This window comes from Dreissena polymorpha, chromosome 15 (genome assembly GCF_020536995.1).
Source record: "Dreissena polymorpha isolate Duluth1 chromosome 15, UMN_Dpol_1.0, whole genome shotgun sequence".
NCBI lineage: Eukaryota > Metazoa > Mollusca > Bivalvia > Myida > Dreissenidae > Dreissena > Dreissena polymorpha.
Window position 1 is genome coordinate 43,553,731 of NC_068369.1, and position 576,716 is coordinate 44,130,446.

Sequence of the window (576,716 nt, forward strand, 5' to 3'; positions counted from 1 at the left end):
CAATGAATGCAACTCAATGGCAGCTCGAAAAGCTCGATACATTGCTCTTATAGCATCTTAATACAAAAATTGCAAATTTGTAAAATTTGAAATTTCCATGTTTTTGACGTTTATTATGTGTGTTTTCGCATCAAAATAAAGGGGGTTACCATCACAATCGATACATCGCTCTTATAGCATCCTATAACAAAGTTGCAAATTTGTAAATTTGAAATTTCCATGTTTTGACGTTTATTGTATGCGTTTCGCATCTGAATGTAGTTTAGCATCAAAAAGAAGCAAAGTTCAAATTTTACAAATTTGTAATTTTTCAATTTTTGATTAATTTGCATGTCTGGGACTGTACAAATATGATTGTTTTGTGTGTAGCAATGAATGCAACTCAATGACAGCTCGAAAAGCTCGATACATTGCTCTTATAGCATCGTAATACAAAAATTGCAAATTTGTAAAATTTGAAATTTCCATGTTTTTGACGTTTATTATGTGTGTTTTCGCATCAGAATAAAGGGGTTACCATCACAATCGATACATCAGCTCTTATAGCATCCTATAAACAAAAGTTTCAAATTTGTAAAGTTTGAAATTTCCATGTTTTGACGTTTATTCTATGCGTTTCGCATCTGAATAAAGTTTAGCATCAAAAAGAAGCAAAGTTCAAATTTTACAAATTTGCAATTTTTCAATTTTTGATTAATTTGCATGTCTGGGACTGTACAAATATGATTGTTTTGTGTGTAGCAATGAATGCAACTCAATGGCAGCTCGAAAAGCTCGATACATTGCTCTTATAGCATCTTAATACAAAATTGCAAATTTGTAAAATTTGAAATTTCCATGTTTTTGACGTTTATTATGTGTGTTTTCGCATCAAAATAAAGGGGGTTACCATCACAATCGATACATCGCTCTTATAGCATCCTATAACAAAAGTTGCAAATTTGTAAAATTTGAAATTTCCATGTTTTTGACGTTTATTGTATGCGTTTCGCATCTGAATGTAGTTTAGCATCAAAAAGAAGCAAAGTTCAAATTTTACAAATTTGTAATTTTTCAATTTTTGATTAATTTGCATGTCTGGGACTGTACAAATATGATTGTTTTGTGTGTAGCAATAAATGCAACTCAATGACAGCTCGAGAAGCTCGATACATTGCTCTTATAGCATCGTAATACAAAAATTGCAAATTTGTAAAATTTGAAATTTCCATGTTTTGACGTTTATTATGTGTGTTTTCGCATCAGAATAAAGGGGTTTACCATCACAATCGATACATCGCTCTTCTAGCATCCTAAAACAAAAGTTTCAAATTTGTAAAGTTTGAAATTTCCATGTTTTGACGTTTATTCTATGCGTTTCGCATCTGAATAAAGTTTAGCATCAAAAAGAAGCAAAGTTCAAATTTTACAAATTTGCAATTTTTCAATTTTTGATTAATTTGCATGTCTGGGACTGTACAAATATGATTGTTTTGTGTGTAGCAATGAATGCAACTCAATGGCAGCTCGAAAAGCTCGATACATTGCTCTTATAGCATCTTAATACAAAAATTGCAAATTTGTAAAATTTGAAATTTCCATGTTTTTGACGTTTATTATGTGTGTTTTTGCATCAAAATAAAGGGGTTTACCATCACAATCGATACATCGCTCTTATAGCATCCTATAACAAAAGTTGCAAATTTGTAAAGATTTGAAATTTCCATGTTTTTGACGTTTATTGTATGCGTTTCGCATCTGAATAAGTTTAGCATCAAAAAGAAGCAAAGTTCAAATTTTACAAATTTGCAATTTTTCAATTTTTGATTAATTTGCATGTCTGGGACTGTACAAATATGATTGTTTTGTGTGTAGCAATGAATGCAACTCAATGGCAGCTCGAAAAGCTCGATACATTGCTCTTATAGCATCTTAATACAAAAATTGCAAATTTGTAAAATTTGAAATTTCCATGTTTTTGACGTTTATTATGTGTGTTTTTCGCATCAAAATAAAGGGGTTTACCATCACAATCGATACATCGCTCTTATAGCATCCTATAAACAAAAGTTTCAAATTTGTAAAGTTTGAAATTTCCATGTTTTGACGTTTATTCTATGCGTTTCGCATCTGAATAAAGTTTAGCATCAAAAAGAAGCAAAGTTCAAATTTTACAAATTTGCAATCTTTCAATTTTTGATTAATTTGCATGTCTGGGACTGTACAAATATGATTGTTTTGTGTGTAGCAATGAATGCAACTCAATGGCAGCTCGAAAAGCTCGATACATTGCTCTTATAGCATCTTAATACAAAAATTGCAAATTTTTAAAATTTGAAATTTCCATGTTTTTGACGTTTATTATGTGTGTTTTCGCATCAAAATAAAGGGGTTTACCATCACAATCGATACATCGCTCTTATAGCATCCTATAACAAAAGTTGCAAATTTGTAAAATTTGAAATTTCCATGTTTTGACGTTTATTCTATGCGTTTCGCATCTGAATGTAGTTTAGCATCAAAAAGAAGCAAAGTTCAAATTTTACAAATTTGTAATTTTTCAATTTTTGATTAATTTGCATATCTGGGACTGTACAAATATGATTGTTTTGTGTGTAGCAATAAATGCAACTCAATGACAGCTCGAAAAGCTCGATACATTGCTCTTATAGCATCGTAATACAAAAATTGCAAATTTGTAAAATTTGAAATTTCCATGTTTTTGACGTTTATTATGTGTGTTTTCGCATCAAAATAAAGGGGTTTACCAGCACAATCGATACATCGCTCTTATAGCATCCTATAACAAAAGTTGCAAATTTGTAAAATTTGAAATTTCCATGTTTTTGACGTTTATTGTATGCGTTTCGCATCTGAATGTAGTTTAGCATCAAAAAGAAGCAAAGTTCAAATTTTACAAATTTGTAATTTTTCAATTTTTGATTAATTTGCATGTCTGGGACTGTACAAATATGATTGTTTTGTGTGTAGCAATAAATGCAACTCAATGACAGCTCGAAAAGCTCGATACATTGCTCTTATAGCATCTTAATACAAAAATTGCAAATTTGTAAAATTTGAAATTTCCATGTTTTTGACGTTTATTATGTGTGTTTTCGCATCAGAATAAAGGGGTTTACCATCACAATCGATACATCGCTCTTCTAGCATCCTATAAACAAAAGTTTCAAATTTGTAAAGTTTGAAATTTCCATGTTTTGACGTTTATTCTATGCGTTTAGCATCTGAATAAAGTTTAGCATCAAAAAGAAGCAAAGTTCAAATTTTACAAATTTGCAATTTTTCAATTTTTGATTAATTTGCATGTCTGGGACTGTACAAATATGATTGTTTTGTGTGTAGCAATGAATGCAACTCAATGGCAGCTCGAAAAGCTCAATACATTGCTCTTAAAGCATCTTAATACAAAAATTGCAAATTTGTAAAATTTGAAATTTCCATGTTTTTGACGTTTATTATGTGTGTTTTCGCATCAAAATAAAGGGGGTTACCATCACAATCGATACATCGCTCTTATAGCATCCTATAACAAAAGTTTCAAATTTGTAAAATTTGAAATTTCCATGTTTTTGACGTTTATTGTATGCGTTTCGCATCTGAATGTAGTTTAGCATCAAAAAGAAGCAAAGTTCAGATTTTACAAATTTGTAATTTTTCAATTTTTGATTAATTTGCATGTCTGGGACTGTACAAATATGATTGTTTTGTGTGTAGCAATGAATGCAACTCAATGACAGCTCGAAAAGCTCGATACATTGCTCTTATAGCATCGTAATACAAAAATTGCAAATTTGTAAAATTTGAAATTTCCATGTTTTTGACGTTTATTATGTGTGTTTTCGCATCAAAATAAAGGGGTTTACCATCACAATCGATACATCGCTCTTATAGCATCCTATAACAAAAGTTTCAAATTTGTAAAATTTGAAATTTCCATGTTTTGACGTTTATTCTATGCGTTTCGCATCTGAATAAAGTTTAGCATCAAAAAGAAGCAAAGTTCAAATTTTACAAATTTGCAATTTTTCAATTTTTGATTAATTTGCATGTCTGGGACTCTACAAATATGATTGTTTTGTGTGTAGCAATGAATGCAACTCAATGGCAGCTCGAAAAGCTCGATACATTGCTCTTATAGCATCTTAATACAAAAATTGCAAATTTGTAAAATTTGAAATTTCCATGTTTTTGACGTTTATTATGTGTGTTTTCGCATCAAAATAAAGGGGGTTACCATCACAATCAATACATCGCTCTTATAGCATCCTATAACAAAAGTTGCAAATTTGTAAAATTTGAAATTTCCATGTTTTTGACGTTTATTGTATGCGTTTCGCATCTGAATGTAGTTTAGCATCAAAAAGAAGCAAAGTTCAAATTTTACAAATTTGTAATTTTTCAATTTTTGATTAATTTGCATGTCTAGGACTGTACAAATATGATTGTTTTGTGTGTAGCAATGAATGCAACTCAATGACAGCTCGAAAAGCTCGATACATTGCTCTTATAGCATCGTAATACAAAAATTGCAAATTTGTAAAATTTGAAATTTCCATGTTTTTGACGTTTATTATGTGTGTTTTCGCATCAGAATAAAGGGATTTACCATCACAATCGATACATCGCTCTTCTAGCATCCTAAAACAAAAGTTTCAAATTTGTAAAGTTTGAAATTTCCATGTTTTGACGTTTATTCTATGCGTTTCGCATCTGAATAAAGTTTAGCATCAAAAAGAAGCAAAGTTCAAATTTTACAAATTTGCAATTTTTCAATTTTTGATTAATTTGCATGTCTGGGACTGTACAAATATGATTGTTTTGTGTGTAGCAATGAATGCAACTCAATGGCAGCTCGAAAAGCTCGATACATTGCTCTTATAGCATCTTAATACAACAATTGCAAATTTGTAAAATTTGAAATTTCCATGTTTTTGACGTTTATTATGTGTGTTTTCGCATCAAAATAAAGGGGTTTACCATCACAATCGATACATCGCTCTTATAGCATCCTATAACAAAAGTTGCAAATTTGTAAAATTTGAAATTTCCATGTTTTGACGTTTATTCTATGCGTTTCGCATCTGAATAAAGTTTAGCATCAAAAAGAAGCAAAGTTCAAATTTTACAAATTTGCAATTTTTCAATTTTTGATTAATTTGCATGTCTGGGACTGTACAAATATGATTGTTTTGTGTGTAGCTATGAATGCAACTCAGTGGCAGCTCGAAAAGCTCGATACATTGCTCTTATAGCATCTTAATACAAAAATTGCAAATTTGTAAAATTTGAAATTTCCATGTTTTTGACGTTTATTATGTGTGTTTTCGCATCAAAATAAAGGGGTTTACCATCACAATCGATACATCGCTCTTCTAGCATCCTATAACAAAAGTTGCAAATTTGTAAAATTTGAAATTTCCATGTTTTGACGTTTATTCTATGCGTTTCGCATCTGAATAAAGTTTAGCATCAAAAAGAAGCAAAGTTCAAATTTTACAAATTTGCAATTTTTCAATTTTTGATTAATTTGCATGTCTGGGACTGTACAAATATGATTGTTTTGTGTGTAGCAATGAATGCAACTCAATGGCAGCTCGAAAAGCTCGATACATTGCTCTTATAGCATCTTAATACAAAAATTGCAAATTTGTAAAATTTGAAATTTCCATGTTTTTGACGTTTATTATGTGTGTTTTCGCATCAAAATAAAGGGGGTTACCATCACAATCGATACATCGCTCTTCTAGCATCATATAACAAAAGTTGCAAATTTGTAAAATTTGAAATTTCCATTTTTTTGACGTTTATTGTATGCGTTTCGCATCTGAATGTAGTTTAGCATCAAAAAGAAGCAAAGTTCAAATTTTACAAATTTGTAATTTTTCAATTTTTGATTAATTTGCATGTCTGGGACTGTACAAATATGATTGTTTTGTGTGTAGCAATAAATGCAACTCAATGACAGCTCGAAAAGCTCGATACATTGCTCTTATAGCATCGTAATACAAAAATTGCAAATTTGTAAAATTTGAAATTTCCATGTTTTTGACGTTTATTATGTGTGTTTTCGCATCAGAATAAAGGGGTTTACCATCACAATCGATACATCGCTCTTCTAGCATCCTAAAACAAAAGTTTCAAATTTGTAAAATTTGAAATTTCCATGTTTTGACGTTTATTCTATGCGTTTCGCATCTGAATAAAGTTTAGCATCAAAAAGAAGCAAAGTTCAAATTTTACAAATTTGCAATTTTTCAATTTTTGATTAATTTGCATGTCTGGGACTGTACAAATATGATTGTTTTGTGTGTAGCAATGAATGCAACTCAATGGCAGCTCGAAAAGCTCGATACATTGCTCTTATAGCATCTTAATACAAAAATTGCAAATTTGTAAAATTTGAAATTTCCATGTTTTTGACGTTTATTTTGTGTGCTTTCGCATCAAAATAAAGGGGTTTACCATCACAATCGATACATCGCTCTTATAGCATCCTATAACAAAAGTTGCAAATTTGTAAAATTTGAAATTTCCATGTTTTGACGTTTATTCTATGCGTTTCGCATCTGAATAAAGTTTAGCATCAAATAGAAGCAAAGTTCAAATTTTACAAATTTGTAATTTTTCAATTTTTGATTAATTTGCATGTCTGGGACTGTACAAATATGATTGTTTTGTGTGTAGCAATGAATGCAACTCAATGGCAGCTCGAAAAGCTCGATACATTGCTCTTATAGCATCGTAATACAAAAATTGCAAATTTGTAAAATTTGAAATTTCCATGTTTTTGACGTTTATTATGTGTGTTTTCGCATCAAAATAAAGGGGTTTACCATCACAATCGATACATCGCTCTTATAGCATCCTATAACAAAAGTTGCAAATTTGTAAAATTTGAAATTTCCATGTTTTGACGTTTATTCTATGCGTTTCGCATCTGAATAAAGTTTAGCATAAAAAAGAAGCAAAGTTCAAATTTTACAAATTTGCAATTTTTCAATTTTTGATTAATTTGCATGTCTGGGACTGTACAAATATGATTGTTTTGTGTGTAGCAATGAATGCAACTCAATGGCAGCTCGAAAAGCTCGATACATTGCTCTTATAGCATCTTAATACAAAAATTGCAAATTTGTAAAATTTGAAATTTCCATGTTTTTGACGTTTATTATGTGTGTTTTCGCATCAAAAAAGGGGGTTACCATCACAATCGATACATCGCTCTTATAGCATCCTATAACAAATGTTGCAAATTTGTAAAATTTGAAATTTCCATGTTTTGACGTTTATTGTATGCGTTTTGCATCTGAATGTAGTTTAGCATCAAAAAGAAGCAAAGTTTAAATTTTACAAATTTGTAATTTTTCAATTTTTGATTAATTTGCATATCTGGGACTGTACAAATATGATTGTTTTGTGTGTAGCAATAAATGCAACTCAATGACAGCTCGAAAAGCTCGATACATTGTTCTTATAGCATCGTAATACAAAAATTGCAAATTTGTAAAATTTGAAATTTCCATTTTTTTGACATTTATTATGTGTGTTTTCGCATCAAAATAAAGGGGTTTACCAGCACAATCGATACATCGCTCTTATAGCATCCTATAACAAAAGTTGCAAATTTGTAAAATTTGAAATTTCCATGTTTTTGACGTTTATTGTATGCGTTTCGCATCTGAATGTAGTTTAGCATCAAAAAGAAGCAAAGTTCAAATTTTACAAATTTGTAATTTTTCAATTTTTGATTAATTTGCATGTCTGGGACTGTACAAATATGATTGTTTTGTGTGTAGCAATAAATGCAACTCAATGACAGCTCGAAAAGCTCGATACATTGCTCTTATAGCATCTTAATACAAAAATTGCAAATTTGTAAAATTTGAAATTTCCATGTTTTTGACGTTTATTATGTGTGTTTTCGCATCAGAATAAAGGGGTTTACCATCACAATCGATACATCGCTCTTCTAGCATCCTAAAACAAAAGTTTCAAATTTGTAAAGTTTGAAATTTCCATGTTTTGACGTTTATTCTATGCGTTTAGCATCTGAATAAAGTTTAGCATCAAAAAGAAGCAAAGTTCAAATTTTACAAATTTGCAATTTTTCAATTTTTGATTAATTTGCATGTCTGGGACTGTACAAATATGATTGTTTTGTGTGTAGCAATGAATGCAACTCAATGGCAGCTCGAAAAGCTCAATACTTTGCTCTTATAGCATCTTAATACAAAAATTGCAAATTTGTAAAATTTGAAATTTCCATGTTTTTGACGTTTATTATGTGTGTTTTCGCATCAAAATAAAGGGGGTTACCATCACAATCGATACATCGCTCTTATAGCATCCTATAACAAAAGTTTCAAATTTGTAAAATTTGAAATTTCCATGTTTTTGACGTTTATTGTATGCGTTTCGCATCTGAATGTAGTTTAGCATCAAAAGAAGCAAAGTTCAAATTTTACAAATTTGTAATTTTTCAATTTTTGATTAATTTGCATGTCTGGGACTGTACAAATATGATTGTTTTGTGTGTAGCAATGAATGCAACTCAATGACAGCTCGAAAAGCTCGATACATTGCTCTTATAGCATCGTAATACAAAAATTGCAAATTTGTAAAATTTGAAATTTCCATGTTTTTGACGTTTATTATGTGTGTTTTCGCATCAAAATAAAGGGGTTTACCATCACAATCGATACATCGCTCTTATAGCATCCTATAACAAAAGTTGCAAATTTGTAAAATTTGAAATTTCCATGTTTTGACGTTTATTCTATGCGTTTCGCATCTGAATAAAGTTTAGCATCAAAAAGAAGCAAAGTTCAAATTTTACAAATTTGCAATTTTTCAATTTTTGATTAATTTGCATGTCTGGGACTGTACAAATATGATTGTTTTGTGTGTAGCAATGAATGCAACTCAATGGCAGCTCGAAAAGCTCGATTTATTGCTCTTATAGCATCTTAATACAAAAATTGCAAATAAGTAAAATTTGAAATAAGCTTCTTTTTGATGATATTATCATGCAAAAACAGCAAAGCATTAATATTTTCAAACTGTTCTTACCGTTGTATTCATCGCTTGAATCACATGTTTTCACCGTTCCAGATACGCAAATAAACAAAGTTCAAAAATTGCAAATTTATAAAATTTGAACTTAGCTTCTTTTTGATGATATTATAATGCGAAAACTGCAAAACATTATTCTTTTCAAACTGTTCTTACCGTTATACTCATCGCTTGAAAAACATGCTTTCACCGTTCCTGATACGTAAATAAATAAAGTTAAAAAATTGCAAATTTATAATATTTTAACATAGCTTCTTTTTGATGATATTATGATGCGAAAACAACAAATCATATATCTTTTCAAACTGTTCTTACAGTCGTACTCATTGTTTAAAACATATAATTTCACCGTTCCAGATACGCAAATAAACAAAGTTCAATTATTGCAAATTTGTAAAATTTGAAATAAGCTTCTTTTTGATGATTTATCATGCGAAAACAGCAAAGCATGAAACTTTCAAACTCATTTTACCGTTGTACTAATTGCTTGACACACATGTTTTCACCGTTCCAGATACGCAAATAAACATCGTTTAAAAATTGCAAATTGTAAAATTTGAACTAAGCTTCTGTTTGATGATATTATCATGTGAAAACAGCAATGAATCTTTTTAAACTGTTTCTTACCGTTGTACTCATCGCTTGAAGCACATGTTTTCACCGTTCCAGATACGCAAATAAACAATGTTCAAAAATTGCAAAATTGTAAAATTTAAACTAACCTTCATTTTGATGATATTATCATGCAAAGAAAGCAAAGCATGAATCTTTTCAAACTGTTCTTACCGTTGTACTCATCGCTTGAAACACATGTTTTTACCGTTCATGATACGCAAATAAACAAAGTTCAAAAATTGCAAAATTGTAAAATTTGTACTTAAATACTTTTTGATGATATTATTATGCGAAAACAGCAAAGCATTAATCGTTCAAACTCTTTTTACCGTTGTACTAATCGCTTGAAACACATGTTTTCACCGTTCCAGATACGCAAATAAACAAAGTTCACAAATTACAAATTTGTAAAATTTGAACTAAGCTTCTTTTTGATGATATTATCATGCGAAAACAGCAATGAATCTTTTTAAACTGTTTCTTACCGTTGTACTCATCGCTTGAAGCACATGTTTTCACCGTTCCAGATACGCAAATAAACAATGTTCAAAAATCGCAAATTTGTAAAATTTAAACTAACCTTCATTTTGATGATATTATCATGCAAAGAAAGCAAAGCATAAATCTTTTCAAACTGTTCTTACCGTTGTACTCATCGCTTGAAACACATGTTTTCACCGTTCATGATACGCAAATAAACAAAGTTCAAAAATTGCAAATTTGAAAATTTTTTACTTAAATACTTTTTGATGATATTATTATGCGAAAACAGCAAAGCATGAATTGTTCAAACTCTTTTTACCGTTGTAGTAATCGCTTGAAACACATGTTTTCACCGTTCCAGATACGCAAATAAACAAAGTTCACAAATTGCAAATTTGTAAAATTTTAACTTAGATTCTTTTTTGATGATATTATCATGCGAAAACAGCAAAGCATGAATCGATTTGAATTGTTCTTACCGTTGTACTCATCGCTTGAAACACATGTTTCCACCGTTCCAGATGCGCAAATAAACAATGTTCAAACATTGCAAATTTGTAAAATTTTAACAAAGCTTCTTTTTGATAATATTATCATGCGAAAACAGCAATGAATCTTTTTAAACTGTTTTACCGTTGTACTCATCGCTTGAAGCACATGTTTTCACCGTTCCAGATACGCAAATAAACAATGTTCAAAAATTGCAAATTTGTAAAATTTAAACTTAGCTTCATTTTGATGATATTATCATGCAAAAACAGCAAATCATCAATCTTTTCAAACTGTTTTCACCGTTGTACTCCTCGCTTGAAACACATTTTTTCACCGTTCCAAATACGCAGGTAAACAATGTTCAAACATTGCAAATTTGTAAAATTTGTACTTAGATACTTTTTGATGATATTATCATGCGAAAACAGCAAAGCATAAATCTTTCAAACTCTTTTTACCGTTTTACTAATCGCTTGAAACACATGTTTTCACCGTTCCAGATACGCAAATAAACAAAGTTCAGAAATTGCAAATTTTTAAAATTTTAACTTAGCTTCATTTTTATGATATTATCATGCGAAAACAGCAAAGCATGAATCGTTTGGAATTGTTCTTACCGTTGTACTCATCGCTTTAAACACATGTTTCCACCGTGGCAGATGCGCAAATAAACAATGTTCAAACATTGCAAATTTGTAAAATTTTAACTTAGCTTCCTTTTGTTGATAGTATCATGTGAAAACAGCAAAGCATGAATCTATCCAAACTGTTTTTACCGTTGTACTTATCGCTTGAAAAACATGCTTTCAACGTCCCAGATTCGCAAATAAACAAAGTTAAAAAGATTGCAAATTTGAAATGTTTGAACTAAGCTTCTTTTTGATGATATTATCATGCGAAAACAGCAAAGCATGAAACTTTCAAACTGTTCTTACCGTTGTACTACTTGCTTGAAGCACATATTTTCACCGTTCCAGATACAAAAATAAACACAAATTCAAAAATTGCAAAATTGTTAAATTAGAACTTAGTTTCTTTTTGATGATATTATCATGCGCAAACAGCTAAGCATGAATCTTTCCAACAACAACAACATAACCTTTATTAAGCTCAAATCACAAATATAGTTACACATGAGTATACAGTGACAATGCACCTTTTACAAAGAGTTATTAACAGTTGTGACATGGTGTTAAACTTTACATAGAAAAAAGAAAAGAGAAAGAGAAGTGGAGATGAAACAAGATATGAGACATACATTTGAATTCAGTGGGGGAATGATGATGTTGACCTGAGAAATAAACATTTTTTTTCCTTTGGCCTGAATAACCTGTTTGTTTACATGGATTACTGATACAGACTATAGTTATGGTTTTTCCATTCGGTTCTATTTAAAACCCGGTGAATTTGATTGGTTATTTTATTTTTTTCTGCAGCGCTTCGCTGATCTGTGTGTAAACCCTGGAATTAGGTAACAAATGTGCGTTTTGTTTGTGTTTTCACCGTTTCCTCTGTAGAATAATCGTGGAGAGTGTTTCATTTATAGATCTCATATTAACTAAACTTTCAAAAGTGATGTATAGATTTACATTTTGTAGACCGAAATTGTCTGTTAATGTATTTCTACTTGGGATTAATTGGTGTGTTTAAATGAAGTAATGATCAAATGTGAAGTGACCCATTCACGTGACATTGACCGATGTTGTGTCAGGCCAGATTTACCATGCCCATGTTTGTCCTGTGTCAGTGACCATGTGATTCGTAAGTAAAGGACTTTATGTTATTGTTTTAGCAAGTAGCTTTATATAATAATGTACTAAATTGTGTCAATTTGACATGCAGTAGTGAAATTGCATGACAAACTGTTATTACCGTTGTACTCATCGGTTGTAACACATCTTTTCACCGTTCCATATAAGCAAATAAACAATGTTCAAAAATAGCAAATTTATAAAATTTGAACTTGGTTTCTTTTTGATGATATAATCATGCAAAAACAGCAAAGCATCAATCTTTTAAAACTGTTTTCACCGTTGTACTCATCGCTTGAAACACATGTTTTCACCGTTCCAGATACGAAAATAAACAAAGTTCACAATTGCAAATTTGTAAAATTTGAAATAAGCTTTTTTTATGATATTATCATGCGAAAACAGCAAAGCATGAATCTTTTCAAACTGTTTTTACCGTTGCACTAATCGCTTGAAACACATGTTTTCGCCATTCCAGATACGAAAATAAACATAGTTCAAAAATTGCAAATTTGTAAAATTTAAACTTAGCTTCATTATGATATTATCATGCAAAAACAGCAAAGCATGGATAATTTCAAACTGTTCTTACCGTTGTACTCCTCGCTTGAAACACATTTTTTTACCGTTCCAAATACGCAAATAAACAATGTTCAAACATTGCAAATTTGTAAAATTTTAACTTAGCTTCTTTTTTGATGATATTATCATGCGAAAACAGCAAAGCATGAATCGTTTTGGATTGTTCTTACCGTTGTACACATCGCTTGAAACACGTGTTTCCACCGTTCCAGATACGCAAATAAACAATGTTCAAACGTTGCAAATTTGTAAAATTTTAACTAAGCTTCTTTTTGATGATAGTATCATGTGAAAACAGCAAAGCATGAATCTTTCCAAACTGTTTTTACCGTTGTACTCATCGCTTGAAACACATGCTTTCAACGTCCCAGATACGCAAACAAAGTTCAAAAAATTGCAAATTTGAAATGTCTGAACTTAGCTTCTTTTTGATGATATTATCATGCGAAAACAGCAAAGCATGAATCTTTCCAAACTATTATTACCGTTGTACTCATCGGTTGAAACACATCTTTTCACCGTTCCATATACGCAAATAAACACAGTTCAAAAATGGCAAATTTATAAAATTTGAACTTGGTTTCTTTTTGATGATATTATCATGCAAAAACAGCAAAGCCTCAATCTTTTCAAACTGTTTTCACCGTTGTATTCATCGCTTGAAACACATATTTTCACCGTTCCAGATAGGAAAATAAACAAAGTTCACAATTACAAATTTGTAAAATTTGAAATAAGCTTTTTTATGATATTATCATGCGAAAACAGCAAAGCATGAATCTTTTCAAACTGTTTTTACCGTTGTACTAATCGCTTGAAACACATGTTTTCACCGTTCCAGTTACGAAATAAAACATAGTTCAAAAATTGCAAATTTGTAAAATTTGAACTTGGCTTCTTTTTGATGATATTATCATGCGAAAACAGCTAAGTATGAATATTTTCAAACTGTTCTTACCGTTGTACTTATCGCTTGAAACCCATGTTTTCACCGTTCCACATACGCAAATAAACAAAGTTCACAAATTGCAAATTTGTAAAATTTGAACTTGGCTTCTTTTTGATGATATTATCATACGAAAACTGCAAAGTATGAATCTTTTCAAACTGTTCTTACCGTTGTACTTATCGCTTGAAACCCATGTTTTCACCGTTCCAGATACGCAAATAAACATAGTTCAAAAATTGCAAATTTGTAAAATTTGAACTTAGCTTATTTTTGATGATTATATAATGCGAAAACTGCAAAGCATTATTCTTTTCAAACTGTTCTTACCGTTATACTCATCGCTTGAAAAACATGTTTTCACCGTTTCTGATACGTAAATAAACAAAGTTCAAAAATTGCAAATTTGTAATATTTTAACTTAGCTTCTTTTTATCATGCGAAATCAACAAATCATATATCTTTTCAAACTGTTCTTACCGTTGTACTCATCGATTGAAACATATATTTTCACCGTTCCAGATACGCAAATAAACAAAGTTCAAATAATGCAAATTTGTAAAATTTGAACTAAGCTTCTTTTTGATGATATTATTATGCGAAAACAGCAAAGCATGAAACTTTCAAACTCTTTTTACCGTTGTACTCATCGCTTGAAACACATGTTTTCACCGTTCCAGATACGCAAGTAAACAAAGTTTAAAAAATGCAAATTTGTAAAATTTGAACTTGGCTTCTTTTGATGATATTATCATGCGAAAACAGCAAAGCATGAATCGTTTTGAATTGTTCTTACCTTTGTACTCATCGCTTGAAACACATGTTTCAAACATTGCAAATTTGTAAAATTTTAACTAAGCTTCCTTTTGTTGATAGTATCATGTGAAAACAGCAAAGCATGAATCTATCCAAACTGTTTTTACCGTTGTACTTATCGCTTGAAACACAGTGCTTTCAACGTCCCAGATACGCAAATAAACAAAGTTCAAAAAATTGCAAATTTGAAATGTTTGAACTAAGCTTCTTTTTGATGATATTATCATTCGAAAACAGCAAAGCATGAAACTTTCAAACTGTTCTTACCGTTGTACTCCTTACTTGAAGCACATATTTTCACCGTTCCAGATACAAAAATAAAAACAAATTCAAAAATTGCAAAATTGTTAAATTAGAACTTAGTTTCTTTTTGATGATATTATCATGCGAAAACAGCAAAGCATGAATCTTTCCAACAACAACAACATAACCTTTATTAAGCTCAAATCACAAATATAGTGACACATGAGTATACAGTGACAATGCACCTTTTACAAAGAGTTATTAACCGGTGTGGCATGGTGTTAAACTTTACATTGAAAAAAGAAAAGAGAAAGAGAAGTGGAGATGAAAAAAGATATGAGACATACATTTGAATTGAGTGGGGGAATGATGATGTTGACCTGAGAAATAAACATGTTTTTTCCTTTGGCCTGAATAACCTGTTTGTTTACATGGATTACTGATACAGACTATAGTTATGGTTTTTCCATTCGGTTCTATTTAAAACCCGGTGAATTTGATTGGTTAATTTATTTTTGTCTGCAGCGCTTCGCTGATCTGTGTGTAAACCCTGGAATTAGGTCAGAAATGTGCGTTTTGTTTGTGTTTTCACCGTTTCCTCTGTAGAATAATCGTGGCGAGTGTTTCATTTATAGATCGCATATTAACTAAACTTTCAAAAGTGATGTATAGATTTACATTTTGTAGACCGAAATTGTCTGTTAATGTAATTCTACTTGGGATTAATTGGTGTGTTTAAATGAAGTAATGATCAAATGTGAAGTGACCCATTCACGTGACATTGACCGATGTTGTGTCAGGCCAGATTTACAATGCCCATGTTTGTCCTGTGTCAGTGACCATGTGATTCGTAAGTAAAGGACTTTATGTTATTGTTTTAGCAAGTAGCTTTATATAATAATGTACTAAATTGTGTCAATATGAAATGCAGTAGTGAAATTGCATGACAAACTGTTATTACCGTTGTACTCATCGGTTGAAACACATCATTTCACCGTTCCATATAAGCAAATAAACAATGTTCAACAATTGCAAATTTATAAGATTTGAACTTGGTTTCTTATTGATGATATAATCATGCAAAAACAGCTCAAAAATTGCAAATTTGTAAAATTTGAACTTAGCTTCTTTTTGATGATATTATGATGCAAAAACAACAAATCATATATCTTTTCAAACTGTTCTTACCGTTGTACTAATCGATTGAAACATATATTTTCACCGTTCCAGATACGCAAATAAACAAAGTTCAAATATTGCAAATTTGTAAAATTTGAAATAAGCTTCTTTTTGATGATATTATCATGCGAAAACAGCAAAGCATGAAACTTTCAAACTCTTTTTACCGTTGTACTAATCGCTTGAAACAAATGTTTTCACCGTTCCAGATACGCAAATAAACAAAGTTCAAAAATTGCAAAATTGTTAAATTAGAGCTTAGTTTCTTTTTGATGATATTATCATGCGAAAACAGCAATGAATCTTTTCAAACTGTTTCTACCGTTGTACTCATCGCTTGAAGCACATGTTTTTACCGTTCCAGATAAACAAATAAACAATGTTAAAAAATTGCAAATTTGTAAAATTTAAACTAAGCTTCATTATGATATTATCATGCAAAAACAGCAAAGCATGGATAATTTCAAAATGTTCTTACCGTTGTACTCCTCGCTTGAAACACATTTTTTTACCGTTCCAAATAAGCAAATAAACAATGTTCAAACATTGCAAATTTGTAAAATTTTAACTTAGCTTCTTTTTTGATGATATTATCATGCGAAAACAGCAAAGCATGAAACGTTTTGGATTGTTCTTACCGTTGTACACATCGCTTGAAACACATATTTCCACCGTGGCAGATGCGCAAATAAATAATTTTCAAACATTTCAAAATTGTAAAATTTTAACTAAGCTTCTTTTTGATGATAGTATCATGTGAAAACAGCAAAGCATGAATCTTTCCAAACTGTTTTTACCGTTGTACTCATCGCTTGAAACACATGCTTTCAACGTCCCAGATACGCAAACAAAGTTCAAAAAATTGCAAATTTGAAATGTCTGAACTTAGCTTCTTTTTGATGATATTATCATGCGAAAACAGCAAAGCATGAATCTTTCCAAACTATTATTACCGTTGTACTCATCGGTTGAAACACATCTTTTCACCGTTCCATATACGCAAAGTTCAAAAAATTGCAAATTTATAAAATTTGAACTTGGTTTCTTTTTGATGATATTATCATGCAAAAACAGCAAAGCCTCAATCTTTTCAAACTGTTTTCACCGTTGTACTCATCGCTTGAAACACATGTTTTCACCGTTCCAGATAGGAAAATAAACAAAGTTCACAATTACAAATTTGTAAAATTTGAAATAAGCTTTTTTATGATATTATCATGCGAAAACAGCAAAGCATGAATCTTTTCAAACTGTTTTTACCGTTGTACTAATCGCTTGAAACACATGTTTTCACCGTTCCAGATACGAAATAAAACAAAGTTCAAAAATTGCAAATTTGTAAAATTTGAACTTGGCTTCTTTTTGATGATATTATCATGCGAAAACAGCAAAGTATGAATATTTTCAAACTGTTCTTACCGTTGTACTTATCGCTTGAAACCCATGTTTTCACCGTTCCAGATACGCAAATAAACAAAGTTCAAAAAATTGCAAATTTGAAGTGTTTGAACTTAGCTTCTTTTTGATGATATTATCATGCGAAAACAGCAAAGCATGAAACTTTCAAACTGTTCTTACCGTTGTACTCCTTGCTTGAAGCACATATTTTCACCGTTCCAGATACAAAAATAAACACAAATTCAAAAATTGCAAAATTGTTAAATTAGAACTTAGTTTCTTTTTGATGATATTATCATGCGAAAACAGCAAAGCATGAATCTTTCCAACAACAACAACATAACCTTTATTAAGCTCAAATCACAAATATAGTGACACATGAGTATACAGTGACAATGCATCTTTTACAAAGAGTTATTAACAGTTGTGACATGGTGTTAAACTTTACATAGAAAAAAGAAAAGAGAAAGAGAAGTGGAGATGAAAAAAGATATGAGACATACATTTGAATTGAGTTGGGGAATGATGATGTTGACCTGAGAAATAAACATTTTTTTTCCTTTGGCCTGAATAACCTGTTTGTTTACATGGATTTCTGATACAGACTATAGTTATGGTTTTTCCATTCGGTTCTATTTAAAACCCGGTGAATTTGATTGGTTAATTTATTTTTGTCTGCAGCGCTTCGCTGATCTGTGTGTAAACCCTGGAATTAGGTCAGAAATGTGCGTTTTGTTTGTGTTTTCACCGTTTCCTCTGTAGAATAATCGTGGAGAGTGTTTCATTTATAGATCGCATATTAACTAAACTTTCAAAAGTGATGTATAGATTTACATTTAACCGAAATTGTCTGTTAATGTAATTCTACTTGGGATTAATTGGTGTGTTTAAATGAAGTAATGATCAAATGTGAAGTGACCCATTCACGTGACATTGACCGATGTTGTGTCAGGCCAGATTTACCATGCCCATGTTTGTCCTGTGTCAGTGACCATGTGATTCGTAAGTAAAGGACTTTATGTTATTGTTTTAGCAAGTAGCTTTATATAATAATGTACTAAATTGTGTCAATATGAAATGCAGTAGTGAAATTGCATGACAAACTGTTATTACCGTTGTACTCATCGGTTGAAACACATCTTTTCACCGTTCCATATAAGCAAATAAACAATGTTCAACAATTGCAAATTTATAAAATTTGAACTTGGTTTCTTATTGATGATATAATCATGCAAAAACAGCTCAAAAATTGCAAATTTGTAAAATTTGAACTTAGCTTCTTTTTGATGATATTATGATGCAAAAACAACAAATCATATATCTTTTCAAACTGTTCTTACCGTTGTTCTAATCGATTGAAACATATATTTTCACCGTTCCAGATACGCAAATAAACAAAGTTCAAATATTGCAAATTTGTAAAATTTGAAATAAGCTTCTTTTTGATGATATTTTCATGCGAAAACAGCAAAGCATGAAACTTTCAAACTCTTTTTACCGTTGTACTAATCGCTTGAAACACATGTTTTCACCGTTCCAGATACGCAAATAAACAAAGTTCAAAAATTGCAAAATTGTTAAATTAGAGCTTAGTTTCTTTTTGATGATATTATCATGCGAAAACAGCAATGAATCTTTTCAAACTGTTTCTACCGTTGTACTCATCGCTTGAAGCACATGTTTTTACCGTTCCAGATAAACAAATAAACAATGTTAAAAAATTGCAAATTTGTAAAATTTAAACTAAGCTTCATTATGATATTATCATGCAAAAACAGCAAAGCATGGATAATTTCAAAATGTTCTTACCGTTGTACTCCTCGCTTGAAACACATTTTTTTACCGTTCCAAATAAGCAAATAAACAATGTTCAAACATTGCAAATTTGTAAAATTTTAACTTAGCTTCTTTTTTGATGATATTATCATGCGAAAACAGCAAAGCATGAATCGTTTTGGATTGTTCTTACCGTTGTACACATCGCTTGAAACACATGTTTCCACCGTGGCAGATGCGCAAATAAACAATGTTCAAACATTTCAAAATTGTAAAATTTTAACTAAGCTTCCTTTTGTTGATAGTATCATGTGAAAACAGCAAAGCATGAATCTTTCCAAACTGTTTTTACCGTTGTACTCATCGCTTGAAACTCATGTTTTCAACGTCCCAGATACGCAAACAAAGTTCAAAAAATTGCAAATTTGAAATGTCTGAACTTAGCTTCTTTTTGATGATATTATCATGCGAAAACAGCAAAGCATGAATCTTTCCAAACTATTATTACCGTTGTACTCATCGGTTGAAACACATCTTTTCACCGTTCCATATACGCAAATAAACAAAGTTCAAAAATTGCAAATTTATAAAATTTGAACTTGGTTTCTTTTTTATGATATTATCATGCAAAAACAGCAAAGCCTCAATCTTTTCAAACTGTTTTCACCGTTGTACTCATCGCTTGAAACACATGTTTTCACCGTTCCAGATACGAAAATAAACAAAGTTCACAATTACAAATTTGTAAAATTTGAAATAAGCCTTTTTATGATATTATCATGCGAAAACAGCAAAGCATGAATCTTTTCAAACTGTTTTTACCGTTGTACTTATCGCTTGAAACACATGTTTTCACCGTTCCAGATACGAAATAAAACATAGTTCAAAAATTGCAAATTTGTAAAATTTGAACTTGGCTTCTTTTTGATGATATTATCATGCGAAAACAGCAAAGTATCAATATTTTCAAACTGTTCTTACCGTTGTACTTATCGCTTGAAACCCATGTTTTCACCGTTCCAGATACGCAAATAAACAAAGTTCAAAAATTGCAAATTTGTAAAATTTGAACTTGGCTTCTTTTTGATGATATTATCATGCGAAAACAGCAATGAATCTTTTTAAACTGTTTTTACCGTTGTACTCCTCGCTTGGAACACATTTTTTCACCGTTCCAAATACGCAAATAAACAATGTTCAAACATTGCAAATTTGTAAAATTTTTACTTAGCTTCTTTTTGATGATATTATCATGCGAAAACAGCAAAGCATGAATCTTTCCAAACTGGTTTTACCGTTGTACTCATCGCTTGAAACACATGCTTTCAACGTTCCAGATACGCAAATAAACAAAGTTCAAAAATTGCAAATTTGAAATGTTTCAACTTAGCTTCTTTTTTATGATATTATCATGCGAAAACAGCAAAGCATGAAACTTTCAAACTGTTCTTACCGTTGTACTCATCGCTTGAAGCACATATTTTCACCGTTCCAGATACGAAAATAAACACAAATTCAAAAATTGCAAAATTGTTAAATTATAGCTTAGTTTCTTTTTGATGATATTATCATGCGAAAACAGCAAAGCATGAATCTTTCCAAACTGTTCTTACCGTTGTAATCTTTGGTTGAAACACATCTTTTCACCGTTCCAGATACGCAAATAAACAAAGTTCAAAAATTGCAAATTTATAAAATTTGAACTTAGCTTCTTTTTGATTATATTATCATGCAAAAACAGCAAAGCATCAGTCTTTTCAAACTGTTTTTACCATTGTACTCATCGCTTGAAACACATATTTTCACCGTTCCAGATACGAAAATTAAAAAAGTTCACAATTGCACATTTGTAAAATTTGAAATAAGCTTTTTTTATGATATTATCATGCGAAAACATCAAAGCATGAATCTTTTCAAACTGTTTTTACCCTTCTACTCATCGCTTCAAACACATGTTTTCACCGTTCCAGATACGAAATTAAACAAAGTTCACACATTGCAAATTTGTAAAATTTGAACTTTGCTTCTTTTTGATGATATTATCATGCGAAAACAACAGTTTTCAAACTGTTCTTACCGTTGTACTCATTGCTTGAAACACATGTTTTCACTGTTACAGATACGCAAACAAACATAGTTCAAAAATTGCAAATTTGTAAAATTTGAAATAAGCTTCTTTTTGATGATATTATCATGCGAAAACAGCAAAGCATGAATATTTTCAAACTGTTCTTACCGTTGTATTCATCGCTTGAAACACATGTTTTCACCGTTCCAGATACGCAAATAAACAAAGTTCAAAAATTGCAAATTTATAAAATTTGAACTTCGCTTCTTTTTGATGATATTATAATGCGAAAACTGCAAACCATTATTCTTTTCAAACTGTTCTTACCGTTATACTCATCGCTTGAAAAACATGCTTTCACCGTTTCTGATACGTAAATAAACAAAGTTCAAAAATTGCAAATTTGTAATATTTTAACTTCGCTTCTTTTTTATGATATTATGATGCGAAAACAACAAATCATATATCTTTTCAAACTGTTCTTACCGTCGTACTCATCGATTGAAACATATATTTTCACCGTTCCAGATACGCAAATAGACAAAGTTCAATTATTGCAAATTTGTAAAATTTGAAATAAGCTTCTTTTTGATGACATTATCATGCGAAAACAGCAAAGCATGAAACTTTCAAACTCATTTTACCGTTGTACTAATTGCTTGACACACATGTTTTCACCGTTCCCGATACGCAAATAAACATAGTTTAAAATTTGCAAATTTGTAAAATTTTTACTAAGCTTCTTTTTGATGATATTATCATGCGAAAACAGCACAGCATGAATCTTTCCAAACTGGTTTTACCGTTGTACTCATCGCTTGAAACATATATTTTCACCGTTCCAGATACGCAAATAAACAAAGTTCAATTATTTGAAATAAGCTTCTTTTTGATGATATTATCATGCGAAAACAGCAAAGCATGAAACTTTCAAACTCATTTTACCGTTGCACTAATTGCTTGACACACATGTTTTCACCGTTCCAGATACGCAAATAAACATAGTTAAGAAATTGCAAATTTGTAAAATTTGAACTAAGCTTCTTTTTGATGATATTATCATGCGAAAACAGCAATGAATCTTTTTAAACTGTTTCTTACCGTTGTACTCATCGCTTGAAGCACATGTTTTCACCGTTCCAGATAAGCAAATAAACAATGTTCAAAAATCGCAAATTTGTAAAATTTTAACATAGATTCTTTTTGATGATGTTATCATGCGAAAACAGCAAAGCATGAATCTTTTTAAACTATTCTTACTGTTGTACCCATTGCTTGAAACACATGTTTCCCCCGTTTCAGATACGCAAATAAACAAATTTTAAACATTGCAAATTTGTAAAATTTAAACTAAGCTTCATTTTGATGATATTATCATGCAAATAAAGCAAAGCATGAATCTTTTCAAACTGTTCTTACCGTTGTATTCATCGCTTGAAACACATGTTTTCACCGTTCATGATACGCAAATAAACAAAGTTCAAAAATTGCAAATTTGTAAAATTTGTACTTAAATACTTTTTGATGATATTATTATGCGAAAACAGCAAAGCATGAATCGTTCAAACTCTTTTTACCGTTGTACTAATCGCTTGAAACACATGTTTTCACCGTTCCTAGTACGCAAATAAACAAAGTTCACAAATTGCAAATTTGTAAAATTTTAACTTCGCTTCATTTTGATGATATTATCATGCGAAAACAGCAAAGCATAAATCTTTTCAAACTGTTCTGACCGTTTTACTCATCGATTGAAACCTTGAAACACATGTTTTCACCGTTCCAGATGCGCAAAAAAACAATGTTCAAACATTGCAAATTTGTAAAATTTTAACAAAGCTTCTTTTTGATAATATCATCATGCGAAAACAGCAATGAATCTTTTTAACTGTTTTACCGTTGTACTCATCGCTTGAAACACATGTTTTCACCGTTCCAGATACGCAAATAAACAATGTTCAAAAATTGCAAATTTGTAAAATTTAAACTTAGCTTCATTTTGATGATATTATCATGAAAAAACAGCAAAGCATCAATCTTTTCAAACTGTTTTCACCGTTGTACTCATCGCTTGAATCACATGTTTTCACCGTTCCTAGTATGCAAATAAACAAAGTTCACAATTGCAAATTTGTAAAATATGAAATAAGCTTTGTTTATGATATTATCATGCGAAAACAGCAAAGCATGAATCTTTTCAAACTGTTGTTCTTACCGTCGTACTCATCGCTTCAAACACATGTTTTCACCGTTCCAGATACGAAATTAAACAAAGTTCAAAAATTTCAAATTTGTAAAATTTGAAATAAGCTTCTTTTTGATGATATTATCATGCGAAAACAGCAAAGCGTGAATATTTTCAAACTGTTCTTACCGTTGTATTCATCGCTTGAAACACATGTTTTCACCGTTCCAGATACGCAAATAAACATAGTTCAAAAATTGCAAATTTGTAAAATTTGAACTTGGCTTCTTTTTGATGATATTATCATGCGAAAACAGCAAAGTATCAATATTTTCAAACTGTTCTTACCGTTGTACTTATCGCTTGAAACCCATGTTTTCACCGTTCCAGATACGCAAATAAACAAAGTTCAAAAATTGCAAATTTGTAAAATTTGAACTTGGCTTCTTTTTGATGATATTATCATGCGAAAACAGCAATGAATCTTTTTAAACTGTTTTTACCGTTGTACTCCTCGCTTGGAACACATTTTTTCACCGTTCCAAATACGCAAATAAACAATGTTCAAACATTGCAAATTTGTAAAATTTTTACTTAGCTTCTTTTTGATGATATTATCATGCGAAAACAGCAAAGCATGAATCTTTCCAAACTGGTTTTACCGTTGTACTCATCGCTTGAAACACATGCTTTCAACGTTCCAGATACGCAAATAAACAAAGTTCAAAAATTGCAAATTTAAAATGTTTCAACTTAGCTTCTTTTTTATGATATTATCATGCGAAAACAGCAAAGCATGAAACTTTCAAACTGTTCTTACCGTTGTACTCATCGCTTGAAGCACATATTTTCACCGTTCCAGATACGAAAATAAACACAAATTCAAAAATTGCAAAATTGTTAAATTATAGCTTAGTTTCTTTTTGATGATATTATCATGCGAAAACAGCAAAGCATGAATCTTTCCAAACTGTTCTTACCGTTGTAATCTTTGGTTGAAACACATCTTTTCACCGTTCCAGATACGCAAATAAACAAAGTTCAAAAATTGCAAATTTATAACATTTGAACTTAGCTTCTTTTTGATTATATTATCATGCAAAAACAGCAAAGCATCAGTCTTTTCAAACTGTTTTTACCATTGTACTCATCGCTTGAAACACATATTTTCACCGTTCCAGATACGAAAATTATAAAAGTTCACAATTGCACATTTGTAAAATTTGAAATAAGCTTTTTTTATGATATTATCATGCGAAAACAGCAAAGCATGAATCTTTTCAAACTGTTTTTACCGTTGTACTAATCGCTTGAAACACATTTTTTCACCGTTCCAGATACGAAATTAAACAAAGTTCACAAATAGCAAATTTGTAAAATTTGAAATAAGCTTCTTCTTGATGATATTATCATGCGAAAACAGCAAAGCATGAATATTTTCAAATTGTTCTTACCGTTGTATTCATCGCTTGAAACACATGTTTTCACCGTTCCAGATACGCAAATAAACAAAGTTCAAAAATTGCAAATTTATAAAATTTAAACTTGGTTTCTTTTTGATGATATTATCATGCAAAAACAGCAAAGCATCAATCTTATCAAACTGTTTTCACCGTTGTACTCATCGCTTGAAACACATGTTTTCACCGTTCCAGATACGAAAATAAACAAAGTTCACAATTGCAAATTTGTAAAATTTAAAATAAGCTTTTTTTATATTATCACGCGAAAACAGCAAAGCATGGATCTTTTCAAACATGTTTTTACCCTTCTACTCATCGCTTCAAACACATGTTTTCACCGTTCCAGATACGAAATTAAACAAAGTTCACACATTGCAAATTTGTAAAATTTGAACTTTGCTTCTTTTTGATGATATTATCATGCGAAAACAACAGTTTTCAAACTGTTCTTACCGTTGTACTCATTGCTTGAAGCACATGTTTTCACTGTTACAGATACGCAAATAAACATAGTTCAAAAATTGCAAATTTGTAAAATTTGAAATAAGCTTCTTTTTGATGATATTATCATGCGAAAACAGCAAAGTATGAATATTTTCAAACTGTTCTTACCGTTGTATTCATCGCTTGAAACACATGTTTTCACCGTTCCAGATACGCAAATAACAAAGTTCAAAAATTGCAAATTTATAAAATTTGAACTTCGCTTCTTTTTGATGATATTATAATGCGAAAACTGCAAACCATTATTCTTTTCAAACTGTTCTTACCGTTATACTCATCGCTTGAAAAACATGCTTTCACCGTTTCTGATACGTAAATAAACAAAGTTCAAAAATTGCAAATTTGTAATATTTTAACTTCGCTTCTTTTTTATGATATTATGATGCGAAAACAACAAATCATATATCTTTTCAAACTGTTCTTACCGTCGTACTCATCGATTGAAACATATATTTTCACCGTTCCAGATACGCAAATAGACAAAGTTCAATTATTGCAAATTTGTAAAATTTGAAATAAGCTTCTTTTTGATGACATTATCATGCGAAAACAGCAAAGCATGAAACTTTCAAACTCATTTTACCGTTGTACTAATTCCTTGACACACATGTTTTCACCGTTCCCGATACGCAAATAAACATAGTTTAAAATTTGCAAATTTGTAAAATTTTTACTAAGCTTCTTTTTGATGATATTATCATGCGAAAACAGCAAAGCATGAATCTTTCCAAACTGGTTTTACCGTTGTACTCATCGCTTGAAACATATATTTTCACCGTTCCAGATACGCAAATAAACAAAGTTCAATTATTTGAAGTAAGCTTCTTTTTGATGATATTATCATGCGAAAACAGCAAAGCATGAAACTTTCAAATTTCATTTTACCGTTGCACTAATTGCTTGACACACATGTTTTCACCGTTCCAGATACGCAAATAAACATAGTTACGAAATTGCAAATTTGTAAAATTTGAACTAAGCTTCTTTTTGATGATATTATCATGCGAAAACAGCAATGAATCTTTTTAAACTGTTTCTTACCGTTGTACTCATCGCTTGAAGCACATGTTTTCACCGTTCCAGATACGCAAATAAACAATGTTCAAAAATCGCAAATTTGTAAAATTTTAACATAGATTCTTTTTGATGATGTTATCATGCGAAAACAGCAAAGCATGAATCTTTTTAAACTATTCTTACTGTTGTACCAATTGCTTGAAACACATGTTTCCCCCGTTTCAGATACGCAAATAAACAAATTTCAAACATTGCAAATTTGTAAAATTTAAACTAAGCTTCATTTTGATGATATTATCATGCAGAGAAAGCAAAGCATGAATCTTTTCAAACTGTTCTTACCGTTGTATTCATCGCTTGAAACACATGTTTTCACCGTTCATGATACGCAAATAAACAAAGTTCAGAAATTGCAAATTTGTAAAATTTGTACTTAAATACTTTTTGATGATATTATTATGCGAAAACAGCAAAGCATGAATCGTTCAAACTCTTTTTACCGTTATACTAATCGCTTGAAACACATGTTTTCACCGTTCCTAGTACGCAAATAAACAAAGTTCACAAATTGCAAATTTGTAAAATTTTAACTTAGATTCTTTTTTGATGATATTATCATGCGAAAACAGCAAAGCATGAATCGTTTTGAATTGTTCTTACCGTTGTACTCATCGCTTGAAACACATGTTTCCACCGTTCCAGATGCGCAAAAAAACAATGTTCAAACATTGCAAATTTGTAAAATTTTAACAAAGCTTCTTTTTGATAATATTATCATGCGAAAACAGCAATGAATCTTTTTAACTGTTTTACCGTTGTACTCATCGCTTGAAACACATGTTTTCACCGTTCCAGATACGCAAATAAACAATGTTCAAAAATTGCAAATTTGTAAAATTTAAACTTAGCTTCATTTTGATGATATTATCATGAAAAAACAGCAAAGCATCAATCTTTTCAAACTGTTTTCACCGTTGTACTCATCGCTTGAATCACATGTTTTCACCGTTCCTAGTACGCAAATAAACAAAGTTCACAATTGCAAATTTGTAAAATATGAAATAAGCTTTGTTTATGATATTATCATGCGAAAACAGCAAAGCATGAATCTTTTCAAACTGTTGTTCTTACCGTCGTACTCATCGCTTCAAACACATGTTTTCACCGTTCCAGATACGAAATTAAACAAAGTTCAAAAATTTCAAATTTGTAAAATTTGAAATAAGCTTCTTTTTGATGATATTATCATGCGAAAACAGCAAAGCGTGAATATTTTCAAACTGTTCTTACCGTTGTATTCATCGCTTGAAACACATGTTTTCACCGTTCCAGATACGCAAATAAACATAGTTCAAAAATTGCAAATTTGTAAAATTTGAAGTTGGCTTCTTTTAAATGATATTATCATGCGAAAACAACAGTTTTTTTAACTGTTCTTACCGTTGTACTCAATGCTTGAAACACATGTTTTCACTGTTAAAGATACGCAAATAAACATAGTTTAAAAATTGCAAATTTGTAAAATTTGAAATAAGCTTCTTTTTGATGATATTATCATGCGAAAACAGCAAAGCATGAAACTTTCAAACTGTCCTTACCGTTGTATTCATCGCTTGAAGCACATGTTTACACCGTTCCATATACGCAAATAAACAAAGTTCAAAAATTGCAATTTGTAAAATTTGAACTTGGCTTCTTTTTGATGATATTATAATGCGAAAACAGCAAAGCGTGAATATTTTTAAACTGTACTTACCGTTGTACTTATCGCTTAAAACCGATGTTTTCACCGTTCCAGATACGCAAATAAACAAAGTTCAAAATTTGCAAATTTGTAAAATTTGAACTTAGCTTCTTTTTGATGATATTATCATGCAAAAACAGCAAAGCATTAATCTTTTCAAACTGTTCTTACCGTTGTACTCATCGCTTGAAACACATGCTTTCACCGCTCCTGATACGCAAATAAACAAAGTTCAAAAATTAATTGCAAATTGGTAATATTTGAACTTAGCTTCTTTTTGATGATATTATGATGCAAGACAGCAAGCATGAATCTTTTCAACTGTTCTTAACGGTGTACTCATCGCTTGAACACATGTTTTCATCTTTCCAGATTCACAAATAAACAAAATTCAAAAATGCAAATTTGTAAAATTTGAACATTGCTTCTTTTTGATGATATTATCATGCAAAACCAGCAAAGCATGAATCTTTTCAAACTGTTCTTACCGTTGTATTCATCACTTAAAACCTTGAAAAACATGTTTTCACCGTTTCAGATACGGCAATAAACAATGTTCAAAATTTGAAAATTTGTAAAACTAGAACTTAGCTTCTTTTTGATGACTTTTATGATGCGAAAACAGCAATGCATGGATCTTTTCAAACTTTTCTGACCGCTGTACTCATTGCTTCAAACTGTTGTTTTCACCGTTCCATTTGCGTAAATAAAAAAGTTCAAAAATTGCAAATTTGTACAATTTCAACATAGCTTCATTTTGATGATATTATCATGCGAAAACAGCAAAGCATGAATCTTTTCAAACTTTTCTTACCGTTGTACTCATTGCTTGAAACACATGTTTTCACCGTTCCAGATACGAAAATAAAAAAAGTAATAAAATTGCAAATTTATAAAATTTGAAATAATCTACATTTTGATGATATTATCATGCGAAAACAGCAAAGCATTAAACTTTCAAACTTTTCTTACCGTTGTATTTATCGCTTGAAGCACATGTTTTAACCGTTCCAGATACGCAAATAAACAAAGTTCAAAAATTGAAAATTTGTAAAATTTTTATCATAGCTTCTTTTTGATGATATTATCATGCAAAACCAGCAAAGCATGAATCTTTTCAAACTGTTCTTACCGTTGTACTTATCGCTTGGAACACATATTTTCACCGTTCCAGATACGCAAATAAACAAATTTCAAAATTTGCAAATTTGTAAAATTTTAACCTAGCTTTTTTTTACATGATATTATGATGCGAAAACTGCAAAGCATGAATCTTTTTAAACTGTTCTTACCGTTGTACTCATTGCTTCAAACTGATGTTTTCACCGTTCCAGATACGCAAATAAACAATGTTCAAAAATTGCAAATTTGTAAAATTTTAACATAGATTCTTTTTGATGATGTTATCATGCGAAAACAGCAAAGCATGAATCTTTTTAAACTGTTCTTACCGTTGTACCCATTGCTTGAAACACATGTTTCCCCCGTTTCAGATACGCAAATAAACAAATTTCAAACATTGAAAATTTGTAAAATTTGAACTTCGCTTCATTTTGATGATATTATCATGCGAAAACAGCAAAGCATGAATCTTTTCAAACTTTTCTTACCGTTGTACTCAATGCTTGAAACACATGTTTTAACCGTTCCAGATACGCAAATAACCAATGTTCAAAAATTGCAAATTTGTAAAATTTGACCTACGCTTTTTTTTGATAATATTATGATGTGAAAACAGCAAAGCATGAATCTTTTTAAACTGTTCTTACCGTTGTAGTCATTGCTTGAAACACATGTTTTCACCGTTCCAGATACGAAAATAAAGAAAGTTCAAAAATTGCAAATTTGTAAAATTTGAACTTCGCTTCATTTTGATGATATTATCATGCGAAAACAGCAAAATTGCAAATTTCTAAAATTTGTTCTTAGCTTCTTTTGGATAATATTATGATGCGAAAACAGCAAAGCATGCATCTTTTCAAACTGTTCTTACCGTTGTACTCATCGCTTGAAACGCATGTTTTCACCGTTCCAGATACGCAAATAAACAATGTTTAAAAATTGCTTCTTTTTGATGATGTTATGATGCGAAAACAGCAAAGCATGAATCTTTCCAAACTCTTGTTACCGTTGTACTCATCGCTTGAAGCACATGTTTTCACCGTTCCAGATCCGCAAATAAACAAAGTTCACAAATTGCAAATTTGTAAAATTTCAACTTAGCTTCTTCTTCATGATATTATGATGCGAAAACTGCAAAGCATGCATCTTTTCAAACTGTTCAAACAGCAAAGCATGAATCTTTTCAAAACTGTTCTTACCGTTGTACTCATCGCTTGAAACCTTGAAACACATGTTTTTACTGTTTCATATACGCAAATAAACAAAGTTCAAAACTTGCAAATTTGTAAAATTTGAATTTAGCTTCTTTTTTATGATTATTAAGATGCAAAACATGGATCTTTTCAAACTGTTCTTATCATTGTACTCATTGCTTGAAACACATGTTTTCACCGTTCCAGATACGCAAATAAACAAAGTTCTAATATTGCAAATTTGTAAAATTTGAACTTCGCTTCATTTTGATGATATTATCATGCGAAAACAGCAAAGCATAAATCTTTTCAAACTGTTCTGACCGTTTTACTCATCGATTGAAACCTTGAAACACATGTTTTCACCGTTCCATATACGCAAATGAACGAAGTCCAAAAATTGAAAATTTGTAAAATTTGAACTTTGCTTCTTTTTAACCAGGTTTTCCGAAGGAAAAAACTGGTTATTAGATTGGCGAATGCGGGCGGGCTGGCTGGCTGGCTGGCGGGCTGGCTGGCGGGCTGGCTGGCTGGCTGGCTGGCGGTCTGGCGGGCGGGCGGAACAAGCTTGTCCGGGCCATAACTATGTCGTTCATTGTCAGATTTTAAAATCATTTGGCACATTTGTTCACCATCATTGGACGGTGTGTCGCGCGAAATAATTACGTCGATATCTCCAAGGTCAAGGTCACACTTTGAGTTCAAAGGTCAAAAATGGCCATAAATGAGCTTGTCCTGGCCATAACTATGTCATTCATTGTGAGATTTTAAAATCATTTGGCACATTTGTTTACCATCATGGGACGGTGTGTCGCACGAAAGAATCACGTCAATATCTCCAATGTCAAGGTCGCCACGACTAAAAATAGATTTTTTTTCAAAAAAAAATTAAAAAGGGGGTTAATTTTGTTTGTTCATTTCAAAATTTCAGTTTGAGTTTTCTCCCTTTATCAGATTTTTTTTTCACAATGAAAACCTGGTTTTGTGACAATTTTGTCCCTTGTTTATGATTATTATGATGCGAAAACAGCAAAGCATGAATCTTTTCAAACTGTTCTTACCGTTGTACTCATTGCTTGAAACACTTGTTTTCACTGTTCCAGATACGCAAATAAACAAAGTTCAATAATTGCAAATTTGTAAAATTTGAACTTAGCTTCTTTTTGATGATATTATGATGCGAAAACAGCAAAGCATGAATCTTCTTAAACTGTTCTTATCGTTGTACTCATCACTTGAAACGCATGTTTTACCGTTCCAGATACGCAAATAAACGAAGTTCAAAAATTGAAATTTTGAAATATTTTGAACTAAGCTTCTTTTTCATGATATTATCATGCGAAAACAGCAAGGCATGAACCTTTTCAAACTGTTCTTACCGTTGTACTTATCGCTTGAAACTGATGTTTTCACCGTTCCAGATACGCAATAAACAAAGTTCAAAAATTGCAAATTTGTAAAATTTGAAATAAGCTTTATTTTGATGATATTATCATGCGAAAACAGCAAAGCATGAATCTTTTCAAACTGTTCTTGCCGTTGTACTAATCACTTAAAACACATGTTTTCACCGTTCCAAATACGCAAATAAGCAAAGTTCAACAATTGCAAATTTGTTAAATTTGAACTAAGCTTCTTTATGATGATATTATGATGCGAAAACAGCAAAGCATGAATCTTTTCAAACTGTTTTTACCGTTGTACTCACCGCTTCAAAGTTTTAAGCGATGAGTACAACGGTAAGAACCGTTTGAAAAGAATATAATTTAGAGTAGTACAATGAAAGGTGTGAACAAAGAGGTTGTTGAATATTTCAAACATATACACTTACCTAACGGTCTAAACGTTTATTTGCTATTTTAAACCACATGCAAAATACTAAACAAAGAACAAAAAAAAATGAATTAATGTACACATTTGAGCAGGTTTGTGTTCGCAAATATTTCCTTAAAAATTCTCCAGTTTATGAATGGGGAACCTGTAACCTATTCCTTATACACAGCTAATAAGCAACTGTCGCTTTGTAACTACCGTTGAATCGTCTAATAACATATGAATGATACCTCTTATTGACAAATTAAAGTTAATTTCAAGCATTTCGAATACATTTAATGTATGTATATAGATACATATTGTTCACGTTTCTTCTTCACACTTGACTTGGATTTCTTGTTTAAACAGAACTAACATTTTTTTAATACAAATACTTACTTCAGATTAACAAAACTTAAAAATCTATCAATTTATTAATGATATAAAACAATGCAATAAAATCATTTCCAGAATAAACTACTGGCATTTTCTTACTTACTGGTAAATAAAAAAATTACAATTGTTTTTTATCCTTATTCAACATCGAAAATGAACTGTCTGTTTTATTTTTATTTTCATTAAAGTGTATTATTTAAGTAAGGAAATGCAAGTTCCTCATTCGGCTTGAATAATGCATTTGAAACGAGTACCTGTTCCCGGTAAATGTCCAAGTCGGTTAAAGATAAATCTAGTATTATGATCAGACTGCAAACTCATGCCTTTACCATTTACTTTTACCTTTCATGTCCGTATTTATCCGCGAAAAATGAGCTCAGGTATACATAAAAACAAATAAGTAGAAATGAACTACATTGCATTGTTGTATATCATTAAAAAAGAGCAAAATACATTTATAGGTTTTAAGTTTGTTGATATGAAGTAAGTATTCGTAGTATACAATATCAGTTAGAATCGAACATGAAATCCAAGTCAAGTGTAAAGAAGAAACATTAACCATATGTACAGGAAAGCGTAACTTGAACTATTCGAATTGTTTAAATTACACTTTAATTTGCCATGTGTACCCATTTTAATAAGGTACCGTAAGACTATTTATTTACAAATCAGCAGTAACTGTTGCAAATTTGGTTTGTTTAATTTTAGTTGCAATGCTTTGAGGATAAATTTTATTAACACTTATATGTATCATGAATATTGCTGGGCCAATTGTGAGGATGAGTGCTGTAAAACCGGTTTAAAACCCCAATGCTTTGCATTGACCGTTCCAAGGCCCAGCATTATTCTTCTGTGTGTATGTTGCTTCGTACTGTGCTGTTACGTACTGTTTTGGCAATTGGTCACTTGCCTTAAATAAAGGACCAACTAGTTGTTTATAATGAGAATGCAATACTGCTCCATCAAGCATCTTTTAAAACTTGTATCAACTGTTTGTCTTGAATACGGAATAAACAACTTTTTATTATTCCTTATTTAAATAAAAATCAGAAACTACGAAAAACTTACCAACGTACTCTCCCTTACTCCAGGTTATGTTGAAATTTCATGTCATCGAGGATCACCATTTAGAACAATTTTATTTTTATTTAATATATCATTTAAGTGTTTTTTCTAGTTATGTTAAATTAAGGTTACACACCTATCGTTTTGTAATATATCAGGTAATTAATCGCATTACATAGTATCCTGAGCACTTGTAGATTCATTCATAAATATTTTTAGATACGTTATTATTATCCCCACGCTTTTTGAAAAAAAGGTGAGGATATTGTGGTTATCTCCGCCGTCCGTCCGTCCGTCCGTCTGTCTGTCTGTCTGTCTGTCTGTCCGTCCGTCCTGGCCACTATCTCCTCCTACACTAAAAGCACTAGAACCTTGAAACTTACACACATGGTAGCTATGAGCATATGTGCGACCCTGCACTATTTGGAATTTTGATCTGACCCCTGGGTCAAAAGTTATAGCGGTTGGGGTGGGGCCGCGTCAGAAATTATCACTCATTTTTTTAGGTTATTTTACATTTACTTCTTTATTTCTACACCGATTCACTTCAAATTGATACTGGACCTCTCTTATGACAATACGGTCAATCTCAACCATGCATGACCCCATTCCCAACCCTGGGGCGCCCCGCCCACATAGGCCACACCCACCAAAAATTTCCATTTACTATAATTTTTTCATTTCTACACGGATTCACTTCAAATTGATACTGAACTTTTGTTATGACATTAGGGTCAATCTCAACTATGCATGGCCCCAATCCCAACCCTGGGGCGCCCGCCCACATAGGCCACACCCACCAAAAAATTCCATTTACTATAATTTTTTCATTTCTACACGGATTCACTTCAAATTGATACTAAACTTCTCTTATGACATTAGGGTCAATCTCAACTATGCATGGCCCCATAACCAACCCTGGGGCCCCGCCCACATAGACCACACCCACCCAAAATTGCCTTTACTATAATTTCTTCATTTCTACACCGATTCACTTCAAATTGATATTGAACTTCTCTTATGACAATACAGTCAATCTCAACTATGCATGGCCCCATTACCAACCCTGGGGCGCCCCGCCCACATAGACCACACCCACCCAAAATTGCCTTTTACTATAATTTCTTCATTTCTACACCGATTCACTTCAAATTGATACTGAACCTCTCTTATGACAATACGGTCAATCTCAACTATGCATGGCCCCATTACCAACCCTGGGGCCCCGCCCACATAGACCACACCCGCCCAAAATTGCCTTTTACTATAATTTCTTCATTTCTACACCGATTCACTTCAAATTGATACTGAACTTCTCTTATGACAATACGGTCAATCTCAACTATGCATGGCACAATTACCAACCCTGGGGCGCCCTGCCCACATATGTCACACCCACCCAAAATTGCCTTTTACTATAACTTCTTCATTTCTACACCAATTCACTTCTAATTGATGATGAACTTCTCTTATGACAATACGGTCAATCTCAGCTATGCATGGCCCCATTACCAACCCTGGGGCACACCTAGGTCAAACATTCGGCGTGGGGATACGCGTCGGCCTCTGCCGCGCCATTTCTAGTGTTTTATTGCTTTTTTGTATATTGCTTTTTTGTATAGAATATAATACATATTTGTATCAAAGTCTATTTTTGAAATCGGACTCATTTTTACCTAAGTATGACTTTTTAGTTTATTCCGAGTAATTTGTTATGTCCCCAAACATTAACCGATATAAAAGAGTTTCGAGGTCAATATCAATGTAATGGTATGATAAATGTACTTATATTATCGACAACAGTTTAATGTTCCAGCTGACAATAAATAGGTAATGTTTGTTTCAGGTTCCATCCATATGGCGAAAAAAATGAAAGCGATGACCTGATAAAGGACATGGATTGTTGAGATACACCTTCCACGAAAACATACGTAATAAAACGATTCCATTCGGTTTAGAAATAAGCGCATTTAACTTCAAATCTCGATTCTTTACTTAGTCAGTGCTATAAACGTGTTTGATAGCTTGTTTACCTACGTTCTTTTTATCTTAAAAATATTCATTAACGAACGCGTAAAATTTATCATTACTCCATGTTTAACCACTCATACATCAGAAACATTTCATTTCCAAGAAATAGATATCATGAAATAAACAATCCCGATTGCTTGTACACGTTAATATATTTATGTGTAGAGAAGCTGCAGACAGATAGGGCACCGCTTCTCCCAAAGGTTGCAATTCTGTCGAATTTATATACCTTATTTTCTACTAATGTGGTCCTTCAACAACTTATTGTAAGACACCTGCTATGTATTTAATTCCAATTTTTGATCTTTTTGTTAACATGGCATCATGATGGATCAGAAATGTTTGTTTTAAATCCACGAATGTTCTAAAAATTTAATCAATTAATCTAATATATTTGTATGAACTGACTGTTACTCCTGCTACTCACATTTGGGTTCTACTAAACAAAATAATTATTTTAGTTTTGAAGTTGTATTGAAAGAAGGCATAATGAATGTGCGTAAAGTGTCGTGTCAGATTTGCCTTTGCAGTCCACACAGGCTAATCACGAACGACACTTTTATAGTATTTTTCGTTTAAAGGAAGTGTCTGCTCAACGGAAACCCCCTAAATGTGTGTGCATTGCACAGGCTAGTATTCGATGACACTTTACGCAGATGAATTAAGCCCAGTTTTCCCCATGCGCGGGAAATCTTTGATCAAATCAAGCATAGACGAGCCCGGGTCACCCCGTCCGACGATGGACAGGGTGCACGAAATATCTATGCTATGCAGCACAGACAGTAAGGTACCACGCCGTACTTTTAATATGCTTATATACTGATCCAATATAACCTTGTCGAGTGGCGATAGAATACTTCGGTTATAATGTATTATGTTTGTGTAGCAATTCAAAGCTGCAGATAATGTATTTATTTTGTTTTATTTCTATATAATTGTAAATTAGTAATTGTAATTGATATGTATTCGAATAAAATAAGAAATAAAAATAAAATAAGGCGCGCTTCCTTTACTATAAATAACGCGTTTTAATCTGTATTTTTCCTTAACACATGTAACAATGGCTTGAGAGAAGTATAATGAAAGGTGTGAACAAAGAGGTTGTTGAATATTTCAAACATATACACTGACCTAACGGTCTAAACGTTTACTTGCTATTTTAAACCACATGCAAAATATACAGTACAAACACAATTAATTATTGTACACATTTGAGCAAGTTTGTGTTTGCAAATATTTCCTTAAAAAATCTCCAGTTAACCTAACTAGTCAATAAATCGTAACGAATAATGTAATAACGATCATCGTGAAACTGAAACTTGCAAAACAAATGGAACAATTTATGAGAATCATTTCAATAGGTTCTTTGATATCCGTTCACAACAGTCACATTACGTAGCGTTTCCTAATAGATGTAAAGTATCAATAAAATTATATGCAGAATAATTGTCCATATATGACAACGGAAAAACTTTTTGTTATTATCTACACTCTTTTTGTAATGTATTTATGACATGCGTTAACAATAATAAACTAAACTAGAAATTAAACTCAACCGCGTAATGTATAACATAAGCTGTATTCCTGTGTATGCAAAACGGTTCTTGCGTTATGCCGTCTTATCATAATTGAATTAAAGCGCACGGTTCGACAGTTGATAATAAACAAAGCAGTAATGACAGTAAATCTGTGAAAGTTTTATGAACATTTGGTTTATTTCCCCCAATGCCACATTCGAATAAGGAATAGGGAACAGTTCATTATTGGCGTCGCACTAAAGTGCGGCGACTCGTATGTAATACGTTTTTTTTTCGCTTATGGGAGGAGAAGTTATTTTACGGATCAATGTATAAATTCTTGTTGTCAGAATATCTTGCATAGTGGTGATTTTTTGTGTAAATTAGTGTAAATAAGTACTGCATTTGTGCCTAATACATTTACTACAACATTTATTGCCAATAATGCAAAGCTAATTCTTTTAATTTATAACTGATCACAGGGACTGTGCAATAATAAAAGATCACAGGGACTGGGAAAATACGCGAACCGGTGAAACGTTCTGGTTTTGTATAAAAACAAAACATAATCAAAATATATTTATTGTGTAGCTTTTGTAACAATAGCGCAGACTTTTGTTGCTCGAGTTTTGGTTAACTCGTATTTTCTTCAATTTTACCAGACGACAGCGATTACACGGTTTATTGCTTTATTGATAACCGTTACACTACTGTCACTTATTAATATCTTAGTTAGAAGGTGATTTTTCAAGCGGTTCCGTAGTGTAGTGGTTACACGCTCGCTTCACATGTGAGATGCCCAAGGTTCAAGCCCCAGTAGAATCAAATTATTTTATTTGTGTTCTATGTTAACTTTTTGTTTTTATGTAGACATTTTAGTTTAAATAAATATGCTGTTTTATTGTAACCATTTTTTTTTTATTATGCCCATGAAATATATGTGTAAGAGGGTGGGGGGTTCGTAAACACATTAAACTTTTACAATGTTTTCATATCAATGAGTACTCAACCACTATCGTAAATGAGCAACGTAAGAATAAGTTCAAAATCATCTCCCCTTGAAGTTGAGAAAAATATTAAATTACGCTTACAAGATGAAGCAGATTTTTTAAAACCTACACAGTTCTGTTCCATTAATGAAAACTGCACACGGATGCCAGTAAAAAAAAGGAAACCAATGTAAATAAAATGAGCTATGAAATATTTGGGGGTTACAACACAAAATCATAGATAATGGTTATTTGGGGGTTATAACACAACATCATAGATAATGGTTATTTGGGGGTTATAACACAAAATCATAGATAATGGTTATACCAGTATCTTTTTCTATTTTGTTTAAAATAATCGGCCAATATATTAATATTTACAGTAGAAAAAAATCGTTCCATGTAACTTCATTGAGTGCCTTTTATACTGAAATTCCCGACGCCCTTTGATGCTTTGCATCAATAGTTATCTTGTTTTTTATTTGAGACTTACATAATTATATAATGTATGCACAACGGCTCTTGCGTTAGACCGTCTTATCTTACCGGTAATTTAAAGCGCACGATTTCCACGCAGCCATTGACCAACATTCTACTATCGTTCGTATAAGTACTGGCTTCAATCATTTTAAATCTCGATTCTTACTTAAAGCCCAAATAGTCAGTACTATAAATGTGTTCAATAGTTTCTTTACCTACGTTCTTAATAACTTAAAATTATTGATTCGAGCATGCGTAAACATTTACCATAACTAAATTTTTAATCACTCCATGTACTCGTACATCTTTTTTTAAGAAATAAATATCATGGAGTAAACAATCCCGATGCTTATACTCTTAAAGGGATCTTTTCACGGTTTGGTAAATTGACAAAATTGAAAAAAGTTGTTTCAGATTCGCAAATTTTCGTTTTAGTTATGATATTTGTGAGGTAACAGTATTACTGAATATTTACCATAGTCCAATATAGCCATTATATGTATCTTTTGACGATTCGAAAACCTAAAAATTATAAAGCGTTACAACGCGAAACGATTGAATAATTTGGAGAGTTCTGTTGTTGTCGTTTGTCGTTTAAATTTACGAAACTAAGAAGATTGCGTATATAAGGTATAAAATACTTAAACTGTGTCCACCCGGCGGAATAGCCGACAGGGCTAATGCGTTTTTACTTCAGACTAACTCCAGGACTCCGGGGGTCACTGGTTCGAGCCCTGGTACCGGCTACTTGTTTTTCCTTTTTAAATTTTATTCTTTATTTTTTTACTGGAGCTTTTAAGATCCAATGTTTACATTTATCAATATAAAGCATTTAATGACAAACTTCAAAATATGCCAAAATCTGTGAAAAGGCCACTTTAAATGTATTAAAGTGTAGAATACCTGCAGACATCTACGGCACCGCTACTCCCAAAGGCTGCAATTTCGTCGATTTATACCGGGCAGAACAGATTAGTTTATTCAGACTTAAGCATGTAAAGCGCATTGTCATATACATACACATTCAATAATGCGTTTGAAGTAAATGCAAAAACATACATCATTTCGAACACAGATCAGTTTACATAAGTAATAAATTAACATATTTTGGTGTTTCGTGATAATGTTAATACATAGTGACCACATAATGGCAGGCGTAGTATAATAATTGCAATAATGATTACATTATTCTGTACCTAATTTCTTAAGTTTAATATATATTTATTACAAACTACAAACATAAGGAATCTTCTTTTTACAGACTCAAACTTGAATTTTGTAAAATAGGAAAATACGTTAATGTGTAGTCAAGACAAGTTATCGCATAAATCCAACAATATTGATGTAGGTTATTTTCATTCGTAGTTATTTTTTTAGTTTTAAACTTATTTTTTATCTCGAGTGCATAGAAAGCCTACGGCTTATTTGAAACGCTCTCGAGTCCGTTTCCCGGGACTATAATCACTACTAAGTCTATACGGAGTAGATTGAAAGGAGCCACAGCAATAATTATTTTCATAACTATAAATTGACGTTTTATACAAGTGACTGTCTTTCGAAGAAAGTGTAAAAATTTGGTTCATTGAATTGGTCAATATTCGAATATTACATTTATACAAATATACCCCAAATGTTAGTTACGCTACACATACTTCCCCCTTAAAATCCTTCTCGCCAAAAATCTATGGACCGGATGACACTCCCACTTCATGTAGGTAGACTCATATACCAAATATCAGCTAAATATCTGAAAAATGCACTTCCGGAAAAACGGTTATTATTAAATTTCTTAGCCCAATAACCATAACTTCGCCAAAATCAATTGACCTAAACGAAACTCACATATCATCTCTAGGTCATGTAGGTAGACTCACATATAAAAATCAGCTCAATATCTAAAAGCGTTAGGTAAATAAACCTCTGGACAATGGAATGCCGGACCGACTGATCGACGGACGAATGGCGAATGCGACTGCTATATGACACCCTACGGGGGGAGGGGCATAAACATGCAGACATACGTTTAATCGCCTATACATGTAGAAAGATGATAACCATACTGTCATATACGAATACTGGACAAAAAGTGTAAGGCTTAAAATGTCGGACAAAAACTCTTTATTATCAAATGTTGAATTACATGAAAATTCAAGTCACGTACAAGCCGCTCAAATATTATTAACACGCAAGATATGGGCCGTTATAAGAGCGTCAGTTATTTGAACCAGTACCTGTCTTTGCCTACGATGCAGGTTGCTGATAATTTAATAAATTCAGTCACGCAACCTTCTTGTCAGAATCACAGCAACCATAATTATTATTAGCGTATGTCGTGTCTTTAGTGCATTAAAATCGATTTTTTTTGTCTCTTGGAGAGCTTATGTAAAGATCGCTCTAAAGACAGATTAAACGGGCATTTTCACGTTTTTGGTAAATTGACAAAATAAAAAAAAAATGTTTCAAATTCGCACATTTTTGTTGTAATAATGATATTTGTGATGAAACAGTAATACTGAACATTTGCCATGCTCTAAAATATTCATTATATGCATATTTGACGATTTAAAAACCTGAAAATTATAAATCGTTGCAACGCGAAACGATTGAATAATTTAGAGAGTTTTGTTGTTGTCATTATATTCTGCGGTACTACGAGAATTTCTTATATAAAGTATAAAATGCATCACTGATTGTATTAGCACGGATGGCCGAGTTGTCTAAACAATAGACGTTTACTCCAGGGGTAAGTGGTTCGAGTCCAGTTGAGGGTTACTTTTTTCTTTCTTAAATTGTATTATTGTGTTTTTTACTGGAGCTTTTAAGATCCAATTTTTACATTTATCAATATAAAGCAGTTAATCACAAACTTCAATACACCTCAAAATCCGTGAAAAAGGCTTCTTTAATACCGAATAGCCTTCAAATATAACTTTCAATATTATATTGGTAAAACCCAAAAATACATCGATTTATACCTCAATGAAACAAAACTATAACATTGATTGACTTTTTGTGTTATCTTCCTGAATAAGTTTACGATATGATTCAATGTAACCGATGTCTTGCTTTGTATCGTGTATCCAAATACCATATAACGTATCAATTAATAATATAGATTTCGTTTGCCTTAGGTGATTATCTGCTTTAAGATACGTTTCACAGAACAACAAAAATCATTACTTGGATTATATAACCTGGACACACCCTATTGATTTTAAAGCAGATACGGTCAACTTGTGTGTTTAAAACTGTATTATAAGTGAAGCTTTTTATGTAATAATTAGAGACAAAGTACATTTGAATAGGCGTTGAATAGGCGATCAATTCCATAAAAAAGGGAACCAAGGATACACATCATAATTCTTAGATATATGTAACATCATTAAAAAATTGGGTAACATTTCAGGCGAAGAGAATGTCCATTAAAATATATGTATACAGCGCAAACAACATTAAACTGGCGCCGAGAAGCAAATAACCGTGATTCAATAAAACTAAAAAAATACGAAAAGTAATCCACTATGTAAACTGATGTCCAAATTAAAAAAAAACTATTGGCGGGGCTTCTTTGTACATTATAAGGATCTTTTGTGTGATTTCCAAATCTTTACAGCACATTTTAATTGAGTTGTTATGCTCTGCAAAAAAGATCTTGTTTGTGATGTTTTCAACTTCGTTGTTTCCTTAATAACTAATTGATAGTTAGGAGGTATTAAAGATAGCACGAAGGGTCCGTGTATATACCGTCTTTTCCTTTTTCGTTTTGAATTCGACACAACGAAACATGAAAATTAACGCATAATAGATCATATTCCGATTTTCAAATAACCGAAACAAAAGCAACTTCTTTATATCGTTTTTCGTTGTACTTATTATAAAACAAAATACGAAATGTATTTCCCTCTTCAAATTTCGTTTCAATCTTCGTATAAGGAAAATCAATGATTAAAATTTGGTCCCGTTTACCGTTCTTAGTTTGATATTACGGTTTACAAAAAACGAAATACGAGAAGCGCTGTTCAAAGATCTATCAAAAAACTATTTTATTTATAGATCTTTGCCATGTGCTGCTGTCTTGAGGAGGTAACTCTGCTGTCTTGAGGAGGTAACTCTGCTGTCTTGAGGAGGTAACTCTGCTGTCTTGAGGAGGTAACTCTGCTGTCTTGAGGAGGTAACTCATTCGTGGCCTTTGCGGTACTTTTTCCCTTACATTAATTGCTTATATCAATCAGCATTGCTTCTTACGTGCATTTTGGGGGGATGAAAAGACACGCCGTAAGGGTAGAGGACGGGGATATGTTCGGTTGTTTTTCTTAATTCAAATGTAACACTTTGCCCTGTGTAACACTTTCCCCGATCTCCCCTACGTTTAATAAAAATGAAGTTGTAATAAACGGCAACTGTTCTATTATTTCATCGTTCAATGACACAAATATTGATAAATTTGTAAATTCATTTATAAACAAATATCTGTTAAAAATACAAGTATAACAATTTTGAGTGATCTATAAACAAACGAATGTACATGAACAAACATTTGTTTTGTTTGCTTGCACATGTATATAACAAGCAAACAAACAAACAGCCATATACCTTTACACTCAACCGTTCACACAGGTATATACAACCTACAACACTCGTTCAATTCATCCATTTCACCACAAGCCTGGCAAAATTGGAATGTATTCTCGTATTTCCTTGATTCAGGATCCGTATAGACTTCTCGCACAGACTTCCAGAGACCGGCCTCAAAGTCAACCACGAACGTTGTTACTTTGGTTTCGCTTAGAAGCGAATTCACTTTCTGCAACGCATGAACAGACAATAATAATAACAATTAGAAATGGCGCGGCAGAGGCCGTCGCGTATCCCCACGCCGCATGTTTGACCCGGAGGGGCGCGCCAGGGTAGGTAATTGGGCCATGCATGGTTGAGATTGACCGTATTGTCATAACAGATGTTCAGTATCAATTGGAAGTGAATCGGTGTAGAAATGAAGAATTTAATGTGAAATAACATAAAACGAGAGATGTGTTTGTGAGAAACAAATTTCTCTCCTCCTTTATTTATATACAAACAATCATTTGGCAGGTTCATTACTTAACTCCCTTTAAAGCTTATTACTTCCCTTGGGTTTGTTTTTTTCACCTTTGACCTTGAAGGATGACCTTGACCTTTCATCACTCAAAATGTGCAGCCCCATGAGATAAACATGCCAAAAATCAAGTTGCTATCTTCAATATTGCAAAAGTTATGACCAATACACCATACCGGGGCATAAAAATGAGTGAAAATCTCTGACCCCACCCCAACCCCCATAACTTTTGACCCAGGGGTCAGATCAAAATTACAAATAGTGCAGGGTCGCAAATATGCTCATTGCTATCATGCGTGTAAGTTTCAAGGTTCTAGTGCTTATAGTGTAGGAGGAGAAAGTGGCCAGGACGGACAGACGGACGGACAGACGGTGGAGATAACAACAATATCCCCACGCTTTTCAAAAAGCGTGGGGATAAAAACAAACATTGTAATTATTTGTATGATGCATTTCCTGGCAAAATGCGTGTGTTTGTAATATGAACAATTTAGAAGTCACGATTTCGACATTGTTAAATCACGCGTAACGAGACTGCCGAGATAACGCGAGATTAAAGGTTCGGGGGGGGGGGGGGGGTTCTTCCAGTATTCGCTCTACAGTTTACACACCTTACCTATCCGCTATATTGACTTTATAAATAAAATGAAAGCGATAAATTGCCGATTTGTAACTAATAAAAGCAATCTTTATTTTTATTATAACGCTCAACGACCATCTGCTCGATAATAGTTCAGTACCATTGTAATTAACGGCGCTGTAATTAACTACTGACAAAAATAACATGATCCACATTTCAGTAAACCTAAGACTACTTTATTGTTAAATATGTTTGATTTGTAAATTGTATAAATAATTAATAATCTATATATTTTTATTTGTTCTGTTGCAAGCCTAATTTAAGTTAAATATGTTTGATTTGTAAATTGTATAATAATCTTTATGTATTGTCCTCGGTGGTAATGAAAAGGTAATAGACCGGACGGACTCGTATGACTTGAAGGAAAGAACAAACACAATATTGTTGATTGAAAACGGGCATTTATTATAAAATGCCATAAGAAGATAAAAATAGAACAGATTCTTTCCAGAAAGGCATAATGGGTGGTAAAAACACGCCACGCGTATATACACATACAAAAACATGAATTTGAATGTGATGACGGCGGGAAAAACACGCCCAAAATAAGTATAAAAGAAAAATAGTTGATGCGTATAACAGTAAAATAAGAAACAAATGTGTTTTACACACAGGTAAAAATATACATAGTACGGGAGTCAAAACCTTATGGCGGAGAAGGGGTGGAGGTGGGTTGTTAATTTCGACCATATTGGATTCCTCGTTAGTCTAAAAGGATACAAAGGGCCACAATGGCCAACACTGAATTTGATTGGTCAAAAGAGCCCATGTGACCCCACACTGAGGTTATACACAAGTAATTAAATATAAGGCTTGAACCAATATAATGTTCAACAATTAAGAAATCGTACAATGACATAAAATCTTTTGTGTGCATAAAATATTATTTATGTATTGTCCTCGGTGGTAATGAAAAGGTAATAGACCGGACGGACTCGTATGACTTGAAGGAAAGAACAAACACAATATTGTTGATTGAAAACGGGCATTTATTATAAAATGCCATAAGAAGATAAAAATAGAACAGATTCTTTCCAGAATTTTTTATTAGTTCTGTTGCAAGCCTAACTTGTTGTGTTTTTAAAATACATAAAAATCATATTGTTGACAACTATAATATTATTTAGGATCATTATTAAGCAAAAGTAAGTCCTCCAAATCAAATCAAATCAAATCAATATTTATTTATTGTCTGTATGGTATACAAACATTATAACATAAGCTTTTGACCGACAGCTTACCCCGGCCAGCTCAACCGGTAGAGTGCTGATCTCTGACTCGCTCATGGGTTGGTAAGTTTAAGCCTCAACTCGGGTTCATCTCTTAGAAATAATTACACCTTAGGCTACCGGAACCCTGTCTGTAACCCAAATTGCATTCGAGGGTCACCGACATACATGTATCAAATACAATGTATGTGCATTTCCTGAAGATTCAACCACTGAGCAGGATAACTAAGTTAACACCATATTATTAATGAAAAAAATTAAATATACTACTAGATGTATCAAACAGACAAACCAACTAGTACCTACTAGTATTTTCATTAGGAACATCATCCATTAACCATCTATACTTCCAGGTCTTTTGGCTCTGCTACATCAACAGGAATTAGCGTTGGGTTCATGTTTTCTGTGTTAATCATAGGGATTACAATTTATAATATTTCATCCCAACAACAAAATCTTTATAATGATAGTATTCATTTTACGGTCAGGTTTTACTTCTATTAGGTAAAAAACTAAATAGTGAATCAGTTTTTGAGATGAGCTTGTACCCAACACACACACAGGCTCCTGTAAATTTTATACACACTTTAATGAGCAAGTATTTGGACTGTCACAGTTATTGCTTTTTTTATGCACAACTTATTATGGTGATGTTTAACCTAAATAGTGCGGTAGTCGATTATACGCCATTGATGTTTGTCACATTTGCAAATCATTCTCGTATGGAAAATATGCAACTCAATAGAAAATAACTTTCAACAGGAATTTACAGTTGTAATAATTAATCTTTTTATTTACTGCACCCAATATGTCCGTCAGTACTGAGGTAGAAATGAAAGAAGCTTCAACACCGGACAAGGAAAAAACAGAAAAAGAAGAAAAAAATGAAGAACCACCAAAAGACCCGGAATTGTTGACGCTTGAAGGTACTGTACATTTCATGAAAAAAAAAATAAGAGAACATTTATATCTTTTGACGAGCCAGATTGAAAATTATCAGTCGCAACCAAAGCAGTGAGAAACATCTTATTCAATTTCAAAATAGAAGCCTAATATTTATGCCAAATATTTAATTTTAAGTGGTAAAACTGGTCAAATTATAGTCAACATTGGTATTCTCTCTGTATGGCTATTCCCACAGTATTTTAATTGTGCCCATAAGTGCTGTTCATGTGTCTAAATTTGTTACCCAACTTTCAATTGCTGTCAGGAAAAACTGCGAGGAATTTGATAATATGATTATAGGTGCTACCTAATTTAGGCGTAACAAAAAAAGTTGTTTGTTTCCGGTGGCCCGACCCTACCTATTTTTTTGCCGCCAGTCCTAATCTTTTTTGAGCCCAAAATTCGAAAATAATCGGACCGCGTATTTTTCGGCGCGCTCAATAAGCGTTCAACGTTATCAACGTTATCGGCGCCGTACATTAAACTTTCAACATAAACAAGATGGCGGCGCCCAGCGCTAGCACGTCGAAGGCAGCATCGTCAGTTCTTGCGATAACATTTTTCAAATGCAAACATCTGGAGAAGCAAAAACTTATAAAAAATGTTTCTCACTCAAAGCAGATGGACGATTTATTCCAGGAACATCACTCTCGAGACAAAACTGTCACTTACACAGTGAAGTGTAAGACGGACATGTCAAAATCGGCTGAAAGTTTTGAGATCGAAGGTAGGCCTACATTAAAGCAGTTGCAAACGTGTCAATTTTACAGTATCTATGTTAGCGTTTCCGATCGCCAAAATCGCCAAAGGCGATTGAATCTTTCAGCTGGCCATTAAAGTTTAAAATGTGAATGAAAATGGCGATTGCAAAATATCCTGATATTTCTCTATAAGTATATAATATTCCCTTCTTTTAAAGAGAACTCGGTACCGATTTCCACATGTAACCGCCATAAAAGCTCCAGGTGGTAATAGATAGTCCACTGATAAGAGATAACCGGATGCCCTTATCGTATATTTAAGCCACATAACACAGTCATGTATGCTGACAGATGCATCACTGGAAATTTTCGGGTAACTTTCCAGTCGCCAAACTGTGATATTTAACGTCCAATCGGCTACGAGAATGTTTATGGAGGCGGAGTTATATAGCGATTATTATTTTTGATTGACATCGGTCACAGAGTAAGCGTTTATCGCAGGTTTATTTACAATGAATCACAGTTGTAGCATTAATACGTGTTATAAAACCGGTAAATAAAGCAGTACATTAAAGGCGGTTTCGGGCATCATCATCACACCTATTTACCGTACTGTAAACAATCATTAATTATGAGAAGTTGATTGCAATTGGTGAGCAGTGTAAATTTACTTACGGCGAGTAAGTTGTGAAAAACAAAACCCGTTAATAATTTGATGCGGTAACAAATTAAATCCAGTGCATGTATATTTTATCATGTCTATTTGTAGAACTGATTTACACCCTTTTACTACAACCACGTGATAATAACTATTCACTATGCATTAATACCGGTATGCCATGTAGAACCCGTGTTATAAGAAAGAGCGCGAAATTATTGTTGTCGTCTGCAATGCCAAGTTCTACGCATGCAAAGCATGCTTTTTTTAAAACAGACGATGTGTAACTAATATAGCCTAGCCGCTCAGTACATGCAGTATTTAAGACTTACAAATTTACCGGTACGTTTGAATAAATTATATATTGCAACTTACCGGTACGTTTAAATAAATTATATATTGCAACTATGGAAAAATATGTCAATTCAAGAATACATTGCAGTAAATGTATTTTTCAAGAATCAAGAAGCACCAGACTACGGCAAAAATTATTGGGAGAAGGGGGGGGGCGAATAGGAGTTACGCAAGACCCACCCAATCAAAGACCCGGGCATATCTGAAAGTTCTAACATTGTATACCGTTTATGCCAGTGCATGAAAATAAATATAAATGGAAATAAAAAAAAACATGAAATTATTTGATTTCACGTAACAAATAATTTATTTAAATGTGTCTTCATTGATAATTTAATACAGTCATTATTGATACCTATAGATTCATGATAATGATTATGTCGTTCATTGAGCAAATAAGGTTATAATGTGGGTCGTGATCGTAGTGCTGAAATTTGGCTACTAATTTTTATTCCTTAGCGCCAACCTAGAGTATCTTTATTATTAAATATATTTTAAACAGGTATATATCATGTTAGAATCGGTATGTGTTTATTTATATGGTGCAGTAGTTTCGTATTACCCCACCCACTTATTTATAAAATATTAAAACTTTGTATGACTTGGGATAAAGTTGGGTGAAGGGATGGGGGGTTGAACTATGCTGGCATGGTCCCATGGGGAACCCCTGCTCGATTTTTTCAGAGGGCTGGACTTTTTTGTTTTTTTAGAGGATTTTTTTTCTTCAGGTATATAATTTTGATTTGTTTGTGAATAGCCCGTCTAAATAATTGTTTAGCCTCTCTTTATATCATTAAATTTCTGCTTTTCTGTGCTTGGTGTGATTTGATTTTGTGATTGTTTATTGATTTTTGTGTGTGTAATTGTATGTATATAATACAAGTCGTAATAAATTTTCTGTTCTGTTCCTGAAATTCATGGGTAGATAGACCCCACGCCACCAGTACATAATATAATCTGAAAATGTGGTCCTTTGGGAACATTAACTGCATCCAAGAAATATAAAAGCACATCCGGTTTGATTGGGTCTTTCCATGGTGATAATGTTAAATGAAACACCACTGGCGTTCCCGTAGCACTGCTTTTGAGGTATTTAATATATTATAAATAATATAGAATACACTGCATGAACCCAAAGGACCAGAAAGTATAACAACACTGAATCCCTATAGACACTGAGGGTCAAGCTCTCTGTGACTTGTTATAGTTATGCCTTTTATTGGTCATAAAATGGTATATTTAAGCTGTTGCCAGAAGTCAACATTAAACTCGGAATTAAGGAAAGCAACACATTCAATATTAATGAACAGCAAGTTTTTATTTCATAAAAGCATTTAAATATAGTCATAAAGCATTACAGACATCATCAAATTTATTGTACATACAGTTATACACAAAACATGAGAAGAAAATGCACCATGTACGACAATTTCTAAAAATAAAATTATTTGCCTACCTACCTACCCTAATTTTTTTGGCCATGTCAGTGGAAACAAACGATTTTTATTTTTAGGCCTTACGGGCAAAAGCTTTTTAAGTTTTTTTGATAACTATGTATTTTTAATAAATATATTGACATGATTGTGTTCAAAATATATAATTGTTGCAATAATAATTCAGTAATGCATCCAAAAAAAATCAATCTTAAAACAAGTTACATGTTCCAAGCTTAAAGATCTAGCATCTTATATTTTTTTGTTTTCTAGCCACAGGAATTTATAGCTGGTTCGGTGTCTGTGGTATAGTGGATGGGGTGTCTGCTAACTGGCTTAGTCACTGGGAGGTCTGTATTGATCTCTTAAGTGGGAGCATTCTTTAGATAACCCTAAAGACATACTATGGCGTACCATTTGGGTTGAAAGTCAAGAAGACCTACAGGGTTTTTTTTGGCCCGATTTTATAGCCGAAATTCGGCTATGTTCCCAATCCCAAAAAGTATACTTTTTTCCCAAATTGTGGCAAAAAATTCCCTATTTCCAAATTTTTTTTTTTGGAAAGAAGTGTCTTATGCGTATTATATCTCAATTTTAATTCAATTACATCTAACAAAGTATTTTATGATTTTGTTCTTTTAATTTTAATGATTATAAAGTGTTATATCAAATTTAGTATTTCCCTAATTAGTGGACTTTTCGTGTGGAAAAAAAAAGCTAAAGAATTAATTTTCCCAATTTCATGAAAATGCCGATAAAATTCCCAATTCCAAAGCCATGGGCTATCTTCCCAAAAAGTGGAAAAAAAACCCTGACCTACAAGTTAAAAAGAGAAATGTACGTCAAAGTACAATAATTGTACGTCGACATAAATATAAAATACACTTCGAAGTATATATTTGAACGTCAAAGTACAATTTGTACTTCGACATACATGTTTGTACTTCGACATACACATTTTTTGAACAGCCAATCAAAACACTAGTCTCTTGAGCCGCTTTTCCTTCAGATTTATTCATAATAAATGTTTAAAATCTCTTTTTTAATTGAGGACAAAATGAATAAAAATATCAGAATGGCAAAAAACAACACAGAAGTTTCAAGTATTTAATGCATTGAAATAGATTATATACAAATTTGAAGAAGATTCAATTGTTACCTTTTTAAAATTAAAATTATTCAGCATATTGTGAGTATTTATTGATCATGCGGGGCGGAGTATCACGACCGTCCAGTGCATTACTGTGTAGGAAATTCCCAACGGTAACCAAACAGTTACCAAGCATTAACAGGATAAATAATGTATTATAACCTCTCCGTTGGTCGTATTTTGTGATAACCATAACTTGCATAAGTCAGAGGTTAATTCCGCCACGCCAGGTCAATAAATACGCACAATATCTATGAGTTAGCAGTCGATAGTCGCATAATTTGGTATAAATTATAATAATAATAATGTTTAATAAATACGCACAATATCTATGAGTAAGCGGTCGATAGTCGCATAATTTGGTATAAATAATAATAATACTTATGTTCAATGTCAAATATCTCTAAAAGCAACAGATGTAAGGTGTCTTCTGATTGGCTAACACTCAAGGGTCGGTGAAAACTGTACGTCGAAATACATTTCTCGTTCTACCTAGTATTAATTGACAATATTTGCCACAATAATTCTGAGTAACATTGTATTTGTACAATCCTCTTTTGATTGCAGATATCCGTGATTATGTTAAATACATTGAAAAATCTGTGACAACAAAGGAGCCAAGGTTCATGCTGCGTGTGGCTCGAGGGATCAGTGGAGTGCGGCACCGTTTGAACAGCAACATACTGCGCCGACTTCTCCAAGGCTACATGCAGTCACCATCACAACTAGCTGTCAAAGAAGACCTACTGACCTTTTTAGGAGAGGTATCTTGTCTTCATGGGACATTAATCATATATGAGAGCTAGAGTGTACATAATAGAACTTGACCAAACAAAAAATAAGCATAATACATTGTGGCAGTTGATTTCTGCAATTATATCAGCCTAAGCTACAGTACTTCAAGTATGCCAAGAGACATGATTGTTCAATAGTATATTTACATGAAGTGCACTGGTCTTCTTTGCTTGATATTGTTGTTAATCACATTTTTATGTGCCCCACTGGGGTGGCGAAATCAAATGTCTGAGTTGCCCGAGTCGTAGATTTTGCTTGCCTAGGCAACTGCTTTTTAGCTCGGCTGTTTTCGGAGAAAACCCGAGGTATTGTCATAGCCAGCTCGTCATTGACGTGTCGTCCGCCGGCGTCATGCTAAAACCTTGACATTTTGCTCTTAAATCAAAGTTCTTCCACCTACAAGTTTGAAACTTTATATGTAGATGCACCTTGATAGGCTCTACACTCCACACCCATTTTTGGGTCTCTAGGCAGGGCTTTTTTTCCTTCTTTGGGGCCCGACGAAAAACGGCCCTTTCCCCTCGAATTTTTTTCCCTTCAGCAGGTAAATTTTCCCCCAGACTTCATTTTTTGACCCTAAAAAAAAAACTAATTTTTTTTTTTTTAACTTTTAATACAGAAGTTAACCTTATCCAGTGTAGAAAATATAACATATTGCATAATTAAATTATCTGTTGCCTTGAATTTGTTTAAAAAACAGCAAAATATGTTAAATTTATTATTTAAGACTTTCCGTATTTTCCCTCAAAATCCGGCGTTTCGCGTGATTTTTTTCGCCCAAATCAGGCATTTGCACGATTTTTTTTCCCCTCAAAAAAGGCCAGGCCCATTCCCCAAAATCAGATAAAAACCCCTGCTAGGTCAAAGGTCAAGGTGACTGTGACCTTTAAAAAAAATCTGACAAGCTTTCACAGCCGAGCGTGGCACCCGTCATGCAGTGCTCTTGTTTTCAATTAAGTTGTCCGTTGACAACCAGTCGGATCGAGGAATACAAAAAAATGCATTGTATTTAAGCAGTTACAAAGTTTTACTGAGTCAGATGTTGACACGTGATTACATTGTCAGTGCTATTTGCGGAGCAATCAAGCTAAAATAAGGGCACTCTCCTGCGTAGTGATACCTTCTTAATGGCCAGCTTTCTTGTCTGTCCCACTATTCCCTATCCTGGAACATCTTTCCCAGCGATGGTGCAGGAAACCCACTGCATCCCACTTCAATCAGGTAGTTCCATGCTCTCCACCCGGCCTCTCGTCATTCCTGGACGAGATCTTCGTACTTGGCCTTCTTTCTCTCATGTGCCTGAGTACATCTTTCTTCCCACGGTACAGTCAGCGCTACCAGAATGATCTTCTTTGTCTTTTCGGAGACCATCACAATGTCTGGACGTAGGGTAGTGTGGACAATGTCTGGAAACTGCAGCTGTTTTCTAAGGTCTGCCCGTAGTTCCCAGTGGATTAATTTCAAATGAAATTACATTTACCATTAACATTACAAGTACATATATATATTTATATATATATAATATACCATTTAAAAAAAAACAAGATAGATCGTTGCCCACGTGGTTGTAGAAGTAGTTGTATAGAAAACTCGTTGATTTACGACAAACAAAACGTCGTCTTTAAACTGATACTTACCAATTAGTATAATCACAGTTTGCAACATTGTTTTTATTTTGATAATTTAATCCAAGGTTTTCATGTTAGCAGGTGTTTTTTCTATACTAAACATGTAAACAAATGACCGAGGACCCTATTAAAAGTCTTGGACAGTTTGACGTTATCAAAGGAAAGCTGCTTCCTGTCTGAATGCATAACTTACTCAAGTAAACACGTTCAACGAATGCATAAGGAATGGTTTTAATTGTCGGAACAAAGTCAATTCACTGCTCACTAAAGCTTTTATTTTCTCTTCGTAGGTTGGTCATTTCATTGATTGCTAAAAGAAGGTGGTAACTATTGAGTTGGGAGTTGCATTAAAAATTCACAGTTGAGTTCTAGTTGCGTCGAGATTCAAAACAATGTTTACCAGTAATTATGGACCAAATCAGCAGAGTGACATTCACACATTTTAATCCATTTTATCAAAACAACACATAACGCCAAACACTTTATCCAGTTCTGTCCAGATGTTCTTTTTAATCAGTATACAGTACAATAACTGTTTCAATAATTACTATACTTAAATACCGTAATGATAAAGATATTTGTATTGAAATTAATTTGGAGGAAATATAAAATTATTTGCGATATAATTGTGTTAAAAAATACCAAAGAAACTTTTAACCGAAATCAACAGAATTCAGTGTTCTCTGCACGACAAAGTTTGTATCAAAAAATCAATACACGCACACTTTCCGCGCTTTTCACGCATAAACCTTCAACTTGTACATTGTAGCATATTTTTCGCGCGCTTTTGTCGGGAAATATACATGATGACTGTATATTGGAAGCATTTGTAAACGTCATGTAAACATTAAAAATCAGAAGAGCAAATCTATAACATGTTTTTTATTAACATACAATTTTCCACTACCCTTGTTTATTTATAAATCAGTGGGCAAAATGTATTCATTGATGCAACTTGTATGATAATGTGACCAAAATCTTGACTGTTTTTCTCCATATATCACATGTAGTGTTTGATTCACCTTGGGCCAGTTTGCAAAACTAACTGTTTGGTTTTATAGCCAAGTTTGTTAAGAAACTTTCAAAATGTCACAGAAAGATGCAATTTTGTACAGCCAAACTTTTATTTTATTTTACAGGAATATAAGCGTGAAAGGACTACAGTAGTCTGCATAATTGAATGTATTGAAATAAGGCTTCTTAACAAATCACTAGTGTGCAGACTTTAATTCCATTCTTAATATATGGCCTACTTACATGTTTTTTGAGAGTTCAGCTTCTACAGTGTATTTTGTTATATTATTTCCATTGTGTTTTTTTTATTTTCATTTGAGTTATCATTATGATGTCATCATCTGGCAAATAGTCAGTCTCTAGCACTACATCATGATCCATTTGAATTTGATAATCCGAGCTGGAATTTAGACATCTAAGGGAGTTAAATAATAATAGAAAAATACACTGCAATTCAGTTATATCGCACTTTGCTAAATCCATGCGCTTTATCCAGATCGCAATATAACTTGTCAAGTCATTCAATCATACATACATGTATATGAGTATTTTGCAATGCATATAATAAAATTATTGTTAAAGTTGTAATCCGAAAAGCATGGCCAGGTTTTATTGTTCACATAAATTTAACAAACTCTAGTCATAATAACATTTCTCATGTATTTCGTGTAATTTTTTGCAAAGAATTATATCAAGCAAAAATTATACTACATGTACAACATCACATCATTCTTCCCTTTTGAAAGCATTAATTGCTAAATAAAAACTTCTTAAGCACAGAGAGCTTACATTTTGGTTAAAAAATTGTAGTGCACTTTTTAACTGTGGAAACTCTAAAATTAAAAACAAGTCATTAATGCTGTTTCTTCACTACTACAGTTGTTGATATCAGTAATGATCTTTTATAAGTACAGTTATTGTATACACCTTCACATGGGAACGATGTGTATTCGGCTGCCTGAGCGCTGATTGGCAGATGCAATTACCAAGAATCATGTCAGTTCAAACAGTGCTCACACTGGCAACGTAAAGTTCAAAGCAAATTCAATAGAGAACGTTGTCAAAGGTGGCACGGGTCGTGGCATGAAACTGTTAATCTTTGCTGTTGGGCAATGAATTATTTATTGTACTTCACAAGCGTGTCAGAAATATCATGTACAATGAAGGCGCTAAGATCTAGACCAGACTGGATATAGTTATGAACGTCGGATTATAAGGTAGTAAACCAAGCAGTATCACTATAAACATTAACCTCTGAAATGCGTAATTTTATTATTTGTTGGTTTATTTTTTAACTGTCTTTTTGGACTACCCAAGTCGCTTTGGGAGTACACTTTATGCAAACGCATTTTTTCCAGAAAGAGCCTCCAATACTGTACATGCCTTACAATTTTAGCCAATGCTGACAAATGGAGTTAGTGCTCAGTTTCGACCAAGGTCTGGCAAGATGGCTTCCATTCCTGTTATCCCAGAAATTGAGGTCTACTTGCATCTTCTAGTGCTGATCCATCTTATAGACTTGAAGCAGTTGGAAAAGGTAACATAGAATTAATTGGTGAGCCTTTGTTTCAAGAGCTTGAACAATTGTTTATGCAACCCATTATCTTTGACACTTCCAATAGCAATGGTGAGGTGTGGTGGAATTTCAAAAAAAGGTTTTGATGTGTCAGGTCAAAGGTCAAGGTCACTGTGACCTCTAAACAATAAAAATTCTGACAAGCTCTTATTTATTCACAACTGCACCTGCAGCCGAGCGTGGCACCCGTTATGTGGTGCTCAAAGATCAAATAAAAAAGCAACCTCTGAAGGGCTTTAAATAAAACAAAACTTTTTTCCCTCAATAAGTACTTTAATTCCGATGAAGATATTTGTCTGAAATTTTGTTGAGGTACATCAAGCTGGCATGGAGAACTAGCATGGTATCGCAGAATCATTTTAACCAATATTTTTTAGGTTGAAAACTCGATTTCATGGCATTGCCATGTTTCTTGTCCAAGATTCATTCCCAATTTGAAAAAGAACTGATTTTGTGCTCAGCAGAGCCTTTTGTGCTTATGGTGATCTTTTGTGATTGCCTTTCCTCTGTCATGCGTTGTGCTGCGTCAACATTTGCCTTGTTAACACTCTAGAAGCCATATTTATTTTTCGATCTTCATGAAACTTTGTCAGAACATTTGTCCCATTGATACCTCGACTGAGTTCGAAACTGGGTCATGTGGGGTCAAAAACTAGGTCACTAGGTCAAAAAAAGAAAAACCTAGTGAACACTGTAGAAGTCACATTTGATGCCCAATCTTCATGTAACTTTGTCAAAATGTTTGTCTAAATGATATGTTGGTTGAGTTCTAAAATGGTTCCGGTCCGTTGAAAAACATGGCCACCAGGGGGCGGGGAAGTATTCCTTATATGGCTATAGAGAAACCTTGTGAACACTCTAGAAGTCACAATTTTTGCCCAATCATCATGAAACTTGGTCAAAACATTGGTTTCATTGATATCACGGACGAGTGTGAAAATGGTCCAGATCGGTGAAAAAACATGGCCGCCAGGAGGCGGGGCAGTTTCTCTATATGTATATTGTGAAAACATGTGAACACTCGAGAAGTCACATTTTTGGTTCAATCTTCATGAAATTTGGTCAGAACATGTGTTTTCTGGATATGACGGTTGAGTTCGAAAATGGTTTGGATCGGTAAAAAAACATGGCCGCCAGGGGGGTCATTTTCCTTATATTTATACAGTAAAAAAAGCTTAAGAACACTCTAGAAATCACATTTTTTGCCTAATCATCATAAAATTTGTTCTAAACTTTGATTATATAGATATCTGGGACGAGTTTGAAAATGGTCATGATGGGTGGAAAAACATGGCCGCCAGGGGGTGGGGCAGTTTTCTCTATATGTATATTGTGAAAACATGGCTGTCAAGGGGCGTGGCATTTTTAGCTCGACTATTATATATGAAATATATATAGTGGAGCTATCCTACTCACCCCGACGTCGGCGTGACAGTCTGCGTTACCGTTAGCGTCTGCGTTAGCGTGCAAATGTTAAAGTTTTCGTACTACCCCAAATATTGTCTTTGTCCTTTGACATATTGCTTTCATATTTTGCATATTTGTTTACCAACATGACCCCAACCTATAAACAAGAGCAGACAACTCTATCAAGCATTTTGTCATAATTATGGCCCCTTTTCCACTCGGAATATGCAGCAAATGTTAAAGTTTGCGTACTACCCCAACTATTTTCTTTGTCCCTTGACATATTGCTTTCATATTTTGCATACTTGGCCACATTTATTTTCCATCATTATGAAACTTGGTCAGACGATTTGTCTCAATGATATCTTGGATGAGTTCGAAAATGGTTCCGGTTGGTGGAAAAACATTGCCGCCAAGGGGGCGTGGCATGTTTCCTTATAAAGCTATAGTAAAACCCTGTTAACACTCTAAAAGCCATATTTATTGTACAATCATCATGAAACTTTGTCAGAAGATTTGTCCTAATGATATCTTGGACAAGTTCGAAAATGGTTCCAGTTGCTTGAAAAACATGGACACCAGTGGGTGGGGCATTTTTCCTTATATGGACTTATGAATCTTCATGAAACTTTGACAGTATATTTGTTTAAATGATATCTTGGATGTGTATGAAAATGGTTCTGGTCTGTTGAAAAACGCGGCTGCCAGGGTGTTCAATAGTCATGAAAGTTGGTAAGAACATTTTGTTCTAATGACATCTTTGGCTGCACAGAACAGGTCAGTTCCTTTGAATCTCAGGTGAGCGACTTTGGGCCTTTCAGGTCCTCTTGTTTAATTAGTGCCAGCATTTAGTTAATCTCCTTTCCAAATCTTTAAGTTAAACCTTAGTAAATGTAATGTTGAATCACTTTAATTCTCAATTTTAAAGTTTTTCAAAAACCATAAAAAAGCATTAATATTACCTATTGTAGTCAAAACGAAGCAATTGTTCCGAGCCCAAAAGGACCCAGCCCCATTCCCAAATCAGTGGGAAAAAACACAGATTAGTCAAACTTTGTTGTGCACATATGCCTTGTGACATGATGCTGTAGGCGATGTAAAACTGTGAAAGATAATACTCAACCCATGCAGGCCATGTTGAGCTGTGAAAGTAAATTCTCTACCTGTGGAGGCTGCCATGAAAAACTGTATATCTTAATACTCTAACTGTTATGTAAGATAGATGTATTTCTTAATACTCTAACTGTTATGTAAGATAGATGTATTTCTTAATACTCTAACTGTTATGTAAGATAGATGTATATCTTAATACTCTAACTGTTATGTAAGATAGATGTATTTCTTAATACTCTAACTGTTATCTAAGATCGATGTATTTCTCAATACTCTAACTGTTATGTAAGATAGATGTATATCTTAATACTCTAACTGTTATGTAAGATAGATGTATTTCTTAATACTCTAACTGTTATGTAAGATAGATGTATTTCTTAATACTCTAACTGTTATGTAAGATAGATGTATTTCTTAATACTCTAACTGTTATGTAAGATAGATGTATTTCTCAATGCTCTAACTGTTATGTAAGATAGATGTATATCTTAATACTCTAACTGTTATGTAAGATAGATATATATCTTAATACTCTAACTGTTATCTAAGATAGATGTATTCTCTGTAGGCCCAGATTTGCTCGGAGAAGTTGATGCAGAAGCTCTTGCTGCAGAACCGCCGCACTCTGGACATTCTAGCTGCCCGATGCTATTTCTATCACTCCAGAGTGTTTGAACTGAACAACCAGCTCGATACAGTCCGGAGGTACCTCATACACATTCACGTGTTAACTTTTGAAGTCACTGAATATTTTGATATTGGGATAATGGGTTAGTATTCAGATGGTATTTATATCCCCATTACTGGTAATGGGGGCTATATAGGAGTCACTTTGTCGGTCGTCTGTCGGTCTGTCCCGAAAATTTCATCCGATCTTCACCAAACTTGGTCAGAAGTTGTATCTAGATGATGTCTAGGTCAAATTTTAATATAGGTCATGCTGTGTCAAAAACTAGGTCACAGGTTCACTTAGTGCGTTTTAAACAGAAAATTTGTATGGACCATAACTATGTCATTTATTGTTAGATTTTAAAATTACTTGTTCAGTATCTTAATATACATACAAAAAAACAACAAAACACTGACAATATTCCTTGTTATTTTTGCATATTGATGCCCTGTAGTTCACATTTATTGACCAAATATACGTATGCATACATGTAAGTGCAACAAGTGTTAGTTAATTAAGTCAGAATAGTCACACTTACCATGCCAATCTTACACATTAGAAGCGAAACAATAATGTAACACTGTTGACACAGTATAAGTTTGCGCGTTTTTGCAGGATTATGATGCGTGAGTAGCTTGTGTGAAAGAGTTTTTCATTTAAATTTAATGCAATTAAAAATTGATTCCTAATTATTATAAATCAAATGCATGTAAAAAAAAAGAAAAGCAAAATCACTAACCTATCGACTCACGTGCCTTTTTATCTGTCCATTTTTCCTAAACAGTCTATTTTAATGATGACCTTACAAGTATTGACTTGTGTTTGTTTTCCATGCTAGTTTTTTCCACACACGTCTGCAGACGTCGGTACTGAGGTCTGACTTTGATGGACAGGCCACTCTGCTGAACCTGCTGCTACGGAACTACCTGCACTTCAACCTCATAGAGCAGGCCGACAAACTTGTCTCCAAATCTACATTTCCTGATCATGCTTCGAACAATGAGTGGGCAAGATTTCTCTATTATTTGGGTAAGTCATGACCATGATTTGTTAAGAGTTGCTGGCAGGAAACTATACCTAGCAATCACAATGATGGGACGTTGGGCAATATGCATTCAGCTTTGTCCTCCCATGTTAACTCTTTAGTCATCATGCAATTTGTACAACTGAACACAAATGTTCACCATGTAAAGATAGTATTTTCATATGTTTGATCCATGTCCCTTACTCAAAGGAAAAGGTCCCAGAAGAGAAGTTGATTGTGGCAGAATACGGCTTGTCTGGACTGAAACTTCATCATGCATCAATCTATTTCAAAATAACCTCCGACCCATGATTGCAACATTTAGACACATGGCACGTATAAGACTCACTGCTGTCCCTTGCTCAAGGTCAACTTAAGGAAGAAAGGGTCAATTTTGCTACTGAACAGCTGTTTCCAACTGAACCTTCTTTATTAATCAGTCAGTTGAAAAATAATTTGCCTGTAAGTGGACAAGGCATGTCACATGTGAGACCCATGTTTCTGAATTAAAGGGAAAGATTACACTAAGATAACAAATGTCAAATTTGAGCAGGCTTTTTTGCCCAGTTGATTTTAGGGCCGCGATAGCACTGTGCCTTGACTTCAAAATTCATTACTCTGTCACACTTGATTTTCTGATTCTTGTTATTTAGTGCTTGAAATTTTCATAAGCACTTGCAAGCTCTTTTTATGCCTCCCAAGAAGGGCATATAGTGATCTGACTGTCCATCCGTCTGTCTGTCACACTTTGTGTTTAGGTTTTGAAAAATGCTCATAACTTCTATGTCTCTTCAGATAGCAATTTCATATTTGGCATGTATGTGTATATGGACAAGGCCTTTCCATACGCACACAAATTTTGACCCCTGTGACCTTGACTTTGAACTTAGGGTCCGCGTTTAGGTTTCGAAATCTGCGTTTAGGTTTCGAAAAAAGCTCATAACTTCTATCAGGCGTTTATAGGGGGCATACGTCATCCTATGGTGACAGCTCTTGTTGACTTTTGTCTTCTGTCTATTAACTACTATTTAAATTTCGAAAGTGCTACATGTGCTTACACAAGATGTGTAAGATCAATAGGTTGTTGCATTAATCAGTTAAGTCCAGATTTTCTTTCCTTCATTGTACATCACATTCATGCTTATTTAATGCAACAAATAATAATGTGACTTTCCCTATACCAAGCATTAACAGATTTACATCATTGTCCAGCCTCGATGAAGTCCTCTCTTTGAATATGACATGGTGCTATCTGTTGATCAATTCTTCTCCCTAATCTTATCAGTCAATCATGCAGCGCTCAGGCAGCCAAATGAACACTTTGCATGTGACTTATACATGTCATAGATCAATACTAAACCATTTTATCAACCCATGGGATATGTGTGTGAATGTTAACTATTTCATTAACCCATGGGGTATGTGTGTGTATGTTTCAGGTGGTATCAAGGCGGCCCACCTGGAGAATGTGTGTGTCTGTTTCAGGTTGTATCAACCCATGGAATATGTGTGTGTGTATGTTTCAGGTCGTATCAAGGCGGCCCAGCTGGAGTACTCGGAGGCACACAAACACCTGCTGCAGGCCCTTCGTAAGGCCCCACAGAACACAGCCATAGGCTTCAAGCAGACAGTACGTGGACAACACACAAACCACCACATTGGGCTAAGAACAATCTTCATAGCTTTAATTGGTGTTCATAAAACCTCATAAAGTTGTTAATAAGAGAATAATTTGTTGAACAGTTAGTTCATGAAAGCAAATGTATAGCTTGAGGATGCCTGTCTCTTAAAGCATCATGCAATTGGAGATATCAGTCAACATCTGTTGAACATTAAGGTTTGGAAACTATGGAGACCTTACATGTCAATAAACTTTTTAAAACATTCTGGTGACAAAGGAGTTTTTAAAAGAGCTTGCCTAATATACCTTACTTTCATGAGGCTGTTTGGTAAAATAGTTTTCTTGCATGTCAAATAGGTACAGAATTTAACACATTTTGTTTATTGCCCAAAAAGCATCAACAGCTTTTAAGCTCACCTGAGCACAACTAATTGTGAGGTGTTGTGATCGCCTTTTGTCCTGGTTTGTTGTCCCTTGGAAACATATGCCTTTTTAACACTCTAGTGGCCACATTTATTGTTCGATCTTTATGAAACTTGGTCAAAAGATTTATACCAATGATATCCTGGCCAAGATTGAAACTGGGTCACGTAAGGTAAAAACTTGGTCACTAGTTAAACCTTTACAGTGGTAAAAGTCCATAAATTGCCATCTGGTTTTTTGATTGCGATTTACAAATTGCATAAATCTGTTGAGAAAAGTTTTGGAGGGGGAATGCATCCTACAGATAGCAGGCGCTAGTTTAAGTATCTCAATAAATAGAAATTCCTCGTCTTTTTACAATCAACCAATGGTAATTGTGCTGAATGATTTTCGTCGTCAACATTTGCCTTGTGAACACTCCAGAGGCCACATTTATTGTCTGATCTTCATGAAACTTGGTCAGAACATTTGTCCCATTGATACCTCGACTGAGTACGAAACTGGGTCATGCTGGGTCAAAAACAAGGTCACTAGGTCAAAAAAAAGAAAAACCATGTGAACACTGTAGAAGTCACATTTGATGCCGAATCTTCATGTAACTTTGTCAAAATGTTTGTCTAAATGATATGTTGGTTGAGTTCAAAAATGGTTCCGGTCCCTTGAAAAACATGGCCGCCAGGGGGCAAGGCAGTATTCCTATGGCTAAAGAGAAACCTTGTGAACACTCTAGAAGTCACAATGTCACAATTTTTGCCCAATCATCATGAAACTTGGTCAAAACATTGGTTTCATTGATATCTTGGACGAGTTCGAAAATGGTCCAGATCGGTGAAAAAACATGGCCGCCAGGGGGGCTGGGCAGTTTTCTCTAAATGTATATAGTGAAAACATGTGAACACTCTAGAAGTCACATTTTAGGTCCAATCTTCATGAAATTTGGTCAGACCATGTGTTTTCTGGATATGACGGTTCAGTTCGAAAATGGTTTGGATCGGTAAAAAAGCATGGCCGCCCGGGGGGGGGGGGTCATTTTCCTTATATTTATTTAGTAAAAAAAGCTTGTGAACACTCTAGAAGTCACATTTTTGCCTAATCAGCATAAAAGAATTTCTAAACATCAATTTATAGATATCTCGGACGGGTTGGAAAATGGTCATGATTGGTGGAAAAACATGGCCGCCCGGGGATGGGTCAGTTTTCTCTATATGTATATAGTGAAAACATGTGAACAGTCTAGTTGTGATAAGCCATAACGTTAATGAAAGATAACCTGTACATACTTTCTAATAGTTAACTTCCTTGTATAAACCTGGGCCTTCTTTCATAAAATGTGGTGTACATAAAGACATTAGTTTGCATGCAATTTAATAAACCTATTGTTTCTATGTCAAAAAATAACTGTACATGTACTAATGCACTGTAGAGCCTTATCTTTGATCTTTACTGATAAGCCAAGTTTACCTACTGTGTTTTGGTGTATTGATTGAACATCGATCTTCGAAGATCAATTGGATTGGGAAAATCAATAATCTTAGCAGAAAACTGTGCTATGAAACTGTTTCCATGGCAACCTTGTTATTGGGCATTTTCTAAATTAAAAAGACTCTTTTGATTGAAATAACTTTTGTAAATTCTTATTATTTTTCACATTTGAGTCACTGGAGTTATCCACTCTCCATAAATTGTGTTCTTTAGATTAAGTTAGACTTATTTTATAAACTAAATTTTTGAAGCAACTTCTAGACTAACAGTAACTAATATTTATATCAGTTTTTTTGACAGATTGTGAACTTCTTTTTACATTCATTAAGGTATTTGCTGTATATGTTCATTTTTAACGATGCATGGATTCTTTAGAATATAGTTAGTTTATTTTCATTTAAGCTGCTTTGGTTTTCACTTATAGACGAATCCTTTGAGCGTATCTAACTGGACACCTTTAGTTTATTGAATTAAAACCAGTCTTAATTAGACTCGATAAACCGTATTACATAAGTGCTCACAAAGTTATATAACTTGTAACTGTCCCGTGACCGGTTCACTTGCGTAAGCGAACGAGAACGCACTACCACAGTTGTTTATAGTGAAACATTGTGAATACTTTTAGTCACATTTTTAGTTCAATCAGAATGACACTTGCTGATCTTCACACATGGTGACAATCTTTATGAGCATAATATTTTTTGCTCATGGTGACCTTTTGTCAATTGTCTGTCTTCCGTTGTGCATCATTCATGAATATTTGCCTTGTTAACACTTTAGATGCCACATTTATTGTTGGATCTTCATGAAACTTTGTCAGAAAATGTGTCCCAATAATATCTTGGAAGATTTCAAAAATGGTTCCAGTCTGTTGAAAAAACCTTTCCGCCATGGAGCCATTTGTTGTTCATTCTTCATAAAACTTTGTTAGAACATTTGTTATCCCCACGCTTTTTGAAAAAAAGGTGGGGATATTGTGGTGATCTCCGCCGTCCGTCCGTCCGTCTGTCCGTCCGTCTGTCCGTCCGTCCTGGCCACTATCTCCTCCTACACTAAAAGCACTAGAACCTTGAAATTTACACACATGGTAGCTATGAGCATATGTGCGACCCTGCACTATTTGGAATTTTGATCTGACCCCTGGGTCAAAAGTTATAGGGGTTGGGGTGGGGCCGCGTCAGAAATTATCACTCATTTTTTTAGGTTATTTTACATTTACTTCTTTATTTCTACACCGATTCACTTCAAATTGATACTGGACCTCACCTATGACAATACGGTCAATCTCAACCATGCATGGCCCCATTCCCAACCCTGGGGCGCCCCGCCCACATAGGCCACACCCACCAAAAATTTCCATTTACTATAATTTTTTCATTTCTACACGGATTCACTTCAAATTGATACTGAACTTTTGTTATGACATTAGGGTCAATCTCAACTATGCATGGCCCCAATCCCAACCCTGGGGCGCCCGCCCACATAGGCCACACCCACCAAAAAATTCCATTTACTATAATTTTTTCATTTCTACACGGATTCACTTCAAATTGATACTGAACTTCTCTTATGACATTAGGGTCAATCTCAACTATGCATGTTCCCATAACCAACCCTGGGGCCCCGCCCACATAGACCACACCCACCCAAAATTGCCTTTACTATAATTTCTTCATTTCTACACCGATTCACTTCAAATTGATATTGAACTTCTCTTATGACAATACAGTCAATCTCAACTATGCATGGCCCCATTACCAACCCTGGGGCGCCCCGCCCACATAGACCACACCCACCCAAAATTGCCTTTTACTATAATTTCTTCATTTCTACACCGATTCACTTCAAATTGATACTGAACCTCTCTTATGACAATACGGTCAATCTCAACTATGCATGGCCCCATTACCAACCCTGGGGCGCCCTGCCCACATATGTCACACCCACCCAAAATTGCCTTTTACTATAACTTCTTCATTTCTACACCAATTCACTTCTAATTGATGATGAACTTCTCTTATGACAATACGGTCAATCTCAGCTATGCATGGCCCCATTACCAACCCTGGGGCACACCTAGGTCAAACATTCGGCGTGGGGATACGCGTCGGCCTAGGCCGCGCCATTTCTAGTTCTATTGATATCTTGGGCTGCAAAGAACAGGTTATTTCTTTTTATCTCAGGTGAGCGACTTTGGGCCTTTCAGGCCCTCTTGTTTTAAGTGCAATGTGTGCGTTTGTTCAGGTGCATAAGCTCTAAGGCAGTGAGTGTTTTTGTTCAGGTGCAGTGTGTGTTTTTGTTCAGGTGCAAAAGCTTGCCATCACGGTGGAGCTGTTGCTAGGAGACATACCAGAGCGGGCAACTTTCCGGCTGCCCACCATGAAGAAAACTCTCGCCCCATACTTCCAGCTGACACAAGGTAGGTACCCCAGTAATGCAGTCAAACAAGTCTGGTTCTGGGAAAACCAGGCTCATTGCATGTGTGTAAAGTGGCATTCCAGATAAGCCTGTTCAGTCTGCACATGCAAATCAGGGACGTCTCTTTTTACCCTTATTGTATTTTTCATTAAAAAGAAGGTTCTTCTTAGCAAAAGTCCAGATAAGGCGGAAAGTGTCATCCCTGATTAGCACATCTTATCTGGGACGACACGTTACATACATGTTATAAGCCTATTTTTTCAAGCATTGGTCTTAAACAATGTCATACAGTGTTAGCGAAAGTAAATAACAGCTATATTTCCAAGTTTCAAACAAGCTAATAGTGTCAGTTTGGTAAGAGTTGCAAATCAGCAAGGTCATTGAAATCACAATTGCATGTCAATTTTAAATAAAATAGGATTTAATGAATAACAGATTAGCAAACAGCTTGAAACGCAATTACGTCAATTTTGAGGAACATTCAGGATATGAAACTGTTTGGTTCAGGAAAAAGTGAGAAAGATATAAAGATAGTATTTGGCTTCTAGCCTCTATGTAATAAAAAATTTCACTTATGAAAGATAATTTGTTTTAAGCTTGTGGTTGTTTGAATGAAAATGATGTATGTGCACAAAGAAGGTTTTCTAAGCTTTTGGTGTTTATTTCAATGAAAGAAAATGATACTATTAGCTTACCAACAATCTTAACAGTGGTGACCTGTCTACAGCAGCCAATACTATTAGCTTACCAACAATCTTAACAGTGGTGACCTGTCCACAGCAGCCAATACTATTAGCTTACCAACAATCTTAACAGTGGTGACCTGTCTACAGCAGCCAATACTATTAGCTTACCAACAATCTTAACAGTGGTGACCTGTCTACAGCAGCCAATACTATTAGCTTACCAACAATCTTAACAGTGGTGACCTGTCTACAGCAGCCAATACTATTAGCTTACCAACAATCTTAACAGTGGTGACCTGTCTACAGCAGCCAATACTATTAGCTTACCAACAATCTTAACAGTGGTGACCTGTCTACAGCAGCCAATCCTTAGACCCTCTCCTTTGACTGGCTGCTCTATACAGGTTGGACTGTACTCTGTGCAGTGGTGACCTGTCTACAGCAGCCAATCCTTAGACCCTCTCCTTTGACTGGCTGCTCTATACAGGTTGGACTGTACTCTGTGCAGTGGTGACCTGTCTACAGCAGCCAATCCTTAAACCCTCTCCTTTGACTGGCTGCTCTATACAGGTTGGACTGTACTCTGTGCAGTGGTGACCTGTCTACAGCAGCCAATCCTTAGACCTTTCCTTTGACTGGCTGCTCTATACAGGTTGGACTGTACTCTGTGCAGTGGTGACCTGTCTACAGCAGCCAATCCTTAAACCCTCTCCTTTGACTGGCTGCTCTAAACAGGTTGGACTGTACTCTGTGCAGTGGTGACCTGTCTACAGCAGCCAATCCTTAGACCCTCTCCTTTGACTGGCTGCTCTATACAGGTTGGACTGTACTCTGTGCAGTGGTGACCTGTCTACAGCAGCCAATCCTTAAACCCTCTCCTTTAACTGGCTGCTCTATACAGGTTGGACTGCACTCTGTGCAGTGGTGACCTGTCTACAGCAGCCAATCCTTAAACCCTCTCCTTTGACTGGCTGCTCTATACAGGTTGGACTGTACTATGTGTACTACAAAATTGTAAGATAATAATTAGGCACTTGTTTAAATTAATTAACATAATCAAAGATATTGAGTGCTTGATTGTCATTCAAATTTTTTTTATGCCCCTGGTAGGGTGGCATATAGCAGTTGAACTGTCCATCAGTCCGTTTGTCAGCCTGTGCGTCCGTGCGAAAACTTTAACATTGGCCTTAACTTTTGCAATATTGAAGATAGCAACTTTATATTTAGCATGCATTTGTATCTCATGAAGCTGCTCATTTTGAGTGGTGAAAGGTCAAGGTCATCCTTCAAGGTCTACAGTCATAGAATACAATCCAAGCGAAGTAATAAGCTTTAAAAGGGAGATAATTTTTAAACCTGCCAAATGATATATTGAAATTTTATTTCAAAGCGCCGCAATAGGGGGCATTGTGTTTCTAACAAACACATCTCTTGTTGTTTGCTTGTTTCGTTATTATAAGTACAGCATGTTTGTTCCGCATATGAACATAAGTATCCAAGGCATTTTTGGGGTGATAGTGAAAGTTGTCCCCTAAAAGAGTAATGCTTTAGCCTCGTTAGACATCACTCATCTGGTAGTGCAACATTAACTATACCTTAAGTGCCAATGATATGCAAAAAAGCCTCACTCTTGGAACACGGGGCTTACTGCATGTGCATAATGCAGTCTGGACAGGCTAATCATCACAGACGTGTCAGGTTTTTATGGAATTTTTCGTTTTAAAAAGTTATTTACAAAATTCAGCCTTGATGAGCCTGACACTTAATGCGCATGCAGTAAGCCCCTGTGTTCCCAGAGCGACACTTATATAAAATGAAGATTGCCAACAACAATAACGCTGGCCCACTTTGGATGGCTAGCCGATGTCTTGCCCACTTAGTTGCTAGAAGTTATCTTGCTTGCCATGGCTAGAAGATTTCTTGTCCATTTGCAATGGCTAGCAGATGTCTTGCCCACTTGAGATTGCTAGAAGATATCTTGCTTACTTGCCATGGCTAGAAGATTTCTTGTCCATTTGCAATGGCTAGCAGATATCTTGCCTACTTGTCATGGCTAGCAGATGTCTTGACCACTTGCCTTGGCTAGCAGATATAATGCCCATTTGCCAAGGCTAGCAGATGTCTTGTCCACTTCCAATGGCTAGCAGATATCTTGCCCACTTGCCATGGCTAGCAGATATCTTGCCCACTTGCAATGGCTAGCAGATATATTGCCCACTTGCAATGGCTAGCAGATATCTTGCCCACTTGCAATGGCTAGCAAATGTCTTTCCCACTTGCCATGGCTAGCAGATATCTTGCCCACTTGCCATGGCTTGCAGATGTTTAACCCACTTGCCATGGCTAGCAGATATCTTGTCCACTTGCAATGGCTCGCAGACATCTGGCCTATTTGCCAAGGCTAGCAGATATCTGGTCCACTTGCCATGGCTAGCAGATGTCATGCCCACTTGCTATGGTGTTCATTTCAGCTGTGCGTACTGGTAACCTCCCTCGGTTCAATGAGGTTCTGTCCCAGTATGGCTCCAAGTTCCAGGCAGAGAACACGTATACACTGATCATACGCCTGCGCCACAATGTGATCAAGACTGGTGTACGCATGATCAACCTCTCGTACTCCCGGATCTCTCTACTGGACATAGCACAGAAGCTGGCCTTGGACAGTCCAGAGGATGCAGAATTCATTGTAGCAAAAGTAGGACATTTCTTGTCATTGATATGTAGCTCTGTAATGAGTGTGATCTCTCCTTGTTGCTAATTTCTACCCTTTAATATGTTTACAAATAGTTCTTAACATATTGTATTAAAGCTTGCTGTGATTAAACTTTTTTTTTAAGCATGTGCATAAAATTTGTCGCAGATTAGCCTGTGAAGTATGAATAAGATAATCTAGGACAACACTTTAAGCATTTATGGAATTTCGTTGAAAAGAAGTATCTTGGAAACAATGATCCAGTAAATGTGGAAAGTGTCATCCCTATTTAGCCTGTACAGACTGCACAGGTTAATCTTAGATGACGCTCAACGCTCATCCATTAATCACTGTTTTCTCAGAAAAAGGCTCTTTTGGTAAACCCTTAAAGAGATGTTTTCCACCCTTGAGGTCTTCAAGTCAGTATTTGCTGAATTTCAGAGTCAGAGGTTGCACAGTATCATAGTTTACAAAGACTTAAGTAAGAGCCATTCTATGGTTAAACAGTATCATAATTTACAAAGACTTCAGTCATAGGTTGCTAAAGTTATCCACTGTGTTTGTCAGGCGATCCGTGATGGTGTGATAGAGGCGACCATTGACCATGAAAAGGGCTACGTGCAGTCGAGGGAGACGAGTGATGTGTACAAGACACGGGAACCCATGGCCGCCTTCCACCAACGCATCACTTTCTGTCTGGACATACACAACAGCTCTGTCAAGGTATAATGCATGATTCACACATTTCTTTGGAAGTTAGTTTAGTTTAAACCTATTTATTTTAGCTCGATTGCATCAAAAGCAAAGGGCTTATATAAACGCTCTCGAGTCCGTTTCCTGGGCCTAGAACCAGTACTTGGTGTCTTTGGGGGAGATCTAAGGAACGCTACCACGGTGGGGATCGAACCCGTGACCTCCCGGTCGCTAGGCAGACACCATATCCATTACACCACGGGACCTCTTTGGAAGTTCATATGAAGTGTAGATAATCATTACTATTGATCTTATGTTTACCAATTTTGTAAATTTCATCTACAACACCCTTCACTCTGATGCATGCATGAAACATGAATAATCCATATGCACTGATCTTGAAATGACTATTCTCTCCAACCAGCAATGCACATTGATATGTTGCTTGCTTGCACAGAGCTTGTGGAGTCCTTGTTTTCAGTTTTTAGACTCGGTTGAACTTGTGTGAGGTGGACACTTCATTTAAAACCAATATTCTAATGTTGTGTCTGGCGACCACTTTTTCTAATTTAGACACAAATTTACCATTAGATCTATAAGCTTTTAATGGGAAAATTATTCATAACTGTGATTTCCAGAAGTGCAGCAAATCTGTGAGTTACATTGCATGGTATGTAGTGTTTTGATTTCAAGCAATGTATTTCCACCTAAGTCATAGTTTTATGGTTTCCACCCTTAGCCTTACAACAAGGAACTAAAGTCTGTATGTAGTGCATTCGTTTCAGGCAATGTGTTTCCCACTTAGTCATAGTTTATAGGTTTTAGGCAAGCATTCCCCCCTAAGTTGTAGTGTTATGGTTTCAGGTAATACGTTTCCCCCCAAGTTGTACAAGTGTAGTGTATTGGTTTCAGGCAATGCATTTCTCCCCAAGTCATACAAGTGTAGTGCATTGGTTTCAGGCAATGCGTTTCTCCCAAGTCATACAACTGTAGTGTACTGGTTTCGGGCAATGCATTTCCCCCCAATTCGTACAAGTGTAGTGTTTGGTTTCAGGCAAATGCGTTTCTCCCCAAGTCGTACAAGTGTAGTGTATTGGTTTTAGGCAAATGCCTTTCTCCCCAAGTCGTACAAGTGTAGTGTACTGGTTTCAGGCAATGCGTTTCTCCCCAAGTCGTACAAGTGTAGTGTATTGGTTTTAGGCAAATGCGTTTCTCCCCAAGTCGTACAAGTGTAGTGTACTGGTTTCAGGCAGTGCGTTTCCTCCCAAGTCGTACAAGTGTAGTGTACTGGTTTCAGGCAATGCGTTTCTCCCCAAGTCGTACAAGTGTAGTGTATTGGTTTCACGCAAATGCGTTTCTCCACAAGTCGTACAAGTGTAATGTAGTGGTTTCAGGCAATACATTTTCCTCCCAATTCGTACAAGTGTAGTGTATTGGTTTCAGGCTATGCGTTTCCCCCCCAAGTCGTACAACAAGGACCTTGAGTCGGCTGAGGAGCGACGGGAGAGGGAGCAGCAGGAGCTTGAGAGTGCCAAGGAGATCGCGGATGAGGACTTTGACGGGTTCCCATAGCAACATGCCAGCTGACACCCCCCATAGCAACCTATGAGGAAATGCTGCTCCTCTACCAGACACAAGACAGTGATATAGGTGTCTCTACTGAACATTGTGTATTAAACACTCATACAAGTTATGTTGGTGCAGTTTAAACAGGATAATTTTCTTGGAAGTTTTTCCAGTAGAGTTCAATCTTGCTTTTGGCAATGTGTTATAAATAAACAAAGTCACAAAGAAACATGTTCCTTTACAGTTCTGATTTGTTGATTTATAAACCAATTATATGAATTCATGATGTTCTTTCATCTGTATTTCCTTTATTTATTTATTGCATAAAGTTTATCAATAATATGTCAGACGATTGAACTTTAGTTTAAGATAACATTATATGGCATACTTGAATTTGAGACTAGCAAGACAATTTGTAATGAGTCTATGACATCTATGAGAAATAGTGCATGTTGTTAGAAGTAATTAAGTAGTGCAACAGATATGCAAATGCGTTTTGACATAAATCAAAGCTCATATAAAACAAGTATTGTACTTTTTATGTGTCATATTTATTTTAATCTTTAGTGGTTGGATATTAATACAGTACAGTACATAAAACAGATTGGTTTCTGCATTTGCTCTGCAACATATATTTTAGAAATATATTTATAGTAGAGTGAGGTTGTAAAATATCCGAACAAAATTATGTTATGAAGCCATAACTCTGGACTTCAAAATAATCCATTAAAAAACAAGATAGCAAGGCAATGCGCCTTATGGTCCTTTGCAATTTTTTATATAGAACTTAATGGTGAAATGATTTTAAATAAGATCCCCCTATATTGGGCACATGAGTTATCTTCAAAATTGGATAAAGAATAAAGTTGGTTTGCTCATATAACCATGTGACATCTTGGTGTGGTCATTTTTACCCCAGGTGAATAATCTGGACAAAGTTTGTTTTAGGAAATCTTAACAATACACAGGCAGTACATGTATAAAACCTGTGGGCCTTTTAACAAATGCATACATTAGTGAATTTAAATAAAACAAGCCATAAGCTATACAACCTTGGATTAATTTTGTACATAAAAGTCTATAATTATGAACCATGGTTTCAGAGATTGTATACTAACCTGGTATTAGTCTATATTAACCCGTGAACCCCAGGGCGTGGCCAGTTTGGGCCTCATGTGCAGGATTTAAACATACCAACAGACTTTACATAGGACCACAATGTTACTTGCTAATTACTACTTATAATCATAATTATTTCATTTCAATCCATTATTCTGGTATTTTGTTTCCAGGTGCTATGTCCTTATGTACAATATAATGATTAAATTACTATAGTTTGTATATATCTTATAAGAGTGTGCTATAATTTGGACAACTCACAAATCTACGAGTACAAAAAGAATTGATCTGTTATGTAAAAATGGTAGGTACTTTCATACTAATACGATATGTTTGTATGCCCCTGACTTGCAACCGTGACATATCAAGTGATATTGCTTGTCCCTGTGACCCTTGAGAGCAGAATCAGTTTTCATCCTCTCATGATTATCCAGCAAAGTAAGCAATTGGGATCCAATTTAAAGTATTTTTTATATTTTAGTTTTACAGGCCATGGTAATCTAGACCATTCCCCTATTTACACAATCAACATGCATCTTCCTCCTGCAATTCTAATTTAGATATAGTTCAAATGACCTCTTAAGCAAAAGGTGTTAAGTAATCTGCATACCAATTTGCAGGATCGTTGAACAATCTGCATACCAATTTGCAGGATCGTTGAACAATCAGTGTTCTTTATTTATTGTGCAAAATGGTATTAACTGACCGACTGATGAAAATTCGCACTTAAGGCGAAAATAATAGTTGATAGATTATTATGCCCCCCTTCGAAGGGGTATATTGTTTTGCTGCATGTCAGTCGGTCAGTCTGTCTGTAGACCAGTTTGTTTCTGATCAATAACTCATCAATGAATGGACTGATTGGCTTCATACTTCACATGTGCATTGGCCTTGGACAGCAGATGACCCCTATTGAAATTGGGATCACTTGGTCAAAGGTCAAGGTCACAACAAGTGTGAAAATCCGTTTCCAGTCAATAACTCGTCAACAAATTGACCAATTGGCTTGTATCATTAAATTGTAGACATTTTTTGTTAGGGATATGTTTAAGTAATTTTAGTGTTGTCAGGTAATATAACAGTGTAGTCCAGCAACATTATGGTAGTTAAGAAAAGTAATGGTGTAGTAAGGAAGTATTACAGTGAATTTCAAGTAACATTATGGTGTAGTTCAGGTGAAATAGAGAAGTTAAGTAACATAACTGTTGTGTAAAGTAACATAGATGTTTGGTCTACAGATCCATGTTGATTCCCTCTTGTCCACAAACAAATTTAACATTTTGGTTTTCCACCAATGCAAATTTGCTTTTCATTTCAGAGAAAAACAAAGCTCCACTTCTTTACTATTTTAATCAGTGGTATCAGATAGTGTACATCAAAATAGGAAAATGATTCCAATAACATATTACTGTACAATCCTTAATTCAATCAATTGTTGCCTAAATAAATTGACTCAAACAAATTAAACACATTTTGAACACCTATGGTTAATTTTGAACACCTATGGTGATACAAACTAAACAGATAATGAAAAAGTAATAAATTTGGTCCCATACCCAGCTATTCACATACATGTATGTACACAATCACGAAATAAACACCCCTTATTTGATTCATGCTTCTTAATGTAAAATTGGGTGCCCCTTTGTAAAGTCAGAAGTCTTGTGCCTCGCCACATGTCCTGCTAATGTGGGCCCATTCATGTTGGCTGCTTGCCTCAGTCTACCACGTAGTTGGGGTGTACGACCAGGAAGGGGTCATCATCTCGTACCAGAGTGTCCTCATCACGCTTGTTCTTCCTACTCAGACCGGTTTGGGCGAGCTCTATCAACACGTGGTCCTGAAACACCAGCAGCAACAGTGTTTAACAACAATGACCTACACACTAACAGCAATATTCAACAACTGTGACCTACAAATCAACAGCAATATTCAACAACTGTGACCTACACATCAGCAGCAGTTTCAACAACACTGACCTAAACGTTTCAAAGTTATCAATAAACAAGAGATGTGTTTGTCAGAAACACAATGCCCCTACTGCGCCACTTTGAAGCCATATCTTTGACCTTGAAGGAATACCTTGACCTTTTACCACTCAATATGTGCAGCTCCATGAAATACACATACATGCCAAATATCAAGTTGCTATCTTCAATATTGCAAAAGTTATGGCCAATGTTAAAGTTTTCGGACGGACGCACAGACTGACAGACAGACGGACTGACAGTTCAAGTGCTATATACCACCCTACTGGGGGGCATTAAAATGCTTACAATAAAACTTAATACACAAGTCACACTATACAATCACCATTTATTTGAAAGAGTTGGATTCACAATTGGAATGCTTAACAGACACAACAGTTTCCCGCTCAATATTGAGTTTATAAACTGGCAGCTCAGTAGTGCCATCCAGGCTTGCAGTGTTTGCGAGTCACTTACATGAAGTCTTTCGAGCACTTTCTCAATGACGGGTCACTTACATGATGTACAAGTCTACCGAGCACTTTCTCAATGACAGGTCACTTGCATGATGTACAAGTCTATCAAGCACTTTCTCAATGACAGGTCACTTACATGATGTACAAGTCTATCAAGCACTTTCTCAATGACAGGTCACTTGCATGATGTACAAGTCTATCAAGCACTTTCTCAATGACAGGTCACTTACATGATGTACAAGTCTATCGAGCACTTTCTCAATGACAGGTCACTTACATGATGTACAAGTCTATCGAGCACTTTCTCAATGACAGGTCACTTACATGATGTACAAGTCTATCGAGCACTTTCTCAATGACAGGTCACTTACATGATGTACAAGTCTATCAAGCACTTTCTCAATGACAGGTCACTTACATGATGTACAAATCTATCAAGCACTTTCTCAATGACTGGTCACTTACATGATGTACAAGTCTATCGAGCACTTTCTAAATGACAGGTCACTTACATGATGTACAAGTCTTTCAAGCACTTTCTCAATGACAGGTCACTTACATGATGTACAAGTCTATCAAGCACTTTTTCAATGACGGGTCACTTACATGATGTACAAGTCTATCGAGCACTTTCTCAATGACAGGTCACTTACATGATGTACAAGTCTATCAAGCACTTTCTCAATGACGGGTCACTTACAGGATGTACAAGTCTATCGAGCTTTTTCTCAATGACAGGTCACTTACAGGATGTACAAGTCTATCAAGCACTTTCTCAATGACAGGTCACTTACAGGATGTACAAGTCTATCGAGCTTTTTCTCAATGACAGGTCACTTACATGATGTACAAGTCTATCAAGCACTTTCTCAATGACGGGTCACTTACAGGATGTACAAGTCTATCGAGCTTTTTCTCAATGACAGGTCACTTGCATGATGTACAAGTCTATCAAGCACTTTCTCAATGACAGGTCACTTACATGATGTACAAGTCTATCAAGCACTTTCTCAATGACAGGTCACTTACATGATGTACAAATCTATCAAGCACTTTCTCAATGACAGGTCACTTGCATGATGTACAAGTCTATCGAGCACTTTCTCAATGACAGGTCACTTGCATGATGTACAAGTCTATCGAGCACTTTCTCAATGACGGGTCACTTACAGGATGTACAAGTCTATCAAGCACTTTCTCAATGACAGGTCACTTACATGATGTACAAGTCTATCAAGCACTTTCTCAATGACGGGTCACTTACATGATGTACAAGTCTATCAAGCACTTTCTCAATGACAGGTCACTTACATGATGTACAAGTCTATCAAGCACTTTCTCAATGACTTGTCACTTACACATGATGTACAAGTCTATCAAGCACTTTCTCAATGACAGGTCACTTACATGATGTACAAGTCTATCAAGCACTTTCTCAATGACAAGTCACTTACATGATGTACAAGTCTATCAAGCACTTTCTCAATGACAGGTCACTTACACATGATGTACAAGTCTATCAAGCACTTTCTCAATGACTTGTCACTTACACATGATGTACAAGTCTATCAAGCACTTTCTCAATGACTTGTCACTTACACATGATGTACAAGTCTATCAAGCACTTTCTCAATGACAGGTCACTTACATGATGTACAAGTCTATCAAGCACTTTCTCAATGACAGGTCACTTACAGGATGTACAAGTCTATTGAGCACTTTCTCAATGACAGGTCACTTACATGATGTACAAGTCTATCAAGCACTTTCTCAATGACAGGTCACTTACATGATGTACAAGTCTATCAAGCACTTTCTCAATGACTTGTCACTTACATGATGTACAAGTCTATCAAGCACTTTCTCAATGACAGGTCACTTACATGATGTACAAGTCTATCAAGCACTTTCTCAATGACAGGTCACTTACATGATGTACAAATCTATCAAGCACTTTCTCAATGACGGGTCACTTACATGATGTACAAGTCTATCAAGCACTTTCTCAATGACAGGTCACTTACATGATGTACAAATCTATCAAGCACTTTCTCAATGACGGGTCACTTACATGATGTACAAGTCTATCAAGCACTTTCTCAATGACAGGTCACTTACATGATGTACAAGTCTATCAAGCACTTTCTCAATGACTTGTCACTTACATGATGTACAAGTCTATCGAGCACTTTCTCAATGACAGGTCACTTACATGATGTACAAGTCTATCGAGCACTTTCTCAATGACAGGTCACTTACATGATGTACAAGTCTATCAAGCACTTTCTCAATGACAGGTCACTTACATGATGTACAAATCTATCAAGCACTTTCTCAATGACTGGTCACTTACATGATGTACAAGTCTATCGAGCACTTTCTAAATGACAGGTCACTTACATGATGTACAAGTCTTTCAAGCACTTTCTCAATGACAGGTCACTTACATGATGTACAAGTCTATCAAGCACTTTTTCAATGACGGGTCACTTACATGATGTACAAGTCTATCGAGCACTTTCTCAATGACAGGTCACTTACATGATGTACAAGTCTATCAAGCACTTTCTCAATGACAGGTCACTTACAGGATGTACAAGTCTATCGAGCACTTTCTCAATGACAGGTCACTTACATGATGTACAAGTCTATCGAGCTTTTTCTCAATGACAGGTCACTTACAGGATGTACAAGTCTATCAAGCACTTTCTCAATGACAGGTCACTTACAGGATGTACAAGTCTATCGAGCTTTTTCTCAATGACAGGTCACTTACATGATGTACAAGTCTATCAAGCACTTTCTCAATGACGGGTCACTTACAGGATGTACAAGTCTATCGAGCTTTTTCTCAATGACAGGTCACTTGCATGATGTACAAGTCTATCAAGCACTTTCTCAATGACAGGTCACTTACATGATGTACAAGTCTATCAAGCACTTTCTCAATGACAGGTCACTTACATGATGTACAAATCTATCAAGCACTTTCTCAATGACAGGTCACTTGCATGATGTACAAGTCTATCGAGCACTTTCTCAATGACAGGTCACTTGCATGATGTACAAGTCTATCGAGCACTTTCTCAATGACGGGTCACTTACAGGATGTACAAGTCTATCAAGCACTTTCTCAATGACAGGTCACTTACATGATGTACAAGTCTATCAAGCACTTTCTCAATGACGGGTCACTTACATGATGTACAAGTCTATCAAGCACTTTCTCAATGACAGGTCACTTACATGATGTACAAGTCTATCAAGCACTTTCTCAATGACTTGTCACTTACACATGATGTACAAGTCTATCAAGCACTTTCTCAATGACAGGTCACTTACATGATGTACAAGTCTATCAAGCACTTTCTCAATGACAGGTCACTTACATGATGTACAAGTCTATCAAGCACTTTCTCAATGACTTGTCACTTACACATGATGTACAAGTCTATCAAGCACTTTCTCAATGACAAGTCACTTACATGATGTACAAGTCTATCAAGCACTTTCTCAATGACAGGTCACTTACACATGATGTACAAGTCTATCAAGCACTTTCTCAATGACTTGTCACTTACACATGATGTACAAGTCTATCAAGCACTTTCTCAATGACTTGTCACTTACACATGATGTACAAGTCTATCAAGCACTTTCTCAATGACAGGTCACTTACATGATGTACAAGTCTATCAAGCACTTTCTCAATGACAGGTCACTTACATGATGTACAAGTCTATCAAGCACTTTCTCAATGACTTGTCACTTACATGATGTACAAGTCTATCAAGCACTTTCTCAATGACAGGTCACTTACATGATGTACAAGTCTATCAAGCACTTTCTCAATGACGGGTCACTTACATGATGTACAAGTCTATCAAGCACTTTCTCAATGACTTGTCACTTACATGATGTACAAGTCTATCAAGCACTTTCTCAATGACGGGTCACTTACATGATGTACAAATCTATCGAGCACTTTCTCAATGACAGGTCACTTACATGATGTACAAGTCTATCAAGCACTTTCTCAATGACAGTTTTCTTCTCTAGGAGCTCTGCCTCTGACTCTATCTCACTCTCCATCTCGCCCAGGTACCAGCTGATCAGGTTACTGCGCCTCAGGCCGGGGCTGTCCTCACCTGGAACATGCACACAAACATTGTACAGGACCTCTATACACTTTCACTTTTTTGTTCAATCTCTGAAATGTTTTCAGACATTTTTTAGTTTATTTACTTTACAAGTTTGCATAAATCCAGCATTGCGATTTGAGAAAACAGAGCAATACTAGACAATGTTACAAACCAAATAATAAATCCCTGATCTTTGCGGTTTAAGAGATATGTAGTTATTAAGTATATAATAGTTATTAACAATACAAGTCTCAATAAATATTGTGACCCATGGGGGCGTGGCCAGTTGTAAAAGAGTGTGAATGGAAACAAGACAAAGTGGGAATGGAAAAAGACAGTTCAGTAATATATAAAGCCAGTTACCTTCCTGTTCCTCCTCTGCCTTCCTCATGTACAGCACAAGGAGGTTTGCCATCTGCTTGTACTCGTCATACGAGAGCTTCAGGGCCTTCTTGGGACCCTTTCCTGCTGCCCCCGTGGCATCAACAGGGGCCTCCTCGGGAGTCTCTTGTGGGGGAGCAGCCTCTGTAAAATAGACTGGTAGTAATCAGACAGAGCCTCATTCTGGGACAACTGGGCTTGATGTATGTGGATAAAGTGGCAGACTGCAAAGGCTAATCAGGGACCGCTTTTATGCATTTTTTGTTTCATTGGAAGATTAGGAAACTATAGCCAATGACATCGCTCCTTAAAAAAAATGCTCAGGCAGTATCTACCAGTGTAATATGCGGAGGTTTCGGGGCCGCTGATATTTTGGGCCTCTTATGAAATACGTCTGCGGAATCTGTCGTACCCCCTCCCCATTTTTTTACAAATTTACCCAAATCTCAGAAATGACACTGGGACAACCCACACAAATCACACCTCTGCTCACATAAGCCCGGAAGAAATGTGGCTCTAGGCCTTCCTTTTTACCAAGAACCATTTTAAAACATAAATAACATGTCATTAGAACAAAACTAATGTCCTGATCAAGTTTCATACTAACAAAAAGTGTGACATTTAGTTTGTAAATGTGGTGTGTAACCCCTCTCCCAGCAATTAGTGTGGTGTGTTACCCTCAGTCTCCATGGTGACGGTCTCAGGCTCCGCCCCCTCCTCCTCCAGATGGATGTCGGGCTGCTCCACGCGGATGATGGACTTGTTCAACAGACGGAATGCCTCCTTTACATGCTTGGGCTGAACCTACAACAACAACAACTTTAATGCTACTTACTGTTTTCTAGCCTTATGTAGCACTTTAATGCTACATACTGTTATCAATAGCCTGATGTATATCACTTTAATGCTACTTACTTTTATCTAGCCTGATGTATCTCTTTAATTCTTCTGTTTCCTGAGCTAAGAACATTATTAGAACCTTACACTCATCTGTCAGCTTTGTTCAATTACTCCAGATGTGTGGGGCACTGGAGAGTATTTAAAATTCTGCATTTCAAGGCGATGACACAATTGAATTTTCAATGTTATCAATTAAGATATGGAAGAAACTTGCAGCTCAACAATTAAAGTTACAGCCATTAAAAAAGTGCCTAAAGGCCCTAGGTTGCTCATCAACTTACATACATGTAGAAAGTAGACTATGGTCTGTGATGTATCTGTAATTGTATAATCATGGCTTCTATCTAGGTTTCCTACTTTTTATGACACAGATTTTGAATGGAACAGGAAAGCATTGTAGACATATAAACAAGAAACCGTCGGAGACGGGTGATGCTCCCCAAAGTTTTTTGTTGTCACAATATTGCACTATATATTCAGATAAAAGGAAACGTCTTGAGGGACATAACTTTGGACAAAATAATAAGATGGATGGTTTAGCAACTTAAAAATTTCAAAGGGCCATAACTCTCTAAATAAATCATCTTACCAGAACCCACAAATAACATTTGCATCTCCTCAAGGTAGTTAAGCTTCCCATAAAGCTTATTTGAATTCCAGACAGTAGTTGGGGAGAAATAGCCCGGACAAGAATCGACTATATGTACAGTTAATGGACAATTTCAAAGGGCCATAAGTCTGTGAAAAGTCATCGGACAATAACTGGCTGATAATATGCACATCTCCTTTTGGTAGTGAAGCTCCCATAAAGTTTCATTGAATTCGGGTCATTAGTTGCTGATAAATAGCCAGGACAAAAATTGCACTATATGTACAGTGAATGGAAAATTTCAAAGGGTCATAACTCTGTGAAAAATCATCTGACTAGAACCTGCTGATAATATGCGAATGTTCTCTTGGTAGAGAAGCTTCCAATAAAGTTTCATTGAATTCCAGTCATTAATTGCTGAGAAATAGCCCGGACAAAAATTGTGCACGGACGGACACACGCACTGACAGACGAAGTGGCAACTATATGCTCCCCTCAAAAATTTTGGGGGAGCAAAAAACAAGAGGGTCATGATGGCCTTTAAGCGCTAAACTGAGTTAATAAAGACCAATTGTTGAAGACTTGACCTGATAATACAAATTTATACACACACTACACACAAAAGGCTGTGTTCATGGTTTTCAAGAGTGCCATGTTATTTTAAATAAGCATGGTGAATGACAAAGTTCCAGTTCGTTAAAGATGTTTTATAGCCAAATTTTATCTTTGAAGTGTGATGTTGACCTTTGATATAAGGAGACTAGTGTGTAACTCAGGACGCGTTGACTTACAATTTATAACATTTGTGCCAATAATTCTACAGTCAATCAATATATAGCAAGTTATGTCTGAGACTGGAATTTTCAAGCTGTTTCATGGCAAAATGTGACTTTACATCTCTAAGTGTGACCTTGACCTATGAGATCTTTAAGTTTGACCTTGACCTATGAGATCTTTAAGTTTGACCTTGACCTATGAGGTAGGGGGATGCTTGTTACACACAAAATGCTGTCTCCTCATGATTCATGATGAATGTTTTAATTGCAGCCTGAACAAGCTCTCTCATGATTCATGATGAATGTTTTAATTGCAGCCTGAACAAGCTCTCTCATGATTCATGATGAATGTTTTAATTGCAGCCTGAACAAGCTCTCTCATGATTCATGATGAATGTTTTAATTGCAGCCTGAACAAGCTCTCTCATGATTCATGATGAATGTTTTAATTGCAGCCTGAACAAGCTCTCTCATGATTCATGATGAATGTTTTAATTGCAGCCTGAACAAGCTCTCTCATGATTCATGATGAATGTTTTAATTGCAGCCTGAACAAGCTCTCTCATGATTCATGATGAATGTTTTAATTGCAGCCTGAACAAGCTCTCTCATGATTCATGATGAATGTTTTAATTGCAGCCTGAACAAGCTCTCTCATGATTCATGATGAATGTTTTAATTGCAGCCTGAACAAGCTCTCTCATGATTCATGATGAATGTTTTAATTGCAGCCTGAACAAGCTCTCTCATGATTCATGATGAATGTTTTAATTGCAGCCTGAACAAGCTCTCTCATGATTCATGATGAATGTTTTAATTGCAGCCTGAACAAGCTCTTTTGGGCCAATATTGACTTTTAACTCTTAAGACCTTCATCTTTTCAGCCAGTCAGACAAGTTTTACAACAACTCGTTGTTAGTTGAAAGATTGCCTTTGATATAAAAAAGTTTGGCCCAATTTGTCTTATGACAGTGGGGAATTTGTGCAGCTATTTCAAAATCCATCAATATATAGCAAAAATATGGCTGAGACAGGAAATTGCTCTATGCTACCGTCTTGAAAGGGGAATAAATACAAACTGATTTCATTTAACAATTATATACAGATGACACAGAAGTAAACTGAACAGTCATTAATAACATTACAGTCAAATGCATGTAATTGGATAATCCTACATGGCATCAGAGAGACGTATCATGTCAGACCTACCTCATCCTGACAATGCATTCTTGCCATGCCCTCAGAGAGACGTATCATGTCAGACCTACCTCATCCTGACAATGCATTCTGGCCATGCCCTCAGAGAGACATATCATGTCAGACCTACCTCATTGTGACAATGCATTCTGGCCATGCCCTCAGAGAGACGTATCATGTCAGACCTACCTCATCCTGACAATGCATTCTGGCCATGCCCTCAGAGAGACGTATCATGTCAGACCTACCTCATCCTGACAATGCATTCTGGCCATGCCCTCAGAGAGACGTATCATGCCAGACCTACCTCATCCTGACAATGCATTCTGGCCATGCCCTCAAAGAGACGTATCATGTCAGACCTACCTCATCCTGACAATGCATTCTGGCCATGCCCTCAGAGAGTCGTATCATGTCAGACCTACCTCATCCTGACAATGCATTCTGGCCATGCCCTCAGAGAGACGTATCATGTCAGACCTACCTCATCCTGACAATGCATTCTGGCCATGCCCTCAGAGAGACGTATCATGTCAGACCTACCTCATCCTGACAATGCATTCTGGCCATGCCCTCAGAGAGACGTATCATGTCAGACCTACCTCATCCTGACAATGCATTCTGGCCATGCCCTCAGAGAGACGTATCATGTCAGACCTACCTCATCCTGACAATGCATTCTGGCCATGCCCTCAGAGAGACGTATCATGCCAGACCTACCTCATCCTGACAATGCATTCTGGCCATGCCCTCAGAGAGACGTATCATGTCAGACCTACCTCATCCTGACAATGCATTCTGGCCATGCCCTCAGAGAGACGTATCATGCCAGACCTACCTCATCCTGACAATGCAATCTGGCCATGCCCTCAGAGAGACGTATCATGCCAGACCTACCTCATCCTGACAATGCATTCTGGCCATGCCCTCAGAGAGACGTATCATGCCAGACCTACCTCATCCTGACAATGCATTCTGGCCATGCCCTCAAAGAGACGTATCATGTCAGACCTACCTCATCCTGACAATGCACTCTGGCCATGCCCTCAGAGAGACGTATCATGCCAGACCTACCTCATCCTGACAATGCATTCTGGCCATGCCCTCAGAGAGACGTATCATGTCAGACCTACCTCATCCTGACAATGCATTCTGGCCATGCCCTCAGAGAGTCGTATCATGTCAGACCTACCTCATCCTGACAATGCATTCTGGCCATGCCCTCAGAGAGACGTATCATGTCAGACCTACCTCATCCTGACAATGCATTCTGGCCATGCCCTCAGAGAGACATATCATGTCAGACCTACCTCATCCTGACAATGCATTCTGGCCATGCCCTCTGAGAGACGTATCATGTCAGACCTACCTCATCCTGACAATGCATTCTGGCCATGCCCTCAGAGAGACGTATCATGTCAGACCTACCTCATCCTGACAATGCATTCTGGCCATGCCCTCAGAGAGACGTATCATGTCAGACCTACCTCATCCTGACAATGCATTCTGGCCATGCCCTCAAAGAGACGTATCATGTCAGACCTACCTCATCCTGACAATGCATTCTGGCCATGCCCTCAGAGAGACGTATCATGTCAGACCTACCTCATCCTGACAATGCATTCTGGCCATGCCCTCAGAGAGACGTATCATGTCAGACCTACCTCATCCTGACAATGCATTCTGGCCATGCCCTCAGAGAGACGTATCGTGTCAGACCTACCTCATCCTGACAATGCATTCTGGCCATGCCCTCAGAGAGACGTATCATGTCAGACCTACCTCATCCTGACAATGCATTCTGGCCATGCCCTCAGAGAGACGTATCGTGTCAGACCTACCTCATCCTGACAATGCATTCTGGCCATGCCCTCAAAGAAACGTATCATGCCAGACCTACCTCATCCTGACAATGCATTCTGGCCATGCCCTCAGAGAGACGTATCATGTCAGACCTACCTCATCCTGACAATGCATTCTGGCCATGCCCTCAGAGAGACGTATCATGCCAGACCTACCTCATCCTGACAATGCATTCTGGCCATGCCCTCAGAGAGACGTATCATGTCAGACCTACCTCATCCTGACAATGCATTCTGGCCATGCCCTCAGAGAGACGTATCATGTCAGACCTACCTCATCCTGACAATGCATTCTGGCCATGCCCTCAGAGAGACATATCATGCCAGACCTACCTCATCCTGACAATGCATTCTGGCCATGCCCTCAGAGAGACGTATCATGTCAGACCTACCTCATCCTGACGATGCATTCTGGCCATGCCATCAGAGAGACGTATCATGCCAGACCTTCCGCATCCTGACAATGCATTCTGGCCATGCCCTCAGAGAGACGTATCATGCCAGACCTACCTCATCCTGACAATGCATTCTGGCCATGCCCTCAGAGAGACGTATCATGCCAGACCTACCTCATCCTGACAATGCATTCTGGCCATGCCCTCAGAGAGACGTATCATGTCAGACCTACCTCATCCTGACAATGCATTCTGGCCATGCCCTCAGAGAGACGTATCATGCCAGACCTACCTCATCCTGACAATGCATTCTGGCCATGCCCTCTGAGAGACGTATCATGTCAGACCTACCTCATCCTGACAATGCATTCTGGCCATGCCCTCAGAGAGACGTATCGTGTCAGACCTACCTCATCTTGACAATGCATTCTGGCCATGCCCTCAGAGAGACGTATCATGTCAGACCTACCTCATCCTGACGATGCATTCTGGCCATGCCATCAGAGAGACGTATCATGCCAGACCTTCCGCATCCTGACAATGCATTCTGGCCATGCCCTCAGAGAGACGAATCATGCCAGACCTACCTCATCCTGACAATGCATTCTGGCCATGCCCTCAGAGAGACGTATCATGCCAGACCTACCTCATCCTGACAATGCATTCTGGCCATGCCCTCAGAGAGACGTATCATGTCAGACCTACCTCATCCTGACAATGCATTCTGGCCATGCCCTCAGAGAGACATATCATGTCAGACCTACCTCATCCTGACAATGCATTCTGGCCATGCCCTCAGAGAGACGTATCATGTCAGACCTACCTCATCCTGACAATGCATTCTGGCCATGCCCTCAGAGAGACGTATCATGCCAGACCTACCTCATCCTGACAATGCATTCTGGCCATGCCCTCTGAGAGACGTATCATGTCAGACCTACCTCATCCTGACAATGCATTCTGGCCATGCCCTCAGAGAGACGTATCGTGTCAGACCTACCTCATCCTGACAATGCATTCTGGCCATGCCCTCAGAGAGACGTATCATGTCAGACCTACCTCATCCTGACAATGCATTCTGGCCATGCCCTCTGAGAGACGTATCATGTCAGACCTACCTCATCCTGACAATGCATTCTTGCCATGCCCTCAGAGAGACGTATCATGCCAGACCTACCTCATCCTGACAATGCATTCTGGCCATGCCCTCAGAGAGACGTATCATGTCAGACCTACCTCATCCTGACAATGCATTCTGGCCATGCCCTCAGAGAGACGTATCATGTCAGACCTACCTCATCCTGACAATGCATTCTGGCCATGCCCTCAGAGAGACGTATCATGTCAGACCTACCTCATCCTGACAATGCATTCTGGCCATGCCCTCAGAGAGACGTATCATGTCAGACCTACCTCATCCTGACAATGCATTCTGGCCATGCCCTCAGAGAGACGTATCATGCCAGACCTACCTCATCCTGACAATGCAATCTGGCCATGCCCTCAGAGAGACGTATCATGTCAGACCTACCTCATCCTGACAATGCATTCTGGCCATGCCCTCAGAGAGACGTATCATGCCAGACCTACCTCATCCTGACAATGCATTCTGGCCATGCCCTCAGAGAGACGTATCATGTCAGACCTACCTCATCCTGACGATGCATTCTGGCCATGCCATCAGAGAGACGTATCATGCCAGACCTACCGCATCCTGACAATGCATTCTGGCCATGCCCTCAGAGAGACGTATCATGCCAGACCTACCACATCCTGACAATGCATTCTGGCCATGCCCTCAGAGAGACGTATCATGCCAGACCTACCTCATCCTGACAATGCATTCTGGCCATGCCCTCAGAGAGACGTATCATGTCAGACCTACCTCATCCTGACAATGCATTCTGGCCATGCCCTCAGAGAGACGTATCATGTCAGACCTACCTCATCCTGACAATGCATTCTGGCCATGCCCTCAGAGAGACGTATCATGTCAGACCTACCTCATCCTGACGATGCATTCTGGCCATGCCCTCAGAGAGTCGTATCATGTCAGACCTACCTCATCCTGACAATGCATTCTGGCCATGCCCTCAGAGAGACGTATCATGCCAGACCTACCTCATCCTGACAATGCATTCTGGCCATGCCCTCAGAGAGACGTATCATGCCAGACCTACCTCATCCTGACAATGCATTCTGGCCATGCCCTCAGAGAGACGTATCATGCCAGACCTACCTCATCCTGACAATGCATTCTGGCCATGCCATCAGAGAGTCGTATCATGTCAGACCTACCTCATCCTGACAATGCATTCTGGCCATTCCCTCAGAGAGACGTATCATGCCAGACCTACCTCATCCTGACAATGCATTCTGGCCATGCCCTCAGAGAGACGTATCATGTCAGACCTACCTCATCCTGACAATGCATTCTGGCCATGCCCTCAGAGAGACATATCATGTCAGACCTACCTCATCCTGACAATGCATTCTGGCCATGCCCTCAGAGAGACGTATCATGTCAGACCTACCTCATCCTGACAATGCATTCTGGCCATGCCCTCAGAGAGACGTATCATGTCAGACCTACCTCATCCTGACAATGCATTCTGGCCATGCCCTCAGAGAGACGTATCATGCCAGACCTACCTCATCCTGACAATGCATTCTGGCCATGCCCTCAGAGAGACGTATCATGTCAGACCTACCTCATCCTGACAATGCATTCTGGCCATGCCCTCAGAGAGACGTATCATGTCAGACCTACCTCATCCTGACAATGCATTCTGGCCATGCCCTCAAAGAGACGTATCATGTCAGACCTACCTCATCCTGACAATGCATTCTGGCCATGCCCTCAGAGAGACGTATCATGCCAGACCTACCTCATCCTGACAATGCATTCTGGCCATGCCCTCTGAGAGACGTATCATGTCAGACCTACCTCATCCTGACAATGCATTCTGGCCATGCCCTCAGAGAGACGTATCATGTCAGACCTACCTCATCCTGACAATGCATTCTGGCCATGCCCTCAGAGAGACATATCATGTCAGACCTACCTCATCCTGACAATGCATTCTGGCCATGCCCTCAGAGAGACGTATCATGCCAGACATACCTCATCCTGAGAATGCATTCTGGCCATGCCCTCAGAGAGACGTATCATGCCAGACCTACCTCATCCTGACAATGCATTCTGGCCATGCCCTCAGAGAGACGTATCATGCCAGACCTACCTCATCCTGACAATGCATTCTGGCCATGCCCTCTGAGAGACGTATCATGTCAGACCTACCTCATCCTGACAATGCATTCTGGCCATGCCCTCAGAGAGACGTATCATGTCAGACCTACCTCATCCTGACAATGCATTCTGGCCATGCCCTCAGAGAGACATATCATGTCAGACCTACCTCATCCTGACAATGCATTCTGGCCATGCCCTCAGAGAGACGTATCATGCCAGACCTACCTCATCCTGAGAATGCATTCTGGCCATGCCCTCAGAGAGACGTATCATGCCAGACCTACCTCATCCTGACAATGCATTCTGGCCATGCCCTCAGAGAGACGTATCATGTCAGACCTACCTCATCCTGACAATGCATTCTGGCCATGCCCTCAGAGAGACGTATCATGCCAGACCTACCTCATCCTGACAATGCATTCTGGCCATGCCCTCTGAGAGACGTATCATGTCAGACCTACCTCATCCTGACAATGCATTCTGGCCATGCCCTCAGAGAGACATATCATGTCAGACCTACCTCATCCTGACAATACATTCTGGCCATGCCCTCAGAGAGACGTATCATGCCAGACCTACCTCATCCTGACAATGCATTCTGGCCATACCCTCAGAGAGACGTATCATGTCAGACCTACCTCATCCTGACGATGCATTCTGGCCATGCCATCAGAGAGACGTATCATGCCAGACCTACCGCATCCTGACAATGCATTCTGGCCATGCCCTCAGAGAGACGTATCATGCCAGACCTACCTCATCCTGACAATGCATTCTGGCCATGCCCTCAGAGAGACGTATCATGCCAGACCTACCTCATCCTGACAATGCATTCTGGCCATGCCCTCAGAGAGACGTATCATGTCAGACCTACCTCATCCTGACAATGCATTCTGGCCATGCCCTCAGAGAGTCGTATCATGTCAGACCTACCTCATCCTGACAATGCATTCTGGCCATGCCCTCAGAGAGACGTATCATGTCAGACCTACCTCATCCTGACAATGCATTCTGGCCATTCCCTCAGAGAGACGTATCATGCCAGACCTACCTCATCCTGACAATGCATTCTGGCCATGCCCTCAGAGAGACGTATCATGTCAGACCTACCTCATCCTGACAATGCATTCTGGCCATGCCATCAGAGAGACGTATCATGCCAGACCTACCTCATCCTGACAATGCATTCTGGCCATGCCCTCAGAGAGACGTATCATGCCAGACCTACCTCATCCTGACAATGCATTCTGGCCATGCCATCAGAGAGACGTATCATGCCAGACCTACCTCATCCTGACAATGCATTCTGGCCATGCCCTCAGAGAGACGTATCATGTCAGACCTACCTCATCCTGACAATGCATTCTGGCCATGCCCTCAGAGAGACGTATCATGTCAGACCTACCTCATCCTGACAATGCATTCTGGCCATGCCCTCAGAGAGACGTATCATGTCAGACCTACCTCATCCTGACAATGCATTCTGGCCATGCCCTCAGAGAGACGTATCATGCTCTCAAGCTGCCTCACAGTGATCCTCCATGCAGACTTGGCTGCCCCTGTGCCGTCACGCTGCCGCAGTCTCTTGTACTCCTCAATCATGTACTCCTGGCTCTCCACACTGATCTGATATCAACACACAATGATCAGATATCACCATTCGCTGATATGATATCAACACACACTGATCTGATATCAACATGCACTGATCTGATATCAAAACACAACGAGCTGATATCAACACACAATGAGCTGATATCAACACACACTGATCTGATATCAAAAGACACTGATCTGATATCAACAGACACAGATCTGATATCAACAGACAATGATCTGATATCAACACACACTGATCTGATATCAATACACACTGATTTGATATAAACAGACACTGATCTGATATCAACACACACTGGTCTGATATGAACAGACACTGATCTGATATCAACACGCACTGATTTGATATAAACAGACACTGATCTGATATCAACACACACACACTGATCTGATATCAACACGCACTGATATGATATAAACAGACACTGACCTGATATCAACACGCACTGGTCTGATTACAACACGCACTGATCTGATATGAACAGACACTGATCTGATATCAACATGCCCTGGTCTGATATAAACAGACACTGACCTGATATCAACATGCCCTGGTCTGATATGCACAGACACTGATCTGATATCAACACGCACTGGTCTGATATCAACACGCACTGGTCTGATATCAACACGCACTGATTTGATATAAACAGACACTGATCTGATATCAACACGCACTGATCTGATATAAACAGACACTGATCTGATATCAACACGCACTGATCTGATATCAATACGCACTGATCTGATATGAACAGACACTGATATCAACACGCACTGATTTGATATGAACTCACTAATCTGATACCCAAAGGAAGAACATGAACAAAAGCACACATATAGACTAAATATACTATATAACAATCAGTCTTAAATTAACAAGAAGGTCTTACACACTCTTATGCCAGTAACTGACAAATGTAGGGGGAGAATAGAAATATTAACGTCATGGCCTATGCCCACTCAAAGTATGTGGCCAGGCCCTTAATCAAACCTGCCAAACCTTATATTTGCAGTCTAGCTCTCTAACAAGGTAGCCCTGTTGATGGTTAGTAAATAAGTATTCAAATGGGGCTTTCTTTTGCTGATCTTCTAGCCATCATTTGGTCACATACCAACGAAAAACAACAACCACCTTTGTCCCGAATATAGTCCCAAAGTTCCCCGTTTGACTTTTAGATGTTTGGAAATAGAGCTGTTAAGTGTATAAATAAAGTGTTAATATAAATTATAAATATTTTTAATATGTAAATGTTTAGGATTTTCTTTTCTGTGTTATTTTTTATCAATATTGTATTTTAAGTAAATTTATGCTTCAATTCCCAATATAATAGGTAAAGATCATAAACCCAACCTGAGAAAATAGGTCAGCTTTCAAAGCAGGATATGTCAGTTTGCAGTCAACATACTTGATTAATTGATAATTAGACAGCCTAGGGTCACTCACCTAAAACTGTTAAAGACCTGGCCTGTTCTGAGCAGCTATCAAGGTGTTACTATAGCAATTGTAAGAATAACTGCCTAGCCCAAGTTTTGATTTTTTAAGCGAACCAAAATATTTTGGGCTCAACCAAAATATCATTAATATCATAAGAGCAAATGTTCTTAGCAAGTTTCATGATAACTAGGACAAAATTGTGACTACAAGGTTGGACACTTCGTCCAAAGTATAGAATCTCTCTACCACATTATGAATACCTTGGGCTCGAATTGGCGGGCAAACATGAGTATAGTCTAGCTACCACATTATGAATACCTTGGGCTTGAATTGCCTTGCAAACATGAGGTATCTGGAGATGTCCTCCACGCTGTAGATCCGGTCCACGGACTCCTCATTGCGGCTATGCAGGTCCACAATACGGCGCGCAATAGCATAGTCAGTCACCTGGCACACACACAGTAATAGTTTATGTTGAAAATGAAAGAGAACTGTCAAGAGCAAAAATTAAAGGTGAATCTTGTATGGCCAACATGTATTTGTACAAAACATGCCGTCAATTGAACAAGCAGTTCTAAAATGAAGTTTCGCATTTAACAACATTAAACAATAGGGCCTGAAAGGCCCAAAGTTGCTCACCTGAGATACAATGGACTGACCTGTTCTGTGCAGCCCAAGATATAGTCAGAACAAATGTTCTTACCAAGTTTCATGAAGAGTGAACTATCAATGTAACTTTTAGAGTGCTAACAAGGTTTTACTACAGCCATATAAGGATAAATTCACCATCCCCTGGCAGCCATGTTTTTCAACTGACCAGAATCATTTTCGAACTCATCCAAGATATCATTAAAACAGATGTTCTGACCAAGTTTCATGAAAATTGGACAATAGAGTGTTAACCAGTTGTTGCTATAGCCATATAAGGAAATATGTCCCGCACCCTTGCGGCCATGTTTTTCAACTATCCGGTACGATTTTGGAACTCACCAAAGATCATTAAGACAAATCTTCTGCCAAAGTTTTATGAAGATCAGGCAATAAATGTGGCCTCTAGAGTGTTAACAAGGTTTTACTATAGCCATATAAAAAACTAGAGGGCCACGATGGCCCTGAATCACTCATCTGACTAACCTTGCTACATCAACTTAAATTCTATCAGACCCATATACAATCCCAAGCCAGATTTCATTAACTAATACATTCTGGTAAATTTCATTATGAATCATCATGAAAACTGTGACCTCTTCCATCTACACAAGTTTTACCTAGAATTGGCCTGGAGACCTAATTTTTGACCCCAGATGACCCATATATAATCCAAAATCAGATATTATCAGATATTATACATTCTGTCCATATTTCATTAAGATCACTATGACCTCTAATGTCTACACAAGGTTTTTCTATGATTTGACCTAGTGACTAGTTTTTGAACCCAGATGACCCAAATACAATCCCAACCCAGATTTCAACGAGATTAACATTCTGGCAACATTTTATTAAGTTTGGATGAAAACTGTGACCTCTACTGTCTACAAAAGTGTTTTTAAACTGTAACCTAGTGACCTAGTTTTTTACCCTAGATGACCCAAATTCAATCCCAACCCAGATTTTAACAAGACAAACATTCTGAACATATTTCTATAAGATCTGATGAAAACTGTGACCTCTATTGTCTACACAAGATTTTTCTATTATTTGACCTAGTGACTTAGTTTCTGACCCCAGATGACCCAAATACAATCCCAAACCAGTTTTAACAAGATAAACATTCTGACCAAATTTCATAAAGATTGGATGAAAACTGTGACCTCTATTGTCCACACAAGGTTTTTCTATTATTTGACCTAGTGACCTAGTTTTTGACCCCAGATGACCCAAATACAATCCCAACCCAGATTTCATCAAGATTAACATTCTGACCAAATTTCCTAACGATTGGATGAAAACTGTGACCTCTAATGCCTACACAAGGTTTTTCTATTATTTGACCTTGTGACCTAGTTTTTGACCCGAGATGACCCAAATTCAATCCCAACCCGGATTTCATCAAGATAAACATTCTGACCAAATTTCATAAAGATTGGATGAAAACTGTGACCTTTATTGTCTACACAATGTTTTTCTATTATTTCACCTAGTTACCTAGTTTTTGGCCCCAGATGACCCAAATACAATCCCAACCCAGATTTCATTAAGATAGACATTCTGACCAAATCTCATAAAGATTGGATGAAAACTGTGACCTCTATTGTCTACACAAGGTTTTTCAATTATTTCATCTAGTGACCTAGCTTTTGACCCCAGATGACCCAAATACAATCCCAACCCAGATTTCATAGAGATAAACATTCTGACCAAATTTCATAAAGATTGGATGAAAACTGTGACCTCTATTGTCTACACAAGGTTTTTCTATTATTTGACCTAGTGACCTAGTTTTTGTCCCCAGATGACCCAAATACAATCCCAACCCAGATTTTATCAAGATAAACATTCTGACCAAATTTCATAAAGATTGGATGAAAACTGTGACCTCTACTGTCTACACAAACAAATTGTTGACAGACACACGCACGCACACATGCACGCACAACGGACATCACACGGTCACATAAGCTCACCATGTCACTTTGTGACAGGTGAGCTAAAAATGCCCCACCCACTGGCGGCCTTTTTTTGTATAACATACCAGAACCATTTACGAACACATCCAAGATATCATTACAACAAATATTCTGACCAAGTTTCATGATGATAGGAAAATAAATATGGCCTCAAGATTGTTAACAAGGTTTTACTATAGCCATATAAGGAAAAATGACCCACGGCACCCCCTGGTTGCAATGTTCTTCAAGAAACTGGAACCATATTTGACGGTCCTCGTACAAGATATCATTGAGACAAATCTTCTGACCAAGTTTCATGATGATCTGACAATAAATGTCGCATCTGTAGTATTAACAAAGTTTTACTATAGCCATATTAGTAAAAATGCCCTGCCCTCCTGGCAGCCACTTTTTCAACCAGCCAGAACCATTTTCGCACTGGTCCAAGATAACTTCGGCATTAATCTTCTGATCAAATTTCATGAAGATCGGACAATAAATGTCGCCTCTAGAGTGTTAACAAGGCAAATGTTCATGCCGCACAATGCACGATGGACAAAAGGCGATCACAAAAGCTCACCATGAGCACAAAATCCGAAATGAAGAATTTTTTAAAAGTAATAACTGTAAAATAACAATTGCTGGAGCCAACCTCATTGCACTCGTCCACTAGGATGAAGAACAGGTCAAATCTGGACATGATGGGGGCAGTGAGTGTGATGTTCTGTTTCAGTGACTTAGAGCGGTCATAGCGACCTCCTATTGGGTTGGCTGCAGCTAGGATCGAGGTTCTCGCATTCAAGGTGGCCTGAAAAAGACATTTTGCTCTGCATGTCTGAGGCAATAATAATAAACAAGAGATGTGTTTGTCAGAAACACAATGTCCCCTATTGCGCCACTTTGAAGTCATAAATTTGACCTTTGACCCTGAAGGATGACCTTGACCTTTCACCACTCAAAACGTGTAGCTCCATGACATACACATGCATGCCAAATATCAAGTTGCTATCTTCAATATTAAACAAGAGATGTGTTTGTCACAAACACAATGCCCCCTATTGCGCCGCTTTGAAATAAAATTTCAATATATCATTTGGCAGGTTTAGAAATTATCTCCCTTTTAAAGCTTATTACTTCCCTTTTGACTTTTGACCTTGAGTGACCTTGACCTTTTACCACTAAAAATGTGCAGCTTCATGACATACACATGCATGCCAAATATCAAGATGCTATCTTCAATATTCAAAAAGTTATGACCAAACTTTAACGAAGGTTTAAGTTTCAGGACACACATATACAATGACAGACAGACAGGCCAAAAACAATATGCCCCCATCTTTCGATCCGGGGGCATAAAAAGTTATGACCAAAGTTTAACGAAGGTTAAAGTTTTAGGAAATAAAAATACAATATTTGACCTTTGACCTTGAATGATGACCTTAACCTTGACTTTTCACCACTCAAAATGTGCAGCTACGTGAGATACACATGCATGCCAAATATGACGTTGCTATCTTCATTAATGCAAAAGTTATCAAACTTTAACCAAGGTTAAAGTTTTGGGACACACACATACAATGACTGACAGACAGACAGACTTATTTGTGACTTACACTTTTCATCGTAGGCATGCACTTATTCCATGAACTAAGAACCTGACTGATCCTCACCTAGGGCCTCATTTGACAAGACATCCCCACAAGACATTCCCACAAGTCAACGGGACATCTGGACTTTGTAAACATTCATAGAACCAAACATTTAGTTACTAAAATTTAATGACATAATGATAATTGGAAAAATGAATTGGTAAATGAAAAATAAACAACCAACTCTGACCAATGAAAATGGATCCCTTTGCTTTTTTTTACATAGCAATTATTTCCCCATCATTTGGACCAGCAACATGGCATTTGCAATCAAACCTGTCTTTAAAACGTAGGTCAGGTCAAAAGGTCCAACACTTAAAGGAATGTATGAGTTGACTCATCACAAACAGTTTTAGTTTTCATAAAGCCAAAGTTGGATAAAAACAAGCACTCATAAGGCTGATGTCCTCTGTTCATTGAATCAAATATTATTGGGACTTTGCTAAAGAAAAATAAAACGGAAATAGCCTGATTTATCAAACATGCTATTTATTTTAACCAGAATTAATTGAGCAAGCTACTCATGGTTACACAGAACCAGGGTTAAAAGTTGGCAAAACTGAAAAACCTGAAAATTTTAGCTGGGAGCCTAGGGGCCGCCAAGACCCCCGGTGGGTCCAGGGCAAAGCCCTGGTAGGGTGCCAAGGGGGCCGAAGGCCCGTGGAAGCTCCTGAGACTTAGCAAAATAAAAATAAAAAATAGCTAAGAAATTAACACAAATCTTAAAAATCACACCTGTTTTGCAAGTTCATTTTATAAAGGAGAGTCAATATATTATTTGTTTTATAGTTAGAAACCAAAAATTTCAATCAACAATGAACATATACAGTTTGTCAACTAGCTCCGGATAATCAGCAGTTCCGATTAATTTGTTTTTAATTTTCCATAATGCCACAATAAAAACAAAATGATAAGTGTCTACGGTATACATTATGTAAAGGAGTAAATTAACCAATTTTTAGCAAGAAAGCTTTTGTATTATGCTTACAGGGGGGATAAATGCAGCAAAAAGTTAACCGGAACTTATTGAATGAGTTATGTTTTGAAATGTGCATATGAATATAGGCTTTATTATTTTCAAATAAGCTTTTTGCTGATTAAAAACAAATGCTATGACAATGTTTTTAAATACTAATTCTGTAAGTTGAATGATTTTTAATACTTTGCCGAAGGGTGAACTTAAATTAGCTATTTTTGACAAAAAACTGCATATTCTGTCTGGCCTAACCTGTTATCAAACAAAATAAATTGTACCCTTTATTTTGACATCTTCTCACGTCGACACTAAATCCCGAAAGAAATTATTGTCAAAAGAATTAACGTTTTTTTTGCCAGGTGATTCTAAACTTGTTGACTGACTGTACCAGGCAATAATTTTTTTTAGCCATTCGCGAAATTTAACTCCACGTTCATCAACTTCAGCCAACCACTCCCGTCGCCATTTATGACGTCCGATTCTAGCACCTTTGTACTCGAATTCGGCTCAAGGAACTTCATTTTTTGTATTCGTTTTACGTCGAAAAGCAACTATTTTTTATTATGGCGCTTGTTTGACGTAAATGATTGGACAATGTCGCAAACGCTTGCCTCCCTTTATTTTTCGCGCAGATTTCAATGTAAAGAACGACGACTCTTTCGGGCACCTGCTTTAGTTAATTTACCGCAATTGCAGCCCATTCACCGAAACACATTCTGCAATATCCATCAGGGGTGGCGAAATCAAATGTCCGAGTTGCCCGAGTCGTACATTTGCTTGTCTGGGCAACTGATTTTTTTCAATTAAGTTGTCCGTGGACAACAAGTTTGTTAAAAGTCGGGTCCAGGTATACAAAAAAATACATTGTATTAAAGCTGTAATTAAGTTTTACAAAACCGGATGTTGACATGCGATTACATTGTCAGTGCTATTTGCGGAGCAATCAAGCTAAAATACGGGCACTCTCCTGCGCAGTGATCTCCCTTATTCTATAAGAGACCAGGAGCATGCCGCATTTTAAACATTCGGCCCGACCGTTAGACAGTGTACAGACTGGTTTCTTTATTTTCACAATCAGACGGAAATAAAAAGTATCAAAGTAAGATAATCAAAACACGGTCTACCTTGTTATTTAAGACGACTTTAATGGTAAAAATGGAACATTTAGTTTTTTTAAATCTTCAACAACGGAGCAGAAACCCGAAGCTTTGAGCAGTCCACCTCCCCAAAAAACTAAGAAAGATTATGATAAAAAATATTATCTAAGTATACGCACCAGAACTTTTCAAGAAACTTGGCTCACAGATTTTCAATAGTTACCAGTTGATGATAATCATATTGCTACCAGTAGCGGCGCAGAGCCTCAGTCTGATGAGGTTGACATATTGGATTAGTTTAATTTGTTAAGATTACGATGTACTTATGTTCAACACATGTTTTAACACTAGCTTTTCAAGATTAAAAGTTTTAGAAAGTCTTTATATTGTTTATAATATACTGCTATAATGAATGTACTATTGAAATACAACTATAAACAAAACTAGCAAATCATACTCATTTTGGTATATTCCACATTGTTTAACATTTATCAATAAATGCGTTTATAATTTATATAAACATTAACGGACAAGTGTAGTTCAGCAACGGACAAGTTAAATTTCCTAAAATGGTTGTCCGTGGACTAGTATAGTTTTTTGAGATTTCGCCACCCCTGTCCATTAGAAAGCGTCTTTTTTAGTTCAGTGTTTTTGTTTGCTTGATAAACGTTTCGTGTTGCTTGGACAATGCGAGGGGGGTCACCCCCTACCCCCCCCCCCCCCTCTAAAATTATCTCATCGAATTAACATGAATTACGAAAACGACCTTTTGGTGCCCTGAAAAACTGGAATTCCGGCACAAACCGGAAGACTTTTAACCCTGCAGAACTTCTCTTTTTAGGTTTCATTTGCTGATAACACAATTTTGAATTCCAATTAGCACAACTTTCCTACACTTTATTATTTTGAACAGCAATAGGGATTTTTTTTTATTTTACCACGATTGAGAATGTGCCTTACCTGAAATTTACAAAGAGGGAAACAACTCTCTGTGTTGATGTATACATACCCTGACCCCAGCCTTGGTGATGGAGATGGTCTGTTGTTCCATGGCCTCATGGATAGCCACCTGGTCCTTGGGGTCCATCTTGTCAAACTCATCAATGCAGCAGACGCCATTGTCAGCCAGCATGAGGGCGCCAGCCTCGATCACAAACTCATGGGACTCCTCATCCTTCACAACGGCAGCAGTCAGACCTGCACAATCAGACCTGCCCAAGTCAGCCCTATCTAATCAGACCTGCACAGTCAGACCTGCATAATCAGACCTGCCCAAGTCAGCACTATCCAATCAGACCTTCATAGTCAGACCTGCATAATCAGACCTGCCCAAGTCAGCCCTATCCAATCAGACCTGCACAGTCAGACCTGCACAATCAGACCTGCCCAAGTCAGCCCTATCCAATCAAACCTGCACAGTCAGACCTGCATAATCAGACCTGCCCAAGTCAGCCCTATCCAATCAGACCTTCATAGTCAGCCCTGCCCAAGTCAGCCCTATCCAATCAGACCTGCACAATCCAGGGCCCTCAATCCATTTTAGGGGAAGCTGGTCGCTACCCTTAGCAGGGGGAATTTTCGCTACGTTTCCCTTTATGGGGATTTTTTACTTACTCTCTAATTATTACATTTGTACATGTTTGCACTATATTCATTGCTTTTTTTTATAATTAAGTATGTTTGACAAGATTAAATTAAAATAGAACTGAAATATAATAATCATGAGACACATCTTTCTATTCAAAAAAAAAAAAAAAAAAAATTTTTAGGGGGAATTTTTCCCCAAAAAAGGGGAAAAAAAGTATACTTTTCAGGTGGGCGAATGCGGTCGAATTTCGGCCGTGAATTTGACAGATTGAGGGCCCTGCAATCAGACCTGCTTAGTCAGATCTGCACAGTCAGACCTGCATAATCAGACCTGCCCAAGTCAGCCCTATCCAATCAGACCTGCACAGTCAGACCTGCATAATCAGACATGCATAGTCAGCCCTGCCCAAGTCAGCCCTATCCAATCAGACCTGCACAGTCAGACCTGCATAATCAGCCTTGCCCAATCAGCCCTGCATAATCAGCCCAGCATTATCAGCTCTGCCCATTCAGACATGCATAATCAGCCCTATCCAATCAGACCTGTGTAGTCAGACCTGCCCAATCAGACCTGCATAATCAGCCATGCCCAATCAGACTTGCATAATCAGCCCTTCCCAATCAGACCTTTCCAATCATACCTACAAATAAGACCTGAACAATCAGACCTGCAGTCAAACATTTGTTTAAGAAATATCTCAGAAAAGGAGCATTCTCTCGAATAGGTTCACCTAAAGGCTTCATTATCAAGTAGATCAGTATGTGTTAAGAACTTGTGTGAAGCGATCTTGAAACCTTAAATTAGCCTTTAAAATTGAGGTCTCATTCTCTTAATTATACACATCAGTCCAATAGGCAAACAATCTTAGCAGGGAATTTGTTACATGAGCAAAGCACAGCAAATTACTTACTCAACAAAGTGGTATCAACATACATGCCATCTAGTGTTGTTTTCCAATCAAAAGTTTGTTGTAACTTGATTTGTTAGAGGCAAATCCATGTAAAGTGTAGACTGGTATCACTGACCTGCGGCTGTGCTGGCCTTGCCGCTAGTGTAGACTGCACGTGGACTGAACTCCTCGACTTGCTTCAGGAACTGACTCTTGGCTGTGCTTGGGTCCCCCACTATGCAGATGTTGATGTCCCCTCGCAGCTTGGTCAGCTCTGTGGTCTGCTTGGGCACACCCCCAAACAGCATCAGCAAGATGCCACGCTTGATCTCTTCATTGCCTGCAAATATGAGTCGTGTTCTGAGAAAACTGGGTTTATTGCATGTGCGAAGTGTCGTCCAAGATTAGCCTGTGCATCCGCACAGGCTAATCTGGGACGACACTTTCTGCTTTTACGACATTTTTCGTTTACATGAAGTCTCTTCTTAGCAAAAATCAAATTAAGGCGGAAATTGTCGTCCCTGATTAGCCTGTGCGGACTGCATTATGCCCAGTTTTCTCAGAACACTACTCATATAAAGTACAGAACCCACTAAATTGTGGGAATGCATAACTTTCCTTCATTTGAGCGTGCCATGTAAAATTGAAAGTTGAATTTTAAGCTGTATACAGAAGAACGACACACGCAGGCATCATTTATTTTTATCTATATTCACAAAAGTTCTGGCAGAAATACACAAACTGTACTGTTACGCAAGGAACACTTAACTAAAAGGTAATATCACATGTTTAAAATTGTGTTAATGTATCTTTTGAGTTGACCACTTCATACCATGAATAGTTGGGAAAAGACTGGAGCAGAGGTTCTGGTAGAGGTTTTTGTCGCGGGACATGTCATAGACTTTCTGCCACTCCTCGTCTGTCATCTGCTTCTTCACGTTCTCGGCTGTCATCTCCTCCTCCTTTAGAGAGCTACCTCCAAACTGAAAGTGAGACAGAGGAGATAACCTCCAAACTGAACATGACGAAAGGTGAGATAATCTCCAAACTGACAGTGAGACAGGAAAGATAACCTCCAAACTGACAGTGAGACAGGAAAGATAACCTCCAAACTGACAGTGAGACAGGAAAGATAACCTCCAAACTGACATTGAGACAGGAAAGATGACCTCAAAACTGAAAGTGAGACAGGAAAGATAACCTCAAAACTGAAAGTGAGACAGGAAAGATAACCTCAAAACTGAAAGTGAGACAGGAAAGATAACCTCAAAAATGAAAGTGAGACAGGAAAGATAACCTCAAAACTGAAAGTGAGACAGAAAAGATAACCTCAAAACTGAAAGTGAGACAGGAGAGATAACCTCAAAACTAAAAGTGAGACAGGAAAGATAACCTCAAAACTGAAAGTGAGACAGGAAAGATAACCTCAAAACTGAAAGTGACACAGGAAAGATAACCTCAAAACTGAAAGTGACACAGGAAAGATAACCTCAAAACTGAAAGTGAGACAGGAAAGATAACCTCAAAACTGAAAGTGAGACAGGAAAGATAACCTCAAAACTGAAAGTGACACAGGAAAGATAACCTCAAAACTGAAAGTGACACAGGAAAGATAACCTCAAAACTGAAAGTGAGACAGGAAAGATAACCTCAAAACTAAAAGTGAGACAGGAAAGATAACCTCAAAACTGAAAGTGAGACAGGAAAGATAACCTCAAAACTGAAAGTGAGACAGAAAGGATAACCTCAAAACTGAAAGTGAGACAGGAGAGATAACCTCAAAACTAAAAGTGAGACAGGAAAGATAACCTCAAAACTGAAAGTGAGACAGGAAAGATAACCTCAAAACTGAAAGTGACACAGGAAAGATAACCTCAAAACTGAAAGTGACACAGGAAAGATAACCTCAAAACTGAAAGTGAGACAGGAAAGATAACCTCAAAACTGAAAGTGACACAGGAAAGATAACCTCAAAACTGAAAGTGAGACAGGAAAGATAACCTCAAAACTGAAAGTGAGACAGGAAAGATAACCTCAAAACTAAAAGTGAGACAGGAAAGATAACCTCAAAACTGAAAGTGAGACAGGAAAGATAACCTTAAAACTAAAAGTGAGACAGGAAAGATAACCTCAAAACTAAGTGAGACAGGAGAGATAACCTCAAAACTGAAAGTGAGACAGGAGAGATCACCTCGAAACTGAAAGTGAGACAGGAGAGATAACCTCAAAACTGAAAGTGAGACAGGAGAGATAACCTCAAAACTGAAAGTGAGACAGGGGAGATTACCTTTTAACTGAAAGCGAGATAAGGGAGATAACCTCAAAATTTAAAGTGAAAAAAGGGAGATGGCCTCCTTACTAAAAGTGAGACAGGGGAGCTAACCTCCAAACTTAAAATGAAACATGGGAATTAACATCACAACTGGAAGTGAGGAAATTGGGATAGCCTCCAAAATAAAGTGGAGATAAATGAAAGAGAGAAAAGGAAAATGTTTTGTAATGTTAATTGATTTTTTTTTATAATAACACAACACTAACACTTTGACCTTGTCATACCCTTGCATTAGTCGAGGTTACTGTACAGGCTACTAGTGTCATACCCGTGCATTTGTAGAGGTCACTGTACAGGCCAGGTAAGCCATGCGGTAGTTGAGGTCACGCACTCCCAGAGCCTTCAGCCCCCGCACTCCCTCGTTCTCGTATCCTTGGTTACCAGACACCTTGGCTCCAGTCTCAGCTCTGGCTCCTACAATACAGCAGGTACATGGCAACACACACAGCTATTGCCTGACATTCACAATATTATATTTGTCTCGCATTACTATTGCCTCCTATTATAAACAAGAGGGCATGATGGGCTCAAAGTTGCTCACCTGAGATACAAAGGAACTGACCTGATCTGTGCCGCCTTAAGTGTCATTAGAACAAATGTTCTGACCAACTTTCATGAAGAGTGAACAATAACTTTAAGAGTTCTAACGAGGTTTTGATATAGCCATATGATAAATTCCCCGCTCCCACAATAAACAAAAGGCAAAAACAAAAGCTCACCATGAGCACAAGTGAGCTAAAAACCAGTCATGAAACTTAACACATTTCAGGTTAGTTCATATCAGGTGTTAAAACAAAACACTAGTATGAAACACTATAGCATTACAAGCTTCATATACAAGTATCACTTGAAAGATGCTATCTAATTACAGACCATGGTTAGCCTTCAACCTATGGTATACTTATTGTAGGAGAATAAGAGCACTGTTCATTGAAACGGACCATAAGTCACTGATTTGTTAAACAATTGATCAATGTGTTATACTTCAAAATATAAGACATTTGATGTTACATGTGTTGGTTCAATTTTTTTTCATGCATGTAAAAATAGATTTTTTAAGTAATTGCCCCAACAAACAAGTTCAACAAGCAAATTCGTTGAATTGATATCCCCCACCAATATGCTTCTGGACACAAAAGTGTTATATTTGACACTAAAAAAAGCGTTTTTTCAAGATACGAAGGGTCATAACTCCGTTATTAACAGATGGTGTACAATTCCATTTGGCGTGCATCATCTTCTTATAATATATATATATATATACATATATATACTCATAACAAGTTTCAATGAAATCTGCCAAACCACTTCCAAGATATGACTCCAGACACACAAAAAAAGCATTTTTTTCGAGATAAAAAGGGCCATAAGTCCGTTATTAACGAATGATGTACAATGTCATTTGGCGTGCATCATCCTGTTATCCATATATATATACTCATACCAAGTTTCAATGAAATCCGCCAAAGCATTTCCAAGATATGACTCCGGACGGACGGTAAGACGGACGGACAACGCCAAAACAATATCTCTCCGCCTATGGTGGGGGATAATAAATGGGTATGGAACGGTCAAGGTTTTCAGGAAATACAGCACTCTGTACCAAGCTTGTTTTACCTGGTATGGACAGTGAGCTGACATCAGGGACCACAATGAGGGTGCCAGTGAAGTCACATTTGTCGCCGGCCTGGGCCATCTCTACAGCCTCCGCACGCAGGATCACCTCAACACTGCAAGCAAACCTCTCAACATAAGTGGTACATTCAGGACCTCCCCCACACTGCAAGCAAACCTCTCAACATAAGTGGTACATTCAGGACCACCCCCACACTGCAAGCAAACCACTCAACATAAGTGGTACATTCAGGACCACCCCCACACTGCAAGCAAACCTCTCAACATAAGTGGTACATTCACCTAAACACGGCAAGCAAACCTCTCAACATAAGTGGCACATTCACCTCAACACTGCAAGCAAACCTCTCAACATAAGTGGTACATTCACCTCAACACTGCAAGCAAACCTCTCAACATAAGTGGTTCATTTACCTTAATACGGCAAGAACCTCTCAACATACGTGGCACATTCACCTCAACACGGCAAGCAAACCTCTCAACATAAGTGGTACATTCACCTCAACACAGCAAGCAAACCTCTCAACATAAGTGGTACATTCACATCAACACGGCAAACAAACCTCTCAACATAAGTGGTACATTCACCTCAGCACTGCAAACAAACCTCTCAACATAAGTGGCACATTCACATCAACACGGCAAGCAAACCTCTCAACATAAGTGGTACATTCACCTCAGCACTGCAAGCAAACCTTTCAACATAAGTGGTACATTCACCTCAGCACTGCAAGCAAACCTTTCAACATAAGTGGTACACTAAGGGCCACCTCATGTGTGTGGGATGAGTGTGCTCACCTGTGGGAGATGTGTGTGCTCACCTGTGGGAGATGTGTGTGCTCACCTGTGGGAGATGTGTGTGCTCACCTGTGGGAGATGTGTGTGCTCACCTGTGATGGATGTGTGTGCTCATCTGGGGGGGATGTGTGTGCTCACCTGTGGGAGATGTGTGTGCTCAGGGGTTTTTATCTGATTTTGGGGAAAGGGCCTGGCCTTCTTTGAGGGGAAAAAAATTGCGCAAAATGCCGGATTTTTGGGGAAAAAATCACGCGAAACGCCAGATTTTGGGGAAAATAAGGTAAGTCTTAAATAATCAATTCAACATATTTTGCTGTTTTTAAAACAAAATCAAGGCAACAGATAATTTAATTATGCAATATGTTGTATTTTCTACACTGGATCAGGTTAACTTATGTATTTAAAGTAGGGGAAAAAAAATGAAGTATGGGGAAAATTTACCTGCTGAGGGGAAAAAAAATCTGAGGGGAAAGGGCCGATTTTCGGCGGGTCCCAAAGAAGGAAAAAAAGTCCTGGTGCTCACCTGTGGGGATGTGTGTGCTCACCTGTGATGGATGTGTGTGCTCACCTGTGGGAGATGTGTGTGCTCACCTGTGGGAGATGTGTGTGCTCATCTGTGGGAGATGTGTGTGCTCATCTGTGGGGGATGTGTGTGCTCACCTGTGGGAGATGTGTGTGCTCACCTGCGGGGGATGCTTCCCCTGGGCAGTTCAGCCTGGGTCTCCTGAATGCGTACTTTCTGGAAGTCCACGAACCGGGACTTGTTCACATCCAACATAAACTTCGACCGATTATTGCAGACTGGATTGCGACAAATGCTAGGCTAAAAAAAGGGAGATATTTTATAAATAACACACATTTCCGCCATTATTTGCATTCCAATGGTAGAACAAAATGGGAAAAGAGGTGGTCTAACGCCTTTAGCACCTTTTTGTGAAAAAAAACTATAAACATTCTTAGCACTAAAATCTTTAAACTAGCCTCGACATAAGGGTACATCCAAACGACAATTACTAATAAAAGCTTTGTTCAGCTTATATGTAACTAGTCAGAATGGTATTGTGAACAAGAGCACCGCATAACGGGTGCAAACGCTCTTCTGCGGGTGCATTCTGAGCTTGTTTTTTTGGTCACAGTGGGCTTGACCTGTGACCTATTGACCCAAAAATGGGTGAGGCATGTAGAAATCATCAAGGCAAATCTACATATGAAGTTTCAAAGTTGTAGGTGGAAGCACTCTGATTTTAGAGCAAAATGTCAAGGTTTAAGCACGACGCCCAAGGCGGAAGACACGACAAGCTCGCTGCTGTGTATGACAATACTTCGGGTTTTCTCCGAAAACAGCTTAGCTAAAAAATCTAGATTAATTTAGTTAAAACTTTCATACATAAGGCTAAAATATTAATAATGAAATAGTCACAATGTTTCTCCTGTACAACTAAAATTATATTATCTGATGAAAGGCATACACATGACATGATTGGTATGCAATATTTAATCAGGTTACTGCAATATCACTGCCTCAACATTAAACTGATATTGAATGTGACATACGTACAATTTACCTGTGTGCAACACGAGTACATCTACATGTGAAATGTTTACCTGTGTTTGCTGTGTTTTCACCAGCATGTGACATGTGTACCTGTGTGTGTGTGTGAAATGTTTACCTGTGTGTGACATGTGTACTTGTGTGTGACAGGTGTGCTTGTGTGGGGCATGTGTACCTGTGAGTGACAGGTGTACCTGTGTGTGACATATGTACCTGTGTGTGACAGGTTTACCCGTGTGTGGCATGTGTACCTGTGTGTGACATGTGTACCTGTGTATGACATGTGTATTCTGTGTGTGGCATGTGTACCTGTGTGACATGTGTACCTGTGTGTGGCATGTGTACCTGTGTGTGGCATGTGTACCTGTGTGTGACATGTGTGCATGTATGTGACATGTGTACCTGTGTGTGGCATGTGTACCTGTGTGTGACATGTGTGCATGTATGTGACATGTGTACCTGTGTGTGACGTGTACCTGTGTATGACATGTGTATTCTGTGTGTGGCATGTGTACCTGTGTGACATGTGTACCTGTGTGTGGCATGTGTACCTGTGTGTGGCATGTGTACCTGTGTGTGACATGTGTACTAGAGTGTGACACGTGTGCATGTATGTGACATGTGTACCTGTGTGTGACGTGTACCTGTGTGTGACATGTGTACCTGTGTGTGGCATGTGTACTTCTGTGTTACATGTGTACCTGTGTGTGACTTGTGTGACATGTGTACCTGTGTGTGACATGTGTACCTGTGTGTGACATGTGTACCTTAGTGTCACATGTGTACCTGTGTGTGAAATGCTTACCGTTGTGTGACATGTGTACCAGTGATTTTTTTTGCTCAAATTTACAGCCGAATTTCGGCTGCTTCCCAATCGCAAAAAAAACACGTTTTTTCCCAAAATTCTGACCAAAATTTCCCAAAAAAAGCCCAACTTCAAAAAAAAAAAAAAAAAATTTGTTTTTTTTTTTTTTTTTTTGAAAGAAGTCTCATATAACTTAATTATGATTTCTTAAATCTAGGTCTCAACTTTATTTTTTAAACATCTTACAAAATATATAACTTGAATTTAGTCATTTTTGTCCATAAATCATTCCCAAACTTGCCACTTTTATTGATTAAAAAAAACAACAATTTGACCAGACTCCTTTTCTAGAAAACTCCCTGAACATGCACTTAAAAACAATATCACTTCTGTTACTTATAATCCTATTTATAATGCTTCATTTTTCCCAATTTTATGGTTTATCGCGCTATTTTTCCCAATTTCACGGTTTATCGCGCTAATTTTCCCAATTCAAAAGGCACAGGCTGTAACAAATTAAAGCAAAAAAAATCACTGTGTACCTTAGTATGACATGTGTACATGTGTGTGACATGTTTACCTATGTGTGACATGTGTACCTGTGTGTGACATGTGTAGCTGTGTGTGACATGTGTACCTGTGTGTGACATGTGTACCTGTTTGTGACACATGTACCTGTGTGTGACATGTGCACCTTAGTGTAACATGTGTACCAGAGTGTGACATGTGTGTGACGTGTACCTGTGTGTGATGTGTACCTGTGTGTGACATGTACCTGTGTGTGGCATGTGTACCTGTGTGTGACACGTACCTGTGTGCGACATGTACCTGTGTGTGACATGTGTACCTGTGTGTGACATTATACCTGTGTGTGACGTGTACCTTAGTGTGACATGTGAACCCCAGTGTGACATGTGTACCTGTGTGTGACATATGTACCTGTGACATGTGTACCTGTGTGTGACATGTGTACCTGTGTGTAATACATGTACCTGTGTGTGACATGTGTACCTTAGTGTAACATGTGTACCAGAGTGTGACATGTGTGTGACATGTGTACCTGTGTGTGATGTGTACCTGTGTGTGACGTGTACCTGTGTGTGGCATGTGTACCTGTGTGTGACGTGAACCTTTGTGTGACATGTACCTGTGTGTGGCATGTGTACCTGTGTGTGACACGTACCTGTGTGTGACATGTACCTGTGTGTGACATGTGTACCTGTGTGTGACATTATACCTTCGTGTGACGTGTACCTGTGTGTGGCATGTGTACCTGTGTGTGACACGTACCTGTGTGTGACATGTACCTGTGTGTGACATGTGTACCTGTGTGTGACATTATACCTTTGTGTGACGTGTACCTGTGTGTGGCATGTGTACCTGTGTTTGACATGTATACCTGTGTGACACATGTATACCTGTGTGACATGTGTACCTGTGTGTGACATATGTACCTGTGTGTGACATGTATACCTGTGTTACACATGTACCTGTGTGTGACACATGTACCTGTGTGTGACACATGTACCTGTGTATAACATGCGTTCACCTGTGTGACATGTGTACCTATGTGTGACATGTGTACCTGTGTGTGACACATGTACCTGTTTATAACATGTGTACACGTGTGTGACATGTGTAACTGTATGTGGCATGTGTACCTTAGTGACATGTGTACCTGTGTGTCACATGTGAACCTGTGTGTGACATGTGTACCTGCAATGCTCCAGCTAGGCCTAAATCGAAGGGCGCTGCGCCATGCCCTCCCGAACCTCCGCCCTGCCCCCCCAAACCTCCGCCCTGTCCCCCCCCACAAAAAAATATATAATGTTTATTTGTTTTTTTTTAGATATGAATATTCATAAATCTTTTATTACATTGTAATTAAATAAATCCTCATTGTAGGCATTATATTTGAATGGTTTAATAATAATGGGAATAATATGTGTAATACAATTATTTATAACATATAAATTCACATGCAATAGGAAGCATTCCAGAAACACTTTTCACAAAATACTGCATGTCGAAAGTGCCCTTTTGACAAAATACTGCGCGTCGAAAGTGCCCTTTTGACAAAAAAGCCCCCCTGCCCTTTTCAAATCCTAGCTGGAGCACTGACCTGTGTGTGACACATGTACCTGTGTGTGACATGTATACCTGTGTGACACATGTACCTGTGTATAACATGTGTACACGTGTGTGACATGTGTACCTGTTTTTGGCATGTGAACCTTAGTGTGACATGTGTACCTGTGTGTGACATGATAACCTGTGTGTGACATGTGTACCTGTGTGTGACATGTATATCTGTGTGTGACATTTGTACATGTGTGTGATATGTATACCTATGTGACACATGTACCTGTGTATAACATGTGTTCACGTGTGTGTGACATGTGTACCTATGTGTGACATGTGTACCTGTGTGTGACACATGTACCTGTGTATAACATGTGTACACGTTTGTGACATGTGTACCTGTGTGTGGCATGTGTACCTTAGTGTGACATGTGTACCTTAGTGTGACATGTGTACCTGTGTGTGACATGTGTACCTGTGTGTATTTGAACTGCTGCTCCACATCTTTGATGATGGTCCTGCACTCGAGGCACATGAAGGTGCCGCAGACCAGCTCTGGATGGACAGGGTGTGTCCTCACCACCTGCCCAGTGATCCGCAATAATGTGCCCATCTTGGATGTTGTCAACTCACGAACTCTGCAACAATGTCATGTTACATAAATAACTAAGACCTACATTTCATTAATCTGATCAGGATTCCCAAATTTATTTGTTTATTAATCCTTAGACTTAAAGTCTTAACATAATCCTTTTCATTATCGGAATATTGTATACAATGTCCAGGCCAAAACTTTTTCCCTAAAAATCTTTTCTAATAAACTAAAGATAAGATTAGAAATGTTATTCATCAATTCTTCAGTAGCAAGACAACAACAACAGACCTTACTAATAGTTTGAGAATGTAAATGGACATATATAAGATTGTACCTTGCTATGCACACCTGTCTAAATACATCATTATCTAAGATGGCGGATAATAAAGAAAAGACAAAAGGACAAATAACAATCTAATTAAAAACAGAAATCATACAGTTAGTATGGATTAATTAAATGCCCATGTTAATTAACATGGAGAATAAGTTTCAGATACAAACAAGAGCTGTGTTTGTGAAACACAATGCCCCCTACTACGCTTTGAAGCAGCACAGCAGCTATTTTAGAGAAAGTTGTGAAGTACAATGAACTTCGCCAAAAATCAATGGACCATAACAAAACTCACATTTCATCAGGAAGTCATGAAGGTAGACTCACATACCACAAATGAGCTTGAAGTGGATTGTAAAAAACCCTCTGGAAAACGGTTATTATAGTGAAAAAATTTAAGTCCAAAATCTAATTTCTCATTTTAGCATTGTTCAATGATCCATACTGTATTTATAAATTGCTAATGACAATATCAACTTTATTGAAAAGCAAAAAACAACAACAGCATTGCAGTTAAAAAGCTGCCTTCTCATTGATATTTTAAACGCTTGCTTCGACTATTATCTCCTGAAATATTTTTTTTCATACATGTTAACGCACAGAAACCAGAACCTAATTCATGGACAGTAATTGGGTTACAAGCTAAATGTAAACAAACACGTTTTGAAGAGCCAGATAAAGAGGAAAGAAAGCGCTCTAAAGTTCAAGGATAACTTCAATATTAAAACTAGTGACCCCAATTTTATATTCTGCTTTTTTATGATTGTTGTGATGCACAGTTAACTGACATATCATGGAATAGAGATATAGAAATATAGAAATTCATAGCTTTGAAATCTATGTTAAACTTGTGCATTTAATTATTATCTTAATAACCTATAGATTATCAAGAGTTTAACATGCATGTGAAAGGATATTAACTAAACATTATCTCGGTTGTTAGAAGCAATTTAAGAAGCACTATATAATATACATTTTAAAATGCAGTTGAACAAATTTAAAAACTGTTATTTACTATCATATAAATAATGTTTCATCTTTACCAATTCATGGTTTATTGCCTTTACACGTGCATCTTTTTGTTAACACAACAGCAGAGACAATTTCTTCCAATAAACCACATGCACAGATCCTGAACATGCAACAGCACTTTGTATACACATGTACTGTCACCACTGTACATTCATTGTAATTTATTATCAAGATTATATATTTGACTGTTATATTATGTTACCTAGTACACCATTTTATAATAGGGACTTACTTTAATCGTGAGGGCACATCAGTAAAGCTGACATAGAACTCTTTATTGGGTGGAATCTGGCCCCAGTCTTTGGCATAGTTACGCACTGCTCGGCACAAGAATGGATACACCCTGCAGATAAAATTGTTAAACTGAATATAGCATTCCATTTTCAACAAACAAGCACAGACCAATATAAACAAGAGATTGCCAAGCAATATTGTCCCCTACCGGTAAAACTCCACCCCTGTCAGTATTTTTTTATTTGTGTCCATGTGACAGACTGACACACGGAGCGCAAACCATAAGTCCCCTACGGTTTCACCGGTAGGGGACAACAAATACATGCATATACCAGTCATTGAAATTCAGATTTAAATCTACAAGCAAGTCGGGCTAGTACTATGGGAATTTGAACAAGCCCGAGTCAGATTTTACTAGCCCAAACATTTTTGTTAAAAATGCAGATAAACATAACATAAAACATCCAAAGAAGCATTCATTTATTCAATCTTTAGAATACAATACAAATCTCTTATTAATTTCATCACCATCCAAGTTAGCTTCCTCGTCATCTGAGCCAGCCTCTTTCTGATCTTGAAATAAGAAGAAATTAATTTCACAAACGGATTTCAATCTAATCACAATTATAAATATATACATAAAGTTTAGGTAAAAAATTAGCAGAAATTTATCCCATCTATCCATGTGAAAGAGAGAGCAAACCTAGTGAACCACCAGAAAATATATAAGCACTTAAGTGCCAGGTTATTCTACAAAAAGCCAGTTGACAAATGCGTCAATCACAGTTACCTCAGATAAGCATTCCTCAACGACGTACTTGAATGACAACTGTTCGGCCATCATTCTATACATAGATGGTGACGTCACTACGTTATTGTCACCTCTATTCTTAGACGCATCACATTCCCCTGGTTTGGGGAATTATGCTTCCGCCAAAATGGTTCTGCGTAGGAATGAAAAAGTTAATAATGAAAGAAAAACCGTTCTTTATTGTGTGTTTAAAACGTAATGTTGTTTAAAGAAATGTTATTTAATTATGTTAAAATGTGATTTTTAATCTCTATCCAGACTGATAGCGATTATTAGAAGTATGATTACCTGACCTTCTTTCGCTTTTCACTTGTAAAAGAAGTGCTACCCACAATTCCTTTCACGTAAGTACACAGGTCAGTAAGACCGGTGTGTACAAAATGGTTCAGCCATTACTCTCTGTGTCCCAAATGCAACGCAAAACATTTATTGTACATAATAGCAATCCGGGAACCACAAAACCATGCGCTGTATGCGCAGTGATTGCCCAGCACGTGTGTGCAGTGTGTTAAAACATAAGCGGTTGTTGATTTAAGCTGCTCAAAACATTGTTTACAAATATTGAAAATGAAAGCGGAACTCGTTTTCTGTTTAATGAATTGTACAAGCACGTCGGGCTTGTAATATTGGATTTCCTACAAGCCCGAAAGAAAAAATACTAGTTTTTTGCTGTCGGGCTAGTGCGAATTTCGACGACTGATATACCAATGACGTTTATCTCACTTAAAACACACAAATTGATATTTGTATCACATAAAAATCAGACCATCTTGTTAAGCAACTAGGTCGTCATAAATCTGGACCGTCCTGATCATCACAAAATAAAGATGCACCACAATCGACCAATCAGGTGCAGTCCAAAAATTCTGTCAACAACAAGACACAGTAGTACGGAAAAGCACATGTATAACAAGAGTGCCAAACTGTCACAAGATACGCTCGTTTTAAGGCTTTGGTCAACTTGATAACTTTACCATGACTAATATTTGAACTTGACCTACATATCATTTAGACACAACTTCTGACCTAAGTTGGTGAAGATCTGATGAACTACTTCAATTAGAGAGCGGACACCATGCTTAATGCTTGAAATGCACAAAGTGACCTTGTGACCTAGTTTTTAACCTGGCATGACCCATATTTGAACTTGACCTACATGTAGATATTGTCTAGACACAACTTCTGACCAAAGTTGGTGAAGATCGTATGAAAACTACTTCAACAAGATGTGTTTGTGAAACACTATGTCCCCGTATATGACATTTGACCTTGAAGGATGACCTTGACCCTTCACCACTCAAAATGTGCAGCTCCATGAGATACACATGCATGTCAAATATAAAATTGCTAGCTTCAATATTGCAGGAGTGACATTACATGAGCATTTTTGACCCATATATTTGACCTTGAATGATGACCTTGACCTTGACCTTTCACCACTCAAAATGTGCAGCTCCATGAGATACACATGCATGCTAAATAGCAAGTTGCTATCTTCAATATTGCAAAAGTATTATAAAATGAGCGATTTCCGCCATATATATTTGACCTTTGACCTTGAAGGATGACCTTGACCTTTCACCACTCAAAATGTGCAGCACCATGAGATACACATGCATGCCAAATATCAAGTTGCTATCTTGAATATTGAAATATTGCAAAAGTGTACATAAAATGAGCAATTTTGACCCATATATTTGACCTTTGACCTTGAAGGATGACCTTGACCTTTCACCACTCAAAATGTGCAGCTCCATGAGATACATATGCATGCCAAATATCAAGATGCTATCTTCAATATTGCAAAAGTTATTGCAAATGTTAAAGTTGGCGCAAACCAACAGACCAACAGACAGGGCAAAAACAATATGTCCCCCACTATAGTAGTGGGGGACATAGAGAGCGGACACCATGCTAAATGCTTGAAATGGTTTAAGTGACCCTGTGACCTAGTTTTAGAGCTGGCATGACCCATATTCTAACTTGACCTAAATATTGTCCAGATACAACTTCTGACCATGTTTGGTGAAGATCAGATGAAAACTACTTCAATTAGAGAGCGGACACCATGCTTAATGCTTGAAATGCACTAAGTGACCCTGTGACCTAGTTTTTGACCAAACATGACCCATATTCGAAGTTGACCTAGATATTGTCTAGATACAACTTCTGACCAAGTTTGGTGAAGATCGGATAAAAACTATTTGAATTAGAGACCGGACACTGCTGTGGATGCCGCCTGTCGCCTGCCCGCCCACCCGCCGCCAAGGTGAAACTATAATACGTCAAACTAGAAAAAGCAACACATTTGTTTTCAAATTGGACAGACAGGCCGGACTTGACCCTATTTTACAAGACATGTCTGTCTGGTCATGTTAGATCATGGTAGATCAAGTTTTTATCATTTTGTACCCTTATTTTGGTGGGCCCTAAGAAATAAGGGGTTACCAAGTCTGGAAAGCAAGTGGACTGACCTATAATACTCCTCCAGGATGGTGGTGGCCAGTTGCTGGTTGTACTTCTCCACATCGTCGTAGCCGACGGTCAAAGTGTTGCGCTCAGGACGAATGAGCTCCTGGACCTCGCCAAGATACTTCTGCTCCCCATCAACACTGAACCTGTAACATACTGAACCTGTAACGTCCATACTGAGCCTGTAACATACTGCAGCTGTTACATTCATACTGAACCTGTAACATACTGCAGCTGTAACGTCCATACTGAGCCTGTAACATACTGCAGCTGTTACATCCATACAGGACCTGTAACATACTGCTGCTGTTACATCCATACTGAAAGTGTTACATACTGCAGGCGTGCAGCTGTAACATCCATGCTGAACCTGTAACATTCTGCAGCTGTTACATCCATACTGAGCCTGTAACATACTGCAGCTGTTATTTTTTCAAACTATGAATTTTTGTCAATATTCGTTGTTGAAAAGTCAAACCATGCACAATAGGTGTACATTTAACAATCTGGAACCCCTAAGGTAAGCTCGGGGGGGGGGGGGGGGGGGGGGGGGGGGGTAGGGTTCCGGGGGGCAAATTTATGATACTGCTGCCTGTGGTGGCACACGGACGTCTGCTTTTATGTCAATAAAATGTGGAAAAACAATACATACTCTTCTAAAAAGTCTTGAAATAACTTCTGGCATCTTTCGCCGATCTGGTCTTTTAACTGATTAGTTCTCCCAACTTGTTCGGTAACATCCATGTTGTTTTCGACAAAGACAGCTTTTCCCGCGAATTTAGGCCACGTGACAAGAATAAAGATAAAGACCCGAGCTACTTTTGTTGTCGAATACCAACGTCAGCGAAAAGATAAGTCTGGTTCCTAGCATTTAAGTCGTTGCTCTATCTACATGTGATATCCTTGCAGATTTGACAATATTCCTGGTTTGTTGCTTGTTCTTGCTTTATGCAAATCTTTATTATTTGCTACATGATAGAACTTAATTTTAGCTGTCGGAAATATAAAAAACGAATGATACACAATGAAAATTTGAAGTTATATGTGCATAAAACAACAATATTATTGGAATCGACCGTCATCATTTGATTCGTAATGTACTTTTATAAATATGAGGTCGATATACATCGTAATCGGTAGATTTCGACGTATTATTCGTACTAGTGTGAACTGGCGAAAAGGCAAGAAAGAACTTGTTTCGTAGCCGCCATGCATCGCGCGGAGGTGATATTTATCAACGAAAGTAGCTCGGGGTATAAATCTTTTTCAGTAGGCTTTGGAAAGGGAACCAATATGATAGGTTTAGGTTAGTTTACACTAAATCCAACAATCTCCACGCAGAGTTGTCATTCCTTCCTCTCACAAACGATATTTGCAATCACAAGAAATCCTACCAGATTTCATTGTATACACTCCGTTCTTACTGGGATAGCACTGCTTTTACAAGTGAAAAGTAAAAGCGAAAGTAAGTCAAGTAATCGTGCTTCTGAAAATCAGTCTTAATAGAGATTCAAAATCGCATTTAAACATATCGTCCCCTCCCCGCGAAAATGGCCAATCTCAGTTTTGGCGCGAAATCGGGTTTTGACATTTTCGCAATGGTGAAAACGGCCCGCTGCTCCCGCGAAGAACTCCAAGGCCCTATCCAATCGGCTTACAAAGTTATACCCATGTGCTCATTTGGCGAAGTTCGATTGGGTGCAAAAAAAAATGTGCGAAAATTTCCAAACTAAATGTAAACAAGTCAGCGGCGGATGAAACCAGGAAATTAGTAAATTTGAGTAAGTGTTATCGTTGCTAGATTATTAAATGCACTAGAGTATGATTATAAAGGTTCATTGTTTATTTGTGGTTATATTATATCATGTTCATTTAACATTAAACACTTATAAACTTAATAAATGAAAATATTGTTTATGAAATTAAAATCAGTTTGTCGATTTTCCATATTTTTTAAGGTAAAAACACTACAAAGTTATAATTCTGCGACCTTATGATATTACAAACACCTTATAGAAGACTTTCGTATAAATCTTTTCTCAGTTTTAATCTCGAAACACGCCCTTGTCAGTTTTCATTTTGAGGTTCGCCATTTCCGCACCAGCCCATTCCATCGTTTTATGATGAGCTTGGACATTTTCGCATAACTGCGTAGATTATTTCACACTGTTATACTTGCATATAACTTACATAATTCTTCTATATCTGTGCTCCAATTATAATGAAACTTCATTGGAGTGATCAGTTTAAAGTCTAGAGGTGTGCATAATGTCATTATTGTGTTGTTGAAATACTTGAAGGCAGAGTTATGCACCTTTATTGGATAGATTTAAGTAAAATGTGTCCGTATAATTTCTTCTTAACTATTCATTGGAGTTTACGAAAATGTTATAGGAATATTGTTATTTTATTACCAATATATAACGGTATCACTTTCGAATAGTCATTAGAAAGAGTTATTGCACTTTCATATTTTAGTAAAAGTCTTTATAGAGAGGAATTCATCGGGTCAAATGTCTGTTTAAACGACATAATTATGTTTTTAAATAATTAATTTGCCTACTACTTTAAAATATATAATCGGTTTGATGAATGAATGCCTAGTCAGTGAAACTTTGAAGCATTATTTAAATTTTGATAAAATTGCGATAAAGTATATAAAAACTGCATACTAACTGCTCTATATTGAGCTTCTGTTTTCTTGTTTTATTTCTAGATCCATGGAAGAGTCAAGTTACCTGGTATCCGGAATTCAGCTTTGTGACTTGCCAGATTTAGTCCTTGTGCACATTTTGAAATTGATAGCATTACGAGAACTTCTGTTGAATGTTTCTACAGTGAACAAAAGACTTTACAGTTTGATAAATGAAACATCGTCACTATGGAAGAACTTTGAATTTGAGTTTCCATTGGAGCTTCATAAGGAAAATCTTCAAAACGTGTTGAAGCATTCTATAGGAATACAACTCTTTCATATTCCCTGTACAACTTTCACTGTATCGTCACACGAATTAGACTACTTATTTACTACGCAACTGAGTAGGGCAAACCTGTATTCTCTAGACATTACTGGTTGTGGAGTATCTAAACTTTTTTTCTTAAAGTGTTTTGAAAATTTACACGACCTAAACATTTCTGAATGTCCAAATTTAGTAGATGAGGATTTGGAAGCTATTAGACCATTAACTCAATCGGAGAGACTATACATAGCCTTTACAACAATTGAGCCTGATACTATTGTGAGAGTGTGTTCATCTCTTCCAAATCTGAAATTACTTGACGTTTCGGGGATTAAGCTTACAATAGAACATTGTGCATATCTATTGACTGACCATTTGCAATACTTTTACCTCTCACTAGAAAGTGTTGAAGACGAAAATTGGTTATGTGGCTTAGTGAGCCAATACAAAGATCTATCCGTGCATATATATAGATCATTATATAGATCATAAACTTAGAAGAAACAAAATGTTCTCAAGGGGTAAAATACTTGTACAAATGTCTCTCCGAGGGACAAAAAGTGACATTAACTCGGAATCTAGAAAATTCACAATAAAAGGAAGTGAAATAACTGAAATTGATAAACATGTAGAATCTAAGAATAAATTAGAATCAAGCGAGTATGAATATACAGCCACAAAGGTCCCAGTCGCTTTTGAAAACGTTTGTACAGCAGCATTATCACAGCAAGATGTTGCATCACCGCCTCTTCATCAAAACATACAAACCGAATTTACAAATACAAATGAAGGATTAAGTAGTTCAAATAATCAAATAGTCGCCATGGAAGACAATCTAGACGAGTATGCATATCCTAGTGACTCTGATATTACCTTAGACTACGATGATGACGTTAGAGACCCTGATTGGAAGAACCCGGATCAACGTCAGAGTTCAGACACAGATGAAAATAACAACATAAATGAACATATTCACCACGTGGAGGTAGTCAAACCTCAAAGATCTGACCCTGAACCCAGTCGAAAGCGGAAAAATGAAAAGACGAAAGAAATCCAAAAGAAGAAAAGAATGTGTGGAGAAAATTATAAAGGTGTTAAGAAAAATAAAGAGGATGTAAAGGTGTATTGCATCGAACGAGATGGCAGGTTTCTGTGTCCATCTGGCTGTGGACGAAAGTGTCAAAAAAGCAAAGATACCAACTGTAAGTTGTTGGCAGAAGCAGATGGAGCAACGATATTTAACAACTTTTGGAAGCAAATGTCTTGGGCAGAGAAAAGATGCTATGTAACATCACATGTTGACAGATGTGAAGTTAAGCAAAGAACAACCGGTCCCGGAGAAAGCAGTCGAAGGAATTATTCGTACATTTATTTTTTGAAAAAAAGGCGGCGAAGCTGTAAAAGTATGCCAGTCTATGTTTAGTAGCACACTAGGCATGAATATAAAAACAATATATAATTGGTTAAACGAGTCCAAGGAGGACACACGAGATGATAATGAAATTGACGAGAACGAACGCACACCGTTAGAAGATGAGCGCAAAACATCAGCTAGAGTTTATCTAACCCAACAGCCTAAAGTCGAATCTCACAATTGTAGATCTAAAACAAAGAAGCAATATTAGAATCTGTGTTTGAAAGTAAGGCTCAATTGTATCGAGAATATCAACAAAAAACCAAGAGTGAAGGAAATAGTCCATACAACCAAACTGGGTTCTTTGAACTTTTTGAAAGTATGAATCTTGCAATGTGGAAGCCTTAAAAGGATCAGTGTGACAAGTGTGTTGAATTTGAAGCCGGAAATCTTGATAGAGAGGAGTACGAGAGTCACATCAAAAAGAAGGACGAAGCTCGACAGTGCAAAGCTGTAGACAAGGAAATTGCCCAAAAAGACGAGAGTGTAAAAGTGCTTACAATGGACTTACAGAGTTTGCTCATCTGTCCTCGTCTAGAAGCCAGTAGTCTTTATTATAAGATGAAACTGTCTTGCCATAATTTCACGATATATGATCTCGCATCGAATGTGGCACATAACTACTTCTGTCAAGAGGGAGAGGGCGAGTTAAATGCAAATGTTTTCGCTACACTCATCACTGATTACTTGGAAGGTATAGACACTTCAAAAGTCGCCACAGTTATAATATACAGTGACGGGTGTACCCATCAAAACAGGAACTGTACAGTGTCAAATGCACTTCTTCTGTGGGCGGCGAAACATGATATAGTAGTCTACCAGAAATATTTAGAAAGGGGTCACACTCAGATGGAGTGTGACTCGGTACACTCCGTAATAGAAAGAAAGATACGAAAGAAACCTATATATGTTCCTCAGATGTATGTCGACAATATCGCGCTCGCTAAAACAAAAAATCCAAAGTATAAAGTGAAATACCTTGATCACAACTTCTTTAATAACTATGAAGGCCTTAACTACTACACTTCAATTAGACCAGGACTAGGTGTAGGGTCATCTACTGTAACTGATATAAGAGTGTTAAGGTACAACACAAATGGAACAATTGAGTACAAACTTGATCACAGCGACATAGAATTTCTTTAAATACCGAGAGCCAGAGGCAACAGAACCAATAAATTGTCAGTTGAAGATGTGCCTAATAAACTCTACACAAGTAGTATCCCCATAAAGAAAGGGAAATACCAGCATCTCATGGAACTCAAATCAGTTATACCGAAAGACTTTCATGGGTTTTATGACAATCTGTCCCATGTTTAATGAACCTACTCTTTGCTGGAATGGAACTGTTTTTGTTCCAGGGCGGTACTGTACTGGTGTACAGCTCAAGTGATCATTAGTATCTTTTTGTTAAGAGATTCACGGAGTATTTTGATAATTGTGCATTCGTGAATGTGTCATTTGAATGCTTGCTCAATAGTACTTGACTAGTCAAATACAACAAATAGATTTTGAGGTTGTGCTTTAATGACATTAAAGTTTGCGTTAAAAGTTTACAATTTATAGTAAATAAAATGGTTCAGAATTATGATTTTATTTCTTGAGAGAAACTTTGATTACTGAAATTGCTGTTATCTAACATGTTGTTTGTTTTAACATAACCGGTTAAAAGTTTATTAGTGTTGAATCAAGCGCTCATAATTAGTTTTGCTTTTCTTCACAGAAACACTACATGTAGTTTGTTTTCACATAAGTGTTAAAAGTTGTTCGGATTGAATCCAAATATTTAAAATTATAATTGTTGTTCTTGAATACTGATATTATTCTTAGAAGATGTTCATCACATAAGACCTAACTGTTGGTTCATATTGAGTATTGATTTTCTTGAAACAACATAACATGTAGTTTGTTTTATCATAAGTGTTAAAAGTTGTTCATATTGAATCCAGTGTTCATAATTATAATTGTTGTTCTTGAATACTTACATTATTCTAAGGACATGCCAGTTTGTTTTTAATATAAACGTTAAACGTTGTTCATATTGATTTTAAGTGTTCATCATGAGTACTGCTTTTACTGAACCTATCCTAATGCTTAGAATGAGCATATCATTCGAATTGTAACTAAGTGTTATGACAGAAACAATTTAAACATTTCATAAGCTAGCTAAGCACATTTATAGATATCGAAGCTATTTAAGATTATAAATAATATAAATTTATCACAGTTTCAGATGAGTAAGAATTGAGTTATTTGAAATTAAAACAGCAAAAACACTGTTACTATTAGCATACATTCCCCCTTGTTATCAAAGATAGCATTAATAAAAAAAGTCACTTCTACTTTCTGATACTTGTTGTTCAGGAGGGTGTTCTAACTAATTGTTGAAAATTGGTAATATTTTAGACACTTTTAATCTGATTTTGGCAACATTTTTTTCAAATCCATTATGCAATATGAGATTTAGATGATAGATCTGCATTAGTTCAATTGAGTGTTTTAACCTAAAAGAAAACAACTCTAGTCCAGTTTGTTATTATTTTTTTTATTTGCTTAACACATTTAAACGAACATGTTGTGACTGAACAGCTTGTTAAGTAACAATATCAAAACTAATTGAATTCGGAATGTTGTTATTATTATTCAACATTCTTAAAATATTGTTTAACCGATAAATATTAATTTGATTTTGTTAATTTACTTAACAAGCTGTAAGAGTTCAACTTATTCCTGTAAAAATATTCCATTCATAGTCGTAGATGGTTCATTACATTTTTTGATTACGTATCAAGATGATCTTTTGGAGTTAATTGTTAACAAGTTTTGTTTTGTATTTAAATTCATTATTTTACTGGTAATAAAGTTAAGAAACTATCACAAATTTACTATGACGTGTCAGAATTATTTATCCCTCTGCACAATCCAATAATACCGAACTATACTGAACTGTCTAGTCTGAAAAATGATGCTTCAGTGACCGAGTGGTTAAGGTCGCTGACTTTAGATCACATACTCCTTACGGACGGACGGTAGTTCTACCTATCAGTCTAAACATGACAAAATATGCCCGAATATGACATGTGTCTTCTCCGACAATGACAAACTACAAAAGAAGTGGTCATATTATCAATTAATACATCCGTGCGACGTTAAACCAAACAGAAAAACGAAAATCAAATGAAAGCAGATATTCAAATGAGCGTCCATTTATGAGGAATACCTTTGATCAGCCTGGTTTAAATTTAACGATTAGGTCACATAAATAGCACAGAATATTACTTAATTATGAAAAACCCGTTCATTGATTTATTCGAAAATGGCGTAACTGGACGAAAAATTGAAAATTGCCATTGGCTTAAATTTCGAACTTGGCAGATCAAAAACGCATTTGGCGTATCTCAAACTCCAGCGATTTTAATTTCAAAACAAATATGAGAAAATTGCCTAACTCAAGCTTTGACTACAGAAACAGTCAAACGTCACTTTAAACATTATGACACATGTAGGGATATCTACAAAGTCATCACGCAAAGTTTTAGCTTCATTCTGTAATTTTTTTTAAAAAAATGAAGTTTTTTCCTTCTCCTGAAAACTTGTAAATTTTGAGGTTGGCCATTTTCGCGGGGAGGGGACGATATTAAATAACATTTCTTTAAACAACATTCCATTTTAAACACATATTTAACACCGTTTTCTCATTATACAAAAATATTCATTCCTACGCGGAACTATTTTTGCGGAAGCACAAATCCCCAAATCAGATGTGATGCGTCCTAGCATTGAGGTGACAATAACGTAGTGACGTCACCATCTATGTATAGAATGACCAGATTTGGTTTAAGTAGTATCATTTTCTTTTACATTTTGAAAACAGAGTATAAGTTTAGGCCCATAATAAATATATGACCTAAGGCTAAATCATGGACTCCAGATAATAGACTCAATATACGCTCCGTGGCTAAATGTATCAAAGAACAAGAAATATCTTTTAAAAAGATATACGGCGTAAATAGTTTAATGAATGAGATCAAGGATAGCGAATGTCTTTTTCTGTGCAGTTCTTAGCTGCATCACACGCAGTACGGGATGTTACGGGGAGTTTTCGCGGCTTATTTTACATTATAACATATTGCTGGTCATAAACCTATAGATACAAAACAGAAAACCAAAAGAAGAATGGAAGTGAAATTTAAACATATGAGTCAACCGGCCACACGAGAACAAACCTGTTTTAGTGGTCTGTCGGGCATTGCTATTTGATTCGATTATTAACAGTATCGAGAATCATCGTGCTCATGCTTAAAGTGATATTATGGGCATTTTGCACTGTTGAATTGAGCTGAAAAGAATTAACAGGTCAAAATAGTTAGTTAAAATGTGGTTACTGATCAATTATCTGCAACTCACCTTGCTACCAGTTGTTTATAAAAATATATTTTATATTCGATATTCTTACGTGACCCACCCAGTCCTGTAAGCCGAAATGATCCGTAAAACAATATTGTGTCTTTGTGTCGTATGAACAAATCTGCACTAAAACTAAATTTAGGTTCAACTCGTAAACGCATGATCAGTTGTCAAACGAAAGTACGGTTAATATTCCAATGCATTATTTTTCTCTTTCTGGTATATTGTTTTAGTATGTTGATGCTGCATTAATTACTATAAGTGTATATGAAGTAGAAACATCAAAAATAATCAACGGTTGCGATAGACACCTATAAACTGTTACATGCTCATAATATCACTTTAGTACATTAGGCAATATGGTGGAATAATTGTTAAATTTATTAAAAATAATATTTATCATTGTATTGTTGAAAACACATTAAGAATCTATTATTGACATACCATAATTATATTGCTGAATATCTTCTTTTAACATATTTCTGGTCTAAAGAAAATTCCAGGTAACCTAGTTCACGGATAGCGTCTTTATTATATAACGATTATTTTACTGACCGCGAACTCCGGTGATGACCTGTATATAAACTCTGAATGTCCGCGACTTGACCCGAAACCTCGCGGGTTGAAATGCAATTCTTTAAAGTGAGGCCTCGCTTCCACTGCTCTTTATACTTTTACATGTTAACATGTTGACAGGAATATGGAAGTAAGTACTAAATATGAGAACATAGCCTTTTAAGTATAAACGCTTTTGCGCTGGTAATACTCTGAAAATAAAAGGTGTACGCACAAACTGTATTGATGTCGAGAATTGAGTGTAAAACTGTTCTATCTATTAAGCCTTTTCATTAGAGATAAAATTGTTTCATACAGTAAAACAGTGGTACAAAGACGCGGATATGTTTCCAATGTTCTGGTGGTATACTCAAATCAGCCAATGGAATAAATGAAGTGTATTCATTCGTACCTAGCCGCGGGAAATTTTATTTGAATTTTATTGGACACTTACAAAGGTCAAGTCAGGGTGAAAAGCTGGCTTATGCAGCTTACGCCGAAAAAATAGCAACGGTAAAATTATTGCACCACGCGGCTAGGCTCTAATCACGTGGTTGGTAATGAAGGCAGGGATTTTGAGAAGCGTATGGCAAGCGGTTCGACGTATAATCCCAAGAAACTAGGTTTCAAGAACCCAAGTTTTCAAATGAGAACCTAGGTTTTCATGAGAACCTAGGTTCTCATTTGAAAACCTAGGTTCTCATGAGAACCTAGGTTCTCATTTAAAAACCTAGGTTTTTATGAGAACCTAGGTTCTCAGAATGAGAACCTAGGTTCTCATAAAAAACCTAGTTTCTTGGGATTATGCGTCGAACTGCTTGCCATATCCGTGGTTTTCATTTGGGAACAGTAATATGACTGTATTTTGACAAGTCAGCACATGCTTTTGACAAGATAACACGACTGTTTGACATAATAAGACTGTATTTTGACAAGTCAGCACCAGATTTAGACAAGATTGCACGACGGTTCGACATAATAGGACTGTGTTTTGACAAGTCAGCACATGATTTTGACAAGATAACACGAATGTTTGACATAATATGACTGTATTTTGACAAGTCAGCACATGATACGACGGTTCGACATAATAGGACTATATTTTGACAAGTCAGCACATGATTTTGACAAGATAGCACGACTGTTCGACATAATAAGACTGTGTTTTGACAAGTCAACACCACATTTGGACAAGATAGCATGACAATTTGACAAGTCAACACCACATTTGGACAAGATTACACGACGGTTTGACATAATAGGAATGTATTTCGACAAATCAACACCACATTTGGACAAGATAACACGACGGTTTGACATAATACGACACCTTCTTAAGAAGACAGAAAGAAATGTGACAACGTAAGACTATGGCGTTCCATACTCATACATCATGGAGAGTAACGTAATGAATAGACCCGTGGTGTCCGACGATGCATATATGTACGCTTAGTACTGACAAACCAGCTAACCAGGAAATGAGTGAGTTGGTTAACATGTGCTTATTGCTTATATATTGTCAGTTATGTATATGTAACGATGAACTGTAAATGTTCAAGTTATATGAATAAACTTTCTGTTCTGTTAACGAACAGCCGAGATATGAATGAAATACTGTTGGACAACGCAAAACTTCAAACTAAATGCACCTGCTTATCTGCACTTGTGCATTGATTATTAAGTGCGCGCGAGCGAGAAATTCAAGCATTATTAGTTAATACATACATGATCTCCTATTGTCTTTATTGCTAGAGAGCGACTCCAGCTTTATGAAACAACGATTGTCTTTTATTTTATGCTTTCCGGGGGTTTATAGAGAAATATCAGTCAAATAAAACTGGTATTTCACTGTTGTAAGCAGTGAAAAATAACAGTGAAAAATATCGATATTTTTCACTGTTTTCCTGTGAAATGACGTCATTTTTTCGACGAATTGACGCGATCCAGCGAAATTATCCAGTTAAACTCTTTTACAATGTAAATAAACGGTGAAAAAAATGCATAAAATAAAAAGAAAATTTGTTTTTGCGCCACTCGTGAAAATATTATTTTATATGATCACTCGTGAAATAAAATCGATATTCCATCGAATCCAACAATTATCCTCTATGTATTTGTGTAATTGTGAGGCCAGCGATTGAATCGAGCTTTATGGCTCGCACTGGTCTTATGTGTTCGCAATAGTACGAGACCAGCAAGCGGTTCCAGCACCTTTGATCTCTGGTATGTCTGTTATAAGATCGAGCGATTCATGCATAATAATACACGTGGTCTGTTTGTACTCGCATGTAACTACTGACAGATGAGGATAACAGGGCTGGCATGTTGCACGTCCGTCTATAACATTAAAGGCGTAAGCTTCTATAAATAGGTGTTCCTACTATGATCATAGGATGTCCGTTCCTGATTTCCCACGAGTTTAAATATTATGGAAATCCGAAGGCTATCACAGCAGATTGCTTGTTAGCAACAAGAGTAGTATTATTCATAACAATATTTTTGGTTGCTATTGTAAGTGATTTTCATTCAACGAAATTCTAAGACCATTATTTATTTAAAATAGCGAATAAGGTGTTACCTCGAGTGCTTGTGAAATAGTAAAGCGCATTTAAGACGCTTAATTCGGTTAAATAGATGCTTTATTCAGTTAAATACGGATTTTAAAAAATGTCAATCTCTTGTTGACGCTTCTCTTGCTGCAAGTAAGTTAACTGTGAAGTGCGTTTTGTACACGTTATAGCGATGTCAAGAGCGTTATAAGTTCATTTGCCATGCTTTTTTGGTATAAAAAAAAACGTTCAGAGTGACGTGGATTTCTCACTTCATATTGAGATATAGAGGATTATTTGTGAATTTGTGGCGCTTTTCTTGGCGTAAATTCATAGGGAAGTGCGTTTTGTGACACTTGTTCTTGATATCAAGGCGTAAATAGTGAATTGCGTTTGTGACACTTTCTTGGAATTAAGTTTTTTTAAACCATTTCTTGATACCAATAAATTTAATTGTGCTTTTGTAACGCTGAATTCGTGTTATCAAAACAATTGTTATATTTAGGCGATTTTTGTACGTGTTTTTGCATTTCATACAGGTTAAATAAATTAATTGATGCCAAGAATTTTTATTGTGAAGTGCATTTGAGATACTTATTTGAGTATACCAATAATTAGTATTTTCTTAAGTTTTTCTTTTCATTAAAAAAAACAAACAAATTTTGTGATATATTTGATGCTCTCCTTCATTTGTTTAGTATCTTTTTTTGACATATAGTTTTACTTTCTCCATAAGTCAGGATAGTCACAGAGCATATATAGATGGTATAGATCGCCGTGTCAGGAGCCTTTTTGGTTTCCATTTTCAGGTTTTAAGTTGCAGAAGAGTCCGTCAGCGTTAATAGCCGTTGCTTCCAACCGCATGAAGTAGACAATGCCTGGTGATCATGAACCTCTACGGTTTTGCCTGTATCTGGTAAGCAAACACTTAAATACGTATAAAATCGACATGTACACCAATACAATATTACCATCTTATAATATATAATAAACATGAAGTGTCAGTTAGGATATGCACCAACTAACAATCTCTATTTTAGCAGTGATGTCAGCAATGGTTGTACATGACATTAGTTTTTTTCTGAAGGAAACTGAACGTATGCCTTGTTATGTGTTATTCATACATTTATAGCTCATGATATGAAAATTAAGTCCTTCAAATTTGGTTCATAAACAGGTTCATTAAGTTGAAAACTTCAGAACATTGTTATTTGAACACATTAATTCAGAAACATCTGATCTACTTTTTAAAATAGTGTATCAGAACTATTTCTTTGGTGCTAAGCAATTGACCTTATCGCAACATCCGGGCACTTGCGTCAGTTAGAGTTACATGCCCCTTGACGACGGTGAAAACAAAAGCGCTGTCGCCATTTTATTTGCATTGAAATATTTAACACTGCTCGCAATTTTCTTAAGTTAAGGCACATCTTCGCGACCATTTTTTAGAATAAAAATACCCAGAAATAGAAATTCTTTCATAATAAATTTAATTTCATGAACGAACACAAATAAGGATGAAAACAAACAACCAATAAATTTTAAATATATGCAACATATAGTAGCTGGTTTGAACCTCTATATTTGTTACCTTATTACCTTGTTACGTATTAAATAAATTCTCATGATAAATGTTATTGTTTTTATTTAATTCACACCAATTTCGACACTTTTTGTTTCCGCATGTTAGGCAACCTCCGCGCAGAGATTTGACTGGAACCAGCATAGCTGGATCTAATCCCTGCCATCATACACAACCACGTGATGATAGCTGAGCCACGTGATACAATAATCGCGTCTAACAGTTACAACGTCATAGAAAACAATGCCGAAAAAGAACGTGCCGTATAATTGTTTCCTTTGTTAAAACAAGAGTTTAATGTTTAACCGGAAAATAAGAGCCATATATGTATAATGATCTAAACTCCCTGCCGTTATTACCAACTAAGTCATAATAGTCGAACCACGTGGGCGTCTTACAGTATCAACGGTTATTTTTAAATTTGTCAACAGTTATTTTTACTTTTTTAATTAAAGTAATTTTTTTTATTATGAACCTAAACTTATACACTATTTTCAAAATATAAAATAAAATAATATTCCTTTTCATAATATAATACTTAAAAAAATAAAATAACATCCTACCGAATCTGGTAGGATTTTCTTGTGATGGCAGAGGTTGTATGTGAGAGCATGGAACGACAACTCTGCGTGGAGATTGCATGTTAGGTATTTGAATGCCCCTTTCTTCATCACAAACCGATTATCTCGTTATGATCGGATACTGTCCAGACAAAGAAAACACGGTGTCATAAAGCCAGCTGGGGACCTATACTTGGGGCTCTGCATAAACCACATGTGGTCATTAAACACAATTTATGATACCTCTATGTCATCTCTTGTCATACTGAGCAGTCATTTAAGCCAAAAATTTTATGCCGAAATAATTGAATATACAAACTTTGCTTTATAAAACACGTTGACACCTTAAATAAACATTGAATTAAATTAAATGCAATATGTTTCATTTGATTGTTTGCATCATTCTTAAAATCGTGTAAGCTTTTGTATTCTGGTGTTAAAATGCCCCTTTGTTTTGCATAATCCGATTATCTCGTTTTGATCAAATATTGTCCAAACTTAACTGACAAAAAGGTGTCAAACCACACTGGGTGGCCCAGACAGTGTCATTTAACACGATAGATGCCACCATGTCTCCTCTTTCTGGTAGTATTAAGCAGTCATTTGGATGAATAATTAACGCCGATGTACTTAACAGTTGCTTAAATTAGATATGTGACATATGGTCAAATAAAAAGTCATGTCCAATTTAGATTATCAGAAATTTACACCGTAAAGATACTAGCCCGATTAATTTATTAAAGTATTTAATAATTATAAAATTTACGTAAAAAAACAAGTAACGTATTTAGCGTGTATCAGTTAATTAAAAAGACGTCATTCCGTATTAAGATTTAATGTTACGACAATAAACGATCGACATCATAAAAAAGAAATTACGTTTGACAGCAACGGGGGTAAATAATGTTTGACAAACAAATATTTATACAGATATATGTGTGTTAATTTTAATATTTGTCACTCGTACTCATTACAATGAACACAACTAAGGCTTTCAGTAAGTCATGTACCAGATTCCCTACGTATTTTACAGCTTCACATTAGCATGATAAATTGACATAGTAGAAATATAATTATAATGTTCGAAGATGAATGAACCCTGAAAAGAACGACAATACTCATTACATCAACATCTACAAGGATACTCCCATTATTACAGAATAAACGAATTTACCCGGTGTCTCAGTGAGAAAGTTAATCATGAATGTCGTCGTACTCGATCATCGGCCACTTGGTCGGGTCATCCAGCTTGCAATTTGTACGGACATTCATTAAGTCCAATTAGTTTTATTTTCTGATCATATCGGGCTTTCGAAGTGCAATCAAACCCTTCATAATAGTCAAAAGACATTTTAAACACCAATTACAGGACATTTAATTACCTATCGACTTCCCAATAGGAATGCAATTGACGAAATATCAGCAGAGGTGCTTAATCAGCGTAGTAAATCGACCGTATCTAGGGCATTGTTTTCACCGTCGCTAAGGGACTGCCCCTTTTGTGACGTCATCGCGATAAGGTCAATTGTTGTTGTTTATTTTTCAAAATAATGTTGATTGTTGAAACAATTACTTCCGTTCAAATTTGCTTGTTTATACAGATATAAGAGTAAAAAAATTTCAATAACGTAAGAAACCTATTTTAAACAGGGTTTTAAGATAAAACTGCAATAATGTGACAATCTGCAAAATATGGGAAAATAAGGGGAATAAATCTAAAAAAAATATGCAAGGTATCGTATATTTGTTGAATTATCAAAGATAATAATATAATAAATATTTTCTTCCCAGGTCTGTGTTACAAACTGACAGGAAAAATGAATGTTGAATATACTCAGAGAAGTGACCACACTGACTCACAATAACTCCATATTTGCAAACACTTGTATTTTAATCATCTTTTTAACAGGTCTTTTTAAGGGGTTTGTTTTAAGATGTGTTGAATGTTTCAATAAGAAGCGATTTGAGTGAGATATGTATAGTTTTCATGAGGGCTGGGTCAGCATCATGGAGAAATTCTTCCAGCATGTAAACCTTCACATTAATTCCAATAATTCCCTGTTCTTAAGAATAGATTGAACTGAACGGAACATGTTAGCAGTACTTTTTAAATACATGTATTTTGAAATAAGTATATTTCAGTTGGAAAACACCTGATTATATTACAACATATCACACTATTTTAACTATACAATAAATCCTACTTAATCTTACTTATATTTAACTAAGTACCATTTTAAAATTTTAATATTTACTTTTCAAGCTTGCAGCATCCGTGCAAATCCTAGCTACTTCCATAATCAATTGGTTATGGTTTCCAATAATAACGTTTCACAGAAAGACTCAATAACGTTAAACTTATAAGTTGCATAGTTCCTTATGATAAAAAGAGTATTTAATAAAAGCCATATCCATGAATACAGAACCAATTACTTTTTTTCAGAATCTGGTCGATTCTTTTATTATCAATTTACAGAGCCATCGCACAATAAAATTAGATGCACACTAAACTAAAATTAAGTCAATTCAATTTAATGGAACTGACAGAGTTATAGCTGTTGTAAAAGACTTCATGTTGCTTTCAAATACTTGATTTACATTTAACACGGGTATTTGGAATAACCTTACTTTGTTTTTTTAATTATAACTTACTTTGATCCCACATGAAACTCCTTAAAGGGACTGTGAACCACCACGACGAAGAAAAGAAAAGTTGCAAAATACCGTATTTTTTTACAATTATTAGTTTATATTGATTAAAATATCACGACTGGTGTATTACATTACTTGAAAAAAGTTGTTAAGTTTTCATATGTTCAGCATATTTGATAATAAATTTTACTGGGTATGTCTACCAGGTCTCTACCAGTTAACTATAAACAACGCCAGTAGATTGATCAGCATCGTCACGTGGTAAACCCAAGAATGCAAATTGTGCATGCGTTGTGAATTGTATATATTTTATATATAAAATGATCAATCTGCTTGCATTATTTATAGTGTGTACATAGTTATGTCACCTATTTTCGCGATGTACTTTCGATTATACATCGCGAAATTTTATTACCTAATATACTTTAATTATGAACTTTTTTCAAGTAATGTTATATACCAGTCGTGATATTTTTATCAATATAAACTAATAATTGTAAAAAAAGTGGTATTTTACATTTTTTCTTTTCGTCGTCGTCGTGGTTGACAGTCCCTTTAAGAGCTCACACGCCCTTCCATAAACACTGTGTTATATAAATTCTCAACAATAAACAAACACATCTTTCAATTTACTTTAAACAAGGACCTTACCCTGGCTGCAGATCAGCCACATCAGAAAACTGTGTGAGCTCTAACGGAGGTTTGATTCGGATCAAGTTATGGTAATATTCGCCTAACTTCTTCTAAGGCAAGCTCCAATTTTTCAAATGGAATGACTTGTGTATAACATAGGAGCATTATCTGAAGAGCCGCATGTGAAGATCACTTAAATTTTTCATGACAAATATTAAATATCTGTGAAACCATTGTTTAAGAGACCAATTTGATTTATCTTTCAAGAAGACCACTTCAGATTATGACATAACAAGGGACAAAATTGTCACAAAACCAGGTTTTCATTGTGAAAAAAAAATCTGATAAAGGGAGAAACTAAAACTGAACTTTTGAAATGACCAAAAAAAATTAACCCCCTTTGTAAGTTTTTTTTTTTTTTTTAATCTATTTTTAGTCGTGGCGACCTTGACATTGGAGATATTGACGTGATTCTTTCGTGGGACACACCGTCCCATGATGGTGAACAAATGTGCCAAATGATTTTAAAATCTCACAATGAATGACATAGTTATGGCCAGGACAAGCTCATTTATGGCCATTTTTGACCTTTGAACTCAAAGTGTGACCTTGACCTTGGAGATATCGACGTAATTATTTCGCGCGACACACCGTCCAATGATGGTGAACAAATGTGCCAAATGATTTTAAAATCTGACGATGAACGACATAGTTATGGCTCGGACAAGCTCATTTATGGCCATTTTTGACCTTTGAACTCAAAGTGTGACCTTGACCTTGGAGATATCGACGTAATTATTTCGCGCGACACACCGTCCAATGATGGTGAACAAATGTGCCAAATGATTTTAAAATCTGACAATGAACGACATAGTTATGGCCCGGACAAGCTTATTCCGCCAGCCCGCCAGCCCGCCAGCCAGCCAGCCAGCCCGCCAGCCAGCCAGCCCGCCAGCCCGCCCGCATTCGCCAATCTAATAACCAGTTTTTTCCTTCGGAAAACCTGGTTAACAAATATGCGCATGCTGGGCCTTATGATATCAGATCATTTGTTATAGCTTTTCTAGTAAAATTACTTTATATAGCACATAACCTTAGGGAAACTGCCCTAGTTTGTTTTTTTCTAATTTCAGCTTAAGTAGAGTGCATATGAAGTTAAACAAAACTATTTCATCAATTTCAGAGATTTATTCTTTTGAAGTTAACAAAATCCTCCAAGTGGTAAATAAGGAGTCATTTAAATGAAACCTTGATGCGTAGCTGGTGATAATGAAAGCTCACAGAAAAATATTTGCAATCCCTTTAAATTTATTTATAACTTTAATTCATTCATAATCTATCACCATTCGAATAAAATCATTAAACATAACTACAGTATTAGACATCTTATCTGCAATATAATATAAAACTTATCACAATTAATTACCAACAGTCACTAAACCTGAGCTAAATAGACAAACCATTCATTTTAAGATGGCTGTTTAAACAAGTCAATACTGTATTTATGCAATTACATATGTTCTGGGTGATTCTTCAGACAGTTGATAAATTCTTCCACTGGCAATTGACCCTTGCATATCTTGTGAACAGCAGTGAACATTGGGAATCTGAAAACAAACACCAAGTCTTGTATTCAACAATTAAAAAATGTTAAATGTCAACACCATGTCTTAAACACAACAGATAACATAGCTTCATGTCAAAACATATCTTGAACAAAACTGTTAACGCAATGTCTTCAAAACAACAGTTAACATGACTTACTGTCAAAACAATATTGTGTATACAACCGTTACAGTCTGCTTAACTAACTTTTTTGTCTTTAGCCAATCATTCTGTGAAGCATTCAACATGTCGTAGCCAGAGAAAGAAGAAAAGTTTATAAATATTTTACATTTACATTATCATGAAACATATATACATAAAGTATTTGTATGGATATTATGGGTTTCAAATGTAGTGTTCACACTTTAATTTCATTATAGATTTACTGGCATTAAGGACTACGTTCACTCCGAGAGTTCTACACTTTTTTTAAAAACTTTATTTCGCTCCCATGGTGCAATAAGGTACCATGTGAGATTGACATAAGAAGGCACATGGTATCTTTTTGCACCAAGGGACAAATTTTCATTATTTTAAAATCTGGTTTTTACCCTTGAAAAAAAAAACGCAATAACAAAACCAGGACAAACTCATTTGCCAAAAATTTTCCAATTCACTTGCATTAAATGTAGGCAATATTCAAAAATCTATTTTGACATTTTTCATTTTCAAAGTTCACTGATAATGTTTCAGTATCGCAAGTTTAACTATTATTGTAACACGCATTGTCAGTTTTAGTGAAATGCATGCACAAAAGGAGAAAAGACAAGGGCATTACTTTATTTATGGGTAGCCCCCTACAAATCGGACAAAATGCAACATACGTCTTATATTTCACCTATTTAGCTAACACAGATGAATCCATTGAACTTAATGGTGGCCCTGACTTTTCAGTTATTGAACACAGGTTGAAAAGGTTTTCAATTTCTTACTGATTTTTCTGTGACAAACCAACACCTGGTGTTAAGGAATATCAATTTACAGCCCATATTTGCAGGTTTCAATCTAAATAATTGATAATAATGATAAATAATATAACAGTCATTTCTTAATTTCAAAGCTATCAAAAACAAATAGTCAAACTATTTACTAATTTTATAAAAAGCCATGCATCAATATAAGTTTGTTAGCCAGATTATTGACTTTCTCTACGGGAGATCAATACCAATAGAAAATATGTAAAGGAAGTAACTGCAATTGGTGTTGCTGTAAACATTTACCCGTGAAGTGTGTAAATTGGTTAATTTGTGTGTGTATTTTCTAACAGTTTTTTACCTGATCTTTTTTCATTGCAAATTGTGCTATCAATAAACTATTTTTTTATTGCCTGTACTAAGATATAATCACATTGAAAATCAGATGATTGCTTAATTTTAGAGACTGCTTTTAACATTGCTTACTGTCAACACAATGTCTTGCATACAATGGTTAACACGACCTCCTGTCAACACAATGTTTGTATAAAACAATGAACATGACCTACGGTCATTACAATTAATTGTATACAAAAATTAACATTACACACTGTCAACACAATGTCTAAAACTAATATACATCAGTTATAATGACTGTCAACAGAAACATTTTCTAACTCAATTTAATCAGTTTTACTAGGACAACTTTCCGCCCTTGCGGCCACGTTCAAAATTATACATGACAACTTTGTATTCTGTTGCTATGACATGTGAGTGTGTGATTGACTATGCCGGTATACCTATCCTCTGTGCCCCATGTGAGTGTGTGATTGACTGCCGGTATACCTGTCCTTCATGCCCCATGTGAGTGTGTGATTGACTATGCCGGTATACCTATCCTCCATGCCCCATGTGGGTGTGTGATTGACTATGCCGGTATACCTATCCTCCATGCCCTTTGTGAGAGTGTGATTGACTATGCCGGTATACCTATCCGCCATGCCCAATGCGAGTGTGTGATTGACTATGCCGGTATACCTATCCTCCATGCCCAATGCGAGTGTGTGATTGACTATGCCCGTATACCTATCCTCCATGCCCAATGTGAGTGTGTGATTGACTATGAGGGTATACCTATCCTCCATGCCCTTTGTGAGTGTGTGATTGACTATGCTGGTATACCTTTCCCCCATGCCCCATGTGAGTGTGTGATTGACTATGAGGGTATACCTATCCTCCATGCCCCATGGGAGTGAGTGATTGACTATGCTGGTATACATATCCTCCATGCCCCATGGGAGTGTGTGATTGACTATGCTGGTATAACTATCCCCCATGCCCCATGTGAGTACGTGATTGACTATGAGGGTTTACCTTTCCTCCATGCCCCATGTGAGTGTGTGATTGACGATGAGGGTATACCTATCCTCCATGCCCCATGTGAGTGTGTGATTGACTATGCTGGTAAACCTGTCCCCCATGCCCTATGCGAGTGTGTGATTGACTATGAGGGTATACCTGTCCTCCATGCCCCATGTGAGTGTGTGATTGACTATGCAGGTATACCTATCCCCCATGCCCCATGTGAGTGTGTGATTGACTATAAGGGTATACCTATCCTCCATGCCCCATGTGAGTGTGTGATTGACTATGCTGGTAAACCTGTCCCCCATGCCCTATGCGAGTGTGTGATTGACTATGAGGGTATACCTGTCCTCCATGCCCCATGTGAGTGTGTGATTGACTATGCAGGTATACCTATCCCCCATGCCCCATGTGAGTGTGTGATTGACTATAAGGGTATACCTATCCTCCATGCCCCATGTGAGTGTGTGATTGACGATGAGGGTATACCTATCCTCCATGCTCCAAGGGAGTGTGTGATTGACTATGCCAGTATACCTGTCCTCGGTGCCCTATGTGAGTGTGTGATTGACTATGAGGGTATACTTATCCTCCATGCTCCAAGGGAGTGTGTGATTGACTATGAGGGTATACCTATCCTCCATGCCCCATGCAAGTGTGTGATTGACTATGAGAGTATACCTGTCCTCCATGCCCTTTGTGAGTGTGTGATTGTCTATGAGGGTATACCTGTCCTCCATGCCCTTTGTGTATGATTGACTATGAGGGTATACCTGTTCTCCATGCCCAATGTGAGTGTGTGATTGACTATGCCGGTATACCTGTCCTCCATGCCCCATGTGAGTGTGTGATTGACTATGCCGGTATACCTATCCTCCATGCCCAATGCGAGTGTGTGATTGACTATGAGGGTATACCTGTCCTCAATGCCCTTTGTGAGTGTGTGATTGACTATGAGGGTATTCTCCATGCCCCATGTGAGTGTGGGATTGACTATGAGGGTATACCTATCCTCCATGCCCCATGTGTGTGATTGACTATGAGGGTATACCTATCCTCCATGCCCCATATGAGTGTGTGATTGACTATGCTGGTATACCTATCCTCCATGCCCCATGTGAGTGTGTGATTGACTATGAGGGTATACCTATCCTCCATGCCCCATGTGTGTGATTGACTATGCTGGTATACCTATCCTCCATGCCCCATGTGAGTGTGTGATTGACTATGCCGGTATACCTATCCTCCATGCCCCATGTGAGTGTGTGATTGACTATGCCGGTATACCTATCCTCCATGCCCCATGCAAGTGTGTGATTGACTATGCCGTTATACCTGTCCTCCATGTCCTTTGTGTGTGATTGACTGCCGGAATACCTATCCTACATGCCCCATGTGAGTGTGTGATTGACTATGAGGGTATACCTATCCTCCATGCCCCATGTGAGTGTGTGATTGACTATGCCGGTATAACTATCCTCCATGCCCCATGTGATTGTGTGATTGACTATGCCGGTATAACTATCCTCCATGCCCCATGTGAGTGTGTGATTGACAATGCCGGTATACCTATCCTCCATGCCCCATGTGAGTGTGTGATTGTCAATGCCGGTATACCTATCCTCCATGCCCTTTGATTTGAGCATGAAGTTCACCTCCTCTGCTGTAGGTGGACCCTGCAGCTTCTGACCATTCAACATCTCCTTCTCCAGCTCCTCAATGCTCTACAACAATAGTTGCCTCAGTAATGTTCACTGCCTCAATTGCATAAACAAGTGAATATGGTTATATAAAACTGGTCAAGTCTACAAACCAGATGTTTAAAGACACATTTGCCTCCCCCCACCCACACAGGCCTTATGGATGAATATGAACACAAGACATATGACGCCTAATTAAATCAAACATCTTGTGTTCTTTTTGTAACAAGAACTGTCTCCCCAACAGTCTGCTCCACTTTTTATCCACTTTGATAGCATAATGTTCATAAAATTACAGCAAAGACATATTTGGATTAAAATATCTGTAGATGTAATAGAGGTACATGTTAACTCAAATCTGCAAATTTTTAATTTCAAAATAGGCGCTACATGTGACAAAAATACTGGTCATGGTTTTCAGCATCGGCCAGTGACTTTTTGAAATGAGTCTTATGAAATGTGAATTGTTTTAAATCAATGTCTGTAGTCAATACATAGTTAAAACTTGTATGCAAACTTAAAAACGATTTTCTGTGTACACAAGGGTAATAATTCTGCTAAATTGCTGATAAGATATAGATGCCTTCCAGAATAAGACCTGAATGTGTGTGGAGTTTCAAATAAATAATAGTATTAGTTTTAGTGATCTGGAGTGTTCACAAGCTAGTGACCTAGTTTTTTACCACACATGACCCTGTTTTTTACTCAGCATAAATACCACAACAAATGTTCAGACCAAGTTTAATGAATACATGGCAATTAAATGTGGCCTCTAGAGAGCTCACAAGTTAAATGTTGACGACCAACAACACATGACAAAGATGATCACAACACCTCACCATAAGCATGTTGTGCGAAGGCAAGCTAAAAACATGAGTAAGTGAACTAGCGATATGGGTGTGATTTAAATCCTACAGTAAATGGACATATTAATTCTGACCTTTTTTGTGATACTGAATGTATATTTACCAAAAATAGCCTTTTCACTTTGTGCAAGAGTCAAAATCTTGATAACAATAATTCACTTCAATATATTATTGGATTCATTTGCAAAAAAACAATGTCTTCTATAAATGGAATAATGTAAAATAGAATAGTATTGACCAGATTCATATATTCTGCAATAAAGCCGGATTAAAATACTGATTATTCCAAAAAATGTCAACAAATATTCTGTATCTTTAATGCCTTGTACTTTTAAATTCAATTGCTTGAGAAATGTGGCAGCATTTTGCTTCACAAACTAATATCATTTTATGCATACAGTTCCACTGACAACAGACATAGCAGCTCTATAACAACACCACATATTGTTGAAAGGGGCATATTATATAAATATAAACTAGTGACCTGAAAATCAATAGGGGTCATCTGCGAGTCATGATCAATGTACCTATGAAGTTTCATGATCATGGGCGTCAGAGCGTTCTTGAGTTATCATCCGGAAACCATTTTTCTGTGTCGAGTCACCGTGACCTTGACCTTTGACCTAGTGAACTGAAAATCACTAGGGGTCATCTGCAAGTCATGATCAATGTACCTATGAACTTTAATCCTAGGCGTAAGTGTTCTTGAGTTACCATCCGGAAACCATTTTACTGGTTCTAGTCACCGTGACCTTGACCTTTGACCTAGTGACCTGAAAATCAATAGGGGTCATCTGCGAGTCATGATCAATGTACCTATGAAGTTTCATGATCCTAGGCGTAAGCGTTCTTGAGTTATCATCCGGAAACCATTCGGTGGACGGACGAACCGACCGACGGACCGACCGCCATGTGCAAAACAATATACCCCCTCTTCTTCGAAGGGGGGCATAATAATAAATATAACCGTACCTTCTTGGATTTGACAAATGCTTCTGCCACTTTCCTGTTTCTGCCTGCATAGCAAGTTGTGACCAGGTCTGCCACACCACAGCTCTCCAGAAATGTGCTCTGGCTGGACCCTGTGTAGAAATAAGAGGAAGTGGCATAAAACATAGGGCAACATAGATGTTGGATTAATATCAAGGTGGTCATTAACCTGCTCACACTTTCCCTTAGTAAGCCTGTTACTATCATTACTTAGTACTTGTGCTGAGCAGTAACCGGTTTTCTTTTTTTAATGTAAGTATTCTTGACGGTAATGGCCCCACATACATGTCAACACTAGGTCTACAGGTAAGGTACCTTCACACAAGACTTCATTGCAATACTTCTTTTGTTACTAAAATTTTTGAGTGGAAACCGTTTTTCGATTTTTTTTTAGAAGCAGTGATCTTCATATGACCAAACTGGTCCAAATGCAAACATAACATTGAAAAGCACAAACTTGCTCTACCACTGCCACAACCAAAGTGTGTGGTAAGGCCTTCAAACATTTTAGTGGGCTGGGTTAATCTCTTCAACTGGCCGAGTCAGAGAGATTTGGCACATGTCATGTAAATGCTACAACAAGCACAGTTGATTAGAGCATTGTAAAAGGAATCAGTGGTAAACCTTGCTGGAATAAAGTAATAAGCTTAGTTGATATTGGTTTGTTGCAATGTATATTTCATGGATGGCATATGTAACACAAGTGAGAAATTTGTCAGTATATGTCACAGGTGTGAATAAGTCAGTTGAAAATGGAATGCACATCAAACAAATATGGTAAATATTTTTTTTTCTATGCACCAAAACAAATATGTTACATCCACAAAATGTCTTGGTGATATTTGTTTAATAACTGTGGTATTTATAAAGGTCTTTTTCCTGATATGACAGTTTTGATATGGTCTGAGACAGTATTAAAGCAAATTAAAGTTTTCACTACATACATATTACAAAACAAGTAACCCCTTTGGGGGGGGCAATTTAGACCACTTGGGCATATAATGCTTACAAATTGAGAACACTATCTTATGATGTAACACACTAAATATCAAACCACTGGACCTTGTATTTTCAAAGGAGACCAAACTTGATTGCGAACCACCATACAATGTTACATGCCAAAAATAAAACCAATCTGCTTTGTGGTTTCAGAGATTTTTTAAAAGTTTCCTCTATATACATATAAGGATAATAAATAACAAACTGTGTCCAGAATCAACAGAAGATGTTACATGCCAAATATAACAAGAAACCGTCGGAGACGGGTGATGCTCCACAAAGGTTTTTTTTGCACAATATTGCACTATATATTCAGATAAAAGGAAACGTCTTGAGGGGCATAACTTTGGACAAATTAATACGATGGATGGTTAAGCAACTTAAAAAGTTCAAAGGGCCATAACTCTCTAAATAAATTATCTAACAAGAACCAACAAATAACATGCGCATCTCCTCAAGGAAGTTAAGCTTCCCATAAAGCTTCATTGAATTTCAGACATTAGTTGCTGAGAAATAACCTGGACAAGAATTGCACTATATGTACAGTTTATAGATAATTTCAAAGGGCCATAACTCTGTGAGAAATCATCCGACCATAACCGGCTGATAATATGCACATCTCCTGTTGGTACTGAAGCTTCCCATAAAGTTGAATTCCCGTAATAAGTTGCTGAGAAAAAGCTCTGACAAGAATTGCACTATATGTACAATGGAAAATTTCAAAGGGCCATAACTCTGTAAAAAAAACATCCGACAAGAACCGGCTGATAATATGCACATCTCCTCTTGGTAGTGAAGCTTCCCATTAAGTTTCATTGAATTCCGGTCATTAGTTTTTGAGAAATAGTCCGGACAAAAATTGTGCACGGACGGACACACGGAAACAAGGACACACGGACGGACAGACAAAGCGGCGACTATATGCTCCCCCCAAAGTAAATTTTGGGCAAGCATAAAAACCCTGACCCTTGATGTTTCATTAAAAAATTATTTATCATATTATTGTCTGTACAAATAATGCTACCCTTTTGGCATGACCATGAACAAAGGGGCATAATTTAAACAAGACTATTGCCAAGCAATAAAAGTCCCCTACCTATGCAGGATCCACCATTTTCAGCAATATTTCTAGTCTATTTGTTGCCATAGCAACCAGAATTATTGACGTAGGAACAAAATGAAATGACATGCATAATCTCCATATTGCCATCTGTTCATGTTTCAAGTTTCATGAAAAAATATGAAGAACTTTCAAAGTTATCACAGGATCCAGAAAAGTGTGACAGACTGACAGACACACAGAGCGCAAACAATAAGTCGCTCTCCGGTTTCACCGGTAGGGGACTAAAAACTTAATAGAAGTCCACTCAACCATATGACATACCAAATATTATACTCTTTAACCTTTTGGTTAAAAGATTTTTTTTAAGTTCTCATATTCAAAATCTCTTTTTAGCTCCTGTGACAAACATATGCAACAGGCCGTAAAGATTAGTACAACTTTGACAAAGTCACCCAAAGATCCATTCTGTCAAGTAAATTTAAATTCTGCCCATCAGTTCCAGTGTTCATACAAACATTTCCAAATGGAAATCAAGCACTTTTTTAGCAATTGTAGGTAAAAAACAGTGAAATTCAATTACTTTTCCTATTTGAAACTTTGAAATGTCTTTAAATACTTTTTTATGACAATGCTTACGAATATGTATTTGTACACACAACTTAATGAATTGAACTTAGTTAAACTTATAAAGCATCAGCAGCATTTTTAACAATAAATCTCGTCATTATAAATTGAAATTGTAGGTAATATACATGTTACACAACTACTTTTATTCCTCAACTGCAAATTGAAGGAAATATGCATTTGACAACACTTTAATTTGTCACATTTTAGGTATGACGTCAAAAAGTTGACTTCTTTGAAAGGTTGCCAAAATATGATTTTTTTTAATTATTGCAGCTGCTTAATTTTCCATCCAATAATGAAATACATTTGTTGATATTACAAGTGTCTGACATTCATTCATGTTAAACTTGGACATAATTGAGGAAAAATAGTGTGATAATCACATAGACCTCTACTCATTTGTACCCAGTGTTCAGACGCCGTTTGAAATTAAAGTTAACACCATTGAAAACGTGAAAAATAGCAAAATTCAAGCACTATCTAACACTTTTCTAGGCCGTGTTTAAAAATAAGCACCTTGAAGCACTCCAGAGCATTTTTAAGCAGTTTTCAAGGTTAACCTTGATTTTAAGCACTTGTCAAGGTCTGTGCAAAGCCCGAGTTCAGGAGGACGTGTCACTAGAAGGAAAGTTTAAGAACATATGGACTTAAAGACAACAGAAAATGCAGTACCCTTAAAGTTCCCCATGAGCAAAGTGTGCTTAGGTGAACAAACAAACTTAGAAGATTACAACTATACAATGTTGTACACCAACTATTCAACCGATGACCCTTGGTGTTTCAGAGAAGATATTTTCATAAATCATTTTACCCCTGCAACTTGGCAAGTTTTGACACCATAACAGGAAATTTCGCACAGACAGACAAAAGTACAGCCAGACAATTGTAATGCTATATTTCCCTCTTTCGGAAGGTTTATTTACCCTTTTGAACTAAGTAAATATAATTTACATCAGAGAAACAAGATAGCTCCATGGGAAGCCCAGTTTTAACCGTACGGGCATGATTATGAAATTAAGGTTATAAGATTACTATAGGATTTTTTAAGCCAAATATAACATCTATTGGTCTGTTTTTATTTATAAGAGAATATGTTAAACTGAATTTGCTATATTAATCTATGTATATCAACTGACTGTTCATGGCATGGCCAGTTTTGACCAAAAGGGCATTATTGAACAAACTTAGTAGAGGACTACTCGAGGATGTTACACACTAAATATAAAAGCACTGAACCTTGTGGTCTTAGAGAAGAAGACTTAAGAAGTTTTCATTTTTGAATGTATTTAAACAAACTTTATAGAGGACTTCTAGATGACACCAGATTCCAACTAGAGCTTTGTCACAGACGTGACAGATACCCCCACATGCTCCATTGACACAGAATATTGTGCATGTTGTCTTCACATAAAACAGCGGACACCATGTTCAATGTTTAAAATGCACTAAGTGACCCCGTGACCTAGTTTTCGACCCGGCATGGCCCATGTTCGAACTTTACCTACAAGTCATCTAGATACAACTTCTGACCAAGTGTGGTGAAGCTCGGATGAAAACTACTTGAATTAGAGAGCGGACACCATGCTGAATGTTTAAAATGCACTAAGTGACCCCATGACCTAGTTTTTGACCCGGCATGACCCATATTCGAACTTGACCTAGACATCATCTAGATACAACATCTGACCAAGTTTGGTGAAAATTGGCTGAAAACAACTTGAATTAGAGAGCGGACACTTAACAAGGACCGACAGACAGACTGACAGACAAGCTCCAAAGCTCTAGATAAGGTTTTGTGAAATTCTTAACGTTACTACCAGATCTTCAAAAATAATTCTTAACTCTGAAAATTTATTCTTAACGTTACTACTTAGTTTTGGAAAATAATTCTTAACTTTTCTAAATAACCTAAAAATAAATAATAATGGTTATTTTCATGCAAAAAATCAAAATAAACATACTAGCAACTTTGTTTATACGAGTTCAACAGTGTCTATTCAGTATTATACAATTTTATTTTTCAAATACCTTCATGTGCCCAAACTATGCTTAGATTGCATGCCTTCGATGAATTTTTACATATTTCACAATTAAAACGGGTCTCCATTTCAATCTTAAACGATTAGCCAAGTGAATTGTCCCTTCCACTCGTTCAATGTTTTTTTTTGTTTAAGTTTGGACCCGTCGTGTCGCGTTTTTTTTTTACTTTTTCCGGCTGTGTCGGCAACTGAACATACAACATCGTATAAGATCTTTTCTATAATGTCTTTCTTAACATTCAACTTCGGCTCACTTTGCGTACAATATGTTTAAAGCGTGTTTTTGCACGCTTTGCAGTTTTTTAAGACGCTCTCTGGGCGCCGCCATTGTTTTTTGACAGGGAGACTGTACACGCCGCTTTTATTGGAAAAATGCGATTTGTTAAACAAACCCGATAACCATTCTATATAAGCACCGAAAAGATCGTTAATACGCGAAATTCTCTCAAAAAAATCGATACGAACCGATGTAAAAATAATATTCGTAACTTGATTTTGTAATTCTTAATGGTACGACAAGATTTTAAAATATATATGTAACGGACTTGAAAATAATTCGTAATTACGAAAATACAACCCTTATCTGGAGCTCTGAGCTCACTCCTATATACCCCCCTAAACTTCGTTTGTGGGGGTATAAATATGAAAGCTATGGGCTTTGCAGTTTCAGATATGAAGATTTTGATAGTTTTTACCCTAATAAACCCTGTCCCTGTAAAACTGGTGATATCTGGATCGAGGCCAGTTTTGAGCCACAGGAAAAGATTGGAATAAACTATGGCACTCTAGATGATCCAACATACCAAATATAAAGTCCTTAGTAAGTGCAGTTTCAGTCAATATTTTAAAAGTATTCTGCATAGAGGTTTAATTATAATGTAGAACTGGTGACTCCTTTTTATTATTTGATGCCATAGCAACCAGATTTTTTGACGTAGAAAAAAAAGAAATGACTTACATAATGTCCTTATTGACATCTATCCATATTTTAAGTTCCATGACCAAATATAAAGAACTTTTAAAGTTATCGCAGGATCCAGAAAAGTGTGACAGACAGACAGACAGACTGACTGACAGACGAAGCACAAACCATAAGTTCCCTCTGGTGAAACCGGTTGGGGACTAATTATGATTTTTGCATTTTCTGCCAAGCAGTTTTCATCCATCCTGTCTGCCTCTTATAAACTTTCAACTATATATTGTCTATTTTGAAGTCTTAAACCTCAAAATGTGCAATTAAAATTTAGCCATGGCCACAGGTATTCTGTGCAACATGCAGTGTCCAGATGGTGATCATTTGTCGCAAAATACAGTCTGGACAAAAGATTTGCATACCAAAAATGAGGTTTCCATTACCATGATAGAAAGCTTCACAGAATTTGACCATTTCCATGAGTCCGAGCCTGATGACTGCTGCCTTGGTGTTGTCTCCATAACCCAGGCCATCTGCAAACCCTGCACCAACTGCTACAATGTTCTACAAAATGCAGGTGGCACTGATACTGATTTAGGGTAGTACAAATATTGCATAGTAGTATCTGTGTTAATGAGTAAGTTGAATGTCAAGCTTTTTTCATAATAAAAGCATATTACAGGGGCACAACCATTGTATTGCCCATAAATTTTCCCACTTTTTAACCAGATATTATTCTCAAACAATGTTGTTATGAAGGAATGGTTAAAAAGCAATATATACAATGCTAAAAAGTACTTATAAGATACAAATCTCCAGCGGGACTCAAACTTTTACCTACAAAAATAGCATTTGTCAATGAGAATTTTACAACACTTAAATTCAGGGTTCTCAATAAGAGCCAGCCGCCGGCCAAATCGGCCGTTTGAAATCAGATTTTGGCCGGTTGAAAATTGCTCAGATTTGGAAAATCGGCAAATTGACTTTTCGAAATTTGCGTGTCTTTTGCTCCTATTTGCTATGAAGCAAAGACGTCGCTTCATTATCTCCATTAACGCATTAAAACAACAACAATGAAAAGGCGCATATTGGAATTGGTCAAAAAGCAGTAAAATATTTTGATGTTCTGTTCATCACATAAAATGGCCCAAAATGCAGGAAATCAAGTGCCCATTTTTAAAAATTTCAGGGGGGAGCATGCCCCCCCGGACCCCCCTAGAAGGCCTGTTGGTTTCACATTTGGGCCTGTTGGCTCAAAAGTTATTGAGAACCCTGAAATAAGGTTTCATGTAGTAGTTCAAACAGGCTGGATAACTATATGTGTAAGTTGGAAAATGCTTGACTATAAATCAGAGAATTATAGGTTTAATCCCAGCCCACATATCCAAAGTCAAGAAATCTTTTCCATATCCATCTACCTCTGATTTAACTAAGGCAGTAGTCAGTTACTGGAATCAGTATGTGTACTAAGTGCAGGTAAACCAGTCAGTTACTGAAATCAGTATGCGTACTTGGTGCAGGTAAACCAGTCAGTTACTGGAAGCTGTATATGTACTTAGTGCAGATAAACCAGTCAGTTACTGGAATCAGTATGTGTTCTTAGTGCAGGTAAACCAGTCAGTTACTGGAATCAGTAAGTGTACTTAGTGCAGGTAAACCAGTCAGTTACTGGAATCAGTATATGTACTTAGTGCAGGTAAACCAGTCAGTTACTGGAATCAGTATGTGTACTTAGTGCAGGTAAACCAGTCAGCACTGGAATCAGTATGTGTATTTAGTGCAGGTAAACCAGTCAGTTACTGGAATCAGTATGTGTACTTAGTGCAGGTAAACCAGTCAGTACTTGAATCAGTATGTGCACTTAGTGCAGGTAAACCAGTCAGTACTGGAATCAGTATGTGTACTTAGTGTAGGTAAACCAGTCAGTTACTGAAATCAGTATGTGTACTTAGTGTAGGTAAACCAGTCAGTTACTGGAATCAGTATGTGTAATTAGTGCAGGTAAACCAGTCAGTTACTGGAATCAGTATTTGTGCTTAGTGCAGGTAAACCAACTATCCCTGGAAAAATGGGCCTTGAGTATCTGACTGCAGTTATATAACTGAAAGCGAACAATCAAATAACAAAATATTGGTAAGGCACTACAGTATATATGCCTCATGTACATTTTATTAAAAATGATAATATTTTTTTACTGACTTTAACAGGCGCTCTAAACTTGTACCCTTCGATAACTTTTTTATTTCATTAGAATAAACATTATAATGACCGCTTATTAATGCAAGACATGTGTTTAATTATAACATTTATTACATACTTTTACAAAATTAATCTTATTTTTAACAAATGTGTTTGTGAAACAATATGTCCCCCCCCATATATTTGACCTTTGACCTTGAAGGATGACCTTGACCTTTCACCACTCAAAATGTGAAGCTCCATGAGATACACATGCATGCCAAATATTAAGTTGCTATCTTCAATATTGCAAACGTTATGACCAATGTTAAAGTTTTAAGCAAACAAACAAACCAACAAACAGACAGGGCAAAAACAATATGTCCCCCAGTATAGACTGGGGAACATAAAAATAAAATACCATTGAAAACATCAATATGCCCCTTTAAAGCATACTATGAATATAACTTAATTTGCCAAGTAAGCCTACCTTTAAGGCACCACAGATTTCTACAGTGTCCTCATCCTCACATACAACTATACGGAAATAGTCAGCTTGGAACAGTTTCTTCAGTAGAGTTCCATGTTCCTTTTGCTTTATGCCTGAAACAAACATCAGTCTCACAGTGTTGCTCATTTTCAAAGATTGAAACCAAAATTCTATCCAACATTCAAAGCAGAAAAAAGAAACATGCCATCGCCCCATAACCAGGTTTTCAACACTTTTGTCACCATGGGTAATAACCATCCTTTTTTTAGGAAATCAGAAGCCACATGTCAATTATTGTCTCTAGATGGTCCTTGACATTTTGCAATTTGTCGAAACTTGTGACTCAAATACTCCCCCCCCCTCCCCCCAAAAAAAACAGTGTATATAAAGTAAAGAATAAAAATATTGTGTCTATAAAAATATATTACAACCACCTGTTCAATATGTTTAGGTAACAGATAACAGTGGGTTCAAACTACAAACTAGAGCTTTTTCACAGACGTGACGAATACCCCCACATGCCCCATTGAAACAGAATATTTTGCATGTTGTCTTCACATAGAACAGCTGACACCATGTTCAATGTTTAAAACACACTAAGTGATCCCATGACCTAGTTTTTGACCCGGCATGGCCCATGTTCGAACTTTACCTACACATCATCTAGATACAACTTCTGACCAAGTGTGGTGAAGCTCGGATGAAAACTACTTGAATTAGAGAGCGGACACATTGCTGAATGTTTAACACGCACTAAGTGACCCTGTGACCTTGTTTTTGACCCGGCATGACCCATATTCAAACTTGACCTAGACATCATCTAGATACAACATCTGACCAAGTTTGGTGAAGTTCGGATGAAAACAATTTGAATAAGAGAGCGGACACTTAATACGGATCGACAGACAGACACACCGACTGACCAACAGACAAGCTCACTCCTGTATACCCCCCTAAACTTCGTTTGTGGGGGTATAATTATCCCAGAAGATGTTTTAACACTTAAATATATGATGAAAATTATATTTAAAATTTATATCATATATGGTATTAGATAAAATACATTAAGGGTAACTTTAAATGCACAATTTAAACATCATAGATATCAACAAGAGATTGCCAATATGGTCCTTTACCGGTGAAACTCCATCATTGTATTTTTTTGTTGTTGCCATAGCAACCATAAATCTTGACGTAGGAAAATAATGAAATGATGTGCATAATCTCCATATTGCCATCTATCCATGTTTCAAGTCTAATGAAACAAGGGCTGTTTGTAAAACATGCATGCCCCCCATATGGGCTGTCCGTTGTAGTGGCAGCCATTGTGTGAATACGATTTTTGTCACTGTGACCTTGACCTTTGACCTAGTGACCTGAAAATCAATAGGGGTCATCTGCGAGCGATCAATGTACCTATGAAGTGTCATGATCCTAGGCAAAACTGTTCTTGAGTTATCATCCGAAAACCATTTTACTATTTCGGGTCACCGTGACCTTGACCTTTGACCTTGTGACCTCAAAATCAAAAGGGGTCATCTGCAAGTCATTATCAATCTACCTATGAAGTTTCATGATCCTTGGCGTATGCGTTCTTGAGTTATCATCCCAAAACGATTTTACTATTTCGGGTCACCGTGACCTTGACCTTTGGCCTAGTGACCTCAAAATCAATAGGGGTCATCTGCGAGTCATGATCAATCTACCTATGAAGTTTCATGATCCTAGGCTTATGCGTTCTTAAGTTATCATCCGGAAACCATTTTACTATTTCGGGTCACCGTGACCTTGACCTTTGACCTAGTGACCTCAAAATCAATAGGGGTCATCTGCAAGTCATGATCAATCTACCCATGAAGTTTCATGGTCCTAGGCGTATGCGTTCTTGAGTTATCATTCAAAAACCATTTTACTATTTCTGGTCACCGTGACCTTGACCTTTGACCTAGTGACCTCAAAATCAATAGGGGTCATCTGCGAGTCATGATCAATGTACCTATGAAGTTTCATGATCCTAGGCCCAAGCGTTCTTGAGTTATCGTCTGACAACCACCTGGTGGACGGACCGACAGACCGACCGACATGAGCAAAGCAATATACCCCCTCTTCATCGAAGGGGGGCATAATGAGCAAAGCAATATACCCCCTCTTCTTCGAAGGGGGGCATAAGAATATGAAGAACTTTTACTGCATTCAGAAAAGTGTGACAAACAGGCTGACAGACAGACAGTGCGCAAACCGTAATTCCTCTCTGGTTTAACTGGTAAGGGACAAAAAGAGCAAAATATGTCATCTGAGTCATAAATTACATAAGTCAAATAACAAAATTGTGTATATATTATCATTGTATGATTTATTGTAAATCCCTTAAATCCATCAATCCCTTTTTTTAAATGTTTAATTTTTTCAGCTAGTGTAATTGCAAGATTTAAGTTTAATTTACATGAAACATGTATTTGAATTTAAATATTTAATATAATTCATGATAATAATATAGTTTGGTAACTGTCTTGTGTCATTATAAGGTGGGCGATGAAATCAGTTGTTTGGCGAGTGTTTATTTGAGTTGGGTGTGTGAAATGTTTTGAGCTGCATCAACATTTCTGAAGCAGGAATAGAGGTGATGATCTTACCAATAGTTGCTTCACAATAGTTTTCAGAGGCCACCTCGTCTGCAATGTTGGCTCCCATTAGAACAGCACATGGAATATGGAGTGTGTCCTCCACAACTGAGGATATCAGAGCGATCCCACCACCTTCTTTCATGTTGAAACCCTGGATAGAAGACACACACACTAATATGGCACAGTGAAAATAAGAGCGTACAACTTACACAAGGGCACAGTTCATGAGTGCATATGATGCTTGACTATCTCCTATTTTGCAATATTCCTGCCTTTGCAATAGAATTAGTGCACGACTATGAAAAAGTATGTTGAATTTGAACTGTCAATAGTTCTTTTAGGCATTAAGAAAAAAAGCGTTTTGTTTCAACAAGAGGGCCTAAATGCCCTATCTGTGAAGGTGGAGTTAAGAAGACTTCCAAGTGTTAACTTTGTTATTTATTTTGACCTATGGACTAATTTTTTGACCTCATGTGACCCTGTATGCTGAATTGAAACTTTCTCAAGTCTGTCAAAAATGAATTTCAAACTTTATCTTCCAAAAGTAGAAGTCAAAATTTCAAAAGAAGCAGGGGACAGGGAACAGTTCACTAGGTAGTTGACAAGGCAGTGGGTGTGACAATAGATGTGGCAGGATCATGATGTAGTTCTTAAGACTGACTCTTTATCAGATGATGACAGAGACATTGAAAACAATGAAAACAAGACTTCCGCAGTCAGATACATATGTCCCGCAAAACAAGGCTTTTAACTAATGACTCAAATTTCGATTGGGGTAATCTACTGTCTATGGCAAATGCACATGTGAAGTATCAAGCAAATCTTCAAATTCTTTGACAAGACGTTATTGATCTGAAACAATTTTCACACTTATTTTGACAGGGACATTGACCTATTGACCCCAATTTCGATAGGGGTCATCGACTATTTAAGGCCAGTGACATGGGAAGTATCAAGCCAATCAGTCAATTGGTTGACAAGTTATTGATCGGAAATGATTTTCACACTTATTGTGACAGTGACCTTGACCTTTGACCTAGTGACCCCAATTTCAATAGGGGTCATCTTCTGTCCATGGCTGATGCAGATGTGAGGTAGTAAACTAATCAGTCAATTTGTTGATGAGTTATTAATTGGAAATGATTTTCATACTTATATTGACAGTTTACCTTGACCTTTGACCTAGTGACCCCAATTTCAACAAGGGTTATCTGCTGTCCAAGGCCAATGCACATGTGAAGTATCAAGCCAATCAGTCCATTCTTTCACAAGTTATTGATCGGAAACGAACTGGTCTACAGACAGACGTCACTGACAGACATCCAGCAAAACAATATACCCCCTCTTCTTCGAAGGGAGGCATAATAAAAATACTATGTAGAACTCTCAGAACTCTAAATAAGCGAGATGTTTAGAATGGAATAAACGTCTGAACACTACTGATTTGTTTACAACTAAAATTCCTTATTGCAAAACATATGTAAGGACTTGTTTTCGTCCTTTCATGATAATGTCATTGTAAAATATATAATTATGTTAAGACTATGAAAATGTCCTCTGACTTTGAAATGTTTAAAGTTTCATAACCGCATTTAATAAAAAGAGACAGTTAATTTTGCAGACAAATATTTAAATAAAATATTTAAATTTTTGTCCAAAATGTCGCTTTCCCTTGTATACCTACACGGAGTACAGTAAACTGTAATTTGTTATTTGCATGGGGGGGAAGTTGAACATGTCTGAAAACGTGAAAAATTTGCTGGGGATCCTAGGGGCCGCAAGCTCCTAATGTACCCAATTAGAAACCATTTAAAGTATGGAAAAAGAAACGTACTTCTCATGCTACTTCAAAAGACCATCCAATTATACCAAAATAACACTCATTTTTTTATCAAAAGTTGAGATTCCTTGTATGTAGGAATGTCTTCTTTTATCAATATGTCCTATTAAGTTATCAGATGCAGATAAATATTAAACTGAGTTTATCAAAAAACAAGCTAATTCGTTGAATTGATATCCCCCACCAAATAAATTCTGTTTATGGATGGGTGTAGAACTAAAAGAAAAGGTATAAGTGAAGGGTTGTGCCTGATAATTGAGAGCAATTACATCTTGAAGGACATTTTGAGAATCCACTTTTGTATGGTAGAATCCTTACCAAATAAGGCATATTTAATCAAAATGTGTGATTTTGACCTTTGTGTGTGACTTTGACGATGATCCTAGCAACTTGGAACTTATATTTGATACTCAGCTAGATAATGGAGAACAATTGTTGACAGTTATTACAGAATCCCTTGATGCATAGTAAAGGAATGACTAAATAATGAATAATTCATAAAAGTTTTTACCTTTGACCTCAATGTGCGACCTTGACCTTAGCCCCTATGATTATGGGTGTTGAATATGAAGCACCCCCAGATGATTGAGGACAACTATGTCAAGTTTCATGGCTCTGGCTCATGTTTTAATGGAGATAAAGCTCTAAGCTTATATTAACAAGAGATTGCCAAGCAATATGGTCCCCTACCGGCTCCACCATTGTCAGAAATTCCACCATTGTCAGATTATTATTTTTTATTTGTTGCCATAGCAACCAGAATTTTTGACGTAGGAACAAAATGAAATGACGTGCATAATGTCCATATTGCCATCTATCCATGTTTCAAGTTTCATGAAAAAATATTAAGAACATGTAAAGTTATCACAGGATCCAGAAAAGTGTGACGGACAGACAGACAAACAGACTGACAGACAGACAGACAGACAGACAAACTGACGGAGCACAAACCATAAGTCCCCACCGGTGAAACCGGTAGGAAACAAAAAGCATTTTTTTCAAGATACAAAGGGCCATTACTTCGTTATTAACAGATGGTGTACAATGCCATTATGTGTGCATCATCCTCTTATCCATATATATACTCGTACCAAGTTTGAATGAAATCCACCAAAGCATTTCCAAGATATGGCTCCAGACACAAAAGTGAGCATTTTTTCAAGATTCAAAGGGCCATTACTACGTTATTAACAGATGGTGTACAATGCCATTTGGCGTGCATCATCCTCTTATCCTTATATATACTCATACATAGTTTCAATGAAATTTGCCAAAGCACTTCATAGATACGGCTCCGGACATAAAAGTGCCAGAAGGACGGAAAGACGGACGGACAGACAGAAGGACGGACAACGCCAAAACAATACATCTCTGCCTATGGCGGAGGATAACAAGGGATGTTTGTAAAACATGCATGCCCTCTATATGGGCTGTCAGTTGTAGTGGCAGCCATTGTGTGAATACGTTTTTTGTCACTATGACCTTGACCTTTGACCTAGTGACCTGAAAATCAAAAGAGGTCATCTGCCAGTCATGATCAATGTACCTATGAAGTTTCATGATCCTAGGCCTAATTATTCTTCAGTTATCATCAGGAAACCATTTTACTGTTTCGAGTCACTGTGACCTTGACTTTTGACCTAGTGACCTGAAAATTAATAGGGGTCATCTGCCAGTCATGATCAATGTACCTATGAGGTTTCATGATCCAAGGCGTAAGCATTCTTGAATTATCATCCGGAAACAATTTTACTACTTCAAGTCACTGTGACCTTGACCTTTGACCTAGTGACCTGAAAATCAATAGGGGTCATCTGCCAGTCATAATCAATGTACCTATTAAGTTTCATGATCCTAGGCTTACGCATTCTTGAGTAATCATCCTGAAACCATTTTACTGTTTCAAGTCACTGTGACCTTGACCTTTAACCTAGTGACCTGAAAATCAATAGGGGTCACCTGCGAGTCATGATCAATGTTCCTATGAAGTTTCGCGATCCTAGGCGTAAGCATTCTTGAGTTATCATCCTGTTACCATTTTACTGTTTCGAGTCACTGTGACCTTGACCTTTGACCTAGTGACCTGAAAATCAAAAGGGGTCATCTGCCAGTCATGATCAATGTACCTATGAAGTTTCATGATCCTAGGCGTAAGCATTCTTGAGTTATCATCCAGAAACCATTTTACTGTTTCGAGTCACTGTGACCTTGACCTTTGACCTAGTGACCTGAAAATCAATAGGGGTCATTTGCCAGTCATGATCAATGTACCTATGAAGTTTCATGATCCTAGGCATAAGCATTCTTGAGTTATCATCAGGAAACCATTTTACTGTTTTGAGTCACTGTGACCTTGACCTTTGACCTAATGACCTGAAAATCAATAGGGGTCATCTGCCAGTCATGATCAATTTACCTATAAAGTTTCATGATCCATCGGCCTTAGCATTCTTGAGTTATCATCAGGAAACCATTTTAGTATTCCGAGTCACTGTGACCTTGACCTTTGACCTAGTGACCTGAAAATCAATAGGGGTCATCTGCCAGTCATGATTAATGTACCTATGAAGTTTCATACTCCTAGGCCTAAGCGTTCTTGAGTTATCATCCGGAAACCATCTGGTGGAAGGACCAACATTTGCAAAACAATATACCCCCTCTTCTTCGAAGGGTGCATAAAAAGAAGAGTTTAGGCATGAAATATAATAGTATTGGTTCCTATCGAGTACACTGACTTATCCAAGTACTCCTTTTAACAAGGGACAAAATTGTCACAAAACCAGGTTTTCAGTTGAAAAAAGTCTGATAAAGGGAGACAATTCAAAATGTGTATTGTTAACCCCCTTGTGTAAAATTGACCTTGATTTCAATTAGAAAACAATGGCTGTTTGTAAAACATGCATGCCCCCCATATGGGCTGTCAGTTGTAGTGGAATCCATTGTGTGAATACGTTTTTTGTCACTGTAACCTTGACCTTTGACCTAGTGACCAGAAAATCAATAGGGGCCATCTGCAAGTCATGATCAATGTACCTATGAAGTTTCATGATCTTAGGCCTAAGCGTTCTTGAGCTATCATCTGGAAACCATTTTACTATTTCAAGTTACTGTGACCTTAACCTTTGACCAAGTGACCTGAAAATTGATACGGGCCATCTGCCAGTCATGATCAATGTACCTATGAGGTTTCATGATCCTAGGCATAAGCATTCTTGAGTTATCATCCAGAAACCATTTTACTGTTTCGAGTCACTGTGACCTTGACCTTTGACCTAGTGACCTGAAAATCAATAGGGGTCATATGCCAGTCATGATCAAAGTTCCTATGATGTTTCATGATCCTAGACGTAAGCATTCTTGAGTTATCATCCGGAAACCATTTTACTGTTTCGAGTCACTGTGACCTTGACCTTTGACCTAGTGACCTGAAAATCAATAGGGGTCATCTGCGAGTCATGATCAATGTTCCTATGAAGTTTCATGATCCTAGGTTAAAGCATTCTTGAGTTATCATTCGGAAACCATTTAACTGTTTTGAGTCACTGTGACCTTGACCTTTGACCTAGTGACCTGAAAATCAATAGGGGTCATCTGCTAGTCATGATCAATGTACCTATTTAGTTTCATGATCCTAGGCGTTAGCATTCTTGAGTTATCATCCTGAAACCATTTTACTATTTCAAGTCACTGTGACCTTGACCTTTGACCTAGTGACCTGAAAATCAATAGGGGTCATCTGCCAGTCATGATCAATGTACCTATTTAGTTTCATGATCCTAGGCCTAAGCATTCTTGAGTTATCATCCGGAACCATCTGGTGGACGGACCAACGGACAGACCGACCGACGTGCAAAACAATATACCCCCTCTTCTTCGAAGGGGAGCATAAAAAAGTCTTATAAAGAGAGACACCTCAAAATCAAAATGTGCATTTTTACTGATTGTACATAGTTACAATGTACATAGTTGTTTCAAAGTCAATTTATTTTTAGTTGTGGTGACCTTGACCTTGGAGATATTGACGTAATTCTTTTGTGTGACACACCATCCAATAATGGTGAACAAATGTGCCAAAAGATTTAAAAATGTCACAATGAATGACATAGTAATGGCCCAGACAAGCACATTTATGGCCATTTTTGACCTTCAAACTCAAATTGTGACCTTGACCTTGGAGATATCAACGTGATTCTTTCGCGTGACACAACGTCTAATGATGGTGAACAAATGTGCCAAATGATTTAAAAATCTCACAACTAATCACAAAGTTATGGCCCGGCCAAGCTCATTAATGGCCATTTTTGACCTTCAAACTCAAATTGTGACCTTGACCTTGGAAATATTGACGTAATTCTTTCGCGCGACACACCTTCTAATGATGGTGAACAAATGTGCCAAATGATTTTAAAATCTGACAATGAACGACAGAGTTATGGCCCGGACAAGCTTGTTCCGCCCGCCCGCCCACCGACATTTGCCAATCTTATATTAAATAACCAGTTTTTTTCTTCGAAAAACCTGGTTAAAAATTTATGTCTGGTCCAATTAGAAAGTGTCAACAAGGAACAACAATGAATTGCAAACAAATAATATGCTCTTTGAATATATAAACACTATGACAAAATATCCTAAGATACTATATTATTAGAAGTTGCCAGAAACAAATGTGTTTAGAGAAATGAGTTAAGGTATTTAATTCAAATAAGCAATTTATGGCTAATTTGCGATCCTTGATTAGCACTTCTATAATTATATGATTGGTCCAAGAATCACCAGAGGGTAATTGGTGATTACAAAAATAACAATTGCATTTTGAATGCACCATTATGACAACAGAATTAATCGATTGTGAGTATATATGCAGTAATGTGTTTGATTCTTTTCCATCTTCCTAGTTCATTGTTCTCATGGTTTTTAACCAGGTTTTCCGAAGGAAAAAACTGGTTATTAGATTGGCGAATGCGGGCGGGCTGGCTGGCTGGCTGGCTGGCTGGCTGGCTGGCTGGCTGGCTGGCTGGCTGGCTGGCTGGCTGGCTGGCGGGCTGGCTGGTGGGCTGGCGGGCGGGCGGAACAAGCTTGTCCGGGCCATAACTATGTCGTTCATTGTCAGATTTTAAAATCATTTGGCACATTTGTTCACCATCATTGGACGGTGTGTCGCGCGAAATAATTACGTCGATATCTCCAAGGTCAAGGTCACACTTTGAGTTCAAAGGTCAAAAATGGCCATAAATGAGCTTGTCCTGGCCATAACTATGTCATTCATTGTGAGATTTTAAAATCATTTGGCACATTTGTTCACCATCATGGGACGGTGTGTCGCACGAAAGAATCACGTCAATATCTCCAATGTCAAGGTCGCCACGACTAAAAATAGATTTTTTTTAAAAACAAACTTACAAAGGGGGTTTATTTTGTTTGTTCATTTCAAAAGTTCAGTTTGAGTTTTCTCCCTTTATCAGATTTTTTTTTCACAATGAAAACCTGGTTTTGTGACAATTTTGTCCCTTGTTTATGTTGTAACTCAGCTGCGAGAAACTTAAGTTGTCTTTTTGCTAGATTTATAACTTAGTGTCCTTCCACTCAATTCACAATAAGTGATCACAGCGAATTCTGGCTTTATTAACCACTGTACACATTTTTCTACTTCTACTTCCAATCTGTGTAAGCCATTGCAGCCACTTTTTTTAACGCATTAACAAGTTCTTTTGTATTAAACCCAGGGGGCAAGTTCACCATTTTGTCAAAAAAGATGTTGGCAACACGGTATACACTTTCAATTTTCTGCAAACAAAGAGATTTTCAATTTAACAAGAGAGGTCAAAAGTGTCACACATGAGAATTAAATACTGTTGAGAAAAAAATTCAGTGCTCTTACGATTGGCTGATTATAAAAAGATATGAGAAATTTCTATTTATAACTTTATGGTAATTCCAATTCTAGAAGTGTGGTATCACACTAGACTTCCCACAGATAAACAGCTGTAAATTTTACAACACCAGAGATCTGGTCTATTTGAATGGATTTATTTAAAGTTTGAAAGCAATAGCCTTGATACTTCAGAAGTAAAGTGGATCTAAACACAAAATTTAACGAAATAATCAAAGTTACGAAGTCAAAAAAGGGCCATAATTCCATCAAAATGCCAACCAGAGTTATGCAACTTGTTCTGTACAGTCCCCTTATGATAGTTAGTCTGAAAGCAATAGCTATGATACTTTAGGAGTAAAGTGGACCAAAACACAAAAGGTAACCAAATTAAAAAATTTCTAAGTATAAAAGGGGCCATAATTCTGTCAAAATGCCAGTGCCAGTCAGAGTTACAGGTATGCAGAGTTTTGCAACTTGTCCTGTACAGTCCCCTTATGATAGTTAGTAAGTGTTGCAAGTTTTAATGCAATAGCTTTGATACTTTAGGAATAAAGTGGGCCTAAACACAAAACTTAACCAAATTTTCAATTTTCTAAGTATAAAAGGGACCATAATATTCTGTCAAAAAACCGGTCAGAGTTACAATACTTTGCCTGCACAGTTCCCTTATGATAGTTAGTAAGTGTTGCAAGTTTGAATGCAATAGCTTTGATAGGAATAAAGGAATACAGTGGACCTAGACACAAAACTTAACTAAATTTTCAATTTTATAATTTGATAGTAAGTAAGTGTGCCATGTTTTAATGCAATAGCTTTAATACTTTATGGGGAAAAAAAACTAAACACAAAACAAAACCATACATAATTTAAACAAGAAATATCTTTAAAAAAGATATACGGCGTTGATTGTGGTTGGAGTTTATGGAAGGTAAAGATTTAAATGAATGAGATCAAGGATAGCTAATATCTTTTTCTGTGCAGTTTTTAGCTGCATCAAACGCAGTACGGGATGTTAGGCGGAGTTTTCGCGTTTTATTTTACATTATTACATATTGCTGGTCATAAACCTATAGATATAAAACAGAAAACCAAAGTCAACCGGCCACACGCGAAGTCTCCGTACATATTTTAAATATGTATACGCGCGTTCTTCGAACAAACCTGTTTGAGTGGTTTATCGGGCATTGCTACGTGTATTTGATTCGATTATTAACAGTATCGAGAATCATCGCGCTCATACTTAATACATTAGTCAATATGCTGCAATAATACATTAGTAAATATGATGGAATAATTCTTGTTAATTAATTAAAAATAATATGTATCATGGTATTGTTAAAAACACATTAAGAATCTATTATTGACATGCCATAAAAAATATCGCTGGATATCTTCATTTCACATCTTTCTAGTGGTAAAGAAAATTCCAGTTCAACTAGTTCACGCTATAGCGTCTTTATTATATAACTATTATGTTACTGACCGCGAACTCCGAACAGCACATAAGGTCTGACCTGTATATAAACTCTGACATTCAAACACACTAACCGCGAACTGACCCCTTATACCTCGCGGGTTGAAATGCAATACATTAAAGTGAGGCATCGCTTCCACTGCTATTTATACTTTTTCATATAACATGTTGACAGGAATATGGAAGTCTGTACTAAATATGAGAACATGGCCTTTAAGTATACAACGTTCTCGCGCTGAAAATCCTCTGAAAATAAAAGGTGCACGCACAAACTGTATTGATGTCGAGATTGAGTGTAAAACTGTTCTATCTATTAACCCTTTTTATTAGAGATAAAACTGTTTCATGCTGAACACGCAGTAAAACAGTGTTACAAAGACGCGGACATGTTTCCAATGTTCTAGTGGTATTATCAAATCAGCCAATGCAGTCAATGAAGTGTATTCATCTGTACTTGGCCGCGGGAAGTTTTATTTGAATTCTATTGGACGCTAACAAAGGTCAGGATAAGGTGAAAAGCTGGCGTATACAGCTAACGCCGAAAAAAAATAGATGAGCTAAAAATGAAAAAACTGGGAATTATACATGTTTCTTTTCAGTTATCCCCAGGGCGGGGCCAGTTTTGACTCCAGTGATTTAATTTGAACAATCTTTGTAGAGGACTACCATACAATGTTACACACTAAATGTTTAACATCTGACATAGTTTCATAGAAGATTGTTTGAATTCTTTACTATTGAATTCTTTATAGATCATGTGACCCCTGGGGCATTGGCAGTTTCCAACCTACGGGCATGATTTAACAAACTGAGTACGATATCCTTACCACTTACAATGAGCACTTTTTCCTAAGGTGAGCTAAATAACTTGCCAAAGTGTCACACACTAAGCATGCAGAATATTCTTCCTCATAAACGGAAATTTCCCTAGTGTACCAGCAATTTGTGTGGCTTGTGTCAAGATTCTTTCCAAACATGAGATTTTAAAGCAAGATTGATAATGATGGACCTCATTGACTATGATTCCAAGCACTATTCAACAGCAAAGTAATTGCTTGAGTGAAATGCAAATGGCGTCAGAAAAAAATCAAGTTGACACTTGAACTATGGTTCCTGTTTACTGACAAAACACCGAAGAGACACACTTTCATTACAACTATTTTGATACAATTCAAGAATGTTGTTTATGCCAGACAGGTGCATTGGTAGCTGCAATATTTTGGATAAATGAAACATTCTTAAAAGGACAATCAATATCCAAAAAACTTAATTTAAGTCCAGATTCTTGGTTCTTGATTTATGCCATCAAAATGTAGTTAGCATTAGTTAAGGACGAGGCGGGTAAAAATGGACATCTAAATAGTTCATAAAGTTCCTCACAATCCATATCAGGAAAACTTCAAACTCTTTGCAGCAATGTTTTGCAATTAGCCAGAACAAATGTTAAACTAAATTAAGATATCAATATATCAAAATCTTTAAAGCTTTATTCTTATGGTCTAAAAATGTAATTTCTAGTGCGTTTTCTTCTTCAATTTCTGCTTGTGACATTTACTAAAATTTTGAACTGTTCCTGTCATGCTTGATATATTCCCAGCATGCCACTTTGTTAGAGAAAATGTGCATTTCAAGTTCACAAACCGGTTTCCCAACAATGCAAGCTTCTAACCTATGAATTGGATTAAACAAAGCAACATTTATAAAGAACGTGTGAGATGAAAGCTTATTCTAACCTCCATTTCGTCTCATTTCTATTTCTTTCAAACAGTCTTTCTACACTTTATTGATTTCCATTGGAGGCACATATTACAACAATGATACATTTAAAAGGAACAATTTGAAATATGTCTGTCTATATAGAACAAACCACAAACCTTAATCAGAGAGATTCCAACTGCAGTTGGCTTAACAGAACTTTTCAATTGCCCACATATTTTTGGCAAGAACTGGTGAGGGATGACAAAAACCAGAATGTCTGCATCTTTAGCTGCTTCAACTACGTCTGGGATAGCAATCTGTAACAAATGGTGAACAACAGCTGTGATATACAATAGTTGTACACCCAACCCTTGATAAGTATGCCTGCTCAATAGTTGTACACCCAACCCTTGATAAATATGCCAGCTCAATAGTTGAAGACCTAACCCTTGATAAGTATGCCTGCTCAATAAATGTACACCCAACCCTTGATAAGTATGTCAGCTCAATAGTTGTACACCCAACCCTTGATAAGTATGCCAGCTCACTAGTTGTACACCCAACCCTTGATAAGTGTGTCAGCTCAATAGTTGTACACCCAACCCATGATTAGCATGCCAGCTCAATAGTTGTACACCCAACCCTTGATTAGTATGCAAACAGTTCATGCAAAATTAAATAAAGTCTATCATTATATTGAAACAAATAAATCAATTGAACTTTGCAGTCAATGTTTTTTGCTGTGGTTCCATTAGTAACAATAATTCTGACTATATAAACACGAAAAATTGGTATTAAATGGATTCTTTAGACCCATTTACATAGGACTGATAATTCACAGGAAGTATATAGATGTTAAATCAGTTGTTTGTTAGTAATCATCTGGTATGCTTTTATAATAATTACTTTTTTAACAACATAGTTACATGTATGAGTATAAATACAATGGTTTATCATTTGCACTTTAGACTAATACAATACAGTCAAAACTGAGAACAGCAGTCAGTCAAGGGAAATGGCCAAAGTGACCATTGTACAAAGGTAACCGTTGTTCTCAGATGACAACTATTCAAAACGTTGGTAAGTTAATAGTATTACAAGGTTGTTTTCACACCCAGTTGTTTGTACACAGTTTAATGCAAACAAAAGCTCATTGTTGATAACTTACATGGCTCGACACTAACGGTGGTCTGTTGACCCAGGGTCAGTAAAAAATAGGGAGGACCAGTGAAACTAGAAATTTTGTTGATCCGTCGGACCAGTTAAAAATCCTGGCCAGCTTATTGTGAAATACTGGTGGAAAGCCGTTTTCATCAATAAAACAACTTTATATGTTCATAATAAACCGATAATTTCATCATTATTTTATGGGCCAACTCGAGACCGGGATAAAAATAGCAACAATACTGGAAATTTCAATTTTTCTAGATGCGCGGATGACAAAAACCTGTTGTCGCATCAAAAAATCGATTTGCGATCCACAAATATCTCCAGAAAATGTCTCCGGACTTCGCTGTGATCGTTACACAAATTAACATAAAATTCTAATCGTTCGGATCGGGAAATTAACAAAATGGTATTTATTATTTTGAAAAAGCATTTTATCGATCTTAATATCATCAGAATATACTTTGTTTACCGTAAGAATTTATACTGGAGGGCGCCGAATAATGTTTTGATATTGCGGGAGAGTAAACGTGCGTATTTTCAAGATTACAAGTTTTCGAGATGTGGAATTTCATTCTGGGGGTGGTTGAACCTACGCCTAAAAACCTAAAACTAATGAAGAGAAGCTTGAAGTACAGCAAAAATATGAAAAGGATATTGAAATAGTTTAGTTGATAGTATAGTTTTCTTTTTATAAATGCACAATACATTGTGGATAGTCCGGAAAGTAAGTTGAAATTTAGGTAAAATAACAGCGAAATTGTCGGACCACTTGAAATCTTGGAGGACCAGTAATTTCTGAAAGCTGGTGGTCCTTTGGGTCAGTAGGTTAAAAAAAGTTAGTGTCAAGCCCTGACTTAGTATAATAATTTCTATTGTACAATACAAAGTTCTATCCTATACATTGATTTAAATTCGGTATTTTTATAACTAAGGTCGAACAAGAGTTTGTTCGGAAAGGTATTCCGTTAAACAGGTAAACAAACCAAACGAAAACAAGTTCTGCATTTCAGATCGCTCAAATCGGGATATGTACACTTTATTTCAATTTAAATTTACATATAAAAATAATTTTTCATAAAATGATACAAATATCAATTTGTGTGGTTGTAATTGCAATTGTAATGAATACAGTAAATCTACAATCAAGTCGGGCTAGTAATATGGGAATTTGAACTAGCCGGAGTCAGATTTTACTAGCCCAAACTTTATTGTTATAAATGCAGATAAACATAACATAAAACATCCAAAGAAGCATTCATTTATTCAATCTTTAGAACACAATACAACTCTCTTATTAATTTCATCCTCATCCGAGTCAGCTTCCTCTTCATCTGAGCCAGCCTCTTTCGGATCCTGGAATAAGAAGAAATTAATTTCACACACGGATTTCAATTTAATCACAATTATAAATATAAACATTAAGTTAAGGTAAAAAATTAGCAAAAATGTATCCCATACATCCATGTGAAAGAGAGAGCAAACCTGAACCACCAGAAAATATATAAGCAATTTAGTGCCAGGTTATTCTACAAAAAGCCAGCTGACAAATGCGTCAATCACACTTACCTCAGATTCGCATTCCTCAACGACGTACTTCAATGACAACTGTTCGGCAATTACTCTCTGTGTCCCGAACGAAACGCAAAACATTTATTTTACATAATAATAATCTGGGAACCACAAAACCATGCGCTTTATGCGCAGTAATCCAATTATCGGCTGATTGCCCAGCACGTGTGCGCAATGTGTTAAGACATAAGCGGCAGTTGATATAAGCGGCTCAAAACTTTGTTTACAAATATTGAAAATGAAAGTGGATCTTGTTTTCTGTTTTCTGAATTGTACAAGCACGTCGGACTTGTAATATTGGATTTCCTACAAGCCCGAAAGAAAAAATACTAGTTTTTTGCTGTCGGAATAGTGCGAATTTCGACGACTGCCTACTGTCCTTTAAAAATTTGACTAGTTTGGGGCAGACTGCACCATGGAAGTTAAAATCATGCCCCTGTGGTGGCTTTTTGTCATTCAAAAGATTTAATTTGTTCTTTTCTAAATTCCATCAAATGGTTTGAGAGAAAAATGTTTGACAAACCAGTCACTGACAGACCGATGTGTGATAAAAATTGCAGAAACTCTTATGAGAATAAAACGCAATTTTAAAAATCATTCAGACGACAAAGAAAAAGTGCCAAATACCAAATAATCTATTAGGTGATCTCCAGCTGTTTTAAAAATACAGTGTTTAAACTTACAATGTACAGCCAAGAACATAAACTTACCACATTTTCTGGTATTTTATGGCCTGGCAAATATTTCACATTTTCATGGTCAGTGTTGATTATTTCTGTAAGTTTGCGACCATTGATATCTTCTTCAAACACCCACATGTTAATCTGTGTTTCGAACTGGTCCAATGTCTTTACATTTGTTCCCAAAACTTTTGCTATTGCTGAGCCCCTGTAAATAAATAGGCTAGAGTTAATATAAGCACTACATACATTAGGCAGTGTTTTTTGCACCATTTTTGGAATGGGGCCGGGTCCCTTTGGATTGGGAAAATTTGCTGCGTTTTGACTAACATTGGGAAATAATTGTTGTTGTTGTTTTGCTAAAAAATGCATCAAAATTGAGAATTTAAGTGTTTTCAGTATAATATTTACTAAGGTTGAACTTAAATGGGTGGGAGTTGAACAAAATATTGAGATTTAGAAAACAAAAATATTTTTAAAATCTGGAATTTTGAGCTCCCATTTGAGAAAAACGTATACTTTTGTTCAATTGGGAATGGGGCCAATTACGGGACCCGATTTTGAATGAAACAAAACACCGTTAGGGTGCTCCCAAAAATATGAAAGTATCAGGATATTGTTCTCCAACCCTCTATTACATGATGCTAGTAAGAGAAAAGCTGTTAAAACATTTGGCTAAAACACAACAAAATTTATTAGGAACAAGATCCTGATACTTGCATATTTTGGCGGACACCCTTACATAATTGTATGTAACAAGAACAATCATGGTACAAATGGTCATGGAAACTTGTGGAAAGGCATTTCATTATGTAATACAAAGCAATCAGGGCTCTCAATAACTTTTGAGCCAACAGGCCCAAACGTGAAACCAACAGGCTTTCGAGGGGGGTCCAGGGGGCATGCTCCCCCTAAAATTTTTAAAATTGAGCACTTGATTTCCTGCATTTTGGGCCATTTTATGGCTATTTTAGTGGCACTTAAATTTGAGCATTTGTGTGTGCATTTTATGAAATTTAGCTTTTTAACTAACAAAAGATAAATGGAAAAAGCTCTTTTTACTTTTGTAAAATTTTATCTCAACATGTGATGAACAGAACATCAAAATATTTCACTGCTTTTTGACCGATTCCAATATTCGCCTTTTCATTGTTGTTGTAATGCGTTAAGGGAGATAATGAAGCAACGTCTTTGCTTAATAGCAAATAGGAGCCAAATTACCGAGAAGACACGCAAATTTCGAAAAGTCAATTGCCAATTTCTAAATCTGAGCGATTTTCAACCAGCCAAAATCTGATTTCAAATGGCAGATTTGGCCAGCGGCCGGCTCTTATTGAGAACCCTGAGCAATAAACATAGCCCAACAACATTGACCTGGCACATGTGAACTCCATTAGCATAAATTATATGCCTTGATTTGTTCATATATATTTGCTTTCAGTTGTGTTAAACACGTTTTGCATGAGTTAAATGAGACAATAACAGTATACTTTGTGACGCACACTTCAACAAATAAAAAAAATAAAAAAATAAATACTAAGTTATACATGTAGTATGGAAACTTATTTATTCTTCATATTAGTAACTAAATGTATTCATGCACTAAGCTCAGTGCAACATTAACAGTGGCTAGCTACACTTACTGGCTTAATTCCATATCCTTTCACAAGAAGAACAAGTAGCTTTGAAATCTTTAAGCCAAGATGAAAGTATTGTGATTAAAAAATCTGACAAGGGATCCAAAATTGTAATAATGAACAAGAAAGATTACATTGATGAGGCCCAACGACAATTCAACAACAGCACATACTACGAGGAACTTAGTGAGAATCCACATGAACAGTTTCGAAAAGATATAAAATGTCTGTCATAACAAGAGCTGTCAGAAGACAGTGCGCTGGACTTTTCGAGTTCTTGACAGTATAACGTAAGCCATCATGGGGAAATTGTTCATATTCAATAAGGTCAAGGTAATACAGTCTAACCTGTCTATAAAGACCACTCAAGGGATTTGGTCGTTGTTGTCTTTGTTCACAGGTGGTCTTTATTCCCAGGGTCGATTGAAACTTTGCAAAATATGCTAGTAGTATTTTAACAGGTACCTTATCTTTGTATGTGCTCTTTTGTTTAAATGTCTGAATACGTTTGCATGTATCATAAATAAAGGATTGAAAACACAGTTTTGTTTTTATTTTTCCCATTCCCTTATGTTTTTATTATTTATTTCATTAATCATATACATTTATAAATAATTATTGACATACATGTATATATATATGTAATTCAAACTGTTCTGGATTTGAGTTTTGCCTACACCAAGATCACTTGCCACTCGTTTACAACTGTGTCCTTTAACTAACAAACTAATGGCCGCAACGCGTTCTTCCAACATCAAGAACTTACGCTTGGAAGCCATGATGGTTAAATTGAACTTATTATTTGTCTATAATCTATGCACGTCTTATCAAGAAGAATTGTTACGCTCAAAATGTTTGTATTTCAGGCATCGTTATTGATATAAAACCGTAAATTTCCTTAATGAGTTGATGAAAGCCCCAAACTTGTCTTTGATATTTTCAGCAATTAGTACATTAATCGCGAGTCACTTTAATACAAAGGCAATATTTTTACTCTTTTGACAAACTGTCAAATGCATAAAAGAAGCAGGCGACTACCAATAAGCAGGGTTCGCCATAACTGTAGGTCCGCCGGTCCTGACGGGCAAATTTTTCTAAGGACCGACAAGTGATTTAAGATAATCGGTCCGACTGACCGACACAATCGGATGAAAAATGGTTTCAACAAGATGTGTTTGTGAAACACAATGTCCCCCTATATGACGTTTGACCTTGAAGGATGACCTTGACCTTGTGAGGGATGACCTTGACCTTTCTCCACTCAAAATGTGCAGCTCCATGAGATACACATGCATGCCAAATATCAAGTTGCTATCTTCAATATTGCAAAAGTAATCATAAAATAAGCGATTTGGGCCACATATATTTGACCTCTGACCTTGAAGGATGACCTTGACCTTTCACCACACAAAATGTGCAGCTCCATGAGATGCACATGCATGCCAAATATCAAGTTGCTATCTTCAATATTGCAAAAGTATTTATAAAATAAGCGATTTGGGCCACATATATTTGACCTCTGACCTTGAAGGATGACCTTGACCATGGCTTTTCACCACTTAAAATGTGCAGCTCCATGGGATACACATGCATGCCACAAATATCAAGTTGCTATCTTCAATATTGCAAAAGTATTCATAAAATGAGCGATTTTGGCCACATATATTTGACCTTTGACCTTGAAGGATCGCCTTGACCTTGACCTTTCACCACTCAAAATGTGCAGCTTCATGAGATACACATGCATGCCAAATATAAAGTTGCTAACTTCAATACAGCAAAAGTTATTGCAAAATGTTAAAGTTGGCGCAAACAGACCAACAGACAGACAGGGCAAAAACAATATGTCCCCCACTACTATAGTGGGGGACATAAAAAGATCACTCAAAGTGTATAATGTGCTATTGGATTAATAGAAGGTAAATGCGTTTTGTTCAACTTCTGTCAAAATCGTTTTTTTTGTTACCTTCATTTTGATGTTTTGATGTTTAAAGTTGGATTAGAATTGAATAGTACATGCGAGTTCAAAATCAACGGTCTTTGTTTAAAAAGCAACCGGGTGCGTCCACCATTTTGTTTTTTCCATTTAATGTCTCCACAACAAAAAACGCATGAAAACTTGCATCAACAGGCATTTGTGAGCATTTCTGTTAAATAGTTTCATTATTATATTGTTCTGGAAAGGATATATTTTAATTGACATACCAACAATTTCTGAAATCAAACAAAGTTTTTCCACCCAATGTACTATATTTCGGATAATTTAAAATTCGGACATGTGTTAATTTGTTGTTGATAGATTGTAGCATTATGTTTTGTGTTATTTCAGACAACAAGAATGGATGGTGGTAATTATCATGGGCCTTTCTATCAAGTAATAGGTGTGAAAGACATTAATTTAATTGAACCTGGAAATCAACCACCTCGGCTAAGAGAAAATATTTAAACAATAGGTGTTGTTTTAGAACTTGGGAAATTGGCTAATAAACAGAAATTTAAGTCATCCAAAGTAGTGTGAATGGGTGTGTGCAATTAAGTCAAACTTGATTGGATGTCACCCTTACTTTTCAAGAACACGGATTTGTAGAGCTGTGGAGGCTAAAAACAGTTTGACATGCCTTTGGTTTATATGTGGATTATTATTAAACTCCTCTCCACCCAGGTGTATAAATGGGTACCTGTGAGGGAATTAAGCCAATGTGCCGTGGCTGCATACTGCGCCAAGATGTTAACGAACGACTTGTGACTCAGTGATCAGGGAAAAACATGTAAAGCGCCTTTGAACGCACCCGCGAGTATGAAAAGGGCGCTATATAAATGTGGTATAAAAAAAAAAAAAAAAAAAAAAAAATAATAATTGTTTCATTATATCGACTTTGGACTTGTTTTTATTGTATTTTAATTTGATCAAAACCAATACACATAAAAGGTACTCTTTTTTTGTGTTTTGCTGTTATAGTTTAGTCGGACAGTGGGACTGACAGAAACTGATTCGGACTGACAAAAATTTCAAGTCTGTCAGTCCAGATGACTGATGGATTTTTCAAGTTTTGGCGAACCCTGAATTAGCAATGCGTGTTAAATAAACAAACAACTGCTATCGAGGGCAATAAACTGTCACTTGCCAATATTTCCATAACCACAGACGAGTCCACTGGTAAGATGTGTATCACGTGACTACACAGCGTCATCGCGGCCATTTTGTGTTTTTTTAAGTTGCAAAATCGTTGATTTTTATGATTGCAGTGGTCGTTGTAAGCTATCAAAATGGACTTTTGGGAATGTAAAAGGGTGGTCTTTGGTCTTTGTTCGCAGGTGGGCTTTATTCGCAGTTCAATATATAGCGAAATCGTTCGGGAGGAAATCGGTGTGGTCTTTATTGACTGTTGGTCGCTATTAACAGGCGGTTGCTCGGGCAGGTTGAACTGTATAGTCATATTCTAAGTGAAAGGGGACCATAATTGAAACATCTTGATCTTTTATGTTTTAAAGAAGTTGTGCTTTATAGACGATTCTGAGTTCTGGTATATTTTCCACAATCTATTGCACATTTGTAAAGACATAAAACAAACAAATATGATTTTATTTCAAGTTTGATAGCAATAGCTTGGGTGGGATGGTTGGACAGTACTTCAAAAATAAAACAAGGGACAAAATTGTCACAAAACCAGGTTTTCATTCTGAAAAAAAAATCTGATAAAGGGAGAAAACTCAAACTGAACTTTTGAAATGAACAAACAAAATTAACCCCCTTTGTAAGTTTGTTTTTAAAAAAAATCTATTTTTAGTTGTGGCGACCTTGACATTGGAGATATTGACGTGATTCTTTCGTGCGACACACCGTCCCATGATGGTGAACAAATGTGCCAAATGATTTTAAAATCTCGCAATGAATGACATAGTTATGGCCAGGACAAGCTCATTTATAGCCATTTTTGACCTTTGAACTCAAAGTGTGACCTTGACCTTGGAGATATCTATGTTATTCTTTCGCGCGACACACCGTCCAATGATGGTGAACAAATGTGCCAAATGATTTTAAAATCTGACAATGAACGACATAGTTATGGCCCGGACAAGCTTGTTCCGCCCGCCCGCCAGCCCGCCCGCATTCGCCAATCTAATAACCAGTTTTTTCCTTCGGAAAACCTGGTTAATAAATAAACATTTGTGCTGGTGTTTTTTTAACTCTTTTTTTGGGGGGTTGGGGGGGGGGGGGGTTGAGAGGGGGGTATAATGTGGGGGTTTGGTTATTTTTTAGATGATCTTTAAAAAATAAGGAAAAAATAGGGGGCAAAAATTTTCAGATACCATATATACACGTACAATTCATTCAGAACATTCATGCAATAAATGAATAATTCAGTTAAGTTAACTTTAGCCTTAAAACTTTTTCTAAAATAGCTCGTGGGATTTCAACTTTCAATATGGAAATTATGCAAATTAGCAGCATTATTAAAATAATTTCCGGATTTTCAAATTATTATTGGAAAAATCCAGGCCGACGTTATTTCGGATAGACAATGTATTCATTTTGTCACATAACCGTTGAATAAAAATAGTGAGCTTTTGCAGACGAAACTGATGCATTTTCCCACGGTCTTATTTGCAAAGACAAGAGCACCGCATAGCCGGTGCCAATGCTCGGCTGTGGGTTTTGAATAAATGAAAGCTTGTCAGTTTTATATTAGAGGTCACAGTGACCTTGACCTTGGACCTAGTGACCTAAAAATGGGTGTGGCGTGTAAAACTCATCAAGTTGCAGCTACATATGAAGTTTCAAAGTTGTAGGTGGAAGCACTTTGATTTTTGAGCCAATTTTAAGGTTTTATGGCAGACACCGAACGGCGAGGACGAGCTGGCTTTGACAATACCTTGGTTTTTCTCCGAAAACAGCCAAGCTAAACATTAAGTGTAGTGTAAATTTTTTTTTACATTAAGTAAAATACATAAAAATGCATCAATTGCAAACCAATAAACCATATCTTACCTTTGAATCAGCAATACCTTTGAATTTGTCCATATAACAACAACAACGATAGTAAATTGTGCAAAAAATACAATCTGTTATTGTATGATGTCAACGGATGTCGCTTAAGTATCAATTTCAAACAGAGGCAAAACAAAAATGGTGCCGAATTAGGGCATGGTCATTTTGTGTAACTGAACGAAACTGTGCCAGGCGACGCTCAATATGAGCGAATCGTACGTTATTACAGTGAGGTCGTCAGTTCCGAATCACTAACAAAATTATCAATGTATACTTTAAAACAGCAACCGACAAAGATTTCGAATTTAGGGATTTTGTCAGATAATTTCAACCTCGATCCTGTGCTCACCTTGATTTACATGAAGTTTCTAAATATAAATGTGTGTTTATGGTTTTCCTCGATCGTACAATTTCTCCATTTCCGGTTAATATTCTCCAATAGCGAATCACGTGACAGCAAGTGCATATTCATTACAGGGGTTGTCTCAAAACAAACTTTAACTGTCTAAATCGTTTATTTATTATTCTTTAAATATCAGCAACATAACCTGATTGGTATGTATAAATCACAGAACGTGTAATAACAATAACAATAAAGAAAACAAAAATAAAGAAAACAAAAACAAAGGGGCCCTTTCAAGAGAAATCCCAGTGCAGTGCATATATTGATATCTCAGATTAGCCTGTGCAACTGCAGTCCACACAGGCTGTTATGTGATGAATGTTTCAGTTTAAAAAATAGATTCTTAAAAAAGAAAATACAAAGAAAGGGTAATGGATTAAGCCTGTGTGGACTGCACAGGCTGATCCTAGATAACATAATGCAATTTATGCAGATGCACAATTCCCCGGTTTTCTCATGAAATGGTCATTTAATGAGTTGTTCTGTACAGACCTGAAAGAAATGGAACTTTCTGGTACCATTGGCAATGAACAATAAATAAATAACATTCATGTTGTGAAACAAGAGCTCTCCTTGGACTATTTGGTTCCATGTCAATAAAGAATTTTCCAACTTCAAAAGGGGACATCATTTGGCGAAAATACTGGTCAGAGTTATTGGAATTTGCATAGAATCTTACATGATAACCCTTAATATATTGGTTAAGTTTCAAGTGAGCACCAAAATAAAAAAAAATAAAAAAAATAAAAGTAACAAGATGCGTTTGTGAAACACAATGTCCCTCTATATGACGTTTGACCTTGAAGGATGACCTTGACCTTGACCCTTCACCACTCAAAATGTGCAGCTCCATGAGATACACATGCATTTCAAATATAAAATTGCTAGCTTCAATATTGCAGAAGTGACATTACATGAGCAATTTTGACCCATATATTTGACCTTGAAGGATGACCTTGACCTTTCACCACTCAAAATGTGCAGCTCCATGAGATACACATGCATGCCAAATATCAAGTTGCTATCTTCAATATTGCAAAAGTATTCATAAAATAAGCGATTTGGGCCACATATATTTGACCTCTGACCTTGAATGATGACCTTGAACTTTCACCACTCAAATTGTGCAGCTCCATGAGATACACATGCATGCCAAATATCAAGTTGCTATCTTCAATATTTCAAAAGTATTCATAAAATAAGCGATTTGGGCCACATTTATTTAACCTCTGACCTTGAAGGATGACCTTGACCTTTCACCACTCAAAATGTGCAGTTCCATGAGATACACATGCATGCCAAATATCAAGTTGCTATATTCAATATAGCAAAAGTTATTGCAAAATGTTAAAGTTGGCGCAAACCAACCAACCAACAGACCAACCAACCAACAGACAGGGAAAAAACAAGATGTCCCCCACTACTATAGTGGGGGACATAAAAAGAGGCTCATGCTAGTAATTCAGATAAAATTTTGATCACAATTACACAGTTGGGCATATGACCTAATATTATGACCACGAAACAAACTGTATTTTATAAATAATAGTAGGCAAGCAAAAATCACCCATGCATTTTAATTTATGCTTTTGGTGTGGTTTCAATTGACAGATCCATAGCAGGAACTTCGGGTGATTTTTCCAAAAGCAAACACAGCTTGCTAAAGCTAGCCTTGATATCAGAGTGATTTATCACATAATAACAAGGTAGCACAACACCACCCCCTTCTTCATTTGGGGCTGGCCATGGTGGAAAACTTGGCACTGACTCCCCCATTACCTCTGCTGTTATGGTTCCACCCTCGTTCATAATTGAAGAAAAGAAATTTGACAAGATTTTAGGAACATGTCCTATTGGGAGGCCTGCTACATCTGATAATGTCAGCTGGCGCTTCTCATCTGTAACTGTATCATGGAAACTTTTAGGAAATGTTTCCAACGTTGGCAACCATACCGCAACCATACCAAACATGCATTTGGATCCTTTTTATTACTATATTCTCTGTCAACAATCAACTATGTTGGTGGACTAGTGATTAATGGTCTAATCTTAAACACATGGTAACCTTTGATTACAGAGTTCTTCAGTGTCATTTTGTTTGAGTCAAAAGTTGTAATGTTGGGGGTAGGGTAACAGTCTGTAGTCCTGTTCTCATGGACGTTTGTTCCACTGATGATACCCGATGTTGAAGGCGTTTCCATGTCGGGCTGAAGATTAAAGAATTCTATCTGCTGATTAAACGAAGATGACATACATACACATGAACAAAAGCTGTCTCCATAGTAAGACATATGCCCCAAAAAACGCTTTTCGAAACTATAATGCAGATTTTGAAACCTTAACATGGACCTTACGTTCAAGGTCAAGGGCAAAGGGTTACAAGTAATTTATTTTTGTTACTATGTTCTTATGACACGTGTTTGATCCCCACTGCGGGAGAATTCTTACGAAAGACACCAAGTAAGTATTAAAAGTTATTGAGATGGCTTCAAATGTCATCTTATGAATGACTTTCATGTGGCATGTATAATACAAATATTCATTAACCATAATTTTCAGACCTGATGAAATAAATGTGTATCTACAGGCAATCAGGACAAAAGAAAGGCTCGTCTTCTTCCAATGAGTATGATAAACACTCAGAATGAACCCAGCCATCACACTTGTCGCACTGAACCCACACACGTTCCAGATCCAGTTCATGGTCTTCTTCCCAAGTCATATGGCATGCTTTACAAAATGCTTTGGGACTGTCATTGTCTTTTTTGTCCATAGGAACTTTGTCTTTCTGGTGTGATGTTTTTAGCTTTTTGATTATAGGCCTTTTCCCTCTTTTTGAACTTGGCTCTGGTTGTTTCCTCTTCTTTTCTGGTTTTGTGCTTGTATTCTTTTTCTTGAGGTCCTGTCTCCAATTGCCTGTCCCGCACGCCTTTGTAATATTAACACATTTATATGGTATAGTTTTTTGTATAGGTTTCAAAGATAAACTTACATAATATTGGAATATAACTACAATCCCAATACAAAACCGTCTATCAATCTATGATGAATTTTGCAGTGTGTCTACTATTGTTAAAGAGCATATATTAAAGTTAGAAAGCTTAAAGAAATGTGAAACAAGAGCACCGCCTTACGGGTGCAGACCGCTCATCTATTTTCTTTTTATAGGTGAAGGGACTCTCATTTTCAATCACAAAGGAGAGAGGGGTGGAGTGAAGAGGGGTGCATTGTGTGGGGGTGTGGAAATTTATTACATTATCTTCCAAAAATGCCAAAAAAAGGGGAAAAAAAAATCGGGAAGGGGGGGTGGGGGGTCGGGGGGTATGGATTCTTGGGTGCGATGGTTGGACGGTATTTCAAACATAAAATAATAAAAATAAATATTTGTGTTTTTGTAACCGTTTAAAAAAAAAAATGGGGGGGGGGTGAGGTGGGGGGGGGGGGGGGGAGTATAGTGTGAGGGTGTGGTGGTTATTTGTGAGATGATCTTAAAAAAAAAAAAAAAAAAAAAAAAAAAAGAAGAAAAAAATTTGGGGGGGGGGGGGGGGGGGGGGGGATTCGGGTGGGGGGTTGGGGGGTTGGGGGGGGATTCTTGGGTGCGATGGTTGGACCGTATTTCAAACATAAAATAAGCAAAATAAATAGTTTTGTTTTTTAACCGTTTAAACAAAAAAAAAATTGGGGAGGGGGTGGGGTGGGGGGGGTATAGTGTGAGGGTGTGGTGGTTGTGAGATAATATAAAAAAAAAAAAAAAAAAAAATAGGGGGGGGATTCGGGGGGGGGGGGGGGGGGAGAAGTGGGGGGGGGAGTGGGGGGGGGCACGGGTGATGGTTTGGGTGGAGTTTATTGTGGTATGTCAGGTAAGAGTTGTTTTGTCAAAGTATCAATCAAATCTAATCATAAATAAAGAAGTTATGGCAATTTTAGCAAAATTTAATAATTTGACCTTGAGAGTCAAGCTCATTCAAAGGTCAAGGTAAAATTCAACTTGCCAGGTACAGTAACCTCATGATAGCATGAAAGTATTTGAAGTTTGAAAGCAATAGCCTTGATACTTTAGAAGTAAAGTGGATCGAAACACAAAATTTAACCATATATTCAAAGTTACTAAGTCAAAAAAGGGCCATAATTCCGTAAAAATGACATCCAGAGTTATGCAACTTGTCCCTTTACTGTACCCTTATGATAGTTTGCGAGTGTTCCAAGTATGAAAGCAATATCTATGATACTTTAGGGGTAAAGTGGACCAAAACACAAAACTTAACCAAACTTTCAATTTTCTAAGTATAAAGGGCCCATAATTCCGTCCAAATGCCAGTCAGAGTTACATAACTTTGCCTGCACAGTCCCCTTACGATAGTTAATAAGTGTTGCAAGTATGAAAGCAATAGCTTTGATACTGTAGGAATAAAGTGGACCTAAACACAAAACATAACCAAATTTTCAATTTTCTAAGTATAAAAAGGGCACATAATTCTGTCAAAATGCCAGTCAGAATTATATTACTTTGCCTGCACAGTCCACTTATGATGGTTAGTAAGTGTTGCAAGTATGAAAGCCATAGCTTTGATACTTAAGGAATAAAATGGACCTAAACACAAAACTTAACCAAAATTTTCAATTTTCTAAGTATAAAAAGGGCACATAATTCTGTCAAAATGCACGCCAGAGTTATGTAACTTTACCTGCCCAGTCCCCTCATGATAGTAAGTAAGTGTACCAAGTTTGAATGCAATAGCATTGATACTTTCTGAAAAAAGTGGACCTTAACGCAAAACTTAACCAAACTTTTTAATTTTCTAAGTATAAAAAGGGCACATAATTCAGTCAAAATGCACGCCAGAGTTATCTAACTTTGCCTGCCCAGTCCCCTCATGATAGTAAGTAAGTGTACCAAGTTTGAATGCAATAGCATTGATACTTTCTGAGAAAAGTGGACCTAAACGTAAAACTTAACCGGACGCCGACGCCGACGCCGAGGTGATGACAATAGCTCATAAATTTTTTTCAAAAAATAGATGAGCTAACAAGAGATGTGTTTGTCAGAAACATAAATGCCCCCTATTGCGCCGCTTTGAAGCCATAAATTGACCTTTGACCTTGAAGGATGGATGACCTTGATCTTTCACCACTCAAAATGTGCAGCTCCATGAGATACACATGCATGCCAAATATCAAGTTGCTATCTTCAATACTGCAAAAGTTATTACCAAGGTTAAAGTTTTGGGACAGAATGACAGACGGAATGACAGACAGACAGACAGGCCAAACACAATATACCCCCGATCATTTGATCCGGGGGCATAAAAACTAGTCATTCTAGTAAATGTACCTCGGACTGTGGAATACGAGAAGACTTTGGACGCCAATGACGTGACGTTTGGATGAGAGGTCCCGCTATGCACTAAAGCCCGCCTCCAATCACCTGTCTGTGCACACTTTAATAATAATGAACACATATATATGATTCAGCATTTCGTCAGTTTTAACTATCATTTAATTTCAAATAAAATAAAAAAATCAAGCTTTTTATGCAATTCAAACTGTCCGTGTACTTTAATATACGCTAATAATTCAAATGTCAGTTACTCTGACCTGTTTAAAAAGCTATGTGAAAGTCAATAAATACATTTTAGACAACCCCCGTTACGCGAAACGGGTGTTTCGAAACTGACATCTGTACCAGACTGTCTGTTTCACATGTTTTAATCAACAGTTCAACTGTAAATGTACACAAGAAGTTGTTTTCTGATTCTGTGATTAATATCCTTCAAATCGATACCACGATCACTTACCTTTGACAATGGATAAGGAAAATAATCGTTTCTTTCTCACGCAACACCATGCCCGCAGACAGAGTATTCGCGCCATTTGAAAAAAACGTCTGTGAGCGTTTCATTGATGGTGACTGTTTAGAGTTGTTCGTTTACTTCCGGTTTTTGAGGGGAAAAAACATCAAATGTTATTGTTCATGACTGAATAATTTGTTAAGTTAAAAGTGTTAAGTTTTTTTTGTAAATGTTAAATTAATTTCGATTTGTTTTGGAACTGGCGACTTTTCGGAACTGACGACCTCACTGTATATTTCTACATATTGGGAACGAAGGAGCTGACTTTGGGTAGCTACGCCTTGACCAAACAACATATATGATTTGACCTAATTTTTTACCGGTTGACCATGGTACGTGTTGACTTAGGTACGAGTTAACAGGCACCCGTTATAATTTAGATACATTTGTGTATTTCCACAGTGACAGTGACCCAAATACCCTCGCCATGCTTCAATACAAATGTTAGGCAAACGGGTTCAACATAAATTGTCTCGATGCAACATATAAAACATTACCAGTTTCCTGAGCCAACAATGCACACCCTTTTTCGATCGCCCATAACTGAAAGAAATGACAGATAACAATACAATTGCTTCGTCCTTCTCCTTCGTCTGCCCTAGCGTTCTGTTTTACCGGAAATGGACTTACCGGCAACATAAAGGTTACATTATAGGGAATACATAAGGGCAGGTATTAAAACCCGGAAATGTCCGGAAAACCCGTAAAACTTATAGGTAAAACTTTTAGGTAAAACCCGGAAAAGGTAAAAATGGTTATAATGCATTATTATTCGGCCGATATTAATTATAATGGTACCTCCAAAGTTTCTAACAATGTAAAAATATTGCATGGCATGGTCAGAGTCAGCCTGTAAATCGCGATTAAAGTCGGCCTATTTTAAGTTTTTTTCCACACAAACATGTCTAAAGGAGAACACGGAAAAGGTAAAAGTGGTTATAAAAACATTTTTATTTATTCGATGTTAATTATAATGGTATATTTGTAAAGATGATCCCTAACGTTTTTAACGATGTAAAAATATTGTTTGTCGGTATCAGATTCTGGCTTTGAATCGCGGCCAAAGTTCACCGATCGATACCGTATTTTTTTTACACAAAACAATGTCTTGCGGAAAACCCGGAAACGATATGAGGGGGTTTAAAAGCAACATTTTCCAACCGACCATACATTATTTGTACCGTTGTATTGGTATTCCTCCACCGTTTCTAAATATATAAAAAATATATTGTGAGTATAGCAGCAATATGCTAAATGTAAAGAAAGCCACTGGAGTGGACACATTATTAGCTAAGCTTTTAAAAATTAGTAAACCGGCTTTAACTGAGCCTCTAACAAATCTTGTAAACATTTTTATTGGCACAAGTACTTTTCCAGATAAACTCAAAATGGCACAAGTCACACCTTTATACAAGAAAAATGACCCTTTCTGCAAATCTAACTATAGACCAGTAAGTGTTTTACCCATGCCCTCTAAAAAATTTGAGAAAGTAATTGCTAAACAACTAAACTCTCATTTTGATACAATTTTAAATAAATTTTTATGTGCTTTTAGGAAGGGACATGACTGTCAAAACACCTTAATAAAACTTCTGGAGGAATGGAGGCAGGCTCTGGATAGAAACCATTACGCTGCAGCAATTATCATGGACCTGTCCAAGGCCTTCGATTGCCTGCCGCATGATATACAACTGTCAAAACTGTCAGCATATGGTATGTCAGAGCCTGCATCCACCAGACTCCTCCAGTCTTACCTTTCTAACACAAAACAGCAAATTAAAATAGGAGATACAGTTAGTACATGGGCCAGTATAACAAAGGGAGTACCCCAGGGGTCTATCCTGGGGCCCCTGCTGTTAAACGATTTTATTAATGATATTTTTTATTTTATAAGCAAATCTACCATTTGTAATTATGCAGATGATAATGCTCTTTCATTTTATACAACAAACTTTGATGAACTTATAAGTGTCTTACAACATGAAAGCAACATTCTTATTGATTGGTTTAACTTTAACAAAATGCAAGCTAACCCTGACAAATTCCAATCTTTTGCAATAGGCAAATCAACTTCTAGTAAAAAAAAACTCATTTAAGATAGGTGATGCAGATATTACTTGCAAAAAAGTGGTTGAACTACTTGGTATTGACATAAACTATAAACTTAATTTTGATACGCATATACAAGCATTATGTAAGAAGGGAAATTCGTTTTATATACAACGACTATAGCACTCCATACAATGATCTTTTACGTAGGGTAGACCTTCCATCCCTGCAAATAAGACGTGTAAGATAAATGGCTATTGAAACATTTAAAATCATAAATGAAATTTCTCCACCTTTTTTAAATGATTTAGTTGTTAAGAGACAGTCAACCATAAATTTTAGATACACCAATAATTTACAGATACCACAGATACGCACATCAACATGTGGTAAAAATTCGTTTAGATATGCTGCCCCCTCGCTGTGGAACTCCCTACCGGAAAACTTTAGAAAATGTACAGTTTTTTCGCAATTTAAAACTTTAATTAGTTCATGGAATGGAAACATATGTAAGCGCAACAGCTGTAGATTGAACGGGATTTCCACAGCAAGGGAGCATCACACCATTTAGTTTTGAAGTTTTACTTTGTGTACTTGATTTAGTTCCAAAGTTCTACTTAAATGTTATATGCTGCTAGTACTTTTCTTAGCTTTGTTTGCTTTGTGTGCTGTGCATGCTCTGTATGCTTTGTAGGCTCTGTATGCTTTATATGCTTTGTGTGCTCTGTATGCTTTGTGTGCTTTGCATGTGTTTGTGTGCTTTATATACTTTATATTCCTTTTTTTGCTTTGTATACTTTGTGTGCTTTGCATGTTTTGTGTGCTCTATATACTTTATATGCCTTGTTTGCTTGGTATATTTTGTGTGCTGTGTATGCCTTGTTTATTCTGTATGCTTGGTATGCTTTGTGTGCTTTGTTTGCGTTGTATGCTATGTATGCCCTGTATGCTTGTATACTTCAGTGCCTTACGCTTTGTATATTTTGGGTGTTTTGTACGCTCCGTACGCTTTGTATGCTCTGCAAGCTATATATGCTCTGTATGCTTGATATGTTTTGTATGCTCTGCATGCTGTGTCTAGTGGATATTTTATTCTTTCGCTTAAAAATTATCTGACTTTTAATGCAAACAAATCTAAACTTTTTAAGAGTACCATATCTGATGTTGTAATATAATGCTATATATTTTATGTAAATTTGCCTTTTAATTGAAGTACAAATTGTTTCCAGTCTTTCTGCTTTTATACACTTGTTATTCCTTATTCATCATGTTTTATAGTCGGCTGTACAAGCTGTTTGAGCTTATGTTTGTTGTTTAACTCGTGCCGACTCAAACTAAATCTTATCTTATCTTATCCTTTAGCATATTATTACTGCTTATTGCGACCGAAGTTGTTGTATATTTATATCTTTTTTATAATGACAGTGTTTCCAGTAAAGCCCGGATGTGATAAAAGTGACTATAAAAGCATTATTTATTCGATATAACGGTAACGTTGTAAAGGGTATCCTCTAAAGTTTCTAAAATATGCAATATTATTGTTTTACAGTATCAGATTACCACTATTGTTAGCGTCCATAGTTAGTAAAAGTTCTATGATCGCTGATGCCCAATTATGTTTACCAAAAATTGGGGAAAATAAAAGGGGTCATAAAAGCAATATTTGTAAATGGAACTTCATTTAAATAATACTGCTGTAAAGGGGATTTTATGATGCTCCAAAAGTATGCAAAAGTAATATGTTTGCAATGTTGAAAGCGACTAGCACTACAACTTATACTAACTTCGACGACAATTACAGCTCACATCTGATTTTGAAAACATTACTTTTGCATATTTTAGGAACGTCATCAAATTTCTTTTAAAGCAATATTATATTGATTAAGGTCGGTTTAACAATATTGCTTTCGGGAGGGGGGGGGGGACTCAAAAAAATTATTTGAAAATCCTAAGAAGTATTATCAAAGTACGGAAGTCGGATAGTACCATTAATAATCTCGTCATCCTTTCATTACGGGCGATAGAACAAATAATATCAAGAAACATGATGGTTATAATGACGTTTCTATGGTGTGTTTTTTTCAATAACAAAGATGTTTCACTATGAGTTGTGTATTGGCTGCAGCGAATCTACCGTGTATCTCATTTCTGGGGAAGATCCTATCGGCAGCTAGGTGAGTGATTACCAGTTTACAATGAATTAACTGATAAGGATATTGTGTATTCATTTTAGATAAAGTGTATTCATGGCTCAAATCTCATTATAAGTGGTATGGCACACCGTACTTTGCACGGCTAAACAATGCACATGAAAAGAAATCCAGAAACAGAAACATGCGTGAAATGGCGAATTGATACGGATTAAACTGTATATAATTCAATATAAGTATTTACAAATATACACAATCGATCTTTAAAAAAATAACATGGTATTAAAATTCTGTAGTATTGTTATGATATTCTAGATGCGTTTAGAAGATGATCGTATTTCCCAAACATTTACATGGATATTTTTATGATATAATAGTATAGCATTATCACTTACAAGCGTGTTTTTAAATTGCCTTGATCAAAATAACATTCTCAAATTATTGTGTTCTTTATTAATTAGGAAACATACATGCATTCCATAAATGATTTTTTTTAATATACATTCAGTATATGACGGTTATAGCTGTTTTACTGAGACAGTGAATTGTTATCATGAATTAACTATACATATGCGTATATAGCCTCTGTATGAGGAATTAGTCCGACAGATTCCTGTACAATTGGGGTTAATAGAGGCAAATATTACAAGGGCCATAACTTCCTAAATAATAGGCAATATATAACTTCCCGCATTAACGCACAACTGCATGTCGCTCTGAAGAATGTACATGGGTTTGAATGAAAATCGGAGGAGGAGATGCGTTCACAAGAAATTATTCTTATACTAAGTATATTGAACAAATAATCCAAGGTTTTCGTTTCTAGTAAATCCTTTTATAATATGTGTAAACGGGTTTAATTAGTTATAAATGGTTATATTTCATGTATAAATATACTGCATCTTGTTTATTATGATGTATTAATGCCCAAAATTAGATATATCGGCAATATACCAACCGAAAAGCACTTCATATGAAGACAAAAAAGCACACGTATTTTCCTTATTTTAACAAATTATTAATATATTTTTTCGCTGGATCTATTAAAATAGTTTATTTATGATTTATTTAAGTAAATTGAATAATATAGAATAATAGTGGATGATATTGTTTTGTTGATAATTTACCCACCGAAAAGCAACTCATTCGAGACAACTTTCTATACAACCATACAACCATCTCTCGCTTAACTCATCGTTCAATGGCACGCGCATTTAACAAATTTATAAAACATCACGTGTATCATTATATTTCTTTTTATGAATTATGTACAAATATTATATGTTATACATTGTTGTTTTTTTTGTTTTTTTACTCAACCAGAAAGAAATAATAAAACATTTTTACATATAAAGCGCTTTACTTTTGCAAAATTCTGAATTAAATAAAGAAATATCGTTTTTTGTTAAGTGCACGTTCTTGACATATTTATAAAATAGCAAAAAAAAATTGTAAAACAATCGGAATTTGACCTTTAATTTGATGCAATCCGTGCAACGTACTTTGTCTCATTATATAAATTATATGCTAATTATAAACTCATTACAATATCAAAATATACACCAACTTCGGTCGCAATTAGCAGTAATTTTATGCAATTGTCACAATATATTTTTACATATTTACAAGCGATGGAGGAACACTATTACAATGGTACCAAATAATGTATGGTCGGTTGGAAAAATTATGCTTTTAAACCCTTTTATCTTTTCCGGGTTTTCCTCAAGACCTTGTTTTGTGTAAAAAAATACGGTATCGATCGGTGAACTTTGGCCGCGATTCAAAGCCAGAATCTGATACCGACACACAATATTTTTACATCGTTAGAAACGTTAAGGTATTCTCTTTACAAAGGTACCATTATTATTAATATTGAATAAATAATAATATTTTTATAACTACTTTACATTTTCCGGGTTTTCTAAGGCATTTTTGTGTGTAAAAAAAACGCTTAAAATTGACCGACTTTGACCGCGATTTTCAGGCTGACTCTGACCCTGCAATACCATATTTTTACATTGTTAGAAACTTTGGAAGTTATTCTTTACAACGGAACCATTATAATTAATATTTAACGAATAACAACGGTTAGAACAGTTTGAAAAGTTTCATGCTTTGCTGTTTTCGCATGATAATATCATTACAAAAAAGCTTAGTTCAAATTTTACAAATTTGCAATTTTTGAACTTTGATTATTTGCGTATCTTGAACGGTGAAAACATGTGTTTCAAGCGATGAGTACAATGGTAAGAACAGTTTGAAAAGATTTATGCTTTGCTGTTTTAGCATCATAATATCATCAAAAAGAAGCTAAGATCAAATTTTACAAATTTGTAATTTTTGAACTTTGTTTATTTGTGTGTTTCTGGAACGGTGATGACATGTGTTTCAAGCGATGAGTACAACGGTAAGAACAGTTTGAAAAGATTCATGCTTTGCTGTTTTCGCATCAAAATATCATCAAAAAGAAGCTAAGTTAAAATTTTACAAATTTGCAATTTTTGAACTTTGTTTATTTGCGTATCTGCAATGGTGAAAACATGTGTTTCAAGCGATGAGTACAACGGTAAGAACAGTTTGAAAAGATTCATGCTTTGATGTTTTCGCATGATAATATCATCAAAAAGGAGCTAAGTTCAAATTTTACAAATTTGCAATTTTTCAACATTGTTAATTTGCGTATCTAGAACGATGAAAACATGTGGTTCAAGCGATGAGTAAAACGGCAAGAACAGTTTGAAAAGATTCATAATTTGCTGTTTTCGCATGATAATATCATCAAAAACAAGCTAAGTTTAAATTTAACAAATTTGCAAAATTTGAACTTTGTTTATTTGCGTATCTGGAACGGTGAAAACATGTGTTTCAAGCGATGATTACAACGGTACGAACAGTTTGAAAAGATTTATGCTTTGCTGTTTTCGCATCATAATATCATCCAAAAAGAAGCTAAGTTAAAATTTTACAAATTTGCAATTTTTGAACTTTGTTTATTTGCATATCTGGAACGGTGAAAACATGTGGTTCAAGCGATGAGTACAATGGTAAGAACACTTTGAAAAGATTCATGCTTTGCTGTTTTCGCATGATAATATCATCAAAAACGTGCTAAGTTCAAATTTAACAAATGTGCAATTGTTGAACTTTGTTTATTTGCGTATCTGGAACGGTGATAACATGTGTTTCAAGCGATGAGTACAACGGTAAGAACAGTTTGAAAAGATTCATGATTTGCTGTTTTCGCATTATAATATCATCAAAAACAAGCTAAGTTCAATTTTACAAATTTGCAATTTTTGAGCTTTGTTTATTTGCGTATCTGGAACGGTGAAATCATGTGTTTCAAGCGATGAGTACAACGGAAAGAACAGTTTGAGATGATTCATGCTTTGCTGTTCGCATCATAATATCATCAAAAAAGAAGCTAAGTTCAAATTTACAAATTTATCAATTTTTGAAATTTGTTTATTTGCGTATCTGGAACGGTGAAAACATGTGTTTCAAGCGATGATTACAACGGTAAGAACAGTTTGAAAAGATTCATGCTTTGCTGTTTTCGAATCATAATATAATCAAAAATAAAGCTTATTTCAAATTTACATATTTGCAATTTTTGAACTTTGTTCATTTGCGTATCTGGAACGGTGAAAACATGTGTTTTAAGCGATGGGTACAACGGTAAGAACAGTTTGAAAAGATTCATGCTTTGCTGTTTACGCATCATATATCATCAAAAAGAAGCTTAGTTCAAATTTTACAAATTTGCAATTTTTGAACTTTGTTTATTTGCGTATCTGGAACGGTGAAGACATGTGTTTCAAGCGATGAGTACAACGTTAAGAACAGTTTGAAAAGATTCATGCTTTGCTGTTTTCGCATCATATTATATCATCAAGAAGAAGCTAAGTTCAGATTTTACAAATTTGCAATTTTTGAACTTTGTTTATTTGCGTATTTGGAACGGTGAAAAGATGAGTTTCAAGTGATGAGTATTACGGCAAGAACCGTTTGAAAAAGATTCATTCTTTGCTGTTTTCGCATGATAATATCATCAAAAAGATGCTAAGTTCAAATTTTACAAACTTGCAATTTTTTAACTTTGTTCATTTGCGTATCTGGAACGGTGAAAACATGTGTTTTAAGCGATGGGTACAACGGTAAGAACACTTTGAACAGATTCATGCTTTGCTGTTATCGCATCATAATATCATCAAAAAATAAGCTAAGTTCAAATTTAGCAAATTTGTAATTTTTAAATTTTGTTTATTTGCGTATCTGAAACGGTGAAAAGATGTGCTTCAAGCGATGAGTACAACGGTAAGAACAGTTTGAAAAGATTCATGCTTTGCTGTTTTCGCATCATCAAAAAGAAGCTTAGTTCAAATTTTACAAACTTGCAATTTTTTAACATTGTTCATTTGCGTATTTGGAACGGTGAAGACATGCGTTTCAAGCGATGAGAACAACGGCAAGAACAGTTTTAAAAGATTCATGCCTTGCTGTTTTCGCATCGTAATATCATCAAACAGAAGCTAAGTTTAAATTTAACAAATTTGCAATTTTTGAACTTTGTTTATTTGCGTATCTGGAACGGTGAAAACATGTGTTTCAAGCGATGAGTACAAAGGTAGAAACAGTTTGAAAAGATTCCTGCTTTGCTGTTTTCGCATTATAATATCATCAAAAAGATGCGAAGTTCAAATTTTAAAAATTTGCAATTCTTGAACTTTGTTTATTTGCGTATTTGGAACGCTGAAAAGATGAGTTTCAAGCGATAATTACAACGGTAAGAACAGTTTGAAAAGATTCATGCTGTGCTCTTTTCGCATCATAATATCATCAAAAAGAAGCTAAGTTCAAATTTTACAAATTTGCAATTTTTCAACTTTGTTTATTTGCGTATCTGGAACGGTGAAAAGATGTGTTTCAAGCGTTGAGTACAACGGTAAGAACAGTTTGAAAAGATTCATGCTTTGCTGTTTTCGCATCATAATACCATCAAAAAGAAGCTTAGATCAAATTTTACAAACTTGCAATTTTTTAACTTTGTTCATTTGCGTATTTGGAACGGTGAAAACATGTGTTTCAAGCGATGGGTACAACGGTAAGAACAGTTTGAAAAGATTCATGCTTTGCTGTTTTCGCATTAAAAAAATCATCAAAAAGAAGCTAAGTTCAAATTTAACAAATTTGCAATTTTTTTAACTTTGTTTATTTGCGTATTTGGAACGGTGAAAAGATGAGTTTCATGCGATGAGTAAAACGGCAAGAACAGTTTAAAAAAGATTCAATCTTTGCTGTTTTCGCGTCATAATATCATGAAAAAGAAGCTAAGTTTGAATTTAACAAATTTGCAATTGTTGAACTTTGTTTATTTGATAACTGGAACGGTAAAAACATGTGTTTCAAGCGATGAGTACAACGGTAAGAACAGTTTGAAAAGAGCCATGCTTTCCTGTTTTGACTTCATAATATCATCCAAAAGAAGCTTAGTTCAAATTTTACAAATTTGCAATTTTTGAACTTTGTTTATTTGCGTATCTGGAACGGTGAAAAGATGTGTTTTAAGCGATGGGTACAACGGTAAGAACAGTTTGAAAAGATTCATGCTTTGCTGTTTACGCATCATATTAGATCATCAAAAAGAAGCTAAGTTTAAATTTTACAAATTTGCAATTGTTGAACTTTGTTTATTTGCGTATCTGGAACGATGAAAACATGTGTTTCAAGCGATGAGTACAACGGTAAGAACAGTTTGAAAAGATTCATGTTTTGCTGTTTTCGCATGATAATATTATCAAATGGCAGCTAAGTTCAAATTTTACAAATTTGCAATTGTTGCACTTTGTTTATTATCGTATCCAGAACGGTGAAAACATGTGTTTCAAGCGATGACTACAACTGTTAGAACAGTTTGCAAAGATTCATGTTTTGCTGTTTTCGCATCATAATATCATCAAAAAGAAACTAAATTCAAGTTTTACAAATTTGCAATTTCTGAACTTTGTTTATTTGCGTATCTGGAACGGTGAAAACATGTGTTTCAAGCGATGAATACAACGGTAAGAACAGTTTCAAAAGATTCATGCTTTGCTGTTTCCGCATGATAATATCATCAAAAGGAAACTAAGTTCAAATTTTACAAATTTGCAATTTCTGAACTTTGTTTATTTGCGTATCTGGAACGGTGAAAACATGTGTTTCAAGCGATGAATACAACGGTAAGAACAGTTTCAAAAGATTCATGCTTTGCTGTTTTCGCATGATAATATCATCAAAAGGAAACTAAGTTCAAAATTTTACAAATTTGCAATTTTTGAACTTCGTTTATTTGCGTATCTGGAACGGTGAAAACATGTGTTTCAAGCGATGAGTACAACTGTAAGAACAGTTTGAAAAGATTCATTCTTTGCTGTTTTCGCATGATAATATCATTAAAAAGAAGCTTAGTTCAAATTTTACAAATTTGCATTTTTTCAACTTTATCGCATGATAATATCATAAACTGTTTGTTTATATAATGTAAATTTAATGTGATGTTCAATTGTCTATTTGTTATATGTAGGTTTATATAGTATGTCGGTCAATAGCGATACATCTCTAATGCTATACTTGTTTTGTACAAACCGACTTTAAATAAAATTTGTATTTGCATTTGTAAGGGAACTTAAGGATGGAGCTAAAAAAAAATCACTAGTAAAACAATTGTCATATATGCACTAAAACATGTATCTATGAATTAAAAACTAAAATATGGCTATTATCAAATTTGTTGGTTTTCAAGTATTTAAAACAATTGTCATATATGCACTAAAACATGCATCTAAAAATTAAAAACTATAATATGTCTAACATCGAATTCGTTGGTTTTCAAGTATTTACACTATGATACATTTATTACACTACAAATTGTTATTGTAAAATACCAGTTTTCTTTTATTCAGTATGTTGAAGCAGGATTTGGCACTATAAAAAGCTATGTCTGAATTAGATAATAAAAATCCTACTTGATCAGTATCAGATAAGGTTACAAAATGTGCAACTAATTCTTCTGTCCTTTTTTAACAGATCAAATCTAATAGTTTCAAATCTAATAGAGAACAATGTAACAACGCATGCGTCTCATCTTCAATAGTATCTGGACAATGAAAACAGTTCTTTGCTCAACTGGCAAACCATAGTATCTTCCTAACTCAATGCCAATTGGCGCAGTTCCACTGCGGAATTTTGCAATAGCAACTTTATATATATATATATATATATATATATATATATATATATATATATATATATATATATATATATATATATATATATATATATATATATATATATATATATATATATATATATTACGCTGACATGTATACATGTAATGAACTACTAAAGGGGCATGCACTTCAATCTTTATAACAGTATCAATTTACCGATGGGAATGTGAGGGTCGTTCTGCAAAGGAAATTCACTAAAAGATTAATCGAGTTTAGGCCGCCGCCCGTAAGATAATGGCCTTTGGATGACTGTACCGGTGGCCGTCCGATACCTTGACGATAATATATGTATCCCGGAAAAGGAACTTTTTGGGAAAAAAACACTAATCTGCAGGTACAAATAAAGCTGATCCATTTATAATCCTTGCTAAGTCACACGCCGTATGAATCGTTATTATTTAAAGTAAGCTCTCTTGGTTTAATTGGTTGATATAATGGACCAGCGTTGTTTGTACCGGGATGATTAGTGGGTTTTTTAACTCTTGCTGTTCGTGTATCAGTCTATTGAATATTGCTCAGTGCCGTTCGTTGCATAATTTGTCGCCACGATCTTGTTCAAAATTGGACGATGTTTTAGCAGTATAACACTTACTTCCGATCAAGTAAAAACAAGAAACCGTCGGAGACGGGTGATGATCCCCAAAGGTTTTTTTTTGTCACAATATTGCACTACATATTCAGATAAAAGGAAACGTCTTGAGGGGCATAACTTTGGACAAAATAATACGATGGATTGTTAAGCAATTTCAAAATTTCAAAGGGCCATAATTCTCTAAATAAATCATCTAACCAGAACCCACAAGTAACTTGCGCATCTCCTCAAGGTAGTTAAGCGTCCCATAAAGCTTCATTGATTTCCAGTCAGTAGTTGTGAAGAAATAGCCCGGACAAGAATTGCATTATATGTACAGTTTATAGAAAATTTCAAAGGGCCATAACTGTTTGAAAAATCATCCGACCATAACCAGCTGATAATATGCACATATCCTGTTGGTAGTGAAGCTTCCCATAAAGTTTCATTGAATTCCCGTAATAAGTTGCTGAGAAATAGCTCGGACAAGAATTGCACTATATGTACAATGGAAAATTTCAAAGGGACATAACTCTGTGAAATATCATTCGACGAGAACCGGCTGATAATATGCACATCTCCTCTTGGTAGTGAAGCTTCCTATAAAGTTTCATTGAATTCCGGTCATTTGTTGCTGAGAAATAGCCCGGACAAGAATTGCACTATATGTACAGTTAATGGAAAATTTCAAAGGGCCATAACTCTGTGAAAAATCATCCGACCAGAACCGGCTGATCATATGCACATGTCTTCTTGGTAGTGAAGCTTCCCATAAAGTTTCATTGAATTGCGGTCATTAGTTGCTGAGAAATAGCCGGACAAGAATTGCACTAAATGTACAGTTAATGGAAAATTTCAAAGGGCCATAATTCTGTGAAAAATCATCCGACCAGAACCCGCTGATAATATGCACATCTCTTGGTAGTGAAGCTTCCCATAAAGTTTCATTGAATTCCGGTCATTAGTTGCTGAGAAATAGCCCGGACAAAAATTGTGCACGGACGGACACACGGACGGACAGACGAAGAGGCGACTATATGCTCCCCCCAAAATAAATTTTGGGGAGCATACAAATACCATCGACGATCTGACAGTGTGCGACCAAACTATAAAATATATATCACTAGGTGTGTGTGTTAACGTTTAAAGGATACGTTAAACTTCGACTCGTGCCATCACAAATATCATTCAGCGATTTTTTTTATATAACAGTTAATGCAGACTTAAAGTTACAAGATGTGTAAAGTATTCTTTTTTTAATCATACATTATCAGTTCGACACCATGATTCAGTTGTGAGAATAATCTGATAATTGCTGTATTAAATACAATTGACAGTGCCCATCTTTGCACCACTACTTTATTTTTTATTTGAGCTAGTGGCACGTTACACCTTTCTGAGATGTGATCAGGTGGTTTATCAAGGTGTGAAACTTGATCGGGTTGATCGTTTGTTGTTTGGATTTTGAAATGAAGGGATGTGCAGTTCACCTGATTATGTAAATATAAATGTTTATTACTTATTTGCGTATGCTTTGCAATTGGACAGTGCTTGTAAGTGTGATTAGTGTTTAAAAGTTTTTGACCAAAATGAAAAAATACACATGTATCACGTAAAACGAACGAAAACATAATTTGTTGACTAAAATACCGCTAAAAGAATTGAACACAGCGAGTATATTACCAAATTTAAGCAGAACATAAACACACATTTATATGTTTGTTGTTTTCCACATGAAAGCGATAGCCATTTAACAATGCACGTGTGCGCCCAAATGTGTATGAATACTTTTACGGAATCCACTCCTTTTGAACTTTCAAAACTGACAATTTTTATCTTAAATAAAAGGTTGTCGCGCTGCAACTAATTTGGAAATTAAATCACATTGAGATTTGGAACACTTTAAAACTTTAATCAATAGATTTCGACAAAACATATTTTCGACATGTCCTTTGTCTGTATTTAATATACGTAGTGGGTGTCATCTCTAACATATCTTTTATCGAACAGCTGTCCGTTTCTTTGGATACAGACAGAAACTCGCGACGGGATCGGTTACACCATCCACCAACTGCTGGAGGTCACAGTAGAAAGACCGAAGTATGGATCGCTGAAATGTCATCACTGCCAATGCTGTAAATACAAAGATAAGTGATGATATATCTTTTTGAAATTGCCGTTAGACAGGTATGATTAAAGAGATAATTGGGATGTGCGATTTTCGTTGAGTTCTTATGGTAAGCAGTACTGCTGTTGGTACGCAGAAAGACGAAACTGTCCATTCGACGTGATTTCTAGAGCTAGGACGTGTTAATGTTGTTGACGCTCTGTCTGTGTGTCTGTCTGCTCAAACTCTGGCAAGGCTCCTCAGTTTTACTGCGAGGGGCACACTTTTCTACCCGCTAGCGTAAACACTGACGCGGGTCGACGGTGCTGGTACAGCGAGTCCGAGTCGTCCGAGTCGGCGTAAGCAGTGTTAAAACGCCTTAGCTCTAAAAATCAAGTCTACTCGATAGCGTTTTCGTTCGGTTTTCCAGCAGCAATACTATACGATTAACTAAAGGCAGTAACTAAGGTCTTACATCATCTTATCTTTTTTTCAATGCAGCTGTTTAACGTAAACTCTGACATTTTCTTGCAAATGGACGTATTCTAATTTACCTACCGGTATATATGCTAATACGTGTTTATTTTATTTATCCGTTATCGCCCCTTAATATTTTTGTGCGTTAAAATGATACTTAAGTATATATCTGTAATAAAGTAGTGTTTAATTTATTTTCAATTTAGTTACTAGTTCGTGTCAGATGGGACTCTATCACGATCCGGTCCCACTGCTGGAGAAGAATGGCGCAACGTTTACGGATGCAACGAAGATTCTTCAATTTAGCCGGTGCTGGTGGTGCTGGTTGTGATGACGGTGGTGGTGCTGGTTGTGATGATGGTGGTGGTGGTGATGGTTGTGATGATAGTGGTGGTGATGGTTGTGATGATGGTGGAGGTGCTGGTTGTGATGATGTTGGTGCTGGTTGTGATGATGGTGGTGGTGATGGTTGTGATGATGGTGGTAATGATGGTTGTGATGATGGTGGTGGTGCTGGTTGTGATGATGGTGGTGGTGATGGTTGTGATGATGGTGGTGGTGATGGTTGTGATGGTGGTGGTGGTGATGATTGTGATGGTGGTGGTGATGATGGTGGTGTTGATGGTGTTAGTGATATTGGTGGTGATGGTGGTGGTTTGGTGACGGTGGTTATGATGGTGATGCTGATGGTGGTGGTGTTAGTTATAATGATGTTGATGGCGGTGGCGATGGTGATAGTGGTTGTTGAAATGATGATGTTGCTGGTGTTGGGGGTTATGGTTTTGGTGATGATGGTGGTGGTGAAGGTGGTGGTGAAGGTGATGGTTGTGGTGGTGATGGTGATGATAGTGTTTGTAAGGATCAACGGAAGATCAGCCTGCACTAGGTCGCTTCCGGGGGGAAACTTTTGATTATCCGAAAGGGTTCCTTAAAAGTTCATAACCACTCGCCGTGGATATAGCGCACAAAATGCTAAATAAATAGGCTGTACGTACGCCCCCCCCCCCCCCCCCCCCCTGACGCCGACCCTCATGAAATCCATGGAAGAAACTATGTCAGCCCGACAAGCAGCCGTCGGGAGATCAGCGTGCACTAGGTCGCTTCCAGGGGATACTCTTATTTGTCCGAAACGGGCCTTTAAGGTGCATATCCACTCGCCGTATATACAGCGCGTAAAACGCTTAATAGGCTGTATGTGCGTCCCCCTGAATCCCACCCTAAATAAAACCCCGGGTCGAAACTAGGTCAGCCCGACAGGCAGCCAACTGGATATCAGCGTGCACCAGGTCACTTCCGGTGATAACTCTTGTGTGTCCGAAAGGGGCCCTTAAAGGTGCATACCCACTCGCCGTATATATAGCGAATGATATGCAAAACAGGCTGTTTATACGTCCTCCTGACACCGACCCTAATTAAAACCCGGGCCGAAATAAGGTCAGTCCGACAGGCAGCTGACCGGAGATCTGCTTACACTAGGTCGCTACCGGGGGAAAACTCTTGTTTGTCCGAAAGGGACACTTAAAGATGCATACCCACTCGTCGTCGATAAATCGCATAATACGCAAAATAGACTGTATGTACGTACCCTTGACGCCGACCCTTATTAAGAATCCGAGCCGAAACTAGGAAACCCCGACACGCAGCGGAAGGGAGATATGCTTGCAATAGGTCGCTACCGGGGGATAACTCTTTTGTGTTCGAAGGGGGCCCTTAAAAGTGCATACCCACTCGCCTTGGATAAAGCGCATAATACAGATAATAGGCTGCATGAACGTCACTCTAACGCTGACCCTAATTAAACGCCCGAGCCGAAAGTAGGTCAGTCCGACAGGCAACCGACGGGAGATCAGCGCGCACTAGGTCCATTCCGGAGAATAACTATCGTTTGTCCGAAAGGGGCCCTTAAAGGTACATACCCACTCGTCGTCGATATATCGCATACTACGCTAAATAGGCTGTATCAACGTGTCCCTGACGCCGACGCCGACCCTAATTAAACCCCAGTGCCGAAACTAGGTCAGTCCGACACGCAGCCGACGGTAGATATTCTTGCAATAGGTCGCTGCCGGGGGATAACTGTTGTTTGTTCGAAGAGGGCCCTTAAAGGTGCATGCCCACTCGTCGTCGATATATCGCATTATACGCTAAATAGACTTCATGTGCGTCCCTCTGATGCCGACCATAATTTAAACCCCGAGCCGAAAGTAGGTAATCAAGACAGGCAGCCGCCGGGAGATCAGCGTGCACTAGGTCGCTTCCTCTTGTTTTTTTCCGAAAGGGGCCCTTAAAGTTGCATATCGACTTGCCGTAGATATTGCGTATTCTACGCTTAATAGGCTTGATGAACGTCCTCCTGACGCCAACCGTAACTAAAACCCTGGGCCGAAACTAGGTCAGCCTGATAGGCAGCCGACGGTAGATCAGCGTGCGCTATGTCACTTCTTTGGGATAACTTTTTTTCGAAAGGGGCACTTAACGGTGCATACAAACTCGTTGTGCAATTATGCAAATAGCTTGCTAACTAGGCTAAAACTGAATAATATGATGAATGGTTCAACCTATTCAATAAAATTGCTAAAAAGCTAAATAGACTGCATAGGCTGAATAGCTTTCTAAATAGCCTTAATACATGTTTGATTCAACCTATTTAATACACTTGTTGAAAGGCTGTTTAATAAGCTTGCTATGCTTAACAGGATGTATTTTTATTAAAAAAAAACATGTACATAACATGCAAAATTCGCATTTTAGGCGAAAAATACTGGTACATATTCTTTTATGATTTATTTTTTTCAAAATATCTACCAAACCTCCTAAATAGGCTGGAAAGGCTGCTAAATATACTAAATAGGCTAATTATCATGTATTTTCCAACGTATGTACTGAACGTGTTAAATAGGCTAAATAGGCTAAAAAGGGTGCTAAAAGGCTAAATAGGATGCATGATTCAACCTATGTACTAAACTTGCTAAATAGGCTAACTTCACACACGTTTGACGTTTATAAATACGTGTTGAAAGTGGTTATATATTTTTTGTATATCAATTTATTAAAATTAATTTGTGTACAGTTATATCAACGTCGAAAAATATATTATTAGATTCAAGATTTCAATAGAATATCGATTATTCAGCCATGTGCATCACCGTACAAATAATCATGTAATCAGTTAGTTATTAACAGTATTTGGTACAGGTTATTCAGAATTAATCACGGTTCTTTTGTTATGCGAAAATTGTAAACTTAACTGTTTCAGAATAAGCGTACCCAGGGGGGGAGGGGAGCATACGCATACGGGAGCTTACCTGTAGTGCGTTCAGTTACAGCGAACGTTCGCCAATGATCGTTCGTTTCCGATTCGGTCTTTTTGAACGATTGGTTTCGCTAGCGAACTACCTCCCGAGATGGTTCGCTTCGGTTTGCGAACGTTCGCGGCGAACCGAGCGTTCAATAGCGAACGTGCGAACATTCGCTGTAACTGAACGTTCTACGGGTTTAAGTGAGGTTTGTTGGAACTAAACTTCCAAGATGGCGTCGTTTTCGTGTTTTTTCGTGAAGGAGTAGCAGATATTTTCACCCGGTATGCCAGTTTATATTTATATTTCTTTAAAATGAATAAGCCCTTTCGGCTCTACGGTGTTTGTGCTCCCCCCGGTTCTTTTGTTTCAATACCGTAGACGTCGAAATAAAAAAGGTATTGCGACAAATTTGTTGTTTAATTTCTTGACCTTCGAGATGTTGGATTTTCGAATATCATATTCTCTCATAATAAACAGTATTTGTGCATGTTTACAGTAAAATATAACATAAATCACGATTATTTTATTATCTCTACGCGTGTTTATGTCTATTAATTCATTTTTGAACTAACTTACCTTTAAGCACATTTTGGGACCTGACCTCCAAATGACAAACAGCTCTTTCATGCGTGAAAGAGATTGACACAAAATATCTACCGATCTATAATAAAGTTTATATGTGTACTTCAATATTATAGTTTTATAGCATTTTATGTGGTGCAATATAAGTGTTTTTTTTAATCATTTTACTGTAGAATTATAAAAATGCTGTACAAAAAACCTTCAGACCAACTGAATCAATTCACCTATTTTAAAGAAGATGTGTTGTGGGGTGGCTGATGTACAAGATAATAGAATGTTAATCAGCCCTTTCAGTAATATTTTAATTCATTAAATGTATTTTATGACGTGTCGACCTTATTCTGATATGAACTGTTCTTTAAACATTATTTTTCTTTCTTTTCAGATGAAGAAGGCAATGTTAGGAACAAAGTAAATAATATTTCTAAGTGAAACAATACTTTATTCCCTCAATACAACAGTCTTAAATAATATGTATTTACATTGGTATAAAAGAGAACAAAAATACATGTATATATTGACCACTTCTACTGATATCATTTCGTGTATTGCATTTAAACAAATCTTTCTATCCACCTTAAATTCACTTTTTGCGATTATAATAAAGTGACCAACTCAGAACTGGTTTGAAGGAAGGTCGTCCAAAATGTGTCACAACTCAGAACTGGTTTGAAGGAAGGTCGTCCAAAATGTGTCACATACATGTAGCAGTATCGTTCACGTCAAAAACGCGTCAAATGTCACTGTATTAAATAAACAATTATTATTTAAGTTTGCATAAAAAATCGTCCACCGATTTGCATCTTCTAAACAGGTGTCGGGTATTCCAAATTGCTTCATGTATTTCCGAATCGCAATAATGGTAGTATTTGGTTACAGCAACCTTATACTAGTATCGAACCGGCTTTACCCTTTTCTGTTTTCATTACACTTATAGTGCATGTATATGTGATTGTTTTGTGTGTTTAACTGGCGTGGTACTTCGCTGTAATCTGTTTTGTTTGATTGGTGGGTTTTCATGTACCTTTCTCTTTCTAGAGCGGTACACACTTCGTTACGACTTCGTTACGCCGTCTTTTTTAATCTTGACATCCTCAACATATATATCTGGCGTCTTGATATCTGGAAATAGTAAGCATAGTATTCCGTTTGAGGCATATTCAAACATAAGTATGTCCATATGTGTTAAATGGGCCTTTTCACAGATTTTGGCATTTTTTTAACTTATTCATTAAATGCTTTATATTGATAAATGTTAACATTGGATCGTAAAAGCTCCAGTAAAAAATCAAGAAAAAAAATTAAAAAAGGAAAAGAACATTGCCCGGAGCAGGTTTCGAACCAGTGACCCCTGGAGTCCTGCCAGAGTCCTGAAGTAAAAACGCTTTAGCCTACTGAGCTATCCCGCCGAGTACACATCCGTGACGTATTTTATACCTTATATAAGCAATCTTCGTAGTTTCACAAAATTTAACGACAAAAACAGAACTCTCCAAATTATTCAATCGTTTCGCGTTGCAACGCTTTATAATTTTTAGGTTTTAAAATCGTCAAAAGATGCATATAATGGCTATATTAGAGCATGGTTAATGTTCAGTATTACTGTTTCCTCACAAATATCATAACTAAAACGAAAACTTACGAATCTGAAACAACTTTTTTCAATTTTGTCAATTTACCAAAGCGTGAAAAGATCCCTTTAAAATAAACAGGTAAGAATAACACTGTTATATTAATAATACCGTCGAATGTCCCACAGGTGGTTAGCGTGTGGCTATGATATTAATTAGTGAAAACATCATTTTGAATGATAAATAATCATATTATAACGAAAAATTAACTTTTCTGAAAAAAAAATTTCACTATCAAATATATATATAACAAGGTATGCAACTCAAAATCAGCCCAAAACGGGGTGCATCGCTTTGAACAGCCATATCTTCATAAATTTTGCAGCGATTTTCACGATCTCGGTCTTATTCAACGCAGAAATGAATTTCCTTTCTGGAAATGTATATGTCTTGCAATATTTTTACAAATGCTGGGTCAACGTTTAAGAAATAACACGATACACAACACGCATGACCCAGTTGACAGTGATCATGTATTCTTTATGAATGAAATCTCCAGTTGTAAAGACACACCTCCGCATTGGACCAATGAAATCACTCGTATGTTTAAAATGTCAGTTAGTTGAAATGTATGTAAACAAAGGTTTCAAACGGCGCTGGACAGTTAGTCTTGATGCAGAATGTAACGACAAGAACGGTAATAATGTTTTTTCATACGTTTTATTGAATTTTGGTATCGAACTACATGAACTTTGTAGGGAAGTTGCCCTTTACTCCGTGAAGATTTCAGTCTTAAAGACAGCATGATCACTGTCAACTGGGTCATGCGTGTTGTGTATCGTGTTATTTCTTAAAAGTTGACCCAGCATTTGTTAAAATATTGCAAGACATATACATTTCAAGAAAGGAAATTCATTTCTGCGTTGAATAAGACCGAGATCGTGAAAATCGCTGCAAAATTTATGAAGATATGGCTGTTCAAAGCGATGCACCCCGTTTTGGGCTGATTTTGAGTTGCATACCTTGTTATATATATATTTGATAGTGAAATTTTTTTTTTCAGAAAAGTTAATTTTTCGTTATAATATGATTATTTATCATTCAAAATGATGTTTTCACTAATTAATATCATAGCCACACGCTAACCACCTGTGGAATGTCCTATATTACACACACTAAATGTTTGCGTTAAGTATGCGAGAAAACATATAAATATATAAATTAATAAAAAAATGACAACTCTTGATTTCCTCGAGTGTAATGTTTTCCAAAACATTTGCACCAATGCGGAATTCATTCACGACAGTTGTTTCGCATAAAACCTTCTAACATATGAAAAAGCTGTTTATCAAAGTATATATATATATAAATATATATATATATATATATATATATATATATATATATATATATATATATAAAATAAAACGCTTTTATTAAATTTGCCGTAGCTTTCGACCTCTCGGTCTTCTTCAGCGGCGTATATTTGTGAATAAGAATATCATCTTTAAGGGAAGTAAAAAAATCTTCCATTAAAGATGATATTCTTATTCACAAATAAACGCCGCTGAAGAAGACCGAGAGGTCGAAAGCTACGGCAAATTTAATAAAAGCGTTTTAATTTATGTAAACGGCTAAAAGCGACTTTATTATATATATATATATATATATATATATATATATATATATATATATATATATATATATATATATATATATATATATATATACTGATAATAATTTTCATTTATGTGTGATACAGGTTGGTTCATAATTTTCAATTTATTTATTTTAAAGCATAACAAGATGTGTTTGTTGAACACTATGTCCCCTCATATATTTGAACTTTGACATTGAAGGATGACCTTGACCTTTCACCGCACAAAATGTGCAGCTCCAACAAGAGATACACATGCGTGCCAAATATCAAGTTGCTATCTTCAATATTGCAAAAGTTATGGCCAATGTTAAAGTTTGATGCAAACACAAACCAACAAACAGATAGGGCAAAAGCAATATGTCCCCCAGTATATACTGAGAAACATAAAAATGCCATACTTTGTTATTCTGATTGAATAAGGAATAAGGAAATGGTTCCTTTTTCATTATTAAGCCGTGAAAATGAAATAGTTTACTGTAAGGTCCTGGAGTAAAATTCACTCAACCATTAAACTCTCCCATATAAACGATTAAGATTGAAATGGTTCAGTTTAATATAAACTGATAGTTATCATTTTAATATGTTTTGTCTAATGATAATGTACATAACTTATATTCTATAAAAAAATATTCAAATTTAAAAATCTACCAGATTGTGTAGGATTTTCTGTATAAGTATTATATTATGAAAAGTATTAAATTATGAAAAGTAGTATCATTTTCTTTTGTATTTTGAAAAAAAGTGTATAAATTTAAGATTCATAAGGAAAAAAAAATACCTAAATTAAAAAAGTAAAAATAACAACAGTAAAATTATTGTACCACGTGGTTATGCTATTAGGTGGTTGGTTATGAAGGCAGGGATTTGATCCAGCTATGCTTTTTCCAGTCAAATCTCTGCGCAGAGGTTGTATTGTTATTGATTTTGTATTCCAAATATTGTGCTTATTAATATATGTTAACCAAAATGTTTAAAAAGTGTAATTTTGAGCCAACGTAGGTCGAATTTACTCCGGCTGTCCGGGTTTTCGCCGAACAAATAGTAAAGTGTCAATCTCTCACACATTCATACAGTCAGTCAATCTCTCACACATTCTTACAGTAGGTAAATCTCTTACACATTCTTACAGTCAGTCAATCTCTCACACATTATTTCAGTCGGTCAATCTCTCTCACATTCTTACAGCCGGTCAATCTCTCACACATTATTACAGTCAGTCCATCTTTCACTCATTATTACAGTTAGTCAATCTCTTACACATTATTACAGTCGGTCAATCTCTCACACATTATTAAAGTCGGTCAATCTCTCACACATAATTATAGTCAGTCAATCTCTCACACATTCTTACAGTCGTTCAAACTCTCACATATTCTGACAGTGAGTCAAACTCTCGCACATTCTCACAGTCGGTCAATCTCTCACACATTCTAACAGTCAGTCCATCTTTCACAAATTCTTACAGTAAGAAAATCTCTCACACATTCTTACAGTCGGTCAATCTCTCACACATGATTACAGTCAGTCAATCTCTCACACATTCTTACTGTCAGTCAATATCTCACACATTATTACAGTCAGTCAATCTCTCATATTATTACAGTCGGTCAATCTCTTACACATTATTACAGTCAGCCAATCTCTCACACATTCTTACAGTCGGTCAATCTCTCACACATTATTAAAGTCGGTCAATCTCTCACACATTATTATAGTCAGTCAATCTCCCACACATTCTTACAGTCGTTCAAGCCCTCACACATTCTGACAGTGAGACAAACTCTCGCACATTCTCACAGTCGGCCAATCTCTCACACATTCTAACAGTCAGTTCATCTTTCACAAATTCTTACAGTAAGAAAATCTCTCACACATTCTTTCAGTCAGTCAGACCGGATGGAATCGTATTTCATAAAGGGAAGACCAAACATGATAGTGTTGGTTAAAAAGGGCATTTATTATAAAATACTATAAAATAGGTAAAACTAGAACATATTCTTTCCTAAATTATAATAATGAGCAGTAAAATCACGCACACGCAAGTATTTATTAACAGGAAGAAAATATTTTCCAAAGAAAACAAACCTCAAATAATATTTTAAAACAATATGAAACTGCCATTAAATAGCCCCCCCCCCCCCCCCGTGCCCCTCGTAACAAATACAAATTAAGAAAAGTACACGACTAAACCCTATGACGGAGAATAGGTGGAGGTGGGTATTAATTTATATCACAAATAATTGTGTTTGATTTCATGATGTTCACAGTTTGCAGGCTTAAACTAGCGATGAAGTAATGGAAAATAGCTTGAATATTAAGTTTGCCTCTCAACATGCACACTTTAAATATGCCGATGCAGATTATTTAAGCATTGAACTGAAGGCCTTTTCAAGACGAGTTTCGCGTCGTACATCGCCACAGGATGTACTGAACTTTGTATTGAAAAATGAGTCGCGTTCTGGAAAACTGGGCTTAATACATGTGCGTAAAGTGTCGTCCTAGATTAGCATGTGCAGTCCGCACAGGCTAATCAGGGACGACACTTTCCGCTTTTACGGTATTTTTAGTTTCAAGGAAGTCCCCCCTTACCGAAAATCAAGTTTAGGCGGAAAGTGTCGTCCCTGGTTAGCTTGTGCGGACTTCACGTGTTAATCTTGGACGAAACTTTACGCACATGCATTAAGCCCAGTTTTCTCAGAAAACGGCTCAAATAATCGAACAGCGTCCCCAACACTGTTATGGTTCTGCGAATTCTATTGACACTTCCAGTGTCTGTGGCTAGTGGTGAGCGAAGCTTCTCAAAGATCAAAGCCATAAAAACATATCTGCGAACATCCATACAACAAGAAAGACCTGTTGGGCTAGCTACTCTGTCAATTGAACGCATTGAACTGCTGCAACTTTTTTTCTATATTTGCTCAAGCGAAAGCGCGAACAATAAAGTTGTTAAATTAAATCCTGGTAATAAATCATTATACAGGTAAAGATTCTATTGAATGTAAAAAAGAATTGAAACAAACCGCACCACATCATTCATTTTTGAAAGTTAATATTAATTAATTAATTAGACGATAGCATTATAATGTTTGGGTTAAATTCAAGTAATACAGTTAAAGATTAAAAACAGGCTTTAACGTAACAGAAAATTATCAGTTTAGAAGGCTTACAATGACATGAAAATGTGTGAATAAAATATAATGGGCTTTATCAATTAAAACAGTGGCACAGAAAACAGGGCATTAAAGCATTGATAAGTTCGCTGAGAACAATGTCCTTTAACCTCTTATTTATAAACAAAGTGAAAAAAGTAATGTGATAACAGCATAAAACCAGAACAGCTTGTGAGTATCTCGCAGCCTGTTCAGTTTTAATGCTGTTTGCTGTTCATCAGTATCTAAGGGTTTGAAATAAACCTTTAAAACTTGAATCTATTCAGAAAGGTATTTAATAAAATGTTACTTTCTTAGGGACTTCAAATGCGCAAAAATACGTATCCAAAATGGTTAAAGGTTAAGTTAACTAGCAACCATTAATTGTCGCAGTTATAATTTATACATTAATACCTACGAATACTTTTGCATATACACATGTATATATACACAGTTACACATAGCGTTCTAGATGTTGAACTCGTGTACTGTTTTTTTATAAACAAGTCACAGTTTATGTCCCGTTTAATAAAACTTTGTGATAATCACATACTCCAAGTTTGTATTATGAGTTAAAATATAAAACGAGTGACATGTTATTTAGTGAACAAATGGAAACTTAAATATTATAACATATAATTTACGGTAATACCTGACTCTTCTAATACTGTTAGCAGACTTCAGATAAGCAGAGTATCTTTATTCCAGGGTACGTATTAGTATTTGATTGAAGTTTATGTAGTGTTTTGGTTGTTCGTTTTGTTTGGTGTTGCATCAGATGAAATTACTGCATTTTTGGTTATCAAATTTAGCACATGTTACGTTGTTGACTTTTTTAATAAACATACAAAAATATGTAAATTTGTATTGCACGCAAATGTATACATGCATTCGTAAATGAAAGTATTCGTTTTTATAGTATGATAAATCCAACAAAAACACTTAATTATTTTTTTTTCCTTTTTTATCAGCGTTTCGGCTTACGCCTTCATCAGGATGATACAAAAAAAAAGTTTGTTTTTTTAGTATTCGTTTTTATAATTGTGAGAAATTTACATATAAACATTAGTTTCAATATATCCAATGTTTTATGTTATCCTAACAATTTAAAAAATACTACTAAAAACCCGATTGGTAAGATAGTAACTTCGATTGGTTCTTAAGGTATTTAACTGTTCGTTGCATAAACGTGGCTAGTTATGAATAACCGACCATGAAGAACGCGGTTATTTAATGTTACGGTGAATAATGACACAACGCATACATGTATTGTCAAAAATAAACATTAACATTCATGCGAGTCCTTGGAAAATATTTAGAGCAGGATGCTTCATACCCCCCCCCCCCTCCCCCCTGTATCCACTGCCCAGAGCAGGATGCTTCATTTTTCCCCTTTTATTCCCCCACCTGTATCCACTGCCCAGAGCAGGATGCTTCATTCTTCCCCTTTTATTTCCCCACCTGTATCCACTGTCCAGAGCAGGATGCTTCATTCTTCCCCTTTTATTCCCCCACCTGTATCCACTGCCCAGAGCAGGATGCTTCATTTTTCCCCTTTTATTCCCCCACCTGTATCCACTGCCCAGAGCAGGATGCTTCATTCTTCCCCTTTTATTTCCCCACCTGTATCCACTGCCCAGAGCAGGATGCTTCATTTTCCCCCTTTTATTCCCCCACCTGTACCCACTGCCCAGAGCAGGATGCTTCATTCTTCCCCTTTTATTCTCCCACCTGTATCCACTGCCCAGAGCAGGATGCTTCATTCTTCCCCTTTTATTTCCCCACCTGTATCCACTGCCCAGAGCAGGATGCTTCATTCTTCCCCTTTTATTCCCCCACCTGTATCCACTGCCCAGAGCAGGATGCTTCATTCTTCCCCTTTTATTCCCCCACCTGTATCCACTGCCCAGAGCAGGATGCTTCATTCTTCCCCTTTTATTCCCCCACCTGTATCCACTGCCCAGAGCAGGATGCTTCATTCTTCCCCTTTTATTCCCCCACCTGTAGCCACTGTCAAGAGCAGGTGCTTCACACTTCCCTATTTTTCGCCCCTGTGTCTCTGTTTTTGACCCCCTGTGTCCATTGCATTGTTTGCCAGATTCCAATAAAAAATAAAAGGAGTATGTTAAAACGTGTGTAACAAAACTAATATTTCTCAAAGTTTTCATTTTTAATTTCAACACACTCGTAACACCCTGTAGCTTTTTATATCCGTCAAGTATGCCTACATTTTACTATTTTAGAGATTACTGGGCGTCGCGTATTGATTTCCAATGTCTGAAGTGGCAAAATACATAAGCAAGAAGGGCGAATTCGTTCGCAAGGACTCCGTGTTCAGGAACTGGGTCACTGGTAAGTGCAAATGAGTTCATTCTGTTTTATTGTTTACTGGGGCATATTCTCATGCTAGGCGCATCTTAATTTGGGTTGGTGCTATTCATACTGGACGGACGGGAATTTCCTGAGCTACTTTGGTTTCCCCCACACTGCAACGCAACACCAACATAGGGCATCCGGATTGTGCTGGACATTTGAAATAAACAACATTGGTATCCAGGTACAGCAAAACGATAACCTGTATCATGCACCAAAGCTTTTGGCAATGGTAATATGTTTCAGATAATACAGGTAATTCTAACACGCCACGTGCCAAATTTCATATAAACAAAGAAGAACTTCCGACCGTGGGTTATTCGACAACAAACTATGGGTGTATTTATGAGAGAACTTCACATAAAATAGTACACAAGAAAAATAAGATACATTGTATACATCTTTAGTAAAAACCGTGTTAGAATCGAAATAATTCGTGTACGTTTTAGTTTGTTGTCGAATAACACTCGTGATTTAATCCCTACGCATCTAAACTTCCGGCCGTGGGTTATTCGACAACAATTTATAACGTTAACGAATTATTTCTTAAATATTATGGAAAGCCAAAGGGGACCCCCGCTAAAAAACATAAACTTATATAGCAAATATCGGGATTGTCATTTTTCGCGGAACTTTTACTTTCCGCGAAAAACCAATGCCAGCATGGCCATAAAACACTACATACAAATCGAAATCTAAAAAGCGCGGAACTTTCATATATTTTCCGTCGGAGCAATTATTTTTCAACCCTGTGGAAAAAGCGGGCTCAATTAATCGCGCGGAACGTTATTTATCTACTCTGTACAAATAGTAGTGTTTAAAATCGCGCGGAGATTGTAGAATGCTATTTTAAGAAGTCTATTAAAGAGAGAAAATCCAGTAAATACCAGATCCAAAAAGCGCGGAACACAAATATCGTCCGCGAAAATTAAGCATTGAATTACTGTACAAATCTCGGGTTGTTAGGTGTTAGAATCCCTAGTTACCCGAAAAATTTGATTGGATCCGATACTTAGAAATAACCAATCAGATACTTTGTAACAAATGCAACACAATCAGTGCGTTCAGTAAGTATAACGTTTCAAGATGGCGGAGCGAATTGCATGGTTATTGTTTCTACTCGATGGATTCGCAGATAATTCGGAAATAGATCAGATTGGGATCAATAACTGTATTGCATACGATCATTTACATGTATTACCAGGTTTGTATTTGTACTTTTTTAATATTGTGTAAAACTATCCGATAATATGCATAATGTTGACAATTGTTAATTAAATGAGCCGCGTTCTGAGAAAACTGGGCTTAATGCATGTGCGTAAAGTGTCATCGCAGATTAGCCTGTGCAGTCCGCACATGCTAATCAGGGATTATACTTTCCGCTTTTATGGTATTTTTAATTTCAAGGAAGTCCCTCCTTACCGAAAATGAAGTTTATGCGGAAAGTGTCGTCCCTGATTAGCCTGTGCGGACTGCACAGGCTTACGCTAATCTGGGATGACACTTTACGCACATGCACTAAGCCCAGTTTTCTCCGAATGCGACTGAAATAATAACTTATTGTAATGTAATGTACTTGTGTCTTGTATTCGTTCAGTTGAACGTCAATATATTAATACATTTATTTTTGTTTTCAACCTATTAATTAAAATAAGGTATTGTTTTTTAATCCGTTTTTAGTTTCGTTATAGCTGACCTAGATTTAAACATTTCGTCATAAATTAATAAATAAAATTATTAATAAATTTATGTTTTAATATAATTTATATATAAATTTTGTAGGTGTGTGTTGCCAGTAATGGTTGAAGATATGCCAAACAAATTGTGCCTCTCTATACAGACAGATATCAGGTCTCAATTTCGACTTCAAAGGTCAACATATCACTGATATCAGGTTTGTCAGCTATTGGTTTGTATTATTCTTATCCACATTGCAGCAAGAATAACTGGATAACTTAACTTTTCAATAGCTATTACATGTAGATCTAATTTAAATTAATCATGTTTCTAAATCATCCACTAAATGCGGCTAATTCTCCACTTGTTGGAAGTTTTTTGTGATAAAAACTTGGAGTAGATTTATTTTACTCCCAAATACCTTTAAGAAAGCCCAACAGCTGTAGAGTGATGGAAAATCTACTTCTTTAAAGTATTTATAAGTGAATAGACCCTTTTCACAATAAGCCAATATAGCAGGTAGTCAAATGATTGCAGAATTCCAGAATGAGGCTGAACGTGTAGAGATTTCTAATAGTGCATCGCAATATCGCTCTGCTTTCGATCATTCAGCTAGATCTACTTAATGATATTGCCAACACAAGTTGACTTCATCAGATATAGCCATTAATTACTTAATATATACTTTCCATTTTAAGTGCCAATATATGAAATACATTTTCTTGATTAAAGTACTTGTTTGTATTCTTGTTTGTATTCTTTTTTTTTGCACAAACTCTGACACTCCAAGTATGGCTTTCAATTCTTAGTGTGTGTAAATTGACAGTCTTAAACTTATTGGATTATCTGACACTCTTTGTTTTCCCATTATTTGGGCGATTAATCAATTATTTTATTTATTGATAGATCTTGCGTTTAAATTCCCCTGTATTCAGCACAAACCCATAACCTCTTTATGATCAGATACTGTGCAGACAAATACTAAATAACAACGTGATGTCATAAACCACATTTTGTAGATATCTGGTCATCTGGTCATTTAACACAATTAATGACACCTCCATGTGACCATGGCGTCTCATGGTTGTAGCATTGCGTAGCTGTTTCTTGGAATAATTTAACGCCAAATACTCAATTGTTGCTTTTACTGAACATAAAAGATATTGTCAACATTGAAAGTCATCTGTCCAAAAAGATTGTCAGAAACTAAATACTGTATACATATTAGCCAGTTTTATCATAATTATAAAGTGCTTTATACCTATATATTTTTAATATTTCAAAAATTTAATGCTAAACATTTGTGTCATTTTCTTCTATTTGATAGGACTTTGTCTGATGCTTGATTCAACTCTTACACGTTCTATAATTCATGAAATTGTACACATCCTACCTTTGAAAATTGTAGTCTTACAATACTTAGTATTGTATACTGCTAATTTATGACTTCGATTTGTGCAATAATCGATGTTTAGTCTTCAGACCACATTTACTCTGATGCTTATGGGTAACTGGAAATTGTATGCCCCTGGAAGGGTGGCATATAGCAGTTGAACTGTCCGTCAGTCAGTCAGGATGTCAGTCTGTCCGTCTGTCAGAAAAAAAATTAACGCTGGCCATTACTTTTGCAACATTGAAGATAGCAACTTGATATTTGGCATGCATGTGTATCTCATGAAGCTGCACATTTTGAGTGGTGGAAGTTCAAGGTCAAGGTCGTCCTTCAAGGTCAAAGGTTAAAAAAATATATGTAGAATTAAAAGCGGCGCAGTAGTGGGCATTGTGTTTCTGATGAACACATCTATTGTTATATATAAAGATTAAATATAATTCATTAATATACACTAATAGTACATAACTTATGTCCTTGAATCATTATTTAGGTGTTATAATTTTTATATTTGAATTACTTATCAATTTTTTTACTTAACACAGCATGACATGTGATGGTTGTCTGTATTCATATGTTTGACTTAATTGTAACCAGTGTCAAGTGCGCATTATAATCTTGATATTCAACGCAATTTGCATAGCAAAAGAAAATGCAGTTCCACGTTCAGCCTTGTTCTGCAATTCAACGCGTCAGGTGATATGATTGATATCTATAAATAGTATCGGTGTTCATATTGTGAAACTGGTCTATTATTCGATACTGATTAATTTGATGAATCAAGTTAATTTTTGTTAAATACATCTGTTAAATATTTATGCCCCCCTCCGAAGAAGAGCAGGATTATTGTTTTGCACATGTCGGTCCGAATGTCCATATGTCTGTCCACCAGATGGTTTCCGGATGATAACCCAAGAACGATTTTGCCTAGGATCATGAAACTTCATAGGTACATTGATCATGACTCGAAGATGACCCCTATTGATTTTCAGGTCACAAGGTCAAGGTCACAGTGACCCTAAATAGTAAAATGGTTTCCCGATGATAACTCAAGAACGCTTATGCCTAGGATCATGAAACTTCATAGGTACATTGATCATGACTCGCAGATGACCCCTATTGATTTTGAGGTCACTAAGTCGAAGGTCAAGGTCACGGTGACCCAAAATAGTAAAATGGTTTCCGGATGATAACTCAAGAACTTATGCCTAGGATCATGAAACTTCATAGGTACATAGATAATGACTCGCAGATGACCCCTATTGACTTTCAGGTCACTAGGTCAAAGGTCAAGGTCACAGTGCCAAAAAACGTATTCACACAATGGCTGCCACAGCAATTGACAATCCATATGGGCGGCATGCATGTTTTACAAACAGCCCTTGTTTGAAATTTATTTTATGACATTAAAGTAATGTATAGGGAATTTAGTTACCTACACATTCTTTGAAAAGAAATTTGAATTGTAAATGTATACTTCATTTATTTTGTAGGAATTCTGTACAACTGTGGAACCATGTATGGTACGTGACCGCACAATGTTGGTTGGCAAAAGGATATTGGAATAAGCAAAGGTAAATTGTATGTGAAGGAGTCTTGACAATTGCAAATATAGTTAGTTTTTTTGTAAGGCTCGCAGAAAGTGACCCTAGCCTTCATATATAAATAAAAAGCTGAAAGAGTATTTATGAAAAATCGTGTAATCAAGTTTGCAATATGTTACATTTTATTTATAAGCTCATCTTTTTTTTTTGAAAAAAAAGAGATATTGTCATCATCTTGGCGTCGGCGTCTGCGTCGGCGTCCGGTTAAGTTTTGTGTTTAGGTCCACTTTTCTCATAAAGTATCAAGTATAAAACTTATTTACTTACTACCATGAGGGGACTGGGCAGGCAAAGTTAGATAACTCTGGCGTGCATTTTGACAGAATTATGTGCCCTTCTTATACTTAGAAAATTGAAAATTTGGTTAAGTTTTGTGTTTAGGTCCACTTTATTCCTACAGTATCAAAGCTATTGCTTTCATACTTGCAACACTTACTATCATAAAGGGACTGTGCAGACAAAGTTATGTAACTCTGACTGGCATTTTGAAAGTATTATGTGCCCTTTTTATTCTTAGAAAATTGAAAATTTTGTTAAGTTTTGTGTTTTCGTCCACTTTACTCCTAAAGTATCATAGATATTGCTTTCATACTGGGAACACTCGCAAATTATCATAAGGGGACAGTACAGGACAAGTTGAATAACTCTGGTTGTCATTTTGACAGAATTATGGTCCTTTTCTTACTTAGTAACTTTGAATATATGGTTAAATTTTGTGTTTTGATCTACTTTACTTCTCAAGTATCAAGGCTATTGCTTTCAAACTTCAAATACTGTCATGCTATCATAAGTTACTGTAGCTGGCAAGTTGAATTTTACCTTGACCTTTGAATGACCATGACTCTCAAGGTGAAATTATTAAATTTTGCTAAAATTTCCATAACTTCTTTACAAGCGTTACAAAGCAACTCTTATCTGACATACCACAATAGACTCCACCCAAACCATCCCCCACGCCCCCCCCCAAAAAAAGAAAAAAGTACTTTTTTTTCATTTTGAAAGATCATCTAATAAATGACCACACCCTCACACTATACCCCCTGCCCATTTTTTTTAAACATGGCTAAAAAACACAAATATTTATTTTTATCATTTTTTCATTTTTGGAAGATAGTGTAATAAATGACCACACCACCACACTATACACCCTTCTCCACCCCACCTCTCCCTCCTTTGTGATTGAAGTATTGAGATAGGTCCCTTCAACTTTAAAAAAAATAGATGAGAGGTCTGAACCTGCAGGGCGTGCTCTTGTTAACAATCAAATGAGACATAACTTAGAAGCTTCACTTCATTTACTTTGTCAGGCTGGCGTAGTGGATATGGTGTTCACCTAGTGATGGGAACATTTTGGGTTCAACCCTGTTTATTAGCGGTCTCTTTATCTTCATATATACAAAGTACTGATTACTCCCAGAAAACGGACTCTAGAATGTCTTAATAAGCATAAAGCTTTCAATGCAATCAAGCATAATTAATATGGCTAAACTATAGCATGAATTTTACTTTTGTATTTCAGGGACTCAACATTACACAGTCATTTCAACATGTAGAGTCTTGTCAGCAATGATGGAGCAGTACTTCAGATTTCCAGAATCTCGTCATGAGCTGAAGATCATTGCCTATGAATTTCCTGAATGATGTAGAATGATTGGACTGTTGATGGAACCCACAGTGCATGTCCTGCTTCAACATCTGAGCATAGGTCCTTGTTTATCAGCAGTTTAGTTCTTCAAGCAGTCTGTGACAGTTACTTGAAATGTTTGGACATATGACCTGGATGGCCAAGTTCTGTGCATGATGCCCATTTAAATAGGAACGGCCCAGTGGCGCATTAAATGGACATTTTTCGAATGTTCTCAAGGATTCAGCTTACCGCCTGACAAGAAATCTTGCTTTTTGTTCAGTATCGAGGCCATGGACATTTGTATCATTTGCAAAAGATACTGCGATATTTGTGCCTTTGTTCATGCTTTATAGTTGATTAACAATTGGAAGCCATAACCTGTTTTTAAGATGGTGTTAGTGGGACAATGAATTTTGTAAAGATTTAAAGACTGGAAAAGATAATTAAAAGTCAAAAGAGTTCTGCTATTGTTAAGCATGCTTTATTGATTTGTAATGTTAGAAAGATAGCATTATTAACAGAATAAAATGTCCATAATTTGAATATTCTACTGTTTTCAGCAACATTTAATTTGATATAGTACAAAATGCTGCATCATGTTATATCATGATCTGTTTTGTGAACAATGACCTTTCAATGTATATTTAATAATTTGTCAATGGGTGTTACACGCATAAGCCCTACCATTAGCCCAAAAAGGAATTGCTTAGGAGTTTTGCCACCTTCTAGAGAAAAATACTTCTCAGAAACAATTGCATTTTGGAAAGTCTATGGCTAGTAAAATTTGGATTCCTTTTGGATACCCAAGGTTACCAATTTATGTTTAATAAATTTGCAATAAAAAGCTTTGACAGAACATAATGTCACAGAGTCGAACACGTGTATGGAATAAAGTGGAAGTTGATTAAATGAGTAATACACATTATATGCTTCTTTGATTAAAAGTTTGTGTTTTCACTAAAACTGCAAACATAGTAAGCTTTAAAGTATTGCAAAGACCTATCAATATTGATAGGTCTTTGAGTATTGCAACTAAATAAAATATTCAGATTTAAATTGTATTATTTGAATGCACTGTCTAATACATATGAGCCTCGCTCTGTGAAAAAGGGGTTTAATGCATGTGCACTCCAGATTAGCCTGGGCAGACCGCACAGGCTAATCAGGGAGGATACTAAACGCACATGCATAAAACCCCTATTTCACAGAGCAAGGCTCATATATGTTCAATAAACCAAAGATAATCAAAAACAAAATGAGACATTTAACCCTGTACCACTCAAAAACGCACTAAGACACATTCGAGAATAAATTTAATTTAAGACCTTTCTTACTATATTAAAGTTTTAAAGGCTTTGTTTCCAACCCATGGATACTGATGAGCAGCAAACAGCATAAAACCTGAACAGATTGTGAGTTACTTGCAGGCTGTTCTGGTTTTATGATGTTTGCATGTAGAAAATTTAAAATTTCCTCAGAGCAGGAAAAGGTTAATAATAACACAACAGCAATTATACTTAAGTTATTTTAAGACTTCATACTAATGCAAGTAACTTGCAACTGTCTAACCAAAATCGGAGATGGTGGAGGGCAAAATTAATGGCTGTGCACCTTGAATTATCTATTCATACTCATACAATATAATGTTGATCTACAGTATATTGTACAGCATGCATCTAATACTACAGCCAAATTTGCTTACAAATAATATTACAAGAAACACAAGTCATTAAAGACTTAACTTTATTGCATCAACCATTTAGCAGGAATAAAATATAAAGAGAAAAATTATGGCAATTTTTTCATCTGAACATGCAAGTCTTCATATACAATCCCATTGCATATAAAAACGACAGTTTACTATTTTTCCGTTCTATATGTCAGCATAAAGACAAGATGGTATTCACTGTGCAATAAAACACAAGCAATCATATTAAAATTGCTTTTAATTATATGAACTGTACCTTCACTAACATTCAAGAATTTTAATATAAATACATGATGAAAGATGAGCTTTTTCTTGTCTTAAAATAACTTGATACTTTGCAATGACCAAACACTACAACTCAACATACAAATTATCCAACAAAATATATTTTAATGACACAATATTTTTATTCAACAATAGGAATAGCTTAAGGTTGTAACATATTACACTAAAGTCACAGTGTCAATCTAAGCAAAGAGTAGAATCATAAAGAGATGTCCACAACGGATGATGTGCAAGCTGGCTCTGACTCAGATTTCCACATCAGTTGATGTGCAAGCTGGTTATTACAAGGATGTGAACAACCGATGACGTGCAAGCTCTAAGACAGATATCCACAACAGAGATTGTCCTTGCTGGCTCTGACTAATGTCCACAAGTATATAACATGCAAGCTATCTCTGACTGATGTCCTAAACATATGACGTGCAAGCTGGCTCTAACACAGATGTCCACAACAGATTACGTGCAAGCTAGCACTTACACGGATGTCCACAACAGAGGATGTGTAAGCTGGCTCTAACACTGATGTCCAAAAGAGATGACGTGCAAGCTGGCTCTTACACGGATGTTCACAACAGATGACATGCAAGCTAGCACTAACACTGATGTCCACAATAGAGGACGTGCAAGCTGGCTCTAACACGGATGTCCACAACAGATGACATGCAAGCTGGCTCTTACTCGGTTGTCCACAACAGAGGTCAGATGGGCAAGCTGGCTCTGCCTCAGATATGTACACAGAAGATGATGTTCAAGTTGGGAACACTGCTACAGCTATAAAATACAAAAACCATGTTTCATACTATCATATTATTTTACTACATGTATTTCTTCCACAATACAGAACATTATACTCATTATTAGCATTCTGCTATTGCTATCTGAAGGTTTACCAGATGCTATGTGTGAAGATAGTTCATACCAGAAATTAGCCGAAAAAACACTTTTTAGACATAATGTGCATTCTGCTTTAAGATATATAGCTCAGAATTCACTGGTTAAATCAAATTTTTTGGACTAAATTGGCGTGGCATGCAGACAAAATGTCGAGTTTTGAAACTGTGTCGTATCTGGTGTGAATCTTGAGTTATTTAATTTGGTCAGTATATCAGATGTGTGCACCTGTTATATGTTAACTGTAAGAGTTTAGAATGTCTTGACAGTCATTGTGTTTGTAATACATTGTGTTATCTTTCAGATTTGTGTGACAGTTAAATATAATAATCAATAATCTTGTTCTGCATGCCGGTCAAATTGTTCCGTGGTAAACACCTACCCATTGTGGTCAACTCGTACCTGTTTTTTAGTCAACTTGTACCTACCCAAACAATTTTTATTTTCCTCTTGATGTTTCAACTTAAATTATCTAAGCATTGCTCACGCAAGTTGTCTGCTGCAGATATGTATAAGCAGCGAAAGTGTTGATGAAAATTGACACTTGTGGTTGATGTCTTTCAAGAATTTTACAATTGTGACAAAATAAGACAAATGAAACAAGTTGAATAGTTTGAATGAAGAACGAGTTGACAACAAGAGCACCGCATAACGGATGCCACGCTCTGCTACAGGTGCTTGTCAGATTTATTTTTTTAGAGGTCACAATGACCTTGACCTAGTGACCCCAAAATGGGTGTGGCGTGTAGAACAAATCAACATGCATCTACATATGAAGTTTCAAAGTTGTAGGTGGAAGCACTTTATTTTAGAGCCAATGTTAAAGTTTTATAGTAGAGGTCACAGTGACCTTGACCTTTGACCTAATGACCCAAAAATGGGTGTGGCGTGTAGAACTCATCAAGGTGCATCTACATATGAAGTTTCAAAGTTGTAGGTGGAAGCACTTTGATTTTAGAGCCTATGTTAAAGTTTTATATTAGAGGTCACAGTGACTTTGACCTAGTGATCCAAAAATGGGTGTGGCGTGTAGAACTCATCAAGGTGCATCTACATATGAAATTTCAAAGTTGTAGGTGGAGCACTTTGATTTTAGAGCCAATGCTAAGGTTTTAGCACGACGCCTACGGCGGACGACGAGCTGGCTATGACAATACCTCGGGTTTTCTCCGAAAACGCCGAGCTAAAAATGGGTACGAGTTGACCAAGGTACGAGTTGCCTTTGGGATGAATTGCCTGTAAAGCCTTGTTCTTTTTCTTTTTAATTGAAGATGTATACGGCGCTGGACTAGAGCATACGACTGCCATAACAATAACTTGGCTCTCTACTAACTGAGCTTAAGGGAAGATGTTTCTTACACACAAACACTATATTTCATTATTTGCCGACATATGATTATGACGTGTTTTTGCGGGTGTTTATGTTTAATCAGAGACGTTTGCATATAGACAAACCGTGAAAACAACACTCGATACTCTTGAGCTGTTTTAATTGCATTAAAATTCATGTATGTTAAATACTAACCTCATTGCTAATGTCATCAAAATTGATCACGCTTTCGCCCTTAAAATTTTTTGTGTTAATGTGAAACAGTCATCATGATGACTGCATGAATGCTGGATAAGACGCGAGTTTTGATAGGTTCTTTCTAGGTGTCGGAACCAATCAAATTTTATCGCGTAACCACATAGCAACCCGAATTTCGTGCAGTAATTCAATGCTATTGAAAATCGCGCGGAGTAATGAATCTTCCGCGCGATTTTTCATTAGCAACCCGCAATTTACATAGCAACCCGAGATTTGTACAGTAATTCAATGCTTAATTTTCGCGGAAGATATTTGTGTTCCGCGCTTTGTGGATAAGGTCCGCGCGATTTTATACACTACTTTTTGTACAGAGTAGATAATATTTAGGTTCCGCGCGATTATTTGAGCCCGCATTCTCTCCAGGGTTGAAAGAGAATTGTTCCGACGGAAAATATATGAAAGTTTCGCGCTTTTTAGATTTCGATTTGTATGTAGTATTTTATGGCTATGCTGGCCTTGGTTTTTCGCGGAAAGTGAAAGTTCCGCGAAAAATGAAAATCCCGATATTTACTATATAAGTATATGTATTTTAGCGGGGGTCCCCTTTGGCTTTCCATAAAATATATTATTTGATTAAACGTTTTTTCAATAAACCAGAATTGTTTTCATCGCAATATTTGCGGGATTTTTCAAACTCGCGTAAGCAAATTTCGCGTTAAGTCTATTCAGTAACATCAGGAAAACATTTAATATAGGTATACATATAATATGTAGTTGGAGTATGGTAGATTGAAAATAAAGGAGTAGTGGGACACACTACCAGGGACTAGAACCTTATGTTATACAGCGTATTGCGCGGTAAGACCTGAGAAATGTTGATAGGTACAGTGGTACACGCATATATTGTTATGTTTCACACTAAGTAAACGCTTTTCTTCACCAGAATATCACTTCACTGCTTTGGCATGACATCACTTTTTTTCTGTAGCAAATGTAAGACAGACAAAACAAAGCAACACAAACTTTATTTTGAAACTTCAGATATTGCAATTTATATAAACGACGGTTTGATGTTGTGATGTGTGTAATTAAACGAATTAATCCAACGAATTAATATTTTCCTATTATGACTCCTTACCGTTGAATTTAACATAATTAGATAAACTACTACAACTTCCACATCATTTCCTTTAAAAACTAAATCATGGAAAATTTACATTGAAATAAAGAACATTCTATCAAACACTGTTGTTTGTCGGGCGTTTAGCGGACGGTTCAAGCGGATTTCTGGCGGAGGCAGGTCGCTACCACCTGTACGTATCCTTGGCATGTCCCTGGGCCCACAGGACCCTGATTATGCGGCGTCTCAAGGGACTAGATGACGTCATTTCCGTGAACATTGTCGACTGGCATATGACGCGACCTAAGGGATGGGCGTTCTCCCCGGAAGTGAGTACGACACCTGATATGCGCAGTCTTCATTCTAACCTTTAGCCTGAGAGACCGGGGCGAGTGCTATGTATTTTTTCGAACTTCAATAAATTTAATAATCAATACATTAAATAATGTATGATTATATATACGGCTTTTGGAAAATCTCACTTTTTATTGCGATTTTCGTAATGTTTCGTGCACATTGGTACAATTTATATGAAGACTGTCGACGTATCTTAAAAAAAGTTCATTTTTGCCACCTGGTATGTATGACGATGTGTACAATTCTTGTTCCGCGCTTTATTGCTGTCGTCCCAAAACTGAAGCGACAGCTTCAATCTTTAGTTGACGTATGTGTTAATTGGCAAGTTATTGAATTGAAAATAGCTTGTAAACAATTGCTCTTCCAGAAAGCCGGCTGTACCCCGGACACTGTGAACGGGTGCCAAGCTTTGAGCGAAATATACAAAATGGCAAATCCAGGTAAAAAAAATCGCATGGATGTCGTGATAAGTGATATGGACAGGTCTTTTCAATGATCTCATACGCCGTAATACGAATCCATGTTTGTAATACACTGTTATTATGTTTTTAATAACGTGGAATCTATTTGCACATGCTCCAAATAATTGAGCCTCGCTCGTTGAAAACGGGGCTTGATTCATGAGCGCAACGTGTCGTCCAAGATTAGCCCGAACAGTCCGCAAAGGCTTAAAAGGGACGATACTTTCCGTCTGAACTTTATTGTCGCTATGAAGAGACTCCCTCTTAACGAAAATACAATAAAAGCGGAAAGTGACCTCCATAATGAGCGTGTGCGCAGTGCATTAAACCCCGTTTTCCCATAGCGAGGCATATGTTTCCATAATATTGCTAGTCAATAGTATCATGTTCGTCAGATGATAACGACATTATTGTGCAGCTTGTTTAAAATAACCATATCAAAATATAATTTCAATGTACTTGTATATATTTTAATGAGCATTTTAAAGACCTTATTACACTGCCTTAAGTTCCTACAATATGATCATAATCGTCTTCTTTATTCTTCTAGACTACGAGGGTGCCTGGACCGTTCCAGTGTTGTGGGATATACAGCGCCGGACCATCGTGAACAACGAGTCGAGCGAGATCATCCGAATGCTCAATTCTGAATTCAATGCATTCTGCAGGACGTCAGAGCAGCGGCAATTTGATTTCTACCCTGAGGAACTTATAGGCGAAATCGAGCAGCTGAATACATGGATATATCCGTAATAACATTATTGTATTTAACACATTTATTTCAAACCTATTTATTTTGTTCGATTTGAAAGCCTGCATTTTATTCAAACGCTCTCTATATCGTTTTTTTGGGGGGAAGAACCAGTACTTGGTTTCTTTTGGGATATCTAAAGAACGCTCCCACAGTGGGGATCGAGCCCATAACCCGTGGTCTCAAGACTGAGACCCTGTATACCAAATTTGATGGTTAGAATGTGCAATACGGTAATTGTGCAGGCATGCATATTTCGGATAACAATTATTATAATAAGCATGGTGGTTGGAACCCTAAACTATGTGACAAAACACACATCGAATACGTTTAATACCGTTAAGTATGACCTGATATCAATTTTAACATACTTTCAAGTGTGTTATCAGATGACCGTGTTCCTCATGATTATTTCCACCATAAGTCAACTATCTCTGGTCCCATAGCACAGACTATACTTTTACCCGTAGTTTCTGATTTCTAGGAACATCAATAACGGCGCGTACATATACTTTTACCCGTAGTTGCTGATTTCTAGGAACATCAATAACGGCGTCACTGCGTGTACATATACTTATACCCGTATTTGCTGATTTCTAGGAACATCAATAACTTTGTGTACATATACTTTTACCCGTAGTTGCTGGTTTCTAGGAACATCAATAACTTCGTGTACATATACTTATACCCGTAGTTTCTGATTTCTAGGAACATTAATAACGGCGTGTACATATACTTATACACGTAGTTGCTGATTTCTAGGAACATTAATAACGGCGTGTACATATACTTATACCCGTAGTTGCTGATTTCTAGGAACATCAATAACGGCGTGTACATATACTTATACCCGTAGTTGCTGATTTCTAGGAACATCAATAACGGCGTGTACATATACTTTTACCTGTATTTGCTGATTTCTAGGAACATCAATAACTCCGTATACATATACTTACACCCGTAGTTGCTGGTTTCTAGGAACATTAATAACGGCGTTTACATATACTTATACCTGTAGTTTCTGGTTTCTAGGAACATCAATAACGGCGTGTACATATACTTATACCCGAAGTTGCTGATTTCTAGGAACATCAATAACGGCGTTTACATATACTTATACCCGTAGTTGCTGATTTCTAGGAACATCAATAACGGCGTGTACATATACTTATACCCGAAGTTGCTGATTTCTAGGAACATCAATAACGGCGTGTACATATACTTATACCCGTAATTGCTGGTTTCTAGGAACATCAATAACTTTGTGTACATATTCTTTTACCCGTATTTGCTGATTTCTAGGAACATCAATAACTTTGTGCACATATACTTTTACCCGTATTTGCTGATTTCTAGGAACATCAATAACGGCGTGTACATATACTTATACCCGTAATTGCTGGTTTCTAGGAACATCAATAACTTTGTGTATATATACTTTTACCCGTATTTGCTGATTTCTAGGAACATCAATAACGGCGTGTACATATACTTATACACGTAGTTTCTGGTTTCTAGGAACATCAATAACTCCGTATACATATACTTATACCCGTAGTCGCTGGTTTCTAGGAACATCCATAACGGCGTGTACATTTACTATTCTTATGCCCGTAGCTGCTCGTTTCTAGGAACATTAACAACGGCGGGAACATATTTCTAGGAACATCAATAACGGCGTGGACATAGACTTGACTGTTACCCGTAGTTATTACTTTCTAGGAACATCAATAACGGCGTGTACAGAAGCGGGTTTGCACAGTCGCAGGCGGCATATGATGAAGCAGTCATGGCCCTCTTTGACAATCTAGATAAGGTAAATACACGTGAACAGAGAACTGCAAGAGGTCATTGTGATACTAGATGTGTTTAAACCGTATAAACTGTTTAGGTTTGTAGGCTCTTCACAATTTATTGTTCACTTGGGCGAGGAGGTACTTACCATTTGAACAGAAACTAATGGGAAAATGGCATAACTCTAGTGTGAGAGGGTGCGAATATCTTTTAAGTACCATACAGTCTATTGCTGTGATCAGGACATCTAAAGGCAATAGCAATCGGTAGACCCTTGCCTTTATTTGTAATTATTCAAACGTCGGTTGTATGAACATTTATTGGGGTCTCTTGTTTGTGATGTACATCCAGGCGGAGAGTATTCTTGCCGGAAGTCGATTCCTCGCGGGACCGAAGATGACAGAGGCGGACATACGGCTTTTCCCGACACTGGTCCGCTTCGACTGGGTTTACCACGGACACTTCAAGGTAAGCTCATACTGTTATGTGTGATTCCCCTCTGATATTATATTTTACAGAAAACAACTAGGCAAATAATGAATAACATGGAATTTCATCAGAGGTGCAATATATGGGATAGATACTTTCCTGATAATATGCATTCAGAAATGATTTAATGAATAAATGATAGTGAGAACTACTCGCTTCAATAATATTTACATGCTTTTAATGGATCCGTGTTGGTAAAATATTTACATAGCGTTAAGTTTACTCCGATAACAATATAGTGATTGTATTACTAAAGATTAATATATTGTTGTATTGTGGCATCAATTTCCTATACTTAAATGTCAGGCCACAACTCATATCCAACATACAGCATTCTTAACAAGACCGAAGCCTCAATGTATTCATTGATATCGAGCTGTGCTCTGAACCAGTCAAATCACTTATGATACTCATTGCTATTGAGCTGTGCTCTGAACCAGTCAAATCACTCAGGGTACTCATCGCTATTGAGCTGTGCTCTGAACCAGTCAAATCACTCAGGGTACTCATCGCTATTGAGCTGTGCTCTGAACCAATCAAATCACTCGGGGTACTCATCGCTATTGAGCTGTGCTCTGAACCAATCAAATCGCTCGGGGTACTCATCGCTATTGAGCTGTGCTCTGAACCAATCAAATCACTCAGGGTACTCATCGCTATTGAGCTGTGCTCTGAACCAGTCAAATCACTCATGGTACTCATCGCTATTGAGCTGTGCTCTGAACCAATCAAATCACTCGGGGTACTCATCGCTATTGAGCTGTCCTCTGAACCAATCAAATCACTCATGGTACTCATCGCTATTGAGCTGTGCTCTGAACCAATCAAATCACTCAGGGTACTCATCGCTATTGAGCTGTGCTCTGAACCAGTCAAATCACTCATGGTACTCATCGCTATCGAGCTGTGCTCTGAACAAGTTAAATCTTTCAGGGTACTCATCGCTATCGAGCTGTGCTCTGAACCAGTCAAATCCCTCAGGGTACTTATCGCTATCGAGCTGTGATCTAAACCATTCCAATCAGGGTACTCATCGCTATCAAGCTGTGCAATAAACCAGTTAAATTACTCAGGGTATTCATAGTTATCGACATGTGCACTGAACCATTCGAATCAATCAGGGTATACATCGCTATCGAGCTGTGCTCTGAACCAGTCAAATCACTCAGGGTATTCATCGTTATCAAGCTGTGCACTGAACCAGTCAAATCACTGCACTGCTGTTATAATACCAATGTGTATTTGTTGTTTTCAGTGTAATAAGAAGATGTTGAAGGAGTACCCAAACCTCTGGGCGTATACACGGGACATATACCAGACCCCAGGGGTGGCTGACACCGTTAACAAGGAACACATCCGCAGGCACTATCACGTGAGCCACGAACTTTTATACACAAGTGTCGTATGGAAACAGTGTCGGACGTATGTTGTGTACATTGTCTCCGGATTAGCCTTTGTAAACTGGAGCCGGCATATTCATTCATACACTTCAACACCGTTATTTCGAACACCGATAATCCGAAGTCACCGTTATTTCGAAGTATTTTTCCGGTCCCGATTTTGGTTCTTCTTTGTTTAATGTAAAATTTCATTGTTAATCCGAACTTCGTTAAACCGAAGAAATCGTTAATTCGAAGTGATTCTGTCGGTCCCAACACTATAATTCGCACCTAATTATCAATCTTTAATCCGAAGTCAAAACTGCAAAATACTGAGCGCAATTTCACACCTTTGTCGTGGCGCGTCAAAAGCCGATAATTACACCTTTGTCGTCTGCGCGAACGCCGGTGTTCAGAGAGACATTGCGTATTATTAAAAAAAAAAGGTTAATTCATTTCCGAAAATGTATTCATATGTATGTATGTCTGATAATTTGTGCTATTCGTTTTATTTTATATGTTCTGTAAATAGAGAAAAATAAAAACAAGAAAAAGAATCGTTATATTCCCCCGTTTGTTACTTTCTTTTACCGTTTGTTACGGTTCTTTAATCCGTTTATTCATTTCCAAAAAATGTATTCATCTGTATTTACATGTATGACAATTTGTGCTATTCGTTATATTTTATATGGTCTAAAAATTTGTGCTATTCGTTATATTTTATATGTTCAGATAATTAGCGCATATTCATTATATTTAATATGTTCTGTACTTAGAGAAAACATAAAAAGAAGATCAAGAATCGTTTTATTCCTTCGTTTGTTACAAGTAGAAATCTATTGCAATCTGACTAGTTTACTTTTTTTAAGTAAACAACTATTAATAGTAGCGTTTAACTGAACCATGCGAGTTCCACAACGTTTTATTATTACAGAATCCTCAGAAGTCGTCTGTCAAATGTTTATTTCGAATTATCGTTAATCCGAAGTTTTTTTAACGGTCCCGACGACTTCGAAATAACGGTGTTGAAGTGTATATATAATGCGTACATTAAGCATTAAGCAACCGCATGGTAGATTCTGACGATCATTGATCAGTTATTGATCTCAGTACTTATGACGTCACACACTTGCTCTGGGAACATAGGGCTAAATGCAAAGGCGTAAACTATCGTCTGTAATTAGCCTGCATAGTAAAAACCGACAAATCAGGGACGATAAATTCCGCTTTTATAGATATTTTTGTTGAAATGAAATCTTTTCTAAACGAAAAGCTGAAAATGTCGTTCCTGTATAGATTTTGCGGACGGCAATGCATTAATTCCGGTTTTCCATAGCGCGGCTCATATTTTGGAATTTGTTTTGGTTTCTCCTTTTGGCAGTAACCCCCGGCGTCAAAATGTCCTATGCATTGAAATTCGGCTGTAAACTGTGACGTTTTTTAAGTAACTACGTCAGCCGCATCTAGAGCCTCCCGGTTCACGTTTGAATGCTCTCTTGTTATCGTGCGTCTACTTTGTCTTTTCAGGAGTCTCACCCCAGCATCAATCAGTTCGCCATCACCTCCATAGGACCGGATCTGGATTTCATGGAGCCACACCAGCGCGAGACTTTCGGAGTTTTAAATGAATACCGTGCAAAACATTTATAGGTTTACTCAGTATGTTGTTGTCATGGTGTTGACTTCGTCTATGCTTGATTTGATCATTCAACCGCGCATGGGGAAAACTGGGCTTAATTCATCTGCGATAAGTGTCCTCGAAGACTAGCCTGTGCAATGCACACACATTTAGGGGGTTTCCGCCGAGCAGAGACTTCCTTTCAACGAAATATACTATAAAAGCGGAAAATGTCGTTCGCGATTAGCCTGTGTGGACTTCAAAGGCAAATCTGACACGACACTTTACACACATGCATTATGCCATGCTTCCACAGAGCGAGGTACACTTATAGAAAACCTTAAAACTAAAATGATTATTCTGTTAAGTAGAACCCAAATGTTAGAAGCAGGAGTTAGAGTCAGTTCATACACATTAATTATATAAATTGATTGCATCGTATAACATTAATAGATTTAAAACAACATAACAGGTGTTTTACAATAAGTCGTTGAAAGAGCATATAGGTGGATCAGTAGAAAAATAGGTATAACAAATCGACGCAATTGCAGCCTTTGAGAGTAGAGCTGCCCTAGACCCATGCAGTTTGAACGGAGATAAAGAACCTATTGAAATGATTCTCATAAATTCTTCTATTTGTTTTGCAAGTATCAGTTTCCTGATGATCGGGATTACATTATTTGTTACAATTGATTGACTTGTTAGGTTAACAGACATGAAGACGGACACACAGAATAGTTTATTAACGTCTCACTTTTGTATATAAAACTAAGTAAAGCAGTACACAATTATTATACACCGGTATACATGTATATGTACACAACCACTCTAAAAGAGTTACGAGAGACGAACTGGAGAATATTTTTGGAAATACTTGCAAACACAAACTTGCTTAAATTTGCACAATAATACAATGTGTTTGTACTTTATATTATATTATTTTGCATAATGCAGAAAAATATCAAGTAAACATTTAGAACGTTATGACAGAGTATATTTTTGGAAATACATTTCTATTCACCAACCGCTTTGTTCACACCTTTCCGTGTACTACCGTCCAGCTATTGTTACATTTGATAAGGAAAAATATAGCATATAAGGCGTTATTTATGGTAAAGGAAGTGCGCTTTGTTATATTTTGCAACCACTTTAATTATATATTATATTTATTTACATATCAATTGCAAATATTCATTTACAATAATATAGAAATAAAACAAAACAAATACATTTTCTGCAGCTTTGAATTGCACACAAACATAATACATTATATCCGAATTATTTTCAATCAACATTATCGTATTCTATCGCCACTCGACATGGTTATATTGAATCAGTATATAAGCATTTTAAAATACAGCGTGGTACTTAATTGTCTGTGCTGCATAGCGTAGATATTTCGTGCACCCTGTCCATCGTCGGACGGGGTGACCCGGGCTCGTTGAGCCCCGCATTATCGGGTGTTGGTCGTGGTACACCGATTCTGTATACTAACATTCTCGCTTGTCCTCTAATCACTCTGCATTTCCTATTACTTTTAATTCACCGTAATTCCTTTTTTCGCGTTTTAATCTTCAAATTCTTTCCTAAGAAGTAGATTTTTCTGTCCGTTACTCACCCGGGCTCAAAGTATCTCCCATTCGCACTCACTCATTTTGCAGTGGCGCGCCCCTACCCTCTCCCTCATCTCTCCTTCCAACTCGAACGTTATACCTCTTGACTTGTCTATATTATAATGAGGCCTCCTCTCACCCTTTCCGCTAACTTTCTTAATCTGACTCTTATTTTATTTTATTTTAATAATATATGTAATTTTTGCGAACAACTAAGGTTAAAAGCAAGTTTTAAAGGTCGGTCTAATTACGCTAAGAACGATAACCACCGCATCGGCCTGTGCACACTGATTAGCCTGTTTATACTTCACCACTGGTACACTGCAGACAGTGATTGTGTGTACGTAATCAATAGTGTTTAACAGCTTATGCGACGACATTGGCCAGTTTGTCATTGAAATATGTACATATTGGCTGCGTTCAGGGAAAATGGGGCATAATGCATGTCAAATAAGTGGTGTCCTGTGCACACTGATTAGCCTGTGCAGTGCGCACAAGCTTATCAAGGACGACACTTTCTGATGTTATGGTGTTTTTCGTTTAAAGAGAGTCTCTGATACTGGGATGACAATTAATGCATATGCATTAAGCCCTGTTTTCCCAAAATGAAGCTTAAATTATCTTTTCTATTAATGGTTTGAAAAAAAAAAGATAATTACTTTAAAACCTCGCTGACAAAGCAAATAAACAAAATCACGTTTAAATCAAATAAACAACCAATGAGTTCTAAATTTTTACCTTGTGGCAATTTTAAGTCAACATCAAAAAGGGACCTTTTCACAGTTTTTCATTAAATGCTTAATATTGATAAATCTAAACATTGGATCTTAAAAGCTCCTTTAAAACAAAGAATACAATTAAAGAAACAAAAAAAGTAACCATCAACTGGGCTCGAATCACTGACCCTTGGAATAAAAGTCTATCGTTTAGACCACTCGGCCATTCTTGCTCATACAATGAGAGATGTATTTTATACTTTATATAAGCAATCCTCGTAGTATAAAAACATATAACGGCAACAACAAAACTCTCCTAATTATTAAATCGTGTAATTTTGACAATTTTTCAAAACGTGCGAAGGTCCCTTCAATGTCTTCAGACTTTCAAATTGATTGAGTTCAATACACTGTCAGATCTTACATCATGAATTACGTACAGGTTTAGTGGTTGCCTGTTAGCCTGTGGTCAGTAGATTGAAGCCCATGAAACTCAATTTTAAAAGTTGGTTACAGTTGGGCTAAACAGCAGACTAGCTTTTTCAAAGCTTGAAACAACTCAATCCAATTAAACATAGAATACAAATTGGCGACTGTGGATCAATTAGGCCTAGGAAATGATTCAATTCCGGCTCACAAAAAGGCATGATGAATATCTGTCATGTCGGCAAAATTGTTGCTAAATAATTTAAAGAAAATTATAAAGTATTAGATACATATAACACAACATGTACATGATTCTAGGCTTGTTATTCTTTAGCAAGGCAACCAAAATTCTGAAGATGGTTGCCAGTTCAACAACCAATTGCGAAAAAAGAGACGTATTGTTGTTATTTTGTCAAAGTTATCTCTATAAGATAAAACACTCGATCCGCCTTAAGTACGACATTAACACGATATTTTTAGAGAAAAAAAGTTTTAATTATTTGTTATGTTCGTTTCTTTTATGAATCAATTGTATATTTGTGACTAAAATCAAAATTTTTATGAGCACACCTGTGACAGTTAACTCAAAATTAGAGTTTTGATTAAACCAGTAAAAGAAATAGTATTTAATTTACAGTTGTCTTATTATTGCTATAAATACGTCAATTTGTAACATGATAATTGAAAATTTGTATTGTATTATCATAAAATATCCCTTGGATGTACATGTAAACATGAAAAATTCTGTTGTAAACGTTCAATATACAGTATAATTGCATCAAAACTTAACCAGTTACGGGACAAAATTACCATTTACGGGACACAAGATATATAAGGCAATTATTTAATAAACATTATTAAATCTTTCATGTTTCTTTATCTTTTTTTCATATAATGTGTTTAAATACAAAAAATATCGAATATAATCCAGATATAAATATGAAAATCACATTAAAACATAATAAAAAAAACCTGCGTTATTTTACTATTTTGGAAACTACGTTCAAGACAGTGGTCGATCTTATGTTCTGACGTCATATATTACTCAAATATGACGTTCTTTATCCGAAAATATTGTATTGACTGGAAATAATGGGTAAAAGACATTTTTGCTATGTTTCGTGACTCTTAACTGGTGGCTCGTAAATGGTTTATAGATACGATCAAATCGTAAAAATGACGAAACAAATCATCTCATTGTAATAAAAGTTATATTTTCAGTTAAATATAACCCTCCTTTAAGTCCTTAACATCATTATTCCCAGTAGTAATACTAGTACGTGTATTTGTTCTTAAATTATATAACTGTCTCGTAAATGGTTTTTCAGTTATTACGCTATTTGTTTAGATATTTGACATTTAATTTTGAACTAAAGTACACAACTAAACTGGTAAAGAATAGTTTTAGCTTAAGTATATAATAAAATGTTTTTAATTAAGACATTTAAACAACATATTTTCACAATCTCATATATTTTAATGCACTTTAAAACAATGACTCGTAACTGGTTGCACTTTTGAGGACATCCGTACATTTTTTTCCCCAAAATATTCACTTCTGTCAAAAATCTAATTTTTTTTCAAGTAAAGACAACTAATTTACATATGTTGAACAGCAATCAACTTTAAAAAAACTGACATTTATTTTTTAAAGAAGTATATATAACGAACACATTTTTTGGCGAAGACATGCTTATTATGTCAACGTATGATATCAAGACGGTTTTTATGTAAAGTTTTAATTGCAAATAACCATTCATGTCATATATTTTTCGTTTTCTGCTACTACTACTACTACTACTACTACTACTACTACTACTACTACTACTACTACTACTACTACTACTACTACTACTACTACTACTACTACTACTACTACTACTACTACTACTACTACTACTACCACTACTACTACTACTACTGCTCGATTGGTCATTGTCGGCTCGGGTACTACTTACATGTACCGCGGGTACACTTAAGTATACTTACATGTACCCCGGGTACGGTAAATATACTAAGACGTACCCGGGAATTTAAACGCTAAATCGGTCGTTGTCGACTACATTTTTAAAATTAATTATGTTCATATGTATGTTTATTTTCTGTTAAATTGCCTCTTTATTATCGAGACTCCTACTCAAAAAATATGTTTATGCAGATATTTTTTAATGGAAGTTTGATTCGTAAATACGGTTTTACCACATCGGATTTTGGGCGGGAATAAAACTTCGGTACAGTCTTATATCGACCGGTTACGTTTTAGTATATTTACCGTACCCTGGGTACATGTAGTATACTTAAATGTACCCGTGGTACATGTAAGTAATACCCGTGCCGACAATGACCAATCGAGCACTAACGACGACTACTACACACGACACGACGACTACGACACACTACGACTACTCGAACTACTACTACGACGAACTAACGAGCGACTGACGACTACGACGACACTACGAACGACGACACGAAGACGAAGAGACGACGACGACGACACTACGTACGACGACGCTGACGACGACGAACACGAGTGCGATCGGCGACGACAGACGACCACCGGCACGACGACTACGACGACGACTGACTGACTACGACTACGACGACACGACGACGACAACGACGACGACGACGACGAAGACGACGAGGTACCACGACGACGACGACGACGACGACGAACGACGACGACGACGACTACGACGACGACGGCGACGACGACGACGACGAACTACGACGACTACGACGACTACTTACTACGACTACTACTACTACTACTACTACTACGACTACTACTACTACTCTACTTCTACTACTACTACTACCACCGTCACTACTACTACTACTACTACTACTACTACTACTACTACTACTACTACTACTACTACTACTACAACTACTACTACTACTACTACTACTACTAGTACCACTACTACTACTACTACTACTACTACTACTACTACTACTACTACTACTTTTACTACTTCTACTACTACTACTACTACTACTACTACTACTACTACTACTACTTCCACTAATAGACTATTGGTACTTTTTGAAATATTGATTTCACTAAAGTTAAACGGTTACAAAAAATAGTTATTTCAAAGGGGGATTATTATTTTCATAGTACTTCCCTTTAAATAATTATACTGATTGGTTGAAAATCAGAGGATATATTTCAGCGCTTTGAGATATATTGATCATGTTGATTTATGCAGTAAATCGTCTGCTAATCCAAAAGGAGTGTTTTTGTTGTTGACTGACGCATGCGCATTTATACATTGAACGCACGTTTGAGGTTAAGCTTAACATAGAACACCTCACGCAATAATGTCCGATGATTGCATCGGCAAGATTTTGGGGTCCATACAATAACCGAAAAGCACCGAAAAGCACCGAAAAGCACTCAATTTCTCTCTCTATATATGCAATATATCGTTTCTAGTGTGTGTTAACGAGTTTAATTAGTAATAAATGGTTATATGATTGTATGTTTATACTACATTGTGCCCAAAATGGTAAATATCGGCAATTACCGACCGAAAAGCACTAAATGTGAAGACCGAAAAGCACTCAATTTCTCGCTATATATATGAATATTTGCGTTTCTATTGTGTGTAAACGGATTAAATTAGTTATAAATGGTTATATTTCATGCATATTTATACTACCTTGTGTTTATTATGAGGTATTAATGCCCAAATTTGGATAAATATCGGCAATATACCGACCGAAAAGCACTTCATGTGAAGACCGAAAAGCACTCAATTTCTCGCTATATACATAATATTTGCGTTCCTATTGTGTGTAAACGGATTAAATTAGTTATAAATCGTTATATTTCATGCATATTTATACTGCCTTGGGTTTATAGCGAGGTATTAATGCCCAAAATTGGATAAATATCGGCAATATACCGACCGAAAAGCACTTCATGTGAAGACCGAAAAGCACTCAATTTCTCGCTATATATATAATATTTGCGTTCCTATTGTGTTTACGGTTTAAATTAGTTATAAATGGTCATATTTCATGCATATTTATACTACCTTGTGTTTATAATGAGGTATTAATGCCCAAAACTGGATAAATATTACACTATTTTATTTTACGGATCATTTCGGTTTAGAGGATTGAGACAGTCATGTTAAATATCGAATAGAATATTTATATTTTTTATAAACAACTGGTAGCAAGTTATAAATATATCGGCAATGTACCAACCGAAAAGCACTTCATGGTGTTTATCATCTTATACGTAAATTGATGTATATGTTTTAAGTATTTCTAATTGACGTGAAACTCTTAAATAGAAATTGCAGCATGACTTTTAGTTAATGTGCTTTGTATTAATAATAGCGATTTTAATCGTTCCATTAAAACCATTCATTGCGCGAGTATCGAGTGTACGCTGGTAACTTAACACGCATTTTATTATGACTATTAATTTACAGCTCAAACACAAATTTAAAAAGGCGTGTGTGCGTTAAATCAATTACAATGGATTATTGAAGATACAAAAAAAATCAACATGTACACTTGAAATTCAATAGCTCCCGCAATAAGTGCAGAAAAAACAACGTGTCAACGTTGAACCCGTATATTTCCCCTCCCTTACCTACCTGAATTAATATTGCAAAAAAACAACGTGTCAGCAATGCTTCTCGTATGACATTCCTCCCCCAATTAATGCAATAAAAACAACGTGTCAATATGGGACCCCCAAAAACGCACATGGTTGCCGGGTTATGACCCCCTTTTCTCGCGGAAATGCAGGAAGAACCAAGTGTCAGCGTATAACACACAAGTTCTCCCAATTATTGCAGCAAAAACAACATGTCAACGCGTTCGCATGTGGTCGGCGTTTTTTTAAGATATGAAAGATGCAAATGTTTCTTACTTATATTGTTTTCTGGTCTTTAATCTATCTTATATATATGTGATTACGTGCTATTTTTTTTTTTGGAGAAATGAAAGATTCAAATGTGTCTTATTGATATTGTATCCATGTATCATGTGTATTCAGTGACATGCGAAAATAGATCTTATTTCTTAATTTCCACCTTCACACTTTATTAGCGCCGTCTTTAATTAACTCAGTAAATTAATTAATTAAATAAAAAAAAGTGCAACGGTGAGGTGGATCAATTCGCGTTGTTAATTGTTAGTACACACCACTTCAGCAATAAATGAAATCAGTTATTTTGGCTGTAAATCCAATTCCAGTACAGTAGCCATGTTCCTGTGTATTGAACTGATAAGATCATCACAGCAGGTTGCTAATACACAGTGTAGACTTCTCCTGTTTTATTATAGTAATTGTTATTTACCTGCTTGGAATAAATGGTGTATTCATTCGGGTCTGATGGCGTTACAATTTCATGAAACAATGGATATATTGGCGTGATGGAACATGATTTATAAATCAAGCTGACAGAATAGTATCAGCTTTTAATTATGTGTAATTTAATACGCATCTCCCCCGTAACTCAACGTTCAATGGCACGCGCACTTAACAAAATTATAAAATATCATGTGCATCATTATTTTTCTTTTTTATAAATTATGTACAAATATTATATGTTATACATGTTGTTTTGTGGGTTTTTTTACTCAACCAGAAAGAAGTAATATAACATTGTTATATATAAATCTCGTTAATTTTGCAAAATTCTACATTAAATAAAGAAATATCTTTGTTTTAAAGTGTACGTGCTTGATTTATTTATATAAAATAACAGTTTTTTTCTATTACAGTCGGAAGTTGACATTCAATTTGATGCATTCCACATTTTTTTAAAGCGGCCAATTCTGCGCTCGGCCGCTGATGGTGTATTGTAATATATATAATTCTGATAAGAAACAGTAGCACACAACAGGAATTTGGTTGATAAAAAGAACTGATGTATTTATTGAAAGTGAATAACAAAACCAACTAAAAATGTTTTGAAAATATTAATTTGCCCAGAATAGTTGTATAAAATTATTCATCTAGCGGCCAAGTGCATTAATCCCGATCGCTGTTGGGTATTTTATTGTTTAGTAACACCTTAATACCATCATTTTTAAACTGATAACGGAAATAAAGAAATATCTTTTTTTTTGTTAAGTATACGTGCTTGAATTAATGTTACATCTTTCATTGGAGATACATTGCGGCAGAGTTCTAGCTCGCAGCGTAATCAAGCTCCGTGTAATCGGTATCCTACAATAAATAAGTTTTTAATTATGTGTAATTTAATTCGCAACTCTCGTTTAACTCAACGTTCAATGGCACGCGCACTTCACACAATTTTAAAACATCACATGTTATTGCTAAGTGTACATGCTTGATATATTCATAAAATAGTAGGTTTTTTTAAAACAATCGGACTTTAATCTTTAATTTGATGCAAATGAAAAGAAGAACTGATGTATTTATTTAACGTGAATAACATTATGAACTAAAAATGTTTTGAATTAATGTTAATGCAAAAATAAATCTATAACATTATACCGCTGTTGGGTATTTTACTGTTAGTAACGCTCGATTGGTCATTGTCGGCTCGGGTAAAACTTACATGTAAATCATGTTGATGCAGTTTTTCTTAACACAAATATTATATATCTAGCGAGAAATTGAGTGCTTTTCGGTCTTCACATGAAGTGCTTTTCGGTCGGTATATTGCCGATATTTATCCAATTTTGGGCATTAATACCTCATTATTAACACAAGGTAGTATCAATATGCATGAAATATAACCACTTATAACTAATTTAATCCGTTTACACACAATAGGAACGCAAATATTATATATATAGCGAGAAATTGAGTGCTTTTCGGTCTTCACATGAAGTGCTTTTCGGTCGGTATATTGCCGATATTTATCCAATTTTGGGCATTAATACCTCATAATAAACACAAGGTAGTATAAATATGCATGAAATATAACCATTTATAACTAATTTAATCCGTTTACACACAATAGAAACGCAAATATTCATATATATAGCGAGAAATTGAGTGCTTTTCGGTCTTCACATGAAGTGCTTTTCGGTCGGTATATTGCCGATATTTATCCAATTTTGGGCATTAATACCTCATTATAAACACAAGGCAGTATAAATATGCATGAAATATGACCATTTATAACTAATTTTAACCGTTTACACACAATAGGAACGCAAATATTATATATATAGCGAGAAATTGAGTGCTTTTCGGTCTTCACATGAAGTGCTTTTCGGTCGGTATATTGTCGATATTAATCCAATTTTGGGCATTAATACCTCATAATAAACACAAGGTAGTATAAATATGCATGAAATATTGCCATTTATAACTAATTTAAACCGTTAACACACAATGGCAACGCAAATATTATATATATATAGCGAGAAATTGAGTGCTTTTCGGTCTTCACATGAAGTGCTTTTCGGTCGGTATATTGCCGATATTTATCCAATTTTGGGCATTAATACCTCATAATAAACCCAAGGCAGTATAAATATGCATGAAATATAACCATTTATAACTAATTTAATCCGTTTACACACAATAGAAACGCAAATATTCATATATATATAGCGAGAAATTGAGTGCTTTTCGGTCTTCACATGAAGTGCTTTTCGGTCGGTAATTGCCGATATTTACCATTTTGGGCACAATGTAGTATAAACATACAATCATATAACCATTTATTACTAATTAAACTCGTTAACACACACTAGAAACGATATATTGCATATATAGAGAGAGAAATTGAGTGCTTTTCGGTGCTTTTCGGTGCTATTCGGTGCTTTTCGGTGCCTTTCGGTTATTGTATGGATTGTATTGTATATATTATATAAGTTATGTTTTTCCAAAGTCTATATGTAAAAGTAAACACATGTTAAAGCAGTAGGTTTATACTTCAAAAATGACTACGAAATTAATATTACGCACAGGTGTAAAAGCATTCAGTAATGGATATGTGTATTCTAGATTTTGTACTGGTGAACTTTCGTTTTGTAGGACTTTGCCTTATAAACAAGTAAGCTATGATATGATTTCACTTAGTTCTGGCTACCATAACTTTAAATGTCGCTTTTTATGATTTTTGACTGGCGCGACTTTATAGGCCTGTCAAAACTATATAAACTGTACGCTGAAGTTTCTTTGGCTAGATTTCACTAAATGAATTATCAAACTTAAGTATACTGTTCAGTTGTAGTGCTTCTGATGTGAATGCGTTGGTTGTTATTCTGAATTTAGATTGTGTGATATATATCGTCTTTACCTCTTGACGGATTGTAAGTATTATAGTTTTCTAAATGAAAAATTGTTCAATGATCGTGAATACTGATTTCAATTTTATTAAGGGAAAAATTGATAGTGAATAAGTTTTTCCCGAAAGGGCGATGTATTGTTTTTCGAAGGCTTTTTAACGTACTGTCGGGTCGCCAATGTCTTTGAGTTTTATAATCTAGATTGGGTATATATTTTACTTCCGTGAAATATTCGATTTAACGTTAGATTGCTTTTGTATAACTGTCGCATTGTTGTCTAGAACGCTAAAAAACTCGCCAAAGTCGTGGTTTAAGATTCAAGCGGTGGTTTGGAGTATTGTTCGGAATTAATTTTGTGACATTAGAATTCGATTTAAAACTCGGATTACAAGTTGAAACAATGACATAATGATATTGTAAAAACAAGAGGGCGGTAAGAAAAAAACATTCCCCATAAAAGCGTTATGTTGTTCTTCTATTGGCGAATGTCCACTATTTGCGACTCGCCTGCGAGTACCCTATCAACAAGGTTGCTTCTAAACTCTGTAAAGTCCAGTATTCATCATTTTATTGGACTCAAACGCTCTACACCGCTGTTACAGGTAGATCTCGCACACAGATGCACGTATTTTACTGAATGATTATGTACTCCAAATTATTATTAACCTTTCATGTTTCATGCAAACGTCAGGTGTAACTTTAAATCAGCCTCTTTTAGGGAAAACCGGTCTTAATGTACTTTTAGTAATGTATTAAGCCCGGTTTTCCCTGAGCAAGGCTCAAGTGAGTATGATACACTACATCCGGTCTGCATTTCAGTTCACTCGACCGCTGGCCACCAAGGATGATGTGGAGAAGAACATTCAAAAGTACAAGGAAGGCAAGTTCGGCACGCTTCCCGATCCCGACAAATTGGACCATTTCCGGTACGTCAGTGCCACATGTTAGCGTGATACACTTTAATTAGTAACGCATGTTGGGGTGGTACACGTTAGTCAGTACAGCATGTTTGCGTGGTACACGTTAGTTAGTAACGCATGTTGGCTTGGTACACGTTATATGGTACCGCATGTTGGCTTGGTACACGATAGTCAGTACCGCATGTTGGCGTGATACACGTTAGTCAGTACAGCATGATGGCGTGATACACGTTAGTTAGAAACGCATGTTTGCGTGGTACACATTAGTTAGTACCGCATGTTGGTGTGGTACACGTTAGTCAGTACAGCATGATGGCTTGGTACACGTTAGTCAGTACAGCATGTTGGCGTGGTACACGTTAGTTAGTACCGCATGTTGGCGTGGTACACGTTAGTCAGTACCGCATGTTGGCGTGGTACACGTTACTCAGTACAGCATGTTGGCGTGGTACACGTTAGTCAGTACAGCATGTTGGCTTGGTACTTGTTAGTCAGTACCGCATGTTGGCGTGGTACACGTTAGTCAGTACAGCATGTTGGCGTGGTACACGTTAGTCAGTAAAGCATGTTGGCGTGGTACACGTTAGTCAGTACCGCATGTTGGCGTGGTACTGGCTAGTCAGTACAGCATGTTGGCGTGGTACACGTTAGTTAGTACAGCATGTTGGCGTGGTACACGTTAGTCAGTACCGCATGTTGGCGTTATACACGTTAGTTAGTAACGCATGTTGGCTTGGTACACGATAGTCAGTACCGCATGTTGGCGTGGTACAAGTTAGTCAGTACCGCATGTTGGCTTGGTACACGTTAGTCAGTACAGCATGTTGGTGTGGTACACGTTAGTCAGTACCGCATGATGGCTTAGTACACGTTAGTCAGTACAGCATGTTGGCGTGGTACACGTTAGTCAGTACTGCATGTTGGCGTGGTACACGTTAGTCAGTACAGCATGATGGCTTAGTACACGTTAGTCAGTACAGAATGTTGGCGTGGTACACGTTAGTCAGTACAGCATGTTGGCGTGGTACACGTTAGTCAGTACCGCATGATGGCTTAGTACACGTTAGTCAGTACCGAATGTTGGCGTGGTACACGTTAGTCAGTACAGAATGTTGGCTTGGTACACATTAGTCAGTACTGCATGTTGGCGTGGTACACGTTAGTCAGTACCGCATGATGGCTTAGTACACGTTAGTCAGTACAGCATGTTGGCTTGATACACGTTAGTCAGTACAGCATGTTGGAGTGGTACACGTTAATCAGTACCGCATGATGGCTTGGTACACATTAGTCAGTACAGCATGTTTGCTCGATACACGTTAGTCAGTACAGCATGTTGGCGTGATACACGTTAGTCAGTACATCATGTTGGCGTGGTACACGTTAGTCAGTACCGCATGTTGGCGTGGTACACGTTAGTTAGTACCACATGTTGGCGTGGTACGCGTTAGTCAGTACAGCATGTTGGCGTGGTACACGTTAGTCAGTACAGCATGTTGGCGTGGTACACGTTAGTCAGTACAGCATGTTGGCGTGGTACACGTTAGTTAGTACTGCATGTTGGCATGGTGCACGTTAGTCAGTACAGCATGTTGGCGTGGTACACGTTAGTCAGTACCGCATGTTGGCGTGGTACACGTTAGTTAGTAACGCATGTTGGCGTGGTACACGTTAGTCAGTACAGCATGTTGGCGTGGTACACGTTAGTCAGTACCGCATGTTGGCGTGGTACACGTTGCAGTGCAGCATGTTGGCGTGGTACACGTTAGTCAGTACCGCATGTTGGCGTGATACACTTTAGTTAGTAACGCATGTTGGTGTGGTACACGTTAGTCAGTGCAGCATGTTGGCGTGGTACACGCTACAATCTGCGTCGGTAGAAAATATTTACTTGTATTATTGGGCGTGTTTAAGTTTCTATTCAAAATGTGTGCATGATACTAGTATATATTTGATATAACTCAATACTTTTTAACCAGGTTTTCCGAAGGAAAAAACTGGTTATTAGATTGGCGAATGCGGGCGGGCTGGCTGGCTGGTTGGCTGGCGGGCTGGCTGGCTGGCTGGCGGGCTGGCGGAATAAACTTGTCCGGGCCATTACTATGTCGTTCATTGTCAGATTTTAAAATCATTTGGCACATTTGTTCACCATCATTGGACGGTGTGTCGCGCGAAATAATTACGTCGATATCTCCAAGGTCAAGGTCACACTTTGAGTTCAAAGGTCAAAAATGGCCATAAATGAGCTTGTCCGACCCATAACTATGTCGTTCATCGTCAGATTTTAAAATCATTTGGCACATTTGTTCACCATCATTGGACGGTGTGTCGCGCGAAATAATTACGTCAATATCTCCAAGGTCAAGGTCACACTTTGAGTTCAAAGGTCAAAAATGGCCATAAATGAGCTTGTCCTGGCCATAACTATGTCATTCATTGTGAGATTTTAAAATCATTTGGCACATTTGTTCACCATCATGGGACGGTGTGTCCCACGAAAGAATCACGTCAATTTCTCCAATGTCAAGGTCGCCACAACTAAAAATAGATTTAAAAAAAAAAAAAACTTACAAAGGGGGTTAATTTTTTTTGGTCATTTCAAAAGTTCAGTTTGAGTTTTCTCCCTTTATCAGATTTTTTTTTCACAATGAAAACCTGGTTTTTTGACAATTTTGTCCCTTGTTGTATGTTATTTCTGAAGTAAGATAATTCATTTCTCAACGTAAAATGTTTCCAAATTCATATGTTGTATATTTATGTTCTTTTGTATTAAATCTAGATGTATGCTCGTCAAGTTTTATAATACACAGTTATTTGCCTACTAAGATCACATTAAAGTTCATCATTATTGCTTACAGGAAATCCAACGACGATAAGAAGCAGGCAACTTCTCTTCAGGCGTCAACCGAGGATTTGCCTCCCCTGGGCACCCATGCATTGCCGCACCCAATATGGTACGTACCGCCCTGCCGCACACTATATTGTACGTACTGCCCTTTCGAACCCTAAATTGTACGTACTACTCTACTGATACCTATATGGTACTTACCAGCTTATCGAACCCTGTATATTCCATGAAACACCTTGTCACACGTTATAAGGTACACACTGTTCAACCACATCCTATGTGTGAAGTACCGCCCTTGTCTCACCCTGTATGGTTTGTAACTGCGCCATGCCAAAACGCCCCACAGTCAAGACACGTGATTTATGTACACTTTAGTATGAGTTTTGTATTTGTAATAAGCTTACATTCTTGAATATATGTGCATTTGACAATATGCCATAACATAGAAGTAGACCTCCTTTGACCGTTTGGTATGAGGATTGTTCTGAGAAAATTGGGCTTAATGCATGTGCGTAAAGTGTCATCCCAGATTAGCCTGTGCAGTCCGCACAGGCTAATCAGGGAAGACACTTTCCGCCTTAACTTGATTTTCGGTAAGGAGGGACTTGAAACTAAAAATACCATAAAAGTGGAAAGTGTCGTCCATGATTAGCCTGTGCGGACTGCACAGGTTAATATGGGATGACACTTTAAGAACTTGCATTATGTCCAGTTTTCTCAGAACGCGACTCGTATTATTGCATGAAGCTTATAGCATGATTTGTATTTTAGGACAGAAAGGGAGCTTCACAGCGTTGAGATAACGCACAAGCCGCCAGAGGGCTTTGTTGACAAGGTATCAATCGATTCTGTTTAACAGCATCGTCTTTATAATGTGTACCTTTTTAATCGCCATGCAAGGTATCAATTTATTCTGTATTACAGCATCGTCTTACCGTCTTTATATTGTGTACCTTTTTAATCGCCATGCAAGGTATCAATCAATTCTGTTTTACCACATCGTCTTACCATCTTAATAATGTGTACTTTTGTAATCGCCATATGTACTGTGATTACTGCCTGATTAAACATTTACTTATACGTATACACAAATCTAAAACTATGTCAACCGACACTAAAGAGGATTAAAGTGTATAAAAAGTCAACGATGTACTCGTGAACGTGTCTTTATCCGCGGATAACCACGGAACAATACTCATGTTCATAGCTGGATTTAACAACATGGATGATGTTAAATGTATGTAGGGTTTATGTTGTAACCAACTATCCGTGTTTCTGGCATACAAATTCATCAGTATTCTCCTTGTTGTAATTTAAGTTGTTTTCTGTTGAACGCGTGGGCGCTTTACTACAATTGTTCTCTTCTGTCCACAGGCCGCTTACTATACCGTGCAGATCATGCGCACAGTCTTCGACGTCATTTCCGGTTTCAAGTGGGGTCAGACAAATGAACAAAAGTGGCTTAAGTGAGAATTTCTTGTTGACGTTTTTTTTTTTTGACTGTGAGTGTTTTTTCTCATGTATACCTACGGTTGTAAAAAATGTAAAAAAAAGTTAATACATTTATTGTTCATAAAATGATTAATGATTTAAGTTACCGTACAACAAATGGTAAAGTCACGTTAAACCAAATGATTGAGGTACAGTAACTGTACAACTAGTATACAATATAGTCTTTGCTTACCATGGGAAAAACTATTTGTGGCAATGAACTCATATCTGATAGTATATTGAAGTGTTAGCTTCCCCATACCTCTGCGTACAGTGATATTTGTGGTTGTTTCGGCAGGCGAATCATCTTCCTGGAGACGGTTGCCGGGGTGCCTGGGATGGTTGCCGCCATGACGCGGCACCTACACTCACTGCGCCGCATGCAGCGCGACTATGGCTGGATACACACGCTTCTCGGTGAGTAGCTCTTGTACCGGAGTACGGCTGGATACACACGCTTCTCGGTGAGTAGCTCTTGAATCGGGGTACGGCTAGATGAACACGCTTCTCGGTGATTAGCTCTCGTACCGGGGTACGGCTGGATACACACGCTTCTCGGTGAGTAGCTCTCGTATCGGGGTACGGCTGTTTACACACGCTTCTCGGTTAGAAGCTCTCGTACCGGGGTATGGCTTGACACACATGCTTCTCGGTGAGTAGCTCTTGTACCGGAGTACGGCTGGATGCATTCGCTCCTCGGTGAGTAGCTCTTGAACCGGGGTGTGGCTAGATGAACACTCTTCTCGGTGAGTAGCTCTCGTACCGGGGTACAGCTGGATACACACGCTTCATGGTGAGTAGCTCTTGTACCGGGATACGGCTGGATACACACGCTTCTCGGTGAGTAGCTCTCGTACCGGGGCACGGCTGTATACACACGCTTCTCGATGAGTAACTCTTGAACCGGGGTATGGCTAGATGAACACGCTTCTCGGTGAGTAGCTCTCGTACCGGGGTATGGCTGTATACACATGCTTCTCGGTGAGTAGCTCTCGTACTGGGGAACGGCTGAATACACACGTTTCTTGGTGAGTAGCTCTCGTACCGGGGTACGGCTGGATCAACACGCTCCTCGGTGAGTTGCTCTCGTACCGGGGCAGGGGGGACGTTGTAGGTCATAATACACTAAATGATTTTCCCTATATAATTCAATGTAAAAGCGACAACTTTGAGCGAAAATAAATGCAACATTTTGCACATAGAGACCCCCATAACCATACGTTTTCTTAAAGGCCATTCTAAGCGGAATCGATTTATGCAATAAAAAAGATATGTCATGTACAATGCAAGAAAGAACTTGACACAAATCAAAATCGACTATTGTCTTCACGTGTATCATATTTCAGGGATTCAGTAATGAACACCTATTCATGCCCTACCATTATCACCGCAAGATAACACCCTAATAATGGTAAAAAGTGTAAAACATGCCTTCCTGTCAACTATGATATTTTTTTAGAGAGTACAGCCCTACATGAAGCGATCATTTAGTGTATTGTAACCTTGTATAAAATAATTTCTGGCTTTTGGAGTCATTGAAATAACATATATGACAATTTATTCTTAAGTAAGTGTCGACTAAATATACAGTTGTATCATATTTGCACGACCATGTTGTTCAGCTTGTCCTTAAGTTTGCTTACTAGTACTTAATGGCCTTTAGAAGGATTTAATAACAAATCTCTACACAAGTGGCAGGCCTATTACCTGCGATCATTGCCATCACACGACGTGGCAGTACACATGAAATGGGTCCCATGGTGAATCATTTCTGTATTTCCCCTAATGACCGTATTATGAAGAAGTTGATAAAAACAGAGGCAATCTCATTGACACATGTATCTTTGTTTAACGTGGTCAGTTTACACTTAATCAAGGGTACGCTACTTATACTATGGTTGGACTTTATAATGGAGGTTTAAGTATTATTGTGCCATTAATATAAAAATTCATTCAGGTATAGTTTATAAAGTATTTATGAAGAGCCTTCTAAGAAATGTGAAATTAACACTGACTGATGAAAATTAATGTTTATTTCGTGTTACTAGTTTTTATTTTCATTTTTTAAAAAGGAAATTATGTTTTACAGTATCCAAGGGTATTATTAGCTTCAACATGAAAAGTGTCTGTTCGAAGCAAACGTAGTGGCCACGTATGGAAATAAAACATTTGTATTCAACTTCTTCATATTTAATTTCAGAGGAGGCCGAAAACGAAAGAATGCATTTAATGACAGCATTGCAGTTGAGGCAACCAGGGTTCATGTTTCGCACTGGCGTTATTGTGGCACAGGGTAACTTTTTTATACTTTATTGTGGCACATGGTAGGTCTAATGTACTTTATTGTTGCACAGGGTAGGTCTTATGTACTTTATTGTGACACATAGTAGATTCCATGTACTTTATTTTGACACAGGTTAGTTCCCGTGTAATTTATTTTGGCACAGGGTATGTCACATGTACTTTATTTTGACACAGTTAGATCCCATATACTTTGTTGTGACACAGGGTATGTCACATGTATTTTGTGACACAGGGTATGTCACTTTATTGTGACACAGGGTATGTCACAATGACTGTATTGAGACACAGGGTAGGTCACATGTGCTTTATTGTGGCACAGGGTAGGTCTTATGTACTTTATTGTGACATAGGGTATGTCACATGTACTTTATTTTGACACAGGTTAGATCCCGTGTACTTAATTGTGACACAGGGTATGTCACATGTACTTTAATGTGGCACAGGGTAGGTCACATGTACTTTATTGTGACACAGGGTATGTCACATGTACTTGATTGTGACACAGGGTAGGTCACATGTACTTTTTGTGACACAAAGAAATTCAATGCATTTGTTTGTTATTTTGGCACAGGGTTGGTTGCAAGTACTGTATTGTCACACATGGTGTATCTTTAATTTTGCCATATTGTTTCCATATACATTAGCCATATTGTTTCCATATACATTAGCCATATTGTTTCCATATACATTAGCCATATTGTTTCCATATACATTAGCCATATTGTTTCCATATACATTAGCCATATTGTTTCCATATACATTAGCCATATTGTTTCCATATACATTGGCCATATTGTTTTCATATACATTAGCCATATTGTTTCCATATACATTTGCCATATTGTTTCCATATACATTAGCCATATTGTTTAACCAAACATGAGCGCCTACATGGTTTTAGCGATTCTGTACTTCAGGTACGTTTGTGACCCTGTTCAGTTTTTCCTACCTGATCTCGCCGAGATTCTGTCACCGCTTTGTGGGCTATTTGGAAGAGGAAGCCGTGAAGACGTACACCAAATGTTTAAAGGTACATTGACCTTACATTAAGGATGTAAAGGTTTAATAGGTTAACAGGTGTTTAAAGGTACATTGGCCGCGCATTAAGGATATAAAGGTTTAATAAGCTAACGCGTGTTGAAAGGTACATAAACTATTCGTCAGTTTTTTTTTAAATACAATTATCTTACAAGTGGTTCAACGTATATAACGTACAGTTACTATATACCGAACGTTTAAATGGACATGAACCGTGTACCACAGGTATGATACGTGCAGTTTTTAAAGCAAAGTTAAAACGCTCTATCGTGGTTGAATGCATTTCATCTAAAAGACTTATCTGGGACAACACTTTGCGCAGATGAATCGTGCCCCGTTTTCCCAGAGCAAGGCTTACCTCCCCTGTGTGTAACAGACAGTGTACTTGTTATATCCCCCTGTGTGTAACAGATAGTCAACTTGTTGTCTCTCCTGTGTGTAACAGGAAGTCTTCTTTTTTATCTCGCTTGCGTGTAACAGACCATCTGGTTTTTATCTCTTCTGTGTGTAACAGACATTTTGCTTGTTACCTCCCCTATGTGTAACAGACAGTCTGGTTGTTATCTCTCTTGTGTGTAACAGACATTTTGCTTTTTACCTCCCCTGTGTGTAATAGACAGTCTGGTTGTTATCTCTCTTGTGTGTTAGATACATTTTTTCTTGTTATCTCCCCTGTGTGTAACTGACAGTCTGCTTGCAGGACATAGAGGACGGCAACATGCAGCACTGGAAAACGCATCCTAGTCCGGAGTTCGCCACGCGATACTGGAAACTCGCCGTACGTTCAACCCTTCCGTTTTTGTTTGTTCCAAGCTACTATTTTAAACATGAGAATAATTTGTTAATTTATAAACAACTTACGTGTGAATTGTAGATTTTAAATTTTTATTAACATTGAAACAGTCCGTTATTCCAAGTGTCTGCTAATACAGTTGTGTGCAGCTCCCAGTGTCTTCTTGCGTGTCTCCTAACTCATTTCTCTCTCTTGCAGCCCGACGCCACGATGAAGGACGTGATTCTTGCGATACGTGCGGACGAGGCGCACCACCGCCTGGTGAACCATACCCTCGCCTCCATGAAGGAAACAGACTACAACCCGTACAAGCCCGGACAGTAACTCACTCTCACTACGTCCCGTCCATACCCTGACAGTAACCGGCACTCAAAACATGCTGTACAAGCCAGTTCGACCATCCGCAGTCACTACATCGTGTACCAACCCGGACAGTGAAGCGCTTTCACTGCATGACGTTTATTAGTGGATGAATAAGGATGGACGTATAGTCACTCATCTATCTTTTGGAAAACACGCATTTATACTGCACAAGTGGTGAATACAACAATATTTAATGTATATTATATATTGTATCATCATTTAAGCTGTCATATATACATTATAATTTATTTACAATGTGATTATGTTGTTAAATCGAATGTAGTTATACCTGTAATTTTGAGTATTTTTGATACCTTTAAATTTGAGTGATTAAGGCATATATTTAGAATAAGAAAACAGATATTTAACATGCTGTGTGATGCAAGAAGGGATTGTCGAGACACGGATGTGTGTTCAGAATATAGGAGTGTTGTCTTGCCTCAATTTATCATAACAGCAAGTACATTCAACAAGGATAGTAATGTTATCTACCTCAATGCCTAATAACATCAAGTACATTCAACAATAAAGCGTGCAGACTGTTCTGCGGACTCTAATGTAGGTGCAACCTGAAGATGACAAGACAGACTATTATGTCTACCAGCTAAAATGAAATCGGTAGGACTCGTGGAACGATTTTTTACTGTGTGGAGATTTCGCAAACAAGGCACAAACGTTTTTTTTTTTTTTTTTCAAAACGAATCTCATTGTTGTTAAAAATGATTACCTGTTGATTATATACATTTTGTAGTGTTTGTTACCATATTGATTATATACATTTTGTAGTGTTTGTTGTGTGTACTGCATAAAATTTACATACGTCAACATGTTCAGGGAAACCCTTGTCTTTACGGATGTATCAGTTAAACTGCCTCCAGTGGACTCCTCGTCATTCCCAGACGTATGTTCCTGCTCAAGTGAGCGATATGGGGTCATGTAGTCCTCGGGTTATTGAACCATTATTTATCGTTGCTTATTTAAGAAACACTGTTTCTCTTTCGTGGTGTAATTATGTACATTTTCGTCGATCAACAGGAAGTAGACACAAGAAAGGGTGCGCAAATATCAAGGTGACTTTGGACTGTTATGAAATTCGCGACGTGACATTGTGAACGCGAATGAAAGAATGGCAGCAATATAGAAAATACTAGGTTATTGCCTGATCGTTTTGTAATACCTGTATATCAGGTGAGACTAAGAACAAAATAACGGCGAGTCTTGATAAACGATCAGACAGTAACCTGTTAATATGTTTACCATACGTCTCACCTCCATTTTAAAAGAACTAAAAATTGCTTTTGATTAGTAATATGACCTACCTCAAAACATTGACTGATTCGACAACATTTACTGTTGACGTAATATAAAAAATATACCAGGCAGCTTTATATCAGGCAGATACCAATTTAGTGGTATGCTAAAAGCAGTGTAAATGCGCTTATTGTCCCCTATATACGGTTTCACCGGAGGGGACTTATGGTTTGCGCTCTGTGTGTCCGTCAGTCTGTGAGTCTGTCACACTTTTCTGGATCATGCGATAACTTTAAAAGTACTTAATATTTTTTTCATGAAACTCGAAACATGGACAGATGGCAATGTGGACATTATGCACGTCCTTTCATTGTGTTCCTACGTCAAAAATTCTGATTGCTATGGAAACAAATAGACTAGAAATACTGCTGAACATGGTGGTTTTCTGAATCCTGCGATAACTTTAAAAGTTCTTCATATTTTTTCATGAAACTTGAAACATGGATAGATGGCAATATGGTGATTATGCACGTCATTTCATTTTGTTCCTACGTCAAAATTCTGGTTGCTATTGCAACAAATAAATAAAAAATTCTGACAATGCTGGAATTTTTGACTATGGTGGAGCCGGTAGGGGATATATATTGCTTCGCAATAGTCTTGTTTAACTTGGTATGTGTTTCACCTGAGTCCACTATGCTAGCTTTAATCTTCAGTTATAAGCATATATGCTTAATGAAAAGATTGTCATTACAGGGCACTTTATTTTGTTTTGTTCATATTTAGGGCTTTAACTTAACAAATATTGTAAAACTAATCTGTTTAAAAATGAGTAAAACCCGCAGCTAAACGTCTTTAACACCAACTGTTTTACACACACCATAAACCGTAAAATGGTAACTTAACCGTGTTCTAGTGTCATAAATTCCGTGTACTATAATCGTTAATTTAGGGATATTCGTCACATGTAATTCAAAGCCTGTTGATACTGCGCGTGTAGAGCACACTGTGAACACTGCTTTAGTACAATCACTACGACGGACCCGCGTACAGGACAATGCTTAAATAGATAGCGAACACACTCGAACACTGTGATGTGATTGAATGGACCTTCAACCATTGCTTTGTTAGTTAATCGACCGTTTTTTTAACCACCAACCTTCACAGGCTTCCGGAAACGGAGATTGAGCCCGAGTCACCTATGTAAGAAGCGCGTGTACCAACCACTGCGTTAACCGGACCGCAAATGACGCAACTAACAAAACATGATTGAAACGCGACTAATTTTATTCAAATAATGCCACTTTGGCGTAATATTTATCAGGCACCGTACCATTATAGACCGGCTTACGAATGGATAGATGCACAACCTAAATCAGCATATCAAAACTTGAACTTTTGTTGTGTTTAGTGCGGGTATTAAAAGAGCATCCTGAATGATCCTGGGTTGGTAAACCTAAGGTCGCCGTGGCGTAGTGAACATGGCGTCAGCCCTAGCGACCACGGTCACGGTTTTGATCCCCACGTCTTTAGACACCAAGTACTGATTCTATCCCGGACTTGGACTCAAGAGCGTTTCAATAAGCCTTCGGCTTTCATTGCAATGGAGCTATAATAAATAGGTTCAAACTAAATCTAACATACAACCCCACTCACAGTTGTTTCTTCTCGGGTAAAGTTCACTATCCAGATTATTCTCAGTTAAAACAGCAGACGCATCACAACGGGGTGTTATTGTAGTGTATTAAATATTAAGTGAGTAGCGCCTATGTGTGCAGCCTTTACAGAAAAAAGGAACGGAACTGCTCGTTAAAACTTCTTAATCCGGATGTTTTAACGCGAGAAGCAGTTGTATAAAAAGATGTTTACGATAGCACGTACAGATTAATTAATGCATCGGTAAAACCCCCTCTATTAAGTATACAGCATAATACGGGTGTGTTCAAGGGCATTGACTTTTAACCGATTGAACCAAGCACTCGTGAAACATGAGTGGAAGTAGTATACCTATTTACTGTTACTGAAGTAAGCATTAAACATAGGATACGCAGATGAAGATCGATCATATTAAAAAGATTTTGGTGAATACAGACCATAACAAAAGAAATCAATTAAACTAGAGTTACTGGTATACAAAATTGAATATAAAATTCCCCCCCTTCGATCCCGATGTGAACGCAGTATTAACATTCTATGGATTACATCATCACATTGCGCGGACAGATACACACACAGGTATTGCTGGGCACCTAATTATGGATCGAGAGGTCATTGTCGGCTCGGGTACTACTTACGTGTACTCCGGGTACTCTTAAGTATACTTACACCTACTCCGGGTACGACAAATATACTAAATGGTACCCGGGAATTTTAACGCTAATCGGTCGTTGTCGTCTATTTTGTTAATTAATGATGTTGACATTGATGTCAAATTTTCTGTTAAATGGCCTCTGTATTATCGAAACTCATACTCAAAAAGCATGTTGATGCAGTTTTGTTAAAAGAGAAGGCTATCCACGTGCCAGAACAGTTCTAGGCTATTAGTCTGAATAAGTTATGTATATTGCTCTGATATGCTGCATGAATGGCGTAGCAATAAGTTGCCATACACACTAAATATCACATAATGCTAAATGTTATGTAATCCTACATATCGTGTGTGGATTTCGAAGTTTTTTTAGGTCCTGAGGCTGCATTATGTGTGGATCCGGAGTACCAGAGGTATGTCCTAGGATTGCTACCTTATACACTTTCTAAACTCACTTACTTTGGGACAATTTTTGAATTATAGCTGCAATTTCCAGATATTTAGTTGTGACTGAAAGATATTGAAATTTGGTGGGGTATAGTACCCAGAGGGAACTGCCCCCGTATGGCGAGCGGTGAGCTCGATTGGTCATTGTCGGCTCGGGTACTACTTACATGTACCCCGGGTACTCTTTTAAGTATACTTAGATGTACCCCGGGTGCGGTAAATATACTTAAACGTAACCGGTCAATATAAGACTGTACCCGAACTGTATTCCCGCTTGTTTAGTATGAGTTCCGATAATATAGAGACCATCAAACAGAAAATTGACATAAATTTAAACATAATTATAAAAACAAGAGGGCCTGAAAGGCCCAAAGTCACTCACCTGAGATTCAAAGGAACTGACCTGTTCTGTGCAGCCAAAGATGTCATAAGAACAAAATGTTCTTACCAACTTTCATGACTAGTGAACACCCTTGCAGCCACGTTTTTTTAACAGACCAGAAAGATTTTCATACAGATCCAAGATATCATTTAAACAAATATACATACAAAGTTTCATGAAGATTCATAAGTCAATATGAGGAAAAATGCTCTGCCCACTGGTGGCCATGTTTTTCAAGCAACTGGAACCAATTTCGAACTTGTCCAAAATATCATTGGGACAAATCTTCTGACAAAATTTCATGATGATCCTACAATAAATATGGCTTCTAGAGTGTTAACAGGGTTTTACTATAGCCACATAAGGAAAAATGCCATGCCCCCGTGGCGGCAATGTTTTTCCACCAACCCGAACCATTTTCGAACTCATCCAAGATATCATTGGGACAAATCATCTGACCAAGTTTCATGATGATCAGACAATAAATGTGGCCTCTAGAGTGTTAACAAGGTTTTACTAAAGACTTATAAGGAAAACTGCCCCGCCCCCTGGCGGCCATGTTTTTTCACCGATCTGGACCATTTTCAAACTCGTCCGAGATATCAATGAAACCAATGCTTTGACCAAGTTTCATGATGATTGGGCAAAAATTGTGACTTCTACAGTGTCCACAATGTTTCTCTATAGCCATATTAGGAATACTGCCACGCCCCCTGGCGGCCATGTTTTTCAACGGACCAGAACCATTTTTGAACTCAACCAACATATCATTTAGACAAACAATTTGACAGAGTTACATGAAGATTGGGCATCAAATGTGACTTCTGCAGTGTTCACAAGGTTTTTCTTTTTTTTTGACCTAGTGACCTAGTTTTTGACCCAGCATGACCCAGTTTCGAACTCAGTCGAGGTATCAATGGGACAAATGTTCTGACCAAGTTTCATGAAGATCAGACAATAAATGTAGCCTCTAGAGTGTTCACAAGGCAAAATGTTGATGACGGACGACGCACGACGGACAAAAAGCGATCACAAAAGCTCACCATGAGCACGTTGTGCTCAGGTGAGCTAAAAAGCCGACAACGACCGATTTAGCGTTAACATACCCAGGTATGTTTTAGTATATTTACCGTACCCTGGGTACATGTAAAGGCCCAGTCTCACTATGATGCTGGCGGACAACCGGCGTTCTGCCGGGAAAGTATTAAAATGTTCAATACCTCGGGGATGAACCGGGAGTCACCGGCAACGACTGGCGTGGCATCGGGAACAACTGGGACGGAAACGGGAACAACCGGGACGTCACCGTAGCTCCACCGGTGCCAATAAAGATCCCGGCAGAGCTACGGCAACGCCCCGGTGAATGCCGGCAGCTCAGTAAAGCTACGGTTAATAAGCAAACCGGAGCTCTGCTGGGACGCCACCGGCATTCCCCTGGGCATACCGGCAACGACCGGGGCATTGCCGTAGCTCTGCTGGGGTCTGATGCCGGTATAGCCCCGGTGAGTGCCGGCGGAGTTACAGTACACCGGGGCTCAACCGGGGCATTACCGGCGACAACCGGGGCTTCACCGTTAATCCCGTAGCCAGTCCGGGGTTGACCGGAACTCTGCCGGGCTGTTGACCGGCTTCAACCGGGGCGGCACGGGAAATATTGTGATCGCGTTAATAATTTTCTACAAATGGACCGGGGCTCTACCGGCAATAGTGAGACTACTTAAGAGTACCCGAGCCAACAATGGCCAATCTAGCTTATGGTGACCACCAACCAAGCTCTCATACTTCCGGGAATTCGGATTGAACCCAGGTCGCTTAAGGGAGGAGTCGGACAGCCATAATCCTACATAGCATGAACTTATCACTAATGGAAAATCTATATTTTCGTAATTTGGCAGGCATTGTTAATGGAGAATGTGTTTACACTGAGGGCAGAGAATACGCTTTTTATTTATTACCGTTACTTATTACATTGACCGCACTGAACAGATCTTTGTTTTTTCCTTAAAAATGCCTGCTGATTCTATGAACAGCTATACATCCACGCCCAAAGAAACATCAAAAAAGATGTCAGATATATTCGTGGTTTTATTAAGAAATGAAATAAATAACAGACATCAAAACAATTTTTAATCACACAAAATAATTGCTCACAAAATGAGCCATTCTATAAATAACGGAGAAAAAAAATCTTTAAAGTAATCAAGTTTATTTGATATGTTGAACTTCAAATATATTTTTATCTATTTAACCTGTTTACAAGTAAATAAACTCGCACACTTTAGGACAACGTTGCATAAACTGCTCGTGTCCGAATCTAAAATTACAGTATTAGGATGGATTGTATGAAAATATACCAATGCAACAATTTGTCACTATTTGACAGCTACTAGTAACAAAACTATCATAGGCATAGCATTCATTAAATAAACGAACAAAAAAGAAGAATGTATAATTAATTTGATACAAGCACAACATTCAACATGCTAATGTACATATCACAGATGTTCAGATTGAATGTAAAATAGGCCAGAGAAAAAAGAGGAAAGTGTAACGGTTAGTTCATTTCTTGTAGAGATGCTGTACAATGAATGAAACAACCATTACCGACTGGAGTGTTTGATATGTTTTGTTAGATAACAGAGCGAAACATCCAGTTTTTAGAATGAAAATTAAGTATGAAAAATATATAAACAAATTGTTGTTTCTCTAAAAAAAAAATGACTTTGCAGTCCTCTGTAAGCCTATGATTCCCTTGCAATAAGAAGATACACACTATACAGCAAATATAGGATCAGGCTGGAGCTGTCAATTTATACAATGAATGGCATTAGTTGAGGAGTCTTGTTTAACAACAAACCTACAGCACAAGCTCACTGACTTAAGCATGAAGTGCTCTCTTAATTTGACTTTAAAACAATTAATAAATAGTTTTTAAAAACATCAAAGAACAGTTTTGTATTAGAATTTACTTAGTAACCTATAATAAAGCTTAGTAACATGTTGATTGAGATAGTTGGTAACATCAATTTGGATGCCATGTTTGTTCAACATAAAATAAGGTTAACCCATTTATGCCTAGTGGACTCTCCCATCCTTCTAAATTGGATCAATTTACAAAAAAAATGTATTTCCAAAATTAGGGGTGTCTAGTATATTTATTTCTATATTTAGAGTATTACTTACAGGAATTACTTTAAGCAAACAGCACTGTGATGAGACGCCGCATCATGCAGCGTCTCATCTGGGTCTACGCTATTTACCAAGGCTTTTTTTCTAGACGCTAGGACATAAATGGGTTAATATTGAGCTGCTTTTCCTCACAAATCACTTTAATGTTAAACAAATCAAGTATATGGTTCAAAGCCAAGAAACACAAAGTTCAATTTCCATTTTGATAAACTGACCTATCAAGGTAATGGAATGTAATCAGCTTATACACTTAATGAAACTTGTCAATAATACCCGCAAGAGGAGTTAGACAGTATAGATAGATAGATAGATAGAAATACAAGCCTTATTTGGCTTTGTATCCATTTCTTATACACACACTTATCTTTTGTAAATGAGAACACATCAAGTACAATGAGTTGCATTTTGTTGAACTGACTACTTCACAGTGTGGAGTAAATTATATAATTGTTAATCCTGTATGAAAAGTGGCTAAACTGAGCTGAAACCATTCAGTCAGTTTCTATCAGTAACAAAGGAAACTGGTATTATCCTAGCTTGGGTTGATTTTCAACTTAGCTCATAAAAAAAAAAGTTTAACGATCAGCCTTGCTCTACATGTAATACTATAAATGGTCTTCGAATACTACAAATGGTCTTTGTTTAAAATAAAACCCATTTTATAGCTCACTATGCTATAGCATGTACACAGAATGATGCCAGTCTGAGTAAATGCAACAAAATAGCATTATTACCAAAGCAAGGTTATTGATCTTGCTTAATTTTCAACATGCACATAAATGAGTTATCAAAATATAGAGTGAAACTGAAATGATCTGATAGTGGATTGATCAAACACATTAGCAGTCCAAATAACACTAGATGTTCAAAATTTAATTGCATCTACTAGTATTCATAATATGACTTGAAACAGTTCGCTCACAAGACAATGTCCTGCAGATGTGACACTTTCACACTGCCTGTTTGAGCTGTGCTCTGGGACAATGAGGCATAATGCAAGTGTTGTCCTAGATTAGCCTGTGCAGTTCGAACTTTCTAATCAAGGACACTTTTTTGCCAAGCCTTCATTTTTGTCTATCAGAGACTTCTTTTGAACGAAAAATTCCATAAAAGGTGAAAGTGTTGTCAATCATAAGCCTGTGCGGACTGCACAGGCTGATCTGGGATGACACTATAGCACATGGCTTAAGCCCCATTTTCCCAGAGCAAGGATCGTTTTATGATTTCCACTGACACTGGTTTCAAGATGAGGGCTGTTAGGACACCAGTGGATCACTCCTGTCAGGGGGTGGTTGGTTCAGTGGAGGACGGCCCTGCTATCAGAAGCGGTCCAGGTAGCTGGCCAGGTAGTCTGTCTCAAGCTGTTCTGGGTCTCGCAGACTCTTGGTCACCGTGTGCAGCTCCGTCTTGCCTCCCAGAGTGCTGAACAGCTGTAGCAACACACACACAAACCACTTAGATAACCGACCACTGTTTGCAAACTCACAAATTCAAATGAGCCTCATTTTGGAAAACCTGGGCCTAATGCATGTGCTGGAAAGTTTCGTCCCAGATTAGCCTGTCCAGTCTCTGCAGGCTAATCTGGGACAATGATATCCACCGTAACTGTATTTTTATAAGAAGAGACTGTCTTTACATACAAATGCCATTAAAGCGGAAAGTATTGTCCTGATTAGCCTGTGCAGACTACACAGGCTCATCTCGGACAACACTATGCATATGCATAAGGCCCATTTTTCCCAGATCCTCAATTAAACACTAAACATTATAAAGGGATGGAGTTTTTGTTGTCTTGTATTGTTGTTGGTTAGCATTATAGTAACAGGTCTATGACAACTGTTATTTCTTTGCTTGAATAATGCAATACTTTAAACAGTACACATTTCATACATCTCTTTACACATATCACATATCTGCTCACTAAAGTCCATGCACATATCACATATATGATTTGAAAGACTAACAGGTTCTGTTTTTCATGGAGCCGTGGGCATTCGTAATATTTGTAAAATAATGTTTTCCGCTGTTTTCAAAACATTGACTTATATATACCTCTATTGTCCTGATATAAAACAAATCAGTCAGGTATCTTTGTATCACATGTAGTGGTTTGATAAATCCCTGTCACAGAATAATTTCCAATTCTATGACAACTTTTTAAGGTAAAGTTTGGTAGGAGGTCCAATGAGGAGAACACATTTATCTTCCAACGATGCAGTTTAAAAAAATAACCATGACTATTGTTCTGTTTGCATTTTATGCCATTCAATAGACAAAGAAATTATAAGATATGCAAAATTGTGAACTGCTCAGTGAGTTAAAGCAGAAGATATGATAGGTTAGAGACATCTGTACTCACTATTTGTGGGTATTTACTGGAACCCTCAGGTCTTTGGTCTGTCGTAAGTTCAAAACTGGTCACTCTGAAAACCACAGCACACTTACTTATGATGCTTTGTTATATATAAACACAGATAATATCCTAAGAGTGAGCAAAGATGCTGATCTGGTCCATACGTAATTATCTGTCAACAAAGGACCAGAGACAGTAACATCAACGGCTATTAATTCTCAGTCAGCCTCAGTTAAATATGTTATGTATCACTAAAATCTAAATGTCTATCTTGACTGCTTGGGGGTACTGACCAGTTGGTGATGTATGGAAATGTTAACCTGAATAAACAAACCCTGTATAGGTGATTTATGGAAATGTTAACCTGAATTAACAAACCCTGTATAGGTGTTGTATGGAAATGTTAACCTGAATAAACAAACCCTGTATAGGTGATGTATGGAAATGTTGACCTGAATTAACAAACCCTGTAAAGGTGTTGTATGGAAATGTTAACCTGAATAAACAAACCCTGTATAGGTGATGTATGGAAATGTTGACCTGAATTAACAAACCCTGTATAGGTGTTGTATGGAAATGTTAACCTGAATTAAAAAACCCTGTATAGGTGTTGTATGGAAATGTTAACCTGAATTAACAAACCCTGTATAGGTGTTGTATGAAAATGTTAACCTGAATTAACAAACCCTATATAGGTGTTGTATGGAAATGTTAAACAGAATTTACAAAGCAGTAAAACACAATGAGGGGCTTAAATCTGGTAAATTGCAAGTCACAATTATGGGCTTTGGTCCGTGACCTAGCATGATGATCAAGTGGAAATTTGAATTGAATATTTGAATTTAAGTAAATGAGCGTATGCTTGAACAAAAAGACCATCAGTTTACCCGAATTACAACGTAAAAAAGTACAAAAAGATGCATAATTATGCTAAATTGCAAATCAGAGGGCCTTGGCGTGATGATCATGAAGACATGTGTCAAATAACAATTGAATATCTGCGGAATTTAAAGATTCATGTAGTTTTTGCGTACAAGCTTTAATCTTGTGTTTTTTTTTAAAGGAATAAACAGCAGCATAATCCTACAAAAACGCTGGTTAAAATGACATAGTTATTGGTAAGTGACTATTTATAAAGACCCTGAACATCTAATTTTAAGGTTAATTTAAATATCTATTATAAACACAGAGAGTTGGAGTAATACAGAATTTTCAGTACAAAAGTTTAAAAAAAGGCATAATTCTCCTAAATATCAGGACAGAGTTATGGGTCTTAGTCAGTAATCTTTAAGATTCAATTGGATATCTACACTGAAGTACTAACAGAGAAATGTACTTGTTGCATGCAAACTTGAACTTGATCTTGCAAGAAAACGTTTATCGGCCCTTTCATTTAAACAAAAGTGTCATAATCCTGCTTAAAAACTGGTTACAGTCATAGGTCTTGGTCAGTGAATGTCCATAATGACCCTTAATACATATAAGAAGTTTCATTTCCATATCTGAGGTATACAAAGTTATATGAAGTAGTTGAATGAACATGTTAACCTCACATTTTCAAATACTTTAAAGGGCATAATTATGCTAAATAGAAGGTCAAAGTCATTGAACTTGTGATCTCACACAATGAGCCCGAATTTGAAGTTCCAAATGAATTTCATGAAACAGTGAAATGGTGTGATGTGTTGCATGTTTACCTTTAAAAAGTATTATGCAGAGGCCGTTAGCAACACTGCCATTTGGGTGTGTTGTATAGCATTGACTATTTGGTAAATTTTGAGCTTATACCAATACATTCAGTTGGGCTTGTGAACATTTTAGAATATTACAACAAGTAAGCTGATGGCTGGTGTATACTTTGTACAACAAGTAAGCTGATGGCTGGTGTATACTGTGTACAACAAGTAAGCTGATGACTGGTGTATACTGTGTACAACAAGTAAGCTGATGGCTGGTGTATACTGTGTACAACAAGGAAGCTGATGGCTGGTGTATACTGTGTACAACAAGTAAGCTGATGACTGGTGTATATTGTGTACAACAAGTAAGCTGATGACAGGTGTATACTGTGTACAACAAGAAAGCTGATGACTGGTGTATACTGTGTACAACAAGTAAGCTGATGGCTGGTGTATACTGTGTACAACAAGTAAGCTGATGGCTGGTGTATACTGTGTACAACAAGTAAGCTGATGGCTGGTGTATACTGTGAACAACAAGTAAGCTGATGGCTGGTGTATACTGTGTACAACAAGTAAGCCGATGGCTGGTGTATACTGTGTACAACAAGTAAGCTGATGGCTGGTGTATACTGTGTACAACAAGTAAGCTGATGGCTGGTGTATACTGTGCACAACAAGTAAGCTGATGGCTGGTGTATACTGTGTACAACAAGTAAGCTGATGGCTGTTGTATACTGTGTACAACAAGTAAGCTGATGGCTGGTGTATACTGTGTACAACAAGTAAGCTGATGACTGTTGTATACTGTGTACAAGGAAGCTAATGACTGGTGTATACTGTGTACAACAAGTAAGCTGATGGCTGGTGTATACTGTGTACAACAAGGAAGCTGATGGCTGGTGTATACTGTGTACAACAAGTAAGCTGATGGCTGGTGTATACTGTGTACAAGTAAGCAGATGGCTGGTGTTTACTTTGTACCTTTCAGTTGAGAGGCTCTCCACATGTTTGGGTGCAATATCCCCCTCCAGGAGATCAAACACATAGAGTGTGGAGGCCACGTCCAGCACGTAGAACACGCACGGCCGACTGCGGGACCAGCGCACACACTGCACCGCTCGCCCCTTCGTAATACTGGGCCACGATATCAATGGAGTGGCTGGACAACATAAACATTGAAATAGATTAATACACAGTAGACTTGAGGACTTTTCTAACGCATCACTTTTTAAACTTGAATATCTCGGTTATGAGTAAAGATGTTGATTTACAATTTTACATACGATCATTTAACTACATTGTGTGCAAGCTCACAATAAAATCATTTATCCATGATGATTGGACGCTTAAGCATGTGGGGTAAGTTTGGATCCATATTTTTGCACGTGGAAATGGTGAAACGCGATATAATTCTAGTTTTATTTCAATTTAGTTATTTTAGGCGAGTGCTTACACAAGGAAAACATAAAATTAATTTACAAAACAATATAGCTCGTATGAATATTCAGCAGTGCAATGGCGCACTTTTCATTTTGCAGGCTACCTTCCCCACTTGCTAAAGCGTCCGATCGTCACGGATGAATGATTTTATCGTGGGCTTGCACATAGTAGTCAAATGAACAATAAATAAAAATATTTACTTATTACTGAGACATGTAAGTTTTAAAAGTGTTGCGTTAGAAAAGTCACCAAGTGTAGTAAAACGCGCTATACATGTTATTCGAATTTAATTTCAATTTTCTCATTCTAGGTGAGTTTTTACACAAGAAAAACATAACATTAATTTATTAATTAAAGAAAAACAATATGACTCGTATGAATATTCAGGAGCGCAACGGCTCAATCGGCATGTTGCAAGCTGGTCAGGTATTAAGACGTGTAAGTTTATGCGTTTTACTTTTCTCATTGTTATTATTTTACGTTGTACGAGTTTGCGAATTTGACTTTTGAAGTGACGTTTTTAATTTGTTAAGTTTGATATTTAGTTGTTTTTCAATTTCAATTAAATTTTCAGGAATTATCAGATTTGTGTTGAATTATTCTTGGTCCAAATGTCAACACAATCTGTTCAAAAATAAGGGAGCCATATTGATATGACTAATTGATGCGTTAGAAAAGTCTTCAAGTGAAGACTCATGCAGACATGGTTACAGGAATGGAATTGTTTTCCTGCATGAAGTACAGAAGCCACTGTGTCACAGTTTAACGTAAACAAGTGCTGATTATACAAGTTTAAAACTAAAATTAATACTAAAAGCATGAAATTTGGTGACAGTTTTCAGGGATTTATTGATTTTTGCAATCAAATCAAGAAGGACAAGGAAAAGGAAATTTGCCAATTTTTTTTAACCTGGAAGTGGCGAAATTAATTTCAAACCCGCTTGAATGACTTACTCTTTCCACACATTGTCTCAATGATCTTACCATTTTGGCAAGGTTTAGTAAAAAACCTTCAACATGCAAAGGAAATATGGACCAAACATGAAATAAAGAATCAAACATTTGACAGTGAAGTAGTACCTTTACCGTCATCTGGTGTGCCTGACTCATGTGTTCTGCACATCATCTCAATGACCTAAATACTGTATCCAAGTGTCATGAAAATCCTTTAATGGTTTTAGAAGATATTGAACCAACATGAAGAAAGAGGCTCAAACTTTTTACCTTGTAGTATGCCCTTGAACTTGAGCAGGCATGACAGACTCATGTCTTCTGGACATTGTCTTCATGACCGAAACATTAGGGGCAAATTTCATTATGATTCGTGAATGATTATAGGAGATATGGACTGGACACAAACAATAAAGGCAGACAAGAAAATGAAGACTCAAACCTTTGACCTTACTGTACCACCTAGATCTTGAGCCAGCATTACTGAGTCATACCTTCTGCATATCATTTCAATTCCCTCAACATATGAGGAAAGATTCATGAAAATCTGTCAAAGGTTTTAGGAGATATAAGAGGACAAGAAAGTGTTATGGACAGATGGACATTTTGAAGTGACACTTACCTGACTGTGTCCTGTACATAGCAAAGGTCCCATCAGAGGAACCCGTCTGTAACAGAGAACAACAAACCATGCAGAGCTACATGGCAACCCAGATGTAATCAACTCAAACAGGCTTCATGGCCCTGTTGACCTTAAACAATTTAAATTCATATTTTTGATATCTGTGTATTTTAATACTAATGTGGATTTCAATGTTGATAATCTTTAAATAGTATTGTATAAAGGCATATTTAAATACAATTTAAGAATAACCAATGTTTCAATACATTGTAAATATTGAAGAGTCTTACGAGAAAACACGGCTGACCAAATGGTGAGAAATCGATTGAGACAATATCAACAACAGCTTCTGAAAAGATAACAGAATAGATATGACATGAATGTACAATCAGCTCTAAATGAACAAAACTAACACTGAGACTTTTTAACAGACATGCTAAATATAAAAGTTTGCATCAAGAAGATAAATAATATGCATGAATTACAAAAGGACATGTCTTTTTACTGTATCAATTATAAACAGACACTTATATTTGCTGAATGAACTACAAACAGACATTAATTTTTACTGAATGATCTACAAATTTACACGTATTTTAACTGTATGAATTACAAACCGACATTCATTTTCACTGTATGAACAACAAACATTCATTTTACTGCATGAACTACAAACATAAATTTGTTTTTACCAAATGAACAACAAACAGACATTTATTTTTTTCTGTATGAACTATAAACATAAATTTATTAACATAACATAACATAACATTTATTTGGCATTAAATAGCATATTGCAAATTTATAGCCTATACACAGTATGTGTTTGAGATAGCAAAGACATGGTACATGTATTTGAGAAGTACAACACAAAATGATGTATACAAATAGTGGGTAAAACAAAAAAAGAAAAAAGGCATGTCAAAATCATTCAAAGAATAGAATCAATAAGTCATTTACATAATGAATATATAATTTTGGTGGTGAATTTCATTTACAAAAAAAGTTATCATTGTTTAAATGATCGATTATATTTTCAATGCTGGATACAATTAAAAATTGTTCAGTCACACAGACTTAGTTAAGTAACATTTTTACGTAATGCTTATGTTAAAATTACAAAAAAATAATGAGTAGATTTATTTAATCATTTAGCATTAAACCTATGTTTGCTGTCTCTTTTATGTAAATTGGATATTCTAATTGATAATGATAACAAAACAATTACCTTTAGAATATTCTTATTGATAATGATAACAATACAATTACATTTTCAAATTTTGAAAATCATACAAAGAAGTGATCTTCTTTAATACAAATAGTCAACATAATATAAAACAATCGCACAAGTTGATCACTTTTACTCTATCCAATACAATTATTCGATCACCTTACTATTTTAAACAGTAGGCAAACGGAAATAATAATTGAAGTTAATACGATTCACTTATTATTGTATCTGTTTTAATAGACATACAAAAATGGAGGGGTTAACAGCATATATTTTATACTACGTTACATTTGACCTTAGTTTGAGGGCAAAATAAACATATTTTGATAGGTTATTTAGTTCCTTTGTTGATTTTGATGACATTATAATTTCGAATTTGTTCAATGTTGGCCAATGACGAGAGTATGGTTTTAGGTATTGTTGTCTATTTCTTTATAGAGGGGACATACTAATAAAAAGTGAAATTCGCTTTCTATAGCATTCATTATTTTTTATTATTATTATAATTTATTATTACTATATGAACAACAGACATTCATTTTGACTGAATGAACTACACATGTTTACTCCTGATTCTTGTGTACTCACCTATCACAGGTGAATGAGCGCGAGGGAACACTCGCTTGCCAAAGCGCATACCATGTAACACGAACCCCTGCAATCACACAGCGAGACATGAGATCATAGATGTGTACAAGGGAAGTTATTTTTGTTTCAACTGCTTGTCCTCTAACATAATAACTCTAAGGCAATAACAAGGGACAAAATTGTCACAAAACCAGGTTTTCATTGTGAAAAAAAAGTCTGATAAAGGGAGACAACTCAATCTGAACTTTTGAACTGAACAAACAAATTTACCCCCCTTTGTTTCAAAATAAATCTATTTTTAGTCGTGGCGACCTTGACCTTGGAGATATTGACGTGATTCTTTCGTGCGACACACCGTCCTATGATGGTGAACAAATGTGCCAAATAATTTTAAAATCTCACAATGAATGACGTAGTTATGGCTCAGACAAGCTCATTTATTGCCATTTTTGACCTTTGAACTCAAAGTGTGACCTTGACCTTAAAGATATTGACGTAATTCTTTCGCGCGACAAACCGTCTAATGATTTTAAAATCTCACAATGAACGACAAAGTTATGGTCCGGACAAGCTTGTTCCGCCCGCCCAACAGCCCACCGACATTCGCCAATCTAATAACCAGTTTTTTCCTTCGCAAAACCTGGTTAATTTTTCCTTCGGAAAACCTGGTTAAAAACACAAATACAATATGTTAACAGATTCTTATACTTAAACAACAATGAATATGTTTAGCATTAAATTTTGGCCAAAATGTCAAACAAATTGTACAACTAATACAAACTAATAATAGTTTTAGAAAATTAAAAAGGAAGACTACTTTTTTTTAAAAACAAAAACATTATACAGGTTCCACAAAAAAACTAATGTAACCTACAGAGTCTGTGGAAACATAGAAGTGGTTTGGATCTGAAGGCATGACCTGCATGTCCAGGGAGCGCAGGGACATCTGGGGTCGCCCGTCCCTGAAACCATAGCAGCAATAGTGAAATGAGAAACAACAGTGACATTAGTTCATGTTATTTACAGGATGTTCTTTGCAGACTTTGTCTGGCCTGTTTTGCCAGGTTGTCTACCAGAAGTGTCACTTTGCTTATTGTATGGTTAGGCTGTGTGCAGAAGCCACATTGGTTATTGAAAGTGGAAAGCAGAAACACGCATTGGGGAGAACTTTTTATTTCCAACTGGTCCTATGTTCAGTGCAGGTTTTAATCAATTTCTTCTTTTCACATTGGTTGAAAATATATTTTATGCAAAAAAACAACACAATTGTATACATACACCTTGAAATCACTGTTGGTATGACTGGGTGCCATGTGTGTATACCTGGAGGGGCTGTGCAGGTGGATGTGTGTATACCTGGAGGGGCTGTGCAGGTGATGTGTGTATACCTGGAGGGGCTGTGCAGGTGGATGTGTGTATACCTGGAGGGGCTGTGCAGGTGGATGTGTGTATACCTGGAGGGGCTGTGCAGGTGATGTGTGTATACCTGGAGGGGCTGTGCAGGTGGATGTGTGTATACCTGGATGGGCTGTGCAGATGGATGTGTATACCTGGAGGGGCTGTGCAGGTGGATGTGTGTATACCTGGAGGGGCTGTGCAGGTGGATGTGTGTATACCTGGAGGGGCTGTGCAGGTATATGTGTGTATACCAAGAGGGGCTGTGCAGGTTGATGTGCGTATACCTGGAGGGGCTGTGCAGGTGGATGTGTGTATAGCTGGAGGGCCTGTGCATTTGTGTATTCTTTAAGGGGCTATGCATGTAGATGTGTGTTTACCTGAAGGGGCTGTCCATGTGTATGTTTACCTGGAGGGGCTGTGCAGGTTGATGGAGGAACTCTTGATTAGTTTCACGCTGGCCCCAGGCAGCAGCCCCAGGTCATTCTCGGCCCCGGACAGCTCACCTGCTCCAGTCTCAGCAACAACCTGCAGCAGCAACAGATACGGTGCAATCTAGGTGAGCCAGGTTGTGGGAAAACTCATTGAAATTCATACAGGCTAAACTGGGACAACAATGTATGCCTTAGCTGGATTTTTAGTTCAAAGAGACTTCCTTTAAATAAAAAAATCCATAAAAGCTTAAAGTGTTGTCCCTGATTAGCCTTGCGGACTGTACAGGCTAATCTGGGAGGACACTTTACGCACATGCATTAAGCCCAGTTTTCCCAAAATGATGCTCTGGTTATAAGCAGAGCTTCCGCTGGCTTATTGTTTATGAAGCACTATTCACCTTACAGTCTTGAACCAATTTACCAATTACAATTTTGTACAGCTAAAATAACTTAAATGTAGCCAAACGACAATTTGCATATTGCAGTAAAATTATCAAGCCTATCTCATTATAGCATAATTAATTAGTTAACTTGTCCTTAGCCAGTACTTTGTAAAAAAGGTTTACTGTTGACTTTATGGGTGATCAATGAATGGCCAATTTAAGGGTTCACGCTCAAGGATTGATTACATAGTACGGATGGACAGTTGGAAGATTGGACAGGCCAAGTACTACAAGCCTCTCAGCAGCAGTCGATGCCATGGACATAACATCAACAACGCATTGTCATTACATATGTACGTAAAGAAATAACTTTTGGGTTGAAAATGCGCAACAAGTATGCCCAAAGCATAGTTTAGTGACTAAAGTAGCTTTACAAGCATACCCAGAAATGCAGCACTGAACTTTCCTCTGTTGACACAAGCTGGAAGGACATGCCTGCAGATGACTCTGAAACCAGACATAATCCACATTATGTGGGCAGGGAATGGAAGACATTCAATGAGGACGCTGGCATGGGCTCGTTAAAAACTTTCTATTTAGTGTTATTGTGTAAATAGCATCATTCTTTCATAGTTCATAATGGTTATCATGCTTAAATAATGACAAGTAATGATATTGAACTTATGTACAAACAAGAGAGCCATGATGGCTGTTAAGCACTCATCTGAATTCATGGACATAAATTACTCAAGACTTGACCTGGTGATCTAGTGTTTGACAGCACTTGACCCAGATACAAACATGATCTTCATATTGTCAAGATAAAGTTTTTGTGAGATTTGACCTGTTGGCCTTGGTTTTTATGCATGTGACCCAGATGTAAATACAGCAGAGGTTACAAAGTTTCCTCAATATTGAATTATGAATGTGGTAACAAGGTTTAATGAACATTTGAACGAGTGACTTATTTTTTTGACAAGCATGATCCTGATTTAAACTTTTCCTAGAAAATGTCCAGATAAACATTCTTACCAAGTTTCATTAACATTGAATCAACAATTTGGCCTCTAGACTGGTAACAAAGTTGTGCTAAGATTTGAACTGGTGACCTAGTTTTGAAAGCATCAAATCCCATTGTAGGTATTGTCTAAATAAACACTCTGACCATATCTGATCAAGATTGAGTAATTAGAAATGCCTTTAGAGTGATAACACTGTTTTTGTTAGATTTGATAAGTTGACCTAGATTTTGGACCCCCATGACTGAGATTCAAACTCAGCCAAGATATTATCCAAATAAAACATTTTAATTGAATGAATTATGTGGCCTATAAAGTGGCAACAAGAAAAACAAGAGAAGTGTTTGTCAGAAACACAATGCCCCCTATTGCACCGCTTTGAAGCCATATATTTAACCTTTGACCTTGAAGGATGACCTTGACCTTTCACCACTCAAAATGTGCAGCTCCATGAGATACACATGCATGCCAAGTATCAAGTTGCTATCTTCAATACTGCAAAAGTTATTGCAAAACTTTAACCAAGGTTAAAGTTTTAGGTTAAAGTTTTGATGACAGACAGACAGAATGACAGACAGACAGGCCAAAAACAATATATCCCCGATCGTTTGATCCGGGGGTATAAAAAGGAGGCCCACTGACACACACCGGACATAAGACATAGTGGCTTGCATGGAGCACTTGACACACACCGGACATAAGACATAGTGGCTTGCATGGAGCATTTCTAGCTCAGGTGAGCTAAATATACTAGTTCCATTGTCAGAAAACCAGAAAAACATCAATATGTAGATATCAACTTATTAGCCTTGAGTGCACATCAGCAAACATCAAATAAGGTTGGAATGTTCAGAACGTTATGAACAATCCCTGCAAAATACAATAAATAACTGTCTGCCTATGGTTTGTTAATCACCTACCTTCTGAAGCTTGAGTCTGGTTTGGAGAATCACTCGTTTGAGAACTGAAATCACAACAGTCCCTTTGGTAGACAGATTTGCTTATAAACATCTGTCAGTGTGGGTTTTATTGTGTACTTTACTTCACTTTTGTGTATTTAAAATGTGAGTAACATGGTGAAAATAATTCATCAACATTAACAAATAAATTGACATTATTAAAGATAAAAATTAATTTAATCTATGATGCAAACCATAATTAAGTAAAACATGCAAGTGAAACTAAGCATTGGTGCCCCACCTGCGAGTGAAGGAGTAGATGGGCTGTATACAGGTCACAGGGCTGTGGTGGTTCTCTTCACTCAGAACCAGAGCTGCAATTGAAGACATACGCAGGTGAAGACATATGTACATGTAGGCACAGAAATAAGGATCACAAAGGTAGATACAGGGTGAAGAGTCCCCAGGCAACTACAGGGGAGCAGGCTTTTTCGGCACCAAGCTCTTTCGTCCCAGTCCAAAAATTCAGGTCGATTTGGCACCAAGCTTTTTTGGCCTCAAATTGACCAGGCTTATTCAGTCCTATATTTTATTATACCTTTTCCCTACATTTTATTACACCTTTTCTTTAAAACTTAATTGATTACAGCAGGTGTTAGATTAGTTAGCGGTCCATTTGGTGAAAATATATTTTTATTATAATTAAATAAAGGTGTTTAAAATTGTATATTTCATTTGTTGTCGGTTTGTTTCTTCGTATTGCTTTTGATTATGAATGATTTAATGAAAATAATTGAAAACCATTATTGTTTTACTGTTACCAATGTATGTAATTGTTTACTTGTGCCAGCTTTTAGTTGAATGGATTGTGGGTTTGTTTGTTTAATATTGCGTTTGATTAAACGTGTAAATGATGAGCATTTGTTTGATATGTTCAATTGTTGTTTTTTGTTGGTTATTTATCATAGGTGGTGTATCTTAGTGAGTAGGACCTCACATCACTCACCTGTATCATAGGTGGGGTATTATAGTGAGTAGGACCTAACATCACTCACCTGTATCATAGGTGGGGTATCTTAGTGAGTAGGACCTCACATCACTCACCTGTATCATAGGTGGGGTATCTCAGTGAGTAGGACCTCACATCACTCACCGGTATCATAGGTGGGGTATCTCAGTAAGTAGGACCTCACATCACTCACCTGTATCATAGGTGGGGTATCTCAGTGAGTAGGATCTCACATCACTCACCTGTATCATAGGTGGGGTATCTCAGTAAGAAGGACCAAACATCACTCACCTGTATCATAGGTGGGGTATCTCAGTGAGTAGGACCTCACATCACTCACCTGTATCATAGGTGGGGTATTATAGTGAGTAGGACCTCACATCACTCACCTGTATCATAGGTGAGGTATCTCAGTTAGTTGGACCTCACATCACTCACCTGTATCATAGGTGGGGTATCTGAGTGAGTAGGACCTAACATCACTCACCTGTATCAAAGGTGGTGTATCTCAGTGAGTAGGATCTCACATCACTCACCTGTATCATAGGTGGGGTATTATAGTGAGTAGGACCTCACATCACTCACCTGTATCATAGGTGAGGTATCTCAGTTAGTTGGACCTCACATCACTCACCCGTATCATAGGTGGGGTATCTCAGTGAGTAGGACCTAACATCAATCACCTGTATCAAAGGTGGGGTATCTCAGTGAGTAGGATCTCACATCACTCACCTGTATCATAGGTGGGGTATCTCAGTGAGTAGGACCTAACATCACTCACCTGTATCATAGGTGGGGTATCTCAGTGAGTAGGACCTCACATCACTCACCTGTATCATAGGTGGGGTATCTCAGTGAGTAGGACCTAACATCACTCACCCGTATCATAGGTGGGGTATCTCAGTGAGTAGGACCTAACATCACTCACCTGTATCATAGGTGGGGTATCTCAGTGAGTAGGACCTCACACGACTCACCTGTATCATAGGTGGGATATCTCAGTGAGTAGGACCTCACATCACTCACCTGTATCATAGGTGGGGTATCTTAGTGAGTAGGAGTTCACATCACTCCCCTGTATCATAAGGTGGGGTGTCTTAGTGAGTAGGACCTCACATCACTCACCTGTATCATAGGTGGGGTATTATAGTGAGTAGAACCTAACATCACTCACCTGTATCATAGGTGGGGTATTATAGTGAGTAGGACCTCACATCACTCACCTGTATCATAGGTGGTGTATCTTAGTGAGTAGGACCTCACATCACTCACCTGTATCATAGGTGGGGTATCTGAGTGAGTAGGACCTAACATCACTCACCTGTATCATAGGTGGGGTATCTCAGTGAGTAGAACCTCACATCAATCACCTGTATCATAGGTGGGATATCTCAGTGAGTAGGACCTCACATCACTCACCTGTATCATAGGTGGGATATCTCAGTGAGTAGGTCCTCACATCACTCACCTGTATCATAGGTGGGGTATCTCAGTGAGTAGGACCTCACATCACTCACCTGTATCATAGGTGGGATATCTCAGTGAGTAGGACCTCACATCACTCACCTATATCATAGGTGGGGTATTATAGTGAGTAGGACCTAACACCACTCACCTGTATCATTGGTGGGGTATCTCAGTGAGTAGGACCTCACATCACTCACCTGTATCAAAGAGGGGTATCTCAGTGAGTAGGACATAACATCACTCACCTGTATCATAGGTGGGGTATCTCAGTGAGTAGGACCTCACATCACTCACCTGTATCATTGGTGGGGTATCTCAGTGAGTAGGACCTTACATCACTCACCTGTATCATAGGTGGGATATCTCAGTGAGTAGGACCTCACATCACAGACCAGTATCATAGGTGGGATATCTCAGTGAGTAGGACCTCACATCACTCACCTGTATCATAGGTGGCGTATCTCAGTGAGTAGGACCTCACATCACTCACCTGTATCAAAGGTGGTGTATCTCAGTGAGTAGGACCTCACATCACTCACCTGTATCATAGGTGGGGTATTATAGTGAGTAGGACCTCACATCACTCACCTGTATCATAGGTGGGGTATCTCAGTGAGTAGGACCTCACATCACTCACCTGTATCATAGGTGGGGTATTATAGTGAGTAGGACCTCACATCACTCACCTGTATCATAGGTGGGGTATCTCAGTTAGTAGGACCTCACATCACTCACCAGTATCATAGGTGGGATATCTCAGTGAGTAGGACCTCACATCACTCACCTGCATCATAGGTGGGTTATCTCAGTGAGTAGGACCTCACATCACTCACCTGTATCATAGGTGGGATATCTCAGTGAGTAGGACCGCACATCACTCACCTGTATCAGAGGTGGGGTATCTCAGTGAGTAGGACCTCACATCACTCACCTGTTTCAAAGGTGGGGTATCTCAGTGAGTAGGACATAACATCACTCACATGTATCATAGGTCGGGTATTATAGTGAGTAGGACCTCACATCACTCACCTGTATCATAAGGTGGGGTATTTCAGTTAGTAGGACCTCACATCACTTACCTGTATCATAGGTGGGTTATCTCAGTGAGAAGGACCTCACATCACTCACCTGTATCATAGGTGGGATATCTCAGTGAGTAGGACCGCACATCACTCACCTGTATCCATAGGTGGGGTATTATAGTGAGTAGGACCTCACATCACTCACCTGTATCATAAGGTGGGGTATCTCAGTTAGTAGGACCTCACATCACTCACCTGTATCATAGGTGGGTTATCTCAGTGAGTAGGACCTCACATCACTCACCTGTATCATAGGTGGGATATCTCAGTGAGTAGGACCGCACATCACTCACCTGTATCATAGGCGGTGTATCTCAGTTAGTAGGACCTCACATCACTCACCTGTATCATTGGTGGGATACCTCAGTGAGTAGGACATAACATCACTCACCTGTATCAAAGGTGGGGTATCTCAGTGAGTAGGACCTCACATCACTTACCTGTATCATAGGTGGGGTATTATAGTGAGTAGGACCTCACATCACTCACCTGTATCATAGGTGGGGTATCTCAGTTAGTAGGACCTCACATCAATCACCTGTATCATAGGTGGGATATCTCAGTGAGTAGGACCTCACATCACTCACCTGTATCATAGGTGGGGTATTATAGTGAGTAGGACCTCACATCACTCACCTGTATCATAGGTGGGATATCTCAGTGAGTAGGACCTCACATCACTCACCTGTATCATAGGTTGGATATCTCAGTGAGTAGGACCTCACATCACTCACCTGTATCAAAGGTGGTGTATCTCAGTGAGTAGGACCTCACATCACTCACCTGTATCATAGGTGGGGTATTATAGTGAGTAGGACCTCACATCACTCACCTGTATCATAGGTGAGGTATCTCAGTTAGTTGGACCTCACATCACTCACCTGTATCATAAGTAGGGGTATCTCAGTGAGTAGGACCTCACATCACTCACCTGTATCATAGGTGGGGTATCTCAGTGAGTAGGACCTCACATCACTCACCTGTATCATAAGTAGGGTATCTCAGTGAGTAGGACCTCACATCACTCACCTGTATCATAGGTGGGGTATTATAGTGAGTAGGACCTCGCATCACTCACCTGTATCATAGGTGGGATATCTCAGTGAGTTGGACCTCACATCACTCACCTGTATCATAAGTGGGGTATCTCAGTTAGTAGGACCTCACATCACTCACCTGTATCATAGGTGGGGTATCTCAGTGAGTAGGACCTCACATCACTCACCTGTATCAAAGTTGGGGTATTATAGTGAGTAGGACCTCACATCACTCACCTGTATCATAGGTGGGGTATCTCAGTGAGTAGGACCCCCCGTTGATGTCAAGGGAGCTGTGTATGGAGGAGGGCTCTCTCAGGTCCCACACGGCCACCGACCCGTCGTGTAGACCTGCGAACACCAGGAAGGGCTTGATGGGGCTGAAACAGCAGCACCGGGGGTCACTGCTACACACCAGGATCCTGTAAACATACCATACACATCCCTGTAAACATACCATACACATCCAGTAAACATACCATACTCATCCAGTAAACATACCATACACATCCTGTAAACATACCATACACATCTAGTAAACATACCATACACATCCTGTCAACGTACCATACACATCCTGTTAACATACCATACACATCCTGTAAACATACCATACACATCCTGTCAACATACCATACACATGCTGTCAACATACACATTTGCCACACACTGGCAACAACTGAATAAAGTTGATTTGAAACGGACTGTAATCACTTAAGGGCCATACACTTTGAAATAGGTAATTAGATAAAATACCATAAAATGATTATTTTTTATTTCTGTTGACTAATATTGTTACTTTGTTATATTGACATTGTAATATAAGATGACTTTCTGTTGACTAATATTGTGATATTGTTACATTGTAATATTTATTTCTTTATCGTTTTCAGGTATTAATGTGAACCTCAGAAAGTAAAAAATGAAGACATACTATTTAAAGAAGTATGTTTTCTTACTTCTGTGGGTATGTGGGCTCGTTTGTGTTCCAGACACACAGTACACCTCGCCTGGTCACAGGATTGTCTACGACCACCTGAAACCAGCATAGCCAGCTTTAGAATTCTCTTCAAATAATTGATTTAAGCTTGATCTGTGAAAAAAAGGCTTAATGCACATGCTGTCCTAGATTAACCATTGCAGTCCGCACAGGCTAATCAAGGATATCATTCTCCACCTAGAGATGCTTTTTGTTGAAAAGATACTTATTTAACACACGTAAGGTTAAAGTTTTGCTGCTTTTTTTTTACCTTTGACCTTAAAGGATGACCTTGACCTTGCAACACTCAAAATGTGCAGCTCCATCAGAAACACATGCATGCCAAATATCAAGTTGCTATGTTCAATATTTTAAAAGTTATTGCCAGACTTTAATGTAAGGTTAAAGTTTTGGTGACAGAATGACAGACAGAAAGACAGGCCAAAAACAATATACCCCCGATCTATCGATCCGGGGGCATAAAAACACTGTCATATAAACTACTGTAGGTTGCAAATTATTTATAGTTATCTAGGTATCAGACATTGTACTATAAAATGCTAAACTGTGTAATTGTACTGTATGGATATACTATACAACACAGCATATGTTTACCAATTACAAACAGTTCAAAACAAATCAGAGACTTTGGAAGATAGTGCTTATTTAAATAAAGACGGCTCTTACCTCTTGAGCATGACTATAAGCCATGACTAACAGGTTTGGCTGCACATGGGAGAAATGGGAATGAACCACATAGCGACCTGGGAACAAAATACTGTCGAAATAACAAGCATAATCTTCAACAAAGAATGGTATAATATGACAATTGAAAGAAGTACAACATTATGATGTATATCCACTCCATTTTAACCCATTTATGCCTAGTGGACTCTCCCATCTTTCTAAATTGGATCAATTTATTTCTAAAATTAGGGATATCTAGTATATTTATTTCTATAAATAGAATATTTCTTACAGAAATATCAATAAGCAAACAGCGCAGACCCTGATGAGACGCCGCATCATGCAGCGTCTCATCTGGGTCTACCTTGTTTGCCAATGCCTTTTTTCTAGACGCTAGACATAAATGGGTTAACAAGACAGCTATGCTCCACACTACTCCCCCCACCTTGCAGTATGGGAAGCAGGTCTATCTGGGTGTAACCCTCACTGACGGTGATGTGGGTCTGCCTGCCCCGGCCTGCTGCCGAGCTGCCAGACTCTTGGTCTTTCTCCTCCTCCAGAAGTATTGCAATCACCTGGGATACGGTACATGAATACAATTAGAGGTGTCACTTGAGAAAATAAGTGAATGAACACAATGAGAGGTGTCACCTGTCAAACATCAGTACATGAATACAACAAGAAACAATCGGAGACGGGTGATGCTCCCCAAAGGTTTTTTTTGGTCACAATATTGCACTATATATTCAGATAAAAGGAAACGTCTTGAGGGCACAATAGTTGGGAGGACAAGATTTTTTATAAAAAAAAATTCAAAGGGCCATAACTCTGTGAAAAAGCATCTGACTAGAACCTGCTGATAATATGCACATCTCCTCTTGGTAGTGAAGCTTCCAATAAAGTTTCATTGAATTCCGGTCATTAGTTGCTGAGAAATAGCCTGGACAAGAATTGCACTATATGTACAGTTAATGGAAATTTTCAAAGGGCCATAACTCTGTGAAAAATCATCCGACTAAAACCCGCTGATAATATGCACATCTCCTCTTGGTAGTGAAGCTTCCCATAAAGTTTCATTGAATTCCGGTCATTAATTGCTGAGAAATATCCCAGACAAGAATTGCACTATATGTACAGTTAACGGAAAATTTCAAAGGGCCATAACTATGTGAAAAATTATCCGACCAGAACCCGCTGATAATATGCACATCTCCTCTTGGTAGTGAAGCTTCCCATAAAGTTTCTAAAATTCTGGTCATTAGTTGCTGAGAAATAGCCTTGACAAGAATTGCACTATATGTGCAGTTAATAGAAAATTTCAAAGGGCTATAACTCTGTCAAACAAGAGCACCGCCTTTCGGGTGCAGACCACTCATCTATTTTTCTATTTAAAGGTGTAGGGACCTATCTCAATTTCAATCACAAAGGAGGGAGGGGTGGAGTGGAGAGGGGTGTATAGTGTGGGGGTGTGGTCATTTATTACATTATCTTTCAAAAATGCAAAAAAAATGCCCCCCCCCAAAAAAAAAAAATTGGGGGGGGGGGGGGGGGGGGGGGAAATTCTTGGGTGGGATGGTTGGACGGTATTTCAAAAATAAAATAATAAAAATATAATTTGTGTTTTTTAACCATGTTTGAAAAAAACAAGAGATTTGTTTGTCAGAAACGAAATGCACCCTATTGCGCCGCTTTGAATTATTTTTTTACCTTTGACCTTGAAGGATGACCTTGACCTTGAAATTCCACCACTCAAAATGTGCAGCTTTATTAGAAGGCCGCTTTGAAATATTATTTTTTTGACCTTTGACCTTGAAGGATGACATTGACCTTGAAGGATGACCTTGAACTTCCACCACTCAAAATGTCCAGCTTCATGATAACGCCTCTTTGAAATAATAATATTTTGACCTTTGACCTTGAAGGATGACTTTGACCTTGAAGAATGACCTTGACCTTGAACTTCCACCACTCAAAATGTGCAGCTTCATGAGAACGCCGCTTTGAAATTTTATATATATTTTTTGACCTTTGACCTTGAAGGATGACCTTGACCCTGAAGGATGACCTAGACCTTGAACTTCCACCACTCTAAATGTGCAGCTTCATGATAACCCCGCTTTGAAATCTTTATAATTTTTTTGACCTTGAAGGATGGCCTTGACCTTAAAGTTCCACCACTCAAAATGTGCAGCTTCACCTTGACCTTGAAGGATGACCTTGACCTTGAACCTACACCACTCAAAATGTGCAGCTTCATGATAACGCTGCTTTGAATATTTTTTTGACCTTTGACCTTGAAGGATGACCTTGACCTTGAAGAATGACCTTGACCTTGAGCTTCCACCACTAAAAATGTGCAGCTTCATGATAACCCCCGCTTTGAAATTTGTTATTTGTTTTTTGACCTTTGACCTTGAAGGATGACCTTGACCTTGAAGGATGACCATGAACTGCCACCACTCGAAATGTGCAGCTTCATGAGAACGCCGCTTTGATTTTTAATTTTTTTTTCTACCTTGAAGGATGACCTTGACCTTGAACTTCCACCACTCAAAATGTGCAGCTTCATGAGATACACATGCATGCCAAATATCAAGTTGCCATCTTCAATATTAAAAAAGTTATGGCCAATGTTAAAGTTTTCGGACAGACAGACGCCATATATTTGACATTTGACCTTGAAGGATGACCTTCACCTTTCACCACTCAAAATGTTCAGTTCCATGAGATACACATGCATGCCAAATATCAAGTTGCTATCTTCAATATTGAAAAAGTTATGGCCAATGTTAAAGTTTTCGACGGACAGACACCATAAATTTGACATTTGACCTTGAACTTTCACCACTCAAAATGTGCAGCTCCATGAGATACACATTCATGCCAAATATCAAGTTGCTATCTTAAAAAGTGAAAAAGTTATGGCCAATGGTTTGGACGGAGTCAATTGTGGTATGTCAGGTAAGAGTTGTTTTGTCAAATCTTATCATAAATAAACAAGTTATGGCAATTTTAGCAAAATTTAATAATTTCAAGGTCATTCAAAGGTCAAGGTAAAATTCAACTTGCCAGGTACAGTACCCTTATAATAGCATGACAGTATTTAAAGTTTGAAAGCAATAGCCTTGATACTTTAGAAGTAAAGTGGATCTTAACACAAAATGTAACCATATATTCAAAGTAACTAAGTCAAAAAGGGCCATAATTCCGTAAAAAATGACAACCAGAGTTATGCAACTTGTCCTTTACTGTCCCCTTATGATAGTTTGCGAGTGTTCCAAGTATGAAAGCAATATCTATGATACTTTAGGGGTAAAGTGGACAAAAACACAAAACTTAACCAAATTTTCAAGTACAAAGGGCCCATAATTTCGTCAAAATGCCCGTCAGAGTTACATTACTTTGCCTGCACAGTCCCCTTACGATAGTTAGTAAGTGTTGCAAGTATGAAAGCAATTGCTTTGATACTTTAGGAATAAAGTGGACCTAAACACAAAACTTAACAACATTTTCAATTTTCTAAGTATAAAAAGGGCACATAATTCTGTCAAAATGCCAGTCAGAGTTACATAACTTTGCCTGCACAGTCCCCTTATGATAGTTAGTAAGTGTTGCAAGTATGAAAGCAATAGCTCTGATACTTAGGGAATAAAATGGACCTAACCACAAAACTTAACCAATTTTTTTATTTTTTAAGTATAAAAAGGGCACATAATTCCGTCAAAATGCACGCCAGTGTTATCTTATTTGGCCTGCCCAGTCCCCTCATGAATGTAAGTAAGTGTACCAAGTTTGAATGGAATAGCATTGATACTTTCTGAGAAAAGTGGACCAAAACACAAAACTTAACCGGACGCCGACGCTGACGCCAAGGTGATGACAATAGCTCATTTTTTTTTCCAAAAAATAGATGAGCTAAAAATCATCCGACCAGAACCCGCTGATAATATGCACATCTCCTCTTGGAAGTGAAGCTTCCCATAAAGTTTCATTGAATGCCGGTACATTAGTTGCTGAGAAATAGCCCGGACAAAAATTGTGCACGGACGGACGGATGGACGGAAGGAAGGACAGACGGACGAAGCGGCGACTGAATGCTCCCCCCAAAATAAATTTTGAGAAAGCATAATAAATTCTGTAAAATGACAAACATCAGTCTATCCATACAATAAGAGATGCCACGTTACAAACACAATTACAGATGTCAATAAGAGAACTAGTTGAGAGTTAAGTTTGCCCAGGTCCTAGTTCTTGTGACATTACTTAAACTCCCCAATACACTCACACTCATGCCCCCTAGTTACCTGTCCCCCATATACTCACACTCATGCCCCCTAGTTACTTGTCCCCCATATACTCACACTCATGCCCTCTAGTTACCTGTCCCCCATATACCCACACTCCTGCCTCCCCAAGTTACCAGTCCTGTTCTCTATATACCCACACTCATACCCCATTGTCAACAGTCCCCCATACACCCACACTCATACCCCCCTAGTTACCTGCCATGTCATCAATATATTCACACTCACACTCCCTAGTTACCTGTCCTTAATATACCCACACTCATAAACCCCTAGTTACATGTCCTCCATATACACACACTCATGCCCCCTTAGTTACCTGTCATGTCATCAATATATTCACACTCACACTCCCTAGTTACCTGTCCTTAATATACCCACACTCATAAACCCCTAGTTACATGTCCTCCATATACACACACTCATGCCCCCTTAGTTACCTGTCCTTAATATACCCACACTCATAACCCCCTAGTTACCTGCCATGTCCTCCATATACCAACAATCATACCCCCCTGGCTACATGTCCTCCATATACCCAAACTCATACCCCTTGTTAACTGTACCATCCCCAATATACCGGTACCCACAATCATACCCCCTAGAAACCGGTCCCCTTAATACCCACACTCATACCCCCCTAGTTACCTGTCCTGTCTTTGATATACCCATACTTCTACCCTTGTTACCTGTCATTTACTCCATATACACACACACTCATACATCCTAGTAACCTGTCTGGTCACCCATATACCCATGTTTACCGGTCCTGTCACCCAAATACCACCCCTAGTTACCGGTGTCCTTCATATATCCACAATCCCCCCCCTAGTTATCTGCCCTGCCACCATATACCCACAACCCCCTAGTTACCAGTCCTGCCCTCCATATAGCAACCCCCTAGTTACCTGTCATGCAATCCATTCAAACCCCCTCTAGTTACCTGTCCTGCCCTCTCTAGGAACTTGTTAAGTCTCCCCAGGTCCTGGTCCTTGTGCCGGTACTGAGACTCCTCCTCCTCCTCCACATCCTTCTCTCCATCTCCTCCTGCACAACAGACACACACAACTGGCAGGTAAGGGTGGAGGGACAAACATTACAAGGTATTTTGTTAAGACTGACTTTTATATTGCCAATTTAAGTTGTCATACACAAATCTTGAATATTATTGTTTTCCACAGTTTTAACAATATAAAGCACTATTTCGACATCAAGTCGAACTTCATAATAGCCACATGTTTGTTCAAGCAATTAACTCATAAAAGAACTGGCGAGCGTGTAGTAATTTTTCAAAATCCTTTCATGTGTTGAAAAATGACATGTATTTGGCCTTGAACAAAGAACGTTAACATTAATGGACAAGCATATGTCATGCTCATTATGCATTGTTTGGCCATCAGGTATAATAATTAGGAGTTGTATTATGGTGACCTGGCCTGGAATATAAGACCTTTGACCATACAAAGTTAAGAAGGGGAAACCAAATAAACATTGGACTTTTGAGTGACAAACATGATCACGCACATGAGATAGTCATCATCATCTTGAAAACACAATTTTTGTTAAATTTTGGAAAAAACAGCCCATAATTAAATATAGAAAGCAAAGTCTAAATCAACGTACTTCCACATCCATTGAAGTCCTCTGCAGGTTGCTGGGTCCACTTGCTGCGGCTGTCAACCTCCTCTGTCTGCACATCACGCTCAACAGCGTCTTCATTGGTTTGAATGTAGGCCTGAACACACAGCAATATAGGCTACATTGGTCTGAATGTAGGCCTGATCACACAGCAATATAGGCTACATTGGTCTGAATGTAGGCTGAACACACAGCAATATAGGCTACATTGGTCTGAATGTAGGCTGAACACACAGCAATATAGGCTACATTGGTCTGAATGTAGGCCTGAACACACAGCAATATAGGCTACATTGGTCTGAATGTAGGCTGAACACACAGCAATATAGGCTACATTGGTCTGAATGTAGGCCTGAACACACAGCAATATAGGCTTCATTGGTCTGAATGTAGGCTGAACACACAGCAATATAGGCTACATTGGTCTGAATGTAGGCTGAACACACAGCAATATAGACTACATTGGTCTGAATGTAGGCTGAACACACAGCAACATAGAGTACGTTGGTCTGAATGTAGGCCTGAACACACAGCAATATAGGCCTGAACACAGAGCAATATAGGCCACATTTAGGTATGGGTAATCACACAGCAATATAGGCTACATCTCTGTATCAGTAAACACACAACAATATAGACTACATATCTGTATCAGTAAACAAAACAATATAGGCTACATCTCTGTATCAGTAAACACACAACAATATAGGCTACGTCTCTGTATCAGTAAACACAACAATTTAGGCTACATCTCTGTATCAGTACACACACAGCAATATAGGCTACATCTCTGTATCAGTAAACACACAACAATATAAGCTACATCTCTGTAAACACACAGCAATATAGGCTACATCTCTGTATCAGTTAACACACAACAATATAGGCTACATCTCTGTATCAGTAAACACACAACAATATAGGCTACATGACGGTAACATCTCTGTATCAGTAAACACAATACAATATAGGCTACATGAAAGTAACATCTATGTGTCAGTAAACACACAACAAATAAGCTTAATCTACAAATTGCCCTTGCATGTGTAACATTTCATTTTTTCAACCTTTGAATCACGTTCTGAGAAAACTGAGCTTTATGCAGAGTTCCAGATAGGCCTGTACAGTCTCTCAGGTTAATCAGAGCAAATAATACTTTTATGGATTTTTTTCCTTGAAATAAGTGTTTTCTAAATAAAAATCCACTTTATGGGGGAAAGTGTTGTCTGGGATTACAGAAGCTAATCTGGGACAACATTTTACACACATGCAATAAGCCCAGTGATTGAAAAACGCTGCTCATTTAAAAACAAGATCCATTGGGGGCATACCTGTCTGGTGTTGGTGCTGCCAAAGGAGCGAATGTAGAGGTCATACTCATTGACTGGTGGCAAGTCAAGGATCTCACAGTATGTGTAGTCCAGCTCAATCATCTTCAGGAGGTCATGACTACGCTGCATCGTCTTGCTCGCAGTACCACGGTTGATGGCTCGCTGCTTGGCCGAGACAAAGTTGATAGCGGTGCGAGGTCGATCACTGCGTGCCTGGTAGGCTGGCTCATAGCCCCCCTCATCGCTGTCATTGGTGGACTCACGAGCCACCCCTCTGCCATACTGAATGGAAATAGATCAGGAAAACAGGTTTTAAAGCATCTGTGAAAAGTGTTGTCCCAGATTAGCTTGTGAAGTCCACACAGGCTAATTAGGAACTACACTTTCCACATAGACTTGATTTTTGTAGAGACTTTTTTAACAAAAATTTCCATAAACACAGAAAAGTTGTCCATTATTAGCCTGTGTGGACTGCACAAGCTTATCCTGGACAACACTTTACGCACATGTATCGGGTCTGGTTTTCCCAGAGCAAGGTTCAAAAAGATTAGGAAAACTTCCAGCTGTCATTCCGATGTTGGCAAAAAAAACAGACATGGGTTTTAACTGAAGCTTTGAATTCAACAGATATCAGTAGCTTCATCATCAATTATTGGCTGCATCCCTGGTTAGTGAATGAACGAACAGTATACATTCAGAATGTAAAAAGACTAGAAAGGTAAGACTGTACATGTTGGTTGTAAGCCTGTGCATATGGGATGTTAGCCTGTACTATGGGGTGAACATGTCTGGTGTAAGCCTTTGCATATCTTATGTAAGCCTGTGCATACATTTAGGGTATAAGCCTGTGTATGTGATTGTAAGCCTGTACATGTTGGGTGTAAGCCTGTACATGTCTGGTGTAAGCTTGTACATTTGCGGTGGAAGCCTGTACATGTGGGGTGTAAGCCTGTACATTTCAGGTGTAAGCCAGTACATGTCTGGTAAAAGTTGGATGTTAGCCTGTGCATGTTGGGTGTAAGCCTAGTATTGCTGGGTTTAAGTCTGTGCACGTTAGGAGCAGGCCTGTACATTTCTGGTGTAAGCTTGTACATGTTGTGTGTAAGCAAGTGCATGTTGGGTGTAAGCATGTGCATGTTGGGTGTAAGCCTGTAAATGTTGAGTGTAAGCCTGTACATGTTGGATGTAAGCCTGTACATGTTGGGTGTTAGTTCGTACATGCTGGGTGTAATCCTGTGCATGTCTGGTGTAAGCCTGTACATTTTAGATGTAAGCCTGTACATGTTTGGTTTGGTGTAAGCCTGCACATGTTGGGTGTTAGCCTGTACATGCTGGGTGTAAGCCTGTGCATGTTGGGTGTAAGTCTGTACATGTTGGGTGTATGCCTGTAAGCCTGTTTGGATTGGTGTAAGCCTGTACATGGTTGGTTTGGTGTAAGCATGTTCATGTCTGGTGTAAGCCTGTACATGTCTGGTGTAAGCCTGTACATTTTAGATGTAAGCCTGTACATGTTTGGTTTGGTGTAAGACCGTGCATGTTGGATATGTACATCTGTACTTTAAATGTACTGAGCTTTTACATGTTGGGTGAACTCACATTTGCTGAGACCTGTGGGCTGCGTGAGGACGAGTTGAGAAGTCGCTCGTTCTCAGCATCCAGGGCCCGTAGCACATCATTCACCTCCGAGTCCTACAACAGACGGTACACTCTGCTACAGGCGCACAATTAGTAGGAATAATATCTGCTATAATCATTCATAAAATAATCTCACTTAATGGATATTTAAATTGCATTACCATTTAATACTGTTTGAATCAATCCTGTCAATATTTTATAAAATTTACAGTTTCTGGTAGTTGTTTTCTGAAAGAAAGAGGAGGACACATTATGCACATATGAAACAGCAAAGGAGAATTATCTGTTAAGTCCTGTTGAAACTCCCTGCCTCTTCCCCTAGGACACTTATGCTTATCTCTTTCAAAAAGCAAAGCATAGAGTATGAGGTCACATATGTCTTGTGTGATACTGAGTAGAGTTTGAGACAAACTTGTGCTAAAGAACACGTTATGTAAGATAGAAAGGTAGATTTGTACACCTAATGTGAGATAGAAAGGTACTCGCAGTACACCAGATGTGAGATAGAAAGGAAGATGTTGTATACCTTATGTAAGATAAAAAGGTAGATTTGTACACCAAATGTGAGATAGAAAGGTACTCGCAGTAAACCAGATGTGAGATAGAAAGGTACACATAGTACACCTTATGTAAGATAAAAAGGTACATGTTGTACACCAGATGTAAGATTGAAAGGTAGATGTAGAACACCAGATGTAAGATAGAAAGGTACATGTTGTACACCTTATGTAAGATAGAAAGGTACATGTCGTACACTTATTATTAGAAAAGGTACAATGTTTACACCTTATGTAAGGATAGAAGGTACATGTTGTACACCTCATGTAAGATAGAAAGGTACATGTTGTACACCTGATGTAAGATAGAAAAGGTACATTTGTACACCAGATGTAAGATAGAAAGGGTACATGTTGTACACCATTATGTAAGATAAAAAGGTACATGTTGTACACATTTATGTAAGATAGAAAGGTACATGTTGTACACCTTATGTAAGATAGAAAGGTACATGTTGTACACCTTATGTAAGATAGAAAGGTACATGTTGTACACCTTATGTAAGATAGAAAGGTACATGTTGTACACCAGATGTAAGATAAAAAGGTACATGTTGTACACATTTATGTAAGATAGAAAAGGTACATGTGTACACCTTATGTAAGATAGAAAAGGTACATGTTGTACACCAGATTAAGATAAAAAGGTACATGTTATTAAGATAGAAAGGTACATGTTGTACACCTTATGTAAGATAGAAAGGTACATGTTGTACACCTTATGTAAGATAGAAAGGTACATGTTGTACACCTTATGTAAGATAGAAAGGTACATGTTGTACACCTTATGTAAGATAGAAAGGTACATGTTGTACACCAGATGTAAGATAGAAAGGTACATGTTGTACACCTTATGTAAGATAGAAAGGTACATGTTGTACACCATGTAAGATAGAAAGGTACATGTTGTACACCTTATGTAAGATAGAAAGGTACATGTTGTACACCTTATGTAAGATAGAAAGGTACATGTTGTACACCTTATGTAAGATAGAAAGGTACATGTTGTACACCTTGTGAGATAGAAAGGTACATGTTGTACACCTTATGTAAGATAGAAAGGTACATGTTGTACACCTTATGTAAGATAGAAAGGTACATGTCGTACACCTTATGTAAGATAGAAAGGTACATGTTGTATGTCACACCTTATGTAAGATAGAAAGGTACACGTTGTACACCAGATGTCAGATAGAAAGGTACATGTTGTACACCTTATGTAAGATTGAAAGGTACATGTTGTACACCTTATGTAAGATAGAAAGGTACACGTTGTACACCAGATGTCAGATAGAAAGGTATATGTTGTACACCTTATGTAAGATAGAAAGGTACATGTTGTACACCTTATGTAAGATAGAAAGGTACGCGTTGTACACCTTGTGTGAGATAGAAAGGTACATGTTGTACACCATATGTAAGATAGAAAGGTACATGTTGTACACCTTATGTAAGATAGAAAGGTACATGTTGTACACCTTATGTAAGATAGAAAGGTACATGTTGTACACCAGATGTCAGATAGAAAGGTAGATTTGTACACATTTATGTAAGATAGAAAGGTACATGATGTACACCTAATGTGAGATAGAAAGGTAGATGTTGTATACCAGATGTAAGATAGAAAGGTACATGTTGTACACCAGATGACAGATAAAAAGGTACATGTTGTACACGTTATGTAAGATAGAACAGTGCATGTTGTACACCTTATGTAAGATAGAAAGGTACATGTTGTACACCAGATGTGTGATAGAAAGGTACATGTTGTACACCTAATGTGAGATAGAAAGGTACATGTTGTACACCTTATGTAAGATAGAAAGGTACATGTTGTACACCTAATGTGAGACAGAAAGGTACATGTTGTACACCTCATGTAAGATAGAAAGGTACATGTTGTACACCTTATGTGAGACAGAAAGGTACATGTTGTACACCTCATGTAAGATAGAAAGGTACATGTTGTACACCTTATGTAAGATAGAAAGGTACATGTTGTACACCAGATGTCAGATAGAAAGGTAGATGTTGTACACCTTATGTAAGATAGAAAGGTACATGTTGTACACCTTATGTAAGATAGAAAGGTACATGTTGTACACCCTATGTAAGATTGAAAGGTAGATGTAGTACACCAGATGTAAGATAGAAAGGTACATGTTGTACACCTAATGTAAGATAGAAAAGTACATGTTGTACACCTTATGTAAGATAGAAAGGTACATGTCCTACACCTTATGTAAGATAGAAAGGTACATGTTGTACACCTTATGTAAGATAGAAAGGTACATGTTGTACACCTTATGTAAGATAGAAAGGTACATGTTGTACACCTTATGTAAGATAGAAAGGTACATGTTGTACACCTTATGTAAGATAGAAAGGTACATGTTGTACACCAGATGTGAGATAGAAAGGTACATGTTGTACACCTTATGTAAGATAAAAAGGTACATGTTGTACACCTTATGTAAGATAGAAAGGTACATGTTGTACACCTTATGTAAGACAGAAAGGTACATGTTGTACACCTTATGTAAGATAAAAAGGTACATGTTGTACACCTTATGTAAGATAGAAAGGTACATGTTGTACACCTTATGTAAGATAGAAAGGTACACGTTGTACACCTCATGTAAGATAGAAAGGTACATGTTGTACACCTTATGTAAGATAAAAAGGTACATGTTGTACACCAGATGTCAGATAGAAAGGTACATGTTGTACACCTTATGTAAGATAAAAAGGTACATGTTGTACACCAGATGTCAGATAGAAAGGTACATTTGTACACCTAATGTAAGATAGAAAGGTACATGTTGTACACAAGATGTGAGATAGCAAGGTCGATGTTGTACACATTTATGTAAGATAGAAAGGTACATGTTGTACACCTAATGTGAGATACAAAGGTAGATTTTGTATACCTTATGTAAGAAAGAAAGGTACATGTTGTACACCTAATGTGAGATAGAAAGGTAGATGTTGTATACCTTATGTAAGATAGAAAGGTACATGTCGTACACTTTATGTGAGATAGAAAGGTAGATGTTGTATACCCTTATGTAAGATAGAACAGTACATGTTGTACACCTTATGTAACATAGAAAGGTACATGTTGACACCAGATGTGAGATAGAAAGGTACATGTTGTACACCTCATGTACGATAGAAAGGTACATGTTGTACACCTAATGTAAGATAGAAAGGTACATGTGTACACCCTAATGTGAGATAGACAGGTAGATGTTGTATACCTTATGTAAGATAGAAAGGTACATGTCGTAACCTATGTGAGAGAGAAAGGTTAGATGTTGTATACCTTATGTAAGATAGAACAGTACATGTTGTACACCTTATGTAACATAGAAAGGTACATGTTGTACACCAGATGTGAGATAGAAAGGTACATGTTGTACACCTAATGTGAGATAGAAACGGTACATGTTGTATACCAGATGTAAAACATAGAAGGAAGGTACATGTTGTACACCTCATGTACGATAGAAAGGTACATGTTGTACACCTCATGTCAGATAGAAAGGTACATGTTGTACACCTTATGTAAGATAGAAAGGTACATGTTGTACACCTTATGTAAGATAGAAAGGTACATGTTGTATACCAGATGTAAGATAGAAAGGTACATGTTGTACACCTTATGTAAAATAGAAAGGTACATGTTGTACACCTTATGTAAGACAGAAAGGTACATGTTGTACACCTTATGTAAGATAGAAAGGTTCATGTTGGACACCTCATGTAAGATAGTAAGGTACATGTGGTACACCTCATCTCATGTAAGATAGAAAGGTACATGTGGTACACCAGATGTGAGATAGAAAGGTGCATGCAGTACACCAGATGTAAGATAGAAAGGTTCATGCAGTACACCAGATGTGAGATAGAAAGGTGCATGCAGTACACCAGATGTAAGAAAGAAAGGTTCATGCAGTACACCAGATGTGAGATAGAAAGGTGCATGCAGTACACCAGATGTGAGATAGAAAGGTGCATGCAGTACACCAGATGTGAGATAGAAAGGTACATGCAGTACACCAGATGTGAGATAGAAAGGTGCATGCAGTACACCAGATGTGAGATAGAAAGGTGCATGCAGTACACCAGATGTGAGATAGAAAGGTGCATGCAGTACACCAGATGTGAGATAGAAACGTGCATGCAGTACACCAGATGTGAGATAGAAAGGTACATGCAGTACACCTGATGTGAGATAGAAACGTACATGCAGTACACCAGATGTGAGATAAAAAGGTACATGCAGTACACCAGATGTGAGATAGAAAGGTACATGCAGTACACCAGATGTGAGATAGAAAGGTACATGCAGCACACCTGATGTGAGATAGGTGCACAGAGAACATGCAGTATACATTGCAAGTCACATACAGCGATGAACACATAAAACAAACATTATTCTAACTTTAAACCAATAGTTTTTCTTAGAAGCAAACTGGAGTAGCCTTTTTGTGATGGTGGCTGTTATCCCAACATTCTGTTCCCAGATACATTTATTTTAAATAAAATATTCTAGAATGCAGGACACCATAGCAGTGATTCTATTTTAACTCTTCATCAATGAACATGGACAAACAAATTTTGAAACAATTGGTTCAAACTAAAAACAATGTGTCCCATAGTTTGGCAACCTAAATTCATGTTATTTACCTACCTTATTGCATTATGTGTTATATTTGTTGAACATTGGTATACACATTTTTTATTCGATTTAAGTGTTTTGAGATGTGTTAAATCAAATTTGCAATCTGAAAAGCATTGCTTAGTTTTATTGTTAACATAAAGTTATGAAGTTCTAGCCTGAAATAAACATACTCATTTCTGATGTATTTGATTGCCGAATAAAAACTTTGTAGTGAATAGAACTTTTACTTTTGGTTTAAAACGTGGTAGTGATTTTATTTTATTTTAAATGTGCAAACTTTTTGTTTCCATTGAAATAAAAAAAGTTGTGTACGCTGCATCTACAGCTCTATGGTTGTTGAAAGGGTAGTATTGATAAGACAGTGACTTGTACAGTTATTGTATACACCTTTTGTTAACAGTGTTGATACAGCTGACTGACTTACAGAGTTATTGTATACACCTTTTTTGTGAACAGTGTGGATACAGCTTCTTGACTTTTAGAGTTATTGTATACACCTTTTTTGTGAACAGTGTAGATACAGCTTCTTGACTTTTAGAGTTATTGTATACACCTTTTTTGTGAACAGTGTGGATACAGCTTCTTGACTTTTAGAGTTATTGTATACACCTTTTTTGTGAACAGTGTGGATACAGCTTCTTGACTTTTAGAGTTATTGTATACACCTTTTTTGTGAACAGTGTGGATACAGCTTCTTGACTTTTAGAGTTATTGTATACAACTTTTTGTGGACAGTGTGGATACAGCTGCCAGAGCGCTGATTGGCTTATATGCTTACCGAGAATAATTTGATTGACAGCTGAAATCATGTCAGTTAAAGGAAAATTCAATAGAAAACATTGTTAAATGTGACATTTGCATTACATTTTACTGTTTATCTTTGAAGTTCGCTTATTGTATGTCACACTACACAAGCGTGAATGTGATGAACAATTATGGTAAAAACATCTGGACCAAACTGGACTTATTTATGAAAGCAGGTTTATACAGAAAATACAATTTATATATGTGCGTAAAGAACGCAGGACAGAAGGCAAAATGAATCACAGTGATTCACTGCAAATATAAATGCCCCAGTCATTCGCAGGTATTACAAAATGTTGATTGTATTTCTCTAATTAAACACAGAATTAAATCAATAGAATTATGTTATCTATTAAATAGAGTAGCATTACGAAGATAAAATATGAACATGAAGTAACGTCTAACCCATGTCATAGTATGTAAACAAAGTTGCTGCAATAGGAGTATTTATACACTGCCAGACAGCAGCCTAGTGGACTACCCCTTAAAACTTGGTTTACAATCTTTATACCAATTTAACTCACGCTCAGGTTTAATGAGTTTACATCACATATATTATTATCCCAATAAATAATCACACTTATTTACACATATGTTGATTAATTTTTTTCATAAAATTTTATTTGTATGTTTATTTCATAATAAATAAGCCAATTTAATAGCATTTATAAATTAGTTTTTTTCTGTGATTGTATGCTAACTTCTTTCAAAGAATGTTTGTCTCATGTGAACAACTTCTACAGAGATAAATGTTATATTTACAGAGTAATCTAGCCTGGTGCCATCTCGAGAGTGCTTGTGTAGGGTGCCCTGCAGAGACAAACTAAAACACTCAATATACACAAACAAGTGCTGCTGTTGTTAGATATCTCATGGCCATCTACAATGTGCAAGCTAGTGGTTACCAGTAAGGAAAACAAGGCAACATGTAAGACTTTTCAGATTACAAACAGCAAATAGTACCGGTTCTAATCAATAAATAATTAAGAACGTTAAAAACCCAGTCATGCAAGCATGGGTTTATTTTGACCACCATTTTGCGCAGATAATATTTATGCCTACAATGTTTATAATCATTTAAACAGAAAGTGATAACATCGATGCGTATGTTGTAATGTTTAAATCCTGTTTTATACACCATAAAAAGAATACCCAGATCTTTAACTGCTTGCAACACCCACACCACAAATTTATGGTTCTTCTATACAATCATAATAAACAAAATTCTGTGATTGACATAACTTTGATCAAACTAATTATATGTAAATTAATAAAATGTTAAACAAACAAAACATTTTGCCCTTCTAAACACACATATGAAAACTACTAACAAAGTGGTGCAAAACATCTCAAAATGGAATGTTTAAATATGATGTTAAACTGGTTAGAAGAACATTGTTTACATAATACACCAGCATACTTGCTGATGAAAAGAATAGATATTAGAAAGCAGCTGTGACTTAAAAAGTTTAATACTCCTGCATATTGAAATAAAACAGCTTAAAGCAATGTCAGACATTATTGATCAATCACTGAAAGATGGGCAGTTACAGAATATGAGTAACAAGTATGCACAGTAGAAGCAGCTACAGAATACAAGAAACAAGTATGCACAGTAGAGGCAGCTACAGAACATGAGGAACAAGGATGCATAGAATACAAGAAACAAGTATGCACAGTAGGGGCAGTTACAGAATATGAGTAACAAAGATGCACAGAGGGGCAGCTATAAAATATGAGAAACATATATGCACAGTAGGGGCAGACACAGAATATGAGAAACAAGTATGCAAAGTAGGGGCAGCTATAGAATATAAGAAACGATTATGCACAGAAGGGGCAGTTACAGAATATGAATAACAAGTATACACAGCAGAGGCAGCTACAGAATATGAGTAACAAGAATGCCCAGAAGAGGCAACTATAGAATACTAGAAACAAGAATGCACAGTAGGGGCAGTTACAGAATATGAGTTACAAGTATACACAGTAGGGGCAGTTACAGAATACGAGAAACAAGAATGCACAGTAGGGGCCGTTACAGAATATGAGTAACAAGTATGCACAGTAGGGGCAGCTATAGAATATGAGAAACAATTATGCACAGTAGGGGCATTTACAGAATATGAGTAACAAGTATGCACAGTAGGGGCAGTTACAGAAAACTAGTTACAAGTATGCACAGTATAGGCAGTTACATAATATGAGTAACAAGTATGCACAGTATGGGCAGTTACAGAATATGAGTAACAAGTATGCACAGTAGGGGCAGTAACAGAATATAAGTAACAAGTATGCACAGTAGGGGCGGTAACAGAATATGAGTTACAAGTATACACAGTAGGGGCATTTACAGAATATGAGCAACAAGAAGGCACAGTAGGGGCAGCTATAGAATATGAGAAACAATTATGCACAGTAGGGGCAGTTACAGAATATGAGTAACAAGTATGCACAGTAGGGGCAGTTACAGAAAACTAGTTACAAGTATGCACAGTAGGGGCAGTAACAGAATATAAGTAACAAGTATGCACAGTAGGGGCGGTTACAGAATATGAGTTACAAGTATACACAGTAGGGGCATTTACAGAATATGAGTAACAAGTAGGCACAGTGGGGGCAGTTACAGAATATGAGTAACAAGTATGCACAGTAGGGGCGGTTACAGAATATGAGTAACACGTAGGCACAGTGGGGGCAGTTACAGAATATGAGTAGCAAGTATGCACAGTAATGAAGTCCATAAACATATGAGCCTTGCCCTGGGAAAACGGGTTTAATGCTGCATGTGCGCAAAGTGTTGTCCCAAGGACGTCACTTTCTATTTTAATGGAATTTTGTATTCAAAGAAAGTCTCTTTTCACCAAAAAGCCAGTTCAGACAGAAAGTGTCAACCCTGATTAGCCTTAGGCTTATCTAGGAAGCCACTTTACGCGCATGCATTGAGCCCAGATTTTCCAACATGATTTTATTATCCATGAAATGCATATCCAACAGGCAAGAGTAGAGTTGGGCTCAGTGCATGTTATTATACTCAATATAGTTGGTTAATGACTTTGTATAGCCATGCAATTACATAGAATGTACTTAAATAGATGCAAGAACCTTAAAACAACAAAACAGCTAATCAGCTAATGTTATTTCATAGTAAAAACAAGCAAATTCGTTGAATTGATATCCCCCTCCAATATGCTTCTGGACACAAAAGTATTACATTTGACACTCAAAAAAGCATTTTTTCAAGATACAAAGGGCCATAACTCCGTTATTAACAGATTGTGTACAATACCATTTGGCGTACATCATTCTCTTATTCATATACATACTCATAACAAGTTTTAATGTAATCCACCAAAGCACTTCCAAGATATGGCTCCAGACAGACGGACGGAAAGACGCACGGACAGACGGAAGGACGGACAACGCCAAAACAATATCCCTCCGCCTATGGCGGGGGATAAAAAGTGCATTGAAAACTTTCTATAAACCTAAACAAGATAACTGTCAACTGTTACCTTCCCATCATGTGCAATCTCTGTGTTTATAACCCTAGGTTTTGCCAGCTGTGAGGGAGGACAAGTTTATACATTCACACAGTTTACAAGCCAATCATCATGTATCAACATTTCTGTATCTTATTACATAGTTATATCACAATATGGTATCTACCCAAAGATTTAAATTTAACATTATATACTGTAAATACAATAAAATGTGTTATGGTATAATTTGGAAATCAAAAACATCAGGGTGGGTCTCCCGTTTGTTCTCCAACCTTTCATTTCTGTCGGAAGCGTTTTTTTAAAATGCAAATATGGCGCCCATTAAACTGCATTATTCCTCAATTATAATCAATAAGAGACTTACCATTATAGAGGTGTTTGACAGTTAAGTGTGATGATCTATTGTTTGATACAAAAAGAGGTATGAAAAATAGCATGTGTTTATCCATATTTCATGCTTTAATGCTGTTACTTTTCATGTGCTATCAATCTTTTGAATAATTGACAAGTTTGAAAAGTTTAAGGAAGTATGTTTCAATGCATTGTTATTTGTAGACAATCTGTATTTAAATATTGTGTGCTAAAATGGAATTGAAAACAAAAAAAAAAGAGGCAAAGAGAATTTGAATAAGTAATCCAGACGACTTATATAATATACATGCAAACACAGGTTTATAGTTACAGAAATTCACTTTCGTTTTTGCCCGGTTTTCAGAAAATAATGTGTACATCGCGTTGCCTGATTTGCACATGTTCATTTGGACAACCTAAATCCCATAATGCACTGTACACTTAGCACATCTAAAAAAAAGCATAAGTTTGTGTTTATGAAATTCTTAAACACATTTATCGTCAAAAACAGCTAGAATTATTATTTTTTAATTGAGGTTACATATAAACATATATACACTTTAGAGAAATTGTACGTATTCAGTTATTGATACTGTAGGGTTTGTATGCATGTATTGGCAAATGACAACTCAACATGGCAATTAATGAGCTCCGGACTATTAACTCAGTTCCGTTTATAACGCATTCTTGTTGCTTGGACACAGTCATCGGCAGTAGATTGGAGTAACAGTGTATCTAGTGAATATACTATGTGCCATGCACAGCTGACTAGCAGGCAATGTAGGCAACTGGTTTGTCATACCTGTATATTCCTGCCTGCCTTCCCTGTGCTGCCAGATGGCTTATCATTATCATTGTCATCATCTTCTTCTTCAAAGTCTTCCTCGTAATCCTGAACAAACAACATGCTTGTTACACAGCCATGTTTAACATATGATATACCTTGTTTCCTGTAAAATAAAGCAATGAAAATATTTTATCTCGCACATAACAAGGTAACATTTTGAGTTTTCGACTACTTGTTTTTCCAACTCACACGGGTGAAATTTTGGCGAACTTACATCTACAACACAAACAGTTGATAATTATTAAGAACATAAAATTCAAGTAAAAATGTTGCCTTATCTTCATTGTTTAAATGCAAGTGATATAAAGATGACATTTAAAATAACAGAAAGAGATTAAATATTAAATATAATGCAAAAGGCATGTTGACTGACAAAAATTCTTCAGAGCTTATCTCATTACATTAACAATTACAGTATTAAATGGCAACTCATGTTGGACCCTTCATATAGCATAATGTGATGTCCAACCTTTTTTGTAGTAAAGTAAAGTAAAGAATGAGAAATCTTACTTCAAAATCTTCCTCATAGTTATAGTCATCCTCCTCTTCTGGTTTTTCCTGCAACATTCACCAAACACTGGGTTCCTGATCAGGCCTCGTGTTCACAAAACAGTTTTTGCAATCGAAAATCGATTTTGCTTGTCATTGAAAAAGGATTTCCATTGTAGTTGATAGGCAAAAATTAAAATATATAAATGTCAGTTAAAATCGATTTTCGATTGAAAAATGTTTTGTGAACACGAGGCCTGGTGTATTATATACAAAACAAGACTATTGCCAAGCAATATATGTCCCCTACCGGCTCCACCATTGTCAGAAATTCCACCATTGTCAGATTTTAATATATATTTGTTGCCATAGCAACCTGAATTTTTAACGTAGGAACAAAATGAAATGACGTGCATAATGTCCATATTGCCATCTATCCATGTTTCAAGTTTCATGAAAAAATATAAAGAACTTTTAAAGTTATCGCAGGATCCAGAAAACCACCTTTTTCAGCAGTATTTCTAGTCTATTTGTTGCCATAGCAATCAGAATTTTTGACGTAGGAACAAAATGAAATGACGTGCATAATGTCCATAATGCCATCTATCCATGTTTCAAGTTTCATGAAAAAATATGAAGAACTTTTAAAGTTATTACAATCCAGAAAAGTGTGACAGACAGACAGACTCACATAGCGAAAACCATAAGTCCCCTCCGGTGAAACCGGTAGGGGACAAAAACATTGAGTCTAAGATCTGGTGTATCATAATTGTATACACCAAACAATCAGTCTCATATACATAAACACAGCACATAGTCTCAGATTGTGTGTATCATATGCATACACACATCACACTATTAGGTATTTAGCCGCCTGATTCTTCTCTTGCAAAAAACAACATAAACTGGGTCCTAGCTGCCTGTTTCTTGTATGATGCTCCGTCTCAAAGTTTACACCTAGAGCCATATTTACAGAGAACCTTACAGAAAACATTAAACAAATTCAACATTTTAGTTACCGTTATTACTTACATTTAATAAAATGTTTAATCCCAATCTGCAGATCTGCAGGTAAGCAAGCTACACACAACATTTCAATAAGCAACCAATACACAACATTTCAATGAGCAACCAATACACAACATTTCAATGAGCAACCAATACACAACATTTCAATGAAATACTTCTACCCAAAATAAATTGATTGAGCATAATAATATGCCATTTTCTACATAAAGTGACAGTGACCTTTACCTGAAATTCACTAAATACAATCCCAAGCTAGGTCTCAATGCAAGCTGCATACAAAGTTTCATCAAGATTGGTCAATGCCAATTATATGAGCCTTGTTCTGAGAAAACTGGGCTTAATGCATGTGCATAAAGTGTCATCCCATATTAGCCTGTGCAGTTCGCACAGGCTAATCAGGGACTACACTTTCCACCTAAACTTGATTTTCAGTAAAAAGGGACTTCCTTGAAACTAAAAATACCATTAAAGCAGAAAGTGTCGTCCTTGATTAGCATGTGCAGACTGCTCAGGCTAATCAGGGACGACACTTTCCGCCTAAACTAGATTTTTGCTAACAAGAGACTTTCTTTAACCAGAAAATATCATAAAAGCGAAAAGTGTCGTCCCTGATAAGCATGTGCGGACTGCTCAGGCTAATCTTGGACGACACTTTACGCACATGCATTGTGCCCAGTTTTCTCAGAACACGACTCGTATGTATTGACCGGAGACCACCTGTTTGACTATGCCTGTCTGCACACCCACCACACCCCAATCTAATAACCAGGATTTTCAAGTGTGCTGAAAATCTGGTTGAAAATCACTTTAAATGCATAACATTCCAAAAGTCTCTGGCCAGTTTGCGTAAATGTATTTTTACAATGTAAATATACCGTATTTTACATTAAATTGTTTGAAACAAATTACATATTGCTGAAAATAATAATATTTCTCCTTTTTTTAATCAGAAAAAGATTGGATTTTGCTTAGAAAATTTGATCTACAAAGTTGCTACATGTTCATGCACAGTCTTGAATATTAATGAATCAACAAGCACATAACATAACACATACTATTATTTGTATACAGTGCAATTTTTATTGATTTGCAAGCAAAAAAAATGTAACATTTGTTAAAAAAATAAATTCCCCTTTACATTTCTGCAGAAAAATTGGTAGTTGGTGAACAAAACATAACACTGAACATTGAACTGAATGAGGAAGTGCATAACAGTTTAAGAGCAGGCACTTTCCCCGAGGATCAAATGTTTTAGACTGCATGCACCTGTTATAGTATTATTACCTGCCCATTTGCTGTTTTTTTCGACTTGGAAAGCGAGGATTTCAATGACTGTTATCAAAAGAACATTATGTAAGTCAACTGTTAACATAGACATATTATTGACCAATCAAAATATAAAAGATGTCTCATTTAACAGAAATATATTTGTTTGGCATTTAAAATTTAGCTTTCATTTATTACAGCTGTAAATAAGTGTTAAATGTTTAGTTTCATTATACAGTTCCCATTTAGAAAATTCAGAATTGTTTTTCACTTAAAACCATAAAATAAGCAATCTTCTGTAGAGTTAAAAAATGTTTGTGGCCTATTACAAAGTAAGTAAATAAACATGCATGTCATAAAACAAGATAAGTGTTTGTCAGAAACACTATGTCCCCTTTTGCGCTGCTTTGAAGCTATATATTTGACCTTTGACCTTGAAGGATGACCTTGACCTTGACCTTTCACCACTAGAAATGTGCAGCTCCATAAGATACATATGCATGCCAAATATCAAGTTGCTATCTTCAATATTGCAAAAGTTATTGCAAATGTTAAAGTTGGCACAAACCAACCAACAGACCAACAGACCAACCAACCAACCAACAGACAGGGCAAAAACAATATGTCCCCCACTATAGTGGTGGGGGACATAAAAATATCATTGAAGTATATCAATAAAACTGAAAGTTATATTGAAACAAAAACAATATATTTATTGACTTGTATTTATTTGCAAATACACATCATACTAATATCAGAAAAATAAAACATGCATGCATTTTAAAGACTTGAATACCAGAAGACCAAAGCTTATAGCCTAGAATTTAATATTTTGAATTCAATTACTGTTCTAGTAAGACAACAAGTAACTGTGAATACCAAGATTACACAAGATATGTGTTGTCAGAAACACTATATCCCCTTTTGCGTTGCTTTGAAGCTATATATTTGACCTTTGACCTTGACTTTTCACCACTCAAAATGTGCAGCTCCATGAGATACACATGCATGCCAAATATCAAGTTGCTATCTTCAATATTGCAAAAGTTATTGCAAATGTTAAAGTTGGCGCAAACAAACAAACAAACACACAAACAAACCAACAGACAGGGCAATAACAATATGTCTCCCACTATAGTGGAGGGGGACATAAAAACAGGTGCAACTAAAACACTTGTTGAGAAGAGACCAAAACCATATGCTATATCTTAAAAATGATTTAAATGTAAAGTAAGTTTGTTTGTTGAATATTTATGCCTTCTTGAGGTTAAAAAATCTATATTGGAATATAAGAGGCTAAAACCAGACTTCGCAAACAATCAGAGGTCCGACAGACACACGTAGAAAAACCTAAAACAGATAATCACCCTATCTCTGAAATAATAATGAACCAAGTATTCCTGAAAACCACAAACATGCGTGCATCAGACCTAAGTAGTGACTTATGTTGCTATTGTATTGCCATTACCTGGCCTCGTTTGGTCCCATTAGACTTTGAAGATCTGGTTTTGGATTGCTGTTTTTGTGAAGACAAATAAGATATAAAATACTTTATAACAAGGTCATGGACAGATATATACGCATTGGATGGACCCCATGGGATGACATGGACAGATATTTACGCCTGGGATGGACCCCATGGGATGACATGGACAGATATATACACCTGTGATGGACCCCATTGGATGGACAGATATATACACCTGGGATGGATCCCATGGGATGACATATATACAACTGGGATGGATCCCATGGAATGATATGGACAGATATATTCGCCTTGGATGGATCCCATGGGATGACATAGACAGATATATACACCTGGGATGGATCCCATGGGACGGACAGATATATATGCCTGGGATGGATCCCATGGGATGACATAGACAGATATATACACCTGGGATGGACCCCATGGGATAGACAGATATATACGCCTGGGATGGATCCCATGGGATGACATAGACAGATATATACACCTGGGATGGACACCATGGGATGGAAAGATATATACGCCTGGGATGGATCCCATGGGATAACATAGACAGATATACACACCTGGGATGGATCCCATGGGATGGACAGATATATACGCCTGGGATGGATCCCATGGGATGACATAGACAGATATATACACCTGGGATGGATCCCATGGGATGGACAGATATATACACCTGGGATGGATCCCATGGGATGACATAGACAGATATATATACTTCTGAGATGGAACCCATGGGATGACATGGACAGATATATACACCTGGGATGGATCCCATGGGATGACATAGACAGATATATACACCTGGGATGGACCCCATGGGATGGACAGATATATACGCCTGGGATGGATCCCATGGGATGGACAGATATATACACCTGGGATGGATCCCATGGGATGACATAGACAGATATAATTGCCTCGGATTGATCCCATGGGATGACATATACAGATATATACATGTACACCTGGGATGGACCCCACGGGATGGACAGATATATACCCCTGGGATGGATCCCATGGGATGACATAGTATACACCTGGGATGGATCCCATTAGATGGACAGATATATAGGCCTGGGATGGGATGCTGTATTTAAAAGGCTGGTTATCAAACATGACTCCTATTTTATGGGGAAAATATAAGTTTGCCAAGTTTGTTGAGAATTCAAAAAAGTGAATAAGTAAAGAGAGCTAAAACAGCTAATTGTGAATTTTTTGTCTAAACAAAAGGCACTAACTCTAAGGTTATTGACCTTTTCCTGCATTTTATGTCAACAAACATTTCAAAAACATATTGCGAAGATTTCAATGTATGATTTAGAGAGCAAAAACAGGAAATTATTGAATTATTCAAAACATGATAAATACTATGTTAAAAATTCATTTTGAGGTTTTTGCAAGTCATTTTCACAGTAAAACAAACTTTCCCAAAACCTCAATATTTGTTTTCTCACAGTGGTCCGCATTTATAACATCAATGGAAGTCACTGCTATCAGATTCTTTATCTGCACAATAGACGCTATGACATAAGGAGTGAGAGACAACAATGCTGGGTTTGAGTGTTTACTTTTCACACCTCGTAATGTCTGCCTCATGACCCCTTAACATTGGTAAGATATGGCTTTTGGTGTGAAATATACTGGCCCCTGGCTTCTTACGGTAGGTTACCTTTATACTGAGGTGCAATTAAGACTGATTTTTATTGCAGGGAATTTAGAATGACCCCTTACGCCAGGTGACCCCTAAGTCAGGTTTGACTATACTTTAATACTTGTAAGCACAAAAGCATGGTTTTTACTTCAAAATGTCAGGCTCCAGTTGAATTCTGAACAAGAAAGACCTATAATAAAAGCACTAATCTGAATAATTGCCTTGTGAAGACCAGGCCCTACCACAATCAAAGATGACTACAAATATTCTCTGAGTATTAATTCAATCAAATAATAAATGGTACTACTTGTTACATACACATATAGTTTTAATTTTAAAGTCAACAGCTTAAGTTTTATCCTACAGCTAAATGATTTTATAGAACAAATACGACTCATAAAGAAAAGATAAGGTTTTCTACACATTTTTTTTTTAGATCAGGTTTCATCCACACTTATTTTAGAACATTACATAGGGACTAGTTTTTTTTGGCCTTTCACCCCTGATTGCGTCATTTAGGTCATTGGGTACGCAGTCGTTTAACGAGTTTATGAGTGTGTGTGTGTTTAAGATGGATTACTATAATATTATGAATGTGAAAAACACAGTGTTTGGATATAAAACTGGAATGAAACTGGTGAGACTACATTTTCGATTTAGTTAAAATGTCGAATGTACTCGAATAACACGATGTTTTGTCGAACAATTGATGGATTCAATTTAAGAAAAGTGTCAGTGAATTGTTCTTTAACTTTTCGAAGGAAATCGATGTCGAATTAAATGGTAATTTCTTTGATGGTTTAGTCGTTCCTTTGTCAGTCGATCAAAGAATGTCTATCCACAAAGAATTGCCTGCTTACATCCAGTGCTTCAAAATGGAAAAGATGGATGGCGATGAAGAAATTTGTCTAGAATTTTAACTCGTCATGGAAGCAAATTAAAAATTACGAAAATAAACATGGATGTGGTTATTATACAACTTCGGTGAGTAGAACAATAATTTTATGTAAGTAAGTATAAAGTGTGTAAAAAGAAGAGTTGTTTAAAGACTAAAATTAACAATATCGGCAGGAATAAATGCTGAATCATGCTTCACGTAGCCACAGTATGTGTCTACACATTTTGTAAATTTCAAAATGGCGGGAGCCATGTTTGTTTTTTGTTTTTTTACAGTGGTGAAACAAGAATTGTAGTGTGAACACAACCATCTGTGTTCTACTTGAGTGTGTTACATTTGGAACGCTGATTAAATTTGAATCGAGGCGTATAGCGATATTTTGTCTCGTTACTTTTCTTTTGCGCGGAATTCTTAAGGACTATTTCGATTTCATAAACAGGAAAGATCACAATAAATATTACTACGCAATGTAAGATTCAGTTGATTTAATGTGTTTTTGCTTTTATTTAAGGAATAAATTAAATAAAACAATATTGTAGGATAAATAGAATACTATGTTAGTGTGATTGTGTACTTAAATTTATCCAACTTGTGTCAGAAAGGCTTACAAGGCTCGGCAAGCTTCGCCATGTAAACCTTTCTTCACTGGTGGGATAAATTTAATTACACAATCACACTAACATAGTATTCTCTATTTATCCAACAGCTAAATGATTTTATAGAACATAATAGGACCCATACAGAAAAGATAAGGTTTTCTCCACAGATATTTTTAGATAAGGTTTATCCCACAGATATTTTTAGAACATGTACATAGGGACTACTTTTTTGGCCTTTCACCCCTGATTGTGTCATTCAGGTCATTGGGTACGCAGTCGTTTGACAAGTTCACAAGTGTGTGTGTGTTTAAGATGGATTATTATAATATGATGAATGTGAATAACAGTGTTGTGATATAAAACTGGAATGAAACTGGTGAGACTGCATTTTTGATTTCGTTAAAATGTCGAATGTACTCGAATAACGCGATGTTTTGTTGAACAATTGATGGATTCAATTTAAGAAAAGTGTCAGTGAATTGTTCTTTTTACTTTTTGAAGGAAATCAATGTTGAATTAAAAGGAAATTTCTTTGATGAATAAGTCGTTTCTTTGTCAGTCGATCAAAGAATGTCTATCCACAAAGAATTGCCTGCTTACATCCAGTGCTTTAAAATGAAAAGATGGATGGCAATGAAGAAATTTGTCTAGAATTGTAACCGTCATAGAAGCAAATTAAACTTTACGAAAATAAACATGGTTATAACACAACTTCGGTGAGTAGACCAATAACCAGTAGATGTTTTACTTTTTTTATGTCAGTAAGTAAAAAGTGTGTAAAAAGAAGAGTTGTTTATAGACTAAAATTAACAATGTCGGCTGGGATAAATGCTGAATCATGCTTCACGTAGGTGTCTACACATTTTGTAAATTTCAAAATGGCAGCCATTTTTGTTTTTTTTGTATTTTACAGTGGTGAAACAAGAATTGTAATTTGAACATAACTGTCTGTGTTCTACTTGAGTGTGTAACATTTGGAACGCGGATTAAATTTGAATTGAGGCGTATAGCGAATATTTTGTCTCGTTACTCTTCTTTTGCGTGGAATTTTTAAGGACTATTTCGAGTTCCATAAATGGGAAAGATCACATTTAATATTTCTACGCAATGTTAGATTCAGTTAATTTAATGTTTTTTTGCTTTTATTTTAACAATTAAAGACTACTATTTTGATTGCATCAGGAATAAATAAAATAAAAAAAATATTGTTGGATAAAAAGAGTACTATGTAAGTGTGATTGTGTACTTAAATTTATCCCACTCGTCTCAGAAAGGCTTACAAGAATCGGCAAGCCTCGCCATGTAAACCTTTCTTCACTCGTGGGATGAATTTAAGTACACAATCACACTGACATAGTATTCTCTATGAGATCTAGTGCTAAGACTGTAAGCTATATTTCCTGTGTACCCACCTGCCCCCTCTGTGTCTGCTCTGGCTGCCCCCGGTGTTTCTCGCCTCTCTCCCGCTCCTTCTCCCGCCTACGTTCCTCTCGCTCCCGCTGCCGACGTTCTTCCTTCTCCTCTTCGGTCTCTCCACGACGACCATCCTTGTCACGCCTACACACACATGCAGAGTTATCACAACAATCAAGTCTGGTTCTGAGAATAAACTGTGCTTCATGCATGTGCATATTACCGTCCCAGATTTGGGACACAACTGTCTGGTTTTATGAAAGATTTTGTTAAAAGGAAGGCTCTTTTAAACAAAAAATCCAGTTTAAGCAGACATGGTCATCACTGATTAGCCTGTTCACATTGCATAGGCTGATCTGGGAGGAAACTTTACACACATTTGTTAAGCCAAGTTTTACCAGAAAGGAGGCTTGATTGTTCCCACAGCTATCTAGAGAACAGTTGCAAATCATTCAACAATTTTGTAGACATTTTTACTTTGACTTTCCTAAAATCAACACCATTTCATGAAGAGCCAAATGCTATTGGTCAATTTGCTTACATTGCGGATTTTCAAATATGTCTTGCTCTCTTACAATATTAGTACAATGTAAAGCTGCATTAACAGATTTTTTTAAATTGAAAAAATCCCATTCAAGAAATACAAAAATAATTTCATAATAGCAAAACAAAAAAATTCAGCTTTAACAAGAGATGTGTTTGTCAGAAACACAATGCCCCCTACTGCGCCGCTTTGATACATGTTTTTTTACCTTTGACCTTGAAGGATGACCTTGACCTTTCACCACTCAAAATGTGCAGCTCCATGAGATACGCATGCATGCCAAATATCAAGTTGCCATGTGAAGGGACATAGAAGTTATGAGCATTTTTTGAAACCTAAACGCGAAACCTATACGCAGTGTGACGGAAGGACAGACGGACGGACAGACAGACGGTTGGTCCGATCACTATATGCCCTCCTTCGGGGGCATAAAAATGTGCTTTTCAAACATTAAGTTACATAATCATGGTTTCATAGCAGCCTCTGATTTACACATCTTTTGTTATGGCATGATATGGTCTAATAATGCTGTGATATACACAATTATTTTGTGGTTTGCAGCTCCCCCATACCTGTCTTTGTGGCGGTCTCTTTCCTCGGTTTTACCATCCCGGTTTTTGTGGCGGTCTCTATCCTCAGTTTTACCATCACGATCTTTGTGGCGGTCTCTATCCTCAGTTTTACTATCCCGGTCTTTGCGGCGGTCTCTATCATCAGTTTTACCATCCCGGTCTTTGTGGCGGTCTCTATCCTCAGTTTTACCATCCCGATCTTTGCGGCGGTCTCTATCCTCAATGTGGTCCTTACTCCCACTCTTTCCTTTATCTTCAGGCTTTTTCCTCCTTTCTTCTCTCTAAAGACAAATATAAGGAAATAAGGAAATGACAAGACCATCTTGAAAGTACTAATAGCAAGTATGTCATATTTACTATGCTTTTCCATTGGATCTTTTTCAGATTGATTTCAATGATTGCCTATGGTTTATTGATACACTTTAGAGTCACATTTTTTGAAGAACAATTGGGAAACTTTTGGGAAGATCTGGAAAAAGCTTCCTCACTGGAATTTGATCCCAGAAAGTCTCAATAGCTAGACACAAACCGTGTTGGCTTGACCAAGGGACCTTATGTGATTTGATGACCTCACATTTACCACTGCAAAATACTTTTCCTCAGGTAAATATTATTTAAAACACAATGGCAGTCAATTATTTACAGAACTTTTATATCTGACAATGAAATACACATGTGTGTGTGCCTCCTCTATGTATAAGCAATCAAGACGTGTCAGGTATGGACCGACAATGAAATGCACATGTCTGTGTGGCTCTATGTATAAGCAAACAAGACAACAGTGTCAGGTATGGACCTCCTGTGCCTCTCGTTCCCTGCGCCGCTCCTCCCTGCGCCTTTCAGTCTCCTGCAAAACCAACAACAAAACACCCACATAGCATACACAGACAGCTACCATTCAGGCGCACTGCTTACATTGACACAAGAGTACATACATGCAAATACATGAACAAAGTCTCAACAAAGTAACAACATTGAAGAGTCTTATTAGTCAAGATGTACTCAGAGATCTGCAGGTTCCTTTACTTGTTTCTACAGAGAAAGATCAAATTAGTCTTGTTCTGAGAGAACTGACCTAAATGTATAAAGCGTGTAAAGTGTCATCCCAGATTAGCCTATGCAGATTGCACAGGCTTATCAGGGACAACACTTTCTGCCTACACTGGATGTTTGTTTAGAAGTGAGCTCCTCTAAAGGTTTAATTCCATCCATAAGAGCAGAAAGTGTTGTCCCTGAAAAGGCTGCGTGGACTACAAAGGCTGATCTGGGACAACACTTCACGTACCTGCATTCAGCCCCAGTTTTACCAGAATGATGCTCAAATAATACATTTGATCATCTGGCACACAATTGACTTTGAAATAGTAATTTGAATCAATAAAATTAAAGACTTAAGCCAGCTAGTGTTAAAATGTTGCACAAAAATGTTTGAGAAATCAAGGCCAGATTTTGTAATAAATTATCATGCCAGTTCTTGTCCAATTATCATGCCGGCATTAACAAAATGGTGAGGTATCCTTTCTCTGCGACTGTCTGGTGCCTTTCTTTTGTTGTATCGGACCAAGAAAAATTATTTAAAAGCACAATTTAACACATGAGGCACTGTTGCTGGCCATCTTGGTCCAAGTTTCTCTTCAATAACACTTAAATCAGTTTAAAACTTCAGAAACGATCTTTTCCATTAATGAGAATTGTCTCCCTTTTGTTAACACTACTTTTAACTAGGTAGCCAGGACATCCTATATGGGCTTGGTTCATATCAGAGCTTTATTACCTTTTTTATCAGGTGCCTCATATAGCCAGCTTTACAACCTCCCAATCCCAAGAATGCACCTTCCCCAAAATACTTTTTTTTTTAAAGATTCAATCTTTGGCAAACATCATAATAAATTTTAAAATTTATTGGACTTTCTTACTTTTTTGGATATTTTTTCCACAAAAAGGAAGGCCAAGCAAAATCAAGAAAAAATCCCTGCATATTACACAGGTACATGAGCCCTACAACGAGCAACCCCCCCCCCCCCAATTATATGTACTGTACCTCAGGGCCCCCACCACTGATATGTACTGTACATCAGGGCCCCCACCACTGATATGTTATGTACCTAACGGGCCCCCACCACTGATATGTACTGTACCTCAGGGCCCCCACCACTAATATGTACTGTACCTCAGGGCCCCCACCACTGATATGTACTGTACCTCAGGGCCCCCAGCACTGTATGTTCTGTACCTCAGGGCCCCCACAACTGATATGTACTGTAACTCAGGGCCCCCAGCACTGTATGTACTGTACCTAACGGGCCCCCACCACTGATATGTACTGTACCTCAGGGCTCCCACCACTAATATGTACTGTACCTCAGGGCCCCCACAACTGATATGTACTGTATCTCAGGGCCCCCACCACTAATATGTACTGTACCTAACGGGCCCTCACCACTGATATGTACTGTACCTCAGGGCCCCCAGCACTGTATGTACTGTACCTCAGGGCCCCCACCACTGATATGTACTGTACCTAACGGGCCCCCACCACTGATATGTACTGTACCTCAGGGCCCCCACCACTGATATGTACTGTACCTAACGGGCCCCCACCACTGATATGTACTGTACCTCAGGGCCCCCACCACTGATATGTACTGTACCTCAGGGCCCCCACCACTGATATGTACTGTACCTCAGGGCCCCCAGCACTGTATGTACTGTACCTCAGGGCCCCCACCACTGATATGTACTGTACCTCAGGGCCCCCACCACTGATATGTACTGCACCTAACGGGCCCCCACCACTGATATGTACTGTACCTCAGGGCCCCCACCACTGATATGTACTGTACCTCAGGGCCAAACCACTGATATGTACTGTACCTCAGGGCCTCCACCACTGATATGTACTGCACCTAACGGGCCCCCACCACTGATATGTACTGTACCTCAGGGCCCCCACCACTGATATGTACTGTATCTCAGGGCCCCCACCACTGATATGTACTGTACCTCAGGGCCAAACCACTGATATGTACTGTACCTCAGGGCCTCCACCACTGATATGTACTGCACCTAACGGGCCCCCACCACTGATATGTACTGTACCTCAGGGCCCCCACCACTGATATGTACTGTATCTCAGGGCCCCCACCACTGATATGTACTGTACCTAACGGGCCCCCACCACTGATATGTACTGTACCTCAGGGCCCCCACCACTGATATGTACTGTACCTCAGGGCCCCCAGCACTGTTTGTACTGTACCTCAGGGCCAAACCACTGATATGTACTGTACCTCAGGGCCAAACCACTGATATGTACTGTACCTAACGGGCCCCCACCACTGATATGTACTGTACCTCAGGGCCCCTACCACTGATATGTACTGTACCTAACGGGCCCCACCACTGATATGTACTGTACCTCAGGGCCCCCACCACTGATATGTACTGTACCTCAGAGCCCCCAGCACTGTATGTACTGTACCTCAGGGCCCCCACCACTGATATGTACTGTACCTAACGGGCCCCCACCACTGATAGGTACTGTACCTAACGGGCCCCCACCACTGATATGTACTGTATCTCAGGGCCCCCACAACTGATATGTACTGCACCTCAGGGACTCCACTTCTGATATGTACTGTACCTCAGGGCCCCCACCACTGATAAGTAATGTACCTAACGGGCCCCCACCACTGATATGTACTGTACCTAACGGGCCCCACCACTGATATGTACTGTACCTAACGGGCCCCCACCACTGATATGTACTGTACCTCAGGGCCTCCACCACTAATAGGTACTGTATCTCAGGCCCCCACCACTGATATGTACTGTACCTCAGGGCCCCCACCACTGATATGTACTGTACCTAACAGGCCCCCACCACTGCTATGTACTGTACCTCTTCATCTCGCTGCTTGCTTTTACTCTGCCTCTCATCTGCCTCCTCATCTTTATTCCGACGACGACGATCATCCCTAACGTCTTTATGCCGACGATCATCTTTGTCGTCTTTCTGCCGTCGATCATCCTTATTGTCTTTATGCCGACGGCTAGAGTCTGTAATTAAGAATTGATTTTTTGCAACATATAGGAAAAACCTTACTCAATTAAGTGTGAAAATATATAAGTCATGGGACAAATAATTTTACCTTTGTTATTAATCAATGACATAATTGATTTTTGCCTGTGTCATTTATGACATAGTATGTTGTTTATTTTTCCATACAATATTGGAAAACAAGAAGGTCATGATGGCCATTATGCGTTCACTTGGGTTCCAGGTGCAACAATTGTGAAAGACTTGACCTACATGTAGTAACCTAGTTTTTGACCCTACATGACCAATATTCAAACATAACCATGATATTGTAAAACTAAATAGTGACACCATGTTTCATAAAAAGAGTCATGCATGTGGCTTCATTAGTGGTATTATTATTTTCCAGACTTTCCAGAAGTTTGACAAGGTGACCTAGTTTTGGGGTACACATGACCCAGATTTTAACTTGGCTTAGATACATATAATCAAGATAAACATTCTGACCCAGTTTCATCAAGACTGAGACATGCATGTTAATGAGGTAAAGTTTCTTTCCTAAGATTTGATTAAGTGACTCAGTTTTAAGACATATGCAACCAAGATACAAACGTGGCTTTGATATTTCTAAGATAAACATTCATCACAAATTTAACAGATTGGATGGAAAATGTGCCCGCAGGACTGGTAACAAGCTAAAATTTGATACCCGAGACTCACAACACACGACAAAGACTGACCAATATAGCTCACCTAATACAATTGAAAATTTAACTCACGATTTAAGTGTCAATATTTTGTATAATCATACTAAAATCATTTACAATTTAACAGTAAAACATTGATGAAATAGTTAATCATCTAAATGTCCTTCATTTATTGTTATTATAAATTAACTGACTAGTGTATGTTCAAGTTCACACTGGATATTATTTAAACCTTCATCATAGTTGCTGTCTCTATGTCTGCGCTCTCCATCTTTGTATCGTTTGTCACGATCACCGTTTCGATGTTTGTCAGTATCAACCTCTTCCTCTTCTTCAATGTCTACAGGCTTGCTTTCAGAGCGACTCGTCTGAAATAATACCAGTAAAAAACATTTCTTTAAAAACAATGTGGATAGAAAGTTCAAACTACCTTCTTATTTATATCTTTTAAACAGCAGCCTAAACATGTGACTTTACATCCATCACATAAGTTTAATATAATGCCTCCAAAACTGAAAACAAGAGGGCCAGATGGCCCTAGTTCGCTCACCTGAGAGGAGTCCGTTCATTCAATGTTTACTTAATGCCAAACTTGACCTAGATATTGACCAGACAAACATCCTGGTCAAGTTATATCATTATTGAACCAAAACTCTGGCGTATGGAGTGTTTTTGTTTTTGTAAGATTTAAAATGGTGACCTATACTTTGAGTTGACCCCCCTTACCAAACATCAAACTTTGCTTACAAAAATAAATATTATGACCAAGATTAATAAAATCTGAAACAAAATTGTGACCTCAATAGTATTTACAAGGATTTTGTATAATATAATGAAAATTTTGACAATCTAAGGGCAATAATTATGGCATTCATTATGTGATTTTGCTCATCATCAAACTTGACTGAGATCTTTCAGCAACTTTGATAAAAAATGCTTGAGAAATGTGAATGCTAGAGTGTTTACAAACCAAATGTGGACGGACGGACAGCCGACAAAGACATATCCTTAAACCTCACCTGTGCAATCAGGTGAGCTAAATAAAGTGTTTCACTGATCTGAGCCATTTTCCAACTTATCCAAGAAATCAATAAAACCTATGTATTGACTAAGTTTCACAATGAATAGGCAAAATATGTGGCTTTTATAGTATTCGATCACAAGGTTTCTCTCTATATAGTCACATAAGGAAAACTCCCCCACCCCCCTGGCGGCCATGTTTTTTAACCGATCGGGACCATTTGCAAACTCATCTGAGATATATATAAAACCAATCTGTTGACCAAGTTTCATGTTGATTGGGCTAAAAATGTGACTTCTAGAGTGTTCACAAGCTCTTTTTTACTATAAAGAAAACTGCCCCCCCCCCCCCCCCCCCCCCCCCCCCCCCCCGCAGCCATGTTATTCAACTGACCGGAACCATTTTCAAACTCAACTCTCGTATCAAGGAAACAAATGGTCTGACCAAATTTCATGAAAATTGGGCCAAAATTGTGACTTCTACAGTGTTCACATGTTTTCACTATACACATAGAGAAAAATGCCCCGCCCACTGGCACCCATTTTATTTCTCCGATCTGTACCATTTTCGAACTTGTCCAAGATATCAATAAAACCACTGTTTTTACCAACTTTCATGATGATTGGGCAAAAAATTGTGACTTCTAGAGTGTTCACAAGGTTTCTCTATAGCAAAATAAGGAAAACTGCCCTGGCCACTGGCGGCCATGTTTTTCAACGGACCGGAATCACTTTTGAACTCAACCAACATATCATTAAGACAATCATTTTGACACAGTAACATAAAGATTGGGCATTAAATGTGACTTCTACAGTGTTTACAAGGTTTTTCTTTTTTTTTTTTTACCTAGTGACCTAGTTTTTTACCCAGCATGATCCAGTTTCAAACTCGATCAAGATATCATATGGACAAATCTTCTGACCAAGTTTTATGAAGATCGGACAATAAATGTGGCCTCTAGAGTGTTTTTGAACAAATGTGGACATACGGACGTACAATAGACAAAGACCGGTCACAAAAGCTCACCTGAGCAATCAGGTGAGCTAAAAACATAATAAAATATTATGTAAAAAGTTTAATGGAATTTTCGATACACTTGCAGCCCATGGTTATTCTGGCAACGGTTATTTGCAAATATAGCTTTAACAAGACTGTATTATTTTCATTACTAGTTGTGGTAACTTATAAAACTGCTAAGGTGTTACTAAGTGTACACATACAAACTTGATCTCCTTTCCCTGCTTCCTGTCCCGACTGGTATTGGAGGTGGTGGCGGTGTCCTTGCCCTCCCGTCTCAGCCGCCGCTCCTCCCTCTGTCTCTCTCTCTCCTCCTGTCATCATAAACAATCGACTGTCAGTCAAAAAGCAGCAATCATTAACAACCGACTGTCAGTCAAACAGCAGCAATCATTATCAACTGACTGTCAGTCAAACAGCAGCAATCATTAACAACCGACTGTCAGTCAAACAGCAGAAATCATTAACAACTTACTTTCAGTCAAACAGCAACATTCATTATCAACCAACTGTCAGTCAAACAGCAGCAATCATTAACAACCGACAGTCAGTCAAAAAGCAATCATTAACAACTTACTCAATCAAACAGCAACAATCATTATCAACTTACTTTCAGTCAAACAGCAGCAATCATTAACAACTGACTGTCAGTCAAACAGCAGCAATCATTAACAACTGACTGTCAGTAAAACTGCAGTAATCATAGACAACTGACTATCAGTCGAACAGCAGCAATCATAAACAACTGACTATTGGTCAAACAGCAGCAATAATTTACAACTGACAGTCAGTAAAACAGAAGCAATCATTAACAACGGACTGTCAGTCAGCCAGCAGCAATCATTAACAACTGACTTTCATTCAAACAGCAGCAATTATTAACAACTTACTGTCAGTCAAACAGCAGCAATCATTTACAACTGACAGACAGTCAAACAGAAGCAATCATTAACAACTGACTGTCAGTCAACCAGCAGCAAGCATTAACAAGTGACTGTCAGTCAAACAGCAGCAATGGTTAACAACCGACTGTCAGTCAAATAGCAGCAATCATTAACAATTGATTGTCAGTCAAACAGCAGCAATAATTAATAACTGACTTTCAGTCAAATAGCAGCAAGCATTAACAATGGACTGTCAGTCAAACAGCAGCAGTCATTAACATATCACTGTTAGTGAAACAGGAGCAATCAATAACAACTTACTTTTAGTCAAACAGCAGCAATCAGTACCAACTTTTAGTCAAACAGCAGCAGTCAGTAACAACTGATTTAACCCTTTAATTGCTTACTGAAATTCATACTACCATGGTTCTGTAGTTGAAATAGGGTCTTATTATTGAAATAATTATGAAGTAACTGAAGAATACTCCAAAAAATATGATAAACTCATTTTACTAACATCAACAGAAAGAATTGACACACAAAATATACACACCCACTAAACTTCCTCTCTGGACTGGTTAACAAAATACTGTGTAAATCTTTCAAATCTTAATTCAGTGTGTCTTATCAAATCACAGAATATAAATCAAATGAAAAGACAATGCTTTAGTAGGTATGATTCAAGCATACGGCAAAGAGACTCCTTGAAGTTATTTTGAGATAATTTTAACAAACAGGACTTGATTCCAAATTTGCAACATTTTTAGCATGCACACAGTAACTTTTGTGATTTGTGACCTTTAAGACACAACATTACTTTAAATTTACAGAATGTAAATGCTGATACGCCAACTTCCCACTGAGAGTATTTGGATTCATGCCATACCCTGTATATTTATCACATGCCATACCCTGTATATTTATCTCATGCCACACCCTGTATATTTATCTCATGCAATACCCTGTATACATGTATTTATCTCATGCCATACCCTGTATATTTATCTCATGCCATACCCTGTATACTTATCTCATGCCATACCCTGTATATTTATCTCATGCCATACCCTGTATATTTATCTCATGCCATACCCTGTTTCCCATGTAATATAACCATTATGAATATTTTTATCTTATTCATTTGTAATATACTTTTTAAGCGTTTTCATTGGCTTAGTTTTCATTCATTGACCAATGGCATTTTTTTATTTTGCTGAAATGATATTGCAACGTCAAATGACATCACGAAATGTAAACAACATTTGGGATTGATCATAATGTTTGCGTAAATATTTATTTAATTTGCTCATTTAAAAGCATGTGATAAAAAAGATCTGACACTCGTCATATCATACCATATTTTATTGAATGAGTTCAGGAATTTTGTTAGTAAGCGAGCCTTTGGCGAGCTTAATAACAAATTTCCTCGACGAGTTTAATAAAATATGGTATGATATGACAACTTGTGCCAGATCTTATAATGTCTGTATCTGTTTGACTAAGCTCACCTCTGTAAGAGCCACTTCTCCATCCTCCTCCTAAAAAAATTCCCAGCGTGTGATAATTAGTCTATACATGTATATACTTTCGGTCACGCTTTTATTATAAAGTGTCAACAAAGTAAGAATTCTTTAATTGTATACACATAACATTTACTCTGTCTTATCATATAACTGATAACTGTTTTCACTGACACTTTAAACAAATTAGTAGTTCAAGTTCTCATGTTCAGTTTTTAATAAAACATAAAATAATACAATTTTATACAGGAAAAACATTTTTATTTGTACAGAACACTGTATAATTCAATATGAAGTTGCCCAATATAAAATACAACTAAAGACTAACCTTTTTTCTTCTATGTTGCTTATCTGAAAAATAAATATATATATACATGTAAACATTAGCCACATGCAAATTAAAAGATCTAACAAAAGTATCAATTTTAACACTGAGTAATGTTACACCTAAATCTAGTTAATTGATGGCAGCCATTTTGTGTGCCCTGTCAATAATGATACACACATTATCCCTGTGATATATTGCTCTCCCATGTGATATGTTTGAAGTGTGGTTTACCTGATTTCTCTACCATGTGATATGTTTGAAGTGTGCTTTTAATACCTGCATCCTCTACCATGTGATATGTTTGAAGTGTGGTTTACCTGCATCCTCTACCATGTGATATGTTTGAAGTGTGGTTTACCTGCATCCTCTACCATGTGATATGTTTGAAGTGTGGTTTACCTGCATCCTCTACCATCTGGTATGTTTGAAGTGTGGTTTACCTGCATCCTCTACCATGTGATATGTTTGAAGTGTGGTTTTAATACCTGCATCCTCTACCATGTGATATGTTTGAAGTGTGGTTTTAATACCTGCATCCTCTACCATGTGATATGTTTGAAGTGTGGTTTACCTGCATCCTCTTCACGATGTCGCCTCTGTTTGTCCTCACCTTTAACACGATCTCTGGTGTGATGTCGCTCCCCTGTCTGGAAAGCATACACGGGTATCAGAATAGCTCTGGAATGAGGAACCATGCGAAAATGGCTCATATGCCGTATGTGGCCAGCATAGTACCAGACCAGCCTGTCAATTTGTGCGGTTTGGACTGGTGCTACCCTGCCCACTGTTAAGTCATGCAAGGTTTTGTGGCCTCAATACCAGTCAGACTGGAGCTACCCTGCCCACTGTTAAGTCATGCAAGGTTTTGTGACCTCAATACCAGTCAGACTGGAGCTACCCTTCCCACTGTTAAGTCATGCAAGGTTTTGTGGCCTCAATACCAGTCAGACTGGAGCTACCCTGCCCACTGTTAAGTCATCCAAGGTTTTGTGACCTCAATACCAGTCAGACTGGAGCTACCCTGCCCACTGTTAAGTCATCCAAGGTTTTGTGGCCTCAATACCAGTCAGACTGGAGCTACCCTGCCCACTGTTAAGTCATCCAAGGTTTTGTGACCTCAATACCAGTCAGACTGGAGCTACCCTTCCCACTGTTAAGTCATGCAAGGTTTTGTAGCCACGATACCAGTCAGACTGGAGCTACCCTGCCCACTGTTAAGTCATCCAAGGTTTTGTGACCTCAATACCAGTCAGACTAGAGCTACCCTGCCCACTGTTAAGTCATGCAAGGTTTTGTGGCCTCAATACCAGTCAGACTGGAGCTACCCTGCCCACTGTTAAGTCATGCAAGGTTTTGTGGCCTCAATACCAGTCAGACTGGAGCTACCCTGCCCACTGTTAAGTCATCCAAGGTTTTGTGGCCTCAATACCAGTCAGACTGGAGCTACCCTGCCCACTGTTAAGTCATGCAAGGTTTTGTGGCCTCAATACCAGTCAGACTGGAGCTACCCTGCCCACTGTTAAGTCATGCAAGGTTTTGTGACCTCAATACCAGTCAGACTGGAGCTACCCTGCCCACTGTTAAGTCATCCAAGGTTTTGTGGCCTCAATACCAGTCAGACTGGAGCTACCTTGCCCACTGTTAAGTCATCCAAGGTTTTGTGGCCTCAATACCAGTCAGACTGGAGCTACCCTGCCCACTGTTAAGTCATGCAAGGTTTTGTGGCCTCGATACCAGTCAGACTGGAGCTACCCTGCCCACTGTTAAGTCATGCAAGGTTTTGTGACCTCAATACCAGTCAGACTGGAGCTACCCTGCCCACTGTTAAGTCATCCAAGGTTTTGTGGCCTCAATACCAGTCAGACTGGAGCTACCATGCCAACTGTTAAGTCATCCAAGGTTTTGTGGCCTCAATACCAGTCAGACTGGAGCTACCCTTCCCACTGTTAAGTCATCCAAGGTTTTGTGACCTCAATACCAGACATTCATGCAGATTGGTCAGGAGCTTTGCTGACCTCATATGTTATAAGAACCTTTTTCGCATACTGTGGCTCATAACCGGAGTAGTGAGGCCATTCTGGGCAATGAACTTATGCTTAAAAGTCACTTCAGGCTTGTATGGCAACCCATATTTATTACCAAGACATGTTACAGAAGAAATAAGAATTAACCATTCATAATAACTAGTGTTTTATACAGGAAGGAAAAGGGGCGTGGTGCACAATTTCAAAAAAGGGCATTTTAGCGCGCGACACCCATAAAAAGGGCACAAATATATCTGTATAGTGACTTAATAACAAGCTTTATTACACACAAACATTGTATGTATAGTTTTGAGATTTATTGTTGAATAATTAAACCAACAAAATCCAGAATGTATATTTTATTATGTGTTTTATATTTTCATGTAGTAACAAAAAACAAGATTAAACACCATAGGATATATATCTTATACAAACTATAGCTTTTCAAAGAAGTCTTAGAATACTGTTAAATGATTTACCCTCTTAAACAATTATTTATATTTAAAACGTTAAATGACATGGTGAAATATGCATGTACTAAAATTAAAGTGTTCCCGCATAAAATTGTAAACGGGTATTGTTTTCATTTTGAACTTTCATGACCACGTGTTGTATTGTGTACATTTTATTTCGCAAAAAGTGTACCTAGGAACGGCGCCGTACTGTCTTTGTTCATTGTCAATTAATTCAATACACGTTAATTGGTCTCCGATATAAACTTGTTTTGCTTACAAAGCAATTTGCATCAATTTCTAATTTACGTTTCGTCAAAAGTGGAATGCCAAAATCGGAAAGCGTACGTTGCGACATTCTAAACACGAATGATAAGTGGTTCAAGTTCAATATTTTTGTAAAATTCATATCTGTGTTTGCCAATTAACATATTTTGACAAGTTACAAACGGGTCATTATGTTCTTAAGGTAGCACACCTCTAATGATTTCCCGCGATTTATTTTACGATCATTGCCGATCTTCAATGATCGCTTATTTCCGAGAGATGCATTTTATTTTTTTCAAACTTCGAATTTTGATATATGTTTAACTTATTCATTTAGAATACATTATTTTCACTATAAATATTGACTTTGATCCAATTATCATCTGAAAAATACGATTTCGCGATTTCTTCAAAGATCCAGCGAGCCTTTTCACCTGTTTACTTATGGATATCTAATTTAAAGTTGAACTGATGTGAAGTTGTCGTGGCCGAATGGTTAAGGCGATGAGCTAGAAATTTTTTGGGATATTCTCGCGCATGTTCGATTCCTGCCGACATCGCATACTTTTTGCGACGCGTTTTATTTCTTTTCTAAGGTAATTTGATTTAATATAGCACATAAGCTATGTTTATTGTTAAATATGTTGAAAATTGTATGCACATCCTTCAATTTTAAAATTAAAACAACCTTATGGCTAAATTGATTAATTAACTGCTGAAAATACGAATGATGCATGTTGCATATTTATTTTTATTTCAAAAAGTAAATGGTAAATCTGTCTAGTTTTTTAGTATTTTTGCTGTATAAAGTGTTTCTATAAAAACTAAGTTTAAAATATAACTTAAATGATTCTATTTTGAATTTTATGACACTTTGTTTTTAACCGACCCAATTTTTACTTGGCTGAAATCACTTACATTTCATGGCGCTATTCGATAGATTAAAATTTGTAAAAAACAAGGGCTGTTTGTAAAACATGCATGCCCCCCATATGGGCTCTAAGTTGTAGTGACAGCCATTTTGTAAATATGTTTTTTGTCACTGTGACCTTGACCTTTGACCTAGTGACCTTAAAATCAATAGGGGTCATCTGCGAGTCATGATCAATGTACCTATGAAGTTTCATGATCCTAGCCATAAGCTTTCCCGAGTTATCATCAGGAAACCATTTTACTATTTCGGGTCACTGTGACCTTGACCTTTGACCTAGTGACCTGAAAATCAATAGGGGTCATCTGCCTGTCATGATCAATGTACCTATCAAGTTTCATGATCCTAGGCATAAGCGTTCTTGAGTTATCATCCGGAAACCATTTAACTATTTCGGGTCACTGTGAAATTGACCTTTGACCTAGTGACCTGAAAATCAATAGGAGTCATCTGCTAGTCATGATCAATCTACCTATCAAGTTTCATGATCCTAGGCATAAGGGTTCTTGAATTATCATCCGGAAACCATTTTACTATTTCGGGTCACCGTGACCTTGACCTTTGACCTAGTGACCTGAAAATCAATAGGGGTCATCGCTAGTCATGATCAATCTACCTATGAAGTTTCATGATCCTAGGCCTAAGCGTTCTTGAGTTATCGTCTGACAACCACCTGGTGGACGGACCGACCGACAGACCGACTGACCGACCGACAGACCGACATGAGCAAAGCAATATACCCCCTCTTCTTCGAAGGGGGGCATAATAAATGTCTGTAAAATAATACTTATTTCATCTTGTTTAAACTTTAAACACCTTTACTGCATCTGTACACACCAACTGCATGCCCATATTTGGAAATTTGAATGAATTATGGAACTTTTATATACCCCAGGGGTGAAAAAAAACTGGACAAAAGCCGAGCGTGAGGGTGGTTTTGAAAAGTTATATATTTTTTTAAAAAGCATGGAAAGCCTACCTACAAATTTGCATGTTGTCCAGTGAAATGATGCTGATTAGGAAAATAATTAATTAAATTATATTTGGATATGTGCCCATTAGAGGTGCGCTACCTTAATTGAACCAATGGTGCAGGCCTACTACTGTTACAACAATTAACAACTTTTGGCCAAACAGGGTCCAAGACGGGGTATCAACTTCTTTGCTGACATTCACACGTTATTGTAATCAAAACATCGTGACAATAAACAATTACGTGCTCCAATTAAGCGCGGTCTGCCTAACCGTGAACAGCAAACGTGTTAAGATTGTCGTCTGCTACAATTCATCAACACACATCTACTGTGAGCCTGCGCAAATTGTATTGGATAGGAGGCGGAGCGTTATTTTAATCGACAGCTTTAATATGTCACAGGTTTGCTATTTTTGGCGTATGGCCAATTTTCAGGTAGTACAGTGGACGTCATGGGGTTTTGTAATCGGCATATGGAAACAATTATCGGGCATAATATACGGCCGTACGCCGCTTAGTGCAAGCCCTGTAAATTAAATTTTATTAACTTAAAACTGTTTTGCATTTAATTGAAATCAAATCAATATTTTACAGATACAACTGGTGTTTTTTTTATTATTTAATTACGCGTAAAAATAAATGTTTTGATATAACTGAATTATGCACAATTTTCACGTGAATAACATCGAGGTTTTCATCAAGTCTCCTAAGTAACTGTGCACGATTGTATCCGGACCGATAAGTGTTACAAAGCCACTGAAATTATCGATTGATAGTGACACATGGTTATTCACGCATGACGAATTCACAACCGCGCGAATCTTCGCTGATAATAGTCGGCTTAGAAGCTTGGTTAAGAGGCAATTAAGATGTTATCAATAAGTCGCACACGGCAGAAAACAGGGCCGCGGCCATTGAAAAGTGCAGCGTGGCGCTGATTTGCTTTGAAAGGGGCAGCAAGCCGCTGCAAAAAAAGCGGCGTGGCGCCGCGCCACGCTAAAACGGCCTGGATAAAACACTATAATAACAATATCATAATTGGAATGGAGGAAAATATAATGCTTACAAAATAATACCATGCATTTAACAAACATGAAATAATTACTGATCTAACAATATGTTGATGTACTTGCTGGATACAATTATAACCTATTGCATACAGAAGTTTCTAAAACATTCTTGAATGATTTTTCTAAAATAGAAACTATAAAAAATTAGTTTTTTTATTATGATAACCATTAAAAATAAATTACATAATAACAAATGATATGGATAACAACAATATCAACTTTTTATTGAAATCTTATTTAATTTGGGTTAGTTTGTGTAGGCTTGTTACTTGTAAGTAGGGCAGTCATGTCAAAATTGACAAAAATAGTACTGTAGTTAAGATGGTTTTTTAAACAAAATATATCTAAATATATCCATACATGTATCTTTACATATATTTCTAGTTGAATGTTATCGCCCATACCTTATTTAAAGCTCTATTTAATTCATCAGTACTCCAAGTGTCCTCTTTTGACCGGCCCTAAAACACAGTTCAGGTGAAGTGCAAACACACGAGTGACAACACAGACAATATGTGTCGCGTTCTGAGAAAACTGGGCATAATGCTTGTGCGTAAACTGTCATCCCAGATTAGCCTGTGCAGTCTGCACAGGCTAATCAGGGATGACACTTTCCGCTTTAATGGTATTTTCCATTTAAAGGAAGTGCCTTTTTACTGAAAATCTAGTTTAAGTGGAAAGTGTCATCCCTGGGAGAACATTTTACGCACATGCATTATGCCCAGTTTTATCAGAACAAGACACATATAATTTGACTTTGTCATTGAACAATTAAATCTTAATATGTATTTTCAAACCACATTGTTTTAACCTTACATTTCTTTGTTACAAGAATGGCATCAACTGGTTATTTACATAGTGTGCACTGAAACTAAAATGTCAAAACAGATATAAAAAAAAACACATAATGATTTCCCTTTCTTATGTAATAATTTATCATAACCTTTTTGAATTTTGTGAAGTTTTAAAAATCATGACATACTTTTATAATTAAACCAAATATTATATGTTTGCATTTGATTTTTTTAAAAGAACACATGTAACTAGACATGGACATAAACAAGCTTCCTGCAGCAAAATGCAGGAAGTAACTTAAAGCTACAAAATATATCTGTAAATTATAATTCTGGCGTTTCAATATTTATTTTGTAATTTTCTACCTAGTAATTGACTTAAACCATGTATGCATATGATTTATTTTGTTACTGTAACTAATGTAGTGTGCATGCTTGGAAATTCCCAATTTTATAAAAAAAAACACAATCAACTAGTTTTAAGGAATTTATGAAAATATAGGAAAGAAGGTTACCATCTACCAGTGTCATACAATTTAAACTTTTTCAATAAAAAAAACAAAGAAACTACATCAAATTGACATCAGAAATGGTATCATGGGATAGTCAAGATGGCAACATCCATACTAAGACAGGTATTCTTTTGCAGTTATATATCCTTTATTACTTCTGTGTACTTTTTTAATGCCTCTCACTTTACAGCCAAATCAGTGAAAGAATGTTTAGCATTTATTTTGTATTTATATTCGCTTTATATCTTGACTATAATCCCTAAATATTTACTAACCAGGTGCTCAGTGCTCCACACTAACTAATCTGAGAAAGGAGTACATTTGACTCCATTCTTTTGAAATTTAGGAGTCCGAACAGACTTCAGGGAGTCCAAAAATTAAAACACTTTTTATATCGTATTTTCGGGTTATATCACATGTAAAACCATGAAATGTTTAATTCTCATTCATCATTGTATTAAGATCGTAGTTCAAAGTGACTTCTGTTCAAAATTTGTTGTCATTTGTTACATCACACTGCAAAATTATTTAAACAATTCCAGCAATTTTTAACATAAATATTCCAAGGTTTAAAAATATACTTTTATCTATTATGCATGTATTTATATATGCTTGTTTGTTTAACCTCGGGATTAAGATAAAAAAACATTATCGCAGCATATTTTTGTATTTATGTCATAGTTGATGAATCCCATCATAAGGTTGTAAGAGATCTATATTGTTCATGGCTTTATATATTATCTCTTTAACATTTCTAAGAACATGGAAATAGTAAAACGCAATATACCGGGTAATTCTAATTTTATTTTATTCTCATCATTTGGGCTCGTACACCAGGAAAACATGAAATTTGCACACAAAAAACAATATGGCTGGTATGAATATTCAGAGGGGCAATTGGCTGTTGCAGGTCAGTAAGTCATTAAGACATTTGAACATTTTCACGTGCAAAAGATAAAACCATACATTCCCCACGTGCTCAAGTGTCCGACTGAGTTGGAACAATTTTGGAAGTGAAATTTTAACAAAACCCTTTACTTCAATAAACGTGTCCCAAACACTAATCTTTCAATGTAATCCCCGATGAATGCACTAAAATGTTGCACACAGGTAGGATGCAGGAAATCATCAGAAATAAGCATGGGTGCTATCGCTAAATGGCTGATAAACCCGAAGAGAAAAGGTACGTTTTAGAAATAGGCACTACTTTCAAATGGACCATGGAGGGATACAAAATGATTTAATATAATGTAACCTTAAAGGAAACTGAAACTTTTGAGATCAAACACATCTACAGCATGGTTAATCTATTTGTACCTCAAATATCATACGATTCCCTTATTTCGAGCATAACCTAATTTCGATCACTTTGTTTACATTGAGAACACGGCTCTCTTGATGACATCACACGCATGCGCTCCGAGTATTTTGTTTTACTAATATTACTATGCTTGAAAATAATTACAGACACGACTTAAACAAGGAAAAAAACAGTTTAATTGTTTTTAAAAATCTTACTTCAACTGAAATAATCCAAATTTATGCCTTTTCCGTGCATTTTTTCCGTACTCTTCATTAAAATTGCACATAAATTGCAGACCATTGCGCAAGTGTAAACACAACAATTTCATGTATTTCATTTATTTTAATGAAAATTCTTTTATTTTTTCATGATTCCCAGAAAATGATACATGGAACAATCTGTGAACGCACATTGCAAAAATAGGTTACATGACAATATACACACGGTCAGTGGGTAAACCCTGTTCTGATTGGAAGATAATTTTATCAAATCTTTCAGTAGTAACATGTATGCTGAAATTTGAATTGAACAAATAACGAACGCTATTTCTTTTTCAATTATTGAGCACTTTTTCGTCTCAATGTTGCTCAAAAGAAGATCGACCGATTAAACAGAAACTTGTTAAATGGCAAATAGAAGTTATATAAAAAATTTAATTAAACTTTCAGTTTCTCTAAATTTGTTCAGTGAATCGAATTTTCGAAGTTTTGTTGACCATCTGCCTATTGCAATCGAGTACTCTCGCTTTTCAGTTGTGACCTCTTGCCTTAAGGTAAACAAAGCGCGTAGTGTTGTCATTTGCGGGTGTGTATGGAACTATTGGCTTTGCATGGTTGAACACGCTGTAAATAAACAATTTTGACATGGGTTGAACGGGAATTAAATAAATTTTTAAAGGTACATCGTTTATTGCGGCATTGTTTGAATCAATTCAGAAATTATTTTAGTTGTTCTTTAACCACTCGACTCAATGTAATTGGAGGATACAAAATAGGCAGTGGCTAGTCGTACGGCCCCGTATGGGTAGACACGAGGCTACCCGTACGGCTCTGTTCGTATAGCATTTCCTATGGAGATTGTCTAGCTAGCCGTACGGCTTATAATAGAATTGTCAGTCAGTGTTTTTTATCAGTAATAAGTTTGTTTAGGCTTATAAAAGTTAAAAAAATTCTTCATCTGTTTCCTTTAATGTAATACGGTTGCTTATTTGATTCTTTAATTGATTCTTTAATTAGTCGACGTTCCTTAATAAGGTGTGAAAAACTGTTTTCATGAGTTGCGGCGTCGATATTGTGAAATTCAACGACGGCAGCCGTCAAAGGTAGTTCTCAGAAATTGAGTTACACAAATAATTTAATTCGGTTTATAATTTGATTCTTTAATTAGCCCATGTTCTTATGTTAGACGTGAAAACTGTTTTTAATTAGTTGCGGCATCGATATCATGAAATTCAATGACGGCAGCCGTCAAAGGTAGTTCTCAGAAATTGAGTTACACAAATAATTTAATTATCTTTGAGACAATTGATAAATAAAAATTTGGTTTCATGCAAGCAATTAATCAGTTATATGAAAATGGCCGTGTCGTTAATTGTTGGGGAAAAATTCTCCACGTATGGTGCATTGATAAGCAAAATTGAACTGTACCAGCGTTCAAATTGTGTACAGTTTTACAAACGCAGTTCAAGGAATATTGAGGCTGCTAAAAGCAGATGCCCTAAGAAAACATTCAATCAAAATCTTAAAGTGTCGGAAATTACCTACAGTTGTATTCATGGAGGGAAGAACTTCAAATCAGAAGACAAAGGGAAGCAAAATCAGAGGTAAATAGCCTATAGGATAGAATTCGCATTATTGATGTACCTTTATTCTGTTTACTTAAGCACATTATTGAGTGGTTGAAAGAAATTATTTGCTGAGTCTGGTCATAGTCATTGAAGTCCGATCGCGTTGAGAAAATGTAGACATTAGTAATGCAGATTTATTTAGGAAGTTGTTCCCCTTGAATAGTTGCCTGTTTGAAGTTAAAAAAGTATCAAAGCAACATATTTTCATGAATATTAATACATGCCATTATTTTAATGAAACATGTTATTGGTGTGTTGATTTTATTTATTTTCAAGTGATATAAATGACAAATAAATTTCTAGATTTTTCCTCCTTAAGCTATTCAGCTTTTTATATTTTGTAGTTTTATATAAACAGGTTTCTGTCATACTTTGTTTTCCTATAATTTTTCGCACAAAATATAGGATTTTCAATTTTATCCATTTTACATTGTATGTAATGGGATCTTTATTAAATGTCGTATGACAAATTATTAAATTCTTTATAATTAATAATTTTGTCCGTTCTGCGATAATAGGTCATTATGTGCACCAATGTAAAACTCCGAGGTGAAACATGCGGTTGAATAAGTCCGATAGATAAATATTTGTTTGCTGTTATTTTGCTATTACCTGTTTTTGTTCATTTGTTTATTGATTCTATTATATTATTATTTGTTTATGTATTAAATATTTCTGAAATTAATACATTACATGCATGATGTGAACTTCAAAATGGAAAATGTGCTTACCACATAAGTAGTGCTTTGGGAAACCGGGACTTAACACAAGTGCGTTAACTGCTTTAATTTGATATATTGTTATCATAAAATAATCTTCACAATTGCTTACATGAAATTACGCATTTCTAACACAATACACTAAATTTGTAAGATTTTGTTAATTGAAATTAATTAAACTATGTTAATAACGATCAATTAAAATGATTAAATAACCAATAAGAAAAAATTGAGATTATAAGTATTTCATGTAATTGAAATTTTGATTACATTCAAAAATCATTCTGTAAGGCTAAACAAAACGCCCAGCCAGACAAACCCTCGCTGTTGAACTATGTATGTATCTGAAATTTATCGCTGTTCTTCTATGATATGTCTGTTTGATTCGGTATTTGTACTTGAGTGTGCTTTCCCGTCCGTTCGTAACGCATATGCTTTCTACAGCTGCACAAAGACATTTATTACATAATTGGTTTCATTTTAACATTTAAATAGATTATTACGCATCATATTCTTGGAAAAAAATAGTATACATAGATAAATTAATTTGTTGCTAAATTGTTCCGTATTTTTTTTTTTTTTGGAAAGATTAATGATTTCTTTTTAATTTTGTGTTTTCATTAATAAAGCAAACTTATTTAACGTTGGCCATCTTTGATAATATGACTTTAAATAAGTTTTTTTAATAACTATGACATATTAATAAGAAATGGTATTCACTTTCTACGACATTAAGATTACAAAATTTACATTTCCTGTTTTCCCGAGGAATATTGTGGTATCGACCTCGTTCTATTTCAAATCTATGTGCAGATAGGCGTAATTGAGTTGGTGCTATTTTAAATTGTTTTGTTGTAATGCTATTAAGATATTGTTCTGTATTAAACGTATCCTTGATGCGGCAATATGTATTTAGTCTTGATGAATTATTGATCTGTATTGACTTTATTGTTTTATATCAGTTTCCGTTTTTGAATAAAGTAACACATAAATATTTTAATGATGGGGCGATTTCGAACGGCTAATCATATAAAGTAAAGTTAAAACTTGTGCGTCGGTTTCTTTTTTCGAAAATAACAACTTTCGCACTCGTGATTTTATTCCTACGCATCTATACTGCTTACTGTGGGTTATTCAACAACAAACCATGATAGAACAAGATGTGTTTGTGAAACACAATGTCCCCCTATATGATGTTTGACCTTGAAGGATGACCTTGACCTTGTGAAGGATTACCTTGACCTTTCACCACTCAAAATGTGCAGCTCCATGAGATACACATGCATGCCAAATATCAAGTTGCAATCTTCAATATTGCAAAAGTATTCATAAAATAAAAGATTTGGGCCACATGTATTTGACCTCTGACCTTGAAGGATGACCTTGACCTTGACCTTTCACCACTCAAAATGTGCAGCTCCATGAGATGCACATGCATGCCAAATATCAAGTTGCTATCTTAAATACTGCAAAAGTATTTATAAAATAAGCGATTTGGGCCACATGTATTTGACCTCTGACCTTGAAGGATGACCTTGACCTTGACCTTTCACCACTCAAAATGTGCAGCTCCATGAGATACACATGCATGCCAAATATCAAGTTGCTATTTTAAATATTGCAAAAGTATTCATAAAATGAGCGATTTTGGCCACATATATTTGAAATCTGACCTTGAAGGATGACCTTGACCTTGAACTTTCACCACTCAAAATGTGCAGCTTCATGAGATACACATGCATGCCAAATATGAAGTTGCTATCTTCAATATAACAAAAGTTATTGCAAAATGTTAAAGTTGGCGCAAACAGACCAACAGACAGACCAACAGACAGACCAACAGACAGGGCAAAAACAATATGTCCCCCACTACTATAGTGGGAGACATAAACATATTATTTCGATTCTAACACGATTCTGTTTGATTTGGTTCAAGCTTTTGGACATGAACTATATTTTTCAATACTCTGCCCTTCTTGGTACATGACGTCACTTTCATTGATAACAATCGTAGAAACTAGATGACGCAGGCTTTTTCCGCACCATTTTGGGAATACGCCACACTGGAATTTTGGGAATTTCGCGTTGTGAAAACCCCCATTTTGGGAAAAAAATTATTCGCATAATTGGCTCAATTGGGAAAAATTATCGCATGTAAATAGTGTTTCTTAGCCGTTAACTGGTAAATAACGACTATTTTGATAACTAAACTTATTATTAAAATTTTACAAAGTATTATGAACATGTGAGATAAGAGCAGGTTTTTTAATATGAATTTGGGGAATAGGCCTGGCCTTTTTTGAGGTGAAAAAATTCGTGCGAAGCGCAGGATTTTGAGGAAAATAAGGAAAGTCTTAAATAATCATTAACATATTTTACAGTTTTTAAAACAAATTTAAGGCAACAGATAATTTAATTATGCAACACTTTCTATTTTCTACACCAGATCAGGTTAACTTATATATTTTAATAAGTAAAAAAAAAAAAAAAAAAAAATTTTTTTTTTTTTTTTTGGAATTGGGAATTTTTTTTTCAATTGGGAAAAAAAACAACCAGATTTGAATTGGGAATGGGGCCGAATTTTGGACCCGTGGCATAGGGCGGAAAAAGCCTGTGACGTCACGTGTATTGATGCGACTGAAAAGCTGACATGCTATACATGTTTTCTTAATTACGTTTCTTAACAAATAACAGTATTTGCAGGTGTGGTAATGCAACTTTTCACTAAATATACAATTTGTTGTTTCACTACATTCATATACATGTTACATTTATTACACTTCTTTTAGAGCGGGTTTAAGCACGTGCATTTTACTGCAATATTTTCTTTATTTATTCGGAACTATTTTCGAAACATTAAGCTCTGCCCATAGTTTATTGCAGAATAACCCACACTTGATTTCCTTATAGGGTATATAACTTCGTGTTGTATACAATGTATGCTTTTGTAAAGTGCTATTATCTGAAAGCAATAAAATCATATTAATTGTTTTCGTTCATTAATACTTTAAAAAAATTTTTTGTCAATTTACGTTTCCCATTCCCTTTTCGCGTTTTATCATTTTTACGTTAAGTTTCCTTTAATTTGTTGTGTTATACACTTTTCTCATTGTGATGTCGCAATTTTCATTGACTTAGTTAAGATTATTTACTATATGTTTATTATTTACATTTGATATTTGCATGTACAATGCGTATTTATATACTCCATAACTGTGATTTCTATTGGTTGTTGTAATTGTTGTTTGGCGAAATAAATTTACATTTTCATATCTCACTTGTTTACACCCTTTATATACTATGCACAACTCGGATTTCCACCACGACGAAACAAAAACCAGACTGCAAATACACAAGAATGATTAATTAATCCTATCAACAAACGTTTGTAGCCGAGGTAGTATCGCTTGATTTTCATTATACAATTAAAAAATGTGGGTAAAATAAAGGACACGAATGCAAATTAACTAAGTATTATGATCTCAAATACTGATAGTTACGTATTACGTTTGTTAATGTACCATAGCGCGCACATCTTTAGCAATTACACAAATACTAAATTTAATGGGTTTATTTTTTTAAATATTTTTAAGTGATGTTAAATTATATAATTAGTTGATTATTTGCTTTCTTAAACAAGGGCTGTTTGTAAAACATGCATGCCCCCCATATGGGCTGTCCATTGTAGTGGCAGCCATTGTGTGAGCACGATTTTTGTCACTGTGACCTTGACCTTTGACCTAGTGACCTGAAAATCAATAGGGGTCATCTGCGAGTCACGATCAATGTACCTATGAAGTGTCATGATCCTAGGCAAAAGCGTTCTTGAGTTATCATCCGAAAATCATTTTACTATTTCAGGTCACCATGACCTTGACCTTTGACCTTGTGACCTCAAAATCAATAGGGGTCATCTGCGAGTCATGATCAATCTACCTATGAAGTTTCATGATCCTAGGCAAAAGCGTTCTTGAGTTATCATCCGAAAACCATTTTACTATTTCAGGTCACCGTGACCTTGACCTTTGACCTAGTGACCTCAAAAACAATAGGGGTCATCTGCAAGTCATGATCAATCTACCTATGAAGTTTCATGATCATAGGCGTATGCGTTCTTGAGTTATCATCCGGAAACCATTTTACTATTTCGGGTCACCGTGACCTTGACCTTTGACCTAGTGACCTCAAAATTGATAGGGGTCATCTGCGAGTCATGATCAATCTACCCATGAAGTTTCATGATCCTAGGTGTATGCGTTCTTGAGTTATCATCTGGAAACCATTTTACTATTTCGGGTCACCGTGACCTTGACCTTTGACCTAGTGACCTCAAAATTAATAGGGGTCATTTGCGAGTCATGATCAATCTACCCATGAAGTTTCATGATCCTAGGCGTATGCGTTCTTGAGTTATCATCCGGAAACCATTTTACTATTTCGGGTCACCGTGACCTTGACCTAGTGACCTCAAAATCAATAGGGGTCATCTGCGAGTCATGATCAATCTACCCATGAAGTTTCATGATCCTAAGCGTATGCGTTCTTGAGTTATCATCCAAAAACCATTTTACTATTTCGGGTCACCGTGACCTTGACCTTTGACCTAGTGACCTCAAAATCAATAGGGGTCATCTGCGAGTCATGATCAATCTACCTATGAAGTTTCATGATCCTAGGTGTATGCGTTCTTGAGTTATCATACGACAACCACCTGGTGGACGGACCGACCGACCGACCGACCTACCGACCGACATGAGCAAAGCAATATACCCCCTCTTCTTCGAAGGGGGGCATAATAAAACTAGGTAATGGTGGAATCGAGTTCAATAAACGTGTCAATTACGTCTTCGCTAATAGCTCCCACTCACCGCAGTTCGCTAGTTAAATTTTAGCGAGTCAAAAAAACAACAACAATAGTGTCAATTATCAATACGTACCCCTATTTGTTATCACAAAGGTATTGATTAATTGCTTTATTACTTTGATTGTTGACACGTTATTTATTACCGTCTATGTTCTGGCATGTTGTTCTAACTAGTCGCCAGCGCAAGTTCTATCTATCATCTATATATCAGGGCTTGCACTAAGAAATAAATTTTGGAAGTCCTGACTTCCTGCCCTTTACTTATGGAAGTCCCACTCAAAAATGCAGGGCTCAACATTAATTTAAAAACCAACTTGCCCTGCTGGGCAAGTACTTAGAAAATCCACTTGCCCTGAACGTAATGCCACTTGCTAAAACATGAAATATCACATTAACTGTAAACCTCTTTTATTTTAATAAAGATAAAAATGATACACCACAAAACCTTTTTTATTTTTGCACATTTAACAAAATGATTTCAGCAATTACACTCTAATTAACGTCTAAATTAAATGATCTTTGTTCTTTTTTGCACTTGCCTGGGCGGACAACTACATTATAAAATAACTTGCCCGGACCCAACTTTTACTTGCCAGGGGCAATAGGACAACTGTTAATGTTGAGCCCTGAAATGTTGGAAGTCCAAACAACTTTAATGTTGATGTTAACGGAATGTCAACTGCGTAATGATCACAAACTCTTCCCATCCATTTTGGGTCACTGTACATCTGTGAAAGTAACTAGATATATCTTACAACAAGGCGCAGACTACCCTAGGCTTTAAAAATAGGGAGAAGTTTGAAAAATCAGGGTATAAGTTTGTGCAAACAATATCGACTTTAAAAACAAAACATGTTAATTTCAAAACTTGTATTATTTCTATCATTTTACTATGTTCATTTGTAAAAACAATAAATTTCATTTCTCATTAAAATCTACGTAATCATAACACATTTAAGTCATTCAACACATTTAAGTAATTTGAGATATGTGCGGTTGCTCATTTTCATCACATATTTATTGTCATTTTATTATCCTCATCCCTATGACTGCATTTGCAACAAAACACAATCTTAATGAATGGTCATGATGGAGCATCTAGTATATCAATTACTGTTTATCCGAATACTATGTATGTCCGAAATATGTACACTTAATAAATGCCTTACCAGTTTAACTTTAATAATCCAAACTTTCCTTGTTGTTATCTGGGTTAACAAACCTTATCAAATATTTGTTAAATCAATTTAATGTTTTCTCCATTATTGAACCAACATTACTTGTAATTTGAATCGCCAGCTTTGAACTGAACGCGGGTTGAATGTTACAATAGGTCAGCCATTTGCAATGTCGAAGGTCATGACGTAGCAATTAAATTTACTCGGATAATTTATAGCTAATCCAGGAAATGAGTTTTCTGAATGTTTCTGACTAGTTAAATGACTTGTTAGTATAGAAAATGAACTGTGATTCCAGTTTATATAAGATGGTTATCACTCGTAATTATCGGTGGATTAACAAACTGAGAAAACTCGCTGGACCTAATACGGTAGTGAATCTACGTAATTAATTAAACTTTGATCAATTTTGTTTTTCTTTAATTATTTGTGCCATCTTTCTTTTACCGTGCCGTCTGCCCAAAACCAGCAATTATCTCCTAATTATTAGACAACATATGGCACGCGCAGAGGCACGAGTGTGTTGTTAAAGCAACCAATTTTAAGCGACTGCTTTGTCACGGTCAATTTGCGATCCGCGCAGGGGTAAATTGTGTAACCGTTAGATAAACAACACACAATAAACTTGCTAATCACCTGCGGGCGGTAGCAAATATAAGGAGGTGGAGTTTAGACTGATCGAGACGTGTGCAAAACACATTGAGTCGGCAGAAAGCAGTTTTGATTGAAGTGTTATTTTAATCGACAGCTTATGTCACGGGTTGCTATTTTCGGCGTATGACCAATTTTAAGGAAGTACAGTGGACGTCATGGTTTTTTTTATCGGCGTATGGAAACAATTATCGGGCGTAATATACGGCCGTACGCCGCTTAGTGCAAGCCCTGATATATACTGTCTAACTCAGTATGAATTAACGTGTCAAATCTCCATAGGAAAGGCTATACAAACAGAGCCGTACGGGTAGCCTAGTGTCTACCCGTACGGGGCTGTGCAGGTAGCCTCGTGTCTACCTGTACGGGGCCGTACGACTAGCCACTGCCTACAAAATAACTAGAAATTCCCCAAAAACGCATTTGAGTATGACACATGATAAGCCATCTGGCTTGCGTTTTAAATTTAATTTACCAAGAGAAAATATCGCTAACACTCAAATCGATAATAAGAACTAACGTCGCAGATGTATGCCACGATTATGATTACATTAGAATTAGATTAGTAGATGGTACCCGCCAGCAGACAGAAATCGAGAATATATTCATGTCCAGTGAAACACAGAATGCAGTTAGTGATTCGAAACCTCTTAACCAAGTGCATTTGTTATTTGAATAATTACTTTCTGTGACGGCATTGTTCTTTTCGGTATTCTTTCTGTTAAATAGTCCTCGCGAATCAAAACTAAATCTTCATCACCAACGCCGCCATTTTCCAAGCTTTGGTATTTCCGAAAAGCGGCGTGGTGATTTACGACAACGACTACATTTTTATATTATGCAAATACACTTTACAATTAGTAAATTTAAAAATATTGATTAATTTATCATAAACTGGTAACAAAATTTATAAAATGATTAAACAATCTTAAAAATAATGTCGTTATCGACATACCAATTTACATCAAATATGGCTGCGTCCATAACGATTTGACGTGCATAATTATTCATTTGTGACGAATACTACAAAGAAACAATGTTCGTTCCGAGAGACAACAAACCCATAGACTTTAAAGGGTTTACACTCATATATGTCAGTTTAATTACTTCTATTTGATTTTTTTGATTTTGTTTGTGGAAAAACTGAAAGCAAATCAATGAGCTGATTCATGAATGATTGCACATAAATTTACACTTAGCCTCTAAACCTATAAGTTCGTGCACCTTAAACTTTAAAGGCATATCTTTCATGAAAATTCATTAGACAATAACTAAAATTGATATATACTTTATGATTTATCTTTTGTTAAACAAATAACGATTGAAATATGTTGGTTGATAATAATAATAATGGAGTAACGTACCTTTAAACATTCATGTATATCTTAGTCTGCGTCACACAGAATTACCCTATAAGATCGTGCATCGATTTTGATGACATCACAGGGAGGCCCTGTCATGTGTTTATAATAACCGATATATGTTTTTGTGAATAAGTGTTTATTTGTATTAAATATGTGTTGTTTTAGACGAATTTCGTGAATAAACTGTATTGAAAATATTGGTTTAAATAATACTGGTCTTCATAAAAACAAAATATGAAATGTGATAACTGTATTCAGAGGTCTAGATAAAGTGTATTTACTAACAGAAAATACATGTAGCTTAATAAAATTCTATTCACAATGGGGGCATAAAAGGCTGTCACCCCTTCTAATGACAGTTGTTTTGTGACAAAATCCTAAATTGACGCAGCGAGAACCTTTATTTCAGGCCGGCCACGATCTTAACGTATGGTCTCGTGTCATCATTTGGGGGTAAAACTTTCCGCATACACAGCATTCTTTAATCGTATTGTAATGCAAAGTACAGAGAGCACAATACGAATTCAAGACGGGCCTTCAAGGGAAACTACTCTTACAACATTTTACGATCAAAACATTGACAAACATAGCCGTCTGGTGCAGGAAATGTGCAGATTTTAAACATTGTTTAGGCTATTTCTTTGGAACGAGGTCAGAAAAACGGACAATTTATATCATATTTATTGTTTTTTCCTCATGATTGTTGTCTTATCGGCTGTGGAAATTCTCGCGTTACATAAGTAAATAGTTTTCGGGCACGTGCGTTCGAATGTTGCTTAGAAGTTTACGTCATAAAAAAGTACACGATCTTATAGGGTTGCACGAAGTTATAGGAATAGAGGATACAGGCCAAAGCTTTTAAGATGTCTTTTAAAGAAATGGTAATTTTAGGGTTAATAAACTATTGTAACAACTCACCATATTAATGGTTCGCCTGTTATAGAAATTACACAAGGAAAGATGTGGCCGTTAGTTCCAAAACCAAACTCAGCGAGTAAACACATCAAATAAATTAGTTGCATGTAGCCACCCGATAGATTAATTAGTTTTATAAAACAGGGAATTCAATCAATAGAGCCGTTTCTGTTTCCTGTGTATTTTCCATTGATCTTTATTCTCGTTTTTTTATAACCTGATCATTGTTTATAATGAAATGAGACATAATAGTAAACATGCAAAGAAATACATCCTGGGTGTCAGCCACACGCAATAACTAATATGTTCCATTGAAAAAGCTTGGATGCAAGCAAAAGGCTAAAAAAAATCTCAGTGCATTGAATTTTAAAAAGTGTCAGTCAAAAATTAAAAGTATTGAATCTGAATGTATTTTGCAGAATGAAATTCACACTCAGTGATTTTTTTGGCCCTCTTACAGGCTTTTTCCCAATTTCAAAACGTAAAAAGGCTGTTTACCAATGGAAAAAAGTATTTTTTTTCCAAAAAATCTGGCAAAAATTAAAAATAAAATAAGCCAAAATTTTCCAATAAACTCAATAATTGGTTTAATTGAAAGCAGTTAAATTTACACTTATAAACAATTGGTAAACTGTTATTTATAATCATATTAATAATGTTGAATTTTTCACAATTTCATGGTCTATCTTACTTTTTTTCCAAATCAAAAAGCCACAGGCTGTAAAATATAAAGCAAAAAAAATCACTGACACTTATGCTTCTGCAGTTTATGGTTTGGCAATCAGTGTTTACCAAGCCCAGCTGAGCAAGGATATCCATATCTATCAGTCTCAACTCAAAGTTGTTCTGCTGCAGTTTATGATTTTGTTCTGTATACCTACTTAAGTAAAAAATAATCATTTTGATTTGCCTTCAAACAATTCTTTTTAATGGTATGTGAAATTATGTAACATGTAAATAATAAGACAAAAATGTTTGTTTTTTTTCACTATAAAAATTTCCCAATTTTAGGATTTCAAGACTTGAATTTTCCCAATTGCACATAGCCACCAAGTAGCAAGCATTTTCCTTATATGGCTATAGTAAAAACTTGTTAACACTCTAAAATAAAAGTCACATTTATAGTCCGATGTTCATGAAACTTGGTCAGAACATTTGTTCTTATGATATCTTTCATCAGTTCGAAAATGGTTCTGGTCTGTTGAAAAAAAATTCCGCCAGGGGGCTATATATATATATATATATATATATATATATATATATATATATATATATATATATATATATATATATATATATATATATATATATATATATATATGGCTATAGTAAAACCTTGTTAACACTCAAGAGGCCACATTAATTGTCTGATCATCATGAATGTTGGTCAGAAGATTTGTCCCAATGATACATGTGTCTTGGACAAGTTCGAAAATGGTTCCAGTTGGTTGAAAAACATTTCTGCCAGGGAGAGGTGCATTTTCCTTAAATGGCTATATATGGCTATAGTTAAACCTTGATAACCTTGATAACACTCTAGAGGCCACATTTATTGTCACTTCCTTTGTATCTCAGGTGAGCAACTTTGGGCCTCTCATTCCCTTTTGTTTAAAAAAAAACAACCTGTTTCTTAACTTGCTTTTAGTTGTTGACAATAACTTTTAAACAATGCATGAGGTGAATAATATTTTGTTTATATTTTGCCGTTTCCTGTTTTCAGCCCGCCCTGTCTGTCGGCAATGTAGCCCAGTTGATGGCTGATCTCCTTATCTCCACAATGACCATGCACAAAGTTGGCTACATCCAGCACCCCAGTCTCATCCCACTTGTTGGTAACGATCCGTATGCACATCCTAGTGCAACCACTTGCAAGGTGGTCACCTGCTGTGAAGGTATTTGCTCTCTTTCTTAGCTGTAGGGGGGCTGTATGGGGCTGTGGGCTGTATGGGTCGGTGGCTGTATGGGGCTGTGAGCTGTATGGGGATGTGGGCTGTATGGAGCTGTGAGCTGTATGGGGCTGTATGGGGCTGTGGGCTGTATGGGGCTTTGGGCTGTATGGGGCTGTGGGCTGTATGGAGTTGTGAGCTGTATGGGGCTGTTGGCTGGCTGTATGGGGATGTGGGCTGTATGGGGATGTGAGCTCTATGGGGCTGTGGGCTGTATGGAGTTGTGAGCTGTATGGGGCTGTATGGGCCAGTGGCTGTATGGGGATGTGGGCTGTATAGGGATGTGGGTTATATGGGGATGTGGGTTATATGGGGATGTGGGCTGTATGGGGATGTGGGTTATATGGGGTTGTGGGCTGTATGGGGATGTGGGCTGTAAGGGGATGTGGGTTATTTGGGGATGTGGGCTGTATGGGGATGTGGGTTATATGGGGATGTGGGTTGTATTGGGATGTGGGCTGTATGGGGATGTGTGCTGGCTGTATGGGGATGTGGGCTGTGAGCTGGCTGTATGGGGATGTGGGTTATATGGGTCTGTGGGCTGTATGGGTCTGTGGGCTGTATGGGGATGTGGGCTGTATGGAGTTGTGAGCTGTACGGGGCTGTAGGCTGGCTGTATGGGGCTGTGTGGGAATGTGGGCTGTATGGAGTTGTGAGCTGTATGGGGCTGTGGACTGGCTGTATGGAAATGTGGGCTGTATGGGGATGTGGTCTGTATGGGGCTGACGGCTGGCTGTATGGGGCCGTGTGCTGTATGGGGCTGTGGGCTGTACGGGGCTGTGTGCTGTATGGAGCTGTGAGCTGTATGGGGCTATGGGCTGTATGGGGATGTGGGCTGTATGGGGCTGTGAGCTGTATGGGGCTGTGGGCTGTATGGGGCTGTGGGCTGTATGGGGATGTGAGCTGTTTTGGGGATGTGGGCTTTATGGGGCTGTGAGCTGTATGTGGCTGTGGGCTGTATGGGGCTGTGTGCTGTATGGGGATGTGGGCTGTATGGGGCTGTGAGCTGTATGGGGCTGTGGGCTGTATGGGGATGTGAGCTGTATGGGGATGTGGGCTGTATGGGGCTGTGAGCTGTATGGGGCTGTGGGCTGTATGGGGATGTGGGCTGTATGGGGCTGTGAGCTGTATGGGGTTGTGAGCTGTATGGGGATGTGGGCTGTATGGGGTTGTGAGCTGTATGGGGATGTGGGCTGTGAGCTGTATGGGGCTGTGAGCTGTATGGGGATGTGGGCTGTATGGGGCTGTGAGCTGTATGGGGATGTGGGCTGTATGGGGCTGTGAGCTGTATGGGGCTGTGGGCTGTATTGGGCTGTGTGCTGTATGGAGTTGTGAGCTGTATGGGGCTGTGGGGGCTGTGTGCTGTATGGAGTTGTGAGCTGTATGGGGCTATGAGCAGCATGGGGCTGTGGGCTGTATGGGGCTGTGGTCTGTATTGGGCTGTGGGCTGTATGGGGCTGTGGGCTATATGGAGTTGTGAGCTGTATGGGGCTGTGGGCTGTATGGAGTTGTGAGCTGTATGGGGCTGTGGGCTGGCTGTATGGGGCTGTGGGCTGTATGGGGCTGTGGGCTGGCTGTATGGGGATGTGGACTGTATGGGGCTGTGTGCTGTATGGGGCTGTGGGCTTGCTGTATGGGGCTGTGAGCTGTGGGCTGGCTGTATGGGGCTGTATGGAGCTGTGAGCTGTATGGGGATGTGGGCTTTATGGGGATGTGGGCTGTATGGGGATGTGGGCTGTATGGAGCTGTGAGCTGTATGGGGCTGTTGGGTTGTATGGGGCTGTGGGCTGTATGAGGATGTGGGTTATATGGGGATGTTGGCTGTATGGGGCTTTGGGCTCTATGGGGCTGTGGGCTGTATGGAGTTGTGAGCTGTATGGGGCTGTTGGCTGGCTGTATGGGGATGTGGGCTGTATGGGGATGTGAGCTCTATGGGGCTGTGGGCTGTATGGAGTTGTGAGCTGTATGGGGCTGTGGGATGTATGGGCCAGTGGCTGTATGGGGATGTGGGCTGTATAGGGATGTGGGTTATATTGGGATGTGGGTTATATGGGGATGTGGGCTGTATGGGGTTGTGGGTTATATGGGGATGTGGGCTGTATGGGGATGTGGGCTGTAAGGGGATGTGGGTTATATGGGGATGTGGGCTGTATGGGGATGTGGGTTATATGGGGATGTGGGCTGTATGGGGATGTGGGTTATATGGGGATGTGGGCTGTATGGGGATGTGGGTTATATGGGGATGTGGGCTGTATGGGAATGTGGGCTGTATGGGGATGTGGGCTGGCTGTATGGGGATGTGGGCTGTATGGGGATGTGGGCTGTGAGCTGGCTGTATGGGGATGTGGGTTATATGGGTCTGTGGGCTGTGGGCTGTATGGGTCTGTAGGCTGTATAGGGATGTGGGCTGTATGGAGTTGTGAGCTGTATGGAGCTGTGGCCTGGCTGTATGGGGCTGTGGGCTGTATGGGGATGTAGGCTGTTTGGAGTTGTGAGCTGTATGGGGCTGTGGGCTGGCTGTATGGGAATGTGGGCTGTATGGGGATGTGGGCTGTATGGGGCTGTGGGCTGGCTGTATGGGGCCATGTGCTGTATGGGGATGTGGGTTGTACGGGGCTGTGTGCTGTATGGAGCTGTGAGCTGTATGGGGCTGTGGGCTGTATGGGGATGTGGGCTGTATGGGGCTGTGAGCTGTATGGGGCTGTGGGCTGTATGGGGTTGTGGGTTATATGGGGATGTGGGCTGTATGGGGATGTGAGCTGTATGGGGATGTGGGCTGTATGGGGCTGTGAGCTGTATGGGGCTGTGGGCTGTATGGGGATGTGAGCTGTATGGGGATGTGGGCTGTATGGGGCTGTGAGCTGTATGGGGATGTGGGCTGTATGGGGCTGTGTGCTGTATGGTGCTGTGGGCTGTATGGGGCTGTGTGCTGTATGGAGTTGTGAGCTGTATGGGGCTGTGGGGGGCTGTGTGCTGTATGGAGTTGTGAGCTGTATGGGGCTGTGAGCAGCATGGGGCTGTGGGCTGTATGGGGCTGTGGGCTATAAAGGGCTGTGTAGGCCAGTGGCTGTATGGGGCTGTGGGCTGTATGGGGATGTGGGTTATATGGGGCTGTGGGCTGTATGGGGCTGTGTGCTGTATAGGGCTGTGGACTGTATGGAGTTGTGAGCTGTATGGGGCTGTGGTCTGTATAGGGCTGTGGTCTGTATGGGGCTGTGGTCTGTATGGGGCTGTGGGCTGTATGGGGCTGTGGGCTGTATGGAGTTGTGAGCTGTATGGGGATGTGGGCTGTAAGGGGATGTGGGCTGTATGTGGGTTATATGGGGCTGTGGGCTGTATGGGGCTGTGGTCTGTATTTGGCTGTGGTCTGTATGGGGCTCTGGGCTGTATGGGGCTGTGGGCTGTATGGAGTTGTGAGCTGTATGGGGCTGTTGGCTGGCTGTATGGGGATGTGGGCTGTATGGGGATGTGAGCTCTATGGGGCTGTGGGCTGTATGGAGTTGTGAGCTGTATGGGGCTGTGGGATGTATGGGCCAGTGGCTGTATGGGGATGTGGGCTGTATAGAGATGTGGGTTATATTGGGATGTGGGTTATATGGGGATGTGGGCTGTATGGGGATGTGGGGTGTATGGGGATGTGGGCTGTATGGGGATGTGGGCTGTATGGGGATGTGGGCTGGCTGTATGGGGATGTGGGCTGGCTGTATGGGGATGTGGGCTGTATGGGGATGTGGGCTGGCTGTATGGGGATGTGGGCTGGCTGTATGGGGATGTGGGCTGTATGGGGATGTGGGCTGTATAGGGATGTGGGCTGTGAGCTGGCTGTATGGGGATGTGGGTTATATGGGTCTGTGGGCTGAATGGGTCTGTGGGCTGTATGGGGATGTGGGCTGTATGGAGTTGTGAGCTGTATGGGGCTGTGGGCTGTATGGGGATGTAGGTTGTTTGGAGTTGTGAGCTGTATGGGGCTGTGGGCAGGCTGTATGGGAATATGGGCTGTAAGGGTGTCACGTTTAAATGGTCGCGTTTCATGTTTTGCTGAAAAACGTTTACCAAAACAGTAAACGTTTAAACGACAGTCATGATCAATATAATATATATTGGGGTGAAAATAACGTAGTCGACTAGCCGTAGTATATCGATGAAAAAAGGCACTTGCGGTAAATCTGGGCTACCGAATTCGGCAGTAATTTATTTCTGATTGGTTAGCGGATGGCACAGACATGAACGGTAACTAACGGAAAATGTTCGCTACTTTCCGAAAATCTTACAACTTGGCAACGAAACAGTGCATATGCCGCCATCTTGAAATATTTTAATTGATTGATTAGCAAAGTAAAACACTGCGGTAGCATGTTGAAAAGCAATATTTTAACCATATTATATATTGTTTACGTTTTTGCAAGTTAACTGGTTTTTCATTTTCTGCGGTCAAACGATATGCACATTTTATTTCATGTGCAAAATACGTGTCGTTTTCGGAAACAGTATTTTTAATCGATTTTACATTATTTTCGATGTTCTTTAAATTATTTTTATAGAATGACGAATACACATGTGGTGATACGGATGGTCTGTTTTATAATATTTTATGGTTTAAAAATGACGTCATTGCGCGATGGGATATTCACTGAATATTACAACGGAAATAACTATTTTCAGTTTGGAAATGCCATGGTACTGGGTACTGATGCTTTTTAAACGGACATAGGGATACCGTTTAAACGGTAATGTTTCGTTTATTTCATTTCGTTTAAACGTTTAGAAAAATCTGTAAACATGACACCCTTAGTGGGCTGTATGGGGATGTGGGCTGTATGGGGCTGTGGGCTGGCTGTATGGGGCCGTGTGCTGTATGGGGCTGTGGGCTGTATGGGGCTGTGGGCTGTATGGGGATGTGGGCTGTATGGGGATGTGGGCTGTATGGGGATGTGGGCTGTATGGGGATGTGGGCTGTATGGGGATGTGGGCTGTATGGGGATGTGGGCTGTATGGGGATGTGGGCTGTATGGGGTTGTGTGCTGTATGGGGATGTGGGCTGTACGGGGCTGTGTGCTGTATGGAGCTGTGAGCTGTATGGGGCTGTGGGCTGTATGGGGCTGTGAGCTGTATGGGGCTGTGGGCTGTATGGGGTTGTGGGTTATATGGGGATGTGGGCTGTATGGGGATGTGAGCTGTATGGGGATGTGGGCTGTATGGGGCTGTGAGCTGTATGGGGATGTGGGCTTTATGGGGCTGTGAGCTGTATGGGGCTGTGGGCTGTATGGGGATGTGGGCTGTATGGGGATGTGGGCTGTATGGGGCTGTGTGCTGTATGGAGTTGTGGGCTGTATGGGGCTGTGGACTGTATGGAGTTGTGGAGCTGTATGGGGCTGTGGTCTGTATGGGGCTGTGGTCTGTATGGGGCTGTGGTCTGTATGGGGCTGTGGGCTGTATGGGGCTGTGGGCTGTATGGAGTTGTGAGCTGTATGGGGCTGCATGGGGCTGTGGGCTGTATGAAGTTGTGAGCTGTATGGGGCTGTGGGCTGGCTGTATGGGGATGTGGGCTGTTTGGGGCTGTAGGCTGGCTGTATGGGGATATGGGCTGTATGGGGCTGTGTGCTGTATGGGGCTGTGGGCTGGCTGTATGGGGCTGTGGGCTGTATGGGGCTGTGAGCTGTGGGCTGGCTGTATGGGGCTGTATGGGGCTGTGGGCGTTATGGAGCTGTGTGCTGTATGGGGCTGTGTGCTGTTTGGGGATGTGTGCTGTATGGAGCTGTGAGCTGTATGGGGCTGTGGGCTTTATGGGGCTGTGTGCTGTCTGTATGGGGCTGTGGGCTGTATGGGGCTGTGTGCTGTATGGGGATGTGGGCTGTATGGGATTGTCGGCTGTATGGGGCTGTTTGCTGTATGGAGATGTGGGCTGTTATCAGGTAATCAATCTTCATTTGTTCCATGTTTTATCACACTATTTTGATAGACTGAGGCATAGCAATAATGTGACATTATCTCTTAGAGGTGTGTCATAGGTGTTAAATACAAATGTTGAATCTAATGATGGATGTCATAAAAAGTGAGCTTAGGTCTTGGAAAATGGGGCTTTATGCATGTGCATACAGACTACAGTCTGCCCAGTCTTATCAGGAACAACACTTTCCACCTTAACTGAAATTTTGCTAAAAAAAGACTTTCTTTTAATGAAAAATAAAACATACAAGCAGAAAGTGTCATCCCTGATTAGCCTGTGCAGACTGCATAGGCTAATCTGGGATGACACTTTACGCATATGCATTAAGCCTCGTTTTCCCAGAGGTAGAGGACAAATATATTGTAGCTACAACCCCTGTGAAAACATGTCATTCTACACCACTACTAATAAGTAAATGCTTTATGAATTTCCATATAATTTCTGCATCTGTTTGAACGTTAGTTTTCTTCTTTACTATACATACATTTATTTATGAAAAATGTTCTTGTTTGTTGTAGTATATGACAGTGTGGAGCACAACGTAGTGATTGTTCAGCAACGCTCTCCTTTCATAAAGGTAAGTAGTGATTGTTTAGCAACGCTCTCCATTCATAAAGGTAAGTAGTGATTGTTCAGTACGCTCTCCATTCATAAAGGTAAATAGTGATTGTTCAGCAACGCTCTCCATTCGTAAAGGTAAGAAGTGTTTGTTCAGCAACACTCTCCATTCATAAAGGTAAGAAGTGATTGTTCAGCAACGCTCTCCATTCATAAAGGTAAGTTGTGATTGTTCAGCAACCCTCTCCATTCATAAAGGTAAGTAGTGATTGTTCAGCAACGCTGTCCAGTCATAAAGGTAAGTGGTGATTGTTCAGCAGCGCTCTCCATTCATAAAGGTAAGTAGTGATTGTTCAGCAACGCTCTCCATTCATAAAGGTAAGAAGTGATTGTTCAGCAACGCTCTCCATTCATAAAGGTAAGTAGTGATTGTTCAACAACGCTCTCCATTCATAAAGTTAAGTAGTGATTGTTCAGCAAAGCTCTCCATTCATAAAGGTAAGTAGTGATTGTTCAGCAACGCTCTCCATTCATAAAGGTAAGAAGTGTTTGTTCAGCAACACTCTCCATTCATAAAGGTAAGAAGTGATTGTTCAGCAACGCTCTCCATTCATAAAGGTAAGTAGTGATTGTTCAACAACGCTCTCCATTCATAAAGTTAAGTAGTGATTGTTCAGCAAAGCTCTCCATTCATAAAGGTAAATAGTGATTGTTCAGCAACGCTCTCCATTCATAAAGGTAAGTAGTGATTGTTCAGCAACGCTCTCCATTTCAAAAGGTAAGTAGTGATTGTTCAGCAACGCTCTCCATTCATAAAGGTAAGTAGTGATTGTTCAGCAACGCTCTCCATTCCAAAAGGTAAGTAGTGATTGTTCAGCAACACTCTCCATTCATAAAGGTAGTTATTGTTCAGCAACGCTCTCCATTCATAATGGTCACAATATTTTAATTACAATTCTGATGTAATTTAATGCAAAATATTCTACTTAAAAAATAAAGGCAGTACTTTGGATGTATAGACCCTTATGACCATACCTTTTCTAAAAAGGTATTTCAAGGTGAATGAATTTAAGATAAAAATAGTGCGCAATGTGATATGTGTGAAGTTTCACGCTGTTGTCTCTTATTTAAAACATAACAGTGATTGCTTAGTGAGTATCAATGCTTCTTCATTCACACGTGTTGAGAAAAGAATAACATAATGAGTGTCTTTCAGTGAAAACATGTCGTCCAGTAAACCAAGGTGATGTTTTAAGAGAGTATAACATTGCATATCTCACTTAATTAATATACTATAACCTGCAGATTAGCTTTTTATGCCCCCGGATCGAAAGATCGGGGGCATATTGTTTTTGGCCTGTCTGTCTGTCTGTCTGTCATTCATTCATTCATTGTGTGTGTCCCAAAACTTTCACCTTGGTTAAAGTTTTGCAATAACTTTTGCATTATTGAAGATAGCATCTTGATATTAGCATGCATGTGTATCTCATGGAGCTGCACATTTTGAGTGATGAAATGTCAAGGTCATCCTTCAAGGTCAAAGGTCAAATATATGGCTTCAAAGCGGCGCAATAGGGGGCATTGTGCTTCTGACAAACACATCTCTTGTTTTAAATTTCAATTCTCATGAACACAACATGGCAAGCTTTTGTGATCCAATTTTGTCTTTTGCTATCATGGATCATCATTCTTTTGTTTAAACATCTCTTTAATCAAAATCATGCAGTGGGGCACTTTTTTATTTTTTGTTCATTTATTTCAAGACTGGGTCAAATGGTTTATGTAGACTTTTGATAAGCAACATAATGTAACATCTGTATACATGTACAACAAACTTCAAAACTGAACTTATCAGCTTGGTTCTTAGAAAACTGGGCTGAATGTATGTGCGTACAGTGTCATCCCAGATTAATCAAGGAAGACACTGCATTTTTGTAAGAAGAGACTCACTTCAAACGAAAATTCTTTAAAAAGCGGAAAGTGTCGTTCCTGATTAGTCTTTGCAGACTGAACAGGCTAATCTGGGATTACACTTTAGCCCATTTCTCGCAGATCAAGGCTAATATCATCAGGTGAGTTACATTAAGGAGTCTGACCCTCTTATCATTAACATAGCTTTAAGCAAGGTTGCTGTGGCGTGGTTAGAGTGGTGTCCGCCTAGCAACTTGGAAGGATTCTTTGGATCTCCCAAAATCAGTCCTAGATCAGTTTTTACTCAGGAAACGGCCTTAAGAGCGTTTAAATAAGCCCTGGGCTTTTGCTGCAAGCGAGCAAAATAAATTAATTTAAACTTCTCTAAAGCTATTTAGTTATTAGGAATACTATAAGGGGCCATGTAGTTATGAGGAATACATACTGTACTGTACTGAGACCTATTAGAAAGCATCATTGACAGTTTCAGTTCAGAGTAAAACATATGAATATTGAAATCTGTTTTTATACCTTTTTTCATTGTCTGTGAAAATCAAAACAGCTGAAGTTTTGAAGTTTGTTTAACCTTGATTATTTTAGGGTAGAAGAAATGCATACAAGAAATGGTTAGCTCAGTGGATTCGGGAATGCGGATTCAGCAAAGTTGTTATAGCAACAAGCAGCTCTGCAGATGAGAGGCTGGACACACAGATAACAGGGTATGTGTTCTAGAGAGGCTCGACACACAGATATCAGGGTATGTGTTCTAGAGAGGCTGGGACACACAGATATCAGGGTATGTGTTCTAGAGAGGCTGGACACACAGATATCAGGGTATGTGTTCTAGAGAGGCTCGACACACAGATATCAGGGTATGTGTTCTAGAGAGGCTGGACACACAGATATCAGGGTATGTGTTCTAGAGAGACTTGACACACAGATATCAGGGTATGTGTTCTAGAGAGGCTGGACACACAGATAACAGGGTATGTGTTCTAAAGAGACTTGACACATAGATAACAGGGTATTTGTTCTAGAGAGGCTCGACACACAGATAACAGGGTATGTGTTCTAGAGAGACTTGACACATAGATAACAGGGTATTTGTTCTAGAGAGGCTCGACACACAGATATCAGGGTATGTGTTCTAAAGAGACTTGACACATAGATAACAGGGTATGTGTTCTAGAGAGGCTCGACACACAGATATCAGGGTATGTGTTCTAAAGAGACTTGACACATAGATAACAGGGTATTTGTTCTAGAGAGGCTCGACACACAGATAACAGGGTATTTGTTCTAGAGAGGCTCGACACATAGATATCAGGGTATGTGTTCTAGAGAGGCTCGACACACAGATATCAGGGTATGTGTTCTAGAGAGGCTGGACACACAGATAACAGGGTATGTGTTCTAGAGAGACTGGACACACAGATAACAGGGTATGTGTTCTAGAGAGACTGGACACACAGATATCAGGGTATGTGTTCTAGAGAGGCTCGACACACAGATAACAGGGTATGTGTTCTAGAGAGACTGGACACACAGATAACAGGGTATGTGTTCTAGAGAGGCTGGACACACAGATATCAGGGTATGTGTTCTAGAGAGGCTCGACACACAGATATCAGGGTATGTGTTCTAGAGAGGCTCGACACACAGATATCAGGGTATGTGTTCTCGGAAAAATAGTTACACACACTAGCATGCATATTATCAGATAAAATTTGTAAGGATTGTGTTTGTCTGAACTATGCAAACCATGTATGGCTGACACCTAAAAATAATAATGTTGCTGTGTTATAAACTTGATAGCATATGATATAATGCTGTCCAGACAAACACCAGTTTAGGTCGTTCACCAGGGCCATTAAACAAAGTTGCACCTCTGTGCCTGAATTTTAAATCAAGATTACCCATGTGCTTAAATTTCTAAAAGACGGTACCCATTTTCCAAAATTTTCAACTCAGAAGTAGTGGAGTACCCCAGTACCTAAATTTCCAATTATTATCTGTGTATGATTGTTTTAGCTCATGAGTAATTTAGAAATTAAGGAAACACTACATTAAAAATAATAAAAAGAACCATTTGCCAACTGTGGGTCTTCGCTATTTTGCATTTATAAATCTTGTGTGAAGGCTTGTAGTTAACTTGTGTATATACACATGCATATTATTCTTCAGGCCACAGTTCAGATTTGTTGCTTCGGATAAAATAGAAGCAGACTACGGAGAAATGTTCCGAAACTTTTATGAGTGGGATGAGTTAGAACGGCGTCAAACCTTTCCAGCCCCATCTGTGTTGGAGGCAGGGGATAGGGGCCAGGGACAGCTGTACATACCTGGCGGAGGCATTGCCATGGCACTCTTTAACGACCTGTAAGTAAGATTATTTATGCTTTGGGGTTGCTTGCTGCAAAGGTCTAACCCTTTTCCACTTAGATACGTATTTTTACACATTTGTAGTCACTTAGAAAGTTATGTTTAATTAAATTCCTTTCTTACTTAATTCAAGTTTTAAAGGCTTCATTTCCAACCCTTAGATACTGATGAGCAGCGAACAGCATAAAACCTGAACAGACTGCGAGTCACTCGCAGGCTGTTCTGGTTTGTGCTCCTTAGTTAATCCACGCAAAAAGTCTAAGTGACATAAAAATGGCAGAGGTCAATTCATCTGTGCGTGTGTACTTCTGTCCGTCTGAGTTTTCTGTGCAACTCCTTCTAGATTTTGCATGTGTTTTTTTTTCAAACTTTTACGGATTTGTTATCTTAAAGCTTGACAGCGCATATTTACAGGTTTACGCAATTGAAATATTTTTTAAACAGCCTTTTGTCTTTTGGATAAAATTACAAAATGTTTTTTCTTTCTTAACAATTGATCACAAATTATTAACCTTCCTACACACAAAATAGTGCAGCAACAGTTACCTTGACCTTTATCGGATTACCTATTTGAAATCACATTCTAGGTCTTATTTAAGCGACCTATGCACACAATTTCTGTCTATTACCACAATCCAAACACAAATTATTGAGCAGAAACAGTTTTGTTCTTTTTTTAGTAACAATTATCTTAACCCTATCCAGACTGACCCCAAATTAAATCCCTATCTAGGTCTTTGTGGTAACCTACCTACACACATAATTTTTGTGTACCATCTTGTTCCTTAAGTAACTGAGTTTTTAGCTCAACTGAGTACAAAGTGTACTAGGAAGAGAATTTTTAGAGGCCACATTTTTCATTTAATCTTGAGGAAACTTAACTTGGTCAGAATGTTTATCTAGGCTTAGTTTGATTCAGGTCAGATGTGCTAAAAAGTATGACATTAGGTCAAATCACCACTCTATAGGCCACATTTATGACTCTTCATAAAACTTGATTATTTTTATCTTAAAAATACATGTATTTAGACCAAGTTCGAATCTGGTCAATTGCACCTAGAAACTAGGTTACAAGGTCAGATCTTTAAAAAACATCTTATTACTCCAAAGGCAACATTTATGACTTAAGCTTGATGAAACTTTGTCAGAATGTTTATCATTACATATGCAGCCTAATAATCAGGTCACTAGATCGATTCTTTAATAAGCTTGTACCCACTCTGGGGCCACATATGTGACTCAATCTTGATGAAACTTAGTCAGAATGTTTATCTTGACAAAACAAAGACTATTTTTGAAACTGGGTAAAGCGTTGTCAAACAACTACATCACCTTGCCAAATCTTGGAAACTTGGTGTGCGTGACCACAGGTGAGTTTTAAAGGGCCAGCATGTTGTTTCTCATATGTTCTCTCTGTTTCAGGAGTAGTGATACACCGGTGGTGTTGTTTCTCATATGTTCTTTCTGTTGCAGGAGTAGTGATACACCGGTGGTGTTGTTTCTCATATGTTCTTTCTGTTTCAGGAGTAGTGATACACCGGTGGTGTTGTTTCCCATATGTTCTCTCTGTTTCAGGAGTAGTGATACACCGGTGTTGTTGTTTCTCATATGTTCTCTCTGTTGCAGGAGTAGTGATACACCGGTGGTGTTGTTTCTCATGTGTTCTCTCTGTTTCAGGAGTAGTGATACACCGGTGGGGTTGTTTCTCATATGTTCTCTCTGTTGCAGGAGTAGTGATACACTGGTGGTGTTGTTTCGCATATGTTCTCTCTGTTTCAGGAGTAGTGATACACCGGTGATGTTGTTTCTCATATGTTCTCTCTGTTTCAGGAGTAGTGATACACCGATGGTGTTGTTTCTCATATGTTCTCTCTGTTTCAGGAGTAGTGATACACCGGTGGTGTTGTTTCTCATATGTATTCTGTTTCAGGAGTAGTGATACACTGGTGGTGTTGTTTCTCATATGTTCTCTCTGTTTCAGGTGTAGTGATACACTGGTGGTGTTGTTTCTCATATGTTCTCTCTGTTTCAGGAGTAGTGATACACCGGTGGTGTTGTTTCTCATATGTTCTCTCTGTTTCAGGAGTAGTGATACACCGGTGGTGTTGTTTCTCATATGTTCTCTCTGTTTCAGGAGTAGTGATACACTGGTGGTGTTGTTTCTCATATGTTCTCTCTGTTTTAGGTGTAGTGATACACTGGTGGTGTTGTTTCTCATATGTTCTCTCTGTTTTAGGTGTAGTGATACACTGGTAATGTTGTTTCTCATATGTTCTCTCTGTTTCAGGTGTAGTGATCAGAGCTCTAGATAAGGGCCGTACAGCCGTAAATACGGCTTTTTAATGAAGGTTTACGCATTTATTTTTATAAACTGGCCGTACAATTACGACTTCAATATCCCTTTTACGCATTTACAAAGAACATCTGGCCGTATCGTTACGTCCGCGTCAGCGCGGCGAGATTGGTTGGTCTGTTACCTAACGGCGCTTTTCGTTAATTAAAATTACAGAAAAGTTTGAGACTGGGCTTTGATATGTATGTCTATTCCGTCATTTTCGATACTTGTAAACCCGTCAAAAACAATATGGCTATGTGCAAGGGAAGGCCAGCTAAGCCGCTTTCTGTTCAAAAAAACACTATTAGGCTACATAAGGACTTCTAACCATCATGAAATCCAATGTGTTAGCTCAGAAAATGACATTGTCGCCCCGATATTGGACAATTTAATTGCATTGGTGGCAAAAAAAGGAAGAAAGCATGATGGGAACCGTATCCGAACCAAAACTGTTGAGGATTGGAAAACAAAATATGATTGGCTCGTCACAGAAAAAATTGAAGGCGTTTTACGGCTAAATTGTAAAATTTGCCGCAGTGCTGCTAAGCCTTGTAAATTGAGCACAGTGTGGGCCTATGAAGGTTTGAATTATACAGACTTTTCATAAACAAAAAGTAGTGTACTTTTTAATAGGTACAGTCAACTCGCCAATATCGAGTATTTCATGAAAAAGTATAATCAAATAAAAAACAATTTTTGCATAATGTGTCCCTTGGATAAATGTATTTTGCAAATTGTGAAAAGATGCTCCAACTGTTGATCTGTCAGGGGAGATAATGCTGTAAACAGTGATCCTTTAATCTTTATGTTTAATTACAATGAAACCTATTTTAAATTGAAATATGGTTAAATGACAGCTTTATAAGCTGTTTATTTTGTAGTTTTTTTGATCATATGATATTTTTTCATTGTCATACTTTCATTGGTCATTTTTGCAAAAAAAATTAGAAGTGTACAGTACTGCGGCAAAATAATAATATGGAAAAATGATATAGTAGCATTATTTTTACATCTTTACATATATACACAAAAGCCAAAATGACAAAATTCTAACGGAAATATTTAACGTTTTTTGGCATGTGATTCTCTATTGGCAAGTTGATATTATTTTTTGCTCAAGGAAGCAACATATTTTTGGTTAGCATTTTGTGCCCCAAAGGATCCACTTTGCAAATGATATATTAACTTGCGACAACAGCAGCTAATTGTTATTAAATGCTCGTGACACTGTGGCAGACGTAAAGGTTGCTTAGCACTTGTCAGGTGCTATAGACCTGGTTCTACGGGGTGCCAGTGACATTGCACTTTCCATTACCACTCATCAGGCTATCAATTAACAATTCAATTGAATTTTCATGATTCAATACCTTTATTGCTTTGTTGTTTTCTATGCTCCCAAAGGATCCGATTTTAAGATTGTATAATTTTCTCTAATAAGATAATAGATTGACCTCACTTGTAATTTAATTGTATGTGCAAATTCTTCATAAATTAAAAAGTACATGTTGTCAACATGTACTTTTATGAAGAATGTCCAAATAAAATGAAAACAAAATCTATCAATATTCTTTTATATTTTTTATTGTCATGAAAAAATATTGTTTCATAAAATTTACTTTTAGGTTCTGGTGACATACAGATATCAACTGTGAAAAAACATGGTAGCTGCAATGAGCACAAAATTGCCTGTGAATATCTACACAAAAAACAGATTCAGCAAAATGGCAGCATAGAAAATGATGTGTCCGAGTCTGATAGTGAAATGCCATCTACATCTGTGTCCAAAGAAGATAGAATCTTATTTAATACCGTGTACACAATGGCGAAAGAGGAACTCCCAACTGAGAAAGTGAACAGTTTATTAGCTTTGCAGAAGCAGAATGGTCTTGATCTTGATTATCAAAATTTAAGTTAGGTTACTGTAGATGACATTCTTAAATCAATCAGTAAAATACTTACAAAAAATCTTGTTTCAGAAATAAATTCTTCGCCAACATATGCAATTATGATAGATGAGAGCACAGACGTTAGTGTTGAAAAACATCTTTCTATATGTATTAGATATGAAAAAAATGGAGAGGCAGTCAGTAAGTTTTTATTGAATGCTAAGTTGAAAGATGGTAAAAGTCATACAATTGTTAATTGTATTGTAGAACAGTTTGATAAATTAGGCATTTGTCTATCCAAGTGTTCCAGTCTCGCCACTGATTGGGCTGCGGTGATGACTGGCAGGAAAACTGGAGTTGGAATTCAGTTAAAATCTAAGTACTCAACTTTTGCCACATGTACTCACTGTGTTGCTCACAGGTTGAATTTAGCTTGTGTTGACTCCATGAACAAAGATGATTACCTTACAAAGTTTAAGACAAAATTCAATGACCTTTACATGTTTATGAGTAATTCTTCTAATAGGACTGAAGCTCTGCATGATATCCAGGAAGTTTTAAAGGAACCTAATTTGACAGTCAAAGAACCACATGCAATCAGATGGCTGGGTCTTAGAAATGCTGTAAAGGCGGTTTTTGAATGTTATGGGGCTATTCTTGCAACATTAAGTAAATTTGCCGCTGAGAAAAATCCTGTTGCAAAAGGCTTGTATAAGTACTTTAGTAATTATAAAACTGCCATGGTAACTGCCTTAATGCTTGACATACATTCAGAATTAGCCATTCTTAGTTGTGAATTTCAGAAAGCCACGTTAGTTTTCTCTGAGGTACAGGCACAAATAGACGGAACTGTAAATAAACTAGATAAGCTTTCATCAGCTGATGGATCTTGTGTTACAGATATGAAAGCAAGAATTCAGGTAGAAAATGGCGTTGCTAAGTATAACAACAATGATGAGTTAATGTACAAGGTGACAATGCCTGATGAATTTGAAAGGTTGAAGGGGTGTTACATTGACAGACTTAAAAAAAACATAAGAGGTAGGTTGAGGAAGGAAGATGGTGACATTTTTACAGACTTATCAAACGTATTGGAACCAAGCACCGTTAACTGTACTCCAGGTGATGAAAGGGCAAATGCTGTAGCAAGTCTAGGTCAATTTTATGGGTATGAAAAGGAGGTAGTTGTGATTGAAGGTGACATCAACAACTTAGTTGAAGATAGAAGAGTCATCCCCCCTCTTCTCAATCCTGAAAAACTTAAAAGTGAGTGGCCCAGACTGGAAGGAATGATTGAAGGGGCATATAGGTCTTATAGTACACAGAAACTTTGTAAGAAAATTATCCTCCATCATAGAATGTTAATGCCAAATTTTGCTATTTTAGCATCTATTGCACTTGTTATGGCAGTGTCTAGCGTAGAATGCGAACGTACTTTTAGTGCCCAGAATAGACTTAAGGTTAAATACAGAGCTTCTTTAAGTACAGATAAACTTGATGTTCTTCTTAAAATCAGTATGCTTGGACCACAGCTGCAGCAGTTTGATCCAGTGCCAGCAGTGAAAAAATGGTTAAGTTACAAGAAAAGGAGAAAGAAAAGACTTCGTGAAGCATATAAACCAAGGAAAAAGGCTAAAACATGTTAATATCAGATTGACTGTATTACAGTTGAAGTGTTTGCTTAAGCTTTTCTGACAGTGATATAAGTGTTCTAATACTTAGTTTACGTGTTGGCTTGTGTTTTTGTCAATAAAAATGAAGAAATAGTATTTAGTTATGAGTTTTAATGTGTTTTGTATTTGCATCATAATTAAATAAGCTAAATATGTTTATTATAATTGTTGCAAATGTTTCTGAAAAGTCAGTTATACACCCTTCAATATCCAAGAACACAGGTAGTACAGTACTACCTGTATTTTTGGATATGGTAGTACAGGTACTAATTGATTTTCAGCGTTACTCCTTTTCTTTCTGTCAGTGACAGTACCGGTACTAATTTCACAAATCCTTATCTAGAGCTCTGAGTGATACACCGGTGGTGTTGTTTCTCATATGTTCTCTCTGTTTTAGGTGTAGTGATACACTGGTGGTGTTGTTTCTCATATGTTCTCTCTGTTTCAGGTGTAGTTATACACTGGTGGTGTTGTTTCTCATATGTTCTCTCTGTTTTAGGTGTAGTGATACACCGGTGGTGTTGTTACTCATGTTCTGCTCAGAAGGGGACAATATACCAGAAGCTATAGAGCTGACTAATAGGATCAACAGATGGCTTGGGCTCATACTGTTCCATGTAAGTGAATCTTGATGCCATTCACTTGGGCTCATACTGTTCCATGTAAGTGACTCTCGATACCATTTACTTGGGCTCATACTGTTCCATATAAGTGACTCTCGATACCATTCACTTGGGCTCATACTGTTCCATATAAGTGACTCTCGATACCATTCACTTGGGCTCATACTGTTCCATATAAGTGATTCTCGATACCATTCACCTGGGCTCATACTGTTCCATATAAGTGACTCTCGATACCATTCACCTGGGCTCATACTGTTCCATATAAGTGATTCTCGATGCCATTCACCTGGGCTCATACTGTTCCATTTAAGTGACTGTCGATGCAATTAACTTGGGTTCATACTGTTCCATATAAGTGACTCTCGATACCATTCACTTGGGCTCATACTGTTCCATTTAAGTGACTTGTGATACCATTCACTTGGACTCATACTGTTCCATTTTAGTGACTCTCGATACCATACACTTGGGCTCATACTGTTCCATTTAAGTGACTCTTGATTCAATTTACTTGGGCTCATACTGTTCCATATAAGTGACTCTCGATACCATTCACTTGGGATCATACTGTTCCATATAAGTGACCCTAGATACCATTCACTTGGGCTCATACTGTTCCATATAAGTGACTCTCGATGCCATTCACTTGGGCTCATACTGTTCCATATAAATGACTCTTGATACCATTTTCTTGGGCTTATACTGTTCCATTTAAGTGACTCGATACCATTCACTTGGACTCATACTGTTCCATATAAATGACTCTCGATGCCATTCACTTGGGCTCATACTGTTCCATTTAAGTGACTCTCGATACCATTCACTTGGGCTCATACTGTTCCATATTAGTGACTCTTGATGCCATTCACTTGGGCTCATACTGTTCCATATAAATGACTCTTGATACCATTCACTTGGGCTCATACTGTTCCGTTTAAGTGACTTTCGATACCATTCACTTGGGCTCATACTGTTCCATATTAGTGACTCTCGATACCATTCACTTGGGCTCATACTGTTCCATATAAGTGACTCTCGATGCCATTCACTTGGGCTCATACTGTTCCATATAAGTGATTCTCGATGCCATTCACTTGGGCTCATACTGTTCCATTTAAGTGACTCGCGATGCCATTCACTTGTATTCCTTCCCTTCAGCAACACTTGCTTGTTATATCTTGTGATAAGTGGCGATTAATGGTGCGCAATCATATGATCCCGAAATTAAATAAAATTAAAGTAATGAGGCGCAGAATAGAAAAGTTTGTTTGTAGCCTGAGCTGTTCATCATCTTTCAGCCGTTAACCATCATCAGTCGTCTGTTTTCAACATTTACCATGTAAAAATATAGATGTCCCATTAATTTTCCAATATTCATGAAACTTCGTCAGAATATTTCTCCTTAGACATAGTGGCCAAAAATACTTAATGTGGGGTCAAAAACAATGTCAATTGGTAGCACTCGAGAAGTTATGTTTTTAGTCTAATTTTCATGAAATTTAGTCAAAACATGTGTTCTGAAGACAGCTTGGTTGAGTATGAACGTGCGTGGTCTGTTGAAAAACCTGACAATCAGGAGGCGGGGCAGTTTTTGTTATTTAGCTGTTGTGAAACCTTAATGTAGCATGGTCCAATAATTAAATCCTGCTTAGACCATTTGTTCTAATGAATGTTTTGACGTTCCGGTCCATTTTAAAAGTGGCGGCCAGGGGGATGGGGCAGTTTTTCTTATACTGTTTACGGGAAAGCTGTTAACAGTTACACACTAGAAGTCTTATTTTTGGCCCAATCATCATCAAACTTGCTCACAAAAATTTGTTTTAAAAATATCCTGCCGAGTTTTAAATGGTTTTGGAAAGCAAAAAAGTTCAGAACTTTTCAGTGCCTTCATGTCTTGGGTTAATAACCTATGGCCCTCTTGTCATTATTCAAGATTTATTAGGTATCACGTAAATAAAGGCCTCCGGCCCAAAATACAGCATTCATTTACAATTTCATAATGATAAAATGCCACCTTGTAAAATTTTTTTTTTTTTTTGGTTACTTTGCTTTGGAAATGTCTATAACTAAAAACTGTTTAAACACACAATAATAACTAAAATCATTTCATTATTAAAATTATCAGTGTCAAGTTTGGATGTCATTTATACTTTTTTTTATTTTATACAAAATGGACAACTTATATTTACCTTCTGGGATGTATTACAAGTAAATAACCAATGACTTATGTTATATATTGGATAATTTTAATATTATCATTAGTAACAACAGAGTAGCTTATAATTAAAGCGTCTATTAAAATATCTGTATTACAAATTACATGATACTGAAGTTTTCAGTTCATATTTCTATATCCTGATACTGCAGAGTTGAGTCACTATTGTTACTTCTTACTTGTCTTTCATTAACCTTCATTAAAATGTCATATTTCATGTAATAACGAATCTTTGGAAGAAAAATTACTGAACAATAAGTCAGGCTGTCTGGCATTTTGACGCCGGCCTTTTGACATTTTGTCTGACAGGACGACAGTCTTTTGCGATTGTCTGAACACAAAGAAGTCATTCTGTTACTCCCCACATAATATTAAAAGATACAACATGATATTTTCTATGTATTGTTTTAATTTTCATTGAAGCAATATACATTTTTTGCTATTGCAGTAAAAGGTTAATGTCAAAACTACAACATGTACCAAATGCCATAAACTGTTCATATATTTCAGTCTCGGTCCATTGCGGATGCCAGCGATGTGGGAGTTGTGAAATACACTCAGTGGAAAATCCCTGTGTCATGGAAACTGTTCTTTGGAAGTCGCTTTGACCAGACATTGTTCCACTAACAGAATTTTAACTGTGAACTCTGGAAGATTATTAGCTTTTTTTACAGACTTCAAAACATGACATGCAGTGAAAAATGTTTGGTTTTTAACACATTAAGACTTGGCTGAATTTGAATCTGAGTTACGGATGTTCAGTAACTAAGTTACTTGTCAAATCTTCTACTCTAGAAGGCTCCAGTATGAATAAATCTGGATTAAACTTGTTAAGAATGTGTATCTTGATATTAATATTGACGATTGGTTTTGCCTTAACTCGGGTGAGCACTTTTGAGTCAGCATTGCCTTCTTTTTATGCATATAGCAGTTGAACTGTCCGTCAGTCTGTGTGTCTGTCCCAAAACTTTAACATTGGCCATTACTTTTGAAATATTGAAGATAGCAACTTGATATTTGGCCTGCATGTGTATCTCATGGAGCTTCACATTTTGAGTGGTGAAAGGTCAAGGTGAATTTCATCTTTCATGGTCAAAGGTCAAATATATGGCTTCAAAGCGGTGCAGTAGGGGGCATTGTGTTTCTGACAAACACATCCATTGTTAAGTTACATATTGCATATAATTGTTATATGATTTTACTGTTGTATTTTGTAGAATAAAATTCAGTTACCACTGTTTTGTTTTTCCAAGATATCACATTATATGAAATAATTGTTTTTTGGCTATTCATCAATTCGTTTGAGGTATGCTACTCACTCATGTGCCTGTGTTGGCAAACATAAATGTTATGTCCGGCATCGGGGTTTTGGTGCTAGTGCATAAGTGTGTTTGTTAGCCTGTGGTGGGTTACACACCGGAAATAAAGAGTTGAGTCACGATGCGTCTTTGTCTTGGCAATTCCAGCCTTAAATTAAAAGTTTAATCGTCTTGCGAACCCTTCAATTAACAATAAAGCTCAAGTGAAGTTTGAATGCAGCAATTCCATATTTATGTAACTAAATTTATATAACGTGTATTGTTACTAACCAAAGCTTACTAATCAGACTTTAGCCAAATTTAGTATAAATAAGAAAATTATGATCACATTTTACATCCAAGAACTCAATATCCTATTATCTACTAAATTACAATTTCACACATGCCTTTGGTGTCTTTTTAATGTCACCAACCAAAGCCCATATTAAATGACTCAATTTAACAAATTATTTGCCTATTTATACTTAAAAATCTTTATTTTAATGAAAGTATGTACATTTATCTTTGTTTTTGAAACTCCAATGCGTCTCGTGGGTCAGGATTTAAGTTGTGGACAGAAATTCAGATGTAAGAAATAAAGTAAAGAGTATTCAAGTGAGCTGCCTCAATAAGACAAATTACTGGTAGTGCCTTGAGATGAAAAGTGGCTTAAATTAAATTAAATTCCTAAATATGAAAGATTTATGTTTTTTAAACTTCATAAGACCAACTGTGTGCATGTAAAGGGACTTGTTAACAGATTTGTGTATGTTTTGAATATAGTCATTAAATGCTTTAAATTGATAAATGTAAACCTTGGAACTAAAAACCTATAGCATTAAACAAGAATGAAATTAAAGAAAGGAAAAAAGTTATCCAAAGTCTAGGTTCGAACCCTTGGAGCAAAAGTCTAGCACTTAAACCACTCGGCCATCGGTGCAGTTATAGATCATGGTGTACTTTAAACTTTCTATAAGCAATCCAGGTAGTGTCACAAAATATAACGCTAACAACATAACTCTCCAACTTATTCAATTGTTTTGCTTTGTGACGCTATTTAATTTGAAGGTTTTGAAATTGTCAAAAGTTACATATGTTGAAAAAAACAATTCGCATGGAAAATGTTCAGTATGATTGTTTTCTCGCAAATAACATTACTAAATGATAATTTGCAAATCTGAAACAATATTTTCCAAGTTTGTCAATTTACCAAACCATGAACATGTCCCTTTAACTGATAGCAAGTGTTGGAAAACACCAGACACAGTCCTGTGTCTCGGATGGTACAGACCACACGGCCTAAATAAGATAATTGTGTTTCAACTTTCATTTAAAACGTAAATGCAGGTTGTTACAATATCAAATATTATTGAATCTGTTTTCTTAAGATGCATAGTGTGTTTTTTTCATGAATGAATTTGTTAGATTTTAACCTGAATGTCCTTGCTGTTATTATGACATTTTTCTTTTCAACACCGGTTAAATAGCACGTTCTGGAATTTCACAATTTCACAACAACAACCGTATTTGTTCATTTTCTTTTCTAATTAAAATGGGAACAGGTGAACAGAAGCCATTTTTCCGTGACATAAACGCGGATGAATATGATCCTGAAGTAACCGAAATGGAAAGTTTGTGTTTTTCCTGCGAAAAACAGGTATTTCGAAAGTTGAATAATATCCGGATGAATTCACAAATGCCAATATTGACGATGTTGAAACGGACGCGGAAAATGAAAATACTTTTCACATGATTATTTTAAATTGTATGTTTCAAAAATTGTATCCACACAGTTATTGATGAATGTTATCCTGGGGTTAAGGTTTTGTTAACGGACAAAGACTGGTAACTTATTCTATGATTGAGGATGCACAGACAGGCTGTCCGATTATTCAACTTGCTTTCCTGGGAGATGGAATGTATAACTTCTCAAGAAAGTATGTTTTTACTGGAATGCTGGTTATGCAAAACCCAATAATTTCATATGTTTGTATTTCAATATGTAACTACAGTTAGTCAACCAGTTCCGGATAATCAGCAGTTTCGATTAATTTGTATTTAATTTTCCATAATGCCCCAGTAAAAACAAAATGATAAGTGTCTAAGGTATACAATAGGTAAAGAAATAAATTAACAAAGTTTTAGCAAGAAAGCGTTTGTATAATTCTTACAGGGGAGATAAATGCAGCAAAAAGTTAACTGGAACTGATTGAATGAGTTATGTTTTGAAATGTGGGTATGCAGGGCTTTCCTTATACCTCAAATCTCAAGAGTCAAGGACTCTTGGGACCATATTTTCAAGAGTCAAAATCAAACTTCTGAGAGTCCTAAAAATAACGCAGGAGAGTCAATGATTTTTTGCAATTTAAGCAAATTACTGAGATATAATATATAAAAAGCAACAAATAAAAAGATACATGTATGTTAACATTTATTTCTTACATTTTACTGTCACTACAACACTATGCATTTAAACACAATATTTCAATGATTAATAAATACAAAACATGTATTCTAATACAACATTAACTTCATGTATACAGCAGAGTAATATGTCATATGTTCTTCTTTCGCACGTTTGGGGGTGTTCGGAGCACTGTCATTTAGATCTAAAGTATGCAGTTTGTCGTTGGCGTCTTACACACACTTTCAGAGTTACTACCGATTCCGAATTCGAAAAGGTTTCTCTGCGTCATTTTCCGAATGCACTAGCACAATAACACTTTGCGCAATTACACTTTATCCAATAACTTTGTTTGACCATTTCGCGTGGCTATTAAATTAAGAATGAAATACAAAATGTGAAAAAAAAACATTTCCGCTGGCTATCACAAAAAAAACAACAACATACGGGTGGTACCTAAACACAATATAAATCGGTAAACTATAAAAGGAAATTATTTCTACTCGCCGATAAAGGTGCCTCCGTATTTAATCCCATCAAAAATTCCGACGCCCTTTAATTATTTCATGTGCCATCTTCACGGAAGACGTGCGACCAACACGCCGTTTTCTATGATAACCGGAATAAACCCCCTTCGGAAGAAACCCCCTTCGCTTAAAACGGCAGGGCGGAAGAAACCCCCTTTCATAGTTTGCATACGCGGAAGAAACCCCCTCGCTAGTTTTGCATACGCGGAACAAACCCCCTTCGAGTTTTCAGACAGCTGGAATAAACCCCCTTCGTGTTTTCAGACAGGCGGAATAAACCCCCTTTCTAAGTGTTAAGTCTTTCCCTTGAACATGTCGGCGGCATGGGTGTGCTCTGTCACTGACTTCACTACGGTGAGCTGAAACATAAAGCATACATATCGATGAAACAGGTCAATCGTTTTACTTATAATATCAAGTACTTATTCATTTGTCCGAGCCTTTAAAAAAATGTTAATATGACTAATATAGCGATACTCAGATGTGACGAATTGGAATTTTATGCAAAATTAATATTATATAAAAATATTCGCAATACATGGGTTTTGTAGAAAAAGACTCATTTATTTTTGAGTATAAGTACATGGTATAATATTACTTACCTCTAGATCAGTGGTAGCAATAGCACGGCATTTCTGTGAACCCCGTTGGTCACACTCCCGACGCTGGCTAACCGCTGACTTTGCTTTCTTCGTGTAGCAGTAGCCCTAGTAACACAACTTCTGCCCACCCTTGTTGTTCTTGATGATCTCCATTATTGATATATTCGAAATACCAACGATGTGTATATATATACATACCAATTAATCGAGCAAATGTAATTAAAAAAAACTGTACATAACTTCACACGAGCCGCAAAGGCGCCGATCATGACACAACGTCTCATCATTATCTACAATAGCCGGTACATTAAAGGACCTTTTATATAATTAAATGCAGGTGCGAATATCTATTTCCAAACTGTTATGTGCTGAGTAAAGAGGTGTACCGGCCGTTTGTTCACAAGTTGTTAATGATGAGATGCTCGTGTGAATTTGTCTTGCACGCGTTTCAGTGAGATTATACCATTTTATATGCGTTAACTTGTACTTGATTGATAAAAATAACAAACACACAAAATTAGCACCCAGAGCCGATAGTGACTAAGATATTTCGTACATATTTTCCTATAATAACCGAAGCATTCGTCTTAAAAAAAAAATTGAATCATGCAAAAAAACGTGCTTCCCGAGAACTTGCTGAAAATGAAAGTGAATTTCTGTAAACAATTACCGTGCGTTAAAATGTACCGGTAACTTATTCGTAGGGAAGGGGGTTTGTTCCGCTATGGAAGGGGGTTATTCCGCCTGTTTGAAAACTCGAAGGGGGTTTGTCCCGCCTAGGCAAAACTAGCGAGGGGGTTTCTTCCGGGTATGCAAACTATGAAAGGGGGTTTCTTCCGCCCTGCCGTTTTTAGCGAAGGGGGTTTCTTCCGGAGGGGGTTTCTTCCGTACACCGTTTTCTATGCCTTCTCAAATGGTCAATTATTACGCCTACATGTATTTTGTAATCAATTAGCTCATGCAAAAATTGTCACTTTGCCACAAGGCCAGTTGTATCGGTTCTATAGTTATTTTTAGCAACTTTGATGCAAAGCGTGTAATTTGACGTTGTAGACAGTACATATGCCAGCATAACTTTCGCGCGTCTTTGAACTGAGCAATCATGAAGTGAAACAGTGATGGGTGCATTCAGCTTTGGAAATACATTCTGCCATACTCTGGAAATATCTCAAAATATGCTTTACGGTGTTATGTGGATATGGATGTTATTATTTTATATTGAATATTATTAAAACTGACGCGGATGAGTCCATTCTGTTTTGGTGGGTTTATAGTTCTTCTTAAATGCTCTGAGCTTTTATGAGTACATATGTACAGCTCAGAGGGTCAATAGCTGGGAGTTGGATTATTGCAACTAGGTGGGTTTAATACACGTCTTTTCCGCAAACAGCTGATAACAAACGCTATGATAAATAATGGAAAGTTAATACACACGTCATCGAACCAGCAGTGTTTTAATTGGTCAATACTAGATTTCTTAATTAACCAAACTCCGCCTACTGGGTGGACTTGTGCTTCGATGATTGGAAACGGGCGTCAACGATTAGCGTGTACTAAATGAGATACTCCGCCTGGAGCCAATTATCGCTTAGTCTTAACAACTTATGATCTCGTTGACGCAAGTCGGTATATTCCCCCGGGTCAAATGTGACGCATGACGTAATTTTCTCAAGAGTCAAAAAGGGGTCTTCTGTAATTTTCAAGCGTCAAAACCCGGGAGCTCGGGTCAAAGGAAAGCCCTGATATGGATATAGAAGGCTTTATTATTTTCAAATAAACTTGGCTGATTGAAAACAAATGCCATGACAATGTTTTGAAATACTAGTTTTTCTGTAAGTTGAATGATTTTTAATAATTTTCCGAAGGGTGAGTTTTAATTGTCTTTTTTTGAAAGAAAACTGCATATGCCGTCTGGCCTAACCTGTTATGATACAAAATAAATTTAACCTTTTATTTTTACATCTTCTCACATTGACGCTAAATCCCCTAAAGAAATTGTTGTGGTCAAAAGAATTAACGTTTTTTGCTGGGTGATTCTAAACTGGTTGACAGACTGTATATAACATGACTTTTTGTAAGGCGTAAACAAACATATTGTTTGTTTCCGGTGGCCAGACCCTACCTAATTTTTTGGCGCCGGTCCTCATATTTTTTTAGCCCAAAGTAAAAAAATCAGACAGCGTATTTTTCGGCGCCGCTCAATAAACTTTCAACATTATCCGCATATTTTTTTGGGCGCCGTACATTAAACTTTCAACATAAACAAGGGCCCAGTGCCTTTGTTGTTAGCTGCATTTGCGAAAATATTGAGAATTTGGCTTAAGCAAAATCTGATTTGCGAAAATGCTTAAATCTAGTAAAAATTTTCATTGAAAACATCCGCCATTTAAATCCAGACTGGTTTTCTATATTTTTCTCTTTGTTTCAATGAAAGTGTTCGCAATTCGAACAGTAAACGAAACCCGATCTGTACCAGAACATGAGACATCGATTGACCTTATTGTTTTTGAAGCGCATGTGGTAACTGGCCAATCAACATTGAGTTCGCTCACACATAATATTGGGTCAATCATGCGTAGACACTGTATACTTAGAATACACAGTTGATATTGTCATCTGCCAACAATTTAGCGGCCCACGGCAAACGTCGTATTTTAAGATAAACAAATGAAAAGAAGCGTAACAATAAATAAATTATTTCTAAGTTGATCACTTAACACCTTTCTAGCGACTATCGATTTGCCGATTATCGTTTGAAATTAAAAGGTGATAATTAAGTTACAACTATGAAGGTTGTTCTCTTGCTCTGGATTCATCATTTGAGTAAATAAATTCCATAACTCAGAGCAATATATGCTTACTCGGATATTTTGACTATATCACATAGTCTTCATCAGCGATGTGCTGGTCAGTTGAACGAGTCACGTGACGTAGGATGGTCACGTGACACGAGGAGAGAATTGACAGGCAATTGGAGCCTAACGAATATTCTTTGCTTCAAAAAGGGTTATATTTTTGCGTTACCCCACCCACTATTCTCAATGATGAAATCATTTCATCTACTGAAGCGGCATGTGCCCTAATGACTGACAAGTCGGCTGCAGATAGCTTATGTGCAGATGTAGTGAAAATTTTGAAAACCAGCAAACCACCAAAAAGTAACATAACTTTGAAAGAGAGAGAAGCCTTGAAAGATCTAGGCCGGGATGACTCGATTGTGATCATACCCGCTGATAAAGGGAGATCAACAGTTGTTTTGAACAAAGCGGAATATGAGGACAAAATGGGACAACTAGTGTCAGACACGGACACCTATGTCAAGCTGAAGAATGACCCCACCAAATCTGACAAAAACAAACTTATTTCAAAACTTAAAAACATTAAAAAGAAGGACAACATCCCCTAACATTTATACAAAAAAACTATATCAGAAAATGTACCCAAACTTTACGGTCTACCCAAAATCCACAAGAAGGATGCCCCCCTACGCCCCATAGTGTCGAGCATTGGCAGCGTTATGTATCCCACGGCCAAGTATTTAGCTAACATTATTGGCCCTTTAACGGGTAAGACGGAGCACCACATCGTCAACAGTGTTGATTTTGTTCAGAAGATTAGGGGACTGAAGTACCACCGGGAACAAAATTAGTTTCTTACGATGTATCAGCATTGTTCACAAGTATTCCTGTCGATAAAGCTTTAAAAGTGATTAAAGACAGGTTAGAAAAGGACAACAAACTATCAAGCAGGACTGAATTAAGTGTTGTGAACTTCTAGAACTTTGTTTGAACAGCACATACTTTAATTATAGGGGGCAATTCTTTCAGCAGAAACAGGGTGCAGCCATGGGCTCTCCAGTCTCGCCTATCATTGCGAATCTATATATGGAGCACTTTGAGAAGGAGGCCTTAGACACCGCCAAGAACCCACCTTCCCTATGGTTCAGGTATGTGGATGACACGATGACCAAACTTCATGAATATGACATTGAGTCGTTCTCTTCACACTTGAACTCCATAGATGAACACATTAAGTTCACGTCGGAACAGGAGGAAGATGGTAAGATACCCTTTTTGGACCCTTTGTGTTCATGTGAACGACGATGGCTCCACCAAGGTTACCGTTTACCGAAAACCAACACACACCGACCAGTACCTGAACTTCAATTCCAATCACCACTTAGATCATAAACGGTGGGTAGTCAGAACATTATTCTACCGAGCAGAGAAAATCGCAAGTGAGAAACACGACCAAAAGTTAGAAATCGAACACTGCAAAACTGCACTTAGGGCCAACGGTTATCCAGAGTGGATGTTTACGAACCCAAAGAAGAAAGACAAAACACCATCTGATAAATCCACCAACAAAAACCAAAAGATAAATATTGGTATACAATACATCCGGGGCACATCAGAAGCTCTGCACAGAACATTCAAGAAATACGGGGTCAACATGTACCATTGACCATATAACTCAATTAGAGAAAAATTAACCCATGTTAAAGATAAAACAGACAAATTGAAAAAGTGTGGGGTGGTTTATTACATTAAGTGTGAACAATGCAAAAACAATTACATAGGTGAAACTGGAAGATCATTGGACATAAGATTAAAAGAATATGTAGCCAGATCCAACTCGGCCATATATGAACAATGCTCCCACACAGGACACAAAATTGAACCAAATAACACCAAAATTCTAGCATCTGAGGACTCGCATATCAAACGTCGGGTCAAGGAGGCAATAAACATTAAACAACGAAGACCGTCGCTAAACCGGGAGGAGGGGCTGGAACTTCCGCCTGTGTACAATTCTCTCGTGTCACGTGACCATCCTATGTCACGTGACTCGTTCAACTGACCAGCACATCGCTGATGAAGACTATGTGATATAGTCGAAATATCCGAGTAAGCATATATTGCTCTGAGTTATGGAATTTATTTACTCAAACGATAATTAAGTAGTTTTTCACCCACAAACTATGCTATTGTAAAGCAATATGTCAACCAAATTGTATATTAATTACGTATTTGCTAGGTAACTGGTTTTCATTTTCTGCAGTCAAACGATATGCACATTTTATTTAATGTGCAAAACGCGTACAATTTTTCGGACTGTCGTTTTCTGATACATTATTTTTCGTCGATTATAATTTCATGAATTTATTTTCGAAGTTCTTTATAGAAAAAATAGAATGACGAATGCACAATTGCACATGCGGTGATACGGACGTTGTGGTTTATAATATTTCGAATTGTATTCACATGAAATTGCAATTTGAAAGACTATAAAAAAATAACAATTAGTAAGGGCTCTGGGTGGGGTGGGGGGCTCTGCCCTTTATTCCTGTTGGGTTCCTGCGGTTCCAAGACCCCCGGCCTTATTTTCAGAATTTCAAATTTGGGACAATCAGGCTTACTGTGACTTGTAATAGTTATGCCTTTAATTGGTCATAAAATGGACTATTAAAGCCGTTGCCAGAAATCAACATTAAACTCGAAAACAAGGAAAGCAACAAATGCAATATTAATGAACAGCAAGTTTTATTTCATAAAATTATTTAAATACAGCCATATAGCATTACATACATCATCAAATTTATTGTACATACAGCTGTACACAATAAAATGAGAAGAAGATGCACCATATACGACATTTTCTAAAAAATATATTATTTTTAAAAATAAAATTATTTGCCTACCTACCTACCCTAATTATTTTTGCCATGTCAGTCGAAACAAACACTTTTTTTTAGGCCTAATTATATCAGGGTAGGAAGCAAAGGGGAAAAGCAATTATTATATGTTGTGAAAAATATTGGAGCACATAATAAAATATGAAGATAATTGGAAATTGAGAACACAGCCTTTAAGTAGGAACGAAATGCTGATGAAAAGGGAGATCAATACTCAACATTCGGAGCATGGTTTTAAAACATATCAGAGGACTAACAGGAATCAAAATTACACCAAACATCAAAGCCAAAGTATAGTGTGGCGCCCTGCCCTTTCTTGGGACAGCAATTGTTATTTAAGGAGCTTATATCCTTTGACATAAGGCTGACATGAATGCTTTTATGTCAACAGCTTTCAACTTTGTAAATACTTTTTTACGCCATTCTGTGACATTTTATTATATTATTTATAAAGGGCACCACAAGGCTTTTTCTGACAAAAATACCCTTCTTCCGAGAAGTAATTGTCTCCTCATTTTCGTGTGACCATTGTGGCAACTCCAACGCTGAGCTGCAGTCTGCCGGCAGGATTCAGGACAAGGGTGTCAGATACAGCGTCAACATCCTCAACTCCAAGGTAAGGGTGTCAGATACAGCGTCAACATACTGAACTCCAAGGTAAGGGTGTCAGATACAGCGTCAACATCCTCAACGCCAAGGTAAGGGTGTCAGATACAGCGTCAACATCCTCAACTCCAAGGTAAGGGTGTCAGATACAGCGTCAACATCCTCAACTCCAAGGTAAGGGTGTCGGATACAGCTTCAACATCCTCAACGCCAAGGTAAGGGTGTCAGATACAGCATCAACATCCTCAAGGCCAAGGTAAGGGTGTCAGATACAGCGTCAACATCCTCAACTCCAAGGTAAGGGTGTCAGATACAGCGTCAACATCCTCAACTCCAAGGTAAGGGTGTCAGATACAGCGTCAACATCCTCAACTCCAAGGTAAGGGTGTCAGATACAGCGTCAACATCCTCAACTCTAAGGTAAGGGTGTCAGATACAGCGTCAACATCCTCAACGCCAAGGTAAGGGTGTCAGATACAGTGTCAACATCCTCAACTCCTCGGTAAGGGTGTCAGATACAGCGTCAACATCCTCAACTCTAAGGTAAGGGTGTCAGATACAGCGTCAACATCCTCAACTCCAAGGTAAGGGTGTCAGATACAGCGTCAACAGCTTCAACATCCTCAACTCCAAGGTAAGTGTGTTAGATACAGCGTCAACATCCTCAACTCTAAGGTAAGGGTGTCAGATACAGCGTCAACATCCTCAACTCCAAGGTAAGGGTGTCAGATACAGCGTCAACATCCTCAACTCCAAGGTACTCTAGCAGCCAGACTAACATTTGCTTGCAACAACTCTATATATTTTCTGCAGTTATGCAATCGAATGCCAATGCATATTTTTAGTAGGCCTATTTGCAATCTGGGTCACATGGGTCCAACAATTTCATCAGGTGAAATATATGACAATAGTTGATACAACTCTTGTAGCCATATTTATGACACAATCTTGATAAAGCTTGGTGCATATGTTTATCTTGACATTTTCTAGGCCAAGTGGGTTACACGCATTCAAACACTACGTCATTGACCTGAAACCACAAGGGTCAAGGTTTAAATATTTTGTATGACATTTTATTATGGTCATTTTCTAAGTTTGTTCATCATGCCCCTTGGTGTCAAACTTGGCCTCACTCTAGTTTTTGTTAGTATCTACCAGTAATACTTATTGTCTTAGATCATATCAAAACTGTGTCGTACAGAGTACAAAATCTAGATAAAAACCACAACAAAAAGATATTCCACAATCATCACAAAGTCTGAATATAATACTTTTTAACTACATATCTCAGGTGAGCATCCTATGGCTTTTAAGCCTTCCTGTTTGTGCTTTGAGTGGTTGAAATTAGCAAAACACGGGAAACAAAAACACGGTGAATGGGTTTTATAAGGCAAATATAAAAAATAGGGAAGTTCTAATTAAACATCAAATTTCTTTTAAGAGTAAGATGGGAAAATCAGGATGAAAAAAGCACTTCATTATAAAAAGGAATTTGAGATAACAGTGATCAAAATAATGGTGATCAACTAAAATTAAAAAAAAAGTTGTGTTCTAATTCAATAGGACTTGAACAGACAGGTAGTTCAGGCACCTTCGGCCACAATCTCCATACCAGAGTTGGAGTTTGAAAATCCTGCAAACAAAGGAGGTATGAACAAAGATGAGCCTTGCTTAAGGAAAACGGGGCTTAATGCATGTGCGTAAAGTGTTTTCTCAGATTAGCCTTTGCAGTCTGCACAGGCTTATCAGGGATCACACTTAATGCTTTTATGATATTTGTCATGTAAAGGACGTCTCTTCTTAACCATAATCCAGTTATGGCGGAAAGTGCCATCATGTATAAGCCTGTGCTGACTTCAAGGCTTATCTTGGACAACACTTTACCCACATGCAGAAAATCCAGTTTTCTTAGAGCGAGGTTTCAGATATATTACTCCAGCACTCACTCAACACTTTTGTGAATGAACTCTTAAAATGTATCTCATTTTGCTATGGAACACCAAGATGAAATTTGGAATTAAGTTCCAAACATATAAAAACCTTGATTTGTTTTTGAACACATGTTTACATGTATATTTCTGTACTTCTATTGAAAGAGAACTGTTTTAGTGACAAAGACTGAAGAACCTTCTCATGTAATGAGTTTCATTGTCTTGCAGGTCTGACCACAGTTGAAGGAGTGATTGGCCGAGCCATTGAGGGTCTCAGTCAGGATCAAGTACTTCGTAGGGTAAGATGATTACCAATACATGATTACCACCAAACCCCAGCTCTTTATGTGACCATAAAGTAAAGTATGAGCCTTGCTCTGCAAAAATGGGACTAAATGCATGTGTGTAAAGTGTCGTCCCAGAGCGTCCTTTGCAGTCCACACTGGTATACCAGGGACAACACTTGCAACTTATGTGGAATTTTTCCTTCCAAGGAAGTCTCTTCTTACTGCAAATCCAGATTTGGAGGAAAGCATCACCCCTGATAAGCATGCACTTAAATGTATTGCTTTTATACACTATTGGTGAAAATATACATCTCTGAAACTATGGAGATGGTATGAAACATGAAATATGTGCCCTCTTTGTGTCCTCAAATCATGACCTTGGGATCATAACAAACCACACAACACGGGTCAAAATATTTATATAGTTTTACAGCAAATTAGCATAATCTTTTCCTAGAACCACTAGCCCCTAAGGTTTAAAATTTGGTATGTAACGTTTTGTTTTGGTCCTTTGCAAACTTTGTTAAACAAATGCCCCTGGGGTCATAACTGGCCACCCCCATGGTCAAATTATAAATTTTTAGCCTGGCCAATTTTGGAGAAAACCCGAGGTATTGTCATAGCCAGCTCGTCGTTCGCCGTTCAACGTCTGCCATCCGACGTCCACGTCGTGCTTAAACCTTAACATTGGCTCTAAAATCAAAGAGCTTCCACATACAACTTTGAAACTTCATATGTAGATGCACCTTGATGAGTTCTACATGCCACACCCATTTTTGGGTCACTAGGTCAAAGGTCACTTCTGACAAGCTTTCATTTATTCAAAACTGCACCCACAGCTGAGCGTTGGCACCGGCTATGCGGTGCTCTTGTTTTCAACTTGCTACAAGTTACTGCATGCCGTTGATAGAATATAGCAAACAATGAAACTCCAGAGACTGTATAGAACCCTGACCATGCTGCTGAAGTCTGCTGTTCTTGTTTCAGATTCAGCACCCAGAAGTGGCGGAGAAGATTGATGAATTCATCAAGAAATTGGAACAGCTCAAAACCTGTGAAACTCCCTTCCATATCGTGAGTCACTCAGTAATTTACAGTCACAGTGTAATAAAGGGAACATTAACTTGTAAGATATTATCTTAAAACGTGTCTTAAATCTGTTGATAGTCTATATATTGAGGATTGACATTGACATTGAAGTGTTGTAATTTTCTATTGGTACTCTGGACATTTTTGAAGACATGTACAACAAACTCATGCATTGCCTAAAAGAAAACAAAGTGAACGTTCAGCTACACCATCAGGAGAAAATCCTCATGGCTGTACCCATGTTTGCTGAATGTCTCCTAGTTTATTCCCTAATTAAGTTGTATTTAAAATATATCAAATATTGTTCAAACTATTTTGTTGAAAAGAGGTGAAGAATACAAAAATATTTTAGAATCAGTGCAAGCAGCACTTAACTTAATGGTGGCTTAATATGTTTGTGTACTTCTCGTCAAAGAAGGTGGCATATAGCAGGCACAGTATTCGTCTGTAGGTCTATGCAAACATTTCATGTCTCAGCCATTATTTTGTCACTTATTTGCCATATGTTTTAATGGATTTTGCCATATCTTGACACAAAGGTCCACCATCAAAGGTCTCCCTGCATCAAAGGTCAATGTCACACTTAGTGGTTAGAGTTTGAATTTGCCCATGAAAAGGCTTGATGATTTCTTACTAAGCCATAGCTTTGCCATATCATTATGGAGTTTTAAATAACTTTACACAAATTTATATCATCAATAGACAATGTGTGGCATGTGCCAACAGTCTCCCTACCTCCAAGGTCATGGTCATTTTTATAGGTCAAAGGTTAAATTTGAATGTAGAAGCTTCTCTTGACTGTAACTTTGTCATTAAATTTGCTATTTAAAAATATTTTACCACAAATAACAGCCATGAGGAGATTTCCTTTGTACAACTGGTCTCCCTACCTCAGTGGTCAAGGTCAAACATAGAGGTCAAATGTTTGGTTTAAAAAAGCTTGTCTGGGCTGTGCCTTTGTCATTCATATTGCAATTTAAGATTACTTGTCAGAAATGAAAGCCTTGATGAGACTGAGAGTCACATGTTTTATAAAGTCAAAGTCACATTAAGAGGTCGAAAGTCAAACTCAACCATAGACAGATTGTTTTTAACATATGCAGGGTTTTGAATGGAATGTATGGGCATCCATGTCTAATGGACACATGTTGTTGTTGCACGTATGATCCAAATGTTGTATTTTACAGATTATTGATGATCCATTGTGTTGTTGTTGCACGTATGATCCCAATGTTGTATTTTACAGATTATTGATGATCCATCAGGAAACAGCTTCATAGAGAACCCATATCCTTTCATGATTCCTGCATCAGACATAAAATGAGCCCGGTTCTGGAAAAAACTGGGCTTAATGCATATGTATAAAGTGTCATCCCAGATAAGCCTGTTCAGGGACTACAGTTTCTGCGTAAATGGATTTTTGTTCAGAAAAGACTTCCTGTAAACAAAAAAAAACATAAAAGCAGAAAATCTGGGATGACACATTACTCAAATTTGGGATGACACATTACTCAAATCTAGGATGACACATTACTCACATCTGGGATGACACATTACTCATATCTGGGATGACACATTACTCAAATCTGGGATGACACATTACTCACATCTGGGATGACACATTACTCAAATGCATTTAGCCTAGTTTTACTAGACTAAGGCTCAAATATTGATGGAAACTATTTAAAGCTATGATCAAAATTCTTTTTTAACCAGGTTTTCCGAAGGAAAAAACTGGTTATTAGATTGGCGAATGCGGGCGGGCTGGCTGGCGGGCTGGCGGAACAAGCTTGTCCGGGCCATAACTATGTTGTTCATTGTCAGATTTTAAAAATCATTTGGCACATTTGTTCACCATCATTGGACGGTGTGTCGCGCGGAATAATTACGTCGATATCTCCAAGGTCAAGGTCACACTTTGAGTTCAAAGGTCAAAAATGGCCATAAATGAGCTTGTCCGAGCCATAACTATGTCGTTCATTGTCAGATTTTAAAATCATTTGGCACATTTGTTCACCATCATTGGACGGTGTGTCGCGCGAAATAATTACGTCGATATCTCCAAGGTCAAGGTCACACTTTGAGTTCAAAGGTCAAAAATGGCCATAAATGAGCTTGTCCTGACCATAACTATGTCATTCATTGTGAGATTTTAAAATCATTTGGCACATTTGTTCACCATCATGGGATGGTGTGTCGCACGAAAGAATCACGTCAATATCTCCAATGTCAAGGTCGCCACGACTAAAAATAGACTTTTTTTAAAAACAAACTTACAAAGTGGGTTAATTTTGTTTGTTCATTTCAAAAGTTCAGTTTGAGTTTTCTCCCTTTATCAATTTTTTTTTTCACAATGAAAACCTGGTTTTGTGACAATTTTGTCCCTTGTTTTCTTTTGGGTAAACATTGTTACAACATTTCTTGTAATAAATAGGATGCAAGGGTATTGTACATTGTTTTTTTATGCTCCCAAAGGGTGGTATATAGTTTATGAACTGTCCGTCAGTCTGTCCGTTAGTCTGAAAACTTAAACATTGATCATAACTTTTGCAATATTAAAGATAGCAACTTGATATTTGGCATGCATGTATATCTCATTGAGCTGCACATTATGAGTGGTGAAAAGTAAAGGTCATCCTTCAAGGTCAAAGGTCAAATAAATGGGGCAGAAGGGGGTATTGTGTTTCTGACAAACACATCTCTTGTTTTAAATATTGATCCGAGTGCTGATGCTTGTAATGAACCTTAACTGTGTTTACTCATGCACCAAGCTCAGATCCCCAGATGAAGGTTACACACTACAAGAGAACCAGGGAACAGAATGACACACTATGTATTGGAACAGAGGTAAAAACATTCAAATATATACCAAATAAGTATCGTTTCATAAATATTTATGTTCATAAGAGTAAACTTTGTTAAAAAATGGTCCATAAAAAGAAATAAGAACCCCCAGGTTGGCAGCTTTGGTATATATTTATGCAGAAATGACTTAAATATGAATTTCTGATAGTTCAAAAGTGTAGCAAGCAACATATAGAAAATATCAGCACACAAGAGTTGATATGTACCATCAATTAAAACAGAAAACTTCTAATCTCAGTCATAAGTGATTTTGAATGAGTTTTAAATCAGCACAAGGAAAATACAATCTGTTAACACAGAAAATTTCCTTTACGTATCATTGATTGAAAAAAGGAAAACTTTACAGGTCTAACTGAACACATTATAAGTTACAGCTTTATTTGAAGGAATTATCCCACCTAAACCTTGGAACTCAAAATATATTTTTTATAATGTTTAAAACAGTGGAAATTTTGACTAAGGAAAAGGGACTTTTGGTTTTTCAAAATATCATTTAAATGAAATATGGAGACATTTTTTAAAACTTATGTATATAGCCTTGAGTAATTACCAGTTTTGGCACATGATTTGTAAGTCTAACAAATGAACAATTATTAATCCTTCTTTATAACAATATCCTGGTCTGTTAGAATCTGAATTCTTACTATGGAGATGTTGTATCAAAAATTCATGTTAAACTTTCCTGCAGGAAGAAGAAGAAGAGAAAGAACAGATGGATCCAAAATTTAATGCACATGATGAGGTAATATCCTAAATGTTTTTGCCTGCATGGATTTAACTCTATATTTATTTGAGCCTCGCTCTGGGAAAATAGTTTTAATGCATGAGTGTAGGGTGTCATCCCAGATTAGCCTTGGAGTTCGCAGCATGAGTGTAGGGTGTCATACCAGATTAGCATTGGAGTGTAGGGTGTCATCCCAGATTAGCCTTGTAGTTTGCAGCATGAGTGTAGTGTGTCATCCCAGATTAGCCTTGGAGTTTGCAGCATGAGTGTAGGGTGTCATCCCAGATTAGCATTGGAGAGTGTAGGGTGTCATCCCAGATTAGCCTTGGAGAGTGTAGGGTGTCATCCCAGATTAGCCTTGGAGAGGGTAGGGTGTCATCCCAGATTAGCCTTGAAGAGTGTAGGGTGTCATCCCAGATTAGCCTTGGAGAGTGTAGGGTGTCATCCCAGATTAGCCTTGGAGAGTGTAGGGTGTCATCCCAGATTAGCCTTGGAGAGTGTAGGGTGTCATCCCAGATTAGCCTTGGAGAGTGTAGGGTGTCATCCCAGATTAGCATTGGAGAGTGTAGGGTGTCATCCCAGATTAGCCTTGGAGAGTGTAGGGTGTCATCCCAGATTAGCCTTGGAGAGTGTAGGGTGTCATCCCAGATTAGCCTTGAAGAGTGTAGGGTGTCATCCCAGATTAGCCTTGGAGAGTGTAGGGTGTCATCCCAGATTAGCCTTGGAGAGTGTAGGGTGTCATCCCAGATTAGCCTTGGAGAGTGTAGGGTGTCATCCCAGATTAGCCTTGGAGAGTGTAGGGTGTCTTCCCAGATTAGCCTTGGAGCTCGCAGCATGAGTGTAGGGTGTCATCCCAGATTACCCTTGGAGCTCGCAGCATGAGTGTAGGGTGTCATCCCAGATTACCCTTGGAGCTCGCAGCATGAGTGTATGGTGTCATCCCAGATTAGCTTTGGAGTCCGCACTGATTGATTTGGGACAAAACTTCATGACTAAACTGGATTTTTGTCAAAAAGAGACATCCTTTAAATGAAAAATACCAAAAAGGGCAAAGTTTTGTCCCTGATAAGCCTCTGTGGACTGCACATACATTAAACCCTATTTTTCCTAGGCAAGATTCCTTCATATTTTTAGTTAATATTGATACGGGGTATTGCTTGCTGGCATTTTATAACAAATAAATGGTCTGGGTCAATGATTTTCTTTTAATCTTTAGACCTAAAATTCTATTCATTTGTTCTGTCCCAATTGATAAAGAACTACAACTTCTTTTGTAAAGAAGAAACATAATTGTGTCCTTTTCACTTCATCTTAACCTTCCAATATGCTTACTGGTATAAAATTGCATTTAGTGGAACAACGTTCAATTACAAAATATTTGGACATCTTTTGTAGTCAGAAGTAATACGTTCAATTGACCATCTATCAAGAGTTGTGTCAAGTTTACATATGAGCCTCTGCCTCAGTAAACAGGGCTTAACCCTTTAACACTTGATACATATTATGACGCATTTGTAGTCCCATAAAAAGATAAGTTTAATTAAAGACCTTTCTTATTAAATTTAAGTTTTAAAGGCTTATTTCTAACCCTTAGTTACTGATGAGCAGCAAACAGCATTAAACCTGAACAGACTGCAAGTAACTCTCAGTCTGTTCTGGTTTTATGCTGGTTGCAAAAGCCATTTTCACTTTGCTTCTTATGGGTCATCCTAGAGTAGCCTGATCAGTCAGCAAGGTTAATCAAGAATTACACTCATTGCTTTAAAAAAAGATTTTTTCCTTTAGAAGAAGTCTCCTCTAGACCAAAATCAAGTCTAGGAGAAAAGTCTTGTCCCTGATTAGCCTGTGTAGACTGCACAGTCTACTCTGCACCTGCACTGTACTCACATGCATAAATGTTTCCCAGAGCTTGCTCATTTATGAGTTCCTGACTGTTATCCTCTATGCTTGCAGGTGCTTGTGTTTCCCAGTAACTGTCCAGGCTGCAACTCACCCTGCCAGGTCAACATGAAACTACTGGGTATCCTTGAATCATGTATACAGATGATCACATCTTCTGAACAACTTGAATCATGTATACAGATGATCGCATTATCTTAACAACATGTATCATCTATACAGATGATCCCATCTTCTGAACAATCATGTATACAGAGGATCACCTCTTCTGAACAACTTTATTATGGTTGACAAAGATTAACATTGAATAACGCTAGAAATATCCAATTATGATAAAAATGATTCATTGAGCATGCGTTTAATGTTGTCTCAGATAAACCTGTGCAATCAGCACATGCTCATCAGGGAAACATTTTCCGCTCTTGTTATATTTTTATGCCCCCGAAGGAGGGCATACAGTGAGCGGACTGTCCGTTCGTCTGTCTGTCCGTCTGTCCTTCTGTCACACTTTGCGTTTAGGTTTCGCGTTTAGGTTTCGAAAAATGCTCATAACTTCTATTTCCCTTCACATAGCAACTTGATATTTGGCATGCATGTGTATCTCATGGAGCTGCACATTTTGAATGGTGAAAGGTCAAGGTCATCCTTCAAGGTCAAAGGTAAAAAAACATGTATCAAAGCGGCGCAGAAGGGGGCATTGTGTTTCTGACAAACACATCTCTTGTTTCGTTTCTTCTAAACAAAAAAACAGTTAAGGTGTAAAGTGTTGTCCCTGATTAGCCTGTAACTCCATACGCTAATCTGGGACAACAATTTACACACATCATTTAGCCCAGTTGTCCCAGATCAAGGCCATTGATATTTTTTTTAATAACAAATTTACGTGGTACAATTAAATTATATTAGAAATATGCCTATCATACCAGATTGGCACTGTAAAAGTGAATGAGGAAGTGGTATTATAGCCAAAAAACGCTGTGAGGTTGCAGTGCGATCGCATGAAGACAGCTGCCTAACAACAAAAAATGCAGGTGGCAACCTTACAGCAACTGCTTCAGACATATTTAAACTAAACACAGACTTTTTTGTCTCGGCGTCCTTGCAGTAATGCCTTAGGATCATCCTTATGACCAATAAGACACAGATGAAATGCAGATGGAATGCAAATGTCTTAAGATCTAGAGAATTTTATTTTGTGTTATGTGGATGGAACATATTCGCGACCTTTCTTACATCTAGTTTGTTTGACAATATCCTTTGCATCCTTGCTAACATTAAAACCTATCCTCTAATAGTTGTAAAAGATTTCCAATACTTACTACACAAGTATACATAATTAACGTTTGTAGTATTTGGTTCACAAGTTTCGTTTTGGCATTCATGTTATCATTTTCTGTCTGCATAGGTACCGGGATCATTTAAATCAAATTGTTAGACGTGTCTTTGATTTGTGATTAATTCTTGGGTGGGTGTAAGGTTTAGCTAGCTTTTAAATCAGTTGTTACTCCTAATGCTTGGTATCAAATGTTCCAGTATTAATCATTTTATGCTTATAGATGTTGTCCTTTTATAAAAGCAGTTTGCTATATTAAGCAAGGGATTAACACTATGTAGTTAAGTTTTCGTACATCATTGTTTCGGTCATTAATTTGTGTAATTGACCCTGACAAAATGCATCTGGGTAGGATGAAAAATTACTGACAATTTTCAGGCAAAAAACATGATTATCCTACTGCATGCCAATAGTAAAAAGAAACAACTCTTTATTTTTGGACAGAAAACATTCTCCACAGAAATCAAAATGCACTTTGTAGTTTACAAACTTCTGTTTTTATGCAAATATATTTTTTTTATAAAATAAAAATGTAAAATTTAAATTTTGTGCTGATTTTCAATTTAATCTTAAATGTATTTACTTAAAATGAGGTATACACACCTTGAAGTGATTACATGTATGAAGGTTTCTGAAAAAAGTAATGGCATTTTTATACATGCAGCAAAGATGTTATCGTGCAGTCATTGTGCACACATCAAGGTGGCAGTAGTCATAGAAGACACGGCCATAACTTAATGTGGATGGGCTTATATTGTTAGATTGCAACATACACACTGAGGAACTTAGTGAAAGCACTTAAAACATAGTGGAAATTCGCACATTATGCAAACAAAACAGATTGCAGTAACCCAGGCTATGGGCTTTTTCCATACTTTCCATAGTGTTTTAGTGGTGGACAGGGGTGGGGGGATCATTAGAAACATTTTATGAATGCAAAGAAATCATTTCTTAAATAGACCTTCAGCTATTCCCCATTTCAAAGAAGTAGTGATCATGGCATCCTCATGTGATGCTTGTGGTCTCCGGGACAGCGAAGTGAAGAGTGGAGGAGGGATTGAGCCGATGGGGCGTAAAATCAGACTCAAGTTGACAGACGTCAGTGACCTGTCCAGGGATGTTCTCAAGGTAAACAGGCCCATACTGGTATATTTTGAGTAGCTTAACACATTTTCACAACAAATTGATCTTTTAATGATTTAGAAAAATAAGTTCTTCTATGTATTCTAAATAAAGTGGAATCCCCATTGAGGTTTTCTGTTGTTACAGCATTATGTTGGTTTCAGAGTGAGACATGCTGTATCAACATCCCGGAGCTTGAGTTCTCCACTTCCATGTCAGGAAGTGCTGGCAAGTTCTCCACCCTGGAAGGTTTACTGGGAGACCTCATCACCCAGGTAAGTACACCACCTTGGAAGTCCTTCTGACAAACCATATTACATAGGTTAGTTCACCACATTGGAAGTCCTTCTGACAAACCATATTACATAGGTTAGTTCACCACCTTGGAAGTCCTTCTGACAAACCATATTACATAGGTTAGTTCACCACATTGGAAGTCCTTCTGACAAACCATATTACATAGGTTAGTTCACCACATTGGAAGTCCTTCTGACAAACTCTATTACATAGGTTAGTTCACCACATTGGAAGTCCTTCTGACAAACCATATTACATAGGTTAGTTCACCACATTGGAAGTCCTTCTGACAAACCATATTACATAGGTTAGTTCACCACCTTGGAAGTCCTTCTGACAAACTCTATTACATAGGTTAGTTCACCACCTTGGAAGTCCTTCTGACAAACTCTATTACATAGGTTAGTTCACCACCTTGGAAGTCCTTCTGACAAACTCTATTACATAGGTTAGTTCACCACATTGGAAGTCCTTCTGACAAACCATATTACATAGGTTAGTTCACCACATTGGAAGTCCTTCTGACATTCCCTATAACATAGTTAAGTACACTGCCTTGAAAGTTCTTATGACATTCCTTATTACATAGGTTAGTACACCACCCTGGAAGTCCTTCTGACAAACCCTATTTTAAAGGTTAGTACACCACCTTGAAAGTACTTCTGACATTCCTTATTACGTAGGTTAGTACACCACCTTGGAAGTCCTTCTGGCATTCCTTATTACGTAGGTTAGTACACCACCTTGGAAGTCCTTCTGGCATTCCTTATAACGTAGGTTAGTACACCACCTTGGAAGTCCTTCTCACATTCCTTATAACGTAGGTTAGTACACCACCTTGGAAGTCCAACTGACATTCCTTATAACGTAGGTTAGTACACCATCTTGGAAGTCCTTCTGACATTCCTTATAACGTAGGTTAGTACACCATCTTGGAAGTCCTTCTGACATTCCTTATAACGTAGGTTAGTACACCATCTTGGAAGTCCTTCTGACATTCCTTATAACGTAGGTTAGTACACCATCTTGGAAGTCCTTCTGGCATTCCTTATAACGTAGGTTAGTACACCATCTTGGAAGTCCTTCTGACATTCCTTATAACGTAGGTTAGTACACCACCTTGGAAGTCCTTCTGACATTCCTTATAACGAAGGTTAGTACACCACCTTGGAAGTCCTTCTGACATTCCTTATAACGTAGGTTAGTACACCACCTTGGAAGTCCTTCTGACATTCCTTATAACGTAGGTTAGTACACCATCTTGGAAGTCCTTCTGACATTCCTTATAACGTAGGTTAGTACACCACCTTGGAAGTCCTTCTGACATTCCTTATAACGAAGGTTAGTACACCACCTTGGAAGTCCTTCTGGCATTCCTTATAACGTAGGTTAGTACACCACCTTGGAAGTCCTTCTGACATTCCTTATAACGAAGGTTAGTACACCACCTTGGAAGTCCTTCTGGCATTCCTTATAACGTAGGTTAGTACACCATCTTGGAAGTCCTTCTGACATTCCTTATAACGTAGGTTAGTACACCATCTTGGAAGTCCAACTGACATTCCTTATAACGTAGGTTAGTACACCACCTTGGAAGTCCTTCTGACATTCCTTATAACGTAGGTTAGTACACCACCTTGGAAGTCCTTCTGACATTCCTTATAACGTAGGTTAGTACACCACCTTGGAAGTCCTTCTGACATTCCTTATAACGAAGGTTAGTACACCACCTTGGAAGTCCTTCTGACATTCCTTATAACGTAGGTTAGTACACCACCTTGGAAGTCCTTCTGGCATTCCTTATAACGAAGGTTAGTACACCACCTTGGAAGTCCTTCTGGCATTCCTTATAACGTAGGTTAGTACACCATCTTGGAAGTCCAACTGACATTCCTTATAACGTAGGTTAGTACACCACCTTGGAAGTCCAACTGACATTCCTTATAACGTAGGTTAGTACACCATCTTGGAAGTCCTTCTGACATTCCTTATAACGTAGGTTAGTACACCACCTTGGAAGTCCTTCTGACATTCCTTATAACGAAGGTTAGTACACCACCTTGGAAGTCCTTCTGACATTCCTTATAACGTAGGTTAGTACACCATCTTGGAAGTCCTTCTGGCATTCCTTATAACGAAGGTTAGTACACCACCTTGGAAGTCCTTCTGACATTCCTTATTACGTAGGTTAGTACACCACCTTGGAAGTCCTTCTGGCATTCCTTATAACGAAGGTTAGTACACCACCTTGGAAGTCCTTCTGGCATTCCTTATAACGAAGGTTAGTACACCACCTTGGAAGTCCTTCTGGCATTCCTTATAACGTAGGTTAGTACACCACCTTGGAAGTCCTTCTGACATTCCTTATAACGAAGGTTAGTACACCACCTTGTAAGTCCTTCTGACATTCCTTATTACGTAGGTTAGTACACCACCTTGGAAGTCCTTCTGACATTCCTTATAACGTAGGTTAGTACACCACCTTGGAAGTCCTTCTGACATTCCTTATAACGAAGGTTAGTACACCACCTTGGAAGTCCTTCTGACATTCCTTATAACGTAGGTTAGTACACCATCTTGGAAGTCCAACTGACATTCCTTATAACGTAGGTTAGTACACCACCTTGGAAGTCCTTCTGACATTCCTTATAACGTAGGTTAGTACACCACCTTGGAAGTCCTTCTGGCATTCCTTATAACGTAGGTTAGTACACCACCTTGGAAGTCCTTCTGACATTCCTTATAACGTAGGTTATTACACCACCTTGGAAGTCCTTCTGGCATTCCTTATAACGTAGGTTAGTACACCACCTTGGAAGTCCTTCTGGCATTCCTTTGACGTAGGTTAGTACACCACCTTGGAAGTCCTTCGGACATTCCTTATAACGTAGGTTAGTACACCACCTTGGAAGTCCTTCTGACATTCCTTATAACGTAGGTTAGTACACTTCTCTGAATGGTCACTTTAAAGTTCATGAAAAGATAAGAAAGTTTATTTTTGTAGTGAAAAACAAAGGTTAGTTTATCATTCCAAGTTTGCATTCAGATGAAGTGTATATGTTATCTGCTTGTAGTGTGTTATGGCCTGACTGTTTTGTTTCAGTTGAAGACAACGAACCCATTCTACACTGGAGACAGCGGTCAGGAGGACAAACTGAGCCGCATGACTGACTTCTGTGATATCCTGGAGAAGGTGAGAGCACTGCAGCAATGCACACACCACACATGTGTCATGGATATTTTTATGAGCCTTGTTCTGGGAAAACTGGGCTTAATGCATGTGGGCAAAGTGTGCATTAAGTGATTAAGTGTTGTCCAAGATTCTGAAAAGATCACCCTGTAATATTCAATATTCTAATTTAATTTCTTTTTAGCAAACATGCACTGTTACTGGGATGAATTAAACTTTCCTTGGCACAACTGTGATTGGTCCTAATGTATGAATTGCAGGGTAACCAGGAGAAAAACGGTAGTGTGTCTGAGTGTTTTGAGTGAAATGGGGAAATTGGTGTAACAGGTACATGAACCTAAAAAATAGAAAAATACAGTGTTTTCAATATTATATTAACTATGGAGCTTGATAGAACGACGATCTTTACATAAAAAAAATGTTGGGAAACTTTCAAAAGTTATTTCAGAATATGGATGTGGCCGAAATTTGTTGAAATTTATTATACCAAACATTTCACTGTGTTTCATGTTATTTATTCGTCATGTTGTAAATACTTTTTGTACATGAGCACAGCTTCAAGACGCTGTAAGACCAGAATCTACTTCCTTACATTAAGCGATTTGAAGATTATTGAAACTTTATAAAAGTCATAAAGAAATAAATTTGCTAAAATATAATGCTAGGTGGGACAAATAAAAAAAGAGCTGTCCGGGTTGAATCTTTGCTCCAGGAGTATGTGAGTGTGGTTGATGGCCACCATAGCAGACAGGTTTGGTTTCTTATGATTACTCTGGCCTTATTCCACAGCACCAAATTTGAATGTCCTTCAAATAGATGGAAATTGCAGCTTTATTAAAAATTAGTCTCAACTTTCAGAAGTCGAGTAAGCTAATTAGGTAAGCGTACTGTCACACACAGCAAGCCAACACATAATGAAGAATCTTATAAACTTTGAAATACACTCACAAATAATTATTATAATTTAAATGTTATTATCATCATAATTAATTCAATGAAAGAAAAAAGTAAAACATTTTGTTCATGTGGAAATTTCAATTAATTACAATCTTTTTTCTCGACACTTTTTATATAAAAAGAAACGTATATACAGAATGTGCTTATTAAAGTTCATTCAAGATTCACTCCATCTATCTGGTAATGTAATTGATTCACTCTTTCAATCAAGCACTGCCTCCTTCAATAGGTTATGCCTGAACCAAGTGAGCTGTGTAAAGAGACAACTAATGCGAGTTTCATAGTTTATTGGCTTACGGGTAAATTTATGCCATATGGGATATCTCACTGCTGTGTGCTTTATTGACATCCCTATTTGCTCTTTGCTTTACTGATTGCCTCACCCTCACCACTGCTAAATGCTTGACTGAATTCTATGCATGACTCACTACCCCCACTGCTGAATACTGGACAGACTGCTCACACTGCTGTATGCCTGACTGACTTCCCCCACTGCTGTATGCTTGGTTGTCTTCAATCATCCTGTTTTCTTGACTGTCTTCCCCTTTGCTATATTGTTGACTGACTTTACCTGTTGATGCTGACTGACTACCCATTGCTATTGACTTACTTTACCCATTACTGTTGACTGACTTTACCCATTACTGTTGACTGATTTCACAAATTGCTGTGTGCTTGACTGACTCATCCATTGCTGTATTCTTGACTGACTTCACCAATGGCTGTGTACTTGTCTGACTTTTTCTGTTGCTTTTAACTTGACTGACTCACTCATCACGGTTTAATTGACTGACTTCACCTGTTGCTGATTACTTGACTGACTTAACCCATCACTGTATTCTTGACTGACTTTCTTCACCCATTGCTGTGTACTTGACTGACTTCACTGATTGCTGTAATATTGACTGACTTCACCAATCGCTGTTATATTGACTGACTTCATCCATGGCTGTGCTCTTGACTGGCTTCACTAATTACCGTATTACTTAATGACATCATTCATTGCTCATGCTGTGTTTCAGGTGAAGAATGGTGAGATGTTGGACGTGCACTTTGAGCTGGATGACCCCACAGGAAACAGTTACTTGCAGGTCAGTAGACAGCCACGTTTAAAGTAATTTAGTAACCTGTTAAAAGTCTATTATGTTCCATGTTTGTGAACAAATTGAGTCTGTGGTTAATGTGGATAACGATGGCTTAATGTCACGTTAGCAGTTCCATTGCAATTCAATGAAAATGCGTCTTCGATTCATTGAAAACTAAATGCATGTAATGCTAAATCCTTTTCTTATTGTAGCGTCATGACAATTTTATTCGATGGTCACTACAGTAATCAAGTCATGTAGGAGAACGTTGTGCCGTGGCGTTGCATTCGCCTCGTGTATTTTCAGAACCTGTATGCGCCGGTTGTGAATTTTCAGAACCTGTATGCGCCGGTTGTGTATTTTCAGAACCTGTATGCGCCGGTTGTGTATTTTCAGAACCTGTATGCGCCAGTTGTGTATTTTCAGAACCTGTTGCGCCGGTTGTGTATTTGCCGGTTGTGTATTTTCAGAACCTGTATGCGCCGGTTGTGTATTTTCAGAACCTGTATGCGCCGGTTGTGTATTTTCAGAACCTGTATGCGCCGGTTGTGTATTTTCAGGACCTGTATTTGCCGGTTGTGTATTTTCAGACCTGTATTTGCCGGTTGTGTATTTTTAGAACCTGTATGCACCGGTTGAGTATTTTCAGAACCTGTATGCGCCGGACGATGATCCCAATATGACCATTGAGCTCTATGAGCGCACGTTTGAGCAGAATGAAGACCTTGGCATCAACGACATGAAAACAGAAAACTACGAACAGTCCTAGGCTAAACACTGAGACTGTTGGGGGGGGGGGGGGGGGGGGGCAGAGGATTTTGTTCCTGTACCCGATTGTTTTAGCATGATGATTATGTTCCCAAATGGAATTGGCTGTATTATTTAAATTTACGTCTCACATAACTTTCTGGTGTAATGCAGTGTTTATTATAATGCTTGAAATTAATGTAATTTAAATAACACACAATGGATATTGTTGTCATAAAGCTACTACCCTTGCTGTAATTTATAAAATTGTGGGTTTCTCTTTTTGTTGAAAATGTATGGTTTGTGACAAAATATATGTTGCTTTGTGCGATAGTTGTTAGCGAAGGCATTCACGTTTTTCTCGAGGATATCGTGGAATAACGACCATTTCTGAAATGACATGGATATGATTCACGCTTTGTTTTAGGTTAGTTAAAATCATCACAGTTAACAATAAAAAAAGTGCACAAATCCCAACCTTGCGTTTGAATTAAAACAGCATTTATCGTCATGCTAAACATTTTATTTAATTTTTAATTAAACACTGCAAATCCAATATCTCGTGATATGTTATTTCGCGATGTCCAATATTCTGGTAGGCGGCCCTGGACCCATTTTTCACGCACCTATGATCAGAATTTTATTTAAATTAAAGGTTGATCCAGAGTATTGTGCATTCGTTGTAATCACATATACGCCTGTTAAGTGCAACGAATAATAACCTTACTTATCAAACATCAAATATTAACAACGTACAGACATCTGAATATACGCAGTCCATAGGGATGGACTGGTTTGCACATGAGTTTGTGTGATCAAGGTCATTGTTACAAAATATAGCAAAATGGTTTCTGCTTAGTAACTTGACCGGGCCGGTTAGCTCTGTTGATAAAGCGCTGTACTGCATATCGTGGGTTCGATTCCGGACCCTGATAAATAACTTGTGTGGGGATTGGTCATTCAATATATCCTTCGGTCATTCTTCCACAACCCCCATGCACTGATTCAAATCGGGCAGTTAACAGTTACTGGCATGAGGGTGAAGCCGAACAGTGTGATTTGGTTAAGTGGCCGCCGTGATGTGACTGTAAAACTGATGAAAACGGCGACATGTCCTACTAAACAAACATAGATATGTATAATAATTATAATTACGTAAATATAGTTAAAAGCGCCTTTTTGCGTTTTGATAAATTGAAAAAATAAAATAAAAAATGCTTCAGATTCGCAAATTTTCGTGGTAGTCATGATATTTGTGAGGAAACAGTAATACTGAACATTTACCATGCTCTGAAATATCTAGTTGACGATTTAAAAACCTGAAAATTATAAAGCGTCGCAACGCGAAACGATTGAATAATTTGGAGAGTTCTGTTGTTGTCGTTATATTTTGTGAAACTACGAGGATTGCTTATATAAAGTTTAAATTACATCACTTATTGTGTGAGTACGGATGGCCGAGTTGTCTAAGCGATAGACTTTTACTCCAGGGGTCATTGGTTTTTGAGCCCAGTTGAGGGTTACTTTTTTCTTTCTTTAATTTTATTCTTGTTTTTTTTAAACTGGAGCTTTTTAGAGCCAATGTTTACATTTATCAATATAAAGCATTTAATGACAAACTTCTATACATGCCAAAATCTGCCAAAAGGACCATTTAACATACGCAGCAAAATCGAAGAAAATAGAAGAAATGTATGCACCTAACTGCAGATTCCTTTTTATTAAGTTTGGTTGTTCTGCGTACAGTGTTTATATAGTACTGTGATTTTAAATAATATAGGTATATATTCGTAACAAGATTAAAACCAAACAAACGGCATAACGTGACGTCGTTATTTTATTTCTAATGTCATAGGCACAACGAAGTCTGTCAGCGCTTTGATTAGTATCGCATTGCTTCAACGCGTCTGAATGCTATGAGCGATCTGATAGCACTGTTTAACATCTGCCATCACGTTCATCTCAAATTAAAAACCGCAGATATAATTAATCCCCGAGCATGAGAATCTATCGAGAAATCAATCAATCAATATGTAAACGATTCTCCAGTCAGATATTCGGCCCACTTCAATACCGAGTTATGATTGTAAACTGTATTGAAACGATAAGATTAAAGGCGAGATTTAATGCGTTCAATATTATTTACAGTTTGTTATTAGTTTTGCCATACTTTAAATTACAAAAAAACAGGCAAAGTAAGTCATACACGTCCCACATGTTTTTCCTTATCTAGTCCTATACTTCATATATCACTACCATGACGTTCCCACGATAAAACTCAATACGTTTAACTTTGATAAAAAAATATTATTGCAATGTCTACTTTACTCGAGGGTATCATAATTTTAGAAGCAACTAATAAACGGTTAAAAAATATCACTAACATATAGAGCTAAATCGGAAAACGATTCATAGCGCCTTTGATTGAACATGATCCCGCCGATGTCTGTCAACATAACAAGAATTAAAACTTTACTATTGAACATATTTATTGACAGCTGGATACTAAGGATTTCACTGTGCTAGTTTTATGGTGTATTCGGCAGATTGGTAAGTACGTTATTATTGATTTAAGAACAAGGTGTGAATTTTATTAGGCAGTTTAAATTGTAGATAGACTCGTGTTAATGTAGAATGTTGAAATGTAGTATCTCACGTTGGGGGCGGAAACTTTGCAGCATACCTTTCCTTTGTGACCCGGAGGAACACTTCTATTTGAGTCTCGTTCTGGGAAAACTGGGCTTAATGCATGTGCGTAAAGTGTCGTCCCAGATTAGCCTGTGCAGTCCGCACAGGCTAATCAGGGACGACACTTTCCGCCGTAACTGGATTTTCGTGTAGAAGAGACTTCCTTTAAACGAAAAATACCATAATAGCGGAAAGAGTCGTCCCTGATTAGCCTGTGCGGACTGAACAGGCTAATCTGGGACGACACTTAACGCACATATATTATGCCCAGTTTTTTCAGAACGCGACTCAATTGATTATGTGAAACTACATCAACTACATATTACAGTTGTAGCACAAACAATACATTTTCTCCTGTGCTGATATTTTCAAAGCATCTTAGGTTATTTTCACTTAAGTGCTAAATTTGAACTGTATGTATATCCGGAATGTTACAATTATTAAAATTTCAAAATCGAAGAAGCATACAATTAAGCGTAATTCCACAAAATTGATGACGCCGCTAAAGTTTTTGGCATATTCTAATTAATTTTTTTAAATATACATACACATGTATGTGGTTTTACACATTATGCTCTTGTTTCACATGCACTTCAGATACCGTGAAATCTTTCTTTGCTCAAGCTTTTTACTATCAGTGGAAATGATTTATTTTCACTTGCCGTTATTCATGGATCCTAATAAATTCTTTTCAATCGTTCACTTAAAATTAAAAATAACTTATTGCGAATTGACTGCCTGGGGATTATCAAGAGGTTAGTACTTGAACGCATGCGCATTCAGAGGTTAGTACTTGAACGCATGCGCATTCATATTCACGGCTTGATTGAAACTGAGCCTCGCTCTCGGGAAACGGGGCTTAATTCATTTGCGTAAAGTGTCGTCCCAGATTAGTCTACAGGCTTAATTCATTTGCGTAAAGTGTCGTCCCAGATTAGTCTACAGGCTTAATTCATTTGCGTAAAGTGTCGTCCCAGATTAGCCTACAGGCTTAATTCATTTGCGTAAAGTGTCGTCCCAGATTAGTCTACAGGCTTAATTCATTTGCGTAAAGTGTCGTCCCAGATTAGTCTACAGGCTTAATTCATTTGCGTAAAGTGTCGTCCCAGATTAGCCTACAGGTGCATTTCGCACATGTTAATCAGTGATGACGCTTACAGCCTTAACTGGGTTTTCGCGAAAAAGACTTCCTTTAAGCGTAAAACAACATAAAGCGAAAGGTGTCGCCCCTGATTAGCCTGTGCTGATTGCACAGGCTAATCTGGGATGACATTTTTCGTTTTCTGATGTTCTGACTATTAATGCTGGTATCGCTCAAGATCGGAATTGCTTTTCTGTGAAACCATTTTGGTTCGTTTGTTCATTTTAACAAATAAATGCATGTTTTTTTCGTATTATATGTATGAGACATAACTTGTTTCTTCGACTTTAAGGGTAACGCACCTTCGTTATTATTATATTCATTTGGTTGCGGTATTGTAAGTAGCTACAATTAATTGCTATTGAACACGCTATAAGTATTACACATTTACGGATTATGTTCAACGTACTGTCGATATGAATACTATTTTCGTGCAATTGAGACATCGTAGTAGTACAAAATGACTGGTTGATTTAAGCTTTAACTTTGAAATTAAATATGGATTGCTCAATACGCTTAGGATACTCGATACGCCGTGGGAATTGAATATACCAGGGGCGCTGCTAGAGCTTGTACTGTGTAAGGGTTGTTACACTGAGGTGATGTACAACTAGCGAGCATAGAACTTAACCCATTTATGCCTAGTGGACTCTCCCATCCTTTTTTTATTGGATCCATTTAGTTCAAAAATTAGGGATGTCTAGTATATTTATTTCTATATTTAGAAGATTTCTTACAGAAATTCCTTTAAGCAAACAGCGCAGACCCTGATGAGACGCCGCATCATGCGGCGTCTCATCTGGGTCTACGCTGTTTGCCAATGCTTTTTATCTAGACGCTTCGCATAAATGGGTTAGTATTAAACGTTATGAAGACCACGAATACTATAAGTTGAATTACACGGCCGTTAATCATGGGCCCAACGTCTTTTTTGCGATGCATTAGTAAATGAGCCAATTCTTCTTCCGAGGTGGAGTTAAGGACCTGATGTTTTGAAATTTCACGGATAATTCTTCAGGGTGAGTAGGTTTAAAGTGTGTTGAAACATATTTCGCATTTTATTTTAAAAATCGGTCAATGTTGTGCGATTCAGTGAAGATTTATTCATCCACAAATGTACAGAAACATACAATCACAACCCATTTTGAAACGTGAGGACCTTTATAAGTTGTGGCATGGGGACATTTTTTAAAGCAAGTAGATGTATTTTGTCTAAGTGATTATTTCGCATACGACATTACAACACTATGTTGAAAAAAACCTACGCATCCGTGAAATTTCAAAACATCCGGTCCTTAGCGCAACCTCGAAGGTAGCGTTGACGCATTCAATATTGAATCGCAAGAAGAGGTAGCAGGTGAATTAGACAGACTGAAATGATATTATCCCTGGTTTTGAAGTTTTCTGCGTCAGCCAGTCCGGTGGCAAACTGGTTAAAAGCTGTTGAATATCTTTAAAAATCGAATGCAATTTATTACCTCTGATGAAGGTAATGTCTTAAATTTTTTTACCAGAAAAGAAGAGAACAAATATTGTATTTAATTAAGCATATTCAGCTCATCTTGATTCTTATTATAAAACAATCATACTTATAACCGTACTATTATTTCCGTATTATAACGTGTGTGTGTGTTTTTATTTTATTTATTATGACGCTTGTCATCGATTCAGATAATTGCAAAAGGAAAACAACATCTCTCGGTTGCTTATTATCTCCTATAGACTTCAGGACTGCACACAGCTACGCCCGTGGACAATCCTACCATCTGAAGTATTCGTTTCAAGGCCTGTATGCTCACAATTAAATGTCCAACAACTTAATGTGGTCTTGCTTCTTAACTTAACGTACAGAGAAATATAACCAATATTGACCGTGTTAATTTCACAAAAGGAAATTGAACTTTTGAGGAAAGCAAATACGTATACATGTAAAGTTCAAATTCGTATATTGTGGTCAACTTGTGCGCGTATTGTGTATGCAAATACATGTATTTGAAATAACCAACATAACGCTATATCACAATCGAGTTTTAAAATGAAATGCTTATTGGAATAGCTAGGGTTAAGTAAGTAGGCTATTTTTTATGTTTATCGTATACTTAAAAAAATTCAATTAATTATAGTATATTTTTTATTACATAAGCTGTAAGTGTGCAGAACAGATGTTCATCTGACTAGCAAACCATCTGAATCAACATGAGCATGATGAATATGTTTGCAGTAAAACTACCGGATATTTAACTAAAGTATGGGTCTTCTTTTAACTGTGTGTCTGCGTGTTTTACATTAATTTCAGGAAGGGTCACCCAAGAAACACGTGCCTGTAGACGGTGAGAAATCCGCTCCAGAGCTACGTCGACACGTGCCAGGATGTCCAGGTAACACGTGCACGTGACTTATTGGAGTGCGTAGGCATTATAAAATAGCGAAATTACGTTTTTTTTAATTGTTTCTTATATAAACTTTGGAAATCGAAGTATTGTACATATAGCATTCAGACATCTAAACACGAAATCCGATAAAGCCATAGTGAGTGTAGCATGTCGTTCTTTCGTGGTCGACATACGGTAATCAACGCGAAACAGATTGCGAAAATTGATAATAGGCAACGACGCTCGAAATTAAAGTGACTTGTTCCCAGATTTGCGTTTTTTGACAACAGACATTACATTCGGTACCCCTCGCAGATTATCATAATCGGACTCGGGAGAAATACGGGTTGAAAGTAGTCCGCCCACGTGATACCATTCAAAGAATGTTACAACAACAAAAACAATAACAACGATGGCGTCCATAATTCCTGTAGAGTTTGTAATTGCTCTGGCTTCAGAGCATAGAAAATCCCCATTTTCATCTTTGCAAAATGTAAACAACTCGCAAAACCGGCCATGTTTGTTTTTACTATGTAATTTTGATTCGCGTAGGCCCGCGTAGGTAGACCGCAATACCGCTTCCGAAATGTGTATTCATACTATCTCCTTCGAGGTACTTATCCGATGTTTGACGGAAAGGGCCGAGAATGTGCGATTGCAGACATTACAGGAATTAATTAACAAACTATAACAAGTGGAACAGTTTTAAATATTAACAAGGTTTAAATAAAAAAGCTGTCCCTGAGACTCGAACCCCGGATCTCTGGCAGCAAAATTTTACTCTGTACCACTGAAACACGTACGCTTTTGCCGGTAATTTTTACACTATGCCGGCATTACTGGTACATGTTTTTGTTGCATTATCGACGAAAAGCTTTATAAACGATTTGTGGTTTTCCGGTTTTCGGATAATGAATATCCATAGACGAACAGATATTTACACAATGTGCATAGTCACGACAGTTATTTTGCAAAAATTCTTTTTATCACATATGATTTTTTGTCATTTTGCCAAAACGTGAACAAGTCCCTTTAAACATTAGATTATCGCGTTGTTGCGCTATGTTGTAGACTATCGTTGGTCATGTTTGCGTGCCGTTCAATTGTGAGCGTCGTATCGTGTGTCGTGTTAAATATTGCAAGTCATCCTATGAACGCGACACACGACAGTCGACTCTACCCCCGTTAATCACCCACAACGAACAACAGTATGTCGAGCAAATATCGTTGATATCCTATTTAACCCATATATGCCTAGTGGACTCTCCCATCCTTCTAAATTGGATCAATTTATTTCCAAAATTAGGGATGTCTAGTATATTTATTTCTATATATAGAATATTTCTTACAGAAATTCCTTTAAGCAAACAGCGCAGACCCTGATGAGACGCCGCATCATGCGGCGTCTCATATGGGTCCACGCTGTTTGCAAAGGCCTTTTTTCTAGACGCTAGGCATAAATGGGTTAAATCGCACAACTACGATACACGACAATGACCTGAACGCCGCCCGACTTTAAAAACGGCACGCAACATGATAACGCGCGAATGTCGTTATATTGTCAACTGTCTACCTGACGTGCGTATGCAAGACGCACGACATCCAACGTGACTAACGATCGATGCGAGTAAATATCAACCAATCGAGTAAATTCCCTGTGTCTTTTGTCGCGTTGCAGTATCAAAGAGTATTTACAAAGAACAAACACAGTATTCGTTGTTGAACTACCCAATTTGGAACGCGAACAAGTAAAACATAGTTCTTATTATTAGTAGCTAAATTTTGTGTCAGTTTATAAGAAAGAATTTTCGGATGGTCGTTGTTTAACGGCAAATAAACAGCTCTGTGTTCATCGTATGAGTTGCTTATTTGTAAAATTATGTCTTACTTGATATACACGAACTAATACTATTCTTGCCCACAGAGATGACAAGGGGACGAATCAGCAGAGGTAACGTCTTGTTTTTTAAACACGCATGCGTGTTCCAATGCAAGATCACGTGACTTCGTTTGCGCAATTTAAACAACAATTAGCTACGAAACGATGGCAAAATTAACACGCGCGTGGTTGTATTTGTGAACTGGTTGCCTCGATATTTAAATTTGTAGCGAAGATATAAGAACTGGTGGAAACGACTTATGATTTCGTGGTTACGACCAACATAGGGTATTTAGTGGTGCCCACCACGTTTTATTTCTTTGCCATCCATGTCACATATACATGTCACCTCCTTGCCACCGTTGTTTTATATGAGCCTCGTTCTCTAAAAACTGAACTTAATGCATGTGCGTTAAGTGTCATCCCAGATTGGCCTGTGAAGTTCTCAAAGGTAAATCAGGGACGACATTTTCAAATTTTATGGAATGGTTTGCCTCAAGGAAGTCAATTCTAAACGAAAATCAAGTTGATTCGGAAAGTGCTGTCCTGGATCAGCCTGTGCAAACTGTAAAAGCTAATCTGTGACAACGCGTTACGTACATGCATTAAGCCCTGTTTTCTCACAAAGATGCTCATATGTTCGAGCAGGATACTGGCGGGTATGCATATCGACAAAGTGGAAAAATATAATTGCACAACGTTAAAAGATGTTTCGAAGCTAGCACAAAATAAAGTTCTCATTTCAATTCCAGACATAGTTATGATTTTTATCAAATCGTGTTTGTATCATAATAAAATACAGTTTGTATCAGTCAAGAAACAGTTGTCGTTCTGATAGTTTTATAACAATTGCAAGAATTTCGTACAAGTCACGTTATTGCATCATTGTAAAGTGCTTTTATGGAAAGTATGCGCTTTGGTTTTGCAGTGGTGTGTTGGAACTGGGTAGACGTTTGTAAAAGAACTTATACGGGTGTATAACCGTTGTTTGATTTTAAAACTATACTGTGATAGTACAGTATTAAATACCGAAATTCATTGAAACTATACTGAGGTTAGGCAGTGATATGGCATTGAAAATATACTGAGGTTTAGTAGTGGTGTTTCATTGAAACTGTCGTATACCAAAGTTATTTAGTGTTTCAACATAGATAATATACTGGGGTTTAGTAGTGGTGTTTCATTGAAACTGTCGTATACCAAAGTTATTTAGTGTTTCAACATAGATACTATACTGGGGTTTAGTAGTGGTGTTTCATTGAAACTGTCGTATACCAAAGTTATTTAGTGTTGAAACAAAGATACTATACTGCGGTTCTGTAATGGTGTGTTATGTAACTATACAGAGCGTATGTAGTGATATGTTGTTGAAACTATACTGAAGTTATTTAGTGGTGTGTTATAGGAAGTATGGTGAGGTAATTAAGTGCTGAAGCATAGAAACTACACTAAAACTATACTGAGGTGTTGCTGTGGTTTGTTGGGGAAACTAAACGGAATAATTGTTGGTGTGTGTGCCTGCGTGTGTGTGTAATGGAACATATACTATGGTTTGTAATGGAACATATACTATGGTTTTGCTGTGGTGTTTTGCGGAAACCATACTTGTTGTTGTGGGCGTGTTAAAAAAAGTTTCAAAAAGCATGCTGTATATATTGTGTCATAAATACAAAATGTAAGAAACTAAATTAGATAGGTACACTCATAAAACTGACATGTATTCTTCGTCACCTGAATTGACTTTGCGATGACGACACGTCGGATCAATGTAGCACTTTCCGGTCTGACACCTTGTACCGCTCCCATTGCTGCAATGTGCACATACCTGGTCTGGCTAACCTCATCTAAGCGGATTATACCTCACAATGCAATAAGGCCAACTCCAAAAACTGTTCTGTGACTTGTCTGCTTATTTAGTTCAGTATCTGAATCAAAGCTTAATTTAGGTAAATGAAATAATTTTGAGTCGCGTTCTGAGAAAACTGGGCATAATGCATGTGCGTAAAGTGTCGTCCCAGATTTGCCTGTGCAGTCCACGCAGGCTAATAAGGGACGACACTTTCCGCTTTTATGGTATTTTTAGTTTCAAGGAAGTCCCTCCTTACCGAAAATCAAGTTAAGGCGAAAAGTGTCGTCCCTGATTAGCCTGTGCGGATTGCACAGGCTAATCTGGGACGACAGTTTACGCACATGCATTAAGTTCAGTTTTATCAGAACGCGACTCAATTAATTCATTAAAAAAAATCGTTCGCCTCTGGCCTATCTTATGTCCTTTCTTTGTATGATTAGGTCGATATATGTAGGTGTTATCTTTAAGAATCGTTTTTGCTGATCTGGTCTGTTGTTATATATATTAAATTACATATACATGTAAAAAAATCCTATCCAAAAGCATTCGGAATCCTAAGTTCATATAAGTCTATGAAACGCACTTTCAATTTCATGTAAGTCTATGACACGCACTTTCAAGTCCATAAAAGTCTATGACACTCAATTTCATGTTGCGGTAATAGAACACAGGACGCGAAAACGAATCAAATTGCCATCGGAAACTTACAATAATTAAAAAGAACCTAATGCGTTTTCAAAAAATTAATCCGAAGTTTTATGTTTATTTTCTAAGTGTAATACTTATAACAATAAGTTATACTGTGAAATACTGTATTGTATAAATGTTTACTGAGCTATTATGCATTTATACATATAAAACTTAACGTTGAACTAAACTTATTAGATGTTTAATGGAACACCTTTCATGTGAACCTTTGTCTGCGACTATGGCGTACACAGCAGTCGACCCGTATATTGTTATTTGCAGGAAGATGGAGCGGGAGATGCGTCTAGGAATGATGACGTCACGACGGGCCATCATGGAGCGGGAACGGGCGATGGACGCCGCGCGCAATCCGGGCGTCAGTCGCTTTGGGGACTGTCTGATAAGCGTCAACTCCAAAGGCGACACCATGCTTAAGTCCCACTTGCGTAAGCTCAACTCTGAGATTCGACGAATGGAGATACAGCTAAACAGCAAAATGAAACATTTTGTGAAAACTAGTGCCGTCCTCAACCACGAACCGCTCATACTCGTGGAGCGCCCCGCATCGCCGGAAGCTGTGAAACGGGCCGCAATAATGACGCTTGAAAGGGACACGCACGGCTACCCAAGTGCGGGGGACGACGATAAGCCCAGTTACATGCGTCAGCTGCGATCAAAAGCTAAGACTCCTTCGACCTTGACAACAATCGACGCGTTTATCGTTAAAACGCGCAAAAAGAAGAACGTATGGGAAGACGCGGCCGACGGTAAGCCTCAGTTTCAGAGTACCGTCCGTCCGTACGCCAAGCTGACTCAACGCGAGGAGTCAGATCTGCAGAAAGGTTACGAGTTACATAAACCCAAATTAGAGCCTAGCGGGTTTTCCGATGGCGAGGATGCGCCTTCAAAGAGGCTTCCGACGCCGAAGAAAAAGGTTAAACGGGTTTCTAGTGATGAAAGTGACCTAAGCGACTTTGACGAGGTGGCCACACCGTTCATAACGCAAATGGCCGAAGTGCGGCACAAGAAAGGCGGTGTCCGTAAGGCACAGACAATAGCAGAGATCAGTCTGGCGAAGACGTCGCCAGTAGCGCGCACTCTTGACCCGACAGCCGACAACACTCTTAACAATGAAAAGAATGTCCGCTTCAAGTCGCCGCTTCTCAACTCAGCGCCGACAAGTCGGGAAAAGAAAACTGTGAAAAAGTCGAAAACAAAGGAAACGTTCTTCTTTGTTCAGCAGAGTTAACATCATGTTTGTCTCTCGTGTACCATATTATAATGAGGTGGTTATATGTATTGCTGATATTGCGTTTCTCGACTTAATTTAAGATATGCTACCGGTTTCATCGGAGGGGACTTATGGGGTTTGCGCTCTGTTTGTCAGTCAGTCAGTCCTTCAGTCCATCAGTCAGTCAGTCCTTCAGTCCATCAGTCTGTGAGTCTGTCACACTTTTCTGGATCCTGCGATAACTTTAAAAGTTCTTCATATTTTTTCATGAAACTTGAAATATGGATAGATGGCAATATGGACATTATGCGCGTCATTTTATTTTGTTCCTACGTCAAAAATTCTGGTTGCTATTGCAACAAATAAAAAAAAATCTGACAATGGTGGAGCCGGTAGGGGACATATATTGCTTGGCAATAGTCTTCTTTAATATGTTACAGTTGTCTGGTATTGAAAGGGAGATACGATTTTGTCAAATATTTATAAAATTATATAACATGTGTAAAACACTTATTATACATATATTTCAATATAATTTTAATAAAAGTTAAGAAGAACATGTGTCGAAAAATGCGAAATAAGCCAGATAATTAATTCTGAAATCGAAACTGTTTGTGCAGTCGAATTCGCCAGCATGTATATCATGCATGTACGATGTGAATCTAAATTTAGTTTTACGGATCATTTTAATTTCCTGCAACGGTATCTAGACTATTCATACGACCGACACACGAACCAATCTCCACGCAGAGTTGTCGTTCCTTGCTCTCAATGTAACCGTCGTGCAAGAGATTGCACACGCATTGTGTCACACCGGTCTTACTGACCTGTGTGAATGCGCGCTAAGGATTGTGGGAAACGGACTTTTTTCCATCATGGCGTTGGTAAACATAATAAACACGGAAGTGAAAAATGGTAATTAATTATTATCAAAAACAGGCCCCATCAAACCGGGCCAGCTGTAATATATACATGGATGCAGTTTGTGCTTCAAAAGGAGCCACTTTTTATGTCAGTCTATTGTTTGTAAGAATCACTAAACACGTAACTTAGACTAACTAAACACGTTGCAAGACTGTATCTTCGAAATAATAAATAAATCAAAATCATAAATAAATATTTATAATTAAATACCTGCTAAAATTTGAGAACGTGAACAATTTAAAATAAACGCTGTGAACATTACAAGGAATCGTACATGTAGGCCTCATGTGTGAGAGGATTAATCAGGGATAAAATAAATGGAGTTCAAAGGATCTAACATTTTGAGGAGGACGTCATGGTATCTTGGACATTTGGCACTTTCATATATTTATTTAGTAGATACTGAAAATGCTGAATGTGCTAATTGCAACATCAAATACGAGCAGGTGAGATTTTTACAGCTTTATTTTTCTTGACAATGACATAATGTATGTTTTCCATTTAATTTATATGGCGCTCTAGTCTTATTTATAAGACGCGCAAAGAATTTAGAGATACTTTTTATATGGGCTAAATTCTTTGCTACAAATATTAGGCCACGACTTTTATATTTCTTGGTTTACAAAACCGCCGACCCTAATTTTTGGAAAATGGGAAAAAAAATAAAATCGGAAAATCGTCTTTTTTTTAAATATTTTATTCCCGACCGCACTTCAAAATGAGCGAAATGAGAAAAAAAACGATCCGGTTTGAGTACGGTTGCGAATAAAATCAAGTAAGTACAATCAACGATTGGTTCACATATATTGCAGAGATCGGGATATTTTTCAACGTGACACATTATGTACCAGTCCTTTTATGGGCACTTCTCAAAATTTATTTCGGGTAAAAATTACAGACAATAAGAAAATCAGCGTCGGTCAAATGTCGACCCCATCAAAATTTATTTCCGTGTCTGTGACGCAACTATATTGTTTAACATGTTAATTATATTAAACAAACCCGATAGTATTTGATAATAAGTATAAATAATCCAATAAAACACTGCCATTATTTACGATATATGTGTTTAGGAATTTTGTAAACACGTCCGCCATAGTTTATAGGAACTGTACAGAAAGTTTGGAAATCGGAACAAATCGGTATATCTCGGAAAATCATTGATAAATGTATTTGTCGTTTCAATGCTTAGGGCCGAGTAATTTCGGCAAATTGGAACTCAACTTGTGTAAAACACTAGCTCAATTAACCTTTAAACTCCGCCTCCGTTCTCTGCAAAAGATTCGAAGGCGGAGCTATGCACGTGCTTTTATTAAATTGGAGGATTGCAATTGAGAAACAAACACACGATTGGTTCGGCATGTTGATTGCTAGACAAAGGAAGCCAATTTTTTCGGCGCGAAATTTGTCGCTTTATTGCTTCCGACAGAAAGCGGCTTTCCTTTGATGACGTCAAACTGTCAATTCACACAGACTGCACATTTTCGGAAGACTTTAACTGACTCCTTGTTTACAATTCCAGTAAAAAAAACACTTGCTAACATTAAACTTTGGATTAAATTATCAAAATAAAGCAAAAGCGAAGTTGACAAATATGATTAAATTAATTCGCGTCAGTTCAAATAAGACGTTTTGCGTTGTAAATCAACGAGTTTTCATGACAACAACAACTTTGACAAACATTACCGCGACGACGCATGGATCGATCTACCTCGATTTTTTTTTTCATGTACGATCTCATAAGTCGAGTAAGAGCAAACACATACCGGGTAATTTGTGTATGAGTAGTTTATCTTATATAAGATTTATGCAACGGGCATCGCATTGCGTAATGGTGCGCATCCAATTATGGAAATGAAGCGCAGTTTTTCGTTTTAATGGGAGAAGAACGCATGTCATGTAATGGAGTGTTTAAAATTGCCTGATGTTACATAAGGTGCTGTTAGGACTCATTTCATTTGAAGATATAGATGTGTTTCATTGCATAATTTGATTTTTTGTCTCTGTGTTAAGGTTATAAAAGATATGTTGTCTTTGTTCTGATGTTATTAGCATTAACTTTTTTTCCAATGTTTTTTTTTTTTTTTTTTTTTCGACCGCCCGATGGACCATTTTCAAAATAATTTTTGTAAACCAATAAAAAAAAAAGTCGTGGCCTTACCCATATAAAAAGTAGCTTAATATTTAAGAGCGTCAAAAAAATGGACTAATGGCGCTCAATTTTAGCTCGGCTGTTTTCGGGGAAAACCCTAGGTATTGTCATAGACAGCTCGTCGTCAGACGTCCGCGTCGTGCTAAAACCTTTACATAGGCTCAAAAATCAAAGTGCTTCCACCTAAAACATTGAAACCTCACATGTATATGCACCTTGATGATTTCTACACACCACACCCATTTTGGGGTCACTCGGTCAAAGGTCAAGGTCACTAACCTCTAAAAATTCTTTTAATAAATTTCATTTATTCAAAACTGCACCGCAGCCTAGCTTGGCACCCATAATGTGGTGCTCTTGTTTATATATAATTTTAAAAATGTATTAATAACCAGAATAGTTGATGCATGTATAAATAAAAAGATACAGCCATGAACAGTGTGTTTTAATTTTTAATAAATATGCTTTGAATGCGTATATGCAAAACAATGAAGTCCATATATTGTTAACTGATTTTTAAAATGTTGAATGTCACACATTACGTACCAGTCCGTATATGTACCGACACTTTATGTACCACTATCTGACACTTTATGTACCATAGTTATAATATAAAGAGATAACTAATTTAATATGAATGTGTGTTATTGATGAAATGTATTTTGTGTGATAGTATTTATGAATTTAGACTTATAGATCTATATTGGCCATAGATTTTATATTTTGTCAGATTGTCTAAGTGTCACTGAGTGTCTTAGTTTAATTTATTAGCCCAAATACATGTAGTACTTAATAAATGATTTATTAGTCTTACCTGAAATTGAAGTAAATTATAAAAATTCATTTGTCTCTTATCTTATCCTGACTAAGGATTATAAAGTCTAAAATGTTTGTATTATATTGTATAATTGAAATGTGATACTTTGAAGAGAAGAGAGAATGATCTTAATGTTCAAACTGTAAAAAAAATCAAATTATTTCCTTTTTTAGACTTTAAGCATGTTTAGAGAATGACCTTAATTCATTAGGACTGCTATGAATGAATGGAAATAACACCTATATTTTATGTAGGTGGTACGTAAAGTTTCAAAGTGCCGGTAGTACATAAAAGGTCTGGTACATGTACATAAGGTGTTACACCCTAAAATGTTCATGGTATCAGTGTTTCAATAATGTAGTGTTTCTTATTATGTATTGCTTAGGTTGTTTTGTTTCAAACTTCAAATTTGCATTTATTTTAAAGCATTTTCATTCATTTTGTGTATTCCATGTTTTGTGTAATAAGGTGAATTATGTTGTACATGGCATCAAATATTAATTCATGGTCGCTATGGTGTAGAGAATGATGTCCGCTGGGCGAGGGTTCGATCAATACTCTGGGAGTTCTCATTATCGTCTCCATGGACAACAAGTTCTGGTGTACCAAGTAGTAGTAGTAGTAGTAGTAGAAGTAGTAGTAGTAGTAGTAGTAGTAGTGGTGGTGGTGGTTGTGGTGGTGGTGGTGGTGGTAGTAGTAGTAGAAGTAGTAGTAGTAGTAGTAGTAGTAGTAGTAGTAGTAGACTAGTTGTAGTAGAAGTAAGATCAGTAGTAGTAGTCATAGTTGTTGTTCTTGTTGTAGTAGTAGATAATTAATTAATTAGTAGTAGTAGTAGTAGTAAGAGTTGTAATGGTTGTGTTTGTATTTGTATTGAATTCTGATAATACAACACAATGATGCTGCTGCTAACGATGATGATGATGAATATGATAATGCTGCTGCTGATTGTGATGATGATTATATGATGGGACTTTGGTATTATAAAATTTGTGAGGTTCAAACACAAAACCTGTTGGATAATAAAACTTCTCATTTTATGACAAAAGAGCTAGATTGTAGAGTAAAAAATAAGTATAAAATTCCCTAATAGGAAAGCTACCATTAAAGGACCATGACTTGTGGGCTTCAACAAAAGCAATTCATGAAACAGTTATATCTCTTTCAAATGCATTCAATATTGCTGTTCCAATTGATATGCTCAGAAATGCTTCTGGATGGGCATACACCAATAAGTACTTTCCTTCAGTTATTTCTTCTAAAGACACATTAACAACACTGTCGCCCTTAGCAGGAATTCCGGACGCCCGCCCTAAGATGTTCCCTCCCCAGACATTTCCCCCATTTTAGTTTTAGTGCTTACATTACCCCCCCCCCCCCACCCCACAATAAATTTATAATGGTTTGGTTGAAGTATAATCTTGATTTATTATCAAAATGATTATTTTGCTTATGTAATCTTATGTAATAAACTTTTTATATGAAGCAGCTTGTTTGTTGTTTTCTTTGGATTAATCATTCATTATTTTTGTTAAACTGTTTAAGGAGTGCATGTAAATCATTAGAAAGACGTGCATGTTGGTGTACTAGAGGAATACTAGAGGAACACATGGGATATTCTCAAAATCTTACACATGTTGTTTTTAATATAATTAAATAGGATCAATTGATGAATTAATTCAGTTTGAGTCAACTTGGGCTGGGTTGTAAAACTATAGTTTTTTGTTGTTTTTAATCCAATTAAATAGGGTACTATGTAACTGTCAAAGAAAATATGCATTCATACGCATATAAGCCAAGTTTTGGATGTCACTGATATTTTCAATTTTACTAGTACCTAATTAAGACTAATTAAAACAGAATTGGACTTTCCTTGCAAAGTATTTATTATTAATAATATAATAAGCTAATGTAATCAAAACATATTGATATTTTAATAATTTAACTCAATTATATTAATAATATTTAAATTTGCCCCAAAAAACTAGGGCAGGTAGATAGGAAGGATTTTTTTGTGTGGAAAACCAGCAGTGTTGTCAGTGTAAAATATTTGTAAAGCTTCTTCAATTTCAGTTTTACATTTTATGACCTGCAACATATTCTATGCTACTTTATTTTACTATGGTTAGTCATTAAAGTGTTATTTATTTTTCAACTATGTAATGTGCTAATCTCATATAATGAATTACTACCCCATTTAAAGATGACACCTAATCTAAATTCATTTATACAATAGTTATAATTGTTTTATTGTAACATACTATTCCACTAAAAAATGACCATCATAGAACATCAATGCTGTGCGTTTACTAAAATTTTCATTGATCTCAATTATTTAAAGAAAAAAATCTATCAGGCACTTATAAAAAAATATATAATTAGGGTGTCAAAATTTAACAAACTGAACAAGTCAATTTGAACTTCTCTTGCAATTCAAATGGAGCCACTTGAAATACCAAATTGTTCCCATACTAGTCGGCAATATAGCTATGACATTGTGTCTATTCATAACATGCATCAGATACACCTTCTGAAACTTTTTAAGCGGTTTTGAAAACGCTATTTCATTGCAAACTTTCGTCAATAAAGGATACATGTTGTTAAACAACCGAAAGTGAAAGTACAGTTTAAAAAAAATGAATAAAGAGCGAAATTGTTGAAAACTTACGAAAATTTTAATTAATACTTACATAAGACCGTAAGACTGAACAAAATTATACTTAAATTTTAAATCATAACATGAAAGTTTACTTATAAAGCAAATTCTTCATTCATCCGCGGACTTCTTTGTGTCGTAGTCATAAATGCCTCCAAATGGAGGTGCGTGATGCGTCTAAGTATAGAGGTGATAATAACGTAGTGACGTCACCATCTATGTATAGAATGATTGCACACGAACACTAATTCTTATAAACAGACGAATGCTTCGGTTATTGTAGGAAAATATCTTCGTCATTCGGCTCGGGGCGCTAATTTGTCTTTGCTGCATTTTATGAAATTCGGCTTCAATGTATAATATTTCTCACCTATTTGTGTTATTGTAACATATTTTTATCAATATATTACAATTTACACACATATAAAAATCGTATAATCTCCCTTTGAAGGGAAACCAATAAAAAATTAACATGTTAATATAACCTACACTGTATCGTTCCACAGTTGTTTTATTTAGTATATGCTGATCTGCTATAAATGACAAAATGTTATCAAGATTAAATAAAAAAATGAAAGTAACAATATAGTTGCTTACGATGGGGATGACTTTAATCATGATGTTAATGATGATAATGGTGGTGATGACGATGATTAAGACGATGTTGATGTTGGTGAGGGGAGAGGATAAAGACGATAAAAACGACACCGACGATGACGAACGCGATTAAGAGTCTGGAGATGATGTAATAGTATATTTGTAGAAATTCATGTAGTGTCGACATTATACTGCCAATGCTGGTGGTCGCAGTCACACACGCTCGCACTTTTGTACCATGTTTTCATATCAGTGGTTCACCGAAGCGCACATATGTTACAGGAGTGGCGCCGATGTCATACCTGAGAGCACTCTCTGATAGAGATATCTGCAAAAGACGTTCCCGTGAATGACGCAATAACCCTATAGTGTTTCACCTGACTTAGGATCGGCCTTGTGTGATGAAATTAACTGATAAAGTCTTTATATCTATATTTTCTTTTAATCTATTTATAAACAAAGAATTACTTTTACTGAAAGAAAACAAGCCCGAACAAAACCATAATATTTTACTTTTAACGTGCGGTAATAATTCGTGCTTAAGACGTCATCTACATGGACATATATACAACGTGCCTTTGGCCTGCACTTAACACTTCTATTGTGCACATCTCATCATATCACCTTCTTTTCGACTTGTATTTCGCCTGTCTAGTGTACAAATCAGCCAATCAAAATCCATATTGCCTGTACTTTATCCGTCTATTAAACACATATAGCCACAAACATGCCTTTGGTCTGTATTTCACTCGTCTATTGTACACATCATCCTATCACCATCCCTAGGACCTGTACTTTACATGTTTATTGTACACAACCTCATATAACCACCGCTATGACTCGTACTTCATACGTCTATTGCACACTATTATTCACGGGTGTATGTAATACAAACACGTTAAATACACAATTCTATGCAGAATTTGTACAATAAATTTCAGGCATAATATTGTCTACCAAAAATATCATATAAAGCGTACTTGTAGAAACAGAAGTACGTGCTGCTTAATATCGTTCATAACCTTTGCTCCCTTTTGTTCCGTCGTTCTTTATTCTTTCATCATCATCCTCATGAACATGATCATCGCGATCATCATCATGATCATCATCATGATCATTACAACACTTGTTGGACCACAAGAGCCCCTGATGGCGACCGTGCATCGCCTAAAGCTGCCTGGGTTTGGACACGTCAACAGGTAAGACTCTCTGTACAATACCGGTACTGTCCAAAAGGGCACGTTAGAGGGAGGTCGCCGTCGAGGCCGTTAGAATAAAAGCTGGATTGACAATGTGAACGAGTGGACGTCCCTCCCCAAGGGTGAATTACTCTCAGCAGCCCACAACAGACCTGACTGGTGGAGGTTCTCTCATCCGAGCATCCAAAGGACTGTATTTAGACAGTCAGTAAGTCAGCGAGCGAGTCAGTCTTTATTAATTCATTCTTTCGTTAATTCCATGCATAAGTTAAGATTATTAACATTGGTCATGGATAACTGTTCACACTAGGGCCACGTTTTCTATTTAAATTTAAAAACTTACGGCATATACAATGCAAAAGCTTTGGGGACAGCATGGAAGGATTGGGGGGGGGGGGTAGGAACTTGCTATGTGTGCCCCCCTCCCCACGGTAAAACCGAGCATAAAGCATGGGCGTAAGAAAGACACCATGACTCAGTACGGATACTCGGATAGTAAACACAATTTCACTAGCATAGTGCCAAGAATATATACACCACATCAGGTAAGGAAAAACATAAAACAAGAGTCAAGATGGCTCATGTGAGGAATGGTTTTCGAGAAGTGTGTGCGATACCAGCACGCTTAGTGTGCGATACCAGGACGCTCAGTGTGAGCGATACCAGCACGCTCAATGTGTGCGATGCCAGCACGTTCAGTGTGTGCGATACCAGCACGCTCAGTGTGAGCGATACCAGCACGCTCAGTGTGTGCGATACCAGCACGCTCAGTGTGTGTTATACCAGCACGCTCAGTGTGTGCGATACCAGCACGCTCAGTGTGTGTGATACCAGCACGCTCAGTGTGTGCAATGCCAGCAAGCTCAGTGTGTACGATACCAGCATGCTCAGTGTGTGCGATACAAGCACGCTCAGTGTGTGCGATGCCAGCACGCTCAGTGTGTGCGATACCAGCACGCTCAGTGTGAGCGATACCAGCACGCTCAGTGTGTGCAATGCCAGCACGCTCAGTGTGTGCGATAACAGCTCGCTCAGTGTGTGCGATACCAGCACGCTCAGTGTGTGCGATACCAGCTCGCTCAGTGAGTGCGATACCAGCACGCTCAATGTGTGCGATACCAGCTCGCTCAGTGTGTGCGATACCAGCACGCTGCCACTAGACCAAGAAATCCCCCCATTACTAATGACAGACACGAGTGTATGTAAGTTTACCACGAACGCGATATTTCACACCTTGTAAAAGGGTCTTTGATTGCAAACCTAAAGGCTGAATGATCATTATTTATAGAACTGAAACATAACGTAATGTTAGATTAACTTAAAAACAAAGAAACTAGAAAATGTAGAAAATGAATTAAATACGATTGCCTTTTAAATTGATAGTTTATATAAATATTATTCCAAAAAACATAATCCGGATGAAATAGTTAATTTTACCTGCTGTTTTAATTCAATTCCACATTTTTGTTGAGAAACCAGAACTTACTAGAAAAATATAGCCAAAAGCTATAAAAAGGTTATCAAACAAATCGAAACCATGAAGAGTGCGCTACATGCAGCGCTATCCGCTATTGCGGATCTTTCAACTCCGTCCAGTGGACAGGGTCACCCGGGCTCTTAGAGCCCATCATAATCGGGTACTGGTCGTGGTAGCCCGATGTCTTTCTATTCATATCACTTTCCCTCCTACACTTGCTTTGTCGTATTTTCACTATCTACATTGCTTGTCTGATCTCTGGCATATTTCTATGTCATTTCGCCTCCTACTCTCTATGCTACCCATTTTGAAATTCCCTCTTTCACAGATATCAATCTTCTTTCACTCCCTTCACCCGCACAGTCTTCCTCTCACTAGGCCTCACTCTTCCATCTCATATTCCACTCTCACTACTATATTTAATCCTCACTCTACCATTGAGAATTCTTTCAATAATAAACCCATTTGACGTGGTTTCTTCTTTATAATATTTTGATGTCCTTATGATGTCTAAACGGACGGCGGTATTCTGGATATTTCTGCTACACAATTTAATTGAAAAATCATTCTTTATCTAAGTTTTTTTTTACTTTACCAATGCTACCATCTTAGTTTTTGTCTTAGAACCGTGAATGTTAACTAGAAATTTTAATAAACATGTTTGAATTGTTTTTAGAAACTTTTATTCGATAACAGCTTCCAGTACAAAATGACTTTTGTCAGTGTTCTATTAAAGGGATCTTTTGACGCTTTGGTAAATTGACACAATTGAAAAAAGTTGTTTCAGATTCGCACATTTTCGTTTTAGTTATGATATTTGTGAGGAAACAGTAATACTGAACATTTACCATGGTCTAATATAGCCATTATATGCATCTTTTGACGATTTTAAAACCTAAAAATTATAAAGCGTTGCAACGCGAAACGATTGAATAATTTGGAGAGTTCTGTTTTTGTCGTTAAATTTTGTGAAACTACGAAGATTGCTTATATAAGGTATAAAATACGTCTAGTATGTGTACTCGGCGGAATAGCTCAGTAGGCTAAAGCGTTTTTACTTCAGGACTATGGCAGGACTCCAGGGGTCACTGGTTCGAAACCTGCTCCGGGCAATGTTCTTTTCCTTTTTTTAATTTTATTCTTGATTTTTTACTGGAGCTTTTACGATCCAATGTTTACATTTATCAATATAAAGCATTTAATGAATAAGTTAAAAAATGCCAAAATCTGTGAAAAGGCCCCTAAGGTTAAGTAAGGAAATATTCATTCTGTGATTGTTGATATGTGTATACATTCATACATAAACAAAATATCGATATTTCAGTTGATCTAAAACATGAAAGTGCTATAAATATGTTCAGGTTCAGCAACTGGTTCGGCGATTGGCAAAACAATAATGATAGCGTCCTTACAATATGAATTCAATATGGGAATAAACTGGCTGTAAGGCTTCCTCGAGACATTGAAATACCGGTTCTCTTCAATGTAACCGCATGCCTTGGATAGAAGCAGTGCAAAGGGCTCAACGCCGGAGATTGTTGAAATTATTTCAAAGACCTTTGGACAGTACTGCACAAGTACAATCTGACGGATAAATCGCATCTCATCTACAACATGCATGAGACCGGCATACACATTAAAATAAGATCCCCAAATATGAGTCGCGTTCTGAGAAAAGTGGACATAGTGCATGTGCGTAAAGTGTCGTCCCAGATTAACCTGTGCAGTCCGCACAGGGTAATCAGGGACGACACTTTCCTCCTTAATTGGATTTTTGCTTAGAAGAGACTTCATTTTAACGAAAATGTCATAAATGCGGAAAGTGTCGTCCCTGATTAGCCTGTGCGGACTGCACAGACTAATCTGGGACGACACTTTACGCACATGCATTATGCCCAGTTTTCTCAAAACGCGGCTCATATAATCACTTCCACGTGCAGTAAACCGCAGGCTGTATCTCGCCCGGTCAACCACCACTACATGAATTTCTTGTGCTTATGCAATCGGTAACCGCATCCCGTCCTTTTGTGTTTCAATGGAAAAGAAGCAACATTTAAGTGATGAACGGTTCTTCACCCTGTGCAAAATTTACAGTGGCTGGTCGAATGCCGAAGAATTCCTGAAAGGAAAGTAACATGCATCTGTCAGGCCCGAACCATAATCAACCAACAAACACAAAATCCAAACCAGGAGGAAGGCGATTACAGGAGAGGCGATTGCTGAGGAGCTACACCCATTCGAAAAAGTAAACGCTTCTCCGAGTATCTGCAACTTAAAATGCTACCACATAATCTGTAAAACAGACAAAGGAGACAAAATGACATTTCAATATGTGAATTATCCAGAGAATTGATATAAACTTTCATAAGGTAAATATTAAACAAATATCTTAGCAAGATCGAGTATTTTTGTGTTACCGGGTAATACTAATTTTTTTTATCGATTATATAAAATGTTAACATAAATACCCGTTGTATACGCATGCGCGACATAAAATAGTTAAAAGACACGAGAATATTAACACTCATGACTGACCCGACAAATCACACTCCACCTGATGAAACAAGTTGCTATCTCTTGCATCCCGACTATCGTGTGTTCAGGATTTATTTTTCCCAAATAAAAACGCTGATGTAAATTGACATTGTATTATTTCAAGTGTTGCTTATATAAGTATTTATTTATTTGTCATACAAGAAAGATACTATAGATATAAACATAATGAAAGGCTGTGTGAATTTGAAAATGTAACAAACTTTGAGGTTGGACCAAGATAAGATCCTCATCTCTCTATGATGTTTAGCCTAGGATGATTTTCAGACTAACTTCGGAGACATTCATAACTGTTAACAGCCAGCCACCAGTGTCGAGGGCTGTGACACAGTTATGGTTATTGTTTGTGTATTTGTGTTTAAAATTTAATCCATGGCATATTACAGTTTTGTTTCACGAGGTGCAATAAAAAAAAATATTAATAAAGTATGTATATTGCAAAAATATCACACAATGATTGATTTGATTTTAAAAGTATAAACAGCGAAAGAGTTTAATTGAACTTTATTCAATATAAATGTCATCCAACTCGTGAGAAGATTGGGAGTCCTACATGAATAAATTCTGCTGACACACGAAAAGGTTTGCCAATAAGTCATTTAATTATTTTAAAAACAAAACAATAGAGAAGATTGGGAGTCCTGCATGAATAAATTCTGCTGACACACGAAAAGGTTTGCCAATAAGTCATTTAATTATTTTAAAAACAAAACAATAGAGAAGACTGGGAGTCCTGCATGAATAAATTCTGCTGACACATAAAAAGGTTTGCCAATAAGTCATTTAATTATTTTAAAAACAAAAAAATAATCAATGGCATACTGTAAACAAATGATTTGATCAATACGAACAGTAATTAGATATGTAATTATTTAAATAAAATAACAGCAGAATCATAATACATGAGTGATCATTCCATGTAGCGTTTTGCACAACGTATGCAAAGTAATGAACAGTATCTAGAATGGCATGCAGGAAAACAGGCAGCGGGACATTCCATTTCATGACAATCAGAATGTCTGCGATATAGAGAGGTTGTTTCTCAACATATTTTATTAAAGGTACCAAAACATACATAAATAATGACTTGAAAATTTCAAGACATGGGAGTTTATATCAACATACACATTACAGTGGAGAACACGTGCGCATTGTTTATAAACATCTTAATGTACATGATTTTTTGATTTTCAATAATAATTGCACTGAACTGTAAAACTATTGCATACCGGAAGCGTACTTACCAATTTTGGTAATATACTGTAATAATTGAACTGTAAAAGCACGTTTCTTTCAACAATAAACAAAAGTAACATAAAATGTATAAATAAATACCATCTTATTATACTTCGAAATTATAAAACAGGATTAACCTTGTCTGTAATACTGACACTATACAGCTATACAAACGCGCTCGATTTTGTCAATAACATAAACATAAATTGTTTACGAATGAACATTTTTTAATTTTTTTAAGAATGTGTTTTCACTAAGAATGGTCTTAGAAAAGTTCTTACAAGAACATCTTAGAAAAGAAACTTTCTTATTAAAAAAAATGTAAGAATTAACAATTTCTATATGAATTATATAAAAGATGTTCAGAATTTAGCCCCAGTTCCCATTCAAAAATAGGCGTTTTTCACAATTCTTATAAATTTCTCAATGATGTGAAATCTCTTCCTCTAATAAAGTCAAATTAACTGCATACATCTATACAATATGGTTAATCTAAATATATGAAACACAAATCAGTTCATGCCAGTTTTAAAATACGTTCATATGCATGTAATTTACTTGGAATAAAGTATTTTTCAGTGCAACAATAATGATTTCATTACGTCGGTAATTATATGTTTAGAAAGGAGGCGACGGTATGAGAAATTCACCTGGCGTTAGTCTGTTAAAAATACCAACATGTATGTCCTATGAGGCGATTCAACTGAAGAAAGCACTTATCTCTCCGAGGTCAGGGGTCCTTTTAAGGAAAGTTGAGATAAAGACAGAACATACCGAAGCGACCCTTACCACATGTTCAAACATTTCAAAACAATTAAAATGGCAAGGATTTGGCTGTCGTTGTTGGTACTGGGCTGCTTTCAGCGCGATACCCTGTGCTTTCTACCGAACCCGTTTTCAGCGATTGACACGAACGACTATACCCATACGGATATTACAGAGATCGGAGTCTTAAAGGTACACTGATTTTTTTTCAGATATCACAGAGATCGAAATATTTAAGTTACGGTGAATAGATGTAACACAGAGATCGGGGTCTTAAAAGTGAAGTGATCACATATTATAAATAAAAGGTACATAAGAGGTCTCTAAGGCATAGTGACCATATTCCGTATACCATAATATTTTGCAGAGATCGACGTCTACAGGTTCAGTGATCAGACTTCTCTACCGGTTATTGGTTCATCAAACATGAATCGCATAAATGTTGATATGAGTCGCGTTCTGAGAAAACTGGGCTTAATGCATGTGCGTAAAGTGTCATCCCAGATTAACCAATGCAGTTCGCACAGGCTAATCAGGGACGCCACTTTCCGCCTTAACTGGATTTTCGTGTGGAAGAGACTTCTTTGAAACGAAAAATACCATAAAAGCGGAAAGTGTCGTCCCTTATTAGCCTGTGCGGACTGCACGGGCTAATCTGGGATGACACTTTACGCACATGCATGAAGCCCCGTTTTCTCAGAACGCGTCACATATTTTGTTATCATTTCAGTTTCAATTTATACTTATTATGAATTGTTTGCTTCAGTGCAATAAAAAAAGTAAAAACAAATGTATTAACAATCAACACTGTTGATTTTAGTTCTGAGGCTAAACAGATTTTCAGATTCTCATGATTCGCAGTCCGCACAGGCTTATCAGAGACAACTTTTCCCGCCTACACTGGGCTTTTGTTTAGAATAGACTACCTTTAAAGGAAACATTAAAGCGGAACGTGTCGTCCCTAATAAGCCTGCGCTGATTGCACAGGCTTATCTGGGATGACACTTTACGCACACGCATTTAACCCAGTTTTTCTAGAATGCGACTCATATACAAAGTGTTCTGCAGGCGGTGGCCAAGTTCTTTGAGGAGAACGCCGTGCAGGCTTGCCGGAACTGCAGTAATGGGGCCCTGACCGGTTTACCGGACATTACCGCCCGCCGTTTGTACGACCAGTATTACGGAGGTTAGTTAGGACCCGCCAGTGGGATGTTACGGAATGTACAGTACCTTTTACTAGACATTTAAATTATTATTGGAACGTAAAATATAAAGAGACATCAAACACTTCATTCAAGCATGATTTACTGTACATTTGAGTTTGACAAAATATTAAAAATACTATTTTAAAAATAGTGTAAACACATGCTTATGTTATCGAAACTTTACCAGTTCTTGGAATAAATAAAAATGACAACTGTAATCGCCACACAAAGAGTATTACTAGTTTAACTGTTTAAATATGACACTTTTCATTAATACACAACGCAATGCACATACATTATAACTAGTGAATCAGTATAAAATAAACATTGCCATTAATACACTTTGACATATATACCATATAACAATTTAACCTGTATAAATATAATACTTGTCGTCAATACAATAGGACATACACAAACAGTATAACCAGTCAAACTGTGTAAATATGTCATTTGTCATCGACACACTATGACATAGATCTACACAATACAGTATAAATATTCAAACTGTATAAATATTAATCGTGTCAGCAACACACTACGACATACACATAACTAGTCAAACTGTATACATTTATCCCTTGTCGTCATTAAACTTCGAAATCGACGTACAGTATTAATATTCAAATTGTATAAATATCAACGTTGTTACCAATATACTATAGCATAAACACACAGTATAACTATTCAAAATGTATAAATATGACCTTTGTCATTAAAACATTACGACACACACATACAACATAGGTCGAGACACTGTATAAACACGACAATCGTCATCAATACACTTTGACATACACATGCAGTATGTACAGTCAATCTGTATGAATATGACGCTTGTCAACCATTGACATCAGTACACTGCAGCATACAAATACAGTGTAACTATTCAAACAGTATACATATGAAACGTTTCATCAATACACTATGACATATATATATTATAACTAGTCAAACTCTATCAATATGACACTTGTCACCAAAACACTTTGGAATACACATATAGTATGAATAGTCAAACTGTATAAATATCCAACTTGTCGTCATTACACCACGGCATACAAATACATTGCGAGTAGTCAAACGGTATAAACATGACAGTTTCCGCATACCCATTCAGTGCACCTATTTACGCTGCTCGCTTCGTGTCCACGCAGGTCAGGTGTCTGAGAAGCGGTTCCAGGAGGCGATAGACGACCTGGTGAAGCACAACAACAAGGTAGACCAGGACCATTACAGCGAGGCAGCCTGGCACTTCAACGGCGAGCAGATCAAAGAAAGTAAGTAGTGAGGCCACCTGGCACTTCAACGCCGAGCAGATCAAAGAAAGTAAGTAGTGCGGCCACCTGGCACTTCAACGACGAGCAGATCATGGGCAGTAAGTAGTGAGGCCACCTGGCACTTCAACTGAGAGCGGATCAAGGAAAGTAAGCAGTGAAGACACGTGGAACTTCAACGGCGAGTAGATCAAGGAAAGTAAGTAGTGAGGCCACCTGGCACTTCAACGGCGAGGAGATGAAGGAAAGTAAGTAGTGTGGCCACCTGGCACTTCAACGGCAAGCATATCAAGGACAGTAAGTAGTGCGGCCACCTGGCACTTCAACGGCGAGCAGATCAATGAAAGTAAGTAGTGCGACCACCTGGCACTTCAACGACGAGCAGATAAAAAAAGTAGTGAGGCCACCTGGCACTTCAACGGCGAGCAGATCAAGGACAGTAAGTAGTGAGGCCTCGTGGCACTTCAACGGTGAGCAGATCGATCAAAGTAAGTAGTGAGGCCACCTGGCACTTCAAAGGCGAGCAAATCAATGAAAGAAAGTAGTGTGGCCTCGTGGCACTTCAACGGCGAGCAGATCAAGAAAAGTATGTAGTGAGGCCTCGTGGCACTTCAACGGCGAGCAGATCAAGGAAAGTATGTAGTGAGGCTTCGTGGCACCTAAACGGCGAGCAGATCAATTAAAGTAAGTAATGAGGCCAACTGGCACTTCAACGGCGACCAGATCAATGAAAGTAAGCAGTGAGGCCACCTGGCACTTCAACGGCGAGCAGATCAATGAAAGAAAGTAGTGAGGCCACCTGGCACTTCAACAACTAGAAGATCAAGGAAAGTATGTTAAATCGCCATCTGGCACTTCAACGGCGAGCAGATCAAGGACAGTAAGTAGTGAGGCTTCATGGCACTTCAACGGCGAGCAGATCAAGGACAGTAAGTAGTGAGGCTTCATGGCACTTCAACGGCGAGCAGATCAATGAAAGTAAGTAGTGGGGCCACCTGACACTTCAACGGCGAGCAGATCAAGGAAAGTAAGTAGTGAGGCCTCGTGGCACTTCAACGGCGAGCAGATCATTGAAAGTAAGTAGTAAGGCCACCTGGCACTTCAACGGCGAGCAGATCAATGAAAGTAAGAAGTGTGGCCCCGTGGCACTTCAATGGCAAGCATATCAAGGAAAGTATGTAGTGAGGCTTCGTGGCACTTCAACGGCGAGCAGATCAATTAAAGTAAGTAGTGAGGCCTCCTGGCACTTCAACGGCGAGCATATCAATGAAAGTAAGTAGTGGGGCCACCTGGTACTTCAACGGTGAGCAGATCAAGGAAAGTATGTAAATGGCCACCTGGCACTTCAACGGTGAGCAGATCAAGGACAGTAAGAAGTGAGGCTTCGTGGCACTTCAACGGTGAGCAGATCAATGAAAGTAAGTAGTTGGGCCCCCTGGCACTTCAACGGCGAGCAGATCAATGAAAGTAAGTAGTGTGGCCTCGTGGCACTTCAACGGCGAGCAGATCAAGGAAAGTATGTAGTGAGGCCTCGTGGCACTTCAACGGCGAGCAGATAACGGAAAGTATGTAGTGAGGCTTCATGGCACTTCAACGGCGAGCAGATCGATTAAAGTAAGTAATGAGGCCACCTGGCACTTCAACGGCGAGCAGATCAATGAAAGTAAGCAGTGAGACCACCTGGCACTTCAACGGCGAGCAGATCAAGGAAAGTAAGTAGTGAGGCCTCGTGGCACTTCAACGGCGAGCAGATCAATGAAAGTAAGTAATGAGGCCACCTGGCACTTCAACGGCGAGCAGATCAATGAAAGTAAGCAGTGAGGCAACCTGGCACTTCAACGGCGAGCAGATCAAGGAAAGTAAGTAGTGAGGCCTCGTGGCACTTCAACGGCGAGCAGATCAAGGAAAGTAAGTAATGAGGCCACCTGGCACTTCAATAGTGAGCAGATCAAGGAAAGTAAGTAGTGAGGTCTCATTGCACTTTAACGGCGAGCAGATCAATGAAAGTAATAAGTAAGGCCACCTGGCACTTCAACGGCGAGCAGATCAATGAAAGTAAGCAGTGGGGCCACCTGGCACTTCAACGGCGAGCAGATCAAGGAAAGTAAGTAGTGAGGCCTCATGGCACTTCAACGGTGAGCAGATCAATGAAAGTAAGTAGTGAGGCCACCTGGCACTTCAACGACGAGCAGATCAATGAAAGTAAGTAGTGTGGCAACCTGGCACTTCAACGACGAGCAGATAAAAAAAGGAGTGAGGCCACCTGGCACTTCAACGGCGAGCAGATCAATGACAGTAAGTAGTGAGGCCTCGTGGCACTTCAACGGTGAGCAGATGAATGAAAGTAAGTAGTGAGGCCACCTGGCACTTTAACGGCGAGCAGATCAATGAAAGAAAGTAGTGTAGCATCGTGGCACTTCAACGGCGAGCAGATCAAGAAAAGTATGTAGTAAGGCCTCGTGGCACTTCAACGGAGAGCAGATCAAGGATAGTATGTAGTGAGGCTTCGTGGCACTTCAACGGCGAGCAGATCAATTAAAGTAAGTAATGAGGCCACCTGGCACTTCAACGGCGAGCAGATCAATACAAGTAAGCAGTGAGGCCACCTGGCACTTCAACGGCGAGCAGATCAATGAAAGAAAGTAGTGAGGCCACCTGGCACTTCAACAACGAGCATATCAAGGAAAGTATGTTAAATGGCCATCTGGAACTTCAACGGCGAGCAGATCAATTAAAGTAAGTAGTGAGGCTTCATGGCACTTCAACGGCGAGTAGATCAATGAAAGTAAGTAGTGAGGCCACCTGGCAATTCAACGGCGAGCAGATCAAGGAAAGTAAGTAGTGAGGCCTTGTGGCACTTCAACGGCGAGCAGATCAATGAAAGTAAGTAGTGAGGCCACCTGGCACTTCAACGGCGAGCAGATCAATGAAAGTAAGTAGTGTGGCCCCGTGGCACTTCAATGGCGAGCAGATCAAGGAAAGTATGTAGTGAGGCCTCGTGGCACTTCAACGGCGAGCAGATCAAGGAAAGTATGTAGTGAGGCCACGCGGCACTTCAACGGCGAGCAGATCAATAAAAGTAAGTAGTGAGGCCTCCTGACACTTCAACGGCGAGCATATCAATGAAAGTAAGTAGTGGGGCCACCTGGCACTTCAACGGCGAGCAGATCAAGGAAAGTATGTAAATGGCCACCTGGTACTTCAACAGCGAGCAGATCAAGGACAGTAAGAAGTGAGGCCTCGTGACACTTCAACGGTGAGCAGATCAATGAAAGTAAGTAGTTGGGCCCCCTGGCACTTCAACGGCGAGCAGATCAATGAAAGTAAGTAGTGTAGCCTCGTGGCAATTCAACGGCGAGCAGTCAAGGAAAGTATGTAGTGAGGCCTCGTGGCACTTCAACAGTGAGCAGATCAATGAAAGTAAGTAGTGAGGCCACCTGGCACTTCAACGACGAGCAGATCAATGAAAGTAAGTAGTGTGGCAACCTGGCACTTCAACGACGAGCAGATAAAAAAAGGAGTGAGGCCACCTGGCACTTCAACGGCGAGCAGATCAATGACAGTAAGTAGTGAGGCCTCGTGGCACTTCAACGGTGAGCAGATGAATGAAAGTAAGTAGTGAGGCCACCTGGCACTTTAACGGCGAGCAGATCAATGAAAGAAAGTAGTGTGGCCCCGTGGCACTTCAACGGCGCGCAGATCAAGAAAAGTATGTAGTAAGGCCTCGTGGCACTTCAACGGCGAGCAGATCAAGGATAGTATGTAGTGAGGCTTCGTGGCACTTCAACGGCGAGCAGATCAATTAAAGTAAGTAATGAGGCCACCTGGCACTTCAACGGCGAGCAGATCAATACAAGTAAGCAGTGAGGCCACCTGGCACTTCAACGGCGAGCAGATCAATGAAAGAAAGTAGTGAGGCCACCTGGCACTTCAACAACGAGCATATCAAGAAAAGTATGTTAAATGGCCATCTGGAACTTCAACGGCGAGCAGATCAATTAAAGTAAGCAGTGAGGCTTCATGGCACTTCAACGGCGAGTAGATCAATGAAAGTAAGTAGTGAGGCCACCTGGCAATTCAACGGCGAGCAGATCAAGGAAAGTAAGTAGTGAGGCCTCGTGGCACTTCAACGGCGAGCAGATCAATGAAAGTAAGTAGTGAGGCCACCTGGCACTTCAACGGCGAGCAGATCAATGAAAGTAAGTAGTGTGGCCCCGTGGCACTTCAATGGCGAGCAGATCAAGGAAAGTATGTAGTGAGGCCTCGTGGCACTTCAACGGCGAGCAGATCAAGGAAAGTATGTAGTGAGGCCACGCGGCACTTCAAAGGCGAGCAGATCAATAAAAGTAAGTAGTGAGGCCTCCTGACACTTCAACGGCGAGCAGATCAATGAAAGTAAGTAGTGTAGCCTCGTGGCAATTCAACGGCGAGCAGATCAAGGAAAGTATGTAGTGAGGCCTCGTGGAACTTCAACGGCGAGCAGATCACGGAAAGTATGTAGTGAGGCTTCGTGGCACTTCAACGGCTAGCAGATCAATTAAAGTAAGTAATGAGGCCACCTGGCACTTCAACGGCGAGCAGATCAATGAAAGTAAGCAGTGAGACCACCTGGCACTTCAACAGCGAGCAGATCAAGGAAAGTAAGTAGTGAGGCCCCGTGGCACTTCAACGGCGAGCAGATCAATGAAAGTAAGTAGTGCGGCCACCTGGCACTTCAACGGCAAGCAGATCAATGAAAGAAAGCAGTGAGGCCACCTGGCACTTCAACGGCGAGCAGATCAAGGAAAGTAAGTAGTGAGGCCTCGTGGCACTTCAACGGCGAGCAGATCAAGGAAAGTAAGTAATGAGGCCACCTGGCACTTCAACGGTGAGAAGATCAATGAAAGTAAGTAGTGAGGTCTCATGGCACTTCAACGGCGAGCAGATCAATGAAAGAAAAAGTAAGGCCACCTGGCACTTCAACGGCGAGCAGATCAATGAAAGTATGCAGTGAGGCCACCTGGAACTTCAACGGCGAGCAGATCAAGGAAAGTAAGTAGTGAGGCCTCGTGGCACTTCAACGGTGAGCAGATCAATGAAAGTAAGTAGTGAGGCCACCTGGCACTTCAACGGCGAGCAGATCAATGAAAGTAAGTAGTGGGGCCTTGTCGCACTTCAACGGCGAGCAGATCAAGGAAAGTATGTAGTGAGGCCTCGTCGCACTTCAACGGCGAGCAGATCAATTAAAGTAAGTAGTAAGGCCACCTGGCACTTCAACTGCAAGCAGATCAATGAAAGTAAGTAGTGTGGCCACCTGGCACTTCAACGGCGAGTAGATCAAGGAAAGTATGTAATATGGCAACCTGGCACTTCAACGACGAGCAGATCAATGAATGTAAGTAGTAAAACCTCTTGGCACTTCAGCGGCGAGCAGATAAATGAAAGTAAGCAGTGAGGCCACCTGGCACTTCAACGGCGAGCAGATAAATGAAAGTAAGTAGTGATGCCTCGTGGCACTTCAATGGCGAATATATCAAGGAAATTAAGTAGTGAGGTCACCTTACACTTCAACGGCGAGCAGATCAAGGAAAGTAAGTAGTGTGACCACCTGGCACTTCAATGGCGAGCATATCAAGAAAAGTAAGTAGTGAGGCCACCTGGCACTTCAACGGCGAGCAGATCAAAGAAATTAGTTAGATCACCTGACACTTCAACGGCGAGCAGATCAAGGATTGTAAGCAGTGAGGCCACCTGGCACTTTAACGGCGAGCAGATAAATAAAAGTAAGTAGTGAGGCCTCGTGGCACTTCAACGGCGAGGAGATCAAGGAAAGTAAGTAGTGAGGCCATCTGGTACTTCAACGGCGAGCAGATCAATGAAAGTAATTAGTGAGGTCACCTATCACTTCAACAGCGAAAAGTTAAAAAAATAAGTAGTGAGGCCTCGTGGCACTTCAACGGCGAGTAGATCAAGGAAAGTAAGTAGTTAGGCCATCTGACTCTTCAACGGCGAGCAGATCAGGGAAAGAAATTAGTGAGGTCACCTGGCACTTCAACGGCGAACAGATGAAAAAAATAAGTAGTGAGGCCACCTGGCACTTCAACGGCGAGCAGATCAAGGAAAGTAAGCAGTGAGGCCACCAGACACTTCAAAGGCGAGCAGATAAATGAAAGTAAGTTGTGAGGCCTCGTGGCACTGCAACGGCGAGCATATCAAGGAAATTAAGTAGTGAGGCCACCTGACACTTCAACGGCGAGCAGATCAAGAAAAGTAAGTAGTGAGGCCACCTTGCACTTCAACGGCGAGCAGATCAAGGAAAGTAAGTAGTGAGGCCACCTGGCACTTCAACGGCGAGCAGATCAAAGAAAGTAGTGAGGTCACCTGACACTTCAACGGCGAGCAGATCAAGGATAGTAAGCAGTGAGGCCACCTGGCACTTCAACGGCGAGCAGATAAATGAAAGTAAGTAGTGAGGCCACCTGACACTTCAACGGCGATCAGATCAAGGAAAGTAAGTAGCGAGGTAACCTGGCACTTCAACAGCGAGCAGATCAAGGAGAGTAAGTAGTGAGGCCACCTGGCACTTCAACGGCGAACAGATAAAAAATAAGTAGTGAGGTCACCTGGCACTTCAACGGCGAATAGATCAAGGAAAGTTATTAGTGAGGTCACCTGGCACTCCAACGGCGAGCAGATCAAGGAAAGTAAGTACTAATTGTTTATAGATTATGGTACAGTGCGTATTTATCGAAACGTAGATCAACTGATTACGTCCTGGTTTAGTAAAGGAACACGACATTATGGTTCACATTGATGTATTTCAAGAAGATAACGTCACGGTAGATTACAGTGACATTATGACGCATGTTTTGTAGGATCGTATACCAGTTGATAATGTCGCGCAATAACATTTGCGTATAGTTGTATGATGTAAAACTTGAAAAAAATACTAGCATCACGGAATGTAACATTGTATAGACGATGGGAGATTACCATAAAAGTAGTGGCTGTATATTACTACCTCATTTATATTATCCACTTCGATTGTACGGGCAGACTCTCTTGATCGCGTTTGTGTAAGCCTTCATTCTGCACATAGAGAATACTAGGTTAGCGTTGAATACAGAACAGTTTATGTTGCGAGGCTTAGAACGCCGGAAGCGCGAGCCTTGGCGAGCGCTTTCGGTGTTCGAGCCGAGCAACATAAACTTCTCTGTATTCAACGCTAACCTAGTATTCTATTTATCCCATTTTTTTCAACGTGACATTTAAAATAAATAGATCTAATAACCTTAACAATAATTTAAATTAATTCTTAAAAGTGCTTAAAATCTAACGAATGCAACCATGCGTAGTGATGTACAATGTTTGTTCTGGTACGCAAAATAGTCTTTAAAAAAATCACACACAAACTGTACAACAAGAAAAAACATCACCATATGCCTCGATTCAATTTTACGCAGCATGCACATTTTAAAACAATACGACCGCGAAGAGGATTTTATTCTTTTTATTTTCGAAAGAAAATGATCAAAATCAAATATGGCGGCGATTGCTCCTGACAAAATGTAGTTCTGGCTTCCATAACTTTAAATGTCGCTTTTTATGATTTTTGACTGGCGCGACTTTATAGTTATGGACTAACCCCAATAGGAAAGTCAACCAGAAATTCCCGAAAAGTTGACAGGTAACAAAGACCGGTCCAAAACAGCTTTTAAATGCAGTTATTGGCTCAAATCAACCACTTGATTGGAAAGATTGACATTTTTCACATTTAACTGATATATTCTTTCACAAAATACTATCTTAAACATTTAAAATTTATCTATTCTGCTCTTACATATCGATAAAAACAGCGATGTAAAAGACTTTCTTGAAATGCGAATCTCCCGAGATTTCACGGTCATATGACGTTATTTCTTTTTTTAGTAACATACCATGTGCTCAGGTGTTTTCAAATTCAGAATGACATTTCCCGGTATTTTAGATTATTCTGGCTTGTTTTGTAAACAAATGGTAGTGTAAATACAAAATCAAAGTGCATATTACTTAAAACTACCTGATTCACACTGAAATCAGTCTTATAATCCACCAGACGTAAGTTGTTAATCAAAAATAATAGATTTCAGAAAACGAAAGTAATGTTTACAATTTCAGCAAAAAAATGTCTTAACTGGTTCCCCGTTGAATATAACCGTTGACTATAATATACAACAGGTACAGGCTAATGTATCGGCGATTTTAATTGGATAACGCGAAGACCAATCAGAGCGTTGTTTATTACTGTCGGGAATTCATGACGTTAACGTTTATCCGCTAACATGCACGCGACGTCATGTATACTATCGACGTCACTTTTCATCCTTACAAACAGCACAGATCTCACGTTTATTAACTTTCCTTGGCGTTACTTCACTATGTGTATACATCGACTCAATCGCACATTCTCGGCCCTTTCCGTCAAACATCGGATAAGTACCTCGAAGGAAATAGTATGAATACACATTTCGGAAGCGGTATTGCGGTCTACCTACGCGGGCCTACGCGAATCAAAATTACAAAGTAAAAACAAACATGGCCGGTTTTGCGAGTTGTTTACATTTTCCGATTATGATAATCTGCGAGGGGTACCGAATGTACATCGACTAATATCTATAAATCTTATTTAACTAGAACGAGCTTTTATTCTTACCTGTCAGCTATCAAAAAGTTCGGGAAATGTTTTGTTTCCGGTTTGGAAATGGTACACGGATTACTTCCCCTGAACCTCGTATAATCTCGCGATATGTTTCCAAAAATAACCGGTCCAAATTTGGACCGGTAAAATTAGCTTGTACCGATCTCTATATAGAGTAACGATAGATAAGGGGAGGTAACCTATCTAAACGAGAGCGCCGATGGCGCTGAAAGCATAGTTGCAAGATACAGGGAAGTTGCTGCTGAAGTAAATGTTTAGGTCAAAATATACTAAATAGTTTCCTTATATGTTTCGATGTAAAAGCGACAACTTTGAGCGAAAATAAATACAACATTTTGCACATAGAGACCCCCATAACCATACCTTTTCTTGACGGGCATTCTTAGCTGAATCGATTTAAGCAATAAAACAGATTTGTCATGTTCAAACCAAAAACAAATTCGACTCAAATCAAAATCGACTGTTTTTGCGCCTTTTTCGGCCGTTTTCTAGTGGATTGTAACCTTTTGCAGTGCCATTTTTTACTTTAATCTCCAACTTTATCCTATTTCAGGGATTAAGTAGTGAACACCTATGCTTACCCTATCAATATCTCCAAACGATAAAACCAGAACAAAGTGTATAACATGCCTTCGAGGAAAATATGATGATTTGTTTAGAAAGTACAGCCCTTCATGACTCGATTATTTAGTATATTGTAGCCTTAACGATTGCTGACATCACAAGTCGCCCCCCTTGTTAACAAAATGCTCTATTTTTAGAAACGGGAATTCCAAATAGTGACGAATGTGAATGGTTACAAAATGACATAACTATGAAAATAAATACGTAGAATTACATTATTTCACGCATACCATTATGCAACCATCCGTTTTCTTTTCCGACTTGATACATTTACAGCTTTCCATTTAATATTTTACAGACACAGCACTCGTCCAGAATTCGCGCGAATCCATTAAATCCGATGCCACATTTAAACCGTTAACTCTACTCGTAACGTAAATTTCTGGCTCAAAGTAAATCATTTTAACTTCAATTAACACATCTCTATTACTTTTAAACTCTACTTCATCAAATCCATAGAAAGGCACGTCAGAATCCATGTCATAAATCAGAAAACATTCATCGTACTCCGCCATTTTTTACACATTTTCAAAGAATAAAAGTGCTTTATGCCCCACTTCCTGCTGAGAATATGTTTTAATTTCTATTTATAATTAACCGATGAAATGTTACATATACTTAAACCAGGGCCTTATTAAAACAGTTATGTAAACATTTGACCTCTCACAGAACAGTAAACGAAGGAAATAGAAATTGGGATCCCATATAAATTAGGTGTGAGGTCACTATCAACAAGAACAGAATTGTTTTACGAACGAAATTTGTTTTAGGTTATAAGAAGATTTTTTGACATAAAACGGTCTTAGAAAAATTCACTAAAAACGGTGTCAGCAATATTCTTGGAAGAAAACGTTAGAAAAACGTTTCCCCCCAAAAAATTGTAAGAATTACCATATGCTAAATTAAATAGATATTTCGTCTGATTTTTGATCAGGTAAGGCTTCATAGTGGGTAACCGATAGATGTGGATTTTTGAAATGTGGTATATACCATAAGCATAGGTGCGTAAACGCACCTATGCTAAAAATGTCAAGGTCGATCCGAAAGTATCCAAATAAAAACTCGTCACGTGACAAAGCGACAATGGCGTCAAAATTGTGAATTTCAGACTGATGGTAGTTATTTTCATCTACTGTAAGATGCATTTGAAACATTTGAACCTTAAAATATTGCCCGATGCAGTAATTTATATTCATTCACCAATATATGTAGAAATGTATCCAAGAAAATGAGCTTTCTTTGATTTATAGCGTGACATAAATATGTTACGACTCTGGTTGACTTTCGATACGGGGTTCGCTTCAGCGTACAGGTATGCCAATACTATATAAACTGTACGCTGAAGTTTCTTTAGCTAGACAAAATTATGTCGATGCCAACATAACATACATGTACATGTAGATTTACACGCAGAATCGTTCTAAACATAAAATATCAACAACAAAAACTACTCGCCTTATTTGTTCATGGACGATGCAGAGCTTGATGGCGTCTTGATCTCGCCTTCACATTCTTTAGTTTGCGATCCAAACACAAGATAATCCGTAAAAATTATATTAAGCTTTGAACCACTTTTTGCAAACGGGTTATTCTTACTGAAAAGACTTTCTTTGATAAAATCACAAAGACAAAGTTTATTCATCAAAGAAAATACCCTTACATTTAGTTACTTCCAAAAGCAAAACAATTCGAATAGACTACTAAACCAAAATACACACCCATCAGTATGCTCTACACACACAAATTCCCATCAAAATAGGCACGCTTATTCTGAAAATCAATAACACGAATAAGCTAGATCTACATGTAGCTCTAGATCTAAATCCTTCGTCTCACTAGTTCCATCCGAGGTAAGTAGTCCATAGAAAATGCACTTTATCATAATTACATCCACGATAGCTACATAAACACGAAAAAATGCGAGTCTTCAGTGTTTTATTCCCAGACATCGCATAATTGTTTCGTGTACACCTAAAGATGACATCACACAAATGACGCAATAAGTATGTCATTTTATGACGCAAGCAATCAATTTATTCATTATACGGATGACGAAAAATCTGTCCCGCGACTAGATCTAAAGGTTGTACACAGGTTGTATTTATAATTTTAAAGCCAAAGTTTTCTCGACTCTAGAGATTTCTTTCGAAAAACATTCAGTGGTTGAATAAAAAGTAGTCCGTGCACGCGACAGGTATATCCCACAGTGTTGAAGACAGGCTAGTATATTCCATAAGGTGTTATACCGTCAATGTCGCGGTGAAAATGGGATAAAATGCCAACTAAACTGACATTAAAAATGTATAAACTTTCGGGTTAAGAATCAATAGTCCAACCATTCAATATCCAACGTATATATGCTACTCTATTAGGTAACGCTAAGATGCAGACGCTCCGAGATACGCTACTGAACACGCTGAACAGCTCAAACCCGAACTTCGACGCCGCACGTGAGCTCATCGGCCAGTACCTGCACCTACTGCAGATGTTCTACAGCAACACGAACTGGGTCGAGATGAGTGGGGGGCAGACAGCGGTTATATACCAGCCTCTAGGTGAGTAGAGCAAGTACGGACAAGAGCAGATGTTCGATCTTTAAGGAAAATCAAAATGTAAAACCATCCATAAATGAAATTCATATCACTATACAGTCAAAACTGACCTAACCGTCACTTGAGAATAACGGTCAACTGCAGACAACGATCAGTTTGGATTCCCCCGACGAAAATCACTCTATTAAACTTGAGAATAACGGTCAATCGTCGATAACGGCCAACGGCCAGTATATTCCACTCCGAAAGTCATGTTTGAACTGAAAACAACGGTCACGCGTCAGTCGTTTCGAGGTGCGAAAAGTTAAAACACAGCACATCATTAATGTTCGTCTATTTTTCGGGTAAAGCATCTGATAGCGTAAATTGCCTTTGATATGATAAAAGCGGCCCGCTGCGAGTAAACAAATAAAAGGGTGTTGAGAAGGTTTGTTTTCCGGGGATACTTATGGTGGAATCTTCAAAATAAAATATGTCATAATTTGTCTCATCGTTATTATTGAATTTGCATTTTGATTGCATGAAACAGGTGATATTAACAATAACAATGTCTATTAGTAGCAATTATCGGCTGCAGGCATAACGCACGAGCGCGTGACGAAGTCAATTGATCTTTATTGCTGATAAAGTTTAAAAAACAACATTAAGACGGCGAGTGTTTTTATAAGAAGGGGATAAAAGGATTAGTGATTGTTTTTAAATGCAAAACATACACTGATTGGCAACATTTATAACAAACTTTAGGCATTTATGAAAGAGGATTTGTTTATGTTTGTATTTTGTACGAGGTTGTTTGAATGAAAATGCTGCTTGTCTGATGTTTGTGTACGCATACAATTTTTACAATATTTTGGCGCCTTTTTCTTTGGATGAGAACAGTACAGTAACACCGTACTTTCGGTTTGTGACAGCGAATCCGCTTTTTTATACTTGTTCGGAGGTGACGTCAATAGCACTTGACAAGCTTAGTTTACTGAATGAACGAGATGCATGAGTAAACAATTATACTATCGTTAATAAAGTCATTAATTTAGTTTAGCAATATGAAATTAAATTAATTTATAAGATATTCTTCTGTATTATTCCATTTAAGTTAATTATGTTATTATGCCGAGTTATCGGCAATGGGCCTTTTTTTGACACTGTTCGCAAACGACCGGGTGGGGTAAAGACGTAGCAATACTACCAACTGGCCAACCATCTACATTTTGTGATCCGAAAACAACGGTCCCCTGTGAACAACGGTCACTTTAGTCATTTCCCTTGACTTTCTGCTGTTCTCAGTTTTGACTGTATTTATAACATACTTTTTATAGGAAATGTAAGGAACATCAAAAGTAAGAAATAAGCATTTTCATCAGTTACCCGATATCTTTATCTTACACTTTTCCAACCATTTTGTTTTTGTGCAATATTAAACATGACAAATGACGAAACCATGTTTCATTCACGGCAAGCAGTAGTTCCTGCACGAGCATTCCGTTTTTGTGTAACGTATGATTTTAAGGTATTAATCTCAAATGTTATTAAGGACAGAAACTGTTGTTTTATATACAGATATACTGTTAACCTTCGAAATTTTTCTGTGGTCCCCGAGAATAAATGTACACGGGGTAGTAACATCAAAGTAATGTCATTTTAAAAGGCGGCTCACTGAACCAACTCTTATAGTTAAAAGCATTATAATGTTTAAATAAATAATTATTTTTAAAATGATTGCACATATAAGTATATATATAAATGTGTGTATAAGAATGTATATACGTATTTATAATAAATATAACTAATACAATAAAACAACTTAAAATAAATAATGAATTGCTAAAATTTATCCTGCAAATTAGTTATACGTACGCATCTGAGAAATCATTGTATATAATTTAACATTAGATACATATAATTTATTTCTTATACTTAGGGCAATTTACCTTGCATTAGCACATTTGCTTGTTTTTGTATATTCACATGTTGTATTTTACTGACCTTTTTTGTATGTCTCTACTGGGGACAAGTTTTATATTGTGTTTTCTTCTCACTTCTGTGATTATTTCTTCTCACTTCTTCATGTCTATAGAATATTCATATTTTTGTATCTCTAATTTTTGCTTTCTATTTTTGTATGTATGTATGGACATTTTTAAAATAGAAACTTACTGGACAAACCCACATAATAATATTTACACACCCTCCCTCTCTTTAAATGATTAAATTATGCACTCTGAACGTAAAAGGGCTAAAAAATAAAGACAAACGCATTAAAATCTTCAAATGGTTAGACGAAAAAAAATATAGTATATGCCTACTACAAGAAAGTCACTTGACACATACTTTAGCACAAACCTTAAAAGATGAATGGGACGGAGACATCTATCTTAGTGGACAACATACTAATAAACAAGGCATTGCCTTTCTTATAAAAAATAATATAGGGATCACAGTCAATAACTTTAAAGAAATAATAATTGGCAGACAAGCAAGTATAGATATCAAAATACACGAAACAGAATTAACATTAATCAATGTTTACGGCCCTAACATAGATGATTCCACATTCTACGAAACATTACAATCCTTCATAATTAATAACCAAGATAAAAACATTATAATCGGTGGTGATTTTAATACTGTTCTTAACCCATTATTAGACAAAAAGAATGGAAACCTTTATACTCATCCTAAAAATAGAAATAGTTTAAATAACATAATTGAAAACTACAATATGATAGACATCTGGCGTACAATATATCCAAACGAAAGCAAATTCACCTGGCACTCAAACACAAAACCAACAATATTTTGTAGATTAGACTATTTTTTAATATCTGAATCTCTTTGCAACATTATTGACACATGTAACATAAAACCAGGATGTATGACTGACCACTCTCTAGTTGAACTTAAACTGCACAATATACAACCTGAAAGAGGCCCAGGATACTTTAAAATTAACAACAGCGTCTTATTAGATACACAATATCAAATACAAATAAAACAGGAAATATTAAATACAGTTCAAAATAATAAAGATGCAAACCCAAACACCTTATGGGAAGTAATTAAAGGAAATATACGTAACGCAACAATTAGATACACATCATTTAAACAAAAAGAAACACACAAACTTGAAACTGAAACCATCAAAACCATTGAAACACTTGAAAAACAATTGCATCAAACAAACACAAATGATACCACCGACATTGAAAATGAAATAACATTAAAAAAACAAATATTAGATGGAATCTATCATACACATCTCAATGGAATAATACTTAGAGCGCGTGCTCATCATGTTGAACACAATGAAAAAAACACAAAATATTTCGCAAACATTGAAAAACGTAGAAGTGAACAAAAAACTGTACACAAATTAGTAGTCAATGGCAAAGATATAACAAACAGAGCTCAAATACTAGAAGAACAACGTTTATTTTTCGAAACCCTCTATAAACGAAAAAATGTTGAAAATAACACCCTCTTTAAAAATACACATCACGCTTTAAACCAGGAGGAAAAACAACTGTGCGACGGATTACTTAATGAATATGAATGTGGATTAGCCCTAAAAGAAATGCAAAATAACAAAAGCCCAGGATCAGATGGCATCACAATCGAATTTTATAAAATATTCTGGAATGATATAAAAACACATCTAATTAATTCACTTAACTATTCATTTAACAACGAAAACTTAACTACGCTACAAAAACAAGGTATTATATCACTTATTCCAAAACCTGGAAAAAACTTAGAATCCTTATCAAACTGGCGCCCGATTAGTTTACTTAACAATGATTATAAAATTGCAACTAAAAGTATAGCAAACAGAATAAAAAAAATATTACCATCAATTATTTCAAAATCTCAATCTGGTTTCATAAAAGGACGCTACATTGGTGAAAACGTTCGTCTTATCCAAGAATGCATAAACTATTTCAACAATTCAAATAGTCCTGGTCTAATATTCTTTGCAGACTTTGAAAAGGCATTCGATTCGCTTGATCATTCATTTATGTTCTCCTGCTTAGAAAATATGAACTTTGGTGAAAGTCTCATTCAATGGGTCAAACTATTCTATACCGATATTAATAGTATAATCATTAACAATGGCTTCTTTTCAAACAGTTTTAACATCGAAAGAGGGGTTCGACAAGGATGTCCACTCTCATCATCGCTATTTATTATTTGCATCGAGTATCTATCACATCACATCCAATCAAATAAACACATAAAAGGCATATCACTAGAACCTGACGAAGAAATCAAACAATCCCTATTTGCTGACGACGCCACCTACTTTTTAAACGACAATTACGATTCTTTCCATAACCTAATAGAGTCGCTAACCCTTTACGGAATGACATCGGGTCTTAAACTAAACAAAAGTAAATGTACCGTGCTACGAGTAGGTAAATTAAAACAAAGTAATGTTCTATATAAAAAAGAAATGAAATTTAATTGGACATCCGATGAAGCCACAACGTTAGGAATTACTTTCACAAATAATGAAAAGGATACAGTTCTTAAAAACATACTACCTAAATTACAGAATTTTAAAAACTGCTTAAAATCATGGCATCATCGTAAACTTACACTAATCGGAAAAAACACAGTATTAAAAACGTTTGCACTTCCTAAATTAATATATGTATTAACAGTTCTCCCAAATCCACCAAATGATGTTATTAACGATATAAAATCAACAATATTTAATTTCATATGGGACGGTAAGCCTGATAAAATAAAAAGAACTCAGTTAATTCAATCTGTAGAAAATGGAGGTATCCAATTAACGAACATTGACTCATTCTTGAATGCAATTAAATGCAGCTGGGTTAAAAGATACCTAGATAATACCAATACGAGTAAATGGAAATTATTCTACCAGAAAATCCTAAAAAAATATGGTGACTCCTTACTCTTTGAATGTAACATCAGCAATACTATCTTACATGAAATTGCAAACGAAAACATATTTCTGTCTGATGTTCTATCAGCGTGGAGTGATGTCACTCATAACTTAGAAACCCAAACCAGTAGTAAAACAATTTTATGGAACAATAAAGACATAACTTCAAACAATAAGACGTTTTTCTATAAAGATTGGTTTGAACGAAGCATTAAATATGTCGACCAATTATATGACTACAGAATTAAGGATTTCTACTCTTTTGATAATATATGCTACATATACGGAATACCTTCAAATAATTTTCTGAAATACTACACACTAATCAAAAGCATACCCATACATATTAAATCTGAAATCAATACAAATAATACACCATGTACTCAAACAATATTTGTAGAAAACATACTTGGAAGAAAAAACAAAACAAATAAAATATTTTACAAACTTCAAATTAAAAACCCTACGGAAAACTCCAAAATCCAAAATAAATGGCAAGTCCTTTTTGGAGAAAATGAACTTAATTGGAAACACATATTTACCATGCCATATAAAGCAACTATTGAAAGCACACTGAGAAATTTTCAATATAAATACATCCATAGAATTATAGCTACAAATAAATATCTCTATAAATGCAAATTATCTAACTCAAATCTGTGTGACTTCTGCAGTGAAAACATTGAAACTATAGAACATCTTTTTTGGGAGTGCAAACACATCCAGCCTATTTGGAATCAATTAACATCCTTTCTTGAACAACAGCAACTAAACGTTAAACTATCTTTCTTAAATGTAAGTTTCGGAATTAACTCATTGAAATCAATAGACGGTAATAATATTGTGAATTTTATGGTTATATTGATGAAATATTTATCTTAAACATGAAGTACAAAAAACAAGTACCAAATTTTTAATTGTTTTGTCCATAGTCTTAAACTAAAAATCCAGATTGAGAAAGAAATAGCCCTCAGTAATGACACATTACAAATCTTTGAACAAAAATGGAATCGGATTAAATTCTCATAATGTTTTGTCCACTTATATACATTTTCACTCTGATGTTAGTTTATCTTTCTAAAATAGTTTTGTTTATGTCTATATATATATAGTTTTTCAATCTGACAAGATCATTGTGAAGAAACAACAAAACACACAAATACAGTATGCTTTCTTCCGACTTTTTACAACTCATCATTTTTCATAACTATTCCTCTGTTGTTCTTTTCTTGTGCTCGTCTAAAAATAAAGAATAGATATAGAGAGAGATAGATATAGAGATATAGATAGATAGAGATATAGAGATATAGAGATATATATATATATATATATATATATATATATATATATATCTATATATATATATATATATATATATATATATATATATATATATATATATATATATATATATATATATATATGAGCATATCTTGTATAACATGTCTGAACTGTATTGCTTTAAACAATCACTGTGTTGTGTGACCATATACATGTTTACATTATATGTATGATATTGAATAAAAAAAAAAAAAAAAAAAAAAAAAAAAAAAAAAAAGTAAGAAATAATGAGTTTGATAAAACAAGACAATCATCAGCGGTCTGCCTATCATAGCTTTTGACACGCCCACTATGGGCACGTGTATTATTTTGCAGGTATAAGCGGCCTGCCTATCATGGCTGCTGCCCCGCCCAGTATTGACACGTGTCGCAGTTGCGGGTACGTAGTGAAATCGTATATTTGTCGACAATTCTAATAGTCCAGCTTTTCATAGAAATAAGATAGCGAGAAAGATAACCGTCGGAGAAACCAATTACTCAATGGCGGAAAGGTGATAAAAGGTCATAACTAATGCTCGGTCACAAATAATCCGGTCGCCGGCCGATGTGTCCGATCTCCAGGCATCGGAAAGACTGGACACATCTGAGCCGTCCGCTGTCCGATGAGTGACACCGTTTAATACTAAAGTCAAAAATAGAGACCGATCACCGTTCGATCAGCGGATTTTTCCGCTCATCGGGCTGGCGCCCGGTCGATGATCGCACGGACACGGGGTTAATTTGTAGCATCGGGCGGGGTCCGGATTAATTTTAAGTCCGGATTAACGAGAGCCCAGCGCTTTTACGACCAAGTCAAGAATCAATGTCAGCTATTAAATATCATAATTAAATCCTTAAAATAAGCATATTTGTCCATTCTGCATTCAAGTTCGACTACCTCGAAAGAAGTGACAAGCATTTAAGATGAGTTTTTTTTAGCTTGGACCTAGAATCAAAGAGGAAGTCAACATTGAAGGTCAATTGTCAAATACTAGAGGTTAATCATGAGTGACTAATTATTTTTCCTTAATGAGAATAGAGTAAGTTAATGACTAATTCGACATAAGGGATAGTCATGAAAGGAAGCTAGTTTCACGGACGTGCAATTTACCTGGATCTTTTTGAAAAGGTCACCCATTCAAGTTCAAGTATTTGCTCTAAGCAAGCATTATAGCTTCAAGCAACTTTGGTCAAATAAATCTCTTTTTCGGACAATGTTCGATTCTTTTCCTGGATAAAGGTAGTATTTCAAGTCCGTAAAGTAAAGGAAATCATTCCTGCAAGATGTTTTGATGTCACCGTAATACTAGTACTTACGATAAAAATAATTTGTGTATGCATATATTTACTGAAAACAACCGATGCCCTTTGTATTTGCAGCGGTACGTACAGCTCAGACTGCCAAAACAACCTGATTGTGGCCGGAAACCTGTTGACGAGCGGGTACAAGTCCGGTCAGGATGTAGTAAAACCAGCAAGTATGTGCAGCATAGGTTCGGTCAGGATGTAGTAAACCAGCAAGTACGTTCGGCATAGGTTCGGTCAGGATGTAGCGAAAACCATCAAGCAAGTTCACAATAGGTCCGTCAGGATGTAGTAAACCAGCAAGTACGTACATCATAGGTTCGGTCAGGATGTAGTAAAAACCATCAAGCATGTTCACAATAGGTCCGTCAGGATGTAGTTAAACCATCAAGTATGTGTGCAGCAAAGGTCCGATAAGGATGTATTAAACCAGCAAGTATATGCATCATAGATCTGGTCAGGATGTAGTTTACCAAGAATGTACATCATAGTTTCGGTCGGGATGTAGTAAAACCATCAAGTATATGAGACATAGGTCCGGTCAGGATGTAGTAAAATCATCAAGTATGTACAGCATTGGTTCGGCCAGTATGTAGTACAACCATCAAGTATGTACAGCATAGATCCGACCATTATGAAGTAAACCCACCAAGTATTTACAGCATAGGTCCGGTCAGGATGTAGTAAAACCATCAAGTATGTGCAACGTAAGTCCGGTCAGGATGTAGTAAAATCATCAAGTATGTACAGCATAGGTCCGGTGAGGATTTAGTAAAACCATCAAGTATGTTCAGCATAGGTCCGGTCAGGATGTAGTGAAACCATAAAGTCTCAACAGTATAGGTCAGATCAGGATGCAGTAAAACTATCAAGTATAAACAACATAGGTCCGGTCAGGATGTAGTAAAACTATTAAGTATTTACAGCAAAGGTTCAGTCAGGATGTAGTAAAACCATCAAGTATGTACAGCATAGGTTCGGTAAGGATGTTGTAAAACCATCAAGTATGTACAGCATAGATTCGGTAAGGATGTAGTTAAAGCATCAAGAATGTACAGCCTAGGTCCGGTCAGGATGTAGTAAAAGCATCAAGTATGTACAGCATAGATTCGGTAAGGATGTAGTGAAACCATTAAGTATTTACAGCATAGGTTCGATCATTATGTAGTAAAACCATCAAGTATGTACAGCATAGATTCGGTAAGGATGTAGTAAAACTAGCAAGAATGTACAGCATAGGTCCGGTCAAGATGTGTTAAACTATTCAGTATGTACAGCATAGATTTGGTCAGGATTTAGTAAAAACCATCAAGTATATCCAACATAGGTCCGGTTAGGATGTAGTAAAACCATCAATTATGTACAGCATAGGTTCGGTCAGGATATAGTAAACCAGCAAGTATATGCAGCATAGGTCCAGTAAGGATGTAGTTATACCATCAAGTATGTACAGCATAGGTTCGGTCGGGATGTAGTAAAACCATCAAGTATGTACAGCAAAGGTCCGGTTAGGATGTAGCAAAACCATCAAGTATGTCCAACATAGGTTCGATCAGGATGTAGTAAAACTATCAAGTATATACAGCATAGGTGAATAAGGATGTAGTAAAACCATCAAGTATATGCAGCATAGGCCCGGTAAGGATGTAGTAAAACCATCAAGTATATGCAGCATAGGCCCGGTCATGATAAGGTAAAACCATCAATATGTGTGACATAGGTCGTGGATAAAACAAAGTAAAAAACAAAGAAAACTGTTGATACTTTTTAAACACTATGCTATTGTTGTTGTTAATTAAAAAAACATAAATGTGTGCTTATGACATGGATTTGGTTACAGAGTACTCAAACTAAATATGAAATAGTCTCATTTATCACCTTTTAACAATGCTCCTCCGCTAGAGAATCCAGGTTCGGTCGCCGAGGGCAAGTGTAGCCACGGCGGCCCACGTGACTCCTCCGCAACGAGTTCGGCCGCGGTGGGCGGGATCAACAAGGACTCTATGGACACTACCTATTCGCCGCATCACCATCTCCATGAGAAGGCAGCCGAGCTCGCTATCGACCATACACGCTTGTTCTTTGAAGACCCAAGTGAGTGCACTATGTAGGATCGTACTTGAAAAAAGTCTTTATACATGTATTAATACATGCCCGTTATAAGACATCTGATGACTCCGATTTTGTTTTGCAATCATGCGGCGAATGACGCATTGTATTTTACAAAATCCAGTTTCATTTTCCACAGTTTCCGGAAAATGTGTGAGCTGGTCGGGCATGTATGTTCTGCATGCAATAAAACATTTCATTTTGTTGTGATTATGAAGCACAATCAGTGTTTTGCCAGTAAAACCCTTTAACACCTGAACAGTGGGAAAGGTTGTCAAATTCTTTACAAATGTGTGAAGATGCTGGAACAACAAATCTACAGTGACGCTTTTCTAACTCGAGGTCGCATCGCGCTCACGTAAATACTCGAGTTATCAAAAGGCTCGAGCTCTCGAGGTTTCTATATCGAGAAGTTGGACACATAACCAATATATCAGAGACTTTTTTTAGAAATTTGAAGTCGTATTATTGCATAAACTCTATAATGCCCTCTGGCGGGGCGCAGAAACTTGGCAAAAGGAGGGCTTGAACGGGATAAATCGTGTATTAACAAGGCGATGCACGTGCCGTTCAAGCCCCGCTATGTGTTTTTCATATCCATAAACTGGTCCACGTGCATTTACTTCCAATTTTTCGTTGGATCCAATGAAGTTATTATGCGCACTCAGGTATGAACGGATTTTTCGAGCGCCCGCAGATGATCATGCCCTCGAAAACGTGTATTATCCCTATATACAAACATACTTAAAATGTTCAACGATAACTATACCTTGTTCATTCAACAAATAACAAATATATATCCAATACAAATACATGTATTATGATTTTTTTATCGTGTCGGCCGATATTGATGAAGGAATTAAAAATTAAGAGGAAGTCTTTGAGGGTAAATGTCAATACTAATATTTTACCGAATTTGAGACTTACACTTGGGCTCAATCTCTCGAGTTACAGATGGTAAAAAATAAAGGTGGTAGCTTCTTACTGAAGTATTAATGATTTCGTCGGAACTCAAAGATGTGTAAGAGTAACCGTAGGTTCTTTTATTATCGATGCTCGAGTTAAACAATTTACACAGTCTACACAGAGTTTTAGTGTCACTTACCATTCATATATAGAATGTATGGACTTCATAGATGTCAATATTATTGTCCCGTAGGGGACTTATGGTTTGCGCTCTGTGTGTCCGTGAGTCTGTGAGTCTGTGTATACTTTCCTGGATCCTACGATACCTTAAAAGTTCTTCATGAAACTTGAAACATGGACAGATGGCAATATGAAGATTATGCACGTCAATTCATTTTGTTTTTACCTCAAGAATTCTGGTTGCTCTGGCAACAAATAGACTCGAAATATTGCTGAAAATGGTGGATCCTGCGATAATTTTTTTGAAGTTCTTCATTTTTTTCATGAAACTTGAAACATGGATAGATGGCAATATGGAGTTTATGCACGTCATTTCATTTTGTTCCTACTTCAATAATTCTGGTTGCTATGGCAACAAATTGACTAGAAATATTGCTGAAAATTGTGGAGTTTCACCGGTAGGGGACTTATATTGCTTGGCAATAGTCTTGTTTAAATATGTTTTGATGGATTACTAATATTTTACTATTAAAATGTTGATTAGTCAAATCGTTTATAAAAACTGAACTTTTATCCGGTATCTACAGCTTTGGCGGATATTCAAATTACCCGGTAAATGATCCACTGTTTAGTTACTTTCCCCGTGTTTGCGACTGTTTTCAGCGTACGGCCTGCGCAAGTTGGTTGGTGACGACAAGTTCCAGGATCTCCTACAGATCAGGTCCGGTAACTCTCTCGTCTTCGTCATCGACACGACGGGATCCATGGGCAAGGACATCGCCGCCGTGCAGAACAAGACAGCAGAGATTGTCAGCGAGACCAAGGGGACCCCGAATGCCCCCTATAACTACATTCTCGTCACGTTCAATGATCCAGGTGGGGAAGCCCAACGTTTGTAATAAATACATTATCGGTACGTTCAATGTTGTCTTGTTCTGATAAAACTGGGCATTATGCATGTGCGTAAAAAGTCGTCCCAAATTAGCCTGTGCAGTCCGCATAGGCTAATCAGGGACGACACTTTCCGCTTAAACTAGATTTTCGGTAAAAAGGGACTTCCTTTAAACGAAAAATACCATTAAAGCGGAAAGTGTCGTCCCTGATTAGCCTGTGCGGACTGCACATGCTAATCTGGGACGACACTTTACGCACATGCATTTTGCCAAATTTTCACAGAACAAGAAGCAATGATTCCGGCATGCAAGCACAACTCTTTCTATAACTACACCCAAGTAACATTCAATGGTCCAGGTGCACAAAGTCATCGTCCCGCTCAATGATCAATGTGCACACAACAACAACCTTTATAACTTTATCATGGTATTGCCATTTTCTTTGTCGGTTTTAGCGCAATTATTAATATACCACTGCACTATTTTTTATTTAAAATATGATATTTAAAGCCTTCAATAAGTACGTCTGCTCGTGTGTTTTTGCAGGTAACGAGACGACCGTGCAGAAGACCACTAACCCAGACGACATTCAGAGATGGCTGGCCGCCATTCAAGTGCACGGGGGAGACGACTGCCCCGAGTTCTCCTTGACCGGTATACAAGCAGGTATGTGTCCAATTATGTCCAACTTTAACGTGTTATGTCAACTATAGAGCCTCGAGTGTTGCTTTGTCAAACTCGAACGTGAAATGTCCACTTTTTTAGCCTCGACTGTTGATATGTCCAACTTGAACGCGTTATGTCCACTATTGTAGCCTCGACTGTTGCTTTGCCCACTCGAACGGGTAATGTCCACTATTGAAGCCTCGGCTGTTGGTATGCCCAACTCGAACGGGTAATGTCCACTATTGCAGCCTCGCATGTTGCTATGTCCATGTTAAAGGAAACTCGAGTGTTTTATGCCCACTCTTGTAGCCTCGACTATTGCTATGTCCAACTCGAACGAGTAATGTTCACTATTGTAGACGCCATGGTTGCTTTGCCCAACTTGAAAGTGTTATGGTCACTATTGTAGCCGCCATGGTTGCTATGCTCAACACGAACGTGTAATGTCCACTCTTGTAGCCTCGACTGTTGCTATGTCCAACTCGAACGAGTAATTTCCACTATTGTAGACGCCATGGTTGCTATGCTCAACACGAAAGTGTAATGTCCACTCTTGTAGCCTCGACTGTTGCTATGTCCAACTCGAACGAGTAATGTCCACTATTGTGGACGCCATGGTTGCTATGCCCAACAAGAACGTGTAATGTCCACTATTGTAGCCGCCATTGTTGCTATGTCAAACAAAAACGTGTAATGTCCACTATTGTAGCCTCGACTGTTGATATGTCCAACTCAAACGTGTAATGTCAACTATTGTAGCCTCTTCTGTTGCTATGCCCAACTTGAACGTATAATGCCCACTATTGTAGCCCTAATGTTTCTATGCCTAACTCGAACGTATAATGCCCACTATTGTAGCCTCGACTTTTGCTATGCCCAACTTGAACGAAAATTTCACCTATTGTAGCCTCGACTGTTGCTTTGCCCACTCGAACCTGTAATGTCCAGTATTGAATCCTTGACTGTTTTAATGCCCAACTTGAACGTGTATTGTCCACTATTGTACCCTCAACTGTTGCTATTCCCAACTAGAGTGTGTAATTTTCACTAGTGTAGCCTCAACTCTTACTATGCCAAACTCGAACATGTAACGTCCACAATTGTAGCCTCATCTGTTGCTATGTCCAACTCGAACGTGAAATGCCCACTATTGTAGCCGCCATGGTTGCTATGCCCAACACGAACGTGTAATGTCCACTATTATAGCATCGACTGTTGCTATGTCCAACTTGAACGTTTAATGTCCACTATTGTAGCCTCGGCTGTTGCTATGCCCAACTTGAAAGTGTAATGTCCACTATTGTAGCATCAACTGTTGCTTTGACCACTCGAACGTGTAATGTCCACTATTGTAGCCTCGAATGTTGCTATACCCAACTTGAACGTGTATTGTCCACTATTGTACCCTCAACTGTTGCTTTATCCAACACGAGCGTGTAATTTTCACTAGTGTAGCCTCGACTGTTGCTATGCCCAACTAAAATGTGTCATGTCCACTATTGTAGCCTCAATTATTGCTATGTCCAACTCGAACGTGAAATGTCCACTTGTTCAACAACCACTTTTGCTATGCCTTACTCGAACGTGTAATGTCCACTATTGTAACCTCGACTGTTGCTATGCCCAACTCGAACGTGAAATGTCCACTTTTTCAGCAACCACTGTTGCTATGCCTAACTCGAACTTGTAATGTCCGCTATTGTAGCCTCGACTGTTGCTATGCCAAACTCGAACGTGTTCGTGTTCACTGATGCCACACCCAAGGACCCTCAGAAGATCAACTACATCACCAGTCTAATCACAGAGAAAAAACTCCGAGTCCAATTCCTCGTCACCGGCTCGTGCACGCGTAAACGGTAATGCGCGCATGCGTAACATAGTAAATTGAGTATTTTTTATTTCGGATTAAAAAAATAATGTTGTATTCGTTTATATCATAATCTTAAGCTTCGACTGATGTAGGGCACGAACCTGTCGAACAAAGTTAGAGTAAGTGGTATATCAGTCACGCATTAACACGATACAGGGTTTATTAGCAAAGAATGCATTTTGTTATGGCGCTTGGTTCGTTTTTGACTGTGATTAATTCCAGTGACGTAGATTTTATGTTTACGATAATTACTTAAGTTATGTACAACTGGTGCAAACAGCGGTATACGATGTGTTGTATCACAATACTCAAATAATACCGATTGTGTTTTGGATCTTAGCAAATAAATTTTAGGTCTTATCCGTTTCATATGGCATTTTAAGGTAAATATACATTGATGTTGATTTTTAGTATATTATTTTCATTTCTTTTCCAGTTGATTGCACTTGTAGGCTGCTACATATCGAAATACGTGTAATCACAACTCCAATAAAATCAGTGTTAACTTAGTTGTTTTTTTCTCGTCCCGGTGTTTTCCCTACATGTATTTGTCGACCTTAACAATGTATTTACGGTCGTTAATCACGGGTGCCACATCTTTTTTGCGATGCATTAATAAGGAGCCAATGCTACTTTTGAGATGGCGCTAAGGACCGTGTGTTTTGAAATTTAAAGGATAATTCTTCAGGGTGAGTAGATTTTATCTGCGTTTTCAACATATTTCGCATCAATTTAAGAATCGGGCGATGTAGTGCGATTCATCGAAGATTAGTTCATCAACAAATGTGCAAACACATACAATCACAATCCATTGGGGGAATTTTGGATGAAATAATCTTCGCTGAATCGCACTTCATTGTCAGATTTCTAAAATAATGCGAAATATGTTGGAAAAAAACACGCACACACAAAACTTGCCCTGTAGAATTATCCGTGAATGTTCAGTAGTATTGGCTCATTTATTAATGCATCGCAAAAAGAGGTGGCACCCGTGATTAACCACCTTGTTTATTGCACGTTGCCTTTTGTTTTAGTGTCAGTCATGATCACATTCATCCAAGAAATGTAGACTAAGTCAACACGACGTTGTGCAAGTTGGCTGACACAAGGTGAACACGAAAATCTATAGCATTTTTTTCCAAATATTATTGTGAAGTATCAACACATAGATTTATAACTCAAATGCCATAGCAGGTACCTAATTGTGAAATACCTTATTGAACCAATTTAATACAAAAACTTTTATTTGGTATTTAAACGTTTGTCTAGTGCTTAGTGCAGTCCGCAAATTTCGTGAATAGTTCGATGTGCATAATTCGACATATGAGCCGCGTTCTGAGAAAACTGTGCTTAATGCATGTGCGTAATGTCGTCCCAGATAAGCCTGTCCAATCCGCACAAGCTATCAGGGACGACACTTTCCGCTTTTATGATATTCTCTGTTTAAAGAAAGTCTCTTCTTAGCAAAAATCTAGTTAAGGCGGAAAGTGTCGCCACTGATTAGCCTGTGCGGACTGCGCAGGCTAATCTGGGACGACACTTTAAAAAATGCATCAAACCCCTTTTTCACAGAGCACGGCTCATATAGCTACGTTGCAAAGTTTGAGATACAAGCTGGAGCAACTACCTGCTGCTAGTAATAGTAGTATGCAGCGAGACAAACAGTCTTTCAAGTACCTTAATGTAAGATGTCACAACTTTGGAACAATATAATGAAAGGCATTAGGTCGCTTTGCCGAGACCTTTAGAAATTTCATTGTTTTCGCAGCGTTTGCTATGTTTTAGAAATAAAAAAAGGTTTTGAACCTTGCTTTTTTCAAAGAACGATTTTTAGCTCATCTATTTTTTGAAAAAAAAATATGAGCTATTGTCATCACCTTTGCGTCGGCGTTGGCGTCCGGTTAAGTTTTGTGTTTAGGTCCACTTTTCTCAGAAAGTATCAATGCTATTGCATTCAAACTTGGTACACTTACTTACTATCAGGAGGGGACTGGGCAGGCAAAGTTAATTAAGTCTGGCGTGCATTTTGACAGAATTATGTGCCCTTTTTATACTTAGAAAATTGTGGTTAAGTTTTGTGTTAAGGTCCATTTTATTCCTTAAGTATCAAAGCTATTGCTTTCATACTTGCAACACTTACTATCATAAGGGGACTGTGCAGGCAAAGTAATGTAACTCTGACTGGCATTTTGACAGAATTATGTGCCCTTTTTATACTTAGAAAATTGAAAATTTGGTTAAGTTTTGTGTTTAGGTCCACTTCATTCCTACAGTATCAAAGCTATTGCGTTCATACTTGCAACACTTATTAACTATCATAAGGGGACTGTGCAGGCAAAGTTATGTTACTCTGACTGGCATTTGGACGGAATTATGGGCCCTTTATACTTAGAAAATTTGTTTAAGTTTTGTGTTTTGGTCCACTTTACCCCTAAAGTATCATAGATATTGCTTTCATACTTGGAACACTCGCAAACTATCATAACGGTACAGTAAAAGTACAAGTTGCATAACTCTAGTTGTCATTTTTACGGAATTATGGCCCTTTTTTGACTTAGTAACTTTGAATATATGGTTAAATTTTGTGTTTCGATCCACTTTACTTCTAAAGTATCAAGGCTATTGCTTTGAAACTTCAAATACTTTCATGCTATCATGAGGTTGCTGTACCTGGCAAGTTGAATTTTACCTTGACCTTTGAATGACCTTGACTCTCAAGGTCAAATTATTAAATTTTGCTAAAATTGCCATAACTTCTTTATTTATGATTAGACTTGATTGATACTTTGACAAAACTACTCTTGACTGACATACCACAATAGACTCCACCCAAACCATCCCCCGTGCCCCCCCCCCTCCTCCCTACATTTTTTTTTTTAAGATCATCTCAAAAATGACCACCACACCCTCACACTATACCCCCCCCCACCCCACTCCTGCTATGTTTTTTTTTGAAACGGTTAAAAAACACAAATATTTATTTTTATTATTTTATGTTTGAAATACCGTCCACCATCGCACCCAAGAATCCCCCCCCCCCGAATTTTTTTTTTCCGCATTTTTGGAAGATAATGTTGAAGAAATGTCCACACCCCCACACTATACACCCCTCTTCACTCCAACCCTCTCTCCTTTGTGATTGAAAATGAGAGTCCCTTCACCTTTAAAAAGAAAATAGCTGAGCAGTCTGCACCCTTCTTAAACTCGGCTTTGATGCCACTAAAACAAATTTAATGTTCGAATAAGGTTCATGCTGATTTGGCAAAAAAAATTACTTTTGGTCAGAGGTGGTAGTCATGTGATATTCCAGATGGCGACGTCGATGCAAAAACATGTGGTTTTTTTGCAGAATTATACCCTTATTAATTTCTTAAATGCCGCTCACTTTTCAAATATCAGCAAGAAAGTTATAAGCCTTTATTTTCAATTTGTATTAATATCAAGTTTTAACTTGACTAAGAAAATGTGTAACCAGAAAGTCGAGATATAAAGGGAATATAAATTAGAACAAGAGCACCGCATAACGGTTGCCAACGCTCGGCCGCAGTGCAGTTTTGAATAAATGAAAGCTTGTCAGTTGTTTTTTTTTAGGTCACAGTTACCTTGACCTAGTGACCCAAAAATGGGTGTGGCGTTTAGAACTCATCAAGGTGCATCCACATATGAAGTTTCAAAGTTGTAGGTGGTAGCACTTTGATTTGAGAGCCAATGTTAAGGTTTTATCACGTTGGACACTGGATGGCAAGCTGGCTATGACAATACCTCGGGTTTTCTCCGAAAACAGCCGAGCTAAAAATTATCTAGAGCTTTGTCAGACGTGACGTTTACACCCACATGCCACATTGACACAGACAATTTTGCAAGCTGTCTTCACAAAACAAGACAATCTAAATGGTGATTTTTAAGAATTATTATGCCATTATTATTTTTGGCCGTTTTGACCTTTGAACTCTTGAATTCTTTCGCATGACACGCTGTTCAATGAGTGTGAACAAAATTAATGTACAGTCATTTTAAAATCTCACAATGAATGACATAGTTCTGGCCCGGACAAGCTCATGTATGGCCATTTTTCACTTTTGAAGTGAAGTGCGATCTTGACCTTGAAGATATCGACGTAATTCTTTTGCATAACACATTGTCCAATGATTGTGAACAAATGTACCGGGTAATTTTAAAATCTCACAATGAATGATATAATTATGGCCCAGACAAGATGATTCACGGCCATTTTTGACCTTTGAACTCAGTGTGACCTTGACCTTGGAGATATCGACGTAATTCTTTCGCGCAGCACACCATCCAATAATGGTGAACAAATGTGCCAAATGATTTTAAAATCTAACAATGAATGACATAGTTATGGCCCGGACAAGCTCATTTATGGCCATTTTTGACATTTGAACTCAAAGTTTGACCTTGACCATGGAGATATCAACGTAATTCTTTCGCCTGACACACCGGCCAATGATACTGAACAAATGTGCCACATGATTTTTAAATCTCACAATGAACAACATAGTTATGGCCCGGACAAGCTCATTTATGGCCATTTTTGACCTTTGAACTTCAAGTGTGGCCTTGACCTTGGAGATATCAACATGATTCTTTCGCATGACATACCGTCCAATGATGGTGAACAAATTTGCCAATGATTTTTAAATCTCACAATATAGGATAGTTATGGCCCATACATGCATTTGACCTTTGAACTTCAAGTGTGACCTTGACCTTTGAGATGTTGACGTACTTCTTCACACGACACATCGTCCCATGATGGTGAACAAATGTGCCAAGTTATTTTAAAATCTAACGATAAATGACACAGTTATGGTCCGGACAAACTTTCGGTTTAAAACACTAAGTGTCCCTGTGACATAGTTTTTGACACGGCATTACCCATATTTAAACTTGACCTATACATCATCTAGATACAACTTGTGACCAAGTTTGGTGAAGATCGGATGAAATTTCGGGACAGACCGACCGACAAAGTGACTCCTATATAGCTCCCATTACCAATGGTAATGGGGGTATAATTAACTTTGTTAATCAAGACATTCAAACAAACAAGGGACAAAATTGTCACAAAACCAGGTTTTCAATAAAAGTCTGATAAAGGGAGACAACTGCAACTAAAAATGTGCATTGCTACTGATGTTTCATCACAATTACCCCCCTTGTTTCAAAATTAATCTGTTTTTCCACCCCATGACCTAATTTCTGACCCTACATGACCCATATTCGAACTTGACCTAGATTGTCTAGATACAACTTCTGACCAAGTTTCGTAAAGATTGGATGAAAACTATTTGAATTAGAGAGCGGACAACATGCTCAATGTTTAAAACGCACAAAGTGACCCCGTGACCTAGTTTTTAACCTGGCATGACCATATTCGAACTTAGACCTAGATATTGTCTAGATACAACTTCTGACCAAGTTAAGTAAAGATCGGATGAAAACTATTTGAATAAGAGAGCAGACAAGCTTGTTCCGCCCGCCAGCCCGCCCGCCCACATTCGCCAATCTAATAACCATTTTTTACCTTCGGAAAACCTGGTTAAAAATTCAACATTTCTAACATACATTTACCACTGTCTGACAAGAAATTAACAAGAATTGACAGATTGAGCAATTGTGTGACACGATTGTTGATGGAATGTGAATTTAAAACAAAGCAATGCAAGCAAACAGAAGGGGCGCAGCCTTTATTGAGAATAATTGGGAAAACACACAATAATCAATGTCTTCAGCTGGAGCCCGATGTGCAGGTGTCGTCTACTTAAGCTTCTTCTTGGGGCGCAGGTTGTTAGTGTGACCACACTTCTTCTTGCGGCAGTTGGTTGCACGTGGATGCAGGCGGGCATAGCATCTGAACAGGGAATAGAACAGTCAATAAAGGAACAGGGAGGCAGAACAGCAGTATTTTTTTTTGCTTCAAACTTTACAGCCTGGGCCTTTTGGTAAGGGTAAAATAGCGTGATAAACCATGAAATTGGGAAAAATTAAACATTATTTTGGCTTCATTTTAAGAAAAATTTGGTCAGATTTTTGGGACTTTTTGCAATGGGGAAGGGAAACTGCCTGTAACAGGTTGTAACAGGGATTTCAATAGACGCAGAATCCTGCCTTTTGACGCGAGCAAATTAAAAATGACTTGTTTTTGACGCAACCCTTTTTTTGCTGTGCGTCATTTTGACGTATCAAAAATTTGACCTGTGCGTCAGTCAGTTAACATGGTAATAAATCCTGCTGTGCTTCTAATTGAAATTAATGTTTCAGTATTTGAAACACGGTCTTTAATCGAGGGAATACCTCGGGCGTTGTTTATCTTATCTCATCTCTTCCAATACACATGTCACTGTCTAAATAGTGCGTGCCCACTAACTGGGTAATTAGCAGCAGTGATTACGTGATAATTGATTGACCATCCGATAATTGCAGGTTTTTTTTTGCAGACTTTGCAGACGGCATGGTTAAAGAAAGTCGGCAAAAGTAATTAAAAATATTAATTACGTAGATCCACTAGTCAGTCTAGCGAGTTTAGTCAGTTTGTTAATCCACCGATAATTACGAGCAACATCCATCTTATATAAACTGAAATCAAAGTTCATTTTTTATACTAACAAGTCATAATACTACACATAAACATTGAGAAAACACATTTCCTCCATTAGATATAAATTATCCCAGATGAATAAAATTGCTACGTCATGACCTTCAACATTGTTAATGACGGACGTATTGTAAATCACATTCAACCCGCGTTCAATTCAAAACTGGCGATTCAAATTGCAAGTAATGGTGATTCAATAATGGAGAAAGCATTAACTGGATTTAACAAATATTTGATAAGGTTTGTTAAACCAGATAACAGCAAGAAAAATTTGGATTATTAATGTTAAACTACTACAGTAAGGCATTCTTAAGTGTACATATTTCGGACATATATAGTATGCGGATAAACAGTAATAGATATACTAGATGTTCCATGCATTTAGATTGTGTTTTAGTACAAAAGCTATCATAAGGATGATGATAATATAATGACGATAATTATGTGATGAAAAGGTGATACCGGTACATATCTTAAATTACTTAAATGTGCTAAAAGACTTAAATGTGTTATAAGGAAGTAGATTTAAATGTACCAATTCATTAAAATATGTTATGTTATTTATCATGGTATTGTTATTTAATTAAGCAGGATAACTTTTTAAGATATTGTGTTACTCTAAGAGCATATTTTTATCTAAAAAATTGAATAATACAGACAAAAACACAATTAACGAGCTTCAAAATTGACCCCAGCATTTTTCAATTCGACTCCTCAAAATTTCAGTCCAGGGGTCGTTGACTCGGTCTCCTGGTTTTTAAAATCTATTGAAATCCCTGTTGTAATTTGGGGCAAAAAAATAACTGAACTGTTACTACAGGCCTTTCTCCTAGTCTTGAAGCACAGTCACACCTTAGTGCATATATTTGCAAATCAAATGTACTCAAGTGCATGCATTTACCTCCAGGAGTACCCCAGTACCTACATGTACATGTCCAACAATCATCTGTGTTAGCTTATTTCAGTGTTTGAGTAATATTGAAATTGATGAATGACACAATAAAATTCAGGAAAAAATCAAATCCATTGCTAACCAAGGGTTTATGCCCCTGTGCCTCATCAAAACCATGGGGAAAGGCCTTGACTATTAGTTCCTTTCATAGATAATAAGTACAGTTTTTAACAATGAGAACTACTTACAAACTATCTAATTATGTTTCACCTAAAACATCAAATGAAATCTTAAGTTCTAAACAAACACAGTTTCAGATTTTCCCCAAATAGAATATAACAAGAGGCCCATGAGGGCCTGAATCGCTCTACTGGCTGGAATCAATAGGGCTCAAGCCCTTGATAGTATGAACAATCTGAGTAAGTTTTAAACAAACAGACCCAAAATAGGAAATTCATCGCATAAACAAGAAAAAACGTAAAATTTAAACTTCAAATGGCTCCTTTTCAACAATAAGTTGGACAAATTTTCTTCACTCTCAATGGGGTTCTGGCCCTTGATGATATAAAACATCCGTTGAAGTTTCAAAAGGATAGAACTTTATATGTAAACAAACAAGAAATGTGTTTGTCGGAAACACTATGTCCCCTTCTGCGCCGCTTTTTTATTTTTGACCTTTGACCTTGAAGGATGACCTTGACCTTTCACCACTCAAAATGTGCAGCTCCATTAGATACACATGCATGCCAAATATGAAGTTGCTATCTTCAATATTGCAAAAGTTATGGCAAAATGTTAAAGATTTTCATTTTTTTCTCAAATTCAAGGGGAGATTATTCTGGACTTATCACTCCGATATTGCTCATTTTCAATAGGGTTTGACTCATCATTTAGATAAAGACACTGTGCAAGTTGGGAAATGATTGGATGAAAACTGTGGACTTCATTGCGTAAACAAGCCTTATTTCACAATTTTCTCAAATTCAAGGGGAGATAATTCTGGACTTTTTACTCTGATGTAACCCATTTTCAATAGGGTTTGAGTCCTCATTAATATCAACACACTGAACAAGTTTGAAAAGAATAGGATGAAAAATGTGGACTTTATCGGATAAACAAGAGAAAGTCTAACGCACACACACACACAGACAGACACCATGCCATCCCATAAGCTCTTCTGGCCTATGGCCTAAAAACTAGAATAACAACTTCAGCTTTGTCAAAAAAGAAGACTGAATATCCCTGTACCACTTTTTTTACAGACATTGCAGCCATGTCAAAGGTTAAGTTAATCAGTACATAACTCAAGATAAAGTGCATGTGAAAATCCCGTCTTGCACATTTTCACTTTCCACATCATATATTTTGTTTCAATATAAACGTTTGTGAAATATTGAAGTCCACAAACTTCATACCCATAAACAGATTGCCTATAATATGATCCTGTAATTTTTTGCATGGACCATGTCTCAGAATGTTAATTGCAAAGTTGACACAGGATGTCCTTGACTTTAGCCTTAAGAATACACTTTAAATAGTATTGGGTTGAAGATTATTTGCCATAAAGTACTGACTTTCTGCAGATCATCTTGTCACAGTTGTACTTGGAGGCAAGGATTCTCAGACTGGGCTCGATGATGCCACCACGGAGACGCAACACCAGGTGGAGGGTGGACTCTGTTCAGAACCAGCATAAATACCATCAGAAAGATTTTAACAGAAAAATCACAATTTATTCACACAAAGTCCAAGTTGAAGTTAGTCTTTTTCACACCACTTTTTTTCTTTTCTTGATAAAGAAACATTTAAATAAACTGACTAAATTTCATCAAGATCTAGTCATAAATGTGACTTCAAAAAAGTTACAAGGTTTTGCTAAGATTTGACGCATGTTAACCCCCTCTGACCAAAAGTTTATGTTAAAATCAATTAATATGGTATAATTACAAAATTGACACCCTAAGTAAAAGTTCCCAGCTTTGGATACAAGAAGTGAATTAAAATATTGAACTATAATGTTTGGACGTGGATTTTTTCTGGGCTTAAGGAATTGAGCCTGGGGTAGTAGAAATGTGAAGCTACAAGCCTAGGTGGCTATTAAATTCTGAAAGTTGATTCTTTGTTCATTTTTATAATGAAAGAATGCTGATATCTCTTGTCTTTATAAATGTTTGAAAGCTACAATTTTTACTTTTTTTTTAAAACAAATTTTATTTTAAACGTATTCATATCATATTCATATATTCAAATATAAAAAGAGCAAAACAATTCAATAAGGGGTGTGATTTAAGAAACACCTCAGGAGTGGAAAATGCCCTACCCACCTTACAGAGTTCAACTTAATTCTTAATTTTTATATATATCAGGCAATCTTTGTAATACACCATTGAATGTGATAGAATCTTTACTCTGTACAAAATGCTTTATTTGAAATATCATTTTGTTTTAGAAAAGTTCACTGGGTGCGTGCATTGCATTCTCGTGAAACACTTATATATCTCAAGATGGTTTTCTTTTATTTAAATTGGTGTGAAATAGAAGAACCTTTCTGGATGTTGTAGTCAGAGAGTGTGCGACCATCTTCCAGCTGTTTGCCGGCAAAGATCAACCTCTGCTGATCTGGGGGGATGCCTTCCTTGTCTTGGATCTTGGCCTTGACATTCTCAATGGAGTCCGAGGGCTCAACCTCAAGTGTGATGGTCTTGCCCGTCAGGGTCTTCACGAAGATCTGCATGACTTATCTGTACAAAATCAAATTGAGGAAATTCATTGCTTATTGACCCACTTAGTTTAAAAATAAGTAATGCACACAAGTGCAGTACTACTAAACTAAGAAACTTTCATACAATACACTCAGACATTTTAGGAATATCAAGACAATTTTTGTTAAATCACAATTTTTAGTTCACCTTTCCATTCAGTGCTAAAAGTTAAACATTACTTAATGTAATTTTGAAAACAGTTTTATTATAAACTTTTTTTTTCCTAAATAAAATGCAAAATTTTAGTTTCCATTTGTAGCTCTATGGATTGAACAATATAATATTGACAACTTGACAACATTTAGTTATAAACTTTTAAGTATTTGGGAGCAACAAAATCAAATAAACTTATTTCCAAATATGAAGATTTCACCACCCGAATTTTCCCATTTTCAGTGTTTTTCGCGCACAAAGTACCAGTACTTTTTCCAATTGGCTTAAACAATCTCTGTACAGTGATTTTTTTTTTTTAATTTAACGCCGATTTTCGGCTGTTTTCCCAATCGCAGAAATAAACGTTTTTCCCCACAAAAGCTGACAAAAATTCCCCCAAAAAGCCCAATTTCCAAAAAAAAAAAAATTTTTTTTTTTCTCTTATGACTTATGATTTCTTTACTCTAGATCTCAACTTTTTATTTAAACATCCTACATTATATATATATAACTTTAATTTAGTCCTTTTTGTCGATAAATAATTCCCGAATTTGCCACTTTTATCAATTAAAACAATCCCAATTTGACCAGACTCCTTTTCCAAAAATGGCTAGAAAAAAACCTGAACAAGCACAAACAATTTAAATTCTGTTACTTATAATCATATTTATAATCAGGGTTTTTTGTTAGAAAAAGGGGAAGACGCTGGACGCTGGGTAAAAGGGGAAAATAGAGCGCGAAAGAGACATATTTGGGGAAAAAATAAAAACTGTTCATTTCAATGTCTATAACTCACCTACATACTTCAGTTTTTTTTTTTTAGAAAAATAGGCATGTCTCTGACCTTTTTGTTCTTAAACACATGAATAAGTATGATATTAAAGTCAAAGTCTTAAATAAAGTTGCAGGGGTAGATCTAATAATGGGAAATGTTTTCAACTGGGGCCGGGGGACGATGTCAATATTGTGATTTCAATTTCATGATGAATGCAGTGCTCACGCTGCTGCCAGACATTATCGCCAATGGCGATTATTTTATACAACTGGCTATTATTTCTTAAAATTGTCTAGAAAAAATGGCGATTATTTTATCCTCCTACATCAAAAAACAAAGTGTCTCTAAATGTTGTCCAGCGAATGCGGAACGCCTGCAAATCGGGCCATCAAGCAGGAAAAATTGATAACGAGATTACCTGTGTACACACTCGACCCTGTGTATTGTCATACACGCGTCAATAACTTTTGCGACATTGTGGCCTAGAGCGTTTTTCTCAATCGGTGTCCTACAGCAGTGATATATTTCGGAAAAAACGTTTTTAATCTCCCCGTGCTTTACCAATTATTGGTAACTGTTAGATCTTTGTTAATTTTTCGCCAATTATTATTTAATCGTCATGAAATTGCTGCTTATATTGTCGGCTGGTTTTGTTTTTCACGCCGTTTTTTCTGCAATTAGATTACGTTGAACATTGCTTGATGAAATAATTATTTAATCACCATCAACTAATTATCCCCGTTATTACCGCTGTTTGTTGTCTGCTTTAACATAATGATTTCAATTTTTAACCAGGTACATGTAACCTGGTTTTCCCAATTCAAAGGGACCCGGCATATGCCATGACTAGCAAACACGTGTTTTGAATTACACTGAGGTTGTGTATTTTAACTCACACGCTGTGACGTTAATTGATGTAAACATGATCGGCATTGCCAAAGTGTTATTTTTGGAATAAATCATTTACAATTGATATTGGCCTCTGCCTACAATATTGCGGTCGATGGCAAACATCGTATTAAGAGATAAAGTAGTCGAACGATATGCACATTTTAGATTATGCATATTAATATTTTATATCAGCGATTTTCCTTGTCCAATTGGGAAAAGTACCCGTACCGGTCCGATTGGGAAAAATTGAGTCGTGAAAACCTCAAAATTGGGAAAAATCGAGTCGTGAAATCCTGAAATTGGGAAAATCGCGTCGTGAAGTTTGGGTCTTATTGAATACATCATACAGTTCATACTTAATTGAGCATACCCATTTAAATAATCATTTGCAGGCATGCCTTAATGACCATTTAGTTATAAAGTTTATATAAATAACAAAATATTATAAAGAACACACCAAATCAATTACTAGTTGTTTTAATCTCTTTTAAAGCAATGTCTCTCTCTTTCATTTTTGTGAAAATTTCAACAATCTTTGATGTTTGATCATCACTCAGTTGCTTGCATCCCTCCCTGCACAGCATCATTATTGCTGTCAATGTGTCCTGTGATAGATGGTTCCGATTGGTTTTTTTGCATAATATTTGCTATTATGACTCATTTCAAACTACGATAAGGTTACAAACCGACGTAAAACAGTACGCTGGCTGCCTGGCAAAAGAACCGGAAACAGTAACAACTCTATTGATTGAATGCGCTGAATAATAAAACCCGAAATTAATCGAGCGCGTGGTTACACACAACTATACGATTTTCTTTGTTCGCTCGCCGAAAGTTGTTTTCTTTACGAAACTTTCTATCGTTTTGAGAAAAAATTCGGACGCTGATTGGGATTTTTCCAGATGCCGATTGGGAATTTGGGAATTTTCGCTCGATTGGGAAAGTACCGTTTTGGGAATTTGGGAATTTTCGTTCGATTGGGAAAGTACCGTTTACCGGTACTTTATAAACAAGGAGGAAAATCGCTGTATATTATGCATATTTCATGTGCAAAACCGTACAATTATTCGGATTACCGTTTTCGGATACTATATTTTGTTTCGTCGATAATTATTTATTTTTGAAGTTCATAAAAGCAAAAATAGAATGACAAATACACATGCAGTGATACGGAAGGTGTGGATTATAATATTTCAAGTTGTATTCACCAAAAATTGCAATTGGAAAAACTATAAAAAATAGTATAATTAGTAAGGGCTCTGGGTGGGTTGGGGCCTCTGCCCTTAATTCTTATGTGTATGTAACTGTAGCTGAGATCTGGTTTGTTAAGTCACACCCACAGCGTTGATTGTATTCTTTATTGTAAAACCATGATAATATTTTATAAGAAAATGACACACTGATATTATGCTTATTTTTAAGTATATATTTATATAATAACTTTAATCCAATAGATATACATTTAATAAAACATAGATAAAATGAGATTCATTGTTTTTTCTTTCTTTTTGCCTTCAGTTCGGTGTTGCGGAAAAGTCCGCATATGTTTTGGCTATTATTTTTTTAAGGAACAAATTATGGCTATTATTTTCTGAAGGCTAGAGTGAGCACTGTGAATGGGTAGATGATTTAGATCTGCTACAGTATTGGAAGGGAAGGTGCGGCAGCTGCCGATTGTGTACTTTTACTTTCACAATGTTCGATGTTTAGTACATGTACCTCCGAATCCTGCCGGGTTTCAACGGTTTTTGATGATTCATTCTTAAAAAATGCAGCGACGCAATTAATATTTTCCGAGTCCGAACGTTTTATTTTGTTCGTGTATGAACGCCAATTGTGAGACTTTTTTCTGTTTTAACGTTTATATATTGGCTTTCACATAACCCGGATGAAAATTCGACTGGTTTCTGGTAATTAATTGACGAAACACCCTTCTTGTGCAAGACCGGAATCCAGTAAAATAGTTACATGATTAATACGATTAGTTGCCTGGTTTCCATGACATAATTTAAGAGCTATATTTAGAATCACTGGTATTCCCAGATTTGAGTGTTCGTCGGGAGAGAGAGAGAGCGAGATCGCTGTACATGGTACAAATTGGATAAGTGTCGACTTCCCAAAAGAAAAAAACATTTCTTTGAGGGTAAAATATTATATTTTGGTGAAAAAAAATATATTTTTGGAGGGGAAATTGTATTTTTAGGGGAAAAATTCTGGTAGGGGAAGACGCCGAATATCGGCTTCACTTTCTTAGTAAAAAAAACCCCCTGATAATGCTTAATTTTTCCCAATATAATGGTTTATCACACTATTTTTCCCAATTTCATGGTTTATCGCGCTACTTTTCCCAATTCGAATGGCACAGGCTGTTACAAAATAAAAGCAAAAAAAATCACTGCTGTAATGATATTTAGGCCAAATAAAAAAATAGTCTTGGTTCAGGGAACATGGCCAGAAAAATGTAGAAGGGTAGGTAGGTTTTTCTTTTTTTTTTTTTTTTTTTTTTTTTTTTTACCAGTCGACTGATTTCAGGGTGAAAAAGGGTCAGTTAATGCACCCATGATTGTTTAAACACTGACCAAATGATTAACATTGCACATGTGGTATTTAGTCGTTGTATATTATTCAATATTCCTAGCTCTTTATGCACTTCTTCAGGGCTAGCGCTGGCCCAAAATTTCTTTGAGCCAACCATTTTTTGTTTGTCTGTCTGTAATAGTGTGACCTTCATATTCAAAAGTGAACAAGCCATCTTTATCAGTCTCTGGTGTTTGGGGTGTGACCTTCAGAATTTTTTTCATCATGAGACCTGACCTAGTCTCCGACAGGTGCTCAAGAGTCTGAATAGTGGCTGTCAAAAGGAGGGTAACCTCAGAATAGCACAAGTCTTTCTTCTGGTACATTTGTTTATAAAATGGCAATGGGTTTGAGCGCATTGCACAGGAAGTGAGCAGTGTACATAAATTTGAATGTTGCTATTGGTTTGTACAGGCCAAGGGCGTCACAGTACATTGATTTTGATTCATTATCAAAGCGAAGCCAATTGTTGTCAAGTTTCCATGACTCTTGGAATGCTCTAGTGTTTTGTGTTTTAATTTATTTTTTTTATGACTCTTTTTCGTCCAACGACGCTTTAAGGTTAAAGACGCCATGTTAGCGACTGTAGAGACAAAGTGGTTAATTCCATTTTTATAGTAGACTAGATGAATGACTCTTCCTATGTGTTAAAAATACGAAACTTTAATTACAATTAAACCGCGCGTGTTTTTCACATTTTCATTTGATTAAAATACGCTGCTGTCAGTTAGCATAGTGTGCGAGTAAAACAAACAAATTAATTAATTATCATCTTTTCATTTGATCGGAAATTGACAGAAAGTTGTAACATCATCGATAGTGCTGCAACAATACGCCAAAAACCGTATTGCAATATATTGTCAGTTCAAAAACCCGTATTGCAATATATTGCAATATATTGCTAACTTGTACCAAAATTATAACTTGCCAATTACCCGATAATCCCGTATATTCCAGTTTTAAAGAAATTTCTGGTAAATATTTACTATAAATGTGCTCAAGAATAACAAGAAACACAAACATTCGCAAATTGTCTTAAGTATCAAATACATTTTGGCATTTGTTACTATTTAAAGATGTGATGAAATAACGTCCAACCGGAGCGTTTTTTCCACTGAACACGCGAAATTCACCCGACGTGATGTTCCCGTTTTTATACAACACAAAATACACCCATACTTTCCATGTGACGTTCCACATGTCTGTATAATTTTCGCGCACTTTTTATTATGACAAAGGATGAAGCACTTTTTATTTGACGCTAGAATTTTATATTTTCGCGTTAGCATTAAAATTTGTAAGCGTGTTTCCGAAATTCGGATTACAAATTTAATAATGCTCAATTCAGAATCGAACGAAACATTTACAGCTGTGCGCAATTAATTCAACGATAATCTGTTCAAAAGCTACGAACGAATGCTCCCATGTAACAACGCAACTCCGTATAATACACTTTTTAAAATGCTATTTGTACGTAACAAAATATTTAAACTGCTTTGTTTTGTTAACGTTGGTATCATTATTTCGGATGGCTTTTCTGGACGAAATGCGAATGAATTTTTGTAAATTTTCGTACCGGTATGATGAAAATCGTATCGCAATACAATATGCGGATTGCGTATTGCGATATATACCGATATATTGTTGCAGCACTAATCATCGACATAGAACTAATTATTTAATTATCACTTTTAAATTCAGATCAATAGACAGCTTGGAAATAATTAAATTATTGTCACGCTTCTTTTCATTTTTAATCTTTAATAATACGACATTTGCGACCGGCCGCTATTTTGTTTGCAGACGACAATTTTAACTGTGTATTCAAAGTGCACCGTGTCTGCGCATGAATTACCGAATATTACTCCATAGCTCCACCCATTTTTACATTTCATTCAACAACGTTATTTCATGTGTAAGCGAGCTCAATGTTGATTGGCCAGCTAGCATGCGCACTTCAATAACAATAAGGTCAAGCAATGTCTCGTATACAGGTGCAGACCGGTTTTTGTTCACTGTTCAAATTGCGAACACTTTCATTGAAACAAAAAGAAAAATATAGAAAACCAATCCAGGTTTAAATGGTGGCTGTTTTCAATGAAATTTTACGAGATTTTAGCATTTTCGCCATCAGATTTTTTTCCATGGCCCAAAAAATCGTTAGGGTCGGGGGCAAAAAATAGGGTCGGTCGGGTTCCCTGAACCAAGACTATTTTTTTTTTTGGCCTTATCCCAAGTTTCAAATGATTCAACAGCCCATGAAAACGTTATGCAATGGAAAAAGTTGAGTATTTTCTGAATTTGAAAATAACCTATAGATTATCTAAGGAAGCCCCAACAAGATAAATCTTGTGTCTCATCAACCAATCCTAATACATCAACTATCTAAGAAACTTCTGCAAGATAGATTGGTCAATTAAAAACTTTGCTTTGTCCAAATTTTGTTGAGAGTATTTCTGCACAAATGACTCGTAAATTGCTGCTGATAATGTCAGGTATTGTGCATCAGTTTGGTTGAACTTGATTTTTTAAGTCATTTTTGTACATGAAGAGGTAATCAGGGAAAACTCTGAGCTATATAGGTAAAATGTATATGTATAGCATCTGAACAATTTTGAGGTTCAAGGAGGGGGTAACAACTGGGGAGAGGGGTTAGCGTAGGAGGGGGGGGGGGGGGGGGGGGGGTAGTTGCAATAATTCAACTCTCAGCTTAGGCTGAGAGTTGCAATGCGCTCTCTCTTGTCCATGGGTGCAAAATGTTATCAACAATTCAAAGGTTAATAAACACTGAAACTGCAAGAGCTTATTAAAATTTACTTATCTCAACCACAAACTCATCCAAATGGTACCATTAAAGCAAGAAATAATTGATTTGTATTGACAAAGGTTTTGTTTTGTACGCTGTATCCGCCATATTGGAAAAATGACCCAATATAGACCGTCAGGTCGCATTACACCAATATTTTGTACGTCGCATTATGTGTAAAAGCCAAAAAGTCGATAACGATGTGGTATTCAATACAGAATACACTGTTTCAAATTTAAACATAACAATGTCAGCGAGAAAAGTGTGTTGAAACATCGTTGTGTTTTTATCGGATGCATGCAAAGGATAACATCCGTAAGTTTCCATTCAGGTAAATTTAACATGGTTATGAAGTTTATTCATTATTTTCCTCAATTTGTCTCGAACGACGTCTGTAACTCTGTTTAGTGAAGCGCATGGATTCGCTGCGCTGAACTGCACCCATGTTTATGAAGGGGTGCATATGGACTGCCAGAGCCGCCATAGCAAAAATTATCAAAGGTTCTGGGAGTCCGTTTATATGGACTGGGGGGGGGTAGCAACTCATGCAGAGTGCCTGTGAGTAATCACTTCTCACATCTTTTCCCATGAAAAATGTCTTATTCGCTCCATAGGTATATACAGTTTGTGGTGTTAAACGGTAAAGTAGGTGTTTACATTATTCATTGATATATAAATATTTAATGGATTGTCCGAAAAATATTTGTCCGAAAAACACACAACCTCTAAGCATCTATAATGTAACGTTCACACATGGCGTATCACACAATAATTTCGTAATTTAAGTGAATGTGTTTCAGACATAAATGTTTTCAAAAGCTCGACGAATGTAGTGGCGGCTGACAGGCCAATATAATTCAATGTTTCCGCAAGCTAACTAAAACACGAAACCATTACCTCCGAGTTGAAAAAGGAAGTTCAACGGGGTTTACAGGCAAGGGCACATGGTTTAGGTCAGAGAACAGAAAATTCGTAATGCGCGGCGATATTCTACTAACATCCACAGGTGGTTATCGTGTGGCTATGATATTAATTAGTGAAAACATCATTTTGAAGGATAAATAATCATATTATAACGAAATATTAACTTTTATTAAAAAACAAATTTCACTATCAATTATATATATATAACAATGTATGCAACTCAAAATCACCCCAAAACAGGGTGCATCGCTTTGAACAGCCATATCTTCATCAATTGTGCAGCGATTTTCACGATCTCGGTCTTATTCAACGCAGAAATGAATTTCCTTTCTGGAAATGTATATGTCTTGCAATATTTTTACAAATGCTGAGTCAACTTTTAAGAAATAACACGATACACAACTCGCATTTGCTCTTTGTTTGACATGCGACTTTCACTTCAAATATTAACTAAACATTTCAACAACATTAACTCAAAACGTACCGCTATATGTAATGCGATATTTGTCCAAGTAATCCGTCGCAACGGACTTGCGACTGTCACATGAAAACGAATTTTGTTATGTTCTAGATTTAAGCCGAATACACATCATTCTCAATAAAATAATCTTAAATAATATCAACGCAACTGCACATTTATATGATAGCGTGTATCATTTTTTATTTGCATAGCATTGGTATTTATTTTGCCGTTATTATAACTCATGGTGTTTTTAAGTTCTTCGGCTTTGCTGCCTACGATTTTTTTTCCTTTTTTTAAGGTTAACACAAATTGTATTTTACTATAACTATATTGAAATATAATTGTTAAGTATCTTTTTACAATATTATTTTTTTGTATAGCTGTATATGAAAACATATAGCCACTCTATACAATTTGTCATTTTTCCCATTGTTGCGACTTCCACCAGAAACTGCACGACGATGATCTTAATATTTATCTATTTCCAGTTTTCGAGTGCTTATATATTTCCCAATAATTATGCTGCTCTTATGTGCATCCAACCATTGAAAATATTAATGGTAATGCCATTGAAATGAATTATCTTTAATATATATATTATTTGACTTATGATGCCACGAGGTTAACTTTTATGTACACTTACATGTTTTGCCAATACTCCGTTTTATTTGGATGTTTTGAGCAACATAAAACTGGTGTAAATCTCTAAAGTCTAAGCACTTTGCATTGACCGGTTAAATTCGATGACCCTAGTTTTATTTTTGTGTGTGTTGTGCGTGTGCATATGATGTGTCTAGTTTTTTTATTATGTTTGTCCACTTGTTGATGTAATGTTTTCACTTTGTTTATACTGTACAATCTCTCTTAACAGTTCTCAATGATGAACGGGATTTTGCTCTGAAATGACCGTTCTGATGCGGTGATTTCTGTTTTAATTTGATTTGTTAATAATGTGTGTGGTGTGTATTGTCATGAATTGTATACTATATGCAATGGACCAATGTTACACCTTATGTACCAGTCCTTTTATGTACCAGGCCTTTTAGGTACCACTTTGAAACTTTATGTACCACCTGTATATTATATAGGTGTTATATTGTCCATGCATTCATAGCAGCATGAATGGGCAATAATTACCTGTGCAAAAAACTTTGATTAATTTGACTCAAGTGTTGATTGAGTCAAATTTGAGTTAATCCAATAACTTTTTTATTTTAACACATTAAATTAATGTTTTCGCGAAAATATTATAAAAAAATTGTTTCAGATATAAACCTGAGAAACTTATTGCCTCAGTTCTTACAAGATAAAATATTGCTGAATTATATTTTATATCTTTTTGTTATTGTTTACAATCTTTAGAACCAAAAAATTGAATGTAAATTTGAATCTAAAAATGTACAAAAATCTGAATTAGAATTGAACATTTGTTCACATAAGTAGTTATAAACTGATTTTGTTTCCATTGTAAAGAACCAAGAATTTGAATCTAAATTAAATGTAGAACATTACAAAAATCTGAATTAGAATTTAGACACTTAGGCAATCTGGCAAAACAATACAATCTATGGCAATATATAACTCTACATTCATAAATAATATCACACAAAATACATTTTATTTAAAACACACAATCATATTAAACCATATATTACTTTTCTCTATATATTATAAATATGGTACATAAAGTGTCAGATAGTGGTACATAAAGTGATTCTGCTTTTATCCTGTTTTTAACTGGACTAATATTCTCACCACATGCACATTTGTATATGTATATATTTAAGTCTTAAGGGCTTAAGGTGTTAGGTTTTGCACCTTTTTTATCACTGTTGATAGGATTTTCCTGAGTGAATTGAGTAACTCGGGAAACCTATCAATCTATTTCTTTTTAACCCCCCACGCATGGCCATAATGTATCAATATTGAAAATAGCCATTATTATAAAAGAAGAAGAAGAAGAAGTGTCGGTACATAAACAGACTGGTGCGTAAGGTGTAAAATTCGCAACGGACAACTTCACCTTAATATACTAGCGAATGTTAACTATAATTTTTATCAGTATGATGTTTGCGGATAGTCAATATTCCTATATTTACCAATTAATCGATATTTAAAGCAGGGTCCTATACATAGGTCCCTGTTTCAAGATATTTTGAAAATTGCCTAAAACGAAATATTTACTACATATTAACCAGATTGTTTTCGTTTGTTTTTATTTCTATCGACAACTTTACCTTAACCGGAAGTAAACTTTCATAGGCAAATAAAAGTTTGTATCCTAAGTTTTCTACATATTTTGTTCGTTTATCGCATACGGATAAAACAATGGCGTCAGTGTTAGCAATTTCGGCAATTATTTGCGTTTTATTAGCGACTGTTGCCACTATAGTTTCATTTTCAACTCCGAACTGGATCGAGTTTGCGAGTAAAAGCACAGACGAACTGTGCAAGTGCAGCCAGTGTGATTGTGGCCTGTGGCTCCACTGTACTGGGGGATCACTCTCTTCTACTGCCAATCTGGATAACTGCAAATGGTTCTTTGCTGATGATTTCTTTATAGAAAAGAGTCTGCCTGGTAAGTGATAGTATTAGAATGACATTAGTGAACCTGTTCTGGGCTCAAACTGGACTACACCTTTTTTTCTTCTTTTTTTAGATCATTAAATAATAAAAAGCTCATATCACGTATAATAAATTAATAATGTAGCATACAGTTGTAAATATAGTATATCATGATAATGGTACATAGCAAATTACATGATACAGTCAAGTTACCATTACAGGATCATTTCCCATAGCGGATCACTTTGATGTTCAAGACTGCGTATCGTGATAAATAGTTGACATTGTTAGATTTTATTTTGAACACAGCATCTTCAAGGCCTGTTCTTACAAACGCATTGGTTGAGTCGTAATTGGAGCTACTCTTTGTCACTCATTTCGATATGTTTTGCTGACATGTATATACTACTTTGTTGACTTCCATTTTGTTTAACATTTTTGCGTCCACATGCTTTGACTCTGTTGGAAAGTAAGAAGTGTACTCATTAATTTAAAAGCCATTTAGTAGTCATTTTGTCTGCAAAAGTCCATTTCAGTTTTGATTCGTGTTTAAGATTTTGCAACACCTTAAAAGAAATTAAGAATAAGGGCAATAACGGATCAAGGGTGATAATATGCATATTGATAATATATTATATTAAAATATATGCAAATCTTGTTGATTCTTGCAATAAATGACCTCAATCTTAATGTTATATTTTTTATCCATGTTAAAAATCGATGATTATATATGATTCAAACAATTTCATGGTTCAGCACTGTCTGCGCCTCCCAAAGGAAATGGACCCGATCCCAAACCGAAATTATAATTTAAAAAAAATCCCAATTTCCAAAAAAATAAATATATATATTATTTTTTTTAGAAAGAAGTGTCTTATGACATAATTATTAGATTATTAATGTCCAGCTGATGTGTATCATACCAACAAGCACTGCTGTGGTTGAGTGAGGATTCAGCACCATGAACCTGCTGTGCTCACTGCTCCCCATTACGCAGCACATTCACACAAACCAAACTTACTCATCTGATGCTTGCATGCATTGAAGGTCTAGATCTGAATGACAAAACATTGGAGGAGCTGTGTGATGCTTTCAGAAACAGAAAGCAGAGAAAAATTATGCTATAACTTGTGTGACTAACCAGTGTTTGTTTTGGTAAAAAATATCTGCTATAAGTTTTTGACTGTACAGTTCTTATCTCAGAGTGTAACTGGAACTGAAAAACAAAATTGCAGTACTTGAATAAACGCTGATCATGCCCAATATTGCATGTGTTTATATAAGAAGACAAATAAAAACAATTTATTTGTTAAACCACTGACTTATTTCATGAATTCTGCGGCGAAAAAAGGTATCACAAATACATTTTGCCTGCGTTTAAAAATAAGACTGTGCTGAATCAGTAAGCAAAGGTAATAGTTAATCAAACTGGTGTAAAAGAAGTTTCAAACCATTTATTGCTTTTCACCAGAACAACTTTATTACGCTACTGATCTGGTTATGGTAACTTAACTGTATCTTTTTTTACAAATTTAAGCACAATTTGCATAGCAATAGACCACATTGCTACAGACATGTCACATGGAGCACATTTTTAACAACATAAATCATTGTCATGTAAAATATGAGCACATTTTATGTACCACATTCAATATAAACAAATCCAAATATTTGCATAGAAAGCCACTAAACTAGATGAAAAACTCCAAATATGTGTAATAAATTCAAAACTTTAAGCTTTTATTACAATCAAACCACATTTGTTTTTCAACAATACCATATTCATTTGATTAAATAACAATGCTCTCAGCCTTTGTGATCACTTTTGTGTCATGTGTCATCAGAATTTGCCTTTTGAACATCTTGATTATCGGGTAAATCGGGGTAATTAATAGAAACTTGAAAAGTAGTAAGTATGCAGTAATAGTCGGGTTGATAGTCGGATGTATTGGGGAATCGGGATTTACTATCTTTGTGTGAAAGTTGTAAAAAATTTATTAAAAAATGTCTTTATAAATGACTTTATAGCTGGAGGGGGGGTTCTTGAATAGTCATAGCGCACCAAATGATGTCTATTGACGCTGTTTTTCTTAGAGTTACATGTATAACGCACCACTAAACATCAATTGACAGCAACCCCAGGGCGCCTGAAAAAATTCCTGTGGAAAGCACTGGACTCTGTCAGCAACAATATCGCGCTCTTATTAAAACATGGGTATTAAATGGCATATATGTATGGAGAATGGTGCAGATGGGTACAAAGGGACTTAACAATTATTATCACTTCTCTGCAGGTTTTTTTTTCCTTCTTTTGGACCCGCCGAAAATCGGCCCTTTCCCCTCGGATTTCTTTTCCCCTCAGCTGGAAAATTTTCCCCTAGATTTCATTTTCCCCTCAAAAAAAAAAAAAACAATTTTTTTTTTTTTTTTTACTTTTTATATTTTTTATATATAAGTTAACCTGATCCACTGTAGAAACTACAGAAATTTTGCATAATTAAATTATTTGTTGCCTTGAATTTGTTTTAAAAACAGTAAAATATGTTAAATTGATTATTTTAGACTTTCCTTATTTTCCCCAAAATCCGGCTTTTCGCAGGATTTTTTCCCCCAAAATTCAACGTTTCGCGCGATTTTTTTCCCCTCAAAAAAGGCCAGGCCCTTTCCCCAAAATCAGATAAAAACCCCTGCTCTGTAGAAAAATTGTGTAATTCAGTTTTATAAATTGACATGATGAAAAATACTTGTACTGAAATTACATTGTTACTGCATAAAATTTGTAACAGGTATTGTTTTCACAACGTACTTGTGATACATGTAAGTAATTAATTGCTCACCATTTGCATTTAACTTCTCATGAAGAACAACTGTTTACAGTAATTGTTTATGGTAAAAAGGTGTGATGATTATGCCCGACACCGTCTTTATTGTACTGTTTAATAACAGTTGGATATTACTTAAATTTTTAAACTGTGATTCCTTGTTAATCAGTCTGTGATAAAGGCTTATTATGAAGACTGAGGTACATTTAAATAAAAATCATGGTCGCCAGTTATTCTTGCCCTTATACACATTTTCGATTGGACGCTTAACAGCACAGCTTGGTGACTGGAAAGTTTCCTGAGAATTTCTTGTGGTGCATCCGTGTCAGGATACATGGATTGGTTGTGTAATGTGACTTAATTATTCGATAATCTGATTATGTCTATCAGTGGATGATCTTTTACCCCATGTTTCTTTTATGGCGATTACGCACGGAGTTAAAAGAGTGAATGACCATTTACTTTTCTGATTTGCACGTCCTGTGTATAAGAAAATAGTATACATGCGGATTATCGGACGTCCAAGTGACTTCCACTATTTGTAAAACAAACGTGCAACTGCTGTTTTGGGGCATAATTTAAGCCCGGACGTTCATTAGCACTGTTTTACAAGCCGTTTTACAATGTAAACTTGTCATTTTGATGTGTGAAACAGAAAAACGTCATGTTTGTAAACCGGTACATGTAGCTCCAATCAATGTATAATGATTCAAAAACATGCATGGTCTGTAGTGGTGCATATGTAGCGTCTTTCTCGTGGTAAGCAGGGCCTTTATTATTCTATTGCTGAATAAAACATTGTACTTGCAGAGAATGTAGAGATATTGTATTGGTTAGAAAATTTGTAGCACATTTTTACATCGTATGGCAAATCTTTTAACATAAATTAAAACCAAATTTGTTTATGCTGTCTCTTAAGCGCTACGTTTGATCAGTATTGATCTGTGAGAAGTACCATAATTGTAGCCACAGCCATGCCTATGGCGCACCAAAGGGGTCAAAACTTTATCTTCTGCTGCAGCATAAAAAAATGCTGCTAGACCAGCATTTATTTTTAGAATAAGCCCTTGAACCCGTCAGCCAATCAAATTTGACCTTACAAACGGACGACATAAGCTACCTCTACGGAAACGAAATAGACCTGACAATAACTTTAGACAAACTGCAACAAACTCATAATCTTTGTTTTAATCAATTATTATTATGCCCCCCTTCGAAGAAAAGGGGGTATATTGCTTTGCTCATGTCGGTCTGTCGGTCGGTCCACCAGGTGGTTGTCAGACGATAACTCAAGAACGCTTGGGCCTAGGATCATGAAACTTCATAGGTACATTGATCATGACTTGCAGATGACCCCTATTGATTTTGAGGTCACTAGGTCAAAGGTCAAGGTCACGGTGACCCAAAATAGTTAAATGGTTTCCGGATGATAACTCAAGAACGCATACGCCTAGGATCATGAAACTTCATGGGTAGATTGATCATGACTCGCAGATGACCCCTATTGATTTTGAGGTCACTAGGTCAAAGGTCAAGGTCACGGTGACCCGAAATAGTAAAATGGTTTCCGGATGATAACTCAAGAACGCATACGCCTAGGATCATGAAACTTCATGGGTAGATTGATCATGACTCGCAGATGACCCCTATTGATTTTGAGGTCACTAGGTCAAAGGCAAGGTCACGGTGACCCGAGATAGTAAAATGGTTTCCGGATGATAACTCAAGAACGCATACGCCTAGGATCATGAAACTTCATGGGTAGATTGATCATGACTCGCAGATGACCCCTATTGATTTTGAGGTCACTAGGTCAAAGGTCAAGGTCACGGTGACCCGCAATAGTAAAATGATTTTCGGATGATAATTCAAGAACGCATATGCCTAGGATCATGAAACTTTATAGGTAGATTGATCATGACTCGCAGATGACCCCTATTGATGTTCAGGTCACTAGGTCAAGGTCACGGTGACCGGAAATAGTAAAATGATTTTCGGATGATAACTCAAGAACGCATATGCCTAGGATCATGAAACTTCATAGGTAGATTGATCATGACTCAGAGATGACCCCTATTGATTTTGAGGTCACAAGGTCAAAGGTCAAGGTCATGGTGACCCGAAATAATAAAATGATTTTCGGATGATAACTCAAGAACGCTTTTGCCTAGGATCATGACACTTCATAGGTACATTGATTGTGACTTGCAGATGACCCCTATTGATTATCAGGTCACTAGATCAAAGGTCAAGGTCACATTGACAAAAGTCGTATTCACACAATGGCTGCCAGTACAACGGACAGCCCATATGGGGGGCATGCATGTTTTACAAACAGCCCTTGTTAAATTCTCATCCTTTTTTGTAGTTGTTCATAAAATAATAATTAAGCTTTAAAATCTATCAGGGGTCTAGCTAGGTTCAAAATTTAGGGAGAAGTCACTTCTCCCTAAAGCCAAAATAGGGAGAATTGGTAACATCTTTGGGAGAAATGGTACATTTGCGTCATAGATCTTAGTATTACATTTGTAAGTATATTTTGCGGCAACTTAACAGATAAGTGGTTTCTGCTCAGTGATTAATCAACTCTTCACTTGTTTTATACAATAAGACATGTTAAGGGTATAAAACCAACATTTTTCTTATTTCTAATTGATTGTTGATTATAATGGTACTTTTTTTTCCTGAACAGTTGTATCAAATAAACTTCAATTGTAACAAGCCAGTAATGTTCAGAATCTTTTTACTTCCTTGTTAATTTTAAGCAATTCAACATTTAATAAATCAAATTCATATTTTTTTACACATATTTGTTTTGAATTAAATCAAATTCATATTTTGTTACAAATATTTGTTTCAAATTTAAAATTCATAAAAAATCTCATTTTGCAGCAGAGATTCCAAATCTGACCTGTAAATGAGCCCCACATTTATTGCCAGTGAAAGGCTACCTCTTCCCATTTGATCATTCCTTAGTATTTAGTATCCTTAGTATTTTTCAATGGGCCATTTAACATTGCGGAAGCATAGTTATTGGTAGCCAGCACAAGGCAATTAATCAAGGCATCATCTATTAACAATTTCAAGAAGTGTTATAAGCTCTAGTGTTCTGTTGAATATTCAACTTTGCATGACCTGTAAATGGGGCAACTTATGGCTGATAATCCTCCTGTGTCCAATTCTCCACATCAAATCGATTTTAATCATCAATGTCTGGCACAAAGTAAATCATTTAAAGGAGGAGAAGTCACTTCGCCTTCATGAAATTAATGTGCGAAGTTAAGATTAATTGCACATAATTGGGCGAAGAAATCGCCCACTTCGCCCACTCGCGAGACCCCTGTCTATAAGTCATGTAGGATAATGCAAATTTGGTTGATCAATTGCTCCAACGTTATGTGATTTATGCCTATGTGTAATCTGATTCTGATTGGCTGATGCCATAATCTTAAAATAAATGCTGGTGGAGCAGGATTTTTCTGCTGCAGTAGAAAAAATTCTGCTTGAGCAGCAAAATGCTGCCCGAGCAGCATCTAGATGCTGCTTGAGCAGCATTTACCTGCTCGAGCAGCATTTTTAGATGGTCGCTTTAGCGACCGTCTAAAGTGCTTAGTGTAAAATTCAGGTCGGTACGGCCTAGGTACGAGGAGCCCAATTCCCGCTTACTACACGTATCCGCGCAAGAAAGAGTTGTATAATTAATGCAAGAGGTTTCAGTTCTCCAATAATGTTTATTCACAAATGGAAACATTATATTAATATCGTGTTAAATGCAATAGTTTCGAATGGTGTTTTATAGAAAAGAATAAAAAAAAACAATGATTGTATTGTACGTGTCGCGGAGGAGATTGTTTATGAATGAGTAAAATAGTCCACTTTATGCTGCGTCTGCGTGACGTAGTAAATTCGCTCATCTCATTCATAAATCTGAGGCTGGCGATAAACAAAGGGGAGTCCGGGTGAGAATAACGCACTAGTATAAGGTTACGCTTGTTTATATTCACAGGTCTCAATTAATAATACGTTGACCACGAGTTCAACAATTATTACAGGGATACGATAAACAACATAAAAAAATGTTTCATTATCGCTGAAACTGAATACATTTAAATATAACAAGAATATTCTCTAAAAAATGTAGTCTTGCTGTTTTGATATAAGATTTGGAATTTTGGTTTCTAAATAACTTAATTCAAAACAAAAGTTTAATTATAGTGTTTTTTACTTGTTAGTCGCATATTTACCGCATTATAATGTGTGTTATAATAGGCAAACCATACATTAGTAAAATTCAATCTGCCTTCGCACATGAAGGAATGGGTCAATTAGGTGCTGCGTTTCCTTTGCTTACTTCAGTTAGAGGTCAATTCTTTACGTAATAGCAATCACAAGGCCCCGGCTTCAAAGAAATTGCGGAGCGTTCTTACATAATAAAAGTCGTAGTCGCATGGTATTTGCATTAAGCGTCCTATTTCGTCTGGTGGTTCTTTTTCGCGGGTGTTTTGGCATTCATGATATGAGGCTATTAATAGATGCGCCTGTCGATAAACAAAGGAAAGTCCACAGGCGATAACAACGCAATAGGTTACGCTCTCACATACAACTCAATGACGTAGTACAGGTCGTGAATTGAGGCTATTAATAGATTCGGGAAAAAGTTGACGCTTATTTATATTCTCAATTTATAAAACGTTGAACATAAATTCAACAATAACTTAAGTGATACGATAGACACAATTAAAAAAATGTTTCATAATCGCTAAACCTGAATATAACAAACAATTTATAATAATAATACGAATGACCTGTTTCGTAACCTCGTTCATGCTACTACAGCGGGTATTTCTGGAAAATGTTCTTTGGTTCTCAACAGATAGCGGCGATCTTTTGTATTTACAGGTGCTAGCAACGCAATAGTAGAAGGTTAGAAGGTTTAGCTTGTTTATATTCACAGTTCTCAATACATAGACAGTTGGATATGAGCTCATCAATTACTACAGGCATACTATAGGCAACCTCGAAAATGCTAATCGCTAAAACCGAAAACAACTAAATATATTATATTAAATATATATTTATAACAATAAATATCTTTAAAAAATGTAGTAGGCAAATACGCTGACTTTGAAATAAAGTTAGCAATTTACTTTTCTAAATAAATAAATACAATTAAACAAAAGTTAAACTATTGTGTTGTGTTTTTCACTTGTAAGCTGCATATTCGCCACATGAAATGTGTGTTAGCATTGTCAAACCACACATTAGTGTGAGTAGATAAAAAATATACAAATGTACTACGGGAGAGCACTTCATATGTGTGCTCATATGCCTTGTTATGAGTATCTTTCTTCACTATCGAAATATATCGTATGTTTATATTTGATTAAAACGCAGTTTTCTTTCGACACATTTAAATCACACGTCAATAGCGCCGTCATGCGAAAATGGGTCTTATGCGTTTTGGCAAGCGTTTGTTAAACCCAGTGCCTTCCCCAGGAATTTTTTCAGGCGCCCCAGGGCCGATCGGGGGTGGGTTCGGGAGGGGTGTCCCCTCGTGACGTTGATTTTTTTTTAATTTAACGTGTCAATTGACGTTCTGTGGTGCGTTATAACTCAAAGAAAAACAGCGTCAAAAGACGTCATTTGGTGCGCTATGACTCTTCAAAAAAATCCCCTAGTCATTTAAAAATATATATATTTTATATTGTTTAATTGTTTTAAAACTTTTCCGCACAGATAGTAAAATCCCGATTCGAACGATTCCCCAATACATCCGTTTCAACCCGACTCTATTACTGTATACTTACTATTTTTCAAGTTTCTATTTATTACCCGATAATCCCGTTTATTCCGTTTTTATCAATCTCTTTCTGGTAAATATTTACGATAAAAGCTTTCAGTTATTTCTTTAACACAAACCTTGCCATTTTTTAAGTGACTATTTATAGATTTGATGAAATATTGCCTCTGAATATGCGTCAATCCCATGACCTGTTGTGTGCTTGTTAAAACGCTCAATACACGCCATTTGTATGCAATAGACGCGACGTTGTACATGCTGCATAATGTTCGCGCTCTTTTTAATTGAGAAAAAAATTCGACACAAAATAAATTTGCACTGCTAATTTGAAGCAAAAATATTTAACGTTGCGGTAACATTTACATTCGGAAGTGTGTTTCGGATTAAAAACGCGTTAACATCGACTTACGGGAATGGGTTTCGGATTACAAATTTAATTATTCCCATTTGAGATTTCAACAAATATTAACCGTTGCGTTATAAATTCAACGATAATTTGTTTAAACACTTTACGAGTCGAATAAATGTTTTGACGGAACTATGCATCAAATTCACGTTGTCCACGAGGATCACGGCCGGTTGCCATCATCAGTCTTCTAACTAGCGATTGTCGGACGAAACATTTACAAGTGTGCGTAATTAATTCAAGGAAAATTTGTTAAAGCGCATAACGTGTCGAATAAATGTCAGAAAAACGAGGTGAATCAGTTCTATAAATGGACATGTTGAAATATACATGTACTGGAATTAAATAAATTGTTATCACATAATTGTAACCGGGAGTCATTTGCACAACTTACTCGCTATAATAATTAATTGTTTACCACTTGCAATTAATTTCTCGTATTAATTATGAGTCATAAACACTTGTTTACAGTAAAAAGGTGTGATGATGATGCCGGAAACCGTCTTTAATGTTCTGTACTGTACTTATTACCGATTTATATTACTCAAATGGTACAACTTCTTGCTAATCAAGCTGCGATAAACTCTTACTTCATGCCCGACGTCAATCAAAAATAATGGTCGATAGTTAACCCCGCCCTCATAAGCATTCGCGTAACCGATTGGACGATGAACTTCACAGTTTGACGACTGGAAAGTTACCAGATACATCCTTGTCAGCATTTAAATGACCGTGTAATGTGGCTAGAATAATCGATACGCGCGTCATGCTATTCTCTTATCAGTGGATTATCCATTACCCCATGTGGTGTTTATGGCGATTACTTGTGAAAGTAGGTACCGAGTGCTCTTTTAAAACAGGGAATATTGATACACTGATAGCGAAACCTTGATTTTTTTTGGACAATCTCCACTTTCTTTTACTGAAGAATACACTGATCGGAAAATTTCAAGCGCCCCGGGGACTCTGATTTCGAAATTCTTAAATGGCCTGGGGAAGACCCTGGTTAAACCCAACATGTGCTTTTGCGCAGTCAGGCCATAGGCGATGCTGTTCGCTTTAAAATCACTCAATATGTTATGTTTCTCCTTACCAGAAGGAGAGAAAGCTGAGTGGGCTATTTATATGATGGGCGCATATGACGAGGGTCATTACAAATCTCATTGCGAATTGAAAATGCCACATTTAAGAACAATGCTTTTTGATACAAAATTGAATTCAAAATAGCAAACTTGTTAATAATGGCAGCCTATCCGCACATTAAGGAATGATTTCCAGACGTGATGACCAAGTACGGCAAACATTGTGGTATGATAATTAAACGATTTTCTCTTATCGTGACACTATACTATTTCGCTAATGATTGTTTTCTCATCTTGGAGGCGAAAGTGAAATTCTGCGAGATGGATTGTAGCGCGTAATTGTAACAGGGCCACAATTTGTGTCGTTTGAGCATACAGAGTGGTCCGGAATTCCTTACACTGAACAGTGCTACATCCTTTGAATTGAGCACATACGCAGTGATGTAGCAAATATTCAGAGGTTGTATCTCAAATCAGCTTATTAAATATTCGAAAATATTCATGCGTGTCTGTTGGCGTTATGTAAAAGTCACTAAGATGAAAACTGAGTAAAACAGCTACGCCTAAAAGCGCATTAGTGCTCTATACCTATGTTTATGTCAGCGTTGTTGACACCGTGTGAACTGCTCGGGTAACAAGTAAAGCATAAACAGCAATGTTTATATACTTTTATTCCTCCATATACAAGATACCAAGATAATTGTATATTTTGAATTTGTAAATGGTGTCAAAAATCAAAAGTTTTGTACACGAACTTTCATTATGAATTTATATTCTTGGTGAGATAGTCATTTGATGTTAGAATTCCTTTAATATGATGGTGACTGCAAATTTTCTTTATATTAAGTTCTCATAACCATTTTCATCATACTTTTTATGCTTTCAGAACTTCCGAAAAGCATGTTGTTAACCAGGTTTTCCGAAGGAAAAAACTGGTTATTAGATTGGCGAATGCGGGCGGGCTGGCTGGCTGGCGGGCTGGCGGAATAAGCTTGTCCGGGCCATAACTATGTCGTTCATTGTCAGATTTTAAAATCATTTGGCACATTTGTTCACCATCATTGGACGGTGTGTCGCGCGAAATAATTACGTCGATATCTCCAAGGTCAAGGTCACACTTTGAGTTCAAAGGTCAAAAATGGCCATAAATGAGCTTGTCCGAGCCATAACTATGTCGTTCATCGTCAGATTTTAAAATCATTTGGCACATTTGTTCACCATCATTGGACGGTGTGTCGCGCGAAATAATTACGTCGATATCTCCAAGGTCAAGGTCACACTTTGAGTTCAAAGGTCAAAAATGGCCATAAATTAGCTTGTCCTGGCCATTACTATGTCATTCATTGTGAGATTTTAAAATCATTTGGCACATTTGTTCACCATCATGGGACGGTGTGTCCCACGAAAGAATCACGTCAATATCTCCAATGTCAAGGTCGCCACGACTAAAAATAGATTTAAAAATATAAAAAAAACTTACAAAGGGGGTTAATTTTTTTTGGTCATTTCAAAAGTTCAGTTTGAGTTTTCTCCCTTTATCAGATTTTTTTTTCACAATGAAAACCTGGTTTTGTGACAATTTTGTCCCTTGTTTTTATTTTGTCTTAGTTATTTCTATGAAATAATAAGGATGATAAAAAGTGCACACAAAACTCGACCCGTGCGCTATGACACACACTTTATAAAGTTGAATGGCGTGTGTTCATTTCAAACTTGCGATTGATTTTGAAAAATGCATTGCGTGTTAAATTATGCAATAGCGAACATCTTCAGTGCCTTCAGCGCTTTGATTTCCTGCTGCAGCAGAAGTTAAAGTTTCTTCCCCTTTGGTGCGCCATACATGCCAACAGCTTGTATTAGCTGCCTGAGCGCTGATTGGCTGATAGGATTAGGGAAAATAATTGATAATAACAGATCGCTGATACATGTCTTCATAATTATTATTATTTAACAGTTTATTTCAAGATTTCAAACAAATACATATACATCATGAACAATAATACAATACTGTTGTGTAATCAGAAATTAAATGGAAGTACAAATGCATCACATCTTAGGCAATCTATATAATGCAAAATTGCATGTAATTTTGTGTTAAAAAACAAAAAATAAACATTTAAGAAGTATAAAAAAGAATAACAAAAGAAAAAAGAAAAATACATTTTCCAGTGTGCAAATGCAAGCAAGGATGTATAAATTGTATTACCACATGAAAAAAACTAAATAAAAAACTTGTTTGCCCAATCAGCATGCAATCAGCATGAAACTTGATACACTGTAACTCCAATATAGCGCGGTCAATGGGGTCCAAGCCGCGAAACAGTGTTATAACGGATCCGCGCTATAAGTTTTGAGCTCATTTACTGCAGGGCGCTATAAAAAAAAAACAGGTATAGAATAGCCTATAATATAGGTCATGTATATTGCCATGCTGTGTTGACACAAATACATGCATATAAACCGAATCGTATCGATAACAGTATACATACTGCTTTTCTTATGTGCACATTTATCTGATAATCCAATAAAATTGCAACATCACTTAAAAATAATAATCTTGAACATTAATGACGATATATGTTTAAGAAATTCGTAAACACAACCGTACGCATATATGCCATTTTCAGAAGTGTTAAGAGTACAGTGCATTATGGGGCAGAGCTTTCATTGGACGAGCAACTTTAAATTTAGATTGAATGCAATACGACTCGTGTACAAAAAATTGTTATATTGCGTCATACGCATGCAAAAAACGTGTTTCCCGGGGACTTTCTGATACCGCGCGAAAATGAAAGTGAAACTCTGTAAACAATTGCCGGTACACTGCGTTCGCATGTAAATAAATCGTCTGCATTATTTAATTTCTTATACACGAACTGAAAGAGATTAAATGACATAATACTAGAATGATAATAAAATGACAGAAAAAGTTGTTTTATACAGTAGGCAGTATATTTCACAGCCGCTCATTTAATATAGTCAAACTGCAACCATATCAAAGAAAGAATGTTTCAATCGTTTTGAATTACTTGAATTGTAAAACTATCCTGCTTGCACTTAACTTATGGAAATTATCGCACTGAACCGCTCTGATGAGGAATACATGTAATAAACACTGACACGCAAGTTTTTCACACCTTTATTGACATTACACAACAGATTAACACCAATTAGCTGTCGGTGTTGTTTAACCTCGAGGCGATAATGGGATTATAATCGGTTCAACGGACGGTTGAATAAAGCAATCAACATAACTGTGATTGCCGCCATGTTTGAATTGTCTGAAAATACATGAAGTTGCATTATACGGATTTGAATCAGAAATAAAATGGAAGCTTGGAGAAAAAATCGGATCCAAGCACCCTCCGCGTTATATTGGATTCAGCGTTATAACGGAGCGCTTTATATTGGAGTTACAGTGTAATATAATAAATGTTTGTTCTAATGACATCCCAGCCAATTTAATCAATGATTCTTAGGAAAAAGCAAGGTCATAATCATTTTAACAAAGACATTAGTTACATTTAATAAGTTCAGATCCTACGGACTCCGATGAGTGACCTTCGGTAAAATGGTAAAAAAAGATTTAAAAAAATAATTGTCTAATGTCAGATTATTATATCTCAATTTTATTTCACTTACATCTAACAAATTATGTAACTATAATTTATATTTGTCTGTTCTTATTATTTATATTATTATAAAGACATATATTGAAAACGTTTTTCCCAAATCAAACAAAAAAATCCCTATTCCCAAATTTGATTTTTTTCACAAGATGACCAGGAATAGGCATGAAGGGTGCTCATTATTGTCTCATGCACATCAGAACATAATCTAATTATGATATCATTTTGTATTTATGAGAGCAATAACAAAGCGCAATTGCTGAAACACTATGTGCAAACACTCAAATATGGCAAAGAATAACAATGGAATAAAAATATTTATTTTGTTTTATACCTTAATTAATTGTTGCTAACAACAATGAAGTCAGGTTCTGACAGCCCAGACAACCTCTATAAATTGTGACAGCTCATTGTGTAGGCTGGTGTAATAAACATGTCACAGAATTAGTAGATTCAATGTCCTCAGATGGTTTATGTTTTTACACATAGTGCATGTCCTCAGATGGTCTATGTTTCATACTTACAGTGGAGTCAGATCATTCTCATAAGAATTTCTTAAACTCCATAATAATCACTCATGTTTCACATCACAATCTTGGGACTTAAATATATAAAATTTCGAGGTGTGGTCTTCAAACTGAAAAAATTGCGTAGATGATACTTGGATTTATGTTTGACAGTCACAGATGAATGATCCAGAGATTTTAAGTACATGTACTGTTACAAATGTAAATTGAAACCATTCTCTAACCGTGCTGCTCAGAACGTGTTTCTTTCTATTGATCTATAGATGGCTAGTAAAAAGGCATCATCCCATCAGAACAAATATAAAATAAAAATCACCTAAATTTGATCTTCCCCAGGGTATTTTATCCCCCTACTATAAAATCCCCCTTCCTACAATGTAATAACACCATTTTCCCATAATTTACGGGCAAAGGTATAAACAATCCTTCGATTACATGTATCTATGATACTGGTACATTGAATCATAAATGTTGCCTGATTGACAAGTACATTTGTGTCATCTTATATTGAATATTCTTCAGTTCCTGTAGGAATCTGGTATTTAGCTCGGCTGTTTTCGGAGAAAACCTGAGGTATTATCATAGCGTCTGCTGTCTGCGGCGTGCTAAAACCTCAACATACATGACTCTAAAATCAAAGTGCTTCCACATACAACTTTGAAACTTCATATGTACAGTACACTCCACGCGTTTTCCCAAAAAAACGCGCTCACTCCGCGTTTTTATTCCTGCTAGCGAGTGTTAACGCGGAGTTTGAAAGCGAGGTAAAACGCGGCGTTCCGCCAAGTTCGCTATACCTGCGGCGTGTATTACTCTAGCCTAGTTGTTAAATGCAGACAATTTCTGTTCTTATCAGCGACCGCCGCGCAACACCGCGTTAGCAGTGTGCTACTGGGCATGCCAAAAAATAAAAACATTGTCATTAAAAATTGTTTAAATACCGTGGCTTATAAAAATAAAGATAATTGTATACACAATTCATATATGTTTTTATTCACAGGTTCGCCGACAATATGAATATACGACACGTAAAGCGTTTTGACCAAGTAATATGTAATTCATTACACATATGACACCAGAAATGTTCCGTTTAATTTCCAAATGCGAATAATTGTTTGTAATCCGAAACACGCTTCCGATTTTTAATGTTAACCAAACTTTCACAAATGCTTCCAATATACAGTCATCATGTATATTTCCCGACAAAAGCACGCAAAAAATATGCTACAATGTACAAGTTCAAGGTTTATGCGTGAAAAGCATGGAAAGTGTATTGATTTTTTTATACAAACTTTGTAGTGCAGAGAACACTGAATTATGTTGATTTCGGTTAAAAGTTTTTTTGGTATTTTTTAACACAGTTATATCGCGAATAATTATATATTTCCTCAAAATTAATTTCAATTCAAATATCTTTATCGTTACGGTATTTTAGTATAGTAATTATTAAAACAGTTATTGTACTGTATACTGATTAAAGAGAACATCTGGACGGAACTGGATAAAGTGTTTGGTGTTATGTGTTGTTTTGACAAAAGGTATTAACATGTGTGAATGTCACTCTGCTGATTTGGCCCATAATTACTGGTAAACATTGTTTTGAATGTCAACGCAACTAGAACACAACTGAATATTTAATGCAACTCTCAACTCAATAGTTACCACCTTCTTTCAGCAATCAATGGAATAACCTAACTACGAAGAGAAAATAAATGCTTTAGTGAGCAGTGAATTGACTTTGTTCCGACAATTAAAACCATTCCTTATGCATTCAATGAACGTGTTTACTTGAGTAAGTTATGCATTCAGACAGGAAGTGGCTTTCCTTAAATAATGTCAAACTGTCAATTCACACAGATTTCTGAGACTTTTAATAGGGTCCTCGGTCATTTGTTTACATGTTCAGTATAGAAAAAACACCTGCTAACATGAAAACTTTGGATTAAATTATCAAAATAAAAACAATGTAGCGGACTGTAATTATATTAATTGTGTAAGTATCAGTTTAAAGACGACGTTTTGTTTGTCGTAAATCAACGAGTTTTCTATACAACTACTTCTACAACCACGTGGGGATCGATCTATCTTGGTTGTTTTTTTTTAATGGTATATTATATATATATATAAATAAATATATATATATACTTGTAATAAATGTAATTTTATTTGAAAATCAGGAAGTCAAACAAAGTTAAATTGATCGTTATCTCGTAAAACACGGAGTTTCCCCGCGTTGCCAACGCCGAGGGCTGCCGCGTCGGCTTATCAATTTTGCCGATCATTCAACGCGGCGTCCCAAATCATGCAAACGCAGCGTATCGCGAAATTTTCTTAATCTCCCTCGGCGTTACTGCACGCGGCGTATGGAAGGAAATTAGGGAAAACGCGTGGAGTGTACTGTAGATGCACTTTGACACGCCACACCCATTTTTTGGTCACTAGGTCAAAGGTCAAGGTCACTTCTGACAAGCTTTCATTTATTTAAAACTGCACCTACAGCAGAGCGTTGGCACTCTCTATGCGGTGTTCTTGTTAGATTTTATATCCTATTATACTGAAGTTTTACTTTGAATACCGGTATGGTACCTCCATAATCATTCCAGATTACTATCTTCATACAATGCATGTCAATGTTACATGTAATATTCAAACACAAAAACACTTGTTTGAGTCCTTTGTTTTGTCTTTTCAGTTGGAGAAAGGGTGCAAACCCCTTCAGATTGGAAATTTATTTAACAAAGGACTACTTTATTGTCCCCTACCGGTTTCACCGGAGGAGACTTATGGTTTGCGCTCTGTCTGTCAGTCAGTCACACTTTTCTGGATCCTGCGATAACTTTAAAAGTTCTTAATATTTTTTCATGAAACTTGGTCATGGAAAGATGGCAATATGGACACTATGCACGTCATTTCATTTTGTTCCTACGTCAAAAATTATGGTTGCTATAGCAACATAGACTAGAAATACTGCTGAAAATGGTGGTTTTCTGGATCCTGCGATAACTTTAAAAGTTCTTCATATTTTTTAATGAAACTTGAAATATGGATAGATGGCAATATGGACATCATGCACGTCATTTCATTTTGTTCCTATGTCAAAAATTCTGGTTGCTATGGCAACAAATATTTAAAAAAATAAATAAAAAAAATTCTGACAATGGTGGAATTTCTGACAATGGTGGAGCCGGTAGGGGACATATATTGCTTGGCAATTTTAAGTCTTGTTAATTGTTATAACATGTTTATTTTATACTTATTTTTTTATGATAATCAGCATTCATCTATTGCTTTGCTTACAAATGCAAAGTTATAATATGTGCAAACTTGGTTTCACTTTTAGGGAATTAATAAAAAGTGTAACCAATGAACACCTGTTGACTGTTCAGTGTACAAATATAACTAATGAACGTGCAGCTTCAGGCAACATATTTCAACTTAATTCACATGTTTTTTATCTGAGTTACCACATATAATTTATCAAACATCCTAATATGTGTTTTGCTTACAGTTACATGTTCTCTGGAAAATTGAATCGGGGCCTGTTTTCACCAAACATTTCTTAGACTTAAGTCTTACAATAAATCAGTTCTTTAAACTGTATTATTCAAAATTGCTTTATATTTCTCAATATTGTTACATGTATTAATAACCTCTATCTACATCATTTTTATGCCCCCCTTCGAAGACGAGGGGATATATAGGGGATATATTGTTTTGCATATGTAGGTCTGTCGGTCCGTCGGTCTGTCTGTCGGTCCGTCCACCAGATGGTTTCCGGATGATATCTCAAGAACGCCTAGGCCTAGGATAATGAAACTTCATAGGTACATTGATCATGACTGGCAGGTGACCCCTATTGATTTTCAGTTCACTAGGTCAAAGGTCAAGGTCACAGTGACTCGAAACAGTAAAACGGTTTCAGGATAATTACTCAAGAATGCTTACGCCTAGGATCATGAAACTTCATAGGTACATTGATAATAACTGGCAGATGACCCCGATTGATTTTCAGGTCGCTAGGTCAAGGTCACAGTGACTCGAAATAGTAAAATGGTTTCCGGATGATAACCCAAGAATGCTTACGCCTAGGATCATGAAACTTCATAGGTACATTGATAATGACTGGCAGATGACCCCTATTGATTTTCAGGTCACTAGGTCAAAGGTCAAGGTCACAGTGACTCAATATAGTAAAATGGTTTCTGGTCCCAAAACTTTAACCTTGGTTAAAGTTTGATAACTTTTTAGCTCACCTGATTGCTCAGGTGAGCTTTTGTGACCAGTCTTTGTCCGTCGTATGTCCGTCCGTCCGTCCATTAACATTTGCTCGTAAACACTCTAGAGGCCACATTTCTTGTCCCATCTTCATGAAACTTGGTCAGAAGCTTTGTCCCAATGAAATCTAGGCCGAGTTCGAAACTGGGTTGTGCCAGGTCAAAAACTAGGTCACTAGGTCAAAAAAAAGAAAAACCTTGTAAACACTGTAGAAGTCACATTTCATGCCCAATCTTCATGTAACTTTGTCAAAATGTTTGTCTTAATGATATCTTGGTTGAGTTCAAAAGTAGTTCCGATCCTTTGAAAAACATGGCCGCCAGTGGGCGGGGCAGTTTTCCTTATTTGGAGAGAGAAACCTTGTAAACACTAGAAGTCACAATTTTTGCCCAATCATCATGAAAGATGGTCAAAACATTGGTTCAATTGATGTCTCGGACGAGTTCGAAAATGGTCGAGATCAGTAAAAAAAACATGGCCGCCAGTGGGCGGGGCATTTTTCTCTATATGTATATAGCGGCAGTTTTCCCTATTTGGCTATAGAGAAACCTTGTAAACACTCTAGAAGTCACAATTTTTGCCCAATCATCATGAAAGTTGGTAAAAACATTGGTTTTATTGATATCTCGGACAAGTTTGAAAATGGTCAGGATCGGTGAAGAAACATGGCCGCCAGTGGGCGGGGCATTTTTGACCAGGTTTTCAGAAGGAAAAAACTGGTTATTAGATTGGCGAATGCGGGCGGGCTGGCTGGCTGGCGGGCTGGAGGGCGGGCGGAACAAGCTTGTCCGGGCCATAACTATGTCGTTCATTGTCAGATTTTAAAATCATTTGGCACATTTGTTCACCATCATTGGACGGTCTCGCGAAATAATTACGTCGATATCTCCAAGGTCAAGGTCACACTTTGAGTTCAAAGGTCAAAAATGGCCATAAATGAGCTTGTCCTGGCCATAACTATGTCATTCATTGTGAGATTTTAAAATCATTTGGCACATTTGTTCACCATCATGGGACGGTGTGTCGCACGAAAGAATCACGTCAATATCTCCAATGTCAAGATCGCCACGACTAAAAATAGATTTTTTTTAAAAACAAACTTACAAAGGGGGTTAATTTTGTTTGTTCATTTCAAAAGTTCAGTTTGAGTTTTCTCCCTTTATCAGATTTTTTTTTCACAATGAAAACCTGGTTTTGTGACAATTATGTCCCTTGTTCTCCATATGTATATAGTGAAAACATGTGAACACAGTAGAAGTCACATTTTTGGCCCAATTTTCATGAAATTTGCTCAGAACATTTGTTTCCTTGATACGAGAGTTGAGTTCAAAAATGGTTCCAGTCAGTTGAATAACATGGCTGCTGGGAGGGGGGCAGTTTTCTCATTATGCCCCCCCCCCCCCCCTTTCGAAGAAGAGGGGGTATATTGTTTTGCTCATGTGGGTCCGTTCGTCCACCAGATGGTTTCCGGATGATAAATCAAGAGCGCTTATGCCAAGGCTCATGAAACTTCATAGGTACATTGATCATGACTCGCAGATGACCCCTATTGATTTTCAGGTCACTAGGTCAAAGGTCAAGGTCACGATGACCAGAAATAGTAAAATGGTTTCTGGATGATAACTCAAGAACGCTTATGCCTAGGATCATGAAACTTCATAGATACATTGATCATGACTCGCAGATGACACCTATTGATTTTCTGGTCACTAGGTCAAAGGTCAAGGTCACGGTGACCCAAAGCAGTAAAATGGTTTCCAGATGATAACTCAAGAACGCTTATGCCTAGGATCATGAAACTTCATAGAAACATTTATCATGACTCGCAGATAACCCCTATTGATTTTCAGGTCACTGGGTCAAAGGTCAAGGTCACGATGACCCGAAATAGTAAAATGGTTTCCGGATGATAACTCAAGAATGCTTAGGCCTAGGATCATGAAACTTCATAGGTACATTGATCATGACTCGCAGATGACCTCTATTGATTTTCAGGTCACTAGGTCAAAGGTTAAGGTCACGGTGACCCGAAATAGTAAAATGGTTTCCAGATGATAACTCAAGAACGCTTATGCCTAGGATCATGAAACTTCATAGGTACATTGATCATGACTCGAAGATGACCCCTATTGATTTTCAGGTCACTAGGTCAAAGGTCAAGGTCATGGTGACCTGAAATAGTAAAATGGTTTCTGGATGATAACTCAAGAACGCTTATTCCTAGGAGCATGAAACTTCATAGGTACAATGATCATGACTTGCAGATGACCCCTATTGATTTTCAGGTCACTAGGTCAAAGGTCAAGGTCACAGTGACCTGAAATAGTAAAATGGTTTCTGGATGATAACTCAAGAACGCTTATGCCTAGGTTCATGAAACTTCAAAGGTATATTGATCATGACTCGCAGATGTCCCCTATTGATTATCAGGTCACTAGGTCAAGGTCACAGTGCCAAAAAACGTATTCACACAATGGCTGTCAAGGTCACGGTGACTCAACTTAGAAAAATGGTTTCCGGATGATAACTCAAGAATGCTTACGCCTAGGATCATGAAACTTCATAGGTACATTGATCATGACTCGCAGATGAAATAATGATGAAACTTGACCAGGATGTTTGTCTGGACAATATCTAGGTCAAGTTTGACATAAGTTAAAGATTGAATGAACTGACTCCTCTCAGGTGAGCGAACTAGAGCCATCTTGGCCCTCTTGTTATGTTTGCGTTCCGTCCACCATCTTCATAGGTATGTACATTGATCATGACTGGCAGATGACCCCTATTGATTTTCAGGTCACTAGGTCAAAGGTCAAGGTCACAGTGACTTGAAATAGGAAAATGGTTTCCGGAAGATAACTCAAGAATGCTTACGCCTAGGATCATGAAACTTTATAGGTACATTGATCATGACTGGTAGATGACCCCTATTGATTTTCAGGTCACTTTTTCAAAGGTCAAGGTCACAGTGACTCAGAGCAGTAAAATAGTTTCTGGATGATAACTCAAGAATGCTTACACCTAGGATCATGAAACTTTTTTTTTTTTTTTTATTCAATATCATACATATAATGTAAACATGTATATGATCACACAACACAGTGATTGTATAAAGCAATACAGTTCAGACATGTTATACATATACAAGATACGCTCATATATATATATTATTTTTTATTTTTTTAGAGAGAAAAGAAAAGAACAACAGAGGAATAGTTGTGAAAAATGATGAGTTGTAAAAAGTCGGAAGAAAGCATACTGTATTTGTGTGTTTTGTTGTATCTTCACAATGATCTTGTCAGATTGAAAAAAACAATATATATATAGACATAAACAAAACTATTTTAGAAAGATAAACTAACATCAGAGTGAAAATGTATATAAGTGGACAAAACATTATGAGAATTTAATCCGATTCCATTTTTGTTCAAAGATTTGTAATGTGTCATTACTGAGGGCTATTTCTTTCTCAATCTGGATTTTTAGTTTAAGACTATGGACAAAACAATTAAAATTTGGTACTTGTTTTTTGTACTTCATGTTTAAGATAAAATATTTCATCAATATAACCATAAAATTCACAATATTATTACCGTCTATTGATTTCAATGAGTTAATTCCGAAACTTACATTTAAGAAAGATAGTTTAACGTTTAGTTGCTGTTGTTCAAGAAAAGATGTTAATTGATTCCAAATAGGCTGGATGTGTTTGCACTCCCAAAAAAGATGTTCTATAGTTTCAATGTTTTCACTGCAGAAGTCACACAGATTTGAGTTAGATAATTTGCATTTATAGAGATATTTATTTGTAGCTATAATTCTATGGATGTATTTATATTGAAAATTTCTCAGTGTGCTTTCAATAGTTGCTTTATATGGCATGGTAAATATGTGTTTCCAATTAAGTTCATTTTCTCCAAAAAGGACTTGCCATTTATTTTGGATTTTGGAGTTTTCCGTAGGGTTTTTAATTTGGAGTTTGTAAAATATTTTATTTGTTTTGTTTTTTCTTCCAAGTATGTTTTCTACAAGTATTGTTTGAGTACATGGTGTATTATTTGTATTGATTTCAGATTTAATATGTATGGGTATGCTTTTGATTAGTGTGTAGTACTTCAGAAAATTATTTGAAGGTATTCCGTATATGTAGCATATATTATCAAAAGAGTAGAAATCCTTAATTCTGTAGTCATATAATTGGTCGACATATTTAATGCTTCGTTCAAACCAATCTTTATAGAAAAACGTCTTATTGTTTGAAGTTATGTCTTTATTGTTCCATAAAATTGTTTTACTGCTGGTTTGGGTTTCTAAGTTATGAGTGACATCACTCCACGCTGATAGAACATCAGACAGAAATATGTTTTCGTTTGCAATTTCATGTAAGATAGTATTGCTGATGTTACATTCAAAGAGTAAGGAGTCACCATATTTTTTTAGGATTTTCTGGTAGAATAATTTCCATTTACTCGTATTGGTATTATCTAGGTATCTTTTAACCCAGCTACATTTGATTGCATTCAAGAATGAGTCAATGTTCGTTAATTGGATACCTCCATTTTCTACAGATTGAATTAACTGAGTTCTTTTTATTTTATCAGGCTTACCGTCCCATATGAAATTAAATATTGCTGATTTTATATCGTTAATAACATCATTTGGTGGATTTGGGAGAACTGTTAATACATATATTAATTTAGGAAGTGCAAACGTTTTTAATACTGTGTTTTTTCCGATTAGTGTAAGTTTACGATGATGCCATGATTTTAAGCAGTTTTTAAAATTCTGTAATTTAAGTAGTATGTTTTTAAGAACTGTATCCTTTTCATTATTTGTGAAAGTAATTCCTAACGTTGTGGCTTCATCGGATGTCCAATTAAATTTCATTTCTTTTTTATATAGAACATTACTTTGTTTTAATTTACCTACTCGTAGCACGGTACATTTACTTTTGTTTAGTTTAAGACCCGATGTCATTCCGTAAAGGGTTAGCGACTCTATTAGGTTATGGAAAGAATCGTAATTGTCGTTTAAAAAGTAGGTGGCGTCGTCAGCAAATAGGGATTGTTTGATTTCTTCGTCAGGCTCTAGTGATATGCCTTTTATGTGTTTATTTGATTGGATGTGATGTGATAGATACTCGATGCAAATAATAAATAGCGATGATGAGAGTGGACATCCTTGTCGAACCCCTCTTTCGATGTTAAAACTGTTTGAAAAGAAGCCATTGTTAATGATTATACTATTAATATCGGTATAGAATAGTTTGACCCATTTAATGAGACTTTCACCAAAGTTCATATTTTCTAAGCAGGAGAACATAAATGAATGATCAAGCGAATCGAATGCCTTTTCAAAGTCTGCAAAGAATATTAGACCAGGACTATTTGAATTGTTGAAATAGTTTATGCATTCTTGGATAAGACGAACGTTTTCACCAATGTAGCGTCCTTTTATGAAACCAGATTGAGATTTTGAAATAATTGATGGTAATATTTTTTTTATTCTGTTTGCTATACTTTTAGTTGCAATTTTATAATCATTGTTAAGTAAACTTATCGGGCGCCAGTTTGATAAGGATTCTAAGTTTTTTCCAGGTTTTGGAATAAGTGATATAATACCTTGTTTTTGTAGCGTAGTTAAGTTTTCGTTGTTAAATGAATAGTTAAGTGAATTAATTAGATGTGTTTTTATATCATTCCAGAATATTTTATAAAATTCGATTGTGATGCCATCTGATCCTGGGCTTTTGTTGTTTTGCATTTCTTTTAGGGCTAATCCACATTCATACTCATTAAGTAATCCGTCGCACAGTTGTTTTTCCTCCTGGTTTAAAGCGTGATGTGTATTTTTAAAGAGGGTGTTATTTTCAACATGTTTTCGTTTATAGAGGGTTTCGAAAAATAAACGTTGTTCTTCTAGTATTTGAGTTCTGTTTGTTATATCTTTGCCATTGACTACTAATTTGTGTACAGTTTTTTGTTCACTTCTACGTTTTTCAATGTTTGCGAAATATTTTGTGTTTTTTTCATTGTGTTCAACATGATGAGCACGCGCTCTAAGTATTATTCCATTGAGATGTGTATGATAGATTCCATCTAATATTTGTTTTTTAATGTTATTTCATTTTCAATGTCGGTGGTATCATTTGTGTTTGTTTGATGCAATTGTTTTTCAAGTGTTTCAATGGTTTTGATGGTTTCAGTTTCAAGTTTGTGTGTTTCTTTTTGTTTAAATGATGTGTATCTAATTGTTGCGTTACGTATATTTCCTTTAATTACTTCCCATAAGGTGTTTGGGTTTGCATCTTTATTATTTTGAACTGTATTTAATATTTCCTGTTTTATTTGTATTTGATATTGTGTATCTAATAAGACGCTGTTGTTAATTTTAAAGTATCCTGGGCCTCTTTCAGGTTGTATATTGATCATGAAACTTTATAGGTACATTGATCATGACTGGTAGATGACCCCTATTGATTTTCAGGTCACTATGTCAAAGGTCAAGGTCACAGTGACTCAGAACAGTAAAATGGTTTCTGGATGATAACTCAAGAATGCTTACGCCTAGGATCATGAAACTTCATAGGTACATTGATCATGACTGGGCAGACTGGCAGATGACTCCTATTGATTTTCATTCATATAGAACATTTTGTTAATCACCATGAGCCTGTATATATTCAAACGCTGGGCTTATTTTGCTTAGTTCTACAGCGTAAGTCTATTCTTTATTCTTAGGTCTTAGATCGGGTTAAAGAATATGAAGATCTTACTTAAAAATGATGTAGGCTTTTATTGCGCTAAATACAATAATGTTGGGAGCTGATAATGAAAGAGAATTGTCAATGTTTTGCATTTTACATTCATTTTATTTCCTCCAACGCTCGAATATGTACCGTAGAGTGAGCCATGTACTGGAACTTTCATTTATAATGATAACATTTTTTATAAACATGACCATTGTCATTCACAGATCAAGATTATGTTAAGTGCCATCAGTTTCAGATTTCTGAAAACAAAAGCAGGATGTTTTTACGTTTTTAAAAAAGATGCTTAGTTCATAAACAGTGATATTCAAACATCAATTTATTTCCACATGTTTTCATCATAAATTACGTTTCTAGGCAATATCAACAATGACATTTTGAAGTGTCATTTCAAAGTAGAATGCTAATTTGACATATCCTATAATAGCCTTGTCTGGCTTATGTACTTTTAAGCGTATCTTAGCATATATTTGTATTCCTATAAGGAGCTTTGACAATATGTGTGCAGTAAGTTTTTCTTTTAATCAATGCTTTTCCTTACCCCTTGACAGATTGTAACCAAACTTCACAGGAATGATCCTTACATGTATGTGACCCTCTTTCAAAGTTATTCAAATCAGTGGCATATGTACTTAAAAAAAGTAGCTAAAAATAGGTGTAACCAATGAAAACTTAAAAAATCTTTTTCTCTAAAATCTCAAAGGGTCAATGCATGCAGGGCTTTAATATTTAGACTGTTACATCATTTACAAATCCTCATCTAAGTTTGTTCAAAACATGCCCCTGGGATCAAAACTAGCATGCCCCAGGGGTCACATTATTAATATAGACTCATAAAATAATTAACTTTAAAAATCTTACTCCCTGAAATTGCAAGGATTAGAGATTTAAATTTGGTGTGCCACATCATATATAAAAACATGATTATAACACAAACATATAAAAATCTACACATAACAGGTTAGTTTATAAATGTCTCAGGTGAGTGACTGAGGGCCTTTAGGCACGCTTGTTTGCCTTATTCACCACCAATTCTTACATTAGAAGATAAAGGATACTTAAGACAAATATCAGAAAAAACAACAACTACACTTTCCGGGCTTAGCAGGACCTATACATAAATAAAAATGAAATAGTGCTTTCCACATGCAATTTAACGGTCCCTCACCGGGGCACTTGAATTTCGAAATCAGAGTCTGCAGGGTGTTTGAAATGTTCCGATTAGCGTATTTTTTCAGTAACTACAACAAGTCATTCACAAGATCAAAGCAATATTGACTTCGCTGAATATTTTCAGAGCCAATTTATGATCCTCTGTCAATTACACGTTTCTCTTTACCCAACTTAAGCCCTCCTTATTGGACAATCGATATTGGCCAATGAGAGCACATGCTTTTCTTGAGCGACAGCCTCGTAGGCATTCAATACCTGCTGTAAAGTTATGCAGATGACGAATGAAGTAATTGTCATATAAAGTGTGTGGTTGTAGGACAGTTTGTTGTCTTTGTCACCTACCACACCCATTGGTCCCTAGGTTTACACCTCAACGATGAAATCACAGCAAGTTACATGTACTTAGATGACTGATGATGGTAAGCGGGTATAATCCTCGTGGAAATATGCATTGCATGCATAATATTGGCAAATAATTTATTCGACTCGTAAAGTGTTTTAAGAAATAAAAGTTAAATTTATTACACACAACTAAAATGTTTTGTGAAATTCTAAAATTAGCATAATTAAACTTGAAATCTGAAGCAGGCTTCTGAATTTTAATGTTAACGTAACATAAACGAATTCTAGCCTCAAATAAACTGTGCTTCATGTACTTCTGCTGTTCCTTTGTCTCAATAAAAAGTGAGTGAAAATTGTGCAGACATGTACAACGTCACATGAAAATTATTGGTGTATTTATTGCATAATTAAGCAAACAGAAAATTAGGCGATATACATGTGTTCAGTTGGATAAAAAAAACGTGTCTCCATTGGACCTTATTTCATCAAATCTTTGGTGATTCAGTGGTCAGGTTAGGAAATGTGATGTTTAAATTTTAATAAACAAATTTGATGTTGTACGGCTCCACCCCTGCCTTGCAGCCCTAATATTCATCACGCAGTCTCCTATGTTCCTAGATAACCTTATCATGCTGGGAAATTTGTTGTCTGCTAAAATGTTGTCTGCTGAATTTCTAATATTAGAATTCTCTTTGATTTTTTTCAAAGAATAATATCAGAATAGCAAACAGTTTGGATCCTGATGAGACGCCACGTTCTGTGGCGTCTCATCTGAATCCAAACTGTTTGCAAAGGCCTTTAAAATTCGGTTCCAGCGCTGAAAGGGTTACAAGGGTTTACACATGTTTCTACCCGGAAGATGGTGTGAAATCCTCTCTGTTTGTCATGTTAAGACATGCATAAGAACAAGTCATATGTAAGAAGCATTTGTTTGAAGGCTCCATATTTAATTTATGAACTTTGCTATAAGCAGCATGTACAAGTATGAAAGAAGTTCTTTTCTTTAAATGGTGCAGTACATTCAGTTAGTTACTGAATCAATGGAAATTTCATCTGCACCAGCAGGAGAGAAATCTTAACCCATTTATGATAAGTGGACTCTCCCTTCCTTTTAAATTGGATCAACTTATTTCCAAAATTAGGGATGTCTAGTATATTTATTTCTATATTAAGAATATTTCTTACAGAAATTCCTTTAAGCAAACAGCGCAGACCCTGATGAGACGCTGCATCATGTGGCGTCTCATCTGGGTCTACGCTGTTTGCCAAGGCCTTTTTTCTAGATGCTAGGCATAAATGGGTTACCTTATTGAAGTGTTTATGCACCTGTTTGTAACAGACCTGTACAGCCTTTTACAGGCATGTTCTTTCTCTATCTAAAACTCAAAATATTTGTAATGATATCTTTATGATCATGATCATTCCACACTTAAAGTTGTTTATTGTTGGCTCACAACCATATGAGTCGTGTTCTAAGAAAATTGGGCATTATGCATGTGCGTAAAATGTTGTCCCATATTAGCCTGTGCAGTCCGAACAGGCTAATCAGGGACGTCACTTTCCACTTTTATGGTATTTTTAGTTTCAAGGAAGTCCCTCCTTAGGCCTAAAAAAATTAATGTTGTGGTTCTGGTCACCTGACCCTACCTAGGAAAATGCGCCGACCCTAGTTTTTATTGACTGTGCCGACCCTAAACTTTTTTTACTGTTTCCCGGTAGGATAAATATCAAAGCGATATTGACTTAGCCGAAAATTGTGAGAGCCGATTTATGATCCTCTGTCAATCATGTCATGTATCTCTTTACCCACCTAAAGTCCTCCTTAAGGCGGATTGTCGTTGTGAGAACGCTTGCTTTGAATGAGCGACAACACTCGTAAGCAGTCATACCTGTACCTGCAGTTAAACCATGCAGACTACGAGTGACATAATTTTCATGAGTGTGTGATTTTATGGCAGTTTGTTGGCTTTGTTATCTCACACACATCAGTCCCTACGGTGTACATTTTAAATCGATAAAATCTCGGCCACTTACTTAGAAGACAGATGATGGCAAGCGGGTGAAATCCTCGTTGATATTGTGCATTTCATGCATGATATAGTCAAAACATTTATTCGACACGTAATGCTCTTGAACAAATTATCGTTGAATTAATTACGCACAACTGTAAATGTTTCGTTCGATTCTCAAATGAGCATTATTCAATTTGTAATCCGGAACACGCTTCCAAATTTTAATGCTAACGCGACATTAACGCATTCTAGTGTTAAATAAACAGTTCTTTATCCTTTGTCTCCATAAAAAGCGCGCGAACAATTATTCAGACATGTAGAACATCGCATATAAAGTGTGGGTGTATTTTGTGTTGTATAAAACATGAACATCACTTCAGGCGATTAACGCGTGTTCAGTGGGGAAAAAAACGCCCCGATTGGATGTTACTCATCACATCTTTAAATAGTTACAAATGCCATAATGTATTTGATACGTATGAAAAATAGCAAATGTTTTGTGTTTCTTGGGCACTTTTATCGTATTTACCAGACTTTGCTTTACAACTGGAATATACGGTATTATCGGGTAATGAGTAGCGACGGGAAAATTAGGAAGTATATGCAGTAATAGATAGACAGTATGGTTGATATGGATGTATTAAGGAATCGATCGAGATGGGATTATGCGTATCTATGCGGAAAGGGTTAAACAATTTTTAAAAATGCTGTTATCAATGTCGTCATTGCTGTTTTTTTCTTGAAGAGTCATAACGCATTAAATAACTTCATTTCACTCTACAAATGTAATAAAAATAACGTATGGTGGGTGCATCCCCCTAACGGCCCTGGCGCATCTGTAAAAAATCCTGTGGAAAGCACTGGGTAAGTTTCATGCGATCATGAGTGGGTGGGGTAAAACAGTTATTTTTTCAACTTTCAATTACGTGATTTAATAAAATTGATATATTCTTTGATCAAGTTGCATTCATTTCGTTCATACACCCGTATTAAACTTTGTTTTGGGGCGTAAATCAGAATCATGGTGGTTGTTCTGTTGGTTTTTATCATAGGTTGAATCTCACCTGGATGGAAAAAAGAGTTGTTAAAATGATAAATGTACACAAAGAAGATCACTACACAATAATGGGAACAATTTTCTATGGTGTACATAGAAGTTTTTATGTGAAAACCATCCGCATAAAAAATCGAACTACCCTACCTAGAAACTTTGGCATTGTTACCAGAACCACAACATTATTTTTTTTAGGCCTCAAGTGTAGGCGGAAAGTGTCGTCCCTGATTAGACTATGGGGACTGCACAGGCTAATCTGGGATGACACTTTACACACATGCATTAAGCCAAGTTTTCTCAGAACAAGGCTCATATAATTGTTTGTTGTGAGGATACACACTTTTAATTTGAAGCTAGTGAGAGGGGACTGTTTCTAGCAAGCAGACAGAGACTTCATTGTACATGGGATGCCTGGTCTCCTGCATTGTACATGGGTTGCCTGGTCTCCTGCCGTAACAGGCATTGGAAGGCACATGTTAAATTAATTAACAACTTAGCCACTTAAACATTGGTGTAAGATTGCTCATCTTGTGTGTGCTTCTTTCAGATTTTGAGGTTAAAAAATAATGAAATTCAAACAGTTATCGGATAGTTAGCTATATGATTTTACCATTCATTGTTCAATATGTGTGGTTAAACTTACTCAAAATTGTAATGTTGTGATAAGAGCCATGCCATAAGGTGAGCTATGCCATAAGGTCGACATACAACCCAGTCAGTGCCAAAACCATATAATTGAAGCCCCCTATGCTCCAATTCTTGTTGACTATAATGTTTTGCCCTGGTCATAGTCAGACTGGGCCTTAAAGGGACCTTTTCACAGATTTTGGCATGTTTTGAAGTTTGTCATTAAATGCTTTATATTGATAAATGTAAACATTGGATATAAAAACGTCCAGTAAAAAATCAAGAATAAAATTTAAAAAAAAGAAAAAAAAGGTAACCCTCAGCAGGGCTCGAACCATTGACCTATGGAGTCCTGGAGTAAAAGTCTACGACTTAGACCACTTGGCCATCCTTCCGGATGCAATGTTAGATGTATTTTATACAGTACAGCCAAAGCGGCACAAACATAATCCGCAGCTACGCCACGGCCAGATTATTAGTCCGGGGCGGCCGAATCATGTGTTCACGCAGCGTATCGCCGTGGCACTCGGCATCGATCCGCGCAACGACGCCGAGTCTGTATTAACCTCGAGTACTTTCGCGGAGTAAATCCGCCGCATACGTACGCGGCGGATCAAGTGAAAAGATATCCACCTACATGTACATACATGTATGTGTAGCGTAGAATTAATTACGCGCAACTGTTTATGTTTCGTTCGATTATCATTATTAAATTTGTAATCCGAAACACATTTCCGAATTTTAATGCTAACGCGTCCTTTGGCAAATTCTAGCGTCAAATAAACAGTGCTAAAATATCCTTTGTTTCATAAAAATAGCGCGAAAATTATGCAGACATGTAGACATCGTTTGGAAAGTTTGGGTGTATTTTGTGTTGTATAAATACATGAACATCACGTCAGGCGTAAATCGCGTGTTCAGTGGAGAAAAAAAACACCCCGATTAGACATTATTTCATCATCTCTATTAATAGTAACAAATGCCAAAAGGAAATATCGAGAATGTTTGTGTATCGTAAATTTTTACCAGCATTTGCTTTAAAACTGGAATATACGGGATTATCGGGTAATTAGTAGCGATATTAACTGTATAATATGAACAAAATAAAACGTGTTTATGTACGCATATTCAAACAATAGTTATAATAAGCTGATAATTAACAAAACTACAAATACGTCGTCACCGTCTTGATTATTGATGTGGCTTCAAACTGCTAATTTTCTCAGCTAAAATATAATAGTGGAATCAACATGCAATTAATTTATAAATCCACCATATGCTGGAGCCTTGACCACTTGTATGTGCGAAAACATAATTACGTGACCTTGTTTATGTGTGAAATACATACGCTACGGGAGGGAAACAAACTTAATAATTGGCCAGACACATTAACTATGCTTACATGTATATGCTAATACAATCCGCGCACAATAAATTTATTATGATTTTAATTATTATTATGATTGTTCTTTCAAAATTTGTTAACTACATGTAACTAATAATTTTTAAAAGATTTTTTATTTCATGATGCGCATCGACTCGGCATCATGTCGCGGATCGCGGCATGCCTCGGCGGACAGATGCGAAGTTTCGCGGCGATATGCGACTTGCCGCCGCATACTGACGCGGCTTCAATGACTGACGCGTTCGACTCGTTTCGCCTTGCCGCTGCGGATCGCGAAATACGTTTGTTCCGCTTTGGCTGTACTGTACTTTTAATACGAAATCCTTGCAGTTTCACAAAATATAACGACAACAGCAGAACTCTCCAAATTATTAATTTGTTTCGCGTTGCAACGCTTTATAATTTTCGGGTTTTAAATCGTCAAAAGATGCATATAATGGATATTTTAGAGCATGGTAAATGTTCAGTATTACTGTTTCCTCACAAATTTTACTAAAACGAAAATTTGCGAATCTGAAACAACTTTTATGTCCCCCACTATAGAAGTGGGGGACATATTGTTTTTGCCCTGTCTGTTGGTTGGTTGGTCTGTTGGTTGGTTTGCGCCAACTTTAACATTTTGCAATAACTTTTACTATATTGAAGATAGCAACTTCATATTTGGCATGCATGTGTATCTCATGAAGCTGCACATTTTGAGTGGTGAAAGGTCAAGGTCATCCTTCAAGGTCAGAGGTCTAATATGTGTGGCCAAAATCGCTCATTTTATGAATACTTTTGCAATATTGAAGATGGCAACTTGATATTTGGCATGCATGTGTATCTCATGGAGCTGCACATTTTGAGTGGTGAAAGGTCAAGGTCATCCTTCAAGGTCAGAGGTCAAATATATGTGGCCCAAATCGCTTATTTTATGAATACTTTTGCAATATTGAAGATAGCAACTTGATATTTGGCATGCATGTGTATCTCATGGAGCTGCACATTTTGAGTGGTGAAAGGTCAAGGTTATCCTTCAAGGTCAGAGGTCAAATATATGTGGCCCAAATCGCTTATTTTATGAATACTTTTGCAATATTGAAGATAGCAACTTGATATTTGGCATGCATGTGTATCTCATGGAGCTGCACATTTTGAGTGGTGAAAGGTCAAGATCATCCTTCAAGGTCAAATATATGGGTCAAAATTGCTCATGTAATGTCACTTCTGCCATATTGAAGCTAGCAATTTTATATTTGAAATGCGTGTGTATCTCAAGGAGCTGCACATTTTGAGTGGTGAAGGGTCAAGGTCAAGGTCATCCTTCAAGGTCAAACGTCATATAGGGGGACATTGTGTTTCACAAACACATCTTGTTTCAATTTTGTCAATTTAACCAAGCGTGAAAAGGCCCCTTTAAAACACCAGCTGTGCTTTATTTCCAAATCCTTGTTTAAGTTGTTACAGCAAAGCTTTAAACCTCTTTACAGACTGCTGCTGCATTTAACAGACATGAAATGTGGGTGTCAATAAATTGTGTAATTGCTTTGGATTTTAAAATGTGAACATCTTGATCTGTATAACCTGGGAGCCATTATGCTAGTTAAGTGGGCTGCAATCTACTTATGGATCACAAATCAATTAGTAATTGAATTTAAAGTTTCTGAAATGCCCAATGTTTTTTGGGTGTCACTCTTTATGATAAAGAGATCTGGCGGTGCCCCAGGTACATTGGGGAGAGATTGGGTTAAAACTAAGTGCTGCTGAAACCATACATGTAGTTGTAAGAATGTAAAACAGTATGATATAATCTTAGGTGTGAGCCTATTCAATTGGTTTTAAAAATAAAAATAAACAGCATTAGTGACGTCAGTGTATTTTGATGCAGAAACTTCTGATGGTAAAGTAAACATGGCTACAGGCAGCTGAAAACATGCATAGAAAACATGTGTTACAGCTGATCAAAAATGCACTATTTGCTAATTATCTGTAATTGATTCTAAAAAAGTATACATTTATGTCACTTACTTAATTAAACATGAAGCTGAAATGTTTTGTCTTTGCCACACCCTTTTAAAACATGACACACATTAACCCAACATGTTTTTATGGACAATTGTATAGGGTAACAATACTGTACAGTATTGCTTGATATTAACATCTTTTATAATGAACAAACCTAATGGGATATGACTTGATTGATGAGTGAATATTATTGAGTCAAGTGGAAACAGCACAACTTAGCACTTAAAGTGTAAAAGGTTAACTGGCTGATTTGTTTATGATAGAGGTCACCCTGACCCTCTTCATGCTCCATTTGCATTTTTGTTAAGCCTGAATAAAACTTTATATACATTGTAATAATCTTAATAATTTTAATGATCATAAACTATTGGGTCTATTCTCAAAAATGACTGCTGATTTTGAGGTGTTTTTGAGGGTTTATTTCAAGCTCTTTAGCGCTCTGTGGATTGCTGGCTTTGTTCAAGAAAAGACTTTATTATAAAGTATGTCACCTGACTGCCATCAATGACTTAAATAGTCCTAAAAACCTGCAAAACAGAATGTTTCATCATTTTTTTTCTGCTACGAATATCCAAATATGTCCATCTTGCAAACAGTCTTCACTTAGACTAGACATGGAATGTTCTCTTTCTATTCCAGATGGTTCGGAATATTCTATATCTATTCCAAACTGATATAGAATATACTTTTATCTATTTCGGACTGGGTCAGAATATTCTATATCTATTTAAGACTGGTTCAGACTATACTAATATCTATTCAAGACTCATTCAGAATATTTTATATCTATTCAAGACTTGTTTAGAATATACTTTTATCTATTTCAGACTGGTTTAGAATATACTGAAGTCTATTCCATAGTCGTTCAGAATATACTATTACTATGCCACACTGGTTCAGAATGTACCATATCTATTCCAAGCTGCTTCAGAATACAGTATGTACTCCAGACTGTTTCAGAATATACTGTACATGTATCTATTCCAGATTGATTCAGTATACTATATGGATTCCACACTGGATCAGAATGCACTCTCTCTACTGTCTATTTTTTTTCAGACTTTCAGGATATACTATATCTATTTTAGACTTTCAGGATATACTATATCTATTTTAGACTTGTTCAGAATGTACTATATCTATTTTAGACTTGTTCAGAATGTACTTCCTCCATTCCAGACTGGTTTGTAATGTACTCCATAACAGATTGATACAAAATATGCTCTGTGTATTTCAGACTGGTTCAAGGCTGTTCAGGGTCTGATGTCGTGTGCCCTGGCCAGTACATTGCTGGCTCTACTCATAGGCCTGTTCTCGCTGTGTTGTTCCTGTCGCAGTTGCAACCCCAACATGGCCGCCGGAGCCTTTGCCAACCTCACCTGTGAGTATACACTTGGGTTGCTATTCAATAAGCATCGAATATTGTTTATTACCTTGATACCATTATAATGATAATGTTTGGAAATTAAAGCACAGGGGTACCCGAGATTTGTTAATTCAAAAACAAAGGATCCCCTGTTTGCTTTAAGGACCTGGTGATATTACTGACATTAATATGTACCGTAGATAGCAACTATTTTGAATAGTGTTTTTTTCTAGGATTTTAAGCCAATCTCTTCAGTATACAACCATACAACCATGTCCATGTATTTGCTATAGAAATAAAAACCTTTTATTGAGTAACCCTTTCCCACTCAGAGGCAAAGTGAAAATGGCTTTTAAAACTTGAATATAGTAAGAAAAGTCTTTAAGGGGCTTCAAATGTGTCAAAATGCTTATCTACAAATGTAAGTGGTAAAGGGTTAACTGACACTTGGATGTTCCAAGTGTCAAATCATTTGTAAGGATACTTAACTCTAGGGATGTTGGCTTACTCCTGTATTCATTGACTAAAAGGTTGCCGTTGCATAATAGATATGGTGTCTGCCTTGCCACCAAGAGGTCAGGGGCTCGCAATCCACTGTGGGATTGACTCCACTAAAGACATCAAGTTCTGGCTCTACCCATGACTTGAGAGCTTTTCTATAACCCCAAGGCTTTCGATGCATTGAGCTAATATTAAAAAATTCAAACTATTTGCAGTCCTGCTGCTGGCGGTGGCAGTGATCCTGTATGGTGTTCAGGCCCACAGGCAGCACAACGCCATGGTACTGCTGGAGCAGAACTCTACCTACCCTGTGTACGGCTGGAGCTACTGGGTCGGCGTAGGAGCCTGTGCGATGTCCCTACTCTCATCTCTACTGTACTTCTGTATCGGGCGCAAGGACGACTATGAGATGTAGGAGCCAGGTGTGTTGGGGTCCTAGCGGAAGAGCACATCCTTGTACAACCAGGACTGGTGTGCAAATATTGTCCTCAGACGGTCTACATGTCACTGTAAATAAGTCTGAATAATAATAGATAAAAATTTTGTATGAAACAGTTACCACTTTCGGTCAATTGCAAAATTAGATTCTTTGATGGAAACTGTTACTGTTTTATCTCAAATCTTAATATTTAAAAAAGAGAGTCAACTTATAAGAACATGTATTGAAACTTGATGTTTTATTATATGGTTGTTGCTCATGTTTTTAAAATTAGATATACTTCTTAAATTATTATTTTTTATATTATTGAAATATTAGAATAGTAAAAACATTTACAACATGAATCGTGAACTTAGGTTTTATCAGGTATTAAAATGACAAAAGTCTTTCAAAAAAAGACATAATCAATGTTTTCCTTTTGTTAAGGGCCTACAAGAATTATTTTATTGGATCTTAATGGATCTTTTCATTCTTTACACATGGCATGTCTAGAGCTGCGATCCGAATCCCTCCATTTCATTTGCAAACTGTTCCTATTGACTTACTGAACTTTGTATTAGCAGCCTATTTTGCAGGAAAGGTAACAAGCTACTTGCTAACTGGCTTGTTGTAGAAGAATTGTCTTCCATAATTTAATCCAAGGTACATCTACTTGTACATCTACATTCTGTATGATTTTTTATATAATAATCTGCCTTAAAATTAAATACATAACATGTATGTATGTTTCATGAAGTGATTTTTATTCATCATGACTCCACATTCTCAGAATATTTTAGTTCCTCAGGTTCTCAGGTTAGAGCCTTAGGGACAAGGTCCTCTTGTTTTTTAATTTGTGTTAAACAGTTGGAAAATTGTTGTTTTCAATCTGACATAAATTTAAGCAAAGTATTTTCAAACAAAAAATGTTAGTTTGAAAAGTTTCCTGGTTTTTATTTATTGATCATAACACAAGTAATTTAGACCGGTTTTGTTCATTATCATCTTTAATTGATTTTATTAGATATCTTTTAACATGTACATTTTTATATATTTGTTACATCCATGAGTTAAATGTATATGTTTTAGCTGCAAAATGATATTTTAATGTTGTTAAGTGTGTAGCTTCTAAATGGTAAATACAGGAATTGTTGTTAAAAAATATTATGGATTTTTGTAGTAATTTTTTTACATACAAGTAAAATATGTCAATACAGATGTAAATGTGACTTTAATAGTTCAGGGTCTATATATCACCTTATGGAGAATCTTAGAGATTGCCTCCTGGTTATGAGTTGATATCTATTTTTTATCTACATGTAAATAGTTGAAGTTTTGATTGTTATTGATATAAACATGAACTTTTGACATGTGCAAGACGCTAAAATCTGTTATAGATTCACTATAACATTCTCTCTTAGCTATTTTATATTGAGTTGTAGCATTGTATTTTTTTCAAGAAAAGGCATTTTAACCATTAAAGTGAGTGCACAAGTATAATGTAACTGCACTATGCAGCTAGTTCCTCGTTTGGTCAGTCCATTGTAAATGTCCATCATTCACTATCATGGTCAAATGGGATTGAAATAGGGTCGATTTTCAAATGTGCTTTGTAGATTTACAATACTGTTCTATGCACCCTGAGTTGTTCTATTTTGTTTCTGCTAAAGATACACAATCCTTGTCAGTGTGACACCACCTTAGCTGACTGGACCTGATAACTTCATGTAACCTGTTTATGGAAGAGTCCTGGTCTTATATAGGGAGTCATGTTAAGGTGACATTTCGAGAGCCATTATAAAGGCTACCTTCAACTTGCTGTGATATTTAACCCTTGCCCACCTAGAAGCGTAGTGAAAATGGCTATATGCAACCAGCATAAAACCGCAACAGCCTGCCTGTACTTGCAGTCTGTCAAGATTTTATGCTGTTTGCTGCTCATCAGTATCTTAGGGTAGGAAATGAAGACTTTTAATCTGGAATTTAGTAAGAAGGTCTTAAATTTAATGTGGTTTTCTAAGAGACATAAACTGTCAAAGTGCCTGTCTGAGGGTGAAGGGTTAAGAAATCCCACTTCAGGCCCGATGTGGCGCCACAATAGTGACATGCCAGGCAACCCCAAAGTGTATACAGACTGAAGTGTCGGGCAGGTCAATTTTATGGCATTGAGTTCGAAGTGTGGTTTTCAATTTCTTATATTGAACTGATCATTTTCATCTTGTGTATCATCAAGTGTAGCTATTATAAATGATCGTAACAATACACACCTTGACAAAGATTGTATTAACCCTTTCCAAGTGAAAATGTGCAAACAGCATAAAACCAGAACAGCCTGCAAGTAACTCGTAGTCTGTTCAGGTTTTATGCTGTTTGCTGCTCATAGGTATCTAAGGGTTGGAAATGAAGCCTTTCAAATTTGAATCTAGTAATAACGATCTTTAATTAAATGCAACTTTCTAAGGGACTACAAATGCGTCAAAATATGTATATAAGTGGGAAAGGGTTATTCTTATTGCCAGTGTCAACTGGAAAATACAATGAAGCCCTACCTTACAGTTCAACTTATCTGTATGTCATAGATCTGTAAGCATCTTTCCTGTAAGGATTACAACTCATTTGCCAGTGGTACCAAAATATAAAATACTCATGTTTTGTAGAAGTGACAGTGTTCAGCTGTATCTTAAATGCTGTTGTATTTGTATGGTCCTGCCATTATAATCGTAGAAGGAATAGTGTGTAGTGTTCTGGGATTTTTGTTTTGAAAGTTTTGTGTTTGTCCTAGAACTTTGTCCTGTATTATGGAACTTTGAAATAAAGTGCCCAAAATAATGATATAAAATAAATTGCCTTCAAATTTTAGGGAAATAATATGTTATTTATTTCCGTATCGTGTGTGATGGGAGTCCTGAATGTAAGATCACAAGACACAAAAGATCAGCTATCATGATAACATATCAAGTGCAGCAACTAATGTGCTTGCATAAAAGGTCACATTCAGGTAATGGGAAAGTTGTTTAACAGAATCAACGAACATACCATGTACATTTGTACCATGTATTTTCAGTGTTCATTGTTTTGACTTAGTACTTTTTTTTTAGGTCCATTAAAATGTATTAGAGATATTGCTGTCAATGGATACCTTTTTTTACTGTCAATTTTGCTACTGCTTTTGTACATTTGTTTTTGTGATTGATTTTACTTATTTATAAGGTTGTCACTTTTTGTTGCATGCATTATTGATAACATTAAAATTCAAATGTTACTTTTTTAAGCATGGATATGTTTTTTATTGATGTTTTGCGATGCAAGCGAAACAATACATATATGGATTTTATACTTCTGTTTACATGCAATAGACTTAGTATAAAATAGTTTATTTTATTTTTACAAAAAAGATCCCCTCTATATTTTAATGTTGTCTGTAGTTTTATTTATAAAAACAGGTTGTAGAGTTAGGTTCTTCTGAATTAAGTTCATTTTGTAAGTGACAGTTCAATAGTTGTATGGAAATATTGAGTTTTACATCAACCTCATTCCTCTTATATTTGTTAAGCCAATAAGCACAAATTGCAAGTTTGAATAATATCCAACAATCTCTATAGGTTTTGTTTCTGTACATGCTTCTGGACTTAAATGACACAGTGACTGTGATTCATTGGGATATTCTTTGATGTGTTTTACCTGACTTCAATAAAGAAAAGAAATATATTAGATTAAATGGTAATTACAAATCTTGAATGTTTTACAAACGCTATTTTTATTAAGGTAACATACAAAAGCCCTCCCGCGATAAAAAACAACTTATATCCATCCTCTTCAAAATTGTTTGGCAAGATAATGTCCGAGCGATCTTTTGCCCCGGAACTAAAAATATTCATGTATTGTGTGTCAGGTTGATGTTGGCTAAAACAAACTGGTTTTGTATTTATAATAAGGGTTGAAATCAACAAGCAGTAAGTTATACTTCAATGTTTCACATCCACATGTAGCATGGTTTCAACTAACATAGAATTCTGTGTCTGCAGAGAACGTCTTTTTTATTTAAGTACATTTTTTTTAACATTAAGGCAAGTTTTATGTTAAAAAATATTGTTTGGACAGCTTAGAATATAAAAATATTCATTAACTTAAAGATGCAATCATTGCTGCACCCAATATTCAACATAATAAGTTTTAATATGAATAATCTTGAATGTTAAGTATTTTTTAGTGAAATTAACAATGTATTACTTAGTGTATTACATATAAGTCAGGATGTGAAGCAAGTATGTTATAGTGCATATAGTCAAGACATTGTGCCATATATACATGTAGATGAAGCTTTTGTGCCTTTAATCAGTAGATTAGTACATTAAAATTAAGATGAACAGCATGTCAAATATTTTAAGAATGTCAAATGCAAGACTAAGGTTTAATTGATAACATGCCTTATGCATGTTTTCACTTCAGCTTTTATCAGTCTGTAGTGTGCTGTTTTAATTTTGATCACATCTATATAATATATACGGAATATTACGCTAGTCAATTGTTCCAAGAGTTTGTATCACTCGAGTGGCTTGTGTGATGACGTATCACACGAGAGGCGGAGCCTCGAGTGTGATGCGAAATAGCACAAGCCACGAGAGTGATACAAACTCCTGGAACAATTGACTAGCGTAATATTCCTTTTATTATATACAACAACTAACGAAAACAGTTAACAAATGTATTTTTTACATTAACAAAACTGACAAAACAATGACTAAAACGGTACGCCATAGTTTATTTAAGACGCGTATGAATACAGTTAATGTAAATTAACGTGTAAACATTCGAACCGGGAAAACACAGGTTTCCGACACGCTTACCTTAATGCCATCGTTAATCCAATTTTTATAACAATTAAGTTGACAACTTTAATCCGATGTTTATAACAAAAATGTTTAAACGATATGCACTTCCACTTCTATCTTCCATGTCTTTATCGAAACTTAGTTTAAACCAAACTATTTTATTGTATTCCTATCGAAATATACATTTATGCATGATAAACACACACTCCAAAATACGTTTTTAACACATAGTTTACTGTTAAAAAACACCACTGTCCGACATGTCCTTACAGAGTTTAGATAAAACTATGGTGTTTTGTCACAGAAATGACGTCACACGATGTACTACGTAATATATTTCGTAATATAAAATATTTCTATTTTCGATGCGTGTAATGTGACGTCATTAAATGGGTCGAAGTAGTCCGGCTAGTATGGTAATACGGAATTGGAATTTTTATTTCAACGATTGATACAACCTGTATTTTGTTAAAAGCATTAAACAGGTATATAATAAAATAAGTTACGTCTGTGTATGTTTGTTGAGCTATTGTTCACTGGTGTTACTTCCCTGTAAACATGCAAGCATAGGGCATTATTGTCATGGCAATTTACAAGTTTCAGATATGAGAATGACAAATTGAAGTTGGCCTATGAGATGTAAACTGCTCGAGTGTGAATATTCCGTCCTATCTGAGCTATATTTAACTGCTAAAAAATTTTTAACCGAAAAACAAAATCAGTACATTTGAAAAATAAGCTAACATTGAAATGATTATGGATTGTACTTTTAGCCCATTTATACAATATTATTTTCAACTGTGTGTCTGTTAGTAAATCTTATGGGAATATTGATTGATTGATTTGGCCCATAGGATGGTGATAAAAAGTGCCCGCTGTTGTGAGATTTCTCCTGTCTAGTCATGTGCCTCTCTGTACATGATATGTGTGCAGTAGTTGTAGATAGAAGGTTGGTTGTGTGGTCAGCTGTGGGTGTGCATGCAGCCAAGGCTGGTTGTGTGGTCAGCTGTGGGCATTACATTGTTACATGAGTCTTGCTGTGGGAAAATGGGGCTAAATGCGTGTGTAAAGTGCCACCCCAGATGAGCCTGTGCAGTCCGTGCAGGCTTATCAAGGACGGCACTTTCTGCTTAATATTGATTTTCGCCAAATAGAGACTTCCTTTAGCCCAAAAATACCATTAAGCAGAAAGACCCTTGAGACATGCAGTAAGCCCCATTTCCCCAGAGCAAGGCTCATATTAGAAAGAGGTTATTTAATAACTTGTATCTATTAGAGAGAGGTTCAGTAGGGTAAATAACAGCTCTTTAGTTTCTACACTTGAGTTGGTCTCTATATCTGGTACTTGTCTCAAAACTTTCCAAGTACAGGTAATTGGGTCTAAATCGAAGTGAAAAGCACACCCATTCAAAGTTGGTAAATATCTTGTACGGACATCATTGCACAAATACATTTAACTGTGTTAGGTAGGGATGGGTTCTGTATCAACATACATTAAATAATGCGTACTAAACTGATACATAATGAATAACTGTACTTCATGTGTATGTAATTTATTCGTGACTATATTAATGTGCTGAATGTTTCTCAGCAACATTAGATACGACTTATGTTAAATAAAGATGTAACAATTATATAATTATAATACTGTTCTGTTGTTAATGATTCTTTAAATCTCATGTTTTGGGATATTCACATGCATAGGATATTGATTACATTAAACAGATAATAATGATAAATTCTGCGAGTGTATAAAAACATGACAGCTAAAATAAGAACTGTGTGCAAATCATTTACTTTATGAGATGCTAGCAATATGATCAAAATTTAATAATACTCATGTTTTATTTTTGTCTTTTTTAACCAGGTTTTCCGAAGGAAAAAACTGGTTATTAGATTGGCGAATGCGGGCGGGCTGGCTGGCTGGCGGGCTGGCGGAATAAGCTTGTCCGGGCCATAACTATGTCGTTCATTGTCAGATTTTAAAATCATTTGGCACATTTGTTCACCATCATTGGACGGTGTGTCGCGCAAAATAATTACGTTGATATCTCCAAGGTCAAGGTCACACTTTGAGTTCAAAGGTCAAAAATGGCCATAAATGAGCTTGTCCGAGCCATAACTATGTCGTTCATCGTCAGATTTTAAAATCATTTGGCACATTTGTTCACCGTCATTGGACGGTGTGTCGCGCGAAATAATTATGTCGATATCTCCAAGGTCAAGGTCACACTTTGAGTTCAAAGGTCAAAAATGGCCATAAATGAGCTTGTCCTGGCCATAACTATGTCATTCATTGTGAGATTTTAAAATCATTTGGCACATTTGTTCACCATCATGGGACGGTGTGTCCCACGAAAGAATCACGTCAATATTTCCAATGTCAAGGTCGCCACGACTAAAAATAGAATAAAAAAAAAAAAAAAACTTACAAAGGGGGTTAATTTTTTTTGGTCATTTCAAAAGTTCAGTTTGAGTTTTCTCCCTTTATCAGATTTTTTTTTCACAATGAAAACCTGGTTTTGTGACAATTTTGTCCCTTGTTGATATATAAATTGAGTAAAAATGTATACATGTAATAAACTGTCTGACATGTTGTGGTTGTACTGCATGGCTTTTAGCTCACCTGAGCACCAGGTGCTCATGATGAGCTTTTGTGATTGCCTTTCCAGTTGTCTGTCGTCAGTCATCAACATTTGCCATGCTAACAGTCTAGAGGCCACATTTATTGACCGATCTTCATGAAACTTGGTCAGAACATTTGTCAGGATGATATACTGGCTGAGTTCAAAACTGGGTCACATTAGGTAAAAAACTAGGTCACTATGTCAAATTAAAGAAAAGGTTAACACTCTAAAAGGGACATCTTGTTAATTGTTTTGTAGTTACATATATCACTATTAAACTTGGTCTAGATTTCTAAGCCGAATTCAAAGATGGTTCGTGTCTGTTAAAAAACATGGCCACCACGGGGCAGTTTTTCCTGTATATGGCTCCCTTATAAACACTAAAGAAGTCACAGTTTTTGTCCAATCCTCATGAAACTTGCTCAGAAAATAAATTCTAATGGTATCTCAGCTGAGTTCAAAAATGGTTCTTGTCTGTTGACAAACATGGCCGCCAGAAGGATGAGCATATTTTCTTATATGGCTCTAGTTGACACTAAAGAAGGAACATTATAAGTCCAATCTTCATGAAATTTGGTCAGAACATTTGTTCCTATGATATCTTGGCTAAGTTCGAAAAATGGTTGTCGCCTGTTGAAAAATATGGCCATCAGAGGTTGGGGCGATTTTATTTTATGGCTATAGTGAGACCTTGTTAACACTCAAGAAGTCAAATTATATGTCCATCTGCATAAAAGTTGGTCAGAATATTCTTCCCAGTCAAATCTCGGCAGAGTTCTAAAATGGGTTATTTAGGTTATATAAAAACTAGGTCACAAGGGGAAAAAAAGCTTGTCAACATCAAGAAGACACATTTCATGTCAAGGTGAGCATCTTAGGGCCCAGGACCTTCTTGTTTCAGAATTCATATCTACTTTGTGTACATTGTTTGGATACCCTTGCATTAATTTATTACATTGTATTATTTGATACCACATTTTCATTTTGTGTGCGTGTACACTGCATGATCATCACCCATATAATCATGTGTACAGTTTTTATAGGTTAGAACTATAGATGAAAATGTTTATATATATATATTACTATAATAAAACTTCATGGTTTTGGTAGAATTACATTTTTGTTGTCTTATCAACCACAGTATCCCTGTGATCAGTTCAACACTGGGTGGTCCTTGTGTTGTATGAAAACAACAAACCGCTGCAAAGAAGCCCTGGTCCTGACAACACAATAGATTGAATTCGGAACTCGCGGGAGGTACAAACGTTGTCATTAATACAGTAATGACCAGTAACGTCGATATCCGATTTGCTTCCCATTCAGTAGTGGATAATAAGTATTTAAACGACAGTAGTGTTTCTTTTAGGAAATGTCAAAATTGAAGTCTTTTGACGTTATTATATTACTATTATTATTAATAATTACACAAAACAAATATAACACTGATATACAATGTATGTCAGACGTTTAATACAGGATTAAATCTAAATACACCGTTCAGATGTACAGCCGCCTATACGAATGGGTCCACTCGCTAACATCCTTAAAAGACATGAAAAACAGACTTTCTCAGCTGTATGGTAATGAAGGAACTTATACAAACGGCTTGATAAATGCAATATTTCTTCTGAAAAACAGTACGTATGTTCTTGTTTTATCCGCATGCTTTATAGATATAGCAAATAAAAGTACTGTGTGGTAAAGCTTGTTAGTGATATGCTTTCTAATCTTAAGGTCCTAGTCTTTAGCGAATAATTTTCTTTACTTTTCTGATTAGCTTAAAGAAAAGCATCACAAAAGAGCTATATCAATAGACATATAAATATCCAACTGATATGGAACGATATATTAGCTCTAGTACATGTACTACGAATGGGCTGAGAGTAGTAAGGTTTTTGTTGTTTGGTACTTGTCTATGATTTTAAATATATTTGAATAGTATAATATATATATATATACGATGAAGTCGATGTTGTGGTAGTTTCGTTGACACTTCCGTTAAAACTGTATGCCCAGGCCTACGAAAGTATATGCAATGACATAGTTACATGACAGAAGCTGTTTACATATACATGCAGCATTATATCATGCTACATAGTATTCTTACGAATTAAACACGATCGAGATTAGTTCATCTTAAGAAAATGATTAAATCATGGTATTTTTATGTCCCCCACTATAGTGGTGGTGGACATATTGTTTTTGCCCTGTCTGTTGGTCTGTCTGTTGGTCTGTCTGTTTGCGCCAACTTTAACATTTTGCAATAACTTTTGCTATATTGAACATAGCAACTTCATATTTGGCATGCATGTGTTTCTCATGAAGCTGCACATTTTGAGTGGTGAAAGGTCAAGGTCAAGGTCATCCTTCAAGGTCAGAGGTCAAATATATGTGGCCAAAATCGCTCATGTTATGAATACTTTTGCAATATTGAAGATAGCAACTTGATATTTGGCATGCATGTGTATCTCATGGAGCTGCACATTTTGAGTGGTGAAAGGTCAAGGTCATCCTTCAAGGTCAGAGGTCAATTATATGTGGCCAAAATCGCTCATTTTATGAATACTTTTGCAATATTGAAGATAGCAACTTGATATTTGGCATTCATATGCATCTCATGGAGCTGCTCATTTTGAGTGGTGAAAGGTCAAGGTCAAGGTCATCCTTCAAGGTCAGAGGTCAAATATATGTGGCCCAAATCGCTTATTTTATGAATACTTTTGCAATATTGAAGATAGCAACTTGATATTTGGCATGCATGTGTATCTCATGGAGCTGCACATTTTGAGTGGTGAAAGGTCAAGGTCAAGGTCATCCTTCACAAGGTCAAGGTCATCCTACAATGTCAAACATCATATAGGGGGACATTGTGTTTCACAAACACATCTTGTTTATCAACTATAACGAACGTTTGAGCAGAAAAAGTGGTGTTTACTATTCAGCGATAAGAGAAATTATGGATTCACACTCTTTTAAAATATGGTAGTCGGCTTTTGTTTGTACCTACCGCACGTGCACATATATCTGAAAAGCCCAGACTGGAGAGTTCCGAATAACAACTATTGTCAAATATTGTTTGCAGTCACATTTGTCAGTTAATGATAAAATCTAATAATTGCATTGCCATTGTTTATTGACAAATAAACAACTGCGTTTAAAGCAAGGCAATTTAAAAGTGTTCTGCACTTCGAAACTCAAATTCTGTATAACAAAAAGAACAGATCAGCAAAGTCTGTAATGTGAGATGCCTTGTTATGTTACATGCAAACCAACTTTTAAAAAAATGCAACAGAACAAATGGCAAAGAAAAATGGGTTGTTAATTTTATATTGGTCATGTTTGTACCTCAGTAGACCACATTATTTCCATCTTTCTGTAAGTTTAAAATGACAATGTTAGACAGCATATCTGGGCCTAGTTTTATACCCTAGCAGACCAGAGTTATGGCCTTTGAGTTATCTTCATGTTTGAGATTTGATAATTATCCTGGGTCCTGGATACTATATATAACGGTATAACACTGTTAACAACCTGTTCACTTGTGGGGGCTGCATATTAAAGCAACTTTCTTTACAAACAATGGTATCGCCAGTAAAAACTTATAATAGTTCATTAAAAAAGGAAAATTTCAATCAACAACAATAAAGCACATAATTTATTTGAACAAGAAATTTTAACATTTGTTATATATTAACGAAACAATAAAATAGAGTAATCTGGTTGTAAATATTTGTTTTTAAACTAGTTACACTTCGAACAATCAATGCTTTACAATTTAGGTTTTATGTCAATTAAATTATAATACAGAAACATATGAAAAATATTATATGACCATAAAAATGCAAACATGTGTATCAATGAGCACGATAGACCATTACTACTGATGGTTACACTATAAATGGACTACAATATTAATGAATCTATTGGTCAACAGTGACTACAATATTTATTGCACAGTTCCAAAGAATCTATTGTTCAATGGTGACTACAATATTTATTGCACAGTTCCATAGAATCTATTTTTCAATGGTGACTACAATATTTATTGCACAGTTCCATAGAATCTATTGTTCACTGGTGACTACAATATTTATTGCACAGTTCCCTAGTATCTATTGGTCAATTTTGACTACAATATTTATTGCAAAGATCAATATAATCCATTGGTCAATGGTGACTACAAGATTTATTGCACTTTTCGATATAATGCCTTGGTCAATGGTGACTACAATATTTAATTTATTGCACAGTTCCATAAAATATATTTGTCAATGGTGACTACAATATTTATTGCACATTTCCATAGAATCTATTGGTCAATAATGACTACAATATTTATGTTCAGTTCCATATAATCTCTTAGTCAATGGTGACTACACTATTTATTGCAAAGTTCCATAGAATCTATTGGTCAATATGGAAACAAGCAAGCATGGTCTTTAAGACCCTCAAAACAAAACAAATATATTGCAGAAAAAAACTCACCGCTTATTGTATTTATACTATAATAAATACAATACAAGATTTAATAGCACTTCAATTAATATCCTTTGAGAGCTTCGATGTTAACAAAGAACAGTCCCGCTTTATGAGAGATTGAATGCCGTTGCAGTGTACTGCTATTTTCAGTGACTCGGACAGATCACGTTAGGTCCGTTACTTGCCATTAGATAACGTGACGGACGTCTGTACGTTAGCAGCAGGCGGTGGTATCTTGATAGTGATATCAAGGTCTGTACGGCGGTATCGTTCGGGAAACAAGAAGAGCAGAGGTAGAGCCACTAGCGTAGAGCCCAGCAGGGCCCAGTTCATCCACGATGTACCTGAATATGATACAGTTTAAAAGTTTACATGAATATATATCAGTTTAGAACTTAACATGAATATATAACAGTTGAAAACCTAACATGAATGTATTACATTTTAGAACTTTACATGCATTTATTACAGTTTACAACTTTACATGAATATATTACAGTTTAGAACTTCACATTAATATGTTACAGTTTATAAGTGTTCATGAATATGCACTTGGAGACTTTTCTAACGCAACACTTTCAAACTTGAATATCTCAGTAATGAGTCAGATTTTTACTTAAAATTTCACATGCGATCATTTGACTATATTCTGTGCAAGATAACGATAAAATCATTCATCCGTGACACTCAGGCGCTTTTGCGCGTGGGGTATTTGTGGTTTAATTGTTTGCCCGTGAAAATGGTGAAACGCTAAATTATTCTAATTGTATTTCAATTCCTTCACTTTAGGTGGGTTGATACACCAGGAAAACATAAAATTAATATAAAGATCAATATGTCTCGTATTAAATTTCAGGAGCGCAATAGCGTAATCGGCATGTTGCAGGCTACCTTCCCCACTTGCTGAAGCATCCGATCGTCTTGGATGAATGATTTCATCGTTTGCTTGTACATACTGTAGTCAAATGATCACATGTACAGTTTTATATAAAAATATTGACTCATAACTGAGATATTTAAGTTTGAAAAATGCTGCGTTTGAAAAGTCATCAAGTGCAGTACAGCGCGCTATAGAATTCCAATTTAATTATAAGTTTATCATTCTAAGTGGGTTTTTACACCAGGAAAACCTGCATTTATTAGAAAATCAATATGGCTTGTATGAGCACAATGTTGCAAGACGGTCGGTCATTAAGACGTGTAAGTTGATGCGTTTTGAATTTCACATTAATGTGTTACGATGTACGATTTGCAAATCTTACCTTTTCAATGATTTTTTTTTATTTGATATGTTTGATATTTTATCGATTGATCAATTTCAATTAAATTTACTTGGACTATTAGATATGTGTGGAATAAGTCTGAGTAAAAAATTTCAACAAAATCCGTTAAAAAATAAGGGAGCTATATATTGATTTGAATAAGTGTTGCGTTAGAAAAGTCTCCCAGTGTATAACAGTTTAGAACTTAACATGAATATGTAACCGTAATAGGTTACCGTTTAGAAGTTTACACGCATATGTCACAGTTTAAAAGTTTACATACATAGTTTACAGTTTAAAAGTTTACATGAATAGGCTACAGTTTAGACATTTAATTACATGAATAGATTACAGTTCATAAATTAAACGGGCCTTTTCACAGATTTTGGCATTTTTTAACTTATTCATTAAATGCTTTATATTGATAAATGTAAACATTGGATCGTAAAAGCTCCAGTAAAAAATCAAGAATAAAATTTAAAAAAGGAAAAGAACATTGCCCGGAACAGGTTTCGAACCAGTGACCCCTGGAGTCCTGCCAGAGTCCTGAAGTAAAAACGCTTTAACCTACTGAGCTATTCCACCGTACACAAATTTAACGTATTTAATACCTTATATAAGCAATCTTCGTAGTTTCACAAAATTTAACGACAAAAACAGAACTGTCCAAATTATTCAATCGTATTTATATATCGCTTTATAATTTTTAGGTTTTAAAATCGTCAAAAGATGCATATAATGGCTATATTGGACCACGGTAAATGTTCAGTATTACTGTTTCCTCACAAATATCATAACTAAAACGAAAATTTGCGAATCTGAAACAACTTTTTTCAATTTTGTCAATTTACCAAAGCGTGAAAAGATCCCTTTAACGTGAAAAAGTTACAGTTTTGAAGTTTACACGAATATGTTACAGTTTATAAGTTTTACATAAAAAGGTTACAGTTTAGAAGCTTACATAAATATGCAACAGTTTCGAAGTTTCCATGAATATGTTATAGTTTAGAAGTTTTCATGAATATGTCAATGTTTAGGTTACAGGTAAGAAGTTTACATGAATAGGTTACAGTTTAGAAGATGACCTGAATACTACAGTAGGTTACGGTGTACATAAATAGGTTACACTGTAGAAATTTACATGAATATGTTACAGTTTCGAAGTTTACATGAATAAGTTATAGTTTAGAAGTAAACATTTGTATATGTAAATGATTCGAAGGTAACATTTGTATATGTGAATACTTAAAACTAAATTAATCGCCATACAGTTTACTGATATCTCAATATACAACAAATGATGCTTATGTATGGAATAGTTTTGTACAGTTTACATATATCATACATACATGGTACAATCAAAGCGCTGAAGGCACTGAAGATGTTCGCTATTGCATAATTTAACACGCAATTCATTTTTCAAAATCAATCGCAAGTTTGAAATGAACACACGCCATTCAACTTAAAAAAGTGTGTGTCATAGCGCACGGGTCGAGTTTTGTGTGCACTTTTTATCATCCTTATTATTTCATAGAAATAACTAAGACAAAATAAAAACAGCATGCTTTTTTGGAAGTTCTGAAAGCAAAGAAAGTATGATGAAAATGGTAATGAGAACTTAATATAAAGAAAATTTGCAGTCACCATCATATTAAAGGAATATTTTTTCTAATATCAAATGACTATCTCACCAAGAATATAAATTCATAATGAAAGTTCCGTGTACAAAACTTTTGATTTTTGACACCATATACAAATTCAAAATATACAATAATCTTCGTATCTTGTATATGGAGGAATAAAAGTATATAAACATTGCTGTTTATGCTTTACTTGTTACCCGAGCAGTTCACACGGTGTCAACAACGCTAACATAAACATAGGTATAGAGCACTAATGCGCTTTTAGGCGAAGCTGTTTCAGTTTTCATCTTAGTGACTTTAACATAACGCCAACAGACACGCATGAATATTTTCGAATATTTAATAAGCTGATTCGAGATACAACCTCTGAATTTTTGCTACATCACTGCATCACTGCGTATGTGCTCAATTCAAAGGATGTAGCACTGTTCAGTGTAAGAAATTCCGGACTACTCTCTGTATGCTCAAACGACACAAATTGTGGCCCTGTTACAATTACGCGTTACAATCCATCTTGCAGAATTTCAATTTCGCCTCCAAGATGAGGAAACAATCATTAGCGAAATAGTATAGTGTCACGATAAGAGAAAATCGTTTAATTATCATACCACAATGTTTGCCGTACTTGGTCAGCACGTCTGGAAATCATTCCTTAATGCGTCGATAGGCTGCCATTATTAACAAGTTTGCTATTTTGAATTCAATCTTGTATCAAAAAGCATTGTTTTTAAATGTGGGATTTTCAATTCGCAATGAGATTTGTAATGACCCTCGTCATGCGAAAATGGGTCTTATTCCATATGCGCCCTTCATATAAATAGCCCACACAGCTATCCCTCCTTCTGGTAAGGAGAAACATAACATATTGAGTGATTTTAAAAGCGAACAGCGTCGCCTATGGCCTGACTGCGCAAGAGCACATGTTGGGTTTAACAAACGCTTGCCGAAACGCATAAGACCCATTTTCGCATGACGGCGCTATTGACGTGTGATTTAAATGTGACGAAAGAAAACTGCGTTTAAATCAAATATAAACATACGATATATTTCGATAATGAAGAAAGATACTCATAACAAGGCATATGAGGACACATATGAAGTGCTCTCCCGTAGTATATTTTTTATTTACTCACACTAATGTGTGGTTTGACAATGCTAACACACATTTCATGCGGTGAATATGCAGCTTACAAGTGAAAAACACAACACAATAGTTTAACTTTTGTTTAATTGTATTCAATTATTTAGAAAAGTTAATTGCTAACTTTATTTCAAAGTCGGCGTATACGCCGACTACATTTTTAAAAGACATGTATTGTTATAAATATATTTAATATAATATATTTAGTTGTTTTCGGTTTTAGCGATTATAAAGCATTTTCGAGGTTGCCTATAGTATGCCTGAGTAATTGATGAACTCATATCCAACTGTCAATGTATTGAGAACTGTGAATATAAACAAGCTAACCCTTCTACTAAGCTTCTACTATTGCGTTGCTAGCACCCGTAAATACAAAAGATCGCCGCTATGTGTTGAGAACCAAGAACGCTTTCCAGAAATACCCGATGTAGTAGCTTCAACGAGGTTATGAAACAGGTCATTCGTATTATTATTATAAATTATTTGTTATATTCGGGTTAAGCGATTATGATTTTTTTTAGTCTATCGTATCGCTGAAGTTATTGTTGAACTTATGTTCAACGTTTTATAAATTGAGAATATAAATAAGCGTCAACTTTTTCCCAAATCTCTCAATTTACGACCTGTACTACGTCATTGAGTTGTATGTGAGAGCGTAACCTATTGCGTTGTTATCGCCCGTAAACTTTTCTTTGTTTATCGACAGGCGCATCTATTAATAGCCTCATATCATGAATGCCAAAACACCCGCGAAAAAGAACCACGTGACCAAATAGGACGCTAAACGCAAATACCATGCGACTACGACTTTAATTATGTAAGAACGCTCCGCAATTCCTCTGAAGCCGGGGCCTTGTGATTGCTTTTACGTAAAGAATTGACCTCTAACTGAAGTAAGCAAAGGAAACGCAGCACCTAATTGACCCATTCCTTCTATGTGCGAAGGCAGATTGAATTTTACTAATGTATGGTTTGCCTATTATAACACACATTATAATGCGGTAAATATGCGACTAAAAGTAAAAAACACTATAATTAAACTTTTGTTTTTAATTAAGTAATTTAGAAACCAAAATTCCAAACCTTATTTCAAAACAGCAAGACTACATTTTTTAGAGAATATTCTTGTTATATTTAAATGTTTTTTAACAGTTTCAGCGATAATGAATCATTTTTATGTTGTCTATCGTATCCCGGTAATAATTGTTGAACTCGTGGTCAACGTGTTATTAATTGAGACCTGTGAATATAAACAAGCGTAACCTTATACTAGTGCGTAATTCTCACCCGGACTCCCCTTTGTTTATCGCCAGCCTCAGATTTATGAATGAGATGAGCGAAAATACTACGTCACGCAGACGCAGCAGAAAGTGGACTATTTTAATCATTCATAAACAATCTCCTCCGCGACACGTGCAATACGATCATTGTTTTTTTATTCTTTTCTATAAAACACCATTCGAAACTATTGCATTTAACACGATATTAATATAATGTTTCCATTTGTGAATAAACATAATTGGAGAACTCAAACCTCTTGCATAAATTATACAACTCTTTCTTCGCGCGTAGTGTAAGCGGGAATTGGGCTAATCATACCCAGGCCGTATCGACCGGAATTTTACACCAAGCACATTAGACGGTCGCTAAAGCGACCATCTAAAAACGATTGGATAACCGGAAATAAAAATTAATTATCACAACATACCTGCGATCAATGTATGAAGGGAATACACGTATACAGTTTACAGACCAGGGAAGTTTAAAAAGTCAATTATTGACAAAACTGTTGCCACTTTTATGAACTTGTGGCATCAAAATTTTGTTGTAAGTTTAATGTGTTTTTTAAACTAAAAGTATTTCAAGTTTATTTCATACCAACTCTCTGTCATAAAAAGACTAGGGATTGTATTGTAATCACTTGGTCATAACATTATTTCTACGGCTATTTCTCCTCTAGATCTACCTCTGGTACAAGTAGGTACGTTGTACACGAATCAGTATGTGCACTTAGTTCCAGTAGAGAAGCTTACCCAGGGAAAGTGTTACAAGTTAAGAAACCGTCGTAATATAAATGAAATATTAATGATGTTCAAAAATGAGAAAAAAAACTTCCCCCCATTTCTCTCACACAACCAGACCTATGTTCTTGATGAGCATGATGAAGAGGAAGCCAATGCCGACAAGGTTGTTGACAAAGGTCATCAGCCCTCCAGTGACCCCCTCAGCAACAGGATAGCTGGCCTCGCACGAGATCTCGTAGAACAGTGGGATCCCACCATTGATGAACACTCCTATCAGTACGCAGGCTGCGTACAGACAGGCTGGAATTGTTAGTCATACACAGATCAGTACACTGGCTGCGTACAGACAGGCTGGAATTGTTAGTCATACAAAGATCAGAAGACAGGTTCCTTATAGACAAACATTCTTAATGTATTATAGTCATTCACAGAAAGGTTGTACTTAAAAACTTAAATTAAAGGTTTGAAATGTTGAACTTAACTGGAGGCAAGTCATACCAGGGTTTTACTGTAAGAAATTTCGATTAAAACGACACGGTGAAGTATCTAATATTATGCACGGAATAAATATGTTTATTTACAAAGCAGACTTCGTACTTACGTATGTTAAAAGGGATGTACTGCTCACACATGGCGGTGAACCAGACTACAGCCAATATTGCACCAATAAACAGCACGATCAAAAACATCTTCATATGACGCATGAACAGGTCAGAAAATCTACAAATTATTAACCCATAATAATAATAGTGGACTCTCCCATCCTTGTAAATTGGATCAATTTATTTCCAAAATTAGGGATGTCTAGTATATTTATTTCAATATTAAGAATATTTCTTACAAAAATTCCTTTCAGCAAACAGCTCAGACCCAGATGAGACGCCGCATCATGCGGTGTCTCATCTGGGTCTACGCTGTTTGCCAAGGCCTTTTTTCTAGACGCTAGGCATAAATGGGTTAATGACACTACTTTGGTATGCTGCTGTAAGCAATATGGGGAAATAGCAAATTTGATTTCTAAAAACACTGTTCACAGCATACTTATTCTACATACTACATTTTTTGTATTGTAATAAGTATTTTTCTGTCAAGGCCAGTTAAATGTTGAACAGCTACCTTGTCCGCCATAAAGTCATTATACGTTGTTGTTTTTTTGTCTTAATGCTTAGATTGTATTTATTGAACAATATAATGATACGTGCACTGTAATTAAAGCTCATTTAAATTATATAACTTAATTATTAATGACGTTGTAATTGTAACATGCTGTGCATAACTGACTAAACAGATGGTTTATAGACCGATGGTTTGAGCTAAATATTACATGCGCCTTTCAGCAATTTCTGATGTATTTTAAGAACATACTAGGAGGTAAGTATTTACTACAAGTTTAAATGATTAAGAGTTCAGATAAAAGAAAAAAGTCACGAATGATCAAATGTACACAATTAAAAAAAGTGAGTTACTTGGCGATAAGAAGACCGGCAGTACATCCCGCCATGGTCTGCCAGAAACCCATGTAGCCAGCAGTGTGCTGAAAACAGAACACATATGGGAGGCTTTAAAACGAAATAAGGAGGTTTACAACAAACAAAGAAGGTAAACAACAAGCAATGACAGAGACGGTTTACAACAAACAAAGACGGTTTACAACAAATAAAGACGGTTTAAAACAAACAAAGACTGTTTACAACAAACAAAGGGGTTTACAACAAACAAAGGGGGTTTACAAAAAACAAAGGTAGTTTACATAAAAAAGGAGGTTTAAAATATAGGTTTACACAGAATAAAGCGAATTACAACAAACAAATGAGGTTTGGAAAGCACAAAGATTGATATCAAACAACGTGTTGGTTTCGAGGCATATGTGCGACAAGTGTGCAACTAACATAGCAAGAGTACAAAAACACAACAAGTGTATAACGCACGTAGAAAGTGTACAACGTACACGGCAAGTATTTCAGAAACATAGCAAGTTTACCAATAATACAAAACGTGTTTAAAATAATACATAACAAATGTAACAAGTGTCAATAAACATAGCAATTGCACAACGAACAGAGCGAGTGCCCAACAAGCACAACATGTGTACAATAAACACAACAAGTGTTAAACAAAAACAAAACGTGTTCAACAAACGAAACAAGTGTACAATTAACATAGCAAGTGTACAGCGAACACAACTCAACAAACACAACAAGTGTACAACGAATATAGCAAGTGTACAACAAACACAACACGTGTGCAATGTACAAGACAAGTGCAAAACGAACAAGGGAAATGCACAACAAACATAACACGTGTGCAAAGAACATAGCACGTGTGAAATGAACATAGCATGTAAGATGCCGTGTGATTTGAGGATGACATATCTGCGAGATGCCGTGTGGTTTGAAGTTGACGTACCTGCGAGATGCCGCGCGGTTTGTGGTTGACGTACCTAACTGATGCCGTGTGAATTGAGGTTGACATACCTGTGAGATGCCGTGTAAATTGCTGCGAGATGCCGTGTGGTTTGAGGTTGACGTACCTGCGAGATGCAGTGTGTTTTGAGGTTGACGTGCCTGCGAGATGCCGCGCGGTTTGAGGTTGACGTACCTGCGAGATGCCGTGTGGTTTGAGTTTGACGTACCTGCGAGACGCCGTGTGGTTTGAGGTTGACGTACCTGCGAGATGCCGTGTGGTTTGAGGTTGACGTACCTGCGAGATGACATGCGGTTTGAGTTAACGTACCTGCGAGATGCCGTGCGGTTTTAGGTTGACGTCGAGCACAGAGATCCAGACTCCTTGGACCCCTGCGGAGATGGCGCCTGCACTGACCACCAGCCATAGCGCTTTGTTCCTGCCAACAGTTGGCATGATACTACGTAGCTTCTTTAAATGCATCACTTAAGTTATACATTAGGTGCGTTTGCAGATTAAATTTTAAAGTGAGTAAAACTGTGTATAACTTCATGGAAACTTGAATCGGCTAGCTTAATAATACATTACCGGTAATTTTAATATTAATGCTTTTTCAAGCAGTGTGTCTGATGGTTGCACGAAAATTCACGTACGTTACAAGGTGGCGCAGTCCCTTGAGCCACTCTGTGCGCTCCATAGCCGCGGTGGGGCTGGGGGGTATGGGCGGTTTGTCCGGGAAGTAGACCAGCACCAGCAGGAAGAACAGGCCGGCCAGGGCTGCGTCTGAGGAAACTAGGCTTAATGCACGTGCGCACAGTGTCGTCCCACATTAGCCCGTGCAGACCGCACAGGCATATATGGGACGAAACTTTACGCCTTGACTTGATTTTTGTTTTGAAAAGGCTTACTTTAAACGAAAAAATCAATTGAAGCGGAAAGTGTCTTATCTGATAAGCCTGTGTGGACTGCATATGCTGATCTGGGACAACACGTTACGCACATGCATTTAGCCCTGTTTACCAAGAGCGAGGCTTTAATGATGTCTATGGCATGAGTAAACTACATAAACAGTCAGTTTCACTCGACATATTCTACCACATGCATGCACATGCTTCAAATTTACTAATTTGCTTTGCATAACCAAATAACCCATACATGTATAACATATCGTACTATGCCCTAAATAGCCAATGCGGTTTTATTATTTGTATACAATGGTGATATTTTTTATGTGATATGTTTTACAAACATTAAATTACACGGAAGAGTGGACGGGGCAGCCAAGAGGGGACGCCCAAGAGCTACATGGGTGTCGCCAGCATGCTCAAGACACGAAGTATCCTTACATAGACGGAACAAGACATGCAAAGATCGATGGTGTTTATTGTCTACTCATGAGAGAGCCCGCGTCAACGTGTCATAGCAATTAGATATGGCGAAGAAGAAGAAGTTGATTAACCCATTTATGCCTAGTGTACTCTCCCATCCTTCTAAATTGGATCAATTTATTTCCAAAATTAGGGATGTATAGTATATTTATTCCTATATTTAGAAACTCTTACAGAAATTCCTTTAAGCAAAGAGCGCAGACCCTGATAAGACGCCGCATCATGCGGCGTCTCATCTGGGTCTACGCTGTTTGCCAATGCCTTTTTTCTAGACGCCAGGCATAAATGGGTTAACAACATAAATCACGGTCTTTTGATACGTTGATTTCCTTTTGATACCAGTTTGAATTCATTGAAATTTACTAATCGTTCCGGACTTAATTTCTATTTCACAATATATAAACTAAAGCTACATCCATAAGTTATTCTTATGCAACACATGTCTATATCAACCTGCAGTTAAAACAGATCTGAACTAATACAGATATAAATTGCCTACCATTCTTGTTTCAGAACCACTTTCAATACATTGCTTTCTATACAATAAAGGAAGATAAAGTGTTTGAACAATTGAAGTTTTGATTCTGATTCATACAAACGGTATCACATAACAAAAATAGACACACGCTTTTTATTTCCATATTATTAAATCAATCAATATATTTAAGACACAACAAAATCAAATTGTACTAACTAGTGCTATCACAGACAATTATTAATACCCCCACATAATACTTTGACGCAGACTTAAGCCTTGTCAATAAATGCTGCATTTTCATTTGTATCTTAAAGTGTGAACTTTAAGGAAGCCTTGTGGTTCATGTACGCCCGAAACGTATTGTAAACGCATTTTTGCCATGCTATTTTAAAATCATTTGATTCTCTGGTTATGTAGTAAACAAGCCATATTTATAATGAAGAGGAAACTAAATACTTACGGAGATACATCAAATGGCGAATATCAGTATTGACCTCATTTGCATTGACCACATCTAAAAAACAAATGTTATCTTTCGTAAAACACGTCTATACTTACAGCGCAAACTCAACTCATATCAAATAAAAACAGTTACTGCTCACCAAACAGGGGGGGGGGGGTGAGGTCAGTTGGAACTTATTTCCGAGATGGATTCGTTTTTTGTGTTTTTAATGAGGGATAGTTTCACCACACGATCTTAAAACACAAAAACGCTATTCGCTACTCCATCACGAAAAACACAAAATCGGCGCCATCTTTGAAGTAATGTCCAACTAACCTGACTTAAACCGGTAAGCTCTCGTATATGCATGTCCCCTGATCAAAGCACTGCCTGCATCAATGTTGGAAATATTGAGGTGAGACTAGCGATTGTTTGTTAAACCGACGATGTTTGCACATTTCATTCTCGACACTTGTCTAATCCATCTACATTAACTCATTTATGCCTAGCGTCTAGAAAAAAAGGTCTTTGCAAACAGCGTAGTCCCAGTCTACGCTGTTTGCTTAAAGGAATTTCTGTAAGAAATATTCTAAATATAGAAATAAATATACTAGGCATCCCTAATTTTGGAAATAAATTGATCCAATTTAGAAGGATTGGAGAGTCCACTAGGCGTAAATGTGTTAAGTGCCGGTATACGCATATTACATGCCCGTAACATAAACTGGGTACGCATGCTATTGCGATAAACCGAGGGACTGCTGTGAACAGAATACACATGTTACCTGTGTTGGATGTATTCGAGGCATTCTTTCCGTAAAACATAACATCGAAACTCGATTGTAAGGTGCTGAAACAACAAACATGTACTAGTATATAACTTTCCAATAAATTAAAGTACACAAACTGAGCATGACAGCATTACTAAATTCAAATGGTTCAATGTCGTCGCACCGTTGAGAAAACGAGTGCCATCGTGTCGTTTTTTAGTAAAGCGCCAGAAACATTCATTACTGCATGGTCGAGTCGCTTGCAGTTTAGTTTGGTTCTAAAGTTTTATCCTGTTCTTGTTAATGATTGGTGTATGTAATGCCCGGTATTTGATAGGAAAATTGTGATTTGCCTTAAATAAATGACTAACAAGAATTTCTATTCTGATCATCTTTTGAAATTTCTGTTTTCCAATATATTTGGTTAAAAACATAAAATCACATTCAAACGATTGCTACAATTGCACATTACTTGTTACTTAGTCATAAGGGTAAGTAATTGGACTGAATTTATTGCCTTATTCAAACTTACATTAAACTGTTATTTTACAAATATATAGGCGTCTTTTTTGACAATCAACGTAACCTTAACAATACAGCGTTAACAGTTCACCTCATTTAAATATAGTTAGAATCTCGCTTACTTCATTCAGCTAATGTAACAAACCTGGTGATGACGGTCCCGTTGTGTGTGCCATACCGAGGACTCTGAACCATCGCTGGACCTGAAATGGTGCCGGTGTGAGTGACGTGATAGCCTTAACCCATTTATGCCTAGCGTCTTGGAAAAAGGCCTTGGCAAACAGCGTAGACCCAGATGAGACGCCGCATGTTGCGGCGTTTTATCTGTGTCTGCGCTGTTTGCTTAAAAGAATTTCTGTAAGAAATATTCTTAATGTAGAAATAAATATACTTGACATCCCTAATTTTGGAAATAAATTGATCCAATTTAGAAGGATTGGAGAGTCCACAAGGCATAAATGTGTTAACCAACACACATGTTCGTGTTGGACGGTACCAATTAATTGTCTTATCATTATTTGAGAAAAAACAACAACTTTTATGAAAGGTCGCAATTTGTTTTCAAACTTTCACATTTGAGTATGATGAAAGTCGAAAAACATTGCGCGACAGCCCCCACTGATTGTTCTCATCATTTGACGGTCGTCCTGCATATTGGAGAATTGTATGATCAATTGAGAATTTGTTTGTATAAGCATGATTAAATATTTATATTCCACTTTGTTACAAACATGTAGCAAAAGCTTTAACTGTGAAACTTAATGTATGATTGAACTTGCTTTGATAAAAAATACCGGAATTGTTTACAAAGATACATTTATTGTATTAATTATGTTTTTATTTCGGTTATGTTTTTAATTTCGCGCAAGGTTTTGCATGGAAATGGTCGCAGTTTGGCATGGAAATGGTACGCAGTTTGGCACCGAATAAGCCTACAAGTACAGGCTGTGTACAGGATACGCCTTTAAGGCTTACGTATGACCCCTTCATGTTGACAACAATCTGGTTAACAGATAGCCATCAGTTGAAATATATCGTTTGCAATACGTTTTAAATTTAAATCAAACACAATTGTAACAAAAAAATAAATTACAATACAGCCTGTCAAAACCCGTTCGAAGCTATGTCGTTTAATAATCAAACATAATCAACCATTAACCACTCATATTTGCAACGATTAAGAAACTGTTTTTATTGGCAACGATAACAATCATGATTATTGTAGTATACTTATTAGATCGTGATTGAGTAAGCGTGCTCTCTACATGGCGATGTGTGCATAATGACGTAACGGTGAACTGTAATAGTACATGGTATACAGCCCACGCGCAAGTTATATCAATATTCCGTGTAATACGTCACGTTGAATGCATAGCACTGCCTCCTATGCAAGTCACCGATGATAAAGGCCTTATACTGCCCCCTTTGTAGGTCACCTATGATGAAGGCCTAATACTTCCCCCAATGTAGGTCAACTATGTTGAGGGCCTAACACTGACCCCTATGTAGGTATTCTATGATGAAGGCCATACACTGACACCTATGTAGGTCACCTATGATGAAGGCCTAACACTGCCTCATATGTAAGTCACCTATGATGAAGGCCTAACACTGCCCCATATGTAAGTCACCTATGATGAAGGCCTAACACTGCCCCATATGTAAGTCACCTATGATGAAGGCCTAACACTGATCCCTATGTAGGTCACCTATGATGAAGGCCTAACACTGCCCTCTATGTAGATCACCTATGGTGATGACCTAACACTGGCCAGTATATATGTCACCTATAATGAAGGCCTAGCACTGACCCCTATGTAGGTCACCTATGATGAAGACCTAACACTGACCCCTATGTAGGTCACATATGATGAAGGCCTAACACTGCCCCCTTTGTTGGTCACCTAAGATGAACAGAAAGCTTAACGCTTCCCAAAATGCAGGTCACCTATGATGAAGGCCATGGCGATGCCTAAATAGTTGGAGAAAGACGCGATGGACGTCGCTGTCGTCCGCTGATTGGGTGGAAACCAGACCGCCGACAGCTTGGCGGGGCCGGCGAACGGAACTGACCCGCCGAACCCGATCAGGAGCGCGCCGCCATTCGACAGCCTGCAACAAATTGACATATATAACTACACACGTAAACCAGGTAATATATTATCTATTTGCCAAATGCATTTTTGACGACGATACTTCCTCGCTGGATGTGTTGTATACTTTTAGTAAGAGTAACAAGTGGAGCTCACATGGTGTGGAGAGACGTATGGAAGCCTCGCTTACCATGTCATAGCGGCGGGCTCCATGGTAATACAGCGGATACCGCCTTGCTTACCATGTCATAGCGGCGGGCTCCATGGTAATACAGCGGATACCGCCTTGCTTACCATGTCATAGCGGCGGGCTCCATGGTAATACAGCGGATACCGCAGCCCAGCGCCAGCAGGAAGCCGCAGATAATGAGGGAGATACGCAAGCCTGAAATCAGCCGGAAAAAAGTTCATATTACAAATATGTAAACCTGAAAACACGGGGAAATACGTTGAAATTACAACTTGCACGTGCAGACGGACGGACGAACTGACAGACGTCCATTGTGATTTAGATATGTGTCGCGTTCTGAAATAACTGGGCTTAATGCATGTGCGTAAAGTGTCGTCCCAGATTAGCCTGTGCAGTCCGCACAGGCTAATCAGGGACGACACTTTCCGCTTTTATGGTATTTTTAGTTTCAAGGAAGTTCCACCTTATCGAAAATCAAGTTTAGGCGGAAAGCGTCGTCCCTGATTAGCCTGTGCGGACTGCACATGCTAATCTGGGACGACACTTTCCGCACATGCATTAAGCCCAGTTTTCTCAGAACAAGGCTTATATATTCCATCCTCTTCGCGGCGTGGTGTATAACAGTGCAATACACCCCTGCAATACACCCCTGCTAAGGAGATGCGCGTATCGTACCTTTCACATCCATGAAGTAGCACATGGGTATCACGGTGACCATGAAGGCGATGTTGCCGTAGTTAGCCAGCATGCCGATGTTGCTGTCCTGCCAGTCAAACGTCACTTCCGCCGACTCCGTGATAGGGCCCCACGTGTTCCAGGCCATAGCCTGTGGACAGGCAAGTCAGAAGTAGGGCTGTGTTATGTATATGGATTTTTGCCGTATTCAAAAGTATTTCAGTCATATTACTGGTGTCAGTCAGTTACAAGTAACGAAGGTTTGTAGCTTCAGTTAACATTTAATACGTACCGAAGTGCGTTGAAAACAATACATTGTACATTGTTCGAAGTGTGGATGTTTTGGTGTGGTAAACACAGTGTATTCAGATTCGGCGTGAATATTATTTAAAAAGTACCGACTGTTAGTTTACATATATACTTTTGTCTAGAATAAAGTCAATAAACTGGTGTATAACATTATATCATTGGTAAAATAAGAAGCTAACACGAATTTTTTTTCACGATCAGTTCTGTCAGAAACTGATAAATATAATATTTTTCGGAAGTAAAAAATGATATAGTGAATGGAATAACGCTAAATCGTCATTTCATTTGTATAAAATAATGCTATTTTAGCAAGCGTTTACCTGTATGAAGTTTCCTAGACTGAAAACGAAAATGATGTACCAGCGCCGCTTGAACACCGCTGTGGTCGGTGTCGGTTCCTGGACTCTTTCGGTTGCCAGGGAGCCGTTAGCGGACACATATTCGCTGTTTCCAACAACGACATCATCATGATTGTGAAAGGCATGTCCGTAGCGAGTCGCCACGGAACTTCCGGCGTCTGCCTGGTCCGCCCTCAGCAAGGGTTGCCGCTCGTCGCTTTTGTTCATCGGCGTGACGTCACACAAACACACAGAAGAGGGACGGATACTACTCAGTACTGCACTAAGAAGTCACGGTGCTCACTGTTAAAGAAGAACATACGCATCTTGATTGCCTTTATCAATGCTAAAATTATATTTTTCAGGTCTGATTTTTCAAACAAGATGGCAATGTTGAACAGTATGACGCGGATCGGGAAATATTTGTGTGATAATGAAAAACGCAGTCTGCAGTGAAAGCAATTATAAAATGGCCTTTTGAAAACGATTGATTTAACTGTGTCACAAGAGATGGTGTTATAATGCGCACATATTACCAGATATGGACAATATGGTATTCTGCAAACACATTTCCTTTGAAAACCAGACATCTGTCCATATAGCATACATTTTAACCCATTTATGCCTAGTGGACTCTCCAATCCTTCTAAATTGGCTCAATTTATTTCCAAAATTAGGGATTTCTAGTATATTTTTTCTAAATTTAGAATATTTCTTACAGAAATTCCTTTAAGCAAACAGCGCATGATGCGGCGTCTCATCTGGGTCAACGCTGTTTGCCAAGGCCTTTTTTCTAGACGCTAGGCATAAATGGGTTAATACACTCCATCCCCCACCCTCTAACTAATTACCATGTAACCACATCAGATGCTGTAACAGCGAACATTGACCTGGGCATGTTTGAAGTTTGACCGCAGTTAATCATGATATTAAGTACATGTATTCTAACATGTATACAGTATAGTTCTTGATTTTGACCTTCGACGTAGGAGAACAATAGAGCTTTAAGTTGTTTTACCATTACATATAAAGTTTAAGTGCATCAATTTACTTGAGAGAAAAGTAATGATTTATCGTCAATAAAGAGAAATATTTTGACTTTAAATTAGGCTGCTATAAAACATACATGTACGAATAAGGGATTTCTACTTATACATGTATTAAAGATCTATAAATCTATACTGTATTTACCAACCGAATTCATGAAAACAAAACTTAAAATCAACAAAATCAATGTTACCTCAGATGTGAGATCATAAAACACACACGATTGTCACATGTTTGCGGCGAAATATATGAGTAAACAACTCGAAAAAACACTGGTATTATGTATGCCCGTTTAGTAATGTAAACATACTGATCACCGGGAAATTAATATCACTTATTAAGTTGAATGTACCGATTAAAGGGGCGTTTGAACGTACAAGGTGATCGTTGAACAGGATCTTCAGCTTAATTGGTACAGGTTTTATTGATTTATATTTTTGTCATGTATATGATGGGTTATTATCGGTATAAAATGTCTGTTAAATGTAAGCTGTGATAGTATATGTCTATTTTTATGAATGTTTCAATAACATACTTACCGGTAAATCATATCTTTAAATTCATATCAGCGAAATTTTGAGAATATTTATTTCCGTAAGAGATGATTGTTACCAGTCTAAACAGCCGATCCCAGGGTCGGATACAGGGTTTTCGGTCAGTGAGTGCATAAGCTTTGGATCATGCTCAATCACACAAGCTATTTATATTTTATGATGTTACGCCGGTAACAATCTGACATATATAAAGGGGTTTGTCAGAGATAATAATACTGCAAGAATGTCATTAAACTAACGAACCCGTGAATCTTTTTGTTAGCGGCTCTTTTCACATTTCTTGTTACTGCCACATCATAATACGCCCTTATTACGTCCTCTTCGTCCTTCGTCTTCGAGAGGGCGTGGCGATGATGTTCTCGAATGTGGTTACAACGCTGGAGCTCAGTACTAACTTGGTAAGGACCTCGGATGAATATGGTCGTATTGCCAACCTCAGAGAGACCGAATTTACGTGATACAGACAGTGTACAAAAACACAGTGACGAATCTAAGAGTGGCGCTGATGTTTTGCTGACCTGTCGACTTGAGACTCTAGTCGCTACGTTCACAATACTCTTGCACTGCGTCCGTATCACGTCGCGTCTCCTCTAAGACCCTCACCAGACTGTTGCAGGTCCGTCCTGGATCCATGCATGTCCTTGTCACACCCTGAAGTTTGTAGTGCGTCACTGATGTTTATGTTCCGGTTAATTCGTACGCACTTCGTCCATACAATGCGGTAAACAGTGTTAATGAGCATCGCTCAAAGAAAACAAGTGACACTTTTCGCCTAGATTAGATTTTCGTTTAGAAGAGACATGCTTTAGAGCAAAAGTTCCAAAACAGCGGAAATGACCGTCCCTGATTTATATGTAGATTAGCCTAAACTGGGAAGACACTTGACGAACATGCATTAAGCCCGGTTTTCCCAGAGCGCGGTTAGATGTACAGCAATATATGAGCATTGTTCTGAGAAAACTGGGCTTAATGCATGTGCGTAAAGTGCCGTCCCAGATTAGCCTGTGCAGTCCGCAGAGGTAAGGAGGGACTTCCTTGAAACTAAAAATACCATAAAAGCGGACTGCACAGGCTAATCTGGGACGACACTTTACGCACATGCATTAAGCCCAGTTTTCTCAGAACGCGGCTCATATATATTACATCATGATTAAAGGGATGAGCGAACAAGATGCCATGACTTTACTCAAAGGACAACAGGTCATAGTAGAATATTAAAGTGACACTGTAATAAAGCATTCAAGACACGCAAGCGGCGGAGAGAGATAACGGACGTGGTCTAGAGTGATGGGGCCGTCAAAATGCAGCGCACATGTTTTGGACTTCAGCACTTGTTGGTGCAGCATACCTGTTGTTGTTCATTGTTTAGAAACACAAATTGAAGTAACATAAGGAAGTCGAGGACGTTTCGATGCGAAAACACGCCCCGGCTTCATAGGTTTTTGATCAACATTTTTTATCTAGGGGAAATTAACATCATATGTGCAGAATATCGAAAAATAAGCTTTGAATGAATCATGAAACCCAACGTGGTTACAAATCAGTACAAGAGAGACTGAAAGGCCCAAAGTCGCTCACCTGAGATAACAAGATATTATTGGGACAAATCTTCTGACCAAGTTTCATGAAGATCGGAAAATAAATGTGGCCTCTAGAGTGTTAACAAGGTTTTACTATAGCCATATAAGGAAAAATGCCCCGCCCCCTGGCAGCCATGTTTTTCAACCAACCGGCATCATTTTTGAACTCGTCCAAGATATTATTGGGATGAATCTTCTGACCAAGTTTCCTGAAGATTGGACAGTAAAAGTCGCCTCTAGAGTGTTAACAAGATTTTACTATAGCCATATAAGGAAAAATGCCCGGCCCCTTGGAAGCCATGTTTTTCAAGCAAACGTAACCATTTTCGAACTCATCCAAGATATTCTTGAGACCAATCTTCCGACCAAATTTCATGAAGATTGGACAATGAATGTGACCTCGAGAGTGTTAACAAGGTTTTACTATAGCCATATAAGGAAAAATGCCCCGCCCCCTGGCGGCCATGTTTTTCAACCAACCGGCATCATTTTCGAACTCGTCCAAGATATTATTGGTATGAATCTTCTGACCAAGTTTCATGAAGATCAGACAATAAATGTGGCCTCTAGAGTGTTAACAAGATTTTACTATAGAAATATATAGCCATATAAGGAAAAATGCCCCACCCCTTGGAAGCCATCTTTTTCAAGCAAACGTAACAATTTTCGAACTCATTCAAGATATCATTAAGACCAATCTTTTGACCAAATTTCATGAAGATTGGACAAAAAATGTGGCCTCTAGAGAGTTTACAAGGCAAATGTTGATGCCACACAACGCACAACGGACGACGGACAAATGGCGATCACAAAAGCTCACCATGAGCACGTTGTGCTCAGGTGAGCTAACAAAACAAAAAGAGTAAATAGAAGTAATAAATACAAACAAACACAACAACAAAAATAACTTTTTATTTTAGTGTAACATTTAACAACAGTTCCCTGCGCGGCTTCTAATATATACAGCGCCACATTAAACTCAATGTATGAATACAATATATACAGTGCTTTGATTTCATAAATAAAATATACCATATCACAATGTGCCATGTACATTATCGGTTATATTGTGATAAACGAATTTCATTTATTAAAACAATCATAAAATACATTTACCAAACTGTAATGTAAAACGTGAAACCAATAATAAAAATCAACCAATACAATAAGAGATAAAAGGCATTAAATAAGGTTAAAGATCAACTTTAAAACATTGAACGTAATTGTGGCTCTATTTGTAACACTTATACAATTAAACAGACATCAGTGCCCCCACAACACATGTTTGGACAAATCAACTACTGGTACATTTGCTTAAACTCGTCAACCCAAACTCCTCTTATAAATCATTTTTACATTAAGGTAATTCAACTGTACAAGTTTTATCGAGATCCACCCGGTGATTAAAAGAGAGTTTAAACATTTAATTTTGGGTCTGCATAATATGTAGAGGAACAAGAGCACCGCATAGCGAGTGCCAACGCTCGGCTGCGGGTGCAGTTTTGAATAAATAAAAGCTTGTCAGAAGATTTCTTTTATTAGAGGTCACAGAGACCTTGACCTTTGACCTAGTGACCCAAAAATGGGTGTGGCGTGTAGAACTCATCAAGGTGCAGCTACATATGAAGTTTCAAAGTTGTATGTGGAAGCACTTTGATTTTAGAGCCAATGTTAAGGTTTTAGCACAATGCGGACGGCGGATGAGCTGGCTATGACAATACCTCTGGTTTCCTCCAAAAACAGCCAAGCTAAAAACAGACGTGGTCATAATTTGTGAGAAATAGGTCAAAGCCAAAGTTGTATTGCTTACAGACACTTTCATACTAACGTCATTCATCTGTGAAAGTTTGTGCAATGTACATCCAGTCATTAAAGAGGAATAGAAAACACAAACTTTAGGCAAACATACATTCTACATTAGACAAGAAAAGGAGCCATTATTATGCCAAAAATCGTTGCAGCTCATATTTGTTTCCTTACAATCATATATACATTAAGATCCTAAGTTCAAAACACAAGCTTCAGGACGTACATATGAACGAACGGACGTGCTGACAAATGCAAAACTTAATTCTTAACTAGAGTGGGGCAAACAAATGTAAGTTTATTATCACAGAATGTATTGGCCTCAAGGCGATTTGTTAACATAACAAAATAACAGACATTGGTATTTTTTCTGATTCACTTGCTGAACACTCCTGTACCCAAGCAGCATTCATCAGTTTGGATCTGGGTTCAAATTTACTACATGATTACCAAGGCAATAACTTCTTATGCAAATGAACTCATCAAAACCGTCTAACCAACCATTCTTACCAAGTGCATGACACCTATAATGCATATTATGCCAAAATGTGCTTGTGTGATAAAATCAAACATCTTTGGATATTATTTTTAAACATTAAATGTAAAAGAACCATTTTTAAAACAAGAAAAATGTGCCTCATAAGATTCATATTCCACTGAGGTCACCTGTAGTTACACTGACACAGAACCAGACAGGCGCTGTGTTCTTGACGCTAATATCACCCAGACGCTTGCATTGAGAGGCGGATGCCACTAGGATGGATCCAGTTTCTCCGAGTTCTCAGACGCTTGTATATCCGCCGTAGAGGAACGGTGCTCAATGACGATGTCGAGGTCGGTGCGCGGGTAGCGTTCCGGGAACAGGAATAGGAGAGGCAACGCCACCACTGAGCTGCCGAGTAACGCCCAGTTCATCCACCCGACACCTGGGAGTAGGAGAATTATACATATTAAAACACAGGAGTAGGAGTCTGATACATATTAAAACACAGGAGTAGGAGAATTATACATATTAAAACACAGGAGTAGGAGTATGATACATATTAAAACACAGGAGTAGGAGAACGATACATATTAAAACACAGGAGTAGGAATACGATACATATTAAAACACTTTATTAACTAGTAATATATGCCTCATTCTGTAAAAACTGGGCTTGATTAATGTGCGTAAGGTATCATCAATGATTAGCCTGTGAAATTTGCACAGGCTAATCAGGGACCATACTTTCCTCTTAAACTGGATTTTTGTTTACAGGATACTTCCTTTTAACAGAAAGTCTTATAAAAACAGGTAGTGTCGTTCCTGATTAGCCTGTGTGGACTGCATTGCCCAGAATGCGGCTCACATTGTAACTTTTTGTATTTTAATTCACAACTTTGAATGGCCATAAAGAATAATGAGCAGAATGTAGCATCATATGTAGCATCACATTAGTGTAAAAAGTCTCCTTAATTAACTCATTTAAGCCTAGTGGACTTTCCCATCCTGCTAAATTGGATCAATTAATTTCCAAAATTAGGGATGTCTAGTATATGTATTTCTATATTTAGAATATTTCTTACAGAAATTCCTTTAAGCAAACAGCGCAGACCCTGATGAGATGCCACATCATGCGGCGTCTCATCTGGGTGTACGCTGTTTGCCAAGGCCTTTCTTCTAGACGCTAGGCATAAATGGGTTAAACTGCACAGAGAAGGCACTTGTTCTTACAATTCATGCAAATCATAATTAAAACAAGATCTTAGTTACAAACATGTCATACCTCTCCTAGGCTTTGTAAGCAATGTTCAATTGAATTTATTCAGGAATGTGTGGATCATGGAGGATGAACATCTATTGTTATGTTGATGACATATTTGAAGAATTTGAACATTCAATTGGGAATTTTTGGCAGTCATGTCGGAAAAAATATATACTGTTTGAAAGTGGAAAAGGGGCTGAATAATGGCTCATAATTTGACAAAAAAACAACAACACTGGGTACCTATGTTTTTGACAAGCATGACGAGCAGGAAACATGAGCCGAAGAGCTGATTGACCTGTGTCAAGATGCCACCAGAAATGCCTTCGGACACGGGGTAGCTGGCCTCCGCACAAATCTCGTAGAACAGCGGGATACTGGCGTTGATGAAGATGCCAATGAGAATACATGAGGCATACAGAGACACTGTAATGAAGGAGTACACAATACATAAGGCATACAGAGACACTGTAATGAAGGAGTACAAAGTATTTTATAAAAATGGTATGACCTGCAAATTAGAAATTTATAGATATTTTTCGTAACAACGTGAAAATTAATATAATATTTTTGTCAAATTTTCTCATGAGATTTTACTAATGTTTAGATTCTGATACACCATGGAAACATCAAGATAACATTCTTTGACCTTAAGTCTGGTCTGTCTTATTCTAACAACTGTCTTCACATTTATTAAAAGACTCTGATAAATGAAACATGTATGCAAAAATAAGATCCTACAGCTGTAGATCTACATGATTAACAAATAGATTAAATATTTATTTATATGAAGATCCTGTGATCAGCCTACATTTAAAAAATAAAATAGAGAAAGGTTAAATAGATATGTAGACCAATTATATCATGTTTGAAGAGAAAGGTTAAATAGTTATTTAGACCAATTATATCATGTTTGAGATAACAGAAATAATCCATAACAGTAAGAGATATCAGGGGCTATAGGTATTCACTTACTTCAAGCCAATTTGCTAACTTGATAATTATAATACAATAACTTCATGTAATGTCTGGACGATTCTAATACACTAACAACAAATAATGTATGGAAGATTCTAATACACTTACTACGTCTAATGTCTGGAAGATTTGATTACATTAACTATGTTACATATATAATGTATAACGTTTTAAAAATCTAATATGCTATCTACATAATTTATAATGTCTTGATGATTCTACTACACTGAGTGTAATATCTGGAAGATACTTATAAACTATCTACGTATAATGTCTGGAAGATTCTAATACACTCACTATATATAATATCTGGAAGATACTAATACACTATCTACACTCATCACCAATAATGTTTATAAGATCTAGGCTCACAATATTAATGTCTATCCAAGGGTGTGTAACCCTGGTAACGTACCCACGTCAAAGGGGATGTACTTGTTGCAGATGGCAGTAAACCAAACAACAGAAATGATGGCGCCGCTAAAGAGCAGGATGAGGAACGCCTTCATGCGCCGCATGAATATGTCGGAAAATCTGCAGAAAAACACAATAAAGGAATTGAATAATTAAAGAACATCAGTTGTGGGGTTTGTAGTTTTGTATGTTAACCGTGACATTTGTGAGTCAGTTTTGTACATGTTGAAATTTTAGTTGTTTTAAATAAAAAACAAAACAAAACCAGTTTAACTATTTTGAGTTAAAAGAGGCTGAAGCCTTTAAATTCCTAAACGTTTATTAGTCAGTCCTTGAGGGAATCAGATGGATTAATAACTGCAGTATGTTGTACATATGATTTACAATCAATCAACATGGTTCAGTTGATGACAAAGAAATTCCATACGGGCCTGTCAGAAAAAATTGACGTAAAAAGCTATCAGACATGTTTCCAATCTGTCAGAGGTATATGTTTGTTACCTGTAAATCGCTCAATTCATTGTCTGAACATGACACCCAACAAGTTACTTCTCGGTTATAGATTATTTAGATTTGTATGCCTAAAGGCCTGTTCCTGTGTGATGTACCTTGCCATGATAAAGCCAGCAATGCAGCCCGCGATGGTGTTCCAGAAGCCCATGTAGCCTGCTTGCAACTGGAACAACACGACACGTGATATATAGAGGTGTCCGCAGACATAAGTAATACATAGAAATACATGTATTTTATTCTTTCCGGTGGTTAATAGAGATATATCAGTGAAATAAAACTGGTATATAACTGTTTCAAACAGTGAAAAATATTGATATTTTTCACTGTTTTACTATGAAATGACGTCATTTTTTCGCTAAAATGACGTCATAAATCCAGTGAAATTATCCAGTTAAACTCTTTTACAATGTAAATAAACGTTGAAAAAAGCATAAAATAAAAAGAAAATTTGTTGGATTCTATGGAATATCGATTTTCATTCACTGGTGATAATAAAAAATGGATATTTCACTCGTGGCTGCGCCACTCGTGAAAATATTATTTTATATGATCACTCGTGCAATAAAATCGATATCTAATCAAATCCAACAAATATCCTCTATGTATTCTCCAGCCAACGCAGTTGAATATTGACGGCTTAACAGTAAATAATTGTAAACAAAAGAGCATGTGGGTTCATGTTTGTCAGTAAACGCAAACTAGTCTTTTTACAGAATTTGTAAAAAAGTTCTTACTGCTATTTTTTTTTAGAAACCCCATTTCTTTACTGTCAACGCAAGTATATTACATAACTCAAATCACATAGGTCATAATAAGGTATATTAGAATAGCATTTGCGTATGATGCCAAAGGCAATGTGTGATATCCAGGGCTATTAAGTGACTCACCTGTGTGATATCCACGGCTATCAAGTGACTCACCTGTGTGATCACTGTGATGTCAAGGGCTATCAAGTTACTCGACTGTGTGATGTCAAGGGCTATCAAGTGACTCACCTGTGTGATATCCAGGGCTATCAAGTGACTCACCTGTGTGATATCCAGGGCTATCAAGTAACTCACCTGTGTGATATCTGGGGCTATCAAGTGACTCACCTGCATGATATCAAGGGCTATCAAGTAACTCACCTGTGTGATATCCAGGACTATCAAGTGACTCACCTGCATGATATCAAGGGCTATCAAGTAACTCACCTGTGTGATATCCAGGGCTATCAAGTGACTCACCTGTGTGATATCCAGGGCTATCAAGTAACTCACCTGTGTGATATCCAGGGCTATCAAGTGACTCACCTGTGTGATATACAGGGCTATCAAGTGACTCACCTGTGTGATATCCAGGGCTATCAAGTAACTCACCTGTGTGATATCCAGGGCTATCAAGTGACTCACCTGTGTGATATCCAGGGCTATCAAGTAACTCACCTGTGTGATATTCAGGGCTATCAAGTAACTCACCTGTGTGATATACAGGGCTATCAAGTGACTCACCTGCGTGATATTCAGGACTATCAAGTGACTTACCTGCGTGATATCCAGGGCTATCAAGTGACTCATCTGTGTGATATACAGGGCTATCAAGTGACTCACCTGTGTGATATCCAGGGCTATCAAGTAACTCACCTGTGTGATATCCAGGGCTATCAAGTAACTCACCTGTGTGATATACAGGGCTATCAAGTGACTCACCTGCGTGATATTCAGGACTATCAAGTGACTCACCTGCGTGATATCCAGGGCTATCAAGTGACTCACCTGTGTGATATACAGGGCTATCAAGTGACTCACCTGTGTGATATCCAGGGCTATCAAGTAACTCACCTGTGTGATATCCAGGGCTATCAAGTAACTCACCTGTGTGATATCCAGGGCTATCAAGTGACTCACCTGTGTGATATCCAGGGCTATCAAGTAACTCACCTGTGTGATATACAGGGCTATCAAGTGCCTCACCTGCGTGATATTCAGGACTTTCAAGTGACTCACCTGCGAAATATCCAGGGCTATCAAGTGACTCACCTGTGTGATATACAGGGCTATCAAGTGACTCACCTGTGTGATATCCAGGTCTATCAAGTGACTCACCTGTGTGATATACAGGGCTATCAAGTGACTCACCTGTGTGATATCCAGGGCTATCAAGTAACTCACCTGTGTGATATCCAGGGCTATCAAGTAACTCACCTGTGTGATATCCAGGGCTATCAAGTGACTCACCTGTGTGATATCCAGGGTTTTCAAGTGCCTCACCTGCTTGATATCCAGGGCTATCAAGTGACACACCTGCGTCATATTCAGGACTATCAAGTGACTCACCTGCGTGATATCCAGGGCTATCAAGTGACTCACCTGTGTGATATCCAGGGATATCAAGTGACTCACCTGTGTGATATCCAAGGCTATCAAGTGACTCACCTGCGTGATACCTAAGGGTTTGAGGTTCACGTCAAGCACAGTGGCCCAGACTCCTAGCACGCCCGAGGAGATCGACCCGGCCACCACCACCAGCCAGAACGCATGGTTCCTGTACAGAGATATCATGGCAGTTAGATAAAAAGCAGAGTGAATGACCAACCAACACATAACACCAGACAGATAAATGAGTTGTTGCTTATAATGATGAGTGATGTTTCACAAGTGTCATTAACACTGTTTGCAGGATCAGAGAATATACAGTTTTAGTTAAAGAGTGAACAAGAGCTGTCTCCATAGGATGACATATGCCCCAGATAAACGCTTTGATAGAAATTATGAGCATTTTTCTAAACCTAAACGCACTTTTCGAAACCTAAACGAAGACCCTAAGTTCAAGGTCAAGGTCAAAATTTGTTTAAGTATGAAAAAGCCTTGTCCACATACACATGCATACCAAATATGAACGTTACATCTGAAGCGACAAAAGTTATGAGCATTTTTCGAAACCTTAACGCAAAGTGTGACGGGACAGACAGACGGACGGAAGGACAGTGCGATCCCTATATGCCCTTCTTCGGGGCATAAAAATTAGTTTTAAGTGTTGGTTTATACATTTGATATAGAGAGGGTTTTATTTACATGACTGTTATGCATGGTAGTTTTGATGTAGCAGCAGATGAATAGTTTATTACCTAAAAATGCTCTTAATACCCTGTGTCCACTGGGTGCGAGCGATGGCGGCTGTGGGACTCGGGGGTTTGGGAGGCTTATTAGGGAAATATATGAGCGCCAGCAGCACGAATAGCAGACCCCCTGCAGCATCTGTAAACATGAAAATGGAGTATTTTATTGAACAACAAGAGAATGTGTTTGTCAGAAACACAATGCCCCCTATTGCGCCACTTTGAAGCAATATATTTGACCTTTGACCTTGAAGGATGATTTTGACCTTTCACCACTCAAAATATGCAGCTCCATGAGATACACATGCATTCCAAATATCAAGTTGCTATCTTCAATAATGCAAAAGTATTGGAAAACTTTAATCAAGGTTTAAGTTTTGGGAAACACACATTGAATGAATGAATGACAGACAGACAGGCCAAAAACAATATGACCCCGATAAGAGGTCACAAATAGCAAATTTTCTATGCAGCAAATGGAAATAAATTTTGAAACATGAAATGGAAAATGTAGGGTACTAGACATTTACGTGTACTTACGAAGGTACATCAAATAACGAATTTCTGTCACAAGATGCTCCTTGTTGATTAAAACTGAAAGGGAACAGGAAAAGATATAATCAATACATAATTAAAGGGAAAAAGATATAATCGAGAGAATTATATTTGTTATATGCATTCTCATGATATGTACCACAATTTTTTTAGTGTACATAGCGCATGCATCTGTAACAATATCTTGTATGCTACTAAATGCAAATTGAATATTCTTTTAATACTAAAACTGAAATATTGTCCATTCTTTTCAAATAACTTGTTTAAATTAAAACAGTTTACTTTAGTTGCTTCAATGATCAATGTCAATTAGGTTATTATAACATAAACGTTTGTAAAATTATTTAAAATGAGCATTACCCAAAACCAAACCAAGTAAAAGGTCAATATTTACCTTTGTTTATGCAGTTGGTTTCATTATGCTCCCATATATGGCCATAGTGGTGAACATGTGACCACGTACTGCTGAATAAAATATGGAATATTATTTGCAAATGCTTTAAGAGCGATAAGCTGACAAGGTTCTATAGCAGTAATAAAACAAGCAAATTCGTTGAATTGATATCCCCCGCCATTATACTTCTTGACACAAAAGTTTTCTGGACGGATGGACAACGTGCATCATCCTCTTATCCATATATATACTCATACCACGTTTCAATGAAGCACTTCCAAGATATGGCTCCGGACACACACAAAAAGCATTTTTTCAAAGTACAAAGGGCCATAACTCTGTTAGTATCCGATGGTGTACAATGCCATTTTGCGTGCATCATCCTCTTATCCACATATATACTCATACCAAGTTTCAATGAAATCCGCCAAAGCACTTCTAAGATATGACTCCGGACAAAAAAGTGCCGAACGAAGGGACGGAAAGAAGGACGGACAGACAACGCCAAAACAATATTCCTCTGCCTATGGCGGGGGATAAAAACTTATTCAGAGTAAATATGTGTCGTGTTCTGAGAAAACTGGGCATAATGCATGTGCACTTTACGCACATGCATTATGCCCAGCTTTCTCAGAACGCAGCTCAAATATACTTAGGAATAAAACTTTAACTTGAGATTATTTCCGATTTTATACACATTTTGTCATTCAGCAAATATGGGAAAGTTTTTACAAATCCATTTCATGTCAATGAACATTACATATACAGTAAAAACTCTTTAATGCTACCACTGGAGGATCTGAGTAGTATTATGGACGCAGGGCAGAATACTAGTATGAACATGACTGTGATTTCTGAAGATTTAATGAAAATAATAAATACTTTTTTTATAAAGAAATTGTCAGATTTTCTTTAAAATGTTTAATACTGAATAATTTATTACCAATTGAAACAAGACTATTGCCAAGCAATATATGTCCCCTACCGGCTCAACCATTGTCAGATTAATTTTTAAATATTTGTTACCATAGCAACCAGAATTTTTGATGTAGGAACAAAATGAAATGACATGCATAATGTCCATATTGCCATCTATCGATGTTTAAAGTTTCATGAAAAAATATGAAGAACTTTTAAAGTTATCGCAGGATCCAGAAAAGTGTGACAAACAGTCGCACAGACAAACAGACAGACACACAGAGCGCATACCATACGTCCCCTCCGATGAAACTGGTAGGGGACAATCATAATACCATGGTTTTAAAGCAATTGACTCCTACCTGTTATTAATATTTGTATCATTGCACGCATATTTTGGACTCGGAACGATCAACGGCCCTGAAAGAGGTCAGTATGTTTATTGTTAAGTCAACAACACAACAACATTTTTATAATCTCCATTAACAGCGTTCTGGAAAAACAATATACATGTGCTTAAAGTGTTGCACAGGCTAATCAGGGACGACAGTTTCCTATTTAATGGAATTATTTGTTCATATGAAATCGCTTTTACATGAAAATCCAGTTTCGGCGGAAAGTGTCATCCCTGATAGGCCTGTGTAGACTGCACAGGCTAATCTGGTTAAGTGGAAACCCTCTAAACCGGATTCTCTCTATACCGGAATCCTCTCTTAACCGGACAAATTGTCCAGTCCCATTTTTCCCCCTATAAAACCATGCGTAAAATATCTCCTCAAGACCGGAATCCCCTCAATTCCGAATACCGATCATTCTTTGGATCAAAATTGGGTCATTCCATACGAAATTGTACCTCTCTTAACCGCTCAGGGCCGGTTTATTGCACCTTAGACCTAGTGTCAAAAAGTTGTGAATAGCGGATTAAAGACGCGTGAAATTAATAAAAGTGGTAAAAAATTGCAAACTGTAAACATTGCAAAACAATTTAAAGATGATTGTCCTGTGACGCACATGTACATATCGATCAATGGAAGTGATAAAACTGATTATAATTACTGATAACAAACAAAGAGTTCTTTAGTGTGTTTTGTTTTTGATGTAGGAAGCCGTGCTAAATTTTAATTATCGCAATGCTATTCAATTTTGTGTATTTTATTACAATTGCTAATTTAGTGTCATATAAAATGGTGATTTGCAGAGTTAATAAAGCAGTTGCATTAAGATATTCATTTAGATTTTCAAATTGGTAATTAAGTTAACTAAGACTAAAAATGTCCGAACCTCCTTCTAAGCAAATGCGCGTGGCATTGTCTCTTCAACTTTCAAGACAAAATCAAATTGCTTAAAGAGTCAGAGATGTTCCCTAAACCTACACTAAAGATGCTGTCAGAGAAATATGGGGTAGGAAAATCGACGATCTGGGATATCGTGCGAGGAAAGTAAATTCATCTAACAAATGAATACATGTATAAAATAGTTTGTTTTTCAGGGTGCACTGTTTGATTTATATTGCGACTGATATTGCTGATATATGTAAATAAACTATTCAAATTTGCTGAAAGTGTTTTTTCCACATTAGGCTATGTAATTAACTTCCTGAAAGTAAAATAGTCAATGTCCCCTCTAAACCGGAATCCTCTCTAAAACGGAATTTCCTGTCAGTCCTGTGATTGTCCGGTTTAGAGGGGTTCCACTGTACATCACTTTACGCACATGCATTATGCCAAATTTTCTCAGCTCTCCAGGAACTAAAGCTATCTTGTTAATTATAAGCTAATAAATCAACAAACTGTGGTCATTCAGACAATTTTCATACACCAAACAAGATGCATTTGTGAAATACAATGTCCCCCTATATGACGTTTGACCTTGAAGGATGACCTTGACCTTGACCCTTCACCACTCAAAATGTGCAGCTCCATGAGATACACATGTATTTCAAATATAAAATTGCTAGCTTCAATATTGCTGAAGTGACATTACATGAGCAATTTTGACCCATATATTTGACCTTGAAGGATGACCTCGACCTTGACCTTTCACCACTCAAAATGTGCAGCTCCATGAGATACATATGCTTGCCAAATATCAAGTTGCTATCTTCAATATTGCAAAAGAATTCATAAAATAAGCGATTTGGGCCACATATATTTGACCTCTGACCTTGAAGGATGACCTTGACCTTTCACCACTCAAAATGTGCAGCTCCATGAGATACAAATGCATGCCCAATATCAAGTTGCTATCTTCAAGATTGCAAAAGTATTCATAAAATAAGCTATTTGGGCCACATATATTTGACCTCTGACCTTGAAGGATGACCTTGACCATTCACCACTCAAAATGTGCAGCTCCATGAGATACACATGCATGCCAAATATCAAGTTGCTATCTTCAATATTGCAAAAGTATTCATAAAATGAGCGATTTTGGCCACACATATTAGACCTCTGACCTTGAAGGATGACCTTGACCTGTCACCACTCAAAATGTGCAGCTCCATGAGATACACATGCATGCCAAATATCAAGTTGCTATATTCAATATAGCAAAAGTTATTGCAAAATGTTAAAGTTGGCGCAAACAGACCAACCAACCAACAGACAGGGCAAAAACAATATGTGCCCCACTACTATAGTGGGGGACATAAAAAACACATACCTCTAAAGTTACATTTAATTCTGCCAAGCGCTTCAGAACGATTTGTATATATTTGAAAGAGGAAAATTCATGTATAATTTTGTTTAAATATGCCTGCAAGTTCAGGAGGAGAACCACGGATGATCACAGAATCCCAAAAGCTAACATTAAGGACTACAGTAAAAGTACGTACATGTTAATATAACCAAAAACATTGCAATAAGATTACCGAGAAGGAAAGACAGTGAGACACCCAGGAAATTTGAAAGGGAGGCTATGGAAGTGGCGGTGGCCCGCTGGTCCGATGGAAACCACACAGATGACACTTTTGCTGGCGCTGCGAAGCCTATAGTACCACCGACACCGAGAATGATAGCACCAGCATTCGCTGTCCTGAAATAGGGAAACATAGTCAGTTTGCTTATTGCTAGGACTACAAAAGCAGATGTTTGACCAAAAGGTTATTGACGAGTGAACAATGCGATGAAATAGATCTGGTTTGATCAATTCTGAAAAGGTTAATTTAAAAAGAATGTTGGTAAGCAAAAACAATTACGGTCGGATCAAATTTATTTTTTCCGTGCCGTTTTACCCATTACAGTAATTGTAGATCTATTTTATGCTGAAAGGTTTTTCATTAATATGTCTTTGTTTTCTAAATTTCATTGCATTCACGTTTTTTTTTGCTAACTACTGTATGTATGTTCAAAAGTAATGATGATCGTAAAAGTCTTGTTCTGGGAAAATTGGTAAAATTGCATGTGGGTAAAGTTTCGTCCCAGATAAGCCTGTGCAGTCTGCACAGGCTTATCAAAGATGACACTTTTCACCAAAACTGGATTTTTGTTTAGAAGAGAATTCCTTTAGATAAATACCATAAAAGCGGAAAGTATCATCCTTGATAAGCCTGTGCAGACTGCCTGGGGTAATCTGAGATGACACAGTCATAAGTACCTGTTTTCCAAGCTTCTCTGAACATTTGGAGGAATCAGTGATTAATTTGATATTTGATAGTGTTTATTTGTATGCAACGAGTTTAAAGTAGGTCATTCCTTTCAACAACCCCATTCTGTGGTTGGTTCGTACCAGGTCATGACCCCAGGCTCCATGGAAACACAGCGCACAGCAAACCCGACAAAGTTGAGAAGCCCACAAATCAGCACCGTGAACCGGATACCTGCAATAGGTATGCAACGATACAGCGATGATCTGATTACCATTAGCCCATAAGCCGATGTGTAAAAAAGGGCAATTAAAAAAAAGTACATCAATAACTGCAGAGACAAGGTTTAAAATCTAGCATTTAATTGGTAAAAAAATAAATGTTACATTCATTATGTTAAGAGTGTCAAAACATTTCCCCCGCCCATACCTATCATTTTGATTAACACACCGGTCAGATACAAGATGCTCTCCAAATGTCGGGAGTTCTGTTGTGCACACCCACCCTTCACTCCCACGAGGTAACATGCACACCCACCTTTCATGTACATGTATACGAGGTAACATGCCCACCCACCTTTCATGTCTACCAGGTAACATGCCCACCCACCTTTCATGTCTACCAGGAAACATGCCCACCCACCTTTCATGTCTACCAGGTAACATGCCCACCAACCTTTCATGTCTACCAGGTAACATGCCCACCCACCTTTCATGTCTACCAGGTAACATGCCCACCCACCTTTCATGTCTACCAGGTAGGTAGGTACATAACATGCCCACCAACCTTTCACGTCAACCAGGTAACATGCCCACCCACCTTTCACGTCTACCAGGTAACATGCCCATCCACCTTTCATATCTACAAGGTAACATGCCCACCCACCTTTCACCTCTATGAGGTAACATGCCCACCCACCTTTCACCTCTATGAGGTAACATGCCCACCCACCTTTCACCTCTATGAGGTAACATGCCCACCCACCCTTCACGTCTACGAGGTAACATGCCCACCAACCTTTCACATCTACGAGGTAACAAGCCCACCCACCTTTCACCTCTACAAGGTAACATGCCCACCAACCTTTCATCTCTATGAGGTAACATGCCCACCCACCCTTCATGTCTACGAGGTAACAAGCCAACCCATCTTTCATGTCTACAAGGTAATATTCCCACCCACCTTTCACTTCTATGAGATAACATGCCCGGCCACCCTTCACATCTACGAGGTTACAAGCCAACCCACCTTTCACGTCTACAAGGTAAAATTCCCACCCACCTTTCACGTCTATGAGGTAACAGAAGGGCAGCACAGTGAGGATGAATGCGATGTTGGCGTAGTTGACTAGCTGGCCAATGTCGCTGTCAGACCACTGGAACGTCACTTCTGCAGACTCTGTGATGGGCCCCCATGTGTTCCAGCCAACAGACTGGCGGCGGAAATATAGAAAGATTATATTAACCAGAAGAAGTAGATGCTACTTATTTCCAGTAATGTTCCTCTTTTGTGCTCAATGACCTCCAAATTCAGGGACATTTTAAATGTCCACTTATATTCCAAAATGGGAATTCAATTGTCTTAAAATTTTAAAATACTTTAAAGGTCATCAAAACCATTGCTTTTTATTTTATCAAACAAGTAATCATGTCAGAAATGAAAGGGTTGCAATTTCATTCACGATAGGTGTTTTTTAATCTCAATTAATCTTCTTGAACAGAAACCAAAAGAAAATGGCTATATGCAGATCAGCCTGGGAGCAACTCTGTAAAGGTTTTATGCTGTTTGCTGCTCATCAGTGCATTATGGTTTGAAATGAAGCCTTTATAACTTTAATCTAGTAAGATAGGTCTTAACCCTTACCCCCATAAGAAGCGAAGTGAAAATGGCTTTTGCAACCAGCATAAAACCAGAACAGCCTGGGAGTAACTCGAAGTCTGTTCAGGTTTTATGCTGTTTGCTGCCTTAAGTATTTAAGGGTTAGAAATGAAGCCTTTATCACTTTAATCTAGTAAGAAAGGTCTTATATTTAATTTGATTTTCTAAGGGACTACAATGTTTCAAAGTGAATATTTGAGTGATTAAGTGTAAACATCGGGTTCAATCCCCACCGAGGGAGCGTTCTTTAGATCTCCCCCATAGACACCAAGTACTGGTTCTAGGCCCAGGAAACGGACTCAAAAGGGTTTATACAAGCCTTAGGCTTTCGATGCAATCAAGCTAAAACAAATAGGTTTAAAGTAAAAGAATCCGCTTAGCCGTTCAACCTGAATAAAACTGCCGTAGCTGAAGAGTATGATGATGTACCATCTGCACCTGTAGACCCCTGTAATGGTGTCCAGGCTGTCTGGCAGCAGGGTCTCTGTGTCGGGCACAAGTAGGTCATTGTCCTTGAACTCGCCGCTCACAAGTAGGGGCTGACGCTCCTCCTTCTTCTCTTCCATTGGGGCCGCTCCTACAAACTTTAACCCATTTATGCCTAATGGACTCTCCCATCCTTCTAAATTGAATCAATTTATTTCCAAAATTAGGGATGTCTAGTATATTTATTTCTATATTTAGAAAATTTCTAACAGAAATTCCTTTAAGCAAACAGCGCAGACCCTGATCTCAGACGCTGCAATATGCGGCGTCTCATCTGGGTCTACGCTGTTTGCTAAGGCCTTTTTCCTTGACGCTAGGCTTAAATGGGTTAACATGAGCCTTGTTCTGGGAAAACAGGGTTTAATGCACATGTGTTAAATGTAATCCCAGATTAGCATGTGCAGTCAGCACAGCCTGATCAATGACGACATATTCCATCTTTATGGAATTTATGAAAAATATCTATTATCAATGAAAATGTTGTTTGGACAGAAAAAGTCGTCCATGATTTGAATGTGAAGCCTGCATATGCTAATATTGATCAACACTTCAAGCACATGCTGCGATGCATAAAGCAGTTTTTCCAGAACGAGGTTCAAAAGGTCCTTCACAACAGAAATGAATTTTAATAATGCCATAAAATGGTTTTGTGTGTTATCTTACAACACATGACTCCATTCACTCAATAAATGTATGTGCACAGCTGCAGTGTATTGTGCAAAATAAACCATACAGGGCTGACTTTGTTCACAAAATTTATGACAAATATACTTGCTTTGAATGATTTTCTCATATTCAATGGTCAAACTACATATTTTATTTCATAGTTGTTGCATCACAGTTGCAAACCGACTGTGAAGGATCTGGTGGAGTCGGTCAAGGGCTGACAAGGGCTGTCCCAGGAGACAAAATATGCCAATATTTGCTAACAAAAAATTATCAAAGCGGCAGGTAAAATGCAAGATTCCAGAGCTTACTGTCCGTTAACTTTTGCTTTCAAAGGTTTTAACCCTCTTGCAGTTTTCAGACATACATGTAATTGATCATTTTCGTCAACATTCGTAACTATCTTCAATTTATACAACTCCAACATCCTTGCATTCAGAGAATGACTCGAAAAGTAAAACTTTGGCCGTCAGCTGATGAGACAGTGTGGGACAATGACAATGAGTGTCCTCTCATTACATCGTTGATGTTCCATTCAATAGTTCACTGTCAAAGTATTTGCTGATCATGTAAAATAGAGCACATTTATATAGATGTTAGTAATTTATAAAAACTAAAAAGGAGCTATTAAAAATAATCACAGATTCACATTTTTTTTAAATTTTGCTTAGGTAACATTTTAAAGAAAATTTATTACAGAAATATACATTTCAAAAGTGACAGTACAAAATACTTTTCGTGTCCTTAGTTCTGTGTTCATATTAAACAAAATGTTGCTGTTTTCTGTTTATAAATAAAGACCTCTCAACTTGCTTTATTGATAGTAGTTAACAATCGTTTTGTTGAAAACTTTGTTGATGTAGTTTGATTTGGGATTTTAAATGTATTGGGAAGATATATCAACACACTGACTGGCTGACTGACTGCATGCAAAAGATCTCCTGGTTTTGACTAAAATATGAAAGAAATTAATTACCTTGTTCATTCAAAAGATTTGTAAAGAATAGAAAATAGAAAGTTAAAACTAAAGAAGAAGCTTGTACATGTTTGTTAGCTGTGTGAATAAAAGGAATATAAAAAAGGATAATATATAAAAAGGAACATTGTATTTTTGCCCATTTATCAGTTAAACACAATGATAGCTAGCACATGCCTTATTGAGGTCAGTGAAATTTACATCTGGCCTGTAAATTGTAACAGTGTCATGTCCATGCTGTATTTGTATCCAGGTATAATACATATGCAAGCATTATTTGGATCTTATGAAAAGGCTATGTTTCATCTTACCACACAATAATACGCACTCTATAATATGCTATTTTGTAAACCCATATGCATGCGGTATTAACTGAATGCCACGGGTTAATCCAAACCAGTTTCAACTTTGGACTAAGCCAATATATTGTCCGGTAGTGAATTTTTAATAAGAGCAGTTTGAACTGCCTTTTAAAGTTGAAAGTAAACCCTCTTGAACTGTTGGAAAATATCTTTTTTATGTTATTTTAAAATACAGTCAGTCAACCGGTTTAGAATCACCCGGCAAAAAACTTTAATTCCTTTGACCACAATATTTTCTTTCGGGATTTAGTGTCAATGTGAGAAGATGTTAAATAAAGGGTAAAATTTATTTTGTATGATTACAGGTTAGGCCAGACTGCATAGGCAGTTTTTTGTCAAAAATAGCCAATTAAAGTTCACCAATCGGAAAATTATTAAAAATCATTCAACATACAGAATTAGTATATCAAAACATTGTCATGGCATTGTTTTCAATCAGCAAAAAGTTTATTTGAAAATAATAAAGCCTTCTATATCCATATGCACATTTCAAAACATACCTAATTCAATCAGTATAACTTTTTGCTTCATTTATCCCCCATGTAAGCATAATACAAAAGCTTTCTTGCTAAAACTTTGTTAATTTATTCCTTTACCTTATGTATATCTTAGACAGTTATCATTTTGTTTTTTGGGGGGCATTATGGAAAATTAAATACAAATTAATTGGGACTGCTAATTATCCGGAACTGGTTGACAAATTGTAGCACAATGTTTGGTAAAATTACTTTCCCGACAAGCTGTCTTGACCATGACCTTTGAGGTAAGGGCAGGGCATCCAAAATGGCTTATTTTTGTGACAATTTATATCAAAATCCATCAATAAATCGAAACTATCAATTATTGTTAATGGCAAAGTTATAGCTGAGAAAGTTATTTTGAAGCTGTTTTAAATCCAAATTTGACCTTTGCCCTCAAAATTCCGCCTTAGCCTAGCTGAAATAATTCGCGTTCAGAATAAATCAGAACTTGGCCAAGAGTCTGCCAAAACAAAAATCATCAAAATACTATATAGCGGCAATTTATATTGACTAGCCTTAGCCCTACAGGAAGGTAGAAAGTTGTATCAAGCAACACAAAGGATTGTGATTGTTTATATTTTAACATCCATCCATGTATGGTAAAGGACAGGTTATCACTGAAACGGGAATTATCCAGCTGTTCATAAGGCAGGGTTGGCACCAATCGACCGCCCCTGGTTTTAACCGGCGGTTTTTACCGGTTAAAACCGCCCCGGTCAATACTCCCAAAGTGGTCAATACTGGTCGATTGAACTTTACCCCCAATTTTGATTAATATTTCATTAATTAAACAATATTGATAATATAAATTAAACAGACATGTTGCCAATAATGTCTTAAGCTATTAAAACCCACTATTTAATACCTGTTCATGCAATTTGAAGGCCAATCTCTCAAAATTTTGCAAATGAGTCAAGTTGGTCAATTGGATTTTGCTGGTCGATTGAATTTTTTTTTCAATTCTAACGAATTATGAATGCTCAGAAAATTCTGTGCTTGATTCAACAAGAACCTGTCAATTACTGTGTATTAGTTGTTCCTCATGCCCCACTGTCTCCACAGTCTTTCACAGTCTTCAAACCTATACAGGTTAGGGCACCCCCAACTGATAATAGGGCCTTACATGGCACCTTTGACACAACCCTTACTTGTCATGTATTCTTGCCTAGATTTCTTTAACAAAATAGTGAAACAATATTTTATTTTACCATTGATATAAAAAAAAACTTAATAAGAAATAATTATTAAAAGAAAGAAATAATTGAAAAGAAGAGTCTAGAGTAGACCCACAATTGGTAAACATTATTTGTTGCCAAAATCAAGAACTTTCATTGCTTATTCATTTCAAGAAAACCCTCTTAATATAGAAAGGAGACAGGTTAGAAGTTACTATTAAATAAATAACATTAATAGCAAGTTATCTCATTTTGTTTGAGTGAAATGCAATAGCCTAAGGGCAGATTTGCTTCATTGTCACTATCAGAGACATACCAGTGCATGCATTTTATTACCAATTAAGGCTTAGGGGCCAGATCATTTATGACCCTAGAAACCACAAGAGTTCTGTTTGTCCATCAGCTTATCAAATAGATTTATCAATAGATCAGTGAAATACTATGGTAACTACAATAGTAATAATACTTCAGTAACAGATGTGATACACTTAGATAAAGATATTGCCTTAGTTCTTTTGTATTTGAGACCGTTTCCATAAATAATAAAGAAGTACACATGTATTTTTTACAGCTTTAAAGCTTTTTTTACAATAGATTACTCAAAAAAAGTTTATCAATTACAGAATAATGATTGATTTAATATAGAATAGCTTAAATTCTTCCTTTGTCATGTTAAATGCTACAATTTTCAATCGACCAGTATTGACCAATAATGACCAGTTTTAACCGGGTATTGACCGCCGGCCCGGTCAATACTCAATTGACCGGTCAATATGCCAACCCTGTCATAAGGACAAATATAATATATGACCTATCTATCTATATATACTGCTAGTCGCCAACAATTAGCATTACAAGCAGGTTTGACCTTTGACAAAGTTTCATAATATTGACATTTGCTATTTTGAAGAACTTTATTGATACTAATATTAGTTTTAATTTTGTCTAAACAAAAATAATCATATATTGTTTTAAATTGCATTACAGCACAGAATATATTAACTATATATCATATAGGTCTTTATTTTATTGTTTAAGACTGTTCACTATATTGAATTATTAATTTTGTATTGAACGTACAGTGTATTAACAATGAAGAGCTTTTGTTACGTTGGTGTAGATCGTTATTTCAGTGCTCCAGCTAGGCCTAAATGGAAGGGCACCCCGTCCTGCCCTTCCAGAGCCCCGCCCTGCCCTTCTGAGGTCACACCCTGCCTATTAATTTATTTAATTAAAAATGTTTTTTAGACATATTTTAATTTATAAATCTCATATTACATTGTTATTAATTAATTCCTGATTATGACATTTTATTTGCATGGTTTAATAATAATGGAGATAATATATTCTTACAATTATTAATAATGATTACTGATGACAAAATGACAATGCAGAACTTTGCACATCGCACATGTACATGCAGGTCATACAATGTACATGTAATTGTTACGTCAAGCGTTAAAATGTTAAAAAAAATACAGTACATGTACACACTGAAGCAATAAAATGAATGCTACATATATGACTCATATTGTAAGAAAATGGCAAAACTAATATGAAATAAATTTACCTTATTCACAAAGAATCACACAAGCATTTTCAGTCGTTATGAAATTTTAATTAACCGCGTTTTAAATCCTTTAATTGACGCCTCCTTTAGGTCTACATTGTCATTGTTGTGTTTTCCATTATCACGTGACTTAAAGTAATTCACGTTGTAAACGTTACAGGGAGCGCCACTCTTAACTGTTGTTAATAGTTAATACATAGGTTAACCCCCCTGGCGAGTTGGGTATCATTTTGGTCAGATTCATTTCAAAGCATTCATCAATGACTGTGTACGGTATAATGAGAACATTTTGTTATTCTGTTATAATTGAAGGCTTTCTTCAGTGGTTTGTTCTATTTTATAGAACATAGACTGAGGGACATATTGTTTTTGCCCTGTCTGTTGGTTTGTTTGTTTGCGTCAAACTTTAAAGGGATCTTTTCACGGTTTGGTAAATTGACAAAATTGAAAAAAGTTGTTTCAGATTCGCAAAGTTTCGTTTTAGTTATGATATTTGTGAGGAAACAGTATTAGTGGACATTTACCATAGTCCAATATAGCCATTATAAGTATCTTTTGACGATTTGAAGACCTAAAAATTATAAAGCGTTGCAACGCGAAACGATTGAATAATTTGGAGAGTTCTGTTGCTGTCGTTTAAATTTAAGAAACTACGAAGATTGCTTATCTAATGTAGAAAATACTTAAATTGTGAATAACCGATGGAATAGCCGAGAGGGTTGATGCGTTTTTACCCCAGACTAACTCCGGGGGTCACTGGTTCGAGCCCTGGTACCGGCTACTTTTTTTTCCTTTTTTAAATTTTATTCTTGATTTTTTACTGGAGCTTTTAAGATTCAATGTTTACATTTATCAATATAAAGCATTTAATGACAAACTTCAAAATATGCCAAAATCTGTGAAAAGGCCCCTTTAAATGGATCTTTTCACGGTTTGGTAAATTTAAAGACCTATAGGTCTTTGGTAAATTGACAAAATTGAAAAAAGTTGTTTCAGATTCGCAAATTTTCGTTTTAGTTATTACATTTGTGAGGAAACAGTATTACTGAACATTTACCATAGTCCAATAAAGCCATTATATGTATCTTTTGACGATTTGAAAACCTAAAAATTATAAAGCGTTGCAACGCGAAACGATTGAAAAATTTGGAGAGTTTATTGTCGTTTAAATTTACAAAACTACGAAGATTGCTTATATCAGGTGTAAAATGCTTGAACTGTGTATTCTCGGCGGAATAGCCGAGAGGACTAATGCGGTTTTATCTTCAGACTTACTCCAGGACTCCGGGGGTCACTGGTTCGTGCCCTGAAACCGGCTACTTTTTTTCCTTTTTTAAATTTTATTCTAGATTTTTTACTGGAGCTTTTAAGATCCAATGTTTACATTTATCAATATAAAGCATTTAATGACAAACTTCAAAATATACCAAAATCTGTGAAAAGGCCCCTTTAACATTTGCCATAACTTTTGCAATATTGAAGATAGCAACTTCATATTTGGCATGCATGTGTATGTCATGGAGCTGCACATTTTTAGTGGTGAAAGGTCAAGGTCATCCTTCAATGTCAAAGGTCAAATATATAGGGGGGGGGGGCATAGTGTTTCACAAACACATCTTTGTTTCATATAGATTTTTCAGTAAAATATGTGTTACAACTCAATTAGGCTCGATTGGTCATTGTCGGCTCAGGTACTACTTAAATAATTATGTACCCCGGGTACTTTAAAGTATACTTAAACGTACCCCGAGTAAGGAAAATGTACTGAAACGTACCCGGGCATTCTGAATTGTCGTTGTCGGCTTTTTTCCAAATTAATTGTGTTAATATATAATTATGTCAATATTCTGTAAAATAACGTCTACATTTTCGAAACTCCTTCTTCAGGGTGCATGATCACGTGACTTTGTGGGGTTCCCCCTTTTAACTTTAATGGATGTAGACACGACGGAAAGTGGTGCTTTATTTCAAATAACTTTTTAAACATTTTTTCTGAAGAATTTCAACTAGTGCATAAAAGACAGATTTTATGCTGCTTATGGCAATGTGAAAAAATGTAGAGCAAGATAAACAATATTTTTTCACAAATTTATCAATTGCTCTTGTCACTCCTGCGTAATGAATGAAATTTATGTTCAAATTGTACATTCTATTTAATTCACCAAGAGAGATAAAGGTTCCATTTTTGAATATATCATCTATACAATGAATTCCAGCCTCAAACCAAGATTTAAAGGGATCTTTTCACGCTTTGGTAAATTGACAAAATTGAAAAAAGTTGTTTCAGATTCGCAAATTTTCGTTTTAGTTATGATATTTGTGAGGAAACAGTAATACTGAACATTTACCATGCTCTAATATAGCCATTATATGCATCTTTTGACGATTTTAAAACCTAAAAATTATAAAGCGTTGCAACGCGAAACGATTGAATAATTTGGAGAGTTCTGTTTTTGTCGTTAAATTTTGTGAAACTACGAAGATTGCTTATATAAGGTATAAAATACGCCAAGTATGTGTACTTGGCGGAATAGCTCAGTCGGCTAAAGCGTTTTTACTTCAGGACTCTGGCAGGACTCCAGGGGTCACTGGTTCGAAACCTGGTCCGGGCAATGTTCTTTTCCTTTTTTTAATTTTATTCTTGATTTTTTACTGGAGCTTTTACGATCCAATGTTTACATTTATCGATATAAAGCATTTAATGAATAAGTTAAAAAATGCCAAAATCTGTGAAAAGGCCCCTTTAAAGAAAAAACTGTTATTTCCTATCAATATATTTGGATTATAAAAAAGTGGATAATACAAGAAATCTTCTGTGTTTACTTCTAATTTACCACAATAAAGTGAGAAGCTTTTTAAAACATCTACCCAAAAAGGGTTAAAAATTCTGTTTGACATATTTAAAGCATAATGATAGCTGCAATTAAAGAGTTAATATGTATCAAAATAGAGTTTTGAAATTTCTATCCAATTTCCCTTGAAGGATTGAATTTTTTAAGCCATGTTAGTTTCAATGCTGGAATAAAAGCATCCAAATTTATCATTTTTAATCCTCCTTCATTATATTCCTTTACTATTGTTGAAAACTTAATTTTACTATGCCCGTCCCAAATAAAGTTCATAATAGAAGATTTTATTAAATTTAAAATGGTATCATGTGGGTTAGGCAATGATATGAACAAGTGATTGAATAATGAAACAATAAGTGTTTTTACAATTACAATCTTTGCGATTGGTGTTAAAATTCTGTTACTCAAGTACAGTCTTAATCGACCGGGTACGTCTAAGTATATTTACCGAACCCGGGGTACATGTAAGTATACTTAAGAGTACCCGGGGTACATGTAAGTAGTACCCGAGCCGACAATGACCACTCGAGCTTATGTTAAAAAATGTCACACATTTTTAATTTAATGTTATTGGTGGAAATTGTATCTGAGTTGATTAGTTCATTAAGCTTCCAAAATATGAAATATAATATAATAAATGTGCAGAATGATGCAAGAAAATAGTAAACATCACTGCGAGCCTTCTTGCCTTAGTGACCTCCAAGCAGCCAGTAAATTATTGCTCATAACACACCAGCTTGATATGTGCAGAAACTTAATAATTAATGTAACGACGCATTTTATTAATTATTGTATATGTTGCATGCAATGTTTTCAATTTATAATATGACAATATGTGACTTTTAAAAAAACTGTTCAAAAATACCATTGGTAATAAATGTATGCACAGTATGGTGTCACTAAACATTACAACTATAACGTAAAAATATGTACCCGATAAAAAAGTAATTTGTTTTTCGATGATTTCATAAAAAAAACACCAGGAGTTGAGACGTAGGTTTAACACCCCATTTTCCTATTTTCAACAATTTAGTATTTATTTTTGTATTTTGTTCTCATTGTAAACAGTGGAGAGGTTTCAAGTAAAAAATATCTTGAATGAAAAGGCTACGGAATGCGAAGAATACGACATTCGGGAAAATCATGGGAAAATCATTTCATGACTAAAATAATGATTCTAAAATACTTACTGTCGATTTCATGAATGTTCCCGACGTTTTGGTTAGCCATAAAGCATTTGTCAGGTCGGAAAACAAATGGCGAAATGCACGCAAATGCACTGTTAAGCTTAGTAAATTCATGCGTGGAATGTGCACTCCGTAACCGAATTAGAATCAAACTCACAAATAACGATGTAGCTGAAATGAAACATCTATTTTCTCTATATATGTTTGCATGTTTGCTTACTTATTTCGTTTTACTGATTAACCACGCGAGATTGTCTTTCTTATACAGTCTACACGTCAAGTCATATAGCTCTAATGGCAATAACAAACTACGAAACAAAACAAAATGAAAAACATTAATGTTTGCTATTTGTTAACAGTTTTCGATGTTTTTCTTTTGCATATTTTAGGATTGTTGGTGTGTGTTGTGTAGAATTTTCACTTGTATTACCTACAATTAAGTGTATTCAATATTTTGACCAAAGGAATTTGTTCAATTTAACTCCGTTTGTTATTTTGATAATTTCATGCATGCGCTGTATAATTTTTTAAAAGCAAAATTTTGCGTATATTTTTATATTTTCATTTACTGATATGTTCTACAAGTATTTACGAACCTATTAACATATAAATTGAATTAATTGCCATAATATTTATTGAAGTATCCCTATGTGAAGAATACGCCTTTTTACACTTTATAGGAACCTTAAACAGCCTTTCAACACGTGTATTTAATAGGTTGAAACAAACATCCTATTTAGCCGTTTTAGAAACCTATTCAGCCTATGCAGTCTATTTAGCTTTTTAGCAATCTTATTGAATAGGTTGAACCATTCATCATATTATTCTGTTTTAGCCTATTTAGCAAGCCATTTGCATTATTTGCAAAATGAGTTTGTATGCACCGGTAAGTGCCCCTTTCGAACAAACAAGAGTTATCACAAGGAAGTGACATAGCGCACGCTGATCTACCGTCAGCTGCCTGTCGGGCTGACCTAGTTTCGGCCCAGGGTTTAAGTTAGGGTTGGCGAGAGGAGGACGTTCATCAAGCCTATTAAGCGTAGTATACGCAATATCTACGGCAAGTCGATATGCAACTTTAAGGGCCACTTTCGGAAAAACAAGAGGAGGCGACCTAGTTCACGCTGATCTCCCGGCGGGTGCCTGTCGTGATTACCTACTTTCGGCTTGGGGTTTTAATAATGGTCGTCATCAGAGGGACGTACATAAAGCCTATTTAGCGTTTTATGCGATATATCGACGACGAGTGGATATACACCTTTAAGGGCCCTTTTCGAACAAACAATAGTTATCCCCCGGCAGCGACCTTTTGCAAGCATATCTCCCGTCGGCTGCGTATCGGTCTGACCTAGTTTCGGCCCGGGGTTTTAATTTGGGTAGACGGTAGGGACACGTTGGTACAGCCTATTAAGCGTAGTATACGATATATCGACGACGAGTGGGTATGTTCCTTTAAGGGTCCCTTTCGGACAAACAATAGTTATCCCCCGGAATCGACCTAGAGCGCGCTGATCTCCCGTCGGTCGCCGGTCTGACTGACCTACTTTCGGCTCTGGGGTTTAATTAGAGTCGGCGTCAGATGGACGTTCAAGAAGCCTATTTATTGTATTATGCGCTTTATCCAAGGCGAGTGGGTATGCACTTATAAGGGCCCCTTCGAACACACAAGTTATCCCCCGGTAGCGACCTATTGCAAGCATATCTACCGTCGGCTGCGTGTCAGGCTGACCTAGTTTCGGCTCGGGGTTTTAATAAGGATCGGCGTCAGGGGGACGTGCATACAGCCTATTTAGCGTATTATGCGATATATCGACGATGATTGGGTATGCATCTGTAAGTGTCCGTTTCGGACAAACAATAGTTTTCTCCCGGTAGCAACCTAGTGTAAGCAGATCTTCTGTCAGCTGCCTGTCGGGCTGACCTTATTTCGGTCCGGGTTTTAATTAGGGTCGGTGACAGGGGGACGTATATACAGCCTATTTAGCATATTATGCGCTGTATCTACGGCGAGTGGGTACGCACCTTTAAGGGCCCCTTTCGGGCACAAACGAGTTATCACCGGAAGTGACCTAGTGCACGCTGATCTCCAGTTGGCTGCCTGTCGGGCTTACCTCGTTTCAACCCGGTGTTTTATTTAGGGTGGGCTTCAGGGATACGTACATACAGCCTATTAAGCGTTTTACGCGCTATAAATACGGCGAGTGGATATGCACCTTTAAGGGCCCGTTTCGGACAAATAAGAGTTATCCCCTGGAAGCGACCTAGTGCACGCTGATCTCCCGACGGCTGCTTGTCGGGATGACATAGTTTCTTCCCTGGATTTAAGTGAAGGTCGGTGTCGGGGGGGGGGGTGGGGGCGTAGGTACAGCCTATTTAGCATATTGTGCGCTATATCCACGGCGAGTGGGTATGAACTTTAAAGGAACCCTTTCGAATAATCAAAAGTTATTCCCCAGAAGCTACCTAGTGCAGGCTGATCTCCCGTTGATCATTACAAACACCATCATCACCATCACCACCACAACCATCACCTTCACCACCACTTTCATCAGTATTATCATCACCAACACCATAACCACCAACACCAGCAACATCATCATTTCCACAACCACTACCATCATCGCCACCACCATCAACCTAATTATAACTAACACCACCACCACCAGCATCACCATCACAACCACCGTCACAAAACCACCACCATCACCACCAATATCACCACCACCAGCAACACCACCATCATAACCACCACCCTCACAACCATTACCACCACCATCATCAAAACCAGCACCACCACCACCGGCTAAATTGAAGAATCTTCTTGGCATCCGTAAACCTTGCGCCATCCTTCTCCAGCAGTGGAACCGGATCGTGATAAGAGTCCCATCTGGCACGAACTAGTAACTGAAATGAAAATTAATTAAACACTATACTTTATTGAAAATATACACTTTATTTCATTTTAACCCACGAAAATATTAAGGGGCGATTTTAGATAAATAAAATAAACACGTATTAGCATATATGGTAGGTACATTAGAATACGCCAATTTGCAAGAAAATGTCAGAGTTTACGTTTAACAGCTGCACTGAAAAAGGGATACGATGATGTAAGACCTAAGTTACTGCCTTTAGTTAACCGTATTGCTGTTGGAAAACAGAACGAAAACGTAGTAGTCTTGATTTTTAGAGCTAAGGCGTTTTAACACTGCTTACGCTGACTCGGACGACTCGAACTCGCTGTATCAGCACCGTCGAACGGCGTCAGTGTTCACGCTAGCGGGTAGAAAAGTGTGTCCCTCGCAGTAAAACTGTGGAGCCTTGCGAGAGTTTGAGCAGACAGACAAAAAGACAGAGCGTCAACAACATTAAAACCTCCTTGCTCTAGAAATCAAGTTGAATGGGCAGCGTTGTCTTTCTGCGTACCAGCAGGAGTACTGCATACCATAGGAACTCAACGACAATCGCACATCGCAATTCTCTTTAATCATACCTGTCTAACGTCAATTTCAAAAACATATATTATCACTTATCTTTGTATCTTTTTTACAGCAGTTGTAGGGATTACATTTCAACGATCCATACTTCGGTCTTTTTACTGTGTCCTCCAGCAGTTGGTCATGGTGTATCTGATCCCTCGCGAGTTTCTGTCTGTATCCAAATAAACGGACAGCTGTTCGAAAAAAGATATGTGAGAGATGACACCTACTACGTATATTAAATACAGACAAAGGACATTTCGCCAATATGTTTTGTTGAAATGTATTGATTATAAAGTTTTAAAGTGTTCCAAATCACAATGTGATTTAATTTTTCCAAATTAGTTGCAGCGCGACAACTTTTCATTTACGGTAAAAATTGTCAGTTTTGAAAATTCAAAAGGAGTGGATTCCGTATTCCGTATTCATACACATTTGGGCGCACACGTGCATTGTTAAATGGCTATCGCTTTCATGTGGAATACAACAAACATATAAATGTGTGTTTATGTTCTGCTTAAATTTGGTAATATACTCGTTGTTTTCAATATTTTTAGCGGTATTTAAGTCAACACATTATTTTTTCATTCGTTTTACGTGATACATGTGCATGATGCGGCGTCTCATCAGGGTCTACGCTGTTTGCTTAAAGGAATTTCTGTAAGAAATATTCTAAATATAGAAATAAATATACTAGACATCCCTAATTTTAGAAATAAATTTATCCAATTTAGAAGGATGGGAGAGTCCACTAGGCGTAAATGGGTTAACTGTAGTCCTATGAGCTAACCATAGGGTTGAAAGCGTATGTAACGTACAATTATTATCTAAAAAAAAATGCTAAATGATATTTGGATGTCACCAGTCGAAGTTTAACGATTCCGTTAAACGTTAACACACACCTAGTGATGTATATTTTTTAGTTTTGTCAGATCGTCGATGTTAATTTTTTTTTGCTTTATTGGACGTAGGTTTTATACTGTTAAAACATTGTCCAATTTCGAATAAGATCGTGGCGACAAATTATGCAACGAAAGGCACTGAGCAATGTTCAATAGACTGATACATGAACAGCAAGAGTTTAGAAAAACCCACTAATCACCTCGGTTCAAACAACGCTGCTCAATAACATCAACCAATTAAACAAAGATAGCTTACTTTAAATAATAACGATTCATACGGTGTGTGACTTAGAAAGGATTATAAATGGATCAGCTTTATTTGTACCTGCAGATTAGTGGTTTTTTCCAAAAAGTTGCTTTTCCGGGATACATATATTATCGTCAAGGTATCGGACGGCCACCGGTATAGTCATCCAAAGGTCCTTATTTTACGGGCGGCGCCCTAAACTCGATTCATCTTTTAGTGATTTTCCTTTGCAATAATCCTGCATGCGCGACGACCCTCACATTCATATACGTACATTTATACTGTTATAAAGATTGAAATGAATGCCACATTAGTAGTAGTTCATTACATGTAAACATGTAAGCGTAAAATATGAATAAATATAAACGTGACATGGACCTCCTGGTCGCGATCCATTTCCGTCACAACCCACTTATCAGACCCGCAGACTAGACGCACACAAGAACGCATGACATAAACATGCATTTGATGAAACTTTGTGACGTCAGCTCGGACATCGTTAGGCTGACGCAAGGTTACCTCTCATTTGACGTACGTTTATTAATTTAAATAACGACAATAGTGGATCTGCGAATGACGCCGTTGACATGCTGCACCGTACGTCAGTCGGTTGTTGTGAATTATGTAGTTTACTGTAAACAACCCTGAATATACTACCAGAAAAGAAAACAAGAAATATCTTTTAAAAAAGAGAAGATATTCGGAGTATATCCTGACTTTGAAATAAAGGTAGAAAATAGACGTGTCTAAGTTATTAAATTCTAAACAAAGGTTTCTAGTATTGCTATGCTCTTAATTTCACTGAATAGTCGCAAATCCACCGCATGAAATGTTTGTTATGAAGTGCACAATTATTAAACCACATAACAGTGTTCGAAAATACAAACAAATTTTACTACGTGAGATCACATCACATGGTTTATTATGAATTTATTTCTTCGTCATCGAACCATGTGGTATGCTGATATTTAATTAAGACGCAGTTTTCTTTCCACACATTCAAATAGCACGGTTACATGCGGAACGCGTGCCTTAAGCCCAGCCTGCGCACTTACGCAGTCTGGTCAGGCGCTACGCCTTTCCGCTATAAAAAGCACGCAATAGATCGTGGTATCTCCAGAGTAGCCTATTTAGTATGCATATTCTGACAAGACTGCACGGATGCACAGGCTGTGCTGGAGCCACGTCCATCAGCGTTTCGTCCTTTTCAGAACTTACAGCGCCATATCGGAAACCGAACTGCTTGCAAACGACTTCCGTTTCTACGCGAACCCAGTTTTTGAAGCAGACTGGTAGTCTGCTGTTTTTATGATAGATTTCCAGACTACCAGACTGCTAAGACAGTTCCGTTTCGTCCTCTTCATTGCTCTTCCTAAGCCGAATCATGTGATCTGTAAGAGTAAACATTCATATTATGTGTTATCTTTTTTTGCGAATAGTTTTTGTTAAACATGAAAAACATTATAAAATTATTGTCATAGTAACGTACATGACTTAGATCTTACCACACATAACTCCGGCGTCCATTTCGTGACTGTTCGCGGAGGGATCTGTCACGTGACTGACCGAATCACACCAGCGTGTCCGCAAACAGGTGACGTTCAAGTCCCAGAATGCACCTGAGCCGCAACAGAAGGAACCACCTCCAATTGAAACCCCGCCGAAATATTCCAATTTCCGGCAGGTGTACGATGCTTTGTTATGGTCAATATTCCGAGGAATGGTCCCTCATTCGCCTTTGTGGTAGATTTCGGCGCGTCCCTCTTTGTCCGTGTTTCCGTCCACTAGGGCAATGTACGGCTCTGAAAAGGGCAAAGAATACGGTGTAACGGTCAAAGCAATTGGCTCAATATATCAAACATGCGAAATACTATTTGATCCTACACAATTAAACAAAATCATTCCAAAACGAAAGTTATGCATGACGTAAATGAAATACATTATACTAGGAAATTAGCGAAGTAATAAAAGTATGTTTTTATCACACGTATAAGCGTATACCGGACCAGACACGTCTATGGCGCGTTATTTCTGGTGCAGAGCGCGTCTCTTGTACAGAGCTAAACATGCAACAAGTGAGATCGCGTCTCTTGTACAGAGCTAAACATGTAACAAGTAAGAGCGCGTCTCTTGTACAGAGCTAAACATGTAACAAGTAAGAGCGCGTCTCTTGTACAGAGCAAAACATGCAACAAGTAAGAGCGCGTCTCTTGTACAGAGCTAAACATGCAACAAGTAAGAGCGCGTCTCTTGTACAGAGCTTAACATGTAACAAGTAATAACGCGTCTCTTGTACAGAGCTAAACATGCAACAAGTAAAAGCGCGTCTCTTGTACAGAGCTAAACATGCAACATTTAAGAGCGCGTCTCTTGTACAGAGCTAAACATGCAACAAGTAAGAGCGCGTCTCTTGTACAGAGCTAAACATGCAACAAGTAAGAGCGCGTCTCTTGTACAAAGCTAAACATGCAACAAGTAAGAGCGCGTCTCTTGTACAGAGCTAAACATGCAACAAGTAAGAGCGCGTCTCTTGTACAGAGCTAAACATGCAACAAGTAAGAAAGGCCACAGCGCGGCATAACACAGACACGTTTAAGAAATGCCAGATGCTCTGAAGCTGCTACCCAATTAAAAGCCGATCAAAACATTCGCGTAACTCAATTTTTCCCGTCTCTGATTCGTAAATGTTGCATGTTTAGCTCTGAACAAGAGACGCGCTCTTAAATGTTGCATGTTTAGCTCTGTACAAGAGACGCGCTCTTGCTTGTTGCATGTTTATCTCTGTACATGAGACGCGCTATTAAATGTTGCATGTTTAGCTTTGTACAAGAGACGCGCTCTTAAATGTTGCATGTTTAGCTCTGTACAAGAGACGCGCTCTTACTTGTTGCATGTTTAGCTCTGTACAAGAGACGCGTTCTTACTTGTTGCATGTTTAGCTCTGTACAAGAGACGCGCTCTTACTTGTTGCATGTTTAGCTCTGTACAAGAGACGCGCTCTTACTTGTTGATTGTTTAGCTCTGTACAATAGACGCGCTCTTACTTGTTGCATGTTTAGCTCTGTACAAGAGACGCATTCTTACTTGTTGCATGTTTAGCTCTGTACAAGAGACGCGCTCTTACTTGTTGCATGTTTAGCTCTGTACAAGAGACGCGCTCTTACTTGTTGCATGTTTAGCTCTGTACAAGAGACACGCTCTTAAATGTTGCATGTTTAGCTCTGTACAAGAGACGCGCTCTTACTTGTTGAATGTTTAGCTCTGTACAAGAGACGCACTCTTACTTGTTGCTTGTTTAGCTCTGTACAATTCTATTCGGATTCCGTATTAAATAGTTTATACATAGGTTAATTCCCCTGGCGAGTTGGATATTATTTTGATCAAATGCATTTCACAGCGGTTACTAGATTTACTGAAAGCGCGCGCTTTCGGTATGTGTACCGAAAGCGCATTGTCAGTACCGAAAGCGCACTGTAAAATGTAAATTATGGCTATAATCAGTTGACCAGTTAAATTTTCAATTAAAGAATAACTGAAAACATGTTTGTATATGCATTTTTCATGGAATATTTCGTAGAAATTCGATCTTAAGCGCGTTACACTATGTCAATTAACGCTGTATCGGTACCGAACGCGCAATGTCAGTACCGAACCCGCATTGTATTCTTGAAAAATTTAACTAGTGCATAAAAGACAGATTTTTATGCTGCTTATGACAATGTGAAATACATCAGAATTACTTTATTTAGTAAGCATTTGTTCTGGTTCGAAAAACATATGTGTACTACATTCATTTATACCGTTATGCTTCACGCAACGTGAAATGTTGTCACCGATTTAGGGAAGAAAGATACTGTATTTGTTGTAGATCAGGTGATATAGAGGACGAAGTCTTGCGCCGCATATGGCATTAAACATATTTTCGCTTGTACGCGAGTGTTTGAAAATCTCATTGTGTCTTGTAAATTGAAAATATAAATTATTCTCTTTTCTATAGAGAATTTAAGAATTTAAGTCAGAATGTGTTATTAATAGCACACTGGAAAATATCGGTAGCGTATTATGGCCGCCAACGTCATACAATTATAAATAAACGATTTCCCTCATATAATGACACTTTTCTATTTCGGTAAAGTTTCTCTAACAATCTTAATGTTGATGGTTCATAAACAAGTCGGTATGTAAATCATTCTTTTAGTGGTACTACGCAAAATAAAGAATATTGAAATAATAATGCGAATGTAAACAAATAATAAATTAACAAATGATAATTTGAACGGATAATTATAACAGGAAAACGTCCAAATTATCGTTCGCATCCCACCGAACATTAATGATGCACATTGTAAACATCGAAATATGAAACATGGCACATTTTTAAAGGGGCCTCTGCACGTTTTGGTTAATTGACAAAATTAAAAAAAAGTTGTTTCAGATTCGCAAATTTACGTTTTAGTTATGATATTTGTGAGGAAACAGTAATACTGAACATTTACCATGCTCTAAAACAGCCATTATATGCATCTTTTGACGATTTAAAAACATGAAAATTATAAAGCGTTGCAACGCGAAACGATTGAATAATTTGGAGAGTTTTGTTGTTGCCGTTAAATTTGGTGAAACTACGAGGATTGCTTTCATATATATTTTATTATTGTATGAGCACAGATGGCCAAGTGGTCTACGTGGTAGATTTTCACTCCAGGACTCCATGGGTCAGTGTTTCGAGCCCGGTTGAAGGTTACTTTTTTCTTTTTTAAATTGTATTCTTGATTTTTTTACTGGAACTTTTTAGATTCATTGTTTACATTGATCAATATAAAGCATTTAATGATAAACTTCAATACATGCTAAAATCTGTGAAAAGGCCACTTTAATGTATGGGAGTATTGTTAAATGAAATGGTAAAATGAACATATCAAAGTATTGGTGATTGATGACATAATGTAGAAGAGTCTTGGAATGAGAAGTGCCTGGTGGGTGGGGGGCTGGGGGTGGGGGTAAGGGGGGTAAAGTCCAACTTGGGGATGCGAAGGGTGTAAAAGTAAAGTGAACTTACATTCGAGCACCCAAAAGACTGTTGTTTTATTTTCAAACATTCATTCATTCAGGCAGTCAAACCGTCATTTATTCTTTATTAATTCATTGACTAACATATTCACTCATCTCTGTGAAGCATTGGTCTTGGTGAACTAATACTGTTCACCCATGGGAAACCACATTTCTGTAGAAAAAGTACGTTTTATATGCAGTGCATACGATGTTGGAATCAGCCTGGAAGGAGGGAGGGGGTAGGCACATGCCCCCTGTTCCCCTCCCGCGAGGTAACAACGGGACTGAATCATCACGAGCGTAACAATTGAAATTTGACTCAAGAAAGATAGTAACTTGCATAATGACAAGCATAAAGACACAACACCATGTGAGGAAAAAAAAAATAAAACGAGCGCCATGTGAAATGGTTTTTAAGAGATTTGAGAGTTAGTTCGGTTAATAATTTTCTATGCACTTGAAACTCACGAGTTAGCTATGTCGTGGTCTCGAGTTACTAAGTCGAGGCCACGAGATAGAAAAAGAGGAGTGTAAAACTAAATAAAATAGGAGTGCAATTAAAACAAGAAATATCTTTAAAAAAGATATACGGCGTAAATAGTTTAATGTATGAGATCAAGGATAGCGAATGTCTTTTTCTGTGCAGTTCTTAGCTGCATCACACGCAGTACGGGATGTTACGGGGAGTTTTCGCGGCTTATTTTACATTATAACATATTGCTGGTCATAAATCTATAGATACAAAAAAGAAAACCAAAAGAAGAATGGAAGTGAAATTTAAACATATGAGTCAACCGGCCACACGAGAACAAACCTGTTTTAGTGGTCTGTCGGGCATTGCTATTTGATTCGATTATTAACAGTATCGAGAATCATCGTGCTCATGCTTAAAGTGATATTATGGGCATTTTGCACTGTTGAATTGAGCTGAAAAGAATTAACAGGTCAAAATAGTTAGTTAAAATGTGGTTACTGATCAATTACCTGCAACTCACCTTGCTACCAGTTGTTTATAAAAATATATTTTAGATTCGATATTCATACGTAACCCACCCAGTCCTGTAAGCCGAAATGATCCGTAAAACAATATTGTGTCTTTGTGTCGTATGAACAAATCTGCACTAAAACTAAATTTAGGTTCAACTCGTAAACGCATGATCAGTTGTCAAACGAAAGTACGGTTGATATTCAAATGCATTATTTTTCTCTTTCTGGTATATTGTTTTAGTATGTTGATGCTGCATTAATTACTATAAGTGTATATGAAGTAGAAACATCAAAAATAATCAACGGTTGCGATAGACACCTATGAACTGTTACATGCTCATAATATCACTTTAGTACATTAGGCAATATGGTGGAATAATTATTGTTAAATTTATTAAAAATAATATTTATCATTGTATTGTTGAAAACACATTAAGAATCTATTATTGACATACCATAATTATATTGCTGAATATCTTCTTTTAACATATTTCTGGTCTAAAGAAAATTCCAGGTCACCTAGTTCACGGATAGCGTCTTTATTATATAACGATGATTTTACTGACCGCGAACTCCGGTGATGACCTGTATATAAACTCCGAATGTCCGCGAATTGACCCGAAACCTCGCGGGTTGAAAATCAATTCTTTAAAGTGAGGCCTCGCTTCCACTGCTCTTTATACTTTTACATGTTAACATGTTGACAGGAATATGGAAGTAAGTACTAAATATGAGAACATAGCCTTTTAAGTATAAACGCTTTTGCGCTGGTAATACTCTGAAAATAAAAGGTGTACGCACAAACTGTATTGATGTCGAGAATTGAGTGTAAAACTGTTCTATCTATTAAGCCTTTTCATTAGAGATAAAATTGTTTCATACAGTAAAACAGTGTTACAAAGACGCGGATATGTTTCCAATGTTCTGGTGGTATACTCAAATCAGCCAATGGAATAAATGAAGTGTATTCATTCGTACCTAGCCGCGGGAAATTTTATTTGAATTTTATTGGACACTTACAAAGGTCAAGTCAGGGTGAAAAGCTGGCTTATTCAGCTTACGCCGAAAAAGAGCGGTGCAGTAAATTAAGGATGGGTACATTAAACATTTACTTTTCATATGTAACTATTATTTACAGTTAAAAGGTGTGTGGATAATGACGACATTGTCTTTAGTGTACTGTATTGATTACCGCTTTATATAAGTAAATGGTAAAAATTTAAACAATCTGCGGTAAACGCTTACTTCTTGACCGACTTTAATAAAAAAAATAATAGCAGCCAGTTAACTCCGCCATCATACGCATTCTCGGAACCGATTCCGAAATTTACAGTTTTAACTTTGTCAACTAGAAAGTTACCAGAGAATTTCTCGTGATGTGGCTTAAATATTCGATACGTTTTCGTCATGCTATCTCTTATCAGTGGATTATAAATTACCTCATGGGGCGTTTTTGGCGATAACGCGTTGAAAAGTACATAGTACCCCTTTAAAGGGGCCTTTTCACGTTTTTGTAAATTGACAAAATTAAAAAGAAAATGGTGTCAGATTCGCAATTCTTCGTTGTAGTTATGGTATTTATGAGGAAACAGTAAAACTGAACATTAACCATACTTTAAAATATAAAATATCTGCATCTTTTGACGATTCGAACCCAGTTGAGGGGTACTTTTTTTCTTTCTGTGTGTGTGTGTAATTCAGAAGTTTATTAACAGTCTTCACGACTTCTTTTTGTGCAGACTTGTCCCTGTTACCTTTAAGGGAAAAATATTTAATTCTGAACCAGAGCAGGTCAAATTTAACCACTATCCACAAACGGACAATAACCATTTCGCTTCGGAATCCTTCCAAGTTCTGGGAGTCAGCGAAGTCAGCGGGAGAAGTCTGACAGGACATTCGGGTCGAGGAATGACGGTACTCGCTTGATTAGCAGAGCCGCCCGCAGAAGTTCGCCTATCCGAATCTCCTCAGACGCTGTAGTGAAACCACTATCAACCTACGAACAATTACCATTCCGATTGGCGATTCTTCGGAGTCTTCAATACAATCTGCGGGTGACTCTCGCCCCGGTCGCGACGTGCACGCTCCAGCTGCTGACCGAGCTCTTTTAACTAGGGAATACTAATACATTTATAGAGTAACCTTTATTTTTTTGAACAATCGCCCTTTTCTTTTACATTTTCACTTTAAATCGCATGCAGACCGATTCAATCGCCATAGGCGATTTTGTCGATCGGGAACGCTAAAATATGATATCCTGACTTTGAAATACAGTAAGAAAGATACGTTTTAAATGATTAAATTTAACAAAAAGGTACACATTTATGTTGTTGTTGTTGTCACTTGTTAGTCGCATATTCACGCATGAAATATGTGTTTCTTATTGCACGTGTATTCAAACCACATGTAAATGTTCGTAAATAAAAATTATACTACGGGAGATCACATCATTTGTGTCCTAACATTGCTTGTTATGAGTTTATTTTTCCACGATCGAAATATATGGTATTCTTATATTTGATTAACACACAGTCTTCTTTCGAAACATTCAAATCATACTTTTAAAGCCGCGTCATGCGAAAATAAGTCTTATGGAGCGTTGGCTAGCGTAATCCAGGAGCAGCGTTGTCCGCTATAAATCACACAAGGTTTCGTGGTATCATTAGGTATCTCCTGACCTTTTAGGAGATGTGCAGGCGGGACCATAGTTACGCTAGCCGCATATGGTATAAGACCCATTTTTGCATGACGCGGGTCTACACAAATATCTTTGTTTCTTATAAATGGAACATCTTAGCACAATTCTTTTCGATAGAAAAAATAATGTCAAACTGTGTTCTTTATAGCAAACTTTTAAATTTCGGTAGCCAATTCAGTCTTTCAAGAACGATTTCCATACCGACTGAACGATTACTGCAGATATTAATGGTTAGATAATGAAACGAGTTCCGTTCTATTTTTACACTTTATTATTTCGGTAGTTTTTGTTTCGTCATCTTGAAAGCAGTATTGTGTTGTCAACGTTTATCGATAGTCCATTATGTTTTCCCCGGACGATTGAGTGACCGAGTACAAAATGTCAAAATGCGAAGTATTATTTAAACAATTATATCACGTGCGGACGGTACAGATTAATCTGGTATGCCCCTTTATGCACTTGCATTTAGCCCAGTTTTTTTTTCATAACAATAATACAATGTTTATGAGCAATTCTTCTATTGAGTTAAGTGCACCTGTAATGCAATTGCAAACAACCTAGCTTCGAATAAAGGAGCTATTAAGGTTTAACATGGTTTACCCAATATTATTTTAGCGGCTTCTTTTTGTGTAACGAACAGTAATCCATAGATGTATGCACAGAATCTTTCTAAAACAAAATTATAGTTGGTTTATGATTTATTGTAATGCATAAACAAATAACAAAACAAATCGTTTAAAACAAAATCACATAACAACTTTTTGGAACACACCTCTGATGAACATTAAACAAAAAGCCACCGAGACATACTGCCAAACTTATCTGATCTTGCCGAGTCATTGCGACTCGAATATTCGAGCTTTCAATTTCAAAACGTCCGGTTCGATTTTCTCAAAAAGTTTTGAAACCGTGTCGTCAGCACTTTGTCCAAATTGAATGCACGCGCTGTTCTCCTCTATCCACTGGGTGCGACATGACCGGAAGTGGTGAATAACGGCGTCCTCCGCACTCACCACGTGTCTGCAACGGTAAAATGAATACGGCAATCAAACTTATAGTCTTATGTGAGCGAACATATGGTCAAATTAATTGATCCGAAATTCACATCAGATAGAGCAAGTGTGTCCTCAAACCACAGGCAGCGTTATCATTAAAATATCTATTGATTGGTATGTGCAGTGGTGTACATGCTTGGACCGACTTTCTAAAATGATATTGACAATAAAATACCATTTAAAAATAAAATTACCTTTTCATATTGATTTTTATGAATATTGCTGAAAGTTCTTGGAACACAGAAATCGCTGTGTGTTTTTTCGATTTTACGTACAAACTCAAGTGGGTCTCCATGAAAACTGATCAAGCACAATTAAATGTCAAACATTTAGCAGTACAATTAGATTCCATGGTAACTACTGTTTTACAACAGTGAAGTTTTATCAAACTTCAGTTCCCGAGTATCGTGGACAAAATGTCGGATATAAGATCCCAAAAATTTTGCACCATGGCAAATGGTAAATATATTTACCTATTGAACCCGGCCTTCTCGTTAGGGTTAAACGTGTGCGTCTGCGAGCCATGCCTCAACCGATCGGGCATGGTCACGTGCTTCCATCGTTCAGTCATAGGGCGCGTGCTGTTCAGGTACTGTCCGACCTTGAACTGGGAGCACGTTCTTGCCTTGTTCCACGAGGTCACGTGTACTTTCACGTAGAAGTTGAAGCCCGCTGCGGAGGGATGTTTAGCAGACAGGTCGTCCTGAAAGAAGCAGGAAAGTGATAATAAAGTGTTTCTGTGACGTCGAAAATATTAAAACCAATATCACATCTTATACAGTTACATTCAATATTTAACTTGTATTATCGTTCCTAATTATGATCAATTTGTATCTGCACATAAACAGCCCCTGTGTAATCAATTAAATACGACAAACCAGAGCAATCATTCAGCATAGTCCCTTGGCATACATTTGTCAATGAATTGACAGACAACATAGTAGTATGTTCATCCTATAAAACCCTTTGGCGGGCATATTTCTATACCCAATGACCGACCACATACCATCACATGCACACAAGACGAAGCCCCTGGCGACATATTTCTATAATTAATGCCCGACGACATACCAGCACATGCACGCCAGCGGACATATTTTGTATAACCAATGACCGACGACATACCAGCATGTTCATCCACGGCAGTCCCCGGTTGGATATTAGGTACTCATCCGTGTCCACAAGAGCGAGGTAACGGTATCCGCGCAGGCGCGCCAGGCAGTCGAACACCGGAACCTGCTCGTCATTCCACGCCTGTACGTTTTTCACACCGATCTCAGGGTGGTTGTGTTGGTCTGCGGAAATGACATGTAATCCATATGAACAAACAGTTGATGAAAAGTTTACAGTAGTAAACTCGAGGGCAATTTTCAGCATAGCAATTTTCTTCGAGACTTCTTTTCAAATTCATCAAAGGTTATTTTGAGCAATGATTTTTGTTAAAATTTGTGTTTGAAATAATACGGCAATCTATTCTTGATTTTCTTAGTCGATTGATTCTCTAAGGGAACGTACTCCAGATGGCAACCAGTAAGCTCCTATTTTTTCGCAAACAATCAACATTGATCCAAATCGGAAAGTTTTTTAAAGCATCCATTAAACATCCAATCTCTAAAGCATAATCATAAGAATTCTGTAACGTCCAATACACAAGTGTATAACCTAGAGACCTGGCTGCAACCCGGTTTTATGTCCATGTAAATTTAACAGTATTTATTAATGAAGACGTTTGTTACCGTCGAGACGAAATATGAAGGGAACCGTATCAGCAATCCCTAGCGCCCGGTAGTACCGCAGTACATGGAAAGCTTCAGGGTTCAGCTTGTGAGTGTACACGAGCACCTTGGTAACGCCCAGCCGCCGGTGGAGCTCAAACCAGCTGAGCAGGTCGTCGGCCGCCACGCTGCCATAGACGAACTGAAAGACGCAAAACACGGTGTTGGGGTGTAAATGACGTATTCATGAGATCTCGGGTTCTACCCAATGTGTTCAAAAACAAACCGGTATCGACGGTGCCTATGTAAGAATAAAGGTATCTATACAATAGCCGAGTCAGTAAGTCCGTCAAGTGTGATATGTCTGTATTTAAACTTATAGCGAAAATGTAAGAGTCAACGATTAATCCTCAAATACATTATTCAACATATGTTTATGTCTAAAATAAAAACGTAGGCGTATGTATATAATGGATTAAAAATACAAAGCAATCTAACCTTGGAGCAAACGGCGATCTCGTTTTTATGCGCATGCGCGAATGTCACTGGTAGGTGCCAGTCGTATAAGTTATGGCACTCCATCTTGTGGGTCGCTATGGTGGCAACGTCCGGTAGGTCTCCGGTTCGGGAAGTAAGATTAGAGCAGACGAACTGCACGGCGTTCATTTCCGTCACCCAGTTCGTCCAGTTGATCCTGATCGCCGGCACCATCCGCAGCGCACCGGATGTGTACCGCACGCAGCACTTGTACGTATTATTGCTAAGACTTTTATGCTCCCATCCCTGTATGTCGATGGTGTCCCAGATATGTTTAGACGAGGAGTTTCCGGCGACGGCAGAAAACAGGATGATATTATTCTGAAAGTTGACGACCCTTTTCATTAAAGGCTGGATGAGGTCTTTTCCATTGCCAATCAGTTTCGGGTCCGGGGTGTCAACGGTTAAATTTATCATCGTGTCCGACGTCAAATTCAAATCATTGTTATACGTACTGTTTTCATATGAACGTTCTTGGCTGGTACCGTTGCAGACCAAGACGTCGCTGTAGTAGCGCATGTGATTATCCCCGCGCCAAATGCTTATGCCCAGCAGCGCATACACTAGCAACAGGCACGTGGACACAACGCCTAGCGACGAAAGCCAGAGCCTCGAGCTGAGTTTAAATCCCTTCGGAAGCATGATGTCCCAACTATTAATGCTGAAACACATAAGGGCAAACTAAGAATACATTTATTCTGGCAATGATTGCCGTTTTATTCTCAATAAGCATCCAATATGAACTATTCAGTCAGTGTATGTCCGGCTGTTGTACTTCTGAACCGTGCAGTGTACACCCAGCTCTTAAGCCCACTTTTCGACATAAACTTATTCAACCTTGTCCGAATATTAATCTGAAAAAAATATATTTCCCAATGTAAAATCTGGGTAAAGTGTAGCAAAAAACAATGTCACCATGTCAAATCTAATATAATCCTAAACTCAATTTAGATTAACTGTGTAGGAATGATTATCTTGACAATATCTAGACCAAGTTTGAATCTAGGTACAGTTTGTCCGAAAAATGGGGCACATTGTAAGACCTTTACAAAACTTCTTAGCACTCGAGAAGCCACATTTGTGACTCAAAGAACTTACATGCTATCATGGTAAAATCCATTGACAACAATGGTTTTTACCCGGGTGATCTCAAAGTAATATAAATGTTAATTACGGCTAAATGTTAAGCTCTATTTTTGCTTTAAAATGGGACAACAGGACCATAGTAGTTTTGATCCTTCTTCCTTTATATGTCAGATTCTAATGTTAATAAATAAACGTGTCAGTTCGAGCTATTTTAAAATTAACAGAGAAATACAATTTGTATTTATTAAATTTAAAACTACTTTTAGAGTTATGTTTAAATATATGCTTGTTATTTTACAGTCACGACTGTTGACATAACAATGAATGAACAATCGACAAAGTCATTGTGGAATACGCCATTATTGTTTTTAGATATACAGTTATTTATTATTATTTTGTGTTGTTAGTTAGACAATACTATATTAACTAAACTAACTATATTAAACTGGTCAAGCATAAGTCCGGATTTCTTCTTTGCAGTTAGTAACATGTTTAAGTGATGTCATATTAATGGAAAATAAACTTGATTTCTGCTGAAAACATTAAACTTTTTCATCAATATTTGTGTACACCATATTTATTTTGATTGTAAAATAATGCATTTATCAAGTCATCATCAGTCAATCGTGTAATTATATGTACTGTTTAATTTAGTAATGGATATTTGTTACTAAATCAGTTTGTGTTTGTTTTATGTTGACAAATGTTTCATGTATTCTATGAAGGCGAATCACGAGGAAAATAACTACTTACAGAGGTGTGTCCTGTTGGAGAAAGTGATGACTCACTTAGACAACAGATTTGTCAACTTCTTATAAAAAATTATATTGGAATATACCGAATTTTAAATGGTTTAACCATATACTTTGTACACATGTTTATACGTATACATATTCAACAAAGAACACACAAGTGCAAATACTTACATACCATGTCAATGTTTGTATGTCATGTATTTTTTTATATGAAGTGTTTAGTAATAATGAGCATGTTCAGTGCATCTATTTTATACGAAACTTCATTACACGTGTAAACAATCCATTCAATTTCTTGCTAACTCAACATATTTCTCCACATTAGCTTTAAAAGTATCAAATAAACAATTGCAAAGACATGTACCCTCACACTATTTGTTCAACGTAATACATAGATTTATATATTACATATTTCAATCGTCTGAAACTATAGCTACACAAAGCGTTTAGTCATGATGCAGGTATTCAAAATTAATGTAGACATTAAAACAATAATTAACAGCTAACTATCAACATGAAAAAATCTAAGCAAACAGGCTTTTCTAACACAAAATAGCATTTATCGCCAGGCTTAAAATTAAGTATTTTATGTGTAACTGGCAACGATAAGTCCTTCTCTAACAATTTATACACATTTTTAAAATTGTTTTATTCTGTCCATTCACAAAACAATTGATTAAAATGAAATCTTTATTAAAATTAGTGTTGATACTTAACACCATGTTATAGATTATATTTGTTGGATTCGGTGGAATATCGATTTTAATTCACGAGTGCGCCACTCATGAAAATATATTTTCTATGATCACGAGTGAATTAAAATCGATATTCCACCGAATCCAACGAATTTTATTTCATGCTTTTTAATGATTATTTATATTGTAATAGAGTTTAACTCGAGAATCTCGATGAATAATGACGTAATTGCGTAAAAACTGACGTCATTTTGCAGTAAAACAGTAAACATTATTGATAATTCTAACACGGCACGCGACTTGTTTTCTATAGACAAAGAAGGAAATCAAGTGTGGGTTATTCTGCAATAAATTATGGGCGGAGCTTTATGTTTGGACAATAGTTCTGAATAAATAAAGAAAATATTGAAGTTAAATACATGTGCTAAAACCCGCTCTAAAAGAAATGTAGCATGTAGATCTATAAATGAAAACAACAAATTGTATATTTGGTGATAAGTGGCATAACCACGCCGGCAAAGAATGTTATTTGTTAAGAAACGAAATTAAGACAACATTTATAGCATGTCAGCTTTTCAGTAGCATCAATAAACGTGACGCCATTTAGTGTCTACAATTGTTGTTCTCAATGAAAGTGACGTCATTTGCAAAATATTTATGAATGAAAACGACGTCATATGTTTGTACAATTTAATGACGTCACTAAATAATGAATTTTGTACAAAGAAGGGCGGAGAATTGACAAATATAGTTCACGTCCAAAAGCTTGAAACAAATCAATCAGAATCGTATTAGAATCGAAATAATATTTTTCTATGATGATTTGTTGTCGAATAACCCACAGTTAGGAGTATAGATGCGTGCTATCAAATCACTCGTGCTTCGCACTCGTGATTTAATTCCTACGCATCTATACTCCTTACTGTGGGTTATTCGACAACAAACCATGACAGAAAAATATTATTTCTTAATGTTCGCTGTTACTTTTTCACTGTGTTAAAAAGTGAATTATCACTTTTAATTCACTGATATTTATCTATAAGCCACCGGAGAGCATAAAATAAATTGTTAATATTTCACAACCATATGTGTGCATCAGCATGATTCAGAAACTCTTATCTTTAAAAAAATCAGTTCATTCTAATAACATATAATATTAAAGTACGTACGTTCCAAGCATTCATTTACAATTTCTTAAAGGAAGGTTCTGTCTTCGTAAGTGATACTTCAACACTGAGTATTTAAACATACGTTCAAATAACAAGTGTTCACATAAATGCACAATTTCTTAGTTTAAAAATGCTCTTCTTCGGATTTCCACAAGCGTCTACCAGCCTTAATGTTTAAATGGTCTTTCCTTTATACACTCTTTCATCTTAACATGTATTCACTTGTTTTAATATGTTAACAACAGCTTAAATGATCTAAGAAAGGCGTGAACAACACATCAGGCATGGATAATAAATGTATTGTGACATTTAAACATTAATCCTACAAACTGTGAACAAACATAAACAATGTATGCCATTATAGTTCTGATATTTAAATTATTTTAATATAGCAAAACTATCAAAGTTGTGTCACTTTGTTTAACGCTTCAACTCTTTTATTACACATATGTTATTTCTGTTTAAATATTGCATCATCATTTCATAGTAATATTTCAAATTCAAAAGTAACGATAATAAAAATAATGAACGTAAAAAAACAACACATATAATAATATCACAGGCTTATCAATAGGAATTTAAAACCGGCGTCCAGGGACTCCTTTTTTGGAAAAGTAGGAATCCCAAAAGAGAAAATAGTCCAAAATAATAATGCACACGTCTTTAAATATTCCCCCAAAAATGAAAACATATAAAATTATTATTTGTTTTTAATAACCAATGTTCATTAAATCCTTATTTGTATGTCCATTTATACGCCGTGTCTATGATTCATTCTATTCTATAGGCCAATTCTTAAAAAAAATAATTTGCTGTGCGTTTGTGTTTGCAGAAACACCAATTTTCATTTTATCTACAACTCTGATGTAATTAAAGTTATGTTTGCAGGTGACGACATGGTGTGTGTGTATTTCAACGTTTATGATGTCCTTCCGCGCCTGAGTCTGCATAATATGAGGGCCCAGAGCGGTTCCCTGCACTCTTACCTACTACACTTACTAGACTCACGAAAGATGGAACGACTGTTGAATAAAGCTGCATTTTCCTGTTATTTGTGGTTTTATGAACGACATTTAATTTTGGACTCGTCATTTGCTGTGGGTGGGACTGGAGTACCCAGAGGAATCCCGCTAAGTCCGTTTAGGTGACCACCAACCAAAATCAGATGTTTCCGATAACGGGGATTGAACCCGGGTCACATAGGTGAGAAGCGCGTGAACCAACCATCGCGCTTACCGTTCTTTATCATCATGTCCACAACCTGATCAGAGCGATAATCCGCAGTACGAAATTAAATGCAAGTGGAGCGATACGAATACGAAGCGCTACCGGTCCGGCATTTTTGGATGCTTGCCACGTTTTAACAAAATTGTCCAAAATATTGATATATTTTGTAATGACTATATAAAAAGAACGATGGATTTTTTTCTAAAATTATAAGATCCATGGCTAATCCAGGCTCCGAGTATGGCGATTTTACTTATTTGAAGAGAAATCCAAGTTTGACCGTTATCACAAACAACTCGTTGAACTTTCAAGGGGTCAATCGATACACACATACTGGAATTAGATAAAATAATAAAGGAACTTCCAAATAACAAAAGCGTATCACTCTATACCATCACTTTCGAACACCTGAAATATGGAGGCCCAACTTCAACAGATTCTTTGTCAAATTGTTCAACACGTTATTTACCAACGGTCAAGTACCCGGTGGTTTCAAACATGGTCTTATTGTCACCCTGCATCTACATCTACATCTACATCATACGTCGGCGCAATCACACTTGATAATTACGCGACGGGTGGTGGTAGGTCAAGAGAAAGATATGAAATGATAGGATAGATAGAAGAGATTTGATAGTTAAAAGTATAGAGATAGTAAAAAGTTTTGCCAGCTTCGTTTTCTCCTCTTCAACCCAGACCTCTCCGGTTACAGTGGCCGCGGCCGGCACAGCAATGGGAATCACTAGGGGTTACTTGAAGCTGGGCACCTAACGGTGATTAGAAGGTGAGTAAGGAAAGCCCCTGCTTGAAGGATACCAAGTCAGGGGCCTCTGCGACTGACGCAGGGAGGTGGTTCCAAACGGATATGGTTCGTGGAAAGAATGAGTTCTTGTGGTAAGATGTGGATGAAGACGGCTGGTGGTACTTCTTGTTATGGTCCTTAAGGCGACTTGGGGCTTGTACAAGGTATTGGTTGGCTGGGATATCCACCAGGTCATTGATGATTTTGTACAGCATGGTGAGTTGCGCTTTGGTCCGTCGTGACTCGATCGTCTCCCTACCCAAATGCTCGATCATGGAGGATACGCTGCTGGTGTTGTGGTATCGGTTGGTCACATATCTAGCAGCCCTCCTCTGTACCATCTCAAGCTTGTAAACCAGGTCCTTTGTAAATGGGTTCCACAATGTGGAGCAATACTCAAGGCCTGGCCGGACAAGAGAAGTGTATGCCGTGGTCTTGACCTTCTCATTGCTGACGCGTAGGTTGCGCTGGAAGAAGCCGAGTGTACTGTTTCCCTTTTTCGCCGTGATGTCCATATGGTGGTTCCATGAAAAGTTTTGGGACAAGGTTACTCCCAGGTACTTGGTAGTCGAGTCAGTCTCGAGGATGTGGTCTTTCAGGGAGTAACGGAGCGTGATTGAGTTCCTCTTTCTGTGGACGCGGAGAATGCTACACTTCTCTGGGTGAAAATCCATACCTCATTTTTTCTCCCATTCGGCTAGCTTTATCAGGTCGTTTTGTAGGATCAGACAGTCTTCTTCCGAGTTGATTTCCCGATAAACCACACAGTCATCTGCGAATAGCCTTACTCTGGATGTGACATGTAGTGGCAAGTCGTTGATGAAGACAAGAAATAAGATGGGTCCGAGGCGGCTTCCCTTTAGGGACTCCGCTTACGGGTGCTGGCTCGGATGTTGCTCCATCAACGACTACCCTCTGCGTGCGATCTGTCAGAAAGGCTTCAATCCACTTCAAGGTGTTACCCCTGATGCAATAGTGGTTGAGTTTGGTGAGCAGGCGACTGTGCGGGACCCGATCGAAGGCCTTGCTGAAATCAAGTACAACAAGGTCATGTTGTTTATAGCGGGCCATGGAATGGACGAGCTCATTGGTCAGCGTCAGTACCTGGGTTTCGAAGCTCCGTCTTCTCCTGAAACCGTGTTGACAGTCCGTGAGGATGGCATGTCTATCAAGGTAGCCCATTATGTTGCTCACAATAATGTGCTCCAGTATCTTACATGCTATGCATGTCAGTGAAACCGGCCTGTAGTTTCTGGCTTTGAACTTTTCCCCTTTCTTGAAAATAGCTGACACATTGGCTGTCTTTCACACGTCTGGTATACTGCCATTTGATAGGCACTTACTGTATATAATGTTCAGAAAAGGAGACCACTGGTCTGCCATCTCTTTGTAGATGCGTGCAGGAATTAAGTACGGACCGGACGCTTTCTGCACATTAAGTTTCCTGAGAAGGGCACGTATACCTTCTGTGGTTATGTTTATGTCTGGAATGATAGGTGATGGTTCGCCCTCAGGTGTTGGGATGCTGGAACTGTCCTCCTTGGTGAATACCGAGTGGTACTGTCGGTTTAGGATGTTGGCCTTTTCAGTCGGATCGCCGTGTAATTTTCCTTTATTCTTCAGTGGAGCTACCCCACAATTATCTTTCCTTAAGGATTTGATGTAATTCCATTTTTTTTTCTGTTTTGAGTGTTGTTCTGTGTTAGTGAGATCAACTTCAATTAAGTTTTCAATATATCTCCAGTATTCTTGTCTTACCTGTTTCTGGGTTTCTTTCTTAGCGTGAAGGTATCGGCGTCTATCCTTAAGGGAACCAGAAGATTTAAATTTGGAATGAAGTTTGTTCCGTTTTCGATGTAGAGACTTCATTGTTTTTGTGATCAATGGCTTTTGGACTTTGTTCCCTGAGAGTCTTTGTTGGGATATACTTGCTGATCAGCGACTTCAGTTTGTTCTCGAAAGCCTTCCAAGTGTGGTTGACTGATATGTTGGCTGTATTTTCCGTGAACTCTGGTAGGTAGGCAGACAGTTCATCTCTGAGACTGTCGAAATCAGCTTTCTTGTACAGGTGCACTTTTCTTGGAGGCTTACGAACTCTCATTGGGCGAAGACTGGACTCTACAAAGATGGCATCATGATCCGCTATACCAGGCAGTACTTCGCAGCGATTTACGAGTGATTGGTTATTAGAGAAGAAGAGGTCAAGCAAGTTTTCTGTGTACTCGGTGATTCTTGTGGGTTTATCAACAGTCTGGACAAGGAAAACGTTTTTGGAAATGTCAAGTAGCTGTTGGCACTGCTTCATATTTGTGGCCTGTGGCTATGGACACTCATTTTCCCAGTTTATGTCTGCGAGATTGAAGTCGCCGCCCAGCCATAAGTGAGCTCCTCTTGGTATTCTGGAGAGGCAGGTGTCCAGTAAATCGAGGTATTCAGGAGCTGTATTGGATGGAGGCTTGTAAAATGCTCCAACATATAAGTCCTGGGCTCCCTTGACCTTGATCATGCACCAAACCACCTCACAGCCGCCTGTGGGATTCACTTCCTCTGGCTCATCACTTGCGTATTTGTCGGACACAAGGAGTAATACGCCACCACCATGGGCATCATTTTGTCGATCGCGGCGATATGACTTGAATTGGGGTGGAAAGACCTCAGATGAGCTGACGCTGCTGTCTAGCCAGGAATCGGACCCGATTACTACATCAGCTTGTATGGAGGCAATCATGTTCTCCAGTTGTGCCTTCTTTCCCGGACTCTTGATGGACTGGCAGTTGATAATAAGAACCCTGAGTGGAAAGTCATAGCGCTTGTCAGATCTAGCATCCGTGGTGGAGCTATGGAGCCTACGGTTTGGTGACGATGTGGCGTTGGGGCAGCTAAAACTGATTTCGCTGTCCAAGTTAGAGTGTAGACTCAGATTTGCGAAGCTGTTGCTTGTGTAAAACAGGGTTGTGTTGAAGATGCCAGTTGAAAAATTGAGCATACCACACTGGACGCATTCCCAGCTGTAATTTGCTAATGCCTTAAACACTGTGTCTGGCATGCCCATGCATTCTTGGTGGTACCAACAGTCACATGTATCACAGCATACACTGGGTTTTCCTGTCCACTTGCAAGCTTGGTTACAGATGGCACAAGGAAACTTCAGTCTTCTAGGGCCTGGGTTTGGCTCTATGTCCGCTAGTAGTAGGGAACATATGTATAGTAAGACCAGACTATTGCGGCATACAGGGCCCTTGGTTTTACCCATGTGAAGTTTCATGCTAGTAATGAACTGTGTTTGTAAACTGATGGCAGGTCTGTCTTGTACGAACAAGGACATTGTTGAGGGTATATTTCCCGTGTGGCATGGTAATTTGGTGATTTTACAGATAAGAAGGACTGATGCAATAATAAATGGACAAATTAAGTGTCTAAACATGATTACCATTCGGGATGAAAACTCCGATGACCAGGCTGATTGTTTACATTTGACCGCAAGGAATCATGGGAAAAACAAGATGGCGGACTATTTGGCTTCAACAGATACAACAATGAGAAATCTGAAAATGATGTGGATGGATAATATTGGGCTGACAAACCTGACCAAAATGTTAAGACAGCATTTATAAAACAAAAGCAATAAGTAATTCCATGCTTAACAGCAGTTGTCTGCAGAAATAAATAAATTTAGTGTAGAGCGAGAACAGGAAGCGACCTTTCCGCACCACCGGAAGTACCATGCATAGAGGCAAGGGGATGCAAACAACGGACCCTAACAGCTATCTTACTTATTTTAGTGGTCGTAAAACTACATGTATTTGGAAACACCTGAGCATTGTCTCGTCTGAATAAACTACAAAACAGATTAAAAATACAACAACAAAATCAAAATGGTTTCATAATGCTACAAGAGGCTCGCGACTATTGCTGCGAACGAAGAAGCAGCCTCCTCGCGTGTTATCTGGACGCTCAGTCAACCTTCGACAAAGTCTGGATCAACGGGCTGGCTTACAAACTCTTCCATCTTGGAGTTGCTCCGAGTTATCTGTGAGTCACTACAAATCTGCACCAGTCACGTACTTTCACGCGGATTTGTTTCGGAACATTTCCCGATCAAACAGGGCGTCCGACAGGGCAGCATATTTGCGCCATTCTTCAACATCATCTACATAAATGTATTGAACAAACTCACGGCACCCACATACGGCTTTCAGAACGGCGAACTGCTTTCATGTTCCCCAACCCAAGCTGATGACGTTGTACTCCTGTCGCTTTCGCGCCGCGGCTTAAACGAATTGGTGGAGAAATGCAACTCATATGCCAACAAGTCGGAAATGAAATCACCTCTAACGCTAGTGCTGATATTCAGATGCCAGACAATATCGAAATAGAAATGCCTTTTAATGGAAACC

The 576,716-nt window shown here is 37.0% G+C and overlaps 17 protein-coding genes and 7 long non-coding RNA genes across 64 annotated transcripts; 13 read left to right on the top strand and 11 right to left on the bottom strand.

The window, feature by feature from the left end:
• Positions 1-18,247: 18,247 nt before the first annotated feature.
• LOC127859419 (uncharacterized) lies at positions 18,248-45,968 on the top strand. Its single transcript, XR_008039373.1, has 5 exons — positions 18,248-18,579; positions 35,769-35,853; positions 42,993-43,110; positions 43,647-43,846; positions 45,911-45,968. It is a non-coding gene; the product is annotated as an uncharacterized LOC127859419 (long non-coding RNA).
• Positions 45,969-46,566: 598 nt separating this feature from the next.
• Positions 46,567-72,294, top strand: LOC127859422 (26S proteasome non-ATPase regulatory subunit 3-like). Its single transcript, XM_052396792.1, has 10 exons — positions 46,567-46,829; positions 51,712-51,908; positions 55,978-56,118; positions 59,246-59,382; positions 60,186-60,376; positions 61,898-62,001; positions 66,202-66,316; positions 69,473-69,696; positions 70,261-70,416; positions 71,830-72,294. The coding sequence occupies exons 1-10, from the start codon at positions 46,712-46,714 to the stop codon at positions 71,956-71,958; spliced, it is 1,512 nt and encodes a 503-aa protein (XP_052252752.1). The 5' UTR covers positions 46,567-46,711; the 3' UTR covers positions 71,959-72,294.
• Positions 66,323-69,440, top strand: LOC127859423 (uncharacterized). 2 transcript variants are annotated; one of them, XR_008039375.1, is made up of 3 exons: positions 66,323-67,571; positions 67,654-67,736; positions 67,903-69,440. It is a non-coding gene; the product is annotated as an uncharacterized LOC127859423 (long non-coding RNA). The 2 variants fall into 2 exon arrangements; XR_008039374.1 differs by lacking the exon at positions 67,903-69,440 and having other exon boundaries at positions 67,654-67,744.
• Positions 72,295-74,407: 2,113 nt separating the features above from the next.
• Positions 74,408-116,364, bottom strand: LOC127859420 (zygotic DNA replication licensing factor mcm6-B-like). Of its 8 annotated transcripts, none has more exons than XM_052396784.1 (18): positions 116,210-116,364; positions 115,560-115,703; positions 112,273-112,383; positions 110,558-110,720; positions 106,327-106,466; positions 104,828-104,940; positions 103,479-103,624; positions 101,711-101,861; positions 101,015-101,218; positions 99,411-99,598; positions 95,332-95,487; positions 92,386-92,514; positions 90,474-90,635; positions 80,715-80,841; positions 80,020-80,181; positions 79,561-79,662; positions 75,745-75,782; positions 74,408-74,911 (listed from the first exon to the last, which is right to left on the bottom strand). In XM_052396784.1, exons 1-18 carry the CDS (start codon positions 116,299-116,301, stop codon positions 74,789-74,791), a joined length of 2,451 nt encoding a protein of 816 aa, XP_052252744.1. In that variant the 5' UTR covers positions 116,302-116,364; the 3' UTR covers positions 74,408-74,788. The 8 variants fall into 8 exon arrangements, with proteins under 8 accessions (XP_052252744.1, XP_052252745.1, XP_052252746.1 ...); XM_052396785.1 differs by lacking the exon at positions 75,745-75,782 and adding an exon at positions 75,792-75,829; XM_052396786.1 differs by lacking the exon at positions 75,745-75,782 and adding an exon at positions 75,839-75,876.
• Positions 76,589-79,629, top strand: LOC127859425 (uncharacterized). Of its 2 annotated transcripts, none has more exons than XR_008039377.1 (2): positions 76,589-76,628; positions 79,561-79,629. It is a non-coding gene; the product is annotated as an uncharacterized LOC127859425 (long non-coding RNA). The 2 variants fall into 2 exon arrangements; XR_008039378.1 differs by lacking the exon at positions 76,589-76,628 and adding an exon at positions 78,524-78,563.
• Positions 104,947-105,929, bottom strand: LOC127859424 (uncharacterized). Its single transcript, XR_008039376.1, has 3 exons — positions 105,566-105,929; positions 105,302-105,345; positions 104,947-105,215 (listed from the first exon to the last, which is right to left on the bottom strand). It is a non-coding gene; the product is annotated as an uncharacterized LOC127859424 (long non-coding RNA).
• Positions 116,365-134,037: 17,673 nt separating the features above from the next.
• On the bottom strand, positions 134,038-179,087 carry LOC127860242 (glycerol-3-phosphate dehydrogenase [NAD(+)], cytoplasmic-like). 2 transcript variants are annotated; one of them, XM_052398178.1, is made up of 9 exons: positions 178,922-179,087; positions 165,576-165,753; positions 162,303-162,443; positions 151,252-151,393; positions 148,619-148,731; positions 146,394-146,514; positions 140,292-140,401; positions 138,371-138,477; positions 134,038-134,476 (listed from the first exon to the last, which is right to left on the bottom strand). In XM_052398178.1, exons 1-9 carry the CDS (start codon positions 178,963-178,965, stop codon positions 134,380-134,382), a joined length of 1,053 nt encoding a protein of 350 aa, XP_052254138.1. In that variant the 5' UTR covers positions 178,966-179,087; the 3' UTR covers positions 134,038-134,379. The 2 variants fall into 2 exon arrangements, with proteins under 2 accessions (XP_052254138.1, XP_052254137.1); XM_052398177.1 differs by having other exon boundaries at positions 138,323-138,477.
• On the bottom strand, positions 134,483-138,291 carry LOC127860243 (uncharacterized). Its single transcript, XM_052398179.1, has 4 exons — positions 138,179-138,291; positions 137,945-137,992; positions 136,475-136,618; positions 134,483-136,282 (listed from the first exon to the last, which is right to left on the bottom strand). The coding sequence occupies exons 1-4, from the start codon at positions 138,283-138,285 to the stop codon at positions 136,189-136,191; spliced, it is 393 nt and encodes a 130-aa protein (XP_052254139.1). The 5' UTR covers positions 138,286-138,291; the 3' UTR covers positions 134,483-136,188.
• Positions 179,088-203,784: 24,697 nt separating the features above from the next.
• LOC127861084 (glutathionyl-hydroquinone reductase YqjG-like) lies at positions 203,785-225,386 on the top strand. The gene is made up of 9 exons (XM_052399450.1): positions 203,785-204,019; positions 205,554-205,662; positions 217,661-217,842; positions 218,238-218,310; positions 218,882-219,080; positions 220,805-220,898; positions 221,228-221,344; positions 222,621-222,737; positions 224,272-225,386. Exons 2-9 carry the CDS (start codon positions 205,584-205,586, stop codon positions 224,392-224,394), a joined length of 984 nt encoding a protein of 327 aa, XP_052255410.1. The 5' UTR covers positions 203,785-204,019; positions 205,554-205,583; the 3' UTR covers positions 224,395-225,386.
• LOC127861085 (uncharacterized) lies at positions 206,448-212,524 on the top strand. The gene is made up of 4 exons (XR_008040063.1): positions 206,448-206,887; positions 207,466-207,577; positions 210,244-210,324; positions 211,874-212,524. It is a non-coding gene; the product is annotated as an uncharacterized LOC127861085 (long non-coding RNA).
• Positions 214,060-216,976, bottom strand: LOC127861086 (uncharacterized). Its single transcript, XR_008040064.1, has 2 exons — positions 216,391-216,976; positions 214,060-214,745 (listed from the first exon to the last, which is right to left on the bottom strand). It is a non-coding gene; the product is annotated as an uncharacterized LOC127861086 (long non-coding RNA).
• A 9,515-nt stretch (positions 225,387-234,901) lies between the features above and the next one.
• On the top strand, positions 234,902-245,946 carry LOC127861089 (uncharacterized). The gene is made up of 10 exons (XM_052399464.1): positions 234,902-235,129; positions 236,184-236,290; positions 239,143-239,238; positions 239,904-239,967; positions 240,507-240,598; positions 240,922-241,040; positions 242,824-242,916; positions 243,845-243,957; positions 244,666-244,743; positions 244,957-245,946. The coding sequence occupies exons 1-10, from the start codon at positions 235,016-235,018 to the stop codon at positions 245,080-245,082; spliced, it is 1,002 nt and encodes a 333-aa protein (XP_052255424.1). The 5' UTR covers positions 234,902-235,015; the 3' UTR covers positions 245,083-245,946.
• Positions 245,947-251,581: 5,635 nt separating this feature from the next.
• LOC127861087 (cytoplasmic dynein 2 intermediate chain 1-like) lies at positions 251,582-329,484 on the bottom strand. 10 transcript variants are annotated; one of them, XM_052399453.1, is made up of 37 exons: positions 329,359-329,484; positions 317,213-317,269; positions 311,663-311,738; positions 311,092-311,114; positions 310,752-310,781; positions 308,563-308,673; positions 306,554-306,689; positions 305,477-305,634; positions 302,372-302,422; positions 301,576-301,856; positions 300,459-300,603; positions 295,866-295,913; positions 294,416-294,463; positions 292,124-292,171; positions 291,569-291,658; positions 290,428-290,475; positions 287,675-287,722; positions 280,826-280,918; positions 279,230-279,511; positions 277,884-277,995; positions 277,204-277,307; positions 272,402-272,531; positions 271,957-272,033; positions 271,250-271,326; positions 270,563-270,712; positions 266,751-266,785; positions 265,997-266,069; positions 265,717-265,760; positions 264,220-264,284; positions 263,370-263,488; positions 262,440-262,527; positions 261,566-261,632; positions 260,037-260,095; positions 259,747-259,792; positions 257,715-257,892; positions 255,058-255,121; positions 251,582-254,128 (listed from the first exon to the last, which is right to left on the bottom strand). In XM_052399453.1, the coding sequence occupies exons 1-37, from the start codon at positions 329,371-329,373 to the stop codon at positions 254,018-254,020; spliced, it is 3,387 nt and encodes a 1,128-aa protein (XP_052255413.1). In that variant the 5' UTR covers positions 329,374-329,484; the 3' UTR covers positions 251,582-254,017. The 10 variants fall into 10 exon arrangements, with proteins under 10 accessions (XP_052255413.1, XP_052255411.1, XP_052255418.1 ...); XM_052399451.1 differs by lacking the exon at positions 266,751-266,785 and having other exon boundaries at positions 270,528-270,712; XM_052399458.1 differs by lacking the exons at positions 266,751-266,785; positions 302,372-302,422 and having other exon boundaries at positions 270,528-270,712.
• Positions 329,485-329,608: 124 nt separating this feature from the next.
• On the top strand, positions 329,609-353,669 carry LOC127861091 (proteasome assembly chaperone 2-like). 2 transcript variants are annotated; one of them, XM_052399468.1, is made up of 7 exons: positions 329,609-329,768; positions 332,675-332,846; positions 339,366-339,424; positions 341,917-342,035; positions 343,501-343,695; positions 350,092-350,254; positions 352,944-353,669. In XM_052399468.1, the coding sequence occupies exons 1-6, from the start codon at positions 329,712-329,714 to the stop codon at positions 350,222-350,224; spliced, it is 735 nt and encodes a 244-aa protein (XP_052255428.1). In that variant the 5' UTR covers positions 329,609-329,711; the 3' UTR covers positions 350,225-350,254; positions 352,944-353,669. The 2 variants fall into 2 exon arrangements, with proteins under 2 accessions (XP_052255428.1, XP_052255427.1); XM_052399467.1 differs by having other exon boundaries at positions 350,092-350,209.
• Positions 353,670-355,190: 1,521 nt separating this feature from the next.
• On the top strand, positions 355,191-381,568 carry LOC127861088 (zinc finger protein ZPR1-like). The gene is made up of 14 exons (XM_052399463.1): positions 355,191-355,388; positions 363,414-363,575; positions 365,129-365,213; positions 365,725-365,795; positions 366,771-366,857; positions 368,119-368,158; positions 369,631-369,719; positions 370,426-370,479; positions 372,415-372,481; positions 374,661-374,821; positions 374,980-375,090; positions 378,216-378,305; positions 380,282-380,350; positions 380,994-381,568. Exons 1-14 carry the CDS (start codon positions 355,284-355,286, stop codon positions 381,111-381,113), a joined length of 1,311 nt encoding a protein of 436 aa, XP_052255423.1. The 5' UTR covers positions 355,191-355,283; the 3' UTR covers positions 381,114-381,568.
• A 1,732-nt stretch (positions 381,569-383,300) lies between these two features.
• LOC127861090 (uncharacterized) lies at positions 383,301-393,495 on the top strand. Of its 2 annotated transcripts, XM_052399465.1 has the most exons (4): positions 383,301-383,641; positions 387,217-387,298; positions 389,217-389,243; positions 391,990-393,495. In XM_052399465.1, the coding sequence occupies exons 2-4, from the start codon at positions 387,291-387,293 to the stop codon at positions 392,954-392,956; spliced, it is 1,002 nt and encodes a 333-aa protein (XP_052255425.1). In that variant the 5' UTR covers positions 383,301-383,641; positions 387,217-387,290; the 3' UTR covers positions 392,957-393,495. The 2 variants fall into 2 exon arrangements, with proteins under 2 accessions (XP_052255425.1, XP_052255426.1); XM_052399466.1 differs by lacking the exon at positions 389,217-389,243 and having other exon boundaries at positions 383,306-383,641.
• A 13,787-nt stretch (positions 393,496-407,282) lies between these two features.
• On the top strand, positions 407,283-437,056 carry LOC127860062 (von Willebrand factor A domain-containing protein 7-like). 7 transcript variants are annotated; one of them, XM_052397813.1, is made up of 11 exons: positions 407,283-407,503; positions 408,380-408,497; positions 409,674-409,796; positions 421,467-421,649; positions 428,212-428,275; positions 429,256-429,353; positions 431,083-431,274; positions 433,039-433,251; positions 433,815-433,934; positions 435,640-435,790; positions 436,839-437,056. In XM_052397813.1, exons 1-11 carry the CDS (start codon positions 407,339-407,341, stop codon positions 436,876-436,878), a joined length of 1,467 nt encoding a protein of 488 aa, XP_052253773.1. In that variant the 5' UTR covers positions 407,283-407,338; the 3' UTR covers positions 436,879-437,056. The 7 variants fall into 7 exon arrangements, with proteins under 7 accessions (XP_052253773.1, XP_052253774.1, XP_052253777.1 ...); XM_052397814.1 differs by lacking the exon at positions 436,839-437,056 and adding an exon at positions 436,241-436,313; XM_052397817.1 differs by lacking the exons at positions 435,640-435,790; positions 436,839-437,056 and adding an exon at positions 435,390-435,430.
• Positions 437,057-441,500: 4,444 nt separating this feature from the next.
• On the bottom strand, positions 441,501-454,297 carry LOC127859905 (ubiquitin-60S ribosomal protein L40). Its single transcript, XM_052397508.1, has 4 exons — positions 454,177-454,297; positions 445,860-446,056; positions 444,890-444,992; positions 441,501-441,679 (listed from the first exon to the last, which is right to left on the bottom strand). The coding sequence occupies exons 2-4, from the start codon at positions 446,047-446,049 to the stop codon at positions 441,586-441,588; spliced, it is 387 nt and encodes a 128-aa protein (XP_052253468.1). The 5' UTR covers positions 446,050-446,056; positions 454,177-454,297; the 3' UTR covers positions 441,501-441,585.
• Positions 454,298-456,903: 2,606 nt separating this feature from the next.
• Positions 456,904-502,014, top strand: LOC127859902 (uncharacterized). Of its 3 annotated transcripts, none has more exons than XR_008039518.1 (4): positions 456,904-457,244; positions 492,396-492,539; positions 493,241-500,333; positions 500,496-502,014. XR_008039518.1 is itself a non-coding variant. In XM_052397506.1 (3 exons), exons 1-3 carry the CDS (start codon positions 456,995-456,997, stop codon positions 493,438-493,440), a joined length of 594 nt encoding a protein of 197 aa, XP_052253466.1. In that variant the 5' UTR covers positions 456,904-456,994; the 3' UTR covers positions 493,441-502,014. The 3 variants fall into 3 exon arrangements, 1 of the variants encoding a protein (XP_052253466.1); XR_008039519.1 differs by having other exon boundaries at positions 493,241-499,224; positions 499,265-502,014; XM_052397506.1 differs by having other exon boundaries at positions 493,241-502,014.
• LOC127859908 (uncharacterized) lies at positions 468,249-478,713 on the top strand. 2 transcript variants are annotated; one of them, XR_008039522.1, is made up of 3 exons: positions 468,249-468,608; positions 476,666-477,869; positions 478,015-478,713. It is a non-coding gene; the product is annotated as an uncharacterized LOC127859908 (long non-coding RNA). The 2 variants fall into 2 exon arrangements; XR_008039521.1 differs by having other exon boundaries at positions 476,666-477,724; positions 477,870-478,713.
• Positions 502,015-504,539: 2,525 nt separating the features above from the next.
• LOC127859893 (solute carrier family 49 member 4 homolog) lies at positions 504,540-523,039 on the bottom strand. 4 transcript variants are annotated; one of them, XM_052397486.1, is made up of 14 exons: positions 522,904-523,039; positions 521,042-521,362; positions 520,413-520,563; positions 519,842-519,932; positions 519,403-519,566; positions 517,600-517,657; positions 516,948-517,012; positions 516,181-516,234; positions 514,508-514,637; positions 514,185-514,293; positions 512,918-512,985; positions 512,053-512,171; positions 511,569-511,751; positions 504,540-505,725 (listed from the first exon to the last, which is right to left on the bottom strand). In XM_052397486.1, the coding sequence occupies exons 2-14, from the start codon at positions 521,285-521,287 to the stop codon at positions 505,559-505,561; spliced, it is 1,605 nt and encodes a 534-aa protein (XP_052253446.1). In that variant the 5' UTR covers positions 521,288-521,362; positions 522,904-523,039; the 3' UTR covers positions 504,540-505,558. The 4 variants fall into 4 exon arrangements, with proteins under 4 accessions (XP_052253446.1, XP_052253443.1, XP_052253444.1 ...); XM_052397483.1 differs by lacking the exon at positions 522,904-523,039 and adding an exon at positions 522,300-522,465; XM_052397484.1 differs by lacking the exon at positions 522,904-523,039 and adding an exon at positions 521,467-521,571.
• A 2,098-nt stretch (positions 523,040-525,137) lies between these two features.
• LOC127859894 (solute carrier family 49 member 4 homolog) lies at positions 525,138-546,036 on the bottom strand. Of its 3 annotated transcripts, none has more exons than XM_052397490.1 (14): positions 545,878-546,036; positions 540,511-540,698; positions 539,525-539,675; positions 538,387-538,477; positions 537,530-537,693; positions 535,023-535,080; positions 533,743-533,810; positions 533,334-533,387; positions 532,803-532,932; positions 532,111-532,219; positions 529,792-529,859; positions 529,185-529,303; positions 528,035-528,217; positions 525,138-526,972 (listed from the first exon to the last, which is right to left on the bottom strand). In XM_052397490.1, the coding sequence occupies exons 2-14, from the start codon at positions 540,685-540,687 to the stop codon at positions 526,800-526,802; spliced, it is 1,545 nt and encodes a 514-aa protein (XP_052253450.1). In that variant the 5' UTR covers positions 540,688-540,698; positions 545,878-546,036; the 3' UTR covers positions 525,138-526,799. The 3 variants fall into 3 exon arrangements, with proteins under 3 accessions (XP_052253450.1, XP_052253448.1, XP_052253449.1); XM_052397488.1 differs by having other exon boundaries at positions 533,743-533,813; XM_052397489.1 differs by having other exon boundaries at positions 533,743-533,813; positions 540,511-540,705; positions 545,878-546,034.
• On the bottom strand, positions 529,881-532,097 carry LOC127859895 (uncharacterized). 6 transcript variants are annotated; one of them, XM_052397494.1, is made up of 3 exons: positions 531,022-532,097; positions 530,956-530,988; positions 529,881-530,823 (listed from the first exon to the last, which is right to left on the bottom strand). In XM_052397494.1, exons 1-3 carry the CDS (start codon positions 531,985-531,987, stop codon positions 530,518-530,520), a joined length of 1,305 nt encoding a protein of 434 aa, XP_052253454.1. In that variant the 5' UTR covers positions 531,988-532,097; the 3' UTR covers positions 529,881-530,517. The 6 variants fall into 6 exon arrangements, with proteins under 6 accessions (XP_052253454.1, XP_052253456.1, XP_052253455.1 ...); XM_052397496.1 differs by having other exon boundaries at positions 529,881-530,988; positions 531,286-532,097; XM_052397495.1 differs by having other exon boundaries at positions 529,881-531,087; positions 531,286-532,097.
• Positions 546,037-564,049: 18,013 nt separating the features above from the next.
• LOC127859718 (uncharacterized) lies at positions 564,050-572,993 on the bottom strand. Its single transcript, XM_052397225.1, has 7 exons — positions 572,334-572,993; positions 568,425-568,435; positions 566,547-567,246; positions 566,070-566,250; positions 565,459-565,628; positions 564,807-565,036; positions 564,050-564,298 (listed from the first exon to the last, which is right to left on the bottom strand). The coding sequence occupies exons 1-7, from the start codon at positions 572,991-572,993 to the stop codon at positions 564,115-564,117; spliced, it is 2,136 nt and encodes a 711-aa protein (XP_052253185.1). The 3' UTR covers positions 564,050-564,114.
• Positions 572,994-576,716: the final 3,723 nt, after the last annotated feature.

Excerpts from the sequence above, each read along its gene's own strand:
- LOC127860242 (XM_052398177.1), bottom strand. The coding sequence starts at position 178,965 with ATGGGCGATCGAAAAAGGGTGTGCATTGTTGGCTCAGGAAACTG. Across the intron at positions 138,478-140,291 it reads CATTTGTCAAATCCAAGAAG|AGCATTGAGGAGCTGGAGAA; the intron begins GTACGGTTATAT and ends CTATTGTTGTAG. Across the intron at positions 134,477-138,322 it reads ACATGGGGCATGGAGGATAG|ATTCCCAATGTTCACTGCTG; the intron begins GTATACCGGCAT and ends GTTTGTTTTCAG.
- LOC127861088 (XM_052399463.1), top strand. The coding sequence starts at position 355,284 with ATGGGAACAGGTGAACAGAAGCCATTTTTCCGTGACATAAACGCGGAT. Across the intron at positions 372,482-374,660 it reads GGTCAACATGAAACTACTGG|CTATTCCCCATTTCAAAGAA; the intron begins GTATCCTTGAAT and ends ATAGACCTTCAG. Across the intron at positions 374,822-374,979 it reads TGTCCAGGGATGTTCTCAAG|AGTGAGACATGCTGTATCAA; the intron begins GTAAACAGGCCC and ends TGTTGGTTTCAG.
- LOC127859420 (XM_052396784.1), bottom strand. The coding sequence starts at position 116,301 with ATGGATGTTACCGAACAAGTTGGGAGAACTAATCAGTTAAAAGACCAG. Across the intron at positions 101,219-101,710 it reads TCTTTTCCCAACTATTCATG|GCAATGAAGAGATCAAGCGT; the intron begins GTATGAAGTGGT and ends TCATATTTGCAG. Across the intron at positions 79,663-80,019 it reads GGCAGAGGAGGAACAGGAAG|GTGAGGACAGCCCCGGCCTG; the intron begins GTAACTGGCTTT and ends TGCATGTTCCAG.
- LOC127861091 (XM_052399467.1), top strand. The coding sequence starts at position 329,712 with ATGTTCGTTCCGAGAGACAACAAACCCATAGACTTTAAAGGGTTTACA. Across the intron at positions 329,769-332,674 it reads AAGGGTTTACACTCATATAT|CCCGCCCTGTCTGTCGGCAA; the intron begins GTCAGTTTAATT and ends TCCTGTTTTCAG. Across the intron at positions 343,696-350,091 it reads ATGGCACTCTTTAACGACCT|GTGTAGTGATACACCGGTGG; the intron begins GTAAGTAAGATT and ends TCTCTGTTTTAG.
- LOC127859894 (XM_052397488.1), bottom strand. The coding sequence starts at position 540,687 with ATGGAAGAGAAGAAGGAGGAGCGTCAGCCCCTACTTGTGAGCGGCGAG. Across the intron at positions 532,220-532,802 it reads GGTATTAAGAGCATTTTTAG|GAACCATGCGTTCTGGCTGG; the intron begins GTAATAAACTAT and ends ATCTCTGTACAG. Across the intron at positions 529,304-529,791 it reads GCTGGCTTTATCATGGCAAG|ATTTTCCGACATATTCATGC; the intron begins GTACATCACACA and ends GTTTTTCTGCAG.
- LOC127861087 (XM_052399453.1), bottom strand. Across the intron at positions 301,857-302,371 it reads GGGAACGAGAGGCACAGGAG|AGAGAAGAAAGGAGGAAAAA; the intron begins GTCCATACCTGA and ends ATTTGTCTTTAG. Across the intron at positions 254,129-255,057 it reads CCAGTAAATACCCACAAATA|CTGTTCAGCACTCTGGGAGG; the intron begins GTGAGTACAGAT and ends GTGTTGCTACAG.
- LOC127859422 (XM_052396792.1), top strand. The coding sequence starts at position 46,712 with ATGTCCGTCAGTACTGAGGTAGAAATGAAAGAAGCTTCAACACCGGAC. Across the intron at positions 59,383-60,185 it reads CAGCTCGATACAGTCCGGAG|TTTTTTCCACACACGTCTGC; the intron begins GTACCTCATACA and ends TTTCCATGCTAG. Across the intron at positions 66,317-69,472 it reads ATACTTCCAGCTGACACAAG|CTGTGCGTACTGGTAACCTC; the intron begins GTAGGTACCCCA and ends TGTTCATTTCAG.
- LOC127860243 (XM_052398179.1), bottom strand. The coding sequence starts at position 138,285 with ATGGAGGATAGTTATACCGGCATAGTCAATCACACAATCACATGGGGC. Across the intron at positions 137,993-138,178 it reads ACATGGGGCATGGAGGATAG|GTATACCGGCATAGTCAATC; the intron begins GTATACCCTCAT and ends CATGGAGGATAG. Across the intron at positions 136,619-137,944 it reads ACATGGGGCATGGAGGATAG|GTATACCCTCATAGTCAATC; the intron begins GTATACCAGCAT and ends CATGGAGGATAG.
- LOC127859893 (XM_052397486.1), bottom strand. The coding sequence starts at position 521,287 with ATGAACAAAAGCGACGAGCGGCAACCCTTGCTGAGGGCGGACCAGGCA. Across the intron at positions 517,658-519,402 it reads CGCCATGGCCTTCATCATAG|GTCCAGCGATGGTTCAGAGT; the intron begins GTGACCTGCATT and ends GCACCATTTCAG. Across the intron at positions 512,986-514,184 it reads AACCGCACGGCATCTCGCAG|CACACTGCTGGCTACATGGG; the intron begins GTACGTTAACTC and ends TTCTGTTTTCAG.
- LOC127860062 (XM_052397813.1), top strand. The coding sequence starts at position 407,339 with ATGTTCAAACATTTCAAAACAATTAAAATGGCAAGGATTTGGCTGTCG. Across the intron at positions 409,797-421,466 it reads CGGCGAGCAGATCAAAGAAA|GTAACGCTAAGATGCAGACG; the intron begins GTAAGTAGTGAG and ends CTACTCTATTAG. Across the intron at positions 435,791-436,838 it reads GGCTCGTGCACGCGTAAACG|TGTCAGTCATGATCACATTC; the intron begins GTAATGCGCGCA and ends CTTTTGTTTTAG.
- LOC127861084 (XM_052399450.1), top strand. The coding sequence starts at position 205,584 with ATGTCTGAAGTGGCAAAATACATAAGCAAGAAGGGCGAATTCGTTCGC. Across the intron at positions 221,345-222,620 it reads TTTACCACGGACACTTCAAG|TGTAATAAGAAGATGTTGAA; the intron begins GTAAGCTCATAC and ends TGTTGTTTTCAG. Across the intron at positions 222,738-224,271 it reads ACATCCGCAGGCACTATCAC|GAGTCTCACCCCAGCATCAA; the intron begins GTGAGCCACGAA and ends TTGTCTTTTCAG.
- LOC127861089 (XM_052399464.1), top strand. The coding sequence starts at position 235,016 with ATGACTACGAAATTAATATTACGCACAGGTGTAAAAGCATTCAGTAAT. Across the intron at positions 243,958-244,665 it reads CGTACACCAAATGTTTAAAG|GACATAGAGGACGGCAACAT; the intron begins GTACATTGACCT and ends GTCTGCTTGCAG. Across the intron at positions 244,744-244,956 it reads CGCGATACTGGAAACTCGCC|CCCGACGCCACGATGAAGGA; the intron begins GTACGTTCAACC and ends TCTCTCTTGCAG.
- LOC127859895 (XM_052397491.1), bottom strand. The coding sequence starts at position 531,987 with ATGACGCAGGTGTGTCACTTGATAGCCCTGGATATCAAGCAGGTGAGG. Across the intron at positions 530,989-531,021 it reads TAGCCCTGGATATCACACAG|GTGAGTCACTTGATAGCCCT; the intron begins GTGAGTCACTTG and ends TATATCACACAG.
- LOC127859902 (XM_052397506.1), top strand. The coding sequence starts at position 456,995 with ATGGCGTCAGTGTTAGCAATTTCGGCAATTATTTGCGTTTTATTAGCG. Across the intron at positions 457,245-492,395 it reads TATAGAAAAGAGTCTGCCTG|ACTGGTTCAAGGCTGTTCAG; the intron begins GTAAGTGATAGT and ends TGTGTATTTCAG. Across the intron at positions 492,540-493,240 it reads AGCCTTTGCCAACCTCACCT|TCCTGCTGCTGGCGGTGGCA; the intron begins GTGAGTATACAC and ends AACTATTTGCAG.
- LOC127859905 (XM_052397508.1), bottom strand. The coding sequence starts at position 446,049 with ATGCAGATCTTCGTGAAGACCCTGACGGGCAAGACCATCACACTTGAG. Across the intron at positions 444,993-445,859 it reads TGACTACAACATCCAGAAAG|AGTCCACCCTCCACCTGGTG; the intron begins GTTCTTCTATTT and ends GGTTCTGAACAG. Across the intron at positions 441,680-444,889 it reads GACAAGATGATCTGCAGAAA|ATGCTATGCCCGCCTGCATC; the intron begins GTCAGTACTTTA and ends TTCCCTGTTCAG.
- LOC127861090 (XM_052399465.1), top strand. Across the intron at positions 389,244-391,989 it reads AAGGGGACGAATCAGCAGAG|GAAGATGGAGCGGGAGATGC; the intron begins GTAACGTCTTGT and ends TGTTATTTGCAG.
- LOC127859718 (XM_052397225.1), bottom strand. The coding sequence starts at position 572,993 with ATGGATTTTCACCCAGAGAAGTGTAGCATTCTCCGCGTCCACAGAAAG. Across the intron at positions 565,629-566,069 it reads CTTCATATTTCGTCTCGACG|ACCAACACAACCACCCTGAG; the intron begins GTAACAAACGTC and ends TCATTTCCGCAG. Across the intron at positions 565,037-565,458 it reads TGCCGTGGATGAACATGCTG|GACGACCTGTCTGCTAAACA; the intron begins GTATGTCGTCGG and ends TGCTTCTTTCAG.